This window comes from Staurois parvus, unplaced genomic scaffold (genome assembly GCF_062004578.1).
Source record: "Staurois parvus isolate SC_StPar_1 unplaced genomic scaffold, SC_StPar_1.0 ptg000267l, whole genome shotgun sequence".
Lineage (NCBI taxonomy): Eukaryota > Metazoa > Chordata > Amphibia > Anura > Ranidae > Staurois > Staurois parvus.
In genome coordinates this window covers 5,247,188-5,714,118 of record NW_028318063.1, presented here as the reverse complement: position 1 = coordinate 5,714,118, position 466,931 = coordinate 5,247,188, and the positions used below count along the sequence as shown (strand labels likewise).

Sequence of the window (466,931 nt, the reverse complement as noted above, 5' to 3'; positions counted from 1 at the left end):
AGGAAAGATTTTTCTTTCACGTGTATGGGAAGCTGCCATTTAGCCCCTCAAGATTTGCATGCATTATGCTCACCTAAACTGGGCCTGTGCCACTCATGCCTTGGAAGGCAAAACCCTGTATGATTCCTGCTTTGTTCAAGCAGCCAGGAATAAAGACGAAGATAACTAAAAGGTTGTCACATTCATTAGCACCTGGTCAAGAATCTCAGGCTCCATTCACATCCAAGCGTCACGTTTTTGAACATTTTTTCAGGCATTTTGTTGCGTGTTTTTGAGCATTTTTGTACAGCATTTTTAAAGATGTTTTGAGCTTTGGTGTTCTTTTTAAAGCCAATAGAAAAAAGTGTAGCATTCTCCTAGTTTAGCTAGGGGTAGCTAAATCCTAATAGTTAGACAGGAGCTGAATAGCTACTCAGGTGTAATAGTCAGAGGGTTAAAACTGTGGCCAGGGTTGAGAGGCACTGCAGGCCAGCGCCTCTGGAATTTCTCCCTGCTCTGCGGTTTTTGGAGGAGGTCTTTGAAGGCAGTGGGTGGATTTTAAGAGTGGCTGGCCGCACTCTTGAGGGACCTCAGCCAATCCTCAACAGAAAGCTTGGCAAGGGGCTGGACACCCTTAAAAGTGTTGGAGCCTGCTCAGTAGCAGAAGTGTGGAGGAAGTTGGGTGGAACAGTGAGAAAGGAAGGTTTGAGGCTGAGGAAGGAGGCTGCCAAAATGCCTAGTGGGATGGGGCCTGCCTGCAAGCCTAGAGCTGGAAAGGTGGAAAACTTGGAACTCACTGGCCCCGTGAGAGAGGACCACCTGTATGGCAGGGAAGGAGCAGCTCAGGTGATAGGCCTGGTAACAGCAGCCAACCCATCAGCAGTACCGTAGAGGATCTGAATGAGTACAACTGCACCCCTTGGATGGATAAGGAAAGGAGCACTCTGGTGGAAAACCGGTTGAGCCCCTACTAGTGACTGTTCACCTCTCTAAAGGGACAGGATCCAGATCCCCTGCTCAGGAAAACCTCCAGATTTCTGGGTGAAGAGGAGATTTTCATCTAGAGTCTGGAGTGGTACATCAAGAAGATGCTGACTAGCTCTCCAACAGAGACTGTGTTGCAGAAGAAAAGCTTGTGAATAGCTCCAGGAAGTTTGTCCTCAGTTGTTGGTTCCTTTGGGCATCCTATACCCCCCTTACCCTATCCCAGTTCTAAATCCCTTCAATAAACAACAAAACAAAAGCTCAATGTCTGATTTCTGACTTTGAATGCAAGCTAGTGTGAAGAGTGTAGATCACCTGGCTGTGCAGGACTATAGGTGGACCCAAATATCTTAGCAACCCCCAAGGTGTTGGTGCTACAAAAGTATCTGTTTCATCATTTGTTGCTAGGTTTTTCAGCTTTTCCATCAGCTTTTATTTAATTTTTTTAAATTATTAATTTTTTTTTTTCGTTTGGGTAAGGGGTAAGAGTTAGGCTTAGGTGTTAGGGGTAAGGATTAGTGGTCGGGGTTAGTGTTTGTGGTTAGAGTTAGGATTAGGGGTTAGCATTAGGGTTTGGGTTAGTGGTTGGGTTTAGAGTTAAGATTAGTGGTTGGGGTTAGGGTTTGGGTTATTTTTCTTTTTATTGTCTTATTATTTTAGTGTTAGGGGGTTAAGGTTAGGGGTTAATGAATGTTTATTATTACATATTTATATTTTTTTTTATTTAACATTTATGTACTCATTTATTATTGTTGTTTGTAATTTTTTAATTTGAGTAGAAAAACGCTCCAAAAACACGCGAACAAAATGCTCAAAAACTTTCAAAACCACATGAATTATGTGTTTCAATGCATTTCTATGGGAAAAACACATCTCAACAATGCACCAATCTTCTGAAATTGAGCAACAAAAGTAGCTTAAAAATTATTTTAACTTTAAGCATCTTGGAATGGAGATGTGAACCATCTCCTTACAGAATAATTTATTTTTTCTCCCTTAGCATTTTGGAGCTTCAAGCTTCACGCTACAAAATGCTCAGGTTTGAATGGGGCCTAAAAGATTTGTTTCTACTTACCTTGTACATCTGCTCTGGCATCCTCCTGTTTTCTTTCTAGGACCAGTTTCAGAGCCTTGCCAGGACATTCAACTTCAAGATCTTCAAAAGAAGATACGGCTGAGCATGACTGTATGAATCCTGCTTTGTTCCAGCAGTCAGTTATTATGATTGACGGGTCTAACATCTCTGAGAAGTGATCAGAGCATGGATCGCTTTTCAGAGTAGCAGCATGACCGAGCCCTACCATTAGTTTGCAAGGGAATCAAAAAAATTGTCCATATATACACAGTGTGTATATATATATATATATATATATATATATATATATATATACACACACATAGTGGATATAAAAAGTCTACACACCCCTGTTAAAATGTCAGGTTTCTGTGATGTAAAAATATTAGACAAAGATAAATCGTTTCAGGACTCAATCATTTCCACCTTTAATGTAACCTATAAACTGTACAACTCAGTTGAAAAACAAACTGAAATATTTTAGGGGAGGGAAGTAAACATAAAAAACTAAAATAATGCGGTTGCATAAGTGTACACACCCTCTTATAACTGGGGATGTACAGTAGCTGTGTTCAGAATTAAGCAATCACAATCAAAATCATATTAAATAGAAGTCAGTACATACCTGTCATCATTTACAGTGCCTCTGATTAACCGCAAATAAAGTTCAGCTGTTCTAGTAGGTCCTTCCTGACATTTTCTTGGTCACATCCTACAGCAAAAGCCATGGTCCGCAGAGAGCTTCCAAAGCATCAGAGGGATCTCATTGTTAAAAGATATCAGTCAGGAGAAGGGTTTCCAAAGCACTAGATATACCATGGGACACAGTGAAGACAGTCGTCATCAAGTGGAGAAATTATGATGCAACAGTGACATTACCACGAACTGGACGTCCCTCAAAACTGATGAAGACGAGAAGAAAACTGGTCTGGGAGGCTGCCAAGAGGCCTACAGCAACATTAAAGGAGCTGCAGAAATATCTGTCAAGTACTGGCAGTGTGGTACATGTTAGAAATGAACTCTCCTGTACTCTGAGACCCAAAAGGGGTGGATGGATGGAACCAGAATTTGAAAAATTCGACCACCAGTGCATATGGGGTTGTGCAGCTCCAATCAAGGCTGGGGAAGCCCGACCAATACTGTGAAGCGAAAACAAACAAAAAGCGCACCAACCTTGCGCTAATGCAAGTAAACCTCAGTAAACCAAAACTTTATTGAATACAGAAAGATACTCACAAACAACAAAGTATTTCAAGCATGTAAGTCCTCAAAGGAACTATGGAATAGTAAAGTTTGCGCGAGTCCCATCATAAGGGTGGACACTCAGGGTACAGCTGACGCGTTTCGAAGGGCGACCCTTCTGCATCAGAGCTTGACTTTAAAAGATCTTAATACTGTTGTAGTATGATGTTGTTATACAAACATGCCCTGATGTGGATACTGTGGTTACAAGTGATATATATATGTGTGTATAAATCCATGTAAATAAATAGGTTAATATTTAAAAATATGTATATAGAATACTAGTAATGATTAAATGGATGCAATTAAATTTATGTTCCTTTATGAACGATATCTCTAAGAGGAAAGTAAAAACGAATATGATGTTAAGATCTTTTAAAATCATATTTATTATCTATTGTTGATATATGTCTTTATGTAATTTTAATTGTTTTTCTAATTGTAGTCTTATCAAGTTTGGAAATGTATTATACTTTCATCATTATAGTTGTACTACCAGCATTGATTGCCAAGATATTTTGTTGACACCTTGGCCCCTCCTCCCAACCTGACATGGCCCATCCCAGCAGGGAGGGTCCAGTTCTAATTCTAGAGTATATATGGGAGAGAGTACTCATTGTTCAGTCAAGCTCTGATGAAGAAGGGACGCCCTTCGAAACGCGTCAGCTGTACCCTGAGTGTACACCCCTATGGGACTCGCGCAGGTCCTTTAAGGACCTACATGCTTGAAATACTTTGTTGTTTGTGAGTATCGTTCGGTATTCAATAAAATTTTGGTTTACTGAGGTAATTATTATTATTATTATACAGTGTTTATAAAGCGCCGATAGTTCGCTCAGCGCTGTACATTAGAAAGGGGGACAGAACATGTGACAGAACAATACCAATACAATGCAAAACATGAGGGGATTGAGGGCCCTGCTCTTTCAAGCTTACAATCTAGGAGGGAGGGGACGGTGGCACAGGAGGAGATAGCTGTGGGGGATGGAGTGGTAGGAAGAGTGGAGGAGGTTGGCAAGTTAGCAGGGGGTGGGGTAGGCTTCCCTGAAGAGATGGGTTTTCAGGGTGCGCCTAAAGGAGAGGAGAGTAGGTGATAATCTGATGGGTTGGGGCAGGGAGTTCCAGAGGATGGGTGACACCCTGGAGAAGTCCTGGAGGCGGGCATGGGAGGAGGAGACCAGGGAACTAGAGAGAAGGAGGTCTTGTGAGGAACGGAGTGTGCGTGCTGGGTGGTACTTGGATATTAGGTCAGTGATGTAGTTCGGGGCAGTGTGGTGGACAGCTTTGTACGTCAGTGTTAGGATTTTGAATTTGATCTGTTGCGCAATCGGAAGCCAGTGGAGGGATTGGCAGAGGGGGGTGGCGGAGATGGAGCGGTTGGAAAGGTGAACGAGTCTGGCTGCCGTATTCAGGATCGACTGAAGCGGGGATAGCCAGCGGCAAGGCAGGCCAGTAAGGAGGGAGTTGCAGTAATCGAGTCGTGATATGATGAGGGAGTGGATGAGCTGTTTAGTGGTTTCTGGGGTTAGGAACGTGCGGATTTTGGCAATGTTGCGGAGGTGGAGTCTGCACAAGCTTGTTAAAGATTGTACTTGGGGCTGGAATGGAGGTTGGAGTCCAGAATGACACCAAGTAATCTGGCCTGCGGGGCAGGTTTGATGGTGGCGTTGTTGGACATGATGGAGAAGTCAATGGGGGGTGGTGTCCGGGCTGGGGGGAAGACAAGAAACTCGGTCTTGGAGAGGTTCAGTTTGAGGAAGTGGAGCGACATCCAGTCAGATATGTCGCTCAGAGACTGAGGGGGTGAGGTGGGGGGTTGAGAGATAGATTTGTGTGTCGTCGGCATATAGGTGGTAGTTGAAGCCGTGAGAGTGTATGAGTTGGCCAAGGGAGGAGGTGTAGATGGAGAAGAGAAGGGGCCCTAGGACAGAACCTTGAGGGACCCCAACAGAGAGGGGGAGTGAGGGCAGTAGATGACTGCTATCTCATGTAACAGGATAATTTCACATGCGTATTTTTGACGCACTTCTGGTGAGTGCGCATTTTTTACTCTAGATTCACCGTGTGGTACACTGGAACCCTGCCACACGCACTCATTAGGATCTACCGGATCCCCACGTTGGGCCCTCGTTTATCTTGGGACTTTTTATCCACTCAAGTTCACCTCAGTGTGATCCAATACTCTGCACTTTATTTTATGCTATAATATGCTGTTCTTATTTATGTTATTTTAGCGCTGCACCTTTATATGGTGATGTGTGCATGTTTCAGAGGGGAGGGGAAAGTTCCGGAGGAGAGGGAAAGATTAAAGATGTGGGTGAGGGAGCGTAGGATGGAGGGGGAGGGAGGTCATAGGAGTTGTGAGGGGATAGGGTCGAGGGGGCAGGTGGTGAGGCGGGCATCAGAGAGGATCTTGGAGACTTCCTTGATGGTAGTAAGGTCAAAGGTGTAAAGTGTTGGGGGGGCTTCAGTATGAGGAATGAACGGTGGGGTGGAAGTGGAGGTCAGAGCAGTGGTGGGGTCGTGGGAGAGGGGTGATGAGGGGGTAGCTGAGTGAGGGGGAACAGGGTTGGAGGGAGTTTGAGCAGCGACGAAGTCCCTGCGGGTTATGTCGAGGGAGAGGGGGGATGAGGGGGTAGCTGTGTAAGAGGGGACAGGTTGAGTGGGCGTGTGAGTTGCGGCGATGTCCTTGCAAATTGTGTCAATCTTGTTTTTAAAGTGATTGGCAATCTCAAGGGCAGTGAGTGAGGTGCTGAGTGGAGGTGGGGGTGGCGAGAGTAGAGAGTTGAAGGTGGAGAAGAGTCGGCGAGGATTGGAGGAGAGGGCCTTGATGAGGGTCAGGAAGTAGGCTTGTTTGGCTGCGTGGAGGGAGGAGGTGTAGGTGTGGAAGGCAGATTTGTAGCGGGTGAAGGCTTGTTGGGATTTGGTTTTGCGCCATAGTCGCTCCAGGGCACGACTGTGTCGTTTGAGGGTTTTGATGTGATCAGTCTGCCAGGGCTGGTGCGGTCGGGGTCTGATGTTGCGTGTGGTTAAAGGCGCTAGTGAATTAAGGGCTGTTGACAGCACGTTGTTGTAGGCAGTCATAGCCAAGTCGGGGCAGGACAGGGGGAGTATGCTGTCGTGGAGTTGATCAGCTGCAGAGTGGAGGGGGGCAGGGTTAAGATTGCGGAGGTTATGGCTGGTAGTAGTGTGACATTTGGAGGGGTAGGTGTTGGAGGACAAGGAGATAGAGAAGGTAATCAGGTTATGGTCAGAGAGAGGAAAGGGGGTGTTAGTGAGGTTGTGGGGAGCGCAGCGGTTGGAGAAGACGAGATCAAGGATATTACCGTGGGAGTGGGTGGTGGATTGTATGCACTGTGCAAGTGCAAAGGAGGAGGTTAAGTGGAGGAGATGGGATGTGGCTGGGTTGTCGAGGTTGACAGGGATGTTGAAATCCCCAAGGATCATGGTGGGTAGCTCAGAGGAGAGGAAGAAGGGTAGCCAGGAGGAAAAGTCATCCAGGAAGCAGGATATGGATCCAGGAGGCCGGTATATCACAGCAATCTTCAGGGGGGTTGGGGAGAATAGTCGGACACAGTGGGCCTCGAAGGAGGAGAAGGATAGGGAGAGGGGGTTTGGGAGGACTCGGAAGGTGCTCTGCGGTGACAGGAGCAGAACAACCCCACCACCTTTGTGACCGTTGGGCCTGGGTGAGTGGGTCCAGGTGAGACCTCCGTAGGAGAGTGCAGCAAGGGAGGTAGAGTCAGTGGCCTGGATCCAGGTTTGTGTAATCGCTAGGAGGTTGAGGGAGCGGGAAACAAAGAGGTCGTGGATGGCGGTAAGCTTGTTGCACACCGATCGGGCGTTCAGGAGTGCACATGAAAACGGGGGGGAGATTTTAGGGAGCAGGGGGACAGATACTAAGTTGCGGGGGTTGCGGCAGGACATGGAGGCTGGAGGGTGTTGTGTGGGTGAGGGAGGTGGTGGAGGGCCAGGATTCGGGGAGATGTCCCCCGCGGTTAGGAGGAGGAGAAGGGTGAGAAAGGTGGCATGGGAGCGGGATGTGCAGGAGCGTGAGAAACTACTACTGGAGGTGTTCGGGTCAGTGGGAGAGTGGAGTAATAGGAGGAGGTGGTGGGTGCCGTAGAGGGGTGAAGGAAGCAGTGAGGACACAATATACAATTGTTTGGGAGGAGCAGATGGATATAGTGAATGGATTTTGGGAACGGAGGAGAGGGAAATGAGAAGGAGGAGTGGAGGAGGCATTTTGGGAGGTGCCCGGGAGGGCGGATAGGAGTGGTGGGAGGCTTGGTTGTCGATAGTCCAGTGAGCAGAGGCGTATCTCGTCGATATGTCTTCTGGTGGCTGGAGTTTAGGGGAGAAGGGGGAGGGGATCAGGTGTGGATGGATAGTTTCCAGGGGCGCTTGAGTGGTTAAAGTATGGGGTGCAGAGGGGTCTCTCGTTGTGGTGGCTTTCAACAAGGGTTCAAGTCTTTAGGTCAAGTTGAGCTGGGGGTTGGTATGAGTGGAGGTACTGAAGGCCCAGCGTCTGGAGGTGGAGTGGGCTAGGTGTTGGTAGGCGCAGTAGGGCCCGGCGCCAGTGGGTGTTGTGGGCCAGTGCATGTGGATGCTGCAGGCAAGTGACTGAGGGTGCTAAGGGGCTCGGCGTCAGTGGGTGCAGGAGGCAGCACGGTAGGCTCGCCTCCGCCGGATTGGACGGGGCTCGGGGCTTTGCGGTGGCAGGGGCACAGCTATGTGATACACAGTGGGGAGCAGGGAAGCAGATCTGGTAGTGGTGGTTTGCCCTCTTGGTGTTGGTGGGGGTGGTTGCTGCTTCTCCTCTTACTGTGGCAGCTGTAGGTAGGGGAGGCGGTGGTGGTAGCTCCCTTTCTCACTGGTGCGGACGGCAGCATCCTGGTTCGGGCGTTGGGCAGTAGCGAGGCTTAGAAGCAGCGGTAGGCTGCAGGGGACAGGGCGCCCAGTACTCCTCCTGGGCGATGGCAGGACCTCGGGAGCGGCTGACGAGGGTACCGACGGGGGCTGTGGCCCCTCAGGAGCGGTAATATCCCCAGAGGTTAAGAGAAGAAGAAGGGTGAAGAAAGTAACATGGGAGACACGAGTGCACATGCTTTCCAGTCCTGGTGTTTGGGTCAGCAGGAGGAGATGAGAGCAGTAGTAGGGAGATGATAGCAATGAGGGGGAGATGTACAAGTTTTGGGGTGGAGCAGAGGGGTAAGGAAATGAGATTTGGGAACAGAGGATAGTAAAATGAAAAGGAGAAGAGGGGACATATTATAAAGGTGCACGGAGTGGGACTCAGGCATGTAAGAGATGTTTCCCGGGGTGTTTGCTCGCAGTCTGTCCAGCATGCAATAGAGTTTCTTGCTGTTGTTGTGTCTTCCTGCTGCTTAAGTTCTCCTGCTTGAGTTCAACTGCTGTGTTTAACTGCTTCTTCTATGCACTCCTTCAACGCAGCACTCAATCAAAAGCAGCACCCCCATCAGAGACTGTGCCTCCCATCAGTGATCTCCCTCCATGAGCTGATCTAAACTTATAGGGAGATGCTCAAATGAACATTCAACTCCACCCCAATTAGAAGCTGATAAGGATCACATGAATAGTGGGGGATGTTTCTCGTAAACCAAGTGCAGCTAGAGGTGAGAGCTGGTCAACATATACACAAATATAAATACGCCATTTGTTCTGAATTTAACAGGTGTCAAAGCGTATTTCTAGTTAAGAGTGGAGATAGGAGCATTTACCCAGAGAAAAGCAGCAGGAGTCAATGCGTTTTCCTAGTTAAGAGTGGAGATAGGAGCATTTACCCAGAGAAAAGCAGCAGGAGTCAATGCGTTTTCCTAGTTAAGAGTAAGAGGTAATGCGCAAGGTTGGTGCGCTTTTTGTTTGTGTGGTACATGTGACAACAATTTCCCGTATTCTTCATATGCCTGGGCTATGGAGTAAAGTGGCAAGACGGAACCCTTTTCTTACAAAGAAAAACATCCAAGTCTGTTTAAATCTTGCAAAAACACATCTGAAGTCTCCCAAAAGCATGTGGGAAAATGTGATATGTTCTGATGAAACCAAGGTTGAATTTTTTGGCCATAATTCCAAAAGATGTGTTTGGCACAAAACAACACTACACATCACCAAAAGAACATCATACTCACAGTGAAGCATGGTGGGGCTGTTTTTCTTCAGCTGGAACAGGGGCCTTAGTCAAGGTAGAAGAATTATGAACAGTTCCAAATACCAGTCAATATTGGCACAAAACCTTCAGGCTTCTGCTAGAAAGCTGAACATGAAGAGGAACTTAATCTTTCAGCATGACAACAACCCAAAGCATACATCCAAATCAACAAGGGAATGGCTTCACCAGAAGAATATTAAAGTTTTGGAATGGCCCAGCCAGAGCCCAGAGCTGAATCCGATCGAAAATCTGTGGGGTGATGTGAAGAGGGCTGTGCAGAGGAGGTGCCCTCGCAATCTAAAAGATTTGGAGTGTTTTTGCAAGGAAGAGTGGGCAAATATTGCCAATTCAAGATGTGCCATGCTGATAGACTCATACCCAAAAAGACTGAGTGCTGTAATAAAATCAGAACAACAACAAAGTATTAGTTTAAGGGTGTGCACACTTATGGAACCATATTATTTTAGTTTTTTATTTTTACTTCCCTCCACCTAAAAGATTTCAGATTGTTGTTCAATTGAGTTGTACAATTTATAGGTTACAATAAAGGTGGAAAAAGTTCTGAAATTATTTATCTTTGTCTCTTTTTTTACATCAATATTAACAGGGGTGTGTAAACTTTTTATATCCACTTTATGTATATATATATACAGGTGAAACTAAAAAAATTAGAATATCGTGCAAAAGTTAATTTATTTCAGTAATGCAACTTAAAAGGTGAAACTAATATACAGTATGAAATGGACTCATTACATGCAAAGCAAGATAGTTCAATCCGTGATTTGTCATAATTGTGATGATTATGGCTTACAACTCATGAAAACCCCAAATCCACAATCTCAGAAAATTAGAATATTGTGAAAAGGTGCAATAGTCTAGGCTCAAAGTGTCCCACTCTAATCAGCTAATTAAGCCATAACACCTGCAAAGGGTTCCTGAGTCTTTAAATGGTCTCTCAGTCTGGTTCAGTAGGAATCACAATCATGGGAAAGACTGCTGACCTGACAGTTGTGCAGAAAACCATCATTGACACCCTCCATAGGGAGGGAAAGCCTCAAAAGGTAATTGCAAAAGAAGTTGAATGTTCCCAAAGTGCTGTATCAAAGCACATTAATAGAAAGTTATGTGGAAGGGAAAGGTGTGGAAGTAAAAGGTGCACAAGCAGCAGGGATGACCACAGCCTGGAGAGGATTGTCAGGAAAAGGCCATTCAAAAGTGTTGGGGACTTTCACAAGGAGTGGACTGAGGCTGGAGTCAGTGCATCAAGAGCCACCACACACAGACGGATCCTGGACATGGGCTTCAAATGTCGTATTCCTCTTGTCAAGCCGCTTCTGAACAACAAACAACGTCAGAAGCGTCTTCCCTGGGCTAAAGAAAAACAGACCTGTTCTGTTGCTCAGTGGTCCAAAGTCCTCTTTTCTGATGAGAGCAACTTTTGCATCTCATTTGGAAACCAAGGACCCAGAGTATGGAGGAAGAATGGAGAGGCACACACTGCAAGATGCTTGAAGTCCAGTGTGAAGTTTCCACAGTCTGTGTTGATTTGGGGAGCCATGTCATCTGCTGGTGTTGGTCCTCTGTGCTTCATTAAGTCCAGGGTCAACGCAGCCGTCTACCAGGAGATTTTGGAGCACTTCATGCTTCCTTCCGCAGACGAGCTTTATGGGGATCCTGACTTCATTTTCCAGCAGGACTTGGCACCTGCCCACACTGCCAAAAGCACCAAAACCTGATTCAATGACTGTGGGATTACTGTGCTTGATTGGCCAGCAAATTCACCTGACCTGAACCCCATAGAGAATCTATGGGGCATTGCCAAGAGAAAGATGAGAGACATGAGACCGTACAATGCAGAAGGCCGCTATTGAAGCATCCTGGTCTTCCATAAGATCTCAGCAGTGCCACAGGCTTCCATGCCACGCTGCATTGAGGCAGTAATTGCTGCAAAAGAGGCCCAAACCAAGTACTGAGAACATATGCATGCTTATACTTTTCAGAGGTCTGATATTGTTCTATGTACAATCCTTGTTTTATTTATTGCATGTAATATTCTAATTTTCTGAGATTGTGGATTTGGGGTTTTCATGAGCTGTAAGCTATAATCATCACAATTATGACAAATCACAGCTTGAACTATCTTGCTTTACATGTAATGAGTCTATCTCATATATTAGTTTCACCTTTTAAGTTGCATTACTGAAATAAATGAACTTTTGCTCAATATTCTAATTTTTCGAGTTTCACCTGTATATGCACACACATACAGATGCATCTCAATAAATTAAGATATCATCAAAAAGTTAATATTTAAGTCATTCAATTCAAAAATTGAAACTCATATATAGTTTGATTGTCCTCCGTTTGATTTAAGCATTGAAGTCCTCCGTTTGATTTACACTGACAAGTGTATACTACATACAGCCATAACCAAATTTGGCTTAACTGTTTCTACATATATATTTTTGCACACGGTGATTTGTGTTTGGCATATTTATTTATAGAGATTTTTATGCATCCACTCTGATGAGAAGGCGCTTTTTTAAATTTGTTTGTTGCGAGCAATAAAGGTTATGAAACGTTCAATAATAACGCTCAAGAACAATAATAGTTGTGATATTTTATGTTCAGATGATCGTGGAGCATTTGTTTCCTGTCTATTTTACCCGGATTGAGACCTACTCTTTTTTATATGCATATTTTCTAACGGATGGAATGCATCCCTAACTGTGGGGAGACAAAATGGAAAACTGAATTAACAATATACATACTTTTTAGGTTTTTTTTTTCTTTAAAAAGGAAACTCAGAATGGCCTATGATTCTGGGCCTATGACTTTACCGTGTCAAAGTGTACTGTAGTACATATCGCCTGAAACATATTAAGGACTCTTTCACACTCACTGTGGACTGTGGTGCCCTATGAAGAGTGACCCACATTCAGTGCATTTTGCAGGCAGTCAGGAGTTGGTATATTGCCTCCTCAACACCAGTTTTAACTCTATAATACCTCACTACTGTGCCTCAGTCAGCTCCATTGAAATCAGTGGGCAAGTTTGACAGGTGGAACCGCATCCCATGATAAAATGCTTTGAAGTAAGTGTACAGCCCCGTCAGCCTGTGTTTTGCCAATTCAAGTGAGTGATAGGGGGCAGTAAACCTGTGACTCAGCTGAGTATTTACCTCCCCCAACCACCCATCTGAAAGAGAACCTAAGGGCTCTTTCACACAGGTATTGCATTTTAAAGCAGCCATTAATGTGCAATAAAACCTAAAAATAATTAATGAGTGTTTTGGATGTGTTGCACAGATGTTCACGTCACGTCAGGAAATGTTCCTCAAAGACACTGAGAGATTTTTTATTTGATATTATTATTTGCAAGGCTAAAATAGGAAATGATCACTTTTGATGCTTTGTACCTGTGCCCTAAATGCATTGTTAAAGCCCTAGGGTAGCACAGTGGTTAGTGCTTCCACCTAGCAGCACTAGGGTCATTGGTTTGAATCCCAACCACTGCAATACCTGTGTGGAGTTTTTAGTTTCTTCTTGTGCCTGTGTAGGCTTCCTTCAGGTACTCTAGTTTCCTCCCACACTCCAAAGACATGCTGGTTGGCTCCTGTCTAAATTGGCCCCAGTATGTGTATGTATGAATATGAGTTAGGCACCTTAGATTGTTTGCTCCTTGAGGGTTAGGGACTGATGTAATTGTGCAATATAATGCATGTAAAACGCTGTATAAATTAACAGTGTTTTATATTGCAAGTACATGTAACAATAACAGGAGCATTTGTGTTGTGCTTGTGGCATGGTATATTAGAAGTGAATGGAGGCAGTTCCACTGAATGAGAATTATTCCATAACAGAGTAAGCAAGGAACAGCCATTAAAGATAAATTATATCATTATGGCACCTAGTGATATATGTAAAATAATAATAGTGTTGTGCCCACACTGTGACAACAGTGGGGATTCTCAGCTGCCCCTAAAAAGTTAAATAACACTTAGCAGATAACAATTGTGAATAGATAGGTGCTAAACTTAGAAAACGTGAACCAAAACAAAGTATAATAGTATTAAACCATCAACAATATTGATAATGTTTGCCTTCCAATGGTGTCTGAGTCAATGTGAGCCCATATGAGTATTAATAATGATAACAAACAAATGTGACAGCCTTATTCAGACGCGGTGCCATGAACCAAGAGTCCGTGTTTCTTCACCACGTGACAATAAATTTAAGTGAATTGCTCACTCACCAAACATATTTTACCCTGGTTAAGGCGGTCAAAAGCACATTTTGTTAGTATATGCAGAAAGGTCAGCCTCTTGCTATCCTAGGATATTCCTCTCAATCATCCACATACCACAGGACATAGCCCCAAAGGAAGTCATTGAGTGATATCCAGTAAGCCCAAACAGTAGATGGATACTCTGTAGCAGGCTCTCCTAGCCTTTGAAGGAGTATGGCCAAGAGGCTCAAATAAACCAGAGACTAAACCATTCTAAGTGCAGCATTTATTATTGAGTGTAAGGTAAAATCTGAAATAAATGTACTCACAGCTAAATGTGCCTTGTTGGCCGGCACCAGCATGTACAGCCTATAATGGTCCTAAAATGGCCAATGTGCGTTCCAAGCCTCGCTCTCGCTGGGCCTGACATCACGTCACGTCACCGGAGCCCAGAAATGATGGAATCACGCTTTGAAGTATGTTTCGTCTGGTGGCGTCTTCATGAAGTGACGACCGCCATATCCAGGCTGAATAAATAAGAGCTAGCTCACGCTGATTGGTTGGCTCTGAAAGCCGGGTAAACAATTTAATTGGACGGCTCTGGACTAATGGTCAATTAGTTAGATAACATATTCTTGTAACAGGCTGCACATACTGTCACATTACAACAATATTACCCCTAGAATGTGCTTAATTTCAACAATATAATACAACTGAGCAAAATGAAATATAATCATACAATTATGAAATCCATATATAAACTAAATACATTATGATGCAGCAAAATGGGGTAAATGTTATTAAAAAAAAATATAGAAAATATATAGAAAATAATACAAATATAAAATAATTGGGATAACAAAGCCTCAATTAATTCTACCTCCCTAAAGATAGAATTAGGATGCAATCATGGGCCTGAGTTTATAAAATTAAAATATAATATTAAAAAAATAAAAAATACATATACATCTTTGGAAGTTCAGTCCCCAAAATGTAACAAATTACCCAACTAGATTGGGTACCCTATTCCATAACTAAATGTATTTATTTTGTGCGGCCTCATACTTATGCAGACCAACCCCACTATACTATATTTAAAAGATTCAGAAATGTATTACTGATCAATACTGAAGGAAATATTCGTATCAATTTTGTACCACATATTATTAAGGATATTAGGCCTGATGCATATAAATTTGTGGCAGGAACATTTAAAACATTGATATACGTATAAGGGGTCCCCCCCCTATAAGTTGGTGGGATAAGGGCAGGGATGAACGGGGGGGTTCATCCCTGCCCTTATCCCACCAACTTATAGGGGTAATCCTAATAGTCTGTAAGGAAACAATTTAAATCTATATCTCTATTAAGACCTCTTGGATCCAAAGTTTTTAATCTATGAATCCACTGGGTTTCCATCTGGTAGACTTTAAGGCCCATATTGGTTCCCCTCCAATGTTTGGAGACCTTATCTATTCCCCAAAATTGAAGGCAACTAGGGTCTTGATTGTGTTTTATTCTGAAATGGTTGGAGACTCTATGCTGTCTATAACCATTCTTGATGTCTTCAATATGTTCTCCTATACGTGTAGACCAACATACTTCAATTTGCATGGGTTTGCATGGGTATATGAGCAAGTAGGTGATATACCTAGAATCACACTTGAACTTTTTAATGTCATAAGTTTCCCTTGTTACATGTGATGTAAAGTTGTCAATCCTCTTGCTCTTATCTCTGACCATCCTACATGCCTTACATCTCCCACACTTATAAGAGCCTGTGGCATCCAAGAATGTGGGAGGCCTCCTCGGTGGCTCCACCACATTCCTGGACATAACATGCCTCAGCCCTAATGCCTTTTTGGATATAAATGTGGGCTTATATGAAAGGATTTGTTTCAAAGTTTGGTCAATCAATAGAATGGGCCAGTTTTTACCAATGATCTTTTCCAGCTGTTTATACTGTAAATTGTAGCCCTTATGAACGCTGGGTCTATACCCGAGCTTTCCTTGGGTCTAGGTGCCAGCGATGCATCTTGATCCATATTACCAACCTGCTTTCTTAATTGTTCCGACTCTACTTTCTTATATCCCTTCTATAGGAATCTATTTAGTAGTTTCTCCGATTGGTCATTATAGTATCAAGGTCCTACCTTTTCCTCAGGGCTTGTGCTGCTCCATGTGCTGGCATCCATCTGCAAAGCATTGTGGGATCCTTTATGCTTTCAGCCCTCTGCGGCTCCTCCCAGGAGGTGGCGGCTTATCACATTTAAGTCTGCTGTTTGCAGCTGTCCATTGCATTCGTGTCCTGTCTGTTGCACAGCAGCAAGCTCCTGTTCAGTTAACTCTTTGCTCTCCTGGATACCGACTCGGCTTTGGCTAAGACTCCTCCTGGCTTCTGACCCCGGCTCTGGCGACCATTCTTCCTGGCTTCTGACCCTGGCGACCATTCTTCCTGGCTTCTGACCCCGGCTTTGGCTACGATTCCCGCTGGTTCTCGACTTGATTATCCTGGAAGACGACCTTGGCAGGAAAACTTCTGTCCTACCAAGTCATCCGCTGTTGCTGTCGGACTTGCATGGACTCTTGCCTTGTTTCTGTGTAAATAAACCTACCTTTAATTGCACCTCCTTGTGTGTCTGGCTCCTCACTCCCTGACACTACACGAATGCCATGAATCCTGACGTTGCAGGTACGCCCTCGCTCCCTATGTTGGTTGCCAGACTTGATCAGCAGGATCTCTTGTTGGATCAGTTCGCTCAGGCGTTGCAGACGCTGCTTGCATGCACAGCGCACCTTGCTCCTGGTGCAATTAGGTCGGTTGTCACTCCTGTGTCGCTCCCGCTGCTGCTCTGGTTGTTGTGCCTACCTCTGCATCTGCTGCTGCACCTGCTGTGCCCAGAGGTATGACTGGTTCAGCCCCCCTTCCACAGTGCTTCGGGGGTGAGCCGAGTCAGTGTCAGGGTTTCCTTAACCAAGTGGGCATATATTTTGAGTTGATACCGCACGCTTTTGAGAGGTCAAAGGTGGGCTTCCTAATCTCGCTGCTCTCGGACAAAGCCTTGGCCTGGGCAAATCCCTTATGGGAGAATGATAACCCTGTGATTCAAGAGTTTGCCGGTTTTGTTGCCTCCTTCCATAGGGTATTCGATGTGCCTGCTCGCTCTGCCTCTGCTGCCAAGCTGCTCATGTCCATGCATCAGGGTTCACGGACCGTTGCCATGTACGCCATAGAATTTCGTACCCTGGCGGCAGAGATGGGTGGGAACAGTGAGGTTCTGGTGGCTGCTTTCTCTCATGGTCTCTCAGATGCGTTGAAGGATGAGATTGCAGCCAAAGAACTGCCTGTGGAGCTCAAAGCTCTCATTTCCTTCCTAATCCTGATTGACACCAGGCTCAGGGAGAGGTCTTCACTTAAGGAGCGTCTGCGGAGGCCTCCTAACCGATTGGCGCCTACGTTTTCTGTCCCACCCAATCCTCCCTCTACTCCCGCGCCTCCTGGGGATGGCCTGTCTGGCGGTGAGCCCATGCAGCTGGGGCTTGCTTGCCTTTCTGAGGGGGAGCGGGCCTCTCGGCGTCGGGAGGGTCGCTGCCTGTACTGTGGTCTCGGTGGGCATTTTCGGCAGTCCTGTCCGGTCCGTCCAGGAAACCGCTCGCACCTGAGATCCTGTCGAGGGCAGATCTTGGGTGGAGTTTCCTCGTCCCCGGTGTCCTGCAAAGATAAACCGCTAATCGCCGTTTTCCTCTCTTGGGCGGAAGGCTCGGTGACGGCCCAGGTGTTTGTAGACTCTGGTGCTGGCGGGTTGTTTATGGACAGTTCGTTTGCTGCTCAGTACTCCATTCCTCTGCAGGCTCGAGTTACTCCATTGGTTCTCGAGGCGATAGATGGCAGGCCCCTGCAACTGCCGCAGGTTACCCACGAGACCCTGCCGGTTGAAGTAGCTATTGGGGCTGTTCACAGGGAGTTGGCCTGTTTCCAGGTAATTTCTTCTCCGCGCTACTCTGTGGTTTTGGGATATCCCTGGCTTCAGAAGCACAATCCGACCTTTAATTGGCGGTCGGCCGAGATTCTCTCGTGGTCTCCACAGTGTGGGGCCGGTTGCATACGTGGACCTGTTAAGGTGTTGTGTGCCTCCTCGGACTCTGTGTTGCCCACTGACTATGGGGAGTACCTGGACGTGTTTGACAAGGTGCGTGCCGGTGCTCTGCCTCCTCATCGTCCATACGACGTTGCGGATGCACTTTCCCAGGGGCACATTCGCAAGTCTACTTCCCCAGCAGGAGCTGGCTTTTTCTTTGTGAAAAAGAAGGGCGGTGAATTGAGGCCTTGCATTGATTTTAGGGGTCTCAATCGAATCACGATAAACCATGCTTACCCAATTCCGTTGATTACCGAGTTGTTCGACCGCCTCAAGGGAGCAACGGTCTTTACTAAACTCGACCTTAGGGCTGCGTACAACCTCGTATGGATCAAGGAGGGCAACGAGTGGAAGACCGCGTTCAACACCAGAACCGGCCACTATGAATCCCTGGTTTTGCCCTTTGGGTTGTGTAACACGCACGCGGTCTTTCAGGAGTTCATTAATGATGTCTTTCGTGACTTGTTGCAGCAGTGCGTGGTGGTTTACTTGGACAACATCCTGGTTTACTCTGCGTCTATGGAGTCTCATATCCAGGATGTTAAGCGGGTGCTGCAACGGTTACGTGAGAATGAGCTTTTCTGTAAGCTCGAGAAGTGTGAATTTCACCGATCCCAGGTTGCCTTTTTGGGCTACATCATTTCCGCTGTGGGATTTTCCATGGACCCTCAGAAGGTTTTGGCGGTTCTGCAGTGGCCTCGTCCCAGTGGTCTTTGGTCCATTCAGCGCTTTTTGGGATTTTCCAACTATTATCGGAAGTTTATCAGGAACTTCTCTACGCTGGCCAAGCCTCTCTCAGATTTGACCAAGAAGGGCAGTAATCCCCACGAGTGGTCATCCAAGGCCATCTTAGCTTTCACAGCTCTGAAATCCGCCTTTGCTTCACCTCTGATTCTGTCTCATCCCAATCCTGGGTTGCCTTTTGTCCTCGAGATTGATGCATCTGAGACAGGAGTAGGCGCCCTCCTGTCTCAGCGTCGGTTGCTCGATGGACCCCTGCTTCCCTTTGGGTTCTTTTCCTGGAAGCTTTCCTCCACAGAATGCAACTACCAGATTGGAGACAGGGAGTTGTTGGCCATTATTCAGGCTCTCAAGGAATGGAGGCACCTGCTCGAGGGTTCTGCGGTTCCGGTTCTCATTCTCACCGACCACAAGAACCTGACGTATCTCTCGGAGGCTAAGAGGTTGACGCCCCATCAGGCCAGATGGGCTCTGTTCTTGTCGCGTTTTGTGGTCTCCTATTTGCCTGGCTCCAAAAATGTCAGGGCTGATGCCTTGTCACGGCAATACTCTGAGCTGTCCAGGGAGGACTCTGAGCCGACCTCGGTCATACCTCCGGATCAGATCCTGGCTGCCATTCGTACCAGCCTGACTTCTCCCCTTGGGGAGCAGATTTTGGCGGCTCAAACTGATGCTCCCTCTGAGAGACCGGCTGGTAGATGTTTCGTACCTGAGGGATTGCGCACCCGCCTGCTGCATACCTACCATAATTCCAAGACTGCCGATCATCCGGGGAGGAACCAGTTGTCCTGGGTCATTTCTCATCTATTCTGGTGGCCATCTCTCCATTCCGACATCGCCTCATATGTAGCGGCATGTTCTGTCTGTGCCCAGAATAAATCTCCTCGGCATCTTCCATTTGGCCTTCTGCAACCCATTCCCAATGAGGAGCGTCCCTGGTCACACCTGGGCATGGATTTCATTGTAGACCTCCCTGCGTCTCAAGGCCATACGGTCATTCTTATGGTCATTGATCGTTTCTCCAAGATGTGCCATTGTGTTCCGTTCAAGAAATTGCCGACTGCGCAAGAACTGGCTACGGTTTTCGCCAGGGAGATCTTTCGCTTGCATGGGTTGCCTAAGGTGATTGTCTCGGACCGTGGGAGCCAGTTTCTGTCCAGGTTCTGGTGCACCTTCTGCTCCCAGTTGGGTATCAAGCTCTCCTTCTCTTCGGCCTACCACCCGCAGTCCAATGGGGCTGCGGAGCATTCCAACCAGGCCCTGGAACAATTCCTTTGCTGCTATATCTCAGACCATCAAGACAATTGGGTTGATATCCTGCCATGGGCAGAGTTTGCGAGGAACTCGGCTGTCAACTCCTCCTCCGGGATGTCTCCCTTCATGGCCAACTATGGGTTCCAACCCGCTGTATTGCCTGAGTTGTTCTCGCCACAGGACATTCCAGCTGTGGAGAACCGTCTTGCTGCCCTGCGTTCTTCATGGGGGCAGATCCAGAGGTCCTTGAAGGACTCAGCACAGCACCAGAAGCTCCAGGCTGATCGTAGACGGTTGCCCGCTCCTTCATTCCTGGTCGGAGATCGGGTGTGGTTGTCCACTCATAACCTCAATCTTCAGGTGCCTGCACCTAAACTGGCGCCCCGTTTTGTTGGTCCTTTCCGCATCCACCGCAGAGTGAACCCAGTTGCCTATGCATTTACTCTTCCTCCTGGGATGCGTATCTCCAATGTCTTCCACGTATCCCTGTTGAAGCCTCTGGTCTGCAATCGCTTTACTGCCTCACTGCCTCGGCCCCGTCCTATCCGGGATGACAGTCATGAGGAGTATGAGGTGAGCCGCATCCTGGACTCTCGGTTGGTCCGCGGTCGGGTGCAGTTCCTGGTCCATTGGCGTGGTTATGGTCCCAAGGAGCGTTCCTGGGTTCCTTCCGCAGATGTTCATGCTCCTGCCCTCCTCCGCGCTTTTCACACCCGCTTTCCCCAGAAGCCCTATGTTGAGCCGCGGAGGGGGAGGGGCCCTTGAGGAGGAGGTACTATCAAGGTCCTACCTTTTCCTCAAGACTTGTGCTGCTCCATGTGCTGGCATCCATTTTAGGTCTGCAAAGCATTGTGGGATCCTTTATGCTTTCAGCCCTCTGCGGCTCCTCCCAGGAGGTGGCGGCTTATCACATTTAAGTCTGCTGTTTGCAGCTGTCCATTGCATTCGTGTCCTGTCTGTTGCACAGCAGCAAGCTCCTGTTCAGTTAACTCTTTGCTCTCCTGGATACCGACTCGGCTTTGGCTAAGACTCCTCCTGGCTTCTGACCCCGGCTCTGGCGACCATTCTTCCTGGCTTCTGACCCCGGCTCTGGCGACCATTCTTCCTGGCTTCTGACCCCGGCTCTGGCGACCATTCTTCCTGGCTTCTGACCCCGGCTTTGGCTATGATTCTCGTTGGTTCTCGACTTGATTATCCTGGAAGACGACCTCGGCAGGAGAACTTCTGTCCTACCAAGTCATCCTCTGTTGCTGTCGGACTTGCATAAACTCTTGCCTTGTTTCTGTGTAAATAAACCTACCTTTAATTGCACCTCCTGTGTGTCTGGCTCCTCGCTCCCTGACATATAGTCCTCCCTCCTACCACAGTTCCTCATTATTCTCATAAACTGACCCTTAGGGATTGCTCTCAGCTATTTCGGGTGATGGCAACTCCTCTTAGAGATATACCCATTTCTATCTGTATCTTTAAACTAAGTTCACATGTCTAATCTTTTGTCATTTCAGAAGATTTCCAGATCCAAAAACTGAATGGCCTCCCTTTGTATATTACTGGTGAATTTAATTCCATAGCCATTAACATTCATGGATTCTACAAAGGTCTTCAATTCCTGTAGTCCCCCCTCCCAGATAATGAAGATATCATCCATATATCTCCTATACATTTTTAATTGCGGTATATCTCTGTGGAAAATTTCTTCCCATTTATTAAGGAAAATAGTAGCCACACTTGGGGCATACCTAGCTCCCATGGCTACTCCCTTAATTTGGCTGAATAATTCTCCATTATATCAGAAGTAGTTGTTGGCCATAGCCATCTCTAGCCCCTCTAGTACAAATTCTTTCTGGGGGGTGGTAGATTAGAACATTTATAGAGTGCCCATTTAGTGCCCTCAAGGGCATCCACTTGTTTTATATTTGTATAGATAGATTCAACAGCCACCGTGACCAACAAAGTTTGTTCTGTTGTATTAATACCTCTTAATAAATTGATGAGATCCCTACTATTCTTAAGGTACGCTTTGCCTCTTGTGGCCATGGGCTGTAGAAAATAATCACTGTATTCTCACATTCTAGAATACAGGGACTTAATACCACTTATTATAGGTCTCTCTGGAGGATTAGTTGAATTTTTGTGTATCTTTGGGACCTGACATATAACTGGTATCCTAGGTACTTTGGGTAATAGATATTTGTCCTCTTTTTAATTTAAAATATCATATTTGCTTCCTTTTTCGATTTATTTTGTTAGTTTCCCTTTTAATTTGTTAGTAGGGTCACCTTCTAATTTTCTATATTGGTAGTATCTTGTAATATCCACTGCAGAGATTTAGATAGAATTACCAAACCTCCCCCCTTGTCTGCAGCTCTAATTACTATATCTTTATTTCTTTCAAGATACTTTATTGCCTCCCATATATTTTTGAAATTAACTTTGGCTCTGTTAACTGAAATTTTAGAAATATCTTCCTGGACCATGTTTTTAAACACTTAAAGGTGCTCTAGGTACGAATAATTATAATATAATATATAAATAAGTTTTGGGGTTAAATGTGGACTCGTTCCTTAGACCCGTATGTGAGTTTTCATCAATAACACTCTTATCTCCTTTGTGGGGATTTTCCAAAAAAAAAAAACATTTTTAATATTAAGCATTCTTGGAATTTTTTCCACATCTACAAATGTTTCAAGATGTTTACTGGGAGTAAACTTTAATCATTCATTCAATAAAGCTAGTTCCTCTGGTGTGCACTCCATAGATGTTAAATTGAAGATACCTGATTCTAGATTTCTCTTTTCCTTTTTTTTCCGCCCCCCTCTACATCCCCTCCTCCTTTTTGATCTGGGGTTGTGTGCACATGATCGGAATAGGGGGCGACAGCTTGGTCTGGTGAACTGGTGGTAATCTCCCCTTTGAGTGGGACCATATTGTGGGATTCAATAGGGTTCTTTCCACCCCCTTCCTCCCCCCCCCATGGCTCCTGTGAATAGTATTGCCCCCTTTTTCTACCTCTATTATTGCCCCTTCCTCTACCTCTATAAGGCCTATGGAATTGAGGGCCTCTGGGTTGGAGGTATGAAGCAGTGTAGTCCTCTGGGGATGAGTCCCTCAATGGATCAAATCTGTTATAGGTGGGTATTGCAAACCTAGGGGCATGTGGTGTTTTGAGTGTGAGTCCCCCAAGATCAGAACTAATCGTCCCTTTTGGGGGGGTTGTGCCTTAAGTCCTGAGGCTTTATGGCTTTATATTTTTTGCAGGAGTGTGCGTGTCTGTATTTCCTTGTGTTAATTTATCGGATTCCTCCTTGGAATTCTCAACATTCCAAACCCCAACTCTTGCCATTTATAAATCTTGTTCTCTAAAGAGAACATCAAAATATCGTTGAGACATAAAAGATAATAAATATTCTTTTATGTTTCTATGATATTTCTTTATTTTTTTTATTTGTGTTTAGATAGATTACTGTTGTATTCTATCACTTTTATTTTTATACTCATGATTTTCCAAATGTGGCTGCATTTTTTCCTTCGGCACTTTCAGCTGTGAATCTAATTGGCCTAATTTGACCTTTCTTCTATAAATAATCAAATTCATCAGCTTTAACTTGCACTGCTTGAAAAACTTCAGCCAGTTTTTGGATAGGTTTTCATCTTCTAGGCCATCATTTGGGCCCAAATCCCATCTCAGACTACGTGGGGTGATTTCCTCTTTAATATATTTCTCTAGTGCGGCAATGCCCCGCCAAGCTCTTATTTGTTTTTCCATAATTTTTGGATTTGTCTAAAATCTTGTTCCAGATCTGCATCTGATTCACCACTTTCTGTAAAACATTCATTAAGGTCAAATTCCCTAGTATGAATGTATTCAAATATATCCATATCCAACCCCTTTTTGGTAATACCTTTACACCTGGGCACCCAACAGTATATGGAGTCCTCCTGAGAGTGTCTGCATCAGTCATTATCCCTATGTAGTTGGCAATCATGTGCTTCAGGTGCTGCTTATGAGCTCTGCCTAGAGCAAGGCCTGTCCACTGTTGTTTGCTTTGAACTCCTAAAAGTACCGTTAAAGCAACCATCGCTACCACTGCTCATCCGTCCAGGGAACAGATGTTTAGAGGCACCCTGGCCATCAGAGGGGATCCTGCAACAATATGTGCCAAAGAAGTTCATGGCAGCTTTCCAAAGCTCAAAATTTTGGCTCCATCTTGGATGGTGGAGGGAGACAAAGGTGATTGTAGGGGGTACCATAGATAAGTATGCTATCACAATCAATAATGACTTCCTATGGGATTAACATATGACACATTTTATGTATCTTACCTTGTGATTCTTTTACAGTGCAAAATAATTCTATATATTGTAAATTGTTATGTTTCATGAGTAAGCCACTTATGAATTCCTCTGTTCAATTTATTTTTTAGACCTAATAAAGGGGACCCCTTTATCCCCTCTTAATTAATGTGACACTACTTGAAAAATGTCTTTGAACACAGAGTTGAGCTACATCTGCTGTTGTCTGGAGCTAAGCAAAGGACACCCTCCTGCCTGCATGCCTGAGCTAAGGGCAGATGGATGTAAGTTCCCAGGCAAAATAAAGCATGAAGACATGGATGGATTGGTGAGTTTACTTTGAGCCCTGGTTCAAACTGGATGCAACTTTGAAATTGCACTACTTCACTTGAAGTAGCGTGATTTCAAAGCCGTAGGTCAGTGTGATTTCAGGTGTGACTTGCCTGCCATCTGTGCGACTTCAAGTACAGATGTCTATGCATGTTGCGCCTGAAATCACCGAAAATAGTGCAGGAACTATTTTCAAAATCAGTGTGACTCCGATGGAGTCGGAGTCACACTGATTTGAACAGTTCCATTGCTGACAATAGGGTGTGACTTATCATGCGATTGGAACAGTGCCAAACGACAGTACCTCAAAATCTTTATAAGAAACACTTTAAATGCCTTTACAGATTACCAGTTTAGAGTTGCATAGGAGGTCTGGTACTAGAATTATTGCTCACACTCTGATGTTTACCACGATGTGTGGTGTGATTGCCATTTATGTATGCGTGTGGGACCGACGCGTGCGGTTAGCCTTTGTGCACAAGCACGGGGGGTGGGGGCACTTTAAAACTTTTTCTTATTATTTATTTTATTTGAATTTTTTTATTTTTACACTGTCTCTTTCGTTTTTTTTTACAATTTTATTGCTGTCACAAGGAATGTACACATCCCTTGTTACAACATTCAGCAGTGACAGGCCCTCTTTACTGAGGCATCTGGGGTCTATTAGACCTCATATGTCTCCTCTGCCCTTAGCAGATCAGACCAAGATCAGTGCTCGCTATGGCTTGTAAACAAAACACTGAAACCAGAAGTGACAAAATACTGGTTGCTTACGGTTTCTAATACCATAGAGGTAAAAGGAGATGAATCTGTTTCACAAAACTTCTATGGTGAGCCGGCACAACCGCTGGCTGAACACTCAGGTCTCCCAGTGGGACAGAAGAGCCCAAGAGAGCCATGGAAGGTGGTGGGGGGAGGGGGCAACCCCTCCCACCATCTGTAAAAGCAATCCAGCGCCTAATTAGCTGCTACGATGGCTTTTACATTAAAGGGAATCGATGGCTGAAAAGAACTATACCAGGATGATGGCTGTAGCTGCAGGCAGCATCCCGGTATAACCACTTCAACCAGAGGACGTTCGAGAACATCCTTTTGGAGGAAGTAGTTAAGTACACGGCTATATGACATTCCATTCCCAAGTCTATTCTCCTCCTCTGAGTGTACAGGAGGCGGTGATGTGGACACTTTCTACTGGCTGTCCAGCTGTAGGGTTCTCTGAGGAATCAGAAGAGGATGAAATTAGCAAAAGGGGGCTGACTGGTACAGGCACATCTGCAAATGCTTTAAAAGGTGAAGGAGAAAACATGCAGTTAAAAGTGGGTGTGGCTAAACTGCACTGGATATTGGACATGGCCTAAGGCCTGGTTCACACTTATTATATGGCCACTTTATTAGGTACACCTGTTCAATTGCTTGGTAACACAAATTGCTAATCACCCCCAATCACATGGCAGCAACTCAATGCATTTAGGCATCTAGATGTGGTGAGGACTTGCTGAAGTTCAAACAGAGCATCAGAATGGGGAAGAAAGGGGATTTAGTGACTTTGAACGTGGCATGGTTGTTGGTGCCAGATGGACTGGTCTGAGTATTTCAAAACTGCTGATTTACTGGCATTTTCACGCACAACCATTTCTAGGGTTTGCAGAGAATTGTTCGAAAAAGCGGCAGTTGTGTGGACGAAAATGCCTTGTTGATGTCAGGAGAGAATGGACAGACTGGTTCCTGCGACATTCAGATGGCAAGGTCAGAATTTGGTGTTAAGAACATGAAAACATGGATCCATGCTAGCTTCAATGGTTCGGGCTGGTGGTGTAATGGTGTCCAAGGAAGTTTTTCCCAACCCATATAATTCTGCCATTATCATCTCCTACCTCTACACCTGTTGATCTGATCCAGTCTACCTCTACAACTCTACAACTGCTGATCTGGTCCAGTCTGTCTCTGTACTTGCTAATCCAGCCCAGTCTGCCTCTACACTTGCTGATCTGATCCAGTCTGCCTCTGAACCTGCTGATCTGGTCCAGTCTGCCTCTATACGTACTGATTTGGTCCAGTCTTCCTCTATAGCTGCCAGTCCGGTCTAGTCTGCCTCTGTACCTGCTGGTCACATCCAGTCTGCCTTTGCATTTGCTGATTTGGTCCAGTCTTCCTCCACATCAGTTACTCGGGTCAAGCATGCCACCATGCCCGTTACTCTGGCCAGCCCATGTCAACTGAGCCTTTTGCTTTGTCATATTTGGGACTTTCAATAACCTGGCCTCACTCTACTGCAGTTACATTTGCTAAAACCTGTCTAAGAAGTTCTATCCATCTTTTGGATAGACTGACTCACTCAGCCAGGTGGGGCCCTCAACCTTTTCTCCAAGCCACACTGCATCCAGCCTGTGTTCCAGCTATCCAGCTTGACTCCAATGATATGTCACCTGCTATCCAGCCTGATGTTAGTGGTTCCCTGTCTACTGTCCAGTTTTGCTCCATAGACCCTTTGCCTGCTAACGAACCTGACCTTGCTGATTCCCTGACCATTGCCCAGCCTGGTGGTTCAGCGCCTGATGCCCAGCCTGGTGGTTCAGCGCCTGCTGCCCAGCTTGCCTCTGGTGGTCTGGTGCCCGATGTCCAGCTTGAAACTCAGGTTCCGGTGCCTGATGTGAAGCCTGCCTCTGATGATCCAGTGCCTGATGACCAACCTGTCTCTGATGGTCCACTGCCCGTTGATCAGCCTGTCTCTGATGGTCTACTGCCCTTTGACCAGCTTTTAGGTCCCTCCGGCAGTATGTTGCTCCTATGGCGCCAAAGCCTGAGGGTCCGAGCATACCCTCCGTAACTGGTAGCTTCATTTTCCTTCACAGCGCTGGTAGTGGTGAGCTCCTGGGGATAGGCAGAGTATAACTTGTGCCTTGCCATGACCCAGATGCGATTACCACAACTCCAGGTGCACCAGGGGATCTGGGTCGGGTAACCAGTGCCTTGGAAAAACTTAGGTGTTCATTGAAGTGCATACAAATTCCTGGACTTGAAGTATCAAATGTCGAATCTGGCCAACAGGACATCCAGCCAGTTGCCTAACCCCAGTGGTGTGGTACCCAGTCAGCCCCCAAACCCTGGCAGCTGGAAATCTAGCCTATTGTTTGATCCCTGCAGCAGGGCATCCCATTTGGACTTTCTGCACTTTGAAACTTTCTCTCTTGACTTATTCAACAGCTGGGTATCTTTTATGGACAAGTTCAGCTAAGGCCACTTGGTATACTATGTGTATATGTGTGGTGTGTTTTTATTGTTTCATTTACTTTATCTTTAATAAAATAACATTATTTATACCATACATGTGCCTGGCGTTCTCATAGACTGACCCCCTTCAATACAGACCTCCCAGTGCAGTCTCCCCTCCCCAGCACAGATCAACCACCCGAACACAGAACTCCCTTAGTACAGACGGACTCTTTCAACAAAGACTGACCCCCCCAAACAAAGACCAAGTCCCCCGCAGTACAGATGAACCCTTCAGCACAGATACCCCCCCCTACCGCACAAACCCCTTATAAGAAACTGACCCCCTCTAACATTGCCAAACCTCCTTCCCAGTTCAGAAATCCCCCATACCCTTCCCACTTTGCAAAGTATAGAACAAACACTACAGACCCCCCCCCCCCCCCTCCACCAAGGACAGAACCCTCAGTACAGATCTTCCCCTTCCCTAAATTTACTCACCAGCTCAGAGTGAGTGGAAGCCCTCCTCTCGGCTCTGTCATATAAGCAGGGAAGACTTCTTCTTAGATTGAAACAGTATAAAAGAGCAGCGCCATCTGAGTGCAGCATTTAAAAATAACATGTTTAATTCTAAAGTAGAAAACTCACAAGATACACTTGAATCAAGCATGGTGCTATTGTTTTATTCTGTTTTGAATCCCCTTAGAGATGCTTTTAGCTGGATTTTTAATAACATTGTATTACCCATATTTGTCCATCGGTTTGTGTCTTCCAAGCTCCCTATGCGCCAACCTCCCTCTCCCATTGTATTACCTTCAAAGTTTAAGCTCCTTCTGTCACTGAAGCTGCAGACTTGGCTGGGGGTGCTGTGGCTGTCTGACATTTCTTCACTTGAGTTGCATGGCGCTGCAGTCAAAGAGATAGGGATGCAGTGCCATGCAACTCAAAAAAAAGTCAGCCAGCAGCAACAGCCCCATCCATGCCCGCACCCCCTTAGTAGGCCACTGGACCAAGCATGTCTGGACATGAATCAAAACCTGCCTGAACTATCCTCCCGGGGAGCTGTCACTGCGAACAGCGAACCATAAGCGGTTGAGACATCCCCTGCCCTGCAGTCGCAAGTATACATGGGGCAGGGAATACTTCTGCTGCTTATGATTGGCTGTCTGCAGACTCAGACCCATGTCCAGACACGCCTGAACTCATTACTGCTGCTGAGAACAGTATCTGGTTACTGTGAGTAGGCACAGAGGGTACGTTTCGTAGCAAAAGTAAATACCTGCAGGTAATGGAACACACACTAATACACATAAGTAATGTGTAGGGTGCTGTATCCCCTCCAAAAAAAATGTATACTAAACATCAGCTATCACCTTTTACTAAAGAAAGAAAGGACCTCCTGCGCTGCAAATGGATGAACCCTATCCTAAGCAGCTCATTAAAACATGTACAGAAAATGGTGTAGCGCTATGTAAATCTCTCACATTTAAAACGCATAGAAAATTGTAAATATGAAAACACACGTGACCATCCACTCAAACATAAACCCCAATGCGGGGATCACTTGATCTACCGCATTGGGGTTTATGTTTGAGTGGATGGTCACGTGTGTTTTCATATTTACAATTTTCTATGCGTTTTAAATGTGAGGGATTTACATAGCGCTACACCATTTTCACCATTTTACACCATTTTACACCACTTCCTGCAGGCAGCTGCAGGGAGTGTGTGCAAATCTGACAAGCCTGACTGTCTGCTGTCAGATGGAAGCAATGGTCCACATGATTCCACACACCCCGGTAACTGCAGGACACCCCTGCCATGTTTCCTGGGCTCAATGCCCATCGGGGGACCCAGGACCACTATAGTGGGTGTCGCAAGGTAGAGGGGAGAAAGATCAGTGAAAGTTAGTTTGTCCCTGTTAATAGCCAAGAAAAACATCACTTGTGGGTCCTGGTGTCACTGTCCCCAACCAGTATGGCTGGGAAAGAATCAACGGTGTGTGAGCTGCACTTCGGAAGATTCATTGAAGGACAGGGAAGACATTCGGGATCTTTTAGACCCTGATATCTTATTAAAGAGAACCTGTTAGCAAAAAATACATCACATTAGGAAAAAAAAAATTTGTTAAAACAAATTTAAAAAATTAAAGCAGAACTAAACCCTTCTACTTTTATTAGGCCTCTATTTGATCTTCAAGTGCCATGATGCTCCCCATGTGATCAGTTATGACACCAGGCAGTTGATGGTTTGACAGTTTGGTTGTGAGTGCAAGCAAATGTGACAGCTAGCATTTCTGGCATGTGCCAGAAATGTATGGTAACTGTTTTTTTGAAACTGTTAAATTGATGGGTTTAGTTCCGCTTTAAAGTTACACCCAAGCACGTAAATCCCCCCCTTCCAAAAAAAAGTTTTAAACCCTCCTCATCCCCACATATATGTACGAATGTAAATGCATGCATCAGGGACGCCTACGCATGAAAACGTTAATTGTACTACATATGTTACTGCGTGCCATTAAAAAATGTGACCTACCACTACTGTATTCTCTAGGGTGTCTGCTTTCAAAAAATATATAATGTTTGGGGGGTTTACATAATCTCCAGGCATACAAATGATGTTTTAACAGCTTTCCTAATGGCGCATGTGTATATATATACACAGTGGGTCAAAAAAGTATTTAGTCAGCCACCAATTGTGCAAGTTCTCCCACTTAAAAAGATGAGAGAGGCCTGTAATTGGCATCATAGGTAGACCTCAACTATGAGAGACAAAATGAGAAAAAAAATCCAGACAATTACATTGGCTGATTTGGAAAGAATTTATTTGCAAATTATGGTGGAAAATAAGTATTTGGTCAATATAAAAAGTTCATCTCAATACTTTGTTATATATCCTTTGTTGGCAATGACAGAGGTCAAACGTTTCCTGTAAGTCTTCACAAGGTTGGCACACACTGTTGCTGGTATGTTGGCCCATTCCTCTATGCAGATCTTCTCTAGAGCAGTGATGTTTTGGGGCTGTCGCTGGGCAACATGGACTTTCAACTCCCTCCAAAGGTTTTCTATGGGGTTGAGATCTGGAGACTGGCTAGGCCACTCCAGGACCTTGAAATGCTTCTTACGAAGCCACTCCTTCGTTACCCGGGCGGTATGTTTGGGATCATTGTCATGTTGGAAGACCCAGCCATGTTTCATCTTCAATGCCTTTGCTGATGGAAGGAGGTTTGCACTCAAAATCTCACGATACATGGCCCCATTCATTCTGTCCTGTACATGGATCAGTCGTCCTGGTCCCTTTGCGGAGAAACAGCCACAAAGCATGATGTTGCCACCCCCATACTTCACAGTAGGTATGGTGTTCTTTGGATGCAACTCAGCATTCTCTCTCCTCCAAACACGACGAGTTGTGTTTCTACCAAACAGTTCTATTTTGGTTTCATCTGACCATATGACATTCTCCCAATCCTCTTCTGGATCATCCGAATGCTCTCTAGCAAACTTCAGACGGGCCTGGACATGTACTGGCCTAAGCAGGGGGACACGTCTGGCACTGCAGGATCTGAGTCCCTGGCGGTGTAGTGTGTTACTGATGGTAGCCTTTGTTACGTTGGTCCCAGCTCTCTGCAGGTCATTCACTAGGTCCCCCCGTGTGGTCCTGGGATTTTTGCTCACCGTTCTTGTGATCATTTTGACCCCACGGGGTGAGATCTTGCGTGGAGCCCCAGATCGAGGGAGATTATCAGTGGTCTTGTATGTCTTCCATTTTCTAATTATTGCTCCCACAGTTGATTTGTTCACACCAAGCTGCTTGCCAATTGCAGATTCAGTCTTCCCAGCCTGGTGCAGGTCTACAATTTTGTTTCTGGTGTCCTTCGACAGCTCTTTGGTCTTCACCATAGTGGAGTTTGGAGTGTGACTGTTTGAGGTTGTGGACAGGTGTCTTTTATACTGATAACAAGTTCAAACAGGTGCCATTGATACAGGTAATGAGGACGTTGTCCATTGACATCAGTTTTTTGTCTGTTTCCGTTCAGGTCCATTTTTTAAATGGAACAAGTCTGCATTTCTGTTTAGTTAAAAAATGGATCGGATGAAAAATGGAGGTAAACGCACAAATGGTCCATTTTGCATTGGTAGTGGATGTGAAAAACTGATGTAAAAACTGATGTAAAAATAGATGTAAAAATGGATATAAAAATTGAAGTAAAAACTGATATAAAACGAATCCGTTTTTTCCTTTTTGAAAAAACTGTTGAAAACAAATCGGAATGCCTGTGTGAAAGGGGCCTAAACTGGTAACCTATAAAGGCTTTTAAAACGTCACCTAGGGATAATTTAAAGTACCGTAGTTTGTTATCATTCCATGAGCGTGCGCATTTTAAAAGTGTGATATGTTTGGTATCTATTTACTTAGTGTAACATCATCTTTTATATTGTACCATAAAATTGGTATTATATTGTTTTGTGTTTACTAAAATTCATTAAAGTATATATTTTTTTTTTTTTTTAAATTGAGTTTGAAAAACTGCTGTGCAAATACTGCGTGACATAAAAAATTGGAACACCCATCATTTTATTCTCTAGAGCCATTGCTTAAAAAATATATAATGTTTGGGGGTTCTGAGTCATTTTCTAGCAAAAATTACTGACTCTTACATAAAGAAGAGAAATGCCAGAATTGGCCTGGGTAGGAAGATGTTAAAATATGTGTGCAAAAAAAACCACAAAAACGGCTCTGGGAGTAAAAGGGTTAAAGCAAGAGACAACCTGGAAAATCATTTTGTCACTTTTTGTAGAAGAAAGTCAGCAATGTGAAATTCCATATTTCTTTTAGTGAAAAAGCATTAACTACTTGCCCTCCTGAGGATTTACCCCCCTTCCTGACCAGGCCTCTTTTTGCTACTTGGCGCTGCACTAATTCAACTGATAATTGCGCGGTCATGCAACGCTGCACCCAAACGAAATTTACGTCCTTTTTTTCACACAAATAGAGCTTTGTTTCCATGGTATTTGATCACCTGTGAGCTTTTTATTTTTCACGCTATAAACAAAAAAATACCAAAGATTTTGAAGAAAAACGTTATTTTTTACTTTCAGCTATAAAAATGTATTCTGACACTCTTTACCTCATGCAGCATTCTGCGCTGTGCTCTTGCAGTCATTTTTACAGGACGACCTCGCCTAGGGAGAGTAGCGAAACTGTGCTAAACTTTCTCCATTTGTAGACAGTCTGTCTTACCGTGGACACTTGAACATCAAGGCTTTTGGAGATACTTTTGTAACCCTTTCCAGCTTCATGCAAGTCAACAATTCTTGATCGTAGGTCTTCTGAGAGCTCTTTTTTGCGAGAAATGGTTCACATCAGACAGTGCTTCTTGAAACCAGTAAACCCAAAACAGGTGTGTGTTTTTTAAGGGCAGGACAGCTGTCAGCAACACATCCAATATCATCACACTAATTGGAGTCAAGGTTGGCTCACTCCTGGCTCCAATTAGCTCTGGGAGAAGTCATTAAGCTAGGGCCTCACATACTTTTTCCTCCCTGCACTGTGAATGTTTACATGTTATGTGCAATTAAACCATGGCAACATCTAATGTTTGTGTAGTATTATGTTCAGCAGACTGTGTTCTTCTATTGTTGTGACTTAGATGACGTTCAGAGCACATTTTATGCCCAATTCATGCAAAACTCCACGTAATCCCAAGGGGTTCACATACTTTTTCTTGCAACTGTAGATAATGGAATTTACACAGCTTTTACTTTCTGACTGCCCATCACATTTCTTGAGGTGCTAAAATACCAGGATAGTACAAACACCCTCAAATGACCCCTTTTCGGAAAGTAGAAACCCTAAGCTATCTGCTGAGAGGCATATTGAGTCCATGGAAGAGTTATTTTTTTCCACAAGTTTCAGGAAAATGACACAAAGTTGTCATTTAAATTATTTATTTCTCGCACAAGCCATGGGTATATGTGGAATTACACCCCAAAATACATTCTGCTACTTCTAAGTACCAAACCCCTCCTAATGACCCCTTTCTGGAAAGTAGACACCCAAAAGAATTTAAAAAGAGGCATGGTGAGTATTTTGCAGATCTAATTTTTTTCTCACAAGGTTTTGAAATATAAAAACAAAAAGAAAAAATATGTTTTTGTTTTTTTCTTCATTTTCCAAAAACTTGTGGCAACAAATGAGATCTGCAAAATACCTACAATGCTTCTTATCAAATTCCTTGGGGTGTCTACTTTCCAAAAAGGGGTCATTTGGGGGGGGGTTAGGTGCTATCCTGGCATTTCAGGGCCTTCGAAACTGTGATAGGTAGTTTGGAAGTGTAATGAGGAGATAAAGTCCTTTAAAAGCCTGAAGGTGCATATTAGATTTTGGGGTCCTGTACTTGGCTAGACTGCCAAAACGTCTCTCACATGTGGTACCCCCATACTCGGGAGAAGTAGCAGAATGTATTTTGGGGAGTAATTCCACATATACCCATGGCATGTGTGAGCAGTAAACCATTTACAGTAAGTGACAATTTTGTGTAAAAAAAAATATATATTTTTGTTTTGTCATTATCCAAAAACTTGTGGTAAAAAAATAAATTGTTCTATTGATTCAACATGCCTCTCAGCAAATAGTTTGGGGTGTCTACTTTCCAAAAAGGGGTCGTTTTGGGGGGTGGGGGCATTCTATTCCCAGCATTAGAAGTTTATGCCACACATCATTCACTCTTCTAACCACCTGAAGATCAAGCCTTTTCAGACACTTTTGTTCACATAAAAAAAATCAGTATTTTTGCTAGGAAATTAATTTAAACCCCCAAACATTATATATTTTTTTTAAAGCAGACACCCTAGTGAATAAAATGGTGGGTACTACAATTTTTTATGGCACATAGTACTCGCGCAGCAATTTTTCAAATGCAAAATTAAAAAAAAAATACACTTTTTTTACTTTTAATGCACAAAAACACAATATATTGCCCAATTATTTGGTAAAATATGAAAGATAAGGGTATGCTGAGTAAATAGATACTAAATATGACATGCTTTAAATCTGCGCATGCCCCATGTAATGGTGACAAACTGCATACATTTTTAATATCCATAGGCATAGATTTAAAAGCCTTTAAAAACTACCATTTTAGATTTACAGAGGAGGTCTAAAGTTAGAATTACTGCCCTTGATCTGCCATTCACGGCAATACCTCACATGCATGGTGCAACTGCTGTTTACATACCGACACAGGGTCAAGGCTTGTGCACACAGGTGTGCGCACATGGGAGGGGCATTTTTTTTTTTTTTTAGTTATTTTGATTTTTTGTTATTATTTTTACACTGTACCTTTCATTTTTTTTTTTTTTGATCACTTTAAATGCTATCACAGGGAATGCAAATATCCCCTATAACTTCAATGGGCATTGTCATATATTCTTTTTTGAGAAATCTGGGGTCTATCAGGCTCTAGATATCTCCTCTGCCCTTACATTATCTAATCACACCAAAATCGGTGTGATCAGATGCTTTCCCAATTTACAAATAGCGCTGTTTATATCCTACGAAACTGAAGTGATGAAATGCTTGTAGCTTCCAAATTCGTAGACTATAGAGATGATTGGCACCACTCTGGTCTCCAATCAGCTCTATGGTCAGCTGGCAGAAACACCGGCTGCATTCTCAGGTTCCCCCGATGGCGTGGGACTGCCCGAGAAGGCCGTGGAAGGCAGCGGGGGAGGAGGGGCATCATCTCCCGCTGCTTGTAAAAGCAATCCTGCAGCTAATTAGCCACTAGGATTGCTTTTACATGAAAGCCGATCGCAAGCTGCAGCTGTAGGCATCATCCTGGTATAACCATTCAAAGTCCAGTGATGTACCAGTACATCGCTGATCCTTGTTGGGTGTATATGCTATGTTCTTTTTTTTTTTGTATGCAGCCTGTGGACTGAATGAGAAAAAGAGAAGAAATCTCTGCCAGAAAAAGTGTGTGGTATGCCCACCATTAGAATATTCCTCCCTGCATCCACCCACTTCTAATGGTGGGCACACATTAGGTCACACTTTGCCACATGCACCAATTCCAAGATTGTACAAATGTCTAAGTAGTGGCACGCTTGAATAAAAATTGTCCACGTATAAGTGGTACCCCATATGGAAAAGGATGACACCAAGATCCAAACTATCTTGCCACTGCTCCCCATGTAGTCTGGGCATCCGGGGGGCTCCTCGTGACTATCTTTTCCCTCATAAATCCGAAACTTATAAGTATAGCCTGTTGCCCTCTCACAGGTCTTCAACATCTTGACCCCATATCTGGCACGCTTGCTGGGGAGAAATTGTTTGAATGCAAAGCGGCCAGAAAAATTAATGAGGGACTCATCAACGCAGATGTTTTGCTAGGGAGTATAGACATCTGCAAATTTTTGGTTAAGGTGATTTGCGAGGGGCTGAATTTTGTGTAGCCGGTCAAATTCAGGGTCACCCCAAGGATGACAGAGTGTATTGTCGTTGAAATGCATAAAACACATCATACTCTCATATATATGCCTGGCCATGGCAGCAGAGAACATGGCATATGATGAATCGGGTCTGCAGACCAATACAAACGCATTTCATTTTTTTTTAGTAATACCCATGTTGAGGGTTAGGCCCAAAAAAATGTAAATTCGAAAACCATAATGAGTTTCCATGCGACTGGTCTGGCAAGGTTTGAATTTGGGTTGGCAGCGATAAATTGTTGTGCATATAAATTGCTTTGATCCACAATCAACGCATACAGATATTCCGTGAAAAACAGCTCCAAAATCAAGGGGAGTAGTTAAATTTGCTGTTTCCACCTGAATTCCGGGTTGGGCAGTGAATGGGGGAAGTACGGGTGCTGCAGAATTTGTGGGCTGTCAATCGGGATTTGCAAACACATCTGGAAGGATACCAGGAGCTCTACGGGCCTGTGTGCGAATTCTTGGTGGCTGCGGGACAATACTTGTGCTCGTCACCGCACCAGCTTGTACTGCACTTATAGGACTCGCCTCGTCACCAAGTCGTACTGCAGTGCTGGTATTATTATTATTATTATTATACAGGATTTATTGCGCCAACAGATTGCTCAGCGCTTTACATTATAATGGGAGACAATATAGAACAATACAGTTCAATACAAGAGGGTTAGGAGGGCCTGATCCTGGGAGCTTACAATCTAAGAGATATGTGAAAGACCGGGATGTACTAGGCCACTAGTACTCGCCAGTTCACCAAAAGGTAGCATGGCACTAGTACTGGCACTATGCTGCATATGACAGTCATCAAAATTTACTGACAAGTGCTAATAGAGATCAGAGTGTTTTAAGAAAAGCGCCACACCCTCTTACTCCAAAGCAGCAAATTCCCAACTCAAAAAATCAAAAAATATTTTTTGCTTAAACAAATAAATAAAAGGGAATGCGCTAAATGAGTAAATAATACAAAGTGAATATAAGAAAAAATATAAAATAAAAAAATATTAAAATAAAAATAAAAAATTATGCAAAAAAAGTGTCCATAAATAATGTCCAAAAAATGTTTTAATTAATGTCCACACTGTGTTACAACCACCACCAAAAAAAAATGTTTTTAAATCACCCAAGCAAGCTCAAAAAATGAACAAATACCTTTTTGCTCTGGGCAATATATAACAAATCAATTCTTGGATACAATACTGTGTAAATCAACGAACTAATTTTCCTCCAATAAAAAACCACCATTCAAGGATATAGCAAGGATATATCGCAATCCGATTCTTAGATGCGAGAAACAAACAAATTTTCCTCAGATGAAACTCTACCATTCAAGGGTATAGGTAATTTCCAGGAATATATCTCACGACTCTTTCGTATATTTCCATACCATAGGGACCATGTTTAAAGGTAAGAAAAAAGAATCATGGTGCAGCAAGTTTTAAAATTATAACAAACTTTTTAATGAATGAATAAAACAGTCAGGTGTCTCCACCGACACCAGTTTTACAAGCATGTGTTTAGGCAATTGTGCATGAACGTATCTTCGTTTGCTCTGGATCTCCTCCTCTCACATCCAAAGAATGTCTCAGACTTCAGCTTCCAGCAGGCCACGCCCTACGCGTTTCATCACCAACGATGTCCTCACGGGGCTGATCCCGCTAACGCTGCAATTTTGGGGACACTATACTAATGTGAACGCTGGTATAGTGCTGATCTGATCAAAGATATTGATCTGTTCAGACACTATACTAGCAATGGAGGTTTTTTGTGCATGAGTGTGTTCCTGGCAATCAAGGGGTTAAATGTGAAGACTGGTGTACTGATGGGCAATCTGACGCTATCTTGGAGGGGTGTGAACACCGTGAAAGCACGAATCACGTTTATATATATATATGTGATTTTGTGCACCCATGCCACCCTGTAGCAGTATTTCTGCTATATGGCGGTCACGAAGCGGTTACAGAAGCTGTTTGTGTTACGTCACTGCGTTACTTTAACTGACCATTGCGCGGTCATGCAACACTGCACCCAAATTAAATTTACGTCCTATTTTTTCCCACAAATTGAGCTTTCTTTCAGTGGTATTTGATCGCCTGTGCATTTTTTATTTTTTCGCTATAAAAAAAAAGACTGACAATTTTGAGAAAAAAAACAATATTTTGGACTTTTTGCTATAAAACATGTCCAGTAAAAAAATGTAAAAATCAAATTTCGTCATAAATTTCAGCCAAAGTGTATTCTGCGACATGTCTTTGCTAAAAAAAAATCCCAATACGTGTACAGGTGAAACTCAAAAAATTAGAATATCGAGCAAAAGTTCATTTATTTCAGTAATGCAAAAGGTGAAACTAATATATGAGATAGACTCATTACATGCAAAGACAGATAGTTCAAGCCATGATTTGTCATAATTGTGATGATTATGGCTTACAGCTCATGAAAACCCCAATCCACAATCTCAGAAAATTAGAATATTGTGAAAAGGTGCAATATTCTAGGCTCAAAGTGTCCCACTCTAATCAGCTAATTAAACCATAACACCTGCAAAGGGTTCCTGAGCCTTTAAATGGTCTCTCAGTCTGGTTCAGTAGGAATCACAATCATGGGAAAGACTGCTGACCTGAGAGTTGTGCAGAAAACCATCATTGACACCCTCCATAAGGAGGGAAAGCCTCAAAAGGTAATTGCAAAAGAAGTTGGATGTTCCCAAAGTGCTGTATCAAAGCACATTAATAGGAAGTTATGTGGAAGAGAAAAGTGTGGAAGAAAAAGGCGCACAAGCAGCAGAGATGACCGCAGCCGGGAGAGGATTGTCAGGAAAAGGCCATTCAAAAGTGTTGGGGACTTTCACAAGGAATGGACTAAGGCTGGAGTCAGTGCATCAAGTGCCACCACACACAGACGGATCCTGGACATGGGCTTCAAATGTCGTATTTCTCTTGTCAAGCCGCTCCTGAACAAAAAACAACGTCAGAAGCGTCTTACCTGGGCTAAAGAAAAACAGACCTGGTCTGTTGCTCAGTGGTCCAAAGTCCTCTTTTCTGATGAGAGCAACTTTTACAACTCATTTGGAAACCATGGACCCAGAGTATGGAGGAAGAATGGAGAGGCACACACTGCAAGATGCTTGAAGTCCAGTGTGAAGTTTCCACAGTCTGTGTTGATTTGGGGAGCCATGTCATCTGCTGGTGTTGGTCCACTGTGCTTCATTAAGTCCAGGGTCAAACGCAACTGTCACGTACCTTGGTAGTGAGCCTGATGTGAAGAAGCAGACCTCTCGTACAACTCCGGCTCGGGAACCGCTGAGAGTGAGACAGCAGTCGCAGGAGCGCGGTGGGGTAAGAGGGCCTGGGATACATCCGATGAAGTAGCTGGACTGGTGAGGAGCAGAGCAGGATGCGGATGGATCTGTGCAGGGTGGATGGATGCGGATGCACCGAGAGGTGAATAGCAGAGTCAGACGAGCCGGGTTTGGTAACGGATGAGGCAGAGCAGACCAGAGCAGCAGGCAGGAGAATAGTCGGGTCACAGGCCAGGTTCAGCAGCAGGAGGTCCAATGATCAGGAGCAGGCAGAAGAATAATCTAGAGACAAGCCAGGGGTCAGGGCAGGAGAAGGTCAACAGTAGTCAGGAGCAGGCTGAGTTCGGCAACAGGAAACAACACAGAATCAGGAAGCACAGGCAGGGGAAATAAGACCATACAGCAATTTGGATACTGCAGTGGCCAGTTTAAATAGCCCGCTTGGCGCCATCATTGGTGACAGGCGCGCACCCGTGTGCGCGAGTGCGCATGCGCGGCCACGAGTGTTGCCGCGCGCGCCTCTGTCCTAGTGCCCGCACGCCTGTTCGCCTCGTCGGGATCCCGTGCATGCGCAGATTCGTGCACAGCGGCGATCCTCTCATTCCCTGACAGCAGCCGTCTACCAGAAGATTTTGGAGCACTTCATGCTTCCTTCCGCAGACGAGCTTTATGAGGATGCTGACTTCATTTTCCAGCAGGACTTGGCACCTGCCCACACTGCCAAAAGCACCAAAAGCTGATTCAATGACCGTGGGATTACTGTGCTTGATTGGCCAGCAACAATGCAGAAGAGCTGAAGGCCGCTATTGAAGCATCCTGGTCTTCCATAACACCTCAGCAGTGCCACAGGCTGATAGCTTCCATGCCACGCCGCATTGAGGCAGTAATTGCTGCAAAAGGGGCCCAAACCAAGTACTGAGTACGTATGCATGCTTATACTTTTCAGAGGTCTGATATTGTTCTATGTACAATCCGTGTTTTATTGATTGCATGTAATTTTCTAATTTTCTGAGATTGTGGATTTAGGGTTTTCATGAGCTGTAAGCCATAATCATCACAATTATGACAAATCACGGCTTGAACTATCTTGCTTTGTATGTAATGAGTCTATCTCATATATTAGTTTCACCTTTTAAGTCGCATTACTGAAATAAATGAACGTTTGCACGATATTCTAATTTTTCAAGTTTCACCTGTAAATTATTTGGTTTATGTGAAAGTTATAGCGTTTACAAATGGCGGTATAGATACTGGATTTTGAATTTTTTTTCTATACTAATAATGGCGACAATCAGCGATTTACGGCGGCGATCAGCGACTTATGCTGGCGATCAGCGACTTATGGCGGGACTGCGGCGAACATTCTGACACTGGGGGAAAACTGACTTGGGGTCACTGACATCCCCAGTAACACCAATACAGTGATCAGTGCAAAAAAAAAAAACACTGTACTAATGGCACTGGGGAGGAAGGGGTTAACATTTTTTAGGTAATGAAAGGGTTAACTGTGTGAGGGGAGTGTTTTACTAGGGGCGGGGGTGTGTACTTCACGGGAACATGCTGATTCGGAGCGATTAACTCTTCTCTCAGGATCAGCGTGCTCGTGCTTGAAACTGACAGAGAGCAGAGCTGCAGTGTAAACACTGCAGCCATGCTCTCTGTCAGTGATTGCCGGGAACCAGCGGGTAATGACTGGCCGGGACCCGGTGATTGACACACGTGGCCGCGATCGGTGGCGCGGGTAGGGTGGTCGCGAGCCCCCTACCTGTTTTTAAAAATGGCGTTCTGCGCAGCGGTGCCGCCCTGTAAAAACACTGTGGCTGGTCAGCAACCAGTTAAAATGATAACTTATTAAAAAAATGTTTGTGTTTCCTGGGCAGTAACTCGATCGAGTACCTGTGAATCTGGAACAACCATTGCACAACACGGCATGCAGAAACCCATGTCACCAAATTTAATCCCTTAGGCTAGGTTCACACCTATGCAGGTTGTGTTTGAGCTGTTTCTACATTGCATTTCGCACCTGCATTTTATTTTTTTAAATTTTTCTTGTTCCTAGGCAGATTTAAAATGTAAAATGCGTCAAAAATGTAATATATGCTTTTCTGCATTTCCTTCAAAGTCTATAGAACCAAAAACGCAACTTTTTGCGTTCAAAAAAAGTCCCTGACCCTTTCCAAAAACTGCATCGGGTGAAAACACGCAGATGTGAACATGTCCCATAGGAAATCATGTTAAATGGCCTGTACTGTGTTTCTTAAAAACTATGCAGAAAATGCTTAGGTGTGAACTCAGGGGTTAGGTGAAATAGTGATTACTTGTGCATGCTGAGATCTGCCATGTTTAAGCAATGATATCCTTAGCTCACACAGTGACATGTTTGATACACACGTTTTAAATTGTTGAGCAAAATTACGTGCACACTTCTAGTTGAGGAAGAACAATGACTCCAAAGCTTAGCAATGTACTATTACTTATCGTGCGAACACAATCAATGCACGCTTCCTCCAATAACAAAAATGGTTGTTAGTGACAGAACACGTGACTTTACTAGAGCTGCAATGGCTAGTTCCGGTGTACGTTGTACACTTCCGCTCGTCGCCTAGAAACGGTAGGCAGCAGGAACAATTCAAACTGCGAAAGTGCGAGAAATGAAGAGGGGCAGCAATATCAAACATGCACTATGTGCCTTGTGCCGGGTTTTGTCATTTTGCGGCTGTGTGTTGGATCCGGAGACTTTCCGAAAAGCAAAGTTTAACCGCCCAGAAGCAGTAAGTGCTCACCTGTGTCCTGTGGCTGTTCCAGCTCTGGTAGTTGGTGATTCCTTGCTAGCAGTGGTCTGTGTTATTACTGTTTTATTATATAGGTGTGTCTGAAGCAGTTAACTGTCCTGGTTCCCTGGACATCAGTAATACAGCTATAACGACCTGTAACTATCTCTAGGGCCTATTTTTAAAGCGGAGCTCCACCCAAAAGGGGAAGTTCTGCTTTAAGCATTTGTCCCCCGCTCCCCATGAAGGATTGGCACTTTTGGGGAGTGGGTACCTGAATTTGACAGGTACTCTCCCACTTCCGCTTAGATTGACTAGGCGATCGGAAGCGAAAGTTGTCCTCCCCGTAGTCTTGTGACAGGTCCCAGAAGACTACGAGGGCCATTCACAAAGCGCAGCGCTTCTCGTGCATGCACAGTTTGCACCCGGTCGTGAAGCTGCAAGCTGTCCCATCCTGATGCCCACACTGAAGATGCCGGCCCCAGGGAGAGAAGACGGCCGGTGAAACCAGCGGTGGTGAGGACACCGCTGGACCGAGGGACAAGTAAGTGACTTTTATTTTGTTATTTTTTTTTTGTGGACCTCCGCTTTAACCACCTCCCGCCTGGCCATTGTATATAAACGGCCAAACGGTGGCAGTGCAGGGTCGGGTGGCCGTTTATAAATGGCCTCCCCACCCCCTGGTTGTGCGTGCTCCCTGGGAGCGCACAGCACCGCGCTCCGGTGCCCACTGTGTCCTTTGGACACAGTGGAAGCCCGATCATCTTACGGGACCTCTGTGCGAGGTCCCGATCATGTGATCACTGATTGGCCAATCAGTGATCACATGCAGAGTAGTAAGCAAGATGTCACTTCTAACATCATTGCTTAGTACGTGTGAAATCTGTGAATGATCACAGAGGTCACATGGTACAAGGCCATTCACAACAGCCTTGTACCATGTGACAAGCTGTGACCAATCACAGCTCCCCCAGAAGTTCTCAATGGCTGCAAGAATGCAGCCAGAGAGAAGGAGAAATGATTGCATTTACAGCCTTTATGGGTGTAAAAGCAATCGTTAAAAAAAGAAAAAAAAATCTTCATCACCCCCCACAAGTAGTACAGTGTCACCATGGTGAAACTGTACTGCTAGGGTGACCGTATGTAAAAAAAAAAAATAAAATAATAATATAAAGAAAATTTTTAAAAAAGTTTAAAAATTTATAATTTTTGGTTTATTTTTTTTTTACTAAAAAGATAACGGAATAAATTTTGGCCAAGATTTATGATGAAATATTATTTTTTCGCAAAATTTTATAAGAACACATTTTTCAAAATTTTTGGACATTTTCATTTACATAGCAAAAAAAAAAAAAATCCCAGTGGTGAATTAATACCACCAAAATAAAGCTTTATCTGTCTCAAGAAATGCTAAAAAATTCATATGGGTACAGTGTTGCATGACCGCGCAATTGTCATTCAAAGTGTGACAAAACTGTAGCTGCTGACTTTTAAAAAACAGCCACTTGCCTGTCCTTCGGTCCCGTGTTGTGTCCCCCACAGCTCGTTTCACCAGCCGTCCTGTATTCCAGGAGGCCGGCATCTTCCGTGTGGGCACCCGGCTGTGATAGCTTGCGGCTTCACAGCCGGGTACCCACTGCACATGCGCAAGTAGCGCTGCGCTTCGTGAATGGTCCTGTAGTCTTCTGGAACCTGTCACGTGTTTCAAAAGACTACAGGGATGAAGGACACCTTTCTGCTTCCGATCGCCTAGGCGATCGGACTGGAAGTGGGAGTGGGTACCTGTCAAATTCGGGGACCCGCTCCCCCCCGGTGCCAATCCTTAATGTGGAGCGGGGGAGCAGTCCTTAAAGTGGAACTTCCCCTTTTTGGTTGGAGCTCCACTGTAACCTCTTACTGTCTTGGGCAATTTTGATTTTTTTTTTTTTTTCTTACATACATGTACCTTTTTTTTTTATTTGCTAGAAAACTGCTTAGAACCCACAAACGTTATGTTTTTTTTTTTTTTTGTTAAAGTAGACACCTTGGAGAATGAAATGATGATTGTTGCAATTTTGTATGTGATCTGATACAGGAGGTTGAACATAAATATGGAAACACTACATGATTTGCAGGTGTGAGAGTGATGACATGTTTGACGTTGAAAGCGATGCAACATTCTTTTGCTTCCACTGTGTGATAAGACACCTAGCTGAGAGGTGGGAAGCCTCAGTTTCACCATTCACTGCGAGCGCTGCTAATACGAAGACCTGTCAGAGCTTACTAAGCTTCAAAAAGGGCAAATTGTTGGTGCTCACTTAGCTAGTGCCTCTGTGACTGAAGTTGCCAATTTATTTGTGGTGTCATGAGGTACAGTATCAAAGGTTATGACAGCATATACAGTTTCTGAGAAAATGTAATCTGATAAGCATAAGAGTGGCCGACATGGTCAGTTGACCGAAAGAGAGAAAAGGACATTACGCAGGATTGTGACCCGGGATGCTAAAACAACTGCTGCAAAATTGACTGCAGAGCTTAATTTCATTCTTCCAAAGCCTGTGTTCACAAAAACTGTGCAGGGAACTCTGCGAGAACTGGAACAATTTTTGCGTGAAGAGTGGTATCAGATTCCATTATCCATGATCCAAAACTTCAATTTGTTAATTCCCATGAGAACTGAGGCTGTCTTGGATGCCAAAGGCAGTCCAACTCCTTATTGGGTAACGATTTCATTCTTGGTGTTTCCATAATTTTGTCCAACCTCTGTTTGTGAACAATTTTTTTCACTAACACATATTTTCAGGAAAAAATATAATAAGTTTTAGGACAACCACACACCATATAATACACAAACTTTTGGTAAAATATAAAAGTTGAGCTTGTGTTGAATAAATGGCTACCGAACATGTCAAGTCCTAAAATTGTGTGCACTCATGATACCGCAATAAACTATGGTACCCAAAAATCTCTGCACGCAACACTTTTTAAAAGCTTAAAAAAATAAATACAATGAAATAATTTATTTATTAAAATGACATAAATAAATAATGCTCATCTTTTTCCTAGTAAGAAAATGTGCATTTATTGTTATTATTATTATTATTGTTGTTGTTGTGATTTATTTATTTTTTACATTGCGTTCTGTAAAGCAGGGGTCCTCAAATTACGGCCCGCCAAAGACATTTACCTGGCCCAGCAGGCCAGCCAAAATAAAAACCCAAACAAAACGGCACCGTCTGGCAAATAGCTAGTCTGCTTGCTGGGTCCTCAGCCATGAGGACCCAGCGAGCGGCAGGCTGTAAGCCCCTGATTTCACCCACTGCAGCCAGAGGATCAACAGGAGAGCACACCAGGTACAGTGCTTTGCGGTGTCCAGTGCGTTAGTGCTTTGCGGTGTCCAGTGCATTTTAAATATTGTATTGTTTTTTCCTGGTTTTTTTTGCAATACAAATAAGATATGTGTGGTGTGCATAGGAATTTGTTCATATTTCTTTTCAAACTATAGTCTGGCCCTCCAACCGTGTGAACGTCAGTGAACTGGCCCCTGTTTAAAATGTTTGAGGAGCAGGGGCAGTCCAGGTAGCTACGATACTCCAGACACGCAATAGGCAGTCCAAGCAAGTATTAATCCCGGCACATAATAGAGGCAGTTCAGGCAGCACTGATCCGGGCGCTCACTGGGGCAGTTCAGGTAGCAATAATCCGGGCCCTCAAAGGGGCAGTTCAGGCAAGGGTAATCTGGGCACACAGTAGGGGCAGTTCAGGCAAGGGTAATCTGGGCACACAATAGGGGCAGTTCAGGCAAGGGTAATCTGGGCACACAATAGGGGCAGTTCAGGCAAGGGTAATCTGGGCACACAATAGGGGCAGTTCAGGGCACTACGCAATATGCGGCTTTTAGGGACACTCACGGTAGGCGGCTTGCAGACACTCAGCAGCAGGCGGCTTGTAGGGACTCACGGTAGGCGGCTTGCAGACACTCAGCAGCAGGCGGCTTGTAGGGACACTCACGGTAGACGGCTTGCAGACACTCAGCAGCAGGCGGCTTCCAGGGACACTCGATCAGAAGACAGGGGGCAGCTTTCCAGGGACAACAGCAGGCTCACGGGGACTCAGCGGGGTCTTGGCTGTGGGATCTGACCTCAGCTCAGACCTCACACAGCTTTCCAGGGACAAAGCAGTCAGCAGACAGGGTTCAGCTTTCCAAGGACAACAGCAGGCTCACGGGGACTCAGCTTTCCAGGGACAACAGCAGGCTCACGGGGACTCAGCGGGGTCTTGGCTGTGGGGTCTGACCTCAGCTCATAGGTGGCACTGATGGGCATTGGTAGGTGGCACTGATGGGCATTGACATTAATCACTGATGGGCACTGAAAGGCAGCACTCATATATGGCACTGTTCGGCGGCACTGATGCACACTGATAGGCGGCACTGATAGGTGACACTGGCAGCACTGATAGGAGGCACTGACTGGCATTGATAGGTGGAACTGATGGGTGACACTGAAAAGCAGCTCAGATGGGCACTGATATGTGGCACTAATGTGGCATGAATGAGCACTGACAGCTGGCACTGATGGACACTGACAGGTGGCACTGCTGTGGCTACACAGATCATCAGGGCACACTGATCACCAGTGCCCTGATGATCAGTGTACATGTCCCCTCTGAGGAATACCAATTACCGGCTCTCCTCTCCTCTCCTCTTGATCTGTCAGCATGACCGCTCGTGAGGAGAGAAATGCTGATAACAGGCATTTCCCTATTGACATGCAATCAGCTGTGATTTGACACTGCTGATCACATGACCGAGCCGACATCTTTGGCTCTTTCCGTTGAGCGTTGATCCGCTGTGTCCGAGGGACACAGCGCACCACCGATCGCATGCGTGGTTAGAATGGGAAGACGTCATATGACGTCCTCCCAGAACGAGAGAACCGCCTTGCGTCCGTCATTTTACTATATGGCGGGCAGGAGGCGGTTAAACAGTAACCAGGCCATCGATTCTGACTACGATTGAACTCTGCCTGCACCGACCCAGCTCTCCTTTCAACTATCAATTTGCCTACTACTCTGTACCTGATCCGCCCAATTGATCCTGACCCGGCCTGCCTGACTATTCTACCTCTCCAGCCCTGACTATGCTTTTATTTCTAATAAATATATTTATGTTGGGCGAAGGTTTGGTTTTTTTGTTTGCACTGTGCGTCTTGTATACTGGTGTAGCAGACAAATTAGAATCTCTGACTGTGGAAGTAGTTACTGCAGTCAGTTACCTGTTGGCTCAATTTGAAGAATCGGTCAAAAGGGCACAGCCCAAGCCTTTAGTGGCCACTACAGATGCAAGAGCATGGGGCTGGGGGGCTCACATGAACAACCAGGTGGCCCAGGGAGCTTGGTCCACTCCTTGGACCAGCAGATCTTCCAAGAAAAGCGAACTCGGGGCAGTCCTGGAAGCTATGATCGTCTTCAAGTACACAGTGAGAGAACATGTGCAGGTGCTTTTTGACAACATAACCACTGTTTGTTACATCAACAAACAAGGAGGTACGATGTCTTACAGCATACTGGAGTTTGCAGACGACCTGCTGAGAAGAGGAGAATCTGGCATCTCTTTTCAGCCATATATCTAAAAGGAAGCCTGAACAGCCTGGGGAAATCTGCTGATAGATCTGTTTGCAACAAGGAAAAACAGAAAAGTGGAATTTTTTTTTTCTCTACAGAAGGACCCTCCCAGCCTGGGGTGGTGGATGCCCCATCGCAGACCTGGGAAGAAAGCCTGCTTTATGCAATCCCTCCATTTGCGCTGATCCCAAAAGTAATTAAGAAAAGTAACAGGCTACAGTGATTCTCCTCTACTGACCCCGGAGAGCATGGTTTTTGGGCTTGCTCAACCCAAGGGTGACAGACCCTTGGAGGCTTCCTAATGCTCTGAAACTCATACACCAAGACAAGGTAAATCACCCATCAGTGATCCAGCTTTCTCTGGCTGCCTGGCTTCCGAGGGGGAACTGTTTAAATTAATTTTTGGAATAATCCTTTCCTTTTAAACTATTATGGGGAGCAGAAAGACCTCTACTAATATCTACAACAAAATATTGAAACGATTCTGTGGATGGCGAAAATAAAACTATAGGCCCACAGACCCTATCATCTCAGCAGTCTTCGATTTCTTACAAGGGGTGGCAGATTTGCATCTAACCCTTAACATCCTAAAAGTTCACATGGCAGCTCTCTCTAGCTTCTTAGACCTACACCTGGTTGAATACCCCCTCATCAAGAGGTTTAACAGCTATAGGACGTAAAAGAAAGCCTGCTCATTCTAGATTCCCATCACATGATCTTTCTATGGTGCTGCAAGGCTTCTGTAAGGAACCCTTCAAACCTTTGGAAGACTGCCCCATAAAGGTGCTAGCTCTGAAAAACGTTCTCCTGGTAGCTCTAGTGTCGGCTAGGAGGGTGAGTGAAATTCAAGCTCTCCCCATAGCAGACCTGTTTTTGTGTAATTTTTCTAAAGATAATTTTAATCCTGGCTTTGGCATTTCTTCCTAAAGTCATTTCAGATTTCCATCGTTCAGAGGAGATTTCTATTACCTCTTTTTGCAGCAACCCTAGCAATACAAAAGACAAATTCAACAAGGTTTATGTGAGCAGATGTCAAATTGCCTACATTGAGCATGCTAAAGGCTGGTGATCCACCTCCAGTTTTTGTTTTATACGCCAGAACAAACAGGGGCAAAAACATTTCTAAAAGAAGACCATTGCCAGGTGGATGAAGTTAGCAATCTCAGAAGCTTACAGGGCAGCATCCGTGACTCCCATCTGGTGAAGTGAAGGTGCATTCCACTAGGGCAGTGGCGACTTCATTGACAGGGCTGGAGCATCTCCCCTCCAGATCTACAAAGCCACCACTTGGTCCAGCTTCAAAGTGTTTAACACGACCGGTTATACCTGCTCACCGGTCAAGAACAGGCCTTTGGGAGGAAGGTGCTGCAAGCTGTGGTCCCTCCCTAATCAGTTCTATTTTTGTGCTCTCAAGTTGTCCTGTAAGATGACTTTGGGAAAACAGATTTATTACCTGTTAACTCACTTTCCAGGAATGTTCCAGGACGGCGCCATTTCCCGCCCTATTTTTTTTTGGTAGGACTATGCTTTCCATGCTTTCAGTTGTTTAATATGACAGATGACTACTTTGGGCCAGTTTTCATTTGGTTAAAAAAAAAGGCGGGAGATATCGGCTACCATTTCCACCAAAAGAGAGCTCAGTTTGTCTTGGAAAATCCAGGTATAATCCACCTGGATACACAGTAATTGCGATGATACGTACAGTTTTACTAACACATGTTAAAGTGTTACTAAACCTAGGACCCTACATTCACTATATCTGGTCTCCCACAGTACTCAGAACATGGAAATGCAAATATTTTAGTAAATATAAACTGCTAAATACCTTTTCTCATCAGAAGTTAGAGCAGTCTTGTGGCTTCTATCATTGTCCAGCAAAGCACTGGTTAAAGCTTGTAGGAGGAGGTTTCTTTCTGCTCCTAGGAGGATGCAAAACCCCTGATTTCTGTCTGGACAGTGCTGATTGGCCCTGTGCTGATCACATGCACTCTTCCAAGAAAAACACCCTCTAGCAATACACCCTAAACTGAGCATGTGCAAAATGGCTATGTTTCAGTCTGTCTTATCAGGAGATAAGACATGGACATTTGAAAAAGAGGGTCAGAGAAGTCAGGATCAAACTTCCTTTTTATACAATGCAGAGGATTAACCCCTTAGGTTCCACAGTGAGTATATCAAGCATGCTTTACTGCATATACAGACTGATTTTACTGTTGTGGGTTTAGTAACACTTTTAAAGTTTCAAAATTGTGCTTAGGCATTAACATTTTGTTAACGTACAATACAGTTTGTTTTTTATTTTTTTCTTAGTAGGGCTGACGCCTCATTTACTCATTCACCAGATACGTTTCTGCTGATCGTTGAGAGCCCAACACTCCCCTTTCCTGACGGGCACCCAATCGGTGCTTGTCCCACTGCAAGGTCTCTCCCCTCCCTGCTAGTCACCAGGTACAGTGCTGGAGACTGGCAGGGAGGTGAGTAGGAGATGAACAGCGCAATGTTAAAGACATTAGGGCACAGGGGTGTTCCGTCTGCTTCATCTGTTAAGTCGCGTTTTTTCAAAGAAAAAAACAAATCAATTTACATCAGTTTTCATCAGATATTTTACACCCACTATCAGTCTCATCCCTACAGCCATTTTTTCAATATTTTTTTTTATTATTTTTGGTTTACATGATTAAAAAATAATGCTGTCATGTGGCCCCAGCTTCAGTGGCATGGCCAAATGACAGCTCCTCCTCCAGTGCTATAAAGTAGAGGAAAAAAAAAAGCAGGCAATTACATTTAAAGCCAGTGATGATAGTCAGTGCTGGCAAGTGAGGAAGCCTGTCTACACACTGCACCTTGTCGGTACATCCTGATCCCTGTCTGTACTGCTCCTCTCCAGCCTCTCTTCTTGTGTACACTGCCGTTTTACACCTGTTTGCCCATGGGAATGCATTTGTGCACTTGTTGCAACAAATCTGCAAAATATTCCCCATGCACCTTAGCAAATACCTTTTGGAGTGTCTACTTTTCAAAAAGGGGCCATTTGGAGAGGGGGGGGGGGTGTTTACTATTCCAGTATTTCAGGGCCTTCAAAACTGTGATAGGCAGTTAGGAAGTGTAATGAGGAAATAAAGCCCTTTAAAAGCATGAAGGTGCTTATTGGATTTTGTGGTCCTATACGTGGCTAGAATGCCAAAATGTCTCACATGTGGTATCCCCATACTTGGGAGAAGTAGCAGAATGTATTTTGGGGTGTAATTCCACATATACACATGGCATGTGTGAGCAATATATAATTTACAGTTGCAAGAAAAAGTATGTGAACCCCTTGGGATTACGTGGAGTTTTGCATGAATTGGGCATAAAATGTGCTCTGAACGTCATCTAAGTCACAACAATAGAAGAACACAGTCTGCTGAACATAATACTACACAAACATTAGATGTTGCCATGGTTTAATTGCACATAACATGTAAACATTCACAGTGCAGGGAGGAAAAAGTGTCAAGGTCCTACCTTTTCCCAGAGGTTATGTTACTCCATGTGCTGGCATCCATCTTGGATTTATGCTGAGCATGGTGGGAAGCTTTTATGCCTTCAGGTCTCTGAGGTCCATCCCCCAGAGGGGTGTGGCTGAGTACATATAAGCCTGTGATCCGCACATGCTCTTTGCACTTGTGTCTTGTGTCTTTGTCTTGCTACAGCTCTGTGTATATGCTCGTGACTCTTCTGGTGTTTGACTCGGCTTGTGACTAGACCATTCTCTGTGTTTTCCTTCAATCTGACCTTCCGTTGCTGAACCCGGCCCGTGACCTGTGATTCTCTGTCTACTGTTCTGTACTGTTTTGTCCCGTTGTTGTTGACCCAGCTTGCCTGACTACGCTATTGTCATTCTCACCAGCTACACGCCATTGGCGGCGGCCATTACCGCAGCCGGGGTGTCTCGGGGGCCGCGACCTGGTTCCTGGCTGTGTCAAGTCCATCCCCACCATCAGGGGCCCTGGTGAAGGGCAGCCTGGGACTTAGACTCCGCGCCCTGAGGGACTTCGGTCTGTTGGTGGTGGTTGTCGTCAGCCAGTGCGTTACCCTGCCACTAGGCCTACCCTGCCCTGACAAAAAGTATGTGAACCTTTGGACTTAATAACTGGTTGACCCTCCTTTGGCAGCAATAACCTCAACCAAACGTTTCCTGTAGTTGCAGATCACACCTGCACAACGATCTGGAGTAATTTTGGACCACTCCTCTTCACAAAACTGTTTCAGTGTAGCAATATTCTTGGGATGTCTGGTGTGAATCGCTCTCTTAAGGTCATGCCACAGCATTTCAATCGGGTTGAGGTCAGGACTCTGACTGGGCCACTCCAGAAGGCGTATTCTGTGCTGTTGCAGTCATTGTTTTGTTGAATTACTTGTATGCTTTGGGTCATTGTCCTGTTGCATCACCCATCCTCTGCGGAGCTTCAGTTGGCGGACAGATGGTCGTACGTTTTCCTGCAAAATGTCTTGATAAACTGTGGAATTCATTTTCCCATCAGTGACAACAATCCATCCAGACCCTGAGGCAGCAAAGCAGCCCCAAACCATGATGCTCCCTCTGCCATGTTTTACAGTGGGGATGAGGTTTTGATGTTGGTGTGCTGTGCCTTTTTTTCTCCACACATAGTGTTGTGTGTTCTTCCCAAACAACTCAATCTTGGTTTCATCTGTCCACAGTATATTTTGCCAGTAGTGCTGTGGAACATCCAGGTGCTCTTTTGCAAACTTCAAACGTGCTGCAATATTCTTTTTTGGACAGCAATGGCTTCCTCCGTGGTGTCCTCCCATGTACTCCATTCTTGTTTAATGTTTTCCTTATTGTAAATGTGTCAACAATAATGTTAGCATGTGCCAGAGATTTCTGTAGGTCTTTAGCTGACACTCTGGGATTCTTCTTTACCTCATGCAGCATTCTGCGCTGTGCTCTTGCAGTCATTTTTACAGGACGACCTTGCCTAGGGAGAGTAGCGACAGTGCTAAACTTTCTCCATTTGTAGACAGTCTGTCTTACCGTGGACACATGAACATCAAGGCTTTTGGAGATACTTTTGTAACCCTTTCCAGCTTCATGTAAGTCAACAATTCTTGATCGTAGAACTTCTGAGAGCTCTTTTTTGCGAGAAATGGTTCACATCAGACAGTGCTTCTTGAAACCAGTAAACCCAAAACAGGTGTGTGTTTTTTTAAGGGCAGGACAGCTGTCAGCAACACATCCAATATCATCACACTAATTGGAGTCAAGGTTGGCTCACTCCTGGCTCCAATTAGCTCTGGGAGAAGTCATTAAGCTAGGGCCTCACATACTTTTTCCTCCCTGCACTGTGAATGTTTACATGTTATGTGCAATTAAACCATGGCAACATCTAATGTTTGTGTAGTATTATGTTCAGCAGACTGTGTTCTTCTATTGTTGTGACTTAGATGACATTCAGAGCACATTTTATGCCCAATTCATGGAAAACTCCACGTAATCCTAAGGGGTTCACATACTTTTTCTTGCAACTGTAAGTGACACTCTTGTGTAAAATAAATAAATTAAAATAAATTCCAAAAACTTGGTAGCAAAACACTAAATCTTTGACTCAACATGCCTCTCAGCAAATAGTTTTGGGTGTCTACTTTCCAAAAAGGGGTCATTTGGGGGGGTTGTGCTATCCTGGCATTTTATGCCCAGCATTAGAAGCTTCTGCCACACATCACCCACTCTTCCACTCATCCAGTCTAATCAAGAATATTGATCCGTTCAGACACTATACTAGCAATGGAGGTTTATAGTGTGTCTATGAGTGTGTTCCTGGCAATCAAAGGGTTAAATGTGATGGTAATGTTGTTGTTGACAATCTGAGGCTATCTGGGAGGGGTGCTAACTGATGCTAATGCTATCTGAAGTCACCTGTGATGTTAATACAGTGATCAGTATAAAAAAAATCTGTTAAACTGTATTAATGACTCTGGTGACAGGGCAGTGAAAGGGTTAACTGGGGGCGATCAGGGGGATAAATGTGACCTAATTATGCTTTTACTGTGCCAGTGTGCTGCTTTGATGTGGGTCTGCTTTCTTCGCTCTCTAGAACGGAGTGTGCTCCTGAGAGAGAAGAATGCATAATTTCCTGTGCTTTTGTTCTATAAACACAGGCACAGGATGAGCTCTGATTTGGTACAACCAATTAGCAGGTCCAGATCAAATATCATTGGCCTGGATCTGGTGAGTCTGCCCTGTAGCAGTAAAACTGCTATAGGGTGGACTTCAAGTGGTTAAGATCACTATCTGCTGGTGTTGCTTGATTTGTCTTAAAGTATTTTTAGGTCTGTTTCCTAAGTTGCTATCCATAAAGACCTTATCTAGATGCGCTTTTGGGTAGAATTTTTTTTAATCAGGACAAGTAGATTTTCACATGGACAAGTACATCGGGACCCTGATTTAGTCCCTTGGACAAAGAATTTTTAAAATAATTTCCACACCCCTGTTTTTAAAGCAAATTTAAAGTTCTGCTATTAAATATTGTGAGCAGCAAGGCTTTTTATGCAGAGACATGCATTGTCTCTTCTGCAATAAACACCTACCTGCCTGCTCACAGTGATCCTCAGAATGTAAATTGAGATGGCTGCACAGCTCAACTTACAGTAGTAGGCCTGACCCCTGTGTGCTAGAATGACTAGCTCTTGTGCATGCACTTGAGTGACATTATCCTGTGCCGGCTAATGAAGATGGCCGAAAACTGGCCCAGAAAAGAAGATGTTGGTGAGGGACCGCTGAAAAAGTGAGTATTGATCACATATCAAAAACTGGAAGTGACAAATTCCTTGTTGCTTCCGGGGTTTATTAATCACAGGAAGGATTGGGGAATGAACGTTTCCTGAGTACCTCCTGTTTTCACTGAGGAAGCTACTTCCCATGGTCCTGGACTCCCCAAAGGGGCAGGAGAGCTCGAGAACCACAGCAGGTGCCACCAGTGGCAGTTCCCCTTTGAGAGCCCTGTAAACCATGATTGGCCGTCAGTTTTATCAGGAAAAAGAGCTTGATTTACCTACTTTCCTATCATACTGTTTATAAATATACCTTAGAAGACACGTGGTTAAAGATCCTGACCCTTAAAAATTTGTTGCTGGAACTGACTCATTGATGGAGGTATCTGGGTTTTGTCTTGGACACAACACAGGCCAATACGTTTCTTCCACAAGTGAAATTTCAGATATCTCATCTGAGCTCTGAACCTCAAGTCCAGAGGTCTCCTGGCTCTCCCTTTTTTTTTTTTTTTGCAGAGTGCTGGGTTTATTGGTAGCCTCCTAGAGAGTTTCATTTGTCCAGTTTCTCTCTAGGCCTCTTTCTCTATGGTCTGTAGTTTCAAGGCAAGTCATTCATGTCCCTGGACAAATTGATTCATTGACAGTGTGGACCAGGTTGTCCTTAGTTTGGTGTTAAACTGGACATTTAGACTACAAATTAGTCTGCTTAAAAACACGGCTTTCCTTCTCCTCCTACCTATGTTGTATACTGTTTATAAATACCTTTTTCATGATTTTGCTTTGGTCTAGTCACGTGATGCAGAAGCAGTGGCTCCCATGTGTCAGTGAGAAGCTGCTGCAGGGAAGAGGAGGGAGGGCTGACCACACTGGGGCAATGGAAGCCGGTGGGTGATTCATCCCAAGTGTCAAGTGTGTCCTTACACAGGGAAGTCGTAGCTTCTGCATCATGTGACCTAACAGAAGTGGATTCAAAAACAAGGCATTTATAGACATCTTTTACAAACCGTAGAGCATACATCAAAAGTAAGACAAGATTTAAAAAGAGGGGGGAGTGGTGTTTTTAAGCAGACTTATATTAAGCCTAAACCTCTACTTTTTAATAATTTGATCAGTAAATTTGATTCATGTAAAACAGAGTAATTACTTGGAGCTAAATGTTTTTTTCCTATCTCATTTTTTCACTTATGTTTTAATTGGCAGGCTTCTGAGTTCTGGAAATTATTATACTGCTTATTAAAACAAATCTACTCAAGAAATGACCTTTCATCAATTTCAAGAAATGAAAAGGAGCTTAAAGGTGTGTTTATATTTATTAGGCAACATATGCAATTTTTGTGCAGTGTTACTGTAAAAGAAAAATAATTGGAAAATGTCTACTTGTTTATGTTTTGTTTGTCATAGAATAACCTTTTGAGATTTCCACATAACCCCTGTACAAACACAATAAAACAACTCCTTGAAAATGCAGCTCACCTCAGCATGTCTTAGCTGCAGTTACCTAGTTGGGAAGAAGCTACTGTACATATAAGAAAAATATTATTGTAAATCACATACAGAGGTTTGGAAAGATGGCAAGGAAGGGAGCCATTTAAAAAAAATAAAACTGGTCTATAGATGCATTAAAAAGATAAGTATAGATCTTTTTTTTTACATAGGGCATGTGTCACTTTTAGTATCATAATGGACATGTTTATTTTTGCCAAGCTTTGCTTGGGTACTATTCGTGCTCTGACATACTTCTGCTTCTCTCTTATGTGTTCTTCCCATAATTTTGGTTCTCTATACTACTCTGTAGTATTTTTTGGCTAATTAATCTATAGGAATCACTTTCATATACTGGGGTATATTATACCCTTTACCATAGCACAGGACACCCATGTTCTTCCTGCTCTCTTAATACCTTATTCCATTTTTGGGGATTACCCTACACTTTTTTTTTTTACTGAAACTATTCATCATCATCATACACCAAAGTAGTTTCCTGTAACAGGGTGTAAAATATTTGCTTTTGTTTTCATAGAGGTGTTGTGTGTTTTTAATTCTTTCTTTAGAATCTTTAGTACAATACAAAATACTGTAAAAAGAAAATCAAAGAAAAGACGACGCCACATTAGAAGGGGAAGAACCCAAACATTATATATTTCTAGGCAAAGAAGACATGAGTGAGAAATCTGTATGTATACAAATGACGTGATATAGTGTATATGTAAAAGGGTCAACATGGCTAGGGTTCATCTCTTCTTTTTTTTATCAAGACCGCAATGTGCAGTTTCAGATTCCAGAAAAACAGACAAAATATGGAAGAAAAAAGATCTGATGGGAGGCTTTTTTTTTTAAATCCCGTTTTTTTGTATAGAGCTTGAAAGAGATGCAGTATGGGCAAAACGTATCATACAAGTCTTTTGTTGTTCCAGAAATCTGATGCCCAAATCAGAATCCCACTTTACTATGTATGGCAAATCTTGGGCAGGTGAGTAACTTGTAAGAGAGGAATAGGCCATGTCTGACCAGCAAGGCAGAAGCACACAATGTTTTGAAATCGGTTAGGGGTGGAAGTGAAAGTGGTTGCTTTCCCAGGCTGTGCAGGATGTATCGCAGCTGGAAAACCTTCCAGTACAACAGCGGGGGTCCTTCAGTCATTGGAATTGCAACACTGATTTAGATCGCGTAGGGGTGGGAAATACGTTGAGACGGAACCAGTTCTGAAATAGGTCGGCAAAACTGTCAGTCCATGACACCTGGAAGAAACTGTGTGTGTCCGATGACCAGAATCATACAAGACAGGGATTTTCTTGAGAGTATATTCTCTCGTTCAGTGCGGAGGAGTTGACCTGTATACCCTACAAGTGGGTGGGATTTAATTGTTGCAGAAAGGTCTGCTTGGAGCCATGGGATGCCACTCCACTGGATATCCAAAGTCACTTGTTCCAGCTGAATCCATCGTTTGGCATCAGGAGTCCAGAAACCAGATGAATTGCTCTATGGTATTTTAAGGGATCCGGAAATCCTAAAACACCCCTTTGTTTAGAGAGAGATGGCAACATATGAGATAGTGTATGGGGCTTCTGGGCCCAAAGAAAGGAGGTGAAAGCCTCTCGCATGTGTTTTCAGGAACACCTTAGGGATTCTAATTGGGAGAGTCTAGAGCAAGTATAGCAGCCTCGAAAGGATATTCATCCCAAACCAGGAGAATCTTCTGGTAGACCATTTCCTGACGAATCACAGTCTGAAGTGGAAGAAAGTTGGCAGAAACTATTTCCGTAAGTAACAACGTTCTGTCTCCAAGTAGTTGATACGATGGGGGGCCCATTTAAATGTAAAGTGAGACATCAGGGCATCCACAGCAGCCTGTGGGATGTTAATATTTTAAAGCTTCAGACTTTACGAAGTTTATTTTGAAATTGGATAATACGCCTGTGACGAATGCGGTGCCTGACCCCTGCCCTTCTCACTAACGTGTGGAAAAGGACTGGCCAACCTCACACTGTGCTGTCACTCACGTAACAATGCCACTCTCAGCTGTATCCTACACAAAGATTTTTCAGCTCATGGGACCACAATCTGGGTACCGCAGCCTGAGAGTGATTGTGCAAAATATTTACCGGAAAAAAGGGTGTTACAAGGTGACAAAGCAAAAATTTCAAAAGGAATTGAAAATGAAGAATACTTGCTAAGTCCTTGATATAAGCTGAGTCCACTTGACCAAGTAAAAATGGTACAGTGGCTCTCTCAAGTTCAGTTAGGTGTTGCTTGGTTGATGTTAAACCGCAAGCTGACAAACTGCACTCTTTTTTTTTTTTTTTTTTTTATCTGGGGGGGTGTTGACAGAAGCCATCTGACTATATGCCCGGTTTAAGGGGTGGTGGCTGGGAGTTCACCACGTTTTACTGAATTGTCGCCCTCCCTTTTCTACTAATTGTAAAGTGTTACTAAACGCACAACAGTAAAGTCAGTCTGTATATGCAGTAAAGCATGCCTGTTATACTCACTGTGGAACCTAAAGGTTTAAACTTCTGCATTGTTTAAAAAGGCTGGTTGATCCTGACTTCTCTGATCCTCCCCTTCTTCCATTGTCTCCCTGTTATCTCCTGATAAGACACATTGGGGTTTATTTACTAAAGCTGGAGAGTCCAAAATCAGACTCCCTTCTGCATAGAATCCAATCAGCTTCCAGGTTTCATTGCCAAAGCTTCATTGAACAAGCTGAGGTTAGAAGCTGATTGGTTTCTATGCAAAAGGGAGTCTGATTTTGGACTCTTCAGCTTTAGTAAATAAACCCCATTGTGTGGAGTCACTCTGCACATGCTCAATTTGTTGTGTATTGCTAGAGAGGTGGTTTGCTAGGGTGATGGCTACTCTTAACCGTTTCAATACCGTGCAATTTTACACCTTCCTGCCCAGGCCATTTTTCAGGTTTCAGCGCTCTCACACTTTGAATGACAATTGCGCGGTCATACAACACTGTACCCAAACTAAAATTTTATCATTTTCTTCACACAACTAAAGCTTTCTTTTGGTGGTATTTAATCACCACTGGGGTTTTTATTTTTTGCTAAATTAACAAAAAAAGACCAAAAATTTTGAAAAAAAACCACATTTTTCTTTGTTTCTGTTATAAAAGTTTACAAATAAATAATTGTTCTTCATAAATTTAGGCCGAGATGTATTCTGCCACATGTCTTTGGTGAAAATAACCCAAATTAGGATGTATTTTTTAGTTTTTAGGAAAGTTATAGAGTTCACAAACTATGGTATAGATCTGAAAATTGATCAATCCTGAAGTACTGACGGCCAATCTAATTTCTTGAGGTCCAAGAATGTCAGAATAGTACAGATATCCCCAAATGACCCCTTTTTGCAGAGTAGACAGTCCGACGTACTTCATAAGAGGCATGGCGAGTTTTTTGAAGTTGTATTTTTTTGTCATAATTTTTCGGAAAATGAAAAAATGAAAAAAATTATTTTCACTATTTTTTTTTTACATACTGTCACCAGTGCAGTACAGCGTCATCATATAACTGGCATGGCGGTGAACAGGGACACTGACTGGTGACAGTATGAAAAAAAATATATATATATATATTTTTTTAAATTTTTTTATTATATTTAATTTTTTATTACATTTTTTTAAAATTTTTTTTAAGATTTTTTTTTCATATTTTACTATGACCAAAATAGTACAATGTTACCATAGTAACATTGTACTACTTTGGGGAAGTGATCAGTATTTTTTTTTTTTTTTTTTTACACAATTTGCTTATAGCAAAGAATTACTATGCTATAAGCAAGCATTTAGCTGAATGACATCGATTCATTCAGCTTTTTTTTTTTTTTTTGTGCTTAGCTGTGATTTGGTCACAGCTAATCACATGACATGTACATGTGATTAGCTGTGACCATTCACAGCTAGGCACTAGTATACAATGGATGGCATCATGAATGAAGCCATCCATTGTATACAACTGTCATGTGACCTGCTGTGATTGGTCACAGCAGGAACATGGTACCAGCAACGGGAGCCGGTACTCGGATCTGTCATCGGCCGTGTCCGAGGTGCACGGCCGATGACGGATCGCACTGCTGCGCCGCTCTGCACTAGCGCAAACGGCGCGTACCCGGAACAGAGAGACACTTCTGAAGCCGCCAAACGGCCATTGGCCGGGCGGCTAATGGTTAAGAGCTGTAATTCCTGAACCTTTCCTCCAATTTGGAGGAAATTAAACCCGAGAGTGTGCACTTTCAGCCCATATTCATTATCTAACAATAGCTTGAATGCGTTTTACTAAATACCTTACAAAAACTAATATTGTGCCTGTGTCCAAATATATATGAACCTAACTGTATATCCACTTTGATTCTGATTTGGCTGAGGGCTTTCATTTGTTAATCTTCCGCCAGTGTCTCTTGTATTTCTAAGCCACAAATTGTAATTATGAGGGGTCTTTAATATGATGCATCTGAAAATGCTTAAATACACTGGTTTTTGAACCTGATAGAGATATTGTAAATGTGGTCATGTATCCTTTTTGATAGCATTCTTTTTGTTCTCCTACATATTGGTAACCGCATTCACACTTTAGGGCATATACCACTCTTTCCATGCTGCATGTAATTGGATCTCTAATTTAGTATTTCTTCTTAGTGGAAAAAGATGTAAATTCACTTCTTCTAGGACTGACTATTGTATTTTTGCAAGCATGCACGTTCCATACTTATAAAATCCGTGTGTTTCTGAAAAAGAAAATTAATTTTTCTTTGAAGGGTCTGGAATATTCTTAACTAATTTATTTCTTGAATTCAGAGCGTTCTTCTACACAAACCTAGGTCTCTCTGATAACACGTCTCCTAGGACTTTGTCCGCTTTCGAAATGGACCAGTGTTTTTTTTTTTTTTTTTTTTTTTTTTTATTATACTCTCAAATTTCTTGTGTTGAACACTGTAGTCCAAAATTAAGGCAATCTCAAATCCATTTTCTTCTTGTTTGTTTTTATCTTGAATTAGGTTACCTCTTTCCATTTCTTCCACTTTTTGTATTTGTTCTTGAATAAATTCACTCTAATAGCCTTTCTGTACAAATTTTCTTTTTTTTATATTATCTGCTTGTTCTAAAAAAAATCTTCTTGTCTTGTGCAGTTCCGCTTGAGTCTCATTAGGAATATTGAACAACCAAGACCTATGGTGACAATTCTCCCTGGTAATATAACTATTGCGATCAGTCTTTTTAAAATGTTTTTGTTATTATTAATTCCCCCCTTTCACACTTTATATTCAAATCTAGGAATTGGATTTTATTTTGCCTTATGTTCGATGTTAATTCAATGTTCTTATAGTTGATACTGTTAATAAATTCTTCCAATTTTTTCTTTCCTATATTATCATAATATCATTAATGAACCTCTCCCATTTAGCCATGAACAAGTTCGCTACATTAAGGGCGAACTTGGCCCCCATCGCAATTACAGTATTTTGCTTACAGTCAGTCTGGTTATACCAGAAATAATTGCAGTGCATAATCAAGACATTCTAGAAACGTTTCCGCTGATCTCTTCCTAGATTTTCAAACTTTTCCAAACTTTTTTTATTGCCCATCCTGTTGCTTCCCTTGCATCTTTATGTTCAATTATGGTATAAAGTGAGCCTACATCTGCTGTCACAAAAATATATTCACTTTCTCCTTTGTCTTCCAAATCAGGTAATAGTTGCAACAGGTGCTTGGTGTCTCTTAAATAACACTCAGTTTTTGTTACTATTGGCTGCAAAAACCAGTCTATATACTGGCCAATCCTTGTTCCCACAGTTTCAATCCCATTGACTATGGGTCAATGATCTTGATTTATTCAGTATGACATTCCCCATTCAAATATATACAGTCAGGTCCATAAATATTGGGACTTCAACACAATTCTAACATTTTTGGCTCTATACACCACCACAATGGACTTGAAATAAAATGAACAAGATGTGCTTTAACTGCAGACTGTCAGCTTTAATTTGAGGGTATTTACATCCAAATCAGGTGAACGGTGTAGGAATTACAAAAGTTTGCATATGTGCCTCCCACTTTTTAAGGGACCAAAAGTAATGGGACAATTGTCTTCTCAGCTGTTCCATGGCCAGGTGTGTGTTAATCCCTCATTATCCCGTTTACAATGAGCAGATAAAAGGTCCAGAGTTCATTTTAAGTGTGCTATTTGCATTTGGAATCTGTTGCTGTCAACTCTCAAGATGAGATCCAAAGAGCTGTCACTATCAGTAAAGGAAGCCATCATTAGGCTGATAAAACAAAACAAACCCATCAGAGAGATAGCAAAAACATTGGGCGTGGCCAAAACAACTGTTTGGAACATTCTTAAAAAGAAGGAACGCACCGGTGAGCTCAGCAACACCAAAAGACCCGGAAGAACACGGAAAACAACTGTGGTGGATGACCGAAGAATTCTTTCCCTGGTGAAGAAAACACCCTTCACAACAGTTGGCCAGATCAAGAACACTCTCCAGGAGGTAGGCGTATGTGTATCAAAGTCAACAATCAAGAGAAGACTTCACTAGAGTGAATACAGAGGGTTCACCACAAGATGTAAACCATTGGTGAGCCTCAAAAACAGGAAGGCCAGATTAGAGTTTGCCAAACCACATCTAAAAAAGCCTTCACAGTTCTGGAACAACATCCTATGGACAGATGAGACCAAGATCAACTTGTACCAGAGTGATGGGAAGAGAAGAGTATGGAGAAGGAAAGGAACTGCTCATGATCCTAAGCATACCACCTCATCAGTGAAGCATGGTGGTGGTAGTGTCATGGCATGGGCATGTATGGCTGCCAATGGAACTGGTTCTCTTGTATTTATTGATGATGTGACTGCTGACAAAAGCAGCAGGATGAATTCTGAAGTGTTTTTGGCAATATTATCTGCTCCTATTCAGCCAAATGCTTCAGAACTCATTGGACGCCGCTTCACAGTGCAGATGGACAATGACCCAAAGCATACTGCAAAAGCAACCAAAGAGTTTTTTAAGGGAAAGAAGTGGAATGTTATGCAATGGCCAAGTCAATCACCTGACCTGAATCCGATTGAGCATGCATTTCACTTGCTGAAGACAAAACTGAAGGCAAAATGCCCCAAGAACAAGCAGGAACTGAAGACAGTTGCAGTAGAGGCCTGGCAGAGCATCACCAGGGATGAAACCCAGCGTCTGGTGATGTCTATGCGTTCCAGACTTCAGGCTGTAATTGACTGCAAAGGATTTGCAACCAAGTATTAAAAAGTGAAAGTTTGATTTATGATTATTATTCTGTCCCATTACTTTTTGTCCCTTAACAGGTGGGAGGCACGTATGCCAACTGTTGTAATTCCTACACCGTTCACCTGATTTGGATGTAAATACCCTCAAATTAAACCTGACAGTCTGCATTTAAAGCACATCTTGTTTGTTTCATTTTAAATCCATTGTGGTGGTGTATAGAGCCAAAAATGTTAGAATTGTGTCGATGTCTCAATATTTATGGACCTGACTGTACTTAATATTAATGTGTCTTGTTCCTGTTGGTTTTTATGAATTGTGTGTGGATTTGTGAATTGGGCAGTTGTGAATTGAGCAGAGCTCTCAGAGTTTGTCCCACTCCTGACTGCTTTCTGTATAGACATTTTATGGCATGCTATGTGTTCCTAGTGCTTTAATTGCCTGAAGGATTTTTCATAGTTTTACGATAGGTCACTTCCAATCCTCTACGGAAAGTGATAAGCTGTAGGAGTTTTTATGGTCAGTACAAACAGGCATCTTGTCAAGACTCAATTAGCGGTTTACAGCTCTGACCAAGGCCTGTGTGCTGGTGTCTGCTATCCCTAACTTGAGATGACAGGCTCTTTTGAAGTGTTTAAAGTTAAGGCTATGAATTCCATAGATTGCAGGAGGAGGGAGGGGGTTAGATCACTGGGCTCATGAAAAAAATGGCTGAGACCTAAACAAGATGGATGTCGCCTAGAGCTTTCATGTGCCTAATGCGTACAACCATTACACCTACCCCCTCAAGTGGTTGCATGGGAAAAAACTGTGATTTCCCTTCTGATGCAACCGATTCCTGCTGCCAGCTTGGCTTGTTGGGACACCGATCTGCCTTGCCAAGGCGTTCACCTTTTGTGTGGTCTGGTCCAGCTGCATTGCTGTAGAACCAGGTTCCTCCTGAGGTGCATGCTGTTCACCCTAGCAATACTGTTGGACCAACAACCGTGGGTTGTGATGGGTGAGTACCAATCTGCTGTAACCACCCAGATATCGAGGCAGTTTCCGTAATGCCCACTGATCACAAGAGACCTCTGTTCCCGGGTGGTATATGCTAACTTACTGCATAAGTCTCTTCCTTCTGGCCCAGGATTGCACCTTGTGTCTGTGTGCACCAAAACCGGACAGGTGAATTCCGGGGCCCGCATCACAGGTGCACCGAATGGTACCTTCGTCCAGGTTGAGCTTCTTTACATGGTGGCATCAAAGACGCCATTTTCGTCTGGTTGATCAGCCACAGGTTCAGCTGAGCCACTGTAGTTGCACATCGGCATCTTACTGTAGCCAGCTGTACCCAAGAATGTTGTAAACGACCCTTTGGCTTGGGCAGTAGGCCAGGATCGCCCCAGCCACCCCAGTTCCAGACAGGAGCCCTCCGTGTTCTCTCCAGACAGGGCCCAACACTGCAAGGCCCCTAAAGTAGACAACTGCACACAGTTCTACCCAACGCCATAGGTCATACACAACCCCCGGAGAAGTGGCTGGTGCTTTCTCAGCCCCAACTAGCTTTACCCTAAATTCAGGCAAGCCACATGGGGTGGTGAAGGCTGACTCGTCCTAAGCCTCCCGTATTAGAGGGTTTGGTCCATACCCTTTGCTCAGGTCCATGACGGTTAGACAGTGGGCACCTACCAGCTGCTCCAATACCTCATGATTTATGGGCATGGGGTAGGCCCCAACCACAGTGCTGGCATTCTGTTTTTTAAGGTCCCCACAAAGCCTAGTCGTCTGACTCCCTTTGGGGACCGAGACCATTGGTGATGCCCAGACCCCGGGGGACCTCTGAATAACCCCTAACTACTGCATTCCCTCAGACTGTTTGGTCCGGTCTGTCTGCAGCTCCTGCATGACGTGGTGGGCCAAAGGCATGAGGGAAAGATACACCCTGATGTCCACCTCATGAACAGCATGATGTGCCCTCTCAGGATTTTCCTGAATCCAGACACCATATACCATAAACACTGCCAGCAGTCCTGGATGAAAAAGAAGGGTGATTTGAGCTGGATGCCTAATCCCTCTCCCTGAGTGTCAGTTTTTGGCAGTCTTATGTTGCTTTTCTATTCTTCAGGCTTATGAATGGTTTTCACCTTGTGGTGAACCTTCTGTATTTGCTCTCGTGAAGTCTTCTCTTGATTGTAGAATTTGACAATGATACGCCCACCTCCTGGAGAGTGTCCTTCACTTGTCTGGATGTTATGAATGGGTTTTTCTTTACCATGGAGAGGATCCTGCTATCATCCACCACTGTTGTCTTCCATGGATGCCCATGCCTTTTTTATGCTGCTGAGCTCACCAGTGTGTTCTTCTTTCCTCCAGAATGTCCCAAACTGTTGATTTGGCCAAACTGTTGGATTTGTTTCATTTTTAAAGCCTTACAATGGCCTGTTTCACTTGCATGGACAGCTCCTTTGAAAGCATGATGTAGGTTCACCGCAATAGATTATGAATACAAATACCACATTTAGAACCAACTCCAGACATTTTACCTGCTTAATTGATGAAGAAATAATGGAGTAGCCCACACCTGGCCATGAAACAGCTTTTGATTCAATTGTCCAATTACTTTTGGTTCCTTGAAAAAGAGGGGATGGCTACTCTTAAGAGCTGTAATTTCTAAACCCTTCCTCAAATTTGGATGTACATAACCTCAAATTGTACCTTCAGCCCATATCCATTATACATAACTATATCTTGAATATGTTTTGGTAAATATAGGAAAAAAACTAAAATTGTGCCTGTTCCCAAATATATATCGACCTAACTGTAAATTGTTTCCAGTACACTTCTGGGGTTAACAGATACTTTCAGACGATGGCGTCCTTTATAGCCTCCTAATCGGCATCCTGCTCTACTGGCAATTCGACATAAGCATCCAGGGACTTGTCTCACATCCCTTGTGTTAGGTGCTGAGTCCATTGTGCTTGGGGCAGATTGTACTGATGGCAAGGTTTTTTTTTTTCTTTCAAACGACAGAAGATACATGTCAATGTCACTGTCATTTTCCATTATGGAAATTTGGCTGCTGGGCCCACAGGCAGAGAGGCAGCCCTGTGCTCTAGGGACCCAAGGTTCTGAGCCTGTTGCTGTGGCTGGAGCCTAGCTATCTCCAGTTCATGTCGGCGATCAGCCTCAGAGATTTGTAATACAGTAGCACTCTTCAAGAGACTTGAAAAAGGTTTCTTTTAGATTGCATTAAAAGCCTTAGGGACAGTTTTAACACTTTTCAAAATAGGGTATAACAAAGGTCTAAATGGTGCGATTAAAATATTTACGGAAAAAAGGGTGTTACAAAGAGACGGATTTCAAAAGCAGTTGAAAATGAAGAATATTTGCAGTCCTTTGGTTTTAGCAAGTCCAATTGACAACGCTAAAATGGTACAGTGACTCTCTCTAGTCCAGTCAGGTGTTCCTTGGTTGATGTTAAACAGAGAGCTGACAATCTGCTTGCACACTTCTTCCTTTTTTTTTTTTTTTTAATTTATCTGACATCAAGGGGGGTGTTGACAGAAGCCATTTGACCAATTACCCGGTTTAAGGGGTGGTGGCTGAGAGGTCACTTCGACTTTTTTGACTGTATTGTGGCTCTCCCTTACACACATTTTTACACTAGTATTAAGATCTTCCAATATATATATCTTCCACTATATACAGTAGTGTGCACCAAAATGAAAATTCTGGTGCCAAAACTGAAAATTCAGGATGCACTTGGCCAAAAACCGAAATGGACATAAATGGTGTTTGGGAGGACTGGAAGTCAGGTGGTGGCGGCAGCTGAGCAGACAGCTCTCCCACGTGTTGGGCGGAGACGGACACTGGCTGGGGCTGCTGGCCTGTTGCCACGTTCTTCTCGAAGACCTGGGGCCGCCTTTTCTCTCACTCCTGAGTCTCTGAGCCGCCACTGAAAACAGGATGGGCCATATTTGGATCGATCACTGAGCACAGAGGAGGTTAATTTGCAAGAATGCACATATAAGAGCCCATACTGTAGCGGATGTCATCATGGTATTTGCCTATTTCCTGCAATGGATGGATACATCTTTTGGAGGGATTTCTATACAGAGCCTGTTTATTTCTTGCTTCTGGTGAGTGCATAGTGGTGGAGGATTGTCACTGAAGTCACTTTTACATCGCTGGTCACCATTGATTCACACAGTATTGTTGGACACTGCAATATTGGACTTTATGTTATTGAATAATATTAACACATTTGTTTTTTGTTCATTTATTAGCGCTGCACCTATATTTATGTGTTCTATGTAGTGGAATAGGAGGGTTTGCCACTTTGTGCTAGCTGCTCATTTGTATCATTTGTGCTCACTACACATTTATTTAAAACACAATATAGACCCCATTTTTTTTTTTTTTAAATATGAAAGCTGATGTTATGCTAAGTAAATAGATATCCAACATGTCATGCTTTAAAACTGTACACGCTTGTGGAATGGCGCCAAACTACGGTACTTAAAAAGCTCCATGGGTGAAGCTTTTAAAAATTCCAAAGAAATAGGTTGCGCTTAAATACATACAAAAGTGTAACAAAAAATGTGACAAAACAATAAGAAACAATATTATAAATCAAAGTAAAATCCAGTAAAAACAAAAAAGTCCAAAAGTTGAAATAATCAATAATGTCCAAAATAATCACCAAGTGAATCCACCACCAAAAATGGTTAAATAGAACTCACCAGAGTAATATGCTGATTGTTAAACAAACCAGCATATAGCACTTGTTACTCTGGGAGCAATGAATAATATGGTGACAGCAACACTGAAGAAATGGGGGATGAACTTCAACGGATGATGTGTTGCAAAGCTGAAAATCCACTCCAAAGGTGATTTAGTATCCAAACTGAGAGATGACTTTTTTTTTACACTGTCCCTTTTCATTTTTTTTAATCACTTTTATTCCTATCACAAGGAATGCAAACATCCCTTGTGATAGAAATAAACAGTGACAGGTCCTCTTTATTGAGAGATCTGGGGTCGATAAGACCCCAGATCCCTCCTCTACAATGTAAAGCATTTGATTAAAAAAAACAAAACATTGATCTAGTGCTTTTTAAAAAAAAAAAAAATGTGGAGGCCATCTTTCCTTCACTGATCTCTATGCCCAGCGCTGGGATCAATGAGTGAGTAAGGTTGAGAACCACTGGAAGGCAGTGGTGGTTGGGGTTATTTTCAGCATCTGTATCCGTGCCCATTTTTTATATCAGCCAAAGGCCAATAGGGGTATTTTCAGCCAAAACGTTACGGTGCATCCCTAATATACATGTTTTATTCTGGAAACTGGTAGATTATTGTTCAGCATTTTATGTCATGTCCAGGGATACCAAACACAGTACTTTGGATGGGTCTGTCACCCAGGAGGTAGGAGACTATCTTCCCTTTCGTATGTGCTAGCTTCGTCATGTATGACCCTTTATTTGTTTGGTATGATTTTTACCATTCAAATATATACTTAATATTAAACATTTAAGGACAACCCTATAGCAGATATACTGCTACTGTGCAAAATCACATATACAGTATATTGACAAAAGTATTGGGACCCAGTCTGTAGGGTTCAATATTGACTTGGCCCACCTTTTGCAGCTATAACAGCTTCAACTCTTCTGGGAGGGCTGTCCACAAGGTTTAGGAGTGTGTCTATGGGAATGTTTTGACCATTCTTCCAGAAACACATTTGTGAGGTCAGGCACTGATGTCGGATGAGAAGGTCTGGCTCGCAGTCTCTACTCTAATTCATTCCAAAGGTTTCTATTGGGTTGAAGTGAGGACTCTGCAGGGCAGTCAAGTTCCTCCACCCAAAACTCGCTCATCCATGTCTTTATGGACCTTGCTTTTTGCACTGGTGCGCAGTCACATTGGAACATGAAGGGGCCATCTCCAAACTGTTCTCACAAAGTTGGGAGCATGAAATTCCAGAGAACATGTTTCTGCTGCTCTAGAGTCCAGTGGCAGTGTGCTTTATGCCACTGCATCCGACGCTTTGCATTGCACTTGGTGATGTAAGGCTTGCATGCAGCTGCTCGGCCATGGAAACCCATTCCATGAAGCTCTCTATGCACTGTTGTGCTAATCCCCAAGGCCACGAAGATACAAAGCAGCATGTCTCCTAGTGAAACGGCACACAGTATTCACAAAGAAGCACACTGTTAACCCTTTGATCTCCCCAGATGTTAACCCCTTTGTGCCCAGTGTCATTAGCATTGATCACTGTATTAGTGTCACCGAAGATGTCAGTGGCAGTCAGTTGCCACCCAGTGTCGGTTAGTGTCAGAATGCCTGCCGCAGTCCCGCTCTAAGCCGCGGATCGGTGTCATTAGTATGAAAACAAAAAAATTACAGTATATAAACCGCCATTTGTGGATACTGAAACTTTCACATAAACCAATTAATTTATACTTACTGGAATTTTTTTTCTAAAGACCTGTAGCAGGATACATTTTGGCCTGAATTTTTGAAGAAATTGTGTTCTTTAAATTGGATATGTTGTATAGCAAAAAGTCAAAAATCTTTTTTTTTTTTTTTTTTTTTCTTTTTTATGGCGCAAAAAATAAAAAGCCACAGAGGTGATCAAATACTACCAAATAAAGCTCTATTTCTGGGGGAAAAATTGACATAAATTTAATTTATGTACAGCTTTGCATGACCATTTAATTGTCCGTTAGAGTAACGCTGCGCCGTATCGCAAAAATGGCCTGGTCATGAAGGGGGTTAAATCTTCCGAAGGGCAAGTGGTTAATGCGTCTTGGTCCTTTTGGATTTTATAAATTATGTGTGAATTTTATTAAGTTGTAAATTGGGCAGAGGTCTCAGAGTTCGCCCCATGCATGACTGCTTTCTGTGTGGATATTTCATGGCGCACTGTGTGAAAAATCCTTCAGGTAATCAAAGCACTAGGAACATAGTTTTATGATGGATCACTTTCAATCCCCTCCAGATAGTGATAAGCTGTAGGAGTTTTATTATGGTCAGTAGAAACTAACAGGCATCCTGCCAGAACTCGATTAGTGGTTTACAGCTTTGACCAAGGCCTGTGTTCTGGTTTCTGCTGTCCCTAAGTTGAGATAACGGGCTCCTTTTAAAGTGTGTTAAAAATTGAGGGTGTAGAGGAGGGCGTAAAAACAAAAAGGAAAAGCGAGTACTAAGGCAGGGAATTTTCAATCTCAGTGATGTAGTATTCACCGAGCATGAACTTAAGGTTCTAGAGTTAGGTTTAAAATTTGCTCCAGGTAAAGGATGTAACAATTTTAATGCCTTTTATAGACGCACAGAAATTTGTGAGAAAATTAAACCTTTTAAGGAACGTTTTGCTATGAAGCCACACACTAGAGCTAGAGGCAGCCCTGAATACAAAAATAGTGAACTCAGAAATTGATCAACATCTAATCCTAAAAATTCTTCCAGTCAGTTCCTAGAAGTCTTTATGTCCTTTGGTGGAGCAAGATATTAGAATGTTAAAAACTAAGCCGAAATGTAAAAAAAGGAAATATCCAAAAAAGTATCGAGGTGTTGGAGAAAAAGAAAAAATGTAGTAAGACCAGTGGACAAGGTGTGGGGGGTGGAAATCGTAGTTTTAAACAAAATTGACTATGAGAAAGATTTAGATAGGTTGGTTAGTAGGAGACTACTACTTTAAAAAAAAAAAAATTGGCACAGGACCCTGCTAATAGGTACAAGGCTAAATTGAACAAATTAATTAAAGAAATAAAAAATAAGGGAATATTGACTAAAAAGGAAGCAAAGTGTCATCCTTGAAGCACCTAGTGCTCTATCTATAGTATGATCTATCAACTACCTAAAGTTCATTAAAATAAAAAGAAGCCCCCCCAGGGAGAGCTATAATTAGTGGTATTGATCCGCTTTTTTCATGTTTAGGGGAGTATGTGGATTATTTTTTGCAGCCAGTAGTTCAAGAATACCGCCCATATCTGAGCGATAGCAAACATTTGATTAATATTTTGAATCCCTGTGGAAGATGACTCGTAACAATTGACGTTGAGTTATTGTATACGAGCATAAAGCTACAAGATGCACCGTCGACTACTAAAACCTTTTTACCTTGGAGACACCCTTGGCAAAAAGTTTAAGATCTCAGGGTGTCACGATTGCACGATCGCCGCCACCAACATGCGACAATCGCACGACCGCGACCAACAATAATACGTCACGCCCGCGGCGTCAGACCCCAGACCTTCTCACCAAACTCATGACCGAAGGACCGGCCGATCTAAAACCGCGGTGTGACACGTGTAACAAGGCCACACCCAGCTGCACCCTGCACAGCGATTGTCCAGCTAATGGGCTACAATCGGTGCCTGCAGCCTGAATGCGCTTGTTACTGGGTCGGGTTAATTACGCAACTAACCCTCTACTGCCACCACCACTTTTGTCGGAGACTGGGAAACTCCCGTTCTCAAATATACACTATAATGATTGAAATATTGATCTATATAACACGGTCCGCAGGCCTGTTATACAGAGATTATAACAAACAGTAGCGTCTCTTCAAAGGCAGGAATTCGTGAATTGCAAGTAAGCTCTTAAAAACAGTTTAACACTTTCAGAAAGAAAGATTTATTACTAAAAGAGTCAAACAGGTGCAATAAAATATTTACAAAGGGACGTCACTCAGATATATATTTATATATACACATATAAAGGTACAGCAAAGAGATAATAGGAAGGAAGTTACAGGGTTAAGTTACTTGCCAATATGCCTTGGTTTTAAGCAGATCCAAGTTGCAGAGCAGGAGGGTCTTTGATCTCCTCTGTTACGATGTTAAGATCAGGAGATGTGTTTAGCTTCGCCTTAGGCTTGCCAGCCTGACTTTTTTTAAAATCCCTCTGCAAGGGGGGGGGGGGGGGGCGGCTCTGAACACTGGCCACTACGCTGTTTTGGGAGGGGTCAGTCGGGAGAACTCTGAATTAGAACCAACATCTGTCATAATCCATGACATGAAACATAGGGGAAAAAACCTGACTTAAGGAATGTTCATTTCATTCTGTCATCTTTAACTGTTCGGTTTTGTGCGGTTACAATCTCTTTCAATTCCGGGGAGAAACTGCCTTATCTGTTTTATGATGGGTGAGCCTACGCAAGTTCTGGGGTCACGCTGGCCTTATTAGGTGAGGAAGGCTACACTTTCGCAGACTGCCTGGCACCGGACTAAGGATGCATTAACCTGGGTTGACCCACACCATCTGTCAGGATATAACGTTTGCCTCTCAGGAAGGGAGGGGGTAGGGAATGAAGGACCGAGGAATACTTCTAAATAAAAAAAAAAAGGGGAACTCCGCGTCCCACTCTGATGAGCAAGTTTGCTACACAGGGAATCCCTGAAAAAACATTTCAGATCTATAGCTCATGGAACATTGGATCTGATCAGCGAGCTGTAGATGTGACAATAATTAAACAAATGCAGAGCAGCGCAGCGAAGCTAATGTAACATGTTTTTTCCCCTTAATCCCCTCTAGCCCTCGTTTTGTCCATCCCAAGTGATATCCCATATAAGAGTCTGGGACAGACAGAAGAGGAGGACCTGTGGGGGGTACAGTGCTGTACATAAAGTGTGCTTATGTGCACTGCTCTGCAAATCCGCAACACAGGCTTTCTCAAATGGGGTTCCACCGCAAATAAATATTGTGTTGGATGTATATCCGACAGTACGTATTTACCTGATGCCTGCTCTGTAGTTGCGGTTCCTGTGAACTCAGGGGGCCGCATTGAGAGGAATGCAGAGAGTTGGAAGACGTGCCTGGATCAGGAGGTGACATCCTATGTATGGCAGGGGTGAATGCAGACTGTGGAGGGGGGAAGCAAAGAGAGCACATGAATGAATGTAACAGGGGGTGACATTCAGTGTATGGCAACACTGAATGCAGACTGCAGGGGCACGTGGCTGCATGAGATTGAATGTAGCAGGAGGTGAGACCATAATAGTTTTATGTAAAGTTATGACATAAACCTAAAGCTATTCTTATCTCAAACCACCCAAACAAACGCTATCCCCACTCCAGTCTATCCTGAACTCAGCGGCTAGACTCATCCACCTCACCAACCACTCCACATCTGCCACCCCACTCTGCCAATCCCTTCACTGGCTCCCGATTGCCCAGCGCATCAAATTCAAATTACTAACTCTGACCTACAAAGCCATTCACAACGCCGCCCCAAACTACCTAACTGACCTGATACCCAAATACCACCCCACCCGTGCCCTTCGCTCCTCACAGGACCTCCTACTCTCTAGCTCCCTGATCTCCTCCTCCCACGCCCGACTGCAGGACTTCTCCAGGACTTTCCCCATCCTCTGGAACTCCCTACCCCAATCCATCAGACTGTCACCTACCCTCCTCACCTTCAGGCGCACCCTGAAAACCCATCTCTTCAGGGAAGACTACCCCACCCTCACCTAACAACCGATCTCCTCCACTCCTCCCACCACTTCATCCCCCACAGCCACTTCCTCCTGTACCACTATCCCCTCCCTCCTAGATTGTAAGTTTGAAAGAGCAGGGCCCTCGAACCCCTCGTGTATTGTATTATTACTGTATTGTCTCATGTTCTGTCCCCCTCGCTATTGTACAGCGCTGAGCAAACCCTTTGGCGCTATATAAATACTGTATTATAATAATAATCTCACCTCCTGTTACATTCAGCCTCATCCAACTGTGCTGCCCCTCTCTGCAGTCTCACCTGAGTCCAGTCACTTCACTGGGTGAGGGTTTACGACCACTTTAAGGCCAGATCTAGAATGGTAGGCAGAAACTGTAATGATACCCTGCTAGACTCCTCTAACTGTATCTGAGAATGAAAGTTCAGACAGTGGAGGTATTGAATAACTTAGCTTAGTTACCTTATTTTTCGCTCCATAAGACGCACTTTTTTCCCCCCAAAAAAGGGGGGAAAATGTCAGTGTGTCTTATGGAACGAATATAAAGCGGCCGGTCCAGTATTTTTGCGGCCACCATGTCAGAATACCGGGCCGGCCGCTCAGCTGTTGTCTCCTGCAGGGCCTTACCTGTTCCTCGCTCCAGCGCTGCACAGTCTTCCCGCGCTGGCTTCTGTGACAGCCGGGTGCCCACTGCGCATGTGCTGCGCTTTGTGAATGATCCGGTGTCTTCTGGGACACATGACAGGTCCCAGAAGGCGCCGGGCCATTCACAAAGCGCAGCGCTTCTCCGCATGTGCAGTGGGCACCCGGCTGTCACAGAAGCCGGCCCGGGAAGAAGAGGGAGCGACAACTCCGCGGAAGTGGGAGCGGGTACCTGTCAAATTCAGGTACCCGCTCCCCCTCCCTCCCCAAAGGTCAGCAGTCTCTGGTCATCCCCAGCACTGTCTGCAGTCTCTGGTCATCTCCTGTACTGTCTGCAGTCTCTGGTCATCCCCTGCACTGTGTCCGCAGTCTGGTCATCCCCTGCACTGTGTCCGCAGTCTCTGACCATCTCCTGTAGTATGTCCGCAGTCTCTGGTCATCTCCTGTATTATGTCCGCAGTCTCTGGTCATCTCCTGTACTGTGTCCGCAGTCTCTGGTCATCTCCTGTACTGTGTCCGCAGTCTCTGGTCATCTCCTGTACTGTGTCCGCAGTCTCTGGTCATCTCCTGTACTGTGTCCGCAGTCTCTGGTCATCTCCTGTACTGTGTCCGCAGTCTCTGGTCATCTCCTGTACTGTGTCCGCAGTCTCTGGTCATCACCTGTACTGTGTCCGCAGTCTCTGGTCATCACCTGTACTGTGTCCGCAGTCTCTGGTCATCTCCTGTACTGTGTCCGCAGTCTCTGGTCATCCCCTGCACGGTCTGCAGTCTCTGGTCATCTCCTGCACTGTGTCCGCAGTCTCTGGTCATCCCCTGCACTGTGTCCGCAGTCTCTGGTCATCTCCTGCAGTGTGTCCGCAGTCTCTGGTCATCTCCTGTACTGTGTCTGCAGTCCATTGGTTCAGAATATTTTTTTTTCTTGTTTTTCGCCTCTAAAACCTAGGTGCGTCTTATGGTCAGGTGCGTCTTATGGAGCAAAAAATACGGTACTTTTATCTTCTCTGCTGTATGAAGATATGCAGTGAAGTATGAGTTTTCTTGAAAGTGTTACTAAACCCAGGACCCTGCATTCACTCTCCCACAGTACACAGAAAATGGAAGGGCAATTATTTTAGTAAATATAAACTGCTAAATATCTTTTCTCATCAGCAGTTAGAGCAGTCTTATGACTTCTATCAGTGTCCAGCCGAGCACGTTAAAGCTTGTAGGAAGAGTTTTCATTCTGCTCTAGGAGAATGCAAGGCCCCTGACCTCTGTCTGGACAGTGTTGATTGGTCCTGTGCTGATCACATGCACTCTCCCAAGAAAAAACAAAAAACAAACGCCTAACTGAGCATGTGCAGAGTGACTTCACACGATATGTCTTATCAAGAGATGAGGGACACTGGAAGAAGGGGAAGATCAGAGAAGTCGGGATCAAACTATGTTTTTACACAATGCAGAGGATTAACCCCTTAGGTTCCACAGTGAATATAACAAGAATGCTTTACTGCATATACAGTGATTTTTACTGCTGTAGGTTTAGTAACACTTTAAAAGGGTAGCTAAGGGAAGTGTCTTAAGTAGAGATGAGCGATTCGAAGTAGGCGAAGTGGAATTCGCTTCGAATATTAGAAAAATTTGCAAAAATGGATGCATTATGGGTCAGCGCGCCTTGTCTGAGCGCCTTCCCAGACATCCCCGCTCCGTCGCCGCACATGTCGCCGCCATTTTAGGAAAAATTTCGATTCGCAATTTCGAAATTTTTCCTAAAATGGCGGCGACATGTGCGGCGACGGAGCGGGGATGTCTGGGAAGGCGCTCAGACAAGGCGCGCTGACCCATAATGCATTCATTCATGACATGTGATCGCATTAGCCAATCAGCAGCCAGCCAGCCAGCACTGTGTAATGGTCGAACTATAAATGGCGGCCATTTTAGAATTCTCCATTTGCCTCCAGTCATTCAACAGAGGCAGACCTGGCTGTATTCAGGGAGAGAGTTAGGGACACAGAAACGTTACTTAGGGACATGGAAACGTTAGTTAGGGACACAGAAACGTTACTTAGGGCCACAGAAACGTTACTTAGGGACATAGAAACGTTACTTAGGGCCACAGAAACTTTACTTAGGGACACAGAAACATTACTTAGGGACACAGAAACGTTACTTAGGGCCACAGAATCGTTACTTAGGGCCACAGAAACGTTACTTAGGGCCACAGAAACGTTACTTAGGGCCACAGAAACGTTACTTAGGGCCACAGAAACGTTACTTAGGGCCACAGAATTGTTACTTAGGGACAGACACAGAATTGTTACTGAGGGACACAGATTTGTTACTGAGGGCCACAGAACCGTTACTTAGGGCCACAGAAACGTTACTTAGGGCCACAGAAACGTTACTTAGGGACACAGAATTGTTACTCAGGGACAGACACAGAATTGTTACTGAGGGACACAGAATTGTTACTGAGGGACACAGAATTGTTACTGAGGGACACAGAATCATTACTTAGGGCCACAGAATCGTTACTTAGGGCCACAGAAACGTTACTTAGGGCCACAGAAACGTTACTTAGGGCCACAGAATTGTTACTTAGGGACAGACACAGAATTGTTACTGAGGGACACAGAATTGTTACTGAGGGACACAGAATTGTTACTGAGGGCCACAGAACTGTTACTTAGGGCCACAGAAACGTTACTTAGGGACACAGAATTGTTACTTAGGGACAGACACAGAATTGTTACTGAGGGACACAGAATTGTTACTGAGGGCCACAGAACTGTTACTTATGCAGGCCATAGATGGGTCGAAAATCGACCGATTTTTCGGCCGAAAATAAAATCGGCCGATTTTCGGATCGTTAGTGGGCGATTTGGTCGGCCGTTTTTCGGTATTTTGGCCGTTTTTTTTTTCAGGTAAAGTTGGAAAAAAATCGGCCGATTTTGCCGATCGGCCGATTTTCGCGGCAATTAGTGGGCAAATCGGCCGATTTTTTACCGATAAAAAATCTGCGCATGAGCAGTGACCTGCAAGAGGAAGACAAAAAGAAGAAAAAGAAGAAGAGGAAGAGGATGAAGAAGAAGAAGAGGAAGAAGAAGAGGATGAAGAAGAAGAGGATGAGGATGAAGAAGAAGAGGATGAGGATGATGAAGAAGAGGAGGATGAGGATGAAGAAGAAGAAGAGGATGAAGAAGAGGATGAGGATGATGCTGATGAAGAAGAAGAAGAAGAAGAGGAGAATGAGGATGATGAAGAAGAAGAGGATGAGGATGATGAAGAAGAAGAGGATGAGGATGATGATGAAGAAGAAGAAGAGGATGAAGATGAAGAAGAGGATGATGAAGAAGAAGATGAGGATGACGAAGAAGAAGATGAGGATGACGAAGAAGAAGAAGAGGATGAGGATGAGGAAGAAGAGGAGGAGGAGGATGAAGAAGAAGAAGAGGAGGAGGAGGAGGAGGATGAAGAAGAAGAGGATGAGGATGATGAAGAAGAAGAGGAGGATGAAGAAGAAGATGAGGATGATGAAGAAGAAGAAGAAGAGGAGGAGGAGGATGAAGAAGAAGAGGATGAGGATGATGAAGAAGAAGAGGATGAGGATGAAGAAGAAGAGGATGAGGAAGAAGAAGAAGAAGAGGATGAAGAAGAGGATGAAGAAGAGGATGATGAAGAAGAGGATGAGGATGAAGAAGAAGAAGAGGATGAGGATGAAGAAGAAGTAGGATGAAAATAAGAAGAATTCGAGTCCAGCAAAAAGTATCTCTGCAGAGAGCTCTGCTATTTCTGACAGTTCTCTGACAGTTCTTTGACATTTACAGCGGTTGAAACATTGTATCTATTTGTTTCCGAATAAAAACATCTGTATCCTAAATGGAAACAAATAGATACAATGTTTCAACCGCTGTAAATGTGAAGGAACTGTCAGAAATAGCGGAGCTCTCTGCAGGGACACTTTTTGCCAGCTGTAGAAGGGATGAAAATCGGCCGATTTTTTTTTTACCATTGATGGTAACGTCGGCCGCTTGAACGACCGAATTTTCGTTTTTTAAAAGAAAAATCTGCCGTTTTTTCTCCCCATCTATGGCCTGCATTAGGGCCACAGAAACGTTACTTAGGGACACAGAATTGTTACTCAGGGACAGACACAGAATTGTTACTTAGGGACAGACACAGAATTGTTACTTAGGGACAGACACAGAATTGTTACTGAGGGACACAGAATTGTTACTGAGGGACACAGAATTGTTACTGAGGGACACAGAATCGTTACTTAGGGCCACAGAAACGTTACTTAGGGCCACAGAAACGTTACTTAGGGCCATAGAATTGTTACTTAGGGACAGACACAGAATTGTTACTGAGGGACACAGATTTGTTACTGAGGGCCACAGAACCGTTACTTAGGGCCACAGAAACGTTCCTTAGGGACACAGAATTGTTACTCGGGGACAGACACAGAATTGTTACTGAGGGACACAGAATTGTTACTGAGGGACACAGAATTGTTACTGAGGGACACAGAATTGTTACTGAGGGACACAGAATTGTTACTGAGGGACACAGAATTGTTACTGAGGGACACAGAATTGTTACTGAGGGACAGACACAGAATTGTTACTGAGGGATACAGAATTGTTACTGAGGGACACAGAACCGTTACTTAGGGCCACAGAAACGTTACTTAGGGCCACGGAAACGTTACTTAGGGCTACAGAAACGTTACTTAGGGCCACAGAATCGTTACTTAGGGCCACAGAAACTTTACTTAGGGCCACAGAAACGTTACTTAGTGCCACAGAATTGTTACTTAGGGACAGACACAGAATTGTTACTGAGGGACACAGAATTGTTACTGAGGGACACAGAATTGTTACTGAGGGACACAGAATTGTTACTGAGGGACACAGAATTGTTACTCAGGGACACAGAATTGTTACTCAGGGACGCAGAATTGTTACTCAGGGACAGACACAGAATTGTTACTCAGGGACAGACACAGAATTGTTACTGAGGGACACAGAATTGTTACTGAGGGACACAGAATTGTTACTGAGGGACACAGAATTGTTACTGAGGGACACAGAATTGTTACTGAGGGACACAGAATTGTTACTGAGGGACACAGAATTGTTACTGAGGGACAGACACAGAATTGTTACTGAGGGATACAGAATTGTTACTGAGGGACACGGAACCGTTACTTAGGGCCACGGAAACGTTACTTAGGGCCACGGAAACGTTACTTAGGGCTACAGAAACGTTACTTAGGGCCACAGAATCGTTACTTAGGGCCACAGAAACTTTACTTAGGGCCACAGAAACTTTACTTAGGGCCACAGAAACGTTACTTAGTGCCACAGAATTGTTACTTAGGGACAGACACAGAATTGTTACTGAGGGACACAGATTTGTTACTGAGGGCCACAGAACCGTTACTTAGGGCCACAGAAACGTTACTGAGGGACACAGAATTGTTACTCAGGGACAGACAGAATTGTTACTGAGGGACACAGAATTGTTACTGAGGGACACAGAATTGTTACTGAGGGACAGACACAGAATTGTTACTCAGGGACAGACACCGAATTGTTACTCAGGGACAGACACCGAATTGTTACTGAGGGACACCGAATTGTTACTGAGGGACACCGAATTGTTACTGAGGGACACAGAATTGTTACTCAGCGACAGACACAGAATTGTTACTGAGGGACAGACACAGAATTGTTACTGAGGGACACAGAATTGTTACTGAGGGACACAGAATTGTTACTGAGGGACACAGAATTGTTACTGAGGGACAGACACAGAATTGTTACTCAGGGACAGACACAGAATTGTTACTGAGGGACACAGAATTGTTACTGAGGGACACAGAATTGTTACTGAGGGACACAGAATTGTTACTGAGGGACACAGAATTGTTACTCAGCGACAGACACAGAATTGTTACTCAGGGACAGACACAGAATTGTTACTGAGGGACACAGAATTGTTACTGAGGGACACAGAATTGTTACTGAGGGACACAGAATTGTTACTGAGGGACACAGAATTGTTACTCAGGGACAGACACAGAATTGTTACTCAGGGACAGACACAGAATTGTTACTCAGGGACAGACACAGAATTGTTACTCAGGGACAGACACAGAATTGTTACTCAGGGACAGACACAGAATTGTTACTGAGGGACACAGAATTGTTACTCAGCGACAGACACAGAATTGTTACTCAGGGACACAGAATTGTTACTGAGGGACACAGAATTGTTACTCAGGGACAGACACAGAATTGTTACTGAGGGACAGACACAGAATTGTTACTGAGGGACAGACACAGAATTGTTACTGAGGGACAGACACAGAATTGTTACTGAGGGACACAGAATTGTTACTGAGGGACACAGAATTGTTACTCAGCGACAGACACAGAATTGTTACTCAGCGACAGACACAGAATTGTTACTGAGGGACACAGAATTGTTACTGAGGGACACAGAATTGTTACTGAGGGACACAGAATTGTTACTGAGGGACAGACACAGAATTGTTACTCAGGGACAGACACAGAATTGTTACTCAGGGACAGACACAGAATTGTTACTGAGGGACACAGAATTGTTACTGAGGGACACAGAATTGTTACTGAGGGACACAGAATTGTTACTGAGGGACACAGAATTGTTACTGAGGGACACAGAATTGTTACTGAGGGACACAGAATTGTTACTGAGGGACACAGAATTGTTACTGAGGGACACAGAATTGTTACTGAGGGACAGACACAGAATTGTTACTCAGGGACAGACACAGAATTGTTACTCAGGGACATACACAGAATTGTTACTCAGGGACACAGAATCGTTTAATTAAAGAGTATGTCAGACAACATGCATAGGAGTGGCAGAGGAGGCAATGTTTTAGGAGCGAGCAGACGTGGCAGCAGAGGAAGGGGTCGAGGCAGCACTATTCGCAGCCAGAGGCCAGTGCTCCCGGTGTCATCCAGCGGTCGTGTCTCCACCGACAACCCTGCCGTCATCGATTGGTTGGCTCGGTCGTCTTCCTCTTCCCAGGTCACCTCTGACACCTACAGCCAACGGTCGGTGGGTACGTCAGACACAACCGTTAGTTGGCATGGCCCGGGACCAAGCCCACTGAAATCACGTGTCCTCTACCTGCCCCTGTCCTTTGGTGTTCCCTCACCAAGCGAAGTATCGCATGCTGTGGGCTCAGCCCCACTGTACAGTGAGGAAGAGCTAACAGAGGGCGGTCAGGAACGGGGGGAGACATCCGCCTCTTCAGCAGCCAGGCGAAGAAGTAGTGGCGAGGAGAGTGGCTCGGTAGCCGGTCTAGAGACAGGTCTGTCTCCTGACCCACACGCAGCCGAGGGGGCTAGTAGTGACGCGGAGACCCTAATTGATGATGATGAGGCTGATCGCACTTGGCAGCCTCGTCGTCATCAGGCTATTGCTTCCGCATCATCAGGAGAAGAGGGTGGCAGCTTGGCAGCGAGCAAAACAGTCGGTGGGTTGCCCAGGAGGCAGCAGGGTCGCAGCAGTGTCAGTGGAGGCAAACGGCCACGGAGTACAGCACCAGCTCCACTGCAGCCTACCACCACGGCCAGTAGTGGTGTCGGTGTGCACGGAGGAAGCAGCAGTCAGCCAGTGAGGAGTATCGGGGGCAAAGTTTCCTACTCGGCGGTGTGGCAATTTTTTGTCAAGCCGCCCGAGGAAGTAAACGTAGCCATATGTGGCCAGAAAGTCAAGCGTGGCCAGGGGGCCCATGTTGGGACTACAGCGTTGCGGCAGCATATGCAGCGTCGCCATTTGGTGGCCTGGGAAAACCGTGATAAAGATACGGCGGTTCTGCCTGCCCCAGCCCCCGCTCCATCACCCGCTCCGTTACTTGCTCCGTCACCCGACGTCAATCGCCCTCTATCAGCCAGTCAAGGCTCCAACACCTCTGCTGAGGGGAGTTGTCGCTCGTTGGCATCTTCCGCTCGTTCAGATGCTCCTTCTCCTGCTACTCCTCTTCACGGATTCCGTCAGCAGTCTTTCTTGGAATCCGTTTCCAAGAGACAACAGTTAGCGAGCACGCACCCGACGGTGCAAAAGCTGAACGTCCTCCTGTCCAAGTTGCTGGTGCTGCAGTCCCTCCCTTTCCAAGTGGTGGACTCAGCACCTTTCCGAGAAATGATGGCTTGTGCCGCGCCGCGGTGGAGAGTGCCAAGCCGTCATTTCTTCGCCAAAAAGGCAGTGCCAGCCCTGCATTCACATGTAGAAGAGATGGTGGGCCAGTCTTTGAGCATGTCGGTCTCTGCCAAAGTGCACGGCAGCGCCGACGTGTGGAGCTGTAACTACGGTCAGGGACAGTACATGTCATTTACGGCCCACTGGGTGAACGTGGTGCCGTCACAGCCGCACCAGCAACTTGGACAGGTCACGCCGCTTTTGCCTCCACGTTTGCACGTCCTTGGTCCGGCAAAGATGTCCGCCTCTACCACCTCTTCTTCCACCGTGTCCTCAGCCGCCACCCCCGTGCCAAGTCCCATTACCCGACCGGCATATCACATGTGCAGGGCGCAACGGTGTCACGCTGTGCTGCACCTGGTATGCCTTGGCGAACGTAGTCACACAGGGGAGGAACTTCTGAGTGTAATGAACAGAGAAATCGACAGATGGCTGTCTCCGCGCAAACTGAAAATCGGAACCATGTTGACCGACAACGGAAAGAACATGGTGTCTGCTCTGCGTCAAGGAAGGTTGTGCCATGCGCCATGCATGGCTCACGTGTTCAATCTGGTTGTCAAGCGGTTCCTAAAATCCACCATCCCACTGCAAGACATCCTTAAAATGTCACGTAAACTTTGCATGCATTTCAGCCATTCCTACACCGCAAAGCACACCCTCCTTGAGCTGCAGCGGCAGAACGGAATTCCACAGCATCGCCTGATCTGCGACGTTGCAACAAGGTGGAATTCAACCCTACACATGTTAGACCGCCTTTACGAACAGCGAAAAGCCATCACCGATTTCCTGATGTTACAAGCGGATAAAGGTACTCCCCTGTGTAACTTCGATGTCAGCCATTGGCAGCTCATGCGTGACACCTGCCGCTTGCTCAGGCCCTTTGAGGAGGCCACGCTATTCGTGAGTCGGCAGGACTATGGGATGAACGACGTCATTCCTCTGTTGCACGTCCTGGAACAAATGCTGTTAACAATGGCTGGTCAGGGTGCGGTAGACGTGGCGCACAGATCTCAACGCCACATGACCCCTGTGGGGGCAGGACAGGAAGAAGAGGAGGAGGTAGAGGAGGACATTTGTGCTCAGGAATTATTGAGTGAAATGGGTGGTTTTTCCACTCAGCGGACAGGAGTGGAGGAGCAGGAGCATCTGGTAGAGGAGGAGGAGGAGGAGACAGAGGACCCAGACGCACCGTGGCAGTATGCTGTGGAGATGGAGGCAGGGAGTCCCTCGCATTCCTTGGCACAAATGGCCCATAGCATGCTCGGTTGCTTGCGTAGCGACAGCCGAATAATAACCATCAGACAGAGGGATGACTTTTGGCTGTCCACCTTGTTGGACCCTCGCTACCGTTCAAAAATGGTGGCCTTTTTCACACCTGCTGAGAGGGAGGCCAAAATAACGTACTATAAAAACCACCTATGTAGTCAGTTGGTCTCTGCCTTTGTGCGCCAACGTCCATCCTCAGACACTGTGGGCCCTGTGCGCTCGCTTTCCGCTGCCATGGCAGCAGGGGAGGGGTGGGGTGGTAGGAGCAGTGGCAGCTCCACCAGCAGCGGCTGCCTCAGTCTGCAGTCGATGATGAGTAGCTTTCTTCACCAGCGCAGTGAGGAAACTACTAACCAGCCGCAGCAGCAGCAGCAGCATCAGGTGGACCTGGAGCAGGACCTCAAACACAACAGGCTTGGGCCTACTTGGACAGCACCCTGCCAACCGAGGTAGACAATCCCCTTGACTACTGGGCAACGAAACTTGACCTTTGGCCCCAACTAGCTGAATTTGCCCTTGAAAGGCTGTCATGCCCGGCCAGTAGCGTGGCATCGGAGCGCGTGTTTAGTGCGGCAGGAGGTATTGTAACTCCGCGGAGGACACGACTGTCCACCCAAAGTGTGGAGAGACTCACGTTTGTGAAAATGAATCAGGCGTGGATTAGTCTGGATTTCAAACCACCAGTTCCTGACACAACTGACTAAATCCGCCATGAATCATGCCCCAAACATGTGCCACTTTCAGGTCTCCTCACACTGCTGGTGTGTTCCATTTTTTGTCATAGGGTGCTGGCAGATTACGGGCCTCCCATTGCTGCTGCCAGGCACGTAATCTGCCATGGGCCCCAATACCGCCTCCTCATGCTGCTGCCAGGTCCAGAGTCTCTCATGGGTCCCTGTACGGCCTCCCATTGCTGCTGTCTCCATCGCCACACTCTGCCATGTGCCACTTTCAGGTCTCCTCACACTGCTGGTGTGTTCCATTTTTTGTCATAGGGTGCTGGCAGATTACGGGCCTCCCATTGCTGCTGCCAGGCACGTAATCTGCCATGGGCCCCTATACCGCCTCCTCATGCTGCTGCCAGGTCCAGAGTCTCTCATGGGTCCCTGTACGGCCTCCCATTGCTGCTGTCTCCATCACCACACTCTGCCATGTGCCACTTTCAGGTCTCCTCACACTGCTGGTGTGTTACATTTTTTGTCACAGGGTGCTGGCAGATTACCGGCCTCCCATAGCTGCTGCCAGGCCCCTAATCTGCCATGGGCCCCTATACCGCCTCCTCATGCTGCTGCCAGGTCCAGAGTCTCTCATGGGTCCCTGTACGGCCTCCCATTGCTGCTGTCTCCATCGCCACACTCTGCCATGGGCCACTTTCAGGTCTCCTCACACTGCTGGTGTGTTCCATTTTTTGTCATAGGGTGCTGGCAGATTACGGGCCTCCCATAGCTGCTGCCAGGCCCCTAATCTGCCATGGGCCCCTGTACCGCCTCCTCATGCTGCTGCCAGGTCCACAGTGTCTCATGCCATGTGCCACTTTCAGGTCTCCTCACACTGCTGGTGTGTTCCATTTTTTGTCATAGGGTGCTGGCAGATTACGGGCCTCCTATAGCTGCTGCCAGGCCCCTAATCTGCCATGGGCCCCTATACCGCCTCCTCATGCTGCTGCCAGGTCCAGAGTCTCTCATGGGTCCCTGTACGGCCTCCCATTGCTGCTGTCTCCATCGCCACACTCTGCGATGTGCCACTTTCAGGTCTCCTCACACTGCTGGTGTGTTCCATTTTTTGTCATAGGGTGCTGGCAGATTATGGGCCTCCCATAGCTGCTGCCAGGCCCCTAATCTGCCATGGGCCCCTGTACCGCCTCCTCATGCTGCTGCCAGGTCCACAGTGTCTCATGCCATGTGCCACTTTCAGGTCTCCTCACACTGCTGGTGTGTTCCATTTTTTGTCATAGGGTGCTGGCAGATTACGGGCCTCCCATAGCTGCTGCCAGGCCCCTAATCTGCCATGGGCCCCTCTACCGCCTCCTCATGCTGCTGCCAGGTCCAGAGTCTCTCATGGGTCCCTGTACGGCCTCCCGTTGCTGCTGTCTCCATCGCCACACTCTGCCATGTGCCACTTTCAGGTCTCCTCACACTGCTGGTGTGTTCCATTTTTTGTCATAGGGTGCTGGCAGATTACGGGCCTCCCATAGCTGCTGCCAGGCCCCTAATCTGCCATGGGCCCCTATACCGCCTCCTCATGCTGCTGCCAGGTCCAGAGTCTCTCATGGGTCCCTGTACGGCCTCCCATTGCTGCTGTCTCCATCGCCACACTCTGCCATGTGCCACTTTCAGGTCTCCTCACACACTGCTGGTGTGTTCCATTTTTTGTCATAGGGTGCTGGCAGATTACGGGCCTCCCATAGCTGCTGCCAGGCCCCTAATCTGCCATGGGCCCCTGTACCGCCTCCTCATGCTGCTGCCAGGTCCACAGTGTCTCATGCCATGTGCCACTTTCAGGTCTCCTCACACTGCTGGTGTGTTCCATTTTTTGTCATAGGGTGCTGGCAGATTACGGGCCTCCTATAGCTGCTGCCAGGCCCCTAATCTGCCATGGGCCCCTATACCGCCTCCTCATGCTGCTGCCAGGTCCAGAGTCTCTCATGGGTCCCTGTACGGCCTCCCATTGCTGCTGTCTCCATCGCCACACTCTGCCATGTGCCACTTTCAGGTCTCCTCACACTGCTGGTGTGTTCCATTTTTTGTCATAGGGTGCTGGCAGATTACGGGCCTCCCATAGCTGCTGCCAGGCCCCTAATCTGCCATGGGCCCCTATACCGCCTCCTCATGCTGCTGCCAGGTCCAGAGTCTCTCATGGGTCCCTGTACGGCCTCCCATTGCTGCTGTCTCCATCGCCACACTCTGCCATGTGCCACTTTCAGGTCTCTTCACACTGCTGGTGTGTTACATTTTTTGTCATAGGGTGCTGGCAGATTACGGGCCTCCCATTGCTGCTGCCAGGCCCGTAATCTGCCATGGGCCCCAGTACCGCCTCCTCATGCTGCTGCCAGGTCCACAGTGTCTCATGGGTCCCTGTATGGCCTCCCATTGCTGCTGTCTCCATCGCCACACTCTGCCATGTGCCACTTTCAGATCTCCTCACACTGCTGGTGTGTTACATTTTTTATCATAGGGTGCTGGCAGATTACGGGCCTCCCATTGCTGCTGCCAGGCCCGTAATCTGCCATGGGCCCCCGTACCGACTCCTCATGCTGTGACGTTGCAACAAGGTGGAATTCAACCCTACATATGTTAGACCGCCTTTACGAACAGCGAAAGGCCATCACAGATTTCCTGATGTTACAAGCAGATAAAGGTACTCCCTGTGTAACTTAGATGTCAGCCATTGGCAGCTCATGCGTGACACCTGCGCTTGCTCAGGCCCTTTGAGGAGGCCACGCTATTCGTGAGTCGGCAGGACTATGGGATGAACGACGTCATTCCTCTGTTGCACGTCCTGGAACAAATGCTGTTAACAATGGCTGGTCAGGGTGCGGTAGACGTGGCGCACAGATCTCAACGCCACATGACCCCTGTGGGGGCAGGACAGGAAGAAGAGGAGGAGGTAGTGGAGGACATTTGTGCTCAGGAATTATTGAGTGAAATGGGTGGTTTTTCCACTCAGCGGACAGGAGTGGAGGAGCAGGAGCATCTGGTAGAGGAGGAGGAGGAGACAGAGGACCCAAACGCACTGTGGCAGTATGCTGTGGAGATGGAGGCAGGGAGTCCCTCGCATTCCTTGGCACAAATGGCCCATAGCATGCTCGGTTGCTTGCGTAGCGACAGCCGAATAATAACCATCAGACAGAGGGATGACTTTTGGCTGTCCACCTTGTTGGACCCTCGCTACCATTCAAAAATGGTGGCCTTTTTCACACCTGCTGAGAGGGAGGCCAAAATAACGTATTATAAAAACCACCTATGTAGTCAGTTGGTCTCTGCCTTTGTGCGCCAACGTCCATCCTCAGACACTGTGGGCCCTGTGCGCTCGCGTTCCGCTGCCATGGCAGCAGGGGAGGGGTGGGGTGGTAGGAGCAGTGGCAGCTCCACCAGCAGCGGCTGCCTCAGTCTGCAGTCGATGATGAGTAGCTTTCTTCACCAGCGCAGTGAGGAAACTACTAACCAGCCGCAGCAGCAGCAGCATCAGGTGGACCTGGAGCAGGACCTCAAACAACAGGCTTAGGCCTACTTGGACAGCACCCTGCCAACCGAGGTAGACAATCCCCTTGACTACTGGGCAATGAAACTTGACCTTTGGCCCCAACTATCTGAATTTGCCCTTGAAGGGCTGTCATGCCCGGCCAGTAGCGTGGCATCGGAGCGCGTGTTTAGTGCGGCAGGAGGTATTGTAACTCCGCGGAGGACACGACTGTCCTTCCAAAGTGTGGAGAGACTCACGTTTGTGAAAATGAATCAGGCGTGGATTAGTCTGGATTTCAAACCACCAGTTCCTGACACAACTGACTAAATCCGCCATGAATCATGCCCCAAACATGTGCCACTTTCAGGTCTCCTCACACTGCTGGTGTGTTCCATTTTTTGACATAGGGTGCTGGCAGATTACGGGCCTCCCATAGCTGCTGCCAGGCCCCTAATCTCCCATGGGCCCCTATACCGCCTCCTCATGCTGCTGCCAGGTCCAGAGTGTGTCATGGGTCCCTGTACGGCCTCCCATTGCTGCTGTCTCCATCGCCACACTCTGCCATGTGTCACTTTCAGGTCTCCTCACACACTGCTGGTGTGTTCCATTTTTTGTCATAGGGTGCTGGCAGATTACGGGCCTCCCATAGCTGCTGCCAGGCCCCTAATCTGCCATGGGCCCCTGTACCGCCTCCTCATGCTGCTGCCAGGTTCACAGTGTCTCATGCCATGTGCCACTTTCAGGTCTCCTCACACTGCTGTTGTGTTCCATTTTTTGTCATAGGGTGCTGGCAGATTACGGGCCTCCCATTGCTGCTGCCAGGCCCGTAATCTGCCATGGGCCCCTGTACCGCCTCCTCATGCTGCTGCCAGGTCCACAGTGTCTCATGCCATGTGCCACTTTCAGGTCTCCTCACACACTGCTGGTGTGTTCCATTTTTTGTCATAGGGTGCTGGCAGATTACGGGCCTCCCATTGCTGCTGCCAGGCCTTAATCTGCCATGGGCCCCTGTACCGCCTCCTCATGCTGCTGCCAGGTCCACAGTGTCTCATGGGTCCCTGAACCGCCTCCCATTGCTGCTGTCTCCATCGCCACACTCTGCCATGTGCCACTTTCAGGTCTCCTCACACTGCTGGTGTGTTCCATTTTTTGTCATAGGGTGCTGGCAGATTACGGGCCTCCCATAGCTGCTGCCAGGCCCCTAATCTGCCATGGGCCCCTTTACCGCCTCCTCATGCTGCTGCCAGGTCCAGAGTCTCTCATGGGTCCCTGTACGGCCTCCCATTGCTGCTGTCTCCATCGCCACACTCTGCCATGTGCCACTTTCAGGTCTCCTCACACACTGCTGGTGTGTTCCATTTTTTGTCATAGGGTGCTGGCAGATTACGGGCCTCCCATTGCTGCTGCCAGGCCCGTAATCTGCCATGGGCCCCCGTACCGCCTCCTCATGCTGCTGCCAGGCCCGTAATCTGTCATGGGCCCCTGTTGTCGCTTGCTGGCATATCCCGCTCGTTCAGATGCTCCTTCTCCTGCTACTCCTCTTCATGGATTCCGTCAGCAGTCTTTCTTGGAATCCGTTTCCAAGAGACAACAGTTTGCGAGCACGCACCCGACGGTGCAGAAGCTGAACGTCCTCCTGTCCAAGTTGCTGCTGCCAGGCTCGTAATCTGTCATGCGCCCCTGTACCGCCTCCTCATGCTGCTGCCAGGTCCAGAGTGTGTCATGGGCCCCCGTACCGACTCCTCATGCTGCTGCCAGGCCCGTAATCTGTCATGGGCCCCTGTACCGCCTCCTCATGCTGCTGCCAGGTCCAGAGTGTGTCATGGGTCCCTGTACGGCCTCCCATTGCTGCTGCCAGGCCCGTAATCTGCCATGGGCCCCCGTACCAACTCCTCATGCTGCTGCCAGGCCCGTAATCTGTCATGGGCCCCTGTACCGCCTCCTCATGCTGCTGCCAGGTCCAGTGTGTGTCATGGGTCCCTGTACGGCCTCCCATTGCTGCTGTCTCCATCGCCACACTCTGCCATGTGCCACTTTCAGGTCTCCTCACACTGCTGGTGGTTTCCATTTTTGTCATAGGGTGCTGTATGGCCTCCCATTGCTGCTGCCTCCACCGCCACACTGTGGCTCCACACTCTGGTTTTGGCCCCGTGACTGCCCAAATGAGTGAAGTGTGCGGTGATTCTAAGATCGACGGCACTCATCTGCATGTCATTCTGACTGTCAGTATTATTTCTCTTCCCCAGCAGACTCCAAGGGCATTAAAATTAAAGGTACAGTGTTCTGCACTAATATAAAGGCTCTCTGAAGCCTAGAAACACCCTTTTATAAGTTAAATTCGCAGCGAATATATTCGACTCGAATCAAAAGTTTTTCACGAATTCGCCGAATCAGTCGAATCGAATTTTTGAATAATTCGCTCATCTCTAGTCTTAAGCTGTGCAATGCGATTAAGACCGCAAATGCATGTAACACACAGCATCTGGTCTACTGTCTTGTATGGCTCACACCTAGGCAAAGTTGTGTGTGTATAAATTAAGATGCAGATGTCTGCAAAATTGTAGGCTTCATGCACACTCAAAAAAAAACAAAAAAAAAAAAAACCTCCTAGCAGCAGTGTTTAGAGTGTGTTTTTTTTTTTTTTTTTTTTTATCAAATAATATTGTTCTGTGCAGGGGTGTGGAAATTAAAAAAAAAAGACTTGTCCAAGGGACTAAATCAGGGTCCCAATCTACTTTTCCTTCACGACAATCTACTTTGTCCTGATAAAACCTTTTTTTTTAACCAAAACTGTAATTAAAGCGGAGCTCCACTCAAAAGGGAACGTTCCGCTTTATGGACTGCTCCCCCACTCCCCATTAAAGATTGGGGAGCGGGGGGGCGGGCATTTGACAGGTACCCGCTCCCACTTATGGTCCAATCGCCTCGCCTAGGCGATTGGAAGCGGAAGGTGTCCTCCCTCCCTCCCTGTAGTCTTTTGGGACACGTGACAGGTCCCAGAAGACTACAGGTCCATACATGAAGTGCAGCACTACTTGTGCATGCGCAGTGGGTACCCGGCTGTGAAGCCATAAGCTATCACTGCCGGGTGCCCACACTGAAGATGCCGGCCTCCTGGAATGCAGGATGGCCGGTGAAACGAGCTGCGGATGACACACCAAGGGACAGGTAAGTGGCCGTTTTTTAAAAGTCAGCAGCTACAGTTTTTGTAGCTGCTGACTTTTATTTTTTGATAGGTCGAGTGGAACTCCGCTTTAAGGCTGACCATCCCTTCACTCAGCAATCACGGCTCTGACCATACCTATAGAGGTGTTCTGCTGAGCGTAGGGATGGTCAGAGGTGGTGTGCGGAGCGTGGGGATGGTCAGAGGTGGTGTGCGGAGCGTGGGGATGGTCAGAGGTGCATTATCCCTACTTTCAGCAATCACAAAGTAGGATGCAGTATGTGAATGTGGCCGGTGGAGTAGATAAGTAGTAATAGGATGGAGTTTAATGTGTGTTGTCATTAATATGTCCTCTATGGTGGTCTGGGTCCTGAGGCTGCCCGCTGCGTGTGTGTTCTGCAGTGTATGCAAATGGAGGGATGCAAATTGAGGTGAGGGGTGCGGAAAGGGTGGCTTGTTGGCATGTCCAAGAAGGAGGAGGAGAGTAGTGCCCGTACACACGTTAAGAAAATTGTACGAAAAATTTCGCTGAACCACTGATCGAACGATTTTCTCTTCGTTGATGAGCAGGATGTTTTAACCGATAACAATATTGTGAATGAAAAAATCCATTTGAACAGTGAAAAATGTTGTCGTTTCACATACGAACGACCAATTTTCTATGCGGTGGTATGACGGTCATACAAATAAAATCTATCAGGCGCTATCACGAGTGGAAACAGAAGATGACCCGGATTTTTATGTCCAAGAAATCTTCGTAAATGCAAACAAAAAATCCAAATGTTAAAAGTAGATTGGCCTAATAAGATAATGAAACCAGAATTATGCATATGATATATTTATGTATATAGTTAATGTAATAAACTATATTATACTCATTGCTGTTAATTGTTGTGTATATTGCTTGTTCTGGCCGGAAGGGCATGGCTACAAGGTCACACGCGCAGTGCATCAATTCATCTTGTACGGAAGACGTCAACACTACGAATTGCCCGACGAACAATTTTTTTTAGATTGGTTAATGTGGGCCACAATTTCGACCAACGAACGAATGCCTCTTGAACGTTGGATGACCGATCAGTCGATTTTCTAATGGTGTATTCCACCTTTAGAGAAGTGTGGGAGTGGCCATGACTGAATGGGGCTGCCTGAGCAGAATGGATAAGCTGAGGGAGCCGCTGAGCTAGTGAGAGGCCGGCGGAGAGGGAACTGCCTACATCGGACAGCAGCATGGATGAGTGGAGAGCCTGCCAACTCTGGTGTAGCATAAAAATCTGTTCGTACTTCACTAGTGTCCGCTCCGCAAAAAAGGAAACGCTGCTGCTTTCCCACAGCATGGCTAAATGTAAATAAAACCACCTGCCCGACATCTGGAACTGTATGTCCCGGGTGTCAGGTGATATGAATTGCACATCCCTGCTGTGTGTTCCTGCACACTTTGTAGTCTAGAGGTTTTTTAAGCTCAGTGTTTAGAAGCAAACTAAAAACTCTGGTTTGTGCATGTGAGAGCGATTTTTCAAGCTGAGAAAAAAAATGCTAAGAGCTGGTAAGCAGCAGAAGGGGGAGTTCCACTTTAAGTGTTTTTCTCCCTGCTCCCCATTAAGGATTGGCACCTTTGTTGAGCAGGTACCCAAATTTGACAGATACCCGCTATCACTTCCACTGCAATCGCCTAAGGCGATTGGAAGCGGTAGTTATCTTCCCCCGCCCCCCCCCCCCCTGTAGTCTTCTGGGACACGTGACAGGTCCCAGAAGACTACAGGGCATTCACAAAGCGCAGCGCTTCTCGCGCATGTGTAGTGGGCACCCGGCTGTGAAGCTGCAAGCTGTCACAGCTGGGTGCCCACACTGAAGATGCCAGCGCCAGGGAGAGAAGACATCGGTGAAACCGGCTGTAGTGAGGACACTGCTGGACCAAGGGACAAGTAAGTGACTGTATTTTGAAAGTCAGAAGCTGCTACAGTTTTTGTAGCTGCCGACTTTTATTTATTTATTTATTTTTTTCAGCTGGAACTCCGCATTAAGGAGCGGGCAGCCACTGCATCTTTAACAACGGATAGCTCATCAGCTGTCAGAAGAGTCATCGGTTGTTAGGGACGCAGGTGGCCTGCCCACTCCTTAACAACCCGCTGTCCACTGCTAAATGCCTGCAAAACACCGGCACAAAAACTGGAAAACACTGGCAAAAAACACTAATATCGTGTGTTTATTCAGCATTTTTCTGTCATTTTTAAAGCACCTAGTGTGCGTGGAGCCTTACTGTTTACCGTTGCTATGAAAGTAAATGAAATTATGTGTTGCACTGCCCCTCACCCACCAGTGTACAGAAGGGTGAAAAAGAACATGAATTTTCACTTGACCCTTCTTTTTTTTTTCCTGTAGTTTTATGGTATAAGGCTCCATGCACACGGGGCGTTTTGATAATGCTAGTAACGTTAGCTGTGTAAAGTCACATTAAATGTTGATTACAGTCTGTGTGTATGGACACATAGGATAACATTCTGTGGGGTTTACTGGCTGTAAAAAAAAAAAAAAAACGTGAAAAGCCAAAAACAGCAGCTGTAAAAACATCAAGTGTGCATGAGGACTAAAACCTCAGATAAATGTTAAGGGCAGAAAACTGCACAGCTGAAGTTTGGGGTATAAAAGTAGACTGATGCATTCTGGAGTTCAGCTTTAAATGTTTAAAACACACGTTAACATGCCAACATCATTTTATCTTTTTCAGGGAACGAAATTAGATATGTTAAAAGTATACTGCAAATTCAAGGCTACGGCAGAGCTGCTTTTTATGAAATCCCTGATGATGGCACAGAAGGCAGCAGGGAAATATTACTAGCCTTCTCATGGCTCTTATACACAGGAAAAATACTTGAAACTATTTTGGAGAAAAAAAGAGTTAAATTTGGCGATCACATTGCATTTTGCATGGTATGTATTCAGACTTCAAAACATGTAAGTAAAATGATTGTATAACGCACAAATGTTTCTGCAGATGGTCTTTGAAGGGAATGTTGTGCCTTTGAAAAGTATGTTATGAACTAATAAATGTAAGGGTTAACTTCACCTTTGGAACACATTTAATTTTACTAATTCAATCCTTGGGCCACTCTTACACAGGTGGGCTCCATTTAGATAAGCACTGGATCTGTCTGCTCATCCCCCTGCTGATCAGAGTAAAGCAGGCTGATGACAGGTCTATATCTGCTCAATTTACATAGAGTGAATACAGACATAACCCACTCTGCTCTATGGCCAGACGTGTGTAAATGGACTCTGCTGCCTGTTTATACCCGGCTGCCCTCCGCTCAGATCCACCTAGACAGAAGGGGATGGATCTCCTTTTAGTTTTTTTGGTTTGGAGGTAGGCAGGTAAATGGAGGGTCAAATCAAGTCCACCTGAAAAACTGACAGGCAGACCTGATCAAACCCTTCCTGTGAAAGAGGCCTTATTCACCTGCACTAAATCTTACCACACACAATGAATAAACGCTGCTGTATCAAATATCATACAATATCAGTAAACCAAAACAAAGAAATACTGTACTAATTTAAACATAAATATAGCGAATTCCTAATTATCAAGAAATGCAACATTGCTTTCCAGTAATCACAGTGCTAAAGTATCAAGTGCTTCAAATCCGCACCTTTCAACCAACAAAATATTAAGTCCAGCACTGATGGGACATTTTACAATGTGCTCAACAACACTCTTGATGTGTGTTTCTCAGGTGCTTTTCTCCCAGTGTGATAAACACAACCCATATTCATGAGGGTTGTGATCCCTTTTATAAAAGTGGGTGTAACGGAGGTGTAGGTGGGACAGAACACACGTGGAAAGCGGTGGGCACACAAGGTTTTTATAGAGGGGTTTGGGACACTTGATCGGTGCAGCAAGGGTTAAGTCCGGGGCACACAGCAGAGGGACAGTTCAGGCAGGTAATGGGTAAAGTCCAGGCTACAACAGGGAAGTTCAGACAGACATTGGGAAGTCCGGGCACACAGCAGAAGGATAGGCTGGCAGGCAAAGATAATCTGGGCACAGCAGAGGAGCAGTTCAGGTAATGATAATCTGGACACAGCAGAGGGGCAGTTCAGGCAGGTAATGGGTAATCCGGGCACACAGCAGAGGGGCAGTTCAGGTAAAGATAATCCGGGCACAGCAGAGGGGCAGGCTGGCAGGCAATGGGTAATCTGGGCACACAGCAGAGGGGCAGTTCAGGCAAAGATAATCCGGGCACAGCAGAGGGGCACGCTGGCAGGCAATGGGTAATCCGGGCACACAGAGAGGCAGTTCAGGCAACGATAATCCGGGCACAGCAGAGGGGCAGGCTGGCAGGCAATTGTAATCCGGGCACACAGCAGCAGGCAGGCTTACAGGGGCACTCAGCAGAAGGCAAGCTTGCAGGGGCTAGCACGGTCTTGGCTGTAGGGTCTGGCCGCAGCTCAGACCTCTCACAGCACTCTGTCACACAAGCAGGGAATGAACTCTCTGCTCGGGTCCTGCTCTGGTCTTTTATTGACGGAGCAGGATGCTTCCTGGTTGCATCGGCTGGCCTGGCGTTGGGTTTCTGGGGCAACAAGCCCCATCCCCTCACTCCGGCCACGTACAGGGAGCGCAGCCTTTGTCTCCGGCGTGCGCAGAGCGCGGGAACCTCGGGCCGCGCTGTGCCCGCCGAGACAAGGGGAGGGGGGCGCGCAGAGACACCCAGATGGCCTGCATGTGGCAGACTCCTTGGCGCCTGGCTGAGGAGAGGTGCGAACCTCTCTGCAGGGGGCAGATCCCTGGCACCCAGCACACCACTTTCTGTGGGCTATGTGCGGGTGCAGGGACATGCAATGGGGAAGGGAGGGGGGAAGAGAGGGAGTGATGGAGGGGGGGGGGACCATTACATGGGTCAAAATGCTCTTTTGAAATGTCTAAAAGTAGTTTTCTCCATGCATTGGTGCCAATGTATCTTAGCTGTGTTGGCTCTCATACCTTAAAGAAGAACTTCATTAAAATATTCGGAGAGCACTTATCAACCAGCACCTCCTGTCTTATTTTTTTTTTTATTCCAAACAACTTTTATTGTCTCAAGATAATAGATGAAAGGAACAGTACTCACATAATCCACAATGACATTTACTGCAACAGCAGGATTGCACATAAATAGAACAACGTGGATACGCAGATCCCGTAATAAACAGAATAACAGAAATGGTAATCATACAAAACAGACACCACAATGGTCCAAAACTTTCTTGACAGTATCTTGCTTTTTCCTTTTTATGTCTTATTCCTCTCCGACCAGATGTAAACAGAAATGGGGGGAAAGGAACAAAGCCCAAAACATGTCTTCAAACAATGAAAAAAAAAACCCACATCAACAACAACCTCTGGTTCACCCAAGACGTCTCATCAAAAAGAATGGGAAATGCACATGAACTCCCCCAGGGGGAGGAGTGGAGCCACGCACCTGATATAAAATATCACACCTGCAAAAGTCGGTCCACTATCAATTTAGGAGGGGTGAGCCCAGGTGTATCCAGCCAACCCTGCCATACCTGCTGGAACTTACGATAAGCATTGCGATGTTGGTACGTGCGTTTCTCCCGTGGGAGTAAAGAATTAACATAAACTATCCATTGCTTACTAGTCGGAGGAGCAGACAATAACCAGTACCTTGCTATCGGCTTCCTAGCCAGATATAAAAGGTCTAGATACCATAATAGTTCCTCCTGGTTGGAGCAGTTCTTGGTCCAGTGCCCCCAACAGACAATGCAATGGATCCTGGGGAACAGTATATTGCGATACTAGAGAAATAAATTGGAGAACCTCACTCCAATATCTATGTAATTTGGGGCAAGGCCAGAGCATATGTAAGAAATCACCCTGTTGGACCCTACACCTCAGACAATCAGGTGAATCCTTCCTGTCCCACTGATACAGTTGCACAGGGGTCCTATACGTTCAATGGAGAATAAACAATTGAGACAATTTATGAGAGCGAGAAAGAGAAATTCTCTTAACAGATTCCAGGGCAGCATCCCAGACTACTCCAGCAAACTCTCCAATATCCCAGGACACTGCGCCCTGCTCCGGAGACTAGCGGAGTATACCCGAGAAATCATGCCCTTCTTATGGGTTGCCTGAGTGGCATCCTTAAGAAAAACTGAGTTGGTCAATGTGAGATTAGAGAGCGAAGGCTGAGCATGTATCGCATGGCATAGCTGAAGATAATGATAAAAATGCTTATGTGTAAATTCCATTTGCAGTTGAGAAAAGAACTTTAGGATTGCCCCCGAATACAGCTGAGATAGAAATTTCAGGCCTCAATCCCTCCAGTCATAAAAAACCTCCAGTTTAGCCAATTCTACATATTGCAGATTATTCCACACCGGAGTACAAGAAAGAAAGCCGGTAATACGAAAGGAGGCTTTTACCATATTCCAGATGCGACTCAAAAGAGGTCCGTAGTTGGAGCCGTGAATGGAAGTACAGGTAGAGCCAACTCAAGATGAGAGAGCCGAAATGGTGGGATCAGGGGAGGAGACGGAATATGAGGTTGAAGCAATTCTGGACTGCAGAAGACGGGGAAGACAAATCCAGTACCTGGTCAGATGGAAGGGGTACCCACCTGAAGAAAGTTCCTGGGAACCAAAAGGCAATGTACGTCGGCGGAGGAGGAGGTTCTACTCTCCCTGGAAAAGGATCAGGAGCAGCTGGTTTGAGTAAGGAGCCGTGGAAAACTGGGTGGATCTTGTATGATTCCGGAAGGCACAGCTCAAACACCACTGGATTGATTTCTCTCTTGATCCGAAAAGGGCCAATGTACCTTGGACCCAACTTGCATGACGGGCACAGGAGTTTTAGATTGGCAGTTGATAGCCAAACTTTGTCTCCAATCTTCAGAGAAGTGTTTCCTCTCCGTTTCCTGTCGTAGTGTTTCTTATAATCAGCCTGGGATTTCAGTATAGACTCTTGGAGGACTTTACAGTTGTTCTGTAGCATGGAGAGTCTGTCCTCTACTGCGGGTACCAAAGCTTCAGGAATGGTGTCAGGTATGGAGGAAGGGTGGAATCCATAATTGTCCCAAAATGGCGACTGGTTTGTAGCAGAGTGGACTGAGCAAATTCTGCCAATGGGAGTAGAGATGCCCAATCATCCTGAAAAAAAGCAGAGAGGCACTGTAAATATTGCTCCAAAGTCTGGTTTGTTCGCTCCGTTTGCCCGTTACTCTGGGGATGGTAGGCGGACGATAAGCAGAGTTCCACCTTCAGGGCTTTGCAGAGGACTCTCCAGAACCTGGACATAAACTGCACCCCTTGGTCTGAGACGATATTACTGGGCAGACCATGTAACCTGACAATCTCTTTGATGAAGGTTAGTGCAGTCTTTGGTGCGGATGGTGTACCCACCATTGGTAAAAAGTGGGCCATCTTGGATAGCCGATCCACTACTACCAGAATGGTAGTAAACCCCTCCGAGGGCGGCAAATCCACAATGAAGTCCATTGTGACCATCTCCCAGGGACGATCAGGAATGGGCAGGGGCCTCCGCAACCCCCAGGCCTTGGCTCTGTCTCCCTTGTTCCGCAGACACACTGTGCACGACTTCACATAAGCTCTACAGTCATGATTCAAGTTGGGCCACCAGAAAGATCGCTGGATTAGTTCCATTGTCTTACAGGGTTCAAAGTGTCCAGCCAGTTGATGGTCGTGGAAAGCCCTTAGAACTTGACCTCACTTCTTGGGGTACAAAGATTTTATTCTTGTGCCACAGAAGACCATCCTGCCTTCTAAGCGAATTTTGTTCTGGTTCAGGACATAGTGCAGAGGCTTGCTTGATCAATGACTTTAGGCTGGATTGGATCAGAAAAAAATTTTGGGCCGACAAAATGGTGTTGGGGGGAGAAGGCTCCTCCTGGGTCCGGGAACATGCGGGAAAGAGCATCTGCCTTCCTGTTTTTGGATCCTGGGCAGTAGGTTATGTGAAAGTTAAACCTGGAGAAATATAAAGCCCATCTAGCCTGTCGAGGTCTTAGGCACTTGGCGGACCTTAGATACTCCAGATTTGTATGATCTGTGAAAATCATAATTGGGTGGCTGGCTCCTTCCAAGAGATAGCCTTCGAAGAATGGAGGTATCTTAATCGCTAAAAGTTCCCTATCTCCCATATCGTAGTTCCTCTCGGCTTGGCTCAGTTTCCTGGAACAGAAGGCTATTGGGTGAAGCAGAGCCTTTGGGCCCTGGCGCTGGGAGAGTACGGCTCCTGTAGCAACTTCAGATGCGTCTACCTCCAGGATGAAGGGGAGTGTTGGCACTGGATGCTGTAATACAGGAGCGGAGGTGAATTGACTCTTTAATTGCTCAAACGCTTTTTGAGCTTCCTGGCTCCAGCAAAATTGTGTATGGTGGTACCCACCCGAGTTGAGTAATGGGGGCAATGATTGTGGAAAAGCCTTAATAAATTTCCAATAAAAGTTAGCGAAACCCACAAATCTTTGGACCCTTTTCCTGTCTGAAGGTGCAGGCCAATACAGGTAGCAGATACTTTCTGAGGGCCCATGGAGATCCCCTCGGTGGAAATTATGAGCCCCAGGAACTGGATGGACTGCTTCTCAAACTCACACTTCTACGCCTTGGCGTACAAGCCATGCTACCTTAGAGTGTTTAGCATTTTCCTTACGTGATCACGATGGAGTTCCAGTGAGGTAGAGAAAATTAGGATATCGTCCAGGTAGACTATCACAAAAAGGTCGAGGTATTCTCTAAAGATGTCGTTCACAAAATGTTGGAACGTAGCTGGGGCATTACATAGCCCAAACGGCATCACTAAGTATACAAAATGTCCGAAGCGTGTTCTGAAGGCGGTCTTCCACTCATCGCCCTCTCTTATACGGACTAAATTGTAGGCCCCTAAGTCCAATTTAGTGAACACTCGGGTTGTTTGAAATCTCTGAAATAACTCGGGCACCAGAGGAAGAGGATACCTGTTTTTAATGGTAATTTTATTAAGTTCCCTGTAGTCAATGCAAGGTCTAAGAGACCGATCTATTTTTTTCTACAAAGAAAATACCAGCCCTGGCAGGAGAGGAAGAGGGGCGGATGAATCGTTTAGCGAGATTCTCGTCTAGATAGTGCCGGAGGGCTTCCAGTTCAAGTTCGGATAATGGGAAGATTCGCCCAAATGGTATTTCTGCTCCTGGGAGTAACTCAATTGGGCATTCTTAAGACCAATGAGAAGGCAATTTGTCAGCCTTCTTTTTATCAAACACATCGAGGAAGTCATGGTAGGTAGAGGGAACTGATTGACTGGCCTCTGGTGAAGGTTGGACTGAGAGACACACGGAAGAATTGGGGGGTAAAGGGGCACCACAGTGTTGTAGACAGTATTCTGAAGAAAATATGATTTCCTTCTTGGGCCAATTGATCTGTGGGTTGTGGGCTTGCTACCAGGGTATTCCTAGGATGGCTGGAAACATGGGGGATCTGATCACGTCAAAACGAATAAACTCCTGAGGGCCAGAGTCGGTGGTTGCAAGAATAGGAATGGTTTCCTGGGTAACAGGTCTGGAACTCGGAGTAGTGCCATCCACAAGTAAGACGTCAAGTCTCTTTTTCTTAGGCAGAAGAGGGATGTGTAAGTCCTTGGCCAATTGGATGTCTAAGAAACAGCTACAAGCTCCCGAGTCAACGACTGCTCGCAACTTGACGTCCCTTCCAGCCACCTGCAATGACATGCGGAGAACGACATGGCTGGTTGAAGTCCCGTATAGCTGAAGGTACGAAGGATGGGGCTGGCTGGACTTACTTGGGCGTACTGGGCAGTTACACAGGAAGTGGCCCCACAGTAAAGACAGAGGTTGTCTTGCTGTCTGCGTAGCCTTTTTTTCAGGGATCGCCGTGGCGCTGGTCCCGGCGCAGTGCGCCGCCCTGCACGGGGATGCGGGCACTAGGTCCAGGCTGGCCGCGGCGACGAACTCGCGCATGCGCACTAGGAGACACGGGTGCGCGCTGGGCACCAATGACAGCGCAGGGCGCGGTATTTAAATCGCCCTGAGCTGTCACTGGTTGCCATTTGGTCCTTTCCTGTTCCCTGATCTATGTAACTGAGTTTTGGATAAGTTGCTGACCCGGATTACTCCTGACATTGCTGTTCTATCCTGCCCTGACCCTTGGCTTGCCTGACCTCTCTCCTGGATGCCCCCTGTGGGTTCTTATCTACTGTTGCTGACCTGGCGTGTGACCCGACTATTCCCTGCCCGCTGTTTTGTACCTCGCAGACCCCACGGCTCCCGACCCGGCTCGTTTGACCCTGCACCTGCTCAGCCATCCATCCATCCCGTCGGGATCGCCCGTCCTCATATCAGGCTCTTACTCTGCGGGAGCCCTCGGCGGATACCTCTACCATTGGTGGGTGTGCCCAGTAGTCGCGACCTGGTCTCGGTGCGCTCCAAGTCCATCCCCACCATCAGGGGCCCTGGTGAACAAGTGCTTCGGGACTTAGACTCCGCGCCCTGGAAGCACCTGACCAGTGGATTGCTAGAGGTACCGCCGGGCGGTCCCTTACAGTACCAAACGGCCATGACTGAGCCTGGAGGAGGGTCCTCCCCACTGAAAGACATATGCAGGCACTTAGCGGCCCTGACTCAGGCCGTGTCGTCCCTACAGGACAAGTATACAAACCTGGAAAATCGTTTCCAGACCCTCACCGTATCTGACACTACCGCACAGGCCCCGGTTTCTGCCTCCCCGGGGAAGCTCCAGGGCCGGCCACGGGAGCTGCTGCTGCGCCCCCCTATGGCCGAACCCCGTGTCCCCCTGCCAGAACGTTTTCGCGGTGACCGTACACGTTTCAGGGCCTTCCGAAACTCTTGTCTCCTGTTTTTAATTTACAACCCCGCACATTTACGACAGAGTCGGTTAAGGTGGGGTTCATAATCTCGTTACTCCAGGACGAACCCCAGGACTGGGCCCATCGACTAATGGAGAACCAAGACCCACACCTTGGGACAGTAAAAGATTTTTTTGAGGCTATGGCCATCCTCTATGACGACCCACAGCGGGCAGCTTCCGCCGAATCGACACTATACGCCCTTAGAAAAAGCCGCTGGGCAGCGGAAGAATATACTTCCGAGTTTAGGCAATGGATGGGAGACACACGGTGGAATGATGCCACCTTGCACCACCAATTCCTCATTGGGCTCTCTGAAGCTCTCAAGGATGAGCTGGCCCGAGTGGGCCTACCTGAGTCCCTAGAAGATCTCATGGCCCTAGCCATCCAAATCGACCGTAGATTACGGGAGCGCAGGTCCGAGACATCCAGCCAGGGTCATGGAAGTACATGGGCTCCGGTCCAGAGTGCAGGCCAACCTACCACAATGGATACCCGGACCCCAGCTCCTGTGGACACCCAGGAACCCATGCAGCTGGGTCTGGCTCGGCCTACGCTATCCCCCGAGGAACACCAGTGGAGACGCTCCAAGAATCTCTGCCTCTACTGTGGTGAAGCCGGTCACATGGTACGGTCCTGTCCCCTGAAAGCGAGTAAGTTTACCTCTTCCTTTTCTTCCTTATCTGTGGGGGATGTTAGACAGTCCAATTACTTAGCTGTACCCCTCTCCTTCCAGCTTCCAGGAAGAATCGTGGAGGTGACAGCCATAGTTGACTCGGGGGCATGCAGTTGCTTTGTGAATATTGACTTCGCTCGCCAGCAGGAGATTCCCCTACAGCCCAGAAAAAGGGATCTTAATATATTTCTGGCTGATGGCTCCCAGATTAAGTCGGGAATAGTTGATCAGGAGACCCCCCTTATCCCTACCACTATAGCTGGCCAGCATCAAGAACTCCTTTGTTTAGACGCCATCGCGTCACCTCTTTTCCCAGTCATTTTGGGGCTCCCTTGGTTGCGGGCCCACAACCCCCAAATTGACTGGGAGACCGGGTCTGTTCTGTTCCGCTCACCATACTGTCAGGAACACTGTCACGCTTCGTGCCCCGCGACCCCCCAAGTTCTCCTATGCTCGGTAGGGGACCCCAATTTAAAACAGGTCATTCCAGCGGCCTATCATGGCTATCTGGACGTTTTCAGTAAGCGAGGGGCAGATACCCTGCCCCCTCACCACCCATATGACTGTCCCATTGACTTGTTACCTGGTTCCGAAATTCCATTTGGCCGGATTTTCCCATTATCTGAATTAGAATTGGGGGTTCTCAAGGAATATATTGACGAGAGTCTCCAAAAAGGGTTCATTCGGCTCTCGACCTCACCAGCAGGGGCTGAGATTTTCTTCGTAGAGAAAAAAGATAAATCCCTGAGACCCTGCATTGACTAGCGCGAGTTAAACAAGGTCACGATTAAGAATCGTTATCCGTTGCCCCTGGTCCCAGAACTCTTTCAGAGCCTGAAGTCCGCAGCTATCTTTACAAAGTTAGATTTAAGGGGTGCTTACAACCTGGTGCGCATAAGGGAGGGGAACGAGTGGAAAACAGCCTTCCGCACTCGTTTTGGGCATTTTGAATACCTGGTTATGCCTTTTGGACTCTGCAATGCCCCGGCCACGTTCCAGCACTTTGTGAATGATATATTTAGGGACTACCTGGATGTTTTTGTAGTCGTCTATCTAGATGATATACTGATATTTTCCCCCTCACTTGAGACTCATAGAAATCACATGGCAAAGGTATTAGAGCGGTTGCGCCTACACGGGCTATATGCCAAGGCTGACAAGTGCAGTTTTGAGCAGCGCAGTATCGCCTTTTTGGGACTAATCATTTCCACCACGGGGGTCGCGATGGACCCTCAGAAGGTCTCAGCAATTCTGGAATGGCCAATTCCTACAGATAAGAAGGGGGTCCAACGCTTTATTGGATTTGCTAATTTTTACAGGAAGTTTATTAAGAACTTCTCGGGTCTGGTCTCCCCCATAACGCAATTGACCAAACAAGGAACCCGTTTTAGATGGACACCTGAGGCCCAGGAGGCCTTTGAGTTTCTGAAAAAATTATTCACCACGGCCCCCATTCTTGGTCATCCGGACGCTTCACTGCCGTACGTGCTGGAGGTGGACGCATCGGAGAATGCAGTGGGGTCCATCCTGTCCCAGAGGAAAGGTACCAAGGAACTTCTGCACCCGGTAGCATTCTTTTCAAGAAAGTTGACCCCGGCCGAGAGGAACTATGACATTGGTGACCAAGAATTGTTGGCCATCAAGACCGCACTAGAGGAGTGGAGATATCTGTTGGAAGGTGCCACACATCCGATTTTGATCTTCACCGATCACAAGAATTTAGAATATCTGAGGACAGCAAAGCGTTTACGACCACGCCAGGCGAGATGGGCACTCTTCTTCTCCCGATTTTCGTTCCATATAACGTACAGACCTGGATCTAAGCACACGAAGCCTGACGCGCTCTCACGCATGTTTGAGGATCCAAAGGCAGAGCCTAGGCCGGATACCATTTTATCTTCAGGAAACTTTCTTGCCCTCCAAACAGAGCTTCGCTCTAAACTGCAGGACGCATCCATGGCAATATCAGCCCCATCCAGGGTGTCCCTCCAGAACAAGGGGGGACTCTTATGGAAGGAGGGGTTGATCGCGGTACCGGAAGGAGTCTGAACACTGGTCCTGGGACATTGTCACGACCATCCGATGGCGGGGCACTTCGGCCTGGCGAAGACTCTGGATCTTCTCAAACGCTCGTTTTGGTGGCCGAGCATGACCAAGGACTGCGAGCGTTATGTCAAATCTTGTGCCATCTACCAAAGAAACAAATCTCCTAGAAATAAGGCCTGGGGGCTTCTACGCCGCTACCGATACCCGATCAGCCCTGGCAAATGATCGCCATGGATTTTATAGCTGAACTTCCTCCGTCCCAGGGCCACACCGCAATTCTCGTAGTCGTTGACCACCTGTCAAAAATGGCCCACTTCCTACCCCTGGAGAATACCCCGTTGGCATTCGAAACGGCACAAATCTTCATACGAGAAGTGGTAAGAGTATATGGAGTTCCGGAAGATATTGTCTCGGATCGAGGAGTTCAATTTACCTCCAAATTTTGGAAAGCGTTTTGCAAGGCGTTGGGTGTCAAACTGTCCCTCTCCTCCGCCTTTCACCCACAGACCAATGGGCAGACGGAGAGGACTAATCAGACCCTGGAGCAGTATCTGAGATGCTACACGTCCTTCCTACAAGATGATTGGCTGGCACTCTTACCATTGCGAGAATTCGCCTATAATAACGCAAATCACTCAGCCACGGGGCAAGCCCCGTTTTTGCAAATTACGGGTTTCATCCCATTTTTCTTCCGGATCTGGTCACCGAGAATTCAGTTCCGGCTACTCAAGACACGCTTTCCTTCTTCTCTACCAATAATAAGCTACTTCAGGAAGCTATCTCTAGAGCCCAGGAAGATAACAAGAGGGCCTTTGATAAGAAGCGAAGAGGGGAACTGGTGTTACAACCCGGGGATAAGGTCTGGTTGGCAACGACTAACCTAAAAATGTTGTGTCCATCGAAGAAATTAGGACCGAAGTTTGTGGGTCCTTTCCGTGTGAAGCGAATGGTCAACAAAGTGGTATACGAGCTCATCCTTCCAGAGACCTTCAGAATCCACCTGGTATTCCATGTATCACTGCTGAAACCAGTTACCCCGGATCCTTTCCCGGATCGAAAGTCCAGACCCCCAGAAGCCGTAACCATCGAAGAGCAGGAAGAATTTGAGGTAGAAGCAATTCTAAAGTGCCGAAGGAGGGGGGGCCAGACCCAGTTCTTGATTTAATGGAAGGGCTATGGTCCAGAAGAAAATTCCTGGGAACCGGCCCAAAATGTTTATGCCCCCAGACTGGTCCGGGAGTTCCTTTGTGATCACCCGTGGTGGAGGGATCGGGTGGGCATCCGGAGGTTGCCCGTAAGGGGGGGGGCAATGTCAGGGATTGCCGCGGCGCTGGTCCCGGCGCAGTGCGCTGCCCTGCACGGGGATGCGGGCACTAGGTCCAGGCCGGCCGCGGCGACGCACTTGCGCATGCACACTAGGAGACACGGGCACCAATGACAGCGCAGGGCGCGGTATTTAAATCGCCCTGAGCTGTCACTGGTTGCCGTTTGGTCCTTTCCTGTTCCCTGATCTGTGTACCTGTGTTTTGGATAAGTTGCAGACCCGGATTACTGATCTACTGTTGCTGACCTGGCGTGTGACCCGACTATTCCCTGCCCGCTGTTTTGTACCTCGCAGACCCCACGGCTCCCGACCCGGCTCGTTTGACCCTGCACCTGCTCAGCCATCCATCCCGTCGGGATCGCCCGACCTCCTCATATTAGGCTCTTACTCTGCGGGAGCCCTCTGCGGATACCTCTACCATTGGTGGGTGTGCCCAGTAGTCGCGACCTGGTCTTGGTGCACTCCAAGTCCATCCCCACCATCAGGGGCCCTGGTGAACAAGTGCTCCGGGACTTAGACTCTGCGCTCTGGAAGCACCTGACCAGTGGATTGCTAGAGCTACCGCCGGGCGGTCCCTTACACCTTTCTTCCGGAGTTAGGGCAGGTCGGAGAAGGCCGATTTGCATAGGTTCTACCTCCTAATTGTTGATGGGTTGTGGAGGAAGGGCAGGAGCCATTGGCCCTGGAACTTTTAGCAGAACCCTAGTGGGCCGAAATGTCTGAGTACGCTCAGCGCATCTTTCCCGTAGACGCCGATCCAACCGAGTAGCGAGCAGGATACGGTTCTCTGAGGAGGGAGCTTCCACCCTAGCTAACTCGTCCTTCAGGGACTCAGACAGGCTCAGGCAGAACTGGTACTTCAATGCTGCATCGTTCCAACCGGTGTCTCCAGACCATTTATGGAACTCCACTATGTAGTCCTCCACAGGCCGCCGACCTTGTAGTAGAGCATGGAGGGCAGACTCAGTAGTGGAGGTCTTCTGGGGATCGTCGTAGAGGGCAGCCATGGCTTCAAAGAATTCACTCACTGAATTGAGTGCTGGGCTCTTTTGTGCCCAAGACTGAGGTTCTTCAGACAAGAGGGAGATGATGAACCCGACCTTGACCACTTCCAGAGAAAAGGTCCTGGGTTGCAGAGCAAAAATATAATTCACAGGCATTCTTGAAAGCTCTGAACTTGCGTCGATCCCCGAGAAAATGTTCCGGAGTAGGAACTCTTGGTTCCGGAGGTGGTAACACAATAGCAGGAGTGGTGGCAGGAGACTGACTGGCAGGTGTGGCTACTGGGTTGAAACTGGCGGAGGGATCCTGGTCCGCAGAAGTAGAGAGGGAATGAAGATGCCCTTCTAGCTGGAAGTATACTTGCTGTAAATCCTTCACTGCTTGAGTAAGTGCCGTCATCTGTTGGCACAGGGCCTCTAGTGCGGAAGTGCCTCTCTCAGCCTTGGACATACTGGCTGGATGATACTATTACGTACCTGGTGTTAGAGGCCAATGGAGAGAGGGCTCCCTTGCGGCTAAGTTCCGGATTCCCCTGAGAGTGGGACAGCGGGATTCAGGCCCAAAGTTGCACAGGTCGCCTGTAGGAGTGCTGGTTGGTGGTCCACTCAGAAGCACAGTTGGCGCACGCAGATAGGTCTGCAGACAGGAGGCGCCTGTGTGTGGTATAAGGATTGGTCCAGGCAGAAACATTAAGCTTCGGGCCTTGGTTAGGTAAGACTGGACAAAGGGGTAGAGGCTTCATCCCACCCAAATCTCTTCGAAGCCTCTGGTCTCCAGACCCTGATCCGGGAATTAAAAAACCCAAAGAAAACAAAAAAGTTTTCTCTGCTCGGAAACACTACTCTGGATCCCCTCACATACGCGAGACCACTGTGTTGTCTTGAATCCCACTACTAAAGTGGGAGGGCAAAAGATCAGTCCAGGAGGCAGGCAGAGGCATGGTCGATTAACAGGCCGAGGTCAGTTCAGGCAGCAGGCAGAGGCATGGTCGATTACCAGGCCGAGGTCAGTTCAGGCAGCAAGCAGAGGCATGGTCGAGTAACAGGCCGAAGTCAGTTCAGGCAGCAGGCAGAGGCATGGTCGATTAACAGGCCAAGGTCAGTTCAGGCAGCAAGCAGAGGCATGGTCGAGTAACAGGCCAAGGTCAGTTCAGGCAGCAGGCAGAGGCATGGTCGAGTAACAGGCCAAGGTCAGTTCAGGCAGCAAGCAGAGGCATGGTCGAGTAACAGGCCGAGGTCAGTTCAGGCAGCAGGCAGAGGCATGGTCCATTAACACGCCGAGGTCAGTTCAGGCAGCAAGCAGAGGCATGGTCAATAAACAGGCCGAGGTCAGTTCAGATGGAAGGCAGGAAAATGAATTCAGGCAACAGGCAGAAATGTGGCAGGGAAATAGCAAACAGAGGACAAAGAAATATATCTTCACCGTACTTCACTAATAATGTAGTGCGGTATGGTAGATACGGAAGCACTCTTCTATACAGAGACCAGGCTTTGAGGGACACTGGGGACAGTAGTATAGGGTGTCAGATCGAATTCTATGTTTGGAGCATACCAGACATCTCTTTTGAAGATTGCTGTCTGTTTCGGTAGGGGGGACGATATTGGGGAAATGTCTTTCATGCAATCGGCTCACTGCATCAGACCGAATTTGTTCAGGTACGGGTCTTACTTGATAGATGAGGGATGTGATAATCTCTTCCTGATATTGTAAGAAGGTGACAGGTCTTTGTGTGGACTTCTGGAAAACAATGTAGGAATTGTACAGGGCCATATGGAAAAGGTAGAAGGATACTTTTTTATACCAGTAGATTGATCTTCTGTTGGGTATGTAGGGCTGTAACATTTGATCATTTAAATCCACTCCCCCCATGAACAGGTTGTATTCGTGTATGCATTGGGGTTTTCGGATGAGACCGCGACTTCCTTGAATTTCCAATGAGCTGCTGTTATGGATAGATGAAAGGACATACACATCCCGTTTGTCTCACCACTTGAGGGCCAGGATCTCTTCATTTCTCAAGCTAGCTGACTCCCCCTGTTTAGCTTGGTGGCAACCAATTGTTGTGGAAATCCCTTCCGATTGGGTCGAACTGTGCCACAGGCTACAGTGTCCTTGAGATAAAGGTGGCAGAAAAGGGGAAGGCTTGTGTAGAAATTGTCCACATAAAGGTGGTACCCCTGATTGAAGAGGGGGTATACCAGGTCCCAGACAATTTTTCCACTAATCCCCATATGGGCTGGGCATTCAGGGGGCTCTAGCTGACTGTCCTTTCCCTCGTAGATACGGAACTTGTACACATACCCTGTGGCCCTTTCGCAGAGTTTGTTCATCTTCACCCCGTATCTGGCCCATTTACTTGGAATGTACTGTTTTATGATCAGCCTCCCAGTGAAATGGATTAGGGATTCATCGACACAGATGTTTTTTTCAGGACAATATATTTCTGAAAATTTTTGGTTAAAATGATTGATTAGTGGATGAATTTTATAAAGTTTGTCATACTCGGGGTGATCTCTGGGGGGGGGACAGGGAATTATCGTTGAAATGTAGAAAGTGCATAATTGTTTTATAGCGGGTCCTGGACATAGTGGCAGAAAAGAGCGGCATGTGTTGAATGGGATTTGTCGACCAATAAGCATGCAGTTCATTTTTTTTTGTTAGTCCCATATTAAATGTAAGGCCAAGAAACACTTTAAATTCTTCAACTGTGAGGCATTTCCACTCAAATGTTCAAGCATAACAGGAGTTGGGATTTTGAGTGATAAATTGCTGGGCGAAAATATTGCATTGGTGCACAACTGAATTCAAAAAATCTTCAGTGAAAAATAAATGGAAATAATCAATGGCTGTAAATGTTTGGGTTTCTGCCTGAATGCCTGGTTGGGCTATGAATGGGGGAATTATAGGTGCTGCTGATCCTGAAGGTAGCCACACAGGGTTTAAAAGAGCATCTGGGACAGCAGTATGGGCCCTAATCCTTGGTGGCTGATGTGACACCCGAGTACTAGAACTTGCACTTACAGTGCTGGTAGTAGCCATGTCAGAGGAACGTATTGAGCTGCTGGTGGTTGCTTGCTGCTCCTTGGAGTTCCTCATTCTTTTTGTTGGAACACCTTCTGATTCAGAGAGTGAACCGCTGCTGTGTACTGGTTCATATACAGAATCAGAGTTTGACAGTGAGAGTTCTCCGTCACTCTCATCTGTCATACTCAGAATTTGAAATGCCTCCTCGCTTGTATATGATCTTTTGGCCATATTTTTGACACTGATCAGAACCCACTGGTATGGCAGTGATCAGGATGATGGTGTTGCAGTGAGGGACAGATATCTGGCTGCAGTTGGTTCACACTAGTCACTGTTGGGCAAAAATCAGAGATACCGTGAGCTGGCAGGCAATGTTTTGTGAGTGTGTAAACTCTGTGCAAAGGCTGAAAATGACTCACAGTTAGCTGTACTGGATCTCTCTCCTTACAGACGATGGCAGTGAACAGGATCCACTGGTGTGGCAGAGATCAGGGACACTGTATGAACAGGTACACTGTAAGGTGATCAGGGACACTGATTGGGCCACTGTATGGTGATCAGGGACACTGCTGGACCACTTGTGCGGCAATCAGGGCCACTGCTGGGCCACTGCGGTGATCAGGGACACTGCTTGGCCACTTGTGTGGCAATCAGGGCCACTGCTGGGCCACTGCAGTGATCAGGGACACTGCTGGACCACTTGTGCGGCGACCATGGACACTGCTGGGCCACTGCGATGATCAGGGGCACTGCTGGACCACTTGTCCGGTGATCAGGGACACTGCTGGCCACTTGTGTGGTGATCAGGGACACTGCTGGGCCACTTGTGTGCTGATCAGGGCCACTGCTGGGCCACTGCGGCAATCAGGGACACTGCGGTGATCCGGGACACTGCTGGACCACTTGTGCAGCAATCAGGGACACTGCAGTGATCAGGGACACTGCTGGGACACTGCGGTGATCAGGGACACTGCTGGACCACTTCTGCGGCGATCAGGGACACTGCTGGGCCACTGCGATGATCAGGACACTGCTGGGCCACTTGTGTGGCGATCAGAAACACTGCTGGACTACTGCGGTGATCAGGGACACTGCGGTGATCAGGGGCACTGCTGGACCACTTGTCCGGTGATCAGGGACACTGCTGGGCCACTTGTGTGGTGATCAGGAACACTGCTGGGCCAATGCGGTGATCAGGGACACTGCTGGGCCAATTGTGTGGTGATCAGGAACACTGCTGGGCCAATACGATGATCAGGGACACTGCTTGGCCACTTTTGTGGTGGTCAGGGACACTGCTGGGCCACTGCGGCAATCAGGGCCACTGCGGCGATCAGGGACACTGCTGGACCACTTGTGCGGCAATCAGGGACACTGCGGTGATCAGGGACACTGCTGGGACACTGCGGTGATCAGGGACACTGCTGGACCACTTGTGCGGCAATCAGGGACACTGGTGGACCACTTGTGCGGCAATCAGAGACACTGCTGGGCCACTTGTGCGGCAATCAGGGCCACTGCTGGGCCACTTGTGTGGCGATCAGGGACACTGCTGGGCCACTGCGGCAATCAAGGACACTGCCGGGCCACTGCGGCAATCAGGGACACTGTGGCGATCAGGGACTGTCAGGGCTCCCAGGTATGACCAGAGATGTGTGACTGACGCAGGGAAACGCAGACTTCAGATATGGGATAAACAATATAATTTATTAACACTAACAATACAAACATAAACGCAGTGCAATACTAAACATAATACAGTGCAAACAAACCAAACCAACCACCCACAGATAACAGTACATACAAGCAAGCGTCGTCAGGCAGGCCGGGTCAATATCAATTGGGCAGGTAGGTACAGGGGGAGCAAGCGGAGAATGGTCGGGGTCACAGGCCAGGTTCAGCAGGTAGCAAGCAGCGTAGTACAGAGGGTCAAGCAGAGGGATGGTCAGGGTCACAAGCCAGGGATCAGAACAGGTAGCAAGCAGCGTAGTACAGAGGGTCAGCAAAGGAACAGAAACAGGATGCAGGACAGATACAGGGCCCAGGACAAACACACACCAAGGCAGAGTCTGTGGGTCTGGCCATCCCTTAAATACCCCAGCATAATCAGTTCCAGGTGTTAGCTGGCTGCAAAGTTGAGTCTCTGATTGCTGGGAGCACCCGATGGCCAGCCCTGGTACTGCAGATCAAAAGGCAGGTGAGTCCCACCATTGCTGGCCAGTCCATTCCTGACAGTACCCCCCCCTCAAGGAGCGGCCTCAGGACGCTCCAAACAGTCCTAGCTGGGAAAAATGTTCCACCGCCCGGGTCTGGTAACTGGCGGGATATCAAAGACTGGCACACCTGGCAGGACTCCGGGCAGCGGTACACCAGGCAGAGGCACATCGGGCTGGACACCGGGCAGAGGCACATTGGGCTGGACTCCGGGCAGAAGCACATCGGGCAGAGGCACACCGGGCTGGACTCCGGGCAGAGGCACACCGGGCAGAGGCACATCGGGCAGAGGCACCTCGGGCTGGACTCCGGGCAGAGGCACATCGGGCTGGACTCCGGGCAGAGGCACATCGGGCTGGACTCCGGGCAGAGGCACATCGGGCTGGACTCCGGGCAGAGGCACATCGGGCTGGACTCCGGGCAGAGGCACATCGGGCAGGACTCCGGGCAGAGGCACATCGGGCAGGACTCCGGGCAGAGGCACATCGGGCAGGACTCCGGGCAGAGGCACATCGGGCAGGACTCCGGGCAGAGGCACATCGGGCTGGACTCCGGGCAGAGGCACATCGGGCTGGACTCCGGGCAGAGGCACATCGGGCTGGACTCCGGGCAGAGGCACATCGGATTACCAGGCGAAGCAGCAGGCACCGGGCCCCCGGGCGGAGCAGCAGGCACCGGGCCCCCGGGCGGAGCAGCAGGCACCGGGCCCCCGGGCGGAGCAGCAGGCACCGGACCCCCGGGCGGAGCAGCAGGCACCGGGCCCCCGGGCGGAGCAGCAGGCACCGGGCCCCCGGGCGGAGCAGCAGGCATCGGGCCCCCAGGCAGAGCAGCAGGCACCGGGCCCCCGGGTGGGGCGACCGGCATCGGGCCCCCAGGCGGGGCGACCGGCATCGGGCCCCCAGGCGGAGCGGCGGGTGCCGGGCCCCCAGGCGGGGCGACAGGCATCGGGCCCCCAGGCGGGGCGACAGGCATCGGGCCCCCAGGCGGGGCGACAGGCGCCGGGCCCCCAGGCGGGGCGACAGGCATCGGGCCCCCAGGCGGGGCGACAGGCGCCGGGCCCCCAGGCGGGGCGACAGGCGCCGGGCCCCCAGGTGGAGCGACAGGTCTCGGGCCCTCAGGCGGAGCGGCGGGCGCCGGACCCCCAGGTGGAGCGACAGGTCTCGGGCCCTCAGGTGGAGCGGCGGGTGCCGGACCCCCAGGTGGAGCGACAGGTCTCGGGCCCCCAGGCGGAGCGACAGGTCTCGGGCCCTCAGGCGGAGCGGCGGGCGCCGGACCCCCAGTCGGAGCGACAGGTCTCGGGCCCTCAGGCGGAGCGGCGGGCGCCGGACCCCGAGATGGAGCGACAGGTCTCGGGCCCTCAGGCGGAGCGGCGGGCGCCGGACCCCCAGGTGGAGCGACAGGTCTCGGGCCCTCAGGCGGAGCGGCGGGCGCCGGACCCCCAGGTGGAGCGACAGGTCTAGGGCCCTCAGGCGGAGCGGCGGGTGCCGGATCCCCAGGTGGAGCGACAGGTCTCGGGCCCCCAGGCGGAGCGACAGGTCTCGGGCCCTCAGGCGGAGCGGCGGGCGCCGGTCCCCCAGGTCATTTGGCTCGACTGCGGGCACCGCATCATCTGGCAAGGCAGTGGGCTCCGAGTCAACTGGTATGACCGCGGGCACTGGGTCAGACATTGAATCGTCTGACTGGACAGCGGGCATCGGGTCACCAGGCATCAGGTCATTTGGCTCAACAGCGGGCACCGCGTCATCTGGCAAGGCAGTGGGCTCCCAGTCAACTGGTATGACCGCGGGCACTGGGTCAGACATTGAATCGTCTGACTGGACAGCGGGCATCGGGTCACCAGGCATCAGGTCATTTGGCTCAACAGCGGGCACCGCGTCATCTGGCAAGGCAGTGGGCTCCGAGTCAACTGGTATGACCGCGGGCACTGGGTCAGACATTGGATTGTCTGACTGGACAGCGGGCATCGGGTCACCAGGCATCAGGTCATTTGGCTCAACAGCGGGCACCGCGTCATCTGGCAAGGCAGTGGGCTCCGAATCAACAGGCACGACAGTGGGCACCGGGTCATCAGGTACCGGATTGTCTGGCTCGACAGCGGGCACTGGGTCACCAGGCATCAGGTCATTTGACTTGCCAGCGGGCACCGCGTCATCTGGCAAGGCAGTGGGCACCGGGTCACCAGGCATTGGATCGTCTGGCTCGACAGCGGGCATCGGGTCACCAGGTATGACAGCGGACACTGGGTCACCAGGCATCAGGTCATTTGGCTCGCCAGCGGGCACCGCGTCATCTGGCAAGGCAGTGGGCACCGAGTCACCAGGTACGACAGCGGGCTCTGAGTCAATTGGCACGACAGCGGGCACCGGATCAGGTACCGGATCATCTGGATCAACAGCGGGCATCGAGTCAACTGGCCTAATAGGATCATCAGGCTGGATCAGTTCATCATGCTGGGTAGAGGCATCAGGCTGAATGCCGGCGTCCGGCTGAGTAGAGGCTTCAGGCCGAGTAGAGGCTTCAGGCCGAGTAGAGGCTTCAGGCCGAGTAGAGGCTTCAGGCCGAGTAGAGGATTCAGGCCGAGTAGAGGCTTCAGGCTGAACCACGGAAGGCAGGTTCACCAGTTTGGATACTGGCAGGATGGTATTGGTTGGAAAGAATTTTCGCTTTTTTCTGGTTTTAACTACTGGAGCACTGCAAGTAAACGCAGGTCTGCAAACGAATGGAGCAGCTGGAGACAGAGAAGAACTGGAGGATGGAACAGGAGAGGGAGCAGTTGCTACAGAGGGCTTTTTTACAGGGTTAAAGGCAGGATAGGTGCAGCGAGTGGGAACAGGGTACTGACATGCGGTAGATAGCCAAGTATACTGGGCTGTAACTGGAGGAGCTGTTGGGAATACAGGAGAAGAGTTAGAAGCAGGACTGGGTTTTTGTAAGCTGACTGAGGCTGGGTGCAACAAGTCTGTCCATGTCTGCAGTAGGGGTTGAACAAAGCTGAGCTTACACAAAGCCTGTCTGGTCAATGACTGCACTGCGTTTATACAAACTCTTAGGCCCTGATTCACTACTGGGCGTGGGCGCATATTTATGGGCTTAAGCCCAATTTTCATGGGCGTCCGTCCATTTTTTACCCTGCAACCTAATTCACTATTGAGCAGAGCCCATAAGCAGACGCCCAATCTAATTCACAAAAAGACACACGCCCGGAATCAGACTCACAAAAGCAGACTTGCTAAGAAGCACGTCTAACACCATGAAAAATCACTGTAGAGACATGTTCACTTAGAAATTTGCTTTGCCAAATATCAGGACTTCACTTTAAACAATATCTGCTATTTCCAAAAAAATTAAGAATGTGTTAAAAAACGTTTTTTTCAAGGAAATCGACACAGTAAAAATCTAGATGTCCGTGCAGTGTCTTTGGCAGATAGAACTGAGCATGTGCAGAACACATTTTAGTCCTCTGCCATGGGCGTTTGCTTTTTAGCCACTGACTAATAGTGAATCTGATTGTGGATTCCTCTGACAGCCGGCACTCGGTCGCGACTACTGTGTTTAATAAACAGCATTAAGCATATCTTCATGTAATCTAATTAGATTTCCTTCGTTTTAGTGATTATATTTTTGTTTCTTATCCTTTATAATTATTTCTGTTATGATTTTACTTATTTTGAAGGTCTAGATATTATTTTTTTTGAAAGCTGAATGTAAAAATAAAGGTCCGCAATAAAAAAAAAAAAAAAAAAACAGCGTGGGTCCCCCCTCTCATCCATACCAAGCCCTTCAGGTCTGGTATGGATATTAAGGGGGAACTCCATGCTGAAATTTAAAAAAAAAACCAGCGTGGGTCCCCCTCAATATCCATACCAGACCCTTATCCGAGCATGCAGCCCGGCAGGTCAGGAAAGGGGGGGGACGAGCGAGCACCCCCCCCTCCTGAACCATACCAGGCCACATGCCCTCAACATGGGGGGGGTGCTTTGGGGCAGGGGGGCTCCCCCCCCCAAAGCACCTTGTCCCCATGTTGATGAGGACAAGGGCCTCTTCCCCACAACCCTGGCCGGTGGTTGTGGGGGTCTGCGGGCGGGGGGCTTATCAGAATCTGGAAGCCCCCTTTAACAAGGGGGCCCCCAGATCCCGGTCCCCCCCCCCCTACGTGAATGATTCCGCGGTACACGGTCCGCAGACTCATTCACAAAAAAACTAAGTGTGGTGTAAAAAAAACACAGTACAGGGTCTTTGACAAGTCCTTTATTAAAACTATGTCCCCCGAAGTAGATCCAACGTCAATCGCGGCGGCGGCGACCCGAAAAAAGGAAAAAAAAAAAAAGGTTCCGCTCCCGTCCAAGGCTTCCAGCCTAGTGAAGAAAAGCCTAGCTGACAGTTCTTATATAGGTATGGGCGGGGCCAGCCGGGGACATCATCCCAGTGACCCGCCCCATGTCACATGCTTGCTGTTCCCGGCTGGCCCCGCCCCATACCTATATAAGAACTGTCAGCTAGGCTTTTCTTCACTAGGCTGGAAGCCTCGGACGGGAGCGGAACCTTTTTTTTTTTTTTCCTTTTTTCGGGTCGCCGCCGGCGCTGCGATTGACGTTGGATCTACTTCGGGGGACATTGTTTTAATAAAGGACTTATCAAAGACCCTGTACTGTGTTTTTTTTACACCACACTTTTTTTTTTTGTGAAGGAGTCTGCGGGAGCATCTACCGCAGACTCCTTCACGTAGGGGGGGGGGCCGGGATCTGGGGGCCCCCTTGTTAAAGGGGGCTTCCAGATTCTGATAAGCCCCCCGCCCGCAGACCCCCACAACCACCGGCCAGGGTTGTGGGGAAGAGGCCCTTGTCCTCATCAACATGGGGACAAGGTGCTTTGGGGGGGGAGCCCCCCTGCCCCAAAGCACCCCCCCATGTTGAGGGCATGTGGCCTGGTATGGTTCAGGAGGGGGGGGGCGCTCGCTCGTCCCCCCCCTTTCCTGACCTGCCGGGCTGCATGCTCGGATAAGGGTCTGGTATGGATATTGAGGGGGACCCACGCTGGTTTTTTTTTTAATTCCAGCGTGGAGTTCCCCCTTAATATCCATACCAGATCCGAAGGGCTTGGTACAGATGGGAGGGGGGACCCCACGCCAGTTATTTAAAAAACAGTTTCTAATTCCCCGCAATACTTTGACATTCAACTGTCAGTGGGGAACTCCGCCGACAGCTGAAACATGAGCGCTGCATTGGTTTTCACTACTAAAACGCCGCATGAGTTGATAACATAACTCATGCGGGATTTTAGAAGCGACAGCCATGTGTTAATGTTTCAGCTGTCAGCGGGGTTCCCCACTGACAGCTGAATGTAAAATAATTCCCTTTATAGCATAAATAATAATAAAAAACAGCGTGGGGTCTTCCCTCCCATCTGTACCAAGCCCTTCGGATCTGGTATGGATATTAAGGGGGAACTCCACGTCGAAAATTAAAAAAAAAACAGCGTGGGTCCCCCTCAATATCCATACCAGACCCTTATCCGAGCATGCAGCCCGGCAGGTCAGGGAAGGGGGGGGGGGACGAGCGAGCACCCCCCCCTCCTGAACCATACCAGGCCACATGCCCTCAACATGGGGGGGTGCTTTGGGGCAGAGGGGCTCCCCCCCCCAAAGCACCTTGTCCCCATGTTGATGAGGACAAGGGCCTCTTCCCCACAACCCTGGCCGGTGGTTGTGGGGGTCTGCGGGCGGGGGGCTTATCAGAATCTGGAAGCCCCCTTTAACAAGGGGGCCCCCAGATCCCGCCCCCCCCCCCCCTACGTGAAGGAGTCTGCGGTAGATGCTCCCGCAGACTCCTTCACAAAAAAAAAAAGTGTGGTGTAAAAAAAACACAGTACAGGGTCTTTGACAAGTCCTTTATTAAAACAATGTCCCCCGAAGTAGATCCAACGTCAATCGCGGCGCCGGCGGCGACCCGAAAAAAGGAAAAAAAAAAAAAAAGGTTCCGCTCCCGTCCGAGGCTTCCAGCCTAGTGAAGAAAAGCCTAGCTGACAGTTCTTATATAGGTATGGGGCGGGGCCAGCCGGGAACAGCAAGCATGTGACATGGGGCGGGTCACTGGGATGATGTCCCCGGCTGGCCCCGCCCATACCTATATAAGAACTGTCAGCTAGGCTTTTCTTCACTAGGCTGGAAGCCTTGGACGGGAGCGGAACCTTTTTTTTTTTTTTCCTTTTTTCGGGTCGCCGCCGCCGCGATTGACGTTGGATCTACTTCGGGGGACATTGTTTTAATAAAGGACTTGTCAAAGACCCTGTACTGTGTTTTTTTTACACCACACTTAGTTTTTTTGTGAATGAGTCTGCGGACCGTGTACCGCGGAATCATTCACGTAGGGGGGGGACCGGGATCTGGGGGCCCCCTTGTTAAAGGGGGCTTCCAGATTCTGATAAGCCCCCCGCCCGCAGACCCCCACAACCACCGGCCAGGGTTGTGGGGAAGAGGCCCTTGTCCTCATCAACATGGGGACAAGGTGCTTTGGGGGGGGGGGAGCCCCCCTGCCCCAAAGCACCCCCCCCATGTTGAGGGCATGTGGCCTGGTATGGTTCAGGAGGGGGGGGGGGCGCTCGCTCGTCCCCCCCCTTTCCTGACCTGCCGGGCTGCATGCTCGGATAAGGGTCTGGTATGGATATTGAGGGGGACCCACGCTGGTTTTTTTTTTTAATTCCAGCGTGGAGTTCCCCCTTAATATCCATACCAGATCCGAAGGGCTTGGTACAGATGGGAGGGGGGACCCCACGCTTTTTTTTTTATTATTTATGCAATAAAGGGAATTATTTTACATTCAGCTGTCAGTGGGGAACCCCGCTGACAGATGAAACATTAACTCATGGCTGTCGCTCCTACAATCCCGCATGAGTTATGTTATCAACTCATGCAGCATTTTAGTAATGAAAACCAATGCAGCGCTCATGTTTCAGCTGTCGGCGGATTTCCCCACTGACAGTTGAATGTCAAAGTATTGCAGTGATTTATAAACAGTTCTTTAAATAACTGGCGTGGGGTCCCCCCTCCCATCCATACTAAGCCCTTCGGGTCTCGTATGGATGTTAAGGGGTAACTCCACGCTGAAATTAAATAAAAAACAGCATGGGGTACCCCCCTAAATCCATAACACATACTTATCCGAGCATGCAGCCCGGCAGGTCAGGAAAGGGGGGGACGACGACGAGCGAGTGCCTCCCCCCCTCCTGAACCATACCAGGCCACATGCCCATACCAAATTATTCAAACATTTGTAAACAGACCAATTAACTGAAATGGTTTGACATTTGTACCCCAAATATGACGTTCCCTGAGGCGTTGGTAAACCGAGGTACGCCTGTATTAGTATTGCAATCCTTTGTATTGGGATACATAGAACCAACATACATCTGAATTGGCAACATAGCACAACATTTGTGTCACATTGGAGATATCTGGCTAGTTATACTGACCATGCCCAGGGACCTAGGATTGATTCACAGCACAGAAATACAGGCTGGGTTAGCAATGTAGCTCCGTGGATTAGTGGTTAGCACTACTGCCTCATAACTCTAGGGTTGTCGGTTTGAATCCCAACCCCGGCGAGGTAGTAGCATGATCTCCATGTGTGGCTGTCTTCACATACATATTCTGGCAACATCTTTGCTTTCTGTCTAAATGATCCCTAAAATGTGAATTAGAATGAGGCCTTGTCTGTTGAAACACCTTCAAAGCTGCACCTTATGTGAATGTCATACAATGGGATAAGATAAGGGCCTGAATCACTAATAGATTTGATAATGATGGTTTACACTCCACCCACTTTTGTGAAGGATTTGGCAAGCAAAGAGCTGACAGAGAGAGAGAAGAGTGAGACGAAGAAGAGTGAGCGAGAGATACATATGAAGAGTGATAAAGAGAGACATTCAGAAGAGTGAGCGAGAGAGAAGAGCGAGCCAGTGAGACAAAGAAGAGTGAGCAAGAGATACATACTGAAGAGTGATAAAGAGAGACATTCAGAAGAGTGATAAAGAGAGAGAAAAGACTTGGTTGGTGAATCCACACATCAAACTTGTCACAAATCCTGGCTTGCATTTTTCCCCCAAATGCATAGCAGACCCTTATCCCAGCAGGCAGGTACCGCACGCCTTCAAAGATTTATTTCCTTTGTTGATTTTCCTGCTTCGCTCACACTATATGCAATTGAAAATTACTCTTTAAGTTGCCAATTTTAATGTGTTTTCTAGAGAATTACTAACTAGTTGTGTTTTCAATTGTGTGTAGCATTGCGATTTCTATTTGAGTCTAGATGTTAAATTGCTAATAAATGGCCACAATTCTCAAATACCTTTGAACTCTCGCTGCAACAAATGGTGTATGTTAATACACTCACATTCATTATATCCAATATCAGGTACGATGTCAATGCACAAATCGCACCTGAAAATGCACACCCTGGATGTGACTTGTCATGTGATTGGCATGGCCAGCAGCTTGCTCTTTGCATGGCAAATTGCACCCAATGTTACTGGGGGCCAACACCACTGTCACATCTAATCCGATGCGGCAATTGTCCAACTTACAGTGAAGTTGCACGAGTTCACAATCCAATTGGATGTGAACAGAGCCTACAGTGGCCAATAGGATGCGACTTGGTCTACGATTTGCAAGTCGCCTGTCATGCCAATTGCATGGCAATCGCAAACAATGTTACTGGGGGCTACCCGGTCACATTAAAGCAGATTTCTAAGTGGTGTTATTGACACCACAGTCACATCATGTGACTTGCATAGAAGTTGCATGATTTCAAAGTCGGGGTACATGGTGATTTCAAGTGCAATTTGCAAGACATTCGACATCGATCTCTCAGCAAATTGCATGAAAAGTAGTGTATTCATTACTCTATTATTACTTGCGACTCCTACCAAGTTTGAACCACAACAATATGAACGCTCCAATAGCGTGCTCATTGAGTGGGACTTGGCATGTGATTTGCACAACATGCAAGCTGTAAATCGTCTGCAAAGTCGCACCCTATTGTCTGCTATTAGAGTGACCACATGGGTGCGTTTCAAACACTGATTTCTATAGTAGTACATGTACTACTTTAGTGGCAATTTGCATAGAGATCTGTGTCAGATGTCTTGAAAATTGCATTGAAATGGTCAACTTTACTGTAAGTTGCATGATTTGTAAATCAGCTTTGCCCAGAGTGTAATGTTTGGTGATGTTTGATTTCTGGAGTGTTTTACCAATTGATGGGAAATTCACCATACTAGTCAAATCGATTTGTCATTTTCAGTATTGCATACAAGATGTGGTCATGTGACTGTCTTAACTCATGCGAGAATCTGGAGGGAATTGTGACCATAGTAGCAATAAAGGTTCCAATTGGGGTTCCCTTTCACATCCCTGCTCAATGTTCTGTTGTATGCTGCACACGTACATTTCACTGTATATATCTTTCTGATTTGTGGGGCCTGTATACCAAGGGTTAATGCAGGTAGGAAGCGGATTCATCAGGTGAAAACACTTTCACTGACCAAACTAAGGTCAGTGGTGGGTGTGGCTTCATTGGGTGTGGGGCCTTGTTTGGCACGCTCCAAATACAACCTAGTTTATATAAAGACGTGCAGTAGGGAGTGATTTGGCCTGTTACTAGGCCGGGTGGTTTGTGACTAAGTCCTTGCTTGTAGTGGTTTGGGGGAGGAAGAGATTTTGTGCTGAATTGCCCCAGACACCACTCAGGCTGTGTTTGGAAGTGGGCTGGAAATGTTTGCATATTTTTGGCCTTGTAAAGTGTGTTTGTGTGTTATTGCACAATGATTGTGTTTTTTCTCTTTGCATTGAAAGCCTCACACATGTCAATCGTTTTGTTTAAAATCTGCTCTTGTTTTAATTTTGCTTGCTTATTTAGACTCAAATGCATTTTTCTTACAAACCTGCTGACAAATGTATGTGTAGGGGATTTGTAGAGGTGGGAGGGGTTTTTCACATATGTCTTGTTTTCTTTATATTTTGATGTGTAGACTTTTTTTGTGAATGGATCTTTATACTAAATGATTGTGTAAGTAAACCTTATGTGCACGAAAATGTTACTTGATTCATCTTCCCCTTTGTTTCCTGCTATAACCTGAGCACACACAGTTCATTAGAAGTATCTTTAGATTGTAAGCTCTTATGAGCAGGAGTGTTTTATTTTTGCCACATCAATCCTATTTTTGTGACTCACCAAGATATTGACTGTACCTACTTGTTCCTGCTGACCAAATAAATGAAGATATATTTGATCAATAAATGTTTCACCGATGTTTTTGTGTTTATTTTATGTTCAATATATGAACAACCTTAATAGTTACTTTGTATACTTATATAATCTGCTCAAATGTAGCTTGTAAGAGCGTAAATATGCAAGTGGGTGCAAACTGGCTTTTTCCAAACCAAACAAAAAAATAAAAAACCTGCTTGCACCACAATATTATGTACTAATGAATATGTCACATTCACTGTGCAGCCAGCTCCAGGTTTTCTACAATTTGATTTACAGTAATAAAATAGTCCCCACTGTATGTTGATTTTTGGCCTTTGGCAACAAAGATATATTAGCCAAGGTTTAAAAAGAAAAAAAATCACTAAAACACACATTCGCGAAAGCTATCATAGCCGTGCATAGAAATGAGCGATCGTGCATAGATATGCGCGATCGTGCACAAATAAACGCCAAACAGGTGTCCCCCATGGCGCACGAGCAGCTATCCTCCTGGAAGTCCGTCATCTGGTGCGCACGCACCCGGAAGTGGTTGTGGGGAGTGTAAGTGGATGAGAAGTGGTTGGAGGTTTTGTGTTGGTTGAAAATTTTGATAACTTTATTGGCATTTGGACAGGGCGAGAGCACAGTTCTCAACTGAGGAGATGATCCTTATATGTAAAGTAACTGTGGCCATTGCAAATATGTTTATAACATGTGAGGGACAAGTAATTGTAATTTTGTGGGTGGGGCCTAGCAGAATCTCACTTGGTGCACATGCTACTTATCTGTACATTAGCTCCTGGGTATTGATGGGTCAATTATATTAACCACTTGCCTACTGGGTACTCCTACCCCCTTCCTGTCCTGGCCAATTTTCATCTTTCTGCACTGTTACCCTTTGAATGACAATTGTGCGGTCATGCCACATTGTACCCATCTTAAATTTGTATCAGTTTTTTCAGACAAATAGAGCTTTCTTTGGGTGGTATTAACTTGCTGCTGTGAGTTTTACTTTTTGCTCGATAAACCACAAAATAGCTCATAATGAATAAAAGGCTGTTTATATTATAACATTTGGTAAACTGGTAATTTAGCAACACTGATGTGCGTTGATGAGGCGGCACTGCTGGCCACAGGTGGGCGGAACTGTTGGGTGGCACTGGTGGGCACTGATCATCGGGGCCGACCCCTGCTTTGATAACTGCTGGTTCTTGGCAGTACTTTCCACACATTCTGACAGCGTGATGAAAGTGCAGCCAAGACCCGGCAAATGCATTTCCCGGTGATCAGCGTGTCATTGGACATGGCTGATCACATGGTAAAAAGCCGCTGTGATTGGTCTTTACCACATCACGTGATCAGCTGTGTCCTTAGGACACAGCAATCACGGAGAGCGCGTTCTGCCAGGATGTCATATGACACCCTCCCAGAGCTGCCTGGATGCAGTGTAGCGTTATTCGGCTATCTGCGGTCGCCAAATAGGTAACCAGCTAGGCCTTCATGGCTAATCTTTGAATATCTGGACATGTATACTGCGTATAATGCATTACATTCTACAATGTGTTGGTGTACATGGTATTACAGTGTGCAATGCGTTGCTGGATTCTGCATGACAGTGGACAGCGTATCACAGTGTGCAATGCGTAGCTCCAGCCTGCATGACAGTGTACAGTGCATTACAGTCTACAATGTGTGGGTGTACACGGTATCACAGTGTGCAATGCGTAGCTCCAGCCTGCATGACAGTGTACAGTGCATTACAGTCTACAATGTGTGGGTGTACACGGTATCACAGTGTGCAATGCGTTGCTCCATCCTGCATGACAGAGTACAGTGCATTACAGTCTACAATGTGTGGGTGTACACGGTATCACAGTGTGCAATGCGTAGCTCCAGCCTGCATGACAGTGTACAGTGCATTACAGTCTACAATGTGTGGGTGTACACGGTATCACAGTGTGCAATGCGTTGCTCCATCCTGCATGACAGAGTACAGTGCATTACAGTCTACAATGTGTGGGTGTACACGGTATTACTTTGTACAGAGTATTACAGTGTGCAATGCGTTGTACACTGCAGTGTGCACTAAAGCATTTTACACTCATGCACTGTACACACTAACGCATTTGACATTTCTAGTGTGCAATGCCTTGGACAGTACAATGCATTTGCAGTATTGGTGTATGTTTATTAAGCACAGATAATTCATCTGATTTTAGTTATCAAGGAGAAGTCTTCTCTGTCCCCCTGTTTATGAGGTGGAGGACAATTGTTTTCCGAAGAGGAGAGGAGACATTTTTTCAAGGAGATCTGTATAGATTTCCAGAGATATGTGTAGATGGTTGAGGGGCTGCATGTGATCTCCGGAGATAATTGTGATTAACGATCACCTGAGTTAAACCAGTGAATGAAAAGTGTAAAAAAACATGGATTGAAAATAATCTGCACTGACCACTGTGCTTTGTCAAGCCACATATTGGCACATTCTGGTGTCACACAGATGCGATGTGAAATTTGCAGTGTTTTCTGTGCAAGCGCTGCACCGCATCACAACCGCAACCCCTTCATGCCACCTGCTGCGGCTTTCTAGGTGAAGTTACCAACACACCAATATTGGTACACAAAGCGTATTGCGATTTGCCAAATTGGATGGCATGCCTATTCACACCCATGTGCATACCCTGAAAAAGGGTCCTGCACATTTTTGGCCCGGATGCGGTGCAATTTGAGGTGTGCAAAATGTTTGTCTCTAATTGCAACGCACACAAATTGCATGTGATTTGCCCAGGAGTGCGGTGTTAGACCACAATGCATGTATGTGAAGCCAGAATAAAAGGATGTGGATTTTGTCTATTTTTACTTGCGCATGTTAACATTATGTAAGTGCATTTTTCTTCTGTTTAACATGCTATAGAAATGCAACATGCATTTGGATGGAGTGTTTTTGTATGTGCATTTTGGAAGTATTCTAAACACACATTGACCCTAGGGCCACACCATATCTTATGCAGGCCATAGATGGGTCGAAAATCGGCCGATTTTTCGGCCGAAAATAAAATCGGCCGATTTTCGGTTCGTTAGTGGGCTATTTGTTCGGCCGGTTTTCGGTATTTTGGCAGATTTTTTTTTTCGGTAAAGTTGGAAAAAAATGGCCGAATTTGCCGATCGGCCGATTTTCGCGGCAATGATGGGCAAATCGGCCGATTTTTTTACTGATAAAAAATCTGCACATGAGCAGTGACCTGCAAGAGGAAGACAAAAAGAAGAAAAAGAAGAAGAGGATGATGATGATGAAGATGATGAAGAAGAGGATGATGATGAAGAAGAAGAAGAAGATGATGAAGAGGAAGAAGAGGATGATGATGAAGAAGAAGAGGAAGAAGAAGGATGAAAAATGAGAGGAATTCCAGTATGGCAAAAAGTGTCCCTGCAGAGAGCTCCGCTATTTCTTTGACAGTTCCTTGACATTTACAGCGGTTGCAACATTGTATCTATTTGTTTCCGAATAAAAACATCTGTATCCGAAATGGATACAAATACATTGTTGCAACCACTATAAATGTCAAAGAACTGTCAAAGAAATAGCGGAGCTCTCTGCAGGGACACTTTTTGCCGGCTGTAGACGGGATGAAAATCGGCCGATTTTTTTTTTACCATTGCTGGTAACGTCGGCCGCTTAAACAACCGATTTTTCATTTTTTAAAAGAAAAATCGGCTGTTTTTCTCCCCGTCTATGGCCTGCATAAGCATTAGTGTGCCTGGGGGAGGGGGGGACCTTTGGCCTTTCCAAACACAGTAGATGCTCCAAGAATGTTTCCTTAAACTCTTGAAATGGTTAAAAAGGAAAGACACTCTAGATAGCCTGCACTGAGAATTGACTGTCATGATGACGTGTCAATGATTATTTGCTCTCATTTTTCAGGAGTGGTACTGCTTGCGGTTGAAGCTGGTAGAAATCCACCTTCACGTCCTCCACTCACCTTCACTTGTGGCCAGTGGATATTTTGTGGCCGCAGGCAAGAACTGGCATCGAGGACCTGCATAATGACCCTGGCATGCCAGAGGTGGTTTGGAAGCAGCACAGCAATTTGACCATCCCTTTCCTCTATGTTGGTTTTAGGGTGCAGAATTGCTTCTCGTTCGTGAACGGACTGTCGCCGGATATCAGAGTCCCCATATTTTCAAGATATGTTTTAGCCATGTTGGCTTATTTTTATGTTATTTTCCAAGTGTGTCGCACCTAACCGCACAGTAGTGTGGTGCCATGCGTATTTGTGGCTGTGAATGGGGCTGTTTTTAATAGACGTGTGTAGGTGCAACAACGTTTTCATCATGGTACCTGCGCACATCTACATAGGGCATTGCATTTCTTTGCTGTGCTGGAAAATGTGTGTTCTTGCATGCGTTTCTGCACCACCAATGGTGTGAACAAGTCCTAAGGGCTGGTTCACACTATAGAAACAGTCTAGATGTGTTCCTGATGGGTTTTTTTCATGCCCTTTTGGCATGCATGTTTAGTGTGTTCCAGTACATTTTGGATGCGTTTTGGACATGTTTACATTGCATTTTTGTATCCCTTCCACTTATTTTTTTCTATTTTCTTTGTATTCAATGTAGTTAGGGACATGTGCGTTTTTGTACATTCAAGGACGTTTCAATGTGTTCCAGTACAGTTCTGTGCAGAAACAATGCAGCGCTGATGTGAACTATGACATTGACAACCATATAACCTTCTTTCTGTGCGTTTGTGATGCTGAAAAAGCAACTGAAACACATGTAGTGTGAACTGGCCCTAAAGGTTATTAGAGGTCAGGGAACAGGACTGACCAGGAATTGTGAATTCAATCAGACTAGTGGTGAGATACAATCAGCAATTGTATAATAATGTGAGATCTGAACTGTAGCTGATAGAAAATGAGACACATTCACTTGATCAGTAAATAGATAGTTAAAGCGTGGGGCGGTGATCCATAGATTTGCATATGGGACAGGTGATGATGGGGTGGGGGAGGGGGTCAAGTTGTATAAGGAGACAGATTTAAAAGAGAAAAAAGTTGCAATGAAATATACACGGCATGAAACTTGCACATGACCTAATTGGCAGAAGAACAGTACGCAAGTAACATTCATCCACTTTCTAGTCACTAGGCAAAATCATAATTGATTGATCAATATTCCTGCCACAACCCAGAAAATTGATCTCCATTTTTTTGGGATGTTGCCAAGACTGGGATTAGAACCCATGACCCAAGTGCTGTAAGTTCTGAGCTCTAACCACTAAACCACTGTGGGAAACACAGTTTGAGCTATAATGTAGAATAGTTACATTGTTTAAAAATGATAAAGCGAGCGCTGGTCAAATGATATAGACTAGTAAAATGGTATTACACAAGATAAATCTAACCACGAACAGTAGTGCATGAACTCGTGAAAGGTCATCCACCCCTGTGACAGTGTACTACACTATTGAGCACCTTTCTGGCTCCTGTGGCTGAGCTAATTCCTCCCCAGGACCATTTGGGCACCCACCCTGATGGATGGATGGATGGAGCTGGATGACTAACCCATAGCTGCCAGCATACCGCTGCACCCCCAGATGTGCGATGTGTATAACCCATGCACATTAATACTTTTTTTCTGGTGAGTGTAGACCAGTCCCAAGGGTGGTTTACCTTTCACGAGTTCATGCACTACTGTCCGTCACGGAGAGGCCACACGTGCCATTCATAGGCACTCTCTGAGTTGGTACTCTCACACGAAGGACATTCCATTATTCAGGAATGATTCTATGAACTTATTTTAGCACGATTTACCAGTTTACATCATTATTGCAATTCTTTGCACTTTTTGGTTTTTACATGCGTTCATTATTGATCACATGCATTTATAGCGCTGCACTTGTCTTTAACATAGAATAGTTATGTGATTAAAGAGAATGAAGATATATAACTATATTGGGAAATTAGAAGTATATAAATTATTTGAGATATAAGTGTGAAAAATTTGAAAATAAAATGTATGACATTCATTAGTAAATGCAATACTTTCCTGATCATTTTGGAGAAACAGCCAAAAAAAAATAGCAAAAGAGAATTTTCAGAATGTAATAGTACAGCTGTATTAGAATTTTCTATCAGAAAGACGCCAATGTTAATAAAGCCCGCGCTTGTGCGCCATCTAGCGAATATATCCGGTATTGCACCTAAAAATGTGCCAGACAGGATACCTCATTCACTAATGGCAAAGTAGTCAGTAGACGCTCGTTAATGAGCTTGCTAGACGCTGGTCAGACCACTGATTGATTGACCGGAGTCTGCCTGAATGGTCAGTCTCTGCTATTACACTCACATCTTAGTGAATCAGGGCCTTAGTGTCTGTGGTGAACATGTGGAATAACGCTCCAGAAAGTAACCCACATCATCCTCTAATAACCACACCAGGGACTCTACCTGGTCTGCACTAAATGGTGGCAAAAATTCATCCCTGCATTCGGGGGAACCAGATGAAACCAACTCTGCACAAACCTCAATCAAAGGCTGCAGCTCAGAGAACTCTGTGCCCTGATCTACTAGAACATGAGCGAGCCGTATACATTCTAGCAGTTCATCCCGGGGATACTCCTTCAGAGTTTGATAAGCATACTCCCTGTCATCAAACACTAGCAGAGATAAATACTCAACCTCATCCAGATCCATCCTTCCCATCAACAAACCAAGATGGCTTCCCTGTGCAGCCACTTCTGGTCAGGATTGGCCTTGGTGTAATGTCAGGGCTCCCAGGTATGACCAGAGATGTGTGACTGACGCAGGGAAACGCAGACTTCAGATATGGGATAAACAATATAATTTATTAACACTAACAATACAAACATAAACGCAGTGCAATACTAAACATAATACAGTGCAAACAAACCAAACCAACCACCCACAGATAACAGTACATACAAGCAAGCGTCGTCAGGCAGGCTGGGTCAATATCAATTGGGCAGGTAGGTACAGGGGGAGCAAGCGGAGAATGGTCGGGGTCACAGGCCAGGTTCAGCAGGTAGCAAGCAGCGTAGTACAGAGGGTCAAGCAGAGGGATGGTCAGGGTCACAAGCCAGGGATCAGAACAGGTAGCAAGCAGCGTAGTACAGAGGGTCAGCAAAGGAACAGAAACAGGATGCAGGACAGATACAGGGCCCAGGACAAACACACACCAAGGCAGAGTCTGTGGGTCTGACCATCCCTTAAATACCCCAGCATAATCAGTTCCAGGTGTTAGCTGGCTGCAAAGTTGAGTCTCTGATTGCTGGGAGCACCCGCTGGCCAGCCCTGGTACTGCAGATCAAAAGGCAGGTGAGTCCCACCATTGCTGGCCAGTCCATTCCTGACAGGGACACTGCTGGACCACTTGTGCGGCAATCAGGGACACTGCGGCGATCAGGGACACTGCTGGACCACTTGTGTGGCAATCAGGGACACTGCGGCGATCAGGGACACTGCTGGACCACTTGTGCGGCAATCAGGGACACTGCGGTGATCAGGGACACTGCTGGGCCACTGCGGCAATCAGGGACACTGCTGGACCACTTGTGCGGCAATCAGGGACACTGCGGCGATCAGGGACACTGCTGGACCACTTGTGCGGCAATCAGGGACACTGCGGTGATCAGGGACACTGCGACGATCAGGGACACTGTGGCGATCAGGAACACTGCTGGGCCACTATGTGGCGATCAGGGACACTGCTGGGCCACTTGTTGGGCGATCAGGGCCACTTGTTGGGCGATCAGGGCCACTTGTGGGCAATCAGGACCACTTGTGGGCAATCAAGGCCACTTGTGGGCGATCAGGGACACGTGGGGCAATCGGGGACACTGCGGCGATCAGGGACACTGCTGGACTACTTGTGCGGCAATCAGGGACACTGCGGTGATCAGGGACACTGCTTGGCCACTGCGGCAATATTGCTGGGCCACTTGTGTGATGATCAGGGACACTGCTTGGCCACTGCGGCGATCAGGGACACTGCTTGACCACTTGTGGGCGATCAGGAACACTGCGACGATCAGGGACACTGTGGCGATCAGGAACACTGCTGGGCCACTATGTGGCGATCAGGGACACTGACAATCAGGGACACTGCTGGGCCACTTGCTGGGCAATCAGGGCCACTTGTGGGCAATCAGGACCACTTGTGGGCAATCAAGGCCACTTGTGGGCAATCAGGGACACGTGGGGCGATCAGGGACACGTTGGGCAATCGGGGACACGTTGGGCAATCGGGGACACGTTGGGCAATCGGGGACACGTTGGGCAATCGGGGACACTTGTGGGGCAATCGGGGACACTTGTGGGCCAATCGGGGACACTTGTGGGCCAATCGGGGACACTTGTGGGCCAATCGGGGACACTTGTGGGCCATCAGGGACACTTGTGGGCCATCAGGGACACTTGTGGGCAATCAAAACCACTTGTTGGGGTGATCAGGGACACGTGGGGCAATCAAAGCCACTTGTTGGGGTGATCAGGGACACGTGGGGCGATCAGGGCCACTTGTTGGGGTGATCAGGGACACTTGTGGGCGATCAGGGACACTTGTGGGCGATCAGGGACACTTTAAGGGTGATCAGGTGTCACTGAGGTGGAGGGCAGTTGGCTACTACCTATTCTTCGCTCTTTCTCCTCTCACAGACAACTCCGTGTGAGGAGAAGGAGGCGGAAGCCGCACCATGCCGCTTTTGTTTTCACTTAAGATGTGTCCTTATTGGACACAGCTGATCACATAGTATGGGGCCGATTTCATTGGTCCCATACCATGTCACGTAATCCACCGTGTCTGACGGACTCGGCGATCATCGGGCTCGCGGGTGCGCGCTCTAGAAGTCACGCACGAGCCTCAGATACAAGGTGCCGTTTAGAAACGGCAACCCGCTCCTGGAGGTGTCCCGTCCTGCCGTTTATAAACAGCGGCCGGGAAGTGGTTAATGGGTTTAGAAGATAAGATCGCTGAGATGATTGCATCGGTTTCTCAAGGGACCAAGAAGCCGGATAGATCCCCGTCACTCGAACCACCAGTCCTAGAATAGGAATGGGTGGAGCCTGAAGATGAGTAAGAGCTGAAGAAAGGTCAGGCAGTAGAATTTCTGTCTGAAGAGTAACAGGCTGAGGAGAAACAGGTGGTTTCTGCCTCCCAGTCTCAGAGATTTTTAGTCCAGGACCTCGCTGATATGGTACAGTCTGAATTCGGGCAGAGATATGTTTCAAGGCTGTCAGCAATGTTCATGCCAGGTATGGAAAATTGGCGGGTGGATTGTCTCCGTTGCTGACAGTTGATTCCAGGGGAATGGGCTTTGGATCCTGATGTTTTTAAGGAAATCTGCCAGCGATGGGGTTGCCCAGATGTAGTGCCTGATAACAACCTCCTTGATCCACTACAGTCTGGCTTCCGTCCCCTACACTCCACCGAAACCGCCCTACTTAAAATCACTAACGACCTGCTAACCGCCTAAGCTAATGACCACTACTCTATCCTCCTGCTCCTCGACCTCTCTGCGGCCTTCGACACTGTCGACCACCCCCTCCTCCTTACTAATCAGCACTCCCTCTGCATCAGGGACGCTGCTCTCTCCTGGTTCTCCTCCTACCTATCCCAACGCTCCTTCAGCGTTACCTATAACGCTGCCACCTCCCCCTCTCTCTCCCTCTCTGTTGGTGTCCCCCAAGGCTCTGTCCTCGGACCCCTCCTCTTCTCCATCTACACCTCCTCCCTTGGCAAACTGATACACTTTCATGGCTTCAACTATCACCTCTATGCTGATGACAGCCCGCCCCCCCCCCCATCCTCTCCATCACGACTAGCAACGCCACCATCAATCCCACCCCACACGCCAAAGTCCTGGGTGTCACCCTGGACTCAAACCTCTCCTTCCAACCTCATGTCCAATCACTATCAAAATCCTGCAGGCTCCACCTCCGCAACATCTCCAAGATACGTACGTTCCTCACCCCAGACACTACTAAACAACTCGTACACTCCCTCATTATCTCACGCCTGGACTACTGCAACTCTCTTCTCACTGGCCTACCCAAACAACTGCTATCCCCACTCCAGTCTATCCTGAACTCAGTGGCTAGACTCATCCACCTCACCAACCGCTCCACATCTGCCACCCCCCTCTGCCAATCCCTTCACTGGCTCCCAATTGCTCAACGCATTAAATTCAAACTACTAACTCCGACATACAAAGCCATTCACAACGCTGCCCCAAACTACCTAACTGACCTGATACCCAAATACCACCCCACCCGTGCCCTTCGCTCCTCACAGGACCTCCTACTCTCCAGCTCCCTGGTCTCCTCCTCCCACACCCAACTGCAGGACTTCCCCCATCCTCTGGAACTCCCTACCCAAATCCAACAGACTATCACCTACCCTCCTCACCTTCAGGCACACCCTGAAAACCCATCTCTTCAGGGAAGCCTACCCCACCCTCACCTAACAACCAATCTCCTCCACTTCTCCTACCACTCCATCCCCCTCCTGTACCACTTCCCCTCCCTCCTAGATTGTAAGCTCGAAAGAGCAGGGCCTTCGAACCCCTTGTGTATTGTATTATTACTGTATTGTCTCATGTTCTGTCCCCTCCGCTATTGTACAGCGCTGAGCAAACCCTTTGGCGCTATATAAATACTGTATAATAATAATAATAATCCTGGTTCAACAACAAGGTTGGTCTTTTTGTATCCAGGGTAAGGGACCCTTGCATGACAGGGGTAAACGCCTTAGTGATTCCTTGAAACCAGTTTTCACTGATTTATGCCTTTCCTCCGATCCAGTTGCTGCCGATTGTCTTATGCAGGATTCAGGAGAAGTCTATTCCGGTGATTCTGATTGCTTCGGCCTGGCCCAGGAGTGCCTGGTAAACAGACATAGTGAAGATGGCAGTAGATGGGCCGTGGGGCCTGCTGTATCTGCCAGACCTGTTGTCTCAAGGTCCTATATTGAACCCAGCTGGGATGTCACTAAATTTGATGGCGTGACTATTGAAACCCAGATCCTGAAGGATAGGGGGGTGTCGGATTCCAAGGCAGTCTATTTCTCATTGGATCCACCAATTGATCATTCAAGCCTATGGTTTGAAAGGTAAAGTCCCACCCTTTCAGGTGAAAGCACACTCAACAAGGAGTATGGGAGCATCTTAGGCAATCCGCCATTGGGCGTCAGTGGCTCAGGTTTGCAAGGCCGTTACATGGTCTTCGGTTTACACATTCACAAGGTTCTACCAGGTGGATGTCAGATCCGCAGAGGATTCTGTCTTTGGCCACAATGTTTTATGGACAGCTGAGTAGGTCCTGGGGGATTATTGATGGTGTCACCTTCCCCTCAAATTTCTTATTGTTTTGGGGCATCCCACATAGTCATGAATGGCCTGCCCTGTGTCCCGTGATATACGATAAAGAAAATTTGATTTTTTTTTTCTACATCCTTACCTGTACATCAGGGGATGCAGAGGTCCCGCTTCTCTTTTTGGACTTTTAATTTCTCGCTACAAAAACTGAAGTATTTCCTGTATAGGAGTGGTTGTATAGGGGAGGACCACCTCTCTGATTGGCTGGCAAGTGGCCATTCACCTATAGGTGGCCTATAACTCACACAATCATGAATAGCCTGTCTGTGTCCAGTGATGTACTCCAAAAAATGGATTTTACAGGTAAGATGTAGAAAAAAAACCCAATTTTCCTGTTGCAGTAAAGACTTTCTCGCTAAATAAAAGTCTGCACAGCGGTACAGGCAGAACGCTGGAGGATGTGTCTGCAGGAGCCTGACATTGCATTTGTGAGCCACTGATTGCAGGTGCAATGCTTTACAGGCTCCTGAAGGGAAAAATAATGCACTTCTTCTTTTTTTTTCTTTGTTTTTTTTAAACTGCAAAAAATGTGCATTAATTACTTTTGCCATTTTAAAGCTGCACTTGACCTTTAAGTTGTAAACTTTATTGTGAAACCATGAGTATGAAGAAAAATTACATAGGGTTCTTTTGCATGGGCACATGTGATTTTTACAGTTGATTAAGAATGTCTATTGCAGACCTAAAATGTTTGTAGTAATACTGCAAATACTGTAGCAGCCAATAGCTGTAGGAGGGAGGGACTGCTGATGAGTCACATTCACTGCACTGCTGCAGCGACAGTTGCTTCACCTCCCTAGCCACTCATCACAGCACTGTAATCCATCCTCTTCCCCAGACCACCACGTTTGACTCAAAACAGAAGATGCTGGTGGCCAGAGAAAGGCAGGAGGTGGAGGACACAAAATTACCTGAAATACAGGCTCTGGTACTGAGTCAGCTCTACCAAAAGACAGTAAGAAAAGGTTTTCTGTGGAAGTACTGCTGCCTTCTGTCTCCTGGTTGTATTTTGTGGATTAATGACTTTATCTTGGAGAACTAGTAGGGAGATGGGTTTCAGTGGAGCAATCCTGCATTATACCTTGGCTGGATTTAGGGGGGTTGCCGGGATTCCGTTCCAGCCCATCTTTTACATGGATGCTGTGCCTGGCCCACTGAGCTCCTCCTCCCATCCCCAGACTGTATACAGCCAAGGAACAGGGCACTCAGTAGAGCTCCCCCCCACAGCACATGGGTACAGCGTTGCATGAAGTTGCAATTACCAGTTGAAATCGTGCGGCGCTGAACCGTAAAAATCCCCCCAAATAAAAGTAAGAATTAGCTGAGAAATTCAGATTGCTGCATTTGAGCTTTATCTTTTCAGTCATTTCTATAGAAACCAATAGGTTAAAGCATGTTCATGGTGAGTAAAGAGAGTGGGTGCTAGAAGGTTATTTTCTCAAGATTTTCATTTGTATGTGAACAGGATTACAAAGTGTACAGGCTCTCCGTAAATTATTTGACATAATTATACAGCAAAAATCTATTTTTAGAACTGTTTTTTTTTTACCTCTATTGGCTTACATTTTTGTACAGCTTGTTCTTCTTCAAATAAATTATTACCTTTAGATTTACAAACTGTTGATAAGGAAGGGGGTGGGGGGGTGCTTTAAGAGAGAAAGGAAAATTGGCTTCAGGGTGGCCTGAAAATGCAAGGTCTGCTTAATTGCTAGTGCTCCTTCCCTTCTAGAATAAAAACTGTGTATTGAAACCTAATAAGGAATAAACATTTGGAAAAAAGAAGAAAAATTACTTGCCTTACTTTCCACTTACCAGTGATTCCTAAACAAGCATACCTGAAGTATTTTAATTATTTTCTCTTCGTGCAATTGGAGTTTGCATTTTATACAAGGTCTGTTTTTAAAACTAAACTAAAGTTCCACTGTCACAAACTGCGAACAGGCAGAGTCTTTATTTCTGCAGAGACATGTAATGTCAGTTCTGCAATAAAATACACCTACTCTCCTGCTCACAACAATCTCTGGTATGTAAACTGAGCTCTGCACGCACAGCTCAACTTACATCGCTGGCACGGTTTCTGTGTGCCCGAATGACTGACTCCTGTGCATGCGCAGAAGTAACATCATCCAGCGCCAGCCAATGAAGTGTCCCAAAGACCTGCACTCAGGTGAAGATGCCAGCACTAGTAAGGGTGGGGGACCGTTGATGGAAAGTTAAGTTTAGCTCTACTTAAAGGGCTCATTTACACTAGCTTCAAGCTGTGGTATCGGACACACTATTTTAAAGCACTCTGAATGCCAATCAAACCACCTGTTACTATATAAAATAAGCTTACAGTCCTGTTTATACATTGCGTTTGCTTACCTTTGCATCAAAATTATACCCCGTTTTGATTTCTTGGTGTTTCAAAGCGTCTCCAAAGCCTGCATAGAAATGACAAGCTCACTAACCACACCTACAGCATTTGATGGATTTTATTCAGACTTCTTTGTTTTATTAATTACTTATTCTAGGGTTGTACAAATACTTGTATCGGTGCCAATACCAAGCATTTTCACAAGTATTGGTACTGGTGCAAATGCGCCGATACCTGAAACTGATACCTTCAGGCTCTGTTCTTTCAGCTTTCAGTTGGATTCATCCACTGACAGCTGAAGTGTAAATTTCAAACAAGCCAGCATAAAAAAAAAAAAAACGGGCAGTTACTGGTTGTTAAGGCGAGGGGCAGCGGTGTCCTTTAAAGCGGACTTCCACTCACCCTGTCAAAAAATAAGTCAGCAGCTACAAAAGCTGTAGCTGCTGACTTTTAAAAAACAGCCACTTACCTGTCCCTTGGTCCTGCGTTGTGTCCCCCACAGCAGTGTGGGCACCCGGCTGTGACAGCTTGCGGCTTCACAGCCAGGTATCCACTGCGCATGCACGAGTAGTACATGAATGGTCCTGTAGTCTTCTGGGACCTGTCACGTTACCCAAAAGACTACAGGGAGGGAGGGAGGACACCTTCCACGTCCGGTCGCCTAGCCAATCGGACCGGAAGTGGGAGTGGGTACCTGTCAAATTCGGGTACCCGCTCCTCCCCCACCCCCCAAAGGTGCCAATCCTTAATGAGGAGTGAGGGAGCAGTCCTTAAAGCAGAAATTCCCCTTTTGGGTGGAGCTCCACTTCAACCAATGACTCATTCAGCTGTCAGCGGGTTTCCCCTGCTGACAGCTGAAGTGTAATCAAGTCCTGGCAACTGGGGCTGTGAAAAAAAAAAAAAAAGCAGACTGGCAATGTTTATCAACAACATTGCTCAGCCACTAAAACAGAAAGATAAAAAGAAACCTTGTTTAATTTTGTATCTTGCTGCTTATTCATGTAAAGATTAAAGGGATGAACTTCCATCTGCAGACGAAGTCTGTTAAAAGCAACCTGTCAAATATAGAGGTGAAACTCAAAAAATTAGAATATTGTGCAAAAGTTCATTTATTTCAGTAATGCAACTTAAAAGGTGAAACATTTATTATATGAGATAGACTCATTACATGCAAAGCAAGATAGTTCAAGCCGTGATTTGTCATAATTGTGATGATTATGGCTCACAGCTCATGAAAACCCCAAATTCACAATCTCAGAAAATTAGAATATTGTGAAAAGGTGCAATATTCTAGGCTCAAAGTGTCCCACTCTCATCAGCTAATTAAGCCATAACACCTGCAAAGGTTTCCTGAGCCTTTAAATGATCTCTGTCTGGTTCAGTAGGAATCACAATCATGGGAAAGACTGCTGACCTGACAGTTGTGCAGAACACCATCATTGACACCCTCCATAAGGAGGGAAAGCCTCAAAAATTTATTGCAAAAGAAGTTGGATGTTCCCAAAGTGCTGTATCAAAGCACATTAATAGAACGTTGTGTGGAAGAAAAAGGTGCACAAGCAGCAGGGATGACCGTAGCCTGGAGAGGATTGTCAGGAAAAGGCTATTCAAAAGTCTTGGGGACTTTCACAAGGAGTGGACTGAGGCTGGAGTCAGTGCATCAAGAGCCACCACACACAGACGGATCCATGTCATCTGCTGGTGTTTGGTCCACTGTGCTTCATTAAGTCCAGGGTCAAGGCAGCAGATTTTGGAGCACTTCATGCTTCCTTCCGCAGACAAGCTTTATGGGGATGCTGACTTCATTTTCCAGCAGGACTTGGCACCTGCCCACACTGCCAAAAGCACCAAAACCTGATTCAATGACCGTGGGATTACTGTGCTTGATTGGCCAGCAAACTCACCTGACCTGAACCCCATAGAGAATCTATGGGGCATTGCCAAGAGAAAGATGAGAGACATGAGACTGACCAGTGCAGAAGAGCTGAAGGCCGCTATTGAAGCATCCTGGTCTTCCATAACACCTCAGCAGTGCCACAGGCTGATGGCTTCATGCTACGCTGCATTGAGGCAGTAATTGCTGCAAAAGGGGCCCAAACCAAGTACTGAGTACATATGCATGCTTATACTTTTCAGAGGTCCGATATTCTATGTACAAAGCTTGTTTTATTGATTGCATGTAATATTCTAATTTTCTGAGATTGTGGATTTGGGGTTTTCATGAGCTGTAAGCCATAATCATCTCACTTATGACAAATCACGGCTTGAACTATCTTGCTTTGCATGTAATGAGTCTATCTCATATATTAATTTCACCATTTAAGTTGCATTACTGAAATAAATGAACTTTTGCACGATATTCTAATTTTTCTAGTTTCACGTGTGTGTGTGTGTGTGTGTGTATGTATGTATATGTGTATATATATGAGGAAGTCACGTGTTGAACGTGACGCAACGCGTCGGTACGTGGGGAGGAGCTTCCGATAACGTGGTGACGTCACTTCTGGCGTGGGGGCCTTATTGGATCACCCTGTTTGAATACCCATGCAGTACTCCCATAGCATGAGGTAGTAAGCTGGAGGAAGAGACGTTTTGCAATGTGAGTGAAATACTTTTTATCTGGATATTTATCTATTAAACTGGTTGCACTATGGAGGGTCTCTGCTTGTGTTTCGTTATGACCCTGGGAGGAGCTGGCTGCTTGTCTGGTGAAGGCTGGAGACGTTTACCAACAGTGAGGGGAAATCCTGAGAGGAATCTATTCTTACAGGATCACTTGATCCTCAAAGCGTGCTGGCCCTGTGGGGTCTAAGTAAGGAGGTGAGGGGGCATTTTGGATGTTGAAGGATTGGCACATGTGAATCGCATACACTGCACGATACTTTGCATGAAGAGTGAAGTGGGAGGACCACCTTAAGCATCGCATTTATTTTCAGACTTTAGAATTGATTATTTTTTCACTAATATTGTGCACTGTTGTGTTTTTTCACAGTATTGATTTAGGGTTGTATTTCTCACCCTATGCACTGGATATTCCCTTATGAGGGAATTCACGCATGACACTATTATTTATATATGTGCGTTTTTTCCCCCGCTGTTTATATTCAGGGGATGTTTATTTATTTTGTGTATTGTAATCACCGATTCACATAATTTTTCTTAATAATATTAGTGCTACACTGTTTATTTTAATCTCATATATTAGTTTCACCATTTAGGTTGCATTACTGAAATAAATGAACTTTTGCACGATATTGTAATTTTTCGAGTTTCACGTGCGTGCGTGCGTGTATGTATGTATGTATATGTGTGTATATATGTGTGTGTGTATGTATATGTATATGTATATGTATATATATATATATATTTAATTTTTTTTTCTTTCTTTTAATGTTCCTCTGTTTAATACCTTATTAACCTGTAATTTACTCTAATCAGCCCCCCCTCCCCCCTTTTTTTTTTTTTGCTTAGTTCGTTTAATATTTATACACCTTTTAACAACATATATTTACACGTTTCCCATTGAAAAAAAAATATTTCATTTGTGAATAACTTTTCAATTTTGTTCCAGAATCATAAGTTTAGTGTCATTTTAAACAGGACAACAGAATACAATGCACACTTTTCATGTGCAGTTGTTTTTGTTTTGTTTTTTTTTGTCTTTGTTTTGTTACATTTAATTGTCTAAGGATTATGAATAAAATATTGTTTCAAGACAATATTCACGAAAAGAAAGCCTTGGTTGTAGTGTGTGTATATGTACACACACACACACACACACACACACCAAGCTTCATTAGCCTCCCTGACGGTATTCCCGAGTGTAGCTCGGGGTAAAGTTTCAGTACCACAAGCGATAACCCCGAGCTACACTCGGGCTTACCATGTGGTGCTGCTCACTAAATACACTAAAATTGCATAGTAAAACATTACTATATCAAACCATTTCACATACATTTTGTCCCTAGTGCTTTGTCCTGTGCCCTGCCTGCATTTTTACTGTTCTTTCTGCCTGGAAACTGAGAAACGTCCATGGCATCCAAAAAGCGTCCCTTTAGGTCAAAATCGGTTTTAGACTAGCTAGAGAACAGTGATAGTAAATTAGAACTACTTGCAGAATTGAGTGATAATGATTCGTGGGGAAATTCATCATCAGACACTGAAAACGATTTTGCGACTTTGCTCAGTGATGTGCGAACTTGGCGCTATATTTCAAATTTCAGTGTTTTTTGGTTTGATTATATTATTGAATTACATTTATTATTATTATATAATTTTTTTTATGATTATTTATTAAATTATAATTTATGATTTGGTGTTTCAAATTTTAACATGCCTGGGATGTTTACTGGACTCTTGTTCGGACAGATTTCAGTGAGTTATTCCTAAAAATTACAGGCCTACAATAAAAAAAATACATATTTCCATGCAAAAAAATGTACCAGTTTGAGCACAGAAATATGGACATAATCAGACTGCTAGGGAGGTTAAAGCCTTAACCACTTGCCTCTTGAGGATTTACCCCCCTTCCCGACCAGGCCTCTTTTTGCTATACAGCACTGCACTGCTTCAACTGGTAATTGCACGGTCATGCAATGCTGTACCCACACTAAATTTATGTCCTTTTTTTTCACACAAATAGAGCTGTCTTTCTGTGGTGTTTGATCACCTGTGCGCTTTTTATTTTTTGCGCTATAAACAAAACACATTTTTTAAAAAAACTTTTTTTTATTTTAGGCTATAAACAATATATAGTGAACTCAAAGTTAGTCATAAATTTAGGCCAAAATGTATTCTGCTACATGTTTTTGGTACAAAAAAATCCCAATAAGAGTATATTGATTGCTTCTGTGAAAGTTATAGCATCTACAAACTACAAGTTCCATCATGCCTCTGCAAGTCATAGCTGTAACTGTCAGTTTTGTAATGTTGCAATGCCTCATGGGAAATGTAGGTCCACAACAGCTAGAGAGCCGCAGGTTGCCTACCCCTGCCCTATAACTTCAATGGGCATTGTCATATATTCTTTTTTTTTTTGAGAATCTGGGGTCTATTAGACTCTAGATATCTCCTCTGCTATTACATTATCTAATCTCACCAAGATCGGTGTGATCAGATGCTTTCCCAATTTACAAATGGCACTGTTTATATCCTGCGAAACTGAAGTGATGAAATGTTCGTAGCTTCTGATTTCTTAGACTATAGAGAAGATTGGCACCATTGTGGTCTCCAGTCAGCTCTATGGTCATCTGGCAGAAACACCGCCTCCATTCTCAGGTTCCCCAGATGGCACGAGACTGCCTGAGAAGGCCATGGAAGGCAGCGGGGGAGGGGGGACATCATCTCCCGCTGCTTGTAAAAGCAATCCTGCAGCTAATTAGCCACTAGGATTTCTTTTACATGAAAACTGATTTCCTGCTGAAAAAAATGATACCAGCACATTGCTGGTACTTGTTGGATGTATATGCTATGCTGCTTTTTTTTTTTTTTTTTTTTTTTATGCAGCCTGTGGGCTGAATGGAAGAAAAGATAAGACATTTCTGCCAGAAAAAGTGTGTGGTATGCCCACCATTAGAATATACTGCCCTGCATCCTCCCACTGGCCACCCCAGGCCCCTATGCTTCGGCATATATGCTCTTCTTTTTTTTTTTTTTATTGCGGATGAAAAATATCCAACAGCACTGCACACCTACTTATGTATATTCTGAGAGCAAGACCCTGTTGCTGTTAGAATAAATAAATCAGTGCTGCAGCTGAATGACATTCCTGCAAAGAAAACCGCAAAAGTTAACAATAAAAAAGTAACTCAATAAAACAACATTTTTATTTAAATATGTGCCAAAAATATTATAAAATATATATGCCGAAGCATAGGGGCCATATGCTATATTCTTCTTTTTTGTTATGCAGCCTGTGGGCTGAATGAAAAAAAAAAAAAAATATCTGCCAGAAAAAGTGTGTGGTATACCCACCATTAGAATATACCTTCCTGTATCCATCCACTTCTAATGGTGGGCACACATGAAATGTGCCAAAAATATTATAAAATATATATTCCAAAGCATAGGGGCCATCCACCCACTGGCCACCCCAGGCCCCCATGCTTTGGCTCTTTATGCTCCTTTTTTTTTGTAATTGCGGATGAAAAATCTTATCCAACAGCGCTGCCCACACTGACTTATGTATATTCTTAGAGTAAGTTCCTGTCAGAATAAACAGGTCGGTGCTGCAGCTGAATGACATTTCTGCAAAGAAAACAGCAATAGTTAACCATAAAACAGTAAAAGCATAACAGTAGAGCAGAGACAACAACAAATAAAACTATTTTTGGTTTTTTAATTATTTTTTTTTTTAACTTTTTAAAACAGATTGTAGGGTCTCTCAAAACGCAATAGCCAGTTTCCTGACTACCTAACATCTTTTGAGACCCTGTGTAAATATGTGCCCTGAACTGTACGTGCTGTACCCTATACTAATACTCCACTAGTGTATGGTAGTGACTGAAGCAGTCCTTGAGGTTGGCCAGGACAGGAGGGACAAAAAAGTGGGTGTCGCGTCTTATTCTGTGTCTGCTACAAACACGACATCTTCTTTGGGGTAACCTTTGGCTTGGAGTACCAGAGAGGACATTTGGAAAATGCCTCTCCTGCAGCCGGCTAACTGCATCTGGATTTGAGGATTGGACCACAGCACCTTCTGGATACAAAAGAGCTGTGATGATCTCTTCCTGGAATTTTAGGAAGGATCCACTTTGTCCAGTTGCTTTGTAAATTACAAAAGTATTATATATAGCCAATTGAAATAAATAAATAGACATTCTTTTTTGTACCAATGTCGAGCTTTCCGGGAAACTAGGTACGGAATCATCATTTGGTCATTGAAGTCCACCCCTCCTATGTTAAGGTTATAGTCGTGGACACAGAGTGGTTTCTCAACAACGCCTGATACCGTGTTAATTTGGACTGTCAAGTCTTCGTGAATGGAAGACTGAACAAAAACATTCCGTTTGTCCTTCCACTTCACTGCGAGCAATTCATCATTCCTCAAGCAGGCTTTCTCCCCCTTTCTAAGTTGGCTATTTACAAGCCGCTGGGAGAAGCCCTGGCTATTAGGTTGCCCAGTGCCACATGAGCCAATTCCAAGATTGTACAAATGTCTAAATAGTATCACGCTTGCATACAAATTGTCCACGTATAAGTGGTGCCCCTTACGGAACAAACACGACACCAAGTCCCAAACTATTTTGCCACTGCTCCCTATGTAGTCTGGCCAGTTGGGGGGCTCTACTTTTCTGTTTTTTCCCTCATAAATCCTAAATTTGTACGTATAGTCTGTGGCCCTCTCACAGAGCTTATGCAGTTTGACCCCATATCTGGCACGCTTGCTGGGGATGTACTGTTTGAATGCAAGGCGGCCATTAAAGTGAATGAGGGACTCCTCCACGCAGATGTTTTGCTGGGGCGTATACACATCTGCAAAATTCTTAGTGAGGTGGTTTTAAGAGGGGCCAAATTTTGTAAAGCCTGTCATGTTCGGGGCCACCCCGAGGATGACAGGGTGTGCTATCACTGAAATGCATGAAACGCATTTGCGTCTCATATCTATGCCTGGCCACGGCAGCAGAGACCACGGGCATATGATGAATCGGGTCTGTGGACCAATACGACCGCAACTCTTTATTTTTTGTAATGCCCATGTTGAGGATTAGGCCCAAAAAAGTTTTAAATTTGGAAACCATAATGGGTTTGCATGTGAATGGTCTGGCAAGGTTTGAATTTGGGTTTGTGGCGATATATTGTTTGGCATATAAATTGCTTTGGCCCACAAACAAATTGTACAAATCTGCTGTGAAAAACCGATCCATAAAATCAAGGGGAGTAGTTAAATTTGCTGTTTCCAAAAAATTTACCAGCAAGTGCTAACAGAGATCAAGCCTCATTCTGTGAACACTGCGGTTTTGTGTGCAATGTATTACAGGTGACAGTGATCAGAAATTATGACACTGCACTTCTTGTTAGGGGTTGCGGGCAGCGTTGGGGCTAAACGCTGGTGCTGGCAGTGAACGGGGATGATCCTGCTAACACGTTTTTTTTACGTTTTTGGGGATCCTAATACTAAGGGGGCACTGGTACAGTTTTTTGTTCATGATCAATATATTGATCCATACAAACACTATACTAGTAATGACGGTGATTAGCGACCTATAGCGTGAGTGCAATAGTGTGAGGGCAATCTAATGCTAGCTGACCCTAGCTTGGAGGGACGCTAACTGACCCTGACGCTATCTGACGTCGCTAGTGGCACTAATACAGTGATCATTCAAGGGGTTAAAATGTCTCTATCTAATGTGTGTGGTGCAGTGTGCTGCTTTTACTCACGTGTGATGTCTTTCTTCTCTATCTGGAACAAAATGGTTACAGGGAGAGAAGAACCAGCTAGATCCTGTGCCTGTATTTACAAATACAGGCACAGCTCTGCATTTCCATTCACTATAGGAGATCAGCAGAGTCCCAGCCAAAATCACTGGCAGAGACCTGCTAACATACACATCACAACGAATGACAACGGGGGGCACGTGCATGCACGGTCTAAACCCAGAAGAGCAATGTGGCGTACGGGTACGTTTCTTTGCCTGCAGCTACCGCCGGTCTGCAGTACATTGCGGGCGGGCAGGAAGTGGTTACTGAAACATCACCAAAGCTTCACAAAAGCATCAAAAACACAAAAAAGTATAAATGAGCCCTAAGTGTTTTTAACCACTTGCCACCTGCGCACAGTAGTTGCACTGTGAGCAGGTGGCATCTTCAGGCTGGGCAACATACCTGTATGACACAATCTTTCTTTTGGGTTCAGGACATGCTTGCACATGCCCTCTGCTGTGATTGGACACTGCACAAGTTTGGCAACTGATTTAGGCTGAAGTAAAAAACACAGCGCTCTGTACAAGGCATAGCGATCTGGATGTTTTGTTCTTTCTGGAATACAGGGAGAATAACTAGCCATATGTAAAGAAAAAGCAGCATATCTAACACTCATGACACATTGTTAGGTACTAAGTTAACCCTTTGATTGCCCTTAGATGTTAACCCTTTCCCAACCAGTGTCATTAGTACAGTGACAGTGTACTGCATTAGCACTGATCACTGTATTAGTATCATTGATGTCGGTCAGTTAGTGTACCTCCCAGCTAGCGCCAGATTGCCCACCACACTACCACAGTCCCACTATAAGTCACTGATCACTGCCATTACTAATATATTGTCATAGCTGCGTAAATTCCAGTATATATACCATAGTCTGTAAATGTTATAACTATTGCACAAACCAATTAAAATCCTTTTTTTTTTTTTTAACCATTTTTAGGAAATGTAGCAGAATACAATTTGACCTAAATTTATGAAGATTTATTTATTTATTTTTTATTGGATATGTTTTATAACAAGAAGAAACTATTGGGTTTTTTCCCCAAAATTTTTTGACATTTTTTTTATTTATATTATAAAAAGACCCAGTGGTAATCAAATACCACCAAAAGAAAGCTCTATTTGTGTGGCAACAAAAATGATAGAAATTTAATTTGCGTACAGTGTTGCATGGCCAAGCAATTGTCAAAGTTTTGCAGTGCTGAATAGCAAAAATGCTCTTAGTGAGTGAATGACTGAAGTGCTTCTGCTGTTAACTTTGAAGAATCATTTACAGATTTTTAAGGATACGTAAATACTTGAGTTAACTTGGCCACAGGTTTAATTTTTTTTTAAATATATGTAATTGTAAATACTTTAAATATTGTTAGTCTTTGAGAAGATTCCGTAAATAATCATTGTTGATTACAATGTGCACAACATGTGTTTGGCCAGCTAGAATACATCTGAATTATAAAACATGCTTATTAACGCAGAAATTTTCCAGAATATTTACGGCCACCATATTAAAAGGAAAGTGATCCTTTTACTGTGAGCATATGCCAAACTTAAAACTCAACTTTAAACAGATATACTGTATAAAGGAAAAAAAGACTGTTTCCCTTAGTTTTTTGCTATAAAACTTTACAAAATATATAATCTATTTCTTCATAGATTTTCAGACCAGAATGCATTCTGCTATATTTTTCTGGTTAAAAAATATGTGTGTATTATTGTAGCCAGGTACTTGGCTAAAGACAGAAAGTGATTTAGGACACTGCTGCAGTGCTTTCTGTGTCTCCCAATGGACTTCAGCTATATGGGTTAACACCACCATGCCTCCATCCAACAGGGGAATTCCCAAAGCAAGCCAGGCATAAAGCGAGAGATCTGTATTTTCACAAGCTGAATACCAGGGGGTTTCCTGCCAGTTTCATTTCTTGAGACCCTAAAATGCTATGATAGTACAAACACCCCCCAGAATGACCCGTTTTTGTAATTTAGTAAGAAGCATGATGAGTTTTTAATTTTTTTGTTTTTGCCACAATTTTTTGAAAAATGAAGAAAGTATAATTAGATTTTATTTCAAAGAAAAGTTGTCACTTTAACAAGGTAGTTACAGTTGCACCCTGAAACACATTCTTCCTCTCCTCCCAATTATAGGCATACCACGTGTGTAAGACTTTTTTGCTGTCTTGAAGCATAGAGAGGCCCAAAATCCAAGACATGCCTTTGGACTTTAACCACTTCCTGTCCAGACACTTTTACCCCCTTCCTGTCCAGGCCAATTTTCAGCTTTCAGCGCTCTCACATTGTGAATGACAATTACTCAGGCATACAACACTGTATCTAAATGAAATTATTATCATTTTTTTCAAACAAATAGAGCTTTAATTTGGTGGTATTTAATCATCTCTGGGGTTTTTATTTTTTGCTAGAAAAATGAAAAAAGACTGAAAATTTTGAAAAAAAACATGTTTTTCTTAGTATTTGATACTAAATTTTGCAAATAAATATACTTTCTTCATACATTTAGGCCAAAATCCATTGTGCTACATTTTTTTGGTAGACATAACCCAAATCAGTGTGTATTATTTATTCTTTGTGAAAGTTATAGAGTCCACAGACCACGGCATATATATTTGATATATTTGAAAATGTATCAATCCTGATGTACGGACTACCTATATAATTTCTTGGGGCCCTAAAATGCCAGGACAGTACAAATACCCCCCAAACGACCCCTTTTTGGAAAGTAGACAGTCTGAGGTATTTAATGAGAGGCATGGGGAGTTTTTTGAAGTTGTCATTTTTTGCCAATTTTTGAAGGAAATGATGAAAGTAAACAAAATTCTTTTTTTTTCCCCACAAAGTTGTCATTTAACAAGTTCTTTCTCTCACACGGCATAGGCATACTTGCAATTACACCCCAAAACACATTCTGCTACTCATCCTGAGTATGGCGATACCACATGTGTAAAACTTTTTCACAGCCTAACCACATAGAAGGGCCCCACATCCAATAAGCACCCTTAGACATTCTAGGGGCAAAAATTACACATCTAATTTCTTGACTGTCTATCACAGTTTTGGAGGTCATGGAGCACCAGGACAATTGAATTACAATTGAAGTTGTCAATCTATGAGATATTTCTATTACACAGCATAGGCATACTTAAAATGATACCTCAAAACGCATTCTTTAACTTCTGCTGAATATGGCGATGCCAAATGTGTGAGACTTTTTCACAGTCTGGCCACATAGAGGGGCTCCACATCCAATAAGCACCTGTTAGCGTTCTAAGGGCAAAAATCACACATCTAATTTCTTAACTACCTATTGCTGTTTTGGAGGTCCTGGAGCATCAGGACAATGGAATTATCAACAAAAAGACCCCATTTTGGAAAGCAAACACCCCAAGGTATGTTTTAAGAGGCATGGGGAGTCTTCTGAAGACTTCATTTTTTGCCTAAAGTTTTTGGAATATGTTACAAGAAAATGAAAATGTATTTTTTTCTACGCAAAGTTGTCAATATAGAAGATATTTCTAATACACTGCATAGGCATACTTAAAATTACACCCCAAAACACATTCTCTAACTCTTCCTGAGTATAACGATACCACACGTGCAAGACTTTTTCACAGCCTAGCCAAATGCAGGAGCCCCACATGCAATAAGCACCGTTAGGCATACTAAGGGCAAAAATTACACATCTAATTTATTGACTACGTATCACAATTTTGGAGATCCTGGAGCAGCAAAGTCTTCTGAAGACTTAATTTTTTACACAGATTTTTAGAAAATGTGAAAAAAAAGTAGTTTTTTTTTTTATGCAATGTTACCAATAATAACATATTTCTAACACACTGCATAGGTATTCTTAGAATAACACTTTAAAACACATTCTGCTACTTTTCCTGAGTATGGGGATACCACATGTGTAAGACATTTTCAGTGTTTGGACTGATTACTGGTCATTACAACCTGTTTATCACAAAAATTAGCAAACATTATACAGTCATGGCCGAAATTGTTGGCACCCTTGATATTTCTCCAGGAAATCATGTATTTCTCACGAAACGTATTGCATTAACACATGTTTTGCTATACACATGTTTATTCCCTTTGTGTGTATTGGGACAAAACAAAAAAAGGGAGGAAAGAAAGCAAATTCGACATAATGTCACACAAACCTCCAAAAATGGGCTGGACAAAAGTATTGGCACCCTTTCACAACTGCGGATAAATAAGAATGTTACAAGCATGTGATGCTCCTGTAAACTCACCTGGGGCAAGTAACAGGTGTGGGCAATATAGAAATCACACCTGAAAGCAGATAAAAAGGAGAGACGTTCACTTAACCTTTGCATTGTGTGTCTGTCTGTGCCACACTAAGCATGGACAACAGAAAGAGGAGACGAGAACTGTCTGAGGACCTGAGAACCAAAATTGTGGCAAAATATCAACAATCTCAAGGTTACAAGTCCATCTCCAGAGAACTAGATTTGCCTTTGTCCACAGTGCGCAACATTATCAAGAAGTTTGCAACCCATGGCACTGTAGCTAATCTCCCTGGTCGTGGACGGATGAGGAAAATTGATGAAAGATTGCAACGCAGAATAGTCCGGATGGTGGATAAGCAGCCCCAAACATGTTCCAAAGACATTCAAGCTGTCCTGCAGGCTCAGGGAGCATCAGTGTCAGCGCGAACTATCCGTCGACATTTAAATGAAATGAAACGCTATGGCAGGAGACCCAGGAGGACCCCACTGCTGACACAGAGACATAAAAAAGCAAGACTACAGTTTGCCAAAATGTACTTGAGTAAGCCAAAAGCCTTCTGGGAAAACGTCTTGTGGACAGATGAGACCAAGATAGAGCTTTTCGGTAAAGCACATCATTCTACTGTTTACCGAAAACGGAATGAGGCCTACAAAGAACAAAACACAGTACCTACGGTAAAATATGGTGGAGGTTCAATGATGTTTTGGGGTTGTTTTGCTGCCTCTGGCACTGGGTGCCTTGACTGTGTGCAAGGCATCATGAAATCTGAGGATTACCAAAGGATTTTGGGTCGCACTGTAGGGCCCAGTGTCAGAAAGCTGGGTTTGCGTCCAAGATCCTGGGTCTTCCAGCAGGACAATGACCCCAAACATACGTCAAAAAGCACTCAGAAATGGATGGCAAAGAAGCGCTGGAGAGTTCTGAAGTGGCCAGCAATGAGCCCAGATCTAAATCCCATTGAACACCTGTGGAGAGATCTTAAAATTGCTGTTGGGAAAAGGTGTCCTTCCAATAAGAGAGACCTGGAGCTGTTTGCAAAGGAAGAGTGGTCCAAAATTCCGGGTGAGAGGTGTCAGAAGCTTATTGATGGTTATAGGAAGCGACTGATTTCAGTTATGTTTTCCAAAGGGTGTGCAACCAAATATTAAGTTAAGGGTGCCAATACTTTTGTCCAGCCCATTTTTGGGGTTTTGTGTGACATTATGTCATATTTGCTTTTCTGCCTCTGTTTTATATTTGTTCCAATACATACAAAGGGAATAAACATGTGTATAGCAAAACATGTGTTAATGCAATACCTTTTTTGTGTGAAATACTTGATTTTCAGGAAAAATATCAAGGGTGCCAACAATTTCGGCCATGACTGTATATCAATAAAGCATAGTGTAGCTTCACCTGCAGCCTGTTCCTAAAAGCTTAACCTACTAGTACGTAGCTGTCCACATATCACTATGTTCATTCACCAAGAAGTTGAACAAAAGATAAACCAAAGAGTACCTGTGGTTTCAGTGCAGAGGATGGGTGGCACCAGTGTCTTGCAGGAAGGTAGCCAGTGGGATGTGCAGATGGGTCAGTACCGGTGTCATGCATAGACGTGGTGAGGAAACAGGCAAAGTAGTGGTCCAGGAAGAAGACAGGAACATGGTCCATAAAAAGGCCACAGTCAATACAGACAGCAAGCAAAGACGTGGTAAAAGGATTGGTGCAGGCAGAAACATTAAGCTTAGGGCTTCATCCCACCCAAATCTCTTCGAAGCCTCTGGTCTCCAGACCCTGATCCGGGAATTAAAAAACCCAATGAAAACAAAAAAGTTTTCTCTGCTCGGAAACACTACTAAAGTGGGAGGGCAAAAGATCAGTGCAGGAGGCAGGCAGAGGCATGGTCGAGTAACAGGCCGAGGTCAGTTCAGGCAGCAGGCAGAGGCATGGTCCATTAACACGCCGAGGTCAGTTCAGGCAGCAAGCAGAGGCATGGTCGATAAACAGGCCGAGGTCAGTTCAGATGGAAGGCAGGAAAATGAATTCAGGCAACAGGCAGAAACGTGGCAGGGAAATAGTAAAAAAGAGGACAAAGAAATATATCTTCACCGTACTTCACTAATAATGTAGTGCGGTATGGTAGATACGGAAGCACACTTCTATACAGAGACCAGGCTTTGAGGGACACTGGGGACAGTAGTATCGGGTGTCAGATCGAATTCTATGTTTGGAGCATACCCGACATCTCTTTTGAGGATTGCGGTCTGTTTTGGTAGGGGGGACGATATTGGGGAAATGTCTTTCATGCAATCGGCTCACTGCATCAGACCGAATTTGTTCAGGTACGGGTCTTACTTGATCGATGAGGGATGTGATAATCTCTTCCTGATATTGTAAGAAGGTGACAGGTCTTTGTGTGGACTTCTGGAAAACGATGTAGGAATTGTACAGGGCCATATGGAAAAGGTAGAAGGATACTTTTTTATACCAGTAGATTGATCTTCTGTTGGGTATGTAGGGCTGTAACATTTGATCATTTAAATCCACTCCCCCCATGAACAGGTTGTATTCATGTATGCATTGGGGTTTTCGGATGGGACCGCGACTTCCTTGAATTTCCAATGAGCTGCTGTTATGGATAGATGAAAGGACATACACATCCCGTTTGTCTCACCACTTGAGGGCCAGGATCTCTTCATTTCTCAAGCTAGCTGACTCCCCCTGTTTAGCTTGGTGGCAACCAATTGTTGTGGAAATCCCTTCCGATTGGGTCGAACTGTGCCACAGGCTACAGTGTCCTTGAGATAAAGGTGGCAGAAAAGGGGAAGGCTTGTGTAGAAATTGTCCACATAAAGGTGGTACCCCTGATTGAAGAGGGGGTATACCAGGTCCCAGACAATTTTTCCACTAATCCCCATATGGGCTGGGCATTCAGGGGGCTCTAGCTGACTGTCCTTTCCATCGTAGATACGGAACTTGTACACATACCCTGTGGCCCTTTCGCAGAGTTTGTTCATCTTCACCCCGTATCTGGCCCGTTTACTTGGAATGTACTGTTTTATGATCAGCCTCCCAGTGAAATGGATTAGGGATTCATACAGATGTTTTTTTCGGGACAATATATTTCTGAAAATTCTTGGTTGAAATAATTGATTAGTGGACGAATTTTATAAAGTTTGTCGTACTCGGGGTGATCTCTGGGGGGGGAACAGGGAATTATCGTTGAAATGTAGAAAGTGCATAATTGTTTTATAGCGGGTCCTGGACATAGTGGCAGAAAAGAGCGGCATGTGTTGAATGGGATTTGTCGACCAATAAGCATGCAGTTCATTTTTTTTTGTTAGTCCCATATTAAATGTAAGGCCAAGAAACACTTTAAATTCTTCAACTGTGAGGCATTTCCACTCAAATGTTCGAGCATAACAGGAGTTTGGATTTTGAGTGATAAATTGCTGGGCGAAAATATTGCATTGGTGCACAACTGAATTCAAAAAATCTTCAGTGAAAAATAAATGGAAATAATCAATGGCTGTAAAAGTTTGGGTTTCTGCCTGAATGCCTGGCTGGGCTATGAATGGGGGAATTATAGGTGCTCCTGATCCTGAAGGTAGCCACCCAGGGTTTAAAAGAGCATCTGGGACAGCAGTATGGGCCCTAATCCTTGGTGGCTGATGTGACACCTGAGTACTAGAACTTGCACTTACAGTGCTGGTACTAGCCATGTCAGAGGAACGTATTGAGCTGCTGGTGGTTGCTTGCTGCTCCTTGGAGTTCCTCATCCTCTGATCTTTTGGCCATATTTTTTACACTGATCAGGACCCACTGGTATGGCAGTGATCAGGATGATGGTGTTGCAGTGAGGGACAGATATCTGGCTGCAGTTGGTTCACACTAGTCACTGTTGGGCAAAAATCAGAGATACAGTGAGCTGGCTGGCAATGTTTTGTGAGTGTGTGTAAACTCTGTGCAAAGGCTGAAAATGACTCACAGTTAGCTGTACTGGATCTCTCTCCTCACAGACGATGGCAGTGAACAGGATCCACTGGTGCTGCAGAGATCAGGGACACTGTATGAACAGGCACACTGTAAGGTGATCAGGGACACTGCTGGGCCACTGCGGTGATCAGGGACACTGCTGGGCCTCTTGTGTGGCGATCAGGGACACTGCGGCAATCAGGGACACTGTGGCGATCAGGGACACTGCTGGACCACTTGTACGGTGATCATGGACACTGCTGGGCCACTGCGATGATCAGGACACTGCTGGGCCACTTGTGTGGCAATCAGAAACACTGCTGGGCAACTGAGGTGATCAGGGACACTGCGGTGATCAGGGGCACTGCTGGACCACTTGTCCGGCGATCAGGGACACTGCTGGGCCACTTGTGTGGCGATCAGAAACACTGCTGGACTACTGCGGTGATCAGGGACACTGCGGTGATCAGGGGCACTGCTGGACCACTTGTCCGGCGATCAGGGACACTGCTGGCCACTTGTGTGGTGATCAGGGACACTGCTGGGCCACTTGTGTGGTGATTAGGGACACTGCTGGGCCATTGTGGCAATCAGGGACACTGCGGTGATCAGGGACACTGCTGGGACACTGCAGCGATCAGGGACACTGCTGGACCACTTGTGCGGCGATCAGGGCCACTGCTGGGCCACTTGTGTGGCGATCAGAAACACTGCTGGACTACTGCGGTGATCAGGGACACTGCGGTGATCAGGAACACTGCTGGGCCAAAGCGGTGATCAGGGACACTGCTGGGCCACTTGTGTGGTGATCAGGAACACTGCTGGGCCAATGCGGTCATCAGGGACACTGCTGGGCCACTTGTGTGGTGGTCAGGGACACTGCTGGGGCACTGTGGCAATCAGGGCCACTGCAGCGATCAGGGACACTGCTGGACCACTTGTGCGGCAATCAGGGCCACTGCTGGGCCACTTGTGCGGTAATCAGGGACACTGCTGGGCCACTTGTGTGGCGCTCAGGGACACTGCTGGGCCACTGCGGCAATCAGGGACACTGCTGGACCACTTGTGCGGCAATCAGGGACACTGCGGTGATCAGGGACACTGCTAGACCACTTGTGCGGCAATCAGGGACACTGCGGCGATCAGGGACACTGCTGGACCACTTGTGCGGCAATCAGGGACACTGCGGCGATCAGGGACACTGCTGGACCACTTGTGCGGCAATCAGGGACACGGCAGTGATCAGGGACGCTGCTGGGCCACTGCGGCAATCAGGGACACTGCTGGGCCACTTGTGTGGCAATCAGGGACACTGCTTGGCCACTGCGGTGATCAGGGACACTGCTGGGCCACTTGTGTGACGATCAGGGACACTGCTTGGCCAGTTGTGTGGTGATCAGGAACACTGCAACGATCAGGGACACTGTGGCGATCAGGAACACTGCTGGGCCACTATGTGGCGATCAGGGACACTGACAATCAGGGACACTGCTGGGCCACTTGTTGGGCGATCAGGGCCACTTGTGGGCGATCAGGGCCACTTGTTGGTGTGATCAGGGACACGTGGGCAATCACGGCCACTTGTTGGGGTGATCAGGGCCACTTGTTGGTGTGATCAGGGACACGTGGGCAATCAGGGCCACTTGTTGGGGTGATCAGGGCCACTTGTTGGTGTGATCAGGGACACGTGGGCAATCAGGGCCACTTGTTGGGGTGATCAGGGACACGTGGGCAATCAGGGCCACTTGTTGGGGTGATCAGGGACACGTGGGGCAATCAGGGCCACTTGTGGGTGATTAGGGACACTTGTGGGTGATCAGGGACACGTGGGGCAATCAAGCTACACGTGTGGGTGATCAGGGACACGTGTGGGCGATCAGGGCCACTTATGGGGGCGATCAGGGCCACTTATGGGGGCAATCAGGGCCACTTATGGGGGCAATCAGGGCCACTTATGGGGGCAATCAGGGCCACTTATGGGGGCAATCAGGGCCACTTATGGGGGCAATCAGGGCCACTTATGGGGGCAATCAGGGCCACTTATGGGGGCAATCAGGGCCACTTATGGGGGCGATCAGGGCCACTTGTTGGGGTGATCAGGGACACGTGGGGCAATCCGGGCCACTTGTTGGGGTGATCAGGGACACGTGGGGCAATCAGGGCCACTTGTGGGCGATTAGGGACACTTGTGGGTGATCAGGGACACGTGGGGCAATCAAGCTACACTTGTGGGCGATCAGGGCCACTTTAGGGGCGATCAGGGCAACTTGTGGGCAATCAGGGACACTTGTTGGGGTGATCAGGTGTCACTGAGGTGGAGGGCAGTTAGCTACTACCTCTTCTTTGCTCCCTCTCCTCTCACAGACAACTCCGTGTGAGGAGACGGAGGCGGAAGCCGCACCATGCAGCTTTTGTTTACACTTAAGATGTGTCCTTATTGGACACAGCTGATCACATGGTATGGGACCGATTTCATTGGTCCTATACCATGTCACGTAATTCACCGTGTCCGTTGGACTCGGCGATCATTGGGCTCGCGGGTGCGCGCTCTAGGAGCCGCGCACGAGCCTCAGATACAAGGTGCCGTTTAGAAACGGCAACCCGCTCCTGGAGGTGTCCCGTCCTGCCGTTCATAAACAGCGGCCGGACGGGAAGTGATTAAAGGAGCATAAATAATTGACCTGATTTCCTGACTACCTAACATATTTCTGGAGGCCCTTACAAACCAGGACAGGAGAAATGCCTTCAAAATTGCGACATTTTCCAAAGTAGATCCTCCAACATATTTAATTAGAGGCATGGTGAGTCTTTTGAGGATAACTTTTTTTTTTTGCCACAAGTTTTTGTCAAAGGTGGAAAGAAAATGAAAATGTGTTTATTTATTTATTTTTTTATACAAAGTTGTCAATTTATTAAAATATTTCTCAATACAGCATTGGCATGCTTAGAATTTCACTCCAAAATACATTGTGCTGTTCCTCCTTAGTATGGGTATACCACATGTGTTAGATTTTTTCAGTGTTTGGACTGTTTACGTCCAGGTCATTGTATCTTGTGTGTCACAAAAACAAACCAGTGCATAAAAAGTGTACTGTAATGCTTGCCTCAGTATGGGTGATCAGGAAATATAGCGTAGTGTAGCATCAGCTATGGAAGTCCTGATTCCCATAAGCAAAGTAAGCCTATCCTTCTGGTACATGGCTGCCGCAACATTTACTGTCCAGAAAGTACAGGAGGCTGAACAAAATGTAAACAAGAGTTTCTGTGGTTCCAGCAGCGCAGTTATCTGCAGGGAATGGCTCGGACTGGTGTCTCACAGGAGTGTAGTCAGCAAGACATGTTGATGGGTCAGTTTAAGCCACAGGCAGAGATGTGGAAAGACCCGGGTCAGTACAGGCAGCAGGCAGAGGCAACACTGCATTTGTGTGATGGCGCTCATTAACATTGTTGCCCACTTACACTGTTCTGGCAACACCAGGACTGGTGTGGTGATCAGGAACACAGTTTCTGGCTTACACTTGGACTGGTGTGGTGACAATCTGGGGCACTGTTGCTAGCTGCACTGGCTCTAGTGACACTGCCATTGGTGTGGCAGTGATCAAGAACACTTATGCTGGCTTACACTGTTCTGGTGACAGTGGGGCTGATGTTGCGATGATCAGGAACACTGTTGCTATCTTACCCTAGTCAAGTGATACCGGGACTGGTGTGCTGGCAATCAGGAAAACTGTGCTTCCTGCACTTGTCTGGTGTGGTGGCAGTCAGGGTCAGGAGCACTGATTTTTAGCTACACTAGTATGGCAACACTTTGGCTGGTGTATTAACTAGTGAATGATACTGTACTGCTAATATCCAAATTGTGTGTGACACTTGTACGTAACTTAGTATACATACAATCTGAACAAATATCTAATGTGTGTGTGTATATATATATATCTATATATATATATCTATATATATATATATATATATCTATATATATATATATATATATATACCGTATTTTCCGGCGTATAAGACGACTTTTCAACACAAGAAAAACTTCTGAAAAGTCGGGGGTCGTCTTATACGCCGGTATACGGTGAGCCGGTGTCAGGGCGGCACTTTTTTGAGGAGCGGCGCCGCCCCCCCCCCTCCTCCTTCAACGGACACTAAGTACAGGGGTGGGCAGAGGGGCTGCTGTACCTTACCTGGCTCCGGTCCCGGTCCCACGACGATCCGGTCCAGGAAGCGCAGCTGCTCCTTCTTTCAGTTCGGCCGCTCGGCTCCGTCTCCTCACCGGTGATTGGGTGCCAGCACTGGAAAGGCACACAGGCGACCAATCACCGGCCAGGAGGCAGAGCCGAGCGGCCCCACGAAAATCTGAAAGAAGGAGCAGCCGCTGCTCTCCCCCACTGACACTAACGATGGGGCACTATTCCTCCTCCACTGACGCCAACGATGAGGCACTGTTCCTCCCCCACTGACACCAACGATGGGGCACTATTCCTCCTCCCCACTGACACCAACGATGGGGCACTATTCCTCCTCCCCACTGACACCAACGATGGGGCACTATTCCTCCTCCCCACTGACACCAACGATGGGGCACTATTCCTCCTCCCCACTGACACCAACGATGGGGCACTATTCCTCCTCCCCACTGACACCAACGATGGGGCACTATTCCTCCTCCCCACTGACACCAACGATGGGGCACTATTCCTCCTCCCCACTGACACCAACGATGGGGCACTATTCCTCCTCCCCACTGACACCAACGATGGGGCACTATTCCTCCTCCCCACTGACACCAACGATGGGGCACTATTCCTCCTCCCCACTGACACCAACGATGGGGCACTATTCCTCCTCCCCACTGACACCAACGATGGGGCACTATTCCTCCTCCCCACTGACACCATTGATGGGGCACTATTCCTCCCACTGATACCAATGATGGGGCACTATTCCTCCCACTGACACATATGATAGAGCACTATTCCTCCTCCCCACTGACACCAACGATGGGGCACTATTCCTCCTCCCCACTGACACCAACGATGGGGCACTATTCCTCCTCCCCACTGACACCAACGATGGGGCACTATTCCTCCTCCCCACTGACACCAACGAATGGGCACTATTCCTCCTCCCCACTGACACCAATGATGGGGCACTATTCTCCCCACTGATACCAATGATGGGACACTATTCCTCCCACTGACTAATGATGGGGCACTATTCCTCCCACTGACACTAATGATGGAACACTATTCCTCACACACTCACACTAATGATGGGGCACCATCATTGGTGTCAGTGGGAGGAATAGTGCCCCATCATTAGTCAGTGGGAGGAATAGTGCCCCATCATTAGTCAGTGGGAGGAATAGTGCCCCATCATTGGTGTCAGTGGATGAAATAGTGCCCCATCATTGGTGTCAGTGGGAGGAGTAGTGCCTCATCATTGGTATCAGTGGGAGGAATCGTGCCCCATCATTGGTGTCAGTGGGAGGAATAGTGTCCCATCATTGGAATAATATACTGAAATAGCATACCATATTGAAATCAAATCTGATGTTTTTTCATTTTTATTTGGTGTGCGTTGGAAGAGGGGTAGTCTTATACGGCGAGTATAGCTCAAACCCTATATTTTAACAGGAAAAGTAGGGGGTCGCCTTATACGCCCAGTCGTCGTCTTATACGCCAGAAAATACGATATATATATATATATATATATATATATATATATATATACATACACAGTGGGGCAAAAAAGTATTTAGTCAGCCACCAATTGTGCAAGTTCTCCCACTTAAAAAGATGAGAGAGGCCTGTAATTGGCATCATAGGTAGACCGCAACTATGAGAGACAAAATGAGAAAAAAAATCCAATCACATTGGCTGATTTGGAAAGAATTTATTTGCAAATTATGGTGGAAAATAAGTATTTGGTCAATTTGAAAAGTTCATCTCAATACTTTGTTATATATCCTTTGTTGGCAATGACAGAGGTCAAACGTTTCCTGTAAGTCTTCACAAGGTTGGCACACACTGTTGCTGGTATGTTGGCCCATTCCTCCATGCAGATCTCCTCTAGAGCAGTGATGTTTTGGGGCTGTCGCTGGGCAACACAGACTTTCAACTCCCTCCAAAGGTTTTCTATGGGGTTGAGATCTGCAGACTGGCTAGGCCAGTCCAGGACCTTGAAATGCTTCTTACGAAGCCACTCCTTCGTTGCCCGGGCGGTATGTTTGGGATCATTGTCATGTTGGAAGACCCAGCCAGGTTTCATCTTCAATGCCCTTGCTGATGGAAGGAGGTTTGCACTCAAAATCTCACGATACATGGCCCCATTCATTCTGTCCTGTACATGGATCGGTCGTCCTGATCCCTTTGCGGAGAAACAGCCCCAAAGCATGATGTTGCCACCCCCATGCTTCACAGTAGGTATGGTGTTCTTTGGATGCAACTCCGCATTCTCTCTCCTCCAAACACGACGAGTTGTGTTTCTACCAAACAGTTCTATTTTGGTTTCATCTGACCATATGAAATTCTCCCAATCCTCTTCTGGATCATCCAAATGCTCTCTAGAAAACTTCAGACGGGCCCGGACATGTACTGGCTTAAGCAGGGGGACACGTCTGGCACTGCAGGATCTGAGTCCCTGGCTGCGTAGTGTGTTACTGATGGTAGCCTTTGTTACGTTGGTCCCAGCTCTCTGCAGGTCATTCACTAGGTTCCCCCGTGTGGTCCTGGGATTTTTGCTCACCGTTCTTGTGATCATTTTGACCCCACGGGGTGAAATCTTGCGTGGAGCCCCAGATCGAGGGAGATTATCAGTGGTCTTGTATGTCTTCCATTTTCTAATTATTGCTCCCACAGTTGATTTGTTCACACCAAGCTGCTTGCCTATTGCAGATTCAGTCTTCCCAGCCTGGTGCAGGTCTACAATTTTGTTTCTGTTGTCCTTCGACAGCTCTTTGGTCTTCACCATAGTGGAGTTTGGAGTGTGACTGTTTGAGGTTGTGGACAGGTGTCTTTTATACTGATAACAAGTTCAAACAGGTGCCATTGATACAGGTAATGAGTGCAGGACAGAGGAGCCTCTTAAAGAAGAAGGTACAGGTCTGTGAGACCAGAAATCTTGCTTGTTTGTAGGTGACCAAATACTTATTTTCCACCATAATTTGCAAATAAATTCTTTCCAAATCAGCCAATGTGATTGTCTGGATTTTTTTTCTCATTTTGTCTCTCATAGTTGAGGTCTACCTATGATGCCAATTACAGGCCTCTCTCATCTTTTTAAGTGGGAGAACTTGCACAATTGGTGGCTGACTAAATACTTTTTTGCTTCACTGCATATATATATATATTACACACACACACACTGTCAGGAACCCTGGGCTTCGCGGTGGTACGCGGGGCGGCACATGCGCAGAATGCCGACGCGCACTAGCCAGCGGGCAGTAGGACATGGGCGACTGCGGCATCAGCGACGGCCGTGCACTCGCGATCGCGGACACGCGCCTGGCACCAATGGCAGCGCAGGGCGCACTATTTAAGTGAGCTGGGGGTATGTAACATTGCTGTTTGGTCTTGATTATCTGTTCCTGCATTCTGTCTTTGAAGTTTTCCTGTTGCCGACCTCTGCTTGATCCTGACCTTGCTGACTGTCTCCGCCAGGTGGTGGCTGACACACACAGTATCTCACAGAAGTGAGTACACCCTTCACATTTTTGTAAATATTTTATTATATCTTTTCATATGACAGCACTGAAGAAATGACACTTTGCTTCAAAGTAAAGTGGTGTGTGTACAGCTTGTATAACTAAATTTGCTGTCCCCTCAAAATAACTCAACACACTGCCATTAATTTCTGACTGCTGGAAATAAAAGTGAGTCCACCCCTAAGTAAAAATGTCCAAATTGGGCCCATAAAGTGTCAATATTTTGTGTAGCCACCAATTCTTTCCAGCACTGCTAGATAAAAAATGATGAATAAAAGATTAAAAAATAAATTACTAATATGGATGCAAATCGAACATAATTCATATTTAACTTTTTATTCTTCATAACTTTTTTATAACTTATTCTTCATATTTAATTTTTTACCCATTATTTTCTATTTGCATCCATATTAGTAATTTTTTTTTTTTCAATCTTTTATTCATCATTTTTTATCTATTTATTCACTATTTTTTATATATTTTTTTATTTATTTTTATAATTTTTTCATTTTTACCATTTTTTTATATATTTTTCCACTACATTCTATAACCTTTTCCTTTTTGAATTCCCTTTTACATTTTTTCCTTTTCCCTTCTGTTTTTTTCCCCATCTTTTCACCTTGTGACAGCGACAAATCACTTTTTCCATTTATGTACTTTTTTCCATTGATGTATTTCTTCCATTGTATAATTGGTTAATTGCTTAATTGGCTCCTTGCTTCTCATAAATCCACCCCCCGCATCTCCACTTCCCCCTGCTTGAAAAAGGAGCGCACTTCCGCCTTGCACGGCCAGTTCATACTCTGAAACGCGTTGCAGTGCACCCTGGGTATCTGACGTCATCACGGCCACGCCGCCGCTGCGTTCCAGCACGTGTTCTACCAAGCTCAGAGGGAGGACGTGCACGCTGACCAGCCTCACCGCTGTTCTCCAGCTACCACGCTGCTCCAGCGGCAAGCTGACCGCTCCACACCGCAGCAGATGACAGCTTTTCACCCTGAAGACCACCCTACCGATTTACCACGGTTTTTATGCCTATATATAATTTATCTATGTGAGTGTTCTTACACATATACTTCTCTCATCGTCTTGTTGGAATACTGCCCTGTGGCCCAGTTTCTGAAGGGAGGGGATCATGCTCTGCTTCAGTATTTCACAGTACATGTTGGCATTCATGGTTCCCTCAATTTTGCTTGACATGGGATTCCTCAACCATTATCCGACAGCTTTATGACTATCTATTAGCTAAAGCTTGACCCCCTCTGTGTGAGTGTAGTATCTCCCCCCCTCGCTTTTGATGTATCGTATCTGTAGCCTTTTTTTTTTTTTTTTCTCAATCCCTTCTAACATTCTGCTTAAACTTTGTGATTTGTAATAGTACTGCTTAGACCTTGAAGAAGGGGACATACCCCGAAAGCTTGTCCTCAAAATTGTATGTTAGTGCAAATAAAAAAAGTATCACGGACCGTACTCAATTTTTTATGGTTCCCTCAATGAACTGTAGCTTATGTAGCCCCATGACACTCCCACCACCATGCTTGACTATAGGTAAGACATACTTGTCTTTGTACTCCTTACCTGGTTGCCACCACACATGCTTGACACTATTTGAACTAAATACGTTTATCTTGGTCTCATCAGACCACAGGACATGGTTCCAGTAATCCATGTCCTTAGTCTGCTTGTCTTCAGCAAACTGTTTGCGGGCTTTCTTGTGCATCATCTTTAGAAGAGGCTTCCTTCTGGGATGACAGCCTTGCAGACCAATTTGATGCAGTGTGCAGCGTATGGTCTGAGCACTGGCAGGCTGACCCCCCCCACCCCTTCAACCTCTGCAGCGATCAGGTACCTGGTGATGGAGGCCAATAGAGAATGGGATTCCCTTGCGGCTAAGTTCCAGACTCCGCTGAGAGTGGGACAGCGGGAGTCAGGCCCAAAGTGGCACAGGTCGCCTGTAGGAGTGCTTGTTGGTGGTCCACCCAGGAGCACAGCAGAAGCACGGAGATGAGGTCTGCAGACAGATGGCGCCTGTGCAAGGTATGCAAGCCCTTCTGGGAATAGAGTATTACCGGATAGCTGGTTCAAGCCAAGGTCAGGTACCAGGTGGGAATCAGAGCAGACGTAGTCAGATGGGATAGCCGAGGTCATACACAGAGGAGCGAGAGATAGAGTATCCGTTAGCCAAGCTGAGGTCAGATCAGGGGTAAAGCAGTAGACAGGTCAAAGAACAAGCCGTGTCGATATCAGGAAGTCACAGGTCGCAATAACACAGGAAACAGGAACAAGGTACGGGGAGCTAGAGATCATCCAGCAACTTGAGGGAGTGAAGAGCCTCCTTATAAAGGCTGTTTGGCGCCAAAACTGGGCCTGTTGCGTGTATTTATGCGGCCATGTAGAGTACTGGCGGAACTGCCTGGTCTTCCAGGACTTCTGCCATGGATAGGACCCTGACAGTGCCCCCCCCCAAAGGGCAGCCTCCAGATGCCCACCTGGGCCATCTTTTCAGGATACTTGGAATGGAATTCTTGGAGAAGCCTGGGGGCATGTACATTGCCTTTTGGTTCCCAGGAATTTTCTTCAGGTGGGTACCTCTTCCATCTGACCAAGTACTGGATTGGTCTTCTCCACCTTCTGCAGTCCAGAATTGCTTCAACCTCGTATTCTGCCTCCTCCCCAACTGTTATCGGCAGAGGAGGTGGTTCTACTCTCCATGGAAATGGATCAGGAACAGCTGGCTTGAGTAAGGAGACGTGGAAAACTGGATGAATCTTGTATGATTCAGCTCATACACCACAGGATTAATTTCCCTCTTGATTTGGAAAGGGCCAATGTACCTTGGTCCCAACTTTCGTGAAGGGCAAGGGAGTTTTAGGTTGGCAGTTGACAGCCAAACTTTGTCTCCGATCTTCAGGGAAGGGTTTCCTCTCCATTTCCTGTCATAGTGCTTCTTATAGTCAGCCTGGGATTTCTGTATAGACTCTTGGAGAACTCTATAGTTGTTTTGTATCATGGAGAGTCTGTCCTGTACTGCGGGTACTGAAGCTTCAGGTATGGTGTCCAGTATGCAGGAAGGGTGGAATCCGTAATTGGCCCAAAATGGAGACTGGTTTGTAGCTGAATGGATTGAGTTGTTGTAGGCAAACTCCGCCAATGGGAGTAGGGATACCCAATCATCCTGGGAAAAAGCAGAGCAGCACCGTAAGTATTGCTCCAAAGTCTGGTTTGTTCGCTCCGTTTGCCCGTTACCCTGAGGATGGTAGGCGGACAATAGGCAAAGTTCCACCTTCAGGGCTTTGCAGAGGGCTCTCCAGAACCTGGAAGTAAACTGCACCCCTCGGTCTGAGACAATATTACTGGGCAGCCCATGTAACCTAACAATCTCCTTGATGAAGGTAAGTGCAGTTTCTGACACAGATGGAGTACCCACCATTGGTAAGAAGTGGACCATCTTGGATAGCCGATCCACTACTACTAGAATGGTAGTAAACCCCTCAGAGGGCGCAATTCCACAATGAAGTCCATTGTGACCATCTTCCAGGGACGATCAGGAATGTGCAGGGGTTTCAGTAACCCCCAAATCTTGGTTTTGTCTCCCTTGCTATGCAGACACACACACATAGTGCAGAGGGTTGTTTGATCGAAGATTTTAGGCTGGGTTGGATCAGCAAAACATTTGGGCCGACAAGATGGTGTTGGGGGGAGAAGGCTCCACTAGGTCTGGGAACATACGGGACAGAGCATCTGCCTTCCCGTTCTTGGATCCTGGGTGGTAGGTTATGTGGAAATTAAATCTGGAGAAATATAGAGCCCATCTAGCCTGCCGAGGTCTTAGACGCTTGGCGGATCTTAGATATTCCAGATTTTTATGATCCGTGAAAATCATAATTGGGTGGCTAGCTCCTTCCAAGGGTTATCTCCATTCTTCAAAGGCTATCTTGATCACTAGAAGTTCCCTATCACCCACATCATAGTTCCTTTCGGCTTGATTCAGTTTTCTAGAGCAAAAGGCTATTGGGTGAAGCAGAGCTTTTGGGCCCTGGCGCTGAGAGAGCACGGCTCCTGTCGCAACCTCAGATGCATCCACCTCCAGGATGAAGGGAAGTGTTGGTTCTGGTTGTTGTAACACAGGAGCGGAAGTGAACTGACTTTTTAATCGCTCGAACGCTATTTGTGCTTTTTGGCTCCAGCAGAAACGCGTATGCTGGTGAATGAGTTGAGTAATAGGGGCAATGATGGTTGAAAAGCCCTTAATAAATTTCCAATAGAAATTGGCAAAGCCTACGAATCTTTGGACCCCTTTCCTGTGTGAAGGTGCAGGCCATTCCAGGATAGCAGATACTTTCTGAGGGTCCATGGAGATTCCTTCAGTGGAAATTACGAGCCCCAGGAACTGGATGGACTGCTTTTCGAACTCTCACTTCTCCACCGTTGCGTACAAGCCATGCATCCTTAGAGTGGTTAGCACGATCTCGATCGAGTTCCAGTGAGGTAGAGAAAATTAGGATATCATTCAAGTAGACAATTACAAAAAGATCAAGGTATTCTCTAAAGATGTCGTTTACAAAGTGTTGAAACGTAGCAGGGTCATTACAAAGCCCAAAGGGCATCACCAGGTACTCGAAATGTCCAAAGCGTGTTCTGAAGGCGGTTTTCCACTCATCGCCTTCTCTTATGTGGACTAAATTGTAGGCCCCCTGTAAGTCCAATTTATTGAACACTCAAGCAGTTCGGAACCTCTGAAACAACTCGGGCACAAGAGAAAGAGGATACCGATTCTTAATGGTAATTTTGTTAAGTTCTCTGTAGTCGATGCAAGGTCTGAGAGACTGATCTTTCTTTTCAACAAAGAAAATACCTGCCCCGGCAGGTGAGGAAGAGGGGCCTGATGAATGCCTTGTCGAGATTCTCGTCTTAAGTAATGCCGGTGGGCTTCCAGTTCAAGCTCGGACAATGGGAAAATTCGCCCAAACGGTATTTCTGCCCCTGAAAGTAACTCAGTTGGGCAATTGTAAGACCGATGAGAAAGCAATGTGTCAGCCTTTTTTTTTATCGAACACATCAAGGAAGTCATGGTAGGTAGAGGGAACTGATTGACTGGCCTCTGGTGAAGGTTGGACTGAGAGACATACAGAAGAATTGGTGGGTGTAGGGGCACCACAGTGTTGCAGACAATATTCTGATGAAAAGATGATTTCTTTCTTGGGCCAATTGATCTGTGGGTTGTGGGCTTGCAACAAGGGTATTCCTAGGATGGCTGGAAACATGGGGAATCTGATGACGTTAAAACAAATGAACTCCTGATGGCCAGAGTCAGTTGTTGCTAGGACAGGAATGGTTTACTAGGTGACAGGTCCTGAGCTCGGAGTAGTGCCATCCGCTAGTAATACATCAAGTCTCTGTTTCTTTGGGAGAAGGGGGATATGTAAGTCCTTGGCAAGTTTGATGTCCAAGAAACAGCTACAGGTTCCTGAGTCAACGACTGCCCGTAACTTGACGTCTTTTCCAGCCACCTGCAATGATATGAGGAGAATAACATGGGCGGTTAAAGTTCCGGATAACTGAAGGTAAGAAGGATGGGGCTGGCTGGACTTACTTGGTTGCACTGGGCATTTACGCAAGAAATGGCCCGTGGCCCCACAGTACAGACATAGATTGCCTTGCTGTCTGCGTAGCCTTTCTTATGGGGTTAGAGCAGGTAAGAGAAGGCCAATTTGCATTGGTTCTACCTCAGAAGTGCTGATGGGTTGCGGAGTATGGGCAGGAGCCGTTGGTCCTGGAATCTTTGGCAGAACCCATGTGGGTCCAAAGGTCGGAGCACGCTCAGGACGTCTTTCTCATAGTCACCGATCCAACTGAGTAGAGAGCAGAATAAGGTTCTCCAAAGAGGAGGGAGCTTCCACCCTAGCTAACTCATCCTTGAGTGATTCGGACAGGCCTAGACGGAACTGGTACTTTAATCCTGCATCGTTCCAACCAGTATCCGCTGACCATTTTCGGAACTCCACTATGTAGCCCTCCACAGGCCGCCGACCTGGTTGTAGAGCATGGAGTGCGGGCTCAGCAGTGGAGGTCCTCTGGGGATCATCATAAAGGGCAGCCATGGCTTCATAAAATTCACTTACTGAGTTGAGTGCTGGGTTCTTTTGTTTCGGTAGACTATAAGCCCAAGACTGATGTTCTTCAGATAAGAGGGAGATGATGAACCCAACATTGACCGCTTCCAGTAAAAAGGTTCTGGGTTGTAGAGCAAAATACAGTTCACAAGCATTTTTAAAAGCTCTGAATTTACGTTGATTCCTGAGGAAACGTTCAGGAGTAGGGACCCTGAGTTCCGGAGGTGGTAACACCACAGCAGGAGTGGTAGCAGGAGATGGACTGGCAGGTGCGGCTACAGGGTTGGAACTGACAGAAGGATTCTGGTCCGCAAAAGTAGTGAGGGAGTGAAGACGCCCTTCCAGCTGGAAGTATCCTTGCTGTAGATCTTTAACTGCTTGAGTAAGCACTGTTGGCACAGGGCCTCTAGTGCGGAAGCGCCTCTCTCGGCCTTGGACATAGTGGCTGGATGATACTATCAGGTACCTGGTGATGGAGGCCAATGGAGAGAGGGATTCCCTTGCGCCTAAGTTCCAGACTTTCCTGAGAGTGGGACAGCGGGAGTCAGGTCCAAAGTGGTACAGGTCGCCTGTAGGAGTGCTTGTTGTTGGTCCACCCAGGAGCACAGCAGATGCATGGAGATGAGGTCTGCAGACAGATGGCGCCTGTGCGAGGTATGCATGCCCTTCCGGGAATAGAGGATTACTGGATAGCCGGTTCAAGCCAAGGTCAGGTACCAGGTGAGAATCAGAGCAGACATAGATGAGATAGCCGAGGTCATACACAGAGGAGCGAGAGTATCCGTTAGCCAAGCCGAGGTCAGATCAGGGGTAAAGCAGAGTAGACAGGTCCAAGAGCAAGCCGAGTCGGTATCAGGAAGTCACAGGTCACAATAACACAGGAACCAGGCACAAAGTACGGGGAGCTAGAGATCATCCAGCAACTTGAGGGAGTGAAGAGCCTCCTTATAAAGGCCGTTTGGCGCCAAAACTGTGTATTTCTGCGGCCATGTAGGGTACTGGCGGGAGTGCCCAGTCTTCCTGGACTTCTGCCGTGGATAGGACCCTGACAACAGCAATACTGGCAGCACTCATACGTCTATTTCCCAAAGACAACCTCTGGATATGACACTGAGCATGTGTACTCAACTTCTTTGGTCAACTATGGCGAGGCCTGTTCTGAGTGGAACCTGTCCTGTTAAATTGTTGTATGATTTTGGCCACTGTGCTGCAGCTCAGTTTTAGGGTCTTGGCAATCTTCTTATAGCCTAGGCCATCTTTATGTAGAGCAATAATTCTTTTTTTCAGATCCTCAGAGAGTTTTGCCATGAGGTGCCATGTTGAACTTCCAGTGACCAGTGAGAGAGTGAGAGCGAAAACACCAAATTTAACACACCTGAGACCTTGTAACACTAACGAGTCACATGACACCAGGGTGGAAAAATGGCTAATTGGGCCCAGTTTGGACACTTTCAACTTTTGCTGCCAGCGGTTTAGACATTAATGGCTGTGCGTTGAGTTATTTTGAGAGGACAGCAAATCTACATTGTTATACAAGCTGTACACTCAGTACTTTACATTGTGTCATTTCTTCAGTGTTGTCACATGAAAAATTGTGAGATTCACTGTGTGTGTGTGTGTGTGCGTGTGTATAATATACAGTGAGGAACAGAAGTATTTGAACACCCTGCGATTTTTCAAGTTCTCTCACTTAGAAATCATGGAGGGGTCTGAAATTTACATTGTAGGTGCATTCCCACTCTGAGAGACAGAATTTAAAAAAAAAAAGATATAAATGCACCTCTTATGGTGTAGTATGATTACAATTCCAGTATTTATTAAAATAAACGATTGCACTTACATATTGTACAAAATAAACAATCACTTCTATTGTTGAGATCTCAATAATCGCTTCCACATAATGTTACTTCTGGTTCGCGTCTGCCTCAGTTTTGCCCTATGCATTACATCACTGTCGCGTGACTTCATTGGGGGATAACAACAGGCAGACTATATGTCCTTAAATGCTCAATAGGTGTAATTGATTTGGTGGCCATTTTGTTGTAGCGCTTGTATTTAACCACTTCAAAACTGGGCACTTATACCCCCTTCCTGCCCAGGCCAATTTTCAGCTTTCAGCACTGTCACACTTTGACAATTGTGAGGTCATGCAACACTGTACCCATATGACATTTTTATAATTTTTTTCACACAAATATAGCTTTCTTTTGGTGGTATTTAATCACCCCTGATTTTTTTTTTTTTTTGCTAAATAAAACAACACCTGAAACGTTTGAAAAAAATTGCACTTTTCTTCATTTCTGTTATAAAAGTTTGCAAATAAATAACATTTCTTCATTTAGCTCAAAATGTATTCTGCTACATTTCTTTGGTGAAAATAATAATCATAATTAAATTTGTATTTTTTTTTTTTCAGATGTTTCTATTTTTTTATTACTTATTACATTTTCTTTTTCTTTTTTTTACTATTTTATTTTTCAGCACACTGTGACCAAAGCAATACAATGTTATAGTAAAATTTAACTACTCTGAGCAAGTGATCAGGATTTTTTTTTTTTTAACACATTTCATTGTTACTGAATGAAACTGATTCAGTCAGTCTTTTGTTGTGATCAGCTGTGGTTGGGCAAAGTTGATCACATGATACAGATGGGCTGTGATTGGCCTTGTCTGTATCATGTGACTGCCTTGACCAGTCACAGCTAACAACATAATTGTATACAATGGATGGCATGACAGGAAGCCATCCATTGTATACAATTGACGTGATCTGCTGTGGTTGGTCACAGCGGTCACATGACACTGGCAACGGGCCGGTGTAGTTATGTCATTGACTGTGTCCCGTGGACATAGCTGGCGACAGATTGCGCCACTGCGGGACCGCATGAGCGGTTCATTTTGACAGGACATCATATGACGCCCTGCCCGGCCGTCAATCTGCTATAGGCCGGGCGGGAAGGTGTTAATATTTACAGGGGCCATTTTCCTTATTTTTTTAGAACAGGAAGTGATCTGCAGCCATTTTATTGGGGTCCACAGAAGAAAATTTTTATAAATAAACTAGAAATACATACACACACACATACTCTTGTAATGCTTACATGATTAAAATACAGTTTAGCTAAAACAAAATTGTATATGGGTTTCTAACCAAATCTATAATATAATTTCAAAAATATCAAATCCTAAACAGGCCGTAATTTCAGGAATTAGCAGTGCAGCATCATTTACTAGTTAATACACTTCACTTAATGTGGAAACACATTTTGATGCTAGCAACAGTAATAGTCATTTAAAAAGTTACACACTTTTTTTTAAAACCACATTCATTGTATAGCATAAATATTTCGTTTTTAGGTAGTGCAGGAGTTTCACTATAAAATATAGTTCACTTTGGCTGGTGTGGTGGTGATAGAAGAACTGTGACTTGCTGCACCATTAGGGCTTGTTCACACGTGATGATGGGGGGGGGGGGGGGTGAGGGGCAGTAAAACCACGGCTCAACCACAAGGTTTTACAGCCCCCTCCCCAGCCTCAAACATTTGTGTGCACATTTTTCTGGATTTCTGTTCTGGTGGCACTGGGACTGGTGTGGTGAGGAAACTCCCTCTTCATCAAACCTTCTGTTAAAATAAGAGCCTAGGATGGACTCAAAATACAGCTTTCCTGTGTAAATCTATATAGGGAAGCTAATTGCTGTAACATAAAATAAACACCCGTGCCTATGTAAACCAGATATAATTAATCATGTGCAGCTGCTGTACGCCAACACCAATAGTGTCACATAAAAATGAAAATACCATCAAACAGCGCTTGCAATTCAATACATACACAAATAAGTGAATATAACTAAAATAAAGTGTAAGACAAAAAAAATTAAAAAAATGTGTCCAAATAAAGTCCCAAACAAACATATCTTTGATATGCTATGTGCTTCTATACCACCTGACTCCTTAAAAATTAATGAAGAATGGTGCTCATTTCTACTGTGCCCCCAACAAACCAGTCCCCACTCACCAGACCAATTTGACCCCTTGTTTACACAAGAAAGTCAATAATCGCTTGTGGCACAGTTCTGGAGCAGTTGCAGCATGGCCCCATTCACCTGACTGGGTCTTATTCAGGGATAGTAATACCCACTAAATTCCTCCTACAGCTACACCATATGTTCAACTCTAGCCTCTGCCTCTGCAGCTAAGGGGGGAATAGTTGTGAGGTGGTAAAAAGGCAACTCAACTGCATGGTTTTACCATCCCCCAATCTCATGTGTGAACGAGTCCTTAGACTAGGGTACCCCGAGACAGAAAATACTTCTAGAGGGTACCATGACTGAAAAAAGGTTGAGATAGGTTAAGAAATACTTGTCTGCCATACATCAGAGCTCACAGAGGAAGAGGAAGAGGCAGCCCAAAGAGCCTATCTGGCATGTAAGTGGCATGTTGATAGGGGGAAACAGCAGAGTAACAAAGGTGGTCTTTTCACTGGGCAGGGGTGAGAAGGAGATCTGAAAGCAATAAACTGCAACAGCAGACAGACCCAGGCAGTAATATTGTGTATGTGCAGCCCAGGATGTAGTGGTTTGTTTTATGGGAAGTTTGAAAGGGTTGACTGAAAACACTCAAAGATCAACTCAACTGAAAAGACTCCAAGATATTAGGAGGAGATCCAGATTAAGGCTACAGTCACATCGGCGATTAGGGCCGGTATGAATTGTAGTTGCTGTTCCTTTTATGGCTGTCTGTGATTTTCAGCAGATTGGTGTGGCCACTGGCCCTATTCACTAAAATAACAGGTCACCTGCGACTCCAGCTATTCACTGCTCTGTGCACAGTCAGAGGTTACTTGCAGGTAAACCCTGGCTGTGCTGACTTCCTTAGACCTTTGATGGTTAGCTTCCCTTTGGCAACTGAATAAATCTCTTAGGGAATTGAATGCATTGAAGCATCTACTAAGGGGAAGGGTTTCAAACCCCATTATCCAGGTTCTTAATCCCTTTGGAGTAGATATCCCCTACCTTACAAATTAGATCCAATCATCCCCCTCAGGCACCATCATCCTCTACTGTGGGTGTTCCCGTTTTGCCACCACCCCCCTCGAAGCCCATCAGAGTTGCTGAAAACGTTTCTAAAACTAAATCGTTCATTAAACACATCTCAAACGTTTCTTCCATTCTACCTTCTAGAGGAGGAGCACAATTAATCTTAATTGATGTCCAGTCTCTCTCTGTAGTTCTTATCCATGAAGGCTGTACTGTACATATCAAAATACATACGATGCATTGGTGTAAACTATTGCAGTAGTCCAGCATGCACAAGGTCTTCTTTGATCCAGCTATTTGTCTACTCTATATTTAAGCTTTCCCAAAACACCTACAGCTAGAGCTCTTATGTCATTGATATTCTCCTCTTCTAGCGAAGGGCAGAACAATGGGTTATACTTCCCTCCTGTCCATGTATTCCTGTAAGCCTTCTCTTACTGACAAGATTTGAATTTTTCTCCTTCAACATGTCTCTTTGAGGTGCTGGATTGAGTTCTATCCTCAACCCCTGAAACAACCAGGGGATCCAAGACGTGTGGCCATATGTCTCCTATACCTGATTTCTGGCATCTGGTATCCAACAAACTACTGCTCTCTATACTCCCTTAAGTCTTTGCCTACACTCTTCTGGAATAATTTTTCCTGACTTTTTTTGTCCTCGTGCTAATTAAATGCTTCTTATGTGATTTTTTTTTTCTCTTATGTGAGTAATTCTTTATTACAGCCTGGAGGGTAGTGTATTACTCTCAGGCCCCAGGTTCCTAATCCCTCTACTTGAACTTTTGTGTGTGTGTGTGTGTATTATTTTTATTCTTTAACCATTCACATAACCATGCATATTCTTCCTGAGAAAACAACTTCAGATATATTTTAGATGTCTGACATTCTCAGGTAGTGCTAGTACCACTTACCGGGGGAAGAGGCTTTCACATTTTTGCTGCTTTAACAGTAAAGAATATGTTCTGCAATATAAGGTTAAACCTCAAATTTGTGGCCATATGTCCTCTGGGATTTTAGAGTAAACTGTTTGACATATTAATGTAGATGCAGAATATTAAACTAAAGAGAGAGAAAGTAAAGCAGAACAGATGGGAGGGAGAAGGTGGGTGAGCACTCTGGAGTCAAGATAGGCCCAGAGAGCTGAGCTTAACAACATCAAAATTCAGTCTGCAGGTAGAATGCGTGAGGCCCATAGATCCCAAGTCTTAAAAAATTTGGGTATCATGTCGGTAAATTTTGCTGTAGGTGTTTGCTGTCCATTTCTCTTAAAATTTAAAGGAAAAAAAAAAGTCTAATGAAGCCTATTTTTCACTTCAGCTAATGAGTGAGTTTGACAGCCAAGCTTTTGCTATTGTTTGGTGACAGTTAAAGCATGTGTCAATAGTTTGAACTGGTATTTTGTTAGGCCATCTATTTTGAGGCTTAGTAATGCCTGTCTTGGCAACATGGAATTAGTAGTATCGAACAGTAAGGCTAGTACATTATATATTTGTATCCAGAATTTTCAGACAATTGGGCAAGATCACCATATGTGTCTATAGGATCCTGGGGCTTCACAGCTGTGAAAACCGCATCCTGCATGACCCCGTGGTAAAATGTGCTAAGTGAGCTAGTACAAAGTACTAAAAGTATAGACACTATAGTTTCTAGTGCTAGGACATTCTGGGAGCTTGCTTTGGTGGTGTTCCAAATTTGGATCCATTGTAAATGTGAATCATCTTGGCACCATTGCTCAAAAGGGGTAAGGATCATCTCAATAGGGGGGCAGATCCCAGAAGTAACTTCAGATAACAGAATAGTTATGTCTTAGGAAATGTAAATTCCTAAGACAGTTTAAATTGCAAAGAGGTGCATATGTTTCAAATGAGTCCAGTGCTTAAAGGTATTAGATTCTTCAAGACCAGGGTAAAAAGAGGGGTTTCTAAAAAAAGACATTAAGGGGAGGTAGGTTGATAGGCGTTTCCCTGAATATGTTATGTGGTCCCATAATTTCAGTGAGTGCACTGTCCACTTAGCAGATTTTATGATGTATAGGGTAGCATTGCAGATCTAGACTTGCTATTGCCATGTTGCTCCCAATCCCCTATTTTGTCCACATCTTTCTGTAATAATGCTACATCCTGTGTCTAGTTTACTTCCCTGCATAAATTATCATCTGCAAACGCTGAAAATGATCTCTTAATCCCAGCCTCTACATCATTTAAGAGGGGCTTCAGGTCTTATCCTGAGCCCCAAAGCACCCTTCCTTACCTCTTCCACAACTGCAGATTGCCAACTCACCTATTTTCAGATTAGGGTTTTTATCCTGCAGTCCTTTCCCTAAGTCTTGACCTTGATACCAAGCGCTGTCATTGCCAATTTGGTATTGGGAAAGCTTGTCATTCCACTGTTCCAAGGGTTTCTTAGGTGGTTCTCTTTATTCTCAATCTGTGGTCCATAGTAGCTTTCGACACCTTGCTAGACAAATTCCTAACATCCCTACTTCCCTTTTATTCCCTGTGTTGGCACATTCCATGCCTTGCATTTAATGCCCCCCTTAAATCTGCATTCATGCAAGTTTTCCCCTTTCTCTGTAGTCTCAGATAAGATAGTTCCAACATATCCTGAGCTCCCTACTCTTTATCTTCTCTGTACATCTTTCAGCCTGCCCTGCTTTACGGCACTTCAGTTATGATTCTGTAGTTCCTGATCAACTTGTACACTCCCTATCTCGTAGGACCCTGCGTCATCTATGCAACTTTCTGCTGAAGAGGGCTCTTCCTTGTCTCCAGCTGGGATTCCTGCGGGACCACATAACCAAACCCTATCTTCCCAAATAAAGGGGTCCCCTTTCTTGGGGGATCCTTATAAGAACAGATCCTCTTTCTGTTCCCATCAGCAGCAGTTCTTCCTACTTTCACTTTGCCACGTACCTGATTGGAGACTGAAATGACGAGGTCGACCTCACTTGTGTCACTAGCCCTGACCCCACTGGAAGTGGAACAGAGGGTGTCTAGGGACCAGGGGGACAAGAGCGCCAGCAGATGTTGTTTGCAGCTGTTGTAGTTGGAGACTTTGGAAGGCTGATGAACCTCAGATTCAGGCACAGTAGTGATATGCAGAGCTGGTATGGTAGATAACCAGATGTGCACCAGAATAAAGGCAGGAAGCAGGGAAGGGAGACAGGAGCAGTGTCAAAGGAATAGCCAGGGTCATCAACGGGCGGACAGCGAGGTACCAAATCATAAGCAAGCCAAAGTCAGGAGCAGAGCCGAAGTCAGGAACCAGTATCAAGCAGGAGAGTAATCAGATTCAGGTCAGGAACAAGCCGGGTCAGCAACAAGAAAATCACACAGGAACGAGCAGGAAACAGGGAACAGCTGAAGACCAGTCAGCACTCAGCACAGGCAGAGGAACCTTTTAAATAGTCCGTCTGGTGCCAATCTGCATGTGCGTGTGCATGATCGTGCATTTCTGTGCACATGCACACGTCTATTCGCCAGCCGTCTCATGGGAATTCTCTTACACACTTGGAGAGTGTTTAGTCTTGAAGCTGGATTCCTCCTTGCTTCCATGATACTTGTCATTTTCCTTGGTGAACTCCTATTCTTACCCCGGCTTTTCCTTCCAGACGCACAGCGTTAAATTTTATGCTGCCACCTAGGGGTTGGTCATCAGGCATGAATTTTATGGCCATCTGCCATGTCTCCTTTAAGACCTAACCCCTTTTTCTGATTCCTTACTGGTAGATCACCATGGGGTTTCCTTCTCTCCACTTCCACTTGTCTGGGTGGTCATTTTGTTTCCCATTTTTACTACCCTCTGGAAATGAGTCTCTTTTCCTCCTGAGCCCATTCTCTCATTGAAGTCAAATTCTGGGGCCTATACTACACCAACCATCTATATTTCTTCTTAAAATAGAGCCACCGTCTGCATTCTCTTTCACATTTCTCCCATACCATTGGTTATCAGGTGGCTTAGTTTCTGCTGTAGCTTGCTCCAGGAGTAAGGTGCTTACACTGGTAGCAGTGTGCTTCTCTTGACCCTTCTTGTTTTTTCTTGTCTTTTATTCCCCTCAGTTATTGCTTGGGGGTGTCCTATGGTCTGTGAATCAATTTCTATCTCCTGTACTGTACGATAAAGATAGCAATGGGAATTTGTTGAAGTACAGTACACAGGTTCCCCCCACCCCCTTCCTCTGTGATCTCTTTACTGCTTGCTAACAAATCTGGAGCCTCACTAAGCAGACTGGGTTATATGACAACACTAGGGGGTGGAGTCAGCAGATTTTTGCCAATGCAGATCATTTGAAGGTTATCGCATATAACCAATGGTCTGTGAATTTATATCTGCATCCTGAACTGTACTCCAAGTTAAAGAATTTACCAGTATGTCAAAATTTTTGTTTTCTGTACTTGCAGAACATGTAATTCATCAGAAAAAAAAGGAATCCAGTCACCACATCTAAGAGCTGGTAAGCAGCTATATATTAGCTTTTGGTTTTTAGGTTTAGATATTTTTCGACTTGACTGATTTGCCTTTTACTTACAAATATTGAGGTCAGAGACAGCTGGGCAATTAGTATTTTAAGAAGTAGGTCAGCAATGAAATGTCCCATCTTTATCTCTGTAAGTGGTAAGAAATGCATCTGACATATAGAGCCTTTTAGTAAATATTAGAGTGCATAGTGTTAATGGTAAACATTGTTCTAAATATACATCACAGTACAGCTGTCTGCTTGCCTCCTACACTATTTTCATGCTGTGTTTTTTAGGTGAACTGCTCTGTGCTTTCAGTTTAAAGTGGTATTAAACCTTAAACCAGTAATGTAATATATAGCTTGCCAATCATCAGATGTGGTGGCTGCATAAGTTTTCTTTTATGATTTTTTTTCCCCTGTATTAGAGTGCCCCCGCACCTTTGAAAAACATGCATTGTCAGTCCGGGGGAAGGGGAGTGTTAGATATACTAGCAATTTAGACTAACACTAACAAAATAGAAGCCAAACTGCAACTCACACTGCAGTTACAAAAGCAGTAACAGCAACAGTTTTTTGTTTTTTTTTGGATAAAGGTTTTGAGAAAGCCTAAAAAGGAAACTAAAACAGCCATCACATCTAAGAATTGGTAAGCTGCAATACAATTGCTTTTGAGTTTAATATTGCTTTAAATTATGTGTATTTTGTCTATTGCAAAAAGAACGGTTTGCCATTGAAATATGTGAAAGTGAAGATAATGCAAAAAGGAGATTTTCCCAAATTGTCTTCCAGGATAACCCTCGAGATATAAGCACATAACCTTCAAATGATCTGCATTGGCAAAAATCCGCTGACTCCAGACTCCACCCCCTAGTGTTGTCATCACACTTCTTTGCCCTACATGATTTCTATGATAAAGGTCTTTCTCTGAGTAAATTTACAGCTTTAGCACAAGTCTGTATATTGTGGGCCTAAAGTGTTATGTTGTACTTTGCATCTTGGGCCTGATGTATGGTAACCATTTTGTGGTAATGGTTTTGCATGTGGAGTTGCATTATATTTGCATGGGACTGTTTTGCTTAGACGTTTGTCAGGACCTTAAGTTATTCAGGTCCAGTGTTTATTTATACCTCCTACTGGCGAATTTCACCTCTGCTTACTGCCATCTGTAACCTCTAGGGGTGCTCAAAAGGTTGGATGTTTCACTGGGTGATATATTTTAGTTAAGGCCTCTTGTGGATTAGACCTCCGGATTAATTGACCCTACACCTAGAATTATTACAGCTGGGTGGTTGTATTTACTGTCTACACCACTTCTTTCTTATAGTGCAGTGGATGTGTTTTTTTTTTTTTTTTTTTTCTTTCCCATACTTTCATTTAGATGGTCCCATTTAGACTGTTTCGCATTTGTTTGGGGACATTATGTATCTTTTCTTTATAAATAATATAGGTAATTTACTGCAGTTCTCTTGATGGCATTCAGGTGTGACATTGCAGCAGAGGGAGCTTCTGTTGTCATTGTTTGGCAGCAGCAGGGATCTCCAGCATGGCATTTAGGTGTCAGCAGAAGATATTTAATTCTTTAACCTTTTACATGGCTTAGGTTTTGCCTTTACACATATTGTAGTGGGGTTACCCTTGTACTACAATTTTAACCTCTTTCAGGAGGTTACATGTATATTCTGATATTACAGAGGTCTAAAACATTTATGTCATTTTTAGTACTGCATGTCAGCACTTGTGTTTGGTCTGGTGTTGTAGACATCTACACTAAAAGCCTTTGTCAGGACATATGTTGTACTGATGTACTTCTGGCGTTGTCCATCCCTAACCACAGTGTTAACTTCTTTAATGACTTTCTGTCTGTGTGGAATAGTCTGCTTTTGCAGAGGTTTAAGTAATTTAGGTAATGTCTTGTACAGCATGGTAAAATTTGTTTTCCAGGGTGGTGCAGCCAATTGGTGTTTTAACACTAGGACCTATTGTATATGGCATGTGTAGGCCATCCTAGACCACAGTTTTAGACTTCTGCTTGACTTTCTTGTGAATGTGTGATCTATTTACTACTGAAAAGGATTAGAATGGATGGAGAGTGATGTTCAACTTGTCTCTTCAGAATTCCCCATAGGTGTTCAATTGGGTTCTGATCAGGAGACATACATGGCCACTATTTCACTTTCACCCTGTTCTTCTTCAGAAATGAAACAGGGGCCTTAGATATGTGTTTTGGATCATTGTCATGTTGGAAAACTGCACAACTAGGGGCACAAAGTGATGGTAGCATCTTCTCTTTCAATATAGAGCAGTTCATCTGTCAGTTCATGATACTATTAATGAAATGCAGCTCCCCAACTCCAGCAGAACTCATGCAGCCCCACAGAAGGACACTGTCTCCACCATGTTTCACTGTAGGCACCATGCATTTTTCTCTGTACTCCTCACCTTTGCGATGTCATACCATTTTGAAGCCATCAGTTACAAAAAGATTTATCTTGGTCTGATCACTCCAGAGCACAGAGTCCCAGTAGTCATCCTCTTTTTCAGAATGGGCCCTGGCAAATTCTGGGTGGGCTTTTTTGTGCACAGGCTTCAAGAGAGGCTTCTTTCATGGACGACATGAATGCATGCCATTCCTCTGCAGTGTACGTTGCATTGTGTCACAGGAAATTATCACCCCAGTTTGGCTTTCTACTCCTTTTAGCTAACTGCAGTAACCTTGCATGGCAATTTTCTTCAGCCCTTCTCATCAGAAGACACTCCTGTCGAGGTGTTAACTCCCATGGATGTCTCTCTGAGATGGTTGCAGTTCCTTCTTTGTTAAATGTTTGTATAACTTTTACTACAGTATTCTGACTGATAAGTAAAGCTATGCTGATCTTCTTGTAGCCTACACCTTTCTTGTGTAAATTGTGCCTTGAGACATTTCTCTTCCATGTAGTGCCATTGCTGACAGCATGGAATGGGAAGGGGTTTTCTTTAAGCAGCACCCTTTTATAATCAAATGTCTGCTGGACACCTGTTTAATGAATAATTAGACTCACCTGTAGTTGAATTCTTGTTAATTAGGATTTTGTTGTCTAAAATTTAGCTTTGCTCCTAAGACTTACATTGGGGTGTATTCATTTTTGCAACATGGTCTTGAATGAATTTGTTAGGAAAAATAATTTTTCTTGTGTGTGCAAGTTAACAAATCTTGTTTGCAATCAATGGCCCACATTTGTTGGGAGTATTTTGTAGTATAGTGTCCCATACAAAATGTTGATTCTGAAAGTAAAGTAAAGGTTTTCTGACAAATCGTTGGGGTGTACTTATTTATGCTGAGCATAAGTGTGTGTGTGTATATAATAATTTTTCTTTTTTAATCCTAAAAAGTTTATATACCAGTATATGTATAAGTTATGCAATGTTCTCTCCTATATTAATGTCTTAAAAGAGAAATATTACAGTGCAAAGACTGCATCCATAACATATACAGTTGTGTTCAAAATAATAGCAGTCAGACATCACTAACCTGATCACTGTTTTTGGTAGAAATAATATTTCTACATGGCAAATAATTTACTAGCAGGTGTAGTAAAGTAATAGAAATCCAACAGACCCAACAGTCATGACATGCATGCTGCTGATTCTGTGTAATTGAATCACTAATTGAAAGAGGCATGTTCAAAATAATAGCAGTGTGGAGTTCTATTAGTGAGGTCATTCATTCTTTGAAAAACTGGTGGCAATTATTGCCCTTATTTAAGGAAGGAAGGCAGCAAATGTTGTACATGCTGGTTACAGTGCATTTCTCTCTGATATTCTGAGGAAAATGGGTCGTTCCAGACATTGTTCAGAAGAACAGCGTACCTTGATTAAAAAGTTGATTGGAGAGGGAAAAACATATAAAGAAGTGCAGAAAATGATAGGCTGCTCAGCTAAAATGATCGCAAATGCTTTAAAATGGCAACCAAAACATGAAAGACGTGGAAAAAAGCGAAAAACTACCATTTGAATGGATAGAAGAATAGCCAAAATGGCAAGGACTCAGCCAACAATCAGCTCCAGGAAGATTAAAGAAGGTCTAAAGTTACCTGTGAGTACTGTTACAATTAGAAGACGCCTATGTGAAGCCAAGCTATCTGCAAGAAGCCCCCGCAAAGTCCCACTGTTGAAAAAAAGACGTGCTGAAGAGGTTACAATTTGCCAAAGAGCACATTGACTGAGCTTAAGAGTAATGGCGCAACATTTTGTGGACTGATGAAAGTATGATTGTTCTTTTTGGGTCTAGTGGCCGGAGACAGTTTGTCAGACAACCCCCAAACACTGAATTCAAGCCACAGTACACTGTGAAGACAATGAAGCATGGTTGCGCAAGCATCATGATATGGGGTTGTTTCTAATACTATAGTGTTGGGCCTATTTATCGCATACCAGGGATCATGGATCAGTTTGAATACATCAGAATACTTGAAGAGGTCATGCTGCCTTATGCTGAAGAGGAAATGCCCTTGAAATGGGTGTTCCAACAAGACAACAACCCCAAACGCACCACTAAACGTGCAACATCTTGGTTACAGACCAACAAGATGGACGTTATGGAGTGGCCAGCCCAATCCCCGGATCTTAATCCAATAGAAAACTTGTGGGGTGACATAAAAAAATGCAGTTTCTGGGGCAAAACTAAGAAATCGAGAAGAACAGTGGAATGTAGTCCAATCATCCTGGGCTGGAATACCTGTTCACAGGTGCCAGACGTTGGTTGACTCCATGCAACACAGATGTACAGCAGTTCTCAGAAACAGTGGTTATACAACTAAATATTAATTAAGTGATTCAGAGGAAAGCAAAATCTTCAAACATTTTTCAGTTTATATAGTGGATTGTTGAGTTTGTAAAGAAGAATACAAACACTGCTATTTTTTTGAACAGTCTAATATTCACTTTTCTTCAATTTTTTTAGAGGAACAACACAAATATGATATATTTTTCTTCATGTTTTGATTTGGAATAGAATGTGTAGTGTTCCCAATGCATTTGTGTGTATGGAAATAAAAGCTATTGGAAGGATTTTGAGCTTTATTCACTTTTTTCAACACACTGTTATTATTTTGAACACAACTGTACATACTTTAATGAACTCTTACGCGCTACAGGAAATTTTTGATTCACAATTTGGGATGGAAGGGGGTTGTGTTAGCCCATGCCTAATTAATACTATCTGTAAGCTTGCTTGAAACTTTTATATAGCAAGTATAGTCTGTGATTTGTGTTTTTTTTTTTTTTCGTCTATATTATCTCAATTGTCAATGGAACACACAGGATTTGACCAGTCCTTCCTCCCTGAGCTCTTTTTGCTTAAGTAGAGAAGAAAGTCAGTGGTGCTTATTGGATACTGAGCCCTTGTATGTGGCTAGACTCCCCAAAAATCTCACATGTGGTATTCCCATGCTCAGGAGAAGTAGCAGAATGTGTTTCAGGTGTAATGCTACATATACCGATGACCTGTGTCAGAAATATCTCAGTAAAATTATAACTTTGTGTTTAAAAAAAAAAATATATATATATTTTCCAAAAACTTAACATGCCTCTCAGCAAATACCTTTGGGTTTCTAAGTTTTTCTACTTTCCAAAAAGGGGTCATTTAGAGGGCGTTTGTACTGTCCTAGAATTTTAACATCTCAAGAAATGTGATAGACTATCAGAAAGTAAAAGCTGCGTAAATTCCAGTATATATTGCATAGTTTGTTGATGCTATACTTTCACACAAACCAGTTAATATACACTTATTGGGATTTTTTTTTAACCAAAGACATTTTGCAGAATAAATTTTGGCCTAAATTTTATAAAGAAATTTGATTTTATAACACTAAACATTTTTTTTTAATAATGTATTATAGGAGTGTATAATAAATTTTATACAAAAACAAACTTCGTGATCAAATACCACCAAAACAAGGCTCTATTTAAAGATTATTTAAATATCATTTGGGTACAGTGTTGCATGACTGAGCAATTGCCAGTTAAAGTAGCACAGTGCTAAAAAGCAAAAAAATGGCCATGAAGATTGTAAAACCTTCCAGAGGTCAAGTAGTTAAACAGTTTTACTACAGAGAAAAAGGCGCAAAACAAATACTGGTCTATGTACTGTAACACTAACCGATAACAAATATTATCCAATTAATTAAAAACAGTATGCAATGACATAGGAAAATTGAACAGATAAAAAAGCAGTCCTAAAATATGTTATCTCAGTTGTGGCTGCATACAGTATAAATAAGGCTATTTTTCTGACAAATAAATGGTATAATGCCATGGTGACTTGGAATTATATATAACTGCAAATATATAGTCCTTTAATATTGCAGATAAATGTCCATCCACTTGTGGCTGCCTTGTCTGGATATGAAGCTTATTCCAGGGTAGAGCATATAAAGAGAGAAGAGAAAGTGCCTCTAAGTGTAGACTTAACTCCAATTTATTACACACAAATTTAGACAACTTACAAAATCGTTGAAGGGAAATGGCACATCTATGCCCGTCAAAGGGTTAGACGCCACGGTGAAGGGGTCCTCACAGCGCCGTTGCTGCATACAGTCCCGTTGTTGGCTTTCCAGGTTGGCTGGCAAGATGGGAGAGACCTGGAAGCTAGGGCTGGAGCGTGTCGTAGTCTTGATGAGGTCACCTGGCATCATAATAGCGACGCATTTCCTGAGAATGCGCACTTACAGGTGCACTGCTTTGTCAAGCTGACTGGGAAAGTTTGTGCTGGCTTTTTGAGTCAGCTGTAGAAAGTAACTACGGCTCTTAAAGAGACCGAGTTCTTGTCTAGCACTATAATACAGCAGGACAACTGGCTAATGTACCAAAATCCTTTATTCACAATACATGAAAAAGTTGTATGTTTTGCAGTATATAAATGAATACTATTGTCACAAGAACTAAGACACTTAATAAAAACATTATAATAAGGACTAGCCTTTCTGCTATGGAATTTTTAGACTAACGATCCTATATAAAATTTCTAATAACATTAATATATTTATACATTAAGTGTGTAATTGAAATATTAATGTTATTAGAAATTGGGATTCAGTGGGGGAGGGGCCTGAACATGGAGTAGGAGCTCCCAGCACCCGCCAAAACGTGCAGGAAAATCTGATCTAATATGAGAATCCTACCGTACCCTACCCTAACCCCACGTGTCACCTCCTACCTGAGCAGCGTCCCCAGGTCGGCTCCTGAAAAAGGAGAGTGCGTCCCCCAAACGGAGGAGAGACAGGTGCCGGGGGAGTGGAGTGGTTGCTGTATGGAACTCTGGGAGGTGCTGCCAGAGAAGGGGAGGACCAGAGCCAGCAGAAACCCACGGAGGGTGACCCCCCCGACCACCTTTGACCACTGCAGTGAGAAAGGAGGAAGGACTGGGAGTAAATAGTGGTGCCTCACAGCACGGACACTGGAAACGTTAAAACGGTAGAACTGGTGAGGTGGAACCGCGGGGAGTGGTGAGTCCAAAAACATATATATATATATATATATATATATATATATATATATATATATATACATAATTACTGGGAGTGGAGGTAAAATTGATATTCTGGGTGGTTGGTGGTGAATAGCCCCAAAAAGAAAAGGAAAGTAATTGGGGGGGGGGGGTGGTCACCCAGTGGGTTCAAAGGAGGAGGAGAAAAAGGGGAAAAAGAAAATAATCAGTATCAAGGAGGTAAAATAAGCCTTTTGGAGGAAAGTTGGACTGTAAAAATGTCGGCTATGGAGTCTGGAAGGTGAAAATGGGAGGCAGCACATAGAGACTAGAAATGCTAGTATACTGCAGATAAGAAGGTAAGAGTACCTGCATTGGTACACATATCTTACTGAAGTTTTGGAAATAATATCCTGTCGTGAACTACAAAATTAGAAATACCAATATGAAGAGCAGATCTGTAATAGGAGGAGGGACAAAAACACCTCAAACAAGTACAATAAAAAAAATGCCCCCCCAAGAGAGAAGCCCAGAGGGTCAAACCCCAGAGAGACAACCGGGAGTAAGTGGAAGACAAGAGATGGGAAATAACACCGGAGATCCAACTAGACTGTCACTGGGAGTATCTAACCTGAATCAGGTTAAAGAAATTTTAAATATGGAAAGTGAAGTGGAAATAGAAAATATAGAACAACAAGGAGTACACCCACAAAAATGGAAATAGCAGAAATGTTTGTGAAATTAAAGCATTGTATAAAGAATGATACGGCAGTCCTACATTATGACTTGGGACAGGTTTTATCACGAGTTGAAGAAACTGAAGAAAAATTGGACAAACATGCTCAAGTAATAACTAAACTGGAAGGGCAAATGGATGAAATGCGACTGGAGCAAAGGAAATTATTATACAAGATGGAGGATCAAGAGAACAGAGATAGAAGTAATATCCTGAGGAATTGGGGACTGCTGGAAGTACCCCAAGGAGAAGAGTTAATGGATATAATGAAGGGTTTTTTTTCCTTTTTAATTATAGTTGTATTATTTCTTACAAACCCAACATAACATTTAATACATACTTATCATTTATTACAATTTTCCAAAAAAAGAACCCCCCTCCCTCCCCCCTTCCATCTCATATTTCTGTAGCCAGTAGTTTTCCCTCTCTATCTATTATCCAACATATACGACCACATCACCCTGAATGCACCCAATCTCGTTTGATGAAGAAGGTGTTTAACCCAATAATAGACCGGTAACAGAGCAATTGAAAATTTATAGAGTATACAGGATTAGGCGACCCCAAGGAGTGAGATTGGAAACCCCCAGGGATGTGATTGTGTGATTTTTTTTCATTATTATGAAGATAAAGCATATATATGGAAGAAGATGAGAAGGATCCCAGCAATAAATATTTATAAACGAGGCTGCACATTTTCGCAAATATAGCACCTGAAACACTGGCAAGAAGGAGTTTCCTGAGACAAGTACTGGAGCAGATGCGTAAAAAAAAAAAATAACATCCAATATAGTTTTCCAGCCTGCTTGGTTGGATGAAAGGACGAACGTTGCGCTAGGTTGAGGTTTCCAGAGGATCTATGGGACTTTTGTGAGAGGCTAGAAAGGACACCGGATATCCCAGGATGGTCAAAAGGGGCTTAGGAAAACTTGGACCTAGAAAAAGAGAGGTGGCAATTAGTCCCCATAAGGAGACTGCAACAGAGATGAGATGAAAAGACTGGGGGAAAAGGAAAGGGGAAGATGATGTAGTTGAGAGACTATAAAGATGGGATTGTTTTCCTTTTTTTTTCTCCTTCCTCTCTTCTCTTTTATCTTTTCTCCCCTCTCTTCTCTTTCATCTTTTCCCCCCTCTCCCAGTTGTATATTGTGGAGGAAGTGGGGATTGAGGGAGTGGAGAGAGGAAGCAGGTGATACCTGAAAGGTATAAAGGTACAGGAAATAGGGATGGGAGGATAAAAAGAGGAAAGAGAGCCTTTAAGGAGGGTTGGAATAGAAATGTAGACCAAAGGCGGGATGTCCAACATGCTCCTGAACTTGGAAGCCAAAGATTGGGACAGGGGTTCTGGGAGGCATTCGTTGTCAGTCTCACACTGAAGGTGGAATCAAACAAGGGACCAGATTCAGGGGCTAGAAATGGGCCTGATGGTTTTAAGATCAGTAGGTAGGAGGGGGGGGGGGGTTGTTTTGGGGGGGAGAGGGGGGAAAGGTGGTATGGTTGGCAGGGATGGGAAGAAAGGATTATTTTAAAGATATCTTCTTGCACCAAACTCTTTATACAGGTACTACCCTCAGTGTGAATATTGATGGAGAAAAGACATAGTATAAAGGGATGACTTCAGTTAATTTTATGAACTACAATGTGAAAGGATTGAATACTCCGATTAAAAGACATAAGATTCTTAGGGAAATTTATCAACGCTCTATTGAAGTAGTATTTTTACAAGAGACTCCTATGTCTCATGATACAAATGTTAGGTTATACTCAAAACATTATCTGACCTGGTATTACGCTGTATCACTGACAAAACGTGCAAAAAGAGTAGCAATTGGGATAGCAAAGAATGTAAGATTCATTACTGAAGAAATCTCGGTAGACCCAGAGGGTCGGTTTTTGTTCTTGAGAGGGAAATTACATAAACTGTAATGTACATTGGCAAATATTTATTGTCCTAATAAGAACCCAATGGTCTACTTGGAGGATACATTAGGAAAAATAATGGATTTTAAGAAGTGTAAACTGATTGTGGCAGGAAATTTTAATTTTTGCATGGACCCTCAGTTGGATACTTTGTGACGTGCAGAGGGATGGAGGTAAACATTTAGAGTCTATTAAAAAGATGTTCCATCAATGTCAACTGAAGGACTCCTGGAGGAAGAGACTACACATTCTAGTCTTCTGTACATAGGATGTGTTCAAGATTGTATTGTGTGATAGAACACAGACTTTTGAAGTCATTGGTTAAATCTAACATCGAAGTAATATCAATATCAGACCATGCACCTGTGACAATGAAGTTGCATTTATGAGGGGAGCAGAATAAGATGAATATGTGGTAATTTAAACGAGACACTCATACAGGATCAAGAGACAGACATAGGAATAAAAAAGGAATTAGAGCAGTATTTTCTATCAAATGAGACTGAAGGGGTCTCTGTTGCCATGGTATGGGAAGCTCATAAGGCATATATAAGGGTATCCTGATTTCTATAGTGACGGAAAACAAGAAAAAAAATGGGAGAAAATAAGATCACTAACAGAGGAACTATATGAATTGGAACAATTCCATAAAAAGAGAACAGAAATAGATTTACAAAAGATGATGATAATTTTAAAAGAGAAGAGTTAAGTGATTTCATTGAACAGGAAACGAGAAGGGCTTTCAATATGGTAGCTAAGAAAGAGAAATCAGCAAATTTTATCGAGAGAATTAGAGACGAGACAGGAGAAATGGTATATTCAACCACTACAATCGCTAGTGTATTTAAAAAATATTATAACAGGTTATATTAAGTAAAAGCTATGATTCAAAAAGAAGTGGAGGTAGAAAGAACAAGAAAAAGGAGTTGGACTACCTAGACTAGAAGAAGAAAGATTAGTAGCCCTAGAAAAAACAATATTGCATGAAGAAATTCAAGTTGCACTGAAGAGTACAGCTGCAGGACCAGAAATATAGGAGATTTAAAGAACTAGTTCCTGAAATGTGTTTTTATATATGAATGCATTAGGAGAAGGGATGAAAATGAGGGAGGAGTCGTTGCTGGCACATATTACAATCATACCTAAAGGGGGGAAAGATCTGTCCCAATGTGCCAGCTACAGACCAATATCGTTATAAAATATTGACATGAAATTATATGCAAAAGTCTTAACGATTAGGGTGAAAGATTTAATGTTAGGGACCAGCCGCTGTTAGCCTCTAGCGGCCCACAGACCAGAATTCCCCAGGGCGCGGAATCTAAGTTCCGACCTGCTTGTTCACCAGAGCCCCTGATGGTGGGGATGGACTTGGAGCAAGCCGAGACCAGGTCGCGACCCCTTGGTGCAACCAGCTGTGGTAGAAGCACCTGTCGGTGGTACGCAGCAGGTGAGAGTCTGATGTGAGGAGGTAGAGTAAGCGAGGTCAGACAGGCCGGGTCGGTAACAGCGGAGCAGGTCGGTACAAAACAGCAGGCAGAAGAATAAACGGGTCACAGTCCGGGTTTGGCAACAGGAGAGATCAAAAGTGCAGGAGCAGGCAGGAGAATGGTCAGGCAAGCCAGGGGTCAGAGCAGGAGAAGTCAGCAGATCAGGATCAGGCAGGGTCAGCAGCAAAGTAAACTCACAGGAAAGACCATAGGGCACTTGAGCATTGCAAGAGCTGGGTTTAAATAGCCCGCCCGACTCCTGACAGGCGCTCCTGGGTCCTAATGCTTGCCCGGCACCGTCATTGGTGACTGGCGCGCCTGGGTCCTAGTGCCCACCTGCCTGTACGTTTTGTCAGGACTCTACGCATGTGCGGATTCGATCGCCGCAGCGATCTTCCCATTCCCTGACATTTAATGTCGGAATGGATACACTTAGATCAGGTAGGATTCAGGTAGGAAGGAAGACACAATGGCTTAAGATCATTGCTCCTCCTGCAAAAGAGTTTGAGAGAGAAATCCCCAGGGTAGCCTGGGGATTTATGATGGATACATTGAAGGTGCTAGGAATAGGACCTTCAGTGGATAAAGAATTTGTATAGGAATCCCTCAACAGCTATGAAGATTAATGGTTCATTGTCACCATATTTTAAAATGTATAATGGAACAATGCAGGGATGTCCACTTTCTCCCCTGCTATTTGTCCTATCTCTGGAGCCTTTATTAGCTATGGTACGAAACAATGCAGATGTAAAAGGAATTCAGATAGGAGACATGGAACATAAAGTCATGGCACACGCAGACAGTATGTTATGCTACGTTGTAAATCCCAGGTTAACATTACCAAATTTAATGAGAATATTAAAATATTACGGAGAACTATCAAATTTAAAAATTAATCTTTCAAAGTCAGAGATATTAAAAATTAATGTCCTGAGGACAGTGAAAAAGGCCTTACGGAAAGAGTTCACATAGAGGGAAAAAATTAATTATTTAGGAATAAAATTAACCTCGTCCCTTAAGAATATAAAGGTGAAACTCGAAAAATTAGAATATTGTGCAAAAGTTCATTTATTTCAGTGATACAACTTAAAAGGTGAAACATTTAATATATGAGATAAACTCATTACATGCAAAGCAAGATAGTTCAAGCTGTGATTTGTCATAATTGTGATGATTATGGCTTACAGCTCATGAAAACCCCAAATCCACAATCTCAGAAAATTAGAATATTGTGAAAAGGTGCAATATTCTCGGCTCAAAGTATCCCTCTCTAATCAGCTAATTAAGCCATAACACCTGCAAAGGGTTCCTGAGCCTTTAAATGGTCTCTCAGTCTGGTTCAGTAGGAATCACAATCATGGGAAAGACGGCTGACCTGACACCATCATTGACACCCACTGAATGCACAGAGCCCAGAGCATCAGAGGATGGAATCCAGCGAGGGAATCTCCCCCTAAGCATAGCAAAAGTAAAGCAGCAATACAAGCAGAGGAACTGGTGAGAAGCACAGCTTACAGCCCACATCTCACAGCCTATAGAAAAGAGAGCCTGAAGCAATTGAATGTAAAAGAGAAGACGGCAGGAGGGTGAGTGTGAGAAACAAGGAGTTTTTGTATTGCTTGCAATAAACTGTATGTAAAAGTGAATTTAAATAGGAGATTGCCCAGGGGGTTCAGAAGAAAGGAGGTCTAAAGAGCAAAGTACAGGCCCCCAGAAGATATAGAGTCAAGCAGAGGGGTTGGAAGTAATATACGGGACTGTAAAATAATTACCCCCCCCCAAAAAAAAATTTTGGAGAAGTGAGCTAACTCTTTGACGATATGAAAAATAAAGTAGCCAAAGGAGGTGGGCCCAAGAGTTCCCAAACAAGTACGATTAAAAAATATATACCCTCACAGGGGAATATGACTCCAGAAAGACAACAAGGATTAAGTGAAAGCAGCGTGTTGAAAATCCATATGGAAGACAGTCCTAGACTATCCCTGGGAATGGCGAGTAGTATTCAACAAAGGAAAGAAAGAGTGGAGGTGGGAGAACAAGAAAAGGAACTACAAATGCCAAATAAAAAAGAAATAGCAGAAGTGTTTAAAAGTCTTGAAAAATCAATAAAACAAGAGATGGTGATAATACAGAAAGATCTGGGGCAAATGATATCAAGAGTGGAAGAAACAGAGGGAAAAGTAAAAGAACAGGCCCAAATTATTTTGAAATTAGAAAAGCGGATGATAGGAATGAGAAAAGAACAAAGAAAGCTGCTTTATAAAATAGAGGCTCAAGAAAATATGGATAGGAGACGTAATCTAAGGATAAGAGGAGTACCAGAGATTTCACACGGTGGAGACCTAAAGGGTATAATAAGTAAAATGCTGAATACTATAATGGACAGATCTATACCAGAGACGTTTACGTTGGATAGGGTATATAGAGTAGGAAAGCTCCAACAAGAAAGGGATAAAGAAAAACTGAGAGATGTAATTGTGCAATTCCATAATTTTGGAGACAAAGAAGAGATATGGAAGAAAATAAAAGGAAGAACAGTTATCAATTATGGAGAAAGAAATATTCAGATTTTTGCTGATTTAGCAATAGAGACATTAACAAGAAGGCGGTCTCTGAAACCATTATTAGAGCAGATGAAGAAGCAAAATGTGCAATACAGATGGGACTTTCCGGCGTGTTTAATTGGATGGAAAAATAGACGTACAGCAAGATTGAGATTTTCTGAAGATATGAGAGACTTTTGTGAGAAACTTGAAATTCAGAAAATGGTGATACCTGGATGGGAAGCAGAGGAAGGAGAGATAGGGGCTATTGAAAAGGAAGATTGGCAAGTAAGGAGGATTAGAGAATAGAGAAGGGGGGGGGGGAGGAGAGAGAAGGGAGCCCTTTTTTTTTTTCTTTTCCTTTTTTACCCAAACCTTTCACTTAGAGGAGCTGCTGAAGATTTATTAGATATAGAGAGTAGCAGGACACAATGGAGGATAGGTGGCTGGCGAATCGTCCATGGTCAGAGCACCACCTTAAATTCGAATCAGGGGTGGTGTTGGGACCACAAATGATTTGTAGTAAAAAAAGTAGCCTAAGGGATGGGCAGGGAGGGGGGAATGGAGGGGGGAGGGGAGGGTAAAGGGATATGGGTGATACTCAGCATAAAGAGAGAAGATAGAAGAGGTAGGGAGAATCCTAGGGAAAGAAAGAATGGAAAATATATACAGTAATGGAGGCGGTTAACTTTATGACTTACAATGTTAAAGGGTTAAATAGTTGGGAGAAAAGATTCAAGATACTTAGAGAAATACAAAAAAGATTTATAGAAGTAGTGTTTATACAGGAAACCCATTTAACACAAGAGGTCAACATGAAATTATATTTTAAGCACTACCCATTGTGGTATTATGCAGACTCCCCAAGTAAACGTGCTAAAGGTGTGGCAATTGGGTTTGCGAAAAATATACGGTTTAATCTGGAAGAGAAAATGGAGGATTCGGAGGGGAGATTTTTTATTTTTAAAGGGGAAATTGCAAGAGGTAGAATGTACATTGGCAAATATATATTGCCCTAATAAAAAACCGGAGGTGTATCTAAAGAATATATTGAAGAAGCTATTAGATTTTAAAAAAGGCAAACTAATTGTGGCAGGAGATTTTAATTGTTGCAGGGAACCACAGATTGATATGACGTCTCATCTGCTGAGAGAGGGTAATAGAAATTTGAAAGAATTAAGGAAAATAATACAATATTGTCAGTTGGTGGATAGTTGGAGAATTAAAAATCTGGGAGAGAAAGATTATACATTCCACTCTTATGCACATGAGACGTACTCAAGATTGGATTACATGTTATTGGACCATAGACTTATAGAGTTGTTGGTTAAGGCAAAGATAGAAGTTATAAGTTTATCAGATCATGCACCTGTCACAATGAGGTTAAAATGGGGAAAAGAACAAAAACAGGTAAATGCGTTGAGGTTGAACGAGACACTTCTTCAGGATCAGGAGATGGAACAGATAATTAAAAGAGAAATAGAATTATATTTTAAAAAGAAATGAGACTGAAGAGGTGTCGGTGGCAACTGTATGGGAAGCTCACATGGCCTATATTAGAGGAATCTTAATAGCAATTGGGGTGAGAAAGAAAAAGGAAAGGAAAGAGAGAATTAATACGCTTTACAGAGAATTACTTGAATTAGAGCAGGTACATAAAAAGAAAATAACAAAACAGATTAAGCAGAAGGTAATTGAAAAACGAGAAGAACTAAATAATTTAATGGAGGAAGAAAAAAGAAGAGTGTTTAATAAAATGATTAGCGAAAGATATCAGTGGGGAGATAGACCAGGAAAATTCTTAATGAGGGCTCAAAGAAAAAAGAAAAGTAGGAATTTTATAGAGAAAGTAAGAGATAATAAAGGAGAACTAAAATATTCTACCAAAAATATTGCAAAAGTGTTTGAAAATTATTATAGTAAATTATATAATATCAATCCCCAACAGTCCATAAGAGAAGAGGAAGAAAGAAGTTAAAAAAAACAGAGATATTTAAAAGAGGTGGGGTTACCAAAATTGAGAGAAGAACAGTTAATATCCCTAGAGAGAGAAATATCAGAAGAAATCCGTAATGCATTGAAGAACACCATGGCAAGGAAAAGCCTGGGGCCGGATGGGTATACGGTGAGATACTATAAGAAATTTAAAGAAAAATGTATATCTAAATTAACTATATATATATGAACGCACTGGGAGGGAAAATGGAAATGAGGGAGGAATCCCTCCAGGCACATATTACATTAATACCAAAAGAAGGGAAAGATAGTACACAGTGTTCTAGCTATAGATCGATATCCCTACTAAATATAGACACCAAACTATATGCAAAAGTTTTAGCAAATAGGTTGAAGGAGTTAATGCCGGAGTGGATCCATATGGATCAAGTGGGGTTTCTCTCTGGGAGAGAAGGTAGGGATAACGGATTAAGTTCAATAATGCTCATACAAAAAAGTGAAAGAGAAAAATTCCCTGGATTGTTACTGTCGATAGACGCTGAAAAAGTGTTTGACAGAGTAGATTAGGGGTATATGTTCGATACACTGAAAGTCCTGGGGATGGGTCCTAGAATGAGAATATGGATAGGGAAATTGTACAGTTAACCATCAGCTGCAATTAAGGTTAACAGGGAAATATCAGAGAGCTTTAAGATGTATAATGGAATGCGTCAGTGATGCTCTTTGTCACCTTTGCTGTTTTTCCTGTCCTTAGAATCCCTTTTAGAGAAAATAAGGAAAAATATAGATATCGCTGTTCTATGTAGGTAACCCAAGGATAACATTACCCAATTTAATGAAAACACTGAATATGGGGAGTTGTCTAATTTAAAAATTAACCCAACTAAAACAGAAATTTTGAATATAAATCTTCCAAGAGGAGAGAAAAAGGATTTGCAAGGGGAATTTTCTTTCTCGTGGAAGGAAAGAGAACTAAAATATTTAGGAATAAATTTAGCTGTCTCCCTGAAGAATCTATACAAAGTAAATTATATTCCATTATTAAACGAAATTAAAGATGAAATGAGAAAATTTGGGATAGGTGGTGTATCGTGGATAGGACAAATAAATTTAATTAAAATGGTAATGTCCCAAAAATTTTATATAAACTTCAGATGATTCCAATAAAGCTACCAGGACAGTATTTTAGGATAATGAAGAAAATCATGCTAAAGTTTATATGGAGAAATAAAAAACCTAGAATAAGTTATGAAGTTCTAACTAGAGACAAAGAAAATGGTGGCTTAGGTGTACCCGGCTTCAGAAGATATTATAACTCAGTATTGATAGCACGAATTTTTGATTGGACACATAATTCACAGGGGAAAAGTTGGATAAATATAGAAAACACATTAAGTAAAACACAGCTGGATAGGATAATATGGTTACCACCTCATTCTCGTGGAGTGATAGAAAGCACAAGTGTATTCACAAGAATTGTTTTGAGAGTGTGGGACACAATGCACAAACAGATGGAATGGGAATTTAATTCTATGTTGATGTCTATTGTAAACACAGTTTTTTTTTTTTTTTTCCATTTCCAAGATTGCAGGGAGATGGATAAGGAAGGGAGATGCTCAATTAAGAGACCTAATGAAAGGCAAGGAAATTTGCCCCTTAGTAGAATTGAAAAAAAAGGAGTTCATTAAAGTAGATGTATCTACAAATAAAACATTTTATAGAAAAGCTTCCTGGGCCCCTAAGGAAGAAAGAGCAATGGAACCCATTTGAAAATGTGTTTTGTACACGGGGAGATGGGAAACATGGAACTTCAAAAATATTAAATTCTTAAGTTAACAATAAATACGGCACCTGCATATATGGAGAGATGGGAAAGATAATTAGGAATAAGAATAGAGGAGGATAAACAAAAATAGATTTATAAGTTAACACATGGTAATGTGAGCATGAAAGCGGTAGAGATGAACTATAAATGTTTGGCGAGGTGGTATATGACACCAAATATAGTACACAAACAAAATAGGGACAAATCGCCTTTATGTTGGAGGGGTTGTGGGGAACAGGGCACAGTAGGTCACATTTGGTGGGAGTGTCACAAAATTAAAAAATATTGGTAAGTACTTCACTTGATACAAGAAATAACTGTGATAAAAATATTTAAGGAACCAGAGGTATATCTCTTTCATGGAGCAGAGTTAACAGTCGAAAGATACAAAAATTCTGGGTTGTTGCGCTATATTAACGCAGCAAAGGGCTTGATTACAAAATTCTGGATGGAACAGGAAGCACCAAGAATATCGAACTGTATTAAAAAGGTAGATCAGATATATAGGATGGAAGAACTATACCATATAGAGGAGGATAAAATTAAATGTTTTCATGAGAAATGAAAAAAGTGGGATGAGTTTTTAAGAAGGTTAAATTAATTGAAAGTGTATAGGAAAAAAGAAAACATGAAAACCCTAGGATTCCAAAAGAGAGAGAAATTAAGCTGAGAAGAGGGGGGGGGGGAGGGATGGTATGGAGTGGGATAGGGAGGGGGGAAGGGGGAGTTTGTACTTTTTGTATGTTGGGTGAAAATAATTGAATAAGTTATATTGAAATTTTAATTGATGGAAGAGCTGAAATGTAAAACTTAATAAAATATTAATGGAAAAGATAGTAACAAAAATTTTGTATAAATTTCATATGCTCCTGAAAAAAATATACAAGTGATATATTTTGGGATCTTAAAAGAAAAAAAATTGTAAATAAAAATGGGTAAATAAAAACCAAGAGTAAAAATATGAAGTTCTATGTAAAGATAGATGTAGATAAAGATGGGGGTTTACATGTGCCGGATTTTAAGAGATGATATTATTCTGTATTATTATCACGAGTAGCAGATTGGGTATATAATGCATGGGGGAAAAGTTGGATAAAATTGAAAGTACACTAAGTGAAACACAGTTAGAATTTGACTTCCACATCACTTCCGTATGTTTTATGAAAACACAAGCACTTTAACACGGAATGTAATCAGAGTACAAGGCTCGATTCATAAGCAAATGGGGTGGGATGGGAATATAATTCACCGCTAATAACACTGGTGGGAACAGATTATTTCCCACCAGGGAAAGATAATATATCAGGAAAATGGATAAAAGAAGTGCACAGTTAAAGGATATTATGGAAAAGGGGGAAATACTGTTCTTTTCAGGAACTGAAACATAAAAAGGAATTGTTTTTTATATTAGACGAGCAGCGATATTACCAATTAAGACACTTTGTTGTAGCACTCCCACAGCCAGTAAGAACAGTAGAGGAATTTGTACCTATTTGAACAAATGTTCAGTTCAGGTGTCATACAGAAACACTGTACTTCCCGTATCTGTAAGATATTTACTGTAATATCCGGACCTGTTTCTCAACTGTTTTTCGAGAAATGGGAAAAGGAGCTTAGAACACAATTTGAAAGAACAGCAAAAAAGGAAAATATTTAAATTAGCACACAGTGCAGTTGATATGAATATAGTGGAAATTAATTATATGTGTTTCGCAAGATGGTATGTTTGTCACGTACCTGTATAGTGAGCCTGACGTGAAGAGGCAGACCTCTCGTACAGCTCCTGCTCAAGGACCGCTGATGGTGAGACAGTGGTCGCAGGGGCACCGTGGGGTATGAGTGCCTGTGATCAGTCCAGTAGTAGCGGGAAAGCTGATGAGTTGTAGGCTGGAAGCAGGGTTCTGATGCAGCCGTGCTGGATGTATGGATACCCGAGAGCAGCGTACTGAGGATGCAGGGTCAGACGAGCTGGGTTCGGTATTGGTCAGGCAGATCAGGCTTAAAGTGGCAGGAGGAAGAGTAGTCAGGTCACAGGCCAGGTCAGCAATGCAAGATCAAGCAGACAGGAGCGGATACAGAAGAATAATCCAAGACAAGCCAGAGGTCAGGGCAGGTAGCAATCAAGCGGAGATCAGGAACAGGCTGGTACGGTATCAGGAGACAATCACAGGAATCAGGGAACACAAGCAGGGAAAAGACCATACGGCAATGGGACAACTACTGCAGCCAGTTTAAATAGCCCTTTTGGCACCAGCATTAGTGACAGGCGCGTGCCCGTATGCGGTCACATGTGCGCGCCTATGTCCAAGTGCCTGCACATCTGTTTGGCTCGTAAGGACATATTTGTGCGCCGTGGAACTTCACCTACACTATGGGCAGGCCTTTCCTGATATTGCCCCCTCCCTATGGGCAGCCTCCGGATGCCCAATTGGCTCCTTTTTTTGTGGGTGACTAAGAAAAAACTCACGAATTAAGTTCTGTGTGGGTTCCCAGGAATTTTCCTCTGGCCCATACCCCTTCCATAGGTATTGTGTCTGGCCCCTCCTTTTCTTACAGTCCCCAACAGCCTCGACCTGAAATTCCTCCTCTCCGTTAATAATTATAGGCTCAGGGGGCCTTGACCTTTGATCAGAAAAGGGATCTGGTACTGCAGGTTTTAGCAACGATACATGAAAAACTGAATGAACTTTAAGGGTTTCCGGTAATGCTAACTTGTAAGAAACATCGTTAATTTTACGTCTTATCGGAAATGCTCCGAAAAACTTAGGTGCCAGCTTCCTTGAAGGACATGACCTCTTCAGGTCGGTTGTGGCAAGCCAGACCTGGTCTCCTGGATGCAGAATCAGTTCTCCCCTTCTCCTTCTATCGAAAACTTTTTTGTTGTCCTCCTGGGCTTTTTTGACACTCTCCTGTAACAATTTGTTGTTAGATAAATATTTAGTGTGTCTTGAGCAGCAGGGACAGAAGTTTCCTGCACAAGGTCAGGTAGAAAGGTAGGGTGAAACCCATGATTAGCAAAAAAATGGGGATTGTTTGGTGGCAGATTGACTGGAGTTGTTGTATGGCGAACTCTGCCAGTGGCAAGAGCGATAACCAATCATCTTGAACAAAAGAAGTGTAACACCGGATGTACTGCTCCAAAGTTTGATTAGTCTGTTCCGTCTGTCCATTCGTTTTTGGGTGATAGGCCGAAAAAAAGACAGTTCAATTTTTAAGGTTTCACATAGTGCCCTCCAGAATCTTGATGTGAACTGCACTCCTTGGTCTGAGACAATATTTACGGGAATTCCATGAAGTCTGACAATTTCTGTAATAAAAACCTGAGCAGTTTCAAGAGCGGAGGGTGAATTTTTTAGCGGCAAAAAAATGGGCCCTCTTTGATAGTCGGTCTACTACCTTCGAAAATGGCGGTACATCCATCTGAAGGTGGGAGCTCAACTACAAAATCCATTGATATCATCTTCCATGGTCTCTCAGGTACAGACAGAGGTCTGAGCAATCCCCAGGCTTTATTTCGGGTGCTTTTATTTCAGGTACAGATGGTGCATGCCTTTACATAGGCTTTACAGTCTTTTACCATATCTGGCCACCAGAATGTGCTTTGCGCTAACTCTACTTTTTTGGAGACCCTGAAGTGACCCGCTAAGGGGTGGTCATGGCAATACCCAAGGACAAGGGTCTGCAATTCTTTAGGTACCAAAATTTGTTGTCCTTTCCATAGAAGCCCATCCTTACTTTGTACCGCAACACCGGGTGTGCTGGATGCTCCTGCCGCTGCCGCTGTAGTTGGGATAAAAGGCTGGTCTGTAGTAGCAGAAAGTTCCCTGCTGGCAAAATGGTGTCTGACATTGCGGTATCTTTTGGATCCTCAAAAATGCGTGATAGTGCATCGGGTTTGGTGTTCTTGGACCCAGGCCTTTAAGTAATGTGGAAAGTGAATCTCCGTTGGGAAAGAACTGCCCCAACTGCATTTTCTGATGTGTCTACTTCTAGGATATAAGGCATTGTGGAGTCTGGATGGCTCAGAGTAGGAGCAGCTGTGAACAGTTCCTTCCAGGTTTCAAAGGCGGCCTGTACTTCAGAGATCCAGTGGAAATGGACCCCTAGTTTAGAGAGCTGGGTAATGGGTGAGATGAGGGCCGAGAAGTTCTTTATGAATTTTCGGTAAAAGTTTGGCGAAACCTACAAACCGTTGGATACCCTTTTTATCTGAGGTGACTGGCCAGTCCAGGATTCCTGAGACTTTCTGTGGATCCATTTTTATTCCAGCTGTGGAAATGATCAGTCCGAGAAATGGAATACTTTGTTGCTTGAAATTGCATTTCTCTGCCTTGGCGTATAGTCCATGCTGACGAAGTCGTTCTAAGACATTTGTAACATGTCCTCGATGGATCTACAAGGATGTGGAAAATTTTAGGATGTCATCCAGATAGACTATGACAAAGATGTCAAGGTAATCTCTGAAAATGTCATTAATGAAGTGTTGGAAGATAGAAGGTGCGTTGCATAATCCGAATGGCATGACCAAATATTCGAAGTGGCCAAATCGGATACGAAAAGCAGTCTTTCATTTGTCCCCTTTCCGGATACGGACCAAGTTATAGGCTCCTCTTAAGTCTAGTTTTGTGAAAATGACTGCAGACTTGAGTCTTTGAAAGAGCTCGGCAACCAAGGGAAGGGGGTAACTGTTTTACCGTTTTACCGTAATTTTATTTAGTTCCCTGTAATCCACACAAGGCCGTAAGGATTGGTCTTTCTTCACAAAGAATATTCCCGCCCCTGCCGGAAATGTAGAGGGGCGAATGAATCCTTTTTGAAGGTTTTCCTCAATGTATTCCTTCAATACCCCTAATTCCCGTTCAGATAAGGGAAAAATGCGCCAAAAGGAAATTTCGAATCCCCGAAGTAGATCGATCAGGCAATCATAGGGTCATTGAGGAGGAAGGGTATCTGCTCCTCATTTGTTGAAGACATCCAAGTATCCATGGTAGGCTTGTGCAACTACTTGGGCAAGTTCGGTGTCAGAGTCCATGCAAAGTAACGTGGAAGTGGGTGAAGGTAGGCAATATTTCTTGCAGCATGGGGATGAAAACTAAATTTTCTCGGTCTTCCAGTCAATCTGTGGGTTGTGAGCCTGTAGACATGGTAGGCCCAGAATGACAGGAAACAAGGGAGAGGCAATTGCGTATAGACATAATAGTTCCTGATGGTAAGTGGGTATGGTAGTCAGAAGTGGCGGGGTCTCTTTATTTACCAGTCCAGATTTGATGCAAGACCCGTCAGCTAGAAATATGTTCCTGTTCCTTTAGCTGCAGAGGGATGTGTTGCTGGGCTGCAAAGGATAAATCAATGAAGGAGCTACAAGCCCCAGAATCAATAATTGCGTTCATTGATACGATTCTTCCGGGAAGCTGGAAGGAAATAGGAACAGCCATGTGAGTTGAGCTGGTGGGAAATGACGAATGATTAGCTGAAGAAAAGGACATGCACTTAGCTGGGCAGGAACGCACATAATGGCCAGTTTCTCCACAGAATGATGTCTCAGGATCCGAATTTCTAGATAGAGGACCAGGCTGGACTGGAATCTTAGGTAGCACCCATGTAGGCCTAGGAACTTGGGTGGACCTCTCTAACCTGCGTTCTCATAGGTAATGATCAATTTGAATGTATAGGATGATTAAGTCCTCCAGAGAATTTGGTATGTCAACTCGGGCAAGTTCATCTATGAGGCCCTCAGCAAGACCCAAACGGAACTGGTGACGCAGGGCAGCGTCGTTCCAATTCGTGTCTGCACTCCAACATCTAAAGTCTGTGACATAGTCCTCGGCCGCTCGGCGACCCTGTTGGAGTGCATGTAATGCTGCTTCTGCTGTGGCGGTCCGCTGTGGATCATCATACAGCTGGGCCATCGAGTCAAAGAAGGTAGCCATAGTGTTCAGATGTGCTTGATGACTTTCTAGCAGATGATGGGCCCAAGCTTGTGGTTCACCTTGAAGCAGAGAGATAATGAACCCCACTTTAACAGTTTCTGTGGAGAAGGTTCTTGGCTGGAAGTTGAATTAAGTTGGCATGCATTGGGAATGCTCTAAACTTGCTTTGGTCTCCAGTGATCCGCTCAGGAGTGGGTATACGAGGTTCAGGAGGTGGCACCATGCCAACAGCATTAGCGAGAGACTCCATGGGAGCCCCGGCTGCGGCTGGGGCAGTAGGATTCGCAGACACGGCAACAGGTGTAGCCAGGGTCTGCATGCATTCCTCCAGGTGCACATATCCTTTCTGCGGAGTTTTGACTGCTTGGGTTAGAGCTGCCAGGTGTTTACATATCGCATCCAGAGGTAAAGGTCCTCTTGCAGGCTCAGACATGGCCGTATGGTACTGTCATGTACCTGTATAGTGAGCCTGACGTGAAAAGGCAGACCTCTCGTACAACTCCGGCTGATGATGAGACAGCGGTCGCAGGGGCACGGTGGGGTATGAGTGCCTGTGATCTGTCCAGTAGTAGCAGGTAAGCTGATGAGTTGTAGGCAGGAAGCAGGGTTCTGATGTAGCCGTACTAGATGGATACCCGAGTGCAGCGTGCTGAGGATGTAGGGTCAGACGAGCCGGGTTCGGTATTGGTCAGGCAGATCAGGCTTAAAGCGGCAGATCAGGAACAGGCTGGTACGGTATCAGGAGACAATCAGAGGAATCAGGGAACACGAGCAGGGAAAAGACCATACGGCTATGGGACAACTACTGCAGCCAGTTTAAATAGCCCTTTTGGTGCCAGCATTAGTGACAGGCGCACGCCCGTGTGCGCGCCTATGTCCAAGTGCCTGCTCATCTGTTTGGCCCATAAGGACTCTGCGCATGCGCATATTTGTGTGCTGTGGAACTTCACCTGCACTATGGGCAGGCCTTTCCTGACAATGTTACACCTAGTATGGCACACAAGCAACACCCAGAGAATTCACTTTTATGTTGAAAGGGGTGTGGGATAAAGGGAACTATGGCAAACATATGCTGGGAATGTCCCAAGATACAGGAGTTTTGGCGGGAAATAGTACAACAAATACAGGAGATCTCTGGAGTTAGTATTTTAAAAGATCCGTGGGTCTGCTTATTTGACAATACTGAGTTTACAGTTTTATATTTATAGGATGGAGGAATTATATCATATTGGAGAAGATAAAATGGGAAAATGTATAATAACATGGGAAAGATGGTGTGATTTTAAAATTTCAAAGAGATATGTAGAACTGATAGGAGTTTAAAGCATAGGGGGAGATAAATGATGAGAGGAGGGAATGATGGTTTAATAGGTAGGAAAAAGAAAGGGAGAGGGGAGAAAGAAAGAAAGTAGAGGTAGTAATAGAGGAGCAAGAACAGAAGGAAAAAGAAAAAGGGAGGTTGAGGGAGGGTGGTTAGGTGGGGAAGGGAAATATGTATTGGAAAACTGAGTTTTTTTAAATTGGTATAGTATTGGACTTTAAAATATGAAATTAATAAAAATATAATAAAAAAAAGTAATTGGCATTGGAGCCCCTGGCTGAAGCAATTCATGCCCACGTAGACATCAAGGGAATCTCAGTAGCAGGATGTCAGGAATCTAGGAATGACCAGAAAGGTGTGGACTGACACAGGGAAACGCCGGCTTCAGGTATAGTATAATAATACAGTTTATTATTAGCCACCCAGATATATATATAAACACACAGTGAACAAACCAACCTTCCACTAATCTTAGTAGGTGCAGGAACACAGGCGTAGTCAGGGCTGGAGAGGTGGAATGGTCAGGCCGGCCGTAGGGTTGTGTAACGACTGCCTGGTGGTACCTCTAGCGGTCCTCAGGGCAGGATTCCCCAGGGCGCGGAGTCTAAGTCCCAGTCTGCTTATTCACCAGGGCCCCTGATGGTGGGGATGGACTTGGAGCAGACAGGAACCAGGTTGCGGCCCCTGACAACACCTGCTAGTGGTAGAGGTATGTGCAGGTAGAAAGCCTGATGTGAAGAGGCAGAAGGTGTGAGCAGGGATGGCTGGATCCGTGCAGGATGGATGGATGGCAGAGTAGTTAGCGTGGTCAGACAGGCCAGGTCAGCAACGTGCGGGCAGCAAGGTACCAAAGGAGCAGGCAGAGAATGGTCAGGGTCACAAGCTGGGTTCAGTAACTCACGGGCAGCGTGGTACAGGGGATCAGGCAGAAGGATGGTCAGGCAAGCCAGGGGTTCAACAGGAGACGGTCAGCAGAGGTCAGGATCAAGCAGGGTCAGCAACGAAGCAGGAACACAGGATACCAGGTACAGGGGCTCATGGGAAAACATACACCAAGGCCCTGATCACAGGCCTGGTCATGCCTTAAATACACCTTCTGCAAACAGCCCCAGGTTTGGCTGATTGCAGGAGTGAGCTTCTGGCTGCTGAGAGCACCCGCTGGTCAGCCCTGGTACTGCAGCCCACACGGCAGGTGAGTCCCACCACCAGTGCTGAGTCCATTCCTGACAGTACCCCCCCCTCAAGGAGCGGCCTCAGGACGCTCCAAACAGTCCTTAGTGGGCCAAATGTTCCACCGCCCGGGTCAGGTAACTGGCTGAATATCCTACTGCCGGAGTAAACCGGCTGGCTGGGTTTCCTGCTGGTAGACTTCTCTTTGTGTAGGAGAACCCAGGAAGGCAGGTCACTGGACACAGGATTTCCAGGAGCAGGCTGGGAATCCGTTATTGGCCAGTTTAGCTGGACATCAGGGGCTGGCATGTCGGGCTGCACAGCAGGCAGAGGCACGTCAGCGGGCACCAAGTCATCTGGCATGACAGCGGGCACAGAGTCACCGGGCACCGAGCCATCTAGCAGAACCGCGGGCACAGAGTCACCTGGCAAGTCAGCGGGCACCGAGTCACCGGGCATGTCAGTGGGCACCGAACCATCTAGCAGAACCGCGGGTACCGGGTCACCAAGCTCAACAGCGGGCACCGAGTCAACTGGCACGACAGCGGGCACCGAGCCATCTAGCAGAACCGTGGGTACCGGGTCACCAAGCTCGACAGCGGGCACCGAGTCAACTGGCATGACAGCGGGCACCGAGTCATCAGGCATCGGGTCATGTGGCTCAACAGCGGGCATTGGGTCCTCAGGCATCAGGTCATCTGGCTCGACAGCGGGCACCGAGTCAACTGGCACGACAGCGGGCACCGAATCATCAGGCATCAAGTCATCTGGCTCGACAGCGGGCACCGAGTCAACTGGCACCGAGTCAACTGGCACGACAGCGGGCACCGAGTCACCAGGCATGTCAGCGGGCACCGAGCCATCTAGCAGAACCGTGGGTACCAGGTCTCCAAGCTCGACAGCGGGCACCGAGTCAACTGGCACGACAGCGGGAACCGAATCATCAGGCATCAAGTCATCTGGCTCAACAGCGGGCACCGAGTCAACTGGCACGACAGTGGGCACCGAGTCAACTGGCACGACAGCGGGCACCGAGTCATCAGGCATCAAGTCATCCGGCTCAACAGCGGGCACCGAGTCAACTGGCACGACAGTGGGCACCGAGTCAACTGGCACCGAGTCAACTGGTACGACAGTGGGCACCAAGTCAACTGGCACGACAGCGGGCACCGAATCATCAGGCATCAAGTCATCTGGCTCGACAGCAGGCACCGAGTCAACTGGCACGACAGCGGGCACCGAGTCAACTGGCATCGGGTCATGTGGCTCAACAGCGGGCACTGGGTCCTCAGGCATCAGGTCATCTGGCTCGACAGCGGGCACCAAGTCAACTGGCACCGAGTCGACTGGCACGATGGTACAGCGAGTGGGAGCAGGGTACTGACATGTGGTAGATAGCAGGGTATACTGGGCTGTCACTGGGGGTGCTGTCGGGAATGCAGGAAAGGAGCTTTGAGCAGAGGAATGATGAGAAACAGGACTGGTTTGTTGCAAGCTGATTGAGGCTGGGTGTAACAAGTCTGACCATGTCTGCAGTAAGGGTTGGACAACGCTCAGCTTACACAAGGCCTGTCTGGTCAAAGATTGCACTGCGTTTATACACTTCTTTAGCACATGTGGTGAACATGCTGAATAATGCTCCAAGAAGCAATCCGGATCATCCTCCAACAACCATACCAGTGATATTATTTGACTCACCCTGAATGGAGGAAGGAATTCATCCCTGCTTTCAGGGGTACTAGATGAAGCCAACTCAACACAAGCCTGAATCAATGGTTGCACCTCAGAGAGCTCTAGGTCCTGACCTACTAGGGAATGAGCGACCCGTATGCACTCTAGCAGCTGATCCCTGGTATACTCCCGCAGAGTCTGATAGGCATATTCTCTGTCATCAAAGACTAGCATAGACAAATACACAACCTCCTCAGGATGCATCCTTCACAAGTCAAGATGGCGTGCCTGTGCAGCCACTTCTGGTCAGGAAAGGCCTTGGTGTGATGTCAGGAATCTAGGAATGACCAGAAAGGTGTGGACTGACACAGGGAAACGCCGGCTTCAGGTGTAGTATAATAATACAGTTTATTATTAGCCACCCAGATATATATATATAAACGCACAGTGAACAAACCAACCTTCCACTGATCTTAGTAGGTGCAGGAACACAGGCGTAGTCAGGGCTGGAGAGGTGGAATGGTCAGGCCGGCCGTAGGGTTGTGTAACGACTGCCTGGTGGTACCTCTAGCGGTCCTCAGGGCAGGATTCCCCAGGGCGCGGAGTCTAAGTCCCAGTCTGCTTATTCACCAGGGCCCCTGATGGTGGGGGTGGACTTGGAGCAGACAGGAACCAGGTTGCGGCCTCTGAGTACACCTGCTAGTGGTAGAGGGATCCGCCAGAGGTATGTGCAGGTAGAAAGCCTGATGTGAAGAGGCAGAAGGTGTGAGCAGGGACGGCTGGATCCGTGCAGGATGGATGGATGGCAGAGTAGTTAGCGTGGTCAGACGGGCCAGGTCAGCAACGTGCGGGCAGCAAGGTACCAAAGGAGCAGGCAGAGAATGGTCAGGGTCACAAGCTGGGCTCAGTAACTCACGGGCAGCGCGGTACAGGGGATCAGGCAGAAGGATGGTCAGGCAAGCCAGGGGTTCAACAGGAGACGGTCAGCAGAGGTCAGGATCAAGCAGGGTCAGCAACGAAGCAGGAACACCGGATACCAGGTACAGGGGCTCATGGGAAAACATACACCAAGGCCCTGATCACAGGCCTGGTCATGCCTTAAATACACCTGCAATCAGCCCCAGGTTTGGCTGATTGCAGGAGTGAGCTTCTGGCTGCTGAGAGCACCCGCTGGTCAGCCCTGGTACTGCAGCCCACACGGCAGGAGAGTCCCACCACCAGTGCTGAGTCCATTCCTGACACAGGCAGTTCCCATAAACTGTCCTTATTTTCTGATGACATAATTTTGACCCTGACTTCACCCAGAATTACCTTGCCGAACGTATTCTCTGTCTTGGATACGTTTGCATTGCTTCCCGGTCTTTGTGTTAATCCTGCCAAATCCAGGGCTATGTCTCTTTAATCTTTCACCTTCTGAACTGGACAACTTGAAAGGATCCTTCCCTTTTCAATGGCCTATTTCCTTACCATACTGAGGCGTTTGGCTTACCCCATTCTATGAAGGACTCTACCAGGCTAAATACCTTTCTCTGTTTAAAACTCTTGACTGAGCTGTTGTTCTCTTGGTCTCCTTTTCCACTATCCTGGGTTGGTAGGATAACTGCTGTCCGCATGTCTTACTTACCAAAATCGCTATATGCTTTTTGAGTCCTACCAGTTCCAGTTCCCCCTCACATTTTACGCATTCGCCAGCGTAAATTATTAAAATTCATTTGGGGATCTTCTAGACCCAGAATCAACAAACAGGTACTGTTTGCCCGTATAATCAATTGTGGTCTCTAGGTTCCGAACATTCAGGCCTATTACCTGCTGGCCACTATTGCCCCCTGATCTCATTTACATGAGACCTATCACCTCCCATTTTGGGACACTATAGATCTAGTGGACTCCTACCCCATACCTTTTTGTCCTCCTTACCCTGGCTTCCAGCGCTACACTGCCCACCATTGCTCAAGCCAGTTTTATCACACACTCTCCAAATGTGGGACTCGATCAGATACTCAGCAGGTTTAATATCACCTTACTTACCATTACTGGAACTCCTCCGGAGCCCACTGTTCCCTCCGGGTTTTGACAATCCAAGACAATTTTCTTGGTGGACTGATCATGGAATTCATGACATACACTCTCTCCTTACCCCTACTGCAACTCTCACATTTTTTATTTTGTATGCAGACTTTGGGCCAGGGTCTGTGCATTGCTCCACACCCTGCTACACACAGATCTGAAGAGGAACCCCTATGAGACCCGTCTCTGTAAACTGATTGCAGAATTGCTTCGCCCTGAACGACAATTGGCGATGCACCTTTTCACTGCTACCAAATTGACCATATCTAAAGCCTGGATAACCCTGATCCTCAGCTTTGAAGCAGTTAAAAACCGCATGAACTTAATTATGGTGAAGGACAAATTAACAGCCATACTATCATACACCGTGTTCCAAATTATTATGCAAATTCTATTTAAGTGTCACAAAGATTAAATATTTTGTTTTTCAGTTTAACTCATGGATGGCATTGTGTGTCAGGGCTCTTTTGATCACTGAAAACAATCTCGGACACTTGTGATAATTAGATTGGCCGGTGAGCCCAATTTAAGGAAAAACTACTAAAGGAGGGCATTCCACATTATTAAGCAGAGCACCATTTTCAAGTAATATGGGGAAGAAAAAGGATCTCTCTGCTGCTGAAAAGAGTGAAATTGTTCAATGCCTTGGACGAGGTATGAAAACATTAGATATTTCAGGAAAACTTAAGCGTGATCATCGCACTATTAAGAGATATGCGGCTGATTCAGAGCACAGACGGGTTCGTGCAGATAAAGGCACATTGAGGAAGATTTCTGCCAGATCCGTGCATCGGATCAAGAAAGCAGCTGCTAAAATACCATTACATAGCAGTAAACAGATATTTGAAGCTGCTGGTGCCTCTTGGAGTCCCATGGACATCAAGGTGTAGAGTCCTGCAGAGTCTTGCAACTGTGCATAAACCTTCTATTTGGCCACCAATAACCAATGCTCACAAGCAGAAACGGCTGCATTGGGCAGAAAAATACATGAAGACTAATTTTCAAACAGTCCTGTTCACTGATGAGTGCCGTGCAACCCTGGATGGTCCAGATGGATAGAGTAGAGGATGGTTGGTGGACGGCCACCCTGTTCCAACAAGGCTGTGACGTCAGCAAGGCAGTGGTGGAGTCATGTTCTGGGCCGGATTCATGGGAACAGAGCTGGTCGGCCCCTTTAGGGTCCCTGAAGGTGTAAAGATGACCTCTGCAAAGTATGTGGAGTTTATGACTGACCACTTTCTTCCCTGGTACAGAAGGAAGAACTATGCTTTCCGTAATAAAATGATCTTCATGCATGACAATGCACCATCTCATGCTGCAAAGAGTACCTCTGCATCAATGGCTGCTATGGGGATAAAAGGAGAGAAAGTCATGGTGTGGCCTCCATCCTCCCCTGACCTCAGTCCTATTGAGAACCTTTGGAGCATCCTCAAGCAAAAGATCTATGAGGGTGGGAGGCAGTTTACATCCAAACAGCAGCTCTGGGAGGCTATTCTGACATCTTGCAAACAAATTCAAGCAGAAACTGTCCAAAAACTCACAAGTTCAATGGATGCAAGACTTGTGAAGCTGCTATCAAATAAGGGGTCCTATGTTACAATGTAACGTGACCTGTTAAAATGTTTAAAAAGTTAAAATGTTGATAAAAGTTTGATTGAAATAGCTTTTGATTTCAGTAAATATGCTGCAAACACAACAAATGACAATTTTCAGTTCTTTACAACCTATAAAGTGTTTTAAAACTTACTGTGCATAATAATTTGGAGCAGTGCATTGTAAGTTTTTTATGTTTAACAAAAATCCTGTTATCATTAGGAAGTTTGTTCAATAAAATTTGAATTGTACTCTTAATAGTTGATAACACGAGAATTATGCGGACTGTTATTTACATCAATTATTTAGGTAAATGAGAAAAATATAATTTGCATAATAATTTGGAACACGGTGTATACTTATGAGAAATTTTTTTCAAGTCTGGCAACCATGGATTACTTATGCTCAGCCATCTCGATTTGACAGCATTCTTTTGTCGATCTAACAACCGGGCATTGCGGACCCCTGGGACTCCTCCCTCTCCATCTGCACTTTCTTTCCTCTACCTTTTTCTAGCTCTTGCTTTACTTTCTATCTCCACCTGCCTTCTTGCTTTTGTTCAGTTAATGAAACTGCCTGGTGGCTGGGCATATTCCTGGCCTTGACCGTTACAACATGTGCAACACTAGATAAATGGTTTGAATTGTATCACATAATACTTGACAGTTCCCATATTGTATGGTTGAGTACACCAGTTTTTGTGATATTCACATCTGTGTCACTTTCATATTGAATGTAACTGTCATATTGTTGGCTCTGTCTGGCTGAACATCGATAATAAAAACCTTTTGTAAAGAAAATCCGCTATATATATATATATATATATATATATATATATATATATATACATTATCTCGGTGATCAACATCTGTAGCCGCCAATGGTGGCGCAGGTAGGGCCCACCTACACGGAAATTTAACACACCTGCTCCCCATTCACACCTGAGACCTTGTAACACTAAGGAGTCACATGACATCGGGGAGGGAAAAGGGCTAATTGGCCCCAATTTGGACATTTTCACTTAGGGGTGTACACACTTTTGTTGCCAGCGGTTTAGACATTAATGGCTGTGTGTTGAGTTATTTTGAGGGGACAGCAAATTTACACTGTTATACAAGCTGTACACTCACTACTTTACATTGTAGCAAAGTGTCATTTCTTCAGTGTTATCACATGGAAAGATAGAATAAAATATTTACAAAAATGTGAAGGGTGTACTCCCATCTGTGAGATACTAAAAGTAGGTAGGCAAATTAGTTATAGAGTTAATGCCACGTTAGCTGATATACACTATATAGCTACAAGTATTGGGATGCCTGTCTTTGCATGCACAAACTTTAAAGGCATCCCAGTCTTAGTCCGTAGAGTTCAGTATTGAGTTGGCTCACCCTTTGCAGCTATATTAGCTTCAACTCTTCCGGGAAAGCTGTCCACAAGGTTTAGGAGTGTGTCTATGGGAATGGTTGACCATCTTCCAGAACCGCATCTGTGAGGTCAGACATTGACATTGGACAAGAAGGCCTGGCTCGCAGTCTCTGCTGTAATTCATCCCAAAGGTGTTCTGTCGGGTTGAGGTGCAGGTCAGTCAAGTTACTCCACCCTAAACTTGCTCATCCATGTCTTTATGGACCTTGCTTTGTGCACTGGTGTGCAGTCATGTTGGAACAGGAAGGGGCCATCTCCAAACTGTTCCCACAAAGTTGGTAACATGAAATTGCCATTAGAGTTCATGTGTGTGTAAAAGCAGGCGTCCCGATACTTTTGGCAATATATTGTGCATTTGCGCACCCTACTGTAGGAGTAATACTATTCTTAAACTCCTTAAAGCTGATAGTTGCTAATTTATTTATATACTTATTTTTTAGTGTCCTGAAAACATGGATTTCAAAGAGGTGAAAGATCCTATGGAATACACTAATCAAGACGTAGATGTTCGATACCTTCAATGGATAAATGGCAGACTTCAACTTTGCTGGCGAAACTTGCACACTATTCACCTAGAAAAATGCAGTATGTTGTATAAGGTGTGTATATATATATATATATTTAATTTTATTACTAAAATGAATTTACATTCACATGCACCACTTTATGTAACTGAAATCTAGATAACCGCTAGACATACAGGTGGAAAACATAAGGAAGCTCTTCTTAAAAGAGAAGTTAGTTAAAATAGAATGTCCGAATCAGTTCACCCTCCAAGAATTGCCTGCCTCTATATTTAATTTCCAATCACCCCCTTCCTAACACTTACCTGAGTTCTGTATTGATGCAGCGTTTTGCCTGGCTGCAGGTCTTCTCTCTCCTCTCCCTGCTCTCACAGGCTTTTTTGGGAGCAGCAGGAGCCATTGGATACCACTGTACAAAGCAGGTAAGTATAAACCCCTTTTTTTTATTAAAAAAAAAAAAAAAAAAAGTGTGTTCTGTTTTGGATTTTTGTCTTGTTAGAATATACAGCCTATTTTAAAGCTGTATTAAACTCAAAGCAAAAAATGTATTATATTGCTGCTTACCAACCATTATTTGTAATGGCTGTATTAATTTCCTTATTTAGGCTTTTTTCATCTTGTTTTCACCTGATGATCTGGCCAGTAACATACCTCTTGTATTAGAGTGCCCCCACTCTGGATGAATGCGCACAGGGGATACCTGTTAGCTGGAGTTGGGTTTTAATTTGTTAATTTTCAATCTGCTAGTACATTTAACACTTTATAAGCAGTTACAGCAAACCTTTTTTTTTCTTTTGGGAACATAAATAAAGCTGATCATTGTAAGCACCCATGCTAGTGTTAAATAGTTTGTCCCTGTTTCTGATACATTCTGCTAGAGAGCTTGTTCTTTTGAAATCTAACAAACTTACTGGCTGGATCACCTGATCAAAGGAAGAAAGACTTAAAAGAGAAAATTAATGCAGCCATTACATCTAAGAAATCGTAGGTTGCAATATAGTAATTGTTTGCTTTTGGGTTTAATACCACTTTATTCTGTACCACCTTCTCGGACATTTTTGTTGATTTGTTGGTACTTCGGAGACCACTCTGTAGACATTTTAAATAAGATCACCTTTTGTAATTCCAACCTCATTGGTATTAATTTTACTTCTGTCATCGATCCACGCAGTCTTTCAAGTCCACACACTGATCCAAGATACCTGTGGAAGAACATAATCTCGGCCCACGTTTAAACCAGCAGCTGGTAACCTCTTACTTGAACCAAGCAAGTTACCATCATTTTAGGTGGCGTTTCTTTTCAGGCAATTTTGCCTCTGAGTCCTGATCTGCTGTTTACTGTCCAAGTTGGCCAGGATCTGACTGCTCAGAGCTGAGCCCCATCGAGTTTACACTCTGAACAGTTTGAAGAATTGATGTTTACCAGTTTCCTTCTACTTGCTTTCTTTGATCTGCTTTCAGAGGGCCTGGGCTCCCACAAGAAAGAAGTGAGATTTACAGCCGTGTGAATCATTTGTATGATACAGGCAAAGCCAGTACTCTCATTTTAAAACAAAAAGGTGGCAGTTCATTTTAAACTTTGATAGAAATAATGTATTGGACAAGGGTTAAAAAAAACAAACATTTATTTCTTGTGTAAGTAACATTCCATTCTGTGTACTGAAAACATAATTTTAGTGGAATAAGCCGAACAAATCACAGAATAAAATGTGCACTCTTTTCTACAGTGACACCAGTTGTTTTAAAGCTAAACATTGGTCTAATAGCTTTATTTAGTTTTTTGTGCCCTATGTACCGTTTGGATTGAACAAAAAAATATTGTTTCGGACACTATTGAAAACCAAAGTTTTTCGCTTGCCCTAAACAAAATAATATAATTACTGCTTTGGTTTTATAAGTAATTAAATTTTTTTTTTCAAATACTCTTAAAAAAAAAAAAAAAAACGAAAAAAAAAACAGTGCAGCCCTGTAATGAATGTAAATATAAAAATAAATGTTGAATATAATCAATAATATTACTAGATCAATTAATCATAATTAAATAGTGATATACATTATAAGTGAATGAAGCGCTAGGTTGGGCTCCAAAAATAAATGTGATACTGTGAGAAGTCTTATAACGAAAAAAAGTGTTCATAAATTAGTAAAGGTTTGACGAGATCAGGTCAGCATACAGTGCTCCATAAAAGTCCTAATGCACTTGTGACATCCAATAAATCCATTTGGCTTAATCCGTGTGAAAGATTGTAAGAAATGCGCACTCACCAGATGCACATGAATAACACAGGTCTGCAAAAATAATTTTTTCAAGAGCTGTTTTGGTTATTCCACGTAATCTTTATGTTTTTTGGTGCACTGAATCAGAAAATGACCTCCATTTTGTCATAGGACATCACGTTTCCTGACAATTTAGGTACCTATGTTAAATAAGGCAATACCTCAAAATAAATGGAAATAGACTTATAAAATTAGTTTTATTACAATTTTTTCATGAAAATCCTTTTTTGAACTGAAATGAGCTCACCTACACACACTAAACTCGATTCTTCTTCCATGTGAGGCTCCTCTTGTTGCATGTACGCTTGTGAGTAGCATCTGGAATGTCTCTCTGAAGCATCCAACAGTAGTCTGCCATCATTGTAATGCTCCATTTTCCCTGGTATCTCCTTTCCATCTCTTTAATGTCTTGGTGGAATCGTTCACCTTGTTCCTCACTCACAGCTCCCAAATTTTCAGGAAAGTAGTCAAGGTGGGACTGGAGGAAATGCACTTTCAAACTCATCAGGCAACCTAAAGCTTGAAATGCTTTCAGCATTCGTGCGACAATCTTTTTATAGTGAGGATCTTTGTTATTGCCTAAACATTTCTGTACGACTTCTTTAAATGCAATCCACCCTTCTTTTTGAGGATCCGTCATGGTATTGACAAACTCTTGATCAACTATAAGCCTTCTAATGTCTGGTTCGACGTACACACCTTCCTTCAATTTTGCCTCCGACAGGCCTGGAAACTTGGTGACCAAGTATTTGAAGCATTCTCCATCTCTTGGAAGTGATTTTACGAATTGCTTCATCAATCCCAATTTTATGTGGCGAGGTGGTAGAAGAACTTTATGGGAAGGTACCAAAGTTTCTCGGAGGACATTTTTTACACCGACTGATAGCACCCTCGGCTGCCAACTCTTCTTGGTCCAGTGATTTTGTCGGTCTCGACTGTCTCATAGACACAGAAAACAAGGGTATTTGGTATCCAACCCACTGGATTCTTCAGGAAAGATTAACACCTTCTACCATTAGAAGCACAGACTCAGGGCTGAGGCTTACACATACAGCATGCTGCTGAGTATCCCAGTAGTCAGACATGTCACTCTGAGCAGCACTTGTAATCACCCCCTTTGCAGGGGGGGAGGGGCAGAGATTGTTTACCTGCAAATAACAACAAAGGGCCAGAAGAGAACTAGGGAAATGAGGAAATAGAATTTTTTTCCCCTAAAACTTGCTTAGCTTATGTATTTATTGCTGACCATCAGATTTACAGTGCTATGTTTTTTTTTTACATAATTCGGACAACCCCTTTAACCACTTGAGCTCCTGAGGATTTACCCCCCTTAATGACCAGGCCTCTTTTTGCTACTCGGCGCTGAACTAATTCAACTGATAATTGCGCGGTCATGCAATGCTGCACCTAAACGAAATTTACGTCCTTTTTTTCACACAAATAGAGCTTTCTTTTGGTGTAATTTGATCACCTGTGCGCTTTTTATTTTTCACGCTATAAACAAAAAAAGGCCAAAAATTTTGAAGAAAAACTATATTTTTTATTTTCAGCTATAAAAAATATATAGTAAACTCAAAGTTGGTTATAAATTTAGGCCAAAATGTATTCTACTACATGTTTTTGGTAAAAAAAAATCCCAATAAGTGTATTTTGATTGCTTTGTGTGGAAGTTAAAGCGTCTACAAACTATGGTATAAATACTGCCATTTTTCTGCTATACAGCGCTGCGCTAGTTTAACGGACAATTGCGCGGTCATGCAATATGGTACATAAATAAAATTTACATCCTTTTTTTTTCCCACAAATTGAGCTTTCTTTCGGTGGTATTTGATCGCCTGTGCGGTTTTTATTTTTTGCGCTATAAAAAAAAAAGGCTGACAAGTTTGAGGAAAAAAAACAATATTTTGGACTTTTTGCTATAAAACATATCCAGTAAAAAAAAATGCAAAAATAAAATTTAGTCATAAATTTCTGCCAAAATGCATTCTGCGACATGTCTTTGCTAAAAAAAAAACCCAATACGTGTAAATTAATTGGTTTACATGAAAATTATAGCGTTTACAAATGGCGGGAAAGATACTGGGATTTTTAGTTTTTTTTTATACTAATAATGGCGGCGATCAGGGACTTATGGCGGGACTGCGGCGGACATTCTGACATTGGGGGGTACTGACTTGGGGGTCACTGACATCCCCAAAAACACTAATACAGTGATCAGTGCAAAAAAAAAAAACTGACACTGTACTAATGGCAATGGGGAGGAAGGGGTTAACTTTATTTTGCAGGGAAGGGTTATAGGAGTGAGGGGAGTGTTTTACTAGGGGGCGGGACAAGGCTGACCGAGAAAGAGAAACTGTTCTTTCTCGATCAGCTCATCCTTGAGCTGACAGGGAAGTGACAGACAGCACAGCTACTGCAGCTGTGCTGTCTGTCACTGTTTACCGCCGATCGCCGGGACATAGCCGCTAAGGAGCAGCTGTGACCCGGCGACTGACATCTGCGGCGGTGATCCGCGGGACAAATAGGGCAGTGGCGCACCTCGCGCGTGCCCCCTATTTGTTTACAAACCACACGTTTTAAAACGTGGTTTTGCCTGCGAATGCCGCCCTGCCGCCGTATATGTACAGTGGCTGGGCGGCATGCGGTTAAGGTTTTTTTGGCATTTTATATCTTAAATGCACTTATGTGAATTAATTAATCGTAATGTGGACTTTAAATTTGGTTAAAAACCCATAATATAAAAAAAATACCGGAGGCGCATGCGCAACCAGGGACGATGGCGGTCACCTAATTGCTGAGTTCCACTCATCCCCGGCCAGCACGGACTCACCCGTCACGTGTCTCTACTCTCTCTCCGCTCCGGGTGAGTCCCACTTCTTCGGCACCCGACCTGGCACCAGGGAAAGGCTCTCATGGGGAAGATAGGGCGCTGGAAGCCCCCCTCCCCGCAGCCGCAGAATCGGCGGCCCTCACCGCTCGGGCGGTTTCTCTCAAGGCCGCAATCCCCGGCCTCTAGTGATAACAGGAGCCCGGGGAGCGATCCCGGACCCCCAGTGGCCACGGAGGGTACTGCATCTCCCTGCAACATGTCACACCTGACAGCCTCTGCCCTGATTCATCCCCAGATGGAGGAGTCTGACCCCCAGAATATAACTGGAGGGGCCTTGGATCACCATGCAGCAGGGATTCAGCAACCCTCTACTCAGATTTCCCAGCAGGCTGCACCATCATCTTCTCTCACACTTGCAGCGTTGGATGATAAATTGCAAATATTTTTACGCAATATCACCGTATCCATTTCTGCTGAAGTTGGAAAATTGGCCTTGGATCTCAGGGGGGAAATAGCTCAGATTGGAGACGGCACGGATCGATTGGAAAATAAGTTCGATGAATTGGTGCAATACGTTCATGTTTTGGAGGAAGACAACGCATATCTGAAGCACTCCATGTCCCAAATGCAGCTCCAACAAGAGGACTTGGAAAACAGAGAACGGCGCCAAAATATCCGTATCCGCGGTATGTCCGAATCTATTGCTGACGCTCAATTGCACCGTCACCTGCTGTCCTTCATCGCAACTGCTCCCATGGTTCCAGAGGCTGATTGGCGAATGGATAGGGCTCATCGCTCTTTGGGCCCGAAGCCTTTGAAGGCACCAGACCACGCGACGTCGTAGTTCGCTTCCATTTCTTTCAAAGCAAAGAAGCCTTACTAACAGCAGTTCGCCATAAATCCTCTCTGGAATTTAAAGGTGACAGACTCCAACTCTTCTGCGACCTGTCCCCGATTACCCTGGCCAAAGCTCTGAAGCCAATCACCACACACCTTCAGCAACACTGTGTCCCGTATCGGTGGGGGTTCCCCTTTAAGCTGGTCGTATCTAGGGACAATACTTAAACTGTTCTCCGTGATCTTCCAGAGGCAGACTCTTTCCTAAAACAGCTGGGACTTCCACCTTTGTCAGATGATGTGTCCTCATTGCCATCTACTCCATCACGTCCTTCCGCCACCCCCAACGGGATCTGGACTCCAGTTCGCGGAGGCCGGAAGAGACCCTCACGCACCCCACAACGTCCACGTCTTCCTTGGTCAACCGATCCGCCTGCCTGATGATTTTCTGGGGTGACCTTCTGTTGTGAATCCGGTGATGATCCTTCCTTCCTGCTTCACATATGGTTTTTCCACAGGCTTTTTTTCTTTGGCCGGCCAAACCCTTGTTGGCTGCTTTTTTCACTTTTGGTTTCCATGGTCGGGTTTGACGACCTTCCTGATGTGTCGGATGTCGTGCTGCTCCCGATTTTGTCTAGCCATTGGCCTAGACGACTTGGGTCCAGTTGTTGTTCCCAAGCTTATATCCTCATGGATATCTGTGTCTCCCACTGTGTTTTCTCTTTTTTGTGTTATTTTAATGTTTCATGTCCCTACTGTTCTTAGATTTGCCTCATTGATGATATCTCCATTATTCTTTATATGGGTACATTTGCTATTTGTATATTTATCTAATAATGACTACGATTATTATCATACAATGTCAAAGGTCTTAACTCCATCCAGAAACGGTGGATGGCTTTGAAGGAATTTCGATCCTCAGGAGCAGACATTTTTGTCCAGGAGACCCATTTTAAGTCGACTGGCTCTTTTCGTTTTGCCTCAAGGTTTTTTTTCCCACTCCTACTCGGATTTTGATCCGGACACACTGCTCTCTTCGGGTAATTTCCTCCAAGGTCGACCCACGGGGTCGTTATATCATTTTGGAATGTATGTTTGCTGGTTCTCCCCTTATCCTTTTAAACTTGTATGCCCAGTATGCGGGTCAATTACATTTCCTCTCCAAAACCCTTGCTAGACTGCCTTTACCACACCACATATGATCATTGGAGGGGATTTTAATTTAATCATGTCCCCCCACAAGGATAGGAAGGTACTATTTGAATCCGCCCCCTCAAAGCAGCAGTGTTCCTGTTCAAAATCTTTTTGCAAATTGATAGGGGAACATCGTCTCTTTGATGCTTGGCGGATCAAACATCCCCTTCATAAACAGTATACTTTCTACTCCACCCCTCACTAGAGTTTCTCCCGCTTGGACCACTTTTTCGTCTCTGCCCCCTTACTCCCTCTTTTGGTTTCATCCGAAATCAATTCCATTACATGGTCCGATCACGCTTCTTTTGTCTCTGAATCTTTTCTTCCCTGATTCTTTGCCGAAAGCCTGTCATTGGCGTCTCAACGAGACCTTTCTCACTACTGCCTATCTCCGTGAAGAACTCTCCCGGGGATTGGATATGTACTTCCAACACAATGTTGGCTCGGTGACTTCTTCCTCGACTCTTTGGGAGGCCCACAAGGCCGTTTTTTGGGGACTATGTATCTCTATAGGCTCCCGTTTGAAAAAATCCTCAGCCAGCGCCAAGGCTTCTCTCATCCGCCAATTATCCTCAGCCGAGTGTCAACTGCTAATCAAACCGTTCATAACCCGTCTTTGTAGGGTTACTTCTCTACGCGACCAAATCAAAGCTCTTGACTCACATAGATCTGTGCAATCACTTCTTTGGATCAAACAGAAATTTTATGAATTTTCCAATAAGCCCCACCGCATGCTAGTCAACAGGCTTAAAACGCAATCCTCTCCCTCGCTGCCAGACCATCTTCTTCAATCAGATGGTACACCTACATATCACCCTCACGTAATGGCCTCACTTTTCGGATCATATTATGAGACTCTCTACAACTGTTTAACCCCAGATCTCCCTCCTCTTCGTAAAACGTCATTCGATGCCTTCTTTGAGTCATTCTCTTTGCCGCAGATATCACCTTCTGATCTTTCGGCCCTTAATGCCGATATCTCATCTGAGGAACTGTATGATACGATTAAGCAGCTCCCTTCTCACAAATCACCAGGACCTGATGGCTTACCTTATTCTTATTACAAGACGTTCATTTTGGCCCCCCATCTTCTCTCTTTGTTTCATGATCTCTTAAGAGGTGTCCCACCTCAGGCTGATTTTTCACGTGCATATATTTCCGTTATTCCCAAGCCTGATAAGGATCATTCTATTCCGGACAATTACCGCCCCATTGCCCTGCTAAACTCTGATTACAAAATATTTACTAAGATTTTGGCCAATAGGCTCTCCGGATTCATCTCCAAGCTCATACACAGGGACCAAGTGGGCTTTGTGCCGGCCAGACACGCTGTGGACAATACTAGGAGGTCTATTGACCTGATCGACCTGATTAACAGAACTTCATCCCCTGCTATATTGCTGAGTTTGGATGCTCAAAAAGTTTTTGATCGCCTTAGCTGGCCCTACATGTTTATGGTCTTGGAGAGATAAGGTTTCCGGGGTCCATTTGTGGCGGCCTTGAAGGTCCTTTACTCCTCCCCGTCCTCAGAGGTCAGATTGTCTTCGTTTCTTTCACCTTCTTTCAGGATGTAGAACGGTACGAGGCAGGGGTGCCCACTTTCCCCTTTATTGTTTATCCTCTGCCTAGAGCTGCTGGCCATTGCCATTCGATCTAACCCTGACATACGAGGGATACATTCCCATGGGCGTGAATACAAATTGTCCCTATTTGCAGACGATATCCTTCTAACTCTAACTAGCCCTTGCACCTCTCTTCCGGTTCTTCATAAAACTTTACAATTATTTGGGACCCTGTCAGGCTACAAGGTAAATACATCCAAAACCGAAGCACTCCCACTTCATATCCCACCCAACATGTTAACCTCTCTCCAAGCATTTTACCAATATCGTTTGTGTACCCACTCGCTGAAGTATTTGGGTACCAACCTTACTTCCTCCTACCATTCCATATATGAGGCTAATTCCCCCCACCCCCCCATTTGTCGCTATTTTCCGTTCCTTAAAAGTTTGGCACACCTTACCTATTTCCTTTCTTGGACGTATAAATGTTATAAAAATGACCGTACTACCCAAACTTTTGTATCTATTTGCAACTCTCCGCATCCCTATGTCCAAGCTACATTCCATCCAAAAATCTCTATTACGTTTTATTTGGCATAACAAACAACATAGAATTGTACTCCTTTCTTAACGCTCTAGGGGAGGCTTAGGAATGCCGGATATTGTGACCTATTACTATGCCACCCACCTTCATTTTTTAATCTCCTGGTCCACCAGACGCCCCCCTAACAAATGGACTGAGATTGAAACCTTACAACTTACTCCGACCCATTTATGCTCTCTGCTCTGGGATATATCAGCGGCGGCCATCGCTTCTCACCGACACCTTTTACTTGGACCCATGCAATTCTCCTTGTCTATCTGGAGGAGATGCAGGGCTAAATTCGCTTTGTCCTCCAAGTGCTCCCCTCTGACTAATGTTCTCTTTAATCCCTCCCTTCCGGATAGTTTGTCCTTACACCGAATGCTCCCATGGGCCTCAGCCGATCTTTTCCAACTGCGTCATCTGGTCCATCCCGTAACTCGGAAATTTAAATCATTTTCCGACATCCAAAAAAATACCCAAATACCTCCCCAGCACTTCTATGTTTATTTGCAGATACGCCATTTTTTCTCCACCCTGTCACCCTCATTGACTCTGGAAAAGCCTACACCCTTTGAGCGCCTGTGTTTTCAGGGCCCACATCAAAAGGGCACAGTTTCCAATACATATAAGCTCCTGCTGGATGTTCCTCCCTTAACTATTGATACCCATCGCTATATGCGTAAGTGGTCCCAGTTTCTCCGCTGTGACATTGACCTGTTGCAGTGGAAGCAAATATGGGAGTACGCATCCAGATCCTCTATGTTTGTAGTTTATAAAGAAAATGCTTACAAAATCATAATGTTGTGGTATCGAACCCCTGATGTGCTCCATTCTCGTTACCCAAGTGCTTCTCCTGCCTGTTGGCGCTGCGGTAGGGAAACCGGCTCCCTTTTTCACATTTTTTGGGATTGTAGGCTTATCACTCCCTTTTGGGAAGAGGTTTTGGCCTTGCTACAACTGGTTTTACATAACTCTCTCCCTTTTGAGCCTCTTTATTTTTTATTGGGCCTGCCCTTTCCAGGTCTCTCTAGACCGTTGAGGAGACTCTCTGTGCATATTTTGACGGCGGCCAGGAGAAGCATCCCAATGAGCTGGCTCTCCCCTACACCCCTCTCAATGCTGACATTATTTAAGATTATTGCAGATATCAGAAAAATGGAATATCTAACCGCTTCACACGCCGATTCTATAATCTCATTTGAAGCTGTATGGAACCCGTGGGATGTTTACACCTCTGGTCAACCTGTTTGACTTGTGCAGACTTGATCATTTTTCCACTGTTGTCCTATTGTCATTGTATAATATTATTCTTTCTACCCATGTTATTATCATCGATGATCCCTTTGTTTTTCTTTACCTTTATTTCTCTTTAAAATGTCATGTATGTATATACATGTGAAAAATTTAATAAAAATGTTAATCACAAAAAAAAATACCAAAAATTAAAAAAATTTGATAAACTTGAAGACAATTTTGCATTTTGTGGCAAATCATGATGTCTGGGATTTTTTTCAATATTTTATTTGTTTTCAGCACACCAAAATACATGGAAATTAGATGAAAATAATCAAACAGCTTTTTAGTCGCAGACCTGTGTAATGCGCAATATGTTGAGTAAGAATCTGTAGGAAGCCCCCTTTGCATGGATCTGCCAAACCGCATGGAACCAGGATCCCTCCTTTGAACACAAGCCTCCTCTGCAGCTACGCTTCCACTGAGGTCCTGGGAATCCTGTGCTCATTCTCTTGCTGAAATATAAGTTAGAATTTCAGCAAGTGAATGAGCACAGCGCAGAATCTGAGCAAAGGATTCCCAGGACCCCAGTGGAAGCGTGACAGCGTGGCAGCAGAGGAGCCTTGTGTCCAGAGGAGGGATCCTGGTTCAATGCTGCTTGGCAAATCCATGTAAAGGGGGCTTCCTACAGATTCTTATTCAACATATTGCGCATTATCCATGTGCATCTGGTGAGTGCGCATTTCTTACAATCTTTCGCACCGATTAAGCCAAACGGATTTGTTGGATGTCACAAGTGCATTAGGACTTTTATGGAGCACTTTATGGTGACCTAATCTCATCAAACCTTCATTAATTTATGAACACTTTTTTCGTTATAAGACTTCTCGCAGTATCACATTTATTTTTGGAGCCCAATTTAGCGCTTCATTCACTTATATTGTATATCACTATTTAATTATGATTAATTGATCTAGTAATATTATTGATTATATTACACATTTATTTTTAAATTTACATTCATTATTGTAGCGCTGCACTGTTTTTTTAGAGTATTTGCAAGGTTTTAGGGTTCCTTTTTTCAGTGCATATGCAGCTTGTGCAATTTGTGTCCTGTGCGCTCACTAATTTTTGTTTGATTTTAATTTTTTTGTTCAAATGACTAGGCCCATAGCTCAAATGTACCACTTGCACAAGTCCACAAAGGTTAGATGCTGAAGTGGTTAAGTAGAGCTTTAGCTTTCTGCATGAATGATTCCTAAAACAAGATCTACTCTTTTACCTAAATCATAATAATAAAGACTTTTTCACAATTGTTATGTTCATGTTCCCTTTTATCAGAATTTTTGCCTGTAGGGCAAAATATGCTCCAGATTTTTCCCTTCAAAATGTACTCACTTGCTGGCAAAAAAATTACTTAATGTATTTAAAAAAAAAAAAAAGTGAAGTATGGTTGTTGCCCAAAGCAACAGACTATGATTTTGCTGATGATTTTGATAAAGTACAATTAGGTTTCTAATTGAATGAGCAGTCCTACTAGAGTTCTTTCCTTCCAGCTTTTAAACAAGTGTGTATGATATTGAAGGTAACCCGGAATAAAATCTGGGAGTTTTCAACTAGGAACCGATATTAAAATGGGGGCACTTGATTGATTTAGGCAAATCTCCATCATTTTTTTTTATTTTATTTTTGATGTGCGAATGTGGCTGACAATGAAAGTGGCCACAATATTTGTCCAATATACGAATAAAAGTGTTCTCTTTTTTTAATAGTATAATTTACTGACTGACCTGTAAGTAAGCTTGAATTGGTAGTACTGGGTCAAGTGCTAAATGCTAAGTAGTGTGTGTTGGATGAAAGGTGGTCAGTCTGTTATCTAGCAATTGGAGGAAAGGGGGAAGACCTTGAATAGTAGCATATAAAATATAGTTTAGGTGGGAGGTGAAAGAGACCCATTGGAGGGTCATTAGTTAATAGTCTGATTTGATACCTTTGAAGGTATTGGAAACATTTTACTATGAATTCTTGAGTATCAGTAGGCAAGATTTGAATGAAAGATTCCCAGACATAAAAAATGTGTGGATTTGTGTTTCCATAAGTAAGGAAGCCTCCACCCATTCCATGTGCAAAACATAAGACACAAAACATAAGTTTATCTGCATACAATGAGAAAGTGGGGGGATCTAGGTAAATACATTTATGCAGGATGGTTTTTCCTGCCATGTGAAATATAACCATGAGCAGTTGTTTGCAACCTCTGGAAATTTAAATTCCTGGAATGTCTATCAGGCCAAAAAGTGTCCATTCTGGAATTGGGGACAAATAGTTTACTAGGTGTGTGGTATCATAACACTGCGATACAGAATTGTTTCATTTTGGGGCACAATCAAGGAACAGATCTGTGTCCACATTTCAGGCAACTAGAGGAAAAGTTTAAAGCTGGGTTAAAATAGAAAATATACTAAGTAATACCAATTTAAGTAGAATTGTATGGTTACCTCCACAATACTGAGGATTAGCAGATAGCACAAGTTTGTTCATATTAAATGTTTTAAGAGTTTGGGATGTTTTACACAAACAGATGAGGTGAGAATTTAATTCATTGTTAATACCCTTCGGGTCCACAGAGTTTTTCCCCCCGGGTAAAGAAGGTATCACAGGGAAGTGGATTAAGAAAGAAGATGCACAATTAAGGGATATAATGGTGGGGGAGGAAATGGGTTCACTTAAGGAATTGAAAAAAAGGGAGAAGTTTTCACAAAAATGGATGAGTGGCATTATTTTCAATTGAAGCATTTTATAGGGAAGTTCCAAAGCATTTACGAACAAGAGAGGATTGGAACCCTTTTGATACACGGGGAGATGGGAAACACGGAACTTCCAAAATATATAAGATTCTCACTGAAATAAACACAGATATAAGGCTTCCATATATAGAAAAATGGGAAAGGGATATAGGAGTAATAATAGATGCGGAAAAACAGATGAAAATGTATAGATTAATTCATGGAAATATAAATATGAAGGCGGTAGAAATTAATTATAAATGCTTGGCAAGATGGTATATTACACCGAGTGTGGCACATAGATTGAGTGGAGATAATTCACCTTAATGTTGGCGTGGATGTGGAGGCAGAGGCACAATGTATCACATATGGTGGGAGTGTCCTAAAATACAAGAGTATTGGGGGAAAATGGTAAGCTTGATTCAGAAAATTACAGAGGTTGATATTCTAATAGGCCCAGAGACTTGCCTTTTTCATAGTACCAAGCTTTCAGTCAAAAAATATAAAAAAACTGGTTTACTGTATTATTTGAATGTAGCAAAGGGATTGATACCCAAGTTCTGGAGGAGACAGGAGATGCCGAAAATAAAAGATTGGGTTGACAGGGTGGAGCAAAAATATAAATTGGAGGAACTTTACCATATGAACGAAGATAAGATGGAGAATCACCATATAAGATGGAACAAATGGGAAGAATTTAAAAAGTCAAAATTAATTACAGAGTTTCTGGGAGACTAATATAGAATAACATGGTCATACTTTTCTTTTATAGGGATTATGATCTCCAGAAATGAATAGGAAAATGTAGAGCAGAGGGGGTGAGGGGTTGGATGCGGGGGGGGGGGGGGGGATGGGTGGTACATGGGTGGGGGGGAAGATGAAATGATAAATGTTTTGATAATGTGTTAATGTTTTAAAGAGTATGTATGTACAACTTGTTTATCTGGAAAATCAATAAATGTTTAAATAAAAAAATAAAGAGGAAAAGTTTAAGCCCATGAGGTAAGATTGATGTGGGGATATGTCTTCCTTATTCTATTGAATAAACCTAGCCTCGGAGTACCTACCCAGTATATTTTTCCCTTTTTCAATCTATGAAAGGAGTTTTAATTTTTTTCATGAAGAAGACTACTTGCATGTGAGTAAAGGTGTGTTTTTTTTTAAACTTGTGTGTGATACTACATTTTCAGATTCATTTATATACTCAAGGGTGCCAGATTGACCAGAGAGCTCACCATTTGTCTGCCATGGAAATTGAGCTTGTCCGTCATCCTGAAATTTGCAATACGGTATGTGGTACAAAACTGTTTTTCATATAGAGAGCTTAAGAAATATACACTCAGTAAATCTATATTTCAGTTAGGCCATGTTCACTTGGGCTTTAGCTTGTGTAAGAGCAGTGTATACTACAAGCTTTTGCACAACATTTTCAAAGTTTTTCCAAGCTTCTGGCAGCTTTGTTCCATTTCAGTTTGGAAGGGTAAGCGCAGATCCTAATGGGACTGGTGACTGTCACTTTAAACAAGTGGTTGCAGGCTTCATTAATCTTCAGCACTTCAAGCTTGTTAACAACCTACTGAAGCTTGCTAGCAGCTTGTTTAAAGTAACATCACCACATTAAGCTCTGTGCATAACACGCCCAAGCTAGTAATATTTTCTTTAATTGCTTGCCGACCACACTAGAGCCAAAAGGCTTCTGCAACGTGGCTGTCCAGTTCTGGGAGGACATTCATGGACATTCACCCATGTGCGCAAGTGCGCTCTGTCATCGGGTGTGCTCTATGACCACTGTGTCCTTTTGGACACAGCTGATCACAGATTGCAGTATAGGGCCAATCACAGTGACCCTTTACCATGTGATCAGCCGTGTCCAATCACAGCTGGTCACATGTAAACAGACTTGCTGGTTATCAGAATTTCTTTTCCTCACATGCTGTCTCTGTGTGAGGAAAGGAGAGCTGATAACTGATCAGTCTGACAGGGCTCAGTGAGTACATTGTTTACACTGATAATCAGTGCCCATCAGTTTTTGTTTTGTTTTTTTTAATTTTTGGTCATTTAGCAAAAATTAAAAACTCAGTGGTGATTAAATACTACCAAAAGAGAGCTCTATTTGTGTGAATAAAATGATAAAAAAACTTCATTTGGGTAGTGTTGCATGACCACGCAATTGTCATTCAAATTGTGACCGTGCTGAAAGCTAAAAATTGGCCTGGGCAAGAAGGCAGTGAAGGTGCCAGGTATTGATATGGTTGAAACTCAAAAATTCAACCAATTCTCCTACCTGAGCTCAGTCCATAACACTTTTTATTTTTATTTGCCACTCTTAAAAACTTACTTTTTAGTACCTCTAATATATCATGCAACCAATATGGTTTGTCATTCTTTCTATCAGAACAGACTATGAGAATATGGTTGCTATGGATGACACCTCCATTCATAGAATTGGTAGGGTAATGTGTTTTGAAGTTTTGTTTAAAATTGTAACCTTAATAGTACACTTTTTATCTGTAGTTATTGCAGTGTTTGGAATCTGAGGACTCTTACCTAGAAGCTTACATGGAATGGAGACATCTAGAAACCGTGTACTGGCAATGGATGGTAATTATTTTGCTAAGTATTTGGACTACTTTAAAAGGTGCTTTTATAAATGTGCTTAGTGCTGTACTGTCTTCGTTATACATAAGCCAACAGAGTGCTACAAAAATGAATGGAGGGTGTGTAAAAGAAAAAGAAGCTGAGCGGACAGCCCAGTTACATTACCTGCCCCTCCTTCAATCAGGAAGTTTGCTCTGTGTGAAGCACGAAGATCTCTGTGACATCCTGCAGGCTCCGCACTGCAGGATGTGTTGAATTGGCTGCCAATGCAGGATTTATATAGCGCCAACAGTTTGCTCAGCGCTTTACAATATAACGGGAGACAATACAGCAACAATACAGTTCAATACAAGAGGGAAAGGAGGGCCCTGCTCTTTGGAGCTTACAATCTAGGATGGAGGGACTAGTGGTACAAAAGATAGTAACTGTGGGGGATGGACTGGTTGGAAGAGTAGAAGATTCCATTATTAGCTGAGGGCAGGATAGGCTTCCTTGAAGAGAGAGGTTTTCAGACATCGCCTAAAAGTGAGCAGAGTAGGCGATAGTCTGATAAATTGGGGTAGAGAGTTCCAGAGGATGGGGGAAGCTCTGGAAAAGTCCTGGAGACGAGCATGGGAGGAGGAGACAAGGGAGCTAGAGAGCAGGAGGTCTTGTGAGGAGTGGAGAGGATGGTTTGGGTGATATTTGGAGACAAGATCGTTGATGTAATTTGGGGCAGAGTTATAAATGGCTTTATACGTTATTGTTAATGCTTTGAATTTTATCCGTTGGGCAATGGGAAGCCAGTGGAGGGATTGGCAGAGAGGAATGGCAGATACAGAATGGTTAGTAAGGTGGATAAGTCTTGCAGCAGCATTCATGATAGACTGAAGAGGGGATAGCTTGCGATTTGGTAGGGCAATGAGGAGGGAGTTGCAATAGTCAAGGCGAGAATAACAAGGGAGTGAATAAGTTGCTTAGTGGTTTCCGTGGTTAGGAATGGCCGTATCTTGGAGATGTTGCGGAGGTGAAGTCTACAAGATTTGGACAGTGATTGGATTTGGGGGTGAAAGGACAGATGGGAGTCTAGGATTACACCTAGTACCCTGGCATGAGGGGAGGGACTGATGATTGTGTTATTGATCTTGATGGAGAAGTCAGGGGAGGGGGCACGGGATGGGGGAATACTAAAAGCCCAGTTTTGGAAAGATTGAGTTTGAGGAAGTGAAGTGACATCCATGCCGATATGTCGCTTAGTAGGTTAGTAATGCGAGAGGAGACTGAAGGGGTAAGGTGAGGGGTAGAAAGATAGATTTGTGTGTCATCAGCATAGAGATGGTACTTAAAGCCACGGGAGTTTATCAAGTGGCCAAGGGAGGAGGTGTAGATGGAGAAGAGAAGGGGTCCAAGGACAGAACCTTGAGGGATCCCTACAGAAAGAGGGAGTGAAGAGGAGGAGGCAGTGTTATACTGTAGGTAACACTGAATGAGCGCTGCGATAGGTAGGAGGAGAACCAGGAGAGAGCAGAGTCTCTGAGACCAAGAGAATGGAGTTTTTTGAGGAGGAGGGGATGGTCAACCATATCAAAAGCCACAGAGAGGTCAAGTAGTAAGAGTATGGAGTAGTGGCCCTTGGTTTTAGCTGTTAGTAGATCATTAGTGAGTTTTAGTAGGGCAGTTTCAGTGGTGAGCGAAAGCCAGACTGTAAAGGGTCAAGAAGGTTGTTGTCGGTGAGGTGGGAGATCAGGCGATTGTAGATTAAGTATTCTAGGAGTTTAGAGGTAAATGGCAGCAGTGAAATGGGTCTTAAGTTGTTCAGGTTGGTGGGGTCCAGGGAGGGCTTTTTAAGTATGGGAGTGATGTGTGCATGCTTTAGAGGGGAGGGAAAGGCACCAGTAGAGAGGGAAAGATTGAAGATGTGAGTGAGGGAGCATAGGATGGAAGAAGAGGGTGACCGTAGTAGTTGTGAGGGGACAGGATCCAGGGGGCAGGTAGTGAGACGGGCTTCTGAGAAAAGCTTAGTGACCTCTTAGGTAGTAGCAAGGTCAAAAGAGGAAAGTGTTGAATCAGCTGAAATTCAAGCCATGGGTGGGACTGTCAGTATCACCTGGCCGACAAAAATCAAAATACAAATTGACTGAGCCAGGTGGAAATTCTTGGCCAGACAGTGACTGCATCCTATCAGATACAGCCTCTGTTCCGAGTATTCAGGCAGCTGCTAGTTAAATAGTTACATAATTGGTAAGGTTGATTAAAGGCACCAGTCCATTCAGTTGTGTGTGTGGTTGTGTCACTAGCACTTTCAATATCCATGTACATTGTGTTCACTGAGAAATACAGAGTTTTTTTTATTTATCTACACTCCCTCCCTGCTGACGCCAACAACTGTGAAAGGGAATTCCACATTAATACTTATGTAGCAGTAAAGAATCCCGTAACTGAGGTCCTCCAGCCACCCTATTTGCTTTGATGGTTGAATAAATGTGTGCAAAAAAAGCCCTAAAATGCATTCTGCTGAGTAGACCGAGTCCATGAAAAAACTCTCCATTTGAAACTAATTCTCACAATATACATACACAATCTTGTCCTGTGGGCCCCAAGTGTAAGGTTGGACCTGCTGAACCTTAACCAGAAACAATGTTGAGAGTGCAGGACCCTGTGAATGCGCCAAACATGAAGAGGGGTTGTCAAGAATATAGAACAGGGGAATGGGGTAGATGGGGATTTGGGTGCATGTGTGGCAGACATGGAGGTCTACGTTGAGCACCTATGCCCTAGGGTGAATTGTATTATTGCAGGTCACTAGCTAGAAGTTCGGCCATGTATTCCAACTATGAGGCACCTCTAGTTCAGTCACTCTGTCTCTGATGCTGAAGCAGGGAGAAGGAGGAGTCACTGCTCTGACTCATTTACCTGTGTGTGTAAATTGTTTGCCTGTAATACAAGATTCCCAGAGCACTTAAGAGTGTCATAAACAGAAATTTGTCCCCTGTCCTGGCAAAAAAATGGCACAACTTGCAACAGGTTCATGTAGCTATTGCTAATAATAAATGTATACTGTGTGTGTACACACACACACACACACACACACCCCTACCTCTCAATGGGGAAAAATATAATTCTGGATATCTATACTGATATGGACTGGGTAATGTGTTAGGAACCTAAGGATAACAATTATCAACTTACAGAGGACTGAATTTAAAGGCACCCCGAAAATCACAGTGAAATAAATGACACAGCAGGCTAGTCCTTTTTACTGAAATTTAATGTATGGCCCCCACGTGCTTGTATGCATGCCTGACAATGTCGGGGCTTGCTCCTAATTAGGTGACAGATTATGTTCTGGGGTATTTCCTCCCAGACCTGGACCAGGGCATCGCTGAGCTGCATTGGATGGACCGAAATATGATATCCCAGAGGTGTTCTGTTGAAATTGGGTCAGGCAAGCATGGGGGCCATTCAATGGTAGGAATTCCTTCATCCTCCAGGAACTGCCTGCATACTCTCGCCACATGAGGCTGGGCATTGTTGTGCACCAGGAGGAATGCAGGACCCACTGCACCAACGTAGAGTCTGACAATGGGTCCAAGGATTTCATTCCGATACCTAATGGCAGTCAGGGTGCCATTATCTAGCCTGTAGCGTGTCCCTCCATGGATATGCCTCCCCAGACCATCACTGACCCACCACCAAAACGGTCATGCTGAACGATGTTACAGGCAGCATAACATTCTCTACGGCTTCTACAGACCTTTTCACCTCTGTCACATGTGCTTAGGGTGAACCTGCTGTCATCTCTGAAAAGTACGACGCAAGTGGTGGACCTGCCAATTCTGGTGTTCACTCTCATTTTTTTCTTTTGTTTGTATTGGTATGACACAAAGTGGAGAAACAAAAAGCCTAATCTGACACATTCTACGCAAAACTCCAAAAATGGACTGGACAAAATTATTGGCACCCTCAATTTAATATTTGGTAGCACACCCCTTGGAAAAAATAACTGAAATCAATCGCTTCCTGTAACCATCAATGAGTTTCTCACATCTCTCTACTGGAATTTTGGACTACTCTTTTTTCGCCAACTGCTCCATGTCTCTCAGATTAGAAGGGTTCCTTTTCTCCACAAGTGTTCTATGGGATTGAGAGCTGGACTCATTGCTGACCAGTTCAGTACTCTCCAACATTCTAAAACCATTTCTGGGTGCTTTTTGACATGTGCTTTTGGTCATTGTCCTGCTGTAAGACCCATGACCTCTGACGGAGACCCAGCTTTCTGACACTGGGCCCTACATTGCACCCCAGAATTGTTTGGTATTCTTCAGATTTCATAATGACATGCACACGGTCAAGACATCCAGTGCCTGAAGCAGCAAAGCAAACCAAAACATCAGAGAACCTCCACCATGTTTGACTGTAGGGACTGTATTCCTTTCTTTAAAGGCCTCTTTACTTTTTTTGAAAACATTAGAATGATGGGCTTTACCAAAAAGCTGTAATTTTGTTTTGTCTGCCCACAGCACATTCTCCCAAAAGGATTTTGGCTTCCTCAGGTAAGTTTTGGCAAACTCCAATCTGGCTTTTTTATGTTTCTGTGTCAACAGTGGGGTCCTCCAGGGTCTCCTACCATAGCATCCCTTTTTCATTCAGAAAACGACGTATAGTGTGAGCTGACACAGTTGTGCTCTGTGACTGAAGGTCCGCTTGAATTTGTCAGGATGTTTATTGAGGTTCTTTAGCCATCATTCAAACAATCCTTCGTTGCAATCCTTTTGATCAATTTTTCTCTTTCATCCACATCCAGGGAGATTAGCTATACTGCCATGGGCTGCAACCTTCTTAACAATGTTGCACACAGTGGACACAGGAACATTAGGATCTCTGGAGATAGACTTGTAATCTTTAGATTGTCCATGCTTTTCCACAATTTTTGTTCTAATATCCTCGGACAATTCTTTGCTGCTCTTTCTCTTCTCCATGTTCCATGTGACACACATAGACACACAACAGAAAGGTTGAGTCAATTTTTTACAATTTTAACTGGTTGCCAGTGTGATTTTTACATTGTCAGCACCTGTTAACTTATACAGGTAAGTTTACATATTTTGCGTGGAACGTGTCAGTTTGGCTTTTTGTTTTTCCACTTTTTTGTGTCATAACAATACAAACAAAAGAAATAAACATGAGAATGCCTAAACATTTGTAATTGCAAATGGGCGAAGTGGTGCATTATCTGACAAATGCAGGGGTGCCAATATTTCTGGCCATGGCTATATATATATATATATATATATATATACACACACACATATATGTGTGTATATTTTCTTTTTCCTGCTTAGCAAAAAATAAAACACCGAGTGGTGATTAAATACCACCAAATGAAAGCTCTATTTGTGTGAAAAAAATTATAAACATTTCATTTGGGTACAACATTGCATGACCGCTCAATTGTCATTCAAAGTGCGACAGCGCTTAAGGCTGAAAATTGGCCTGGACAGGAAGGGGGTAAAAATTGCCTTTTTAGGCAAGTGGTTAATTTGGTACCTGTTCCTTTTCTTATTATGCTAGAAAATGGCCATTACTGTATTTTAAAGAATAGGTTCACCTTTACCAACATGTTATACCCAAATTTATATTGTAACACGTGGGCAGATTTCTTTTCCCTGAAGCCGATGTCACATTTTCAAATTGGAACTGCTGTGCTGGGCTCTGCCTGCACAGCTGTGTCATTTATTCACAACGATCTGTGAATAAATCAACAACAGAGGTCTGGGCAGAGAGTTGTAGGCAGTGTCTGCAGGATCCTTATATTGCACTCGTGACCCACTGGCCGATGGTTGAAATGCTTTGCAGGCTTCTATGTAAAAAAATAATAGATAAATGCACCTTTTTTACTTGTAAAATGGTGTGCTTTTTTTTTTTACCAAAAGTTGAATTTGGCCCTTAACATTCACCTTTGACTTCAGTGGGGTTCAGATTTGGCACACAAACTTTAGTCCTGTTTTGCAAACCCTGCTGCAGTTTAGACATTTACACACAGTATGAGCTGATACATTCTATACTGTATACTCTTATACAGTTAGGTCTACATTTTTTATACTTTTGGCTCTGTATGCCACCAGAATAAATTTTAAATTAAACAATCCAAATGAATTTGAAGTGCAGACTTTCAGCTTTAATTCAAGGCGTTGAACATAATTGTCAAGTACAAATTTTAGGAACTGAAACCATTTTTATACACAGTCCCTCCATTTTCAGGGGCTCAAATGTAATTGGACAAATTAATATAATGACAAATAAAATGTTCATTTTTCATATTTTGTTGAGAATCTTTTACTGGCAATGACTGCCTTAAGTCTGGAAGCCATGGACATTACCAAAGACTGGGTTTCCTCCTTTCTGATGCTTTGGCCAGGCTCTAACTGCAGCTGTTTTCAGTTTTTTTGTGGGTCTTTCTGCCTTTTAGTTTTGCCTTCAGCAAGTGAAATGGATGCTCAATTGGGTTGAGATCAGGTGACTGACTTGGCCATTGCAGAATATTACACTTCTTTGTCTTTAAAAGCTCCTGGGTTGCTTTTGTAGTGTATTTTGGATCACTGTCCATCTGTACTGTCAAGCGCCGTCCAATCAACTTTGTTGCATTTGGCTGAATCTGGGCTTCAGCTTGTGTCTCTGGCGGTTCCTGGCTATTTACAGTGTTGGGCAGCTGTTATCTGTCATCGGGCAGTGGATACCTGCTGCCTCGCCGCACCTCCACTGCCACTGCCTCTCTTCCCGGTCTCCATCGGTCCTGTGACATGGCTATGGTTTGCCTAATGACTTGCCGGCAAACACCGGTAGTACTGGTGGGTCTGGCACCTGTCATCGGCTATCCAGTGTAACTCCCTGGGCTCCTACTTGTGCTTTTGTTGCCTATGCTTTCCACCCAGCTTCCACAGTTTGCAAAGCAGTTTCCTGCACTCCCTAGTCCAACACAAGCTGTAACACAGACATCAAACTATCTGCCCTGTCCGAACAGTGCGTGTCAACTACCTGTTGTCAGACGTCAGTTATGTGCAAGCTAAGTTAGAGGAGAACCCGAAGGATGGATCTCAGCTCCTACAAGACAAAAACTCTTATATTGGTGCTTTTTTTCCATAAGACACCAAGCCATCAGCAGTCTCGGCACACAGCCAAGAAGGCGCACGCTCGAGAAGGCTCTGACGCCCCTTCACTGGCCCGGTCTGCTGACAGCGGTGGAGATACCGGTTGGGACTGTGCGAACCAACGCTCAGACACAGGCAGTGACAGTGAGGGGGGAGATTGTAGAAAAGCACCTCCAATTACTCCATACTAAAAGGGATATGGTGGATCTCCGCGCCAGCATACAGGGTTTCCATGATTGCCGGGAGACAGTGGAAAATGTTATATGACCTATTATTTTTGAGCAAGAAAACCATCAGATGGCAATCGCTGACCACCATGCTGAGGTTCAAGTTTTATGGTTTCACGTGGATGACCTGAAAGATGGACATTGGAGGAACAGCATTCGTAATAGGGGCTCACCTGAGGCAACACCGCAGGAAAACCTACTGCCCACAGTGACTAGTATCTTCAACACACTACCCTTTAACTCGACTACACCGGATCCCTGGTTCTCTTAATCCTGCTACACAACCCTGGGATGGTATATCCTGGATGTACTTTTTTAAACAGAAGGAAGCCATACTTAAAGCTCAGGAGAAGGGCACTAAAGATGTTGACTGTGCCCAACTAACCCTGTATCCAGATCTATCAAAGTGGACCTTGGGTAAATGGAGAGCACTGTGCCTGTCAAGTCGAGCACTTTATGAAGCTGGACTCACATATTGGTTAGGCTTTCCATTTCACCTGCAATGGAAGAAAAATGGCCGTGCTTAAGTCTTCTGCACCCGGGGGCGGAGCCCGAACATGGCGGCACAGGAGAGCGGAGAATAGGAGCTCTCCGATAGCCTCCCCCACCTATCCTCCATAAATTGTCCCGAGGGACTGACTAGCTGAGTCGGAGGGAGGCTGGAGACTGACCTGGTGAGAGGGGAGATCCCGGCGGTGATGCGGCTGTCGGCCGGAGAGCGGAGGGGTTGAGTCTGTCTTCCCCCATGAAGTCTGCCTGCGGTGATCCTGGAGAGAGAGTGTGAGGTTGCCGGGCGACAAGGAGGAGTGGCGATAACACGTGGGCTGCCGAGGTGTACAGCTGGGAGAGGAAGAGACCGGCCGGCGTCTTAGGAGACAGGGGAAGCGCTGACATCCATTGCAGAGCTGTCTCCAGGGATTTCTCGGGGTATATGCAGAGGAGGACAAAAGAGACCCAAGGGAATTCCCTGGAAGAGGAAGACACGGCTGCAGGAGAAAGGGCAACCCTGGACTGCAATCTAGAAGCTGCTCCATAGAGGAGGGTGAGTGAAAGCTGCGGGTCTCCCCAAGTGTTAGTTATTCAATTTGTGTTATTGACTATCTGACATCCAACATAAAGAATAAGAAGGGAATTCCCAGAGAGGGTCTGAAGAAAGCAGTGACAGTTTAAGTATATACCCCAGAATCTTGGAAAAGCTCTAAAAATCCTATATGTGATATGAAAGGGAAAAATAGTAAAGGAAGTATGCCCAAGAACTCCCAAACTGGAACGATAAAAAAATACACGTCGCAAGGGAAGTTAACTCCAGTAAAATCCCAGGAAATAAGTGATAGGAGTGAACTGGAAATAAGCCTTGATAATAGTTTAAGATCTTCCCTGGGACCAGTTAACAATAGCCAACAAACACTGGAAAGTATGGAGTTGGGAGAAACTGAAAAAGAACTGCAAATACCAAATAAAAAGGAAATGGCGGAGATGTTTAAAAATCTAGAAAAATCCCTAAAGCAAGAGATGGGGATAATTCGGAAAGAAATGGGACAGTTGTTAACTAGAGTGGAAGAAACGGAGGAAACAGATAAATCCCATACCCAAATCATCCCAAAATTAGAAAAACTGATAATAGATACTCGGAAGGAACAAAAAAGACTGCTTTATATGATGGAGGATCAAGAAAATAGGGACAGGAGAAACAACATTAGAATAAGAGGAGTCCCAGAGCTGCAACAAGGGGAAGACCTAAAGGAGATTATAGGAAAAATTTTGAACGCCATAATGGATAGATCTGGTGCGGAAATGTACAAACTGGATGGAGTGTACAGGATAGGAAAGTTTCAACAAGAACAAGGCCCAGAAAAATCAAGAGATACAATCGTTCAGTTCCATAATTATAGAGATAAGGATGAGATATGGAAGAAGATTAAAGGAAGAACGAACATCAATTATGGAGGGAAAAGTATTCAAATTTTTGCAGACATAGCAGCTGAGACACTGAGAAGAAAGAGATCATTGAAACCATTATTGGAATTGTTGAAGAAACAGAATGTGCAATATAGATGGGGTCGATCAGCATGTTTGATCGGTTGGAAAGATGGAGTTACAGCTTTTTTGAGATCCCCTGAAGATATGAAAGACTTTTGTAATAAATTTGAACTGCAGAGAATAGAGATACCGGGATGGGAAGAGGAGGAGAGAGCGTTATATATGTTGGGAAAAGAGGAATGGCAGCTAGTTAGAAGAGAAAACAGAGAGCAAATAGATAGAGGGACACCGGGGAGGAGGGGGGGGAGGTGAGAGGTACATGGACGGAGCTGAGCCCCCAGATAGGAATCAAAAGTGGGATTCTTTCCACAAATGATTTATAGGCAAATAAAAAGCCTACCGGGGGGGAGGGGTTTATAATGGGGGAGGGAGGGGAGGGGGATGGAGGGGGGGGAAGGAGGGCTGGGAGAGGGGAGGGGTGGGATTGGGGATAGGGAGTCTTAAAACTGACATCTTGTATGAGAGAAGAGGTATAGGGAAGGGAAAGAGGAAAGGAAATGGTAAAATAGGAAGAAGACAAATAAAACATGGAGGAAATACACTTTGTAACCCATAATGTAAATGGATTAAATTGCCCGGGTAAAAGATTTCGACTATATAGAGAACTACAACATAGAGAGGCCTCAGTTGTTTTTTTGCAGGAAACACATCTAGAGTTAAAAAAAAAATATTAAGCTATACTCTAGACAACATCCTACATGGTATTACGCAGATTCCCCAGTTAAGAGAGCTAAGGGAGTAGCTATAGGATTTGCAAAAAACATCAGGTTTGAATTGGAAGATAGAAAGACGGACCCGGAGGGGAGGTTTTTGTTTTTGAAGGGTAAATTACATGACATAGAATGTACGCTTGTAAACATATATTGCCCTAATAGGAAGCCAGAGACGTTTTTGAAAGGGGTTATGAGAAGGTTGATGGACTTTGGAAAGGGATATCTAATAGTGGCGGGTGACTTTAACATATGTATGGATCCACAAATAGATACAACATCTGGAGTACAGAGAAGGGGAAATAGGTCCATGGGATTATTGAAAACGGTGATGAAAGAGTGCCAACTGGTGGATAGCTGGAGAATTGTCCACATAAGAGAGAGAGATTATACTTTCTTCTCTAGTGTACATAGGACATACTCTAGATTGGACTATATTTTGGTGGACCACCGACTTGTTGAGGATTTGGTTAAAGTAGAAATTGAAGCAATAACTATCTCGGACCATGCACCTGTAGTAATGGAATTAAAATGGGGAGGGAAAATGTCAGGTGGCCTATCATGGAAGTTGAATGAGACACTCCTCACGGATCCAGAAACTGACCGGAAGATCAGGGAGGAGATAGAGAGGTTCTTTGAGGAAAATTAAACAGAGGATGTATCACTAGCGACAGTGTGGGAGGCACATAAAGCATATGTAAGAGGAATCCTTATTGCGATTGGGGCAAAGAAAAAAAGGGAAAGACGAGAGAAGATCAGTGGGCTTTTGAAGGAAATAGCTGAGATGGAACTCCTACATAAAAATAACATAAGGAAAGAGATAGAGCACAGAGTGATAAAAAAGAGGGAAGAACTAGAGAAAGTAATGGAGGAAGAAAAAATGAGAACTTTTAATAAGATCACTGGTGAAAGATATAGATGGGGAGATAGACCAGGAAAATATCTGATGAGAGCCTTGAGGAGAAAGAAGAATAGGAACTATATAGATAAAATAAAAAACTCCAAGGGAGAGTTGGTCCATTCAACTAAAGGTATTGCAAAGGTATTTAAAGATTACTACAGTAAATTATATAATATTGCCCCTAAGGATGTTATAAATAAAGATAAAATGATAAATATTGAAAAAAGAAGGGATTATTTAAGAAATGCAGGATTACCAAAACTAAGTGAAGAACTATTAAACTCCTTAGAATCTGAAATCACACAGGAAGAACTAAAACTAGCATTAAAAAGCTTTAAGACGGGAAAAAGCCCAGGCCCAGATGGATATACTGTGAGGTATTATAAAAAATATAGTGATTTACTGTTACCTAAATTAAAGAGATATATGGAGGCGTTAGGAGGAGAGATGGAGATAAGAAAGGAATCCCTTCTGGCACAGGTGGTTTTAATACATAAGGAAGGTAAAGATATCACCCATTGTTCCAGTTATAGACCGATATCGCTATTAAATGTAGACACGAAGTTGTATGCAAAAGTATTGGCAAATAGATTAAGAGACCTGATGCCAGATTGGATCCATGGAGATCAGGTGGGTTTTGTCAGAGGAAGAGAGGGTCGAGATAATGGGTTGAGGTCCCTGATGCTTATACAGAAAAGTAAAATGGAAAAAAATCCAGTAGTGCTGCTCTCGATAGATGCGGAGAAGGCGTTCGATAGGGTTAATTGGAATTTTATGATGGATACACTGGAGGTCCTGGGATTGGGTAGTAGGATGAGAAAGTGGATTGGAAAGTTGTATGAAGGACCGTCCGCGATGGTAATGGTAAATGGAGAGAGATCAGAGACCTTTTCAATGTCAAATGGAACTAGACAGGGATGCCCACTGTCCCCATTGTTGTTTGTCCTATCATTGGAACCCCTGCTATCAACAATTAGGAAAAATATAGATATAAAGGGAATAAATGTTGGAAAGATAGAACATAAGATAGCCGCATTTGCGGACGATTTATTATTCTATGTTGGAAACCCGAGGATAACACTTCCTAACCTAATGAAAACATTGAAGGAACATGGGGAAATGTCAAATCTAAAAATTAACCTGAGCAAAACAGAGATATTAAATATAAACCTTCCAAAAAGTGAAAAAGAAAATATACAGAGAGAGTTTCCCTTTATATGGAAAAATAGAGAAATAAAGTACCTGGGGATAAAACTTACTCCCTCACAGATGAATCTTTATAAAGCTAAATATATATCCCAATGTTAAACGAAATCAGAGAGGAATTGAGGAAAATGGGTGGAGGAAATCCTTCCTGGTTGGGTCGTATCAATCTGATAAAAATGGTAATTCTCCCTAAGATACTGTATAAATTCCAGATGATACCCATTAATCTTCCAGAGGTGTATTTTAGGACAATTAAGCGAATGGTAACTAAATATATATGGAAAAATAAAAAACCTAGGATATCATATGAAGTGCTAAGTAGAAATAAAGAAAAAGGAGGGTTGGGAGTCCCGGACTTCAAAAGATATCATAGGGCAGTCATCCTAGCAAGAATTTTTGACTGGACACATAACTCAAAAAGTAAACATTGGGTCACAATTGAAAATACACTTAGTGGAAAGGATTTGGGTAGGAGTGTATGGGAGCCACCACAATTTAGAGAATTAGAAGAGAGCACGAGTGTATACACGAGGATTGTAATAAGGGAGTGGGATAAAATACACAAACAGAGGAAATGGGGTTTTAATTCACTATTAATGTCACTAAGAAATTCAGATTTTTTCCCCCCAGGTAAAGAGGAAATTTCAGGTAGATGGATTATAAAGGAAGACGCTCAGCTGAGAGATATAATGGAGGGGGTAAACTTAAGAACACTGGAGGATTTGAAAAAGGAAGAGGGAAGGATTTTCACTGGAATAGATATATGGAGATATAATCAATTAAAACAATTCGTGGAGAAACTGACGAAGCCCCTTAGAACTAGGAAAGAGTGGAATGAATTTGAGAAATACTTAGAAGACCGAGGTGACGGGAAACACAGCACTGCTAAAGCATATAAAGCTCTCACGGATTTAGATAGTAAGTTTAAATTAAAGTATATAGAAAAATGGGAAAAGGATTTAGGAGTGGAGTGGGAAGAGCACACACAGAGGAAAATATATAGAATGGTACACGAAAATATTAGTATGCGTGAAGTGGAAATGAATTTTAAATGTTTGACAAGGTGGTATGTTACACCGGTGATAGAGCACAAGATGAGGGAGGAGAAACAACCATGGTGTTGGCGAGGATGTGGAGGATTGGGCACGATGTATCATATATGGTGGGAATGTCCAAAAATACACATATATTGGGAAAAAGTTATAAATCAAATCACGATTATCACTGGAATGGAGATAGGATTGGACCCCGAAATCTGTCTTTTCCATAATTCAATATTATCTGGAAATAAATTTAAAGAACTGGGTATATTGAGCTACCTAAATGCAGCAAAAAGTCTGATTCCTAAGTTTTGGCGTAAAGTTGAGGCACCGAGGGAAGAGGATTGGATGAATAGAGTGGACCAGATTGCTAGATTGGAAAAACTCTTTTATATACAGGAAGATAGGATGGTGACATATCATATGAAATGGGAGAAATGGGAGGAGTTTAAAGTAAAGCTAAAGAAAGGTACTGAGTAAGTAAGCATAAAGAAAAGGGAAAGAGAGGACAAGAAGAAAGGAAGGGAAAAGGGGAAAGGATAAGGGAAACGGAGAAAATATAGTAATTAGCCTTTCTTTCTTACTTTTTCTTTTTCAAACCTCGGTATCCAGAGGATATGAGATACAAGTCGATCTGACAGATGTCAGGGGTATATAGTAATGGGGTGGGAGGTGGGAGGGTTATGGGTTAAGGGAGTTATGGGGAGAAAATGAAAATGATACGAAATTAGTGTTTTAAGAGAAATTGTAATGTTATATTTTCAAATTATGGAAATGTGTATTGTTTTAATTGAAAAATGAATAAATATTTAAATTATAAAAAAAAAAAAAAAAGTCTTCTGCACCCATTTGGATCTGCCGACCTAGAAATTTAGGATCACCTGCATTTGAACTGGAGCCATGGCCAGACCCTCCATTGCCAAAGTTCCCTGAACTTCCGACATGGGAGCCGTAGCAACCGCCATGTCACGCCTCTGGAAAGTCACCAAAGTCATCATAGAGTGGTCGACCCTACTAAAGGAAAAATAAAACATAGATATGCATGTCACCATGCTCTCTTCTTTTATAGGTTTAGTTTTCACTAATGAGCAGATGTCAATTTGCCTATAGATAATGTTCATGCGCCAATCATAAAGCCAATTTAACGCTTAGAGACGGTTCCATGGGGTATGTTCAGCTGATAGTGTGTGTGTGTATGTATGTACAGTGGGGATCGAAAGTTTGGGCACCCCAGCTAAAAATTTGTATTAATGTGCATAAAGAAGCCAAGGAAAGATGGAAAAATCTCCAAAAGGCATCAAATTACAGATTAGACATTCTTATAATATGTCAACAAAAGTTAGATTTTATTTCCATCATTTACACTTTCAAAATAACAGAAAACAAAAAAACGGCATCTGCAAACGTTTGGGCACCCTGCAGAATTTATAGCATGCACTGCCCCCTTTGCCAAGCTGAGACCTGCCAGTATCATGGTTGTTCTCAATCATCGTCTGGGAAGACCAGGTGATGTCAATCTCAAAGGTTTTAAATGCCCAGACTCATCTGACCTTGCCCTAACAATCAGCACCATGGGTTCTTCTAAGCAGTTGTCTAGAAAACTGAAACTGAAAATAGTTGACGCTCACAAAGCTGGAGAAGGCTATAAGAAGATAGCAAAGCGTTTTCAGATGTCAATATCCTCTGTTCAGAATGTAATTAAGAAATGGTAGTCATCAGGAACAGTGGAAGTTAAAACAAGATCTGGAAGACCAAGAAAAATATCAGACAGAACAGCTCGCAGGATTGTGAGAAAAACAATTCAAAACCCACGTTTGACTGCACGATCCCTCCAGAAAGATCTGGCAGACACTGGAGTTGTGGTACACTATTCCACTATAAAGAGATACTTGTACAAATATGGTCTTCATGGAAGAGTCATCAGAAGAAAACCTCTTCTACGTCCTCACCACAAAAATCATCGTTTGAACTTTGCAAATGAACATATAGACAAGCCTGATGCATTTTGGAAACAAGTTCTGTGGACCGATGAGGTTAAAATTGAACTTTTTGGCCAGAATGAGCAAAGGTACGTTTGGAGAAGAAGGGGCACAGAATTTAATGAAAAGAACCTCTGTCCAACTGTTAAGCATGGGGTTGGATCAATCATGCTTTGGGGTTGTGTTGCAGCCAGTGGCACAGGGAACATCTCACGAGTAGAAGGAAAAATGGATTCAATAAAATTTCAGCAAATTTTAGATGGTAACTTGATGCCATCTGTGAAAAAGCTGAAGTTAAAGAGAGGATGGCTTCTACAAATGGATAATGATCCTAAACACACCTCGAAATCCACGGGGGATTATATCAAGAGGCGTAAACTGAAGGTTTTGCCATGGCCTTCACAATCTCCTGACCTCAACATAATTGAAAATCTATGGATAGACCTTAAAAGAGCAGTGCGTGACAGACAGCCCAGAAATCTCAAAGAACTGGAAGACTTTTGTAAGGAAGAATGGGCAAAGATACCTCAAACAAGAATTGAAAGACTCTTGGCTGGCTACAAAAAGCGTTTACAAGCTGTGATACTTGCCAAAGGGGGCAGTACAAGATATTAACTCTGCAGGGTGCCCAAACTTTTGCAGATGCCATTTTTTTGTTTTCTGTTATTTTGAAAGTGTAAATGATGGAAATAAAATCTAACTTTTGTTGACATATTATAAGAATGTCTAATCTGTAATTTGATCCCTTTTGGAGATTTTTCCATCTTTCCTTGGCTTCTTTATGCACATTAATACAAATTGTTAGCTGGGGTGCCCAAACTTTCGATCCCCGCTGTATATTGTTATATATATGCAGTTTTTATAATTCATTTTAATATGAAAACATTTTTTATGTGATTAATTAATCATGTGTGTGTCCCTGCTGGCTCAGCGTATGTCCGACTAGAGGGTCGTATTATACCAGTTTTATGCCTATCATGCTATGATTTTATTATTATTTTTTACAATATATACATGCATCCACTCCTATATAAAATCAATATTTTTTTTTCCTTGTGTATGTATATATGTGTGTATTTTTATCCTTTTTTTTTTTTTTTTCCTTCTATGTTTCAGTTATTGGGTTTTGGGCATTAGCATTCCCCCTTATTGATCCCTTGATAGTTGGTTACTAAGCACACCACATAGGGTCACTTTATTCCCACTATCACCATTATCATAGTTATTTATTCATTTGGATGGGATCCTGCATGTGTCCATCAGTGTGTACTCCCAGCACCACACAGGGAGCTAATTATCCTTTTCCACCCTGCATTTTACACACTTCCTTGGTGTGTGTCGGGCGGTGCGGCTCCCCGGTGCATGCGCTGTTCATCTGCGGAATGGTGCGCATGCGCCCGGCGCAGCTCACCATTCACGCGTGCGCGCCACTCACTAGAGCCGGTCACGTCCACATCGGCCGGCATGGCGAGCGGTGCGGACGACGTGCTGCTTACTCTCAGTCAGTCATCATCTGGATGTGTGTTGTGTACATCAGCTGGAGTAACATGTATATTGTATACAAGATCCTATGTGGGGCAGATACCCCGGGACAGAGTCCTTCTATTAGAGCCACTCCAATCCATCCTGAGGCTATGAGAGAGTATAGTTCATCCTTCAATTTTATGCTTTCATGCATTTAGATACTTAGCTATTAATATGGCTTGTGCATTCATTTATCTATTTATCCATCCATTCATGCATATACATCTTAACATTTTTATTGTCACATTTTTTTTTTTGGAGGCGGGGCCTATCGGTCCATGCTGTGATTAGACCGCCATGTGATTGTGGGGGGGAGGGACTATTTGACCTCTAGCATTTTTTGGCATATAAGTATTGGACCAGCAGGTATACACTTCAGCTCTGAGGAAGGGCGTTCGTCTCCCGAAACACGTCAGATTATCCCCAATTGGGGCACAGCATTGCATTGACCACCATTGCGGACTATTCATATTGCTTTTATTATCCTTTGGTTTGTGAGTATATATCTATTTGATTATACAATAAATACGTGGTTTACCACAGTAATGCACGATGAGAGTGCGCCCTTTTTTCGTTTTTGTTAATCGGTACCCGGATTTCCCGATCTTTGAAGGGCTGCACCTCTTTGTTTGCCATTGGGAATTCCTCTTGGTGTGCATGGAGATTTGAGCACTGGTTTTGTTTGTTTGTCTTTGAAATCTAGGGTCATGGCTATAGGCTTCTATGTTTCCCTCCAAGTCTTCGATATTCAAGAGATAAGCGATCCAGGGGGAGATATTTTATTCTTAAATGCAAAATCAACAACATACTGTTTACCTTGATTAATGTTTATTTCCCCAATCAGGGTCATGTTGCTTGCTGTTTTGCGCTTATGGGGTCATTTGGCCAAAGGAAGAATAATATCAGGAGGAGATTTAAATACATTACTCAACCCAGTCTTAGATACTATGTCTACTTCTCCCCTGTTTTCCATGACTCAACTCAATCGCGACTCTATGAATTTCAACTAGTAGAAGTGTGATGGGTACTACACCCAACCATTCGTGAATACACCTATCATGCTTTTACTCCATGCTACTTAAAGCAGGATTGTTTTTTTGTTTCCCACAATCTACTTAGCTGGAGTCCCCAGATGTCTATTGGCTCCCAACTCTGGTCGGATCATTTCCCACTTTTTGTTTTTCAATTTTTTTACCACACTCTTCTAAACCAACAGCCTTGTGGAGGCTGAATGAAGTTTTCTTAAAAGATGGGCTGACCTGTGCTGCAGTCAGGCATACAGTCTCAATTTCTTTTGGACTATACTTTAGACACAACAGCGCAACCTATTCATTGGGAGGCTGTGAAATGTGTCATTAGAGGAACCCTTATTTCAGAGGGCTTTTGCAAAAAAAAAAAAAAAAAATGTTGGATATCACAAAACTTTTGCAGGGAATCTATACACTGGATCTCCACCACAAACTAACTTTAGAGGCTGAACTATTCTAGCAATTAGAACAGAAACGTAGGATCTCCATCAGTTATTAGATTAGGAGCACAATGTATGAGTTTGTTAATAAAGCAAGCAGGCCTTTATCAAAGTCAATCTGCACAAAACTGGGACGTATGTATATTCTTAAACTACGATGCCCTATAAGGGGCCTGGTTCACTCATAAGAAGATATTGCCTTTGTGTTTCACGAGTACTACACGACTCTTTCTACCATTTCTAATCCTTTCATGGCTCCTAGCAATATGCAGGGCCATGCCCAGTTCTCTCAATACATTTCAGTAACGGGCGGTCCCAAGTCTACCGTTGATTATTTGAATGCTTTCTTCACTGCTGAGGAAATTGCTCAAGTGATTAAAGCGCTTCCGCTGGGCAAGAGTCCAGGTAGCTTCTTGGATGTTTTTTACTAACAATTTCAAGATGTCTTAGCCCCCATTTTGGATAGTATGTTTAACTGTATTGCTAACTAGTGTCCCTTCCCGCATCATTTGTTGGAAGCACACATTACCCTTCTTCCCAAGGACCAGAAAGATCTTACACCATGCTCGAGTTACCAACCGATTTATTTAATCAATGCTGACTTTAAAATACACACTACATTTTTAGAGGACAGACTTCAATCAATGATTTCTTCCATTATCAACTTGGATCAAGTGGGCTATTACAAGAGAGATCTAAAACAACAAAACAGTGCTGGGGTGATGCCTGTAGCTGCAGGTATCATCTCCGTACAACCACTTGAAGACCGGTGACATACCAGGTACTGTGACTGGTCGGCAAGTGGATATACAGCATGGGGGTCAAATGTCTGCTTGCGGGAGCAGGGCTTTTGTAAAGAAGGGATTGCAGATGGTAGTCCCACCCTAAGATCTCGTTACTCTCTTGAACTGTTTTGCAGAATGACTTGGGAAACATGAGTTATTACCCAATTATTTTTTGTTCAGGAATCCTCCAGGACAGGACCCTCCTGTCCCCTGTGTAATTTTTCTGTCATAAAAGTATTGTCCTTTGGAGTCTTTCTATATCCTGGGTGTCTTGTAAGTGGACAGAGCAATTTTTAACTAAACCATCCTGGAGGATTCCTGGAAAAGGAGTTAACATGTATTGTGTTTTTAGACTTTTGTTACAGCTTGTGTCCATCTTGGTTAGATCTCCCTTCAAGCAGAACTCCAGGCAAAAATGTTTTGTTAAAAATGTGCTTTATAATAAATGGTTATGCTACCTCCAGGATCACTGACACTCCTATATTTCATTGATGCCAGATCTATAGCTTTTATAAAATAAAACTGAAGCGTGCAAAATCTGGTGCAGCAGTGCATGATAGCCAATCAGATTTTAACTTCAGCTTGTTCTATTAAGCTTTGACAAAAAATGAAAGCTGGTTTATGTACAGAGCTGCACAAGATGTTGCACTCTCAAGTATTAATAAATCAACCCCAATGTGTTTTGTGAATGGACAAGAGGAGAGGTGGACAGGATAAATGACAGTATGGCTTTGGTATATAAGAGCTGTAGCAGTCTGAAAGTGTAGCAAGAGCATCAATGAAACTGTAAATCATAAAGAAATGGCAGTGATCTTTGAGGTGGCATACACCCTATGAAAGTTAACTATTACTCAGCACGTTTTTGTCTGGAGTTCTGCTTTCACGTTTTGCCCCAGAGACATCCCAACTAACAGGGTCTCACTAAAAAAAAGAAAATTATTGTAAAAATGCAGACAGAAAAGGAATAAATACTAGACACATGTTGTAACCATTTCCCCACACTATCCAAAATTAAAAAAAAAAAATGTTTTTAGGGTGGAACATGTAACCTGTTCCCACTGCCCTCTCTCCCTGTGACAGCAGTACGAGGAGAAATTCCTGTACTAGCTGTCACTTATTTAAAACAGCGTGGCCGTGCGGGGCTCCACCTATTTATTCACACAGTAGTAGTAGTAGTAGTTGGATATAAATACCTCTGTGCTCAGGATAAATGTGATATGAAGTAACCAATCAATCTTAAATATATCAATCAGTGACTGCTGCAATTATAAATACATAAAAACCACAATACATATTCCATGTAAAACCTTAACCGCGCACGTCACATGATCACCAAATGTGTAACCATAAATGTAAAACCAGTCCTCAAAAAACAGTATGCAATGTCCCAGTAAATAAAGTACAATTCATCAGATGAAACCAGTCCTATAAATTCAACATATATTATCCCAATCAGTACAAAAAGTGCCAATGCTCAAATGGCAATAAAGTGCTCCACTTGACAGGGCTCCTGTGCCCCACATGGACTTACACTCACTCGACCACCTCTCTAGTATGGTCAACAGCACTTGTAGGGCAAACCCCTTTATCATCCGCTCCGGTGTTCCTGAAAAGTATTCATACCCCTTGAACCTTTCCACATTTTATCATGTTACAACCAAAAAACGTAAATGTATTTTATTGGGATTTTATGTGATAGACCAACACAGTGGCACATAATTGTGAAGTGGAAGGAAAATGATAAATGGTTTTCACAATTTTTTACAAATATCTGAAAAGTGTGGCGTGCATTTGTATTCAGCCCCCCCGAGTCAATACTTCGTAGAACCACCTTTCGCTGCAATTACAGCTGCAAGTCTTTTTGGGTATGTCTCTACCAGCTTTGCACATCTAGAGAGTGAACATTTTGCCCATTCCTCTTTGCAAAATAGCTCAAGTTCTGTCAGATTGGATGGAGAGCGTCTTTGAACAGCAATTTTCTTGCCACAGATTCTCAATTGGATTCAGGTCGGAAATTTGACTGAGCCATTCTAACACATGAATATGCTTTGATCTAAACCATTCCATTGTAGCTCTGGCTGTATGTTTTGGGTCGTTGTCCTGCTGGAAGGTGAACCTCCACCCCAGTCTCAAGTCTTTTGAAGACTCTAACATGTTTTCTTCTAAGATTGCCCTGTATTTGGCTCCATCCATCTTCCCATCAACTCTGACCAGCTTCCCTATCCCTGCAGAAGAAAAGCATCCCCATAACATGATGCTGCCACCATCATGTTTCACAGTGTGTTCAGGGTGATGTGCAGTGTTAGTTTTACGCCACACATAGCATTTTACTTTTAGGCCAGATGTTCAGTTTTGGTCTCATCTGACCAGAGCACCTTCTTCCACGTTTGCTATGTCCCCCACATGGCTTCTTGCAAACGGGACTTCTTATGGCTTTCTTTCAATAATGGCTTTTTCTCGCTACTCTTCCATAAAAGAAAGATTTGTGGAGTGCATGACTAATCGTTGTCCTGTGGATAGATTCTCCCACCTGAGCTGTGGTTCTCTGCAGCCCCTCTAGAGTTAACATGGGCCTCTTGGCTGCTTCTCTGATTAATGCTCTACTTGCCCGGCCTGTCAGTTTAGGTGGACGGCCATGTCTTGGTAGGTTTGCAGTTGTGCCATACTCTTTCCATTTTCAGATGATGGATTGAACAGTGCTCCGTGAGATGTTCAAAGCTTGGGATATTTTTTTATAATCTAACCCTGCTTTAAACTTCTCCACTACTCTATTCCTGACCGGTCTGGCGTGTTCCTTGGCCTTCATGATGCTGTTTGTTTGCTAATGTTCTCTAACAAACCTCTCAGGGCTTCACAGAACAGCTATATTTAAATTACGCACAGGTGGTGTCAGGGCTCCAGGTATGACCAGAGGTGTGTGGACTGACACAGGGAAACGCAGGCTTCAGGAGTGATGTATAAGAATATAATTTATTAGGAACTACACAAGTATACAACACACAGTACAACAAAACCAGACCTCCAACTAATGTCAGTATGTTCAGGAACACAGACAGACGTAGTCAAGCTGGAGAGGTAGAGTGGTCAGGCAGACAAGGTACAAACGGAGTAGGCAGGAGAAAGGTCAGGAATAGCCGAGGTCAGTGCAGGCAGAGTTCGATCAGTGTCAGAGTCAAGCAGGGGAAACAGGCAGGCAGACGACAGGACCAGGTACAGGGGCTCATGGGAAACAAACACCAAGGCACTGACTGCAGGCCTGGCCATTGCTTAAATGCACCTCCTGCAATCAGCCTCAGGTGATGGCTTGATTGCAGGAGTGAGATTCTGGCTGCTAAGAGCAGCCGCTGGCCAGCACTGGTACTGCAGCCCACAAGGCAGGTGAGCCCCAGCACCACCTGTGCTGAGCCTATTCCTGACAGGTGGACTCTATTTACTAATAGGATATACCAAAAGGACGAATCAATGGGATGCAAGTGTTTTGCCTTTTATTATTAGTTGAAATCCAATGTATGTTTGAGGAAAAGGAATCCCCCTTCTTTGGGGTTGAATGTGCAGTACAGCTGCTATAGCTGTATATTCAGTGTGTGTCTTTCTACCTGTTATTGAAGTCTTGATCTAATGAAATGTTAAGGCAGCAGTCCTATGCACATCATCTACATAGAGCAATTTAGTGTTGAAAACTGGATTGCTATATTGAGATTTCACTAAATTCAGATTAACATTTTTTTTACCTCCACTCTATCAAGCCTTGAGTTGATCATTCTCTTGCACATCAAAGCCCTAAAGCAGGGGTCTTGACTTAAAATTTACAGAGGTGTGTATGCATGGGCGGCCGGCACACGTGTCCCCGGTAACCGCTTTGCACCCCCCCGGCACATCCAGAGCCCGTAGACGGGCACCGAACTCCGCAAGGACCCCAACTTTCTCCCCATGTCGGGACGTGTAGTGAGGAGGGGCTTCAGTGGCTCCCAGCACCCGATGCCTGTGATGGGCAGGGGATCCAAGATGACGTCTGGCTCGGCTCCTGCAGCCTCCACTGCCTCTCTGACAGCTGCTCCTCTCCCTCAGGTAGCTAAATCTGGCTCTGCAACAGCTGCACGCTGGGATCAAGACACGGTGGCTTCTTCTGCAGGGGTGAATGACCCTATACAGCACCCCAGTATCCTCCTAGCCCTGTTATATCTGAGTCCCAGGCCTCGGCCTGCTCACCAGGCCGTGATTCTCAAGCCTCCTCTCTATTGGATAATGAGATGGCTGCTATATTTCTCAGCCAAAGCAGTGGTATGGAACCTGACCTTGATAGACCTGAGAATTTGTCAACACTCCCTCCAGCTCCACTGCAGTATTCGGGGGGATGCGGCACTTATTGCTTGTTTTGCTGACCTGTTACAACGAGAATTAGAGCTACTTCTAAATTGGCTAAGATTTTCAAGAATTGGGCCAACGGCTTGATAGTATTGAATCTAAAGTTGATGCGACAGTCCATAATGTGTCCCAAAACTCCAATATGATTACTGATTTGCAGGATCGATTGGATGAAGCTTACTCTAAAATTGATGATCTAGAGAACCGGGCCAGACGTTACAATTTCCGTATTCGGGGGCTCCCAGAATCAGTCAAAGAGCTTACTAGCCTTGCTCAATCCCTCATGTGATCCTCGATGCCTGAAATTGATGATCTTCATACAGAGATTGATCGTATTAATAGGGCATTGATTCCCCCTAGACCGGGGGGGGGGCCTCCTAGGGATGTTATTGTCAAACCGCATTTTTTTCCGGTTCAAGGAAGCTGTCATGAAATATGGTAGAGAAACTCCGGAGCTGGAACTCGCGGGACATAAAATACAAATCTTTGCGGATGTTTCTCCAACTACCATCCAGAAACGGAGATTACTCAAGCCATTATTTTCCCACTTGGTACGGTGGGATATCTGCTATCGGGCCTACCCTTTCCGGCTTCAGTCTACCTACAATGGAAAACCTTATGTGTTCTCTACATTTCAAGAAGGTGAAGAACTCTTGCTTCAATTGGGTATCAATTCCCTTAGTCCTTCATCTCATTTTTCATCGGGAGCTACTTCTTGTCCTCCACCGCTTTCACCATTGTGGTCTGCTTCAACTTCCAGGAAGACGAAATCGCAATGAAAGACTACTTGAGGTTTTTCTTTTTGACTTTCGGGCTTCGTAATTTTTCCTATTTTTATGTGGTGGCTTCTCAGTGGTTCCCTTGGGAACATTAGCCGCCACTGTTAGGCTGTTTCAAGAAAAAAATGTTTTCTTATATGGCTGCTTGTACCAATGTGATCTTTATTTCTGCTGATATTTGTTCTTGTGGGGTTCTGGTTATATTAATGTTTACATTATGCTGATTTTTATTTTTTGTGCCGGGGGGTGTCTATGGGCCCTCCCAGACTTGGTAGACTTTTGAGAGAGTTCTCTGGGTAGACCCCTTCCTTTTGTAGGGCTTTAGTCCTGACAATCCTGGTTTATTCTTCTGCTTTGTTTGTGTTATAATGTGTAATACCAGACATTGCTTGACACGAGGGTTTGAATACTCTGTGTGTCTTCTTTCTCTTCTTTTTCTTTGTTTTCTTTCTTTGCTTTTTTTTTTTCTATCCGAGGGTCAGCCGTCCTTGCTATTGGTTAATCCTGATTTCTCGCGTGCTCTGGGAGTGGATAGCTCTCGCCGACTATAGTTCACCAGTTATTGATCATATCTCCCCAACGGTCTGACATAGGGGTTATCTGATTGCTCTCTCATAATGTCCAGGGGCTCAACTCTCCTTCCAAACGTATTAAGGCCTTTAATTCATACCGCTCTTTAGGTGCGGATATCATAGCCCTTCAGGAGACACATTTCTCCACTTCTTTTACCCCATGATATGTCCACAAGGATTATCCTCTTTGTTATTTTGCTAATGCCACGGAGAAGAAACAAGGGGTAGCCCTTTGTTTGTCCCGCCGTTTGTCATTTACAGAATCTAAAATTATTAGGGATCGGGAGGGACGCTATCTTCTGGTGAAAGGTCACTTGAGCGGAAACTTGCTAACTTTTTTGGTATACTATGCTCCAAATATCAAGCAGGTGGAGTTCTTTCATTCTTTATTGAGCTCTTTGTCCTCAGATCTTGAGGGTGATGTTATTTTGGCTGGTGACTCTAACCTAGCATTAGATCAGCTACTGGATCAATCCCGTACCGTCATGCTTAAATCCCCTTCTAGACAGAGCCGTAAATTTGCTCAGCTCTTATATCGCTATGATCTCGTCGATGCCTGGAGAGAAGCTAATCCAACTTCTCAAGACTACTCTCGTTTTTCTAGGGCTCATAACTGTTATTCCTGCATTGATCATATGTTCCTCCATACGCATTCACTTTCTAGATTGATTACAGTTAAAATTCTTTCTACACCTTGGTTCGACCATGACCTGGTTCTTTTAACGCTTTCGTCTTGGACACATGGAAGGACTGCTCTTCATTGGCGCCTTAATGAATCTCTCTTGGGTAACGCTTCTTATTTTCTTGATATCTCCACACATCTGAAATTGTACTTTGAAATGAATAAGGCAGATCACACGACTCCAGCTATTAATTGGGCGGCCCATAAGGCCTTGGTCAGGGGTTTTCTTATTCAACTGTCTTCACGACTTAAAAAGGCTCGAAACGAATTGATTTTGACTAAATCTCAAGTATATACTGATCTTGTTGCCCAACATAGACACCTGATCCTGCTCTATTGGTTAAACTTGACCGGGCCTGATTGGAACTTAATTTGTGCCTTACTACTACGGTGGATAAGCAGTTACATTGGGCCAATCACAAATTTTTCACTTGGAGGGACAGACCAGGCACCTTATTAGCACGCAAGCTGTCTCCTAAACATTCTCATGTGGCTCTTCCTAAATTAGACAGACTACCGGTGCTTTATCTCAAGATCCTCCAAGAGTTTCATTCCTTTTATACTGATCTTTACTGTTCACTTCGAGGGGACATCTCCTTATCTACCAACAGTTTCCTGAGTTGTGTGATTCTTCCTTCTCTTCAGGGGGCCCATAGAGAATTAATGGATCAGCCTATCACTTGCGAGGAGATTCAGAACACCTTCAAAACCTTAGCTCCACATAAATCCCCAAGACCGGATGGCCTTCCTCATGCTTATTATAAAGCTTACCCTGACCTTCTGATTCCACATTTGGCCCATTATTTTAATTATTTACGAGACGGGGGAGTGGTGCCTTCATAAATAAATAAAGCGTTCATTAGTGTCATTCCTAAGCCCAATAAAGATACTACTGCTGTCTCTAATTATCGTCCTATCTCCTTGATTAATTGTGATCTCAAGATTCTCACTAAAGTTTTGGCTTTATGCCTTCATACATTTTTAGCTCATTATATTCATGATGATCAATCAGGATTTATTAGCGGTCGTCAAACACTTGATTAAATTCGTCAAACTTTGGCACCACTTTCAGCCGTACAATCTAATTGGGACAATTCCTTGTCGAGGGAAGTCCTGCTGTTGTCTTTAGATCTCCATAAAGCTTTCGACAGCCTGTCTTGGGACTATTTATTTCAGATGTTAGGTGCATTTATGTTCGACTCCTCCTTTTTGACTTTATTGCGGGCTCTATATTGCAATCCTTCAGCCCAGGTCTCTATTTGTGGATACAAATCGGCTCCTCTGTCTATTGGGAGAGGTACTAGACAGGGTTGCCCCCTTTCCCCTTTACTTTTTGCATTAGCAATGGAACCACTTGCTATTGCTATTTGTTCTGACCCTGCTATCTCTGGTATCTACTATGGCCAACAAGATCATAAATGTGCCTTATTTGCTGATGATGTCCTTATGTATGTGTCTACTCCTCGAGTGTCTTTACCTAGTCTCCTCCATTTACTTCACCGATTTTCTATGGCCTCGGGTCTTACTCTGAATTCCTCTAAAACAATTGCTTTAAATATTTCTTTGCCCACTTCGGAGGTCCAGTATCTTCGGGACAATTTCGATTTTCAATGGACCCCCCGCTCTCTTCCCTATTTGGGGATTCATATCACAAGCTCTATTTCAACGCTATATCGTGCTAACTACCCCCCTCTTTTTAAACAACTCAGACCGATTTACATATTTGGGCAGATCTCCCTTTATCCTGGTTTGGTAGAATCAATTCTGTTACTTTTCTGCCAAGACTGCCATATTGTTTTCGGACTTTATCGATTGCGGTCCCCAGATGGGAAATCTTACTCTTACAATCTGCTGTCTCTAGATTTAAATGGGGAGGTGAATGTCCTTGGGTCAATAATTCAACTTCATTTTCTCACAAAAAGCATGGCGGTTTGGGACTTCCTAATCTTATGACTTATTTTCATGCGGCTCAGATAATACAGCTCTCCTGCACTACTGCTATGGGTTATGTACCTCAGTGGGTTGCCCCTATCTTGCTGTCCGTATGCTGTTGGCTCCCTTTATGTGGCTTCCCAGTCGGTTGTGTCTTCCCATCCTTTGCCCTACTTTATCATATTCTTTAACAATCTGGGATAGACGGCGGGTCCTCAAGCCTTTGTTTTCCCTATATACCCTTCTGGCCCCAGTTTTTTTGTAATACTGAATTTACACCTGGTTTAACACCATCTGTGTTTCACTGGTGGATTTTTGCATATCGGGGACTATTTGGAAGGACTTCGTCCATAGTCTCTCCAATATTTTCAGACAAAGTGCCACATGCCTTCTAGTGAGCTGTTTCGCTATCATCAAATCATGTCTTTTGTCACTAGCAAGCTTAAATCACTAACGGAACCCTGTACGCTCACCCCTCTCAAGGTCTCCTGTGGGGCTACGGGGACAGTGAAAGGTTGTCTGTCTAATATATATATGCTTCCCTTGTTGATCCAAAATTAAGCTCTCTTATATTGTGCACTGGGAAAGGGATTTAAATATTTCTCTGGAGTTGGACACTTGGCAGAATACGGCTAATGCTCTATCTAAAATCTCAATTAACACTGCACTCATTGACTCTAACTACAAAACGCTTCTTCTGTGGTATTTAATCCCTACACGTCTTGCTAAAATGTACCCTTTTGTGTCACCCAGCTGTTTTCGACATTGTGGACAGGAGGGTACTATGCTGCACGTATGGTGGAAATGCCCTGCGGTGACTAGATTTGGATCCATTTATTTAATTTCCTTTATTCGGTAACGGGGGTTAATATTCGTACATCCCCTGAAATAGCTCTATTTCATTTATTGCCAACTGATATTCCTAAGAAATCGGTTAAATTGATTCTGTATATCCTGTTTGCGGCGAGAATTATGATAGCCAAATGTTGGAAACAGTCAGCAATCTTCCTGGACTTCGTGAAACAGAAAATTAATTGGATTATGATTAATGATAAACTTACTAACAATACTTCTAAATTTGAGAGTATTTGGGATCCATGGATTCAGTATATTTCTGCTATTTCTGTTTCAATATTTTTATTAAGAATATTTTTGTTGGGGGGCGTGGTCTGCCACGGCTGGAAGATGGCCGCATAGAGAGGGAGCTCACGCCGGCCGGATCCCTCTGCATCGCCGTACAACGGAGCGGGGTGAGAGAGAGCTGCCACATCATGGGGAAGACTGACCGGACCTCATCCGGTGCCCGATCGCGCTCCCCACGGAGCCAGGGTGTGCAGGGGAGACACATACAGGAGCTCTTCCGCTCCCAGCAGCAAAGGGAAGGGCCGCGGCCATCTCCTTCTCCTGCTGCATCCCCCCCCCCCCCCACTCTACGGCTGCTGACACACTTAACCCTCCCTGCTCTGACATACAGGCAGCTCCAGACACAGTGCCTCAGCATGATGTCCCCTCTGCCTCACAATATCTGTCCCTAAGGGATCTTCGGGCTGTGGCCGCTGACATTAAGGCCACCCTGACAGCCACACTCACTGCAGCATTGGGGGATCTGCATAATGATTTAAGGGCCATGGGTTCGCGATTGGAACACGTGGAATCCGCATCCAGGCAAACTGGATCCGCCATTCTTGATTTACAACATCAGTCAACGATACACGCTTCAACTATCGGAGAACTCCACAGGCATATTGAGGATTTCGATAACCGTGGCCGCAGGCGTAATATCAGAATCCGCGGTCTCCCAGAATCAGTAGAAAATACCGATATTCCCAAGGCAGCAATGGCCATATTCAATAACCTCCTTGGTCGCCCGCCAGCAACCCCGATTGACATCGAACGTGTGCACAGAGCGATTCGCCCCAGGAGGGGAGATGCAGACCCACCCAGGGATATCGTTTGCTGCCTAGTAAGTTTTCCGCTCAAAGAAGATGTCCTCCGATGTGCTAGAGACAGAGGGCGCCTTCTATATGAGGGGACAGAAATACAATTGTTTCAGGACTTATCCAGCACCACCCTGTGCCAACGGCGTGCTTTACGCCCTCTTCTGGATACGCTCCGTTCGCGTAACATTCCGTACAGATGGAGGTTCCCCTTCTGTCTCTCTGTACAAGTTGGTGGTCGTTCTTACAACCTGCGAACCCCTGAAGAACTGCCCTCTTTCTGTGCCTCCATAGACATCCCACTGATTGACCTGCCTGATTGGTTCAGCTCCATGAGACTACCGCTATCCCAGGATTTGGTAGCCGAGGATAGTGCTATGGATTGGCACGGTCAGTCTTATCGTAGAGGGCGGATGGCCCCATCGACCCCTCATAGGGGACGCCACGACTACCTTCAGCCCGACGGCCTCTCCAGCGCACAGGAGGCCACGGCGCGAAACCTAATGGTCCCTGTCCTTCCCTCAACACTGCTTCTTCGATGCATACCCTGCTGAGTGTTTACGTTCTACTGCGACTGCACACCTTTTTTCGTCCACTCGCCCCAAATGTTCCAGTTGCGCACTTGCGCTCTCTGATCAATGCTCGTCGGACTCCTACTTTACTGCCTTTACTACTTATCCGTCAAGATTACAGCCACGTCTTTGCGGACGTCCTGCTGCTCGCTTGGGGCTGTTCGGTGATGATTTGTTCGCCCCCCCCCCCACCCTCTCCGTGGACATTGGAACGCCTGGCCTTCCCGATCCTTCGGAAGTGATCCCTGCTCAATTTGTAACGTATATTTTCTGTGTGAATCTGTTAGTGTCTCTAAAATTCCACCGGGGGTGGTTTGAGGGGAGGTGGTTACTGTAGGCGGGGACGGGTAACTGCTTTTTTTTAGGGGAGTGTACCTGCTCGTATAGTCAGTGGAATCTGATTGTGTGGACGAGCACCACCTCTCCCCGCTACTGGTTAGACATTTCAAAATGGAACCATGTCATTCTCTCCAGCCCGGCTTTCACTTGGCCGAAATGGCATACCTGAGGGCCTGTGTGCCTTTGCTCACCCCCATGCTCACTTCCCTCCGCCTCCTCCTCCCCACTCCTACGTCATTCCGAGAGAGGTGATGCTCGTCCCCTTTGCTTCCCTGGGGGCGCCAGCTACTATATTTGTGTGTGGGGGAAGGGGGAGGGGGGGTTTCCTGTGTCTTATTTAGTCCCCTTGATACTTTATATATTTGTGGGATTGATGATGGGCCTTGATCTTAGGGGGCTTCATTGGTAACTGCTGAACAGGGGCTTATTGACGTTTTATCTGTTTTTGTCATGCTCATTCATGTTTTGATATTGTTGACTTGTTATGTTTTTGTCTTGTGATGCGGTTTGCCTGTAATATGTGCAGGGGTCTTTCGCTATTCTCCGTTTAGCGAGGTGCCCCTTTAATGTCTCGCGCTCACCTTGGCTTAGGCTGTCCTTCCCAATGCGTTCACTCTGTATGTGCCTTTACACTTCTTTAATACTAAGTGTAGCTAGACCCCTCGCTCGGCAACATTTCACTTGAGATACACCTAATAAATTTGCCCAGGTCTTCTTCTTCTGCATGTTACATAACACTTCATCCCCCATGGAAGACCGGTACCCAAACCTTCTCTGTGCTCCACCCCTGCGGACTCCTGACACCACTTACCTCTCTCGAACCCCGCCCCCTTGTTCTTGCCTTTTTTTTTTATAATTTCTCATAGGGGGCTACCGGCCGGCGGATGCGCACTTCCTGGTTTTACGCCGAGCTCGTTCCCCACACAGTGAGCTCGTTCCCCACACAGTGAGCTCGGCGAGCTTCCACTCATCCTTTTCTTTCGGCTTCTATCTTTATCTTTTTTCTGAGCTTCTCTTTTATCTTAGTGCTCCTCTTCCTTTTCCCCGTCCTTTTCCCCTTTTCCTGTTTCTCTTTCTCTCACGTGGAACAGCGGGTCTCTTCCTCAAGCCGTAACCTATCTATAATCTTCTTTTTCACCCCCCCCCCCTTTTTTTTTTTATCTCTTTCCCCTCCCCCCTTCTTTTTCCCATCCCCCGGATCCTCGGCATACCGAAGCTTCGGACTCAGGCTTCGCCTTCCAGCAGTCATGCTTTCTTCCGCCTCACAGCCGGGACAATTGTCTCTGAAACTCCTTTCACTTAATATCAAAGGTCTGAACATACCCGAAAAGCGCTCCATGCTCCTCTCTTACTTACACAAACAGAAAGCGGATGTGGTCTTTTTACAAGAAACGCATTTTCGCCAAGACTCCATTCCAAAGCTTTACAATTTCTGCTTCCCCACGGTCCTCCACGCCACCAACCCCCTGGCTAAGTCTAAGGGGGTTGCGATACTGTTCGCCAGACACCTCCAGTTTCATATAACAGCTTCCATGGTGGATCCTGAGGGTAGATACCTGTTTATAAAGGGAGTATTCGCTAACAGACCTATCACATTCGCCAATGTCTATGCCCCCAATGTTCAACAGGTCTCCTTCCTGCGCTCAATCGTCTCTGCCCTAGCCATTTTCCAGGAAGGGTTACTGGTACTTGGAGGCGATCTGAATGTCCCTTTGAGCCCTCTGCTAGACTCCTCCTCGGGTAGTTCTTTTTTACCCTACAAGGCTCTCAGGCAAATACATATACAATTACAGCTTCTACAATTACATGACACCTGGCGTACACTTTACCCCACTGTTAAAGATTATACTTTTTTTTCCCCACCACACAATAAGTATTCTAGGATAGACTATTTTTTTTTGTCGCAACCAGATCTTCCTCTCCTCCATGCTGCTACCATAGAACCGATGGTCCTTTCCGATCATCATCCCATCACCATGACGCTACGGTTCCCCATCTCGCACCCGCACTCCAAATACTGGCGTTTGCATGCTTCCCTTCTTGCAGATGCCGCTATTGTTCAAGAGCTCCGCTCTAATATGGCTGAATATTTTTCCTTGAATAGCTCGTCAGACACCTCACCCATCACACGATGGGAGGCCCACAAGTGTGTCATTCGGAGCAGCCTCATAGCCATTGCGACGAGACATAAGAAAGCCAAACAGGAGCGTCTGAAGCTCCTCTCAGATAGGATCCGCTCTTTGGAAAGAGTACACAAACAGACTCTGGCTGCGTCGACCCTTTCGGAACTCACGCGTACATGCACACAGCTTCTCACGGAACTGGGTAAGGTGGTTAGAAAAAGATACATTCTTTCACATAAGCTGTATTACGAGTTCGCAAATAAGAGCGGGAAATTTCTAGCCAGAGCTCTTCGTGAGAAACGGGCTAGTATGACGGTACATAAAATCAGAGGCTCTGATGGCATTGAGGCTACATCCAACCCCGATATTGCTGCCCATTTTGAACGCTACTATAAATCTTTGTACAACCTCCCTCCGGAACGTCCCCCTATACATTCGGACAAATCTAGAACTGCCTTGATCTCTGAATTTCTCCATCTCTACGGTTCACCCGCCCTCTCCGAGGATCTGGTGCACGCTTTGGAAAATGATCTCACCTTACTTGAACTGCAATCCGCAGTAAAACAGATGAAACCGGGGAAGAGCCCGGGCCCTGATGGTTTTTCAGTAGCCTATTATAAATCTTTTTTAGATATACTGGGTATTCCATTTCTTGCTGCTTTTAACACTCTCGCTCAACCTTCAGGGCCGCCTAACCACCTGTTGGAGGCTCACATTACAGTTATCCTCAAAGACGGGAAGGACACCACCCAGGTCTCCAATTATAGACCCATTTCCTTGCTGAACGTGGACGTCAAACTATTCGCGAAGATCATTGCTAATCGTCTTCTTCCCTTGCTTCCCTCCCTGGTCGATTTGAACCAAGTAGGATTTATCCCTGGTAGAGAAGCAAGGGACAACACTATCAAGGCCCTTAATCTCCACCACTGGCTTCGCAGGTCTAACACTCCTCTTTCCTCTCCTTGGATGCAGAAAAGGCCTTTGACAGGATTGCCTGGGATTACTTGAACGCGTCTTTAGTGGCACTGGGTCTGGGTGAGAAGATGCTTAACTTTATAATGGCCCTCTATTCTGCACCTACTGCCCGGGTCCGGGTGAACGGCCATCTGTCAAACTCCTTTCATCTACGGAACGGTACACGTCAGGGATGCCCCCTCTCCCCGCTTTTGTTTGTCCTATCCCTTGAGCCCCTGTTGCGGAAAATTTGTTTAAACCCTGATGTTAAAGGAATCACGGTGGCAGACAAGGAATATAAGCTTGCAGCTTATGCGGATGATATTCTCTTGTTCCTGGCGGACCCTCACATCACCCTCCCGAACCTACTGAAAGACTTTGCCCTTTTCAGATATTTGTCGAATTTTAAAATTAATTTTTCCAAATCTGCCGCCCTTAACATTACCTTGTCTGCTGAGCTAGTCTCTGCTTGTGAGGCCCAATTCCCATTTCACTGGGAAAGGGATTCCCTAACTTATCTCGGTATCCAGCTCACCAGTAACCTTGATGACCTTTATGTGGAAAACTATCTTACTGCTCTTCGCTCTATGCAAGAAGACCTCAATAAATGGCACCGTCCCTGTTTCTCGTGGTTTGGAAGGGCAGCGATCATTAAAATGAATGTACTTCCCCGTCTCCTGTATCTCTTCCAAACATTACCAATTCACTTACCTCTTGCTTTCTTTGCTTCTTGCAAAAGACTGTGTTCACTGTTCCTTTGGAGCCACAAACGTCCGCGTATTGCCTACTCCCAATTAACCCTCTCTAAACTTAAAGGGGGTATAGGATTTCCTGATCTTTACCGCTACTATTGGGCTTGTCATCTTTCCCGGATAGTTGATTGGCACGTTCACACTGCCTCTAAAGACTGGATATCTATAGAGAATGCTTGCTCGCCCTTCCCCCTGGCATCGATTCCTTGGCTTTCGCCGAAACACACGCCACAAGCTCTTCTCACCCATCCTTTGGTGGGACCTACGTTAAAAATTTTCCGTTCGGCTTGTAGATCTGCAGCCATTTCTGACACACCCAACCCCCTGACCCCCATACGCCTCAACCCTGACTTCCCCCCTGGAATGCATAAAGACTTTTTAATGAAACACTGGCCACACAAACAGATCTTAGTGAAACATTTTCTCCACAAGGGCAAGGTGAAAACACTCCGAGAATTGCAGGAAAGCCTGGGTATTCGCGAATTCCCTTTCTGGGTATATTTCCAGATCAGACATTATCTGCTCTCTCATAAACCCCCTCATAACTGGCATTGCTCTCTTACCCCATTTGAATCTGCATGCGGGAAGGCTGAACCACGGAAACATCTGATCTCGGAGATCTACCCACTTCTAGTGGAGAGCCGGTCTTATGACTCCCTCCCCGCATGTCGGGCTTGGAAGAGAGATCTTAATGCTGAGCTGTCGGACTCAGACTGGGACCTGGTCTTCCAATACTCTCATAAATTTTCCCTCAATGTCTCGACACAAGAAAACAGCTACAAATTAGCCTCTAGATGGTACCGAACTCCCTCAAGAATTCATCATTTTAACCCCGCCTTCCCCAACAGCTGCTAGAGATGCGGGACCCCAGACGGGTCCTTTCTTCACATGTGGTCTTGCCCGATTCTTCAACCATTTTGGCAGGAGGTCCATAGGTTAGTAGTGTCTATAACTACGTTACCCTTAGCTCTCTCTCCTGCTCAATTCCTCCTCCATCACTCTTCCCTTCCCAGGGCTCAGTACTTTAAATCATTAGCCATGCACATGATCAACGCAGCCAGACTCTGTATTCCGGTTCTGTGGGGCTCCACACGCTCTCCCTCTATATGTGAATGGCTCACCCGAGTGGGTAAAATGGCGGACATGGAAGAACTGGTTGCGACTGCCCTCGACACTCCTACGAAATTCTCTCATGTATGGGCTTGCTGGACCCATTTTCTGACTACCCCGGAGTATCGATCCCTCATGGATCAATCTGTCTAAACCTAATTTGGACTTCCTGATAGTGTTATTTAGTGGTATTTGACCTGAGGGTGCCATCATACTCCCCCCTGTGTTACACACGCATTCTTTTGACGCCGATGATAGCTTAGGTTCCACCCACTCCCGCTACTGTTTGTATTGAGGATAAGATATTTTTGACGGTTGTCCCTTCTCTTATTTTACCCTCCCCATTTGCTTCCCTTCCTCCCCCCCTCCCCCCCCCCTTTTTTTTTTTTCTTCTTCTCTCTCTCCTCCTCTCCCTCTTTCTTTCCCTTTTTTCTTGCCTTCTCTTTTCTTTTCTTTTCTTTTCTTTTCATATGCTTACACACGTTTCGGACAATTTTTCCAATAGAACACTGAGTATGCTGTCAGCATCACCTCCCGCAATTCGTTAGCGGTTCCCACGACAATTACTCCTACATTCGCACAATTCCACCATCGTATTCTGTAGTATTGACTCTCACATAGGCATCGTATTTGCTCTTCTCCCCCCTACAGATTTTTACCGCAAGACATTATGGTGGGAGGCCAGACGTCTCTTTATTTTTAGCACTTGACAAGCATACCTAAATATTACAGGCACAACCCTGTCGTGGCCTAGTTCATCCACACTGTTTGGTCTTGCTTTGGACCTCATTTGCCTTTGTATGATATATGCTTTGCTGTATGTCCTATGTGCACTTCATCTGTACATTTTCGTGTGATAATTTGTATCTTGTTTTCAATAAACTTTGTTTTTTGGAATAAAAAAAAAAGAATATTTTTGTTTTAAGAATACAACAAGCTCAAGATATGTCCACGCAGGGGCAGAGCAGAACAATAACGCATAAACAGATACGTCCTGCTAACTTGTATTAGCCAAATAACTAATTGTCCAATGACATCAAGGAGGGACGGAAAAAAGCCGAACCAAATAATAGCAGCAGTAATCCCAACATATTACCGGAAAAAAAAGAGGAAAGAAAAAAGGTTAGAAGAAAGGAAAAAGAAGAAAATAAAACGACAAAAAAAAAAAAGAAAAGAGGAATCAGAAAGAAAACATGGAGGAAAGGGAAACTAGAAGAATTACGGATCCAGGGCTAGCACAGGCAGTGACTATAAGAAGCCATAACTAGTAGGAGGCAGGGATGGCAAGGAATAACGTATCCAAGGTTCCCAAACATAAAGGAATCTCGGATAAGAATCATGAAGAATGCTAGATATCTGTTCATTGATCAACATAGCATTCATCCGGGTCTTCACCCCCTGTAAGACAACCGAAGGGGTTCTCCAAGCTTGAGCTATAGCACGTTTGGCCAAAATAAATAGGTAGGATGCCAATTTCTGCTGAGACCTAGACAGACCCAAAATTGGGCAATGCAGGAGGGCTACCCTTGCATCCCTACGGACCGTAATATGAAATAGCGTTTGTAGCAAACCGAAAACCCTAGACCAGAAGCCTATCAATCACGGGCACGACCACCAAATGTGCAAGACGTCCCCACGTAGACCACAGTTCCGGAAACACCTATCTCCGCCAGTCAGATTAAAGTGAGCAGTCCAAGCCGGGACCCAATACCACCGCAAGAGAACTTTATAGGCTGCCTCAAGAGTGACTGTATTGAATGAACATTTCGCCACCATCCCCCAGACCCTACACCAATCCTCGCTCCAATTGAGAGACATAAGACAGGGGTGAGGAGGACCTACTGTTAAGGGAGGCATAAATTACAGAAATGAGACCAGGGGACCCTGGGGAATGCTGACAAATGTGCTCAAAGGGCGTTTTGAGGTAAGGGTATGTAGAGGTACAACGGAGGGATAGGACCCAGTGGCGCAACTGCAAATACCGATAATATTCCCGTGGCGGGACCCCCCTTGATTCTCAAAGAGTATCCCATGATGGAAACGTACGTGCGCTCAGAAAATCATGTACAATAACAAAGCCATGGGAGGTCCACCAAGAGAAAGGGGTGATGTTCTAGGCCTGGCAGAAATAAAGGATTATGCGTAATCGGCAAAAGAGGTAGAAATGATGAAATTAAATTACCTGAATATTTTACAGAATCCCAGGTTCGTAAACTGTGAAGCATGATAGGGCTCAAATCCGGAGGGCGCAACTTAGGCGGGCGCCAAAGCAATGTAGTTGAGGAAAGCGGAGCACAGTTGGGTGATTCCAAGAGTACCCATAACAGGATATCTGTCGTGACATGAAGCAAAGACAACTGGGAAATCTGAGCCACCAAGTAGTATCTAGAAATGTGGAATTCCCAAATCTCCCTGTAGACTACTCAGTCTACAGGGAGATTTGGGAATTCCACATTTCTAGATACTACTTGGTGGCTCAGATTTCCCAGTTGTCTATGCTTCATGTCACGACAGATATCCTGTTATGGGTACTCTTGGAATCACCCAACTGTGCTCCGCTTTCCTCAACTACATTGCTTTGGCGCCCGCAGAGTGCTCTAGGCACTCTGGTACGTTTATAAGCCCAAATAAAACTGAGAATCTTGCTTTGCAGCACACAAAGAAAAGACGCAGGAACCTGAATAGGGAGAGTGTGGAAAAAGTACAGGATCTTCAGCAAGATAGTCATCTTGACAGCATGTATCCGGCCAATCCATGATAAAGAAGGAAACTGCCAAGAATGAAGCAGGGAAGTAACAGAGCACAATAAGGGGTAATAATTAGCCAAAAATAAGGCAGAGTAGAATGAAGTAAGTGTAACGCCAAGATAAGCCAGAGAATGGGATGCCCAACGGTAGGGAAATTGTGTCTGTAACCGTTCAACCAGGTCGTCATATTCAATGCCGTGGTTTTAGACAAATTGTCACAAGTTAGCCTGCAGCCTCTTGTTTGTTTGTCTTAGCTCCTTGCTGTTCCTTCACATGTGTGTTTCTCTGTGCTCACCTATGGGCGTTGTCTGCTATTCCCTGGGTTTTATGTGCTTCCCTTTCATCACTTCCTGGCCTGCCTCCTAGCTGGCCTGTCTTTGCCTGAGCAATGTTTGTTGTCTCAGCTCCCGTGTTCCTCTGAGAATCCGTTCAAGTATATCTGTGTACCGACCCCGGCTTGTCCCTGACATTCCTCCTATATTGTCTATCCGTGTACCGACCTCGGCTTCGTTCCTGACATTGCCTGTCTTCCGCCTGTCCTGACCTCGGCTTGCCTACTGCATCTCCTGAGTCTACTCCCATTGTACTCTGCTCCTGCTGGCGGTCTCTTCTACTCAGCTGGGTGTACCTGGGGGCTGCGACCTGGTCCCAGCCTGCTGCAAGTCCATCCCCACCATCAGAGGCTCTGGTGAACAAGCAGGCTGGGGCTTAGACTCCGTGCCATGGGGAACCCCAAGCTGTGGATTAAGAGCTCACTACCACAGGTGCTGACACAAATTGATGCGAAGGCCAGATATAGTTGAAAAACGGTCCAATATGACCTGGAGATTGGGGAGAGTGATGAGAGGATTTGTTTAAAGCCAAAAGGGCATCATCCGCATAAACGTTGGCCTTGTATTGGGTGCCGGCATAGGGGACTCTAGAAATATCCGGGTGATTTCGAATGGCTGTAGCTAAAGGTTCAAGAGCGAGAACAAAAAGAGCAGGTTATAATGGGCATCCCTGTCTTGTGCCCCTGAAAATAGGGAAGGATGAGGAAAAAAACCCTGCATATTTAACAGAGGCCGAGGGAGACGAATATAAAGCTGAGATCCAAGCCAGAAATACGTCACCAAACCCCCATCTAGACAGCGTATGTGTCAAATATTCCCAAGAAAGTGAATCGAACGCTTTATAAATGTCCAGGTATAAAAGGAACCCCAGTATCCTGCGGCGATGTAAAATATGAATGAGATGGATGACTTTACAGATGTTATCAGCAGCTTTTCACCCTGGAACAAAGCCAACCTGATCTCGATGAATAAGTGAGAGTAGATACTTATTAATTCTGGTGCTCAGAACCTTTCCCAGAATCTTCAAGTCCATATTTAGCAGCGAGATCGGTCTGAAAGCTTGCGGTTCAAAAGCATCTTCAGTTTTCTTAGGGATCATAGTAATATGCGCCTGAAGAGACTCCAAAGAAAGCCGGGAACCCTGCTTCAAAGAATTGAAAGGCCATCAAATATGGAACCAGAATGGTGGCAAATGTTTTATAATAGAGCCCAGAAAACCCATCTGGGCCTGGAGCCTTGGAGGCCTTCAAAGATTTGATAGCTTGGTAGAGTTCCGATTCAGAGATATTCGCATTCATGGCATCTCGGCCTGCAATGGATAAAGAGGGTAGGTGCAGCTCAGCGAAAAAACTATCAGCATGTTCAGTGACAAAGGTGTTCAGTTTTTGGTAAAGAGAGGACAAAAAATCTGCAAATCTATGAGTAATCTTCACAGGGTCCGAGGTAAGGCCACCGCCCCTCATTCAGAGTTGAACAGGTTTATGCATGCGACCAAGCGAATTAAGTTTCTTGGCCAACATTGGCCCCAGTTTATTGGCGCATGTATAAAACCTATGAACGGCCCAACATAAGGGCTTCTCAGCTCGTGTAGTGGAGATAAGCTCAAGTTCAGCAGCCACCACATCTCAAGCTTTCCTATTGGCCGTAGTCGGGCAGGCTTTCCAAGTAGCGTCCACCACAGCCAATCTCGAGGTCAATTACAACATCCTCTTCTCTCTGGCCCGTTTCCTGGACGAGGCGATCTGAATCAAATGACTCCTAATGGTGGCTTTGTGAGCCTCCCACAGAGAGACAGCTGAGGATACAGAACCCACATTGTCCGTAAAATAGGATTGAATGTGCGAAAGAACCTCGGAGCAAGAAGCCTGAGTGGTGAGCAGGGATTCATTGAGTCGAGTCTCCACAGTAAAGAGGGCCGAGCCATACCAGAAAGACACAGTGAAAAGACCAATGGGTCATGAGCAGACCAGGATGCGGTCGAGATGACAATCTTTTGAATTAAAGATAAATGTTGAAAAGAAATGAAAACGTGATCTATTTTACAAAAGCTCAAGTGTGGGGCCAAATAAAAAGTGTATTCCCGCGACGTAGGATGCATTTCCCGCCAGACATCAACCAAACTGTAAGCTTGCAGCGTATAACGCAATTTAGATTCCTGAGAGAGGTCGTGGCTAGGGGTCCCTCCTGTCGAGTAATGGCGATCGACAGAGGAATTAAGAGCAACATTCGAATCGCCCAGCAATAAGAGAATACCACGTTGGTGGTGCGAAATCACCTTCAACAAGTGAGAAAAAAATTTGTGTTGAAATCTATTTGACGCGTAATAACCCACCAGGGTCACCTCCTGGTCCCAAAGGGTACCCTGGAGGAGCAAATACCTACCGGTGGGATCAGCTATTTCCAGATTGCAAGTAAACAGCCGATTGCATCTAATAGCAATAACCACGCCCCTATGCTTCTCAAGGGCTGAAGCAGAGAAAAATGTTGGATAATGGTGAGAGAGGTAGCACGGCGCGGAGGATTGAGAAAACTACGTCCACGTCCTGGGACTTAAGATAATCCTCAAATGCAACCTTACCCTGGGCTGCCCCGGATCCGTGAGAAAAGAGAAAATAAAAACAGACAAACAAGAGACAGAAGAAGAAAATGTACACTCTAAGGTAGTGAAACAAAACCACAATCAGTGGAAATGGCGTCCCAACCGCAAGGACTTACATAGGGGGTGGCTCTACCACCGGGCACATGGGTGTGTCATGAACAACATAATACAAAAAGAACCTTCATGGAGAAGGGAAGAAAGGGGGAAGGGGAAGGAAAAGGAGGGAAAAAAGGGTAAGGGAAGGGAGAAGGAAAAAGAAAAAAAAAAGGGGGGGGGAACATAACAGGAAAAAAGACAATGTCAAGCACATTACCTTAAGAAATGCATAATATGACACCATAATATATAGAGAAAATGTAAACGGGTACACAGACATATCAGCATAATGGAAATGAGGCATTCCGGGTCACGGCCCCGTTAGATTGGAAGCCGGCACCAATCATATAAGGCATAGGATCATGAGCCAGGAAGGCCCCCGATGTATATAAAGAAGTACAATAACACCCCCCCCAAAAAAAAAAAAAACAAGGAGCCGGCGTGTCCCAGGCTGCCCTTCACCAGGGCCCCTGATGGTGGGGATGGACTTGACGCAGCCAGGAACCAGGTCACGGCCCCCGAGACACCCCGGCTGCGGTAATGGCCGCCGCCAATGGCGTGTAGCTGGTGAGAATGACAATAGCGTAGTCAGGCAAGCCAAGTCGACAACAACGGGACAAAACGGTACAGAACAGTAGACAGAGAATCACAGGTCACGGGCCGGGTTCAGCAACGCAAGGTCAGATCGAAGGAAAACACAGAGAATGGTCTTAGTCACAAGCCGAGTCAGATACCAGAAGAGTCACGAGCGTATACACAGAGCTGTAGCAAGACAAAGACACAAGACACAAGTGCAAAGAGCATGTGCGAATCACAGGCTTATATGTACTCAGCCACACCCCTCTGGGGGATGGACCTCAGAGACCTGAAAGCATAAGAGATTCCCACCATGCTCAGCAGAAATCCAAGATGGATGCCAGCACATGGCGTAACATAACCTCTGGGAAAAGGTAGGACCTTGACACGGCGGGAGCCGGGGAGCAACATAACCAAAACCCTGGCATAACAATAAAATTAGCAGAAACAAAAAATAAAAAAAGACAAGGGGATAGGACACACAGCTTACAAACATATCGCCTACCACCCCTAAAAAAATAAAAAAATTCCACTCAAAATTGGACCGCAAGAAGCCGTCAGGGAACGAGGATCACCACCAGTACAGACCAGTATTGCGTAGAAGAATATTTCAAACTGTAAAACTAAAAACAAGCAACATACAAAGACATAAGAAAAGTTCACCCAACAAGGGCCAGTCAAGGTCTCCGCCCCATCAGAAATGCGGAGAGTCACGGCAGTGGATCAAGCCATCTGAAAAGTGAAAAATCTTACCCATCCAACCGTACTCAAGCAGACAACGGAGGGGTACTAGGGAGTGAGCGTTTATGGCTGCCAACTTTCTCCCATATATGCACCAGCTGAGATGGAGGATGGGATCCGGAGGGCTGCACCAGGCTGTCGGAGGTATCCCGAGAGGGCAGAAGGTGTAGCACATCCAGGGTCGACTTGGCCTCTTCCGTTGGACAACATGGCTCCGACCTTGGTACGCGAACGTAAGCTTAAATGGAAAGCCCCATTGGTACTTGATGTGACCGTTCAAGAGGAATGATGTGAAGGGTTTCATCTGCGGACGTTTCTGTATGGAGGATGGTGCCAGATCCGCGAACAGCTTTTACGGATGACCTTGAAAGTGAAGATCCTGCTTGTCTCGTGGCAGAGCGAAGGAGCGATTCTTTCATACGGTAATAGGTGAATTTAATTATGATGTCCCTGGGAGGACCCTCAGACTTCCTCGGACCCAGGGCCCGTTTAATGCGATCGAACGTCAGGCGGTCTATCGGTATCGCTGGATCCAACTCTTGAAAAAGCACGTTAGCGGTGGACATGAGTTCAACGATGGCTTCAGGCAGGCTGTGCAGGCGAAGATTAGCCCGACGGGACCTATTCTCAAAATCTTCCAGGCGCAAAAGAGCCGTGTCAAGCTCTCTTCTCAGATCTGAAAGGTCCTGTTCATGATTTTCGATCACTGTAGCCACAGCGTACATCTTATCTTCAAGAACATCAGTGCGGCTGCCCAATTCGCGAATTTCCTTTGTGAGATGAGTCGCTAGTCTGGAGGTGGCGGTGTGAAGCTCCTGCTGCAGCATGATCTTGAAACTGGCCAGAAGGTCTGCACCCCGCAAGGAGGACTGTGGGAGGTCTGCGACTCGCAAGGAGGGCTGTGGGTGGTCTGCGGCCCGCAAGGGGGGCTGTAGGAGGTCGGCGTCCCACAAAAGGGGCTGTGGGAGGTCTGCAGAGATGTCAGGCAGGCTCTCCATGTCCGAGATGGTTTCCGGGCCGCCCGAGGGTAGCGCCGGGGATGCGGCCAAAATCGAGGCCAGGGCTTCTGCTCGCGAGTAGGCTGCATCGGCGGCTCGGCAAGCAAGCGCTGGAGGTGCAGGAGGCCGCTGATTTTTTCCCTATAGGTGGCGGGGGGATCAGCAGAAGGGGAGGGCAAGGGTGGGGGACAGAACAGGCTCCCCAGGAGGCAGAAAGAAGAGCAATGTACCGGCAGTGGAGGAGCACGGCTTTCAAGCGGTCATTCCCTATGCTGCTCACGAGCACCCCCCGTATTTTTGCTATTTAGCGGACTCTTGGCTGGCCCTCTCTCTCATTTCTTTTCAGGGTTTTAGTTCTTATTTTTCTTCTTCAGCTCTTCCCTCATTTTTTGTTCTCTCTATTTTTGTCTACTACTTTAATGATATTATTTATGCCACTTTGTTTATGGAGCAGTTTGCTCATAATTCATTAAACTTTGCATGTGCTACCAGTGTATTCCTTATTACGCTTTATTGGTTGATTTTGTTGTTGTGTTGCTACAAATTGTACTTGAATGTACTATTTTATTGCTTGATGTTCTGCAACTTGTCATGTTGGTGCGTTGCGTTGCGTTTCCTGTCTTTCTGTAAAATCCTTAATAAATATATTGAAATATAAAATTTACGGAGGTCAGGTCAGCAAAATTTCTTTCCAGCAGAGGTCCGAATCCCGTTAGTGATATAACACATCACAGTCCCCTGGTACATTATGATCTTTAGCATACCTTTCACACTGTAGTCCCCTCTACATCACAGTCCCCTCTTTAAAGAAATCCCACAGTGTCCTCTGTTCTCTTCACATCACTGCCCCCCTTATATCACAGCCCCCTTAACACAACACAGCACCCCTAACAGAGCAGATATATAGCAAAGACAGGATGTCTCTTTGCTGGACGGGGATGTCTCTTTGCTGGACGGGGATGTCTCTTTGCTGGATGAGGATGTCCCTTCTTGGACTGGGCTGTCTCTTTGCTGGATTGGGATGTCTGTTTGCTGGACCCAACTGGACAAAGAGACAATGCCGCCCAGCAGACAGCCCCTCCAGAGACAGCTTGTCCAGCAGAGACAGCCCCATCCACCGCCGCTACAGAGCTGTCATAGTGCCAGCAGGTGAAGAAGAGAGGCAGCCGTTGTCCCTTCAGTGCAGCGGCCAGCCGAGAAGGTGTCCCTGTGTCAGCAACGCTTCCTACTCTTTACTGGAGCCGTCACTGCAGCTCCTACTGTCGGCCCTGCTTTAGGCATAGCTGCACAGCGGGAGGTGAGCAGCGGCCACAATCTGTATTAGCTCTGTGCAGACCGCGGTCACCGCTTACCTCCTGCTGTGCGGCACGGTCATCTTAAGCCCGACGGCCTGGTGTGCCTTATGGCCAGACCGGGCCTGGGCCCAAGGGAGGGCACCCGGCGATGGCGTGGCTGCGGTCCGGATGTGACTATTCCTCTGTCCAGTTCCATACTGTGGTCCGCCATTTTGTGACCACTGCCCTAAAAAGAAGGGATATTGTTGCCCCTGAACCAAGCTGGCTTTCAGCTGATAGTTAAAGACAATTTGCACCTGGTCACCTCATCAGTTTTTTTTTTTTTCTGTTTTGCCATTAATTTTATTCTTTTCCTCAAGTTTTCACCCAAGGTTCCTTGGTGTGTTCATCAGATCCATTTGCACTCCAAACCAAACCCTTCAGTCTCTCTGTCCAAACAGGCTTACAGAAGAAGGGGTTTCAGGGAAAACCTCAGTGTGCTACTATTCTTTTATTATTCTGCCAATATGACTGAGTAGGCTCTGTGGCCAAGCCATGTAGCGTAAATACAGTGAAGAAAATGGAGGACACAGAACAAGCTATACCAACTGGCAGTATATCCATGCTTTTTTGAGAATTTTCTGTTCTTGTCAATAGAATCATATCTTTGTAGACTCTTAAACTAAAGCTTTAGGGAAAACTTTTTTTATTTATTGTGGATGATCCCTATCAGACTTTTTTGGCATCTATCTATCCCATTGCTTCACTTCATTTCCTGTCATATAGCCAAACAGGAAGTGAGACGAAATCCCTGCAAATTAAGGGAATTCCTTTGGGACCCCTAGGTCACCAGAACTAGTGTCTCAATTGGAGAACTTCCCCTCCTGTTACTTTTCTGGGGACAACCCAAAATTTAGGATTTCATTTTACCATCCCTTTTAATGGTAATGGTAAACAGGACAAATGGGGAGGGCGAATCTCCCTAATAGAGGCACAGACAGCAATAGAATCTGACAAGTGTTCTAATCCCTCTGCACTCCATCCAAAACAAAAAAAAAGTTTTACCTTTAGTTATACTTTAAAGTGGTTGTAAAGGCTCAGGGTATTTTACCTTCATGCATTTTAAGCATAAAGGTAAAAAACCTGTGTGCAGCAGTGCCCCCAGCCCCCTCAATACTTACCTGAGCCTCATCGAGATCCAGCGATGTGCACAACAGCCTCGGCTGTCCCGGGTCTCTGACTCTAAAATTTACCTTTAGTATCGCTTTAAAGTTACCTTCTAGTGCCTAGAACTGGACCAGGTGCTTCTTGATGTGTACAACAGTTTTGCACTGTACATTTTTAAGGAATGAAATGATACCCCTAAATGATGATCAACCGAGTTGGCTTGCAACTGATCATGAAAGACAATTTGCACCTAGTCCCCTCACCAGTTTTTCTTTTTGGCATTCATTTTCTTCCTTTGTCAAGTGTTCACCAAAGGTCCCTTGGCACAATAGGGAGACCCTGGTTTGGAAACAGCTATGTACCAACTCGACTTAAATTACAGGTCTTCACATCATTAGGAGCTAACAAGTTCCATTTTAACTCGCAGCCAAACCGTTCAGTCTTTTTGCTTGAACAGGCTTATAGAGGTAGAGAATTTAGGGATGGCCTCCTCAGTGTGCTACTGCTCCTTTTATTATTCTATCAACATGACTGAGTGGGCTGGTTTCCAAAGCCATATACCATAAATACGGTGAAGAAAACAGAGGTCACAGAACAATCTGTACTGACTGGCACCATACCCTGGATTTTTTTAAGAATCTTTTTGTTATTGCCAATGGAATCATCCCTTTGTAGCATCCTAAAATGCTACAACTGGGTCACGTGCTTCTTCTCATTTACAACTGTTTTCACTGTATTTCTAAAAAAAAAATGAAGTGATCGTATATTATACAAAATAAGGAACATCATATTCTTTTACTGTATAGTAGCTACAATCATGGTCAAAAATATTGGAAAACCTGTATTTCTGTCAAATGCACCACTTCACCCAAAAAATTGTTGCAATTACAAATGTTTAGGCATTCTTATGTTTATTATTTTTTGTTTGTGTTGGTATGACACAAGAAAAAGTGGACAAACAAAAAGCCAAATCTTGCACATTCCATGCAAAACTCCAAAAATGGACTGAACAAAATTATTGGCACCCTCAATTTTATTTGATAGTACACCCCTTGGAAAAAATAACTGAAATCAGTTGCTTGTTTCAGACAATGTCCTACTGTAAGACCCATGACTTCTGACGGAGACCCAGCTTTCTGACACTGGGCCCTACATTGCACCCCAGAATTATTTGGTAGTCTTCAGATTTCATAATGACATGCACACGGTCAAGGCATCCAGTGCCGGAAGCAGCAAAGCAAACCAAAACATCAGTGAACCTCCACCATGTTTGACTGTAGGAACTGTATTCTTTTCTTTAAAAGCCTAATTTCTTTTTGTGAAAACCGTAGAATGAAAGGCTTTACCAAAAGCTGTAATTTTGTTTAGTCTGTCCACAGCACATTCGCCCATAAGAATTTTGGCTTCCTCAGGTAAGTTTTGGCAAACTCCAATCTGGCTTTTTAATGTTTCTATGTCAGCAGTAGGCTCCTCTGGGGTCTCCTACAATAGCGACCATTTTCATCCAGATGGCAAAGTACAGTGTGAGCTGACACAGTTGTACCCTGTGCCTGAAGGTCAGCTTGAATTTGTCTGGAAGTTGATCGAGGTTCTTTAGCCACCATTCGAACGATCCTTCATTGCAATCTTTGATCAGTTTTTCTTTTGTCCACGTCCAAGGAGATTAGCTACAGTGCCATGGGCTGTAAACTTCTTGACAATGTTGCACACAGTGTAAACAGGAACATTGAGATCTCTGGAGATAGACTTGTAACCTTGAGATTGTCCATGCTTTTCCATAATTTTTGTTCTCAGATCCTCAAACAATTATTTGCTTCTCTTTCTCTTTTCCATGCTCCATGTGGCGCACAGACACACAACAGAAAGGTTGAGTAAATTGTTCACCATTTTAACTGATTGCCGGTGTGATTTCTATATTGTCCGCACCTGTTAATTAATACAGGTGAGTTTAATTACAAATTACAGGAGAATTACAAACTTGGAATGCAATTATTTCTTACAATTTTGAGAAGGTGGCAATAATTTTGTCTAATTCTTTTTGGGGGTTTTTGATTGGAATATGCAAGATTTGGCTTTTTGTTTCTCCACTTTGTGTCATACCAATACAAACAAAATAAACACAAAAATGCCTAAATGTTAGTAATTGCAATGATTTTCTGGGCGAAGTGGTGCAATAGAAATGCAGAGGTGCCAATATTTTTGGCCAGGACTGTTCATTAATATACATATTAGTATTTTGAGTTATTCTAAGTAAGCCGTATATGTATATATGTTGTAGGTAGTACATGATGTAATAAGCAGGTTTTTGTTTTATATTCCCCCCCCAACAGGAAACAGTCTTCCAGTCTGCTTCAGAAGATGACTGCATTACGATGGCCCAAAGTGAGATCAGCTTATACACATCTTTTCAAAGCGAGTTTCAGCCTCGGAGCAATCTTACTTATGTAAAGGCATTGCATAAGTCATTTTCTGATGTTCGTGATCAGTTCCATGAACTAGCTAAACACCAGAAGCTTACATGGCATGAACAGGTATGTCTTTGATAGCTGATGCAGTGGGAGTTTTTAGTAATGAAAACATTTCAAGTGAACTTGAGCTGGAAATAAAATGTTTCTAATTTAACAATAGTTCAAGCAGTTTTTCTGGCGCCCAGGAGGACATGTGTGTTGTTGTTTTACCTTTAAGAGCAGTGGTGGTCAACTAAAAAATTATGGAGCTCCTCAAGTACGGGCCACACAATAGCACAAGCCCAAAAAATGTGAGTCTTGCTGTTTTTTTTTTTGTTTTTTTTAAGCGTATCGCAATACACAATGAAGAAGTTGGAGTACAATAACCCCAGCATTGTGTCAGTGAAATAATAACCTCCAGCATTGGTGTCAGTGGATGCAATAACACCCAGCATTGGTGTCAGATTCCATATGCTGCACTGGTGTCAGTGCTATTAAAACAACCCCCCCCCCCCCTCATTGATGGTTACAGGCAGTGAAATGTAACCTCCCCGTATAGGTTAGTGGCAGTGAAAATTAACCCCCCTTCCCCTGCATTGGTGGTCACCCCATCCTTCCACTGCATTGCATTGGTGGTCACTGGCAATGAAATTTAACCCTCCAGCCACCCCTTTCTGAATTGGTAGTCGGTGGCAGTGAAATTTACTTCCCACATTGGTGGTCAGGTGCAATGAGAGTACACCCCCCCACCCCTTATTGGTGGTCACCGGCAATTAAATTTAACCCCCCACTGCATTGGTGGTCAGTGGCAGTAAACTCCCCCCACTGTATTGGTGGTCAGTGGTAGTAAAAAAATTAACCCCCCATCCCCCCACATTGGTGGTCAGTCACAGTGAAACTTAACCCCCCCCCCCCTCTCCCCGCATTGGTGCTCCTGGCAGTGAAATTCAAACCTCCCCCACAGTAAATTTTAGAACTACTCCACTCCGTCACTTTGATGTTATGTCAGTGAAAGTTAACCCCTACCCCCCCTCCCTTTTTCATTGGTGATTACTTACCCATCACATGCTCCCACCCTGCTCTCTATCCCCAGGCCGGGACATACTGTATACTTGTATATATTTGTACTTTGGGTGGCGATAACTTTGTCCACAGCTGATATTAAAGTACAAAAAAAATGTAGCATATTTTTAATAGTCCACTATAGTAAAAAAATTACTTTATTCTGGTAATATTATGGGGTTAATATCTGTGAAAAGCGTATCCTTTAGAGCTGGCAGTGCACCATGTTTGCCAGTTCCAGCTTTGTCTGGCTCCAACAGTTGAATTCCAGCTCTAGGCCTAGGAAAAATACATTACTTTTCCTAATTCCTTAAAAAAAAAATCTAAATATGCATTAATGCTTTGGCAGCATTCTGGGGATATCCATTTAAAAGTAAAGTTTTGTCCTGGCACTATAAACTCGCTGTTCTCTAATAAATTTATTTTAGAATGTTTTGTCTACACTGCAGATTTACTTTTATTAACTCAATTTGTTTGATTTGTGTAAGATAAACTACTTTCTTAATGGGCCCCTTGAGCGGTAACGTCATGTGACACAGCCAGGGGGGAGGGAGCTTTTTTTCTGCTGAAAAGGGGATACTTTTTTGTTTGCCGGGAGTTGCTTATTGTTGTGTGGGTGTGTGTGTGGGGGGGGGGGAGCAGGGTTCTCTGCTTGAAAGATAAGGGAATTTTTGCTTTGTGGAGGGGTTTCTTAAGGGAGGGAGCATTTTGCTGGGACTGGCTTTAACTGAGGGCTTTTATTTAGACATCTAATTTCCTGACCTATCACTTGTGTGGAGGCCCTGGAGTGCCAGGACAGTAGAAACCCCCACAAATTGACCGCATTTTGCAGTGTTAACACACTATACAGATATTTTAAGTGGCAGTGTGAGTCTTTTAACCACTCAACCTCCAGAAGATTTCCCTTCATAACCAGGCCATTTTTTGCGATACGGCGCTGCATTACTTTAACTGACAGTTGCATTGTCATGCAACGCTGTGCATAAATGAAATTTATGTTTTTTTCCCACGAATAGCTTTCTTTTAGTGGTATTTGATCACCTCAGGGTTTTTATTTTTTGCGCTATAAATAAAAAGCCACCGACCATTTAAAAAAACACAAAACAATATTTTTTACTATATGCTATAACATCCAATAAAAAAAAGTTAAAATTCCAATTTCCTAAATTTAGGCCAAAATATATTCTGCTACATATTTTTGGAAAAACTCCCAATAAGCATATATTGATTGGTTTGGAATTTTATTTATTTATTTTTTTTACTAGTAATGGTGTTGATCAGTGACTTATAGCGGGACTGTGATATTGCAGCAGACAGTCTTACACTGACTGACACTTTGTGGGAACCAGTGACACTAATACAGTGATCAGTGCTACAAACATATACTGTCACTGTATTAATGACACTGGCTCAGAAGGAGTAAATCAAAGGTGATCAAAGGGTTTGTGTGCCTAGCCAGTGTTTTGTGTTTTCTATTCACTGTTTTTACTAGGCAATCTGCTAGATTTTATTTCCTGACTAAAATCTAGCAATTCGCTGTTGACATAACAGAGCTCTGCCTTGTTTACTTTGGCAGAGCTGTGTTCTGTCAGTCTCCTCGGAGATCAACAGGTGCCAGCACTCATCCATTGGCCGGCGCCTGTTGATCGGTTTCTGCTGTGTTCAGTCACAGCAGAAGCGGCACTCCAGTGGCAGGTGCGCCCCCCCCCCCCCCCAGTGACCGAAGTGCAAAATCACGTTTATATACGTGATTTTAAACAGACCGTCTGCCCTGTAGCAGTAAATCTGCTATATGGCAGATGGCAAGTGGTTAAAAATGTAATTTTCTGCCATAGGCTTTTGCAAAATGCAGAAAATGATCAATGTAATAGGATATTTATGCCACACAATTTAGAAATGCTTAGCCACCTTCTGCTACTCCTCCTGAATATGGAGATACCACATATGTGAGTCTTTCTCAATGTTTGGACTGATAATTTGCCAGACGTATCTTGTGTATCATGAAGTTAAACCAACATTGTAGCAAAAACAGTTAATTTTAATGCTTGCCCCTGTATGCATGATCAGGGAATATAGCCAAGTGTACCATCACCTACAGTGGGGATCGAAAGTTTGGGCACCCCAGCTAAAAATTTGTATTAATGTGCATAAAGAAGCCAAGGAAAGATGGAAAAATCTCCAAAAGGCATCAAATTACAGATTATACATTCTTATAATATGTCAACAAAAGTTAGATTTTATTTCCATCATTTACACTTTCAAAATAACAGAAAACAAAAAAAAATGACGTCTGAAAAAGTTTGGGCACCCTGCAGAGTTAATATCTTGTACTGCCCCCTTTGGCAAGTATCACAGCTTGTAAACGCTTTTTGTAGCCAGCCAAGACTCTTTCAATTCTTGTTTGAGGTATCTTTGCCCATTCTTCCTTTCAAAAGTCTTCCAGTTCTTTGAGATTTCTGGGCTGTCTGTCACGCACTGCTCTTTTAAGGTCTATCCATAGATTTTCAATTATGTTGAGGTCAGGAGATTGCGAAGGCCTTGGCAAAACCTTCAGTTTATGCCTCTTGATGTAATCCCCCGTGGATTTCGAGGTGTGTTTAGGATCATTATCCATTTGTAGAAGCCATCCTCTCTTTAACTTCAGCTTTTTCACAGATGGCATCAAGTTACCATCCAAAATTTGCTGAAATTTTATTGAATCCATTTTTCCTTCTACTCGTGAGATGTTCCCTGTGCCACTGGCTGCAACACAACCCCAAAGCATGATTGATCCAACCCCATGGTTAACAGTTGGACAGAGGTTCTTTTCATTAAATTCTGTGCCCCTTCTTCTCCAAACGTACCTTTGCTCATTCCGGCCAAAAAGTTCAATTTTAACCTCATCGGTCCACAGAACTTGTTTCCAAAATGCATCAGGCTTGTCTATATGTTCATTTGCAAAGTTCAAACGTAGAAGAGGTTTTCTTCTGATGACTCTTCCATGAAGACCATATTTGTATAAGTATCTCTTTATAGTGGAATAGTGTACCACAACTCCAGTGTCTGCCAGATCTTTCTGGAGGGATCGTGCAGTCAAACGTGGGTTTTGAATTGTTTTTCTCACAATCCTGCGAGCTGTTCTGTCTGATATTTTTCTTGGTCTTCCAGATCTTGCTTTAACTTCCACTGTTCCTGATGACTGCCATTTCTTAATTACATTCCGAACAGAGGATATTGACATCTGAAAACGCTTTGCTATCTTCTTATAGCCTTCTCCAGCTTTGTGAGCGTCAACTATTTTCAGTTTCAGTTTTCTAGACAACTGCTTAGAAGAACCCATGGTGCTGATTGTTGGGGCAAGGTCAGATGAGTCTGGGCATTTAAAACCTTTGAGATTGACATAACCTGGTCTTCCCAGATGATGATTGAGAACAATCCATGACACTGGCAGGTCTCAGCTTTGCAAAGGGGGCAGTGCATGCTATAAATTCTGCAGGGTGCCCAAACTTTTGCAGATGCCATTTTTTTGTTTTCTGTTATTTTGAAAGTGTAAATGATGGAAATAAAATCTAACTTTTGTTGACATATTATAAGAATGTCTAATCTGTAATTTGATGCCTTTTGGAGATTTTTCCATCTTTCCTTGGCTTCTTTATGCACATTAATACAAATTTTTAGCTGGGGTGCCCAAACTTTCGATCCCCACTGTATAGATGTCCTTATTCCTATAAGCCAAGCAAGCCAAGCCTACTGGTACATGGCTGCACCCAGGAATGCTATGTTCAGTGACAAAAAAGTACAGGAGACTGAAGAAAAGAAGAAAAAAAGAGTTCCTGTGGTACCAGGAGCACCGTTTTCTACATGTGATAGTTGGGACGGGTGTGTTGCAGGAACATACTCAGCTGGACATGCAAGTTAAGTCAATTTAGGCAGCAGGCAAATACATGGTCAATGAACAGGCAACTGAGTGGTCCAAACAGCAGAAAGAAATGTGGTCATTTAACAGACCAGGGTCAGTACAGGCGGCATGCAGAGTCAACACTGCACTGGTGTGGCAGTGCTCAGGAACACTGCTGATGGCTGCAATGGCTCTGGTGACACTTGCACTAGTGTAGCTAGCGATCAGGAACATTTTTACTTCCTGCACTGGTAACGAATCCTAGCACGATTGCATGGGGTTCCGGGAGCAGGATACAGGCTGCAAGACACGTAGATCACAGAAGCAGACTCGGGGTCACAGGCACAAGGTCGGAAACCTCTTGGCTTAAGAATACACCTAGACTGATGATATCTAGTGGCCCACTTGCAGATGACATCTTCCTGGTATCACAAGTCCAGAGCACCAGGAGCGGGTCTTAATTGCTCCACGCGCAGTTAATGCGCTATCTGGTTAGTGTAATGTTTGTACATTCACAAGAACACAAGAGTCACGGTTATCCTTGATCATGGATTTTTTGGACACTTGCACATAATCACTTTGCTTTACCACTTATTATGGACTGAGTTACTTAACATATGTTATTGTGCAATTATTTATCTGATTCTTCATCTGATTTTATTAAAATTAGCGCTGCATACTTTTTTTACATTTCTCATACTGCGTTTTAGAGGTTACCTCTTTTATGCTAGCGGCTTTATATTTATGTTCCCAGCGCTCAATTACCACTTTTATATATTTTAACTGTCACTGATGTGGCAGCAATAAGGAATACTGTTGCTGGCTGTACTGGTCTGCCAACACTGCACTAATGTGACACTGGTCTGGTGACACTGAGACTGGTGTGGGAGCAATCGGGAACACAGTTTTTGACTTAAACTGGTCTTGTGACACTGTAATGATATGGCAGCAATCGGTAACACTGTTACTGACTTATACTACAGTTGCAAGAAAAAGTATGTGAACCCCTTGGGATTACATGGAGTTTTGCATGAATTGGGCATAAAATGTGCTCTGAACGTCATCTAAGTCACAACAATAGAAGAACACAGTCTGCTGAACATAATACTACACAAACTTTAGATGTTGCCATGGTTTAATTGCACATAACATGTAAACATTCACAGTGCAGGGAGGAAAAAGTATGTGAACCTTTGGACTTAATAACTGGTTGACCCTCCTTTGGCAGCAATAACCTCAACCAAACATTTCCTGTAGTTGCAGATCAGACCTGCACAACGATCTGGAGTAATTTTGGACCACTCCTCCTCACAAAACTGTTTCAGTGTAACAATATTCTTGGGATGTCTGGTGTGAATCGCTCTCTTAAGGTCATGCCACAGCATTTCAATCGGGTTGAGGTCAGGACTCTGACTGGGCCACTCCAGAAGGCGTATTCTGTGCTGTTGCAGCCATTGTTTTGTTGAATTACTTGTATGCTTTGGGTCATTGTCCTGTTGCATCACCCATCCTCTGCGGAGCTTCAGTTGGCGGACAGATGGTCATACGTTTTCCTGCAAAATGTCTTGATAAACTCTGGAATTCATTTTCCCATCAATGACAACAATCCGTCCAGGTCTTAGGCAGCAAAGCAGCCCCAAACCTTGATGCTCCCTCCGCCATGTTTCACAGTGGGGATGAGGTTTTGATGTTGGTGTGCTGTGCCTTTTTTTCTCCACACATAGTGTTGTGTGTTCTTCCCAAACAACTCAATTTTGGTTTCATCTGTCCACAGTATATTTTGCCAGTAGTGCTGTGGAACATCCAGGTGCTCTTTTGCAAACTTCAAACGTGCTGCAATATTCTTTTTGGACAGCAATGGCTTCCTCCGTGGTGTCCTCCCATGTACTCCATTCTTGTTTAATGTTTTCCTTATTGTATATGTGTCAACAAAAATGTTAGCATGTGCCAGAGATTTCTGTAGGTCTTTAGCTGACACTCTGGGATTCTTCTTTACCTCATGCAGCATTCTGCGCTGTGCTCTTGCAGTCATTTTTACAGGACGACCACACTTAGGGAGAGTAGCAACAGTGCTAAACTTTCTCCATTTGTAGACAGTCTGTCTTACCGTGGACACATGAACATCAAGGCTTTTGGAGATACTTTTGTAACCCTTTCCAGCTTCATGCAAGTCAACAATTCTTGATCGTAGGTCTTCTGAGAGCTCTTTTCTGCGAGGCATGGTTCACATCAGACAATGCTTCTTGAAACCAGTAAACCCAAAACAGGTGTGTGTTTTTTAAGGGCAGGACAGCTGTCAGCAACACATCCAATATCATCACACTGATTGGAGTCAAGGTTGGCTCACTCCTGGCTCCAATTAGCTCTGGGAGAAGTCATTAAGCTAGGGCCTCACATACTTTTTCCTCCCTGCACTGTGAATGTTTACATGTTATGTGCAATTAAACCATGGCAACATCTAATGTTTGTGTAGTATTATGTTCAGCAGACTGTGTTCTTCTATTGTTGTGACTTAGATGACGTTCAGAGCACATTTTATGCCCAATTCATGCAAAACTCCACGTAATCCCAAGGGGTTCACATACTTTTTCTTGCAACTGTATTCTGGTGGCACTGGGACTGCTGTGGCAGCAATCAGGAACACTGTTGCTGGCTTACACTGGTCTGATAACACTGGGACTGGTTCAAAAGCGATCAGGAACCCTATTCCTGACAGCACTAGTTTTGTGTGGCACTGAGCAAAGGCACTGTGGTTGGCTGCACTGGTCCGGTGACACGGTTCTGGTTTGGCAGTGATCAGGAACACTGTTCCCGAATGCACTAGTTTGGTGATGTTGTATTGTTGTGGCAGCGATCAGGGACACTGTTGCTGGCTGCACAGACTTTGTGACCCTGTACTGGTGAGCGGCGATCCGATGCATACAGTGATCACAGAGCACACCGCTGTGCACACTAGAGGGCGTGCATGAGCATCACGAAGGAGAGAATGTCTTAAAACAACCTCCTGATTTCAGGTGTCAGCCATCCAGCCATTTTTATACAACAGACAGACAGCAAATGGTTACAATACTAAGCCATAAAGAAAATTTAAGTCAACTTAATTGTTTTGCTATCTGTGTTGCATTGAGAAGAATTTCCTTTACTTCCTATGCTGAAGATGCAATTGTCATTTGGGAATACTGCAAATGTCACTCTATGTAATTATTTAGTTCACTTTTTATTTATTTATTTTGCACTTTAATAATTTGTGTGTGTGTGATAAAAAAATATATACATACATACATACATACTATACAGGTGAAACTCGAAAAATTAGAATATCGTGCAAAAGTTCATTTATTTCAGTAATGCAACTTAAAAGGTGAAACTAATTTATAAGATAGGCTCATTACATGCAAAGCAAGATAGTTCAAGCTGTGATTTGTCATAATTGTGATGATTATGGCTTACAGCTCATAAAAACCCCAAATCCACAATCTCAGAAAATTAGAATATTGTGAAAAGGTGCAATATTCTAGGCTCAAAGTGTCCCACTCTAATCCGCTAATTAAGCCATAACACCTACAAAGGGTTCCTGAGCCTTTAAATGGTCTCTCAGTCTGGTTCAGTAGGAATCACAATCATGGGAAAGACTGCTGACCTGACAGTTGTGCAGAAAACCATCATTGACACCCTCCATAAGGAGGGAAAGCCTCAAAAGGTAATTGCAAAAGAAGTTGAATGTTCTGTATCAAAGCACATTAATAGAAAGTTATGTGGAAGGGAAAAGTGTGGAAGAAAAAGGTGCACAAGCAGCAGGGATGACCGCAGCCTGGAGAGGATTGTCAGGAAAAGGCCATTCAAAAGTGTTGGGGATTTTCACACGGAGTGGATTGAGGCTGGAGTAAGTAAATCAAGAGCCACCACACACAGACAGATCCTGGACATGGGCTTCAAATGTCGTATTCCTCTTGTCAAGCTGCTCCTGAACAACAAACAACGTCAGAAGTGTCTTACCTGGGCTAAGGAAAAACAGACCTGGTCTGTTGCCCAGTGGTCCAAAGTCCTCTTTTCTGATGAGAGCAACTTTTGCATCCCATTTGGAAACCAAGGACCCAGAGTATGGAGGAAGAATGGAGAGGCACACGCTGCAAGATGCTTGAAGTTCATTGTGAAGTTTCTACAGTCTGTGTTGATTTGGGGTGCCATGTCATCTGCTGGTGTTTTTCCACTGTGCTTCATTAAGTCCAGGGTCAACGCAGCCGTCTACCAGGAGATTTTGGAGCACTTCATGCTTCCTTCCACAGATGAGCTTTATGGGGATGCTGACTTCATTTTCCAGCAGGACTTGGCACTTGCCCACACTGCCAAAAGCACCAAAACCTGGTTCAATGACCGTGGGATTACAGTGCTTGATTGGCCAGCAAACTCGCCTGACCTGAACCCCATAGAGAATCTATGGGGCATTGCCAAGAGTAAGATGAGAGCCATGAGACCAAACAATGCAGAAGAGCTGAAGGCCGCTATTGAAGCATCCTGGTCTTTCATAACACCTCAACAGTGCCACAGGCTGATAGCTTCCATGCCACGCCGCATTGCGGCAGTAATTGCTGCAAAAGGGGCCCAAACCAAGTACTGAGTACATATGCATGCTTGTACTTTTCAGAGGTTCAATATTGTTCTATGTAGAATCCTTGTTTTATTGATTGCATGTAATATTCAAATTTTTTGAGATTGTGGATTTGGGGTTTTCATGAGCTGTAAGCCATAATCATCACAATTATGACAAATCACGGCTTGAACTATCTTGCTTTGCATGTAATGAGTCTATCATATATATTAGTTTCACCTTTCAAGTTGCATTACTGAAATAAATGAACTTTTGCACGATATTCTAATTTTTCGAGTTTCACCTGTATACCCTAAATACCTTTAACATGTATTCAATAACCCATGGAAATAATACAAAGTAATGAAGTAATGCTAGTATTCCACAACCTTTTTACAAAACTGCTGTCAGTTTGCAGCACACATTGCTGGTTAAAGTTGAGGGTAACCAGTAGTGGACATCTACATAGTGATGTTTTCAGGTCCTGAAATGCCTCCTTTTGGGTCCAAATGATCATTGTGGACTTGCTCCTTTGTGAGATCTGTGAGAGGATTGACTCACTGGCACAATTGACTACAAACATCCTGTAAGACACTATCACCAGAGAAGCTCTCACTTTTCAGTTCAGGGTCAATTCTGTATGGCTTCAACTTTTGTGATATTTGACACATTTCTACCCCTCTCTCAGTGATGTAGCCCAGGTAACAGGCTTCCTTTAGCACAGAATGGCCATCAGACCAGCATCCCAGATAGCATCTAGGACAGCCTGCACCTTGGTTAAGTTAGTTCCCTGTGTGTTTGCCTGGTTATTTAAATAATCAGATGAGTCAGGTTTAGGAGTTTTAAAGATATTGTTCATAATCTACTGGAATGAAGCTGGGGCTCAATGTTAGCCAAATGGAAACATCCTTCATTGAAATAGCCCTTTCATTTCTCCTCCATGCTCAAACAAATGTAACCTTGTAAATAATATTTATAATAATGCCAATTCCTAAATTAAAATTCAAATCCAAACTCAAATTCAACTCCCCCACGGCACAATCTCCACCTTCACCCCCGAAGATGCAAACAATAATATAATAATGAAAATGCCAAAATGTAGTTGATAAATCCCCCCAGAGCCAAAAGCTCAAGTGAAATCAAGTCCCAACAAAAGTCCAAAATTTCAAATATATCAAAAAAACCACATGCAAAAACAAATCAAGTCCCAACAAAAGTCCAAAATTATATTAAAAAAACCCACGCAAAACAAAACACAAAAAAGTCCCTCCTGTGTAATAAAGATGAAAAAATGTGTCCAAAAAAAAAAATATATTATGTCCTCCCAACGGTTTCCACAGTAAGTGTTACCTCAAAAGAAAAAGAAATAATACATAGTGCATTATCCTTTATACAATCTTATCATTAATATGTGGAATCACTCTGGTGAGTATCACACAAGTGACACTTCTCAGTGCAAAATAGTGAAAAATGTGAAACCCCTATGGAAGCTGGAAATCACTGAAGTAGGCACTCCTACTACAGTGATTTCCACTAGCTTCCAGGTTCTGTACTGGACAACTGTCTTGCTGCTTACTGAAAACAGGAGGTGCTCAGTGGCATGAGCGCCATTCAGAGAACACTGTGCATTTTCTCAGTATGGGGCCTGGAAGCTAGTCATAGCTGAAATTCAGCTTTAAGGTGTGGGACATTTGTTAAGCATTCAGTTACATATAGTTAGTCTGGCTGAAAAAAAGACAAAAGTCCATCCAGTTCAACCATTAAAAAAAAAATTATCCTATACCAACATTTGATCCCCTGAGAGGCAATCAGATATTCCCTGGATCAACTTTACCTATAAATGTTAGTATCCAGTTATATTCTGTGTATCTAAGAAAGAATCCAGGCCTTTTTAAAGCAATCCACTGAGCTAGCCAGAACCAACTCTTGAGGGAGTCTGTTTCACAGCTCTCACTGTGAAGAAACCTTTCCGTGTTTGGAGATTACATTTCTTTTCTTCCAGACGTAAAGAGTGCCCCCTTGTCCTCTGTGATGACCTCAGGGTGAATAGCTCTACACCGAGTTCACTATATGAACCACTGATGTATTTATACATGGTGATCATACTAACCCCTTAATCTCCTATTCTCAAGAGAGAATACATTCGGTACTCTAATCTTAACTCATAGCTGAGCTCATCCATGCTCTTATCAGTTTGGTTGCCTTCTTTGTACTTTCTCCAGTTCCCCAATGTTCTTTTTGTGAATTGGTGTCCAAAACTGAACTGCATATTCCAGATGAGGTATTCCTAATGATTTGTACAGGGGTAAAATGATATCTCTCTCTCTGGAGTCTATACCTCTTTTAATACAAGAGAGGATTTTGCTCGCTTTAGAAACCGCAGCTTGGCATTGCATGCCATTATTAAGCTTGTGATCTACCAGAACCCCCACCTACTCCACCATTGATCCCCCCAGTTGTACTCCCCCTAGTATGTATGATGCATGCATATTCTTAGCCCCCAAGTGCATAACCTTACATTTATCAACATTAAACCTCATTTGCCACATAGTTGTCCAATTAAACAGTGCATTGAGGTCAGCTTGTAAGTTGAAGACATCCTGTAAGGATGTTATTCCACTGTACAGCTTGGTGTCATCTGCATACAGTAAATATATTAAAAAGTAAGGGTCACAACACTGAACCTTGGGGTACACTACTGACAACTCTAGACCATTCAGAGTATGAATCATTAACCACTACTCTTTGAATACGATCTTTTAGTCAGTTTTCTATCCATTTACAAGCCCGTCGACTTTACCTTACACATTAGCCGTGTGTGGGGAACTGTGTCAAACGCTTTTGCAAAATCCAAGTATACCAAGTCCACCGCCACCCCTCTGTCCAAGGTTTTGCTCACCTCATAAAAAGAAATCAGATTTGTTTGACAACTTCTGTCTTTCATGAATCCATGCTGTCTGTTGCTTAAAATATTTTTTTCCAGCAAGAACTCATCTATATGGTCTTTTATTAAACTCTCCAGTATCTTCCCAACTATATAAGTTAAACTAACAGGTCTATAATTACTTGGTAAAGATTTTGACCCCTTTTTCAATATTGGCACCACATTACGCCAATCCAGTGGTACTATGCCAGTCATTAAAAGAGTCCATAAAAATTAGAAATAATGGCTTTGAAATGACAGGGCTCAATTCTTTAAGGACCCATGGGTGTATGCCATCCGGTCCAGGTGCTTTATTCACCTTTATTCTGTCTAAATATTTTTGGATCATATCAATTGTGAGCCAATGTGCATCATCTGGAGCTGTGTCAATACCATGCCCATTATATGCAAGAGCTCCCCCATGCTCATTTGTATACACAGAGCTGAAGAAGGTATTTAATAAATTTGCCTTCTCTTTGTCCCCAGTCACCCACTCTAGATTATTTTGTAAAGGGCCTACATGCTCGGATCTGACATTTTTACTATTTAATACAGTGGGGCAAAAAAGTATTTAGTCAGCCACCAATTGTGCAAGTTCTCCCACTTAAAAAGATGAGAGAGGCCTGTAATTGGCATCATAGGTAGACCTCAACTATGAGAGACAAAATGAGAAAAAAAATCCAGACAATCACATTGGCTGATTTGGAAAGAATTTATTTGCAAATTATGGTGGAAAATAAGTATTTGGTCACCTACACACAAGCAAGATTTCTGGGTCTCACAGACCTGTACCTTCTTCTTTAAGAGGCACCTCTGTCCTGCACTCATTACCTGTATCAATGGCACCTGTTTGAACTTGTTATCAGTATAAAAGACACCTGTCCACAACCTCAAACAGTCACACTCCAAACTCCACTATGGTGAAGACCAAAGAGCTGTGAAGGACACCAGAAACAAAATTGTAGATCTGCACCAGGCTGGGAAGACTGAATGTGCAATAGGCAAGCAGCTTGGTGTGAACAAATCAACTGTGGGAGCAATAATTAGAAAATGGAAGACATACAAGACCACTGATAATCTCCCTCGATCTGGGGCTCCACGCAAGATCTCGCCCCGTGGGGTCAAAATGATCACAAGAACAGTGAGCACAAATCCCAGGACCACACGGGGGGGGACCTAGTGAATGACCTGCAGAGAGCTGGGACCAACGTAACAAAGGCTACCATCAATAACACACTACGCCGCCAGGGACTCAGATCCTGCAGTGCCAGACGTGTCCCCCCTGCTTAAGCAAGTACATGTCCAGGCCCATCTGAAGTTTGCTAGAGAGCATTTGGATGATCCAGAAGAGGATTGGGAGAATGTCATATAGTCAGATGAAACCAAAATAGAACTGTTTGGTAGAAACACAACTCGTCGTGTTTGGAGGAGAGAGAATGCTGAGTTGCATCCAAAGAACACCATACCTACTGTGAAGCATGGGGGTGGCAACATCATGCTTTGGGGCTGTTTCTCCGCAAAGGGACCAGGACGACTGATCCATGTACAGGACAGAATGAATGGGGCCATGTATCGTGAGATTTTGAGTGCAAACCTCCTTCCATCAGCAAGGGCATTGAAGATGAAACATGGCTGGGTCTTCCAACATGACAATGATCCCAAACATACCGCCTGGGCAACGAAGGAGTGGCTTCGTAAGAAGCATTTCAAGGTCCAGGAGTGGCCTAGCCAGTCTCCAGATCTCAACCCCATAGAAAACCTTTGGAGGGAGTTGAAAGTCCGTGTTGCCCAGCGACAGCCCCAAAACATCACTGCTCTAGAGGAGATCTGCATGGAGGAATGGGCCAACATACCAGCAACAGTGTGTGCCAACCTTGTGAAGACTTACAGGAAACGTTTGACCTCTGTCATTGCCAACAAAGGATATATAACAAAGTATTGAGATGAACTTTTCATATTGACCAAATACTTATTTTCCACCATAATTTGCAAAAAAATTCTTTCCAAATCAGCCAATGTGATTGTCTGGATTTTTTTTCTCATTTTGTCTCTCATAGTTGAGGTCTACCTATGATGCCAATTACAGGCCTCTCTCATCTTTTTAAGTGGGAGAACTTGCACAATTGGTGGCTGACTAAATACTTTTTTGCCCCACTGTATATATGAAGAATTTTGGGGGGTTGGTCCTGCTATCTTTTGCAATTTGTCGTGCGTTTTCAATTTTTACGGCCTTTATTTCCTTTTTGCATATTCTGTTATAATCTTTGTAATGTTTAAATTGTTATCTCTGAATCTGCCCTTTCAACTTTCCTAGGAAACACTCTTTTTATTCCAGGTTTGAATTCCCCCAGACGTTTTGGGTGGTGACTACACTCCAATCTGCTCAACCTTTTTTGTCCCTCAGCCTAGTGTCCTTTTGATTTTCTTAGAATCACACACTATCCCTTCCACAAAAATCTTTCAGTATGTACAAATTATATTACATCTCATCTTTGCTGAGGCACGCTCATATGGCTATGGCTTACTACATCTGAACTTATTTGCAATAGGGACCTCACACCCCCAGTATCCTTTCTATCATTTATCTGTTCATCATATCGTCTTGCTTACCCTCAGTGCCTAAATACATTACTAACTAAAAACATGACCTTGAGACTTCCCCAGTGGATTTGGTAAGATATTTGGTCTGAAACCTCAAAAAGCTCTCTTAAAAGCGAAGTTAATCTTTTTTTTAATCTAAAGTACAACTGCTCTATGTACTACCATTAATGCTGCAGGAGTTGAAAGGTTGTAAGGCTGGAGCAGGCCTTACTTCAGCCTCTGCTTTATTTTATTAAAAAAAAAAAACTTCTCCATGTATTCCTGGTATCCGAGCTGCAGAAAGCCAGAGCCGTTAGTAGAGTGAGGAGTTCTTCAGCAGCTAATCTCTTTAAAACACACCATGTGCTCAAGTGCATAGATGCCCCACACACAGCTCTAGTGCAGCACTGATTCCTGATATATGTCCTGTTCACCTCTGTAGTTGCATGCTTCCCCAATGCACTCATTGTCAGTGGGCACCATGCTCCCTTAATGCATAGCCTGTGTCCTCCTTTGCTGATGAATCTTTTTGTACATTTCCTTCTCCCTGTATAGATCATATATATGGTAGAGTGTGCACACTAGAGCAAGAGAAGAAGCTGAGCAATCACATAACAGTCTATGGTTATAGACGTGGTCCAGAGAGGTAAAACACGCCCTATTCTGTGCTGAAGTAAGGCAGTCCATGATTGGATATGAAGTTTCTTGGATTTTCACATGATGCTACAGGAAGCCAGAGTTCATAATGTATATTTTGAAATTTTGAAAAGGTGGTGCAGATTAAAGGCTGCCATGGATTACGTAAGTGAGAGATAAGCACATTGGAATGACTTGGGCAGAAAAAGGCTTTTATTTATTATGAAAGGTGAAACTCTGCTTGAAAAGGTGAACTTGGTCTTTAATGTCTTGGCTACAAAACCAATCAGAAACTACTTATATGTTGGCACCTAGAGTTCCTTGCCATCTTTCATTTGCTGTACCTGGCACCCCTCTCTGTGCTGTAGGGGTTGTCTGTCTAAATTTCATAAAACCTAGGATCCTTAGATTTACACAATATTTACCAGATGATTTTAACTGCACTCTCCTCTCTTCTTAATGTTTCTGCCTTGTGCATGTGGTGTGTGGGTCATGCCCCAGTGAGCATTGCGCCCCCCAACCCCCCTCCCCCTTTTTTTTTTTTTTTCTTCAATATAGCCTTCACCTACACATTTTTGTTCTCTTCCCTCAGCCCTCTTATTACTTCTGCTTCCATTCCTTTCTTTGCCTGTTCTTGTCTCGTGTTCTGCAATACCCCATAGGTACCCATCACAGTGGCTATTTAGTCCTCCAAGTTTTTTTCCTAATCCTTTAATCCTATGATTGGATTTCCCTAGAATTGTCGGGTCTAGTGCATTTCAAGGTTGTTAAAAAAGGCTATTTTTGCAGTTTTTCTCTACTGTAATTTTGGCTGTTGGGCTTGTCTTGCCTTTTATAAATTATAAGTCTGATGGTAACATGACACTTATATTCTACCTCAGTTCATTTTCATTGAATATTTGTGAAAACTATTTGAAACACAATAAGAATTCACCTATTTTAGCTTTGTTTGTTAACAACACTTGCCTTTTAACCTTTGCTGAGATCAACTGCCCTCAGGTCAGACCCAGTTGCTCAATTAACTGGGTTTTGGGTATTAATCCACCTCAGACTTAATTTAAAGGTTTTTATTTTTTTTTGTAAAATAACAAACATGTCTATACTTACCTGCTGTGTGCAGTGGTTTTTCACACAGCAGCCTGGATCGTCCTCTTCTTGGGTCCCCCGCAGCAAGCAGCTTGCTATGGGGCACCCACGGCTCCGTGTGTGAATGGATCTGCCCCTCTCTCTCCTCATTGGCTGACTGGCTGTTATTGACAGCTGCCAATGAGGAGGCAGAGACCCAGGACAGCTGGGGCTGTCATGCACATTGCTAGATCTCATTAAGGCTAAGGTAAGTATTGAGGGGGCTGAGGGCACTGCTGCACACAGGTGTTTTTTTAGATTGCATGAAGGTGAAAAAAAAACCTTGAGCCTTTACAATTGCTTTAATTTTATAAAGAGATGGTTCTTCTGTGGTTCCCAGGGACTTGTTCACACTTGACTCACAATATCATGTTTTATGATAACTGTTTGGGCAGGTAAGATAAAACCTCTCTTTTCCTCACTAAAAATTATTTACCTACTTGTTTTTGGCTGACAGTGTCTCAACAATTATTTTCTTGGGCACTGTTGGACAGGGGTTTGGGAAGTGAAGGACTTTCTAACACTCTATGGCTTTTATCCTTTATATACTTTCTCAACCTAACATACATAGGGCCCTTGTTATTGAGACAGATATTTGCTTTCAGCCATCAGGATTAGTGCAAGCATTCTTATGACAAGGCTAAAGGTTTGGGCTTACCGGCAAATCTGTGCTTGCTGGTTCAGTTGAAGATGAATATGTGCTCTGCCACACATTTTTTTAATGTTTTCTCTATTTCAGATGTAGAATCAGGAAAAAGTACATAATTTACGCAAATATTTTGTAACTTTTGACATAAAGGACATGCTTTGGTCTGTAAGGATTACTTTTGGTATACCAGCACTGGTAAATATTAGAGTTTTTTGTCAATGTTCTTTGCTTAAAATTTCCAGATTGCCAGTGTATACCAGTTGGCATAATCTACAAAAGGCAGTATAATATCTGGCGCGTGGTCATGACCAATAGCCCAAAATCAGTCAGATGCGTAATACAAACAATAAAAGAGTTCTTTTTTATCTTTTTTATCTTACAAAGTCCTTGAAGGTCCTTAGGTTTCACAAATTCCAATAAAACACAAATGGCAGCCATCTGCAGAGTGTGACCAGCTCTGTAGAGAAGACAGTAAGGGAAGAAAAGGAGGTGCCATCTAATGCACTTAGCTATTCTATGAGTGTTTTTAACCATTTGTAATAAAGCATCTTACATACATATTGCACATATGTATGTAAGATGCTTTATTACAAATGGTTAAAAACACTCATAGAATAGCTGAATACAAGATCTTATCGGGTAGCGGGTCTTCCGCTCACTCCTTTGCAGGGTCCGTCGCTGTCAACCAAGCTGGGGAGATTGTGGAGTGTGGACAGGACACCTCTAGAAGGAGCAGGCAGCTCTGAGCATGTAGCATGACACTGGTCCCGATCCTCTCCTTCCGGTGATATCACTTCTGCCCATGCCCTGATTCCGGTGCACTTGCTGATATCCACAGGGCATCCCGTCCACACTCCAACATCTCCCCTGCCTGGATGACAGCGGCATACCCTGCAAAGGAGTGAGCGGAGGACCCACTACCCGATAAGCTCTTGTACGTCAGCTATTCTGTGAGTGTTTTTAACCACTTTTAATAAAGCAACTTACATACATATTGCATTTAGCTGGTGCCATTTCTTCTCTTAATCTACACAAGATCATGCTCGTGACCCCTAAACAGACTCGACCAGCAGTCACGTGAGATCTATGCCAATATTTTCAAAGGGTACTTCAGTAAGAGGTAGGGTTACCAAAGGCTTTCTGAAATGGGGAAACTGTGGCAGGGATCTGACAAAAAGATAGGAGTTACAATACATTTTCACATTTTATGTACATCTGCCAAGTAAAACCTTTGCATTACACAGTTTTTGGTTTTATCATATCCCAAATGTCCTCCCAAAACATGGGACTGCGACAAATCCAACACGGTATGTCTGGGGATTTGGAGCAACTAATTTGTTGACTCTTTGTTGGCCTACTTTATTTATTTGATATAACAGGTCATTCTCCAGCAAAAAAGTTGAGCAAACTAAATTGACTCCCATCTCTTGGGGCATTCTATATACATCTTTTATCAGTTCTGCTGCGCAATCTGATGTGAGCTTCCTTAACTGCTTCCTGACCGCCCTATAGCAGAACTACTGCTACAGGGTGGCAGAGCTGAGCAAAATCACGTATATACTGTATACAGTATCTCACAGAAGTGAGTACACCCCTCACATTTTTGTAATATTTGTGTTATATTTTTTCATGTGACAACACTGAAGAAATGACACTTTGCTACAATGTAAAGTAGTGAGTGTACAGCTTGTATAACAGTATACATTTGCTGTCCCCTCAAAATAACTCAACACACCCATTAATGTCTAAACTGCTGGAAACTAAAGTGAGTACACCCCTAAGTGAAAATGTCCAAATTTGGCCCAAAGTGTCAATATTTTGTGTGGCCACCATTATTTTCCAGCACTACCTTAACCCTCTTGGGCATGGAGTTTACCAGAGCTTCACAGGTTGCCTCTGAAGTCCTCTTCCACTCCTCCATGACAACATCACAATGCTAGTGGATGTTAGAGACCTTGCGCTCCGCCACCTTCCATTTGATGATGCCCCACAGATTAATAGGGTTTAGGTCTGGAGACATACTTAGCCAGTCCATCACCTTTACCCTCAGCTTCTTTAGCATGGCAGTGGTTGTCTTGGAGGTGTGTTTGGGGTCGTTATGTTCAAATACTGCCCTGAGGCTTAGTCTCCGAAGGGAGGGAATCATACTCTGCTTCAGTATGCAAAAGTACATGTTGGCATTCATGGTTCCCTCAATGAACTGTAGGTCCCCAGTGCCGGCAGCACTCATGCAGCCCCAGACCATGACACTTCCACAACCATGCTTGACTGTAGGCAAGACACACTTGTATTTGTACTCCTCACCTGGTTGCCGCCACACACGCTTGACACCATCTGCACCAAATAAGTTTATCTTGGTCTCATCGGACCACAGAACATGGTTCCAGTAATCCATGTCCTTAGTCTGCTTGTCTTCAGCAATCTGTTTGCGGCCTTTCTTATGCACCATCTTTAGAAGAGACTTCCTTCTGGGACGATGGGCATGTAGACCAATTTGATGCAGTGTGTGGCGTATGGTCTGAGCACTGACAGGCTGACCCCCCACCCCTTCAACCTCTGCAACAATGCTGGCAGCACTCATACATCTATTTCCCAAAGACAACCTCTGGATATGACGCTGAGTACATGCACTCAACGTCTTTGGTTGACCATGGTGAGGCCTGTTCTGAGTGGAACCTGTCCTGTTGAACTGTTGTATGGTCTTGGCCACCATACTGTAGCTCAGTTTCAGGGTCTTGGCAATCATCTTATAGCCTAGGCCATCTTTATGTAGAGCAACAATTCTTTTTTTCAAATCCTCAGAGTTCTTTGGCATGAGGTTCCATGTTAAACTTCCAGTGACCAGTATGAGAGTGTGAGAGCGATAACACCAAATTTAACACACCTGCTCCCCATTCACACCTGAGACCTTGTAACACTAATGAGTCACATGACATCGGGGAGGGAAAATGGCTAATTGGGCCCAATTTGGACATTTTCACTTAAGGGTGTACTCACTTTTGTTGCCAGTGGTCTAGACATTAATGGCTGTGTGTTGAGTTATTTTGAGGGGACAACAAATGTACACTGTTATACAAGCTGTGCACTCACTACTTTACATTGTAGCAAAGTGTCATTTCTTCAGTGTGTCACATGAAAAGATATAATAAAATATTTACAAAAATGTGAGGGGTGTACTCACTTCTGTGAGATACTGTACGTGATTTTGCATTTCTGTGTAGGGGGCCCTACCTGCGCCACCATTGGTGGCTACAGATGTCGATCACCGGGTTCCCGGCTGGAGATTCCCCACCGGCACCTGACAATCGCCGAGGAACAGTGACAGCAGAGAAATACACAGCAGTATATTTCCCTAGTAAATCACACACAACACCCATTGTAAAAGAGCACACCATTAACCCTTTGATCGCCCCAGATGTTAACCCCTTCCTGCCCAGTGCCATTAGTACAGTGTGAGTGCTTTTTATGAGCACTAATCACTGTATTAGTGGCAGTTAGTCAGTTCCTCCCCAGTGTCAGAATGCCCCCCACAGTCCTGCTATAAGTCGCTGATCACCGCCATTACTAGTATAAACAAAATTTAATAAAAAATTCCAGTATATAGTAGCCATTTGTAGATGCTATAACTTTCACGAAACCAATTAATTTACATGCATTGTTTTTTGTTTTGTTTTTTACCAAAGGCATGTAGCAGAATAGATTTTGGCTTAAATTTATGATGAAATTAGATTTTGTAAACATTTTTTACTGGATATGTTTTATATCAAAAAGTCAAAAATATTGTTTGTCTGTTTTTTTCAAAATTGTCAGTCTTTTTTTTCTTTATAGTTTATAATGCAATAAGTAAAAAACACAGGTGATCAAACACCACAAAAGAAAACTCTATTTGTGGGGAAAAAAAAGGACCTAAATTACATTTGGGTGTAGCATTACATGACCGTGCAATTGTCAGTTAAAGTAACGCAGTGCCGTGTCACAAAAAATGGCCTGGTCAGGAAAGGGGGTAAATCCATTGGAGGGCAAGTGGTTAAAAGCTGTTCAAAGTTCACCCCAGGAAAGTGGAAGTCCAGCAAGTCTAACTCTGGACCCTCTTCTTCAATCAACATCTATACTCTATACCTTGCTAGGTGTCCACCGCTATTGTGTCCATCTTGGAGCGGCACCTGGCTCAACCTCTCAGCGAAGCCTGAGCCAGCCACTCCCTCCCCCTCCACAGCCCAACGCTCCAGTGAGCAGATGACGGTGACTGACAGTCCCACTCTTTACTCAGAGCGGAGAGGAGAACTCAACGATCAGCGGCCATGTGATCACCGAGTTCTCGCCCTTAGAGCCAGCGGGGGACCGATGCTGAATCCACCTTGGTAGTATAAATATGGAAAAAAAAGCCCCACTTCTATTTTAACTTTATAGTTAACAAGCCTCCTATGTGAGAGCATGGACAAATGACAGGTTCTCTATATGGAGACATCAGGGGTCTATTATACCCCTAATTACTTTTCAATTATGTGTTCACCTAAGCATTAGCTAATTTGGCCACCGGGTGGCACTCCGAGACTAGAAATCTCTATACTCAGATTTTCAGGGAGAATGAATTTCCTATAACACCTCCATCCTATAGTAACTAAATTTTTATATGATAAATGAATCCTTTTCTATAAAGGATTCAACTATGTTAGTTGGCCTGAACACATAAAATGCCTTTGAGGGTTTGGTAATTTTCTAATTTGTGGTATCAGCATTTAAATGGATATGAATTTCAGTCCATAATTACAATATTGATGATACACATAAAAAAATTAGCATACTCAAACCACTACTTTATTATGGCTACATTATAACAATGCACATGTTTAAGTATAGTAATCCTTTTTAGATGATATTTCAACCTAATCATGTCTTTTCATACAGTTGTGTGTGTGTGTGTGTAGTACCTTTTTACCCAAAACTAAATGAGCCTCAACTGTGTAATATTTTTATCTTGTCAAATGATGATGTTACAGTTGTATTAACTCTAGATGTTTTGAATGTATTTTTTTTCTTCTCTTATAACATTGGGGTATAGAAACTCTTCCATGTTGACTTTGTTTAACCACCTTACGACCGCGCTATAGCCGAAAGACAGCTACAGTGCAGTTGACATTGGGCACACTCTGTGATCTCTGAGTCCTTTGGACACTGCTGATCACAGATCGAGGTATAGGGCCAATCACAGTGGCCCTTTACCATGTGATCAGCTGTGTCCAATCACAGCTGATCCTATGTAAACAAATGCCAGTTATCAGCATTTCCTTTCCTCACTCTCTCACTGTGTGAGGAAAGGATAGCCGATAACCGCCAATCCTGTGACAGCACAAATTTACACTGACAATCAGGGCACTGATCATCAGTGTCCTGATTTTCAGTGCAGCATATCCGTGCCCATCAGTGCAGCCTCATTGGTGCACATCAGTGAAGAAGAAAAATTATTTTTCTTTCTCGTACATCACGGGACACAGAGCAGGCCACAATAATGACTATGTGGGTTATATGCCACCTATGTGTGAATGGACACTGGCTGTCCAATCAAATAGCCCCCCCCATATAACTCCTCCTACACAGGAAGTACTCAGTTTTTTCAGAGGTCTGGAACGATTCTACTGAGAGCCAAGGACCTCAATCAGATCCATTCAAAAAGCTGTTAGCCAAAATAGATGGTACCTAAGCCTCGCTATATAAGGAGAAGAATCCTCGGGGTTTTGCCTGTAATGTGGCTTTATGGAACTGGACCCTGCATTTTTGGAACTCTGTGTAGTTTGATCTGACCAAGGCACTTCCGGCAGGGTGCGATAAGGGTCCAAGGCAGTGGCCCCCATTTTAAAAAGGGGGACTGAGTCCTTGGTGGACTTTTAGAACAAGGCCCACCGTGATGCGTGAAGGTTGGTCCCTGCTTATGAGTTCAGGGGCCTCTGGCGGGATGGGTAAGTGTTTTTATATATATATATATATATATATATATATATATATATATATATATATATATATAAACACTTCAATCTTGTTGGTCTGGAACCAAGATGTTGCACATTTACTGGTGTGTTTGGGGTCATTGTCTTGTTCGAACACCCATTTCAAGGGCATTTCCTCTTCAGCATAAGGCAGCATGACCTCTTCAAGTATTCTGATGTATTCAAACTGATCCATGATCCCTGGTATGCGATAAATAGGCCCAACACCGTAGTATGAGAAACATCCCCATATCATGATGCTTGCGCAACCATGCTTCACTGTCTTCACAGTGTACTGTGGCTTGAATTCAGTGTTTGGCTGTCGTCTGACAAACTGTCTCCGGCCACTAGACCCAAAAAGAACAATCTTACTTTCATCAGTCCACAAAATGTTGCGCCATTTCTCTTTAGGCCAGTCAATGTGCTCTTTGGCAAATTGTAACCTCTTCAGCACATGTCTTTTTTTCAACAGTGGGACTTTGCGGGGGCTTCTTGCAGATAGCTTGGCTTCACATAGGCGTCTTCTAATTGTAACAGTACTCACAAGAAACTTTGGACCTTCTTTGATCTTCCTGGAGCTGATTGTTGGCTGAGTCCTTGCCATTTTGGCTATTCTTCTATCCATTGGAATGGTATTTTTTTGCTTTCTTCACTAATAGAACTCCACACTGCTATTATTTTGAACATGCCCCTTTCAATTAGTGATTCAATTACACAGAATCAGCAGCATATACATATATATATGTGTGTATATGTGTATATATATATGTGTATATATATATATGTGTGTGTGTATGCGGAGGAGTCTGCTATGGTTGACGGAAGACTTCCAGGAGGAGTATCTTTCCTTTTCCTTTTTTTTTTGCCTGTATCTGCCTGTAGTACCTGATTTTGGCCACTTGAGGGAGACTGTTGCCATGTGTCAGGAGAAAAGATGAGGAAGCCCGGGCAAATGTGCCAATGCTCAATATGGGTGCGCAAAAATATGCGCATAGGCGAGCGGCACGTAATCCCACATTCCTATGCGCGAAAGCGCACTGGCACACGCAAGGCACGATAATTGCTGACACTCAGTGGCCTTTATAAGGACTGCAGCTCTGCTCAATAATTGCTGCATTATCGTTCCTGTGTATACTGCTGATTACACGTTACCGAGACGGCTTGACCCTGACCCTGGTTTGGCTCTCTTCCTGGCTCTCTACCCTATCTTGATCCTGACCTTGCTCCTGTCTGGTGCTCTGTGTATGACCTCGGCTTGATCCTGACCTTGCTCCTGTCTGCTGCTTTGTGAATGATCCCAGCTTCATCCCTTGACTCATCCTCTGGGATCCATGTGTCCTCTGGATAAACTCCTCCTGCATCTTGAGCACCCACGGTTTCCATCTCATCAGGCATCACCAGGCAGCTACACCACTGGCAACCCGTGCTTCTTTGGGCACTGCACCTCCTGTTGCCACCTCCAGGGGCGCACTGCACTACACTTAGCCGTAAGGGGAGCCCTCTCTCTATTTCAGCCTCCAGTCAGGTATGTGATACAATGTGGGCACGTGCGCGCACACATGTTGCTGGATCGCACGTGCAGTAGCAGCAGGAAGAGGAAGTCGAGCATATTATTTACATAGGATGCTGCCTGTTGCATGTGAGCTGCTGCAGCTGCTGCTACCTCTGCTGTTACTGCTGCTGGACCCTGGAGGGATAGCCAGGACACAGGGCAGGTTATTTTAAAGGGTACGTGAGTACTCCCCTGGGAGGGTCTGCCAGTCAGGCAAGAGGGTTGTGTACATGTTACCCCCTTTTTTCAGTGGCCTGTATTGGAGTGTGTTGTTTCACACAGATCTATTGTGTATGCTGTGTTTTAATTAAATTCTTACACAGTTAGTGTAACGCTAGTGGAGGTAATGTCATCCAGAAAGTGGTGTGGGGGAGGCAAAGCAGGGAAGGGTGAAAATGCACCACCGCCAGGTCCTGTGGAGCCTAGCTGAAGTTCCGCTCTGTTATCCTCTTCAGAAAGATCAGGGGCAAAAGGTCAATCTGAGCCGCTGCGTTTAACCGGCATTGTGGCTACTGCCAGTGCGTCCGCTTCCTCCTTAAATAACTAAGGAGGATCTTGCATCAGCCTTAGCAAGGTTAGAAGACAAGATTGCTGGGATGGTTGCATCAGTTGCTCAGGGTGGGTCAGAAGCAGGGAAGATCTCCATCTTTGGACCCACCAGTCCTTGAACAAGAGTGGTTGGAATCTGAGGATGAAGATGCAGTAGAGGATCTTGAAGAGCGTCAGGCAATTGATTCTCTGCCAGAGGAGTCAAAGCCTAATGAGAAGCAGGGGGTTTCTGCTACTAAATCACAGTGGTTATTGGTTAAGACCCTCATGTTATGGTCCGGTCAGGTTTCAAGTTACCCCCCAGTAGAGACATCTGAGGTTTCTTCCTTCCTTCCTTTTTGGGCTCATGAAAGCTTCCTTAAAGTATTCAGGCATTTCCGGTGCATCCTCTTTTGGAACAAGTTATGTATGCTGACTGGGAGCACCCAGACAGAGTTTTTGTTCCACCTAAAAGATTCTCCTTTCTGTATCCTGTGGAGGAGAAGTATGTTAGATAGTGGGGCATGCTCGGGGTACATGCAGCTGTGTCTTCCCCGAATAAGTATTTAACTTTTCCTGTGGATAATGCCCAGGTGTTTACTTCAGATAAGAAATTAGAATTGCTCCCCAAGGCTTCTTTTTCCCTGATGGGCTGCCACACAATCAGAAGTTGCTGCTATCTGAATGACCGTATTAAGCAGGTGGTTAAAAGACCATATTTCTTTGAGGAGGATACAGATGTGGATTTGGAAGATTTACTACAGGCCTTGTCTTTTGCAGTTGATATCCTAAAGGACTCGATTCAGCAGATCTCTTTCATGACCCTTCTGTTGGTACACATGCACAGGATCTTGTGGTTAAAGGGTTCAGCGGTGGAACTACCATGTGAAAGATTGTTGACAGGTTTTCCCTTTTGTTTTTTGCAGAAATCAGGGAAGAGCTGACTCAGGATAAGTGAGTCACTGTTACAGTTGGTACAAACTGGAGTTTTGGAGGATTCCTTCTCCCGTTTATTAAGGTCCAATGTATCCACGAATCCATTGAGGAGTAATTCTTTGTTTCAGGCACTCGACTGCCTGTTGTCCCAGGGCGTGATTGTGGAGGTTGTTGGAGACCAACTGCTAGTAGAAATATACCATATAGAGAGAAATATACCAGAGGCCATTTTGCTGAAGAGCATTTTTACAAATACTTAAAGGATACATAAAAAAACATTAAGATACATTTCAATTCTGCTTCTTTCCCTCATCTTCATTATATGGAGGATATCATAATTCGCACTTATAAAAGGAGGTTACAGCGTAGTCAATACATACCCTTATATAAATTCATATAGAAAATTATCAAATAATATTAAAAAACGATCCTGAGTATACAGTGATCTTTCATAATACAAAGATTGCCATTAGTTTTATTTAAAAAAAAAAAAACTGCATATCTAAATAAGTATACAGTATAATGAATATAATCAAATAAAAAAAAAAATATATGCACTCTATTTGTGAGCAAGCGGATATATCTTTTAACCCATCAAATGTCCACTTAAAGGAACAATACATCTTAAAGGGACCCAGTTTCGCTATTGATACAACAGCTAATAAATGCTTATTGATAAACATATGCACCAATGGGTGCTAAATCCTGTGGTAAAGAGTGTCGTCAAATGATGAGAAATATGGTGAATGGATGATTAACACACAAGTAGGTGAGTGGTACAGACAACATTGTTGATGATATTAGTCCATGATGATAATTAAACAGATGATGGTGCTTGTGACTTCCGTGATAAGGAGTAAATGTGCTTGCTCTCACCAGAAGCGCAAATTAAATGTGCATGTATGTTAATTATCCAGACTGGTACTAGTAGTCATCAGGGCACTGGCATGGGTAGGGGCTCCACTGGAACACTCATCATACAAGGAAGATACTCCAAACCTCCCAGCTTGGGCTCTCACAGATGCTTGAACAGCTCCTCCTAAGTGCTCTCGCCCGGATCGATCAAAAGCGACCAAACATCCACCTTAGATGGCTCAGAATACAAAGGGCCACCAGACAAAAAATGCTTTGATAGTGTAGTAGTTTAATCAAAAATATTCAGCTTACCTCCAAAAACGTTGAGTACAAAAGGGTCAGATTTCAAAATGATACAAAAGATATACTGCAGTCTAGATTGCCAGCTTAGTGACCAAAATAGACTAAACACTCCCCTGAGCATGCAAGTTAAAAAACAGCATGAGTGACAGAAAATAGCATAGAACAACATCAGCACTGATTCAAAGTTATTGTAATAGCAAGTCAAACTCAAGCAGTATAACAGCACTAGGTAACTAGGTATTAAAAATGCAGGCAAGTGATAAAAGCAGAGTGTGGGGAATGACCAAAAAATCAGCACACAGAGGCAGTGTAGTGCTGGTAAAAACAGCATGTAATGGGAGATTCCAAAATGGCCGCCGGCCTGAAACACGTGGCTGCGGCAGAATGACGTCGGCGCGGCAGGCTCCTCTTGACGCGTTTTGTGCTGTGGCACGTTATCAAAGGGATGGCCTGCCGCTGACGTCCATCCCTTTATATAATCCGGTGCGCATGCGCGAACCCGACGTCATTGAAAAGAAGAACAAGCGCACATGTGCAGCCCGGGCGCCATTTTAAAGAAGACCAGCTGTACATCCGCATTGCTACAGAGACCAAAAACATCTATGGCTGCACTAGGCCTATAAATAAACAAGGAAAAAAGAAAAAAAGGAATTAAACAATGATCAATAATGCTCGGGCCGGATCGGAATAAAAAAGATGGGTTAGAATTGGTATTTATGTTCACAAGGGTTATAGCAAGTCACGGCCACCATTTTGTTGTAGGGAAAAAGACAGGTATCAATGAAAAACAGCCTCCATTTTCTCGAAGGGCTGAGGGACTACAAATACCAAAAATCAATAATTAAAATAAAACTGGGTTAAACCTTTATTAAAAAACATATTTAAAAACAATGTTATAATGTTAGATAAAATGTTAGCTGTTTGATACATGTAACATTTAAATAAGATTGATAAAAGTATAAATAGAGATAATCAGTGTTAATTAAATTGAGAAAAATATGAAAAAATGACAAAAAGTGATTATTAAAATGGATAAAAGGATTCATAAAAGGAAAAATAAGGTAGAATGAAAAAATGTAAAGGTCACTGTAGTTACGGATGATTCGCCATCTTTACAAAATATAAATACATATAAATTAATCCATTGTCATAAACATATAAACAAACCTCAAAATAATTATTAAAATATGAATAAAATTATGAAATAATCAACTGCTCATGAAAAAATAATAAAATACATATTAAGATAAAAGTATGTAAATAATCAACCCCATAAAATAAATGCTGGAATAAAGTGCAGAATAGGTGAATGTAGATTGGAATGAGGTATCCGAGGCTAGATATTAAAAAAAAAACAATACTAAAAGAGTAAAAAACGGGATATAGGTAATATAAAAATAAAAAGCACGGTGATAGATCCCCATATCTAACTGTTGTCTATAAAACAGTTGATATCAACTTCTATATTATGGCCTAGGGGGGACATAGACCGATTTTAATGATTTAGACATGTTGCCTTAATCTATCACGTAGCCTCCTAGTTGTTCTACCGACATACTGCTTTTTGCAGGGACATTCTAATAGGTAGACAACATGGGTACTGTTGCAGGTGATAAGTGACTCGATCTCATAATTTTTATTAGTCACGTTAGATGTAAAAGAATTATTTTCCTTCTTCGGACACCATTACAGGTACATATCACACATTTATTACAGGGATAAAAACCTTTTAGGCTGCAGGAAATAGACAGTTTAGCGGTGGATTCACCACATTTGGTGCTAGATGATGCCTAAGAGATGGAGCTTTACGGAAAGCAATCTCTGGTCTATCTGGAAGAGCATCTTCAAGAACGGGGTAATTTTTAAGGACCCCCCAATTCTTTTTTCGAATTTTAGTGATGTCCTTATATTGTACAGAAAAATTTGTCACAAATGGACACACACATATAGGTTTAGTTTCATTCTGAAATGCAAGGAGATCCGTTCTATCCAATCTAGAAATCTCCTCTATATTTTGATTTAAACGAGCGATATCATATCCTTTTTCAATAAATCTATTTTTAAGGATATTAACTTGTGAGTAGAAATCATTCAGATTATCACAATTCCTGCTAATTCTAAGGAACTGCCCTTTAGGGATATTTTTAAGCCAAGTCGGATGATGGCAGCTATCTATTGGGATATAGCTGTTACGGTCAGTTGCTTTACAAAAAAGGTTTTAGTGGTAATCTTAAGATTTTCATTAATAAGAGTTAAATCTAAAAAATGTATTTCCGCATGGCTATATTGATACGTAAGGTTAATATTAGAATCATTCAAATTGAGTGTGTTAAAAAAAATGTTTAGAGTAAATTCACTACCATTCCAGAGTAAAAAAATATTGTCAATATATCTTCTATAGAAAGTCAGCTCTGGCCAATCTCTGGAGTAGATTATGTCCTCCTCCCAATAAGACATAAATAGGTTGGCTAGACTGGGTGCGAACTTCGCACCCATATCAACTCCCATAGTTTGTAAGTAATATGTATTATTGAACCAAAAATAATTGTGGGTCATTGCAAAGTTCAGTAATTCCAATAAAACGATTTTTGTCTTTGGGGGATGTCATTCGCCTTATCCAAATAAAACTTAACGGCTATCATACCATCGTTATGTTTAGTATTACTATACAGGGACGCAACGTCCGCTGTTACTAAAAAAGTAGATGTACTCATGGTAGCATCCTTCAAATCTATTAGTACCTGCTTAGTATCTCTTAGGTAAGCTGGGGTGGAGGTGACTAGGGGCTGGAGGAAAAAATCTATATATTCACCTACACGGGAACAAAGAGAGCCTATTCCACTGACTCTTGGTCTGCCAGGGGGATGTACAGGATCTTTGTGGATCTTGGGAAGACCATATAAAACTGGGAGCTTAGGGGCTGTTGGGGAGAGAAAATCTATTTCCTTAATGTTAATAATGCCATGATCATACCCCCTTTTAATCAGACTCTTCAGATCCTTTTTATACTGAAATAAGGGGTTTTTGGGCAATTGTTTGTAGGTATTTTCATCATCAAGAATATCCTGTACCTGTTTCATATAAGAAACCTTATCAAGTACTACGACCTCAACCCCTTTATCAGCGGGACGTATTACCAAGTCTTTATTTTCAAGTAAAGTTTTAAAACCTTCATTTAAATTGTGTTGTTTATGCCAATTTTTAATTTTAAGGGCATCTAGATCCTTAATCATCATACTTTTAAAAATATTGATATGTGAATGTGGGGGGGAGGGGATTGAAAAGGGAGGCATTCCTTAAATGTGAGGATTTAATTTCATTAAGGCGGGTATTATCCTTAGTAATTGGGTTGTTAATAAAGTGTCTTTTGATGGCTAATTTCCTCGTGAATTTATGCACATCGATGAAAGTCTGAAATTTGTTTAATTTACATTTGGGAGCATATTTTAACTTCTTGCTAACCAGCCACTGTAGAAATATGGTGGCAGGTCAGCACGGCTGGGCAAAACCACGTTTTAAAACAAGCGTTTGCAAAACAGGTAGGGGGCGCACGGGAGGCGTGTGCCCACCCTTCCCGTCCCACCCAGCCGCGGGTGTCAGTCGCCGGGTCACGGCTGGTCATTACCTACCGTGTCCCGGCGATTAGCAGCAATCACTGACAGAGAGGATGGCTGCAGTATTTACACTGCAGCCGTGCTTTCTGTCAGTCCCCTGTCAGCTCCTGACATGCTGATCCGGAGAGAAGAGTTTATCTCTCTGGATCAGCCTTGTTCCCGTGCAGTACACACCCCCGCCCCCTGGTAAAACACTCCCCTCACACAGTTAACCCTTTCAGTAAATAAAAAAGTTAACCCCTTCCTCCCCAGTGCCATTAGTACAGTGTCAGTGTTATTTTTTTTTTTTTTTGCACTGATCACTGTATTGGTGTCACTGGGAATGTCAGTGACCCCAAGTCAGTCCCCCCCAGTGTCAGAATGTCCGCCGCAGTCACGCAGTCCTGCCATAAGTCGCTGATCGCCGCCATAAGTCACTGATTGCCGCCATAAGTCGCTGATTGGCGCCATTATTAGTATAAAAAAAATAAAAAATCCCAGTATCTTTCCCGCCATTTGTAAACGCTATAACTTTCACGTAAACCAATTAATTTACATGTATTGGGGTTTTTTTTAGCAGACATGTCCCAGAATACATTTTGGCAGAAATTTATGACTAAATTAGATTTTTTAATTTTTTTTTACTGGAACGTGTTTTATAGCACAAATTCCAAAATATTGTTTTTTTTCCTCAAAATTGTCACTTTTTTTATAGCGCAAAAAATAAAAAACGCACAGGCGATCAAATACCACCAAAAGAAAGCTCAATTTGTGGGAAAAAAAAGGATGTAAATTTCATTTATGTACCGTATTGCATAACCGCGCAATTGTCCATTAAACTAGCACAGCTCTGTATAGCAAAAAAATGGCGTAAATTGCAGTATCTATACCATAGTTTGTAGACGCTATAACTTTCACACAAAGCAATCAATATACACTTATTGGGATTTTTTTTTACCAAAAACATGTAGCAGAATACATTTTGGCCTAAATTTATAACCAACTTTGAGTTTACTATATATTTTTTATAGCTGAAAGTAAAAAATATTGTTTTTCTTTTTTTGTTTATAGTGTGAAAAATAAAAAGCGCACAGGTGATCAAATACCACTGAAAGAAAGCTCTATTTGTGTGAAAAAAGGACGTAAATTTCATTTGGGCGCAGCATTGCATGACCACGCAATTATCAGTTGAATTAGTGCAGCGCCGAGTAGCAAAAAGAGGCCTGGTCATTAAGGGGGGTAAATCCTCAGGAGGGCAAGTGATTAAACCTTTATTTAATAAGATAAGTTCTTTGTCTGTCAGATTTGTCTGGCTTAGATTAAAAATGCCATTACTATTTATATCCTTCTTTTCTTGGGATCAAGCAATTCTCTTTCTCCCTCATTTTGGGATTAGATTTATTAAAATTTGTAATTATTAGAAAAAAGAAAAAACTTATTTATCTTGACACTGAGATAAATAAAACAAGGGAGAAATTGGTCCCATACATGGGAAGAGAGGATTACAAGTCTGAATCAGACAAACGTAAGCTCCATATGGAGAATATAGAAAAAGAGCAAAAAATTAAGAAGAGAAGAAAGTTCTCTCGTGATTGCAATGATATAGAAAAAAAAAATATGGTCTTCAAATGGCAGATTACTTTTTTTTTTTATAAATATTTATTAAATTTTTCATCCAAATACAAATCACAATCACCATCATCTATATAATACAAAAACACATCAAATCAATATATTCCAATTAACTTAATTTATCTATATCCCACATTCCCCTTCCCTACCCTCCCTATCCCCCTACCCCCCTGACTCCTTCAAAACTCCCCCCCCCCTCCCATTCTGCATTTCTCTTCTCTTAAAACCATTTCTAAAAAAATGTTTTTATTTCAAGGGGTATAAATCATCATCAAATATTTCACTTTTTCTGTATATTCTTCCCATTTTTTCCACTTTGTGTAATACTTCTCCATCACATCTGCATGCGTATAGTACAATCTTTCCATCTCACAAATCTGATTCATTCTAATTATCCAATCTGCCTCTGTCGGCACCTCCCTTTTCTTCCAGAACCAAGGTATAAGACTCTTTGCTGCACTCATGAAATGCCATATTCCTAAATCCTTATATGATCTCACTGAGAGCTCTGTGACATGGAGAAGGCATAACTCTGTATTTAATCTAATATCGGTCTCTGTAATTTTCCTTGCTATGTATACAATTTTCCTCCAGAACACCTGTATCTTTAAACAATCCCACCAGATGTGATATAACGTACCTACTTCTCCACATCCTCTCCAACACAATGGTGAGACCTCCCAATTCAATTTGTATTCAACATTTGGTGTACTGTGCCATCTTACACTTATAGTTCAACTCCGTTTCCCGCATGCTAATATTTTCGTGAATTAATCTAAACATCTTCCTCTGCTGCTCCTCATCTATTTCCCTTCCCATATCTCTTTCCCATTTCTCTATATACACCAATTTTGTGCCCGTGTCTAATTCCGTTAATGTTTTATAAGTTTTTGCAACTCCGTGTCTCCCATCCCCCCCGTGTTTCTAACAATCTCTCAAATACATTCCACTCCTTTCTAGTTCTCACAGGTTTTGTAAGATTTACTTAACAGAATCTCCCACCCCATTCTTCTGAAGGTAACCCTTCCCATCAATCGCCTGTTAAAGTAATTAACAACACTAAGGGGCCTCATTTGTCCCAATCTAATTCACAATCCCCTAGGAATTTACCCCAAAGAAGCTATCACACACTGGTCAAACATTTCCGAACTCCCCCTAGAAATGCGAATATGACATTTAATGTTCCCATCAAGAATGGATATGAAGTCTTAAATGATTTCAATGATTCTGATTTTAGAGAAAGGGACATGAGGGTGCACCCCCAAGACTCTGTCTACCGACGGAACTTTAGTGGACCTTCTTTTAGACCTAATAGACCCAGATCCAATTATATTGGGGATCCAGAACAAGGTAGACCATGTACTACCTCTTGGAAAGGGTCAAGGAACAATGGCCAGTCGTATCAATCTCCAAGACGGAACCCTACAAATAGGGGGATGAATAATCCTCACTATAATTATAATGATTCTTACTATTCGCCTCGTCCTCAGAGGAATTATACTAGATCATATCACTCTTATCCCACTTATCAATCTCACAATTATAATAACTATGAGAATGACCCTAATAGGGATCATTTTAATATTCCTTATCGGAACCAACATCATAATCAGACCCCGCAATCTAATCAGCAGGATCATTTTTTAGGAGGAGGCAAGTCCCGTAAGAGAAATATAAGACCAGAGGAAAATGAGGGGGAAAGAGAATTGCTAGACCCCAAGAAAAGAAGGATATAAATAGTAACGGTATTTTTAATCTAAGCCAGACAAATCTGACAAAGCACTTATCTTATTAAATAAAGGTTTAAAATATGCTCCGAAATGTAAATTAAACAAATTTCAGACTTTCATCGATGTGCACAAATGCACGAGGAAATTAGCCATCAAAAGACACTTTATTAACAACCCAATTACTAGGGATAATACCCGCATTAATGAAATTAAATCCTCACATTTAAGGAATGCCTCCCTTTTCAATCCCCCCCCCCCACATTCACATATCAATATTTTTAAGAGTATGATGATTAAGGATCTAGATGCCCTTAAAATTAAAAATTGGCATAAACAACACAATTTAAATGAAGGTTTTAAAACTTTACTTGAAAATAAAGACTTGGTAATACGTCCCGCTGATAAAGGGGGCGGGGTCGTAGTACTTGATAAGGTTTCTTATATGAAACAGGTACAAGATATTCTTGATGATGAAAATACCTACAATTGCCTAAAAACCCCTTATTGCCGTATAAAAAGGATCTAAAGAGTCTGATTAAAAGGGGCTATGATAATGGAATTATTAACATTAAGGAAATAGATTTTCTCTGCCCAACAGCCCCTAAGCTCCCAGTTTTATATGGTCTTCCCAAGATCCACAAAGATCCTGTACATCCCCTCTGGCAGACCAAGATTCAGTGGAATAGGCTCTCTTTGTTCCCGTGTAGGTGAATATATAGATTTTTTTCCTCCAGCCCCTAGTCACCTCCACCCCAGCTTACCTAAGAGATACTAAGCAGGTACTAATAGATTTGAAGGATGCTACCACGAGTACATCTACTTTTTTAGTAACAGCGGACGTTGCGTCCCTGTATAGTAATTTTTCAACATAACGATGGTATGATAGCCGTTAAGTTTTATTCATTCTGCCGCAGCCACGTGTTTTGGGCCAGTGGCCATTTTGGAATCTCCCATTACATGCTGTTTTTACGAGCACTACACTGCCTCTGTGTGCTATTTTTTGGTCATTCCCCGCACTCTGCTTTTATCACTTGCCTGCATTGTTAACACCTAGTTACCTAGTGCTGTACCACTCACCTACTTGTGTGTCAATCATCCATTCACTATATTTCTCATCATTTGATGACACTCTTTACCACAGGATTTAGCACCCATTGGTGCATATGTTTATCACTTTGTCACTTTATTGACCTTCTATAATTCTCAGCGCTGCATTTTTGTTTTTATATTATTTTGAGGATCTAGGGGTTTTATCCTTATGCTAGCTGCTGTTTTATACAGAGCGCTCGCTTTCTACCCATTTTTTAGACAAATGCTTATTCTCAACTGGAAACCAGAAAACAATAGATTTTAAAGGGACATTAGGTTTAACCCTTCAGCTGCCTAAGTCTTTTTTGCACCCTTGTTTAACCACTTTGATTTGTATGTAACTTGCGAGCCACTATTAAAGTTTTACCTGGATCGCTGACATAAATCACATACTCAAACTGTGTGTATAGAAAATATTAATACCACCTATATGTCGCACTCCCAATATACAACAAATATCAAAAATGTATCATATGATAATACTACAAAATATATATCCAAAAAAACAAAACAAATAATATAATGCCACCTTTTGAATATTAATCATATAAAAAAATGTGAATCTCATAATAGTCCCAAAAAAAGGTGAATACAATAAATCCAAACAAAAATGTCCATTTGATCAAATAATACAGATCTGCAAAAACATTTTTTCAAGAGCTGTTTTGGTTATTCCACATAATCTTTGTTTTTTTTCTGCGCTGAATCCGAAAATGACCTCCATTTTGTCATAGGACATCACGTTTCCTGACAATTTAGGTAACTATGTTATATAAGGCAATACCTCAAAATAAATGGAAATAGACTTATAAAATTAAAGTTTTATTACAATTTTTTCATGAAAATCCTTTTTTGAACTGAAATGAGCTCACCTACACAGACTAAACTCGATTCTTCTTCCCTGTGAGGCTCCTACGCTTGTAAGTAGCATCTGGAATGTCTCTCTGAAGCATCCATCAGTAGTCTGCCATCATTGTAATGCTCCATTTTCCCTGGTATCTCCTTTCCATCTCTTTAATGTCTTGGTGGAATCGTTCACCTTGTTCCTCACTTTCAGCTCCCAAATTTTCAGGAAAGTAGTCAAGGTGGGACTGGAGGAAATGCACTTTCAAACTCATAAGGCAACCTAAAGCTTGAAATGCTTTCAGCATTCGTCTGACGATCTTTTTGTAGTGAGGATCTTTGTTATTGCCTAAAAATTTCTGTACGACTTCTTTAAATGCAATCCACCCTTCTTTTTGAGGATCCGTCATGGTATTGACAAACTCTTGATCAACTATAATCCTTCTAATGTCTGGTCCGACAAACACACCTTCCTTCAATTTTGCCTCCGACAGGCCTGGAAACTTGGTGACCAAGTATTTGAAGCATTCTCCAAATCTTGGAAGTGATTTTACGAATTGCTTCATCAATCCCAATTTTATGTGGAGAGATGGTAGAAGAACTTTATGGGAAGGTACCAAAGTTTCTCGGAGGACATTTTTTTCACCGACTGTTAGCACCCTCGGCTGCCAGCTCTTCTTGGTCCAGTGATTTTGTCGGTCTCGACTGTCCCATAGACACAGAAAACAAGGGTATTTGACATACCCAGCTTGTTGCCCGAGCAGGATGCACAAGACCTTCAAGTCCCCACACACTTGCCAACCATGTTCTTCATATTTAAGTTTACGAAGAACCAATTCCAAGTTCTCGTAGGCTTCCTTCAAGTGTACGGAATGACCTACAGGTATGGAAGCATAAAAACCACCGTTGTGGAGTAAAACTGCTTTGAGACTTCTTTTTGAAGAATCTATAAAAAGACGACATTGCTCTGAATCATATTGGATTTTAATTTGACCCATCAGACCTTCGACATCGATGCAATAAACCAACTTGTCTTCCTCGGTGAAGTAAGGAACGAACTCCTTTTCACGGTGTCTGAACCATGAAGATGACATTCCTGGCAACAATAAATTCCTGCTTTTCAGCCTTGATCCGAGTAACTCAGCAGCATCTTTGGAAAGATTCAAGTCTCTTACCAAATCATTCATCTCCTCCTGAGAAAACAATTTTGGTCTTGTATCATCTTCAAAGTCAGAACTTGATTTGTCATCTGGTTCAGGTATGACTTCACCTTCATCGGAGCTACGTATCTCTTCCAAGGTAGCAGGGGGCTTGGGTACTGGTATATCTGTGCCATGGGGGATGGGACGAATTGCTGAGTGAAGATTGGGGTATGAAATGGAATGCTTCCATTTGGAATTAAACCCTTTCACATCACATGAACAAAAGTAACAGTCATCACTATGGTTCTTTTGCTCTCGCCATACCATAGGAATCCCATAACGGAAAGATTTTTTCTTACCCTTGAACCAGTTTCGGAGGTCCTCGACACACCTTTTGCACACTTTATGAGGTGCCCAAACTTTATCTTGATCTTCAATTTTTAGTCCAAAGCATGTAAAGTATATTTTTTTCACAAAGTCTGTAATATTCTGCTGTTGCTTCAACACAAATGAAACAGAAACTGTCTGGCGAATTAATACACTTTTACGGAGCCATAACATAACGTTTGAAGAATGACGAGCTAACACGAACTGCGATGAAAAAGTGTGAACAGCCTAGAACCAAGAACCTGATGATGATTCATGCACAAGTGTGGACTGCAGGAGAGAGCAGCTCTGTGTCTGTACACGACATGTCACAGTGCTGGCCACGTCCCCCTGCACTGACCGGAGCTGCTGCTATCTGCCCTGTGTCTCCCTCCCACTGGATTCTTCAGGAAAGATTAACCCTTTCTACCATTAGAAGTACAGACTCAGGGTTGAGGCTTACACATACAGCATGTTGCTGAGTATCCCAGTAGTCAGACATGTCACTCAGAGCAGCACTTGTATTCACCCCCTTTGCAGGGGGGGAGGGGCAGAGATTGTTTACCTGCAAATAACAACAAAGGGCCAGAAGTGAACTAGGGAAATGAGGAAATAGAATTTTTTTTCCCTAAAACTTGCTTAGCTTATGTATATATTGCTGACCATCAGATTTACAGTGCTATATTTGTTTTTACATAACTCGGACAACCCCTTTAAGGTTTTTTGGCATTCTATATCTTAAATGTACTTATGTGAATTAATTAATAGTAATTTAGACCCATAATATAAAAAAAATACCAAAAATTTAAAAAATTTGAAAAACTTGAAGACAGTTTTGCATTTTGTGGCAAATCATGACGTCTAGGAGTTTTTTCAATATTTTATTTGTTTTCAGCACACCAAAATACATGGAAATTAGATGAAAATAATCAAACAGCTTTTTAGTCGCAGACCTGTGAATAAATAAATAAATAATAGTCCAAAAATTGAAGTGATTGCGTGATCCAAAAGCAACAATAGTGACTTTTTGTGAATCCTTATAATGGTAAAGTTGTATGCTTACCTCCTCGCAAGCCTAACAGGCTTAATGCGCTTTTTGTTAACATAAATGGAACCTGCTAAAATTTGCTGCAGCATGAAATAGATGTTGGGTATCTCCTAAGTGCTCCACAGCACTTCTGTCACATTTATAAATCACTGATAAAGCATGAGAGATCGAATTCTCTATTAAGACCTCCTGGAGTCAAACTACCTAATTCATAAATCCATAATGATTCTTTTTTTACTAATCTCCCTTACTAAATTGTCACCCCTCCAATGTGGAGTGTGTTTGACAATACCCCAATATTTAACCTTATCTACTTCTCTGTTGTGATATTTACGGAAGTGTAAAGATAAATGATGGTACTTGAAGCCAATTCTGATGTTATGTATGTGCTCTTTAATGCGTTCTTTAAGACAACTTTTCGTGCAACCTATATAATATAGGTTGCACGGATGCTTGAGAGCATAAACTTCACCTTTGGTGTCACAAGATGTAAATTGATTGACCTTATAATATTTGCCTTTTCTTGGATTGATAAATTCTTGCCTACATTTTGGATTACTAAATGTTCTTTTACAGCTGTAGCAATGACCACATTTATAAAATCCAGTGCCAATGAAAGAAACTAAGTGTATTATTTTTTATTTTTGGGGGTTCCAATATATTTTTCACTACACGATCTCTAATATTTGGTGCTTTTCTTGTATATATATCTAGGTTTCTCTTTAATGATGGTCTTAAGATCTTTATCCAATTTGAGTATGTTCCAATGTTTATTTATGATTTTTTGGACATCCTTATATTGTTTTGTGTAAGGTAACACTATGGATATATTATTATTTTCTACATTTGGCTGATTCTTATTTTCTAATAAACTATTTCTAACCACCAATTCTATTTCCCTACTTTCTTTTTCTATACATTTTTTTAATATCTTTTATCTGTGAACCTCTGAATTAGTATTTTACTCTGTTCCCTGTAATCCTTAATATCTGTACAGTTTCTTCTCAAACGTAAAAACTGGCCCCTAGGTATATTTTTACTCCACGGTTTATGATGACAGCTATTAACCGGAATATAGGTATTTCTGTCTGTTTTTTTAAAATAATTTTTAGTAATAATATGCGTACCTGTATTTATCAACCATATACAGGTGAAACTCGAAAAATTAGAATATCGTGCAAAAGTTCATTTATTTCAGTAATGCAACTTAAAAGGTGAAACTCATATATGAGATAGACTCATTACATGCAAAGCAAGATAGGTCATAATTGTGATGATTATAGCTTACAGCTCATGAAAACCCCAAATCCACAATCTCAGAAAATTAGAATATTACATGCAATCAATAAAACAAGGATTGTACATAGAACAATATCGGACCTCTGAAAAGTATAAGCATGCATATCTACTCAGTACTTGGTTTGGGCCCCTTTTGCAGCAATTACTGCCTCAATGCGGCGTGGCATGGAAGCCATCAGCCTGTGGCACTGCTGAGGTGTTATGGAAGACCAGGATGCTTCAATAGCGGCCTTCAGCTCTTCTGCATTGTTCGGTCTCATTTCTCTCATCTTTCTCTTGGCAATGCCCCATAGATTCTCTATGGGGTTCAGGTCAGGCGAGTTTGCTTGGCCAATCAAGCACAGTAATCCCACGGTCATTAAACCAGGTTTTGGTGCTTTTGGCAGTGTGGGCAGGTGCCAAGTCCTGCTGGAAAATGAAGTCAGCATCCCCATAAAGCTCGTCTGAAGGAAGCATGAAGTGCTCCAAAATCTCCTGGTAGACAGCGGACCAACACTAGCAGATGACATGGCACCCCTAATCAACACAGACTGTGGAAACTTCACACTGGACTTCAAGCATCTTGCAGTGTGTGCCTCTCTATTCTTCCTTCATACTCTGGGTCCTTGGTTTCCAAATGAGATGCAAAAGTTGCTCTCATCAGAAAAGAGGACTTTGGACCACTGAGCAACAGACCAGGTCTGTTTTTCTTTAGCCCAGGTAAGACGCTTCTGACTTTTGTTGTTCAGGAGCGGCTTGACAAGAGGAATACGACATTTGAAGCCCATGTCCACGATCCGCCTGTGTGTGATGGCTCTTAATGCACTGACTCCAGCCTCAGTCCACTCCTTGTGAAAGTCCCCAACACTTTTGAATGGCCTTTTCCTGACAATCCTCTCCAGGCTGCGGTCATCCCTGCTGCTTGTGCACCTTTTTCTTCCACACTTTTCCCTTTCACATAACTTTCTATTAATGTGCTTTGATACAGCACTTTGGGAACATCCAACTTCTTTTGCAATTACCTTTTGAGGCTTTCCCTCCTTATGGAGCGTGTCAATGATGGTTTTCTGCACAACTGTCAGGTCAGCAGTCTTTCCCATGATTGTGATTCCTACTAAACCAGACTGAGAGACCATTTAAAGGCTCAGGAACCCTTTGCAGGTGTTATGGTTTAATTAGCTGATTAGAGTGGGACACTTTGAGCCGAGAATATTGCACCTTTTCACAATATTCTAATTTTCTGAGATTGTGGATTTGGGGTTTTCATGAGCTGTAAGCCATACTCATCACAATTATGACAAATCACGGCTTGAACTATCTTGCTTTGCATGTAATGAGTCTATCTCCTATATTAGTTTCACCTTTTAAGTTGCATTACTGAAATAAATGAACTTTTGCACGATATTCTAATTTTTCGAGTTTCATCTGTATCTAAAAATTTTATTTTTTTACATTCCAATTTATATTCCAACTCAATGTGATATTCTTATTGTTTAAATTCAGATTCTGATAGTAGTTAATTAATTAAGTTTCATCACCATTCCAAGCAAGTATTACATCATCAATAAATCTAATATACATAACCACTTCGCTTTGAATGTCATTAAATATTACTTCCTCTTCCCATTTTGCCATGTACAAAGATGTGAGTGAATTAATACCATTAATAATTTGTCTAATGGGTGGATTCTATGTATCTTTATGTATTTTGGGTATAGAATATATACCGTATTTTCCGGCGTATAAGACGACCCCCTACTTTTCCTGTTAAAATATAGGGTTTGGGCTATACTCGCCGTATAAGACTACCATTCTTCCAACGCACACCAAATAAAAATTAAAAAACATCAGATTTGATTTCAATATGGTATGGTATTCCAATGATGGGGCACGATTCCTCGCTCTGACACCAATGATGGGGCACGATTCCTCCCACTGACACCAATGATGAGGCACTATTCCTCCCATTGACACCAATGATGGTGCCCCATCATTAGTGTCAGTGTGTGGGGAATAGTGTCCCATCATTGGTGTCAGAGCGAGGAATCGTGCCCCATCATTGGTGTCAGTGGGAGGAATAGCATCCCATCATTGGTGTCCGTGGGAGGAATAGCGCCCCATCATTGGTGTCAGTGGGAGGAATCGTGCCCCATCATTGGTGTCAGAGCAACGAATCGTGCCCCATCATTGGTGTCAGTGGGAGGAATAGCACCCCATCATTGGTGTCAGTGGGAAGAATCGTGCCCCATCACTGGTGTCAGTGGGAGGAATAGCGCCCCATCATTGGTGTCAGTGGGAGGAATAGCGCCCCATCATTGGTGTCAGTGGGAGGAATAGTGCCCCATCATTGGTGTCAGTGGGAGGAATAGTGTCCCAACATAGAGATCTGTCTGACCACGCTACACATTTTCCCATCTAGCTCCCACCAGCTGTATGCCATTGGCGGCAGTCGTTACCGCAGCTGGGGTTACTCTGGGGCCACGACCTGGTCTCAGGCTGCGTCAAGTCCATGCCCACCATCAGGGGCCCTGGTGAAGTGCAGCCTGGGGCTTAGACTCTACGCCCTGAGGGACTCTGGTCTGTGGGTAGTGGCTGTCGTCAGTCGCTGCGTGACTTTACCATAGGCCTGCCCGCCCATTCCATCGCTCCTGCCCTGACATTACACGAATGTCATGAATCCTGTCGGCGCAGGTACGCCTTCGCTCCCCATGTTAGTCGCCAGACTTGATCAACAGGATCTCTTGCTGGATCAGTTCGCTCAGGTGTTGCAGACTCTGCTTGCATGCACCGCGCACCTTGCTCCTGGTGCTATTAGGTTGGTTGTCACTCCGATGGTCGCTCCCGTTGTTGCGCCAACCGCCGCAGCTGCTGCTACACCCGCGGTGCCCAGTGGTATGACTGGTTCAGCCCCTCTTCCACAGTGCTTTGGGGGTGAGCCAAGTCAGTGTCGTGGGTTTCTCAACCTGGTGGGCATTTATTTTGACTTAATACCCCACGCTTTTCCTACTGGGAGGTCAAAGGTGGGCTTTCTAATCTCGCTGCTTTCAGACAAGGACTTGGCCTGGGCAAATCCCTTATGGGAGAACATAAACCGGTGATTCACGAGTTTGCCGGTTTTGTCGACGCCTTCCGTAGGGTATTCGACGTGCCGGCTCGCTCTGCCTCGGCTGCCAAGCTGCTCATGTCCATGCATCAGGGTTCACGGACCGTTGCCGAGTACGCCATAGAGTTTCATACCCTGGCGGCAGAGGTGGGCTGGAACAATGAGGCTCTGGTGGCTGCTTTCTCTCATGGTCTCTCAGATGCATTGAAGGACGAGATTGCAGCCAAGGAACTGCCTGTGGAGCTGGAGGCACTCATTTCCCTCCTGATCCTGATTGACACCAGGCTCAGGGAGAGGCCTTCACTCAAGGAGCGCCTGCGGAGACCTCCCAACCGACTGGCGCCTGCATTTTCTGTCCCACCCGTCCTCCCTCTCCTCCCACGCCTCCTGGGGATGGCTTGTCTGGCGGTGAGCCCATGCAGCTGGGGTTTGCTCGCCTTTCCGATGGGGAGCGGGCAGCTCGGCGCCTGGGAGGGTCGCTGCCTGTACTGTGGCCTCGGTGGGCATTTTTGGCAGTCCTGTCCGGTCCGTCCGGGAAACGCTCGCACATGAGATCCTGTCGGGGACAGATCTTGGGTGGAGTTTCCTCGTCCCCGGCGTCCCGCAAAAATAAACCACTGTTGTCCTCTCTTGGGCGGAGGGCTCGGTGACGGCCCAGACGTTGGTAGACTCTGGGGCCGGCGGGTTGTTTATGGACAGCTTGTTTGCTGCCAAGTACTCCATTCCCCTGCAGGCTCGAGTTACCCCATTGGTTCTCGAGGCGATAGATGGCAGGCCCCTGCAACCGCCGCAGGTTACCCACGAGACCCTGCCGGTTGAAGTAGCTATTGGGGCTGTTCACAGGGAGTTGGCCTGTTTCCAGGTAATTTCTTCCCCGCACTATTCTGTGGTTTGGGGTATCCCTGGCTCCAGAAACACAATCCGACCTTTAATTGGCGAACGGCCGAGATCCTCTCGTGGTCTCCACAGTGTGGGGCCGGGTGCATCCGTGGGCCGGTTAAGGTATTGTGTGCCTCCTCGGACTCTGTGTTGCCCACTGACTATGGGGAGTACCTGGACGTGTTTGATAAGGTGCCTTACCTCCCCATCGTCCTTACAACTGCGCCATACCCTTGCAACCCGGTGCCACTCCTCCACATGGCAGGGTGTATCCTCTTTCGGTTGCGGAGAATAAGGTCATGGAGGAGTAAGTTGCGGATGCGCTTTCCCGGGGGGCACATTCGCAAGTCTACTTCCCCAGCAGGAGCGGGCTTTTTCTTCATAAAGAAGGGCGGTGAATTGAGGCCTTGCATCGATTATAGGGGTCTCAATCGAATATCCATTAAGAATGCCTACCCAATCTTGTTGATTACCGAGTTGTTCGACCGCCTCAAGGGAGCAACGGTCTTTACTAAACTCGACCTTAGGGCGGTGTACAACCTCGTACGGATCAAGGAGGGGGACGTGTGGAAGACCGCGTTTAACACCAGAACCAGTCACTATGAATACCTGGTGATGCCCTTCGGGTTGTGTAACACGCCCGCGGTCTTTCAGGAGTTCATAAATGATGTCTTTCGTGACTTGTTGCAGCAGTGTGTGGTGGATTACTTGGATGACGTCCTGGTTTACTCTGTCTCCATGGAATCTCATATCCAGGATGTCAAGCGGGTGCTGCAAAGGTTACGTGAGAACGAACTTTTTTGTAAGCTCCAGAATTCCACCGATCCCAGGTTGCTACATCATTTCCGCGGTGGGATTTTCCACGGACCCTCAGAAGGTTGCGGCGGTTCTGCAGTGGCCTTGTCCCAAAGGTCTTTGGCCCATTCAAAGTTTTCACCAACTATTATCGGAAGTTCATCAGGAACTTCTCCACGCTGGCCAAGCCTCTCTCAGATCTAACAAAGAAGGGCAGTAATCCTCATGAATGGCCATCCGAGGCCATCGTAGCTTTCAAGGCTCTGAAATCCGCCTTCGCTTCGGCTCCGATACTATCTCATTCCAATCCTGGGTTGCCCTTTGTCCTCGAGGTTGATGCATCTGAGACGGGAGTAGGCGCTCTCCTGTCTTAGCGTCGGTCGCCGATGGACCCCTACTTCCCTGTGGGTTCTACTCCAGGAAGCTTTCCTCTGCAGAATGCAACTACCAGATTGGAGACAGGGAATTGTTGGCCATCATTCAGGCTCCCAAGGAATGGAGGCACCTGCTCGAGGGTTCCATGGTTCCGGTCCTCATTCTTACCGATCACAAGAACCTGACGTATCTCTCGGAGGCCAAGAGATTGTAGCCCCGTCAGGCCAGATGGGCCTTGTTCTTGTCGCGTTTCAACTATGTGGTTTCCTATTTGCCTGGCTCCAAGAATGTCAGGGCTGATGCATTGTCATGGCAATACTCTGAGCTGTCCAGGGAGGACTCTGAGCCGACCTCGGTCATACCTCCGGATCAGATCCTGGCTGCCATTCGCACCAGCCTGACTTCTCCCCTTGGGGAGCAGATTTTGGCGGCTCAAACTGATGCTCCTCCCGAGAGACTGGATGGTAGATGTTTCGTACCTGAGGGATTGCGCACCCGCCTGCTGCATACCTACCATAACTCCAAGACTGCCGGTCATCCGGGGAGGAACCAGATGTCCTGGGTCGTCTCTCGTTTATTCTGGTGGCCATCTCTCCATTCCGACATCGCTTCTTATGTAGCGGCATGTTCGGTCTGTGCCCAGAATAAATCTCCTCGGCATCTTCTGCAACCCATTCCCAGTGGGGAGCGTCCCTGGTCACTCCTGGGCATGGATTTTATTGTAGACCTCCCTGTGTCTCGGGGCCATACGGTCATTCTCATGGTCATTGATCGTTTTTCCAAAATGTGCCATTGTATTCCGTTCAAGAAATTACCAACTGCGCAAGAACTGGCCACGGTTTTTACCAAGGAGATTTTTCACCTGCATGGGTTGCCCAGGGTGATTGTCTCAGACTGTGGGAGTTCTGGCGCGCCTTCTGCTCCCAGTTGGGTATCAAGCTCTCCTTCTCTTCGGCCTACCACCCGAAGTCCAATGAGGCTGCGGAGCGTTCCAACCAGGCCCTGGAACAGTTCCTTCGCTGTTATATCTCGGGCCATCAGGACAATTGAGCCGATCTCCTGCCATGGGCAGAGTTTGCCAGGAACTTGGCTGTCAACTCCTCCCCTGGGATGTCTCCCTTCATGGCCAACTATGGGTTCCAACCTTCGGTATTGCCTGAGAGGTTCTCACCACAGGACATTCCGGCTGCCCTGCGTTCTTCATGGGGGCAGATCCAGAAGTCCTTGAAGGACTCAGCACAGTGCCAGAAGTTCCATGCTGATCGCAGACGGCTGCCCGCTCCTTCAGGTCGGAGATCGGGTGTGATTGTCTACTCGCAACCTCAATCTTCGGGTGCCTGCACCCAAACTGGCTCCCCGTTTTGTTGGTCCTTTTTGCATCCTCCACAAGGTTAATCCGGTTGCCTATGCCCTTGCCCTTCCTCCTGGGATGCGTATGCCTAATGTCATCCATGTATCCCTGTTGAAGCCTCTGGTCTGTAATCGATTCACTACCTCTCTGCTCCGGCCCCGTCCCATCCGGGTTGACGGTCATGAGGAGTATGAGGTGAGCCGCATCCTGTACTCTCGATTGGTGCGCAGTCGGTGCAGTTCCTGGTCCATTGCGCGGTTATGGTCCCGAGGAGCGTTCCTGGGTTCCTTCTGCGGATGTTCATGCTCCTGCCCTCCTCCGCGCTTTTCATGCCCGCTTTCCTCAGAAGCCTTTTGTTGAGCAGTGGAGGGGGAGGGGCCCTTGAGGAGGAGGTACTGTCAAGGTCCTACCTTTCCTCATAGGTTGTGCTGCTCCATGTGCTGGCATCCATCTTAGGTTTCTGCAAAGCATGGTGGGAGCCTTTTATGCTTTCAGGTCTCTGCGGTCCCTCTCCCAGAGGGGTGTGGTTGATCACATTTAAGCCTGTTGTCTGCACTTGCTCTTTGCATTCGTGTCCTGTATGTTCCCTTGCAGCAAGCTCTTATTCTGTTCTCATTGCTCTCCTGGTAACCGACTCGGCTTGGACAAGACTATTCTCTGCTTTAACCCTTTACCTGACCTCCTGTTGCTGAACCCGGCCCGTGACCTGAGTATTCTTTGCCTACCGCCCTGTACTGTCTGCTCCGTTGTTATAGACCCGGCCTGTCTGACCACGCTACACGTTTTCCCATCTAGCTCCCACCAGCTGTACGCCATTGGTGGCAGTCGTTACCGCAGCTGCGGTTACTCGGGGGCCGCGACCTGGTCTAAGGCTGCGTCAAGTCCATCCCCACCATCAGGGGCCCTGGTGAAGGGCAGCCTGGGGCTTAGACTCCGTGCCCTGAGGGACTCTGGTCTGTGGGTAGTGGCTGTCGTCAGTCGCTGAGTGACCTTACCATAGGCCTGCCTGCCCATTCCATCGCTCCTGCCCTGACAGTCCGCTTCAAATGGATGCCCGAGGCTCAGGCAGCATTCGAGTCTCTAAAGAAGTTATTTACCACTGCTCCCATCCTCGGTCATCCTGATTCTTCTCTGCCTTATGTCCTGGAAGTAGATGCCTCAGAAAATGCAGTAGTGGCCATCCTGTCCCAGAGAAAGGGCACCAAGGAACTTCTGCACCCAGTGGTGTTCTTCTCGAGGAAACGTTCACTGGCAGAAAGGAACTACGACATTGGAGATCGAGAACTGTTGGCTATAAAGACCGCATTAGAGGAGTGGAGATACCTGCTGGAAGGAGCCACGCATCCTATTCTGATCTTTACCGACCACAAGAATCTAGAATATTTGAGAACAGCAAAACGCTTACGTCCAAGCCAAGCGAGGTGGGCACTCTCTTTTTCTCCCGATTCTCCTTCCACATTACGTACAGACCAGGCTCCAAAAACACGAAGCCCGACGCCCTCTCACGCATGTTTGAGGATCCTGAGGAAGTTCCAAAGCCAGATACCATCTTGTCCTCAGGGAACTTTCTTGCCCTCCAGATGGAGCTACGTTCTAGGCTGCAAGATGCATCCATGAGTATGCCAACCCTACCTGGGGTGTCCTTCCAGAGCAAGGGAGGACTCGTATGGAAGTAAGGACTAATCGTGGTACCAGAAGAGGTCCGAACATTGGTCCTGGGACACTGCCACAATCATCCGATGGTAGGTCATTTCGGGCTGGCGAAGACTCTCGAATTGCTCCAGCACACGTTCTGGTGGTCAAGCATGATCAAAGATTGTGAACTCTACATTAAGTCCTGCGCCATTTGTCAGAGGAACAAACCGTCCAGGAGCAAGGCCTGGGGTTTGCTATGCCCACTGCCTATACCCGATCTACCGTGGCAAACGATTGCGATCGACTTTAAAGGTTGAGCTTCCTCCGTCCCAGGGCCACACCGTGATCTTCGTGATCGTGGACTGTTTGTCAAAAATGGCCCACTTTCTACCCTTGAAGAATACGCCATCAGCTCTTGAAACGGCGCAAATCTTCATACGAGAAGTAGTGAGGCTGCACGGAGTCCCTGAAGACATCTCGGATCGAGGAGTCCAGTTTACCTCGAAGTTCTGGAGGGCATTATGTGAAGCATTGGGTATCAAATTGTCCCTCTCCTCCGCTTACCACCCACAGACTAATGGGCAGACGGAGAGGACAAACCAAACACTGGAACAGTATTTGAGATGCTACATGTCCTTCCTGCAGGATGATTGGCTGGCACTCCTGCGGTAGGCATTGGCAGAATTCGCCTACAATAATGCGAACCATTCAGCCACGGGGCAATCTCCGTTGCTTGCTAACTATGGGTTCCATCCCACATTCCTGCCCGATCTGGTTGCCAAAAGTTCAGTCCCTGCATCTCAAAGCACGCTCACTTTTTTTTTCTACCAATAACAAGGTACTTCAGGAAGCTATTTCAAGAGCCCAAGAAGCCTTCGATAGGAAGCGAAGGGGGGAACTAGTGTTGCAACCTGGGGATCAGGTCTGGTTGGCAACAACAAACCTGAAAATGTCTTGTCCATCGAAGAAACTGGGACCGAAGTTTGTGGGTCCATTCCGAGTGAAGCGAATGATTAACAAAGTGGCGTATGAACTTGTTCTTCTGGAGACTTTCAAAATCCACCCAGTTTTTCATGTATCACTTCTGAAGCCAGCTGTGCCAGACCCCTTCCCAGATCGGGAGTCCAGACCTCCAGAGGCTATAACCATTGAGGAGCAGGAGGAATTTGAGGTGGAAGCAATCCTGAACTGCCGGAAAAGGGGGGGCCAGACTCCGTTCCTGATCAAGTGGAAGGGTTATGGTCCAGAGGAAAACTCATGGGAACCGGCCGAAAATGTTCATGCCCCCAGGCTTATCCGGGAGTTCTATCGTAGTCACCCACGGTGGAGAGTTCAGTTGGGCACCCGGAGGTTGCCCGTAGGGGGGGGGGGCAATGTCAGGAGCCACCACGATACATGGCTCGGTGCAGGTGCACTGTGCCCGTTCACGCCCATGGTGGAGATGATCAGCCCCAGGAATGCAATACTGTGCTGCTCGAAGCTGCACTTGTCAGCTTTGGCATACAGACCGTGTTGGCGTAATCGTTCCAATACACTTGTCACATGACCCCTGTGAGCTTCGAGTGAGGAAGAGAATATTAATATGTCGTCCAAATAGACAACCACGAAAATATCAAGATAATCTCTGAACACATCACAAATGAAATGTTGGAACGTGGCCGGGGCATTACAGAGTCCGAATGGCATGACCAAATACTCGAAATGGCCAAATCGAGTACGAATTGCCGTTTTCCACTCACCCCCTCCCTTATACGGACCAGATTATATGCACCCCTCAAATCTAGTTTTGTAAAAATGGCTGCAGATTTCAGTCTCTGAAAGAGTTCGCGGACCAGGAGCAGTGGATAGCAATTTTTTATTGTGACCTTTTTAGCTCGTGATAATCAATGCAGGGTCTTAGGGACTTATCCTTCTTTTCTACAAAGAAGATTCTGGCCCCTGCTGGAGAAGTGGAGGGGCGGATGAACCCCTTTTGGAGGTTCTCGTCAATGTACTCCTTGAGAGCCCCTAATTCTAACTCGGACAGGGGAAAAATTCGACCGAACGGAATCTCTGAGCCAGGTAGAAGGTCAATGGGGCAGTCATATGTTCGGTGTGGAGGCAGGACGTCTGCCCCCCGTTTGCTGAAGACATCCAGGAAACTGTGGTAGGCCGAAGGAACGACCTGCCTTAGATTGGAGTCTCCATCCGAACATAGGAGGAATTGGGGAGCTGCGGGGCCCGAGGCGTGGCAGTGTTCTTGACAATATGGGGATAGGAACTGAACGGAACCGGTTTCCCAATCAATCTGGGGGTTATGGGCCCACAACCAAGGAAGCCCCAGAATGACTGGGAAGAGAGGGGAGGCTATAGCGTCTAGTCGGAGGAACTCCCGATGATGACCCGCTATCGTAGCAGAAATAGGAGTCTCCTGATCCACCAACCCCGACTTAATTTGTGATCCGTCGGCTAAAAATATGTTAAGGCCCTGTTCTCTAGTCTGGAGGGGAATTTTTTGCTGATGGGCAAAGTTTAAGTCCACGAAGCAACTGCATGCTCCAGAATCAATTATAGCCGTCACCTCCACGGTTCTTCCTGGGAGCTGGAAGGAAATAGGTATGGCTAAGTATCTGGACTGTTTAATATTTTAAGCAGATATAGAAGAAAAAATAGAGGCAGACTTACTCGCTTTCAGCGGACAGGAACGCACCATGTGACCGGCTTCTCCACAATACAGGCAGAGGTTTTTTGACCGTCTCCTCTGAAGTTCCTCGGGCGATAGGGACAGCCGAGCCAGTCCCAGCTGCATGGGCTCGTGGGTATCCACAGGTTCTGGAGTCCGGTTCCCCTCTAGCGTACAGTTGCAAGAAAAAGTATGTGAACCCCTTGGGATTACGTGGAGTTTTGCATGAATTGGGCATAAAATGTGCTCTGAACGTCATCTAAGTCACAACAATAGAAGAACACAGTCTGCTGAACATAATACTACACAAACATTAGATGTTGCCATGGTTTAATTGCACATAACATGTAAACATTCACAGTGCAGGGAGGAAAAAGTATGTGAACCTTTGGACTTAATAACTGGTTGACCCTCCTTTGGCAGCAATAACCTCAACCAAACGTTTCCTGTAGTTGCAGATCAGACCTGCACAATGATCTGGAGTACTTTTGGACCACTCCTCTTCACAAAACTGTTTCAGTGTAGCAATATTCTTGGGATGTCTGGTGTGAATCGCTCTCTTAAGGTCATGCCACAGCATTTCAATCGGGTTGAGGTCAGGCCTCTGACTGGGCCACTCCAGAAGGAGTATTCTGTGCTGTTGCAGCCATTGTTTTGTTGAATTACTTGTATGCTTTGGGTCATTGTCCTGTTGCATCACCCATCCTCTGCGGAGCTTCAGTTGGCGGACAGATGGTCGTACGTTTTCCTGCAAAATGTCTTGATAAATTCATTTTCCCATCAATGACAACAATCCGTCCAGGCCCTGAGGCAGCAAAGCAGCCCCAAACCATGATGCTCCCTCCGCCATGTTTTACAGTGGGGATGAGGTTTTGATGTTGGTGTGCTGTGCCTTTTTTTCTCCACATATAGTGTTGTGTGTTCTTCCCAAACAACTCAATCTTGGTTTCATCTGTCCACAGTATATTTTGCCAGTAGTGCTGTGGAACATCCAGGTGCTCTTTTGCAAACTTCAAACGTGCTGCAATATTCTTTTTTGGACAGCAATGGCTTCCTCCGTGGTGTCCTCCCATGTACTCCATTCTTGTTTAATGTTTTCCTTATTGTAAATGTGTCAACAAAAATGTTAGCATGTGCCAGAGATTTCTGTAGGTCTTTAGCTGACACTCTGGGATTCTTCTTTACCTCATGCAGCATTCTGCGCTGTGCTCTTGCAGTCATTTTTACAGGACGACCAGGCCTAGGGAGAGTAGCAACAGTGCTAAACTTTCTCCATTTGTAGACAGTCTGTCTTACCGTGGACACATGAACATCAAGGCTTTTGGAGATACTTTTGTAACCCTTTCCAGCTTTATGCAAGTCAACAATTCTTGATCGTAGGTCTTCTGAGAGCTCTTTTCTGCGAGGCACGGTTCACATCAGACCGTGCTTCTTGAAACCAGTAAACCCAAAACAGGTGTGTTTTTTAAGGGCAGGACAGCTGTCAGCAACACATCCAATATCATCACACTGATTGGAGTCAAGGTTGGCTCACTCCTGGCTCCAATTAGCTCTGGGAGAAGTCATTAAGCTAGGGCCTCACATACTTTTTCCTCCCTGCACTGTGAATGTTTACATGTTATGTGCAATTAAACCATAGCAACATCTAATGTTTGTGTAGTATTATGTTCAGCAGACTGTGTTCTTCTATTGTTGTGACTTAGATGACGTTCAGAGCACATTTTATGCCCAATTCATGCAAAACTCCACGTAATCCCAAGGGGTTCACATACTTTTTCTTGCAACTGTATATACTGGAATTTCTTTTTTTTTTTACTAGTAATGGCGGCAACCAGTTGGACTGTGGCAGGCATTCTGACACTGGGGGGGAACTGACTTGCTAATAAAAAGCACTGATACTGTACTAATGGTACTGGGTAGGAAGGGGTTAACATCTGGGGCGATCAAAGGGTTAACTGTGTGCTGTGCGTGTGTGCTTCACTTTAAGCGCACTATTCGTAAAGCAGTGTGCAGGAGCTGTCAGGGGAGAGAACTGTATTGTTTACATACAGTTCCCTTCCCCCATCGGTAAAATTCGACCATCACCAGGTGCCGGCGAGTAATCACCAGCCAGGACCCAGTGATTGACAGCCGAGGCTGCGAATGGTGGCGCGCGTGCGACTCACACACGTCCTCTACCCGGAACTGCGTATATATATATATATATATGTGATTTTGCACTGCTGTGCCGCCCTGTAGCAATATTTCTGCTATAGGGCTGATGGGTAGCGTTTAAAAAAAAAAAAATTTTAGGCCTGAAAATTACACAAAACCCCCAAACATGTATTTTCTGAAAGCAGACAGCCTTAGAGAATAAAATAGTGGTAGTTCCAATTTTTTATAGCACATGGTATTATTGCAAAGGTCTAGGAAATGCAAAATCTCATTAAAAATCACACTAAAGTACATTTTAGGGCAAACAAACGCAATAAATTACCCAAACTACTAAGGTGGGATATTATGAGATGGTGTATTCCATATCCATATAAAAAACACAGCAGAGTTAGCCACAAGATAAGTCAGATGGCGTCCCAATGGATTTGTTATATGCAGACTCTGGTACCAAAGTGTCTAAATGTAGATTTCGATATTAACGGTTTCATTCTGGGTTATTAGTTGTGGATATGGAATACATCTCATAATGACCTCACCTTAATAGTTTAATTACCTTGTAACAGGCGGCGTAGTGTGTGGTGGTATACACCCTGTTCCAAATTATTATGCCAATTCTATTTAAGTGTCACAAAGATTAAATATTTTGTTTTTCAGTTTAACTCATGGATGGCATTGTGTCTCAGGGCTCTTTTGATCACTGAAAACAATCTCGGACACCTGTGATAATTAGATTGGCAGGTGAGCCCAATTTAAGGAAAAACTACTAAAGGAGGGTGTTCCACATTATTAAGCAGAGCACCATTTTCAAGCAATATGGGGAAGAAAAAGTATCTCTCTGCTGCCGAAAAGAGTGAAATAGTTCAATGCCTTGAAAGAGGTATGAAAACATTAGATATTTCAAGAAAAGCGTGATCATCACACTATTAAGAGATTTGTGGCTGATTCAGAGCACAGACGGGTTCGTGCAGACAAAGGCCCATTGAGGAAGATTTCTGCCAGATCCATGCATCGGGTCAAGAGAGCAGCTGCTAAAATACCATTACATAGCAGGAAACAGATATTTGAAGCTGCTGGTGCCTCTGGAGTCCCATGGACATCAAGGTGTAGAGTCCTCCAGAGTCTTGCAACTGTGCATAAACCTTCTATTCGGCCACCACTAACCAATGATCACAAGCAGAAATGGCTGCATTGGGCAGAAAAATACATGAAGACTAATTTTCAAACAGTCCTGTTCACTGATGAGTGCCGTGCAACCCTGGATGGTCCAGATGGATAGAGTAGAGGATGGTTGGTGGACGGCCACCCTGTTCCAACAAGGCTGCGACGTCAGCAAGGTGTTGGTGGAGTCATGTTTTGGGCCGGAATCATGGGAACAGAGCTGGTCGGCCCCTTTAGGGTCCCCGAAGGTGTGAAGATGACGTCTGCAAAGTATGTGGAGTTTATGACTGACCACTTTCTTCCCTAGTACACAAGGAAGAACTATGCTTTCTGTAATAAAGTCATCTTCATGCATGACAATGCACCATCTCATGCTGCAAAGAATATCTCTGCATCAATGGCTGCTATGGGGATAAAAGGAGAGAAAGTCATGGTGTGGCCTCCATCCTCCCCTGACCTCAATCCTATTGAGAACCTTTAGAGCATCCTCAAGCAAAAGATCTATGAGGGTGGGAGGCAGTTTACATCCAAACAGCTCTGGGAGGCTATTCTGACATCTTGCAAATTCAAGCAGAAACTGTCCAAAAACTCACAAGTTCAATGGATGCAAGACTTGTGAAGCTGCTATCAAATAAGGGGTCCTATGTTAAAATGTAACGTGACCTGTTAAAATGTTTAAAAAGTTCAAATGTTGTTAAAAGTTTGATTGAAATAGCTTTTGATTCAGTAAATATGCTGCAAACACAACAAATGACAATTTTCAGTTCTTTACAACCTATAAAGTGTTTTGAAACTTACTGTGCGTAATAATTTGGAACAGTGCATTGTAAGTGTTTTATGTTTAAAAAAAAATACTGTTATCATTAGAAGGTTTGTTCAATAAAATTTGAATTGTAATCTTAATAGTTGATAACATGAGAATTATGCTGACTGTATTTACATCAATTATTTTGGTAAATGAGAAAAATATCATTTGCATAATAATTTGGAACAGGGTGCAGATGAGGATATTTTGTAGGATTGTTTGCATGGTGACATGCAACAGTGGGTGAATACATTGTATGACAACTAGGTGGGTTTTATGTTTTATTGCTAATGCCATAAGCCAATATTTTCTGTTGCACAGTATCTTGTCCTGTCGCTTTCATTCTTGCTATATTACAGCCAGAGGTGCATTAGTATGACCATTATATGGGTCCATTTGTTTAGTACAGTATGGGAGTGTCTTATATTTAACCATTAGCCGCCCGGGCAGAAAAATGCTCTAGATTTCCGGGTGGACGCCATATGGCGTACTCCCAGGCATGCGCAGTTTGCACGCTTGCAGAGCCCCGCAGCGGCGCGATCTGTCACCGGCTGTGTACCTCGGACACGGCCGATGACGGATCTGAGTACCGGCCCCGTTGCCGGTACCAATCACAGCAGGTCACATGACATTCATGCCATCATTCATGCCATCCATTGTATACTAGTGTCTAGGTGTGAATGGTCACAGGGATCACATGCACATGTCATGTGATTAGCTGTGGCCAAATCACAGCTAAGCACAAAAAAAAAACCTGAATGAATCCATGTCATTCAGGTAAATGCTTGCTTATAGCAAAGTAATTCTTTGCTATAAGCAAATTGTGTAAAAAAAAAAAAAAAAATACTGATCACTTCCCCAAAGTAGTACAATGTTACTATGGTCATAGTGAAATATGAAAAAAAATCTTAAAAAAAAGAAAAACAATGTAATAAAAAATAATAATAAAAAGAAAATATATATTTTCTTCATACTGTCACCAGTCAGTGTCCCTGATCACCGCCATGCCAGTTATATGATGATGCTGTACTGCACCGGTGACAGTATGTAAAAAAAAAAAGTGAAAATAATTTTTTTAATTTTTTCATTTTCCGAAAAATTATGACAAAAAAATGCAACTTCAAAAAACTCGCCATTCCTCTTATGAAGTACGTCGGACTGTCTACTTTGCAAAAAGGGGTCATTTGGGGGATATCTGTACTCTTCTGACATTCTTGCACCTCAAGAAATTAGATTGGCTGTCAGTACTTCAAGATTGATCAATATTCAGATCTATACCAAAGTTTGTGAACTCTATAACTTACCTACAAACTAAAAAATACATCCTAATTTGGTTTATTTTCGCCAAAGACATGTAGCAGAATACATCTTGGCCTAAATCTATGAAAAACAATTATTTATTTGCAAACTTTTATAACAGAAACAAAGAAAAACGTGCTTTTTTTTTCAAAATTTTCGGTCTTTTTTTGTTAATTTAGCAAAAAATAAAAACCCCAGCGGTGATTAAATACCACCAAAAGAAAGCTCTAGTTGTGTGAAGAAAATAATAAAATTTTAGTTTGGGTACAATGTTGTATGACCACGCAATTGTCATTCAAAGTGTGGGAGCGCTGAAACCTGAAAAATGGCCTGGGCAGGAAGGGGGTAAAAGTGCCCGGTATGGAAGTGGTTAATATTTAGTTGTTTTCCCATTTAGATCTGGTTTACAGTTGAGAATAAGCATTTGTAAGCCTTTATACTGTATATATCCACTCTCGGTCCGCCTGCCTGCAATGTACTGCGCACAGGCCGCAGCTGCAGGACCAGCGATGTACCTGTACATCGCTGTTTGTTTACGGGTTTGCAGCGGGCATGTGCGCACCCCCTCACTGTCATTCACTACAGGAGATGTGTGTCAGAATGTCCCGGACAGTGATTTTTGTCCAGGACTCTGCTGATCTCCTACAGCAAATGGAGAAGCAGAGCTGTGCCGGTATTTGTAAATACAGGCACAGGATCTAACTGTTAACATCAGGCGTACACGACCCCATGAAGCTGCAGTGCTAGGAATGCATGAGAACGCGTATATATAATAAATTAGTGGGTTTTGCACTTTATAGCACACAGTATTTGCACAGTGGTTATGCAAACTCAATTTTTTGGATAAAAAAACACAAGTTTTTCAAAATTTTTATGCAAAAAACATGGTACATAACCCAATTTTTTGGTAAAATATAACAGATGATGTTACACCGAGTAAATAGAGACCAAACGTGTCACGCTTTAAATGGCTACAAACTATGTACATTTTACTGCCCATAGGCAACGTTTTAAAAACCTTTCACAGGTTACCAGTTTAGATTTACAATGAAGATCTAGTGCGATAATTACTGCCCATGATCTGACTTTTGTGGCGATACCTCACGTGTGGGAAAGTCGCTGTTTGCGTGTGTGAGGAACTGACATCTGCGTTAGCCTTTACGGGCAAGCATGGTAAGGGGGGGGGGGGGCATTTCTATTTTGTCAGCATCTGTTTATTGATACAGGTGAGTTTAATTACAAATTACAGGAGCATCACAAACTTGGAATGCAATTATTTCTTACAATTTTGAGAAGGTGCCAATAATTTTATTGCGTTCATTTTTGGGGTTTTGTGTGGAATGTGTCAGTTTTGGCTTTTTGTTTCTCCTCTTTTTTGTGTCATGCCAATACAAACAAGATACAAATATAGGAGAAACCCCCTAAACTGAATGGGACTTTGAAGGCATAATACATACAATAAAATTATGAAATCTTTATTTTTGGCAAAATTTCCACATTTATAAAATAATATCATATCACCACCAAGAGATGTCATGGAATTAAAAAGATAATTTTGCAATAGTCCTGATTGGTTACAGAGATAGTTTTGCAAGGATCCGACCCTTTTCGGAGTAAATTTTACTCCTTCCTCAGGGATAACAAAAAGCTCTGCACAGGTGTGATATAATCTGTGAGATTAGAGATACATTTGTTTAGAACATACCGTGTATGTCCATGAGAGATATTTATATAATTCCAAATATATGAGTATACTCACAATATGAAGAGGCGCAAAAAGAACATAAATGAGTCTCCAGTCATATTTAAAAGCAAGGCTCTGAATTGTCAAAACCTCCTAGCCAGCACATCAGTGGGCTCTGGACAACTGGGACCCCTTCAGAACGGGACACAAGGGTCACCCAGATCACTGCAAGAAAGGGGATTTGATTAATGAAAAGTGTCTCCATAGGTGAATTACATGGGGAAATAAGGCAAAAAAACATTACCCAAAAAAGGACACCCACTATTATACTTGCCAACATCTCGTTGTTGTATTTGTATCTACATAAATACACCAAGGAGTGTATCAGTATGGGATATGTGTCCAGTCACACCATATAGCCCTTTAAAGGCAATGATGGGAGAGCCAGTAAATACATGTCTCATTAAGCCCAAAAAACAGGCATAAGTAGAATTCTAAACTTTCACAAAACAAATGAGTTTCCTATTAGGATCTGTATAGTGCTCACCATGACAGGTATCCGCGTCCCACAGTCTAAAGGAGTCCCACTGGCACCTATGGACAAGGAGTATCAGACATGCAGGGGAGACCTCAAATATATAGGACCTGCAACTGGGAAGTCCTGGCAGTGAACAATCTGACCCCAAGTGAGGAAACAAAAAGAAGATGGCACCCAAATGCCTCATCGAGGGTAACCGTTGGGCTCTGCCCCCCCCGGCACGCCGGTGTGCGGCATCACCATGCCTCGTGTCGAGTGACGTCATGCATCAGCAAACCGCCGACACGCCGAGGAGATAGGTACGGCCATCGGACCAAAGGGGAGCAGCTGAGACCTCCGGCCAAGACAGCCACGCATCGCTGCACTCGCCAGGCCATAAAGGCCCAGTGGTGCAGCCCCAGCGTGCTGGGTGCCAAAAAGAGAAAGCCCAAGCACCCAGGTTCGAAACCCAACCAATCCCCCAGCCAGAGAGGACAACAAAACAAAAACAGAGCCATACATATCACCAATCATACAAAACCATATATACAACATATATCAATTGTATCAAATACTGCGCAAGAAATTATTATACAGGATACAAAGCTGGGAATGACATAGACCAGTAAGATTTAAAGCAAATATACAGAATAATGATAAAATATACATTACCTCTATGAGATATTAATGCAACAAATCCCCAAATGGGCAGGGCAAATGGACAGGAAAAGGGAAAAAGAGGGGGATTCTTATGATGTAAGCTTACTTCTGCATACCACCAGAAAAAACCCTGTAGAAAAGGCCTGAGTTGACCTATTCATTCAAGCTGGGGGGGGGGGGGGGGGTCACGCAGATGGAAAATCCATTTTAGCTCCAAATGCAACAACAGCCTTGTTCCAATCTCCCCCTCTAGAGCTTGGATGCATTCGGTCAAGAATGAGAAATTAGAGTTTTTTAAATTGGCCATTATGGACCATAAGGACATGGCGCCCTAATGGTAGTTCAGGGTCACTTGTCCGCATGCTTTTTATGTGTCTATATACTCCAACTTTGTCTTGCCCACATAAAAGCAGCCACATTCACATAGAAGTAGGTATATCATCCCCGCAGTTCGACAATTGGCAAAATGTTTGGATTTAAAGAGAACCCCATTTGGTAGTCTAGGTTGTGTTTCTGTGTACATTTACTTACAATAGTTGCATTCCCCACAACAAAAAGTGCCTTTTAGTTTACAAGGGTCTCTTGAGTGAGTCACCCTTGTATTCACTTTGTATAATGCGATCCTTGATGGATGTAGCCCTTCTGAATGTAATTAGAGGAGTAGGGGGTACAAATTTACCTATTGTAGGATCTACAATTAGTAGGTACCAATATATCTGAATAATATTTCTAACTTGATTGTGTTGGTTAGAAAATTTCATGATTCTAGTTTGGTCATTTGATGCTTTCTTATTGGAATCTTTATATAGAAGATCATTCCTCATGTTGCGACAAATGCGTTTAAAGGCTTTCTTTAGACAAGATTTAGTATAACCTCTTTCCAATAGTCTATTGCAGAGTGCATCTACCAATACAAACAAAAGAAATAAACATAAGAATGGCAAAACATTTGTAATTACAACGATGTTCTGAGTGATACAGTTCATTATCTGACAGACTGGCCATGACTGTATAGCTATTTGAAAGGGGGGTGATTCTTTTCTATACCCACTGTATCCTTTAACAGTTATCTTACGTGGCTTGAATTTCGACTGATTAATGATAAATAGGATGAAATTTGATCTATGGGTGCCCCCTTCCGGCACAACTAGGTTCAACAAAAGTCAATTGAAAGATTACTTTTGTCAAAGGTACCGGGTAAAAAATTGTTAGGCAAAGAGCATGTGCAGCCAATTACATGCATGCAATGTTAGGGTATTCTGACAGCCGCCGGAATAGGAATCTAGATAGCGACGGGCTGAAGAAAGGAATAAAAGCCAACAACTGTAATGGCCAGATTTATTTTTAATTTGGCAAATACCTCTAATGGATGTTTTTTTTTTGTTTATTTTTTTTTTAAGGTCAATATGTTTTATAAGGTCAGCAAAAATGTATTACTTATCACTGTATATAGAAAAATGTTAATGCCATACAAGGAACATGTGAGTCCTGGTAGCTTATGTACACTAAGAAAATCTTTATATTTTTCTGTCCTATAATATGATACAGAGTTTATAAGCAAACCCTTGAATTATTTAGAGATATTTATACAGTTGTTCAAAGAGTTTCAAACTGCCAAACAATTATCACATGGCTGTTTTGAACATTGAGCCATTTGATGTGCCTTGCATCATTATTTTCTAATCAAAAAAATAAAATCATCATTAAAATTAATAGCTGAAAATTATTTAAAGTGGTTGTAAAGTCACTTAGCTTAGTTACCTGTATCCTCTCTGCTGTATGAAGATATGCACTGCAGTATGTGAGTTTTCTTTAAAGTGTTACTAAACCCAGGACCCTGCATTCACTCTATCTGGTCTCCCACAGTACACACAACATGAAAATGCAGTTATTTTTAGTAAATATAAACTACTAAATACTTATTCTCATCAGCAGAGCAGTCTTGTGACTTCTCTCAGTATCCAGCCGTGCGCATGTTAAAGCATGTAGGAGGAGTTTTCATTCTCCTGTAGGAGGATGCAGAATCCCTGACCTCTGTCTGCACAGTGCTAATTGGCCTTGTGCTGATAAAATGCACTCTTACAAAGAAAAAAAAAAAAACCTCTCTAGCAATACACACCAAACTGAGCATGTGCAGAGTGTCTCAACACAATATGTCTTATCAGGAGATAAGAGGGGGCACTGGAAGAAGGGGAAAACAGAGAAGTCAGGATCAAACAGCATTTTTACACAATGCAGAGGATTAACCCCTTAGGTTCCACAGTGAGTATAACAAGCATGTTTTACTGCATATACAGACTGATTTTACTGTTGTGGGTTTAGTAACACTTTAAATTAGGAATCTAAATACCTTATTTCACAGCACCACTGTGTGGTCACGTGGTATCCCTCCTTCCCCCCTATCTCTGATCTAAGGCAAGAGGGGCTGAGATTCCCCTCTGACGTCATCTTGCCAGCAGAGGGAGATTGAGAGACTGCACAGCAGCGCTGTGAAAAAAGGTATTTAGCTTCATAGTTTAAATAAAAACCTCACATACTGTGCTGTATATCTAAATAGAGCAGAGAGGATACAAGTAACTAAGCTAAGTGACTTTACAGCCACAGTAGAATAGTGGCGCAAGGGGAGGAGATCGGCTCTCACACACTAGGAACTGGCAGGGAGGGAGAGACTCTGTACACAGTGGGGTTGACTGAGTAAACTGACCATAGTATCATGGATCAGGAAGCATGATTACCGTGGTCCGCACACACAGGAGACACAGGAACAGGCAGGACCAACCAGGTATTTTAGAACATAGAATGGGACAAATGACACTACAGAAGCACTATGCTATTTCTCATGATTTAAAGGAACAGGAGCATTTTTTCTTGTGAGGGTTACAACTGCTTTAAAGTTTTGTTAATAACAGGGATGTCTAAATTAAAAGTGCACCAGACCGTATCCACAAGACAAGTGGAAGGCTTCTAAATTGCATACATATGTGCATTTTCTTTATTATATGTCTTTATAGGGTTTTTTTTGTTTGTATTTTTTTTAAATAAAGCAATCCCCAGAAAACCCACATGATAAAAACACATATACACACTACAAGGGAAGCTAAATTGAATCTCCAAATTGTACCGAGCCAAGTCAAAGAAATTATCATGATTGTAATATATCAACCACCAAAAAACATATTTGCATTATAAGGAAGTCTTAAGAATACAGTATGTATACAAAAGGATAAGGTAACCATACCAAGATATATCTTGTAAACACCCAGAACCATAGCCCACTGTTGCCACAAATAGCCAAAGAGGTTTATATTAATGCAAAGATGGGAAAACAAAAACGGGTGAAAAAAAAGTTCTCTAAATGTGTGAGTAACCGAAAGGGTGGTGATGGTGGTGTATCCCAGGCCAGTCACAAATGAACATAATTTTAATGGGGACAGTTGACTGAAGACTCTACATATGTTGCTGTCCAGACAGCTTCATCCAGGGCAGTGAAGCTAAGGGGTACATTGGAACCTTTTTATTGGGTCACTAATTGGTGTGGATATAGCACATGAGCAGCGTAACTGGAATGGATTTTTTTTTGTTTGTTTTATATATATACAGTGAGGAACAGAAGTATTTAAACAGCCTGTGATTTTGCAAGTTCTCCCACTTTGAAATCATGGAGGGGTCTGAAATTCACATTGTAGGTGCATTCCCACTCTGAGAGACAGAATTTAAAAAAAAATTCAGGAAATCACATTGTATGATTTTTAAAGAATTTATTTGTCTTGCACTGCTGAACATAACTTTTTGAACACCTGAGAAAAACAGTATTAATATTTGGTACAGAAGCATTTGTTTGCAATTACAGAGGTCAAACGTTTCCTGTAGTTCTTGACCAGGTTTGCACACACTGCAACAGGGATTTTGGCTCACTCCTCCACACAGATCTCCTCTAGATCTGTCAGGTTTCGGGGCTGTCGCTGAGCAACACGGAGTTTCAGCTCCCTCCAAAGATGTTCTATTGGATTTAGGTCTGGAGACTGGCTAGGCCACTCCAGAACCTTGATATGCTTCTTACGGAGCCAATCCTTGGTTATCCTGGCTGTGTGCTTCGGGTCGTTGTCATGTTTGAAGACCCAGCCACAACTCATCTTCAATGCTCTGACTGAGGGAAGGAGGTTGTTGCTCAAAATCTCACAATAAATGGCCCCATTCATCCTCTCCTTAATACAGTGCAGTCGTTCTGTCCCCTTCGCAGAAAACCACCCCCAAAGCATGATGTTACCACACCCATGCTTCACAGTAGGGATGGTGTTCTTGGGATGCAACTCTTCTTTTTCCTTCAAACACGACGAGTGAGTTTAGACCAAAAAGTTCTACTTTGGTCTCATCTGACCACATGACTTTCTCCCATGCCTCCTCTGGATCATCCAGATGGTCATTGGCAAACTTCAGACGGGCCTGGATATGTGATGACGAGCAGGGGAACCTTCTGTACAATGCATGATTTGAAACCATGACGGTGTAGTGTTCTACCGACAGTGACCTTTGAAACTGTGGTCCCAGCTCTCTTCATGTCATTGACCAGCTCCTCCCTTGTAGTTCTGGGCTGATTCCTCACCTTTCTTATCATCAGTGATACCCCACGAGGTGAGATCTTGCATGGAGCCCCAGTCTGAGGGAGACTGACAATCGTCTTTAGCCTCTTCCATTTTCTAACAATTGCTCCAACAGTTGATCTATTTTCACCAAGCTGCTTGGCAATTGCCCCGTAGCCCTTTCCAGCCTTGTGGAGGTCCACAATTTTGTCTCTGGTGTCTTTTGACAGCTCTTTGGTCTTGCCCATGGTAGTAGTTGGTGTTTGACTGTGGGGTGGACAGGTGTCTTTAAAGAGCTCAGACAGGTGCTACTAAGTTAGATTAATGAGTGGAGTAGAGGTGGACTTTTAAAGGCACAGTAACAGGTCTTTGAGAGCCAGAATTCTTGCTGTTTCTTAGGTGTTCAAATACTTATGTTCAGCAGTGCAAGACAAATAAACTATTTAAAAAATCATACAATGTGATTTCCTGAATTTTTTTTCAAATTCTGTCTCTCAGAGTGGGAATGCACCTACAATGTGAATTTCAGACCCCTCCATGATTTCTAAGTGGGAGAACTTGCAAAATCGCAGGGTGTTCAAATACTTCTGTTCCTCACTGTGTGTGTATATATATACACCCATATTTATATCTTGGTTTTTGCAAATTATTGTATCATTGGAGATACCACATTGTGTGGGTTTTGTGAATATATTTGGTTTTCACTGCCTGCACACTTGTTGGCACTGGTTAACGTGGGTGTATTCCTTGAAAATCATAGAGTAGTGTGGGAGAAGGCCCCGGGGAATACAAGGTATGCCCTAGGAACTTAAATTATATACAGGGGTTGGACAAAATTATGGAAACAGCAGGTAAAAGAATGAATTGTTACCTACTATGATGTTGGGCTACTGTTAGCTGCCAAGATGGCCTGAATTTTCCTAGGAATTGACAAATAGAACTCATGGATGGTGGACAATAAAATACCCATAATAATCTCATACCACTTTTCATGGAAAAATCGAACCTTTTTCTCCAAAATTGACCATAGTGGCTTTATGATATTATAAAAACCTTTTTTGAGCTCTATGATATTGAGGTCCGGCAACTGCAGCACCCAGGGAAGGTGCGAGACTCCGTTTGCATGCTCATCAAACCATGATTTGACAACATCAGCTGTGTGAATCAAGAGCATTATTGTCTTGGTAAATGGCTCTGTCTTTGCAAACAATGTCTGCACCATGTGGTGCACATGGTTGGCCAAAATTTGTACATAGTCACTGTCAGTGACTCTACCTTTCAGTGTGATGATAGGGCCTGAAGAATACTAAGATATTGCTGCCCAAACCATGATTGCACCGCCACCATACTTAACCGCTGGCACAAGACAGTCTTGTAAGCTTGGGGTGGTGTTTACCACGCATAAACACATCTGGTGATTGGTAACAGTGTGATGCTCCATTCATTGGGCTATATTAGTCTTCCATTGATCGATCCACAATTTATGGGTGTTGTACCACTCTCTCTTACTCTGAGCATTAATATTGGTCAATAGTGGTTTGGAAATTGCAGCTCGCCTGTGAATGTTTTGCTTATGTCGTTCAGTTTACCATGTCTACCATGCGTATGCTTCTCATATGACATTTTCCCAGAAACTGTATATGGTATCATAACCTTTGATACTGTACCTCGTGACACGGTATATAAATTGGCAACTTCAGTCACAGAGACACCAGGTAGGCGGGCTTTAACAATTTACCCAATAATTTACAGTAAGCTCTGACATGACTTCGTATTACTAGCAGCATAGTCTTCCCACCTGTTAGCTAGGTGTCTCATCACACAACTGAAGAAAAAGAATGTTACATCACTCCTGCTTTTAATGGGAAACATGTCGCCACTTTCACACCTGGAAATCATGTAGTGCTTCCATATTTTTGTCATATATATATATGTGTGTGTGTGTGTGTTTATACATACCTTGTGCACGCAAGATTTTAAAATGGTTGCTAAATGTGAAATGTTTATATCCAGTACAGTATGGGGCTTTTACTTATATGTAATGCTACCTGTAGCCCTTAAATACAGTATATAAAAGGTAACTGTTTTGGGGTATACTGGTTGTTGCAATTTCAAATTGTATTTTCTATGTGATTTACAGATAAAAGAACTGAAAAGATATGACAAGGAAAAAGAAACTTCTTTATCAATCAAGCAAATAAAACATGAAGTAAAAAAGAAAAACGAACACCTTAAACCGCATGAACAAGTCAGCAATGCACATGGCATATTAAGAGTTATCTTTACAGAAAACAAGGTTAAAGAGGCAATATGTAAAGACTTCAATCTGAACAACATTCATGCCACTGAGTTGACTACAATTCTCCAAGCAGCTGCTACTAAATTAGATACAGAATTTCAAAATCTACAGGATAACTGTAAAAAAAAGTTGGATGTAATAAGTGAAAAACTTGAAGGGATTGTTTGCATCCCTCCTGCAAAGTGCTAATTTCAATTCACAAAGTACTGTAGAAAAAGCTTCAGTTGGATTTATGCTGGCAGTCCAAGATTCAGATTTTTTTTTACCCCCTTAAGATATGGCAAATGGAATGTGTTGTGTTTTGATTGGGTTTGCTTTGGATCCCTTTAAGAGGTGGTCAGTCAATGCTGGAAGTGCAGATACCATAAACACTACCGGGTTTATCCGCAAACTTCCTAAATGCAACCAGTTAAAGTATAACTAAAGGCAAAATGTTTTGGATAGAGGGGAGAGGAATTAGAACGCCTGTCAGTTTTTTATTGCTGTCTGTGTCCTCGTTAGGGAGATTCACCCTGTTTATTTGTCCAGTTTGCAATATTATTGAAAGTGATGGTAAATAAAGATCTCAAATTTCAGGTTGTCCCCAGAAAAGTAATAGAGATGAAATTTTCCATTGGGGACACTAGTTCTGGTGACCTGGGGGGCCCCAAGAAATTCCCTTAATTTGCAGGGATTTCCTCTAATTTCCTGTTATGGCTATGGGACAGGAAGTAAAGTTAAATCTGCCCAATGGGACAAAGATGGCAAAAATAAACCTTACAGGTGTTATATCCCTCCCTTACTCTTAATAGGAAAAAAATGGCCCTATTAGTTCTACTTTAAGTCACCAGTCTGCCCTCATCATTAAAATATTATTTACCAGAGAGTTTAATCTTATTTTTAAAAATTGTATGTAAACTTAAAATCTGTTTTTCAGTATCGTTAGTATCATACCTTACTATATCAAATATTTTTTAGTAAATCTTTGCTCTTTTTTTTTCTTAGCCTGGAGATCCTCTTAGTAACAGCACTCCTATTTCAGGCTGACAGTGCTACGCTGCTCCCTTGTAATTATCAGCAGCTAACTACAAAGAGTATCTTTGAATTTCTGAAGAGAGACGTGGCCAATAGATACTGCTTAACCACCTTCCGCCCACCCTATAGTATAATGACGGGCGCAAGGTGGTTCTCTCATTCTGATAGGACGTCATATGACGTCCTACCATTCTCACTGCGCATGCACAGCTCAGGGAGCGCACAGCGTGGTGATCGCCGGTGCGCTGTGTCCCTCGGACACAGCGGATCATGGAAAGTGCTGAAGATGTCGGGCATGGTCATGTGATCAGCTGTGTCCAATCACAGCTGATTACATGTAAACACGGAAATGCCGGTTATTAGCATTTCTCTCCTCTCGAGCGGTCACGCTGACAGCTCGAGAGTAGAGGAGAGCCGGTAATCGGCTTTCCGTGAAGGGGACATGTACACTGATCATCAGGGCACTAATGATCAGTGTACCCTGATGATAAGTGTGGCCCCAGAAGTGCCACCTGTCAGTGCCCATCAGTGCCACATCAATGCCACATATCAGTGCATACCAGTGCACATCAATGCCACATATCAGTGCCCATCTGAGCTGCCTTTCAATGTCACCCATCAGTGCCAGTCAGTGTCACCTATCAGCGCGCATCAGTGCCAGTCAGTGACGCCTGTCAGTGCTGCCTATCAGTGCCATATATCAATGTCATGTATCAGTGCTGCCTTTCAGTGCCCATCAGTGATGCCTGTCAATGCCCATCAGTGCAACCTATCAGTGTCCATCAGTGCAGCCTATCAGTGCCCATCACTGCAGCCTCATGAGCGCACATCAGTGAAGGAGACAAATCACTTATTTACAAAATTGTATAACAAAAACTAAGAAAAAACTTTTTTTCTAAATTTTCAGTGGTTTTTGATTTGTTTAAGAAAAAAATAACAATCCCAGAGGTGATTAAATACCACCAAAAGAAAGCTCTATCTGTCTCAAAAAACTGATAAAAATTTCATATGGGTGCATGACCGCGCAATTGTCATTCAAAGTGTGACAGTGCTGAAAATGGAAATTGGCCCGGGCAGGAAGGGGGTATAAGTGCCCTGTAGGCTAGTGGTTAAGCTACAGGACCACATCCAGTGGATGAGGATTTCCCATGGAGGTTAGCAACAAAGGAAGTACAACATGCTGACTGAAATGAAGACAGCAAGCCACTTTAGGGATACATTTTGCAAATAGTTTTTAGGTGAGTCTATCTGGGAACAATATGAGATAGGGATTTTGATGGCCAAAAGCTTGAGTTTCAGACACCCTCTTGGGTGACGTTATGGCCACATGGAACACTGTCTTCAGGGTTATCGCCCAATGTGAGTCTGATTCTGAAGGATAAAAAGGAGATTTTGAAAGAGCTTATAAAAATATTGAGAGGTTCTGTTTGGGGAAGGGAAATTTTCTCAATGGCTTGATCTTGACACCAGTCTTGATGAACTGGGGAACTATAGGGTCCACCACCCTTTTAACATTTGCAAGAGCTGAGGTTGCCAAAACACAGACGTTTAGTTTACTGGAACTTAAACCCTTGCTGAGGCCAGTCTGCAGGACATCTGGTGAGATCGGGCAAATGGGATTCCAATTGTTCCTTTCTGCAAAAGTATGTCCAGATCTTATGGTAAGTCTTTTTTTTGTTTTTCCTTGAGTCATCTTCCAGAACAGCTCATGAGATGTAGAGCTGCTCCTACCAGGACAGGAAACAGGTTAATCCCCAACACTTAATAGGCGGTTTTCAGCACCTGTGGTGGTGAGCTCTTAATCCATAGCTTGGGGTTCCCCAGGGCGCGGAGTCTAAGCCCCAGCCTGCTTGTTCACCAGAGCCCCTGATGGTGGGGATGGACTTGGAGCAGGCTGGAACTAGGTCGCGGCCCCCAGGTACACCCAGCTGTGGTAAAAGAGATCACTAGTGGGAGCAGGGTGCAATGGGAGTAGACTAGGAGATCCAGAAGGCAAGCCGAAGTCAGGACAGGCGGAAGACAAGCAAGGTCAGGAACGAAGCCGGGGTCAGTACACAGGTGGACGATGTAGGAGAGAAGTCAGGGACAAAGCCGGGATCGGTACACAGAAACACTAGACTGGATACTTGGAAGAACACTGGGGAGCACAGACAACAAACGTTGCTCAGGCAATGTGGGACAGACTGAGCATGTCTTAAATATACAGGCAGACAAGGAGGTGGGCCAGGAAGTGATGAAAGGGAAGAACATAAAACCCAGGGAATAGCAGATGACGCCCATAGGTGAGCAGAGAGAGACACGTGAAGGAAACACAAACAGCAAGGAAGTAAGACAAAGCAACAGGAGGCTGCAGGCTAACTTGTGACAGTACCCCCCCCCCCCCTTACGATGCCTCCCCCATTTTTTAGGGCCAGGCTTAAGGGGAAACCTCCGATGAACAAAATTCTACCTCTCCTCAGGACCATATCCCTTCCAGTCAATAAGATACAAAAGCTTCCCTCTGATGAACTTAGAATCCAATATTTGCTTGACTTCATACTGATCTGAAGTACTCGCTATTGGGGAAGGATGACGATTTGATCATATATGGTCTCAAAAGAGAAACATGGAAAACATTAGGGATTCTAAGATGTGAAGGGAGACAAAGCTTGAAAGTAACAGGATTGACCTGGTGGAGGATGGTAAACGGACCAATGAAACGAGGAGCAAATTTCATAGAGGGTACTCGTAAATGGATATTCTTGGTAGAGAGCCAAGCCTTGTCACCAGGGAGGAATTTGGGACTCGCGCAGCTATGGCGATCTGAAGCTGCTTTGTACTTGGAAGCTGCCAGATGTAAATTCTTAGAAACCTCTGCCCAGATGGAATTCAATGATCTTTGTTTATCTGCAGCCGCGGGTACCATAGAGGAGATAGGAACAGGAAATGGCACCGAAGGATGATGACCATACATCATGAAAAAGGGGGACTCACCAGTACTGGCATGGTTATTAAGGGCAAACTCTGCCCATGGTAGAAGGTCTACTCAATCATCCTGATGGGCCGAAATGAAAGCACGAATATAGCGTTCCACGTTCTGGTTGACCCTTTCGGTTTGGCCATTAGACTGCGGATGAAAAGCTGAAGAGAAGTCCAACTCGACACCGAAGGACGTGGATAGAGCCCTCCAGAAGCGCACAGTACATTGAACTCCTCTATCCGAAACGATGTGAGAAGGCATACTGTGAAGACAGAAGATTTCCTTAATGAAGTTGGAGGCCAACATGACGGCCGAAGGAAGTCCCGGAAGTGGAATTAGGTGGCACATTTTAGAAAACCTGTCCACAACCACCCAGATAACAGTAGAACCAGCTGAAGGTTGAAGTGCGGAAATAAAGTCCATGGAAATGCAACACCAAGGTTCATCTGGAACTGGTAGAGGTAAAAGGAGACCTGCTGGAGCAGATGTGGAGGACTTAGACTGCACACAAATGGAGCAAGCCTGGACATACTCTTCAACATCCTTACGCAGTGAGGGCCACCAGTAATAACCCTGCAGGAAGGCACAGGTGCACTGTACCCCGGGATGCCAGGTAGTGATGAAAGGGAAGAACATAAAACCCAGGGAATAGCAGAAAACGCCCATAGGTGAGTAGAGAGAGACACACATGTGAAGGGAACACAAACAGCAAGGAGGTAAGACAAAGCAACAGGAGGCTGCAGGCTAACTTGTGACAGCGGTCCTCTAGGCCTCCACCTCAATTATTAGTGTTTCCTCCAGATGGGGGGTTAACCTGTTTCTCGTAACCGATGTGGAAGCTTTGGGTCTCTATGTGCTGTGCATTCTATGGACTCTGGCCAAATGAATGTTGCTGTACCTTCTTCTTGTGCCCAGCACGATACCTCCTCTTACTGGCAGGTGGTAGCTACGGGTTCCCTGTTTTCAGTGCCGGGGCAGGGGGGCCAGGACCACTGATGCTGTTCTCCCATTACTGGTTGTGCAGACCAAGAGGACGGGTTTGCCAGGCTTCCCGGCCTGCTTCTGGTCTTGGGGTTGGGTGTAGCCTGCGCTCCACACTGGTTAAACCAGAAGTTATAAAAAATATTGTGAAATAAAACCAGACTCAAAAATCATCCATAAATGACAAAGTAAAAGATGAAAAAACAAGGTGTCTGTGTATGTATCCTTTAAATTCACAGGGTCTCTACAAAATAGCCCGATAGTGTTCATGTGTACCAATTTAAACATTTTTCATTACATGTGTTCTCAAGATGTATCAACAATACTTTTTAAACCTTCTCACTTCAATATCTTCACACTTCTGACAGTGACTTTAGAATATATAGTTTATCAAAAATGCACATCCTATCACCATAATACTAATGCTCTCGCCTTATGAGTAGACCTAACATATATTAGGTCATATGTGCCTTCCACTTTACATGGGGTTCTTATAAGCCACAGCAACAATCTTCACTACAGTATTTTAAAGCTCTACAATCCAGTTCCATCCACTATAATGCTTTGGCCCAGGGCAATATAAGAAGAGTACATAGTGGTCTCTCCTACAAATGAATAATTTTTATAAAAAAAATGCTTGTGCTTTGCTTAAAAAGTGTACAAAACAGCTGGTACACTGCAATATCAGGCATTACAGTGGGGAAAACGTCCAACAAGATGGCCACTTGCACACTTCCGAGTTACGGCGTGATGTCACTGACTCTTCCCAGGGTTGATCAGATGATCTGCTGACTATTCATTATGCCCAAACCAATCCCTGGAAGGAGGCATTTAGAAAGTGGCCTGGGGAGATGACAAATGTGCAGGATGCTTGAACAGAGTGTTCTTTCCTATTCAGGTAGGGTTCCAATCCCCTGAGGGCTGCTGCCCCTAGGATAGAGTCAAGAGATTGCATTCTGGGATTTAGCAGGAGCTGGGCTGAAGGTCTGGAGAAGATTGCTAAATGGTTATTTGCTAGAGGGCACTGTCCTAAAGTCCTGGACTGGAGATGGATTTTTGTATCTCCCTCACTGAGGATCTACCTGTGGAGGCTTGAAGGCAGACAGCTGCTAGGAATTGTAAGTAAAGACCTTGCTGGGGACTATTAGTTGTACAAGTTAGGGCTCGTTCACACTTGGCTGTTTTACCAACGCTTGCCAAACGCCCCTATAGCATTTGGCAAGCGTTGGTCCGGCGTTTGCGGAGCGTTTTTTAACTCTCGGCAAATGCTCTGCAATTGCCGCATGCGCGGTTTAGCGGAGGTTGCTAGGCATTTGCCGAGCGTTAAAGACGCCCCACAAACGCCTATAATGAAGTTTGAATGGTGCTACCGCTGCGCAAACGCCAGCCGGGCGTTTGCGGAGCGGCACCATAGGCTAGAATAGGAGGCTTCAACTCCTCCTGACTCGACCAGAGGTGTCCGTTTTGCCGCGACGCTACTGCTCCAGTTAGAACAGCATCATGTGCTGCAATGTGCAGAATTAGCAGAGGCGTTTTAGAGTGGTAAAAACGCTTCCCAAACGCCTCTCTGCCGCCTGCACACAACGCTAGTGTGAACGTAGCCTTACAAAGGTGAACTAAGTGATAGAAGTTGTTATGTGGACTAGATAGTTACATATGCATAGTTACTGTACATGGTTAGTCTGGCTGAAAAAAGACACAAGTCCATCTAGTTCAATCATAAAAGGAAAGAAAAAAAACTGTTAATCCTATACCGACAGTTGATCTAGAGGAAGGAAAAAAAACCCAAGCAAAGCATGAGCCAATTTGCTACCGCAGGGGACAAAATTCCTTCCTGATTCCCCGAGAGGCAATCTAATATTACCTATATCAACTTTACATATACTGTAAATGTTAGTATCCAGTTATATTATGTGTATCTAGGAAAGAATCCAGGTCTTTTTTATAGTAATCTACTGAGCTGCCCAGAAACAACTCTTGAGGGAGTCAATTCCACATTTTTACAGCTTTTACTGTGAAGAAACCTTTCCCTAGTTAGAGAATAAATTTCTTTTTCTCTAGATGTAAAACGTGTCCCCTTGTCCTCTGTGATGACCTTAAGGTGAATAACTACACCGAGATCACTATATGGAACACTTGTGTATTTATACAGAGAGAAAAAAAAACACACACACACAAATAGAAAACATCCATATACACTATCCTATATCCACAATTATTCCAGAGGAAGGCACCCCCTCCCAATAAAGCATGATCCAATTTGATCCAGCAGGGGAATAAACTCCTTCCTGATTTCCCAAGAGACAATCAGATATTCCCTAGACCAACATTACCAATGAATATTAGTGTCCAGTTACAGTATCTCTCATGTGACAACACTGAAGAAATGAAACTTTGCTACAATGTAAAGTAGTGAGTGTACAGCTTGTATAACAGTGTAAATTTGCTGTCCCCTCGAAATAACTCAACACACAGCCGTTAATGTCTAAACCGCTGGCAACAAAAGTGAGTACACCCCTAAGTGCAAAATGTCCAAATTGGTCCCAATTAGCCATTTTTCCCTCCCCGGTGTCATGTGACTCGTGAGTGTTACAAGGTCTCAGGTGTGTTAAATTTGGTGTTATTGCTCTCACTCTCTCATACTGGTCACTGGAAGTTCAACATGGCACCTCATGGCAAAGAACTCTCTGAGGATCTGAAAAAAAGAATTGTTGCTCTACATAAAGATGGCCTAGGCTATAAGAAGATTGCCAAAGACCCTGAAAATGAGTTGCAGCATGGTGGCCAAGACCATACAGAGGTTCAACAGGACGGGTTCCACTCAGAACAGGCCTCGACATGGTCGACCACAGAAGTTTAGTGCACTTGCTCAACATCATATCCAGAGGTTGTCTTTGGGAAATAGACGTATGAGTGCTGCCAGCATTGCTGTAGAGTTTGAAGGGGGTCAGCCTGTCAGTGCTCAGACCATACACAGCACCCTGCATCAAATTGTTCTGCATGGCTGTCATCCCAGAAAGAAGCCTCTTCTAAAGATGATGCACAAGAAAGCCCGCAAACAGTTTGCTGAAGACAAGCAGACCAAGGACATGGATTACTGGAACCATTTCCTGTGGTTGGTCTGATGAGACCAAGATAAACTTATTTGGTTCAGATGATGTCAAGCGTGTGTGGCGGCAACCAGGTGAGGAGTACAAAGACAAGTGTGTCAAGCATGGTAGTGGGAGTGTCATGGTCTGGGGCTGCATGAGTGCTGCTGGCACTGGGGAGCTAAAGTTCATTGAGGGAACAATGAATGCCAACATGTACTGTGACATACTGAAGCAGAGCATGATACCCTCCCTTCAGAGACTGGGCCAAAGGGCAGTATTCCAATATAATGACCCCAATCACACCTCCAAGACAACCACTACCTTGCTAAAGAAGATGAAGGTAAAGGTGATGGACTGGCCAAGCATGTCTCTAGACCTAAACACTATTGAGCATCTGTGGGGCATCCTCAAACATCAGGTGGGGGATCACAAGGTCTCTAACATCCACCAGCTCCGTGATGTCATCATGGAGGAATGGAAGAGGACTCCAGTGGTAACCTGTGAAGCTTTGGTGAACTCCATGCCCAAGAGGGTTAAGGCAATGCTGGAAAATAATGGTGGCCACACAAAATATCGACACTTTGGGCCAAATTTGGACATTTTCACTTAGGGGTGTATTCACTTTTGTTGCCAGTGGTTTAGACATTAATAGCTGTGTGTTGAGTTATTTTGAGGGGACAGCAAATTTACACTTATACAAGCTGTACACTCACTACTTTACATTGTAGCAAAGTGTAATCTCTCCAGTGTTGTCACATGAAAAGATAAAATATTTACAAAAATGTGAGGGGTGTACTCACTTCTGTGAGATACTGTATATTATGTGCATTTAGGAAATAATGCAAGTCTCTTTTAAAACAATTTACTGAGTTGGTCAGAACCAGCTCTTGAGGGAGTCTATTCCACATTTTTACAGCTCTTTCTGTGAAGAAGCCTTTCCGTGTTTGGAGATTACATTAATTACATTACTTTTCCTACAAAAGTAAAGAGTGACCCATTTCCCTCTCTGATGGTTTTAAAGTGAATACCTCTACACCAACTTCACTATATGGAGTACTTACATATTTATACACGTTGATCATATCCCCCCCTTAACTGCTTGCCGTCCAGCCACTGTAGAAAAACTGCCACAAGGTGGCACCGCAGGGCAAAATCATGTTTTAAAATGTCATTTTGCAAAACAGGTAGGGGGCACGTGCGAGACGCACGCCCGCCCTACTCATCCCGTCGATCGTGGCAGCGGGTGTCAATCACCGGGTCCCGGCCGGTCATTACCCGCCGGTTCCCAGTGATTGCCGGCAAACAGTGACACAGAGCACAGCTGCATTATTTACAATGCAGCTCTGCTCCCTGTCAGTTCCTAACACACTGACCCTGAGGGAGGAGTTTATCTCTTGGGATCAGTGTGTTCCTGTGAAGCACACACCCCTGTCCCCTAGTAAAACACTCCCCTCACACAGTTAACCCTTTAATTGCCTAAAAAAGTTAACCCCTTCCTCCCCAGTGCCATTAGTACAGTGTCAGTGGGTTTTTTTTTTTTTTTGCACTGATCACTGTATTGGTGTCACTGGGGATGTCATTGGCCCCAAGTCAGTTCCCCCTCAGTGTCAAAATGTCCGTAAATTGCTGATCACTGTCATAAATCGCTGATCACCGCCATAAGTTGCATTATTAGTATTTAAAAAAAAAATCCCAGTATCTTTCCCACCATTTGTAGACGCTATAACTTTCACGCAAACCAATTAATTTACACTTATTGGGATTTTGTTTTAGCAAAGACATGTCGCAGAATACATTTTGGCTGAAATTTATGATGAAATTTGATTTTTACATTTTTTTACTGGACATGTTTTATAGCAAAAAGTCCAAAATATTGTTTTTTTTTCTCAAAATTGTCAGCTTTTTTTATAGTGCAAAAAATAAAAAACACACAGGCGATCAAATACCACCAAAAGAAAGCTCAATTTGTGGGAAAAAAAGGATGTAAATTTAATTTGGGTGCAGTGTTGCATGACCGCGCATTTCTCAGTTAAAGTAACGCATTGACGTAACACAAACCGCTTCTGTAACCGATTCCTGACCGCTCTATAGCAGAAATACTGCTACAGGGCGGCATGGGTGCGCAAAATCAGAGATATATATATATATATACACATGATTTGCGCTCCCGTGGTTTTCACACCCCTCCCAGATAGCGTCAGATTGCCCTTCAGTACTTCAGTCATCACATTTAACCCATTGATTGCCAGGAGCACGCACATGCACAATAAACCTCCATTGCTAGTATAGTGTCTGAATGGATCAATATCTTTGATCAGATCAGCACTATACCAGCGTTAACATTAGTATAGCGTCCCCCAAAAACACAGCGTTAGCGGGATCAGCCCCGGCACCTGCCAGCACCTGCGTTTAGCCCCTTTGATTACCCCACCCTCTCTCCCCCAGCAAGTGCAGTGTCAGTAGGTCACTGTCACTTGATACATTGTACACAAAACCGCAGTGTTCACAGAATCAGGCCTGATCTCTGTTGGCACTTGCCGGTAAATGTTGATGACTCTCATATGCAGCAGAGTGCCAGTACTACTGCCACGCTACCTTTTGGTGAACTGGCGAGTACCAGCGGTCTAGAACATCTTGGTCTTTCACATACCTCCTTGATTTTTAGAGCTGTTTTCCACAGAATATCTGTATGCGTTGATTGTGGATCAAAGCAATTTATATGCACAACAATTTATCGCCGCCAACTCAAATTCAAACCTTGCCAGACCAGTCGCATGGAAACTCATAACGGTTTCCAAATTTACATTTTTTTTGGGGCCTAACCCTCAACATGGGCATTACTAAAAGAAATGAATTGCGGTTGTATTGGTCCTCCGCAGACCCTATTCATCATATGCCCTAGTTCTCTGCTGCCATGGCCAGGCATAGATATGAGAGTATAATGTGTTTTATGCATTTCAACGACAATACACTCTGTCATCCTCAGGGTGACCCTGAATTTGACTGATTCCACAAAATTCAGCCCCAGCATAAAATCTGCATTGATGAGTCCCTGATTAATTTTTCTGGCCGCCTTGCATTCAAACAATTTCTCCCCAGCAAGCGTGCCAGATATGAGATCAAGATGTAGAAGACCTGTGAGAGGGCAACAGGCTATACTTATAAGTTTCGATTTACGAGGGAATAGATAGTCACGTGGAGCCCCCCGGATGCCCAGACTACATGGGGAGCAGTGGCAAGATAGTTTGGGACTTGGTGTCATCCTTTTCCATATGGGGTACCACTTATACGTGGACAATTTTTATTCATGCCACTATTTAGACATTTGTACAATCTTGGAACTGGCGTATGTGGCAAAGTGTGACCTAATGTGTGCCCACCATTAGAAGTGGGTGGATGCAGGGCGGTATATTCTAATGGTGGGCATACCACACACTTTTTCTGGCAGAGATGTCTTCTCTTTTTTTCATTCAGTCCACAGGCTGCATACAAAAAAAAGAACATAGCATATACACCCAACAAGGACCAGCGATGTACTGCTACATCACTGGACTTTGAATGGTTATACTAGGATGATGCCTACAGCTGCAGGCATCATCCTGGTATCATTTTTTTGCAGCCAGCGATCGGCTTTCATGTAAAAGCAATCCTGGGGGCTAATTTACTCAGCATACCATCCTCTTTTATATCTTACCAAATAATTGGCCAATATATTGTGTTTTTGTGTATTAAAAGTGTATTTTTTTAATAAAAATTGCTTTTGCAAAATCGCTGCGCGAGTACTATGTGCCATAAAAAATGTAAGTACCCACCATTTTATTCACTAGGGTGTCTGCTTTAAAAAAAGCATCTAACCCCCCCCCCCAAATTACCCCTTTTTGGAAAGTAGACACCCCAAGGAATTTGATAAGAAGCATGTTAAGTATTTTGCAGATTTCATTTGTTGCCACAAGTTTTTGGAAAATTAAGACAAAAAACAAAAACATATTTTTTCTATTTTTTTTTTATATTTCAAAACCTTGTGAGAAAAAATTAGATCTGCAAAATACTCATCATGCCTCTTTTAAAATTCCTTGGAGTGTCTACTTTCCAGAAAGGGGTCATTTGGGGGGGAGGGTTGGTGCTATCCTGGCATGTCAGGGCCTTCGCAACTGTGATAGGTATTGAGGAAGTGAAATGAGGAAGTTACGCACCTTCAGGCTTTCAAAGTGGTCAATGGATTTCAGGCTCCTGTATGTGGCTAGGCTCCCAAAAAGTCTCACACATGTGGTATCCCCATACTCAGGGGGAATGCATTTTGGGATGTAATTCCACATATACCCATGGCTTGTGCGAGAAATAAATCATTTAAATGACAACTTTGTGTAAAAAAATATATATATTTTTGTCATTTTCCAGAAACTTGTGGAAAGAAAATAAATCTTCCATGGACTCAATATGTCTCTCAGCAGATAGCTTAGGGTGTATACTTTCCAAAAAGGGGTCATTTGATGGTGTTTGTACTATCCTGGTATTTTAGCACCTCAAGAAATGTGATGAGCAGTCAGAAAGTAAAAGTTGTGTCATATCCATTATCTATACCATAGTTTGTAGACGCTATAACTTTCACACAAAGCAATAAATATACACTTACTGGGATTTTTTTTAACCAAAAACATGTAGCAGAATACATTTTGGCCTAAATTTATGATGAAAGTTTAGGTTTTTTTGGATATTTTTTATGACCGAAATGAGAAAATATTGTTTTTTTTTGGGGGGGTTTTTTCTTTGTTTATAGCGCCAAAAATAAAAAGTGCACAGGTGATCAAATACCACCAAAAGAAAGCTCTATTTGTGTGAAAAAAAGGACATAAATTTCATTTATGTACCGTATTGCATGACCATGCAATTGTCCGTTAAACTAGCGCAGCGCTGTATAGCAAAAAAGTGGAGTAAATTGCAGTATCTATACCATAGTTTGTAGACGCTATAACTTTCACACAAAGCAATCAATATACACTTATTGGGATTTTTTACCAAAAACATGTAGCAGAATACATTTTGGCCTAAATTTATAACTAACTTTGAGTTTACTATATATTTTTTATAGCTGAAAGTAAAAAATATTGTTTTTCTTCAAAATTTTCGGTCTTTTTTTGTTTACAGCGTGAAAAATAAAAAGCGTACAGGTGATCAAAAGCAAAGAAAGCTCTATTTGTGTGAATTTTGTTTGGGTGCAGCATTGCATGACCGCACAATTATCAGTTGAATTAGTGCAGCGCCGAGTAGCAAAAAGAGGCCTGGACATTAAGTTGGGTCAGGAGTGCAAGTGGTTAATATCCTCTTCTCAAAAGAGAATTAATTCAGTTCTTTTGAACTCTCCTCGTAGCTGAGGTCTTACTAATGATTTGTACAGGGGTAAAATATCTCTCTCGCTGGCGTCTATACCTGCTTTAATGCAAGAGAGGATTACGCTCACTTTGGAAAATGCAGCTTGGCATTGCATGCCATTATTAAGCTCATGATCTACCAGAACACCCAGATCCTTCTCCACCAACTGATTCCCCCAGTTGTACTCCCCCTAGTATGTATGATGTGTGCATATTCTTAACCCTCAAGTGCATAAATTAAATGTTCTCATTAGAATTTAACATTAAACCTCATTTGCCACTCAGTTGCCCAGTTAAACAGTGCATTAAGGTCAGCTTGTAATTCAGAGATCTGTAAGGACGTTATCCCACTGCATAGCTTGGTTTCATCTGCAAACACGGAAATGGTACTTTTAATCCCAGACCCTATATCATTTACAATATAAGTATATTAAAAAGTAAGGGTCCCAACACCGAACCTTGGGGTACACCACTAACAACCTTAGACCATTCACAGTGTGAATCATTAACCTCTACTCTCTGAATTTAGTCTTTTAGCCAGTTTTCTACGGGCTTAGAAAAACTAGTTTGTAAATGGATATTTACAAACTTGTTTTTCTAAGCCCGTAGACTTTACCTTACAAATTAGCCATGTGTGGGGAACTGTGTCAAACGCTTTTGTTAGGACTTGTGTCATCACCTGGGTCACCTGCTGGTGGCACTGTGGTTCCCAGAGTCAAAGACCGGAGTTTCGGTGGACACCAGCGGGTGTCTCACAGCAGCTGGGCTGTCCAATTAATTAGGCTGCACCTGATGTGGGCTGCTGGGAGATATATAAGCCCGCCCATAACTGAAGTTCAGTGCTTCCGTATTTCTCCTGAAACTAGTACGCTTCCAGACCCTGATGGTGGGGTGCATGACCAGCTACTAGACTCAGGTGGCACGCAATCCAGCAGGTTGAAAGATTCAGCCCTGAGGAGTTTGAGAGAGTTTTCAGACACTGAAGGGAAACCTTCTTAGACTTTTCCTGCACCCACGTGGACTTTCGGGTTAAAGGCAAAATGAAGTGTCTGGAGGCTGCTTCTCAAGGGGGAACACTGTCAGGACTTGTGTCGTCATCTGCTGGTGGCACTGTGGTTCCCAGAGTCAAAGGGCACAGTTCCAATAGTCACCAGCGGGTGTCTCCCAGCAGTTGGGCTGTTTGAGTAATTAGGCTGCAACTGACATGGGCTGCTGGGAGGTTTATAAGCTCTCCCATAACTGAGGTTCAGTGCTTCAGTATTCCTCTCAAGCTGTGTCCCTGCCTGGGCCTGAACCTTGTTCCTGTACCAGCACCTGACCCTGAGACCTGTTCCTGTGACCTGCTCCTTGTCTCTGTTCTGACTTTATCCTGTGTTCCCTCCATTTTGTATATAAAGTAGTTAGGTTGTTTTTTGGGGTTTGCACAATCACATTTATTTTGTCATGTGTTTATGATTTACTGGTGTTGGAAGTGTCATTTGTCTTAACCACTTGCCCTCTAGTGGATTTACCCCCACTAATGACCAGACCTCTTTTTGCTACTCGGCGCTTCACTAATTCAACTGATAATTGCGTGGTCATGCAATGCTGTATCCAAATGAAATTTACATACTTTTTTTCACACAAATAGAGCTTTCTTTTGGTGGTATTTGATCACCTGTGTGCTTTTTGTTTTTCGCGCTATAAACAAAAAAAAGACAGAAAATGTTGAAGACAAACGATATTTTTTACTTTCGGCTATAACAGATATATAGTAAACTCAAAGTTAGTTATGAATTTAGGGCAAAATGTATTCTGCTACATGTTTTTGGTTTAAAAAAAAAAAAAAATCCCAATAAGTGTATTGCTTTGTGTGAAAGTTTTATAGCGTCTACAAACTACAGTATAGATACTGCAATTTACGCCATTTTTTGCTATACAGTGCTACACTAGTTTAACGGACAATTGCACGGTCATGCAACACATACATAAATGAAATTTGTCCTTTTTTTCACATAAATAGAGCTTTCTTTTGGTGGTATTTGATCACCTGTGCGCTTTTATTTTTGGCTCTATAAACAAAAAAAGTTTTGAGAAAAATGTTTTTTTTTTTAAAAAAAACAATATTTTCTCATTCTGTCAAAAAATATCCAAAAAAAACAAAAAATTTCGTCATAAATTTAGGCCAAAATGTATTCCACTACATGTTTTTGGTAAAAAAAATTCCAATAAGTGTATATTTATTGTGTTGTGTTAAAGTTATAGCATCTACAAACTATGGTATAGATAATGGAATGTACACAGCTTTTACTTTCTGACTGCCCATCACATTTCTGGAGGTGCTAAAATACCAGGATAGTACAAACACCCCAAAATTACCCCTTTTTGGAAAGTAGACACCCTAAGCTATCTGCTGAGATGTATATTGAGTCCATGGAAGATTTATTTTTTTTCCACAAGTTTTCTGTTAAATGAGAAAAACTTTTTTTTTTTACACAAAGTTGTCGTTTAAATGATATATTTCTCACACAAACCATGGGTATATGTGGAATTACACCCTAAAATACATTCTGCTACTTCTCCCGAGTATGGGGATACCACATGTGTGAGACTTTTTAGGAACCTAGCCACATAGCCTGAAATCCAATGACCACTTTGAAAGCCTGAAGGTGCGTAACTTCCTCATTTCCCTTCCTCACTACCTATCAGTTTCAAAGGCCCTGAGATGCCAGGATAGCACCAAACCACCCCAAATGATCCCTTTTTTAAAGTAAACTCCCCAAGGAATTTAAAAAGAGGCATAGTGAGTATTTTGCAGATCTCATTTTTTCTTACAAGGTTTTGAAATATAAAAAAAGAAAAGAAAAAATGTTTTTGTTTTTTTTTCTTCATTTTTCAAAAACTTGTGGCAACAAACGAGATCTGCAAAATACTCCCCATGCTTCTTATCAAATTCCTTGGGGTGTCTACGGTCCAAAAAGGGGTCATTTGGGGTGGGGGGTTTGGTGCTATCCTGGCATTTCAGGACCTCTGAAACTGTAATAGGTAGTCAGGAAGTGTAAGGAGGAAATAAAGCCCTTTAAAAGCCTGAAGGTGCTTATTGGATTTTGGGGTCCTGTACTTGGCTAGACTGCCAAAACGTCTCTCACATGTGGTACCCCTATACTCGGGAGAAGTAGCAGAATGTATTTTGGGGAGCAATTCCACATATACCCATGGCATGTGTCAGCAATAAATCATTTAAGTGACAATTTTGTGTAAAAAAAAAAAAAAAAAATGTTTTTGTTTATCATTTTCCAAAAACGTGTGGTAACACCCTAGCGAATAAAATGGTGGGTGCTGCAATTTTTTGTCACATAGTACTCGTGCAGCGATTTTTCAAACACAATTTAAAAATAAATACACTTTTATTTACTTTTAATGCACAAAAACACAAAATATTGGCCAATTATTTGGTAAAGTATAAAAGATGATGGTATGCCGAGTAAATAGATTCCAAACATGACATGCTTTAACCTTTACCCGCCCGGCCTATGGCCAGATGGCGGCCTGCAAAATTCCTCAGCGTTCTGGGTGGATGCCATATGGCATCCTCCCAGGCGTGTGCAGTTTGCGCGCCTGCAGAGCCGTGCAGCGATGCGATCTGTCACTGGCCGTGTACCTCGGACATGGACGATGACAGATCTGAGTACCGGCCCCATTGACCAATCACAGCAGGTCACATGACAGTTGTATACAATGGATGGCTTCATTCATGCCGTCCATTGTATACTAGTGTGCCTAGCTGTGAATGGTCACAGCGATCACGTGCACAAGCTGGGCCAATCACAGCCCAGCTGTGTCATGTGATTAGCCGTTACCAAAACACAGCTAAGCACAAAAAGAAAAAAGCCTTGAATGAATCGGTCATTCAGGTAAATGCTTGCTTATAGCATAGTAATTCTTTGCTATAAACAAATTGTGTAAAAAAAAAAAAAAAAAAATACTGATCACTTCCCCAAAGTAGTACAATTTTACTATGGTAACATTGTACTACTTTGGTTATAGTGAAATATGAAAAGAAATCTTTAAAAAAAAATGTAATAAAAAATTTAAAATAAAAAAAAATTTCATTTAAATTTTTCATATTGTCACCAGTCAGTGTCCCTGATCACCGCCATGCCAATTCTATGATGATGCTGTACTGCACTGGTGACAGTATGTAAAAAAAAAAAAAAAAAATTGTGAAAATAATTTTTTTAATTTTCCAAAAAATTCTGACAAAAAAAAACTCGTCATACTTCTTATGAAGTACGTCGGACTGACTACTTTGCAAAAAGGGGTCATTTTGGGGATATCTGTACTGTTCTGACATTCTTGGACCTCAAGAAATTAGATTGGCCGTCAGTACTTCAGGATTGATCAATTTTCAGATCTATACCATAGTTTGTGAACTCTATAACTTTCCTTCAAACTAAAAAATACATCCTAATTTGGGTTATTTTCACCAAAGACGTAGCAGAATACATCTCGGCCAAATTTATGAAGAACAATTATTTATTTGCAAACTTTTATAACAGAAACAAAGAAAAACGTGGTTTTTTTTTCAAAATTTTCGGTCTTTATTCGTTAATTTAGCAAGAAAATAAAAACCCTAGTGGTGATTAAATACCACCAAAAGAAAGCTCTAGTTGTGTGAAGAAAGTGATAAAATTTTAGTTTGGGTACAATGTTGTATGACCGCGCAATTGTCATTCAAAATGTGAGAGCGCTGAGACCTGAAAAATGGTCTGGGCAAGAAGGAGGTAAAAGTGCCTGGTATGGAAATGGTTAAAACTGCACATGCCCCGTGCAATGGCGACAAGCTGCATACATTTTTAATAGCCATAGGCAATGTTTCAAAAGCCTTTACAAGCTAGCATTTTAGATTTACAGAGGAGGTCTAGTGTTAGAATAACTGCCCTTGATCTGACGTTCGTGGTGATACCTCACATGCATGGTGCAACCGCTGTCTTCATGCTGGCACAGGATCAACACTCATGAACGCAGGTGCGCGTGGGGGGGGGCAAGGGTACTTTTTTTAAGTTATTTTGATTTTTTAAATTAATTTTATACTGTCCCCTTCTTTTTTTGTAATCGCTTTTAATGCTATCACAGGGAATGCAAATATCCCCTATAACTTCAATGGGCTTTGTCATATATTCATTTTTGAGAAATCTGGGGTCTATCAGACTCTAGATATCTCCTCTGCCCTTACATCATCTAATCAAACCAAGATCAGTGTGATCAGATGCTTTCCCAATTTACAAATCGCGCTGTTTATATCCTGCGAAACTGAAGTTATAAAATGCTCGTAGCTTCAGATTTCTTAGGCTATAGAGATGATTGGCACCATTCTGGTCTCCAATCACCTCTATGGTCAGCTGGCAGAAACATTGGCTGCATTCTCAGGTTCCCCCGATGGCACGGGACTGCCCGAGAAGGCCGTGGAAGGCAGCAGGGGAGGGGGGGGGCATCATCTCCCGCTGCTTGGAAAAGCAATCCTGCAGCTAATTAGCCACTAGGATTGCTTTTACATAAAAGCCGAACGCTGGCTGAAAAGATTATACCAGGATGATGCCTGCAGTTGTTGGCATCATCCTGGTATTACCATTCAAAATCCAGTGATGTACCAGTACGTTGCTGGTCCTTGTTGGGTATATATGCTATGTTCTTTTTTTTTTCTTGTATGCAGCCTGTAAACTGAATGAAAAAAAAAGAAGAAATCTCTGCCAGAAAAAGTGTGTGGTATGCCCACCATTAGAATAAACCGCCCTGCATCATCCACTTCTAATGGTGGGCACACATTAGGTCACAGGGTGCCACATGCACCAGTTCCAAGATTGTACAAATGTCTAAAGAGTGGCACGCTTGAATAAAAATTGTCCACGTATAAGTGGTACCTATTCTGCTTTGCGTTATTGAACTGTTGTATAACACTAGTCAGACAGTCTAACAATAATTCAGAAGTCAAGAAACGTGAGACATCAGATCTGTATGTATTCTTTGTTCTGAATAACTTTGTAAAACTACAACATAAGCACAAACAAAACATATGTGTCAGTACATGAAACATTGTACAAAGCTTCATCCCATCAGTGAGTGTACTCACAGTCCAGGAATAGCTTGGAGCTTCACTGTATGCTACTTGCTAGTTTCAGAAGCAGTCACGAAATGGAGGATAGGAACTTCCAGGTTGAAGGTTACTGTATGTGAAAATTACCACTTCCTATAAATCCTGCTATAACTAGGCATAACTCTAACCACTAGATGGCAGCAATATCACATAACATTACAGTATATTACATATATTATTTTCAATAATATGGGCAGAACACTCCCTGTCTGGCATAATTTATTATGCCACTACCTATGTAACAATTGCTATGCAGAAAAAACACACAAACAGGAAAATGGAGTCCTAGCTAATCTGAGACTAAAACTAAAAAGTCAATTATAGGTCTAAGATAAATTCTGGCGGTCCCATTTTTTATAATCTTGACGTCCACCTTTCTAACTTTGCCATCCCTGCTTGGTAGTGCATTTACAACAAGTTCTACGGGCCACTCTTTCCTGCCCTCTTGGCTGTCCTTCAACAGAACAACATAACCCACTTTTACATTTGGGCGATCCTTAGTCCATTTCCTATGGCTCTGCAAAGTTGATAGATACTCCCTCCTCCATCTTTTCCAAAAGGTGTCTGCCAAGCATTGCACTTGCTTCCATTGCTTTGCATGAACTTGCGTTGTACTTATATTTCCAGGTGGAGCAGACAAAGAGTTCACCTTTTCAGTCAACAACATTGCTGGGGTAAGGACCATAGGTGTATCTGGGTCTGAGGATACATGAACTATAGGCCTGGCATTCATAATAGCTGTAACCTCGGCCATAAAGGTGCTTAAAGTCTCATGGGTCAAGCGAGCAGGTTTGGTTTGTAGCAACATAGCGTCCAAGATTCGCCTGGCTATACCTATAAGTGTTTCCCAGACCCCACCCCTGTGTGAGGAGTGCGGAGGATTAAAGACCCATGTACATCCTCTGTCTTGTAGAAAGTCTTGCAACTGTGAGTCACTGGCACAAATGTTAAGTTCCTTGCAAGCTCCCACAAAGTTTGTTCCTCTGTCAGAACGGAGCAGTTTTGCTGGGCCACGAATCAAGAAGAATCTCCTCAAGGCATTAATAAAGCTTGATGTTGACATGGCTTCAGTTAGCTCTATGTGTACAGCTCGGGTGGACAAACAAGTGAAAAGGACTGCCCATCGTTTGCTGTCCGCTGTCAGGAATGGACTTGCCAGTAATGGTGGGACTCACCTGCCTTGTGGGCTGCAGTACCAGGGCTGGCCAGCGGGTGCTCTCAGCAATCAGAGACTCAACCCTGCAGCCAGCCAAACACCTGAAGCTGATTATGCAGGTGTATTTAAGGGATGGCCAGACCTGCAGTCTGGGCCTTGGTGTGTGTTTTTCTATGGGCCCCTGTATCTTGTTACCTGCATTCCTGTTCCTGTCTGACTGATTCGTTGCTGACCCTGCCTGATCCGGACCTCTGCTGACTTCTCCTGTTTGATCCCTGGCTTGTGACCCCGACCATTCTCTGCCTGACCCCCTGTACCTACCTGCCCGTTAGTTGCTGTACCCGGCTCGTGACCTGACTACTCTCTGCCTGCTGCTCCTGTTCCTACCTGCCCGATTGTTATTGACCTGGCCTGCCTGACGACGCTTGCATTGTATGTATTGTTATCTGTGGGTGGTTTGGTTTCGTTCGTTTGCACTGTGTTATGTTTTAGTATTGCACTGCGTTTATGTATTGTTAGTGTTAATAAACTATATTGTTTATAACATATCTGAAGCCTGCGTTTCCTTGCGTCAGTTCACATACCTCTGGTCATACCCTGGAGCCCTGACATCCGCGCTGCCTCCTCTAGTGCGACAAGTTAAAACTGACCACGGACCAAACACATCTAAGCCCACATTGGTGAAAGGTGGTTGAGCAATTACTCTGTTTTCTGGTAATTCTGCCATCTTTTGACTTTGTAATCTCCCTCGCAGCTTGCGACAGATGACATATTTGTGTATAACTGCTGAGATCAAGCATTTGCCACCAAGAATCCAGAAACCTGCGGATCTGATTGCACCCTCTATGATGTGGCGCCCTTGATGAACTACTTGTTCATGGTAGTACCTAACAAGCAGTGTAGCAATGTGATGATCACGAGGTATAATGATAGGCTGTTTCTCTCCCTCTGGAAGTTCGGCAAGAGACAAACGTCCACCCACTCTCAACAACCGATTCTTGTCTACGAAGGGGCTGAACTTCCTAAGACGGCTTTGTTTTGGAAATGTCTTTTGTTTTGTGATGCAGTCAATTTCCTTCTGGAAATGTTTGTTTTGAACAGAAGAAATTATAACAGACTTTGCCTGCGAAAGTTCTTCTATATTGACCTGTTCATGGAAACCTTCCCACCTTCTGACCTGATCGCTATTGGTTTCCCTCCGGAAGGTTTTAGCGACGTGGATGAGTCTGGCTAGGGTTTTAACTAATATCTTCCAGCAAGAAAATCTGTCAAAACAATGTGAATGAAGTACTTCAGAAACTTTGGTACTGAAACGTGTAATTTCCGATCAGATTTCAGGGTCAGCTTTGAGCTCTATGAGTGGATAAAAATTAGCAGTGTCTATATCCTCACAGTGTGGTTGGTACAGAAAGGATGGGCCTGAGAACCATATAGAGTTCTGCAGGCATGCTGCTTGAGTAGGTCTAGTGGCAAAATCTGCAGGGTTTTGCTCTGTAGATACATAGAACCACTGATCTGGGTGTGTAGATTGCCGGATTCTATTCACTCTATTGGAGACATACAGGTAGAATCTCCTTGTTGTGTTGCAAATGTACCCCAGGACAGTCTTGCTATCAGTGAAGAATTTGATAGCATCAAAGTCAGTGTCTAGTTCATAAATGATTAGCTCAGACATTTCGACTGCAAGTACAGCAGCACACAACTCTAAACGAGGAATCGTGTGGGCTGGTTTAGGGTTTAATTTGGACTTTCCTATAACAAATCCAACATGGCACACATTTTCTGCATCAATTACTTTCAAGTAAGCCACTGCACCTATTGCTATGGTGGATGCATCTGAGAAAATGCACAGTTCTTTCCTGCGAGCTGTTGATAGAGATATGGGAACATAACATCTGTCTATCTTTAGGTGCTCTAACGCTTGCAAGGATTCTGTCCATTGAACCCACTCATAGTCACCCTTCTGGAAGCAATGCATCCCATTCACTTTTCCCAGATGACAGTTCCCGAACTAAGGCCTTACCTTTTATTGTCACAGGTGACACAAACCCTAGGGCAGCGGTACTCAACCTGGGGGTCGCGACCCCTTTGGGGGTCGAACAACCATTTCACAGGGGTCACCTAAGACCATCGGAAAACACATATTTCCGATGGTCTTAGGAACCGAGACACCGCTCCTCTGTCTCAAGCAATGTGTGGGCGGGATGATATGCTGCCCCTGTCACCTGGCCACACCTCCGGGATCACTCAACAGCTCCGCCTCCTCGCCGCTGATTGGCCACCGGAACTGTAGCTCAGGAGAGGCACACAGGCGGCCAATCACCGGCGAGGAGGTGGAGCTTGGAGAGGAGGAGCCGAGCGGCAGCGCACGTAGATCAAAGAAGATCGAGGGAGCTGCCGGAGCGAGTGAAGAGGAGAGCGGCCAGAGAAGGAAGACAGCTGACAGGTAAGTGCAAATTTTGCTGCTGCAGCCAGGTATGCTGGCTGTAGATGGGAGAGGGACAGAGCGAGCCCAGGCTGGAGCAGGGGTCAGCAAGGTAAGTATCATTGGTGTCAGTGGGAGGAATAATGCCCCATCATTTGTGTCACTAATACCAACGATGGGGCACTATTTCTCCCCCCACTGACACCAACGATGGGGCACTATTCCTCCCCCCACTGACACCAACGATGGGGCACTATTCCTCCCCCCACTGACACCAACGATGGGGCACTATTCCTCCCCCCACTGACACCAACGATGGGGCAATATTCCTCCCCCCACTGACACCAACGATGGGGCACTATTCCTCCCCCCACTGACACCAACGATGGGGCAATATTCCTCCCACTGACACCAAGAATGGGGCACTATTCCTCCCCCCCCTGACCCCAATGATGGGGCACTATTCCCCCCTCCACCACACTGACATCAATGATGGGGCACTATTCTTCCCACTGACACCAATGATGGGGCACTATTCTTCCCACTGACACCAATGATGGGGCACTATTCCTCCCACTGACACCAATGATGGAGCACTATTCCTCCCACTGACACCAATGATGGGGCACTATTCCTCCCACTGACACCAATGATGGAGCACTATTCCTCCCACTGACACCAATGATGGGACACTATTCCTCTCACTGACACCAATGATGGGGCACTATTCCTCCCACTGACACCAATGATGGGGCACTATTCCTCCCACTGACACCAATGATGGGGCACTATTCCTCCCACTGACACCAATGATGGGGCACTATTTCTCCCACTGACACCAATGATGGGGCACTATTCCTCCCACTGATACCAATGATGGGGCACTATTCCTCCCACTGACACCAATGATGGGACACTATTCCTCTCACTGACACCAATGATGGGGCACTATTCCTTCTACTGATACCAATGATGGGGCACTATTCCTTCTACTGATACCAATGATGGGACACTATTCCTCCCACTGACACCAATGATGGGACACTATTCCTCCCACTGACACCAATGGGGTCAGTGGGAGGAATAGTGGGGCACAATTCCTTCCACTGATACCAACGATGGGACACTATTCATCCCACTGACATCAGTGATGGGGCACTACTCCTTCCACTGACACCAATGATGTGGCACTAGTCCTCCCACTGAAAAATTACAGTTATGAAGTAGCAACGAAAATAATTTTATGGTTGGGGGTCACCACAACATGAGGAACTGTATTAAGGGGTCGCGGCATTAGAAAGGTTGAGAACCACTGCCCTAGGGGATCATAGAGGCTATTTACGGTGGATAGAATTCCTCTACGTGTAAAGGGCTTTTGCTCTGAAGAAACTCGGAAAACAAAACTGTTTCTAGATCCCAACTCAGGCCTAGGCTTCTCTGCAGAGGAAGAGTGTCTGTACCTAGGCAAAGATCTTTAAGGTCCTTAGCTCTGTCTGCTACAGGGAAGGCTTCCATTACGCTTTGGCTATTGGAAGCGATTTTATGAAGACGCAGATTGGATTCTGCCAGCATATGCTTTGCTTTACTGAGGATGGAAATTGCATCTTCAGGTGTGCTAGCAGAAGCGAGTCCATCATCCACATAGAAATGCCTCAATACAAAGTGTTTGGCTTCTTGTCCATAGAACTCTGCCTTTTTCTGGGCAGCCTTTTGCATGCAGTATATAGCGACAGCAGGAGAGGGCCTGTTGCCAAATATGTGCACTTTCATTCTGTACTCGACAATTTCCTTGTCTATGTCATTGCCTTCATACCAGAGAAAACGTAGAAAGTCTCTATGGTCTTCTCTGACAAGAAAGCAGTAAAACATTTGTTGCACATCTGCTGTGAAAGCAATGGGTTATTTTCTGAAGTGCATAAGGACACCTAGCAAAGTATTGTTTAGGTCAGGGCCACTTAACAGTACGTCGTTTAAAGAGACTCCTTCATACTCTGCGCTGGATTCAAAAACTATTCTGACTTGGTTAGGTTTGTGTGGATGGTAAACACCAAACATGGGTAGATACCAGTGTTCCCTGTCTGTCTCAATTGGTCCTGCAACTTCAGCGTGATCGTTGTCCAGCATCCTTTTAATGAATTCAGTGAAATCTCTTTTCGCTTCTGGCTTTCTCTGTAGTGTTTTGCTGAGTGAATGCAAATGCTTCAAGGCTTGCTCCCTGTTACAAGGCAAAACACGTCTGGGTGTGCGAAAGGGGAGAGGGGCCACCCAACTGTGATTGCCATCTTGGTAGGCCTCTCTATCCATAATCTGTAAGAAGGTCTGATCCTCTATAGATAGGGCCTGTTTATCATCATCTTTAGTTTTCTGGAACACTGTAATCCCTAGATTGTCTGTCTCAATGTCGGAATTGACTTCTTCTTTGCCATATGGTGTAGAAGAGTCCCAGTTTTGTGTTGACCTGCCAAAGCTTTCCTTGACAATGAAGCTGTTGTGACAGGGACTGAGAAGAGATGTGCTTCCATTTGTTAACACAGATGTCTTCAAAATACTAATGTCAGGCTGGTGCACTGTCCCCAGGCAAACTTCTCCTACAATGACCCACCCCAGGTCCAGTCTCTGTGCATAGGGGGCATTGTAAGGTCCATTTATTTGCTGGCGCACCTTGTGCACCTGAAGGATGGAAAGTGGACACTTTATTTTACAGATCAGCATGTCCTGTGTATCTGAGGGCCTTGAAGTTTGGGAATGGAGGAAGGAATGTTGAAATCTCTCAGCCAATGAGATTCACACTATGGAGGATCTCTATTTGTTTCTGCCATGAGCCTGTATGGGTGAATTATCATTTAAAGTACCAGGGGATTGGAGAAATCAGAAGGATCACTGGCCTGTAGGATTATCCAGGAGGGTCCATTTGGTGGTGACAAGATTATTCCTGGAAAAGCGCATTTTTCCCTAAAGCGAGCTGGCCCTTGTGGTCACTGCAAGCAGGTGAGGGGGCACTTTGGCTATCTGTGGATTCACAAGTTGTTTAGCACTGGATTCACGTTGTGCTGTATTTTTTACACGCGAGTCATTGTTGTGGATCACGAGTTATTATTTGTATAGCGTGTGGACTATCATTTGGATTGGACATTTATCATTTTCACTGAGTGTGTACACTTGCACCTTTATTTCAAGTGGGATCATATTGCCCACATTTGTCTGATTCCCCTAGTTGGGGGAACCCTTCCACATTTATTCTGGTGTTTTGCACTGTTTTCACTTTATGTTAACACGGTATTATTAGTGGTATTTACATTATTTATATGAGCATGTTAGTATTTATTTAGCGCTACATCATTTGTATCTATTCATGGCTTTCTTAGCTGTTACCTCCTGCATCATCATGGCTTCCTTAGCTGCTACCTTCTTTTTCTGTTGTGGCAGCTTTCTTAGCTGCTATCTCCTGCATCATCATGGCTTCTTTTTCTGCGTACTGTAGCTGGACATGGGCAGCTTCTGCCTTGGCACAAGCTCTAACTGCTGAGGAACTTGCTGAGGACATCTTGCTAGATCGTGAAGATCTGGACACATGTGACCATACATCGTCTTGCTGGGCGCTGGGGACGTTATCCCTACCTCGCTGTGTTGGCGGTAGTGTGTCATCAGTCTGGTACTTTGTTCCTGATCTTAGACTCATGCTGCAGTAATGGTGTCTCCGTTTATTTCAGACCGCCACGTGGGTGTCCTTTTACTATTCTGCTTTGCGTTATTGAACTGTTGTATAACACTAGTCAGACAGTCTAACAATAATTCAGAAGTCAAGAAACGTGAGACATCAGATCTGTATGTATTCTTTGTTCTGAATAACTTTGTAAAACTACAACATAAGCACAAACAAAACATATGTGTCAGTACATTAAACATTGTACAACAGCTTCATCCCATCAGTGAGTGTACTCGCGGACAATTCCACCATAAGTCCAGGAATAGCTTGGAGCTTCACTGTATGCTACTTGCTAGTTTCAGAAGCAGTCACGAAATGGAGGACAGGAACTTGCAGGTTGAAGGTTACTGTATGTGAAAATTACCACTTCCTTTAAATCCTGCTATAACTAGGCATAACTCTAACCACTAGATGGCAGCAACATCACATAACATTACAGTATATTACATATATTATTTTCAACAATATGGGCAGAACAGTACCCCATATGCAAAAAGGATGACACCAAGTCCCAAACTATCTTGCCACTACTCCCCATGCATCTGGGCATCCGGGGGGGCTCCATGTGACTATCTTTTACATTGTAAATCCGAAACTTATATGTATAGCCTGTTGCCCTCTCACAGGTCTTATACATCTTGACCCCATATCTGGCATGCTTGCTGAGGAGACATTGGTTGAATGCAAGGCGGCGAGAAAAATTAATGAGAGACTGATCAACGCAGATTATTTGCTGGCGAGTATAGATATGTACACATTTTTGGTTAAGGTGATTTACGAGGGGCTGAATTTTGTGGAGCCGGTCAAATTGAGGGTCACCCTGAGGACGACAGAGTGTATTGTTGTTGAAATGCATAAAATACATTATACTCTCATATCTATGCCTGACCATCGCAGCAGAGAACACGGGCATATGATGAATAGGGTCTGTGGACCAATACAACTACAATTCATTTTTTTTAGTAATGCCCATGTTGAGGGTTAGGTCCAAAAAAAATTTAAATTCGGAAACCGTAATGAGTTTCCATGCCAATGGTCTGGCAAGGTTTGAATGTGGGTTGGTGGCAATAAATTGTTGTGCATATAAATTGCTTTGATCCACAATCTATGCATACAGATCTTCTGTGAAAAACAGCTCCAAAAAATCAAGGGGAGTAGTTAAATTTGCTATTTCCACCTGAATTCCAGGTTGGGCAGTGAATGAGGGGAAGTACCGGTGCTGCAGAATTTGTGGGCTGCCAATCAGGATTTGCAAGCACATCTGGAAGGATACTAGGGGCTCTACGGGCCTGTTTGCGAATTCTTGGTGGTTGCGGGATAATACTTGGGCTCGCCACAGCACTAGTTTGTACTGCACTTATGGGACTCGCCATGTCACCAAGTCATACTGCAGTGCTGGTATTATCATTATACAGGATTTATAAAGCGCAAACAGTTTGCTCAGTGCTTTACAAAATACTGACACTGCACTTGCTGGAGGAGAAGGGGGGGTAAGCATAGGGGCTAAACGCAAGTGCTGGCAGGTGCCGGGGCTGATCCCGCTAACGCTGCGTTTTTGGGGACGCTATACAGTTGTGTTAAAAATAATAGCAGTGTGTTGAAAAAAGTGAATAAAGCTCAAAATCTTTCTAATAGATTTTATTTCCATACACATGAACAATTGAGTACTGTCTGTGATACTTTTTTTATTTGCACTAACATACAATTTTGAGGACAAGCTTTCGGGGAGTGTCCCCTTCTTTAACGTGCAAGCAGTGATAGTACTGCTTGGACCTTGAAGGGGACACTCCCCGAAAGCTTGTCCCCAAAATTGTATGTTAGTGCAAATAAAAAAAGTATCACAGACAGTACTCAAGTGTTTCTGTCGCAAATGCACTAATACGGCTACAGTCACCTCAAGCATTTCCATACACTACACGTTCTATTCCAAATCAAAACATGAAGAAAAATATATCAAATTTGTGTTGTTCCTCCAAAAAAAATTGAAGAAAAGTGAATATTAGACTGTTCAAAAAAATAGCAGTGTTTGTATTCTTCTTTACAAACTCAAACATTCACTATATAAACTGAAAAATGTTTTAAGATTTTGCTTTCCTTTGAATCACTTAATTAATATTTAGTTGTATAACCACTGTTTCTGAGAACTGCTGTACATCTGTGTTGCATGGAGTCAACCAACGTCTGGCACCTGGGAACAGATATTCCAGCCCAGGATGATTGGACTACATTCCACAGTTCTTCTCTATTTCTTGGTTTTGCCTCAGAAACTGCATTTTTGATGTCACCCCACAAGTTTTCTATTGGATTAAGATCTGGGGATTTGGCTGGCCACTCCATAACGTCAATCTTGTTGGTCTGTAACCAAGATGTTGCACGTTTACTGGTGTGTTTGGGGTCGTTGTCTTGTTGGAACATCCATTTCAAGGGCATTTCCTCTTCAGCATAAGGCAGCATAACCTCTTCAAGTATTCTGATGTATTCAAACTGATCCATGATCCCTGGTATGCGAAAAATAGGCCCAACACCGTAGTATGAGAAACATCCCCATGTCGTGATGCTTGCGCAACCATGCTTCATTGTTTTCACAGTGTACTGTGGCTTGAATTCAGTGTTTGGGGGTCATCTGACAAACTGTCTCCGGCCACTAGACCCAAAAAGAACAATCTTACTTTCATCAGTCCACAAAATGTTGCACCATTTCTCTTTAGGCCAGTCAATGTGCTCTTTGGCAAATTGTAACCTCTTCAGTACATGTCTTTTTTTTCAACAGTGGGACTTTGCGGGGGCTTCTTGCAGATAGCTTGGCTTCACATAGGCATCTTCTAATTGTAACAGTACTCACAGGTAACTTTAAACCTTCTTTGATCTTCCTGGAGCTGATTGTTGGCTGAGTCCTTGCCATTTTGGCTATTCTTCTATCCATTTGAATGGTAGTTTTTCGCTTTCTTCCACGTGTTTCAGGTTTTGGTTGCCATTTTAAAGCATTTGCGATCATTTTAGCTGAGCAGCCTATCATTTTCTGCCCTTATATGTTTTCCCCTCTCCAATCAACCTTTTAATCAAGGTACGCTGTTCTTCTGAACAATGTCTGGAACGACCCATTTTTTTCAGAATTTCAGAGAAAAATGCACTGTAACCAGCATGTACCACATTTGCTGCCTTCCTTCCTTAAATAAGGGCAATAATTGCCACCTGTTTTTCAAAGAATGAATGACCTCACTAATAGAACTCCACACTGCTATTATTTTGAACATGCCCCTTTCAATTGGTGATTCAATTACACAGAATCAGCAGCATGCATGTCATGACTGTTGGGTCTGTTGGATTTCTATTACTCTACTACACCTGCTAGTAAAGTATTTGCCATGTAGAAATATAATTTCTACCAAAAACAGTGATTGATCAGGTTAGTGATGTCTGACTGCTATTATTTTGAACACAACTGTACTAATGTGAACACTGGTATAGTGCTGATCTGATCAAAGATATTGATCCGTTCAGACACCATACTAGCAATGGAGGTTTATTGTGTATGAGAGTCTTCCTGGCAATCAAGGGGTGAAATGTGATTACTGGTGTACTGATGGGCATTCTGACACTATCTGAGAGGGGCGTGAAAACCACGGGAGCGTAAATTGTGTGTGTGTGTGTGTGTATATATATATATATATATATATATATATATATATGTATATGTGAATTTGCGTACCCATGCCGCCCTGTAGCAGTATTTCTGCTATAGGGCGGTCAGGAAGCAGTTACATAAGCGGTTTGTGTTATGGTGCTGTGTCAATTTTAACAGACAATTGCGCGGTCATGCAACGCTGCGCCAAAATCCAATTTACGTCCTTTTTTCCAATGAAATGGGCTTTCTTTCGGTGGTATTTGATCGCCTGTGCGTTTTTTATTTTTTGCGCAATAAGGAAAAAAAAGACCGACAATTTTGAGAAAAAAAACCTATATTTTGGACTTTTTGCTATAAAACATGTCCAGTAAAAAAATGTAAAAATCAAATTTCGGCATAAATTTCGGCCAAAATGTATTCTGCGTCATGTCTTTGCTAAAAAAAAAAAATCCCAATACGTGTAAATTAAGTGGTTTACGTGAAAGTTATAGTGTTTACAAATGTTGGTATAGATACTGAATTTTTTTTATACTAATAATAGTGGCGATCAGCGACTTATGGCGGCGATCAGAAACTTATGGCGGAACTGCGGCGGATATTCTAACACTGGGGGGGAACTGACTTGGGGTCACCGACATCCCCAGTGACACCAATTCAGTGATCAGTACAAAAAAAAAACACTGACACTGTACTACTGGCACTGGGGAGGAAGGGGTTACCTTTTGGAGGCAATCAAAGGGTTAACTGTGTGATGGGAGTGTTTTACTAAGTGGCGGGGGTGTGTACTGCTCTGTTACACACTGTCCCAAAAGGCTGAGCTCAGCGATCCTGGAACAGTGTGCTGAAAACTGACAGGGAGGAGAGTTCCATTGAAAACAATGCAGCCTTCCTCCCTGTCAGTGTTTGCCGGGCTCCGGCGGGTAATCACAGGCCTGGGACCCGGTGATTGACACCCACGGCCACGATCGGTGTTGCGGGTAGGGCGGTCGCACGCCTCACTCGCACCCCCTACCCCAAAATGCAGGATCACATTTATATACGTGATCCTGTGCACAGGGGCCTCCTTGTAGCAGTATATGTACTGTGGGCGGTCCCCTAGTGGTTAATAAACTTATTTTAAATTTACCTCAGTCTAATCCCTGATTCCTTTGGTACAGCCAACTGATCTAATTATCCTTGCTGGATGCATGCCCCTGAAGACATGCATGCGCAAGAAATGTGTTGGGTGGAGCCTTACGTGCTGACGTCACACTGCCACGGCTGGAGCTCAAAGCGGCAGCCATTTTGGTATGCTTTTATGCATCTATCTCTTTGCTGTATCCACGTGGATTGCTTTTAACTATTTACAATAAATACTTCACTATGTTGCCATACTTTCGGCTCTTGTGGTGAGCTTTTCCCCCTAGGACAGTGGTGGGCAACCTTTTTTTTCAACTGAGCCAAATCTCGCCAAAACCACGATTGAAATTTATTTTGAGAGCCACATTTTTAAAACTGAAAATACATCCCCCATATAGTAATTCATCCACCATAGTAATTCATCCCCCATATAGTAATTCATCCCCCATATAGTAATTCATCCCCCATAGTAATTCATCCCCCATAGAGTAATGCATCCCCCATAGTAATGCATCCCCCATAGTAATGCATCCCCCATATAGTAATTCATCCCCCATATAGTAATTCATCCCCCATATAGTAATTCATCCCCCATAGTAATTCATCCCCCATATAGTAATTCATCCCCCAGATTAATTAATCCCCCATATAGTAATTCATCCCCCATATAGTAATTCATCCCCCATAGTAATTCATCCCCCCTATAGTAATTCATCCCCCCTATAGTAATTCATTCCCCATATTGTGTCAATTCACTTACCTTTGCTCCGCGCATTCCTCTCGCCGTGTTCCCGCGCCGTTCCGGTCTTCAGGGCGGACTGTGAGAGGAGAGGAGTTCGTCACGCTGCCCCGCCTACATCCTGACAGCCAATGTGCCGGGCGCCCGAGAGGAGGGAGGGGAGCGGGCGCCCGGCACACAGAAGAGCCGCATTAAATTATGTAAAGAGCCGCATGTGGCTCGCGAGCCGCGGCTTGCCGACCACTGCCCTAGGAGGATCCTTTGCTGGTTTTGCATAGCCCTGACCCTGCAGAAGTCCGGTCCCTATTTATGGCTTCCTGAGACCCCCCCATAAGAATCAGCATTAATGCTATTATACAAGTAGCGTTCTGGTGAGTGCACATCCATATAAGGTCCCAGCTGGTATTGCTGCACCTTGAAGTTCCACTAACACCGGGCAATGCTGTGATCTTTAGTGTCACGGACTATGTATAATCACTATTATTGCTAAATAAGCACACATATATCACTTGGCACTTCTGTGACCTGCAGTGCCACGGACTATCCACTATTTATATTAAGAAATTTAGTTTTTTTATGATTTTATGATTCTGTGTGATCTGAGGCATTTTATTTGATTTATTTCACTGGAATATTATATGAACACTTCTATTCACATAAGCACTTTATGATTGCATTTGTCCCTTATGCTTTAGCGCTGCACTTACATTTGAATTGTATATCAGATAGCACAATAGAAATTCTTGTTGAACTGGGAAATGGGGACTGCTTCCAGGTCATCATACTGCATTGAATTCTACAGAGAATAACAGCAGCTGCAGATTGACAAGGAAAGAAACCTGGAAAATATATAACCGGCATGGGAATTTTTCCCATTTAATAGCGTGCAGCAACAGCCCTCAGAGTATTTTCTCTCAAAACGTGTTGGCTTGATGTACTTGTCATTACTCTCAATAATTGCCTCTGAATCTACCATCAAAAGGGCATTCTTTTGGACATCAAACGTTCCCAGGGGCGGACTGACCATTTGGAAACTCGGGCCCGGGGTCAGTAGGGGCCCCATGAGATGCCCCTGGTACCTTTTTCATAGGCTTTTTTGAGTTTGGGCAAGGACACAGGGGCCCCATGATCCCCTATTGCCCGGGGCCCCATGAGTTGTCACTCCGCCCCTGGACGTTCCTGCTTTTCTATTATTCCAAATATACATGTGGAAACAACCTCAAGGCCGTACCAGAAAGGCAGCAGCCCAAACCCTAAGAGGGTTTACAGCCAGTATCCACCATTGGGCACAACTGACTGGAGGGACCACGTAACCACCCACTGTCAGGGAAAGCAAAGTACACGTAGGCACACAGTTATGCGCCAGTGTTGGTTACATGATGGTCGTGCCTCTGCGCATATGCACACACACCACCGGACTGGCACCTGGCGGGCTATTTAAACTTATGCTGCACTAGGAATCATTGCCTTCTGGTCTACCATTTTCCCTTATCTGCTGTTTGTGTATCCTGATCATGTTGCTGACCTGACCTGCCCTGACTTTGTTTGAACTCTGCCTCCACCGACCCAACTTAACTCTGACTACTCCCTGCCTGCTCCCCTCCGCTATCTACCTCTGCTTACCGACTCCTGGCCTGAACTTCGACTATCCGCTTGCCTGCTCCCTGTACCTGATCCGCCTGATAGATTTCAACCCTGCTTGTCTGACTCTGCTTCTTCCCCAGCCTGTGCCTTGCTATCCGCAGTCCCTGCAAGAACTTGCCAGACGCTGCTCCTGCTAACCTGCATCCGCAGCCGACCTGCATCCTGGTTGTCCAAACTACCCACCTGTTGGCTGACAGTGCAGACTTGCCCGGCACTCGTGCTACTCCTGGCTCTCGTGTTCTCTTTCTACTCTATCAGGAGAGCTGAGCAGGAGTTGCAAGAGGATGCCCTCATCTCCATGTCAGGCTCCCCTACCAGGTACGTGACAGTACCAGAAGGCCCTGTTGGAGCCTGAGAGAGGGGCCTCTCCTGTAGACGAGATCTGCCATCATATTGCAGCACTGATGCAAGCTGTCAAGACTCTACAAGAAGGGTATACCCGACTGGAAAATCGCCTGCAGACCCTACCTGCTCCAGCAACCTCAGCCAATGCCACATCCGGCACCTACTCCAGCTGCTACTCCAGTAACCATGGGAACTCCTGCTGTGATAATGCTTCCGCCCAAACCCAGAGTACCCACACCCGGGAGATTTTCCGGTGACCGCAGTAACTTTCGGGTGTTCCATAGCGCATGTGATTTATATTTTGCCTTACAACCACGCACATATTCACTGGAGGCAACCAAGGTGGGATTAGTGATATCTCTGCTGCAAGGGGAACCACAGGCATGGGCTTACCACCTGCTGGTGAAAGAAGACACCAAGCTATCTTCTTTAAATATCTTCTTTGACTCCATGGCCCAGCTCTACGATGATCCTCCGTGATCTGCATCAGCGGAAGCAGCTCTTCATGTTCTTCAGCTGGGTCACAGGGCAGTACAGGACTATGTATCTGAGTTTAGGCGCTGGAGCGCCGATAGTAACTGGAATGACACTGCCCTGCGTTACCAATTCTGCTTGGGCCTTGCCAAACCTCTCAAGGATGAACTAGCCCATGTAGGGGTACCAAGCACACTAGAAGACCTCATTAATCTGGCCATTCAGATTTACCGTCGTCTCAGGAAGCGACGACTAGAAAGGTCTGCTGGTCAAGTCCGTCCAGTGTGGATGCTACTCAGGGCACCACCACTGGCAAGCATGGCACCAACCAATTTGGCCGCACCACCAGCTGAAGAACCCAAACCCATGCAACTAGGATTACTGTGGGCCTCACTTATACCTCAAGAGCGCCAACGTCGCCGACAGAATAACCTGTCTCTATTGTGGGGAACTGAGCCACTATGTAATGAACTGTCCCGCAAAGCTGCGTAAATTCCTGACCATCTTACCTGCTAATCTACCATCTGCACCTATCAACTCACATTGCTATCTCCATCTCATTTTAGCTCCCGGAAAGAACCCCGCCAGTCTCTGCCATCATTGATTCTGGAGCCTGCATTTTTTTTTTTTATTGACTTTTTTTCCTCCATCACCAGATACCCCTACGAGCTAAAATGCAGAGACTCTCAGTATACTTGGGTGATGGATCCAGCCTCATATCTGGGGCACTCACCCAGGACACTACTCCAATACCAGTTGTAACATCTCCTTCTGGCCACAAGGAGTTTCTTTGTCTGGACGCCATTGCCTCTCCTCTATTTCCAGTCATTCTGGGTATCCCCTGGTTACAAGCACACAATCCCAGCATCGACTGGGCAACTGGCAAAGTGGACTTCCAATCGGCTTACTGTCATGAGCTTTGCCTGCCCCAACTTTCCGCTCCACCTGTGCCCCTACTATGCATGGACATGATGCCGAATTATATCAAGTGGTTCCCACAGCCTACCATAGCTTCCTGGACGTCTTTAGCAAACGTGCTGACACGCTTCCGCCACACCGACCCTATGACTGTCCAATTGAATTGTTACCTGGGGCCGAAATTCCTTTTGGGTGGATCTTCCCACTATCAGAGCGTGAATTAGAGGCACTAAAGGAATATATTGATGACAGCTTGAACAAGGGGTTCATCCACCCCTCTACTTCACCAGCAGGAGCAGGAATCTTTTTCGTAGAAAAGAAAGACCATTGCCTCCATTCGTGTGTGGACTACCATGAGCTGAACAAAATTACAGTTAAAAACAGATATCCCTTGCGGAACTATTTCAGAGACTCAGATTTGCAACTGTATTTACCAACTAGACGAGGGGTATACAACCTTGTGCGGATCCGGGAAGGAGATGAGTGGAAGACTGCCTTCTATACCAAGTTTGGGCATTTTGAATACCTAGTAATTCCCTTTGGGCTATCCAACGCACCTGCAACTTTCCAACCCTTTGTTAACGCCATCTTCAAAGACTTCCTAGACATTTTTGTTATAGTTTATCTCGATGATATCTTGATTTTTTTCAGCCTCAATTGAACTTCACCGGGGGCATGTCCAGAAAGTCCTCGGTCGCCTTAGATTACATGGACTGCATGCAAAACCCGAAAAATGTGAATTTGAATGGCAAAGCATCCAATTCCTGGGGTTAATTTATCTCCACTGAAGGCTTTAGGATGGACCCTCAAAAGCTCTCTGCCATCCTGGAGTGGCCCGTACCATCAGACCGGAAAGGAATCCAACGCTTTGTAGGCTTTTCAAATGTCTACAGAAAATGTATTAAGGGGTTCTCAGCTATTATCGCCCCCATCAACCACCTGACTAAACAAGGCATTCGCTTCTGCTGGACACCTGAAGCTCAAACTTCCTTTGATGCATTAAAAGAACTGTTCATCCATGCAGCTATTTTAAGTCACCCAGACCCGGCACTACCCTTTTGTGGTAGTGTATGCCTCAGAAAATGCAGTTGGAGCAGTTCTATCACAGCAACAGGGCCTGAAGCTCCTATTATACCCAGTGGCATTCTTTTCTTGTAAACTATCCCCTGCGGAAAAGAATTATGACGTCGGGGATCGTGAACTGCTTGCTATTAAGTCAGCCCTGGAAGAGTGGAGGTACCTCTTAGAGGGAGCAGCACACCCCACCTTAATCTACACAGACCATAAGAACTTAGAATACCTAAAGATGGGAAGACGTTTGAAGCTTCAACAAGCCAGGTGGGCACTTTTTTTTTTCCCAATTCTCATTTCACATTACCTATAGAACAGGCTCCAAGAATGTCAAACCTGATGCCTTGTCTCGAATGTTCGATGATCCCAAGGATCCTATTACTCTAGACACTGTGCTTTCAGCAGGGTATTTTTTTCTCTTGCAAACAGACTTAATGTTGCAAATTCAACAAGCATCAATGGGGGGTTCTCTCTCCAACAGGAGTGACCTTATCCACTAAAGAAGGCGTACTGTGGTCCTGGGACAGAATTTTTGTACCAGAAGATATTCGATTAGCAGCCTTGGGACTATGTCATGATCACCCCCTGGCAGGGCACTTTGGAGTCCACAGAGCGGTAGATCTGGTACAGCGCCTGTTCTGGTGGCCTGAATGGGAAAAGGATTGCAAGGGGTATGTGAATTCCTGCCCCGCATGCATACGCAGTAAGAACAATAGAAATAAGTCCTGGGGACTACTCAGGCCTCTACCAGTCCCTGATCGGCCCTGGCAGATGATTTCCATAGATTTTATTGTAAAATTACCACCATCAGAAGGATGTTCAGCTATCTTTGTCGTGGTGGACCGATTTTCAAAGGTGGCCCATTTTATCCCCATGAAGGGGGTACGATCAGCAATGGGAACGTCCTGAGTTTTCATAAAGGAAGTCGTGAGGCTCCATGGTGTTCCCAGAAATATCGTCTCCGATCGAGGAGTGCAATTTACCTAAAAATTCTGGAGAGCACTTTGTGAGACACTGAAAGTGAAACTTTCTTTTTCCTCCGCCTATCATCCCCAGGGTAATGGGCAGACGGAGAGAACCAATCAGATCTTGGAACAGTATATCCGCTGCTTCATGTCATTCTCCCAAGACGACTGGGTGTCACTGTTGCCCTTAGCTGAATTTGCATACAACACTTCTAAGCACTCAGCCACAAAACAGTCTCCCTTCTTCTCAAATTATGGATTTCATCCTTTGTTCTTATTCAATGTGGTACCTGAATCATTAATTCCGGTCATGCAAAACACCCTTGAATTTCTTCAGTAGAACAAGAAGATGCCACAAGAAGCAATCTCGAAAGCTCAGCAGGACAACAAAAGGTTCTTTGACAGAAAGAGGAAAGGAGACTTGATTCTGGAACCCGGTGAGAAAGTATGGTTACTCTCAACCAATCTAAAGTTGACATGTCGCACGAAGAAACTTGGTACCAGGGCTCACTTAAAATACACCCTGTATTCCATGCGTCACTGCTTAAGCCTTCAGCTCCTAATCCATTTCCTGACTGGAAGTCGGGTGCACCTGAACCAATAATTGTTGACGGTGAGGCAGAATACGAGGTCGAAACAATTATAGATTGTAGAAAGAGAAGGAATCAACTTCAGTATTTAATTAAATGGAAAGGATATGGTCCTGAGGATAACTCATGGGATCCAGAGTCCAATGTTCATGCTAAAGACTTAATCCTTGCCTTCAGATGCAAGTACCCTGAAAACTGACCCAGCTGGGCATCCGGAGGCTGCCCATGAGAAAGGGGGGGCACTGGCAGGGAAAGCAAAGTACACGTAGACACACAGTTATGCACCCGTGTCGGTTACATGATGGTTGTGCCTCTGTGCTCACGTGCGTTCGTGCAGCGGTGCTGGCGCCCGCCACTGGACTGGCGCCAGGCGGGCTATTTAAACTGATGCTGCACTAGGAATTATTGCCTTCTGGTCTACCATATTCTCTTATCTGCTGTTTGTGTATCCTGATCCTGCTGCCGACCTGACCTGCCCTGACTTCGTTTGAACTCCGCCTGCACCGACCCAGCTTGACTCTATGCCCTGCCTGCTCCCCTCCGCTATCTACCTCTGGTTACCGACTCCTGGCCTGAACCTCGACTATCCGCTTGCCTGCTCCCTGCACCTGATCCACCTGATAGATCTCGACCTGGCTTGTCTGACTCTGCTACTTCCCCAGCCTGTGTCTTGCTATCCGCAGTCCCTGCAAAAACCTGCCAGTCGCTGCTCCGGCTGACCTGCATCCTCCGCTGACCTGCATCCTGGTCATCCAAGCTACCCACCTGTCGGCTGACAGCGCAGACTTGCCTGGTACTCATTCTACTCCTGGCTCTCGTGTTCTCTGTCTACTCTATCAGGAGCACCGAGCAGGAGCTGCAAGAGCACGCCCTCATCTCCACATCAGTCTCCCCTACCAGGTACGTGACACCCACCTACAACCAGTGACTGATCCAGTCAGTGCAGCGCAGTCTGGAACAGAAACATGTTTCAAAGTTGTCTTCTCCAGATGGAACCAGGATCTTCACGGGAAGAACCGTAGCTTCTGATATCCATGATCGATGGAGACCGACCCATTCTTGAAAAAGTTCTCAACTAACTTCCCTACATCAGTGAAGAAGGAAGCATGAGGCAATCCTGAAGTAGATGCAGGAGTGAGGGTGTTCATTCTGGTCTCTGCCAAAGTCTGATTTGGACTTTAAGGATTAGTAGATGACACTTGTAGCTAGATTAAATGAGCTTCAACTTCTGCTGTCAGATGGACACTCTCTCCCAGGTAACAGGCAGGGATGTCCCTTCTCCACTCTAGCAGCACATAGGTACAAGCAGAAGGTGGTTCCACCTTCATGTCTAACACAGACTCTTTGCTCTGGGGTTAGTGTTCTTGCTGCTTGGTGAATCTGCTTCTCAGTCCATTCGTTCCCTGGCACATTGATCAACCACACACAGTTCCAGTATATCATTTTGCTCTTGGGACCACTTGGCAGCTGCAGCGCTGTCCATGATGACTTCTTCTGGGCCGTTATCTAGATCACTGGCATTCAGAACAGAGTGATCCCAGACAAGCCCCACATGTAGTGCTACCCCCCTAGCAGCCGTTGATTAGGATGGGTCCTCTGTTCTTTTCTTTGACCTTTTCAAGAACCTAAGTCCCTCTAACACACCAGGTTGAATGTACAAACATACAATATCTGTCAGGGCTCTGTCCTCGGCAGAGGTGTTAGGAGACCTGGCACCCCTGCCAGTACCTTGCATGGCCGCAGAAGTTCACATCGGCTCAAATTTGGCAGCAAAGGGCCTTTATAAGGAAGCCCTGCACTACTCTCAGGTACTGGTTGATCTCTGGCTTCCCAGTACCTTGTTCCTGTTTCCTGTGCTATTGTGATCTGTGATTTCCTGATACCGACTTGACTTGCTCTTGGACCTGTCTTCTCTGCTTAACCCCTGATCTGACCTCGGCTTGGCTAACGGATATTCCCTCTTTGCTCCTCTGTGTATGACCTCGGCTATCCAATCTGACTACGTCTGCTCTGATTCCCACCTGGTGCCTGACCTTGGCTTTGAACTGGCTATCCTGTGATCCTTTGTTTCCCGGAAGGCTTGCATACCTCGCACGGGCACCACCTGTCTGCAGTTCCCATCTCAGTGAATCAGCTGTGCTCCTGGGTGGACCATCAACGAGCACTCCTACAGGTGGCCTGTGCTACTTTGGGCCTGACTCCTGCTGTCCCACTCTCAGGGGAGTCTGGAACTTAGCCGCAAGGGAAGCCCTCTCTCCATTGGCCTCTAACACCAGGTACGTGATAGTATCAACCAGCCATTATGTCTGAGGCCAAGAGAGGTGCTTCCGCATTAGAGGCCCTGTGCCAAAAGATGACAGCACTTACACAAGCGGTCAAGGATCTGCAGGAGGGATATTTTCAGCTGGAGGGACGTCTCCATTCGCTCACTACTGCTGCAACTTCTGCAAACCAGAATCCGTTGCCTAGTCCTATCCCTACAGTGGCACCAGCCAGTTCGCCTTCCACTGTTACACCCGCTGTGGTACTACCACCTCCAGAGCCCAAGGTTCCCATTCCGGAAAGCTTCCTAGGGGACCGACGTAAATTCAGAGCCTTCAAGAACGCTTATGAGTTGTATTTCGCACTGCAACTGAGGACCTCACTTGAGGGAGTTAAAGTGGGGTTCAAAATTTTTCTCCTATTTGATGAACCTCAATCATGGGCACACAGCTTACTGTAACAAAAAGACCCAGCGCTGAACTCAGTGATCACATTCTTTGAAGCCATATCAGCTCTCTATGATGACCCCCAGAGGACCTCCACTGCTGAATCCGCTCTTCATGCTTTACAACAAGGCTGACGGCCTGTGGAGGACTACATTGTGGAATTCCGCAAATGGTCAGCCAGGTGGAATGACGCAGCCCTAAAATACCAGTTCCGTCTAGGTCTGAGTCGCTCAAGGATGAATTAGCTAGGGTGGAAGCTCCCTCCTCCTTGGAGAACCTAATTCGACTCGCTACCCAATTGGATCGACGGCTACGGAAGAGACATTCTGAACGTACCCAGACCTTTCGCCCCACATTGGTTCTGCCAAGGGTTCCAAGACCAGTGGATTCTGTCCCTATTTCTCCGCCTATCGGCACTCCTGAACTAGAACCCATGCAAATTGGCCTTCTTCGACCTGCCTTAACTCCAGAGGAAAGATAACGCAGACGGCAAGGCAACCTATGCCTTTACTGCAGGGTCATGGGCCATTTCTTATGCAACTGCCCAGTGATACCAAGTCCAGCCAGCCTCATCCTTCATATCTCCAGTTATCCGGAACCTTAAACACCCATGTCGTTCTACCCATGTCATTACAGGTGGCTGGAAAGGAAGTCAAGTTGCGGGCAATCATTGATTCGGGAGCCTGTAGATGTTTCTTGGACATCAACCTTGCCCAGAACCTAGGTATTCCTTTTCGTCATAAAACACAAAGGCTCAATGTACTCCTAGCAGATGGCACCGCTCCTAGCTCAGGACCCATTACCCAAGAAACCATTCCCATCCTAGCCACAACTGACTCTGGCCATCAGGAATTCATCCGCTTCGATGTCCTGAGATCTCCCATGTTTCCAGCCATCCCAGGAATACTTTGGTTGCAAGCTCACAATCCACAAATCAACTGGCTCAAGAAAGAAGTCACCTTCCCATCAAATTACTGGCTTTAGCACTGCGGCACTCCCACGCCCCCCACCAATTTTCCTGGGTGCCTCTCAGTTCAGCCTACCTCAGATGCCAGTCAATCCATTGGGGGATGGTGGTAGGCAGGGGGTGCCTACCACCATTTCCTTGATGTATTTGATAAAAAGAAAGCTGACACTTTACCATCCCATCGACCATATGATTTCCCTATTGAGCTGCTTCCAGGGGCACAAATACCTTTTGGGTGAATCTTCCCACTATCCGAACTAGAACTGGAAGCTCTCTGGCAATATAGCGATGAGAACCTTGCCAAAGGATTCATCCGTCCCTCTTCCACACCTGCTGGGGCAGGTATTTTCTTAGTTGAAAAAAAGGATCAGTCTATCCGTCCCTGTACCGATTATAGAGAACTCAACAAGATCACCATTAAAAATCGGTACCCACTCCCTCTCGTTCCTGAGTTATTTCAGAGGTTTCGGACAGCCCAAGTGTTCACCAAGCTAGATTTATGAGGAGTCTACAATTTACTTCAGATTAGGGAGGACAATGAGTGGAAGACCGTTTTCAGAACACGCTTTGGGCATTTTGAGTACCTAGTGATGTCGTTTGGATTCTGCAACGCCCCTGCGACATTCCAACACTTCGTGAACGATATCTTCAGGGAATACCTCGATCTCTTCTCGATCGTCTACCTGGACGATATCCTGATTTTCTCCAACTTGTTGGAACTCCACCAAGACCATGTTAAAAGGGTGTCAGGAAGATGCTCGCCATAGTGTACAGCGGTGCAGGCGCAGATGTGCGAGGGCCCGTTCTGCTACACATAGTCGTGTGCATTTGCGTTCGTGCGTACGCACGCGCACACACGCAACAGCCCGTTGCTAATGTTGGCGCCAATCAGACTATTTAAACCCAGCAGCACTATTAACCTGTGCTGTCTAATCTGCAGCTCCCCTTCCTGTATTCCTGTGCCTGTTCCTGTGATTACCTGTGATTGACCCCAGCTTGTTTCTTGGACTCTGCCTCAGCCTTCTGACTCTGCCTGATCTGCTCCCACCAACACTGACCCTGGCTTGTGACCTGACTATTCGTCTGTTTACCGTTCATGTCTGATCCGCTTATCTGTTACCGACCTGGCTTGTTTGACCCTGCATACAGTCTGTTACCAGCCTGCTTCATTGCCTGCCTGCCTGCCTGCCTGCTCTGCTGCCAGCCTGCTCTGCCACCAGCCAGTCCAGCCATCCTATCTCCCAGCAAAGTGCCAGCAATTCCAGCACAGACTACAGGACTGAACAGGCACTTATATCCCGCCGTGCTCTTGTGGCTGCTGTTCCACCTTCAGTGGCCCTTGAACCGGAGCTGTACGAGAGGACTTCCTCCTGCTATCAGGCTCACAAGTAAGGTATGTGACAAAGGGTACTGAATACGCTGAGAACGCATGGCCTGTACGCTAAGGCAGAAAAGTGCGAGTTCGAGAAGCAGTCCATCCCGTTCCTTGGCTCATAATCTCTACTGAAAGAATCTCTATGGATCCTCAGAAAATCTCTGCCATATTGGATTGGCCTGCACCTACTGACAAAAAAGGAGTCCAAAAATTTGTGGGCTTTGCCAATTTTTATCGGAAGTTCATCAAGGGCTTCTCAACCATTATAGCCCCCATTACCCAACTCACTCGCCAGCATGCACGTTTTCTCTGGAGCCAGGAAGCACAGACAGCCTTCGAGCAGTTAAAAAAGCAGTTCACTTCTGCTCCTGTATTACAACACCCAGAGTCAAAACTTCCCTTCATCCTGGAGGTGGACACATCGGAGGTGGCTACAGGAGCCGCGGTCTCACAACGCCAAGGCCCAAAAGCTCTGCTCCATCCAGTAGCTTTTTGCGCTAAGAAACTAAGCCAAGCTGAAAGGCACTACGACGTAGGCGACAGGGAACTTTTGGCGATCAAAACGGCGTTCGAAGAATGGAGGTACCTTTTGGAAGGAGCTGGTCACCCAATCATGATCTTTTCAGATAATAAGAATCTAGAATATTTAATATCTGCCAAGCGCCTAAGACAGCGGCAAGCAAGATGGGCCCTATATTTCTCCAGATTCAATTTTCACATCACCTACCACCCAGGATCCAAGAACAGGAAGACAGATGCTCTATTACGTATGTTCCCGGATTCAATTGAACCTTCGCCCCCCGAAACCATCCTGTCGGCCCCAAATTTTTTGTTGATCCAGCCCAGTCTGAAGCTTTCGATTGAACAGGCATCTGCATGGTGCACCAAACCTGAGCAGAACTCGTTAAGAAGGCAGGATGACTTTCTGTGGCACCAAGATAAGATCTTTGTACCCCAGTAGGTAAGATCCCAAGATGTGATTCAGCGATCGTTTTGTTGGCCTAACTTAAGTCAGGACTGCAGAACTTGCGTAAAATCCTGCACAGTGTGTCTACGTAGCAAGGGAGACAAAGCCAAGGCATGGGGTTGCTGAGGCCCCTGTCCATTCCTAATCATCCCTGGGAAATGATTGCAATGGACTTTATTGTAGACTTGCCACCCTCTGAGGGGTTTACTACCATCCTAGTGGTGGTAGATTGGCTATCTAAGGTGGCCCATTTTCTGCCAATGATAGGAACTCCGTCGGCGCCTTAGATGGCACATATCTTTATCAAGGAAATTGTTAGGCTAAACGGACTGCCCAGCAATATCGTGTCAGACTGAGGGGTTCAATTTACCTCCAGGTTCTGGAGAGCCCTATGTAAAACCCTGAAAGTGAAACTCTGCCTATCATCGGCGTACCATCCTCAAAGTAATGGCCAAACTGAACGAACTAATCAAACGTTGGAACAATATCTACAATGTTTCTCCGCCTTTTCCCAGGATGACTGGACATCTCTACTCCCATTAGCAGAATTTGCATACAATAATTCCGTCCACTCCGCTACGAATCAGTCACCATTTTGGGCCAATTACGGATTACACCCTTCGTGCCTGCCGGATACCATATTCGAAACCTCGGTACCCGCAGTTCAGGACAGAACCAGCAGGATACAGGACAACTATCGAGCTCTCCAGGAATCCATACAAAGATCGCAAACTGACTACAAAAGATACTATGAAAAGAAACGGAGGGGAAATGCTTCTCTGAAGGTTGGAGACCAGGTGTGGTTGTAAACAGCAAACCTAAAACTTCCTTGCTCATCGCGGAGGTTGGGACTAAGATACATTGGGCCCTTTCGGATCAAACGAGTAATCAATCCAGTGGCATATGAGCTATCTCTTCCCGAATCATATAGGATTCACCCAGTCTTCAATGTTTCTCTACTCAAGCCAGCAGTTCATGATCCATTTCTGGGAAAAGTGGAACCTCCTCCGCCGCCAATGGCAGTTGGGGAGGAGGCAGAATACGAGGTAGAATCAATCTTGGACTGCAGGAAGTGAGGAAGGCAGATACAGTTCTTGATCAAATTGAAGGGGTATTCTCCTGAAGAAAGCTCCTGGGAACCAAAAGACAATGTACATGCCCCCAGACTTCTCCAAGAGTTCTACTTCAAATATCCAGACAAGATGGCCCGGGTAGGCATCCGGAGGCTGGGGAGGGGGGGCACTGTCAGGGCTTTATCATTGGCAGAGGTGTTAGGAGACCTGGCACCCCTGCCAGTACCTTGCATGGCCGCAGAAGCTCACAGCGGCTCAAATATGGCGGCAAAGGGCCTTTATAAGGAACCCCTGCACTACTCTCTGGTGCTGGTTGATCTCTGGCTTCCCAGTACCTTGTTCCTGTTTCCTGTGCTATTGTGATCTGTGATTTCCTGATACCGACTCGGCTTGCTCTTCTCTTGGACCTGTCTTCTCTGCTTAACCCCTGGTCTGACCTCAGCTTGGCTAACGGATATTCCCTCTTTGCTCCTCTGCTCTGATTCCCACCTGGTACCTGACCTTGGCTTTGAACTGGCTATCCTGTGATTCTCTGTTTCCCGGAAGGCTTGCACCTCACACAGGCACCACCTGTCTGCAGATCCCATCTGAGTGCATCAGCTGTGCTCCTGGGTGGACCACCAACGAGCACTCCTATAGGAGACCTGTGCCACTTTGGGCATGACTCCTGCTGTCCCACTCTCAGGGGAGTCTGGAACTTAACCGCAAGGGAAGCTCTCTCTCCATTGGCCTCTAACACCAGGTACGTGATAATATCATAGGTACGAACTAGAATCATTGAAAGCATTACTTCGTACCAAGTAGTAGTGCTATGTCAAAGAAAAGAGGCATTAAACCAGGTAGTAAAGGCAAACTGATTTACTGACTGCAAATCTCATTTCTTGAAGCCCTAAAATGCCAGGACAGTGCAAATACCCCCCAAATGACCTTTTCTGGAAAATAGACAGCTCATGGTTTTCATAACAGACATTTTTTTTAGGAAAATTAGGAAATTACATTTTTTTTTCACAAAGATGTCATTTTAACGAGCTATTTCTCACATACAACACCTCAAAAGGCATGGTGAGACTTGTGAGAAAATGTCATAAGTTTTTGGAAAACGCAGGACAGAAAATGAAACAGAGAATGTATTTTTTTCTTTTTACACAAAGTCGTCAATAAATAGGATATTTCTAACACACATCGTACGCATATTTAGAATAACACCACAAAACACATTTTGCTAATCCTTTCGAGCATGGAAATACCACATTCCTGAGGCGCTTTTTCAGTCTAGCCACAGAGAGGCGCCCAAAATCTAGGGAGCACCTTCAGGAGTTGCAGTTGTTACGTCTAATTTCCTGACTACCTATCACATTTTTGGGGGCCCTAGAGCACAAGAATAGCAGAAACATGCACAAAATGACCCATTTTGGAGAGGAAACACCCCAAGGTAATTTTTATGAGGCATGGTAAACCTTATGAAGGGAGGGACGGAGCAAAATCCTGCATTGTAAGGAGGGAGAGATCCTGACAGCTATACCAGCAAACAAGCAGTGATCTGCCCAGGAGAACCTAGGGGGTATCCAATGTCCACCCGACCCTGAAGTATCCAGCTATAGATTACAATAGATCACAACCTATTTGGATACAAAGTTATGTTTGCCTATTATTAGGTTTACATGGAGGTGAGCGCATATGCATGTCAGAATTGAAGCACAGATTGAAACTTTTGGAACACGCAATATTTTATTGGACAGTCACCAATATATATCTTTTCACCGATATATTTAATTTATTTAATTTATTAATTAATTATTGCATATGGCACAGTGGATTTACGTTTAATAATATATTAATCACATTTTAGTTTTTTAATTTGATGTACTTTATTTGTCACAGTTGTATATAATTAACTAGGAGGAGATTTTTTGAATGTATTATGCATTTTTTTTTTGCGAAGCTTTAGTTTGCAGCTGTGGTAGGAATTATAACTCCTGTGTGCCTGCTGATCATGACCCACTCAAGGGAATAGGGGTGCTTATGAGTGATCCAAGGGGTTAAAGCAAGTGTCGAGGAGGCAATACAACACCTTCTCACTGCCTGTCAAATGCTCTCTGAAGCGTAATCTGAACACAAATGGCTCTTCAGAGAGCATCACACATGTGAACAAGTCCTTTTGGTGACAGTATAACTGGTGTTACGGTGATCAGGGTAACTATTACTGGTGATTAGGGACACGGCAAGTGGGAAGGCATTGATTAGGGATATTGAATGGTAACACTAGTCTGGTGACATTTTAGTGCTGTGGCGGTGATCAGAGACAATGGCTGACAGCCCTGACATACAGTGATCAAAGCAGCCAGCCATTGTACATGATCACTGCCACAGCAGCACCATAGTGACACTGCACTTGCTTTGGTGACCAGTATGTAAAGAAGAAGAAAAGTGCAGTGTCACCATACTCTGGGAGGGTGATCTGTTTTTGTTTTTTGTTTTTCTTTTACACTACAATTGCTTATACAGTCATGATCATTGTATAAGCAATTGCTTCTGTGTTTGGCATTATTCATGATGCCATTGTTTTGCTACTTTGATTGACCACAGCTATTACATGGTACAGGGCCATTGGCCACAGCTATTACGTGGTACAGTGTCAGGGCAGAAATCACATTTTAAAACAATGGCATGATGAATGAAAGCCATTGTTTACCACTGCTGACTGATCGCTGTGATCACATGGTACCCAGGCCAATCACAGTGGCCCTGTACTTCAATCTGTGATCTGCTGTGTCCAGTGGATACAGTGATTGGCGACCATGCCGCTGTGCGACCCTAAGAACTCAAATGAGTGCTGTTTTGGGAGGACATACCAGCATAGCCAGCTGCACTGATCAGTGTGTTCTGATGGAGGGGAACGCTCTACTCCCACTGTCAGAGCCCGCTGGTTGGTTGAACAGAAAAAAATTATTATAGTATGCCCAGCCTAACGGGCAGAGGTAGCAACAGAGATCTGACAGGTATTCCAACCGATCTCCAATCTGTCCCAAATGAAAAAAAGTTTCACCTTTAGTTATACTTTAAACGCTTCCAGACTGTTCGCCCGCAATGTACTGTGGACGAGCAGCCCAAGCAGGCAAATCAATGTACTGGCACATCACTGCCTGCTTCTGAGTTTAAAGGCGTGCACATGTGCACCACCTGCTGACCCCGGCTGTGATTGTACACAGCAGGAGTCTGTCAGCAGGTCCTGACCAATGATTCATGGCTGGGACCTGCTGATCGGCTGTGTGCAATCACAGCCCGGAGCTCTGTGTTGACAATCAGAAACAAAGATATTGTTAGTAAAAGGCAGCACGTAATACACACATTACAAATTGTTAGGCACACATTTAACCCCCTGATCGCCCTAGATGTAAACCCCTTCCCAGCCAGTGTCTATAGTACAGTGACCGTGCATAGTATTATCACTGATCACTGTATTAGTGTGGCTTGTGATGTCATTGGCAGTCAGTTTTCCCCCCAGCATCAGTTAGTGTCAGATTGCCTCGCCGCACTATTGCAGTCCCACTATATGTCACTGATTACTACCATTAGTAGTATAAAAACAAAATTCCAATATGTATCATAGTTTGCAGACGCTATAACTTTCACGCACACCAAGAAATATACACTTTTTGGGATTTTCTTTTACCAAAGACTTGTAGCAGAGTGCATTATGGCCAAGATTTATGAAGAAATTAGATTGTTTAAATGTTTATTGAATATGTTTTATAGCAGAAAGTAAAAAATGTTTATTCTTTTTTCATTTATATCACAAAAAAATAGAAATCCCAGTGTTAATCAAATACCTGATAAATTATATAAATTCATTTTGGGTACAATGTGGCATGACCGTGCAATTACCAGTTAAATGAGCACAGTGCTAGATAGCAAAATGGCCTGGTCATGAAGGGGGTAAAACCTTCCAGAGCTCAAGTGGCTAATGATCATATATATAGTTCCTATACATATATAGTATATGTACTACTTTAGAAACCGGTGCACCAAGTCGGAACCACAGCGGTTTGACTGCATTTGTGGACAATAGGGTGCGACTTGGCATATGACATGCAAATCGCATGCCAAGTCGCACATCCGGGGTGTAACACTTGTAAAAGTCAGCACATCATGACAAATTATTAGCCCCTGATTTTTACAGGCAGTTGTAAGAACAGCTGATTTTTATAGACTGTAAATTTACTGTCGGTTGTCCACCCTGCCTGGTATCGAAGTGGATAATTAGCGGTGGCTGCTCTGCTGTGTGGTAAGTAGCATCTCTTGAAGTCATGACTGCCATCCCTACAGCTGGAATGTCGGAATTTTGTGCTGGTGGAGCTCCCATACGAGGGAAGAAGCAGAGACAAGAACACATGATGGGTGGGAGCTCCTCTATGGATTCCTCGTAGCAGAAAACGAGGAGAGCATCTTCGCTGGTTACCTACTTCCCTTCCCCCTCCTCCTCCTCCTCCTCCTCCTCACAACACTGTTCCTGGCATTCCTCCTACAAATGACTGACTGAATGCAGTGCTGTGTGGTTGGGAAGGGAAATGAAGCTTGCCAGACAGGAGGAAAGAGGTGGGCGAGCTCCCCGACATCTCCTTCCACACAAGCACACTGCCAATGAATAATGCAGAGACTCCGGCTGGACGGATTGTCAATAGACACACACAAGTCCACCACAAGCAATGATTTTTTCCCTAATTCTGTCAGCGCTGGATTCCTCTTCCCAGACTGAAGTGGGTGTCTGCTGCTTGTCCTAATGGCGAAGGGTTACAGCGGGAAACGGCAACCTGAGGAGAAAATCTCATCAATGTGAGGTACTAGTGGCCCTGGAAGAGCGGCGAGTGGTGTGAGGTGCTGGGACCCGGATGTTGCAGTTGTCTTGGTTTGGACCCGCAGCCTGAAGGTAAGGGAACTATACATTCCATAGGAAGACCTGATACAGACAGCCTGCATTTGTTGGATATATATGTCCATTTTCTATAGAGGCTCCCTGAGGCCATAACTGTATACAGAGCTTCCACTTCTCTCCATCTACAGCCCTGCCCCAGTCTTTTCTGTGGTTAAAAAAAAAAAAAAAGCCCATGTATATATTTTCTATATCGCACAAATAAAACAGAAGGTTATGAGCCCCTTGTGTGGTACATAGCTGTCCAACGCCAAGGAGACGCTGAATAATTCACCCAATCAATTATCTGCAGCTACCAAACGGATTTTTTTTTAAGGCAATTGGCAAACATGGCTGTTGCTTGCAGTTCTCCTCATTGCACGCTGTGAATTATGACTGTGGTGGCTGAAAGACGTGCTCTCCAAATTCGGGAGTTCACTATATTGAATGGATACATTTACAGGCTATGAAATCTAGTGTTATATTTTGTAATTATTTACTTGTCGTTATATATATATGGATGTTGTGTTATTATTATTATTTGTTTTTTGTTTCATTGCAGTAGTTCCAGAATGAAACAGGCTTGGGGCCTATGTGAAGGAAGAACTTCAAGCAGTATTAAACCCCCAAACCAAAAATGTCCTATATTGCAGCTTACCAGTCATTAGATGTGGTGGCTGCATTCGGTTTCTTTTTTTTATCCCCTCATTTTTGCCTGGTGATCTGGTCACTATCACACCTCCTCTATTAGAGTGCACCCACTCTGGATGAAGGAGCAACAGAGACACCTTTTGACAGCAGCATTGTCAGTCTTGGGGGAGGGGAGTGTTAGATTTAGATACATTAACAAATTAAAGCCAAACTCCAGCTAACACTTTTTAAACTGGATCCTCACCCAAGAAACAAAAACTGAAAAGTCACCAAATACTGTGTCTGCTGACATTTAACCACTTCAGCTCCAGCGATATTATACCAGGATGATGCCTGCAGCTGCAGGCATCATCTCGGTATCGTTTTTTTAAAGCCGACGAATGGCTTTCTTAGAATAGCAATCAGGGCAGCTAACTAGCCGCTCGATTGCTATTACAAACAGTGGGAGGGGAGGGATGTCTTCCACAGCTTTAACAGGATCTCCAGTCCCACCGAGAGTCCCGATTGACCACCCCACGTTTCTGCCAGTTTATCATAGAGCTCAACAAATACCAGATTGGGTTTGTTGGGCTCTATGGTATAGTAGCTCGGAAGCAATGACCTGACATCACTTCCGGTTTTCTCATAACTAAAGGGTGCCTTTTTTTAAAAATAAAAGCATTCAGTCACACCAATCTTAGTGTGATTGAATGCTTTCAAAGGCAAAGGAGGAATTTGGGGTCTTATTGACTCCAGATCCCTCCACAAAGAGTACATGTCACTGCTTATTGCTGTCACAAGGGATGTTTACATTTCTTGTGACAGCAATAAGAGTGCTAAAAAATAAAAATTAAAGCGGCAGTGTAAAAATAAATAAAAATAATTAAATTGCTCCTGCTTGCACGCAAATGTGATTGCACGCATCGGTCCCACACGCACGCAAACATCGATCAGCCCACATATTTGAGGTATCACCGCGAACACCAGATCATGGACTGTATTTTTAGTACCAGTCTTCACTCGTGCAGTCTTCACTGGTCCTCGGGTCTCCAGCATCTTTAGTGTGGGAATCCGGCTATGACTTTTTGCTGCTTTGTAGACAGCTTCTTGCTGCACATGCGTCTTTGTGAAGGCACCTACTGCCTTCTGGGACCTGTGATATGCTCGGAAATGGGAGTGGGTATCCCCCCCCAAAAAAACAAAACAATGTACTGTGCCAAAAGTTGTAGGCGGGGGCACAAAGTTCCGCTTTATACAGTTACACATTTTTTTTTTTTGTGGGGGAATAAAGATTTTACACTACCTTCTAACTGCTACATCTGCAGGACAGCTTGTTTTGTTGAAAAACAACAGACTTACCGGATGGATCACCTGGTGGGATTTCTGATAAGGTCTGCTTGTCAGTTTTTTAGTCCAAATCCATCCAGCTCTGGAAAAAAAATGAAAAAGATCTGAGTCCTTTTCTGGACCTAAATGTAACGGATCAGAGGTAGCCTGATGTAAATGGACACCAGAGTTCATTTACATTCAGCCACCCATAGACCTATCACAGGTCCGCCGTGTCCGGTGGACACATACTGAGTGGTCGCAAATGTAAAAAAAATTACATCTGTCCTGCTCCCGGTCAGTGTAAAAGAGCCCTAAAAAAGAAAACTAATGCAGCCATCACATCTAGAAATTGGTAAGCTGCAATATAATAAATGTTTGCTTTTGGGGTTTAATACCGTTTTAACACCTGCCCCCCCCCTATTTATTTATACTTATTTTTTTTTACCTGATAATAGGTTGACCTCCATTCAGATAGCAGCCCATCCAGTGAATCCAGTGTTGTCCTGCTGTGATCTGCCACTCAGGTCGCGAGCTGCCATGACATCATTGAGAGGAAGCTGTCTCTTCAGAGTTTAGGCAGCTGCTTCCCAATGTCAGGCTGCCAGGCTCACCCCCCTGCCCCTTTAATGAATAAGAATCAGTAACTCCTAGTATATGCAATGTGCATATCCCAGACGGCTCTGAGAGTGCAGCATGTCATATTGGCCTAGGCCAGATTGGAGGAGGGTAGCAGGCCAGAATCTTATTTTTTTAAAAAGTAAACGGTTGGAGAGTAAGAAAGTTACAATTTAGAGTTATATTTAGCTTTAAATCTTATGCACATGGACACTTAAAAGCCCTGTGTCTTCTGCTCAGCGTTTTCCTGTGCACATGGTGTGTCTCCCCAAATGCAAAAGTGTTAGTTTTGGGGAAAAGCTTTGTATACATGTGATCAGGTAAACTTTGATGCAGAACTACCCTGAGTTTACCTGTACACTGCTGTGTACAACTATTCACTTGTATTGTTGGCTGTATGTGACATGTGCAGCTCCCCGAATGCCAAAAAGCATTGGCGATTTTACACCTCAGCACAGAGAAACTGCCGAGCATCCAAGAGGCCTTAAAAGTGGATAAACTCGAACAATAAATGTATTTCCCTTTTGGTCTGTTAAAAATATCAATGAAAGTGTTTTATTATGTCTGTTCAACAATTGCAAAATAAAAAATAGCTGTCTTATCCTGTCAAAAATTTAGTGAGATAACTTTCTATGCTATCTGTCTCTGGACTGTAATCAGTTAGCATTGTTCTTTGCATTCTACGTGGACTACAAAACACTTCCCCCTGTTATTGAAACGAGAGGGAGCTACTGTATTATGTGGTTCCAACACAGTGTTACTGTATGTAGTCTTAGCACACTCCCTTTCCTAGGGTGACAACACTGCTCACTATGGTTATCACCCTACAACAGGAAGTGTGTTAATCTCAGACTATCCGGTTATCCTCTTGCCCTCCAGAAAGATTCAGCCCCTTCGTGACCAGGCCATTTTTTTTTTTGACAATTTAATTTAACTGACAATTGCAAAAAGGATATAAATTTTGTTTCGGTACAACATTTCATGACTATGCAACATTGCATGACTATGCAATGTTGTACCCAAACAAAATTTTTATCCTTTTTTTCACACAAATAGAACTTTCTTTTGGTGGTGTTTGATCACCACTGGGTTTTTTTTATTTTTTGCGATATAATATAATAAAAAAAGACTGACAATTTTGAAAAAAAAAACAGTATTTTTTACTTTCTGTTATAAAACATATCCAATAAAAATTTTAAGAAATCAAATTTCTTCATAAATGTTGGCCAAAATGCAATCTACTACATGTCTTTGTTAAAAAAAATTCCCAATAATGTATATTGATTGGTTTGTGTGAAAGTTATACCGTCTAGAAACTATCGGATATAAACTGAAACGTTTATTTATTTATTTTTCTTATACTACTAATGGCGGTGATCAGTGACTTATAACAGGACTAGTAATAGTGCAGAGGGCAATCTGACACTAACACTGGGGGAACTGACTGACACTGACATCACCAGTGACATTAATACACTGATCAGTGCTACTAATATTTACTGTCACTGTACTAATGACACTAGGTAGGGAGGTGTTATCATCTAGGGCAGCGGTTCTCAACGTGGGGGTCGCGACCCCTTTGGGGGTCGAACGACACTTTCCCAGGGGTCGCCTAAGACCATCGGAAAACACATATTTCCGATGGCCTTAGGAACCGAGACACCGCTCCTTGATCCGTCTCCAGGTGTGGGCGGGATGACATGCCGTCCCTGTCATCTGGACACACCCCCGGGATCAATCCTTCCTCGTCGGTGATTGGCCGCCGGAACTGTAGCTCAGGAGAGGCACACAGGCGGCCAATCACCGGCGAGGAGGTGGAGCTTGGAAAGGAGGATCCGAGCGGCACCGCGAAGATCGAGCGAGTGAAGAGGAGGAGAGCGGCCGGAGAAGGAAGACTTCTGACCGGTAAGTGTCTGTACCATGGGAGAGGGAGCGAGCGAGCCCAGGCTGGAGCAGGGGTCAGCAACGTAAGTATCATTGGGGTCACTAATACCAATGATGGGGCACTATTCCTCCCCCCACTGACACCAACGATGGGGCACTATTCCTCCCCCCACTGACACCAACGATGGGGCACTATTCCTCCCACTGACACCAACGATGGGGCACTATTCCTCCCACTGATACCAACGATGGGGCACTATTCCTCCCACTGACACTAATGTTGGGGCACTATTGCTCCCCCTGATACCAACGATGGGGCACTATTCCTCCCACTGACACCAATGTTGGGGCACTATTGCTCCCCCTGATACCAATGATGGGGCACTATTCCTCCCACTGACACCAGTGATGGGGCACTATTCCTCCCACTGATACCAATGATGGGGCACTATTCCTCCCACTGACACCAGTGTTGGGGCACTATTCCTCCCACTGATACCAGTGATGGGACACTTTTCCTCCCACTGACATCAGTGATGGGACACTATTCCTCCCACTGACACCAGTGATGGGGCACTATTCCTCCCACTGACACCAATGATGGGGCACTATTCCCCCCACTGACACCAATGATGGGGCACTATTCCCCCCACTGACACCAATGATGGGGCACTATTCCCCCCACTGACACCAATGATGGGGCACTATTCCCCCCACTGACACCTATGATGGGGCACTATTCCTCCCACTGACACCAACGATGGGGCACTATTCCTCCCCCCACTGACACCAACGATGGGGCACTATTCCTCCCACTGACACCAACGATGGGGCACTATTCCTCCCACTGACACCAACGATGGGGCACTATTCCTCCCCCTGACACCAACGATGGGACACTATTCCTCCCCCTGACACCAACGATGGGGCACTATTCCTCCCACTGACACCAACGATGGGGCACTATACTTCCCACTGACACCAACGATGGGGCACTGTTCCTCCCACTGACACCAATGTTGGGGCACTATTGCTCCCCCTGATACCAATGATGGGGCACTATTCCTCCCACTGACACCAATGATGGGGGCACTATTCCTCCCACTGATACCAATGATGGGGCACTATTCCTCCCACTGACACCAATGATGGGGCACTATTCCTCCCACTGATACCAATGATGGGGCACTATTCCTCCCACTGACACCAGTGTTGGGGCACTATTCCTCCCACTGATACCAGTGATGGGGCACTTTTCCTCCCACTGACACCAGTGATGGGGCACTATTCCTCCCACTGACACCAATGATGAGGCACTATTCCCCCCACTGACACCAATGATGGGGCACTATTCCCTCCACTGACACCAATGATGGGGCACTATTCCCCCCACTGACACCTATGATGGGGCACTATTCCTCCCACTGACACCAATGATGGGGCCCTATTCCTCCCACTGACACCTATGATGGGGCACTATTCCTCCCACTGACACCAATGATGGGGCACTATTCCTCCCACTGACACCAATGATGGGGCACTATTCCTCCCACTGACACCAATGATGGGGCACTATTCCTCCCACTGACACCAGTGTTGGGGCACTATTCCTCCCACTGATACCAGTGATGGGACACTTTTCCTCCCACTGACATCAGTGATGGGACACTATTCCTCCCACTGACACCAGTGATGGGGCACTATTCCTCCCACTGACACCAGTGATGGGGCACTATTCCCCCCACTGACACCAATGATGGGGCACTATTCCCCCCACTGACACCAATGATGGGGCACTATTCCCCCCACTGACACCAATGATGGGGCACTATTCCCCCCACTGACACCTATGATGGGGCACTATTCCTCCCACTGACACCAACGATGGGGTACTATTCCTCCCCCCACTGACACCAACGATGGGGCACTATTCCTCCCACTGACACCAACGATGGGGCACTATTCCTCCCACTGACACCAACGATGGGGCACTATTCCTCCCCCTGACACCAACGATGGGGCACTATTCCTCCCCCTGACACCAACGATGGGGCACTATTCCTCCCCCTGACACCAACGATGGGGCACTATTCCTCCCCCTGACACCAACGATGGGGCACTATTCCTCCCCCTGACACCAACGATGGGGCACTATTCCTCCCACTGACACCAACGATGGGGCACTATACTTCCCACTGACACCAACGATGGGGCACTATTCCTCCCACTGACACCAATGTTGGGGCACTATTGCTCCCCCTGATACCAATGATGGGGCACTATTCCTCCCACTGACACCAATGATGGGGGCACTATTCCTCCCACTGACACCAATGATGGGGCACTATTCCTCCCACTGACACCAATGATGGGGCACTATTCCTCCCACTGATACCAATGATGGGGCACTATTCCTCCCACTGACACCAGTGTTGGGGCACTATTCCTTCCACTGATACCAGTGATGGGGCACTTTTCCTCCCACTGACACCAGTGATGGGGCACTATTCCTCCCACTGACACCAATGATGAGGCACTATTCCCCCCACTGACACCAATGATGGGGCACTATTCCCCCCACTGACACCAATGATGGGGCACGATTCCCCCCACTGACACCTATGATGGGGCACGATTCCTCCCACTGACACCAATGATGGGGCCCTATTCCTCCCACTGACACCTATGATGGGGCACTATTCCTCCCACTGACACCAATGATGGGGCACTATTCCTCCCACTGACACCAATGATGGGGCACTATTCCTCCCACTGACACCAATGATGGGGCACTATTCCTCCCACTGACACCAATGATGGGGCACTATTCCTCCCACTGACACCAATGATGGGGCACTATTCCCCCCACTGACACCTATGATGGGGCACTATTCCTCCCACTGACACCAATGATGGGGCACTATTCCTACCACTGACATCAATGATGGGGCACTATTCCTCCCACTGACACCAATGATGGGGCACTATTCCTCCCATTGACATCAGTGATGGGACACTATTCCTCCCACTGACACCAATGACGTGGCACTACTACTCCCACTGCAAAATTACAGTTATGAAGTAGCAACGAAAATAATTTTATGGTTGGGGGTCACCACAACATGAGGAACTGTATTAAGGGGTTGCGGCATTAGAAAGGTTGAGAACCACTGATCTAGGGCGATCAAGGGATTACATGTGTGCCTAACTATGTGTAATGTGTGTGATATGGGCTGCTTTTTTTTTTTAAGGATCTTGGAAAACAGCAAGATCCCCTGTCAGTGAACAATGCTCTGTATTGTTTACAATAACAGAGCCGATTAGTGGGTCCTGGCAGTCAGTCATTGGCTGGGACCCGCTGATCATCTTGTGCTGTAACTAATCACAGAACAGCCGGGATGGCAGGCACATAAATCATAGTCGGCAAGCGGATAAAATAAAGCCACCGCATCTAAGGACCGGTAACCTGAAATACTTTCAATTTTTGTACTTGAGATTAGATCCCCAATAATTACAGTTTTAGGCCCCATGCATACTATAGCTAAAAAAAGAAAAACTCCCGGTTTACAGGCATTTGACTTTTTTTTTTGTTTTCTAAACACCCCTCTATGTTAGTCTACGCGTTCATGCATACATAGTCATTTACAGGCTTTTAGAGGCAGGAGCACTTAGAGGCAGAAATCAGAACACACAAAAATCATTCTTAGGAGAGGAGCGTTTGGGCAGAAAAAATGCCTCCTATGCCTAAATATGTATAAATGCGCCTAAACACTTGGCGCATTTAGCGTTTGAGCATTCATTTATTTCCGTGGTTGAATAAATTAATATTCTACTCAATTAAATTAATGAATGCTTAACACGATTAAACGGGTTTGAAAAATGTGGCTTTAGATGTGTTTTAAACTCTGCTTTACTCTTACCAGGAGAAAAGCATTCAGAAGAGTCCAGTGTGCATGAGGCCTAAGTCCATGGTCACACTGGTACGACTTGTCATGTGATTTAATAGTTTCAAATTGCACCCTATTGTCTGCAATGGAAGCAGTTACATCAATGCAACTCCGACTCCAATTTTCAAAGTAGCTCATGCACTACTTTTTGCAAGTATGAAGTTGCACAGATGTCTTCACTGACATTCCATATCAAAATCGTGTGACTTTAAGTGAAGTTTCACGATTTCAAAGTCTGATTCAGTGTGACCAAAGACTACAGGTTAACTGCTGTTTTGCTATTTTTCTTTACAAAAAGTTTCAGATGTACCTATTCTATTCATCTTTGGGCAGTTGCTCCACTCCCTTTTCCAACTTAGGCGAAAATTAGTCAGCAAAGCTGTTTTGCAAAATCTTCACCAATGTGTAAGGTCTTTGTGTAGTAATCTGTTATTTTTAATGAAAGAAAGCTGAAGAAACATCTCAAGGTGGTATTCATCTTTTTCTTTTAGGTTTGAAGTTATTATTATTATTTTATTTAACCAATCTACTTTTCCCTTTGTTTTTAATATATGTAATTTTGTTTCATTTCATACTCTTATTCGTAAAAATGCTTCCATTACCCGAAACTGATACTTTCCTGTGCGATTTGCGCCCATACAAAATGAATGTCCGCAAATCGCACAGAAAAGAATAGCATGCAATTTGAACAGGAATGTGTTGCAATTCCTGTCTAAATCTCATGCAGTTTCCCCACCTCCCATGTGTGAACACAGGCTTGCCATAGCCTGAGTTCTCATAGGAGAAGTGTGTGAAACCTCCCTGCACTGATCCCATGCTGTCACACAACGGAAAGTCGCTTCACAGGTCTGGGGATCTGAAATCTCCACAACTTTCTCTCCTCTCCTTGCAATGGGCTAGACAGCTTCTGATTGATCAGCACCTTCATGGTGCTGACCAATTAGAAGCCCTCTAGCCTGTACTGTCATCCCTGCAAGATGAGCATTCCTGTTAAATTTGCATGCTATTCTTTGCAGTGAGATTTGCACCCATGTATTTTGTATGGATGCAAATCACACCGCAAAGTATCAGTACTTGTACTCGCCAATTTAAAAAAAAAAAAGAAAAAAGGAAAAAGGTATTGGTACATCCCTATTGGAAACCATGTACAGAATAAATGTGGCAAAATGAAAAGAAGATATTTTGTTAATCTTTCATATGAACTAAAAAAATGTAGAAAGTAACAATGATTACTTCATTGTAAAGCAGTATTAAACCCAGAAAGAAAAAAATTTACATACCACTTTAAGTAAGGATTGTCCCCCAGCAGAAAGGTTAGTATTAGAAGCACTAGCAGATTTGGATGGACTTTATTAACACGTTAAAGCCAAGCTCGGGCTAATACTTACACATCTTGATGTGAACGCTGCATTTGTTTTATTTTTCAGGTTTTTCCTTTAAAGCAGAATTCCACTCAAAAGCGGAAGCTCCGCTTATTTGCCTCCCCCCCCCCCTCCACTGCCATATTTGGCATCTTTTGGGGGGGAGCGGGTACCTGTTTTTGGCAGGTATCCGCTCCCACTTCTGGCTCATTTTGCCTCCCGTGTGAAAAGGTCCCAACCAAAGTTCATCTAAATCTGCTAGTTCTTCTAATGCTAGCCTTTCTGCAGGATGACAATGCTGCTGTCCAAAGGTATCTCTATTGCTCCTCCATCCAACGTGGAGACACTGTAAGACAGGATAAAGGTTTTACATAAATAAAATCACCCCTCTGTGTTAAATGGCTTGTCTCAACCTGCTAACTGCTACATCTGCAGGAGAACTTGTGTTGAAAAACAACAGACTTACTGGCTGGATCAGCAGATGAAAACAAAAGAAAGTAAGCCTAAAAAAAAGAAAACAAATACATTAATCATATCTAAGGAATATAAGCTTCAATATTTTAAATGTTTGGTCTTGGGTTTAATACCGCTTTAATTAAAGCAGAACGAGACCCGTCATCAGCCTGTTTCATTTAAAATGTTTTCATCAGTAGGTCACAATAAAATACTAATAGGATTCAGCACTGTTTATTGTTCTGATGAAAGCAAATATAGCAGGAGTCCAGTAGTTCTGGGAGTTTTAATTTCCTGTCTGGGGTCAGCCAGGTCAGCACTCTCCAGGTCAGCCTGGTTTCACTTTAGATATATAAGCTTTTCCTGTCCTGGGAACTACACACAGAAACTAGAGGCCTGTTGCTGTTACTGACCTTGTCGGAGTAGCTGGCCACAGACAGGTATTCAACACTCCCGGAAGTGTCAGATCCCAGCTATAGGTATATGCATTACTGTCAGCATTCCAAATAAAGAATCAGTGCAGACACCTGTTAGTAAATCTAGTGCAGGGCTTGACAAATTTGCTTTGAATCTAGGAGACAGCTCAAAAAAAGTTAGTAGCCAGTTTTTTTTTTAACCACTTGCCTACTGGGTACTTTCACTGCTCCCTCCCCAGGCCAATTTTCAGCTTTCAGCTCCGTCACACTTTGACAATCGTGCAGTTATGCAACACTGTACCAATATAAAATGTTATAATTTTTTTCACACAAATATGTGGCACTGGTAGGGAGCACTGATGGTCACTGATATGCTTCACTGATGATCAGTGCCCTGACTATCGGTGTGAATGTCCCTCTGTCACAGGATAGACATTTTTTGGCTTTCCTTTCCTTGTGTTGTGACAGCGCTGAGGAAAGGAAATGTGGATAATTGGCATTTGTTTACAAGTGATCAGCAGTGATTGGACACAGCTGATGACATGGTAAAGGGCCACTGTGATTGGCCCTTTACCTTGATGCGGCTCGGAGGCGTGCGGGGTTCTGGGAGGACGTCAATAGAAGCCCTCCCAGAACTGGACAACCACACTGTAGCCATCTTTTGACTCTAGCAAAGTCCGCAAGTGGGAGGCGGATGCAGACAACTGACAAAAGCCCAAGCGCCAGGATGCAATTTCTAGCCAAGCCCTGTTCTAGTGTATAATCCTTAGCTTATTCCCATGCTCAGGGAGCCACAGATGCTGCATATAGTCTGCTAAAGAAATAAAATGCTGTATGTGCTCCTACTCTTGTAAGCTCCAATGCTTCTGTGCATCAATATTTACTGAAACATGTGCGAATAAAGTATTTTCTGATTATGAAACATGCGTGAGTAAATTCTGATACACAGAAGCTGCATTGAGTACAAGAGTACAGCCATTCATTTGTATAGAGAATTTTACACCTAGCATTTTTTTCAGCCTCTCATCATCTATGTGCAGTAGGGCCATAGAGCTTCTATTGGTATATCGCTGCTTATGTTCTTTTTGGGAGTTTACCCTTAGGCGGACCATACAGCCATTCACTTCATGGGTGGCTGTGTCAGGATCCTCCCACTTGACATCCTTTGGTTGGTAAATCGAAGGAGCCAGGTAGGAAATTGATGACCAAACAGTGGCTGCTGCCAGTCAAATGCTGCTGCTGTTCGGGTATTTTGGCAGACACTGGTGATGGCTGTCAGAATACAGTAGCAATCTATTAGATATTTTTCCTTCAGCCTGAAGGTTTGTGGCCGGCTTTTATCTCTGTCCCAAACACCCTATCTCCAGGCAAAAAGGGAAGGAAATATTTCCAACAGTGAAAACCAGGAAGCAGTAAAGACCTTGCAGAGACACAAAAAGCACAAAAAATATCTTGTTTTGGTGACTACCATCAACAAGCAAGAAATGTAAGTATATCTATCTGTAGCAGGAATACATAAAAACAATAAAAAGCTGACATGGCATTCCACTACTTTAACTGAAATCATTTTTACTTTTGTGTGTGTTGTTGTGGGGGCATTTCCCTCAATTCCTGTCTCATAAAAAGGTTGTCCTTAGGACAGCAAGCAAGCAGAAATCTTTCTATCTGATCCCCAGACAGCAGTCCAACTTTATTGGGGTCACAATTCTTCTGCCCTCTGTTGAAAACTAAGAAAATAAAAAATAAAATACCTTTCTATTGATGGGTGGCCTCAGGGACCGAAAATAAACCTTAGCAGCTGGTAGAGTTGGAACCAGCAATAAAGCTCCACTCCAGGAAAAGTCAAAATCCTCTATTGGAGCGGTGATGCCCCCTCCCCCACTGCTGGGATTATCTGCCTATTTAGGTCCAAAGGACAGGAAAAGCAGTTCTACTCACCTGATTCTCCACTCCCCCGGTAGACAGCAGAGGACTGTTCCCCAGCGTCTTCACGTTCAGTGCAGATCTATGAGTCCTATATTGGGCTTTGTGATGTCAGAGGGAATCTGACTGCTGAAGAACAGGGGAGAAGAGCCTGCAGGGACCATGAAAAAGCCTGCTTAAATGGAGAATTGGGTAAGTAAAACTGCTTGTCTCATTCCCATAGACAATGAACGAGGATTTATAGGTAAACCCAACATTTCACTTTCCTGATGCGCCTGCTGTATCATGTACTTTAAAAACTATCCTGTTCTCCTTGTATTGCTTCCTTTGTGTGAATTACTGGAGTTCCTGCCAGTACCCCTAATCTATTAAAAACTGACCACACTGGACAGGAGAGCACTGTGGTCAGTCTTTTGGCTGTGCTGGGAACTCAGTCTGCTCTCTTCCAGTGATCAGACTTCTGCTGACACCCCCTTCCCCCTCCACAGCCATTCACTGGGAAGATCAGTGTCCTGCTGTTCCTTCACCCTCACCTCTGTGCAGCTGAGAACAGAGGGTATGTGATAACTTATAAAAAGGGGAAACAGTGTGGGGGGCACAGCCTCTGCAAGGAAGGGATTTTACTTTTCCAGGAGTTGAGCTTTAACTGGCCAAGCTTTTGACAAGTTCAATTCAAAATGGCAGAAATAAAGCATAGATGTGAGTGTTTAGACAAAAATAAATCCACCTAATTCTGCTCCTAGTGATTTTACATGAACCTGTCTATATTTATTTACAAATAAATTGTGTATACAGTATACTATATATGTAGTGTGAAAAAGGTAATTGTGAAGCCCCAGACTTAAAGTGACACTGTTCTGTATGTACCATATATTTGACTGTGAGTGCTAAGCAATTACTGAAGCAGCCTTTCTCCTGCCAATCCTTTTGAATGAATCTCTTCTGTCACCTGTGAATGTTCAGGAATGTGGGAGGCTCTCTGCTTATGACAGTTATGTAATGCCTTCAGAAGACTGCATTGTTTACATAGCATTTTTCGGCAGGACTTGCCTAGAGGAGCTTCATCCTAAACTGGGAGAAATAATTGGCAGAAAAAAAAAGGCTGTTTGACACCTTAACACCCAAAGTGACAAGGTATAATTAACAAGCTACTGTATGTACAGAGTGGTGACTGTGTCACTTTAAAATATACTTCCAGCCAATTATTTTTATTGATTATTGGACAGAGTGGTATAAGATTAGATCCTCTGTCAGGTTTTTACTGCTGGCTGTGTTTTCATTTGGGGTATTTCCACAGACTGCCTATCCCAGTGACAATGTTGTGATAACCAGCAGGTATTGGGAAATCTTGTTAACATGGTATAGACAGGAATATAAATCTGATAGAAGTTCTAACCTTTTCTCTCTCTATTGAAAAATGTAGAATTCTGAATGTTGTGCCCAAAAAGGCAGGCAGAGGCAAATGACTTAATATAAAACACAAAGTGCAGCGCTTATATAAATGAATATGAATATAAATGCCTGAAGCTCAAGTGATAAAACCTTAAAATATGGGTGCACTTGATAAATAATGTCCAAACATAATATGCAATAAAAGTTCAATTATGAGTAAATGAAGATATGATCAGGATGGTGACTCTAGTAATCCCAGTAGGCATATAATTCGGTAACGTGCAGGAAAATAGTAAAATTACGCACTCACCAGATGCGCAATACATCAAATACACCAGAGGTCCCCTCTGTCCTGAAAAGGATGCAGCTCGGAATGGGTAAACTCTTCCCTGGGTATGGGCAGTAGGATGACGCCTCTAGAGGTCTCCTTAATGGGTGGTGTCAAGGGCCGACTGGTGGTGGCCTCTAGCGACCCACTGGCTGGTGTCCCTCAGGGCACGGAGTCTAAGCCTCAGTCTGCTGGTTCACCAGAGCCCCTGATGGTGGGGATGGACTTGAAGCAGCCTGAGACCAGGTCGCAACCCCCGAGTAACACCAGCTGTGGTAAAGGCAGCCGCCAATGGCGTAAAGCAGGTAAGAGCCAGATGTGAAGAGGTATAACGTAGTCAGACAGGCCGGGTTGGTAACAGCGGAGCAGGCAGTACAGGGCGGCAGGCAAAGAATAAACAGGTCACAAGCCAGGTTCAGCAACAGGAGGTCAGGCAATCAGTATCAGGCAGAGAATAGTCAGGACTAGCCAAGGGTCAGAGGAGGAGAGGACAACAGGATCAGGCTGGGTCGGCAACAAGGCAGTAAGGAATACAGGAACAATCAGGAACACAGGAACAAGACCATAAGGCAATTTGGAGATGCACAGGGCTGGTTCAAATAGTGCGCCCTGTGCTCTCATTGGTGCCAGGCGTGCGAGTGCGCATGCGCGGCTGCCGCCGCGATAGCCCGGGTCCCAGTGCTCGCCGGCTAGTGCGCATCGGCGATCAGCGCATGCGTGAACCCTGATATTGCCCCCCCCCACGGGCAGCCTCCGGATGCCCAATGCCCTGCTGACCTCTCCTTTGTGGGTGGTTGTGAAAAAACTCTCGGATCAATCTGGGAGCGTGGACGTTTTGGGCTGGTTCCCATGAATTTTCCTGTGGACCATAGCCTTTCCATTTAATCAAGTATTGTACCTGACCTCCTCCCCTCCTGCAATCCAAGATTGCCTGCACTTCAAACTCTTCTTCTCCATCAATGTCCAAGGCCACCGGAGGTCTTGATCTGCGATCTGGGAAAGAATCTGGAGTTGCAGGTTTCAACAGGGATACGTGGAACACTGGGTGTATCCGGAAAGATTCGGGCAGTGTCAATTCAAAAGCTACTTCCTTGATTTGTCGTTTTACCGGAAATAGACCTATGAACTTGGGTGCCAACTTCTTCGATGGACATGCCAACTTCAGATTGGTCGTTGCCAACCAAACCTGATCTCCTGGGTGTATGACCAAGTCCCCCTTTCTCCTCTTGTCAAATGCTCTTTTGTTATCCTCCTGGGCCTTTGTTACTGCTTCCTGTAGTAGCTTGTTGTTGGATGTGAAAAAATTCAAGGCATCTTGAGCTGCCTGCACTGAGTTTTCTGGAATCAGATCCGGAAGGAAAGTGGGATGGAACCCATAGTTGGCGTAAAATGGCGATTGCTTGGTGGCGGAATGGTTTGCATTATTATAGGCGAACTCCGCTAGGGGCAGGAGTGCCAGCCAGTCGTCCTGAAGGAAAGAGGTATAGCACCTGAGGTACTGCTCCAACGTCTGGTTGGTCCACTCCGTCTTCCCATTTGTCTGCAGGTGGTATGCCGAGGAAAATGACAGCTTGATCTCCAGCATTTCGCACAGAGCTCTCCAAAACTTTGACGTAAATTGGACTCCTCAATCTGATACTATGTTCCTAGGAACTCTGTGGAGCCTTACTACTTCTTTGATGAAGAGCTGTGCGGTCTCGGGAGCCGAGGGTGTGTTCCTGAGCGGCAGAAAGTGAGCCATCTTGGATAAGCGGTCAACCACCACGAATATTGCGGTATGGTCTTGGGAGGGTGGTAGTTCCACAATAAAATCTATAGACACCATATTCCATGGTCTGTCAGGTACCGGTAAGGGTCGTAGTAGGCCCCAGGCCTTACTCCGTGTAGGCTTATTCCTGTTACAGATGGCACAGGTCTTGACATAACTTTCACAGTCCTTGGCCATACTTGGCCACCAAAATGTGCGCTGGATCAGCTCTAACGTTTTGCCTATTCCAAAGTGCCCTGCCAATGGATGGTCATGACAGTGGCCCAAGACCAGGGTTCGAGCTTCTTCAGGAACCACAATCTGTTCCCCCTTCCATAGCAATCCTTCTCTGCTTTGCATCGAGATTCCGGATGGATTTGGGGCCCCCATAGATGCAGCTTGCAACTTGGACAGAAGTTCTGACTGTAACAGCAAAAAGTTACCTGCTGGCAGAATGGTATCAGGTTTAGGAATTTCTTTGGAATTTCCTCGAACATTCGTGACAGGGCGTCGGGTTTTGTATTTTTGGAGCCAGGCCGGTAGGTTATGTGGACGGTGAACCTCGAGAAAAACAGTGCCCATCTGGCTTGCCGTGGTCTAAGGCGCTTGGCCGTCCTTAGGTACTCCAAATTTTTGTGGTTCGTGTAGACCAAGACTGGGTGCAGGGCTCCTTCCAGTAAGTATCTCCACTCTTCTAGCGCGGCTTTAATGGCCAGAAGTTCCCAATCCCCGATATTGTAGTTCCTCTCCGCCGGGGTGAGCTTCTTGGAAAAGAAGGCTACTGGATGCATGAGTTCCTTTGCGCCTCTTCTTTGCGACAGGATAGCTCCTACTGCATTTTCGGATGCGTCTACCTCCAGAATGTATGGCAGGAATGCATCCGGGTGACTTAAGATGGGGGCTGCCGTGAACAACTTTTTCAGGGTCTCGAAGGCAATCTGCGCCTTTGGTGTCCAATGAAAATGTATCCCAGATTTAGTAAGTTGGGTGATAGGAGAGACCAGGCCTGAGAAATTCTTAATGAATTTTCGGTAAAAGTTCGCAAAGCCAATAAATCGCTGAACGCCTCTTTTATCTGCGGGGACTGTCCATTCCAGAATTGCGGAGATTTTCTGGGGGTCCCTGGCAATTCCCGAGGTAGAGATGATTAACCCCAGGAACTGGATACTGTCTTGCTCGAAGCTGCACTTCTCTGCCTTGGCATAAAGTCCGTGCTGGCAAAGCCGCTCCAGTACACTCCTGACGTGACCTCGATGTGCCTTCCAGGATGGGGAAAAAATTAATATATCATCAAGATAGACTACCACGAAGATATCCAGATAATGCTTCAAGATGTCATTTATGAAGTGTTGAAAGGTGGACGGGGCATTGCACAACCCGAATGGCATAACCAGGTACTCGAAGTGCCCAAATCGGGTGCGAAAGGCTGTCTTCCACTCATCCCCTTCGCGGATATGGACCAAGTTATAGGCGCCCCTGAGATCCAGCTTTGTAAAAATAGAAGCCGCCTTTAACCACTTGCCTACCAGGCACTTATACCCCCTTATTTACCAGGCTATTTTCAGCTTTCAGCGCTGCCGCACTTTGACAATTGCGCGGTCATGCAACATTGTACCCATATGAAATTTTGATCATTTTTTTCTCACAAATAGAGCTTTCTTTTGGTGGTATTTAATCGCCACTGGGTGCTTTACTTTTTGCGCTATAAATAAAAAAAGTGCAAAAAATTTGAAAAAAAAAAGTTTCTTTGTTTCTATTATAACATTTTTCAAACAGGTAATTTTTCTCCTTCACTGATGTGCGTTGATGAGGCAGCACTGATGGGCACTGATAGGCGGCACTGATGGGCACTGATAGGCAGCACTAAAGGGCACTGATAGGCAGTACTAATGAGGTGGCACGGATAGGCGGCACTGATAGACAGCACTAATGAGGTGTCACGGATAGGCGGCACTAATATGCAGCACTGATAGGCGGCACTGATAGGTGACACTGATGATGGGTACTGATAGACGGCACTGACTGGCATCACTGCTGGGCACTGACTGACGCCACTGACTGGCACAACCGCTGGACACTGACTGGTGGCACTGACTGGCAGCACTGCTGGGCTGCACTGGTGGGTGGCACTGGTGGGCAGCACTGGTGGGTGGGCACAGGTGGGTGGCACTGGTGGGCACAGGTGGGTGGCACTGGTGGGCACAGGTGGGTGGGCACAGGTGGGTGGCACTGCTGGGCACAGGTAGGTGGCACTTCTGGGCACAGGTGTGTGACACTGCAGAGTGGCACAGGTGGGTGCACTGCTGGGCACAGGTGGGTGATCTGCTGGGCACAGGTGGGCGGAGCTAGTGGGCGCACTGCTGGGCACAGGTGGGCAGAACTTGCGGGTGCCACTGCTGGGCACCGATTATCAGGGCACTGATCATCAGTGCCCTGATGATCGGTGCCGATCCTCGCTCTGACAACTGCCGGTTCTCGGCAGTACTTTCCTCACGATCTGACAGCGTGAGGAAAGTGCAGCCGAGAACCGGCACTTGCATTTCCCTCTGATCAGCGTGTCATTGGACACCGCTGATCACGTGGTAAAAGGCCGCTGTGATTGGCCTTTTACCACATCACGTGATCAGCTGTGTCCGTAGGACACAGCGATCACGGAGATTGCCAGGTGCGCGCCCCCTGGGGCGCGCAGGAGAGCGCGTTCTGGGAGGACGTCATATGACGTCCACTCAGAACTGGCCGGCCGCAGTGCAGCCGTCATTCGGCTATCTGCGGTCGGCAACAAGTTAATCTCTGGAATAATTCTGGAACTAAGGGGAGAGGATAGCGATTCTTGACAGTAATTTTGTTCAATTCCCGGTAGTCCACACAGAGTCTCAGCGACTGATCTTTCTTTTCTACGAAAAAGATTCCGGCACCCGCTGGTGATGTGGATGGGCGGATAAATCCCTTTTTGAGGCTCTCCTCGATGTACTCTTTCAATGCTCCCAATTCCTGCTCTGATAGGGGGAACATTCGACTAAAAGGAATCTCCGAACCTGGAAGGAGATCAATTGGGCAATCATATGCCGATGCATGGGAAGGATGTCCGCTCCCCGTGGATTGAAAAATGTCAAGATATGAGTGGTAGGCCGGCGGAATAGCTTGGACTAATTCTTCATCCGTGGTCACACAGCACAGGGACTGAGTGGCTACTGGTGTCTTGAGGCAACAGTGTTCCTAGCAATAAGGAGACATAAACTGAATTGCACCTGTCTTCCAGTCAATGTGAGGGTCATGGGCACGTAGCCAAGGAAGTCCCAGGATAACCGGAAACGGGAGACTCGATGGCGTCCAAACGGAGGAGCTCCTGATGGTGTCCAGCTATTGTAGTGTGGATCGGAGGGGTCTCTCAATCTACCAGCCCGGACTTTAGCCGAGACCTGTCTGAAAAAAAGATATTTAGGCCAAGCTCTTTGGTATGCAACGGAATCTGCTGATGAGCTGCAAAGCCAAGGTCGATAAAGCAGCTACAGGCTCTCAAATCAATAATGGCCATCACGATTCTTCCGGGGAGCTGGAAAGAAATAGACACAGCTAGGTGAGTTGCGTTGTTTAGGCAAGTAGGAGACACAGCAGAAGCGACAGATGCGCACTTACTCATCTTCTCAGGACAAGAACGGATTATATGGCCAGCTGCTCCGCAATATAGACATAAATTATTCAGCCGGCGCCTCTGGCGTTCTTCAAAGGTTAGAGAGGGCCGCATCAATCCGATCTGCATCGGTTCAGGCCCATCAGCCACTTCCTGACCTTGATTCCCAATTGGAGAAGTAGATTGGAGTGGAACCCGGGGCAGCACCCATGTTGGCCTGGAACTTGGATTGGCCCTTTCTTGCCGACGTTCCCGCAGCCTGCGGTCGATCTGAATGGCCAAACTAATCAAATTCTCCAATGTGTCGGGTATGCCTACTCCGGCCAGCTCGTCCTTAAGTGGGTCGGACAAACCCAAATGAAATTGGTGACGCAGAGCTGCGTCGTTCCACTGTGTATCTCCGCTCCAGCTCCTGAATTCGGCCACATAATCTTCCGCTGCCCGGCGGCCTTGTTGCAGGGTATGCAGAATCGCCTCAGCCGAAGCGGCTTGTTGCAGGTCGTCATAGAGTTGTGCCATCGCTTTGAAGAATGACGAAACAGAGTCCAAATGCGAATGATGAGCTTCCATCAAACGGTGGGCCCAGCCTTGGGGTTTCCTCTGCAATAAGGATTTAACGAACCCCACTTTTACAGATTCTGAGGTAAAGGTTTGGGGTTGAGGTCAAAATATAGCAGGCAGGAGTTCTGGAAGGCCCTGAACTTCTTCCGATCCCCACTAAAACGCTCGGGCGTTGGTACCCGAGGGTCCGGTGGAGGAATGGTGAACACAGCTCTGGCGGAGGATTCTGCGGAGCCCCGGGCCGGAGGCGGACCCACCGTGGCTGGTGGCATGGCTGCTGGTGCGGTTAGGGTCTGAATACGCCCCTCCCAGATGTGTGTACCCTTCTTGAAGTGTTTTCACCGCCTGGGTAAGTGCCGCCAGATGTTGGCATATTTTGTCCAGAGGTGAGGGGCCTCTTCCTGGCTCAGTCATTGGCCTTATGGTTCTGTCAAGGGCCGACTGGTGGTGGCCTCTATCGATCCACTGGCCGGTGTCCCTCAGGGCGCGGAGTCTAAGCCTCAGTCTGCTGGTTCACCAGAGCCCCTGATGGTGGGGATGGACTTGAAGCAGCCTGAGACCAGGTCGCGACCCCCGAGTAACACCAGCTGTGGTAAAGGCAGCCGCCAATGGCGTAAAGCAGGTAAGAGCCAGATGTGAAGAGGTATAACGTAGTCAGACAGGCCGAATTGGTAACAGCAGAGCAGGCAGTACAGAGCGGCAGGCAAAGAATAAACAGGTCACGAGCCAGGTTCAGCAACAGGAGGTCAGGCAATCAGGATCAGGCAGAGAATAGTCAGGACGAGCCAAGGGTCAGAGCAGGAGAGGACAACAGGATCGGCAACAAGGCAGTAAGGAATACAGGAACAAGACCATAAGGCAATTTGGAGATGCACAGGGCTGGTTTAAATAGTGCGCCCTGTGCTCTCATTGGTGCCAGGCACGCGAGTGCGCATGCGCGGCGGCCGCCGCGATCACCCAAGTCCCAGTGCTCGCCGGATAGTGGGCATCGGCGATCTGCGCATGCGGTGGGGTTCAGCAATGGATCACTCTCCTCTGGGCCTTGGGATAGTCACCTGGAGTCCTGGGGGATTAAATGCTCGGTACGGAGCAAAAAATGGTGCCCTTAGTGTAGTATGTCAAAATTATAGATGATTTTGTTGAGTAAAAATATAGGTAAAAGTATGAACACACATTCAAATCCAAATCCAAAAGCCTTTGCCAATAAGCATATACTGTAGTATGCAATAGTATGTTCAGCATAAAAGCTGCTGTGAGCACTAACCAGCTGAGTATATAAGATGGCCGCCGGACCTCCGTGATCCGGCGGCGTGACGTCACAGACGTGTGTAGCTCCTCCTTAACGCATTTCGTACACAATGTACATTATCAAAAGGGGTGATGCAATAACAGACTGCACATCAATGTGGTGCTATTTATAGTTCCAAAAGGCGCACTCAATTAAGCAGGCGCCATCTTGCCAGCGATCTGCGAGAAGTGCGCATGCGCGGAAGCACGGGCGCATTTTTCCCGTGGATCGCCGTGCACTGCACAGCTGACAACTTCAGTTCATTGAGCAAAGTCCGTTAAGGACACCACTTGTTTCTGTGAATTCTTGCACGCTATAAGCATGGTCTACAGGGGTAAAAGAACGCTATAAGTATGGTCTAAAGAATCAATTGGTTATATTAATTACGAAAGTGATCCTTTTAAAGTGCGCATGCACGTGAAACCACGGGCGCCATTTTCCCTGAGCCTAATGGATAAGGACATGGACAGGAGCCAGATATATCTACGATGTTAAGCGTAAACATAGTTAAAATAATCTAGACAACATGGGACAAATCAAATATGATTATAGATATATATATAAAGAAAATTACAATGACGATATCTATAACATGCAGAAAATACAGGCGCCATATTATTGTGGGTTGTCTGGTGCGCTTGCACAGGAGGCCCAGACGCCATGATTCTGTAGATTGTCGGTTACAGTGTTGGATGATGGTGCATAATAATGACCAAAACCTGCGTCCAAAAACTGGTGTCTACTACTGTGAACAGTATTACAGTCACAGCACTAAAGATGGTTGATCAAGGCTAATGTTGATAAAAATATCAATATCTATAAATATAACATGGTAAAAATATATGTAAATAAAAATAAATCTAAATAAAAAGACCATGCTTAACTGCTTGCCATCCTGCCACAGTATTTATACTGCGGCAGGGCGGCACCAATGCGCAGAACAACGTTTTAAAATGTCATTCTGCAAAACAGGTAGGTTGTGCGCGTCCGCCATACCTGTGCCACTGATTGCGGCCGCTGGTTCCCGGCGAATACCGGCAATCACTGACACTGCAGCTCTGCTCCCTGTCAGTTCCGAGCACGCTGATCCTGAGAGCGCAGTTTATCTCTCAGGATCAGCATGTTCCTGTGAAGCACACCCCCCCCGCCCCCTAGTAAAACACTCCCCTCATACAGTTAACCCTTTCATTGCCTAAAAAAAGTTAACCCCTTCCTCCTCAGTGCCATTAGTACAGTGTCAGTGTTTTTTTGTTTTGCACTGATCACTGTATTGGTGTCACTGGGGATGTCAGTGACCCCAAGTCAGTCCCCCCAGTGTCAGAATGTCCGCTGCAGTCCTGCAGTCCCACCATAAGTCGCTGATCGCTGCCATAAGTCGCTGATCGCCGCCATTGTTAGTATAAAAAAATTAAAAATCCAGTATCTATACCACCATTTGTAAACGCTATAACTTTCACGTAAACCAATTAATATACACGTATTGGGATTTTTTTTAGCAAAGACATGTCGCAGAATACATTTTGGCTGAAATTTATGCCGAAATTTGATTTTTACATTTTTTTTACTGGACATGTTTTATAGCAAAAAGTCCAAAATATTCTTTTTTTCTCAAAATTGTCAGCCTTTTTTTTTTATAGCATAAAAAATAAAAAACGCAGAGGCGATCAAATACCACCAAAAGAAAGCTCAATTTGTGGGAAAAAAAGGACGTAAATTTAATTTGGGTGCAGTGTTACATGACTGCGCAATTGTCAGTTAAAGTAACGCAGCGACGTAACACAAACCGCTTCTGTAACCGCTTCCTGACCGAAATACTGCTACAGGGCGGCACGGGTGCACAAAATCACATATATATATATATATATATATATATATATATATATATATATATATATATACGTGAGTCACGCTCTCGTGGTTTTCACACCCCTCCCAGATAGCGTCAGATTGCCCGTCAGTACACCAGTCATCACATTTAACCCCGTGATTGCCGGGAACACGCTCATGCACAATAAACCTCCATTGCTAGTATAGTGTCTGAACGGATCAATATCTTTGATCAGATCAGCACTATACCAGTGTTCACATTAGTATAGTGTCCCCAAAAATGCAGCGTTAGCGGGATCAGCCCCGGCACCTGCCAGCACCTGCGTTTAGCCCCTATGCTTACCCCCCCTTCTCCCCCAGCAAGTGCAGTGTCAGTAGGTCACTGTCACTTTATATATTACACACAAAACCGCAGTGTTCGCAGAATCAGGCCTGAACTCTGTTAGCAGTTGTCAGTAAATTTTGATGACTCTCATATACAGCAGAGTGCCAGTACTAGTGCCACGCTACCTTTTGGTGAACTGGCGAGTACTAGTGGTCTAGTACATCCTGGTCTTTCACATATCTCTTAGATTGTAAGCTCCCAGAATGAGGCCCTCCTAACCCTCTTGTATTGAACTGTATTCTGTATTGTCTCCCGTTGTATTGTAGCGCTGAGCAAACGGTTGGCGCCATAAACCCTGTATAATAATAATACCAGCACTGCAGTATGACTTGGCGATGTGGTGAGTCCCATAAGTGCAATACAAGCTGGTGTGGTGGCGAGCACAAGTATTGTCCCGCAACCACCAAGAATTCGCACACAGGCTCTTAGAGCTTCTAGTATCCTTCCGCATGTGCTTGCAAATCCTGATTGACAGCCCACAAATTCTGCAGCACCCATACTTCCCCCCATTCACTGCCCAACCCAGAATGCAGGTGGAAATAGCAAATTTAACTACTCCCCTTGATTTTTGGAGCTGTTTTTCATGGAATATCTGTATGCGTTGATTGTGGATCAAAGCAATTTACACCGTGTTCCAAATTATTATGCAAATTATATTTTTCTCATTTAACCGCTTGCCGCCCTGCCACTGTATATATACGTGTGCAGGGCGGCACTCAGGCGCAAAACCACGTTTTAAAACGGGTTCCGCGCTTCCGCCGTTCTCGCCGGCAGGGGGCGCGCTCCCGCCGACCCGCGGGTGACACCATTTGATCCCGGAGGGATCAATCATTAGATTTCAGCCAGTGATGTCTGGCTGAAATCAGATGATCGGTCCCTGTCCTATCCTGTCCTGTGTTGACATTTACACAGGACAGGATATGATGTCATTCTTCTCTGCTTGGACACATTCCGTTCCAAACAGAGAAGAAGACACAGTAAAAGTGAGTACAAAGCACTACACTAACAGTTAGAACACACCTAGGACACATTTAACCCCCTGATCGCCCCCCCCCCCCCCAGTTAACCCCTTCACTGCCCTGTCACCAGTGTCACTGATCAGTGAAGCGATTTTTACTGATCACTGTATCAGTGTCGCTGGCGACTTCCGATAGAGTTAGCGCCCCTCCCAGATAGCGCCAGTTTGCCCTCCAGTACACCAGTAATCCCGTTTAACCCCTTGATCGCCCCCCCCCAGTTAACCCCTTCACTGCCCTGTCACCAGTGTCACTGATCAGTGAACCAATTTTTGCTGACCACTGTATCAGTGTCACTAGCGACTTCCGATAGTGTTAGCGCCCCTCCCAGATAGTGCCAGATTTCCCGCTAGTACACCAGTAATCCCATTTAACCCCTTAATCCCCCCCCCAGTTAACCCCTTCACTGCCCTGTCACCAGTGTCACTGATCAGTGAACCGATTTTTACTGATCACTGTATCAGTGTTGCTGGCGACTTCCGATAGTGTTAGCGCCCCTTCCAGATAGCGCCAGATTGCCCGCTAATACACCAATAATCCCGTCTAACCTTTTAATCTCCCCCCCCAGTTAACCCCTTCACTGCCCTGTCACCAGTGTCACTGATCAGTGAACCGATTTTTACTGATCACTGTATCAGTGTCACTGGCGACTTCCGATAGTGTTAGCGCCCCTCCCAGATAGCGCCAGTTTGCCTGCTAGTGCACCAGAAATCCCATTTAACCCCTTGATCGCCCCCCCCCAGTTAACCCCTTCACTGCCCTGTCACCAGTGTCATTGATTACAGTGAACAGATTTTTACTGATCACTGTATTAGTGTCACTGGTGACTTCCGATAGTGTTAGCGCCCCTCCCAGATAGCGCCAGTTTGCCCGCTATTGCATGGGATTTTTTTTACCAAAAACATGTAGCAGAATACATTTTGGCTTAAATTTATGACTAACTTTGAGTTTACGATATATTTTTATAGCTGAAAGTAGAAAATATTGTTTTTTTAAAAAAGTTTTGTGTTTTTTTTGTTTATAGCGCAAAAAAAAAGCGCACAGGTGATCAAATACCACCAAAAGAAAGCTCTATTTGTGTGAAAAAAAGGACGTAAATTTCATTTGGGTACAGCATTGCATGACCGCGCAATTATCATTTGAATTAGTGCAGCACTGTATAGCAAAAAAAGGCATAAATTACAGTATCTATACCATAGTTTGAAGACGCTATAACTTTCACACAAAGCAATCAATATACACTTATTGGGATTTTTTTTACCAAAAACATGTAGCAGAATACATTTTGGCTTAAATTTATGACTAACTTTGAGTTTACGATATATTTTTTATAGCTGAAAGTAGAAAATATTGTTTTTTTTCAAAATTTTCGTGGTTTTTTTGTTTATAGCGCAAAAAATAAAAAGCGCACAGGTGATCAAATACCACCAAAAGAAAGCTCTATTTGTGTGAAAAAAAGGACGTAAATTTTGTTTCAGTGCAGCATTGCATGACAGCGCAGTTATCAGTTGAATTAGTGCAGTGCTGAGTAGCAAAAAAAGGCCTGGTCATTAAGGGGGTAAATCCTCAGGTGCTCAAGTGGTTAACTAAATAATTGATGTAAATAACAGTCAGGATAATTCTCATGTTATCAACTATTAAGAGTACAATTCAAATTTTATTGAACAAACCTACTAACGATAACAGTATTTTTTTTAAACATAAAAAACTTGCAATGCACTGTTCCAAATTATTACGCACAGTAAGTTTCAAAACACTTTATAGGTTGTAAAGAACTGAAAATTGTCATTTGTTGTGTTTGCAGCATATTTACTGAAATCAAAAGCTATTTCAATCAAACTTTTAACAACATTTGAACTTTTTAAACATTTTAACAGGTCACGTTACATTGTAACATAAGACCCCTTATTTGATAGCAGCTTCACAAGTCTTGCATCCATTGAACTTGTGAGTTTTTGGACAGTTTCTGCTTGAATTTGTTTGCAAAATGTCAGAATAGCCTCCCAGAGCTGCTGTTTGGATGTAAACGGCCTTCCACCCTCATAGATCTTTTGCTTGAGGATGCTCCAAAGGTTCTCAATAGGATTGAGGTCAGGGGAGGATGGAGGCCACACCATGACTTTCTCTCCTTTTATCCCCATAGAAGCCATTGATGCAGAGGTATTCTTTGCAGCCTGAGATGGTGCATTGTCATGCACGAAGATGATTTTATTACAGAAAGCATAGTTCTTCTTTCCGTACCAGGGAAGAAAGTGGTCAGTAATAAACTCCACATACTTTGCAGAGGTCATCTTTACACCTTCGGGGACCCTAAAGGGGCCGACCAGCTCTGTTCCCATGATTCTGGTCCAAAACATGACTCCACCAACGCCTTGCTGACGCCGCAGCCTTGTTGGAACAGGGTGGCCGTCCACCAACCATCCACTACTCCATCCATCTGGACCATCCAGGGTTGCACGGCACTCATCAGTGAACAGGACTGTTTGAAAATTAGTCTTCATGTATTTTTCTGCCCAATGCAGCCGTTTCTGCTTGTGAGCATTGGTTAGTGGTGGCCGAATAGAACGTTTATGCACAGTTGCTGCTATTTAATGGTATTTTAGCAGCTGCTCTCTTGATCCCATGCATGGATCTGGCAGAAATCTTCCTCAATGTGCCTTTATCTGCACGAACCTGTCTGTGCTCTGAATCAGCCACAAATCTCTTAATAGTGCGATGATCACGCTTACGTTTTCGTGAAATATCTAATGTTTTCATACCACGTCCAAGGCATTGAACTATTTCACTCTTTTCGGCAGCAGTGAGATCCTTTTTCTTCCCCATATTGCTTGAAAATGGTGCTCTGCTTAATAATGTGGAACACCCTCCTTTGGTAGTCTTTCCTTAAATTGGGCTCACCGGCCAATCTAATTATCACAGGTGTCCGAGATTGTTTTCAGTGATCAAAAGAGCCCTTACACACAATGCCATCCATGAGTTAAACTGAAAAACAAAATATTTAATCTTTGTGACACTTAACCATTTGCCGCCCGCCCTATGGCCGAATGGCTGGCGGCAAATGTCATCAGCGTTCTCGGTGGACGCCATATGGCGTCCTCCCGCACATGCGCAGTTTGTGCTCCTGCAGAGCGGCGCAGCGGCGCGATCTGTCACCGGCCGTGTACCTCGGACACGGCTGATGACAGATCTGAGTATCGGCCCCGTTGCTGGTACCATGTGACCTGCTGTGACCAATCACAGCAGGTCACATGACAGTTGTATACAATGGATGGCTTCATTCATGCCATCCATTGTATACTACTGCCTAGCTGTGAATGGTCACAGCTAATCACATGCACATGTCATGTGATTAGCTGTGGCCAAATCATAGCAAAGCACAAAAAAAAAAAAAACCCTGAATGAATCGATGTCATTCAGGTAAATGCTTGCTTATAGCAAAGTAATTCTTTGCTATAAGCAAATTGTGTAAAAAAAAAAAAAAAAAATACTGATCACTTCCCCAAAGTAGTACAATTTTACTATGGTAACATTGTACTACTTTGGTCATAGTGAAATATGAAAAAAAAAATCTTAAAAAAAAGAAAAAACATTTAATATAAAATAATTAAAAAAAAATATATATATAATTTTTTTTTTCATACTGTCACCAGTCAGTGTCCCTGATCACCGCCATGCCAGTTATATGATGATGCTGTACTGCACTGGTGACAATAAGTAAAAAAAAATAGTGAAACTAATTTTTTTAATTTTTTCATTTTCCGAAAAATTATGACAAAAAAAATACAACTTCAAAAAACTCGCCATGCCTCTTATGAAGTACGTTGGACTGTCTACTTTGCAAAAAGGGGTCACTTGGGGTATATCTGTACTGTTCTGACATTCTTGGACCTCAAGAAATTAGATTGGCTGTCAGTACTTCAGGATTGATCAATATTAAGATCTATACCATAGTTTGTGAACTTTATAACTTTCCTACAAACTAAAAAATACATCCTAATTTGGGTTATTTTCACCAAAGACATGTAGCAGAATACATCTTGGCCTAAATTTATGAAGAACAATTATTTATTTGCAAATTTTTATAACAGAAAAAAGAAAAACGTGTGGTTTTTTTTTAATTTTTGTCGTTTTTTTGTTATTTAGCAAAAAAAAAAAAACCCCACCGGTGATTAAATACCACCAAAAGAAAGCTCTAGTTGTGTGAAGAAAATGATAAAATTTTAGTTTGGGTACAGTGTTGTATGACCGCGCAATTGTCATTCAAAGTGTGAGAGTGCTGAAACCTGAAAACTGGCCTGGGCAGGAAGGTGTAAAATTGCCCGGTATTGAATTGGTTAAATAGAATTTGCATAATAATTTGGAACACGGTGTATATGCACAACAATTTATCGCCGTTAACCCAAATTCAAACTTTGCCAGACCATTCGCATGGAAACTCATTATGGTTTTTGAATTTACATTTTTTTTTGGGCCTAACCCTCAACATAGGCATTACTAAAAAAAATGAATTGCGGTTGTATTGGTCCACAGACCTGATTCATCATATGTGTTCTCTGCTGCCATGGCCAGGCAAAGATATGAGAGTATAATGTGTTTTATGCATTTCAACAACAATACACTCTGTCATCCTCGGGGTAACCCTGAATTTGACCGGCTCCACAAAATTCAGCCCCTTGCAAATCACCTTAACCAAAAATTTGCAGTTGTCTATACTCCCCAGCAAAACATTTGCGTTGATGAGTCCCTGATTAATTTTTCTGGCCGCCTTGCATTCAAACAATTTCTCCCCAGTAAGTGTGTCAGATATGGGGTCAAGATGTAGAAGACCTGTGAGAGGACAACAGGCTATACTTATAAGTTTCGGATTTACGAGGGAAAAGATAGTCAAGAGGAGCCCCCCGGATGCCCAGACTACATGGGGAGCAGTGGCAAGATAGTTTGGGACTTGGTGTCATTCTTTTTCTATATGGGATACCACTTATACGTGGACAATTTTTTTCAAGTGTGCCACTATTTAAACATTTGTTCAATTTTGGAACTGGTGCATGTGGCAAAGTGTGACCTAATGTGTGCCCACCATTAGAAGTGGGTAGATGCAGGGCAGTATATTCTAATGGTGGGCATACCACACACTTTTTCTGGCAGAGATTTCTTCTCTTTTTTTCATTCAGTCCACAGGCTGCATACAAAAAAAAAGAACACAGCATATACCCAACAAGGATCAGCGACGTACTGGTACATCACTGGACTTTGAATGGTTATACCAAAATGATGCCTACAGCTGCAGGCATCATCCTGGTATAGGTTTTTTCAGCCGTCAATCGGCTTTCATGTAATAGCAATCCTAGTAGCTAATTAGCTGCAGGATTGCTTTTACAAGCAGCGGGAGATGATGCCCCCCCTCCCCCGCTGCCTTCCACGGTTTTCTCGGGCAGTCCTGTGCCATCGGGGGAACCTGAGAATGCAGCCGGTGTTTCTGCCAGCTGACCATAGAGCTGATTGGAGACGAGTGGTGCCAATCATCTCTATAGTCTAAGAATTCGGAAGCTACAAGCATTTCATCTTCAGTTTCGCAGGACATAAACAGCGCCATTTGTAAATTGAGAAAGCATCTGATCACACCGATTTTGGTTTGATTAGATAATGTAAGGGCAGAGGAGATATCCAGAGTCTGATAGACCCCAGATTTCTCAAAAAAGAATATATGACAATGCCCATTGAAGTTATAGGGGATATTTGCATTCCCTGTGATAGCTTTAAAAGTGATAAAAAAAAAAAGGTACAGTGTAAAAATACTAAAAAAAACCCAAAATAACTAAAAAAAACAAAAAATCGCCCCTCCCATGCGCGCACACCTACACAAGCCTTGACCCTGTTCTGGTATGTTAACAGCGGTTGCACCATGCATGTGAGGTATTGCCATGAACATCAGATCAAGGGCAGTAATTCTAACACTAGACCTCCTCTGTAAATCTAAAATGGTAGCTTTTAAAGGCTTTTAAAGCGTTGCTGTCAGGAATGGACTCAGCACTGGTGGTGGGACTCACCCGCCGTGTGGGCTGCAGTACCAGGGCTATTCTATTATTATATCATTCCTGAAGCCTGTTACTTCCCTGTGTCAGTCCACACATTTCTGGTCATACCTGGATCCCTAACATTACACCAAGGCCATTCCTGACCAGAAATGGCTGCACAGGGAAGCCATCTTGGCTTATTGTTGTGAAGGATGCATCCAGAGGAGGTTATATACTTGTGTCTGCTAGTCTTTGATGACAAAGAATATGCCTATGAGACTCTGCAGGAGTATACCAGGGATCAGCTGCTAGAATGCATAGGGGTTGCGCATTCCCTGGTAGATCAGGGCACAGAGTTCTCTGAGGTGCAACCAGTAATTCAGGCTTGTGTGGAGTTGGCTTCAGCTAGTACCCCTGAAAGCAGGGATGATTTTCCCCCATTCAATGCAGATCAAGTGGAATCGCTGCTATGGTTGTTGGAGGAGGATCCAGATTGCTTCCATGAGCATTATGCAGCTTGTCCATCTCATGGAGTGTATAGACGCAGTGCAGTCTTTGGTCAGACAGGCTATGTGTAAGTGGAGTTGTGTTCAACCAATACTACAGTCCTGGGCAGACTTGTTACACCCAGCCTCAGTCAGCTTGCAACAAACCAGTCCTGTTTCTCATCATTCCTCTGCTCAAAGCTCTCTTCCTGCACTCCCGACAGCACCCCCAATGACAGCCCAGTATACCCTGCTAGCTACCACATGTCAGTCCCCTGCTCCCACTCGCTGCACCTATCCTGCCTTTTACCCTGTAAAGAAGCCCTCTGTAGCAACTGCTCCCTCCTTTGTTCCATCCTCCGGCTCTTCCCTGTCTTCAGCTGCTCCATCCGTTTACAGACCTGCATTTACTTACAGTGCTCCAGTAACTAAACCCAAGAAGAAGCGAAAATTCTTTCCAACCAGTACCATCCTACCAGTATCCAAACCGGTCAGCCTGCTGTCTGAGGACCCACCTTCCGTTGTCCAGCCTGATGCCCGATGACCCGATCCAGCCTGATGAGACGGTGTTCGTGATCCGGCCTGATGGCCCGATCCAGCCTGATGACCCGTTCCAGCCTGATGACCCGGTGTTCGTGATCCAGCCTGATGACCCGATCCAGCCTGATGACCCAATCCAGCCTGATGACCCGGTGTTCGTGATCCAGCCAGATGGCCCGATCCAGCCTGATGACCCGACCCAGCCAGATGACTCAGTGCCCGCTGTCGAGCTTGGTGACTCGGTGCCCGCTGTCATGCCAGATGACTCAGTGCCCGCTGTCGAGCTTGGTGACCCGGTGCCCTTGGTTCTGCTAGATGGCTCGGTGCCCGCTGACGTACCCGATGACTCGGTGCCCGCTGACTTGCCCGATAATTTGGTGCCCGCTGTCGAGCTTGGTGACTCGGTGCCCGCTGTCGAGCTTGGTGACTCGGTGCCCGCTGTCGTGCCAGATGACTCGGTGCCCGCTGTCGTGCCAGATGACTCGGTGCCCGCTGTCGTGCCAGATGACTCAGTGCCCGCGGTCGTTCCAGATGACTCGGTGCCCGCTGTCGAGCTTGGTGACCCGGTGCCTGCGGTTCTGCTAGATGGCTCGGTGCCTGCTGACGTGCCTGGTGACTCGGTGCCCGCTGACTTGCCTGGTGACTCGGTGCCCGCTGTCGTGCCAGATGACTTGATGCCCGCTGTCGTGCCAGATGACTTGGTGCCCGCTGTCGTGCCAGATGACTCGGTGCCCGCTGTTGAGCTTGGTGACCCGGTACCCGCGGTTCTGCTAGATGGCTCGGTGCCCGCTGATGTGCCCGGTGACTCGGTGCCCGCTGTCAAGCTTGGTGACTCGGTGCTCGCTGTCGTGCCAGATGACTCGGTGCCCGCTGACTTGCCCGGTGACTCGGTGCCCGCTGTCGAGCTTGGTGACTCGGAGCCCGCTGTCGAGCTTGGTGACTCGGTGCCGCTGTCGTGCCAGATGAGTTGCTGCCCGCTGTCGTGCCAGATGATGACTCGGTGCCCGCTGTCAAGCTTGGTGACTCGGTGCCCGCTGTCGTGCCAGATGACTCGGTGCCCGCTGACTTGCCCGGTGACTCGGTGCCCGCTGTCAAGCTTGGTGACTCGGTGCCCGCTGTCGTGCCAGATGACTCGGTGCCCGCTGACGTTCCCGGTGACTCGGTGCCCGCTGTCGAGCTTGGTGACTCGGTGCCCGCTGTCGAGCTTGGTGACTCGGTGCCTGCTGTCGTGCCAGATGAGTTGCTGCCCGCTGTCGTGCCAGATGATGACTCGGTGCCCGCTGTCAAGCTTGGTGACTCGGTGCCCGCTGTCGTGCCAGATGACTCGGTGCCCGCTGACTTGCCCGGTGACTCGGTGCCCGCTGTCAAGCTTGGTGACTCGGTGCCCGCTGTCGTGCCAGATGACTCGGTGCCCGCTGACGTTCCCGGTGACTCGGTGCCCGCTGTCGAGCTTGGTGACTCGGTGCCCGCTGTCGAGCTTGGTGACTCGGTGCCTGCTGTCGTGCCAGATGAGTTGCTGCCCGCTGTCATGCCAGATGACTTGGTGCCCGCTGTCGTGCCAGATGACCCGGTGCCCACGGTTCTGCTAGATGGCTCAGTGCCCGCTGATGTGCCCGGTGACTCGGTGCCCGCTGTCGGTCTTGGTGACTCGGTGCCCGCTGTCATGCCAGATGACTCGGTGCCCGCTGACTTGCCCGGTGACTCGGTGCCCGCTGACTTGCCCGGTGACTCGGTGCCCGCTGTCGTGCCAGATGACTCGGTGCCCGCTGTCGTGCCAGATGACTCGGTGCCCGCTGTCGTGCCAGATGACTCGGTGCCCGCTGTCGTGCCAGATGACTCGGTGCCCGCTGTCGTGCCTCTGCCCGCTGCCCAGCCTGACGTGCCTCCGCCCGCTGCCCAGCCTGACGTGCCTCCGCCCGCTGCCCAGCCTGACGTGCCTCCGCCCGCTGCCCAGCCTGACGTGCCTCCGCCCGCTGCCCAGCCTGACGTGCCTCCGCCCGCTGCCCAGCCTGACGTGCCTCCGCCCGCTGCCCAGCCTGACGTGCCTCCGCCCGCTGCCCAGCCTGATGTGCCAGCCCCTGATGTCCAGCTAAACTGGCCAATAACTGATTCCCAGCCTGCTCCTGGAGATCCTGTGTCCAGCGACCTGCCTTCCTGGGTTCCCCTACATAAAGAGAAGTCTGCCAGCAGGAAACCCAGCCAGCAGGTTGACTCCGGCAGTAAGATATCCAGCCAGTTACCTGACCCGGGCGGTGGAACATTTTGCCCACTAAGGACTGTTTGGAGCGTCCTGAGGCCGCTCCTTGAGGGGGGGTACTGTCAGGAATGGACTCAGCACTGGTGGTGGGACTCACCTGCCGTGTGGGCTGCAGTACCAGGGCTGACCAGCGGGTGCTCTCAGCAGCCAGAAGCTCACTCCTGCAGTCAGCCAACACCTGGATATTAAAAATGTATGCAGTTTGTCACCATTGCACGGGGCATGCGCAGTTTTAAAGCATGTCATCTTTGGTATCTATTTACTCAGCATACCATTATCGTTTATATTCTACCAAATAATTGGCCAATATATTGTGTTTTTATGCATTAAAAGTAAAACAAAGTGTATTTTTAAAAAAAAAACTTTGCTTTTGAGTGCGCGAGTACTATGTGCCATAAAAAATTGTAGTACCCACCATTTTATTCACTAGGGTGTCTGCTTTAAAAAAAAATACATGTTTGGGGGTTTAAATTAATTTCATAGCAAAAAATATTGATTTTTTTCATGTGAACAGAAAGTGTCAGAAAAGGCTTGATCTTCAGGTGGTTAGAAGAGTGAATGATGTGTGGCATAAACTTCTAATGCTGGGCATAGAATGCCCCCACCCCCCAAAACGACCCCTTTTTGGAAAGTAGATACCCCAAACTATTTGCTGAGAGGCATGTTGAATCAATAGAATTTATTTTTTTACCACAAGTTTTTGGAAAATGACAAAAAAAAAAAATGTTTTTTTTTTACACAAAATTGTCACTTAAATGATTTACTGCTCACACGTGCCATGGTTATATGTGGAATTACTCCCCAAAATACATTCTGCTACTTCTCCCGAGTATGGGGGTACCACATGTGAGACGTTTTGGCAGTCTAGCCAAGTACAGGACCCCAAAATCCAATAAGCACCTTCAGGCTTTTAAAGGGCTTTATTTCCTCATTACACTTCCTTACTACCTATCACAGTTTCAGAGGCCCTGAAATGCCAGGATAGCACCTAACCCCCCCCCCAAATGACCCCTTTTTGGAAAGTAGACACCCCACGGAATTTGATAAGAAGCATGGTAAGTATTTTGCAGATCTCATTTGTTGCCACAAGTTTTTGGAAAATGAAGCAAAAAAAACAAACATTTTTTCTATTCTTTTTTTATATTTCAAAACCTTGTGAGAAAAAATGAGATCTGCAAAATACTCACCATGGTTCTTTTTAAATTCCTTGGGGTGTCTACTTTCCAGCAAGGGGTAATTTGGGGGGGTTTGGTGCTATCCTGGCATCTCAGGGCCTTTGAAACTGTGATAGGTAGTGAGGAAGTTACGCACCTTCAGGCTTTCAAAGTGGTCATTGGATTTCAGGCTCCTGTATGGGGCTAGGCTCCCAAAAAGTCTCACATGTGGTATCCCCATACTCGGTAGAAGTAGCAGAATGTATTTTGGGGTGTAATTTTACATATACCCATAGCTTGTGCAAGAAATAAATCATTTAAATGACAACTTTGTGTTAAAAAAAAAAAAAATGTTTTTGTAATTTTCCAGAAAATTGTGGAAAAGAAATAAATCTTCCATGTACTCAATATGCCTCTCAGCAGATAGCTTAGGGTGTCTACTTTCCGAAAAGGGGTCATTTGAGGGTGTTTGTACTATCCTGGTATTTTAGCACCTCAAGAAATGTGATGGGCAGTCAGAAAGTAAAAGCTGTGTAAATTCCATTATCTATACCATAGTTTGTAGACGCTATAACTTTCACACAAAGCAATAAATATACACCTACCGGGATTTTTTTAACCAAAAACATGTAGCAGAATACATGTTGGCCTAAAGGTATGACGAAATTTTAGTTGTTTTGGATATTTTTTATGACCGAAATGAGAAAATATTGTTTTCTTCAAAAATGTTTCTGTTTATAGCGCCAAAAGTAAAAAGCGCACAGGTGATCAAATACCACCAAAAGAAATCTCTATTTGTGTGAAAAAAGGACATAAATTTTATTTATGTACCGTATTGCATGACCGCGCAATTGTCAGTTAAACTAGCGCAGCGCTGTATAGCAAAAAAAATGACGTAAATTGCAGTATCTATACCATAGATTGTAGACGCTATAACTTTCACACAAAGCAATCAATATACACTTATTGGGATTTTTTTTTACCAAAAACATGTAGCAGAATACATTTTGGCCTAAATTTATAATTAACTTTGAGTTTACTATATATTTTTTATAGCTGAAAGTATCGTTTTTCTTCAAAATTTTCTGTCTTTTTTTGTTTATAGCGTGAAAAAAAGGACGTAAATTTAGTTTGGGTGCAACATTGCATGACTGCACAATTATCAGTTGAATTAGTGCAGCGCCGAGTAGCAAAAAGAGGTCTGGTCAGGAAGGGGGGTAAATCCTCAGGAGGAGTAGTTAAAAATTGGAAAAATCTCTTGAGATAATCAGAAATTGTAAAATCATATCAAATTGAGCATGCAGTAAAATTAGTAATTGTATGATAATCGTATAAACAATAAAAAATATATAAAAATATATAAAAGTTGTGAGCCGCTCAGTGCATCAAAAATTTTCCTGCACGTCACCGAATTATATGCCTACTGGGATTACTAGAGTCTCCATCCTGATCATATCTTCATTTACTCATAATTGAACTTTTATTGCATATTATGTTTGGACATTATTTATCAAGTGCACCTATATTTTAAGATTTTATCACTTGAGCTTCAGATTCAGATTCATTTATATTTTAGCGCTGCACTTTGTGTTTTATATTATTTTAGAAGGTTTTATGGTTTCCTTTTAGTGCATTTGCTGCTTCATTTTCCTTTTTTTAACGCTCACTGAATTCTTACTCTCCAGAGGCAAGTGACTAGGCACCGATGTTGCCTTTTGTCTCCATGCATCAGATCTTTCCACTTTTAGGTTCTATCATTCCCTGTTTCACACTGTGTCCCTGTGTGCAGACAACCATATAAGTGGAAGCAGGTTTTCTGTCTTTATATCAGAATCTCCAGCAAAGAGAACAGTGAGGCGCACAGCAGTAACATCTCCAGATTTACTCCAAATCTCCCGAGACTAGCACTCAGAGGCAGTGGTGGAGATATACAGCTAATGGGGTTTTGTCATAGAAGTGCTTGGGACCCCCACATAGCAGGAAGTGCCCTGCTTTGCTAGGAGGAGTTCCATAAAAAGGTCCTTTTTTTAAGGTACTGCTTAGTAACAATATTTTTAAATGTTGCCTATAAAATTTTTCATTTTTGAGTTCAGTTCCACTTTTAAATGTTTGTATATCATATTAATTGAAGGGTTTAAAGGCTGGTTTTTTTTTTTTACTTTCATGCATTCTATACATTATTATTACTATTATTATACCAGATTTATATAGCGCCAACAGTTTGCGCAGCATTTTATACAAAGGCAAAAATCCTTCTGTGTGCTGCTCCCCACCCCCCCACAGCCCCTCCTAATACTCACCTGTGCCCCCTCTCGATCCAGCAATGTGCATTGGAGCCTTGGCTGAGGAGACGGGAGCCCCGGGTCTCTGTGTCCTCATTGGCTGAGACATAGCAACAGGAGCCATTGGCTCCAATTGCTGTCAATTATAGCCAGTGAGCAAATGAGGGGAGAGCGAGTTGCTGCTCTGTGTCTCATGGACACATAGAGTGGGGCTCAGTAGTGAGCATGCACCAGTGCCCCCCTAGCAATCAGCTTTGGGGGTCAAGGGGGAGAAGCCCGGAGTGCCAGAAAGGGATCAGAAAAGAACAGGATCAGGGCTGCTCTGTGCAAAATTGTTGCTCAGAGCAGGTAAGTATGATGTGTTTATTATTTATTTATTTTTTAAGGGAAGCTTTTAGAATCACTTTAACTTTTTTTATTTGCCCCCTTTTGGCCTGTTAAATACACAATAGAAAGTCAAATACACAACAGTAAATATACAATAGAAAGAAAAATACTGCACTATGGGCATGCTTCCTTTTTGTTTTGTATATGGGAGATACATCTTGGCATACCTAGAAGTGCAGGTGTTCTTTCTATGGTTGGCAGTGAAGGAGTGTGACAGATCCTGATCTTGCTTTACTTGATTCATTACATGACAGAGGAGCAGAGTTCAGTAATTATTTTTTCCTGCAATTAAGAGCTGTAACTCTGGTTAGTATTCCATTCACTCATTTCTGGTATCAGGGCACACACTGAGGGATTCGACTGGAGAACAATATCAATTGTATGTCGTAGTGGTTGATACAGATACTATATTATGGATATTACTTGTGTTTTTTCACGTAAAGGGACTCACATTTGCTTTACATGATTGTTAATTTTTTGTGTTTATCACCATTTGAAACTTATATTATTTGCGGCTAGTACAGTTGCACTTTTAGTATTTTACATTTTTGGATTGAACATGACATTATATTCATTTCTGTATGCAGGCATCTAATAAATTATGCATATGTGGTTTTATATACAGTATAAAAATATTGATTATATAATTTGTTTATAAACAGTATTATACTGTATATTAGAGGGGTGCTGCAATTGCAATATAACATTTCTATATAACAATCCTTTTGCTGTCTGATACTATTCAATCACTAACACAGACTTTAGTTGTTTGACACAATAGAAAGTGTTCTGAAATATCTGTTTGAGAAATGCAAAAATTAGCTATTGATCCTTTTAAAAATCCAGTGCTGTCTTGTGCACACTAGTCTGCAGTGTTATTTCAAGTTGTGTTGCCCTATCTGGTTCAGTTCTGCGGACTACAGAACAACCCCCCCCCCTTTATGTTATGGTGAGGAGGAGATGTTATATAGTCCTGGCAAAATTCCTGGGTGACAACTCTATATCAATACTACTATCTGGAAAAAATAATAATGCATCACCACATTTAGGGGCTTATAATTTGCATTATGTTACGTTTATGTTTTTGGGTTTAGATACACTTTTTAATTTAAAAAAATTATGGCTGAAGTTCCACTGTAACTAGAGTGGGGTTCCCCTGCTGACAGCTGAAGTGTAAACAAGTCCAGTCAAAAAAAGAAGTAGCCTGACAATGTTTATTAACAACATTGCTCAGCCTAAAACAGAAAGATAACAAAAAACATTGTTTCATGTTGTATCTTTCTGTTTATTCACCTACAGATCAAGGGGATTAACTTCAATCTGAAATGTTCCTCTGTTTAACCCCTTATTGACCCCTAATTTACTGTAATCAGCCCTAATTAACTCCTTATTCTTTTCCATTTAATTGTTATTTTCCTGTAGATTTTTTCATTCTTTTCTACTTTATAAACTATTAATTAAAACTTTTTTTTTTTTTGTTTGCTTTATTTGTTAATAGTTTTACACCTTTGACATATATTTACATGTTTCACATTGGAAAAAATGCGCAAAATTTAAAATAAATGTATTTCATTTGTAAATAACTTTTCAATGCTTTGTACCAGAATCATAATTTTTGTGTCATTTTAAACAGGACAAATTACAGAATAAAATGCACACTTTTTATGTGCAGTAACAGCGCAGTGCTACTGGAGGCAAAATAATGGTTCCTGCTTCATTTATGGCCATGTCTGAGGGGTATGATTTATCAAAATATTGTAAATGTGCTGCAGCATAACTGCCTACAGGACTGAGCTGAAAAGCATATGGCTCCATGGAAACTCAGCCTGGTTCTATTGACCAACCTTGAGCCACTATGTGATTTTAGCTGCTTTTTTAGAGAGAAAACCACTATATAGGGCTACTACAGAGCTTGATTTCAGCTTTGGATCAGTGTGGACCTAGAAGTCTCCAAAACATGCACCCATTAGTACACAGTTATTACTTTATTTTACATATACCATACAATTAAAATAACATAAGATAGCTTTTATTCTAAACCGATGCCATGGGTGAGTAGCGCTATATAGCGTTTATTTCTTTTTTTTTTTCTTCTTTTTCAAATATTATTTAGTATATGGGGCTCTGTCTGTCTGATACTGTAGTTAGATTGATTATAGGTTCATAAGTCACTATTTTGTTTACAATTCAATTTATAGAAATGTAACAAAAACAGCATTTTTAATATTTGTTTTCCATTGGTTATAATATTCACATCTTAAAGGTAAAAAAATCCTTGCCGGAATTTAAAGCAAAACTAAACTCTCCTATCCTTTTCAGCCAAGATAGCTGCCATCGTACCCTCTGTTTGATCTGCAACTGCCATGGTGCTGAACATGTGATTAGTTATGACACCAGCCATTTGATGGTTTGACAGTTTGTTTGTTTGAGATCACAAGCAAATGTGACATTTGGCATTCCCATCATGCTGGAAATATAACTGTTTCCATGTAGCCTCAGAATCTTCAAGGTGCATTTTGGCAAAGTTCAGTCGTGACAGTATGTGGCCTTTCTCCTTTTTCCCATATTTGTGGAGAATTTGTGACATTGTTGTCACATGCACACAATGACCACTCTTTGTCATAAATTCCTGCAACTGCTTCAGAGTTGCTGTAGACCTTTTGGTAGCCTCTCTGACCAGTCTCCTCCTGTCTCTTTCATCTAGTTTGGAGCAACATCCTGATCCATGGAGGGTTCTGTGTTGTACCAAATACCTTCCACTTCTTAATAGACTTCACTGTGCTTCTAGGCTTTGATAAAGTCTTTGAATTTTTTTTGTCCATCTCCTGACTTGTGCCTGTCCACAATTTTATCCCAGAGATCTTTTGACAGTGCTTTGCCACCCATAGTTGATCGTTTGCTTCAGTTGCACTACCAGGGACTGAAATGCACCAGGAAAGCTCTTTTCATAACAGCTGAAAGTCAAATGGCTTTGTGGGCCATTGAGAATGTGATTAGTTACACCTGACTGAGTTTACAAGTCATTTTTAGGAGGGGGGTGATTCTTTTACCAACTCAGTGATTCTGGTTTTGAATTTTTTTCTGACATGTTGGTGTTTGGTCTTTCACTTGGATGTTGTAAGTTGGACTGAGTAAATACAGCTGGATAACACAAAAAGCTGTGTCTGCCTTCATTTCAGGCTGCAAAGCAACAACATGTGACTATTTTAAAGGGGGTTATTCTTTTCTATACCGACCGTAGAACATTACACGGCTACACTGATGAACTCAGCTAAGAATAAGTTAATCAAATTCAAATTTACTGTACCCCTCAAAGACTACAAAACTTAACACTGAAATCTCAGCTAAAAGGAACAAACAATAACTTGGTACTGTGTCTTTCCTATACAGTGAAGAACAGAAGTATTTGAACACCCTGCAATTTTGCAAGTTCTCCCACTTAGAAATCATGGAGGGGTCTGAAATTCACATTGTAGGTGCATTCACACTCTAAGAGACAGAATTTAAAAAAAAATTCAGGAAATCACATTGTATGATTTTTAAAGAATTTATTTGTCTTGCACTGCTGAACATAAGTATTTGAACACCTGAGAAAATCAGTGTTAATATTTGGTACAGAAGCATTTGTTTGCAATTACAGAGGTCCAACGTTTCGTGTAGTTCTTGACCAGGTTTGCACACACTGCAACAGGGATTTTGGCCCACTCCTCCACACAAATCTCCTCTAGATCTGTCAGGTTTCGGGACTGTCGCTGAGCAACACGGAGTTTCAGCTCCCTCCAAAGATGTTCTATTGGATTTAGGTCTGGAGACTGGCTAGGCCACTCCAGAACCTTGATATGCTTCTTACGGAGCCACTCCTTGGTTATCCTGGCTGTGTGCTTTGGGTTGTTGTCATGTTGGAAGACCCAGCCATGACCCGTCTTCAATGCTCTGTCTGAGGGAAGGAGGTTGTTGCTCAAAATCTCACAATAAATGGCCCCATTCATCGTCTCCTTAATACAGTACAGTCGTCCTGTCCCCTTTGCAGAAAAGCACCCCCAAAGCATGATGTTACCACCCCCATGCTTCACAGTAGGGATGGTGTTCTTGGGATGCAACTCATCCTTTTTCCTCCAAACACGACGAGTGAAGTTTAGACCAAACAGTTCTACTTTGGTCTCATCTGACCACTTGACTTTCTCCCATGCCTCCTCTGGATCATCCAGATGGTCATTGGCAAACTTCAGACGGGCCTGGACATGTGATGACTTGAGCAGGGGGGTAGTGTTCTACCGACAGTGACCTTTGAAACTGTGGTCCCAGTTCTCTTCATGTTATTGACCAGCTCCTCCCTTGTAGTTCTGGGCTGATTCCTCACCTTTCTTATCCTCAGTGATACCCCACGAGGTGAGAGCTTGCATGGAGCCCCAGTCCGAGGGAGACTGACAGTCATCTTTAGCCTCTTCCATTTTCTAACAATTGCTCCAACAGTTGATCTATTTTCACCAAGCTGCTTGGCAATTGCCCCGTAGCCCTTTCCAGCCTTGTGGAGGTCCACAATTTTGTCTCTGGTGTCTTTTGACAGCTCTTTGGTCTTGCCCATGGTAGTAGTTGGAGTCTGACTGACTGTGGGGTGGACAGGTGTCTTTAAAGAGCTCAGACAGGTGCTACTAAGTTAGATTAATTTAAATAAAGGAATGCGCTAAAACCACAAACTATTCCTAATTTAGTGTAGAAACATTAGTGCAAAAGATATATATATATCTATTCTCAATTAATATCAAAAAATATCAAAATTATGTGCAAAACTATTTTTTAGTGCATAAGTAATTTAAATAATTAAATTTGTGAATATAAAAAAATGTCCAATTCTGAATTTCTTTAAATGTCCAAACAAATCCTTTTCAAATTCAGGTGCTCTCAAAGAAATTGTGCCAAAATCCACCACCAAAGTAAAGTTGGGTAACTCACCAGAGCTCCATGCTGATCAATCTCTAAATCAGCAAAAAACGCTTTTTGCTCTGGGAGCAGATGCAATGAATCAACTTCTCAGGTGTGATGATCAATAGCTACACAATCATCCATAAGGTAGGTATCCACCACTCAATATAATGGTTCCAGGAGCATTATATCACTCTCTCTTTTTATATCTCTCCACCGAGGTCATGTTTGGGAATGAAAGAGAAAATCATGGTGCAGCCAGTTTTTTTTATAAAAGTATCCAACAATTTAATAAAGATTTACACTCACAAAAAGGGTGTCTTCACCGACACCAGTATAACAGCATAAAACAGCAAATGGTATAACAGTCTCCTGTTCCCCGCACACTCACTACAGCGCTCGTGACTCAATTTTCTCCACAGACGTCAGCATCCAGCAAGCCAAGCCCTACTAGTTTCGTCATGAATGACATCTTCAAGGGGCGGTCTGGATGCAGACGTCGGCTCCTCTCTAATATACCACCCGCACTCTGCATTGCTGAGCAGCTTAACCAATCACACTAACAACTCCATGAATATGCATCTCCAATTACAGAATGTTACGGCGAAGCAGCACAATCTCCAAACAAGCTTCCAAACTCGCCTTACACCCTACAATTCCTTTTTAAAAAACATCCACAAATATCCCAGGCCATATAACAGCATCAAAATACTAAAAAAGCAGCATAAAATGTTAACATCGTACATTTAAAGGACCATACCCACATTAAAGAAGAACTCTACAATCAAAATTTATATATATAAAAAAATACATATATAAATGTGTAAAAATGATTTCAATAGTATTAATTTTCTAGATTTGATATTGTATAAACATGAAGATTGTATTTGGACAAAGACTTTTTTCAAGGATGTTGACAAAAATAGTTATATTCCCGTCTCGAGTGGACATCATCCGAGATGGTTATATAGTACCCCAAGAAGTCAATTCACAAGGATAAAAAGAAATTGTAGTTTACAAAAAGACTTTTTTGATCAAACAGAAATGTTAATAGATAGATTCGCAGAAAAGGGGTATAATAGATCCTTTTTGGTTTCTGAAAGGGATTTAATTGATAAAAAAGATAGGAAGAGGGCTAGACTTACTTATTTTTCTACTGGGTTTCAATGATGATCCAACTATGCCCAAGAACTGCAAACCTAACAGCATACTACGCTAGCCCAGAAAACCACTTAAGTAGAAACTCCTATCCTAACATCTTGCAGTAATTGGTATGCAGCTGTACATAGGATAATGCCATTATACCAACTTTGATTTAGCTTGATTATCACCTCCAGCACTTGAATCAAATCTCTCTTCCTCAAATTTCAGCAGTACAATTACTTTGCACTTTTACAGTCCTCTACTCCACTGTTACAACTTCCCTGCCTTCAATGGGGTGACGTATAATTCAGAATGAATAACACAATTGTTTTTTATTTAAAACCCATATGCATGTGGTTGTTTGCTGTTCATTTATGGTACTGTACAATTTCATCCTTGAGCTTTGTACCTTTCATCCTTGAGTTTGTACAAAGGTCCTGAGTGTTTAATTCTTCTTGTTTTTCCTGTTCTGTAGTGTCTCATCTCCCCTTTTAACTCCTGCTTTTTTAAAAACCAATAATATTTACTTGTGTTACGTGTTTTGTTTTGTTTTTTTGTTTGTGTTTTTTTTAATAGTAATTCCTTTTTTGTATTTCCTTTCCTCCGACTTTCTAAAAATCAATAAATTGTACCTGTACATATTATGTTTAAAGTTTTACGTCTGTACTTTAAAGGATCTACATGTAAAAAAGTTGCTGGTTTAATGTGACAAGCATTCACACAGCTCCAAAGAAAATTATTGCAACTTCTATAATATGATTATTTCCTATGATCATAATAAGCCATCTAGTGGTCATACCGCATTATAGCTTCTAGATGCCACTTGCAATCATATAAATGAATGGGCTGAGAACACTAGCATTTTTGTGGACTGAATGATGTCAGCATTGCCCAGTTGTCTCTTGCTGAACTACTGAATCCCACTTTCCTCATCCTCACAGCATTTGGACAGTTCTGTAGTCCAAGATAAGAACTGGATAGGATAAATTACACTCCTTGAGACAACAAGTGCGCACAGGATATAGGACAGCTCTGACTTTCAGACAAGATCAACAGGTATTTTTACACCTATCCTACAGATAGACCAAAACTATCTTTAGTGGTATATTTAGCAGACCAAAATGGAGCAAATAAAAGAACTTCATTGTTAGGGTTGCATACACTGTAAATAGAACAAGCATGTATATGCATGTGCATGGCCCACAAACACTGACCGTGTGTATTTGCGGCCACTCACCCACACCTGCACACCTATCAAATTAGGACCTTCAGCTATGTTCATACAGCCACCACATCCTCCTAGAGTAACAAACTGCTCATTCACATTGCATGGGCCAGAGAACCTGTGTGAATGAGCCCTTAATCTTAATAATTTTTTACAACTTTTTTAAAAAGGTTTTTTACATTTTTAAAAAATTATTTTATTAATTTTTTTTACAACACTGTTGGGGGGGGTCTTGGGCGAAAGATCAGAGGTCTAAACAGACCCCTGACATCTCACTTTTGAGACTGGGAAATTAAAGACACAGATTCTTAAGTAGTTTACTATGTTTCAGCGATGAATGAGCATAGTGAATAATCAGTACTCACTGTGTATGTTCACCAAAGGAATGGGCTGATTAATGAGATATTTACCAGGCTCTTCCCCGTGTGCCCGCAGTAGCCAGCGGGAGAGGGAAATCAGCAGTGCTGCGGGAAGGGAATCCAATGTGGGCAGCAGAGCTGCACACAGCAGGGGGAATCCAATGTGGGCAGGACAGGGAGGGAGCTATATTAAAGAAACAATGTCCTGTGTGTCTCTCCCTGCAGCAGCATAAAGGTGGCAGGAGGGTGGGGGAGAAACCGGTTTTCAGCTGCTGCAAAAAAAATGCACAGGGCATCGTTCCTATAATTGCCCCCTTCTGCACCGATCATCCTCCCTGTCCTGCTCACAGCCGCCTTCCCCTGTTACCAGGGCCCCCCTTGTGTGCCTGGGCCCCATACAGGAGGACTGATGGTACTTCCTTATCGGTGACCCTGCAATGTGTTTCAGCAAGACCCTGGGTTTACAAGCAGTTCTGTGCCGCTCTTCTCCCATCCCTGCAGAACATCTTTCCTGTCACCTCTCATCCCCCTTCTCTCACTATTTTTCCCCATCCTTCCTTTTCACCAGAACCCCCTTTCCTCTTATCACCATGCCTTGTCCCAGCCATACACAGAGGAATTATTCCTCTCAATGTCACAGGGGTGCCATTCCTTTACTGACACACAGGCATGTATTACTCCCCCTGACCACTGACACAGGGGTATATATTACTCCCTCTGGCCACTGACAAAAAGGCATTTATTGATACAGGGGGTACTTTTTACAGTTCACTGATGTAAGGGTATTTTTTACTAACCACTAACCCTGAGGCATGTTTTACTTTTTCAGATGCAGGGGTATTTTTTACTCCCACTGACCACTGAGGCCGAGATATTTAATAGTTACATTAACTAATGATACCAGGGCATGGTTTACTCCCAGTACTTATGGGCATTTCATAATGGGTTCACCCTGGAGCACTGACTGTGATACTTTTGTTTGCAGACCAGCAGATGAAAAAGGCACAGTGCCCTTTTAAAACTGGCATCCTTATGAGAAATTTTCAGCCTCCATTTAGGTTGTCTTGCTGTGCATGCATGCACTGTTTTCAAGAGTGAGCAGGAACCTTCTCAATCTTCCTGCCATCTCCTCAGCTGCACCCATGCCACGATCCCCCAAGATGTTCTCTTGGGCTCCCTGCTGCCTTAAAGTGGCAAAGTCACAGCTGGCATCATTCTTTCCTGCTCCTGCAACATTTTGTGACTACCTTATGTAATAAATCCATCACTTGCATACTTACTATGGTAAATCATAGACACAAGGGCACTGGTCCTGCAGACCCTGCCAGCTTATGACCTGCTAACAGTCCTGGGGGGCAGTGTACCATCAAAATAAGCAGAGACTGATACCCCAGACCACCGTCCCCTTTCTGAGCTATGGGGAAAATGTCAGTCATGTTAGCTAATTCAGAATGCAAGGCCTGCCAGCACCCATGCCCTCTCCTCCAAAGTTCATCAATTGGTACATGAGGGGTATCAGTCTGTTGATATAACTCCTAAAACTTAAACGCTAAGTTCCCTTATTAACCACTTCAATACTGGGCACTTTTACCCCCTTCCTGTCCAGGCCAATTTTCAGGTGACAATTGCGCGGTCATGCAACACTGTACCCAAACTAAAATTTTATCATTTTGTTCACACAACTAGAGCTTTCTTTTGGCGCTATTTAATTACCACTGGGGTTTTTATTTTTTGCTAAATTAACAAGAAAAAAACTAAGTTTTTCTTTGTTTCTGTTATAAAAGTTTGCAAATAAATAATTATTCTTCATAAATTTAGACCAAGATGTATTCTGCTACATTTCTTTGGTGAAAATATGAAAATAACCCAAATCAGTATTTATTATTTAGTCTGTGGGAAATTTATAGAGTTCACAAACTATGGGATATATCTGAAAATTGATCAATACTGAAATACTGACAGCCAATCTAATTTCTTGAGGCCCAAAAATGTCAGAACAGTACAGATATCCCCCAAATGACCGCTTTTTGCAAAGTAGACAGTCCGACATATTTCATAAGAGGCATGACAAGTTTTTTGAAGTTGTAATTTTTTTGTCATTTTTTGGAAAATGAAGAAATTGAAAAAAAATGATTTTCACTATTTTTTTTTATATACTGTCACCAGTGCAGTACAGCATCAGCATATAACTGGTGTGATGGTGATCAGGAACACTGACTGGTGACAGTACACTTAACAAGTGGGAGGCACATATGCAAACTATTGTAATTCCTACACCGTTCACCTGATTTGGATGTAAATACCCTCAAATTAAAGCTGACAGTCTTCAGTTAAAGCACATCTTGTTCGTTTCATTTCAAATCCATTGTGGTGGTGTATAGAGCCAAAAATGTTAGAATTGTGTCTATGTCCCAATATTTATGGACCTGACTGTACCCACCACTAAAACAGTCATGCTGAATGATGTCACAGGAAGCATAACTTTCTCCACGTAAAAAATGGGAATATCCTCCTGCGCTTAATATGGAAGAGTCCCTATCCTAACAGCTGCTATCACTCTGCCTTAACCAATAGGTAATAAAGTATCAAACACAAAAATAGTGAAGCGCTAAAGTGAATCCCTATAAACACACACAGTGCATATAATATTAACCAAAAATAATATATATAAGTTCCCTATACTCCAATGAAACTGTATAACCATCTGTGGGATATCTATACATATACAAAAAAATTATCAAACGGAAAACATACCTCATAAATTAAATAAATCCGTGATAAGAAATAATAAAAGTGATACAAAAATAAAATCTGTGTCATTAATATTCAGAAAATTATATATATATATATATATATATATAGGTGATGCTTTCTATAATATATGTGACAACCTAAAAAAATATAAAAATTCATAAATTGTGATTCTCAATCAAATATACGTGATTAATAATTAATTGTGAAAGACCATACATTGAGCTATTAAATAAATAATCCACTATATCTAGTGATGTTTTTAAATATGAAAAAGTGTCCACAGATGAACAAAAACAGTCCATGCAATAAGGTGAAAACGACACTCAGTGATCTTCACTTCTAGTGCTCAAAAAAGAAATCCTCCAATGGCAGCAATGCCTGCTCACCTCCCCACCTCGACCCACAAAGGGCCACAAGGCTATAACTCTCCTCCAGGTAATCCTTTGCTTCCAAGCAGCTCGGTAAGGAATCACAGGACCTCCACTCCACCTCCTCTCAAACGTCATATAGGACACAAACAGAGCTTCCCATAGTGTAATACCGTTTATTTAAGACACTCCATATAACATGCTGTTTCCACTCACATGTGTTTTCTTAATGAAAAATGCAATCCTCCTCATTCCCTGGGTGCATTCACATGTAAATAGGGAAACCAATATGGCCGCTGTGCTCGGACATCCGTCCCCACGTGACCGGAAGTGATGTGTCTCTGGGCTGGGAATAGCATTCCGACGCGTTGCGTCACGTGTGTCGTGACTTCATCAGGGTACCGCCCCCCAGTGCCATAATGTGTTTATATAGGGAATGGTCAAATTACCATTCCCAATTGAAGGGCGGGCTCCCGGCGGCCATTTTACCGGAGCCCATGAACCTAACCCCACTCATGGGGGATAACCTAATCATACCTTCTCCCTTAGTAGCCAGATAGAATCTCTACTACGGTATATATACCTTCATGGTAATATACACTAAAATAATTTAAAAATACATTGAATTGTTTATTTAAATAACATTAAAAACTTACATATTATTCTACTTCATTTATTAAAAAACCATCTCCTTACTTATAACGAAAGGGCCAGAAGAAAAAATTAATAAGATACACATACCATCAATGTATAAAATACAGAGATCTAATATAAAACAAACCCCAAGTAAGAGTGTATATATATATATATATATATATATATACCTTACACTCATATACATAGAATACCACAGAACTAAATATTTAATAAAAAATATATATATATATAAAAATTACATTAAAAATTTTTTTAAAACCATATATATTAAAACTGGCCATCTATATTTACTCTATCTTTTCACTAAAAATCAAAGAAAAAGGAGAACACATTATTGATCTGTAACGATCATAGGGATCCTATAACAATTTTTATTGCTTCAGAAATTACCATATAGGCATATATATTATAATAAGAGATAATCCCATATAAAATATAGTAATCATGTGAATATACCCATGGTCCGAGTTCACAAAAAACTTATTTATCTTATTATATATACCACAAAAAACCTAAAAACTATCTCCCTAACATACCAGAATATTCTAAAATATATAAACACAGTCATAAGCCGAAACTGTCTCTAAATAGCCACTAATATTCACTTCATGGCTACTTAATAAAAAATACTAGAATAATTAAAAGTCACTAATAAAACAATTTAGATCAAAATCCACATTTAATCCGTAAGGTGCTTGCGTATGCATAATATAGATCCATCGGGATTCTGCTTGACTCAAGGATTTAATCTTACTTCCTCCCCTCCAATGTTTTGTGTATTTCTGGATCCCCCAAAATTTTAAACCCGATGGATCCTTATTATGTTGTTTCAGGAAATGTTTTGACACACTATGTTTCGGGAAACCATTTTTTATATTCTGTACATGTTCCCTAATACGTTTCCAGAGTGGTCTCTTTGTCCTTCCTATATACTGTAAGCCGCAATCGCATTCTAAACCATAGACGACCCCCTCTGTGCGGCATGAAATAAAATCCTTAATCACAAATTCAGTGTCATCAAAATTACATTTGAAAGTTTTCCGTTTAACATTATTCCTTTTCGTTTCCCTACATGCATAACATTGTTTGCATGGGAAAAAACCAATTTGGTCAAGAAACGTCCCTTTTTTCTTTTTATTAGGTGGATCCAACACACTCTTTACTAACTTCATCCTTAATGTTGGTGCCTTTCTATAAACAAATTTAGGACAATTTCCTAACACCGGATTTAACAGGGGATCTGATTTCAAGATTGGCCAATATTTAGTATATATTTTTTTTCAATTTTCTTATAGTGGACATTAAAATCGAGAATTATGGCCATCTGACTATCAAATTCATCACTCTTCTTTTTGTCTATTATCAATGACTCTCTCTCCATTTTACCGACCTCATTTATACTTTTTTCTAGTGCTTGTTTTGAATAACCTTTATTCAAAAATTTATATTCCATCATTTCTGCTTGTTTCATATATTCCTCCTCATTTGAACAATTTCTCTTCAATCTAACCAGTTGACCCTTTGGTATATTGTATAGCCATGGGGGAAAATGACAGCTATCAATAGGTATAAAACCATTCCTGTCTACCTCTTTAAAAAATGTCTTGGTAATAACTTTACCCCCTACATTTTTGATATTCAAATCTAGAAAATTAACTTCATGACTATCATATGTCCAAGAAAAATGTATATTTCTATTGTTAATATTCATTGTGTTCAGAAAACCCAATAATGTCTCACTATTACCTTTCCATATGATGATCACATCATCAATATACCTGGAGTATAGCATAAGTTCCTCAGGAGTCTGTTTATAGATAGCCTCTTCCTCCCAGTAGGCCATATATACATTGGCCACACTGGGAGCGAATTTGGCCCCCATTGCGACTCCCTTCACTTGTTGGAAAAAAGTCTTATCATGCCAAAAATAATTATGTTGGAGGCCAAATTCTAAACATTTCAATATGTACTTCCTTTGAGGCCACCCAATATTCGTATATTCTCTAAGCCCCCATGTGACTGCCTCCACTGCTCCATCATGGTCAATAATTGTGTACAGAGAGGTCACGTCAGCACTTGCTAAAATGATCTCTGAATTAAACTCCATTTTATTTAATAGTTGAATTAAGTGCTTCGTATCTCGTAAATAGGCTTTAGTTTTCTGAACTACTGGCTGTAGGTAAAAATCAACATATTGGCCTAATCTGGCCAAGACTGATTGTATCCCATTCACAATCGGTCTCCCTGGAGGTTCTTTTAAGTTCTTATGTATTTTGGGAATTGTATAAATTATGGGTATTTGACAAACCTCTGGTATCAAATATTTTGCCTCCTTTTTATTCAGAAAATTCTTTTTCTCTCCTTCCTGTACAAGCTTAACTAAATTTTTCTTATAAGAAAATGTCGGATCTTTTAAAATAACTTTATATGTGGTGGTGTCAGATAATTGTTTATTTAAATCCTGCAAATAATACTCCTTTGACAAAATTACAATGCCACCACCTTTATCTGCTGGTCTTATTACAATATTATCTCTTTTCGAGATAATTGAGATAATCTATTGATTCCTGTTTGTATACCGATATTAGTTACCACTTTCGGAATTTTTAATTTGTCCAGATCATAATTAACCATACGCTTAAAAACTTCTATGTGGTGATTGCTAGATAGCTGGGGGTTAAAAAGTGACTTATTTTTAAAATGACTGTGTAAAATATCGCTACTTGAACCATTCCCTATATTGCTTTTAGCCCCTGGTAGTCCTAAAAAATACTTCTTAATATTTAGCTTGCGAATAAATTTTTGGGTATCCACATATATGTCAAACTTATTAGCTGCTTTAGGTGGTGCATACTTCAAACCTTTGTCTAAAGCCATTAACTCTTCTTTAGTCAAATCACATCCACTTAGATTGAACACTCCCTCCCCTATTGTTCTCTTTTTCTTTTGCTGTTTCCGCCCTGCCCTGCACCCTCTCCTCTTGGGGGGCTTTTCCACCTTACTCCCTCCGGGCTCCTGTCTCTGTCTAAAAAATCTCTCTGAGAGAATTCGTTCCTAAGTACCTCATATCTATTATACGTATCTATTGGGCTTCTTCCCCCTCCATTAGGGGGATACCATCTTTCCTGTGGGTAAAATCTCGGGCTCCTTTCGGAGTGGTAATTGTACATTTTATTTGGATAGTACTCAGGTCTAGGCGGACCATAGTATTCAGGTCTTTGATAGTTATTTGGTTTATTCCACTGTGGATACGGTCTCCAACCATTACCTCCATTTTTCTCTTTGGATTTCTTAAAAGAAGGTCCCCCGTTTTTTGGTTGTTGCCTCCATCCATTATGGGGAGTGTGGTATGATGGACCATAATAATTGGCCTTTTGCTCATTGTTATTCCTAGGTACTTTTGGTGGTATTGGGAGGGATCTATTTGTATCTATCTTTTGTTCTTTAACCGGAGTGGTATTATTGGATACAGTCTCTGTCTCTACTGGGGAGCTCTGCCATTTAAAAACTTGTTCCTTTTTAAAATCATTAAAATCTCTCTGATATTTCTTTGTTTTTCTGTATTTTATCTCTTGATCAAGTTTCTCTAAGTCTTTATTTAACCTTTTGTTGTATGGTTCTAAATCAACAGAATTCTTCATGGATTCCAGCTTCTGTTTAATTTCTCCCATTTGGGATTCTTAAAATCTTTAAAAATTTTTTAAAGAGGTAGACAGGAATGGTTTTATACCTATTGATAGCTGTCATTTTCCCCCATGGCTATACAATATACCAAAGGGTCAACTGGTTAGATTGAAGAGAAATTGTTCAAATGAGGAGGAATATATGAAACAAGCAGAAATGATGGAATATAAATTTTTGAATAAAGGTTATTCAAAACAAGCACTAGAAAAAAGTATAAATGAGGTCGGTAAAATGGAGAGAGAGTCATTGATAATAGACAAAAAGAAGAGTGATGAATTTGATAGTCAGATGGCCATAATTCTCGATTTTAATGTCCACTATAAGAAAATTGAAAAAATATATACTAAATATTGGCCAATCTTGAAATCAGATCCCCTGTTAAATCCGGTGTTAGGAAATTGTCCTAAATTTGTTTATAGAAAGGCACCAACATTAAGGATGAAGTTAGTAAAGAGTGTGTTGGATCCACCTAATAAAAAGAAAAAAGGGACGTTTCTTGACCAAATTGGTTTTTTCCCATGCAAACAATGTTATGCATGTAGGGAAACGAAAAGGAATAATGTTAAACGGAAAACTTTCAAATGTAATTTTGATGACACTGAATTTGTGATTAAGGATTTTATTTCATGCCGCACAGAGGGGGTCGTCTATGGTTTAGAATGCGATTGCGGCTTACAGTATATAGGAAGGACAAAGAGACCACTCTGGAAACGTATTAGGGAACATGTACAGAATATAAAAAATGGTTTCCCGAAACATAGTGTGTGAAAACATTTCCTGAAACAACATAATAAGGATCCATCGGGTTTAAAATTTTGGGGGATCCAGAAATACACAAAACATTGGAGGGGAGGAAGTAAGATTAAATCCTTGAGTCAAGCAGAATCCCGATGGATCTATATTATGCATACGCAAGCACCTTACGGATTAAATGTGGATTTTGATCTAAATTGTTTTATTAGTGACTTTTAATTATTCTAGTATTTTTTATTAAGTAGCCATGAAGTGAATATTAGTGGCTATTTAGAGACAGTTTCGGCTTATGACTGTGTTTATATATTTTAGAATATTCTGGTATGTTAGGGAGATAGTTTTTAGGTTTTTTGTGGTATATATAATAAGATAAATAAGTTTTTTGTGAACTCGGACCATGGGTATATTCACATGATTACTATATTTTATATGGGATTATCTCTTATTATAATATATATGCCTATATGGTAATTTCTGAAGCAATAAAAATTGTTATAGGATCCCTATGATCGTTACAGATCAATAATGTGTTCTCCTTTTTCTTTGATTTTTAGTGAGAAGATAGAGTAAATATAGATGGCCAGTTTTAATATATATGGTTTTAAAAAAATTTTTAATGTAATTTTTATATATGTATATATATATATATATATATATATATATATATATACACACTCTTACTTGGGGTTTGTTTTATATTAGATCTCTGTATTTTATACATTGATGGTATGTGTATCTTATTAATTTTTTTCTTCTGGCCCTTTCGTTATAAGTAAGGAGATGGTTTTTTAATAAATGAAGTAGAATAATATGTAAGTTTTTAATGTTATTTAAATAAACAATTCAATGTATTTTTAAATTATTTTAGTGTATATTACCATGAAGGTATATATACCGTAGTAGAGATTCTATCTGGCTACTAAGGGAGAAGGTATGATTAGGTTATCCCCCATGAGTGGGGTTAGGTTCATGGGCTCCGGTAAAATGGCCGCCGGGAGCCCGCCCTTCAATTGGGAATGGTAATTTGACCATTCCCTATATAAACACATTATGGCACTGGGGGGCGGTACCCTGATGAAGTCACGACGCACGTGACGCAACGCGTCTGAACGCTATTCCCAGCCCAGAGACACATCACTTCCGGTCACGTGGGGACGGATGTCCGAGCACAGCGGCCATATTGGTTTCCCTATTTACATGTGAATGCACCCAGGGAATGAGGAGGATTGCATTTTTCATTAAGAAAACACATGTGAGTGGAAACAGCATGTTATATGGAGTGTCTTAAATAAACGGTATTACACTATGGGAAGCTCTGTTTGTGTCCTATATGACGTTTGAGAGGAGGTGGAGTGGAGGTCCTGTGATTCCTTACCGAGCTGCTTGGAAGCAAAGGATTACCTGGAGGAGAGTTATAGCCTTGTGGCCCTTTGTGGGTCGAGGTGGGGAGGTGAGCAGGCATTGCTGCCATTGGAGGATTTCTTTTTTGAGCACTAGAAGTGAAGATCACTGAGTGTCGTTTTCACCTTATTGCATGGACTGTTTTTGTTCATCTGTGGACACTTTTTCATATTTAAAAACATCACTAGATATAGTGGATTATTTATTTAATAGCTCAATGTATGGTCTTTCACAATTAATTATTAATCACGTATATTTGATTGAGAATCACAATTTATGAATTTTTATATTTTTTTAGGTTGTCACATATATTATAGAAAGCATCACCTATATATATATATATATATATATATATAATTTTCTGAATATTAATGACACAGATTTTATTTTTGTATCACTTTTATTATTTCTTATCACGGATTTATTTAATTTATGAGGTATGTTTTCCGTTTGATAATTTTTTTGTATATGTATAGATATCCCACAGATGGTTATACAGTTTCTTTGGAGTATAGGGAACTTATATATATTATTTTTGGTTAATATTATATGCACTGTGTGTGTTTATAGGGATTCACTTTAGCGCTTCACTATTTTTGTGTTTGATAACTTTCTCCACGGCTTCTCCAGACCCTTTCAGGTCTGTCACATGTGCTCAGGGTGAACCTGCTCTCATCTGTGAAAAGCGCAGAGCACCATTGGCAGACCTTCTAATTCTGGTGTTCAATGACAAATGCTAATCGAGCTCTATGGTGCCGGGGGCCGGGCCCACTAGAGGACTGTTTCTGATTGTTTAGTCAGAGACATTTAAACCAGTGGCTTGCTGGAGGTCATTTTGTAGGGCTCTGGCAGTGCTCATCCTGTTCCTCCTTGCACAAAGGAGCAGATACTGGTCCTGTTGATGGGTTAAGGACCTTCTACGGCCCTGTCCAGCTCTCCTAGAGTAACTGCCTGTCTCCTGGAATCTCCTCCATGCTCTTGAGACTGTGCTGGGAGATACAGTAAACCTTCTGGCAATGACACCTATTGATTTTGGACTACCTGTGCAACCTCTGTAGGGTCCAGGTATCGCTTCATGCTACCACTAGTGACACTGACCCTAGCAAAATGCAAAACTAGTGAACAACAGTCAGAAAAGCTGAGTAAGGAAAAATGTCAGTGGCCTACACCTGTAAAACTATTCCTGTTTTGGGGGTCGTCTGTTTTTTGCCCATCTAGTACACCTGTTGTTAATTTCATTAACACCAAAGCAGCTGAAACTGATAAAAAAAACTCCCTCTGTTACTTAACTGACCAGATCAATATCCCAGGAGCTTAATTGACTTGATGCTATACTCTGATTAAAAAGTATTCCTTTAATTTTTTTTGAGCAGTGTATTTTTACCTACTGAAGCTTTGGCTTCTTTCCTAGACTTTAAGTAGACCATTTTGGTGCTTATTGATGGAGTGTGCACCTGCCTAGTCCTGGAAAAACTTACATGACCCATACCTACCTTTTAAAAGCCCCCAACCTATTAAAACCTTTCTGTACACTCACTATTGCAACTTGTATTATTTAGTGATTGACCTAATTCAGAAAGAAATCTTTACTCCTCCCAAGCACTTTGCTCTTATTGGAGTCCCTAAAAAGTGGGCTGTGCAGTCCTTACAGTGAATCCATCAAATTTATGTCTTAACAAGACTTTGGCTGTCCCTATAGAGGCATCCTGGTGTTTAAACACTCTCTGGATAAATAAGCCTTTTGCAAGGTCTTATTCTCCTTTGCAGGTCCTGCTTGCAAACTGCCATTGCTGCCATGTCTATCTAGCAGATCTTAGGTGTCTAGTACTAGGATATATCTCTGGTGCCTGGATCACTCTGCACAGATCCCTCTATCTACCAAACACTGGATTTCATGCCTATGGCCCTTCTCTAATGTAATGGGTTAACGCATATTATTTTCCTAATATCCCAAATAAACCTCCTTATCAGTATACATGTGGAGAACCCTTTGTCTCAAATGTTGGTCTGTGAAACATCAATGCAAGAAATGTATTTTGCACCTGCCCTTTAATGGAGAAGGTCTCTTTGGACATCCCCGGACAACTTAATGAAGGATGTCACTGAGGGAAAGGGCACCCTTTTGCCCCAGCAAAAGAAGGCTAAGTCTCTGTCTAGAAATCCTTCTGCCTCAGAGACTGAGGTGTTCCTTTCATTTCTCCCAGGCCTCCAAGTACAGAGCAAAGCCCGGGACTCAGCTCTGCCATAAATCCTGGACTTCCAAATCCCTGACGTCCACAAGAAAATCCTCCTCACAATGAGGGGGCATCCTACGTGTCAAATTGTGGGAACATCTGTTGGTATTTGCAGCTACCAGGTCCCAGGACATTTCAGACATTTGAGTCAAGAATATTTTATCCAGGGGCTACAGGCTTGAATTTCAAACACATCAATGCTTCCTGTGTTTTGCAGTTGGCACTTATAACTACTAAATTGTTCCCTTTCATTTAATGCCTATCTGCAAAACCTTACGTTTTCACCAAGGTGCTGGGCCTCTGTACTTACTCACCTTTACACATTCCCATAGTGAGTTACCTGGACAACCTGCTACTGAGAGAACAGTTGTTAGAGACTCTGTCAGCAAGCAGCAAATGCTTCAGTAGTTTGGGTGGATTATGAACCTCCAAAAGTTGAGGCTGAAACTGACTCTTTTAATGCCTAGGTCTTCTCCTCGATACTCCTCTGTTCAGAGTTCCCAAAAACCAGGTTTGCTCTGGCCTAATGAGTCTAGCCCCGAATTCTTCTTTCTACTGGTCTGGAAGCTTCTTATAATGAATGCCAGCCTGTCTGGCTGAGTAGGAGTCCTGGACACTTTTTGGGTGCAAGGGTATTCTGGAACTTCCTTTCAACGCTATACCTCTCAACTGCAAAGTCATCTAGCCAGAATTCAGTTGGGCACCTCCACACCAGTGGCTTATATCAACCATCAGGGAGGAACTGAAAGTCTCCTTGCAGTGTGGGATCTGGTAACTCCTGGAAATCAGTTCAGTCTGATTTACAACTTTCCTCCTCTGAAACTCCTTCACTTGCACTGCAGCATTGAGATAGAGGGTATTCTGATGATTCCCATCACTCTGAATTGGGCCAGGTGGAGGTGGTACTTGGAGTCCTGGCATGCACTCAGTGAGCCCTCACAGTCCAGATCTTCTGTCCCAAGGACTGGTCTGCCACTCTGCATAGCCTGGCTGTTGAAACTGCGCTCCTAAAGGACTGGGGCCTAACTGATTCAGTTATCCCTATGCTTTTGAAAGCTAGGAAATCAACTTCTCACAAATTTTACCATTGCATCTGGAAAGCATATTTCTCATGATGTGTCTGGTCTGGAAGAACGATTTGGCCTTGAGTACCATCACGGTCAAATATTTGCCCTGGCAATTCTCTTGAAAAGACTGCTTGCCTCTCACTAAGTGAACTCCTTTATACAGGGCTCTGCTCACATTGTTCCCGCTGTACATTCTCTAGTCCCTCCATTATCTCAGCCTAGTTTCTTAAATTCACTAGAAAAAACTCTTGAAATTTTCCATGAAATTGTGTTGTTTGCTCTCACTCACAAGGTAACCTTCCTTGTTTCCATCACTGCTGGCCTTAACCTGTAAAGAATTTCTTTCATGTGCTATACAAAGACTAGGTTATCTTGACATCCTCAGGCGATTTGCTTCCACTATTTGGATGTGGTTCAAGTCTATCTCTCTGCTATAACTTTTTTTAAACAGACTATCTTTTTGTTGTTCCTGAGGTTCTCTGCAATAGGCAACCTGTTTCTTGTTCTACTATATCCACGTGGATTCAGAAGCTCAACATTTTAGCTTATAGTCCACCTGTCCTCTGATCACACTTCGTGCGCATGTTTGTCAAGTTTTTTCCAGGTGGATGTTCAGGCCTCAGCTGATGCCACCTTTGGTTATAAGGTACTTCAATTGGCTCTGTGAACTCTATTGAGCCCCTTCTGTTACATTAATGTTTGTGTGGGCCTGTTAGTGTTGCTTGTTGAGTTGTCCAGCCCTCATTTGCTCTGCTTTTGCTCCTTAACATTCATTCCTTTTTTCAAAGTTTTAAGGACTACCATGGTGCCATGATGATTGCAAGCAGAGATTTTGTGGTGTGTTTCCAGGCTGACTGTGCTTTTTCAAACTCCTCTTATTCAGCACCTCTGTAGATCAGACAGCAAACTGTGAAATGAATGTGTGACACAGCAGTGCATATTAACAGGGCATAGTGAATACTGTATATAGTATATGTTGTTCTCCCACGTAATGACAAAGTTATCACTAAATAAGCAGGTCCTTGGAAGGACTAAGAAATTCATAGGTTTATACCAGCGTGAGCACTAAAGTGGTTACAGAATTTTCTTGATCCCTGTTCTAAGGCTTCTGAACCACTGTTTGGACTGTTTGGACAAAATGTGTGAGGCATGCTACCATTTTTCCATACCTCGGGAAACTATCTTACCAATTTTGCAGAACACAGCTAAGGTTGTCTGTAATATAATTAACATATGAATATTAGGCCATAGACAGTTCGAATCTCAGCTGGTTCAGCAGGGAATGGCTAAGATTCAAACCATGTATGGGCAGGCTGAATGTACCCAAGTTGATCAATCGCTCAATTTGGGTACAACCAGCCTGCTGGAATTTACATACAATTAGTACTAGTGGCTGGTATTGCTGCTATCAATAATCTCTGTCTTCTCATGGCAGGAATGGCTCCGCTCGGCGGGAGGGATTTCCCTGTCAGTACTGGCTGTGTTTATTCTGCAATCTGTGGTTGCAGGAAAGAAATTTGTTCTATGTTTGGGCTGTTTTAAACATGAATATATTTTAAGGGAAAACACACTAAATTATTTTGCTACAAGGGTTAGCTGAATCTTCCGAAAACAAGGAATATAACAGCCAGTGAATGTCCCATTGTGTGTACTTTGACTCATTTACATACACTTTCCTGGAGGGAGGCAGACAAATTCTAGATGAGGTGTGTTCACTTTTCCTACAGGGGAGCCTGGACTTTAGTATTAAATCCTTGGTGTCTTTTAGCACAATAAAATAAACATTCTCTACTAAACAATTCTTTTAATATTCTTACCCCAGCACTTGCAGTTCACAACTTTCACTGCTCCTGGCTCCTGCTTTCTCAGTGCTGCTTCCACCTTTACAGTGGACAGTGCAGTCTCTTGTCAGTCTGTTAGTTTAGAGGAGAAGGGAGGCGGGGATCAGGGGATCTAGTCGCTGCATGCAAGGGTGGCTCCAGAGGATGCTGCAAGAGAAAGGAGCCATCCTGAAAAAGGAAACCTGGGGCAGTGGTAATGGCACCAGCTTAAACAGGAACATAGGCAAGGATTAAAAGATAAAGAAGCACATTGTGGGGAAATTGGCTCACTCTTCCATGTGCTTTGGTCATGCAAATCTCTCAAATCTTACTGGAATAAAGTCTTCCAAATGATCTCTTCAATCACAGACGCACCTGTGACCCCAGATCCTGCCCTAGCCCTCCTTCATATAACTATAGATAAATTCCCCTCAAACTCACGCACTATTATCTTACACATCCTAGCGGCGGCAAAGATCAACATCACCAAACTCTGGCGATCCACATCCTCTCCTCTGCTGTCACGCCTGGTGACTGACCTCAATCTGCAGTGCGAGATGGAACGAAGAACGGCCATTCGGAATTCTACGTACCACAAATTTACATTACACTGGTCTCGATGGTTAAATCATCCCAACTGTTCAATTACCTGATTACTAATTTCAACTTTTCTAGAATACATACCTCTAAGATAAAGATAACGGTGCCTAATCCCCTTCCTCCCCCCTCTTCCTATTTCTTTCTACTCCCTATTTAAATTTATATCCACCTTTAAGATCCTTTTACTCCAACATGGGTCACATAATAATGAGCATACCTCTCATGTAAATATGAATACGATATTCAGTTCCCCGGCCACATGGTGGGGACTTGCAACACCTACCTACTCCTTACATGTTGTCAGTCTGCATATGAGTACCTTACTATTCTAATGGTTGTATATTTGTATTGATGTTAAAACCCTTTTCAATAAAAAATAGTTGAAAATAAAAGATAAAGAAGCTGCATACTTAGTATGAGATTAAAGCAGCTGCTGTGAATGCTTAAAAACTGAGGGTTTAAAGTAATAGTAAATCCAAAAGCAAACATTTATTATATTGCAACTTACCAATTCTTCGATTTGGTGGCTGCATTAGTTTTCTTTTTTAGACTTTCTTTCCACCTGTTGATCCAGCCAGTAAGTCTGTTTTTTTTAAACAGAACAAGCTGTCCTACAAAATTTTTCAGAATGTTGAGGCAAACTTTTAATGTGTTACTAAACCCACAACAGTAAAAGCAGTCCGTATATGCAGTAAAGCATGCTTGTTATACTCACTGTGGAACTTAAAGGGCTTAATCCCCTGAATTGTGTGAAAAGGCTGTTTGGCCCTGTCTTCTCAGATCCTCCCCTTCTTTTACTGTCCCCAATCCATCTGCCATAGTACAGAGCAGTAGTTGCAAGGCTGCACATGCTCTGTTTGGTGTGTATTGCTAGAAGGCTTTTTCTTTCTTTTTTTTGTGAGGGTGCATGTGATTGGCACATGGCCAATCAGCGCTGTCCAGACAGAGGGTCATGGGTCATGCAGCCTCATAGGACAGTCAGAGGACAGTCAGAGCCTGGCTAATCACAGTCAGTGATTAGCCAGGCACTGAGAGTATTCACAAGACTGCTATATACTGCCAATGAGAAAAGGTATTTAGCAATGTACAGTTGTGACCAAAATTATTCAACCCCCACTGAAATTGAGTGTTTTGGCCAGTTTGACATTGCTTTTGATCATTCAGTCATCTTGCTTACATTTACATTAAAGAGGCACTTGTAGGTCAGACAAATATAACATAACAGTTATAATGAAATAACCACAAATGTCTTTTCTGTGCTCACAGCATTATCAGTTTTATTCAACCCCCAAGTGACATTCAATCTTAGTACTTAGTACAGCATCCTTTTACAGTTATAACAGCTTTTAAACGTGAAGCATAGCTTGACACAAGTGTCTTGCAGCGATCTACGGGTATCTTCGCCCATTCTTCATGGGCAAAGGCCTCCAGTTCAGTCACATTCTTAGGCTTGCGCACTGCAACTGCTTTCTTTAAGTCCCACCAGAGGTTCTCAATCGGATTTAAGTCTGGTGACTGCGATGGCCACTCCAAAATGTTCCAGCCTTTCCTCTGCAACCATGCTCTAGTGGACTTGGAGGTATGCTTGGGATCATTGTCCTGTTGAAAGGTCCAACGTCTCCCAAGCCTCAGGTGTGTGACGGACTGCATCACGTTTCCATCCAATATCTCCTGGTACTGAAGAGAATTCATGGTACCTTGCACACGCTGAAGCTTCCCTGTACCTGCAGAAGCAAAACAGCCCCAAAGCATGATTGACCCTCCACCATGCTTCACAGTAGGCAAGGTGTTCTTTTCATCATAGGCCTTGTTCTTCCTCCTCCAAACATAGCGTTGATCCATGGGCCCAAACAGTTCTAATTTTGTTTCATCAGTCCACAGAACACTATCCCACAACTTTTGTGGTTTGTCCACATGGCTTTTGGCATACTGCAGTCGACTCTTCTTATTCTTTGGAGACAGCAAGGGGGTACGCCTGGGAGTTCTGGCACGGAGGCCTTCATTACGCAGTGTGCGTCTTATTGTCTGGGCTGAAACTTCTGTACCCACATCTGACAAATCTTTTCTCAGTTCCTCAGCAGTCACACGGGGACTTCTCTCCACTCTACGCTTCAGGTAGCGCACAGCAGTCGAAGTCAGCATCTTCTTTCTGCCACAACCAGGTAGCGTTTCAACAGTGCCCTTTGCCTTGAATTTGCGAATGATGCTTCCTAAGGTGTCTCTTGGTATGTTTAACATCTTTGCAATCTTCTTATAGCCATTGCCCTTCCTGTGAAGAGAAATCACCTCTTCTCTTGTCTTCCTGGACCATTCTCTTGCCTTCACCATGTTTGTAACCACACCAGTAAATGTCTAGAAGGAGCTGAGTATCACAGTCATTTTAAAGCTGCCTAATTGGTGCTTATTATGCTTGATTGCTGCTCGGTGACATCCACAGGTGTTTTCAATACCTGATGGAAAGCACCTGTATGAACCTCTGTTCTTCAGAGTGGTAGTCTTTAAGGGGTTGAATAATTGTGGCAATGAAGAAACCACATAAGAACCATTTACTACTGTATTACATAAACAATTGATGTCATTTTAGTTGCATTTGGGTAGTTACAACGTCCTTGTAGGATTTGATTCTGAATACAATTCCAAATGTACACTATAGTCCCTAAACCCCTTTACAGCATTGGGGGTTGAATAATTTTGGTCACAACTGTATATTTACTAAAATAATTGCATTTCCATGTTCTGTGAAAGACCAGATATAGTGAATGCAGGGTCCTGGGTTTAGTAATACTTTAACCACTGACAGAGGTGCTAGCAATGATCAATTTATAATCATATAAAACCTTTTTCCCAAAAGGAACAAATCTGTTGCTGTGCCTGCCTGTGTAGCTGCAGTGCGAGCTGGAGTTTGGTCTCAATTTGTCAGTGTATTTAAATCTGCTATTACATCTAACACCCCTTCCCCCACATTAACAATGTTGCTGTCCAAAGGTGCACCCTGTGTTCCTTCATCCAGAGTGTAGGCACTGTAGTACAGGAGGTGTGTTACTGGCCAGATCACCAGGTAAAAACAAAAGGTAAAAAGCCTAAAAAAAAGAAAAGTACTGCAGCCACATCCAAAAATTGATCTGCCATATATTACATTTTTGTTTTGGGTTTAATACCACTTTGATGTCACTTTAAAGTAACAATACAATTAAAAAGAAGACTGATTTTGAAAATAGACTCTCCTAGGCTGCAGTTACAGATGTAATCAGTTTAATTATGTTTCCAACATGGCTTTCCTGTTCTGACTGAACACAGAACCCTCTCTTCAAGCTGAATAAGCTTTTCCTAAACACTTCCCTTAGCAACTACTTTCCTTAGCAACCAGCGGTGACAGCACTTAGCACTGCTGAGCCCAGCCTCCGTAAGTAGACATTAATTTGTATTTTTAGCCATCATTACATTGCAGTGTTGTACACAGATAAGTAGTAGTATTCAAAGTATGTAGATCATTTCCCTTATTTAAAGATCTTTCTGTTGCATGTTTTGTACTTTCAGTTAACCTCTGCATTTACTGTATGTATATTGGTATTTGAAAAAAATCTTCAATCTTTAATACCTCTGAAATGCCATTACACTGTAGTAGACAAGAATTTTTAGACGTAAAGGATAAGTTCACCTTTTTGACAAAAATAATAAATGTACATTTTTTTTGCAGGTAAAAATTGTTCATTTATTATTTTTTGTCTGCTGATGCCATGCAGGTCTCCTGCAGACCTGTCAGAATATCTGCTTACTGTACGGGATGTATGGTCAAGCAGATATGCTGACAGGAAGCTTCAATAAACTACCACTGTGCTCCACAGCGCCGTGGTAGTTCATTGAAAACTACAAGCCCACTGCCACTAAGACTGTCATGACTTGCAGTTCATTCACGGAAGTCCATGAATGAGTGATGCAGCCGTGTGGGCCGCGCTGTTTTCAAACTTGACAGAGTACGGGGAGAAGTTTCCCCGTACTATCTGTCAGAGGGAAAGGCAGCTGCGGCTATAGGAATATGTTACATGTGGAATATGTTCCCAGAGGTGAACTTACCCTTTAATTTATGGACTGGTAAATTTAGTGCTGGAAAACAATAGTTGTGATTTTAACCACTTTATGCCCATTTACACACAATGATGTGTCTAGCTATCGATAGAGGCCACTATCAGTTGGTATTAACTGCTTGCCGACCGTATAACTTGGTTATACGGCGGCAGAGCAGCCTCTCTGTGCTGGATCACCTACCTAGCACCTAATCAATGTGCTCGGGCAGGGGGTGCAGATAAGCTGGAAGGTAGAAATACTTTTTTTTTTTAGGTGGAGGCAAAATCCGCTTCCCTGAAAATCCCGCAATCAGGAGCTTCAGCTATTGTCTAAAGACAGACAGTAGTAGGAGATAGCTGGTCAGATTAGGATAGGGAGTTCCAGATGATGGAGGCCCTAGAGAATTCCAGGAGGTGAGCATAGGAGAAAGTAACAAAGGAGCTAGAGAGCAGGAGGTCTTAGAAGGAATGAAGTGGATGATGTGTTGAGATGATGTTGGTGATATAGCTGGGGGGCAGAGTAGTGAATGGCTTTGTATGTTAGTATTTTTTACATTTTATACATTGGACTAGCAGAAGTCAGTGGAGGGATTGTCAGAGAGTGGCAGCAGCCACAGATCAGTTAGTGAAGTGACTGAGTCAAGCGGCAGCATTCATTATAAAATTAAGAGGGGATAGCCTAAAGGTAGAGGTAGGCCAACGAGAGCAAAGAGGAGAGCTGAGACCACTTTTGTGCTTAGAGACTTTGTTGAGACAGTGTGGCTTCCACCTATATTTGCAAATGTGCAATTAAAGCCTCGGTTTTTATTGCAAAATATTAGAGAGTATATTTTTTTTTTTTGCTGACTAGTTGGAAAGTGTACATTTTGTTTTGTTTGATCTGTTCAAAACTCTTCCATGTGCACCTTACCTTGAAAGCTAGTTATAAGCAGGGCTGGTTGCCATTTTTGTTTAGCTTGCTGGATTTGGAGCGAGGACACATTTGACTTAGCTGCCATTGTGCTCTGCATTTAGTGTGTCCCTGGAATTAGTAATTGTTATAATGATTGTTCCCATTGCATAACCTGCCCAGCAGCAGACAGTGTTTACATTACTTAATTTTCCCATTTTGACTTCTCTGGCACTCTGTCACTGGCAGTCAGGACCTAGGCGTTATTCAGTTAAGTGTCTTTTCTAGACTTGTTGCATACATGGTGTCATTCCAGATCAAGTGATCTGGAAATCCACTATGATGGTCGCACACATTTCCAGACTGGACTTGCTAATTATAAGTTGAAACTAAAGACTCCCTGGAGCAATGAATGGGAAAACGGGGTTACTGAATGATGAAGCTATGGACAAGGTTTCTCTTTTCTGTATATTATTCTGTGTGGCCCTTATTTTTCCACTGGCTGGCTGCTGGAACATTTTTTTCCTGTTTTCTTCCACTGTTTCCTTGGGGGCAAACCACTGTTTAGGCTTGGGATATAATTTCTTGGTGCACATTGATGGGAAGTGGAAAGGATCTGGTGTGGTGCATGGTACACTGGCTCTGGGCCTCCATGTGTGGGGCATCTATCCTAAAGTACTTCACTCTGTCTGCCCCCTGCAGCCTCTTTACGCAGAGGACACTGCAAGCTTTGTTCTAGCATAGTCAAATACTGCAATCTTCAGTGAGCACTTGGAGGCTGGTAACCAAGTACCTGTTATAGTGCTCTCTGGCAGGTGATGTGGGGTCACCTGAAGTACAGGGTGGTTGGTTTTCACCAGAGCTTTGGAAAGGAGAAGAATGGATCTAGTGATTCCAGTTTGCTTCACAACAAACTGTCACCAATTGCAGCCCTCAGAATTGCCCCACCAAGGAGGTGGCTGAAACAGAGAGGCTATGGTTTGGAGATCATTCACAGGGCTGCAGATGAGTAGTCAGGTCCAGGAAGGGGTTGAGGCAAATGACAGACGAGAAAGTAGTCAGGTCCAAGGAGAGATCTTGGCAGGCCAAATGCAAAAGCACAGTCAGATGCAAGAAAAGGTCCAGGAAAGCAGTAAGCAAGAGAGTAGTCAGGCCAGTCTGAGTCAGCAGCGGTCTGGCAAATCTTATAGCTCTTTGCACAAGGGTAGTTAGAGAAAAGACACAGAACCAGCCACTTCAAAAGCTGGTTCTGAAATACCCTTCCTGGTTGTGGGACATGCCTAATGATGTTACTGGGTATTTTGGAACTCCTGGCAAGGGACTCTGTGATTACCATTGGAAGTTCTGGCAGAGTTTCTGTGTATTATTAATATTATACAGAATTTTTATAGTGCCAATAGTTTGCTCAGCGCTTTACAATATAAAGGGACACAATACAGCAACAATACAGTTCAATGCAAGAGGGATCGGAGGTCCCTGCTCCTCGGAGCTTACAATCTAGGAGGGAGGGGCTAGTGGTACAAAAGGTAGTAACTGTGGTGGATGGACTGGTAGGAGGAGTAGAAGATTCCATTATTAGCTGAGGGCAGGATAGGCTTCCCTGAAGAGAGAGGTTTTCAGAGATCACCTAAAAGTGAGCAAAGTAGGCGATAGTCTGATAGATTGGAATAGAGAGTTCCAGAGGATGGGGGAAGCTCTGGAGAAGTCCTGGAGACAAGCATGGGAGGAGGAGACAAGGGAGCTAGAGAGCAGAAGGTCGTGCGGGGAGCGGAGAGTACGGTTTGGGTGATATTTGGAGATAAGATTGGTGATGTAATTTGGGGCAGAGTCATAAATGGCTTCATATGTTATTAATGTTTTAAATTTTATCCGTTGGGCAATGGGATGCCAGTGGAGGGATTGGCAGAGAGGGGTGGCAGATACAGAACGGTTATTAAGTGGATGAGTCTGGAAGCAGCATTCATGATAGACTGAAGAGGGGATAGCCTGCGATGAGGTAGGCCAATGAGGAGGGAGTTACAATAGTCAAGGCGAGAGATAACAAGGGAGTGAATAAGTTGTTTAGTGGTTTCTGAGGTTAAGAACGGGCGTATCTTGGAGATGTTGCGGAGGTGAAGTCTACAAGATTTGGAGAGCGATTGGATTTGGGGCTGAAAGGACAGATGGGAGTCTAGAATTACACCTAGCACCCTGGCATGAGGGGGAGGAACTGATGGTTGTGTTATTGATCTTGATGGAGAAGTCAGGAGAGGGGGCACGGGCTGGAGGGAATACTAGGAACTCAGTTTTTGAAAGATTGAGTTTGAGGAAGTGGAGTGACATCCATGCCGATATGTCGCTTAGTAGGTTAGTAATGCGAGAAGGAGTGTTGTGAGCAAAAGCCACACTGTAAAGGGTCAAGAAGGTTGTTGTCAGTGAGGTAGGAGCTCAGGCGATTGTAGACTAAGCATTCTAAGAGTTTAGAGGTAAACGGGAGCAGGGAGATGGCTCCTAAGTTGTTCAGGTTGGTGGGGTCCAGGGAGGGCTTTTTAAGTATGGGAGTGATGTGTGCATGCTTTAGAGGGGAGGGGAAGGCACTGTTAGAGAGGGAGAGATTAAAGATGTGAGTGAGGGAGCATAGGATGGAAGAAGAGGGGACAGGATCCAGGGGGCAGGTGGTGAGACAGGCTTCTGAGAAAACCTTAGTGACCTCTTCAGTAGTAGCAAGATCAAAAGAGGAAAGTGTTGAGGGAGGTTTAGTATAAGGTATGCTAAGTGGGATGGATATCTGTGCAGTGGAGATGCACCTACGAATTGCATCAATCTTATTTTTGAAATGATTTGCAATCTCGTAAGCAGTGAGTGAGGTACTGGGTGGAGGTGGAGAAAGTAGAGAGTTAAAAGTGGAGAAGAGATGACGAGGAGTGGATGATAAGCTGTTGATGAGAGTGACAAAGTAGGCTTCTTTGGTAGCATGAACTGTATTGTTGCTGTATTGTCTCCCGTTATATTGTAAAGCGCTGAGCAAACTGTTGGCGCTATATAAATCCCGTATAATAATAATATATTTGGACAAAGGCACAATTTTTTTTTTCATGTATTTACCAAAACATATTCAAGCTATAGTTATATAATGGATATGAGCTGAAAGTGCACACTCTCGGGTTTAATTTGAGGGTATGTACATCCATATTGGATTATCAGTTTAGGAATTACAGTTCTTAAGAGTAGCCATCCCCCCTTTTTCAAGGGACCAAAAGTAATTGGACAATTGAATTAAAAGCTGTTTCATGGTCAGGCGTGGGCTACTCCTTCATTATTTCTTCATCAATTAAGCGGGTAAAAAGCGAGTGAAGGACACTCTCCAGGAGGTGAGCGTATCATTGTCAAAGTCTACAAGCAAGAGAAGGTTTTACGAGAGCAAATATAGAGGGTTCACCACAAGGTGCAAACCATTCATAAGCCTGAAGAATAGAAAAGCCAGATTAGACTTTGACAAAAAACATCTAAAAAAGCCAGACCAGTTCTTGAAAAGCATTCTTCAGACAGATGAAACTAAGATTAATCTGTACCAGAATGAGGCGAAGAAAAGTGTGGAGAAGGCTTGGAACAGCTCATGGTCCAAAGCACACATCGTCATCTGTAAAACATGGTGGAGGCAGTGTGATGGCATGGGCATGCATGACTTCCAGTGGCACTGGGTCATTGGTGTTTATTGATGATGTGACAGAAGACAGAAGCAGCCGGATGAATTCTGCAGTGTTTAAAGATATACTGTCAGCCCAGATTCAGCCAAATGCAGCAAAGCTGATTGGATCGCGCTTCACAGTACAGATAGACAATGATCCAAAACACACTGCAAAAGCAACCCAGGAGCTTTTGAAGGAAAAGAAGTGGAATATTCTGCAATAGCCGAGTCAATCACCTAATCTCAACCCAACTGAGCATGCATTTCACTTGCTGAAGGCAAAGCTAAAGGCAGAAAGACCCACAAACAAAGAACAACTGAAGCCAGCTGCAGTTAGAGCCTGGCAAAGAATCAGAGAGGAGGAAACCCAGTCTTTGGTAATGTCCATGGCTTCCAGACTTCAGGCAGTCATTACCAGTAAAGGATTCTCAACAAAATATAAAAAATGAACATTTTATTTATGATTATATAAATTTGTCCAATTACATTTGAGCCCCTGGAAATGGAGGGACCCTGTATAAAAATGGTTAAAGTTCATAAAATTTGTACTTGATATTACGTTCAACCCCTTGAATTAAAGCTGAAAGTCTGCACTTCAAATTCAGTTGGATTGTTTCATTTTAATTTATTCTGGTGGCATACAGAGCCAAAAGTATGAAAATTGTGCCTGTGGCCAAATACTGTATATATGGACCTAACTGTATTTTTGATGAGATTTCCATTTGTTTTATCCTGTTTTAAATCAACTGTAATTAGATCACAATTAAAATTTTGCTTACAAATTAGCCTGTTCAATCAATACAAGTCCAGTTTCGACTTTACAATTAACCGAATACTGATTGTTGATCTAACGCGTGGTTTATCTACAGTAGCACAAATTCTTTCAACATTAATCTAAGTGGGGAAAAAAGTGAGGTTTTGTTTTTGTTTTATTACATTTTTCTCCAGGGATTGTATAAAAAAAAATTATAACTTTTGCAAAATAGCATCACCAGGAGAAAGCACATGTCCATAGCAGAAATTAAAGCGAAATAAACTCTCTCAATCAATATTACCATTTTCTTTTATCATGACTCCGCTCACTGATCCAGTGCTATCAGATCTGAAGAACTGATGCTCTCTCTTCCTCTTTTCACAGGATACACTGAGCCATAGGCTCCTGCCACTGTTTAGCAATTCCTATGCGGTGGGAGCAGGGAGTTTGGCCGAGCCATGCTGTAGAGGCACACACAGGCCTGCTCGGGAGTCAGGCACCTCCACACAGGTGCCTCCTCAGCAACTGGCTTGTTGAGAGGGCACACAGAGAAAGACGTGGAGAGCATTGGCAGGGTACACCAGAAGAGGAGATGAGAGACTGTAACCTCTGTTTTATTTAAATACACAAAAGGCCTTTATAAACACTTTAAATGAATACATTTTATGTTTGAAAATATATGTACAGACATAAATAAACAAAACAAAATGGTGCAGCACAACAAATAATTAAAAAATGTCTATCAGTATGTCCAATAATCAGTGCTTTAAATTAGTATGTTGATAAGAATCAAATCTTTTTTTCTGAGTAACACCTTGCATGTATACAGCCTATGTGCAAATGGACACTCAACTTCTTAGATGACCTCTCTGTACAAATGAGTTCAAACAAGTGCTTATAGATGTCTCCTGCTGGGGCTAAAACACTTGATGACCCATACCATATGGACGGCTATTGGCAGATATTACAAAGCTCTCTCCTCATAACGGTTGTGTCAGGAATGGACTTGCCAGTAATGGTGGGACTCACCTGCCTTGTGGGCTGCAGTACCAGTGCTGGCCAGCGGGTGCTCCCAGCAATCAGAGACTCAACCCTGCAGCCAGCCAAACACCTGAAGCTGATTATGCAGGTGTATTTAAGGGATGGCCAGACCTGCAGTCTGGGCCTTGGTGTGTGTTTTTCCTGGGCCCCTGTATCTTGTTACCTGCATCCCTGTCCCTGTCTGACTGATTCGTTGCTGACCCTGCCTGATCCGGACCTCTGCTGACTTCTCCTGTTTGATCCCTGGCTTGTGACCCCGACCATTCTCTGCCTGACCCCCTGTACCTACCTGCCCGTTAGTTGCTGTACCCGGCTCGTGACATGACTACTCTCTGCCTGCTCCTCCTGTTCCTACCTGCCCGATTGTTATTGACCCGGCCTGCCTGACGACGCTTGCATTGTATGCATTGTTATCTGTGGGTGGTTTGGTTCGTTTGCACTGTGTTATGTTTTAGTATTGCACTGTGTTTATGTTTGTATTGTTAGTCTTTAATAAATTGTCTTATTGTTTATAACATATCTGAAGCCTGCATTTCCCTGCGTCAGTTCACATACCTCTGGTCATACCCTGGAGCCCTGACAGGTTGGTAGCATATGCAAGCATAAAATGTGAAACAAACAGTGCTCTCTTTATATACTCAATCATACTCAAGTGAACAGATAACATGAAAACACTCACATTCAGTGAAAGCACAACAAGTGCCAAAACCATGCTTCAAGATGTCATCCTTATCCCCAAATGATGACTGCGTATATTGAGGGTTTGAACCCCAGCAGGAGATATCTTTTAAGCACTTGTGAGATCTCATTTGTACAGTGAGGTTATTTAAGGAGGTGAGTGCCCATTTGCACATAGGCTGTATGCATGCAAGGTGATACTCAGGAAGAAGCTTTTATTCTTATCAACATATTTAAAGCACTGATTAATGGACATTTTTTGATATACTGTGTGTGTGTATTTGAAATGCCATTTATGTATAATTTTTATTGTTTTTTTTTTTTTTTTCCAGTGTGGACAACTTATACAAAAAGAAGAATCTGGTTAAATGGATAGCAGGCCTGTTTGAATATGTGGAGTACCATGGCCCAAGAAACATGGATCTGTTGATGGTGAATTTTTGTACCAGTGAAATCAGATCTTACATTTGAACTTTAAGATTTTAGCAATATATTATTATGAAATAAAATCTACAGCTTGTCAAATTAATTCTTCAATCTTCTACTCCACTTGAGAAAAATATTTAAGAAAATCCAAATCTTAAACATCTAAATATGAAAAAGACAACATAAGAATAACAAAGAAATCTCTGTAATTAAACATATATCATATAAGACACGGTATTGCTGGAAGAGAGCTTTTTACAATGAATGAACATTTGTCATCAAAATCACCCACTATCTATAGCCATACGAGAATTGACAATCAGTCCTAATACATGATAGTTTTAAACACTTCATGAAAACCTGCAATAAAGTGGAAAAAAAATGGTTCTTCCACCTCCAGACAAACGTCACGTGTGTCTTACAACCATTGTGATAATGACAAGCATGGCCTTCATGGATGCCTATCTTGTGGAGCAAAATCAGGGTCCAAGAAAGATTGGAGTATGCATCATTGTGTTAGTTGGAGACATCTGCTTTTTAATTGTTCTCCGTTATGTGGCTGTGTGGGTTGGAGCAGAAGTTAAGACAGCCAAGAGAGGATATGCGATGATTTTATGGTTTCTATACATATTTGTTCTGGAAATTAAGTTGTATTTTATATTTCAAAACTACAAGGCTGATAAGAAAAATGTTGACACTGTGGCTAGAAAGGCACTGACATTGCTTTTATCCATCTCTGTGCCAGGACTATATCTGGTACTTGTATCACTGGATAGCATGGAGTATGTTAGAACATTCAGGAAAAAAGAAGATCTAAGAGGACGTCTCTTTTGGGTTGCTCTTGATTTACTTGATATTTTGGATATTCAAGCTAATTTATGGGAGCCGCAAAAGACCGGTCTCCCTATATGGGCTGAAGGACTTATGTTTTTTTATTGCTACATCTTATTGTTGATCCTACCATGTGTTTCTTTGAGTGAAATTAGCATGCAAGGAGAGCATATTGCTCCACAGAAGATGATGTTATACCCAGTTCTAAGTCTTGTCACCATTAATATTGTTACAATTTTTATTAGAGTTGTGAACATGGTTTTATTTCAGGATAGCAGAGTTTCAACAATATTTATTGGCAAGAATATCATTGCAATAGCCACAAAGGCGTGCACTTTTTTGGAATATAAAAAACAAGTTAAGGAATTCCCACAAAACACAATCGCTTTAGAACTGCAAAATTCAATATCACACAATCAGACAATTCACAATACACAAGGAATTAATCCTGAGCAGTCTCCATCCAGAGAAATCATGGACACATGACAATGGCAACATTTTCCTTTTTCTTTTTTTTTTCTTTTTTTGACTTTGTAATACAAAAGAAATATAACATTGAATGGTTGTGGGTAAGGGATGGGCAAATTACTAATTAACATTTTTATTTAGCAATTGTATTTCATGCAGATGCATTTTTAATGTTTTTATTTTTTACGTATAAAACATGTTGTGTGTTTGAAAGAGCCTTCAAAATCATTTATATTTTGAAATAGTGAAGCTTAAAATTTTGGGATGAGGAGGTTATGTGTCAAGGGAAGAGAAACAAACACATTTAGTGTACTGTACAAATATACTAATAATTTGCCCATCTCTGTCTCTAATGGATTGTTACTGAGAAAATAATGTTTCCCAAGGCACAAAAATATTTTAATAAAACCAATGTCTTGACCTTTTAAATTCATGTACAATTGAATAATGACACTAATAGTTACACTACATATTTATAAAAAAAAAAGTATTTGATTAGCAGGCTGATCATTGGTTGTGTTTTTAAATTGTTCACATTTATTATTTACCTACTATGCATAAAAATGCATATTTGTATAGAGCTACATCTTATTATTCTGTCAATTTATTTTTTAGCAATTTTTGTGTGTAGTGATTTATTTATTTTGTCGATCTAAGCTAGTGCTAGGAGCCAAAAGATTTAAGATCTTTTGTTGAGCAAAATCAATTTTCTTCTGCTGTGAAACATTTTTAATAATGAGCCAGTCCTTCACAGCACCCTTTTGTTTACTTGGCAAGTCAATGGCTCTGCTGTTTTGAAGAAACTCAGAAGAGAAATGGCTACATTTTGAAAATCAGTATGAGCTTTGCCCCTCCCAACATTGCCCATACCCAGTGCGTTGTGTGCCACATAGGAATTTTCCTCATGATCAACAGCAGGTTTAAGGTTCTAGGGATACAGCATTTTAATTCATTGTCTTGTGGTTGACTGTATTTTTTTAACATATGATGGGTATAGAAAAGAATCACCCCCTTTAAAATAATCACATTTTGTTGCTTTGCAGCCTGAAATGAAGACACACATGTTTTATTTTATCCAGCTGTATTTACTTGGAGCAACTTATAACATACAGCTGAAAGCTATAACACCAACATGTCTGAAGAAAATTAGTAAGATAATCACTGAGTTGGAAAAAGAATCCCCCCCCCCCCCAGTGCAACTGAAGCAAACAGCTACTGGTGGCAAAGCACTGTCAAACGATCTTCAGGATAAAGTTGTGGACTGGCACAAGTCAGGTGATGGATAAAAAAAAAATATGTCAAAGGCTTTATCAATGACTACAAGCACAGTGAAGTTTATTATTAAGAAGTGAAAGGTATTTGGTACAACACAGACCCTCCCTGGATCCCGACATCACTGCAATCCGGATGAGCGAGCCAGGAGGAAACTGGTCAGAGAGGCTACCAAGAGGCCTACAGCAACCCTGAAGCAGTTGCAGGAATTTATGACAAAGAGCAGTCATTTTGTGCATGTGACAACAATATCACTAATTCTCCACAAATGTGGCTTGTATGGGAGGGTTGCAAGAAAAAAAGCCACTCCTCAAGAAAGGCCACATACAGTCACAACTAAGCTTTGCCAAAACGTGCCTTGAAGATCTGAGGCCACATGGAAAAAAGGTGTTTAGGTTAGATGAGACTAAAATTTAATTATTTGGCCTCAACACTAAATGATATGTCTGGCGGAAATCCAATACTGCTCACCATCAAAATACCACCATACCTACAGTAAAGCATGGTAATATCCTGTTATGTTGGTGTTTCTCTGCAGCAGGGACTTGAACACTTGTCAGGATGGCTTGAAGACTGCTGTCCACAAACGGTCACCATCAAATTTAAAGGAGAAGTACAGCCAAAGCTCTTTTGGCTGTACGTCTGTGGATCACAGGTGTTCAGTCTGTTCTGCACTCCTGCAACTTGTTTTGAGCTAAAGTCCCAGAAGCGAGCTCCTGAGAGCCTGAGCCAGCTTCTCCCTCCACAGCCCAGCGCAACAGTGAGCGTGGGGGGGAGGACAGACAGCAGTGACTGACAATCACCTCTCTCTGCTTAGATTATCTGTGAGAACTCACACTTAGAGCCCGTGGGGGACAGGTGCAGTATTGGACCGATGTATAATTGGGGGGGGGGGTTAAGGTACTTCACTTTTAACTGAACTTGAGCAGTTCTGCAAAGAAGAGTGGACAAATATTGCAGAATCTAGATGTGCAAAGGTAGTAGAGACATATCCCAACAGACTAAAGGCTGTAATTAAAGCAAAAGGTGGTTCAACAAAATACTGACACAAGTTGGTGTTATATCTTTAAGTTGCCAGGGCTGTGGCTAAGCGGGTACCACCAGTCATCCTGTGCGGGGCCCAGGCCAGCAGGGGGGCCCAGGCAACTGGATGAATCAGATGTTGGCAGGGAGGGTGATCGTTATGGCGGGGGACAATTACTAGAACCGATCCCCTGTATGGCGTTCTCTGCAGTAGATGAAAGATGACTTCTCCCCTCCCTCCCACTGGCTTCAGCGACTGCAAAAGAGAGCCATAAAGGGGATTGGTTCAAGTAATTGCCCCCCCCTCTGCACCCATCACCCTCCCTGCTGCCAAGGCCCCCCTATGTTCTCCCACCCCCACAATGCCGCCGG

The 466,931-nt window shown here is 44.0% G+C and overlaps 2 protein-coding genes across 2 annotated transcripts; both read left to right on the top strand.

Annotated features, from left to right (window-relative positions):
- Positions 1–42,035: 42,035 nt before the first annotated feature.
- TEDC1 (tubulin epsilon and delta complex 1) lies at positions 42,036–341,243 on the top strand. The gene is made up of 8 exons (XM_089681503.1): positions 42,036–42,204; positions 55,780–55,876; positions 93,980–94,182; positions 209,920–210,078; positions 224,499–224,597; positions 225,823–225,909; positions 273,891–274,091; positions 340,124–341,243. Exons 1-8 carry the CDS (start codon positions 42,085–42,087, stop codon positions 340,469–340,471), a joined length of 1,314 nt encoding a protein of 437 aa, XP_089537629.1. The 5' UTR covers positions 42,036–42,084; the 3' UTR covers positions 340,472–341,243.
- Positions 341,244–389,921: 48,678 nt separating this feature from the next.
- On the top strand, positions 389,922–464,693 carry TMEM121 (transmembrane protein 121). Its single transcript, XM_089681502.1, has 2 exons — positions 389,922–390,624; positions 462,872–464,693. Exon 2 carries the CDS (start codon positions 463,347–463,349, stop codon positions 464,280–464,282), a length of 936 nt encoding a protein of 311 aa, XP_089537628.1. The 5' UTR covers positions 389,922–390,624; positions 462,872–463,346; the 3' UTR covers positions 464,283–464,693.
- Positions 464,694–466,931: the final 2,238 nt, after the last annotated feature.

Coding starts and splice junctions, on each gene's coding strand:
- TEDC1 (XM_089681503.1), top strand. CDS start 42,085: ATGAAGAGGGGCAGCAATATCAAACATGCACTATGTGCCTTGTGCCGG. Junction 210,079..224,498: donor AATGCAGTATGTTGTATAAG/GTGTGTATATAT, acceptor CTACATTTTCAG/ATTCATTTATATACTCAAGG. Junction 225,910..273,890: donor CCGTGTACTGGCAATGGATG/GTAATTATTTTG, acceptor CCCCCCCAACAG/GAAACAGTCTTCCAGTCTGC.
- TMEM121 (XM_089681502.1), top strand. CDS start 463,347: ATGGTTCTTCCACCTCCAGACAAACGTCACGTGTGTCTTACAACCATT.